Source organism: Poecilia reticulata, chromosome 3 (assembly GCF_904066995.2).
Source record: "Poecilia reticulata chromosome 3, P_reticulata-male-v2, whole genome shotgun sequence".
Taxonomy (NCBI): domain Eukaryota; kingdom Metazoa; phylum Chordata; class Actinopteri; order Cyprinodontiformes; family Poeciliidae; genus Poecilia; species Poecilia reticulata.
The window spans coordinates 16,605,282-17,181,997 of NC_088832.1; the positions used below are offsets into that span (position 1 = coordinate 16,605,282).

Here is a 576,716-nt window from a genome sequence, read left to right on the forward strand (position 1 = left end):
AAGGAGATCACATAGGGGAGGGGAGAGACAGTGGATGACATTGAACATAGAAATTTTTAAAATTCCACTTTGAATTTGACCAGAAGCCAAAGAAAGTGCCATAAAACCTGGATGATGTGATGAAGAAGTCATGGTGAGCAGCTGAGGTTTTTTTTGTTATTCACAATCCACAAATCATCCACATCTGATACCTAACAGCTTTGTAATAAACTCTTAAAACTTTTCACCAGCAAACAAACTTTTTTTTTTTTTTACTGATTCAGCATTGTCTGCTGAATCTGTGTTCATTTTTCTTGCTCAAATAAAACACTTCTGACTTGGGACTGAGTTTCATCTTATTTGAAGTTGTTCCAATATTTAAGTGGATGAGTTTTGCTTGCATAATGTTTTCATACCTTTTGTTTACGTTTTTAAAACCTCATTTCAGACCTTGGAAGAATCGTAGAGAGGTTTTGCTAGTAGGTTGAACATGTTGCTCCTTTATTTACATTGAAATGCGTCTTTCCTGGTTTTCCTCTGTATGCTGTGGAAACAGCATTGCAGTCAACCGTTGTTTTATCCACACCACGAAAATGAACGTTTGCAATTTGGGGACCGAGAGCGCGCTTACAACGGACAGCTTTCTGTGTTCAGTGTCACAGCAACAAAGCTGTTTTCCTGTGCAGCATAACTCAGCTTGCAATAATAATGTTATGGCATTTTCCATAGCAGATTAAAAAAAAGTGTCCAAGGAGGACAGCTTTTATTTTTCATTCCAACCCCAGAGACGATGAAGTGAGTGCTGCTAGTTCTGTGACAGGGAGTGATGTACAGGGTGACAGTTTTTGTGAGCACTGCGTTGCTTTCTGGGTCCAGTTCAGAATGTCCTAGCAGAGAGCGCACACCATCACGCCTCGTCTTAACGGAAGAAAAAAAACAAACATCTCTTCTTCTAATCCCAGCTTCCCCAATAACCCTAATCCCAATTCTCTTCATAACAAAATAGACAGACATCCCAGAGAAAGTGTTTCTCGTCTCATTCACAACTCATTGCTTATTTTATTTTATTATTATTGCATAGGATTAAATACTAATATGTTTTACGTTACTGCACTTGTTTTAGGTCGAGGTTATACAAATTGTCTGCTCAAACAAATCAAATAAATATTCTTAGACTCCACTGTTTATATTAAGGACTTAAATATTTGAAATGTCTGATAAATCCAGTGTGTCTATCTGGTATTATAGTTTTCTTCATTCAGCACTATGATGGCATATTTATTATTTTTTATGAAGCTGATTTTTTCTGGGAATCTGGGTTCACTGACAGGTTCAGTTTCTTGTGCTCTCCCTCTCCATAGGCTGAAACTTCACAGCGTTGCTAAATAGATGCTTAACAATTTAGTGATTTATTTGTGTTGGATTTAAACTGACTGTGGCGACTGTGGCTCTGTGAGTAGTGCTTTGTAAGTGCTTTGAGTGGTCAAAAATGATTGGATAAAGTGCTATATAAGTCCAGTCCATGTACCAAAGTTATTAGTGGGTTCTCAAAGACATGAGGGCACATGACAGCTATATGCACAACATGCAAAATCAGTTGAATCCCCATGTGAGGTTATGTTTTAGTGTCCATGGTAATAGTGAATTTAACGCATGATGTAATCCTACAGAGTCGCCAGTGTCACTGGTCCCACAAGTAAGGTACACTAGGTATTGAACAATTATGCAGTGAAGCTGGAGATTATCCTGCATTTTTCTTGCAAGGAAAAGTCCACAGTGAGGCGAGACGGCACGTCACTGTCACTATATTTACATATTTCCTCGGACTAATAAACAGAATGAAGGAAGAGAGCACCAATGTGTATAAACCATGCCGCTCTTGAGATGGTCCATGCACCGGAAAAAGTAAATCCCAATATAAACCCTCGCCATCGGGAAGGAAAAAACGCCACAATGAAATGACCAAGGAGAAATGTTAGTCAGCCAATGCGTTGGCAGGCAGGTAACTCCTGTTGGATGATTCAAGTTGGTGAGCAGCTGGTGGGGAAGGTCAGGCAGAAGCTGCTGTTATCAGCAAGGTTTGATGTTGGCAATGAAAACAACACAACATTTACCCCTCAAAAAGAAATAAAAATCTCTCAGCACAACCCACCTAGCCTTTTGCCCTGCTCCTCTGATGTTTATTTACAGTTTTAGGGTTTGGAAGAGGATTAAGTGAACACACACACACACACACAGCGTCACGTCACGCACATCATCACAGCAGCTGCCTGAAGGAGACTGATGAGGGTGAGGCCATCGCAGCAGACTGAATGACGCACAGTCCTCCATGGACTTTCAATAGTCTCTTTAATCTCTGATTAGAAACACAATTTAGCACCTTCATTAGCCTAAATATTCAGCCTTTTACTATTAATGTTGTGGCGCAAAATATAAGAACTACTAAGTGGTCCAGTTTATTCTTCCAGATCTCTGCTTGAAGACCAAAAGCTAAAATCCATGGGGTGCATCTTTTAACCAGCTTAATGAAGCAGCTTCAGGAGTCTAATTATTTTTACAGTCTCAAACTGAACTCATGATCTTTCCGAAGACCCAGCCGCCACAGCCGTCATATTACGATAGGTGAGGAAGAGGATGGGGGGGGGGTAAAGAAGAATGCCGTATTGGTTTAAGAGCCAGATTTCCCTCAGGAGCAGCAACCATCCAAATGTGTTGATCCCTCTCACCATAAATTACACCATTCACTGGCCCCTGGCCACTATTAATCACATGACCACAGCAGCCAGATTAAATCTCTAGCCTTGGACTGTTGTCCCGCCTCATCTTCGCTCTGAGTCTCTTTCATGCACATGGCAAACCCAAAAATAAATAAATAAATAAATAAAAATCAAGCAAATGTATTTGCAAAAATGTTGCCTGAAGCCAACCTTTTATTGTTTAATGCATGTGTTCATCTGAAATTGTTTTTCCTATGTTCTGAAACTGCTGTTCTGCTTACTTGGCTATTTGTCTCAAACTGTTTGTGAAAAATAAACAGAGAAGTTTTGCAACTGTAAACACAGAAGGATTGCTTAAATATGAAAGAAAATGTCATATGTTGTGCATAAACTGAGAAAGATGTTAAATTAAAATTTTAGCCTGATAGTCATTTAACAGCACACAGCATTATATGAACTGGGGAATGTTGCATAGGTATTCAAAAACTGCTCTAAAAACAAAAAAGTGAGCAGGTCTGTAAAGAACAACTGCAGAAGGAGGAATTACATGGATATTAACTGAGGAGATGGGAGCATGCACACACAGATTACTATGAGACAGAACTGAAATTATGTGTCCAGCGTGTGTCATCATCCATTTGTTAAATCACATCTAAAAGTGAAGACGAACCATTTAAAGGTTGCAGTTTATTTGATTGCCAAAAGCTGGGGCTCAAGTGTTTTAGAATTGTGAATTAAATGGCTGAATTACCTCCACAGCATGTTGTCATGTTCTGATGTTGTCTGCTAATAAATCCTTCATTGAATTTGGATTGTGATGGAGCATGGAAACATCTGAAACATGCAGGACAGCAGCTCCTCAGGACTAGAGTTGACCAATATCCTTTTTAATACACTGAAAGAGTTTTAAAAGTGATCATCAACAGCAATACCCTCTTGAACAGTTTTTAATAGCATATAACAAACAAATGATTTTTAAGCAAATGAAATACCATCAGAAATACATGTCAGTATTTTCGATTATGGAATGCTACAGTGCAGTTCAAGCCAAATTGTGTAGAAGTTCCTGATAATTCAAGCTAAAATGTATATTTAATTCTTTCAGTGATCAGAGAAGTAACCGTACTCTGTATGCGAGCAAGAAGAAATCAGTTGAGCAGTTCCAGAAACTAGACACTAGTGTTTACCATGTCAACAGAGACAAGCATAATCAGATATCCAAAAACATCACATTCCAAATTTGTAAAAAACCTGGATAAGCCTCGTAAGCGGGTCACCCGTGCACAAGCAAAATAAATTCAGGCGCAGCATGAATGCTGCATGAATCCTGTAACTCAACACTCCACTGCAGAGCTTTAATGTCTCATTGCCAGACCTGCATCTCCACAGCAACATTGGCTCTGGGCTCGGCCCTGACACATGATACGCCTTCTTGTTTTAAAGCATACAGGAGCGAGATGATCTAGTGTTATCAAAAGAGCCTGCTCTTATCAGGAGGCTAAGAGCTCTTCCTCGATTACCAATACAAACCTAAATACATAATTTATTAACCGTAATTTTCCTAATGAATGAAACGTTAACACAGATGATGGTTTAAGTTGTCCAAAGTAGATGCTGTGACATTTTATTTGAGTTTTATCATAGAAAACCGAATAATTACATGCAGTTTTTTGCAACATTCACTCCAAAAAAATTATATGAGTAGAAAATGTCCGTTCCTTTTAAATTATTAGTATTTCATAAGGTACTTCACTTATTAGATAGAAAAATCAGGATGTCTGTCTCTAATGTACTATGCAACTGAATAGAAAAAAAACATAACGAACACGTGTTCCTGCATAATAAAATCTAGCCTGTGATGTGTGTAAGACCTGCCAGAGCAATGATGTTATATGAAGGCACAGAGAGAGAGAGATGAAGAAGCTGCAGAGAATGCACCAAGTACACAGAAGCAGCAATGTGTAAATGAAACTATTACAGAAGCGAATGTGCCTTCTGTTGAAGGGATGCAACTCAATAGATACAGCTGGATGCCTGCTGAAGAGTCACCGAAGGGTCACTGTTTGGACCATACTTTTGGTCAAAGTTAAAGAAAAGAAGACTGTAAATGATAAAAACTGACAATTATTTTTAGCTAATTTAGCTTGAAAATGGATTATTAAATGTATTTTTTGATTTGAGGTTTTGGAGTCTGAGACATGATGCCAGCAGTTCTGGATACTCAAACAGTGATTTATGATGCTGCTTCAGGGGGAACCGGGAGGGAGAATAAGGACTGTTCCGCGTAAAGAGAGGGCCACGTACACACAGACAGCCTGTTTGACTGATACAGAGACAACAGATTTTGAGAGTTTGTGTGTGGGTTTATGGGAAGGTAGGTGTTCAGAGACTGTATCACCTGACAGCGAAGAGGAGTTTTCTGCTCCTCTACCTCCAGTCAGCAGGGCTTGACACCAGACGCTGCCATCCCTCCTGCCCTCCCACTGTCACCTTTATTAACAGTCTGCCAGGTGGAGACTTTCTCCCCTGTAGGGTCAGATTTGCTGATGTAAGTGATGAAGAGGGGTACAAAGAGCTAGTGGGAGGGTGGAGCTCTCCTCTGTTAAAAACTACTGTTCAGAGGCAACTCATAGCCGTTGTTCACACCTCTACGTTACAAAATCAAAGTTCTGGTTCTACTCTGTTGATGACATGAGATTTTCTTCTTTGAATTTCTTTGTGTACTTATATACTTTGCAAAATGAACATATGGGTTTTAATTAAGAACCAAGCTAAACATTAAAATATACATTTCTGTGATTTAAAGCTGATAAAGCTTCGATGATTACAAAAAATCCCACAACATTGAGGAAAGATATAAAAGATATTGGGGCAAGAAGACGGGTACAAAAGAAGCATTTTGTGATCACTTAGCAAAGCAGACATTAAATCTTCTGCTTACGTTATTTTCAGTAGCAGCAGTGAAGAGTTTTCTTGAAATCTTTCCTAACCAGCTTTGACAGAAGTCTGAATCTACTGCTGGACTGATTCATCTGGATGCTGGTTCTTCTCTGACAAATGAGAACGGGCGAATTGTCCAGCTACCTGCTAAGTTTATTGTAGGAAGACCATCTGGTGTGTCTACTTTATCTGATTCTTGTCTTTCCATAAATTAAATCATATCCTATAAATATCCTTTTTGGAAACATTTAATGTATTTTTGTGTGTCATATTATGCTTTTAAAACTTGGATTTTTAGTCCTGTTCTATATATGAATTTGTGCTGTGTCACTGTTGTGCGTACTGTGTGTGTTTTTGGAATGAAGTCAGTGTGCTGCTGCCCAATAACATAATAACTTTTTACCATGTTTTTCTCTCCATACTTTATAATTACTTGACTGTATTAGCTGACCATATTCATGAATATTAATTCATCTCTCTGGGCAAAACACTGCCTCATATATCACATAATGTACCCAAATCCAATAAGCTCTTCGCTTGGTGTTGCAAAAAAAAAAAAAGAAAAAAAAAAGAAAATAGAATTTATGAATAATCAGACGTTGACACATAAATTTATAATTAACCAGACTAAAGGCCATATCACTGCAAAGTTCTGTGTGAAATAAAGAGCAGCAAAGATAATTTGCTGGCAGAAAAACCACTGTGAGTAAAACTGATGGAGTGTAACATCAATAAAATTACATAACCATAAACCTCTATGAAAATATTGAGACTGCTTTAGAAGCTCAACAATGGACCTTACCATGCTCCGCCCAGAAACGCCCCTCGAAAGTCCCACGTGGCTGCATGTCTCACAAGCAAAGCCTCGCGGAGCTTAGTTTCTATGTGTAAACATGGCATCTTTGTTTATGTGTTTATTATTGACTGTCTGTTTTTCATTCATTCAACACAAAGAAAGCAAAGCAATAATACTTACACCAGCAGACACTCCTTTGTTCTTATTGATCCTACAACAGTTGAGCTGCAAATGCGATTGTGCACAAGCTTTGATCCAAGCAAGGCATTCCGTTTCAGATTTTGGAAATCTGTGAATTTTAGTTCCACAAATATGATCAGGATACCTGACATCGCCTGTACAGATACCCCACTGATGGTGGAGAACCATTTTTTTTCGAGTCCTGACGCAAAAACTTTCTGCCGGTCTGCTAGTCCACAATGTACATTAGCATGTGTTTACTACTGTAGCTTGTGTTTGTGAGACGGTCAAGCACGTGGGAGCTGCGCTGTGACGTGAAATGGGCATTAGCCAATGAAACGTGGCCCCTGTGGTAAGGTCCATTAAGGACGTGGTGACTTTGTTCAAATCAATGTGTTCACCTCCTGTGACACAAAACTTCTGATTTGCTGTCAAGAAGAACAAATAATGTAGAACAAGTATATGGGGTAAGCTCTGTCTGCTTTAGTCTAAACTTGGCTCAGCTTTGAAGATTTAAACAGAGGCTGAAGTCGGGTCCGAAGAGACAGTCAGATCCACTGATCTATAAGAGTCAAGGTCGACAGGGCATACCTTTTTTAAATGATGCCTTAGCTGACACTGTCACAAGCGCTCACATGCATAGAGCAGCTGCACCAGTCTTCACAGAGATTTCTTAGATTTCAGGCAAAAATACAACAAGGTTGCCCCCGTCAGAAGAACTCGGTCTTATCTAAAGCATGTGCAGTTATAACTCAATTAATATATTTTATTAATGTAGGTTCATTTCATTTTTACTATAAACCATGCCGGCTGTGTGTCTGCATACACTGCAGTGCTGTAGGTGCTGCCACGCAGAGTTATGTGCGCTCCTTGTAGGCTGTCGCTGCACATCACATCAAAGTAACCCCAACAAAAGAGTCAGAGCGAAGCAATACACCATCTGTGTGTTCCTACTTTACATTAGCAAGGTATAAGGAGTGGCAAATCACTTCTGTGCAGCAGGGCCAAATTACGCTGCACATTAGGCTGCTGAAAATTGAATTACTGGAGATGATGAAAAGTTGAACTAGGCATATTTAATGAAAGTTTCTGTAGGATTGAACAGAATTGTTTAACAATGCTGTAAAAGAGGGCTGCACAGTGGCGCAGTTGGTAGAGCTGTTGCCTTGCAGCAAGAAGGTTCTGGGTTCGATTCCTGGCCCCGGTCTTTCTGCATGGAGTTTGCATGTTCTCCCTGTGTATGGTTTTGTGGGTTTTCTCCAGGGGTTTTCTCCAGGTACTCTGGTTTCCTCCCACAATCCAAAAACATGACTGTCAGGTTAATTGGCCTCTCCAAATTGTCCCTAGGTGTGAGTGTGTGTGCATGGTTGAGTGTCCTGTGTGTCTCTGTGTTGCCCTGCAACAGACTGGTGACCTGTCCAGGGTGACCCCGCCTCTCGCCAGGAACATTAGCTGGAGATAGGCACCAGCACCCTCTGACCCCACCAAGGGACAAGGGTGTAAAGAAAATGGATATATTATTTCAAACAAATGATTGTCCTTAAATTTTAAGAAAAAGTGTTTTGAAAATTAAGTTTATTTCACATGATTTTGTGATATATAAAAAAAATCAAAAGCTAGCTGCATAAGTTGTTTTTTAAAAAAAAAAGAAGGTAGAATGTATTCAAACTTTAATGATAATAATGATACATCACAGTCTGATTTGTGGCATTTATGAAGTTAAAATGCAATAAGATGAGTTAAAATTTGAATGCACTGATTTTTAACCTATAGATTCAAATCTCTTTACATGCGATACTAACCTTTCAAAAGTAGTGATTTCTATAGATTCATTTTTGTATTTACCAGAGTAGAGTAGCAGAGTCTGAAGTAGATCGTAAAAGTAAGCATGAATAGTAATCTGTCCTAAAGTAGTCGTTGATCCTGGCTAGGAAACATAAGTTAGCGTCTAATATTTCTAATATTTGGGTTTGATGAACTGCACACTCTTTATATTTTTGATGAGTCTTTCTTGTATCATTTGTTCTCATAAATCGGAAGTGTGAACCAGACAAAATAACTAGCCGTAATCCTACAGAATAAAGACATGACATGTGACACAGCAAATGTCCTCAATGCCATTTGATGTTTCCAAGAAGCAACGTTCTGTGGTTTGTCAGGCCATTAGCAGGCGATCAAGCTCACCAAAGAACAGAGCACATCAGCTTTCCTATCAAAAACCAAGGAAAAAAGAAACTCTCATTCTGTCTGTAGTGTATAAAAGTGATTTCTCTTGTACAGCTGAATCTTCTTTTAGACAATAAAAAAAACTGTGTAAGCTATTGCCAAATTCACAAGGTACTCTGTAACTAAAGTAAATTGAAGACAAAGGCACTGCTTCACTGTATTTATGAACTACATATAAGGTGTTTTTACAGTGAGGGATGTCTGGGTTTCCCTCAAGGACTTGTTAACCCCATGCTACCCGATAGCAAATAAGAGTTTTTTTTAATTTGTTTTTACATAAAATGAAAAACAAATAATATATAAATTGTGCAGATGTTTAGATCCTCTAAAACCTGGAATAAAGGCAAACATATTCCGTATGTTCTTCTTATGGAAACTGTTTAAAATAGAAAAAGAAATATATATTTTTCTGCCTAGTTTGCCTCACCCTGTCATGATCTTGGACTTTTTGAGTTGGTTTTGGGTTTTGTTAATTAATTAGATGAGCCACGTTTCTGTTTTCCTTTCGGTACAGTAATTCCTTAGTGACTCTTTTGAATTTGTGTTCATTTTTATTGTCTTTACTTTCAGAGAGTCTTGCCTCACATCTTTTTCAAACCCCAGTTAGTCTTGCAATATAACACAAAAGACGAGTAAAAAAAAAAAGAAAAGTTGTGAAAAGTTGAAACACCAAAAAGTGACCAAAGACATCAGCATATAGAAGAATTATTTTTCTTTATCTATGTGCATATATATGTATTGTGTGTAGGTAGGAGTATATGAGAGGAGCAGAGAGAATGTGCTGCTCTAAACATATCTGCAGGGCCAAGGTGAAGGTCACAGCCGGCTTACTTCCCGCCACAGGGGGAGGTAACCTGAACCAACAATTGCAAGACGACAGAATGACCACAATCTACATACTGGCTGGGAACTGGAAAATGAATTCACTCATGCCGGTGTCAGCGTGGGTCTCAGAAATAAATGCAAGGTAAAATTTACAAGTAGAAATGTGGATGTTTTTTCATATAAAATTGTAACCCATTCTTGCACACCTTCACGCACTGATGGTGGTGAGCTGCATTGTAGCCACAGGTGACCTAAGCTAGACTGAAATAAGTGAGGCTGCCATACAATCGGGCTCTATATACATCACCAATAACAGGCAAAGTGAGTGAAGTGTCTTGCCCAAGGGCACAACAACTGAGACAAAAGGAGCAGTGGCTGCAGGCAGCCCAGTGGTTACAGGACAAACTTCTGCCTCCACTGTTGCCCCCAGACTATTTAAACAAGCTGTACTTTGTGGCAAAACCGTATCCCCTTCATTTCAACACATTTGTGAATTTTTTTGATCAAACTCTTTATCTGTAAGGGTGCAATTATTTTTTTTGCAGCACTGTTTGACCATGCTCTTTCGGAACTGTTTGCTTTCTTTCTTTTTTTTTTTTTAAATGGCTTTATCTTCTGTCTAAACAATATTTCTGGCTTAAATACATACTATGACCTTAACATCCCATGGAAACATTGGTCAGTACTTGAAAATTATTGCTATAGGTGTAAATCGGACATTTAATCATGAAAAGTAATCTTATTAGGCTTATATTGTAATTTCTGTGTTTTAGAAAGCATACATAATCCTTATTATGTAAATATCTCAAGTATGGCTTTATATGGGGTTTTATGAAAATAAAAATGCGGCAACACAATTTTTAGCACTGTCTTGAAGATTTCATTTGTGGATGAGAGAAATTGTTTGCAAAAATGTGAGCCCCCCTTCACTGTGGGACAGATTACCTTTGTAACATTGCTTCTCTGTATTTGTAAATCCAGCAGTAAAGCAGGTAGTTCCATCTCCTGTTTGATTTCCTTGTGTGATTTCCTTGTGTTGCAGTACCACCAGCATTAAGGACAGTAAATATTTTACAATAAACGCATATTTCAAACAGCCTTCATCGGTAGAAGCTGGACCATTTTTGAGCTGCTTCACAGTAGGGGCTGCTTTCCCCCTAAATACATGCATGATTCCTCATTTAAATATTTACAAGCTACATCAATGCAGAGAAAGCTTTTGCAAATTCCAAACAGAGCAGTCATTTAGTTCAGTTTATTCATACAGTTCTAATTCAATAACAAATATTGTTTCAAATGTAACGATTCATTAAATAGGGATTATAGGAGAGGTCACCATTCAAAGTTCACTTTCCAAATTCCTTTTGAGGCTTCAACCCAATGTCAAAGAAAACTTAACGAAGACCCTTGTGAATTTAGTTATATGACCAAACTTACATCAGACACTTAATTAAACATGAACAGACTCTGCAACTGAATTGGTTGGGGGTGGCGTGGGGGCGGGGGACTACAAAGTTTAAATCAGCTCAGCAGGTCTGTTGGGGAAGATTAGGAATGCTGTTAAGTCACATCAGACGGATGTATATAAACAAGATATAATAACTTCAGAATTTCAAACAAAATGTAACATGAAAGGCCACAGTTTGACCAACTTTAAATAACAAAATCCCAGGGTAGTACAGTTGACCAAAGGCCACTAAAATAAATTTGGAAGCACATTTGATTTATTGTCAAATACACATTCATGTGACAAATTGGCAAATAGTTTTATATCTTGTTCTCATAAAGCATTCGTTTTTCTTTTTTTTCTTTTTTCTTTTATTTCTTGATCAAAACCATTCTTGAGTAAAATTCTTTACTTGTAAAAAATGTTTAGAATGAATTGTTTTTTAGGGTTGCACATTGCAGGTTGTAGTATTTTTGTCCTGCAGCAAATGTGTCTGGGTCACAAACCATGGCCTGTGGTCTTTCTGTATGAAATGTGTGTGTTCTCCCTGTGAATTTGTTTATGTTAACTGTGTGTGTGCATGGTGAATTGTCTCTGTGATGGACTGTCGACCTGTACAGGTTGTGCCCTATATCTCTACTCAGCTGGTATGGCCAGGTGTGGACAGTGAAAAGGTAATTGTCTTTGCTGTGTTGCTTTAGAAGAATTTCATCCTACTGGGAAACCAGCTGAAATTTATCGTTTTAGGCTCATGTCAGTAGATAAGGGCTCATTGAAATATTCCCAAAATCTCCTGTATAGATCAAAACATAAAAATGATCAACAGTTGACTAATGACAGCATAAAAGACAACATTGGAGAGTAACAAACTTATTATGGTCACTTTTATCATCAGTGGACGTTTGGGACACAGAGGTTACTGATGAAATCATGACTGACCCTAGGTAGTTTAGTAAGCCATTTTAGTCAGAGTTTTTGACTGAGGACTGACTCATATTTTATTTTCCTGCCCTAAAGGGACGCACGGAGCAACAGTCAGAAACACTAACCAAATGGCTCTTCACTGTATAAAACTCCAATCAGATTTTTTTCTGCGTGTGCTGCAGCTGAGGGCTGATCTACAACAATAACACAAACTGGCAGTCAAGTCTCTGCAGTTTAAAGTTTGCCACAAAAGTGAAGCCTAAGCTTCTTTGCTGCTGGGCCTTACCAAGCAAGTAAATATGTAAGAAACAAATATCCCTACACAAACTGCAGCATATTTTTAGAGTGTTTGCATTGTTATTATTATTCATTGACTTGAATATTTGTTGTAAAAAAAAAAAAAAAAAAAAAAAAAAAAACCTCAACAAATAAAAGGTTGTGGTATGACTTCTTTTTTGCAAGATTTTTTACACTTTTTAAAAATCTTTTCATGCAGGGTTACAGAAAACAGAGGTGTAAGTTCGAGAGGCGCTGCCAAAACAAAACGGTGTGTGTAAGACTTATAAAAAGCGGATGAGGCCTGTGTTTAGACAGCGGCATCCTGCAGTTGCAAAACGAGAAGGAACAGGTCTCAAGATCACAGCATCTCAGAGCTGAAGAAAGAAGCCAGATATGCATTCATAATCTTTGGTCTATTAACAACTGTCCCTTGTTTTTGTCTATTAATAAAAATTAAAAAAAATTGCGATACCTCAGTTTCAGTTAGAAAATTTCTGAATGTGAGGAGATATGTTTTCATTCGGAAGTCCGAAAAAGCACTATAAAGTAACCTGAATTATCTTCAGATTTCTATATAGTAGATTTACACCTTCACCCACCACTTTGTCCATAAATTAAAGTTACAAAGGATGGCAGGTTAGCTACTAGATGAGACAACCCCTTCAACAAGCCGATAATTGGGAGCCTATAATTCTTTAGGGCAATTATTAATGAAACTAGTAATTCAGATCAAATTCGGGCAGCACCACACTATAAGAAGAAAATAGATGAAAAAAGGTGGACAAACATCCATGTGCACACATGATGAATCCATGAATATACCAGGGGAACACTGCAAAGATGCAAAATCTTGGCCAGTATTTTTGGTCTAGTTTTTAAGTGCAAACATCTCAGTAACTTACAAGTAACTTTGCCGCAAGAAATACTAACTTGGTTTGCGTCAATTATTTCTTAGTATTGATGAAACATACTAAGTAAAATAATCTGGTGGAACATTTTTCCTGTAAGTTAAAAGTTGTTCAGGAAAGGATGCATCTAAAAGTTGCAGGACTGCAGCTCTTGAGGACTGGATTTGGGCATCCCTGCTTTGAAGTAGCTTTAAGCTTTTAGTGAGAATGTCTACAGAGTTAAGCATAAAACTACTTTGGCATTTTCTTTCTTTTTTCAGCAGTGAACATGCAAACTCCATACAGAATGACCCCGGGCTGGGATTCAAACCAAGGACATTCCTGCTGCGAGGGAACGGTCCTATTTCTCAACTAATCTTATGTTAACACTTTAACCTTCAATACAAATATATTCAGATAGAAGAAATGATACATAAAACTGATGTCACCTAGATTTCCTGTCAACAAAAGAAGAAAAAAAAAGTTGTGTTCATAAGGTCAAAGACCAAGAGAAGGACTATGAGAAAAAAAATAATGATATTGAAGCTGAAAGAAAAAAAGTTGTGTCATTTATCTACAGTAGATGAGCAGCATGGTGTTAACTACAGGAAGCAGTCATTTCTCTGCGATGGCACCCTCTGAACTCAAAAGATGAGTCATCATCGACCGAAGAAACTTAAAGGGCAAATTACATTCACGCATGGTCTGGCAGAGCAGCATGACAGTCCTTGGTGAGACACAAACTTGGCTTCAGTCATTCAAAAGTTTGGCAGTTTCTGTCTCGCAGGTGTCCTCTGTTCTGCTGCATATTTCACCCTGCGTGTTGCCTAACCAACACCCCTGTGCAATGTGGCAAATGTGTGAGCATGTGCATGTGTCTCCTTGGGAGTGTGATGCATGTATGAGTCCACATATATGCTTTCTGAGCCTGGTGCCCCAGAGGTAAGCCTATTGTTGCCTGTAACGTTTCCTTTCTCCGTCTGCTCAGCTTTTGCCTCTGTGGCTTCTTAACGGATGGGGGAACAATGTGCTCTCCTGTCCCTCCTCAGCACGACAACGCACCCCAGTGACAAAACGAGGGTTAAAGGCCAGTGCAGAGCCCTGAGCCAGCACCACAGCAACACTCTGATAAAGTTTATTTGTTGCCTTGCTTGTGTGAAAGTTCACGGCACTGGGAAAAATATTTGCCTGCGACTTTCCTTACATCATCCACCATGACATGCAGAGCAAAAACCACTTTGATCAATGCGTCTTCCATGAATGTCACAGAGACTCTTTGTTCTAACAACGCAGGGGGGAAAGTATGGTTTTAAGATGACCCTTGTATGAATTACATTTACTTTTGAGGTATTCTTTGTCATTGCGGGGCAGAGTGATGTAATATTTTCTTGATTAGTGTTTTTTTTTTCTGATACATAAATCCATTGGTTAAATTTCTAGGCATAAGACAGCACATATTTGAGTTCTTTTAGTGCCTTCTGAGGCTACTGATCAGAGTTTAAACACTTGAAATGAAGCCATTTCTTAAAAAGTAAAGTTTTTCTCTGTCTGACATCAATGTATTATTTTTAAGAATTAAATGACAAATGAATACAGGGGGACTTAACAAATGTAAAGAGGAAGGAAAACAATATGGGATTTCAAATTTGCCTTACCAATTACTTTTCTGAGTAATACTCTCCTTGTCAGTTTATGTCCCATTAGATGACTTCTACCGACAGCTGGTTGTACTGGATTTTATTTAGGAGTATCTAATTAAAATGGGGTCAACACAAGGACGGCACTTTTTAGGTTTATTTGTAAAAGATGTTGAAAACATAATTTCATTTTCTTCAACCTTCACACTTATGTGTTACTTTTTGTTCATCTGTTGCATGAAATTCCAATGAACTTTAGTGAAATGTATGGTGTTATAAGCTAAAAAATATGAAACAACTTCAGTGGGTATGAATACTTTGGCATAGTACTGTCACTGAACAAGAACGAAGGCACTAGTTCAGGCTTCAAGTTCGGAAATGCATCCTCGAAACCTAGTATGCCGTGTTACACATAAGCGATACAAGCGTGTCAAAGAGAGACTACATCAAAGATGAAGCTGAGAATAAAACCACATCCTGCGGTGGCCTTAATCCTTCAACACCTGCGATTTGAAGCGCGCTCCTTTGATGTTGCTGGTTCAGCTGGAGAGAGAAAGAGACTTGATAGGCAGAGAGAGAAATGGGTCAATAATGGGCTCTCGTTTAACACAGGGATGAACTCAAAGCAAGTTAAAATCACAGACTGGTTCTGATGGGACGCGAACCCTCCGCAGAGATGTGTATTCTGCAATATTTACTGCTCCACGTTGTTGATGGAGTAGCACCAAATCAACATCAGGGGAGGTCTGGAGGAAGTAAGTGCGCACAATTTCAAAGCCAGAAGCATTTGCCTGAGCGCTCTGCTCGTTTTTTCTGAACACGTCGTTTACATGAGGCACAATTCTTTGGATCAGATGCTCCAGACAAACCTCTCTGCTGTTCCTCTTCTGGCAGAAAGGTCATTCAAACCTTATGCTTAGCTAATGTTTATGGTTTTGCTGTGATATACCATATAAAATATGTTTAGATTTTTTTCCCACTAAATTTTACAAATAATATTTGAACTAAAGTTATATAAATACTCACGTTTCAGTAAAAAAAACTAAAACTTCTATGATTTCTTTCAAACTTTTTACAGATTTTACAGTTACTTAACATGGAAAATAACTAAAACAGGACCCAAATTAAAAACTATATAAAGTTTTCTAGCAGCACCGACAACTGGGCAGAAATGGCAGCATTCTCGAATAGTCGTGACCAACACACAATAAAACAATATCCCTGGAACAGAACTGAGATGAATGAGCCAATGGCAGCCAGCTCTGTCACCGCGGGGCATTTTCTCTGTCCAGCAGGACCAAACTTGAAAGGACAAAATAAGCACAAGAGGCAACAAAGGAGAAAAAAGGGGACATATCCTACAGTTGAGAACTCGTGAATAATTTCTGGGCATCAAAAGACACTGGAAACACTGGAAAAGCTAGGATGACAGGAAAAAAAAAAGTCAGAGATGCCCAGTGGCATCATGAATGTTTGATCAGGAGTGCAGCAAATGAATGACTCTTTTTCATGATGATTTTTAATAAGCCACAAATCAAGGATCACAGCAAATTCACACAGGCGTTTAGTTTATTAGATTATAAATGTATAATAGTGGACAATCAGAATGAATATTAAAACAGATGAATGGCAAAATATAGTCACTAGAAATTTGTTTCAAACTTATCTGAACACCTCAAACATCCACCATCTTACTGTTTTGAGAAATAATAAATAATTTTTGTTTTTCTCAGCAAAACCTTTTAAAAGACTAAAAACAGAAAAAAGGCATCGTTTACAAGTTACAAGCTATAAAAGAAATCCCTGATATTAAGTGAAGTACAGAATTGGCCGAGCTCACATCAATACACTGATTGATTTATAGTCCAGTTTCAAGAGTGTATGTACAACTTTGAAGGTCACACAGGATTGTGTGTGGGTGTGTTTTTTTTTTTTTTTTTTTTTTAACAAAATGTAACTACACACAAATGTCCTTGGTATGATACATCATTCTGGCAAAACCCCGTAACAGAGAAGGCAGTCGCAATTGTCATATTAAAGCAATAAATGCTTCACCCACTGATAGGAGCAACTGTGACCCAGATTAAACCTCCGTGCCTGCACCACCAGCCCGTCTCTCTCCTCTTTGTTCTGAAACGACCCTGTTGGAGGGTGAGACATGAGAATCTGGGTGCGGCTTCACTGTTGTCATGGTAGCAGAGTTTTCGCCGAGTGTGGTGTTGAAAATCTCAGGCACTGAAATTTTGCAGGCATCGTGCAAAACATCGCAACGAAGAACACAGTGATCTACAGATTTTTGGCAGCTTCTTTGTCTTTGTGCATCTATGGCACGTAGAATTACAGTGGATAAAGTAGTGATATTCTTCTCCATCCAGCCAAAGTTCAGACAAACAGCCTACCAGCCTGCCACAGCCTAGTTATAAGGCAGTGGTGCTGATTGTATAGACAGGATTCCTGTGAAATTCTGAGCTACATGACATACTTACACGTTATGGTGAAAATCATTTGTGGGTGTAGTTATGTTAATGCCTAACCTTCAGACAACCCCACTAAACAAGACACTGACCAGAAAGCAGTGGTGCTGATGATTACACATGTCTTTTTAATATGTGGAATAAGTTTACATAATCAAGTACAATAAAAGTAAAAAAAAAAAGAAAAAAAATGTAGGTATAGTAAAGCAAACTAAAGGCTTCAGTGCATCCAAAATGTTATAGAAACAACATTATTCCTTGAAACATTTACAGGATGGCATGTCTCCTAAATAACATCTGTGTTTTTAACTGTTTAAGCCTTAATATAGTTAATGCAGCATTAGGGAGATTACTGAATTAATCTTCTTTCCATCTTTAATAATTCATTGCCATTAATGTGAAAAAAAAAAACACTGATAAAAGCCATGTTCAAAGCTGGCTGTTTAACTAAGACATACATTGCAAACAGTGCCATCTCGTGATGAAAAACTGCTACTGAGACACAAAAGAAAAAATAAAGGAGAAAAAAAAATGTAATAAAAAGACGAGAACCATGGCGCTGTAGGCATATCAAAAAGGCACTCTCAGCAGTGTCTAAAATCAAAACCCAAAACGAACTATCTAGCGTTTAAGAGTGCTATTACTGTAATAAAGAAACAAAGAGATCATTTGGAAAAGTAAACATAAAAGGGTTTAAATATTCAAAACACATGACACATTTTCAGTTTTCATAAAATTGTTATGAGGTAGTTTAATACTTCCTTAAAAAGCATTCAGTTTTGTGCTGAGTCATTTTCATCTCCCTTTTTGTACATTCAAGGATAATGCTTGAGGAAATATGCACACTAATTATTCTATTATGGTGTTATGATTTTGAAGGTGTTATAAAAATGCTGTAGGGCTCTGGGAAATTTTGCAAAGGAACCCAACTAACCCACCTTCCTCTATCAACTAGGCTAAAGACCGGGGGATTGCTTTGTTTTTCCTCTCCTTTAATTTTGTGACATATTTTCTTTTATTTGGTTGATTAACTTTTCTGTTCTATTTGGTTCATATGTTTATTCTCTATTTTGGTTTGTTTTGGACCCATGCTGTCTTTAATGATTTATGTTTTGATATTTCTGTAAATATTCGGTGTCATAATTATAAATCTACGTCAAACTATTCAACTCGATTTTCTTTCAAAGCGGCGTTTATGGCTATATTTGTACATTTGAAACTAATTAGAATGATGATTTAATAAAATACAAATAAAATATTTGTAATTTTTGTCTATTAAAGTTTTGCCATGATCAATCATTTTACTTTATAATAGAAAACTCACATCGTATATTTTATAGTAAAACGAAAGCAGCCGCCGTTGAAGGTCGTCTCACAAGGGACATTTCCGCACTCTTCCCAAGGCACCTGAATGCAACACTGTTCAGCGCCGAACCGCAGATAGCTTAATGCTAGCGCTCAGTTACCGCTGGATATTGAGCACTCTACCCGAATCATAAGATTAAAGAATGAAGATAGGCATTACAAATTGATAATAGCTTCAAAACTACACGAGACAACTTTTTAGGATTTATCTTTAAAGGAAGAGAAGCCATGTTTAGCAGTAAGACTGCCTGGTTTTCGAGCAGTGTGCCGCAAGATCGTCTTGACTTTTGGAGTAAGTTAACTCTTTTCAACTTTATCCAAGTAACATCCGCTTAAGGCAATAAGCCAGCAAACATTCTCAAATTTGAACGTCTTTAACTTGTTATTTATATTAACTAGGAAAATAAAGCATCTGAAAAATGGAATAATGATTATTTATTTCTGTTTTCAAATAATTTCTAAAACATTTTCTTTCTCGTTTTAAAATTTTGCATCAAAATTGACGTTTTTGTCTGATTAGAATTGCGGAATGTGCAGTTGTCAATTTTGTTTGTTTATTTTTGAAATGATTGCAGTACAAGCTTCACAAAAGCAGTTATAATATACGATATCAAATAGGCAAAAAGGAGCATTTCAACAAAAATCTGAACATGGATAACCAAAAATAAAACTCTCAGTTGTAGAAGCAGTTAGCATATTTTAGACAAGTGTATTTTCAATCGTTTTTCAATAGAATAGAAAAATTACAAAGCAATGTCTGCCTCTTCACTGTTTTGGTTTAATCCGGAAAGGCACCATGACAAAAGACTATAAGTCAAACTAGCCACTGTCCTGTCCTGTAAAGACGTTGAGTTGCACTGAAGGCTTGGACAACTTCTTCACCTCCTTCAGCAATCAGTCTGAAGTCAGGCTTCACATGTCAACATCCGGTTCATCTGCTGGAAAGTGACGCTGTTGCTTCAGTAACAAGAAGAAGAAGCAGCCCTGGTCTGCAGGCGGGACAGGTGCTGAAGGCATGAAGTCACCTGCTATCATTTTAAAGCTGAAAATGATAAATGAGAGGTTTTGACTGCTGCTGTTTCCCATCATACCTCTACGAAGTGGAGACAAAACAGTCCTCCATACAGACTTGACACAGAGACATCTAACCAATCTAACCAACGCAGCTTTTAAATAATGTAAACAGGTCGTACGATAAGCTTTGTTGTGCTTTACTTAAAAAAAAAAATGACAATCACAGATCTTCTGTCTTGAAGTCTGGAATAATTTGTGTGTTTGTCCCCAGTCTGCTTTATGCATTTCATTCATCAATATTCTAAGACCGTGGGAGATGGAACAAACATTCCACAAATGTTCGTTTTTACTGACATTAGCTGAATCATAGGAGATAATTATGTTGAAGAACAAATCTGCTGCTTTACATTTTTCAAAACGTCTGACTTCGGAAAGCGAAACACAACTGGTTGAAGTTGTGTGATCAACCAGCTGATATGAACCTCCAACTCTTCAAATATGATTAAAACAGCTTAGAACCTTTAAAGTTTTTTTTAAATGTTTTTTGGAAGAGTACAATTAAGAATACTGTGTAGAAATGACACTGCAATTACATGACTGGTTGGAGGTTCCAAACCTCATCTCCGAATAATAAGACCTGCAGCATCATTTATCAAAATGGGAAAATCGATCTGCGGCATTTTTTTAAGGTTAGAGTGCGGGTTTTGATGTCTTCGATGTTTTTACCTTTTTAATCTTTTTTTTTTTTTCTCACTGTTTCCGTTTTAATGATGTAAAGCCCCCCGGAAAACGTCCCAGTTAAACGACGTTTAACTAAAGTTCTACGGGGTTTAGAGTCCCAGTTGATGGCGTTCAACTAAAAACCTAGAGGTTGGAGTCCTTGTCAAACGGTGTTTTTGACTAAAGTCCCAGAGGGTTAGAGTCCCAGTTAAATGACATTTAACTGAAGTCCTAAAAGGGGCGCAGGTTTTAATGTTTTTATCTTTTTAAATCTCTTTCTCACTGTTTATTCAATGTCACATGCTGTTTTTATTTTAATTATGTAAATCACTTTGAAACGCCTTGCTGCTGAAATGTGCTATACAAATAAAATTTGATTGATTGATTGATTTTCATCCAAGATATGTCATTCATCTCTATACACATTCCTCTCCAAAACCTAGACTCTGAAGAACTCTAAGAAGGAATACATGTAGTTGATGGAATATTTATTCTGGTCAGTCTGCAACTTATTTTGTGGCTGGATCTACAGTGCCTAGGTTAACGCTTGAAATTTATGGCTGACTGATTTCTTTAAATCTTATATTTCTTGCAGTGGCAGAAGGTGGGAGCATCATAGATTGGAGGCAGGCAGACTACCTCTTCAGTCAAGATGCAACATGTCCCGACACGCTGGTGTGAGTAAGAAGACAAATACAAGCTATTGTCCTGGGGATCTGTTTGTAAATTTCCACAATTGTGTTAAAGCTGGAAATATTTGTTTAGTTTTTTTTGTTTTGTTTTGTTTTTTCAGGATATTTGAGAGCGACGATTACATCTCGAAAAAGGTCACTATTTTTCACAGCTTGTTCCTGTCCACCTGTGAAAAGCGGCAAAGTGTGAAATCAGTGTCCATCGGCCATTATGTGCTGCCTCCAGCTTCTGTGCAGGATGGTGACACACTGTTTTTCTTCTTTTACAACATCGAAGAACCTAGTGTTTGCTGTAAAAATCAAAAGTAGCTGTTTTCAATCATACCCAAAGGGCTAAACGTTTTATTTATAACTCACTGTGTTTCTTTTGTGATTCAAGAGGTGAGAGAAGTGGTTGGTAGGTTGATTTGGGAACATGAGGACGAAGAAACCATTGTGCAGGTAACAAAACCGGGCAACCAGAAATAAAAAAGGAGGTAGATCATGTTGGAAGTAGGTCATCTAGGTTCCACCCCTTGTTTCGCAGGAGGAAGAAACGTCTTTCTGCCTGCCAGACGTCCCTCACAGCGAGCAAGACGCAAGAGAAAGCATGTAGGTTTAACATTTTGATTTGAATGAAATTGTTTGTGATTTTACCATTTTTGGTCTTTAACTGGTAAAATAAATTGACTTCTCTCTGCTTTGTTGTCAGATCTGAGGAATCAGACATGGACTCAGCAGAGGGCGAATCTCACCTATGTGACCATTTTAGAAGCCCAGTTAGTTGTGTGGTCCCGGGTAAACGGCTTAACATGCAGACAGACTACTCTGTCCCTGCTGAGTACATCAGCATAGAGACTCTTCAGAAATATTCTGGTGATCTGCATGATGTGCATCCTGGGGTTTTCAGATGTTCAAAATGTAAAGACTGCCTTTGTTTGGGGCAAAAATATGCCAAGGCACACTAAGAAAGGGGGGAAAAAAATAATTACAGAAACAATGGCAGTCTCATTTTGTATTTCTGGTATATAATAGCATCTTTAATTTGTCTGTGTTTAATTTCAGTTTGTAACATGAAGGCTGCCACATAATTTGTACCTCTGGTTTTTCAATGAAAGAGTTGATGCAGATATATTCGTTTTTCTGTATTTGAAATAAAATATAGAACATTGTTATTGCACACCAACATATATCCTGCAAGTACTTGCTTAATCTTACTTATAGTTTATGTACTTGTGTTTCCTTAAAATGTTTAGCTGAAGCCCACTGATTTAATGTAAACTATAATAAGTTAATGGTGCTACCAACTACTGTATTATCATTTTTCAATAACATTGCATGAAAATGTTTGTATTTGCACAAAGAGTAAAGGTGGGTATTAACTTATATTTGGGTACTAACTTATATTTAATTAATGTTTTAGAAAAAAGTACACTTTTATAAGTTTTATAGCACCATGCTTTCGATTTCTACTCGAATACTACTATTTTTAAGTACTGCTACTCTCATTTGCATGAAATGTCTGGTTACTCTCCCCACTTTTAATAACTTCACAAAATTAACAAACATTTTGACCAAAAATGTTGACCAAAAAAACACCACTGTATGTTACAGTGGGATATGTTGTTTGTGCACAAGTTTTGTTCTCATGTTACTTTCTATCTACTGAGCCTATTGTATCATTTGGAGGTAAAAAAGAAATAAAAGATACTGCAAAACGTATATATTCACTGGAATACTGTCTTAACAATATACACATTGTCTACTGTATTAATATTTCTATTTCTTTTGCCTAAAATTATTATTTTGCGGTTATCTGTTAGATGACATTTCCAAATTTTAAATCAGAAGCTAAGAATAGTTACTGAATTGTGTAACCTCTTTAGAAAATACTTTTTAAAAATATATTTTAGTAATTTCTTTAAGTAGTGATATTCGTAAAATTAAACCTTTGCTCACCTCTGACTAACTAAAATATTTGAACCATCTTAATTCAACTCCACTGACACGCGTCATCTACGCGCTGCATTGCTCAGGAACGGATATTGTAAAAAAAAAAAAATGAAGGCATTATAGTTATTATAAAACGAATAAAGAAATAAGCCCATATTTTAATATCTAGCGTGGAGTGTCAAAAACAAACAAAAAAATTATGTTAATTTATTTCCTGCTGATGGACTCGAGTTTCATGATTTGAGTTGAAGGGGTGCTGACTTAGGTAGGTCATAAAATAACATCACTTTAATGGCATGGATTTAGTTAACCACTAATGCTAATGTATTTATACTAAATCAAAAACATTTATATATCTTTTAATATATTAAATATTTTAAGACTGCAGCAAAATGTCTTGGTAGCGACTACCTCGCCCACCTCTGTTCCCGGGCAAATGGTTCCTTCCGGGGCTTTTCGACCAATCCAAGGCTTTGTTTTGGTTCCGGTCCGCTTCTAGTTCCCTGACGCATTTGTATCATAACTCTGGCGAGCAGAGCACAGGTTGCACATTTCTTTGGACTCTCGGGTTGTTTTTCCGCCCTCCCTGTCTATCATGGCTGAGGAAAATTTGTCCGTGGTGTTGTATGCTAAGGGAGACCTCAGGATTGTAAGAACCCGAACACAAACGTTCACCAAAAACGTTACAGTTACAAATTGTGCAAAATAAGTGACAGATTATTGTGTCTTTAACAGGAAAACCGTCCAATTCCCGAGCCAGGACCTAATGGTAAACAAGAGCACATGTTCTCAGATGCTGTCTATACATGCACTTTGCCATTAATAGCAGTGAGTTAATCCAATGCATTAATAAAGCTAATGTTGAATCCCTTAATGCTCCCTGAATAGATTGAGTGACTCTGTTTATCATCTATGGACATATTTTGAGCTGCTTAATCATAGATCTTTGAAATTGTGTCAAGGTTTAATGTAATACATTCCTGCTTTATAAGTTGAAAGTCTGGCCCAAAAAAACAGTATTGATCAGTCAAAAATGGATTTAAAGCCACCAAGAGATCTGGTATCAAATTAGTCAGAAGGAAATAATGTGTGTCCTCTTAGTCCTTTTGGTCTTGTTTGGTGTTTAGAGGTGCTGCTCCAGATGCACTCAGTGGGAATCTGTGGATCAGACGTGCACTACTGGCAGCATGGCCAAATTGGGGACTTTGTGCTGAAAAAACCAATGGTGCTGGGCCACGAAGCTGCAGGGCGAGTGGTGAAGGTCGGATCAGCAGTCACACACCTTAAACCAGGTGAAACTGCATTAATGTCAAGCCACATGACCTAAAGGCACTGTTTGCTCCCCAAATTAAACATATTGTACATTTCTGTTTAACGCTATATCTTAGTTATGCTTTTTAAAGATAGATATTTCTAATCCTAACAATCTGTAAAATCTTTGCTGCTCTTCAAACAACGGGTTTATCTTTTATTGTGTGCTCTTATCAATTCACGCATTGATATCTACATGACAAGTGAAATTGTAACTTTCCAGGTGATAGGGTGGCCATTGAGCCTGGTGTGCCCCGCGATATGGATGAGTTCTTCAAAAGAGGACAGTACAACTTGTCCCCAACCATCTTCTTCTGTGCCACGCCGCCCGACGATGGAAACCTGTGCAGATATTACACACACAACGCCAACTTCTGCTACAAGTATTTGCTTTTTCATTGTTGCAAAACCTTGCATCAAAGATGACCTCATAACCGATCAGTAGCTGACTCTGTTGCCTAATCTCTGCATATCCTGTCAGTCTTATCTGTTTCTATGTGTTTGCACAAGGTTGCCTGATAATGTCACATTTGAGGAGGGGGCGCTCATCGAACCTCTCTCTGTGGGGATTCATGCCTGTCGCCGGGCCGGCGTCACCCTCGGCAGCACCGTACTCATCTGTGGTGCAGGTAAAATTGAGCACGGACCATTATTATTGCAAACTTTTGTAGTAAAATTCCACCGATGAGAAGCTGCAGTGGAATGTTGCGAATGATATAAACTGACCGTCCCAACATGCCTTTTCAGGCATTCTTCAATGTTAAAGAAACTAGATAATAAAATACACTACATAAAAAAATTAAAAAAACTCTTTTCTCTTATTGTCTGGCATTAAATCAGACTAACCCTTTCCTAAATGATAAATGCCAAAATAATGAATGACATATTCATTATACTAGAGCCAACAAAACCTTTAAAAAAATGTACAGAAATCTTAATCTTTAATGTTTATTTGAACTTCTGATTTTGAGGAAAGTGTCAGAATATTTAAGTAGTCCTCTTATTATTGTGGCATTTAGCAACAGGAATAATTTTAGCAATCCTAACTAACCTAAGAAAGAAAAGTTTGGACTGATTTATTTTGTAAGTGGAACAAGAAAAGGTCATATACCTTTATATGCTGCGTGTAAAACACTGGTTTGTACCTGTACTTGATGCTGTCTTGTAAATTAAAGCTCATAAACATTTAGACATGTTTTAAGTTGAAAGTTAACTTGGCAGCGTCAATGTGTCTCCTTTCCTACAGGACCCATTGGATTGGTTAGCTTGATTGTAGCCAAGGCAATGGGGGCCTCAAAAGTCATCATCACTGGTAACAACAACCCGACAGGACCCTGTACATTTCAGAAAAAAAATTGTGAAAATCCTCTGAACTGCTTTTGAACACCCGCAGCTGTGTTTAGATCTGTTTGCAGAGCGCCTGGGCGTGGCCAAGGAGCTAGGTGCAGACTTCCAGCTGACAGTGAAAAAGGAAGATGGAGCGCAGCAGCTGGCAAAGAAAGTCAAGGAAATCCTGGGAGCCCAACCTCAAATCACAATTGAATGCACTGGAGTGGAGAGCTGCATCCAAACTGCCCTTTATGTAAATAACCCTGTGGAATCATAAGTTGTAACAAGGCAACCATATCTGAAGGGAGGACAAAAATAGTGCAAACTTTCTTATCACTATCTGATATGGACCAACTGATAAGATTTAATTTGACCTTCTTGTGTTGTGGAGACCTTATTCTAGTTTAATTTCGTATTAGAACTTAAACATTTAACTTAAGATTGAAATTGACTCGGAAACCTGGCATTTCTGTCAGCCTTTGAAAATTGAAAATATATCAGCCAAACATGATATGAAATCTCTTCCTCACTGTCTTCTGTCTGCTCAGTAGACAGTGAGCAGACAGTAGACTGCTCACTGTAATAATAATAATAAGTCATGAGCTACAAATACCACATGACTTCGGTGACAATGGGTTCATAAAATAATTCAATTCAACTTCCCGTTAGGCAACATGTTCAGGTGGCGTTGTGTTGCTGGTGGGCCTTGGTGCTGAGATGACTACCGTTCCCCTGGTCAACGCTGCTGTGAGAGAAGTGGACATCAGAGGAGTCTTCCGCTACTGCAACACGTGAGGAAATATTTACTGCTTCTCTTCTCCTGTAAATATTAATGCGTAGTGCAGAAAGAATCGGTCCACGTTTGGTCCAATCTTTATTAGCTGGAGTCAGAACCAAACATCCATGTGGTTTTGTTGCAGTTATCCGATGGCTATCGCCATGTTGTCATCAGGCAAAGTGAATGTGAAGCCCCTTGTGACCCACCGCTTTCCACTGGAGCAGGCAAGGCAGGCCTTCGAGACCACAAGTCAGGGTCTTGGGATAAAGGTCATGTTAAAGTGTGACAAAAATGACCAGAACCCTTGAACCGGCCCCCCCCCTTTCGGCGAAGCATTCTGCTGAGATCGACTGAGCATTACAGGCACAAAGAGGACTCTGGCCTCAGAAAGATAACTTAACAACTTCAAAGAAAGACGCATTTAATCGCAGCTCTGTGAACGACAACTGGAAGCTGTTTATCAGATGTTTATCTTTAGATGGTACTGGTTAATTATAGTTGTTCAGACCTCTGAACAACTATGTATGTAATTTACAAAATGTAATATGCTATTGTAGAATAATAACCTTTTTTTTTTTTTTAATAAATGTGAGATAAAAACGTTTTGTCTCTTTTTTCTGTGTAACATGTACTACTAATGTTTTTACATTAGGGGGCACTACAGGCTTAGAAAATAATGATGAGACAACAATAGTACCAGGAAGTGGCAGTTGCTAATTGTAATAAATCTGTGAATTTAGAGCAGCAAGAACGTGTTAATGATGCAAGAATATCTGTTTTTTGTTTCTTTTTTAAGTAGTCAAGGCAAAAAGTTTGAACATAAACACCATTTGTGATGCTCTTTTAAAGTGCCTGGGCTTTTATATGTACAACAAAAAAAGCACAACGTTTCTCATTTGAAGACGCAAGACACTTCAAAAAGAAAATGCAAGTGTTTTAGGACTAACAAATTATAAAATAAAGATAACTAGAAGTAGCTTTTATAGAAGGACTATCTATCTCATTTCATTGATCCTATACATTTTTAAAAATTGGTAAAATATTTTTATTTTTCCTTATTTTTCCTACTATCTTTTGTTTGAAGGCTCTATAAACAAACTCACCATAAAAATGATTACTTTGCAGTGTTTAGGGAACAAGTTGGCAAACGGTAGATAAAAGCTTACACTCACGGACAGTTCAACGTAAACACAGATTCAATATAGACTTCTCTTATTTACTTGAGCAGATGTAATTCGCCAAAGTCAACACTTGAAGACGGGTGGGAATCAAGAAGGAAAACAGAATGTGTAAATCATCCATCCACAATTCTGAGACTTGATAAAAAAAAGTTTATATCGACCTTTTTTCCTCTTTTTAATTCCAGTTTGCCAGTTCAGACACAGACGTGGAGGTAATATTTTCTAAAATGTATTAATACACATAGCTTTTATTCTCACTTTGCAGCAACTGTGTCATTAATATTTTTCAGCTATACAGCCTTGTCTTTTCTCTGTGCATACTGTGAAGCCCAAAATTTAGACGCAAAAATGTTTTCATTCAGTTAAAATGTGTGTTTGGTTAGGAGTCTTTGATATTACTCCCTGTCAAAAGAAACATTCTTGGTAAAATTAAAAAACAACTTAACTGTATACACTCAGTAGAAGGTTAAATCCCAGAATTATGTCTTTCTATTGTTGGTTCAGGTGTTTCTCCTTACCTTAGTATCTTTGCATTTTAAAGATTCACTGTCTATTAAGTTATTATTATTATTATTATTATTATTATTATTATTATTATTATTATTATTATTATTATTATTATTATTATTATTATTAATTCACATGGTCTACTTTATAATTTTCTGAGCTTTCCTTTTCATTGTCCATGAAATTCTGGAACAACACTACAAGGAAGTTCTTACCTTTTTCTGCTTTGCAAAAATATTCTGATGGAAGTCAGTTTAGTATTAAATTAGGTGCATATCCTACCCAGTCAATTTAATATAGCCGATATGTTTGGAATTACAATGTTTTTTTTCTCTTCTAACATATCAAAACTACTCCTTTCTAGGATAATTTTTATTTAATTTTAGAAGGATTTGGTTACAACTTTCCCCAAGATCTTGACTAAGCGCCACATTTTAGTTGTTGGAATCTGTACGTATGTTGTTTATTGGCAGCTTCAATTGTTGTTATCGCTTAATTACTTTCATTATAAGAATTAAAAAAAATAATGAAATCTTTAGTGCATTTCATTCAATAAAATACGTGAATAAATCCAGGTTCAGCTCAGTATTTTATTGTTTTGCCACAATGACATGAGAAACTACTTTTACGAGGCATGCACACAGATAATGTCATACGGATAAAATTTACTACAATGCGTTGATAAACCGTTACTCCATGGCAAGAGCTTTTTTTTTTTCCTGTCAGCATGTGATTCACGTCTCTCTGTTTCGCTTCGTTTCCCCTGAAGTCCTGGAGCACAACGTAAAGTCTGGTGGATGTTTGCAGAGACTTGTGTGTTTTGTTCCTTAACGTGAGCACAACACTAGACAATTTTTGTATTTTTATGTACAGACATTCTAATACTGCGGATGGCAATGAGACAGCTCACATAGCACATTTACATTCACGGTCCACTTGTTAGTAAGCATGAGCTTCAGTCAGAACTCCAAAGATGAGCATATAGGAGGTGAGCGCACCAACAAAACAGCATTATTTGTACATGTGACCTCATATCAAAAGCAAAATGGATGCAGTTTCAAACTTTTTTGTTGGTGAAATGAACATGTAGTTTAAAAAAAGACATGTTTTTTTTTTTTCGAGGTTGAATTTTTTGTATTGCCTTGAAATTAAACAGGATATGGCGTTTCTCCCATAAACCTCTGCTGCGAGCATTGGTTTGATTCACATGTACAGTACATTAGCTCGGCATACTCAAACACATAAATCCTCACCCTTTTCACTGGAAACTAATATGATATCTCAGATGTATTTGTGCCTTTGCCACCACTGTGGTCTGCCTCCGTCTCAGGAAATATTTACAGTGCGGATGCTGGCTCCGCTGTCGCCACAGCAGCCGCCTTCCCTCGCAAAAATTTGCAAATTTGTATTTACATGGGAAATAAATGATCAGCGGAACCATACAAAAAAGTTTAGGATGATTATATTGCATTATATGGATTTAAAAAAATAAATTGTGGCACATTCAAGCAGTAACTCTGTCAACGCTGTTTCACTGTAGGGACAAAAAAAAAGAATCACAAACAGGACAAATAAATAAACACACCCACACACAAACACACACACATGCTTCCTCTTCAGCGGATCAGAAGGATGAGAAAATCTGTAGTTAAATAGCAGTTGCATGTTAATCACAGACAAGTGAGAAATGACAAAGAATTGAAGTCTTCAGCCCAAACAGTTCAAAACTTGGGAAAAGGATTCAGCGGGGGAGGCGGGATCGTCCTCCTGGTGGCTAATCTGCTAGTAGTTTTCGCTGCAAGATAAGTGAACGTCTTCCTGCCCTTCGTGGACATGAATCTCAGCAGCTCATATGTACATGGGCGTCTCCTGTCCTGTTAGAAGCCTGAACATGGCCGCCGGCATCGTCTTCATGTGGATCTAGAGGGACAAGGCAAACAGCAATGACTTTGGAGCAACAGCAGAATATGTTATAGCTACATGCTAATCACTTCTTCCCTCCATTTTGGACATTTGGAGTTTTGATACAAAGTGGAGCCATTTACCACAACACGTTTTGTACTATCTGTTTGTCCATTCATACCCAGCAGTAGTTTTGTGTCTCCACTGGCAATCAGAGGTTTAAAGTCATTCTCTGTGATGGACGTTCATATACTATAATAAAGAAATGATAAAAAGTAGTAGCAAATGAAACCCGAAGTACAAATACGTATGAAACACTTAATCGCATTGTTTATTTAGAAACTGTGGCCCTTTTTGGCCCTCTACATTAAATACGAGCATATCTTGTATGCTCTCCCTTACCACAGGATATTCTCCTGAAAATTATCTTCCAAATAAACGGCAGCAGCTGAGCTAACTCTGCAACTGAGACTGTACAACTGCATGTGGAAGTTCTAATCCTTTTCTGCATGTGTTGGTGTTTGTGCATCAGTTTAACCTCGCCAACTGAGTTGGAGAGCGCCTGAACAATCTTCTCGTGTGCCGTGGCCACCACGCTCTGGCCGTTGATCTCTATAATCCTGTGACCCACACGGACCCCGCCTCGCTCAGCGATGCCTCCCCGCATCAGGCTGCATATCTTCAGGACAGAGAGCACGCAAGAAAATTCACCGTGAGTAAAATGCAGTTGCATGAAACAGAAACAGAGCAACTGCAAAACTGGGTGTGTTTCTACGATGTTTCGAATACGAAAAGTGAAATGATTAGCAGATCCAGTTATCGGGGATATAATATAACAACGTGTAAACATTGTGAAAACTCACTATGCCATTCTGGACGCTGAAACCCAGCTGATACTTCAAGTCGGGTCTCTTGATGAGAACAGTGGTAACCGGAGGGCAGCTGACAATGTTCATTTTCACCTGGACCTGGTTCTTTAAGCCCTTTACCCAAAAGAAACGCACACAAATTAAAGCTAATTTATTTTCTTGGAAGTTTATTTAAGACAAAGCAAGAAGTGCCTTGCACCTTAATGATTCCCTGACAGGTGGCGAGTGGCAGCCCCACAAGGCTGGTGTTGTTGATGGACATGATCTGGTCTCCGATGCTGAGCTTGCCAGAGCGAGCTGCTGGACCGCCGTTCATCATGTTGGCCAGGATAACAGTTGGCAGAATGGAGCCCCAGCCGGACTCCACGATGACCACGCCCAAGATCTCCCCTTTACTCTTCTCCAACACCAGCTGTGGAAAGACACCTCCTTGGTAAATTTTCAGGCTTCATTGGGAGCAGAAACTTATCTCTGCCAATTAAAACGACATCACAGAAGCTCACAGAGAGTTGAGCAACTTATGTGAAATTGTATATCTGATCACAGACTCATTAAAAGTAAGATAACTGCCTGCTGGGTTTTTTTTTTCCCCCTCATCTTCAGAAATTTGCAGGAGCTATCATAGCTTCACATCATTTACCAACAAATTATGTAAAAATGTGAGAAGAGCTCATTAATGTACACAGCAACAGACAATTGATATTTCCAAGTTCACTTTCAGGAATTAGAGCCGGGGCTTTTGGTAAAACAACAAAGCTCCGAGCTGAAATGATAAAACAGCGATTTAGCAATACTCTTTATTCTGCAGAGGATTAATATCTCTGGTTGCATAAGACTGTTGCTGGTGAGGTTCCAAATCAGTGCCCTACAACGTTGGATTTATAGGAATGCTACATTACTGCAGTGATGTACCTCAATCTTTTAAACTTGTTGGATTAGTTTATATTGTGCTGGAAGCTGCTGTCTGTGAGGATTTATTTAGAAATGGATTCTCTCTTCTGACCCTTGAGCCAAAACACCAACATATAAATGCAAAAAGGCATTTTGAAGTTTACTGTACATGAAAGTATAAGTAGAAATTGGAGAAAAAGATTTATAACTTTGTCCAGAGTTTCATGTTTGGATTGATTTAGGACGTTTACACTTATCCCCAGCGAAGAGTCGAGGCCCCCTTTTGGAGGAAAGCAGGTAGTACGATTTGAATATGTCTATAATAAAAGCTTCATATCAGAAAATTCATATATTTGGAGAGTTTTATGTGTTAACCAGTTAAACAATATGGTGTTGCCATTATCTTAAAACTATTGAAGTCATTTCATCCTACTCCCCTGCAGTGGATACACATCCCAAACAAGCTATCAGGAGTTTTATTAAACCTCATTGAATTTACAGATAATTACTTAGAGTTTTAGTAATTTAGTAATTTTTTTTTATCTATTTCCTTAAATTACAAGGGTGAATAAAGGGTGTTATAGGTCAAGGGTACTTGACTTATAACATAATGAAAAGCAGCTTATTGTTCAGCCTTGGAAAGAGGATAATTGTTTGTTTGTGGTAAAATGCAGAAACATGATTTTGAATGCTTCTATGTAGTGTTTGAATACACAAATCTAACACCACGTAGCATTACTGACAGGTGAGGTGAATAATACGGATTATTTCACAACAGTGGCACCTGAGAACTGGTGGGATTTAGGAGGCAGTAAACATGTAACGGATTTAAACAACACTGACAGGCAGCAAACTGCTTAGACTAATTAAATGGATCAGAGCTCCACCAAAAGTTCGGCTTTTGGTGGTGCTCACTTCATGGTTTACAGCGGCCAGAAAAAACAGCAATGAACTTGAGACCTGGTCCTGGCTAACCCTCTATGATATGCATCCTGGGTCTGATAAACCTTGAAGTGGCAGCATTAGAACAAAAACTGTCACTTTACATCACAGTCACTGTGTTAATATCATGTTCTTTAATTTGCTGGAATTTTTCCATATTTTTTTTAGCTTCAATCATATGTCAGTTCTGGCTTTTGTTATTTTCTTATTCTTCTGCCATTTATTCACACATGCCCTCTCTGATGTATTTAGTTGCTGGTTATAAGCCAGTCAGAACCTCTGCTTTATTAAAATCTTTGTTCCTGATTTTAGGTTATTGTTTATTGTTTCATTTTGGAAGCATTGTCATCCTTCACAAATCACTTCCAAGAGTACGAAATATGTGAAGTTCCAAGCAAATTAAATTTGTGTTCAAACTAATTTGTTTTACAGAAAACCACTTGCAAAATAACACATATTCCCTTACCTCTCAGAGTATGTTAGCAGCTTTTTAACATTTATTTGGGGACTATCCTGTTACATTTTCTTATGAAGTAGTCTTAATATAATTGATTAACATATCTGTTAACATAATTATTATTTATAAGTTAATCATCTGTATCAATATTTAATTTGACTGCATTTATATTTTGACTTATTTAAAAAAAAAATCTCATTTAGTTTTTTTTAGCTTTTCTTGTCACCCTTGTTTATGAAAAAATTTAATATTAAATCTAAGAAACTATTTCAAATTTGAGGTTCTTGCAGAAGCCTTGTACAGATGCTTGTTTACATCAAGCAGCTACATACAACTATTATGAAGAGAATACAGGTAAGATTAAACAAAATCATGCTTTTTGTATTTTTTTTAAAAATTGTTAAAAATGTCATGTCTATCAATCTTTCCTTTGTTCGGCCTTGCTGTTTCCTGTTCTGTGTTTTCACTGTCAGAAACTACCAGCATAAACATGAAGCTCTGAGACAATAAATTATTCTTGGCACATTTAGGAGGGCTACAAAGCTATACTTCTTCAAGATATCCCAGTTTTCCCATCATTGCAAATTAACTCATTTGCCTCGAACACAGCATATGTGCCAATGCAGCCTTCAGGGGAAACTTTTCATGGCTCCTAAATCTCCTTCAGCCTCCAGGACACAGAGGAGGGAAGGCTTTTCAGCAGAAAGAGCTGCCATGCTCTAAGTGGATTTTTACTGTAACATCTGCCTCTTTATCTGTCAAATTAGTTAACAGCTACAACAGCGCCGTGTTCTTCCAATGGCCCGGCAGCACGAGTGGGATTTGTGCTGCACTTTGCAAAATCTCAAGGCATTTCTCTATTGTTTTTGTTTACTGCACTGACACAGATAAAAAACACCTGCAGAGAAAGATGGACGTCTTTCGCACCGACCGACCTCCTTGCAGTTTTCAGAGTTGGAGAAGTGAATGAGGTCATCATTGTACATTTCCTGTGTGTTGATGATGTCACTGTACTCCTTCTGACTCAGGTCCTCTGGGTTGATGCCGTTGGCTCTCAAAAACTCCTGGTAGGCCACACTGAACGCCTGACCAATGGACTGAGCAATGAGCTGAGCCTGGTGACACACAGCCAAAGCAAAATCATTATTTAAAACCCTGGTTGTTTTTTGTTATTTCTTTTTTTTTTCTTTCACACTGCATTGCACATAAGAAGTAGTTCGTCAGCAAGCAAAACAGCATCCAGTGACAAAACTGGCTCCTGGGTGTGCCAAGAATATATTCACACATAAAATGAATTGATTTTTACTGTCCAAAGCTATTTGTTCTCATAGAGTTGTGACATTTACTCATAAATGCTCCTTACTTAGAAGGAGACTCAGTTAAGCAAAACAGCGCAGAGGAAAATTGACTGCACCTAAAGTTGATCTTCTTTAAAATTGTCAAATGATTTACAACAACATCCCATCAAACGTTAGTCAAACGAGAAAGACACGGCACTCAGAGTCAGCCACCTCATCTTCATGTTACACCTTGAATTCAACACACAAATCCAAACCTTTTTTTTCCTTCGTTCTCTTTGCTTCAAAAAGCAAATTCTTGAATCAAGCATTCCTTATTTTTCCCTGTTATGAATTCATCAGTATCACAATAGACTTTGGTCAAATTTTTTCCATACAAATAAATACAAATGTACCCACCTTGTAGGTGGGTACAGCTCATCATAATTCATGAAATGAAATGACATCAGACTTATATTGTGATTTTCAGCCCTCAGAGTTGAAATCAGTCGTTTCCTTTCACGCACACGTTCACACAGGCAAGTTACTGGGTTAGCCACAGCTGTTCGTCAGTCTCACAGAACCAAGGCTGCCATATTGCGCCATCGGCCCTTCTGACCAACACCAGTAGGACAGTTGGGTGAAGTGTCTTGCCGAAGGACATAACAGTAGGGGCGGGCAAAGCGGGAATCAAACCGGCAACTCATCAATTGCAGGGCAAACTCCTGCCGCTGACATGGAGCCACTCACTGGCTCCATGTTCATGTTAGGACTTATTTTAAATGTACTTTTATTATTGACTTTTAAATGTCTGAACAGGCAGCTGTGTTTACGCAGGCTAGATGTTACATACTCTTTTGTACGCAATCTTTATAAATTATTGAGTGTAATTATATATTCTATCTCTCTCTCTCTCTCTCTCTATATATATATATATATATATATATATATATATATATATATATATATATATATATATATATATATATAAAAACATTTACTTTTGGAGGTAATCTAAAACTTAAAAATTGATGGAGAGGAGATTCAAAGAGTTTAGTGGGATTAGCTAATCTGGCTAACACATGAACATTTTTTTTATGTGTGCAAGAAAACAGCACAAGGCTTCCTTTAGGTTTGCAGAGAGAAACCAAATGGAAATTCTGTGAGGTTCCAAGCTGCTTCGGTGAATTAATTGTACCCAAGAAAACAAGATAAAAAAAGTCCCAAACAGGAAATGGTGGCTGCAGCCAGTGAAGCCACAACAGCAGAAACAGTTTCTAAACTGATGGATGAGTGGCTGAATACTTCCATTAAAACTCTGGCAGCAAAATTAGATGAAGAGGGGACAGATTGGAGTCCAGCCTTTATACCACTTGGCAGTGAAAACTGAGCTGCTGGCTCCTCGGTGCAACATTGTTCCTGTTGCCAAGTCTTCCTGAAACGGCTTCAACGAGGCAGGCAGCAGCTCCATGGGGTGAAAATAAATAAATTAAAAGAAATCAAAAGTGCCCAGCTAGTTCCTATTAATGCAAATCAGTGGGTTCCTCTGATCAGTTATTGTGAGGTGCACAGAGATGTTTTTGAACTGCTGACAGTGAAATGTGATAGCGTTTGCTGTATTCAGGCTAAAGAACACCAAATCGTGTCTCAAAGCAAAACCCCAGCAAAATCCATTTGAATATGATGGAAGTGGCATCCTGGAGTTAAAGAAACATAACGCTTAAAGGAACTGCCTGGGAAAGACTAACATTTCCCCAAAGCTGGACGGATTTTTGTTTTTTTAGTCACTTACATCCTCGGATTCAAAGACATGACATATCATCTTGTACTGCTTCTTCGCCTCGGGCGCTCCAGGTGTAGTCTCAATACAGTCCTGGGAGGCCGTTCGAGGCATCCGCCGCCTTGCCATCAGCACCACAATGTTCCCGATGTCAGCAATGTAGGAGATGGTGCGCAGTGCGTTGTCCATCATTGTTTCCTGTGGGCACGGGAACCCAAACATCACAAATCAGACTCGATTTCCAAACTTTTACCTGATTATTAAAGTATCAGACAGCTAATACTGAATCCATCTTGCTGGCAAATAAATGCACAATGCTAGGAACAATGCTTTGAGTTGTTCCTTGTTGAAAATGCATTTGTAATTCATTTGTGTCTAATTGAGATTGCTTACATGCACTTCAGTTACTAGAATATACAGTATATCCTATGAAGAAATATGGTAGATTATTATTGCGTTATAATAATAGATTTTCCTTGAAGCTGCATCATTCATGAGAAAAAAGATGTGATAACAGGATTCAAATATGTCCTCTTTAGATTTTCATAAAGCTGTAAAAACAGATTACAACTCAATTACAGTCTGCTCTAAATTAGATTATCTGGTTCAGCTTATATTACATGCACAAAACCAAACAAAGAACTTAGGCCTATTCTAATAGTGTAATGATATTTGTTTACTCAGCCTAATAATAGCCTTGTGTGGTAAAGTAGATTGCATGAGGCATTAAATTCGAATGTAATAGCGATTTGGAGAAGAAGCAGACTTCAAATAATGTGTGTTTATTCAGAGGAGGTTTTAATTGTTCATGTTTTATAATAACATGCTGAAGTTCTCTGCAGTTTTCTTCATTTCATTAACTCTGTGACAGTTTTATTATCTGAATCTAATGGATGCTGTTTTTCCAGCCCACTTTTGGACTTGTTCTAATAATGAACCCAAATCAGGAGCCACCCATGCAGGGCACATAAAGCTTGCAACTGCAGGACATAAGTACATTTTTGGATTGAATTGATTTCGCAGAAGTGCTAGAACCAGAGGCAAACAGATAGGAAAGGGAGGAAGACAGAAACCGCATTGCAGCACGTTATTTTCTATGTTTTTGTTTTTTACCAGGAGCCTGCCCACACTGAAAATCTGACAGCCAAACCAAGAAAAAGGCTGAGGCACCGCAAATGAATCATTTGCTGTTTCCATATAATTTTAAAAAAATATTGTGCAAAAGTGTCTTACGTGAGTGGAAAAATATTTCTGGGAACAACTGAGATAAGGAATATGGAGAACAAATGTAACTTTTACCTTTCCACGCACTGATTTATTTGAATATCACAAAAAAGGCATGCTCGACATATGTTTGCACACGATTTCTAAAGGGAAATCTCAATGTGACGTCTTGAGATTAGACAAATGGAAGCCGTGGTTTTATAAGATGCAGCTGGCAGCAGTGGCTAAGCTCCAACTATTTCAACTTCTGTGCATTCCAGCATCTCCTTCCTTATTCATCAATGTGAAACTGATTAAAGGCACCTTAAAAAAAACAAAAAACAAAAAGACTGCTTTTATTTAACAGGAGTACTTACTTGTGTGTCTGCATTGAGCACCTTGATTCTCTGGGTAGAGATAAACAGATCGACCTCAGTCAGGGTCTGAGCATCTCCATCAGCATTCTAGAGGGACATACAAAAATAAGAGTTGTGGTTTGAAATGTTTGAGGTGTTTGTGGACACCCCTGTTTGTGTCTGCATGCATGTTCGGTGCCGAATCCAGTTGGAGAGCTGCTTGTCAGATGGACAGGTTTATGAGCGTAAAGGTGATGCGCAAGCGACGATAAAAAGGGAAGCGTTTTGGCAGTGATGTCCACTCAGATCATCTGTGTTGGCACCAGCATGGCGAACTGGAGCGGAAACTAAAAACAGCTTAACACTAAGCTCTCACCAGCTGGCTGTTACACCAGCGAGAGCAGAACAAGCCGGCGTACATTTCCCTCTAATCACTGTGAGCTGCAAACTAATAAAATTATATTTGCTCTGGTTTAATTACGACTGTATTTTGCATTTGAAATCAGCCAAGAGTGATAAAGAAATAAGGCAAATGTCAGGAAAGTTTAGGCATTCGTGTTAAAAATGGCAAGCTGTTTATTTGAGACAGCGGCCCCTCAATACCGGTTTATTTCTTTTTATCCTCTCTAAGTGAAGAAAAGTGGACACAAACTAGAACAGATTAGAAAAAGTTACAAACAGGTGTTGGAAAATCGTCTCTTGAATGTAACCTCATTCTTTAGGCTGCTTTTATTTTAGGAAAAATGGGTTGTGCTTGCACATAGAGAGCTTGCAAATCTGAATAAGAGTATAGAAACAACTGAGGTCTTATTTTATTTTAGTTGAATTATTAGCACTGCTGCTTAGAGGAGACTGAAAACCAACATGTCCTTTGGATCATATGCAGTATCTACAGGGGTTATTATTATTATTATAAAAGTATATACCAGTTTCCTCCAGGCTGTGGGTTGCTTAACAAAAGATTTTCAAAGGTCTTTCTACTCAGCTTTCCGTGACATTTACACTGAACATGTGTGGACATTTAGAGATCAGGATTAAAAATGTGAGGCATGAACCTCTGTTCAAGTTGCTGAATGCTAAATTTATTTTGTAGGAATGATCATGTAGTCCATAACAATTTGCCAAAAAAAGCCCAGCAAGATAAAAAGCTTAAACAGTTTATTTCACTTTGTTTTATGAATTGTCTTGCATAATATTTTACCTGTACATATATAGTCTACTAAAAGATTATTAGATTTTCCATAATAACATTTCAAACCAAAGAAAACCTTTTTATTTTTTTTATTTATTTAAGTGAACTGCCCTTTTAGTTCCCTGTTGTTCTAACTTTAACTATAACTGTTTGGTACTTTTATGCATGTTTTGATGACATTGTTGCCTTACAGATTTGGTACAATACCAAGGATGTGTAATCCCAGGCCCAGGGGTCAGCCTCTTCACATAACTATACCTGTCAACATTTTTTTAAAAGTTCATGTTGATGGGATGAGAAAATTGTTTTTCTGCTGAATCTTGATGCACTGTGGAAAGACTGATTATGGACTAAAAAAAGGTAAAAAATTAACTTTTGGACAAGGTGTGTATCAACCCTGCTTGTAACTTGTACATTAGCCAGAGCTTCAGAAAATATTACACTTGTAGAAAGAAGAAGCAAGTCAATCCCAGCAAATTTCCAAAGCAACATCACAAAACCTGTTTGGTTTCTGAAGATCCTCTTATAAACACAGTATGAAGTCAGACAATTATTTAGAGTTGTGTGCTGGTTCTCATACTATGTAATCACACATCACTGCAGTTGTTCTATATTATTAAAATAAAGACCTGTGATCCTTTTCATACATTTTTTTGTAAAACTATTTAGCGGAAAAGGCTTCAAAGTTTTTATAAGAATCCCAGACTGGAGAGCAAAACCACCTTTACACTCGGCTGAATGCGTAAACGAATGAGTGACAAAAAGTGAACTTGGCCAGAAATTGTTGAGCTCTGTGCAACAATTTCTTTCATGAGGCCCGTGAGACAGAGGTGAAAAAGGACACACACACACACAGACAAGCGAAAGTGCAATGTAAAAGAAAAAAGGTGAGAGTGGAAGGAGAGTGACCAGAGGCTCTTCCTTGTGCTCTGTTTATTACACACCGCCTTTTTCTTGATTTTGGCAGCCTTCTGAACCCTCTGGCAGGAAGGCAAGCAGGCAGGCAGGCAGGCAGGCAGGAAGGCAGGCGTTGGGACGGGACAAGGTCAGCAGATAACAGGAGTACAGAGAACAGGAGGAAGAGAAGGAGGACATAAAGGAGGGTTATAAAGAAAATACGGGTAAGACAGTAAAGCCCCGAAACACATGTTGTTCTAACAAACAGGGAGCGTGACGGAGACAGAAGAGGCGTGTATGACTGTGTCGAGCGCATGTATGTGTGTGCGTGCACAGCACAGTGTTGATTATCAGATACAAATCAAAGCAGTAATTACACAGGGTGATAATTGCTTCTTCTCTTGTAAACACAGCATATTAAAAACAAGCAGCCATAAATAGTACCTGTTTCTAAATTGTGACAAAGTTCTATCTGATTGGTTTCAGCAACTGCACATGATTCATCCCCCACTTTTCTGGTCAAGTAATTTTCCTACAAAACACACTGGCCAATAGGATAGCGCCATTTCAAAACCAATTAGAGGCACTGTGAAGATTTCTAAATGCTTTATTCCAGTGGGCTCAGCTCTTAGACCTCACAGACGCAATAATACAAGCAGGACAGAAATCAACGTCAAATCTAGAAAAAATAGAGAAGATTAGGTAGTGAGAGGATTTACTGAATGCCAGGGGTTTGTTTCTTTTGGCTGCACTAAAAATAGGGTGCAACCAAACAGTTTAAAGGCACTTAGAAACTAATGTTTATGGTTCTAGCTGGAAAATAACACATTAAAGCAATGAGCCATATAGTTTTCTTTTTGTATTACAATTACTAAATGAACCAGTTTTTAATGTTTCGACATCTCTAGCTGCGGTTCAAGCATTTATACACCTTAAGAGCTTTTGCACATTTGTCACTTTAAAACCACAAGTTTTGATGTATTTCACTGGAACCTTATGAGATGGATAAAGTGTGGTGTGCATTTGTATTTTGCCCCATTACTCTGGCACACTAACATCAAATTCATATGAATTAATTTGTAAAAAGGGTCTTACTCTGAGTCAAGTAATCTCAGGGTAAATATAAGTGTTCTGTAAAGAATTGTCAAAGAAAAGTAGGGAACAAACAACAAAGGGAAAACCAAGGAACCCAACAAACATGTCAAATTTATAGTAAGGTTGGTTTAGTGAACCATGAAGGAGGCAGGACAGTGGGCAAGCTTTTGCCTTCAGCTGAGACAGCAAAGCTGGCCATAGTTGATGGAAAGATGGCTGAAGCTAAATTCTGCCAAAAAAAACCTGGTAGTGGCTGTAAAAGAATTGACACACAAGTTGCATGTGATGAAAGCATATACATTAGTTGAAATTGGTTACTTAAAGACTTAAAAATTGATCTTCATGTGCTCGTCATCCAGTCTGACTTAGCTTCAGCTGCATTGCAAAAAATGAACGGGCAAATATTTCAGTGTTTAGATTTGTAAAGCTGGTACAGAAATACCCCAAAGGACCAGCAGCTTGTTGAGTAAGACATTTATTATTGATTCAGGGGGATTTAATACACATACATGCCACACTTTCAGATTTGCTCTTGGAAAAAAATATTAGCAACAACGTACTGCTTTCCTTTCATTTTACAAGTATGCATTTATCACAGACCAAGTTTATGGTTGTAATGTGACAAAATGTGGAAAAGCATAAGTGGCATGAAGATTTTAACAAGGCGATATAACATTCAATTCAACATTTATATAAAAACGACCAGATATCTCTGCATTAAAATATTCCAAACCTCGAACTACAAAGATAGAAAAAGTCATAGCACAGAGGAAGAAGCTTTTCTATTATTATTTTAAGAAGTTTCATCAGCTCACATGCAACACAAGAGATGTAAGGCTCTCGGCAACATCTACTGAGGCGCTGAGCAGTTCGGCAGGGGGTCGACAACAGGAAGGAGTCGAAGGTAGGGGTGGGGATGAAGCTTCATAAATATTACATCAAACTGAGTGAATGTCAGGCAAACAGGATCTGCATAAATGAGCTACAACAATACACCTGCCAAAATGTTCTCCTCCGTTCTTTGCTTCGGGGAGCTTCGGCAGAACTTCAGTGCACTAACCGATTGCTTCCTCAGATTGATCTGAAGAAAATAAGCATGAATAAAGCCTGTGTGACTGAGTTCACTGATGAAGTTCAAAGAACTGGTGAATAGGATTAAGGAACATCCAGCAGCAAAGCTGCCCAATCTCGCAGAACTAACAACCTTGAATTTTAAAAATGTTAAACACCGTCTGCTACGCTACAATTTATTTTGGAGAAAACTTAATGGCTTTAATCACTGTAATTCTGAACTTGTCCTTGAACTTTATTCTTAAAACATATCCAGAACAGATAAGTTCACCCCTCCACAGCAGATCTTACTACATTATGTCAGTTTTTAAAAGCGGACATTTGTGCAGGAGGTCATCCAATATTTAGGAAGGCTTCCTTGGTTGTGTTCACACGAGAGGGAGCTCAGATCCTTTCGTTAGGGAATTGAAACTTCGAAGCATCAAAGCATTTGGACAAATATCCTCTCACGAATCTTCTCACGACATTGCTCTTTAGTGAAATGAGTCACCTGGCACAGGAACTCCAAGTATAGCCGGGAAATAAAGATGTCTGTGTTTTCTCGAGAGAAAGACGTTTTGCAGTCGATGTTACCTAACAGCTCAACAGAACAGATGAATAAAGCAACTCGGCAGCCCAAAGAGGCACTTTACCTACCATCCCATTGTTCTAAACCTGTCCTTGAAGACTACAATCTCAACACAGCAGAGGGAGTGAGTCACACAAAGGGAAATATTAACATGGGCCGCATAGAGATGCAGCTTGATCTTCCCTTGCAGCAAGAACATCCCAGCCAGGGGTCCCACCGCATGGAGTTTGCATGTTCTCCTTGTGGATGTGGATGTTCTCTCCACAGATCATAGAACAACCAGAATCATTATCTTAAAAAAAAAAACCTGAACCTTAGTTAACTTTCTGGGCCTAAATGACTTAGTTTGAATTTCAGAGTTCAATTTACTGTTCAGTTTTTCACATATTAAATATGTAAGAGTTTTATTGGAGAAAAAAAATGTTATGACTTTACAGTACAGTAAGCACTATTTATGTCAGGATTGGTGCATGTAACAGAAAGTTGTTTTTGGTACCTTGACCCTGCTGACGGCTTCTTGTGCCTGCATCATGCGGATGTTCTTGGAGGGGTTCCTCTCAGATAGCAGCTGGGTGGAGCCCAGGTAGTTAGCAGCAAAGATAATGCCATCAATCAGGTCTTCTGGCTCGCAGGGTCCAGGGACTGAGAGGACAAGTGATGAACAGACGGAGCAAACACAGACAGATGACGTTTTGACTGAAGCTGCGTGTGCCTTGCAGAAGGTACTATAATCACTGGGTTCTCTGAGCCTTGTTAAAAATAGGGCTGTTGCTCTTAAGGTCTCGAGATTTGCCAAACCTTAAATCATTTAGTGGCGTCGTTTTGATCTCAAAACATGCTGCAATTTTTAAAAAATGCCTTGCAGAGGTATTCAAACACACATTTTTAGATCCACAAAAAAATAGGATTTTATTGGTTCTATAAACGTCTCGTTTCCTTTCATTTCACAGAAATACACTATTATGATATAGTTTTAATATGATTGTAACAGGGCACTGTGCAGAGACTTTACCGCATAAAAATCAAAGCAAAAATAAACTTGCTATGTAACAGTGAAAACTATTGACTAAGGCCTTAACATTTTAAACTTTTGATCCCAAGGCTAGAGATCAAAGGTCAGTGAAAGACACTGAAATAATCCCTGTTGGAGTTGTTTAGTAGTATGATTGTAGTATCTTGGGCTTATTAGGAAGCAGAATAACTCACCATCAACAAAGCTGGGGAAGGATGCAACTTTCTTTGCTGGCTGAAAGACAGAAATAGGATAAAATAATAATAATAATAATAATAATAATAATAATAATAATAATAATAATAATAATAATAATAATAATAATAATTCATCAGGTGTTTACCTGTGGCTTTGAGCTACACTTTTCCATGGTTTACAGTAATATTTAATATTTTTAAATCCTGCAAGATTCCAGGATTTCTCAATTTACTTTAAAAACATTTTTTTTTATCACAATCAGTTTCACTTAAAGACATATGCTGCCAATATAGTTTTACTAACGAGTCGCTTCTATATCACTTTTTTCTGCTTTAAAGTGCTCTACCCCTTTTCTTTAAAGAAGTTACAATAAATTAACTCACATTCTAGTGAATCAGCCATGTTGGACAACACTTACTTGCTTAGAACTAGGCACATTTCAATTCAGATTTTGCTGAAACCCTCACTTATGGTCGTGCAATTATATTCCTCTCTGTTATTTATTCAGTGCTGTTCCCATAAGTGGTGAAGAAATGGTCATGAATAAATACGTGCAAATATGTCATTCCAGATCGATGATGATGTGGCAGGAAAGAAAGTGGAAATATAAAGGGGAAGTCTTGATTTCTGAATGTCAAACTATAATCTCCCTGCATCTACCAGATTACTGCGTTGCTCAGAAAGCTTCACTAAATTGCAAAAAGAGGCACATGAGGGAGAATTTTCATGAATAAAACCACAAACACAAGGCCATCATGCCGCGAGCAGCAGTCACGAGTACTGGTTGTAATTACACAGCTGCTCATTTAGTCACACACATTTGCACACATATATATTATATAAAATAACAACCGTTCTTACTAAAGTTGTGCATAAAAACTAAAGGGGAAATGTAGCAGCTGTTTTTAGATATTCAGCAGCATCTTACCTCTGGTACATTGTTGTTTTCCAAGGGAACATTGAGGTCGGAGCGCTGCTGTTTTCTAGGTTGCTCTGGACCATTATTTACCTGTCAGGTAAACACAGAACACACAGGTGCAACAGCAAAGGTGTCAGAGCAGAACGAACGGAGGAGGAAAGATATAATACAGAATTAACATCTCTCTGATTCTTCTGTTCATTAGGCAGTAGTGCTTTGAGTTGGAGGAACCTGTTTATATGTATTTTTTAAATACGATGGGATGTTTCCTTTGAACACTTAGACTTCAGAAGTTTCAAACCATTTTACCGATGAAACATTGACTTTAAAGTTGATTGTGTTTCCTCACATCTTAAACCAGATGTGGAAGCTCTGTGACTTCGCTGCTACATTCAAAATCAACAATATAACGTAAAAACTAGTAAACGCATAATCTGGTGGTTATGCGTTCTGTTAATGCATCTTTCTGTTAATGCAGATGATTTGCCTTTCTGTGTTTTATAGTAACGATGCTCCCTGACAATGTAAATGTATAAACGTGCTTATGAATGAAGGGGAAAATGTGTTTTTCTTCTTTTTTTTTCCTCCATTGGAACACGGATAAAGCCGTACTGGGAGAAGTATTTAACCAAGTGGAACATCTTTAATGATGGCATAGCTTGTTCAATTTGTGTGCACAATCAGAATACAAAGGAAAAAAAATTAGAAGAAGCACAATTTAGCAGTCCCTCGCTGTTCATTTAATTTCACTGGCATTAAGGGTGAAATAAAAAAGCCTCTGCTGTTTAAACCCTCCTCCTCAGAGCAGTGGAAATAGGGAAATTCAGACAAGCAGCACATGTTGTGAATCTGTGTGTCCTCCTTTAGAAGAGAGTTAACTGATCAGTATTCATCATGGCGCCCGACTCTGTAGTGCAAACACACATTACATTAATGAGCTTCGTGTTGTTGTTGTTGTTGTTTAGTAGGACGGAATGCTAAATGCAACGCTGTACAGTACAAAACTACATTTATTCAAATAAATCCCAAACGCACAACGTGGGAATTTCATAAATCTGAATTTCATCAGATCGTTTGAGACAGACACCGGCCTCCTGCGACCCTGCTAGAATGAGTGGATACAAACAGATGAATGGCATCATGTTAACCCTTCAAACCCCGATATTAAATGTGGGCTATAAAAAGTCAGTAAATTTGAGTCCATCCTGAATATGTGTGCTTTTATTTAGGTCTGGGAGATAAGTAAAAATACAGTAAATCTCTAGGTAAGGTCACGGGAGGAGAAAGGTTTCAACTATATTCTTTGACTTTTGGAGAAATACAAATGTCATTTGTCACCACAATCATTACAAATCTAGTACCTATTACCATGCATTAGACTGACAGATACTCCTGTCCAAACAATGTATTTTTCAGGAACTGTTTTTTTAATGATTTACATAAGAAGTAAATCGTAAAAAAATAATACAATGATGACATACAAATAAAATAAAACAGAAACTGCAAAGAAAATAGCCATTATCCAGATCCAACTATCCAGATCACATGAACAAAGAGTCAAATGTTGTTGTTTTTTTCGTTTTTTTTAAAAATGCCATAACCTTGCAGGAATAAATTATGTCCATCAGATATTTTAGACAAAACAAATATAACCGAAGCAAATAAAACTGTGGTTTGAGTGGATCGTTAAAGATTAGAAAAATGTTTGTATCCATTTGACGATTTGACTGGGGGAAAAATGTTTTTAGGATAATTTAAAACTAAAGTTTTATACACAATCTAATTGGCAACAACGATTCCAGCTTTACAAAAATAACACATTGACTATTACAGTTATAATGTTCATTTTTAAAGATGCAACATACAGTTCTGTGCTTAGTGGTTTGGGTGTAGAGGACTTCCAACAAAACTTTTCTCCGTTTCTCTGTTAAACAAAACGTTTTGACTCAAAGCTGCACAGTCAAATTCTAATCAAATTTATCGTTGCCCACGTTCAGTTGAAGGCCACAGTGAGTCGGCATGGAGAACGTTTTATTCGATTACAGAAGATGAAATGACCAAATGATCTCCACAAGGCTGAGAGTCATCTGAATTTGCCGCATAGTGAGCATTTTTCCAATTTTATCTCGTTCCGCTGACCCACTTCTGCACTACAAATGAGACGCTGAGAGCAAAAGCATAAGGACATGAGTATGTGTGCACATGGCGGAGCAGGTGTTTATCAGCTCGCTGCTCACCAGAAATTCCTTCCTCTTTTTTTTAACTATTTGACTTTTTAAAGGATGGCAACTCTACATGTTGTTGAGTCCATCCAGAGTCTGAGTGTCTCTTTATCTACAGCTTAGAAAGAAATAAGGGGGAGGTAAAGAGATGGCTGCAACTATTCATGTCACTTACTACTCATTTTCAGCTCTTTACCACAAACATTTTAAATATTGCACCATTTCCATGCTTTAGACTAACATATACAACAATTCAAACAACGCCTGTCTAAATGTCAGAAAAAAAGGAGCTATAATTTAGCTCCAACCAGTGGGCCCTGAAAGCCTGTTTGGTTTAGATGATCACCAGTTAAAGGATTTGCGTTTCAGAAACTTACCTGCTCTTGAGCCCATCTTTGTCTATCTTCCGGAGTGCGTGGGTGGGCCTTGATGCCCCGCTGGAGGTCAGAGTTGTTGTGGTGCATGGAAGGGATGTTGAGGGACTTGGGCCTGCTGTCGTGATGGTGGTGAACTGGTGGATAGGATGCAGCCTCAGGCTTAGAGTGAGGGTAGTCACTTGGTACAGGGTCCTGTGCCAGCTCCTCTGGGCTTTGGTCGGTGCCACTGCTTAGACTCCCCATACTCATGCTCATCTTGATCTCAGCAACAATTTGGTCAATGTCCTCCTCTGCCTCTTCCCCTGTCTCCCCCTCCACCACCAGCACCTTACGGCTGCGGTATGGGGAGACTCGAACAGAGTTCCCATTGTCTTCAGGTGGGAAATAGTCTCCGGTGTAAGCTCTTTCATGTCTCTCCTTCTCGTCGGCTTCTTCATCTTCTTCTTCATTTGGACAGCCCTCCTCACTCTCTGCCTCTTCCCCCTCCTCTCGATCATGTCGCTGGGTGTGGTGTGTGTCTTGCATCGAAGGCTGGTGGTGATGGTCCAATATGGGTTCTGGTCTCCCATTGTAAATCTGTTCATCGGGATCTTGCTCCACCACCTCACATCGGACCTCTCCTTCTCCCTCACCCCACTCCTCCACCCTGTGCCTTTCTCGTTCTGCCCACTGCTCCTGGTTCACCTGGCCCTCTTCTATCCATTCCTCTTGCACCTCCTCATTTTCCTCTCTCCATTCCTCCACCACTTCTTCTTCCTCTTCTTGCCACTCCTCTCTCGCTGCCTCTTCTCCTTCGTCATCTTCAACCCATTCTTCCTCTCTCAACTCTCGCTCGGCCTCCTCCTCTCCTTCCTCTGTCCATCCTTCCTCAGCTTCCTGGCATTCACTAGCATGGGATCCATGTTGTTGAATGGTACCAGAGCAGTTGCCCTGGCTGTGACTGTGGTTACAGTCTCCCTGACTGCTGCAGTCCATTCCCTCCAGGTAGCTGTCATCCTCAGGGCAGTAGCGAATGTAGTAAGTGACTCCCTCATCTTCCTCTGCTAGTCCTAGGGAGGTTAACAATTGGAAACAGAAAGTTATTGATTCATTTCTTAAAAAATCAGAAGCATTCTTGAATCACTGTTACAAATGATGTCTCATATTAACTCCACTCTGAACTCAGTGACCAACGTATAGAACCTTTTAAAGTATTTATCAATATCCTGTTCTCTCAAAGATGGCTCATGGCACACTCACCATCGTCATAGTCTTCCTCATCCTCTGAGGTATTGTTGATATAGTCAGAGCTGGAGTCATCATCCAAACTGTCAGCATCACCATGAAAGTCTGCTTGATCGTGGTGGTTGTGCTCCTCCCCTTCATGAGGGTCATGCTCAGGCGTGGACGGCGTTGCTGGCCTTTGATTCTCAAGCTGTGAGTCAACATCTTGGTTGCTGTACTGCTTCATGTCAACATCTGCATCAGCATCTTCTTCGGGATGACCGCGGCCCACGTCAGGAGGCTTGGGAGAGGAATATTGGGTGCTGCAGGAGTGAGATTGGTGTTTTGGATTGTGAGGCTCTTTGTGGTAGCGTAATGGGCGCTGCCGTGCTGGCAAGGCTTTCAGGTCACATGACTCTGCGGGACGAGGGGCGGGACAGGAGGCAGGGCCGGGACCGGACATGCTGTTTCCCCCGCTGGTCCCAGGCCTCTTCCTTTGGGCCATGATTGGTGGCCTACAAGCCATGCATTGTTATTGATCTGAACCTACGAGATGGAGAAACACAACGAAACACGGCCTGAGTGATGTCAAATGATGTTAAAAGCAAAAGTACTAATATAAAAGTAATAATAAAATCACATTTGATACTTTTTAAAACAACAAATAAAAAAAAACAATAATCCAAGTGCTCTTTGTCCAGAAAATCCATATTTTATTCTCATTCTCTACATTTACCCTATTTCTGGTGCCTGAGAATTTGATGTATTCCTACAAAAAAAGCATGGCTCATTCTTCTGCACTTCATGCACATTTTGAGCAACATCTTGAGCCGACTTAGCATAATTCTGTCTTTTTAATTGTCAGTAGTAAGCTCAGCCAGTGAGTGTCACTCACTCTAAGCTATTTAAAAGTAAACAGAGCGTCTACAAATGTTCAGAATCTTCTGAACAACCTGTCGTCGCATGGCTGAATAATCTTTTGCAATTAGGTTTAGACAGTTTCAAGATTTATTTCTGTCTTGGACTTTTAACTTCGAGCATAAAAAGAAAAATGAAGAAAAACTAGTCACAGTCCAAATTGGTGCTATTAAAATGTGGAAAAAATAGAGCTTACAAATTTAAAAGGAATATTACTGATTACACCCAATACTGTTTTGACCAGCTTATTTTATTAAATTAGATTAGTTTTAAAACAAATAATAAGACAATCAATTTAAAATAAAAGCAAAATTCATAAAGAAATGTCCTTTCAGAATATATTATTATATAGATACTAGTTCAATTGCCTTCCAATATCAAGCTTAAACGTTCGCTCTACATTTACATTTTACTTTACTCTCATCTGTTTTGTCAGCTTCCTCTCTCTGCTGTGTCATTAGGTTGTCATGAACGACTGCCCTCAGAGAGAGCTGCTGTTGCTGCTCTATTCTCTTTCCTTCATCTCAACCATGTCTCCCATTTCCAGCGATTAAAACAGCTGATTAGATTTTCTCAACATGCCTGGAAATATGTGTCTAAAACAGACAGGAAGACTGCAGATTTTCATCTATCCATGCAGTTTCAAGTTCTTCATAAAACACATACATGTTGAGTTCAGGCCCCACAATACAAAGCTTCCTGATTACACGGACACATGAGAACACCTGATGAAATAAAGCAACATGTTACACATTTTAAACATCTCGCTTTAGCTTGTCAACCTCTCCGTAATTCAGGATACGTAAACGTATAGCCTCATAATGAGCACTGTCTACCATTTGATGCAGTGACTGCATGTCTTACCTGGAGCTGGGATGTGATACACAATAGGTCTGTGATTTGCTGTAATAAGAGCACCCCTGCTTTTCCTCCCTCATGTTTCTCCTCGCTCCTCCCATCCCCCTCTGGCTGCCACACAGCATGCACCTCTGTGACTCCACCCTCTCTTTATCCTCATACTATAAACCGGTTCCATCAGCTAAGAGCTCAGCCCCACCCCTAATGATTCCCTACAGCTCAGAGTCAGGATTGGTAACTAGGGGTAACTGCATCCTCTGGGGAATGATAACCTTTGACATCCTCTTTGTTGTCTTCTGGGTTTTTAAGAGTAACGCATAATCACCACGGTGCTACAGACTGTTGCTATCTTACAAATTCATACAACACTTTAGCTTTATTTTTATTTTTTTGTTTATTTTGTGTGATTTTTAGGTTCTTATTCAAGTGGCATTCTCTAAATCTGCTTTGCATTACATGTATTTGAGATTTCTGCTTTTGCTAATATATTTGAATGTATTCATAAATAGACTATAATACCACCATCACAAGACATGTGGGAGATCTGTCCTGCTGGTTTATTCCTATTGTGGCAGATTTAGAAGGAATTACTGCATGACTTACATCTGTGGTTAAAGAGAGAGGTTGTACTCTCGAATTTATGATTTTAAATCTTCTTTGCCAAACAAGCAGCAGCCTCTGGTTTCAAACAACCCGATACAAATACCTCCACAGTTTTTATTGTGATTTCCTACCCTACTTCGACTCTCAAGCTCACACTCCCACACTTTCTTGCATTAAAAATGAGTTTGCATATCATAGATCACTGCAGCAACTTAAATTTTATCCCCAAGGCAGCTGCATATTACATCCATGAACAATTGCTGAACAGCTTTAATAAACGAGAAACTTATGAGTTTTCTTTTTTGTTCCAGATTCAGCTACACACAAACAGATTTTACACACTTTTAGACTGCAGTTCAAAGCACTGCATTTTTCTGAGACTTAGTAAGCTTCCTTTTTAGAGTTTTAAAACAAAAGCATACTTGGTATATATCGTTTTCCCTTTTCTTCTTTTTTTTGACAAGCGGAAAACAAAAAGTGAGATGACAAGAGAACTTCGCAGGAACAGCAGAAAATAGTTTCATTCTCAGTTTATTCTGAGATCAGTGACAGAAAACTAATTAGTTGTTTTGTCTGTCTTGCTAAATGCTATTTCACTGTCATTCACAATAATGACTACAGTCTTTCTTTTTTTATTTAACCGTCTCATTACACTATGCATTTTATTTCTGAGCCTGATAGAATATATATCCCTTTCAGTTTTGCATTTTTATTTTTTTTTACATTTTTTGTCAATTTAATCACCCGCATAATAAAAAATAAAATAAAATGCTTTTTAAATACTGCCATAAAAATGTTGCACATCATGGGATGAGAGAAGGTTGATTTCTCCAACAACCACATTTGCAAATAAAAGTTTTTTATGGAGAGTATTATTTATGCCTGAGTGCTTTAACATTTGAGAGAAACTTTTTTTTAAGGATATTTTTTGATCTAGTAGTCTTTATTTGATAATGAATTGGCAGGAAAATGGGGGAAGACATGCAGTAAAGGTAGGGACTCAAGCCTACCTTTATGGCTGCATGGAGGACAGAGGCCTCATGAGTAACACGCTTTATCCCTGCACCACAGCAACTCTCATTTTTTTTATTTAATCGACTTATTAACCCATCGCACTTTCTAAGCTTGATAGAATATGTATCCCTTTTACTTTTACATTTGTACTTTTTACATTTTTTTTGTCAATTTTATCACCTGCATAAAAAAAAAAGCTTTTTAAATACTGTCATAAAAATGTTGGGATGGGAGAAGGTTAATTTCTTTCTTTGCAAGTAAGGGAAAAAGTTCAGATGGTGCTTATAGGAGCACCATCTGAACTCCTCTGAACTTGAATAAAAATGGACTTACGAAGAAGATGAAGGCAAAAGGAAAAACAAAATGCAGTTGGTTCCATCTCTATACCTTTATTTCTACTTCTAATAAGTATCTGCCTGCAATACAAATGCTCTGATATGTTAGCACTCATGCGAGCTGCTACCTTCATCACCAAAAAGCGGTTGGAAACCACACAAGCACAAACAGGCAGCAACAACTGCACACCGGTGTTGCCTTGAGTATTTCTCATTTGTGTGTTTCTAGCTACAGTCGGGGAGCAGTTGCTGAGGCCCTCTTCACGTGTGCAGGAAAATGCGCCGGCAAGCATTCGATAAAGCTTTGAATTACCTTTACATGCTTTCCTATTTTTGCAGACACACGCGTTGTATGCGGATACACGTGTGCATATTTGCATATTTCTGCATTGAGAATGTGTGTGAGCTTAAAAAGCTGGGCCGAGGAGCAGACAGAGGGCGAGAGAAGCAATTCGGAAGCAGCAGATGGCTCAGTTAGAGTGTGGGCCTCGGGAATACTGATGTCTCTCTGCCTGGAATATTAAGCCATGACCTCTGATCACGCCTCTGAAAGACAGTCAGCCTTAAACAAGAGACAGCCAAAGCACAATAAATGAAAGAAGAAATAACTGAGGGTAAAGATTAAGTAGAAAACTTCTCATATAGTTACGATTTTCTAAATACAGCAAAACACACTTTCTATTTTCTTTTTGTCCAAATTAATCGTTTTATATTGTCGATGGGAAAAAAAAACTATACTTGCTATCATATTATACAGCATGTTTTTGCTGAAACGAAGTTTATCATCACTTTCTATGGATTTAAAGTGGAAGAAAAGAGATAAAGGAGGCTTATTGAAAAAGATGGACCAGCATAGTTCTTTTTTCCCCCCAGGTTTATCAATAAAGCAACGTACAATCTAAAAGCCCCATACCAAGAGGAATGTAGCAAAACATTTTCATCTTCAGATGAACAACTGGCTAATAAATGTCTCTCTGCCTGGTTTTAATTATGAGAACTGTTTACCCTGCTGTGGTTTCTTCTCATCCTTTTCCAGATTTTCGCTTGACTTTGGTGCTAAAATCCACAGCATCGCGACTGCACTGCACAAAAGGTTAAACTTTTATGTCCAATATTTTTTTCATTGCCCTTTCTGATCTTTACACTTTTTAGTCATTCATTTTTCATTTTTCATCCCGTGTTGTTTTTTAGATCTTACAGATAATCTGGGTCTCAAAATATCATGATATCCACTAAACTGCTGTCAGTGCATATCAGAAATAAAAACACATGCCTAATTTTTGCATTTTAAAGACAATACCACCCTAAGGATAGATTAATATTACTTATATGAAGGTTTGTCACTGCTCAGAAGTTTGCTCACGATGCAAATTGTTGATTTTTCAGTCTCAGACTCTTTAATCAATTAATATTAGATGTATATATTCAGTTACGGTAATATGCAGGCAATTGACATATAATCAAACAGAAAATGAGAACTACTTAAGCTTGGGATTACACCATTTTTCATCATCTCAGATGACAGATGGTTGTGAATGAAAATCCCAGCAGACCAGCAATTTCTGAAATATTTAAACCACTCTTTCAGGCACCAACAATCATTCCACGTTCAAACTCTCTTTAATCTCCATTGCTGCCCATTCTGGTGTTTGGTTTAAACTTCAAATTGTCTACAGCAAATCCAGATGCTTAAAAGAATTTAGTGGGTGTCTTATGATTCATTATTTGTGTTAATAAGCAGTTGACAAGATGTAACTAACAATGGTTGCTTGGTATATATATGCCAAAAAAGTGAAAATATCTGAAGATATCTGTCTGTGTATTCCGACAGAAAGGGAAAATTGGGAAAGAAGGTAACCATTCCAAACGGCGGATTGACCAGAAAATCGAGATGGCCATCCATAAATTTCTGACACTCTAAATGGTTTTGCGCCACTGTAATAAATATGCAAAGTACCCTGTTGATCTTTTCCTCCTAAAAAATGAGTCATGTTATTGAATTTAGGGGTACATCCAAGCGGAACAGTGAGCCTCTGACTTGTAAAGGCACCAATCATGATAAAATTCTGTGATCCATGAAATAACCACTGCTGCCATTCAGCCGACATCTTTGTCAGGGTCAACTGATCTTGTAAACATTAAGCATCAGCGTGAGACTGCTCTAGCAATCCGTCCACTTCATTTAACATATGTTGATAAACTAGGTATTAAAACCAAAGAGAAAAACATAGCAAGTAAATGAGTAACAGAAGTAGAGAGTCAGAGCGATATACATATTTTTTCTCTATGGCTTCATTAATATTCAGTATTTGTTCTCTTCACAGTCCCACTCACTTCAAGATGACAACAAGGGAGACATTTGGGAGACAGAAAGAGAAGGACAGCGGAGACTTACTGAGCAGCAGGAATGGCACCAAAACCACAGAACGTTTTCTCTGCCACTCAGCCGGCCAATAACCGTTTTCATTGCATATTGCCAAAGACACACCCTCCTCCTTCACCCTTGACTGTTACCATGGCAACCCTTTGTTTTCTTGCTTCAGTGTCAAAGAGGACTGATTCAGTCAAGCATCAAAAAAGCCCCATGCGTTGAATAAGTGCATGCACACATAAACCTTTTCACCATGCTTCCAAACCATTTTTCAGGACTTTGTCTAACACACGATTAGGCAACAGTTTTATGGTCTAATGTGTTAAGTAAACAATTTCTGTTGCAACTAATGTATGCAAACAGAATCCACCAGATGGGCGTTTTCCTTTTTGGGTGGTCTAGCATCACACTGCCGTGTGTCACAGCTACAACGGTAGGAGAAAAATGCCATCATACAGTATATGATGTAAACAGAGGGGAACAGAGTACCCAAAAATGTACTCCAGTAAGAGTAAAACTACTTCTAGACATATTTACTCATGTAAATGTAAAAAGTAGGCATCTGAGACATTACTCAAATTATAGTAAAAAAGTATTTTGTACAAAGACTACACAGAGTAACTGATCATAACAGCTGATTAAATATTTAAAAGTGTATGTAATCTAAGACTAAAATAAAAACTAGAATTACATAACATACTAAAAATTACAAATTTTAAGAAACATTTCTTTCCATTTAATACATAAAAATAATACTTACGTATATGTAAGAAAAGAGTAAAGTACTTTCATTGACTATATATATATATATATATATATATATATATATATATATATATATATATATATATATATATATATATATATATATATATACTGCATATTCACTATACCTCCAAATGGCACCTACTAAGTTTACTGCATATTCACTATACCTCCAAATGGCACCTACTAAGCGATTAAAGAAGTAAAGGTGATGTAACAGTTGCCTAAAATCATGTCCGATTTTCTGTCTTGCCTTCACATAGGTTTAGATAAATACTATATAATGGCCAGTATAGAAATGACTGGAGCTTAGGTCAAATTTTATCATTTGAGAAAGCCAATTAACAAAAGATGTTCCTTTGAACGTGCTTAGTAAGAGCCTGGAGACACTGATGTTGCTATAACTAAATTAAGACGCTTCACCAGCCTGTAAGGACATCTTCCCACAGTCTTTGGCTAAGTATTTTTCTAGGTTCTGACACAAACACGTTTTTTTTTCCAACGAATGAACCAGGGTCAATATATTGCTTAAGATGCCCCAGAAAGAACATGATACAATATGAAAGACTGCCTGGCAACAGGCCTGACTTGCAGAGCTAAGTACAGCTATACAGCCCCAAAGGGAGATGGATACTAGGGCAATTTCGCAGGGTTTAATTGAAGCTGTCAGTAGGATTTGGTTACTAATGAGGAGGAATAAGTGAGAGTGAGTGAAATGCAGAAGAAAGGGTGGATTCTTAAAATATATAAAATAAGAAAACAATAAAAGCAACCTGAACATTACACAGCTACCTATTTAATGTCAGCAATTGAGAGGAAAGATATTTTGCTTAGAGTTTGATTGAAATGTAATGAATTATAAGCTCTTATTTCTTGAACATGTTTAACCTCTCATCCAAAATGCATCTCTAGTTTTGAACATGATTTGATGTGACAGGCTTATAAATTGTAGAATAATCTCAATAACAGGGGTATTAAAGTTGCTAAAGCAGGACACACAAGTCACTTTCCCTAAAGACAGAAATAAGAGAAGTCCAGTTACCTTTCAACTAAGAACTTAAGATCTTCATGTCCTAGATGACTGAGACTCTGCACCAGTGTAAAACTAAAAGAACGTTATGGGGATGATGCAAATTTGAAATCGGTTGGTTAGACAAATACATTTTTTTTTTTTTTTTTTATTAAATATTTCCTGGTGTACATCTGTGGGGAGGGATTTAAATTCCACTAATTCAAGTAAACGTCTACGTGTGGAATTACTTCAAAAGTATGGAAATCTATTTTGTTTTTTCCTTCTGTTTTCTCTTAACTTAAATAGATACAAAAAAATGTCAGAATGAAAAATGATTCTTTAGTGCAGTTGAGACTATGGCAAATCTCCACAGAGCAGAAAGGACAAAAAAAAAAAAACAGCAACCTTTATTGGTCTGCTACACTGGCCTGTCATTCCTCCTGAATTGTCACTTAAATTCTGAAAAGATGGAGGTGAGAATCGCTCCCTGGCTGACACAATACTGGACCTCATCCCTCAGTAAAAATCTTTCACTATTGTGTTTGTCACTGACATGTTTCTAAAAAAATATCCCTCTCCTCTGGCCTCTAATTCTCATTCTGTGTCAACTTTTAATCAACACATAACATTTGTTTTTGTAAGTGGTGCCCTGTATTTTAATTTTTTTTAAAAATCCAGTCAAATCAGACTGCTGAGCCAGTGGATTTCCCCTTAATGATCAGCAACGCTGAAGGACTGGTGGCTGCTGCATACATCGGCTAAATTACACCGTAATATCAACCCTATTCTCCGCATGTCAACCCCTGGCACATGAAGCATGTACTTCTACTCCCTCAAGCTTGTCTTCTGCTCTGACATATGCCTAAGAGAAACGCGGATAACAGTTATTGGATACGACGATAATCGCTGAATTTGGTGACAGCACCAAAAAGCGCGAGCCGCATTGGGCTGCAAAATTTCCCCTTATCCTCCTGGCAGACAGACGGGCCGAGCTGTAATGGCCTGGCTCCCTTAAAATAGCTTGATGGCAGACACATCAAATAACTTCTGGGTTTAGTCATGCTCAGGGAAAAACAGGTCGACACAGTGCAGTGCTTACTGATTAGATTCACACCCGGGCTTTTTGCGTGTGTGTGTGTGTGTGTGTGCGTGTGTGCGTGTGTGTGTGTGTGTGTGTGTGTGTGTGTGTGTGTGTGTGTGTGTGTGTGTGTGTGTATGGATTTCAAATCGACCATTCACTGAAATCAAGTTCTGAAAACAGTGAGTCAACGTAACAGTCAGAAAAATACCCCACAATAAATGTTAAAATTTTGTTTGCAGGGATTCTACTTGTGAGCATGCACATGCTGACTGGTGGAGGCAGACTGCTAAAAGCTTCGTGTGAGGTTTTGCTTTCTGTATCACTGGCCAGCTGACAGGATTATTCATTGAGACGATGCCTGTTCGGCCACACAGCGGAGCGGGCTCCACCCGAGACGGAACAAAAGAAAGCTTTGCTTTAATTATCTGACTGCTCTCACCGCGCCTGACATTTCGCTTATCTGAGAGTAATCAATCAGGTGTGTGTATTTGTGTCGCACATCTGTATGCCTGCGAGACCGCGACTTACTGAGCGTATAGAGTTTGTCGCGTCCGACTACCTGGGAATGATGTGTGTGTTGGTCTGCGCTCCACATCAATCCTCCCAAAGCAGGCAGTTTCAGCAAAGTGTCGCACCTCTCAGCATCTTTTATGCTTTACTGAACCCGAGGGAAACACACAGAGTCAGGCAGGAAGATTGAAATCTGCTCAGCTCAACTCCACTTACACACAAACACATAATACATGTCATTCAAGCAGCTCTGTATGCTACTGTGAATCCAGTCTTAAAAGTCAGGGTTATGTCTGTTCATGTGAATATTTTTACACTGAACAAAAATCTCTCTTTTTTTTTTTTTTTTTTTACTTTAGAAGTGTATTTAGAGAAAGACTCCACCCGTGAGTCTCTGACACAAACTATAAAGCTATGGTAATGAGGTTGGGGAATTTTCCTCAGATCTGGAAGCTTGGAGAAAACAAGGAGACAATAAATACAGCAGAAAGCCCCGTTTGATGGAGGAGGCAAGCCTGCTATGTAATAATGTATGATTCACAGCTATTTTAAGGCTGTGGATCACAAAACCTAGATTTCATCAGGGAAATCTTCTAGAGAATCCTCAGTAGAAACCATGTCAAGCTAGAACAACCTAAGTACTGGGGTTTAGTGAAAACCTATCAAGGTCTGTTTTGATATCCATTTTTGATGATTTCAGTCTATTGTATTTGATTATAAGATGAATAATTTCCAAGATAACTACAAAAACTAAATACATATATATCTAAATTATTGTTGGAATTGTTTCAAGTGCAAAGCCTAAAAAAAGTGCAGGAAATGTCACAAAAGTTCAACAAAGCTTAATCAATTACGTTTTCCACAATTACAAGAAACAGAGAAACTCATTGGGTAAACACAATCCCAAACCAGTAACTAGCACCCATTTTGCATAGAAATTAACTGAAGAACCATTAACTGATGTGAAAAACTCTTCTAAAATAAAGACTGATAAATTCTAACATCTGGATTATGATTCAGTTGATCAGCTTAATAACAAATCAGTTATTAGGGAAACAACCATGGTTTCATTGAATTGTTTTTCTTCTCAGGTAATATTCGGCTCAGAGCATTAATGAATCAAAGAAAAATGGTTGCTTTAGTCACTTGACTGTGTGTGTAAATACTCATTTGATTGCTGCCATCCAATACTAATTAGAAACAGCACGGACAGCGTCGGGTCGAATGGGGTCGATTTAACAGCAGCACAGATCCAAAGATGACATAAACCTGGATTATCAGTGTGTTCATTTTAATCCTCTTACATAACCATCACCAATGTTAGGTCACTAAACAGTCAACTATAGACAGAAAAGGGACTTGCCCAACCCTAAGTTTCACATGTTTATGTTTTACCTTCTGTGAGACAAATCCACTCCTTTGGATATACTTGACTGCTCCACAATGAAATTGTAGATTAAACATGCATGTTTTTTCAGAGAGCAATACGATAACAAATTTTACTGGATGATAAATTGTCCCAGAAGTTATCGCGATAAACAATAATATTGTTTATTTCAATAAATACCATTGTATTTTCAAGCAATGTAATGGCAAAGGCATAATAATGCAAGAACACATTCTCAGAGATGAATAAACTTTAAATTTGAATTAACATTTAACACTGAAATTGGAAGACATTTTAAATATCCAAAATAAACAACATAAGAAAACAAATAAATTAATTATGAGTCATTTATTTTCATGTCCTTCAAAAATAGGGCTAGTTAAGACCAAAACACCAAATTGAAGACTCTTATCATCCAGTTTTTGGTAGAAAGAGAAAAACGATAAATTATGCAACTGAAAATTAATGAACTTGTTTTAATTTATCATGTGATTAATTGATTTATTGTTTATTGTGACAGGCCTGAACATAATACTCATTTGAATTCACATAAAATGTAAGACACTCAAATGAATACACAGAGTTGCTAACTGAAAGCAAGTGAGATAAAGAGGACAAATAAATGCTCTAAAATTACAGAGCAGGTGACTAAATTTATTGTTCTGGATGACCAACCTATCTTAGTCATCTTTTGCAGCCACTGACCCACAGTATGTCCTTTGTCCTGTACACTGCATAGCCAACACAGGGCTCCTCAAGCTTCATGAAATGTCCAATACCTCCTGGAGGATAGGGGATCTTATGTCTCCACCATTCCCTGTAGTGCAAAAACGTTTTAGTTTCTAGGATCCACTCAGTCACTTAAAATGAAGTGAATATTTATGCAATCCCTCATTTTATGAAAATATATTTTCTAATTGCCATTATTTTTGTAAAAATCAGTTTTGATTTTGATATTAAAGTGTTTTAAGTTTTTGATCAAAACAGCTAAATTACGTAGATCATGATTGATTTATAAAAGCAATAACAATGTCCAAGTGGGTAGACACTTTTAATAGGCACTATAAATAGATTCCTCATTGATCAAAAACAAGCTGAGTTGCACGTCCAGTGGTTTAATAGAAGCAATTCTACAGACTATAAAATGTGGAAATTGACGCGATAGTAAACACTGAAAAGATTTCCCATCTGTTGAGATACCATTTAAAAATATAATGCAAGAAATACAAAAGAAAATCAACAAACAGCATAGTGGTTCAGAGCCTTAGTCGCTTTGCACCCATGCTTTAGTCAGGTGTGCACAAATAAGTTCTCTCATAACACCATGGAACAGAAACCGTGGACTGGGTGAGGTGTCAATCAAAACATGACATTATTTTAAACAATTGATATGGCTCAATAATGGTTAATAATACATCAAGAGTGGCGTCTATTTGCAGCAGTTTCGAGAATTTAATCAGAACCAAACCATGGCAGATTGAGTGACTGAAATTGCAAAAGCACGGATCCATTAAGCTAGTTTCCTGCTGAAATTCATTTTATACATCTCAATAGATCACAAATGTCTAACAGATACTACCAGTGACATTGAGCCCTAATAACGTGACGACAAAGGTGAGACTGTAGACGTGAGGTTTATAGGACCCTTTAAACATTACAGTGCTGCCTCTTTAATCACGTTGTGTTGTTGAAACCACCAGAAACATGAAGTAACACTGAAACAGATGATAAACGTCAGCTGACGATGATTGCAGTTGAAATGACTACAATAACAAAAACAAAAAACGTAATACGCTGCTGGTGTCAAGATGATACAAAGCCATAATTATTTCTTCCCATCTTGGAGAATACTGGAGCAGGCTGGATGAATATTCCTACAGAAGATTAATAAATGATGAGGGATGGCAGTGTTGAGTAGCTCAAAACAGTTTGAATTACTCAGATGTGCATGCATCTTCTTTTCTCAACCCTCTCTGCACAGTGTTTTCGGCAGTCTACCTCATGACGCTCCTCCATCTTCTTCATGAGCACACAGTCTGCTTGCAGCCTCCCTTTCATTATTCAATTCCTGACTTTCCCAGCTCATCTTGCAGCTGTCCTATTAGAAGAGGGTGGTGTGTATCCATTTTTATATGACATTATTGAATAAACTGGAAGATATGATACAGTAATGTTTTTTTTCTTTTTTCAATAAAAAATTCACACAGAAAATATACAAGCAAATCCATGTAGTGTAGAGTGTAGAGTTCCACTTATGCATTTAAAAATATAAAGCTATTAAAGGCACAAAGATGTAATAAAAGTCTAACTTGTCTTTGTATTTTTGTTGATGACTTTACAAGAACCAAAAGATGTAAGCTTATCAGATAAATATGTTGGAATAATTTTTACTTTGGGTTCAACTATTTGATTTGAGACAGAGTGTAACTCCAATTACGTCCCTAAATCGTAGTGGCCTCTGCTTTATTTGGCTAAGCAGAGACAATGACACCTGTCCATCTCTCTGCTGTTGATTGTGATGATGTAGGTTGCATTGCAGGTCCATGTATGATGAGGCTAATCGGTGGGACTGTGGACATCATAAGTCTGTCTGTCTGGTAATAAATGTTGGTGGAAGTAGCAGGTGTTCCAGCAGCTCTGAACAAAAAGTCATTAAGATTGTAATCATCCTAGTGGAACGTGTGGCGCAGACCAAATGGTTCTTAGAACAGTTTGACTGGAAATGATCCACGCAATGCTAATTATTAAAATCTGATATTACTTATTCTTTTCTTCTTCAAAAACTGCTTCTGTGTGTTTTATTGCAATTTTTCTGATATCCACACAAACTTTCACTCTAATTACATCTTTATACACGACTCTGTAGATTAACTATCACCAACGCATAGTTTCCACAATTTTCCTTGCATCATTTCCTCATCTCAGTTTGCTCCTGCAGCAGGTGCACAGCAGCCAAATTAAGGAGCTCTCAAGAGACCACTGTTAGTTTACCGAGTCTCACTTTAGAGGTAGATGTGTGAAGGAGATCTTCTCTTATGTCAAACCTAAACTGTGTATCCAATATAGGAGAAGTGGAATGCCTAATGTGCTTTGGTAAGTATATCTCCCACATGGATGACTATACCGGTACTATGCAATAACCTGCTGGGACACAGTAAAAAAGATCTGTGCAAGTAGGCAAGGCACCTCTACTGACTGTTCCAAATGAAAATCAAACTGAGGACATAGATACACATGAAGCCTAGATGTACTTAATGGAGAGATAAATCTAAAATGAATGAGGATAAATGTGATATTGGGCAGTCCTGCAGATTTTTACAGTAAACATCCCATTTTTTCAGCTTGAACGACATTAGTTTGGGTGTAGACTTCAGCATGATGTGTTTTGACAGATCTCAGTTAATTTGCAAAGAAAGCTATTATGGAAAGTCATTTGGCCCTGCAGGCGTTCATGTTCGTAGAGTACGCCGGATGCAAAATAATGCAGTCCCACAGATGCAAAAATGGTACAAAAGACTTAAGGCAGAAACATGTTTCCTTTGAGTCTCAATGTTTGCAGAAACATTTATATGCATCTTCGCGAAGGCATTACTGCACTGATTGCCTGTGATGAGACAATAAAACATCAAACAAGCTCTTTTGTATTAGAGTGCAGTTTCTATTGGAAGCCTCTCTTACATGTTTTCTCCATGTTTAGATAATGGCTTTCATTGGTTCACTGGAGACCCAAAGCATTTAAAAAATAACTTTGTATCTGATTCCAGACAGATGGCACTGACTGTTTCTTGTCCTTCTCTGTTTTTTTTTATTTGATACTTAGAGTTGTCATGGGGTGTGGTGGTGAGAATGAAAGCAGAAACCCAGGTAGGATGGTGATGATGATGATGATGATGATGATGATGATGATGATGATGATGATGATGATGATGATGATGATGATGAATTTAATGAAAATGCTCAAAACAGTCCAGATCAGGCGGCATGGCAGGAAAACTAGCACACAGCTAATACCAGTAGAAACTGAAAACAGATGACTGAATACGCGAGCTAAACCAACACAGGACTACGCAGTAGTAATGGGCTATCTGAAGAAGCCAGGCTTCAAGGCGTGTACCGAGTAAAAAGGGGGCGTGTCCCGAGTAAAAAGGGGGCGTGTCCCATGAAGCCCTGCTTCGAGGCTTGTGTTGGCTTCCTGAAAACCGCGTGACTGGCAACAAACGATGCCTCACATTGCATGGGTCCCGTGACTGCTTCATTTTGTGTGTCGATTTTCAAAATAAAAGCGCGATGAGCCGTGCTAGTTCATAGGTAGTTGTCCTTTTGGGCGCGCATAAGAGGAGAATATTTGTCTTCAGTGGCCAAAATAAAATTAACGTTGACCAACATATTTGATGTGTATTGATGATGGCACTCATCAAAATTTAATGTTTGTTACTGGTTTTCTCAATTGTAGATTATGTTTTTTTATGACTTTATATTTTTGTGATTTTATGATGTAAATCTCTTTGTACTGCATTGTTGCTGAAACGTGCTTCACAAATAAACTTGATTGATTGTCTGAAATGGAGCCAGCAAGAGGAAAATCTCTGACTTCTGGGAATTCTTTGAGATTATCGCTCACAATAAAATTCTTCTTAGATAACAATAATTAACCCTTCCAACTCCCAATTTCTCACCTTCTGGAAAGTTCCACTATTATTTGTAGTCTGGTTAGCAAAGATATATCACAGCAGAAACAGATTTAATGCTGTTGCAGAACTAAAATTCAACATGTAGCCAAATATAAGGGATCAGAGCCAATTAGAAATCCAAGAAAAAGCGAATGCTCCAACAGGCATTCCCAAGACACTAAAACATCAAATGTCTTTATTGTCAAATCCGTCTATGACATAAAAGAAACCCCAACACAACCACTGACCTTCAACATATACCAGGATTAGATTGGCTACAAATCATTTTAATAATTAAAACCTATGACAATTAAATATGGTTTCAAACATGAGTTTGATGAAAACTTTGTGACAATACTGCATTTAGTAATTTTTGGAAGTATGATCCAACTGAGTGACAAGGCTGTTACAGTTTCACCAGCAGATGTCACTAGTGAGTGATGAATGAAGCATCGAGTAACGAACCTTTTTGCAAAGCAAAAGGCTGGAAAGCTTCATGAGGCTTCATTTGCTCATCACTACTAGGCAGTTCGACTGTGAAGACAAATGACATACAACGGGGATCTGACAAGAGACAGAGACAACAGGTGGACTAAAATACACATGAGGGAAATCAAGGGAACGAGACACCTGGGAACAATCAAGGGCTGACAGGACAACACAGACTCGGGGAAACAGGACTAACCACAGAAAATCCCAAAATAACTATACAGAAAACACAGATCGTAACAAGTGCTTCTTCTATGTAGTTTGATTCTATAGGTCTAGCAGTGATCACATCTGTGCTCGATGAAGTTGAACTGAGCTTTCAGAAAAATTACATTTTGCTTTGATCTGATATTAAAAATTGCTTGATTATTTGAAAAAATTACATTTTACATAAGAAAGCTATTAAGGGGCAGATGCTTTTTCACAGCATAATACATGTAATTAAATTTGCTGAGTAAAACGAATAGCTATAAAGAGTTACCTTGGTGTTCATGTTTTGTTTTTTTTTTGTTTTTTTCATCAAGACGATGCCCCTCCTGCAATGGCAAGGCACCCCCCATAGGGGGCGCGCCCCACAGTTTTGGAACCTCTGGTGCAAGGTATCTGTCACAACAGGAAGCAAAGCTGTGCAGGTCAGGAGAAAGTCAGTGGGTCTAAAGAGAACTAAGAGAGGTAATGTTGCCCACAAAAAGCACAAAATACAAAATATACTTTTAAAAAGATTAGGATTTATGAAATAATAAGAGCCTGTAAATACATTTCCACTTGGATGCATTTCCTGTTTCAAACTACAGAGAACCAAAAGTTGATAAAAGTTGCATTGATAACACACAAAAGAAGATCTTTGGGGAGCTGATAAATACTTAATTCTTAGGATTTATTTATGTATTTATTTAGTTTTTTATTGTATGACACCTTTATTTTGTAAAGCTACTTTACATATTTCAGGGACTTTATTCCAGTGTATTTTTATTTATTCTCCTTCTAACATTTATATTGCCAGGAGCAAAAAAAAATGAGGTTAAAAACCTCTTTTTCACTCTGGTTAGAGTGAATCGAACAGAGAGACAGCGAACTTCAGAGTGTCTGACTGAGGGTGTAACAAGCAAGCTACAATTTATTTCACTCATAATAAGTCTTGGAAGGCTTCCTGCCTTAAAACATGACAGACGCTTTGCTTAGATTAACACCTGCTTCTGTGGGTACATTTTACTCTCATTTTCAGACAGTGTTCGTGCCGGTATAAAACGGTGCCATAAACATATTTCTGTCTCTACTGAGAGGGAAAAAAACATAACATAATCACTTTGGCAGTAACTAAAACGATAGTGTCCCATCTTCTTGCAGTTCTCTTTGGCTCCCAGTATGCAGCCCTGCGGCCTGCATGGGTCCCACAAGTCCAATTCATACTGCAGCACACTGCGGTATTCAAAGACGAAACACTCAGCAGATCTCTCTCACAACTAAGCCAAAGGTGAAGAAAAGAAGTCAGAGGCCTGAAACAAGTGAGTTTGTCCACTTCCTTAAATCCACAAATTTTCAATAGATTTTTTTATTTCACTGTATTCCAATTATGAATTGTAATTACATTAAATATATTACAAAATTCTAAACTATATGAAAAGATAATGTAAACACATACATGTCCTAAGGTTCAGCCAACTTCAGGACCTATTACAAGATTTTGTTAATTATTGCCCACATATATTAGAAGACAAGCACTTCAATCATGATTCAAGCATTTAACATTATAACCTTTTACTAAAATACAGGATTCAGTGTAGTGAATTCTCTGGACAGGAATTAAAGTGCAATGTTTATTTGGTTTCAAAACATCCTCAATCAGGACACACACATGAACATCAAGCACACATGGTAGAAACTGGTTGAGTTTTGCACCACAACAAGACACAGCAAGGAGCTTTTATTTGCAAAGACTATCAGCCCACTGTGTGGGTAAATTTAGCTCAAAAAGCAAACTGCAGTCAGATTAACATGCAGTTGAGTCTCCTATAGCAGGCCTTTGGAGACTCTTGACTCAGGGAATTGGATTGGTGTACTGTGCTCTCTGATGGGACCGCTTCCTAATTCTGTCACCACTGAAACTCCAGAGAGTGCTTTCAAGAATTTGGACTTACAGTCACATATTCTAATAACTGACCATAAAGGCTAATGCTAACATAAGTCTGTCTACATTAGTGGGGAAAAACATTTTGGATAACAGCCAGACAGGAAAGTCTCCTTCAACATAGTAGTTTAGTTTGAAGCTTAATCATTTTTTAAGTTCCAGTAATTAGAACATGCAACTCCAGTGTTTTAGTTCCACTTCTCATGTTTCTAGGGCTCCAATGGATGTTTCTGAGGTACTGACACTGAAAATTGTGATAATGATGATGGTGATTATGATTAACTTACGCTTTCCTGACATTTTTTTCTATACCCTCTAGTTAAATGTGAACAGGGCTACATAATTACTTAATTCATAGATATAACATATAAAGTTTGTGCATACAGTAGAGCACAATTATGTTGATTAAAACAATATGTAAAAGTTTTTTTTCTTGTCTTTTTTGTTGCAAATTTAAAGACTTCTGTTTAATAGCATGTTCACATATTTTTAAATATTCAACTCAGTCCAGCAAACCAGTGTGGGCTCTTTTTCCTCTAATTTGTCTCAGTTTTCACTTGTGTTGTGAAAGTCAAATGCAATATCGTATGAAGCCAAATAGATCTTTAATGAAAGCATGAAAACAAAAGGATGAATCAAAATAACGTAAAAATGCACACAAGGAAGCCAACTTCCACCTAGAATAACTCAAGTGTGAACATCCACTGTACATCTGGAGCCCATCCCCAGTAGGAAGTGCATCACACTAACCTTCATAGTCCATCATCATTTATGACTGCCAAAGGCTAACAGTGCTGTCTTCGCTATGAGGCCTTGGATAAGCTGTTCCCCGACTTTAACAAAACACTCAGGAAACATTTTTGCAAGGTTGCTCGCTGCCATGATGCCATGACCTCCTGTCCCAGACATCTAACCAGCACTCGTCTCTGAATTACACACTCAAGGCACCAAAAGATGGAACAAAAGATAAACTTAGAAAGATTTAAGCCGCAGCACAGATAAACAACATGCATCATCAATACAGCCCAGTAATAAAGTTCTGACCTGCAGCTTTTAGTGCTTGATGCTATTAAGCAGATGACACCGATGTCATTCTTGTTTTCCCAAAGAATAAGCTACAACATGAATTATGCACTTGCCATTATAAGGGATATAATAGTAAAAGCCTCAATTTGTAACTAAGTCTGTCGGATGTGGACTAATCAAGTCTGCATTTCTACATATAGGACAAAGTCATCGTCTTCAAATGCATATTAAATAAATTTGAAATCTGTTGTGAGCATTCTGTAGACCTGAACATTTAATTAGATAACTTTTTTTTTTTTTAGCTAAAAAAGGTTTCACCAGGGTTCATAATTTTAATTTTAAAAGTCCATACTTTCACAGTCTCAAATTTTAAAATCTTCTCTCAAATTGTTGTAACATTTTGGGTATATTGGGTACAAAATATTTACAAAATTGACTTTATTTAAATGAATGTTCCAAAAATCATGAAACAATACGATTATGACTTTTGAATCAGTATTGTGGTAAAAGCCAATTTTACTTTGTTTTTTGGTGCTTAGTTCACCTTAATTTAAGACATTAAGGCTCATTATATATGGACAGTAACTCAAAAGCTAAGACAATCACGAGTTCAATTAAGAGTTAAGTTCACTTTTCTAATGTTTTACTTAATGCAGTAACACCTGAATTTCCCTACTGTGAAGCAATAAGGAATATTTCTATTCTATTCTATTCTATTCTATTCTATTCTATTCTATTCTATTCTATTCTATTCTGTTCTATTCTATTCTATTCTATTCTATTCTATTCTATTCATCTAAATCATTTTTCATAATTTTTTTAAGACAGGACTTAAGTGTTTTAGACTGTGCTAGTGTATTACTTTTGTTTCAAATGACAGTATATTGTTACACTAATTGAAAAATGGCATCTCTAGAACCCATCAGTGTGTTACATTTGCTCTTTTGTAAACAAACAACATCCAAAGGAGAGGTGGTGTGTCAATTAGTTATTTAGGCTGACTGACTTCTCTTTAATGCAAAGCTCCCCAGTTAGAGACATTTCCCTAGCCACATCTCTCCTATGTGATCCCATAATAAAATACAATATAAATGCAGCACTTCTGATCAACAATAAAAAGTCAATATAGTACAGAACTATAGACGTAGTGGAAGCTCTTTGTTAGAGCTTTAAGCAGTTATGATTTAACTGAATATTCAAAGTAGCACTAGCTCTCCCACATAGTCAACAAGAAAAGGTGAGGCACACTTGTTTCCTCTGATCCACAAATTTGATGCGTCAAAAGTACAGAGCTACATCTATCTGAGTAATTAAAACCCATAAACCAATCATTTTCATGATAAAATATAATTCCTTTTACATTACAAAGCAGGATGCTGTTGGAGGTTCCCGTCTCCTCCCCATTATCTCGTGAAGCTACTCTTCCACTAGGCATAAAAAAAAAAAATCTGATTTTGTTATTCCAACTTTATCACCCAGATGATGAACAATTGTGAATGCCATCAATCAACAAGCATGCAAATAAAAAACACAACCTAGCTTGATTATTATGCTCGAATAATGACACCACTCTGCATGCTAGGGAAAAATATTTTCCTCTGCACCTTACAGCACATCATAGAGTTTCATGAAACGACTACAATCTGTCACTACAAAGACAAGAAATATAGCACCAAGCAGATATGAATTTATCTGCATGCTCCCACAGTGAGAGCAGCAGGTGAGGCTCCCCACATATCTAAATGCTAATGTCACGCTGCTTCTTAAACAAAAGCAGTAGTTACGGTGTTGGCCCGGAGAATGCATCTGAAGTGATGACATATTGTAAGTGACAGCATACTGAAAACAAGACGCTCATCTTCTGACTAAAACGACAAGAGTGAGGAAGGTAAAACTACAAATGTTGCACGAGTGCAAATACTAAAATAGAAGTCAAAGCTCTCAATAACTACAACTATTAGAAGTACAACACTTGATGTCCGTCTCCTTCAGCCACTTATGCTGCCATGTCGAGCAAAGATCTGAACGAGACCAATGCCAGCGTCAATAAGGTGACAAAAAAATTTGCAAAAAATAAACATCTAAATGGAAAATAAATGTCCTGCATTTGTTCATAGAGACAATACTGAATCATTAGAAAAACAATGTAGCATTCCTAGAAAATCTACAAGTGATTAATAGCCTGCATGAAATAAATAGTCAAGGTCAAAGCAAAAACATCCGTGTGGCTTGACAAATAACTAAGTAATTATAAGTAAATAGATGTACGGTAATAAGAAATGGCTCTAGGTAATAACAGATTCCCTGCAGTGTGCTTCTATGTCTTTGAAGAATCTATTTTTGGTATTTTTACTCTGGCCCAGTGCCTAGGAGCCTCTGTTTGAGGTTATATTTATGGTTTATATGCTTTACCTCATTGAACTCCATCACAATAGTTAGAGATCAATATCAGGGTTGGGCTCCTTTTAAAGCCAGTTCCACTCAGATAGAACCCTAAAGAAATGGGTGAACCACAGCACTAAACTATGTGTCCTATCTTAATGTTTTTCATTTATTTTGGGTATTAAACTCATCTGCTTGGGAGGGCATTCTCAATGTTTTTGATGGACCTGTGCTTACTTTAACAGACCCTCTCCTGATCAGAAGTGCTTCCACATACACAGATGTACTCTGAGGAGTCAGCAGGCACGGTTGAGATTTCATAGTTGAGTGTACTGATTTCATAAATTTTTTGACAAATTCCTTCATTTTCCACAATCCAAATGGATACTAGCAAGTTGAAGAGCTAGTTAGGGAGAGTAAAAGAGGACAGTGGTGGATTTTTAGACGTTTGCTGAACATCATAGGATAAGATTAGCTTCGGCCGATCGCCAATCTCCCAAAATTAAGAAAATCAGCGCTGCAGTCTGGCTGATGCGCATCCACCTGACCGGTGGCGTCAGCTCTCAGCCTTACCAGCTCAGTGCTACATACAAAACAGTAAGATGTGAACACCCTTTTCTCCATGTTGTGAAGTAGACCATAGTATGCTGGGGCCATAACGTTAAACTTTAACTGTAATTTCAGTTTGTCAGAGTAAGTAAGATAATAAGCTGAGAGTCTTTAGATGTTAACAAAAAAAAACAACAAAAGATTAAAAGAGAAGAGTTCTCACAACTTTATTATAACAACTGCTTAACAAAAAGAAAATATAAACATTATGCAACAATATAGCACAGATGATAACTTATCTCTAAGTTATAAAGACCAATTGGCAGTGAAAGCAGACAGCTAGCATTCGGATGGATCCAGTTAATAAAAAAGACTGTTTCCAAGCTTCTCTTTTTGCTTCCTGTTTCTCCCTCTCTGTGTGCTGCCTCAGAGCCATTATTTAGTGCCACCCATGATTAATGCAGCTATGAATGGGTTTCTCTTTCAGAAAGCACTGCAGGAGAACGGGTTCCTTTCCTTTTCTTTCTTTCCTCGTCCTTTCTCAGCCATTTAGCTTTGCTCCCAATCTGACCTGATTTAACCACAAAGTGTGAAACTGGTTTGGACTCATTTGAGTGTCAAGACCAGTGAAACTCTGTGCACATGTTTACCTTATCTTTTTAAGAATGTTTATGCTATCCTAATACATATATAATCAATTTAAGTCAGCTTTGTTAAAACAAAAAGAAAATCACAAATATCATCCAAAATACAATTTAAGGAAAGGCACAACCCAACCAAAGTGAAAAACCTTTATATATTTTCCACGTCTTTATATATTTTTCAAATAATTTCTGAAAAACAGTGTAGTGCATTCTCTTTCAGTCTATAAATGTAATTGATCAGAGGTGAAAAATATTTAAGGTCATAGTGAAGGTGAATTGAAACAAGAACCCAATGAAAATCCCTGCAACTCTGTAAGCTTTGAAGACCTTAGATGCATCTTTCCTTTGGTCTTCACACTTGAAAGAGCAAAGCGTCATACCGAACACTCAGGAAAGCCTAAACAACACTTGACTCCCTGCATGAGCCTTTTCAAACCTCAACTAGTGACTGCTTCAAAATCTGTTTTATGAGGCTGTGAATCACTGATGGACTTAAAAATATAAAGGAAAATAAGATAAAAAGAAGTGTCTTAGAGGCTCTTAAATTTGGATGTAATGGGGGTGGGTGGTCTCTTGGTTTTGTTGCTTTTTCTCTGCAGCCATACTGGAGAGGAATGGCATTCCAGTATTACACCAGTGATCTAGAAACAGCCTCCAAAGACAATTAAAGCTGACCGTGACTCTATTGGATAATCTGAAATTGCCTCAGGTAACCAAAGTTAGTGGCATCAATTAACTCACTCAGTCTCTGGTTACCTAGCAACAGCTTGTTGAGTAATATGAACAGCAAAAGTCTCATGTTGCTCCCAAAATACTCGGGCATACTTCACTCCTCAGTGGTCTGTGCCTGAGGTGGGCTCAGTGTGGGCTCACAAGTGATGTCTGCTATTCAATGGTCAATTTTTGTGACTGTGCACCCAGTTACGCACCGACTCGAGCAGGAAACTGCTCAGCAGTTCACATCAAACTGTTTTGTTTTACACCAAACCAATAAAGTTGAGAGTTGTTGAAAATTTTGCAAAGTAAACGTTAAGAGTCACAGCAGACATTCACAAGGACTATGACTGCCACTCTCTGTGCAGCACTGACTGTTGCGCAGTGACTTGGTGATGAAGAAACAGGTCTAGGCGGCTAACGACCTCATCAAACTTCCTTGTATCCTTTCGCATAATGCGGAAAATGAAGAAATGTCGACAAGTGGTATGCTCCACTATGAAATCACAATCATCTGTGGACAGTGTGTGTGGAGTCTGCACAGTTCACAGAATGCAGACTCTATGTGTCAGTAAGTGTGGCCAGTTTGGCCACCCTGCCACATAACTGCTTAAAAATAAAAGATAAGGGACTGGAGCGAAAGAACAAAATTAGTAGAAAAGCTCAAGATTGAATTGTGGATAAGAGAAAATGTCATCTCACCCCTTTTGTTAGTATTTTAAAGGTATATTGACTGATATGAAAATCTAGATATTGTGAGACATTTCTCAGCCATATTGCACTGTGTCAAGTAGGCAATCTAGGACAGCCTTGTTGAAAAACTGAAAATACTGTTGTGACTAAAACAATCTCAAAGGTGAACAAAATGGCTGAGCCCAGATTTCTCAGGATATTTATGTTTGATTTTAGGAATATTGTAGATAATTGTAAAACACTAGCATCTTATAGCAATGGATATTTAATTACCATTGCTATAAGAGTTTCTTTTATTATTACTCAGACATCTATTATGCTATGATCAAAAGATACAAATGGGACCGAAAACGGAAAAGTTTTCTCGTGGTCGTTCCTTTGTTACACACCACAATAACAGTACCACTCCCTACAAGATGATTTTCTGTACTAGCAGATCTGACTCACCTGATGCTGTAATCAAGGGAAGCAGCAACAACATCCACCTGTGTGATAAAAATCCTTATTTCAACTTAAACTGAAGAAAACTGAAGCTTAAACAGAGAAGCCAGCAAAGTTGTGCTGTCAAAAAACAGAGAAATTAAGCTCTCACCTCTGGTCGATGCTGTTTTCGACATCATTCCAAATAGACCGCCATGTATTCCTCAATATTTCAGTCTGATTTACAGTGAGCTTATTATCTGATTGTACTAGCTTACAGATCAATCAAAAGCCAAAATCTAATTCAAGCCCTGACCAGTCTTACTGCACAAAACATTTCCAATATATGTTACAAAGTAGAAGATGTTAAGATAAGAAATACTGTAACTTGTAAAAACTTTTATAAGTCACAGTTCTGAAACTAGGTTATCTAAACCGAGAAATTCAAAAGGCGACGAATCACAGATTCTCAAATACTAAAGAAACAAAAACTGATGATCTGGTCATTTTTGTGTAGCAGGACTGGAGGCTGTCCCCTATTTCTGGCCCATCAACAGAATTGGTGTAGTATCCTACAGCTGCAGTATGAGTAAGACCCCAGGAGGCTGCAGACTGAGTGTCAGTCTCACACTGCAGGTGTGGAACGAAGTGCTCTGTAACAAAGCACTGATATAGAAACCTCACTTCTAAAAATATTGTGTTTGCATATGTAGAAGTTTCTGTCAAAGCCCCCAAGCCGGATTTAAAAGTTGGACATTGTAATTCTTTTTTGTCACATTTTTCATGCTTTTGTTTTTCTGAATATTTTCAAACATGTTTCACTTCACTTCAGTTTTCTAGTTTTGTTTTTAGTTGTTTTTTTTTTTCTTTTTTTAGAGCGAATTGCTGACCATTTCTTATTGGCAGATTAATAAAAACCTATCCTAGCTTGAGGACTGCTGAAATACTTTCACGATCCCTGTTCAGAAAAAAGAACAAAACAAGCATAAAAAAAAAAAACCCGTGGAAGTCAAACATGCTCCAAATACCAATGGTACAGGAAATTTGGTGTGTATCTCTTCATTTCCAAGAGACAAGGAAGGATTTTATTTTGACTGTTCAATGATTTATCAATAAAACATCATCAACAACCTTTTTTATTTCTTTTGTCTCTATTTATTTTACAACAAAGATCTGTTTGAACCTAAATCTGTGTTGATTTTAAGGGAAGTTCAGTGTCACAACAAAAATATGTGTAATGAAACTGGAAAACCCAGCTTTGTTAATAACCGGGTGTAATAATTACAGGCAAAATAATATAGTGACATGGAGACAGAAGCTCCCCTTTGCATGCAGCCTTTGCAGCACCTCTGCCAACGCTAAACTAACTAGCTTTAGACACTGGTATATCAGAAAATCCTATAAATGTCACAAAATTGCCATGGAACTTATTGTAGCATTATGCTGTATAGTGTAAATTATGTGGCCGTCTACAAATTTTGTCTGGTTTTGCTTTTTGGTTACTGTTGCTTCAAAACCTGGAGATCTTGAAGAAATTGTTAGATCTATGTATTCTGTTTTTTTTTTTATTTTATTTTTATTTTCTACCAGAAAAAATTCTAAAGATATATGTCTGCCCATCTGTTTGTGACCTTAAAAAACTTAAGCTTAAGGACATTTGAACTATGCAGCATGACAATAGTCAAAGTAAGAGCAAATCCACCTTTCAATGACAGAACAAGGAGCATTACTATTTAGGAATTCCCTCTACAAAGTCATGATGACCAAACAAGTGGTTCCTGTTAAACCTCAAATGTCTCTAAGTGAAAACTATTTTTGTTAAAAAGAAGTAGAAAAAAATCCCTCCAAAACAATGTAATAGATGCCAGTTATCAGAAACGCTCAATGGCATTTACATTAATTAATATTTGAGCACTGTACATAGTAATTAGGTCAGGATTAATACTGAAACTGCTCTAAAGAAAAAACCAGCTAAACAAACTGCACCTTGTTACCATGTGACAGACCAAGGGAGGCTATTCAAGTGGACTAAATGCGATGGTACTAAACTGGCACGAAAATGCATTCTGCATGACTGGATGAAGACAGATGTACTATATAACACAAAGCATGCCCTGTCCCCTGCTCCCTGAGAACAAAGAGCATCCAGACACTACGCATATCAGCAACTGTCCTTGCCTCTGGCTGGGACCAAAGGATATACAAATCCAACATCAAACAGGGGTCATGCTTTTTTTTTTTTTTTTTTACAAAGGATTTAGATCTTAACACCCTGAAACATCCACATGTTTATCTCAAGATAAGGAGATCTACAGTCAGGTTCCTCGTTCTTTCAACTTCACCAAATATAGCCTAGTTATAGTGTGTCATTTAAAAGACTTGGGAAGAAATGTGCAATAGCCTTTTAGAGATTTGGAAGAAAATAGGCAGAAACAACAGTAGGACATAATAAGGCGTTTCAACAAAATGAGCTGGCACACTTTAAACTGGAAGGGACGTCGACTACCAGCACCACTTTAAAATGAATGAAGTTGCTATGACACGTAAAATATCTAAAAGGCCCATTTGCAACACAGCCTAAATACAATCGATTACTTTAGGCGTAGACTGGACTGCGCATTAATGAATCACCGGAAAATGTAACGGTAGGTGAGAACAGGACTTCCACGCGACATATTTCAACTGAGTTTGCCCATTAAAATGTAGGTAGGCTTCGGGAAGCAAGAAGCCTTTTCCTTTCGAGCTCAGCAGCCCTGTTGTTAATAACACTGATGCTGAGGACAAACCCACACAGGCAGAGCGATCAGCATCCTCCTGCTTTCCACTCCCCTCAAGATACCAATAAAAAAAAGCGACTACAGCATATATAGATACATACTGTGTTATTTGTAGAATTATATAAAAAAGGAACCTTACCTGGAGAAAGTCATATGTTTGTAAGTCCTTTCCTTGTCAGCCTGAGAGACGGAGCTGGCAGGCAGCGCATCTCTGTTTCACCGACAGTCAGCGTACGGAGCACAGCCGCTGATCACGGAGCCCCGGAACGAGCATAACACGAGGCGAGCCCACTGCAGTTGTCTGGTTGGTGAAAACAGCCCTGCGCGTGAGCCCCTTACCTCACCCCACGGCACGAGACGTTACGAGACGCTTGGACAAAGATTAACGAAGAATATTCACTGTAGTCATCCCAGTAAACAAAGCAAACGTTTAAAATACCGGTTAAATAACACTGAGCCTCAATGGAAAACTTCTGCATGGGGCCTTTAACTTAATGCTTTTGTCCTAAAAAAAAATGGTGTGAGCTGGGGGGATATTATGTAGCCTATCTTATAAATTCGACGTTTTGAGCTTTATGTGAGTATGTTATACCCTCATCAAAAACATCCCCGGAGTGTTGCTTTCATTTTTTCATGTACGTTTGAGAAATACTTTTCCTGTGGCAGCCATTTGGGGGTGCCTAAACGCTTACTCAGACAACGTGCTGCCCATTTCCACAAAGCTCCTCCTTGGTGCTGCTGTTTCCAGCTGAGCTTCCCCCTCACAGAGCGCCCATACCCTGCGCCTTCCCCACTGAGCTCCACCAGAATAGCTGCAGAAGTTATGAGCAAACACCTGGTGGAACTGCGCGTCTGTCTGTCGTCAGCCCAACACTCCAAAGAAAGGTTGTAAATAGCATAATGTAGGAAAATTGTTGTGAGGAGGTGTTAAGTGTTAGAAAGAGAGAAGCTTCTTAAAGAGACAGAGGCCAATTTCAAGGTGCCAAACTTTTTTCAAGTTATGTTGAATGTAACCTAACTTGATTGAAGGTAACTTAATCGTCCTATAAAATGTCACTATGAGACTTGAAAATACATAATACCTGTCTTTGATTTTTTTTTTCTGACTATTTTAAGGTTTGGTTTTCGGAAAGCACATATGTTGTTGCAAATAAGCAAGTAAAAAAGAAAACAAATCTGACAGTTCAACATTTGTCAGTTTGGTATTTTAGATACAGGCCAACACTGCCACCTTGTGGTAGAAATACAAGTAGCAATCAATTTCAATGATTTCGTCTCCTGTTTTTGACTTATTATGATTCTTTGCATTAAGATTTAATACACTATTAAGTGACCTCTTATTTCTAAGGTATTAAACTATTCTAACAAATTATTTACAAACAATAACTATGGAAATTGTTTTGGTTTGTATTTTATTTGACTTTTGTGTTTAATTTTCTCATAATTTTTTGGCTGTTTAATATTGCCATTAAGGTTTTGCCATATTTTAATTTCTTTGTTTTTAATTTCTTGTTTATTTTATGTGTTGTCTTTTCTGGGCATCTTGGCTTAGACTCTTAAGCGACTTTTTTCTGTTTTGCTTTGTAGCTCCTTTTGTGTTTTAGTTTGGCTCCTGCTATACTTATTTTATTTTAGCATCTTTTCCCCTCTGCTCTCTGCACTGCACTCAACTTTGTAGCATTCCAATGATTATGTTTATCTTTTCTGCTTGTCACCAATCACAACTCTTCAGAAATTAAGCACTCTTGTTTGTTTGTTCCATATTGTCTTCTGATAATAATTTTTATTATTAAAACCATTATTATTAAAACTATTTTATCACAATTCTTCTATCTGTCCCTTTCTACACCACAGATCATGACAAGTCTCGGCTGTTTTGTATCTTTAGAAATTTTATTTAAAATTGGAAAAACATTTAAAACCCTTTTATAAGTTAACTAATAGAATTTTTTTATTAAACACAATTAAGTGAAATAAATATGAGTCAGACTGGAATAAATTTGATAGGTTATCAGCTTGTATAGCTTTCCCTCCACCTGAATCATGTATGAATTAATACAAAATGAAATATTTTGTAATATGCCGTCATTGTGACTAAAGATGGCAACATAAATTAGCACTGGAGACCTCATCTGTACTCCAACTATGTGCAAGTTCTTTCAGTAAAAGTTATATGATTACACTCAATTGATTTGTGTAATCCCTCTACAATATCTTAATACTTTAATTAACTTTCCTACCTTTTTAAAACGGCTTCACTTTTAACAATAACACACAGCAGACCTCTAGCAAAAACAATATGATTCTCAGGCAACATATGCAAAAAGTGAAATTTAAGTTTTTACTTAAATTGAATACACTTGTACATGTAGTAGTTTGTGTATCTGCGATTTTTCGTAAGTGTGGTTTACTTTCCTTGTATATTAGACATTCTCTAATACATATACTTTTACAATTATTGCTTCTTTACATGTGGTCCCGTTTGTCTATCTTGGTCTGTCTATGTTAAAATGTGTGCCATTTTTGTGGGCAGTAAAATCATCAGATGAGATTGCAGATGTATGTATTTTAAAACTGGCATCAAATCTAGTAACAGTACTTAAGGAAGAAAAATATGGAATAAAAAAGCAGAATATGCAGATTCATTTAATGTATTAGAATATTATTGAACGCTTTATGTATTACAATAACTTAATTCACTGACAGCTAATAAAACATTTAAGACGTATTTATTTCAGAAATTTGGGTTTAATAAAAATTATGTACAATATCTGCTTTGAAGTTGGTATTTTTAAAAGATACATCTATGTATATTCTTGCAAATAAACTTTATTGTAAAGCATGTTCAAATATAATAATAATAATAATAATAATAATAATAATAATAATAATAATAATAATAATAATAATAATAATAATAAAAGTTTTAAACAAGCTTTAACAAAGCAATGTTTCTAACTCCCTATTAGTGCTGCACTCTTTATATATTTCCAAAATTTCATCAGTATTACTGTGTGCTTCTCACCTGATCACTTCAGCAGCCCATACGCCTCCATTTCCTCTCTTCGCAGCATCAGAGTTTCCTCTGGCATGGTAGTATTTGTTACTGTTAATACAGTTGGCCTTTCTCATGTGCAAATAGGTTCGACCCATATCATACGATCCTTATCAGGGGAAAATACCAAACATTGTGTGGTAATTACAATAATAGAGATATTCGGAGATAACTTTAACTGTATAGCTACGACGTATTTGAAGCGTAAAAAGAACAACACTTCTAACCTTGAACAGCTTCAATAGGAAATCTGTACCACTGAGCTTCAGTTCCAATGATGGAGATCAAAACAATTCCTGCCAAAAGCAGCTTCATGGCTATTGATGCTGTGAGAGAGAGAGAGAGAAAAATTACAAATATTGGTATCTCCATACACTGCTTGAGATTTATCTCTAAATTAAAATCTAAACTTACTTCACAGATGCAGCTGATCGCACACTAAAACCTTAACCTTAGAATGTCCTGCAAGTGAGAACGATCGTTGTCTTTTATATTGTTTCATAACAAGGTGTGTATCTGTGTTTATCTCAAAAGCTGGACTGAGACGTGAGAAGTTAAGTAAACATGAGGAAATCTTCCAGTTGGGTAGTGTGGTTATTGCACAAACCCAGTAAACAAGAATAAATGTAAGTTGTTGCAAAAGCCTTTCTTTCATAATTTCAGTTATTCTATGAATTTAACTGCAAATAAAAGACATGAAAAAACTTATTGTTGATATTTTATATGCCAAAAGTTTTTTTTTTTCTTGGTTTGCAGATGTTTTCTCAGTTTGAAGCTGATCCATTTGAAAGAAAATGCCGACCCCCAAGCTTTAAAATAATCCAAAACCACAAACACTACTGTGGTCAAAGTCAAGTTATAAAAAACAAGCCTCTATTTCCAATTGTTGGTCACAATGGGCTAAAAGCTAAATGTGCTTTAATATGTCCTGAAATCAGCTGACACAAATGTTTACATTCCATTAATATGATAACTTGAGATTGTCAACTGATCCATCATGTCTAATTGATTTGTGTTTGTATTCAGTGTTAACTGATTTAACAAACAAAAATATATTAGGACACTATAGATGTGGCCAGTGAGCTTTTAAGATAGTTGTTCTGTTTGCAATGGCTGAAATTCACATCAGTTTGCATAAAGATTGACCCGAAAACTCTTGACTGTTCACAAGAAACTTAACACCACCATCTCAAGCGTCAAACGGCTTTAAAAACAAGAAATCCAAAAACAAATATTTCAGTATTCAAAGTGAAAAGTCATTTTTCTTTTGTGACACTGAGTAAAATAAGTTTCCAGATTTTATTTTTGAAGTGCAAACTTCTTGGCAATGGAAAAGCAACGCCTGACCTACTACAAACAAGAGAAAAAAAAGAAGAATAAAAAGATTCTGTGTATTCATTAAGCAAGCTGTTTTGTTTCCTATGTTTGTACAGCTTGCTTTGTGCTTTAAGCCAAGCATACGGAACAAGTGATCACAGTCAAGGACACATCTCACTGAAAACATTTGGACAGAACAGAATCCACAAAGTTCACAAATCTACAGAGTCAAAGACGCCTGTCAGTGGGCTGCAGGACCGAACTCTACAGGAGGTCATTTGTCCCCACAGCCGTCAGAACATATAACTATAATGACCTGGCTGATTGTTTGTACTGTTTGTTGTTTATTGCAAACAACATGGTATAAATTGTGTCGTTTTGGATTTTCATTTGCAAGGCCAGGAAGACATTATTGACAGAAAATGTGTTGTGCATGCAATATATTAACATTTTGTGATAAAGCTGCAATTCGTAGACCTATTTAAATGTATACTAGCCTCAGCAAATTATAGAATATTACTGGGATATGCATACTTTTATTTGCAAAAAAAACAAAAAACGACTTGCTTTTATTGTAGGCTCACCCTTTTTATTTATTTTTTTTTTTACCACTGCTCATGCTTTTATTTAAATGGCAAAATATACCTGTTGATGTAAAAAAAATATATATACATATATTTATATCCAAATCTACTTCTTCTTGCCTTCTGGCATTTTAATATTCATTAGCTTCTATTATTGGACAGTAAGAGCTCCGTCCTTGACACCAAGATGAACGCAGCTGATTTATGAGCAACACTAGAGATCGCCAGAGAGCCACGTTCCACGCGTGGCCCCGGGCGAACGTGAATCGTGAGTAAATGCTCCTTATCGGCTGTGTGGGGCTATTGGCTGAAATGGCATCATGATGATAATGAAAGCGCACCGGCTGCTTGCAACAATGACTCCGATGAAACCGTAAAACGGGCTCGGCACGTGAGCAACAGAATACGTCTGAAGCACGACTTGGGCAGGTTGTGCGTAAAAGGCATCCTTTTCACAAATCCCCACACGAATCGCCCATCACTGACTCCGTTCCGAAACCAATGGCAGGATAAGAGGGGGATGCAGGTCTGACAACAAGAATTCGTGTCGTTCAGTTTTGAACTGTGCTTTTCACCCGCTGTTTCCAGTTGGGACTGTGACGAGGCTCAGATTTTGCGCTTCCCTTTTGGTGCTTAAATGAGCAAGAGTAAGCTCTATTAAAAAAAAAAAGAACTACACACACACACACACAGTTTATTTCGGTTTAAATGTCAGGATGGGCTCTTGATTGAGCTCCAAGTGAAGTCCGGTTGTGCCGTGATGAAGACCTTTGATAAAAACGGCCAGCATCTCCGAGGGCTTGCGGATTCCTCGCCTCATCTCCGAGTAGACGACCTCCTACTGACTTACTTCACGTCACCCCACCCGTCTGCCTGGCGTCTCCTCCTTTAAACCCTCTGCTCCGACCAGTCCTTTGAGCGAATCCGGGCTCAGACGATAAACGTACTCGGAGAGAAAGCGGACAGAGCCACAACACAGACTCCAAACCTCACCTAGACTACCTGCTCCAACTGGAGGGGGGGCAGAGAGGAGGTAGAGGAGGACGCACAGCGCACAAGTGCAGGCGCGTCCCTGTGTGCCAGCTGAACAACGCATCAAGCGGGCAAAGAGAGCAGAAATAAATTGGAATAAGAGTTCACGTCGACAACTCTATTGGAGAAACGTACAGATTAGTTAGATGACAGCCTAAATGAGTACATGGTAAGAAGAGTCATGCATCTCAACCAAGAAGACAGCAGCAAAGGTGAGCAAAAGATTCCTCTATCGACTATTGGTGGATAATTTGAAATCATTTCCAGATGCAAAGCTCTTGCGTTGATTTCCAGACGCCCTTGAATGGGCCATATATAAGTCAGGTGCACGCATGTTTTTTTTTTTGTTTGTTTGTTTGTTCCCCCCCCCCTCCTCTGCCAACAAGCTAATTGTAATTGATTTGATTGTCTGTGATTGATACAGCGTGTGTTTCTCCAAAACGCGCTGAAAAGCAAAGAGTAGGAGTGTTGCATCAACTGAAGGTGGCAGGATAGTGCGAGACAGCCACTTGGGCACTTGTTGTGCTCGATCTGGATGCGCTGTGTTCGGGTCTGTTCCCATGAGGTGACTCGAGAACATACGCACAAGGTCACAATGTTGGGAAGCCCTTGCAATGAGGTGTTAGTAGTTTTTTTTTTTGTTTTTTTTCTATATGTGACTGCAAAACAGACGTGTCACGGCAGGGGAAGAATTAGAGAACAGACAGTGGGTAATGACACAAGCTCCCTCTGCTATCATGATAAATAATAGGTTTTGATGTATCCAGGAGTCACCCACTATCACTTTCCTCTAAGGCTTTGAAATGAGGTTCAGGTCACTGACTAACACCTGATGCTGGAGGAGATTCGTCCCCTGGAAATCTGTGTGGATGACGCAGCCTCTGTCTCATTACATACAGTTAAATTAAAAAGAAGCATTGATTATTTTAGGTCCACCACACCCAGTTTTAGTAGGTTAGACATTATTTTAATGACTGACATCCAGTGCATACAAATGCTTCCCTAAAATATTGAAAATCCCACAACACTACTGCAAATACACTGGCAAAATAAGTAAGAACATTTCTGGTAGAGAGGTGATTTTCACAGTTAAAACACACATAGTGATATATCCCTCAGAATAGCACAGAGATAATAATATCATGTTTCTTTTTTTTTTTTCACATCTTTATGCTATGAGAGGCTGCCTGCTCATTTTAACCAGCTGTAGGTATGCTGTGTTTTTTAGTGAGGTGCTCCCCATGTGGTGAGTGGTGCCCTGTAAAGTGGCGCGCTGCATCATATAAAATGTCTTGCGACCTCATTGCCAGATACGAGTTCACCAGGGACAAAAGATGAGTCACCATCCGCGAGGAGAAATGATTTCATGATTACATGACAGATTTGGTCTGTGTGGTCTTTTTTTGTTGTTGTTGCTCATGCCTCAGAGAAACGCATTTCCTTCCTAAAGTTAAAACTTGAGTTTTTTTCCAGGCCTTTATCTCGACTTGAACTCGATCTTCAGCAAAGTCCTCCAAATCAGATTTGATGTCTCACTTAGACTGCCTTATGGGAAAAAAACGCTTAAGTTTTGTCAGCTGTTACAGTCTGCGATGTCCCGCAGGACATTCATGTAACATCAAACTAATTTTTTGAAGTGAAGAAATGTGACTGTGTCTATGTGCTTATGTTGCATCTGTCAGCCTGAAGGAGACAGGATGGTTGTCCATATGACTCTAAGCAAGAGAGAACTTTATGAGAGAGTCATGCAAGTCAAACGTAAGGTTAAATATTACAACTGAGCCCCATCTGATCTGTTTTATGTAGAAAAATACAGATGTTTAAAATTTTGTACAAAATGTTCTTTTATTAGGAGACATTTTCAACAATTAGAATCTCTTTTAAAACAGATGGCTCTTTCTGCTTATAGGCTCTACACGGTGTCAGATTGAATCCAATCAATAACTCACGGTCATTAGGGGAAAGTTATAGTCCAGCCTCCAGCTTTAATTGTCACGTTACATTATCTTAGATAGTTGGCTCAACACAGTTTTCAGAAGAGATCGTTTTTTGGGGTGGGGAGATACTTTCACAGAAAGCATGTCTGATTTATCTAAAGTAAAAGTCACAGTTTTTTTTAATAGGACTGCACAGTGGAACATTTGGGAGCGCTGTTGCCTTGCAGCAAGTAGGTCATGGGTTCAAATACCAGCCAGGGGTCTTTCTGCATGCATGCTCTTCTGTGGATGTGTGAGTTATGTCCAGGTATCCTGTTACTCAGGCTTTCTCCCGCCGTACAAAAATATGATCTTTGTAGAATAACTAAGTTTGGATTTGGCATTGAAAAGGACTGTAGTTTTCAAGGAGGTTCATCTAAGTGGTTATAACAGCAAAATGAGCAGAGATATCACTTTTGTGTTTTTTCACAGATACAATTTGGGTTAGCTGATTTGAAATTGCCAGAGTAAAACTACTGTATAATCTTTTAGTTCAGGCTTTACTGGATTTACTTTAACAATTTAAGGTTAAAATGAACTGTTTCTAAAAAGCAAAAGAAACTCGATGTACAACATTGAAGTTTTCTTGCCTGGAGAGAAAACCTCTAGCTGCAGCTTCTTCTTTTACCCCCCAACACCTGTTGCTAACACCGTTTCCAAAACACCCTTACCAGGGTTGTAGTGATTGGTGGTATTATTCTTGTCCAATCTATAGTCCTTTGCATAAGTTGCTACAGAAAATATAGCCGATTATGTCTTCAAACATTTGAGTTTCATCTCCTTCATCTGCTATACAGCTGGCTGACAAATCTGTTCTCTAGTGTGTCAAAAAAGGGTTTGTGAATTTGTGACTTTTAAAAAGGAAGAGGCATGTACCTTAATACATGGGAAGGCTTTTTCTGTTTTTTGCACTGTTTGCTATTTATTGAAACAGTTTTGTGCTCATTACTTTATATTAAACTCAGCTTTTGTAGTAGTCAGAAAACACAGATTTCCATACTTTTCAGAAAGAAAGGAAGAAAAACAACCAATAAAAAAAAGAAAAATGCCTTCATGTGAACTCAGTCCTAAGGTTGAATCCTCCCTTAAAATGATTGGAATTATGTTGCTTATCTATAGTTGCACACATGGGATCTTTAGTTTAAAGATCCCACGTGTTGCTAATCTAAATTAAATTAGTTCTGCTAAACCATAACTAAAACGTATTCATTCATCTTATCTTTGACAATAAAAAATAGATAAAATATAATAATTATGGATGTCATTTCTTGTTCTAGAGAGGGGGTTTTCAGTTTTAATTTATACATAAAAATATCAAGAGTTTTGGATTTCTTCACAGGGCATTTGGTCATCAGCATTTTTCTGTACTATAGTTAGTTTGTTGGTGCTGGAGTAAAGAAACTGTCCAGGTGTTAATGTCAGGTATAAAAAAATTATTATAACACAGTGAAAAAGACACTAATTATGAAGCCGGCACATGGGCTGTCAAGAGATAACTGCCTAATATTAGCCACATTCAGATTCAGCTAGAAATGTGTAATTAATTTCAAAACTAATGGACTGGAATCTTATTAGTGGTTTAAGACAAACTGGGTGAGAGGGAAGTGAGACAGAGCAGTAATTACCAGAATTGGAAACATAGGTATTTTTATTCCCTGTTTAACTGCGAACCACAGTGTTGGGACCCAAGCCACTCACATTTAGTCTCAAGAGAAACAGCGACTAGAGAGGAGAAATATTCCTCGGTTCGACTTTTCCATGCACATATTAATAACCAAAGATGAGCATGATAGAAGACCCCATCAAAATGGAGACTTGCTTATAAGTCAAACTGGCAGAGCCAAAGAAAAACACACAATGTATCATAGAGTGGGACTGAGGTTATCTTCTTTGTGGTGAGAAAGATTCATAAAAATGAATTCCTCAGTTTCATGAAGCTGTCACATCAATTTTCACTTGAAGGGTGGAGGCTTAATTTGAAGGAAGAGAAACCAGAACCTCATGGTGAAATACGCCATCGGGTTTCTTTGGCCTTTAGAAGCAAGTAAAATCCCCAAAATATGCCAAGCATTTGTTGTTACAGTGCTATTCAATTTTTGTTGTCAGTATACCTAAACGGAGATATTTTCACCAAAAATCTTCCTTGTCAAACATAAGGTTCCTCTGCAGTCTGGAAAAGTCTAAGAAAGTATGGAATGTTGTTTGTACTTTGTTTCAAGTCTGGATTGAAACGTAAGAAATATTTGTATTTTCGACCGATAGCCTGTCCGCCCATCCATCCATCCATCCATCCATCCATCCATCCATCCATCCATCCATCCATCCATCCATCCATCCATCCATCCATCCATCCATCCATCCATCCATCCATCCATCCATCCATCCATCCATCCATCCATCCATCCATCTCTGAGAATATGGAAAATTTGAAAGTTAAATATAAAAAATGTGTAGTGACCCTTAATAGAGGAACCAATCTGGATGACTTGGTCTTCCACAGCTTCTTTATATGCATATACTGCAAGAATAGATGCTTGCGAACTACGAGTTTAACTCCAAGCCACACTTGATGAAGCTGTTTTTGCCACTGTTTCATCTGGCTCTGCTTGTAAATTAGAATTTGTGAGCCTCGTTAAGCAAGCGCAGACATATTTTACAGCTGTTTTGCTATTTTGACAAAACAACAACTGCCTTTTGTCACTATACTAAATATAAAGATTGATGCTCTAGCTAGCTGTGCTCACAGATTCTCTGGGAAACAGGAAAATTGCTTGTGAAAGCTCACACTGTCTTTTAGACGCTGTGAAGGCTGCCAGACAGCTCTCTTGCAGGTCTTGCAAGTTGGCAGCCCTACTGAGACTAGCAGAGACTGCTCTGCCCTGGTCCGTGAGACCTTTGCAGTGATGAGTCCAAGGCAGAGTGAAACCAGGGCAGCTCCGTGGGCAGCTTGCTGAAATACACCAAGATGTTGCCTTGGGCTTAATTGGTGAAAGTCTGTACCCCTCATTATCCATTTAATTGTATCTGTTCTGTTCCTTTAAAGGCCCAGCAGCCACTTTTTTAAGGAAATGGCAAAACTAGTTAAGTTCTTAGAGAGAAACCTTCTGACATCATGGTCGTACTCATGTTACAGATGATGTGGGGAGCTGCTTGTTATTGCAGAAAACGTACATGTAGACTAGAGCTGTTGTATCATTACATGTGTGAAAAAACCCCATCAAGAACCATCAATTTGCACATCCAAATAAATATTTGATTGCAATGTTTGTATGTATTATTTTATGTTATCGCTGCATGAGAATAAGCTCTTACTTTCAGAATGTGCTCGATTTTATACTAATTTTCTTTTGTTTGGCATATTTTTGCTTTTGAGAGCAACCAGGCAAGCATCTAGTGATTTACACATGTATTGTTTCCCTTATGCATGCATTTGTCACAGAGACAACGTAGAAATAAAAAGTTGTTTTTAAAGTTCTTAGACCATCATGTTTTCTCTTCTTTCAAACTTCTACAATCTTTTGACAGCCTTCAATTAAGAATATGTTATTTGTTGGAGTGAGAGTCCTGTTTAATGAGTAAAATATGAAATAAGTAACAAAAACTCACAAAAATTTTAACCCATTAAAAACATCACAGAAAAAAACATTACATTTAACCTTCCCACAGTCTTTAGATCCCACAAGTTTTTTTATTCTGCGTTTAGTCTGGTGGGGTTTCACTGAGCTTGTGTGTGCCCCCCCACCTCCCCTCTGTCTGACCATGACATTTTTCGAGCTCCTCCTGAGCATCACGTTAAGATCGAGCAAGAGTTAAGAGAAATCTTCTCTACCTATACTGATCAGTGTGAACCAGACTTGTAACTAAAACTCTTTTTTTTTTTTTTTTAACCAAGTTGACATTTTAAAAACTAATCTTAAATTAATTTATCAGACAACAGTTTGTTTTAAATTACTCATCTTTGGCCCATAGTTAGTGGCAGGAATTAGTTGGATCACAGGCACATCTATAAATAACTTGGCAAACCAAATGATATGCAACCATACTTTTTTGGTGACAACTGGTAAAATAGTTGGGCCTTTTCTGTGTTGAGCTTTTATTTATCAAACAGTTTGCCCATTGTCGCTGCAACACGCTAATTGTCCACCTTATCTGACTGACGTCTGTTGTTTTCGTTTGACCCTTTTAACCTCGCTTTGATTTCACTTTGCACTTATTACAATTTATAGTGAAGATTTTGATGAGAGAATTTAGTTGAAGTTGGCTAAAGAAATGTACCATTGCAGCAAAAGTGTGGGCAGCAAATGTTACTGGCAGTACGGGGAGGAGGGCTGGTGGAGAAGACAGAAATAGATAATTGGAGACAGCGACTGAGAGGGAGGGAGGTAGCAGATTTTCTTTTTTTTGGACAATGTCTATGTTATGCCTCATAGTAGTGGGTGCTTTTGAGGAGGAAGCAAAAGACAGAAAGACATGTACACTGGGACTTTTAATAAGTGAACTCATTGAAGTAGCACTGGTCTCCAGAGAGTGTGCACTGAGATGGTACAGAGAAGAAATGCTGAGGGAAAAAAACTAAGCTTACTTATAGTAAAAAAAAAAAAAGATAAAAATGAGTTTGGCCTCTGAGCTTATTTGTTTTGGGAAATGCTGACTTAATTAGCAGGACTTTTATTTAGGTATTTTGTTAAAGTCCTGCTTAAAATTGTATCTCTTGTGTTCTCAGTTAAAACAACAAAAAAATCCTCATAACCACGAGAAGCTCATATAACAAAGATACCCAAGAGCCAGTGTTTTTGAAGTGTAACATAATATTCACAATCATGCTGTTTGTAAGGCATAATGTTCACTACACACCTGTAACCGGGTGATTGAGAGGACAGATATTCACTTTGTTACAGACTGCAGTTTGTGGCAATAGGTGATACTATTTTCAATATCAATTTGTAGTGGGAAAACACTTATTATTCTCTTTTCGTAAACTCCTGTGTTGTATTCTGGGAAGAAGAAATTGAAGGTCACTGAGATTAGATCTACCCTCCAGATTGCTCTCTGTATCATGTTCTCAGCTCCGTTCTTTATCTTGTTTTGACTTCGGTACAGGCAGAAAGTGTAAAAAACAAACTGAGCTGTAGTTGCTGTAAAACATTCCATAAAAGGCTCAGCTGTTTGGTTTTGGTTTGGCAAAAAAGCATATTAGACAAATAATGGTTGTTGTTAAGGTATGTCGATTCATGTTTCTTTGTAGAATGGAGGATTTCTGAATATGAAGCACATATTTAAAGCCTGTTTCTGTCCTGCAGTGGACTGGCGACGTGTCCAGTGTGTACCCCAATGGCTCCTCGAGAAAGAACATTCATGTTGGATGTTTTGTTTTGCTGTAACTCAGTCATAAAAGTTACAACTAACAAGTTAATTATGATTTTTTTTATTCTCATTACAATTTTCTCCTTCACAGCTTTGCCTTCATTTCTGCCCTACAGGCTTGATTTTCACAAGGAGAACATAAAAATGGTCTGCATACCAATATAATAAGTTTTATCTTCTGTTTAGACTTTCATTTGATCACTACTTGAATGACTTTATTTAATAGGACAAAAGGTTATGTTAAATGTTGACAAAATTGACAGTATTTACTCTACAGTGCATTTTTATAACAATAATAATAATGCAAATATGGAGAGTTCTTGGCTTTGGTAATTTATAAAAGAGAGGAAAACATATTATTATACATAGTTTATACAGTTACTTAGTTAGGCAATAACTAAATTATGCACCACAAAAAAATTTGAAAACTGTCTTCTTTTAAACACGGCACTTGAACCTAATATGACAACATTCGGTTGTTTGCCTGAACTTTCTATTTAAGCACTAAAGATGGGCTGAAAATAAACAGAAAAAATTAATCTTGAAAAGTATTCAAATTTTAAGAAAAGGAAGTGTGGAGGAATCCTAATGAAAAAAAATGTAGCTGGACATGATGTTTCTCCAAGTTTGAAAGTGAGCATTTAGATAATGTTGAACATTGTTAATTCTAGTAAATATGTAACGCTATATTCCCAGTTTTCTTGTGAGAATTCATTGCCATTTGTCTTCTCTCTGTGAGGTCAGTTCAGCTCAGGTTTAGAGCAAAACATGAAGGAAATGGTTAAAATGAGAGCACTTACTGCCACATGAATGGAAATGGTATCCATGCAGAAACCATGCTACCCTGGAAAGCATTGCACTAAAATTATGCAGTGTAGGTACTTCAATTGTCAAGAAAGATACAGAATAAAAGAACAGGGGTGATGTTTCACACTATTTGTTGTTTTATTAGCAGAATTTACTTAAATTAATAGAAAGCATTTCATCCACCTTTGATTTAGTTTTCCTCTGTAACTGAATAAATTCATGTTTATTCCAAATATAATTTTATTACCTATAATTATTATCTATAAGGAAGATTTCCATGATCCTCCTTACAGGTCGAGTATAGTTCTCCATGATAAGTTGCATCGACATCATCTTTATCAAATGGCTTTTTGTTTGTACTGACTAAAATGGTCTTTACACATAGTAAATCCCATAAAAGAATTATGTTAGAATTACTGTATGTTATAATTGGACTGAAACATAATCACCAGCTGCATTACACCTAATGACTGTTTTGTTTACTATAAATGAAGTGCCATATTCATAATCACACAAGAGTCAGTGGAAGTGTATTGGGGTGTATTGAAGGCACACAAATTAGATAATCGTTATATTGAAAAAACATGTGTAACCTCAAAAAAGTATTTTTGTAACATTTCAACCCCATGAGGTTTTCATATTTTAACACACTATAAAATTCCGATACTCCTAAGTAAAATCAAGGGCAACCAATTCCTTTAGCCTAATTGGTTCACTTATTAATAATTTAATTTCAATATAAATCCAGCTGCTCCGCCAAGGCCTCAGAGGTAGAACAAAATCCAAGGAGCACACCCAACAGATCAGAAATAAACTTGTGGAGATGTTTAAAGCTGAGTTAGGATGTAACCTAGTAAACCAAACTTTTCACAGAACTCTGTTCAGTAAATCATACTATTATAGGAGCATGGCAGAACTGTAAACAGATATTAAAAAATACATTGCTAAAAGGCCAGGCAAGTAAGTTTTTTTTTATTTTTTAGAGAAACAGACAAGAGGCTCATCTTTTGAGGAGATGCAGAGATTCACAGTTTTAGAGATTCGCAGTCTAAAAACCTGACCTTTATGGAACACTGTTAAGAAGACAGTCTCCCTTTTATGACCTTTGTTCAATTATTGAACGAAGGCCATAAAAAGTCTTGTTTGCAGTGAGACATGTTGAGGATACAGAAAGCATGTGGAAGAAGATGATCTAGTCAGATGAACAAAGTAGACTTTTGGTCTGCAGACTTCCTTAGAAAGGATGAGGAAAGAAGTAAGGAGGAAGAGAGATCTGCCGACTGGAACAGTGATGATTATTTTTAACCCTCTTTCAGTGTTTTATGATGCTCTTAGTTTGAAGTGTGTGGCTTATTATGAGTGGTTTTGCATCTAAGGCACTTTAGGAAGTTGTCATCATCTTGATAAAAATAAACACCATGACTCAGTTATGTTTTCTAATAATGAACTGCTTGTTGGACAAAAAGAAAAAAATAAAAGTTTTACAGTTACAGTTTAAGAAAGGCATCATGTTTTGACATCATATTGTCAAAAAAAAAATCCCTAAAACTTTTCAGTGTATTCAAAGTCCACAAAGGAATATTTCTACATCATCTTTTAGTTGTGAAACTCCTGTGATGTGAGACCTTGGGTATTTTTTTTCTTTTCAGAATATAAACTACCTAGAGGACAGTCTGATTCAGTGATAGACAATCCTCCTGGAAAAGTGATATTTTTTCTGATCACTGCTGTCTCTGAATTTGTGAATATATTGAAGTTCTCCTTGTGAGTTGAGTTGTTCGATGACTTAGTTACAATGAACAGATGAACTATTTTATTTGTTCATATCTATCTGTTTCAGATCTATGTTATGTTCCACTGGACATAAATGACAATGATAGATTATTGAAATTAAAGCATTTTTTGGGTTAGTGAATGTCTAAAACCAGGAACATGCTGTATGTCCACATTTGGCTGAAATTGGCAACAATACAAATCCACCTCTTAAAGTAAATTGTTTCCTGGAAGAAGGTAAAAATGGCAATCTTTCACAATTAATCATTATATCTGACTTAACTACCATGGTAGGCAGATTGTACATGGTGTTATGAGATTATTAGATTCCCTTTGCCATCGTTTTGTTACAGGAAAAGAAATGGCACTCCTGGACTGGCTGCTTTCCAACCAATAATGGCATTGTGACTATGCATTTCATCTTTCCAAACTGCATTTTCTTTTGACCATTTCACATGTGCTATATAAAAAAAATCTGCATATAGGCAATTTTTTCTACAGAAAAATCTGTGAACATTAAATCGTGAAGAAGCAAGTGTCCACTCAGTGCGGTCTCAATTTAGAATGTCAATTTACTATGTATAAATGAAAGCGACAGCTAAGTGCGATGTTGAAATTGCATCTGTTGCTCATTAGGCCAGTATTGCAGTATATGAACCAATTTGCTATAAGTTGTGGTTTTTCATCACCCACACGCTGCTGCCATTTGAATGGGAAGTTTGTCCAGAATAGAAAATCTGATTAAGTAAGAAGCTTCAGTTCTCAAGCTTTTTGCTTGTGCTGTGACGTGGCTTGGGACAGGCAACTCTATCATTCACTTCTGGAGAATCACAAGCTTCCTTCTTGTCAGATTATCCAACTGTAGGACATCCTTCATCCGGGCTTTCAGATTTTTTGTTGACCTACTGATAAGTCCAGATCCGTGTGGAAACAAGTGTTAAAGCAGCGATCAGCTGATTGTTGCAGCATCCGAGGATGTTGCTGATATTGTTCGGGGCTCCTGTTTCATCCCAGAGAGACTGTGTGTGACTGTGAAAGGCACTCAGGATGAGTAAGGTAGAAGGCTATTTGTGGTTTGTTCTACTGCCCAGAATGGATGCTTGAGTGAAGGAGCTCTGTTGCATCAGTTGTAAACATGCAACTTGGCTCTTCCTGAGGAACCGAGTAGGGAAGGGAGAAAAGGAAAGAAGGAAGAGGAGGGATGGAAGAAAGTTAGAAATAATCCCAGTACAAGGTGTATGCACCCCACCTCCATAGACAAAGCTGAACAGGATATTATAAGAGGAGGTATCAGCGGTCTATCCAGGAACAGATGGTGAGACAGAGCTATACACAGACAGGATCTTTCTTCCAGTCCAGAACTGCAAGAGAAAAGGATCAGCATCTACATTCATAGACACACAAAGAAACAGTGTTGGACTTATAAAGGTCTTTATGAGCAAGATTTGAAAAGCTGCATGGCTGTCATTGACACACCCCCATCTCTTCATTTCCTCTCTCCTCTATTAGGTTTTCTCTCCTTTTTATTTCCCTGTTTCTGCACCAAGCCTCATCATCTTCCAGGGCTGCACTTCATCCACAGCCCGATACCAAAGTGACAGGGTTACACATTTAAATACCAACAAAAATCTTTTCGATTTTAGAGCCAAAAATATTATGTTGGACTGGTAAAATATTTACCCAGATAGTAAAAAAGAAATATCTTTAAAAAAAGGTAATCTAAAAAGGCTCTTAGGGACTGTTTAATATACTACAAATGTTTAATTTACAGTCAATTAGATTTAAAATTTGCTTGATGAACATGAATGATCCTACACTAAGTGTCAGCCTGGGGTGGAGTTGGTGTCAGCTGGTGTCAAGGTTGCATGTGGAGTTGTAGGAGTCATGCAGACCTGTAATTAATAGGATGGTTGAAGTCTGCAGGGCGAACTGCTGCAGTCCACCATTATACACTGACCACAAATTTAAATACACCACTCACACAATATCTCACAGGTAACAAAAACCTTTCTGAACATTTCCCATATTCAGTTTTTTTAATCTAACTACTTCCAGTAGTGTACAATGTCAAAATAAAAAGAAACACAATGGAAAAAAACACTGATGTTCTCTCATCTAGGACAGAGTTACAAAAGCAGCTTAATGCCTTCCAGAATTTTTTTTTTCTAAAATAGAAAAGAAATATATTATTTCCAACAGTTTGGAAATTTGCGTGTAGCAGTAGAAAAGTGACAGGACATTGAGGTACACAAAGAAAAAATTAATAAAAATGCCAAAAAAAAAAGCAAAATTATAAATAATATAATGTAATGTAATGATACAATGTTACAACAAAATACTGAAATAGCATAATCCAAGAAATGTCCAACTGAGTAGAATAACATTTTAAGAATGCACAAATCTCTGTTTGTGCGTTAATGCAACAAACCGCTTAAAATATGAAAAATAAATATTGGAAAAACAACAGGGATGTGTCAAATACATACCATTGCTACATACCAGCAGAAATGTCATTTAAAAACAGTAAACCTGAGAATAACAGTCTAATACCAGCAGCAATGGAAACACTTATTGGAATAGTGATAGCAGTGACAGTTACAGAGTCTAATTGCTGAGAGGAAGGATCTCCGACATGCTCCTTTGTGGACTTAGGAGGCAACAGTCTGTCGCTAGCTCCATTAATTGCGGAATTTAAATTAGAAAAATAAATTAGTTTAATGGAAACACACCAATTTAGAAAAAGCTAAATCTTCTCCGATCAATTAATTGATTGATTAGAATAGGTTCTTGTGTTTACTAATGACGCAATCATTAAATCATATTGTTAATGTTTTGATTTTTTCTTTCTTTCTTTCTTTCTCTCTCTCTCTCTCTCTCTCTCTCTCTCTCTCTCTCTCTCTCTCTCTCTCTCTCTCTTGTAAAGAATCAACATACTGTGTCTTTGATAAAGTTGGAATTGAATTGTTGCTGATCAGCTCCAATACATTGTCGTTGTGAAGGAATGCACAGTACAGCTCAGAAAGTGTCTGCTTGCCTCTTGAATCTGATTTACTTGAAAACTACATCTGAAACAAACAAACAAACAAAACACAATGAAAAGATATCTTAGGTTAAATGTCACGTTTTATTATTTTGTGCCTTTCTTATTGATCCTCCTCATCTATTTAAGATGTTAAAACATAAAACAAACCAAAAGTCTGATTCAGAAGCTGACAGCAACCCTTGGATCTGAAGTGTTCTAGTCTCCATAGTTTTTTTTTTCCCCCTTCCCTTTTGATGAGAAGCGAGGGATGTGTCGCCCCACAGGGACGCTCGCCTTGGACTGAGTCAGCCGTAGCCTTTACCTGGCCACCTTTCTGCTGCTGTGTCCTTCTCATGGTAGTTGAGCAGCAACTACAGATGCACAGCAGTGTCATTCTCCTGGGGCAGCGATGGCACAGAGGTGACTCACATTTAAAGAGCAGTCTAGACAGACCGTTGCACAGCCAGTGAATTATGTTAAGGCAGGTAACTCTCACGTGAACATTTTGAGGTTTCTTTGCAGATTTTCTCCCTGGTTGAACACGATATTATTAATGCCGCTTTACGATTGCACAATAGTTTTGCTATTTTATGTGTGACCATCAATAGTGTCATCTTTATTTTTTTTATCTTCTGTAATTTGGTGACTATAAAATTTTAAATGTAAAAGCAGCCGTAAAACATAGGGTGCTTTTAAAAGCTTGGTGAGACGTGCATTAACTCGCAATGCCCCAACCCCAACCCTCTGCCCCCATGTTTCCGCTTACAACCGAACGCCCACCACCTGCACACTTCCACTGATGACTTCAATTGCAATATTCTTGTTATCAGATACCTGTTCAGTGCACTCTCCACAGGGGGAATGAGGTGGTGAGATATGAATGTGTGTGCTTGTGTACAGGTTAGCATAATGGAGCGCCCCCATACTTTTGCAAATTAGACTGTTTGCTGTTGCATATGTCTGTTTGCAGGGACGCGCAACCGTTTGCGTGAGCCATTTGTATCAATGTCAAGCAAATATTTTTCCACCACTGCCTTCCTTTTCTCTCTCTCTCTCTCTCTGTGGTTCATATTCTGTTTTTGTTTTTCCCTGTGTGAGTCTGAAGTCATAACACATTTTACTGTTTAAATTGTATTGATGGAAAGTGGCCAAGAATAGCAAGGGCAGAGCTGGGAGGAAGATGGAGGGCAGGCCTCTACTGAGAAGTCTGGAGAGCCAAAAGCAAGGCCTTCGAAGGGGATTTTAAAAGCAGCTCCTTTATTCAGTAAATGATAATAGATAGAGATAGAGAGTAAGTTTGTTCATTTTGGTCAGTTGATGAGTTTTTTAACTCTTAATTTTTATGGTTTTATGGGTGGCTTGTTTGCTTTCCATACAGACAAAAGTTGAAACAAACTGAAATCTGTCACATGAACCTCAGGAGAATATCTGTGTATTGTTAGGATGTGTTGTACATCCAAGAAGCTGATTCTGGTTTTGAGCTAGAAGAAAAAAAGAGAGAACTGAATCATCTCTTTTAAGCTAGAATATCTGAGGAGTTCACCAAATGATTATTAGAAGATGTCTTGAAAGTTTTTTTTTGTTTTTTCTCCTCTACCACATTTCACAGTGTAATACAAAAACCCAAGTATGGGAAGATATTTGCAGCATACACTTGCAAACTGCAAAAACTTGGAAAACAACCATACCAAGATCACTGGTTTGGCAATTTCCAGTCTTGAAGCATCTAACAGGAAAATGCTTAATCCATAGTTTGAAAATGGAAAGAGTATAGCGCAGCTGCTATCCACCTAAGCCTTGAGGTTTTTATTAAAAAGGTAGAAAAAAGATGGAAATTGTAAAATTGTTCAAGTGAGAGAGAGTGTGTAAAAAGACAAAGACAATATATTTTTCATCAGGAGGAGAAAATATAAGAGAAATTCTGCAACTAATTTGTGTGTTTGCTTGGATGCTTTTATTGGCTGGCTTAAGGTCAGAAGTTAGAAAAAAGAAAACCAGGAATTTCAGTCAGCTTAGAGCCTGGCCTTCTTTATTTATTAACACATGCTTTGAATATTTTTTGGAAAACCATCAAGACACCATGTTGGTTATTTCATGGCTGCGTGAAAAGGGAATTAAATAAATAAACAAGAAAGTGAACCAGCACTTTATTTAAATTTATTAAAACACACACATGAGAGTTTATCTTTATTTATTACCAATTAGTCAAATTTTGTTTCAGTATTTTTTAGAAAACAGAATCAAGCTAGTGTTAAATTTTATTTTCTTAAAGATGTATTGAAAATACTTAGATTTTTATTTTTTTTTATTTTACTGCTTGTCCATCCCTCAGTTTGTATCTTATTGCCTGTGTTGACCACTGAGTTTGCTGTATCCCTTCCTTGCAATGTCCTACATTTCAATTTCACAGTGGGCCAGAATCTTAACACGGGTAAATAATATGAATATTAAGCATAGAAAAACATCTGAAATCAGTTGTCTGTGCATGTTTGCATATAGTATAGGTGTATACCTAAAGATATGTAAATGAAAGGTGGAGAAAGATGACTTTGATGAACATTATCATTTAAGCTGGTATTTCAAAATGACCTTGGCTAAGGAGGCTTTATTAATCAGCAATTATGTTTATTCTGTGCTCTAACTCTCCCATGCGTTACTGCATCTTACATCATTCATTAGGAGCTCTGATTAACTTTACTTTTGTGTTCACTTACAGTAGTGCTTTTTTTTTTTACCGAGGAGAAACTTGAGGCGTTTCCCAAAATGGCTACGATGAATTCTGACAGCCACCTTGGAAGTCCATAGAATCAGGAAAAATCTAATTTTACTGACAGAATAACCTAATCATTCAGTATACTCAGGTGGTCAGCTGACATATATTTTTTTCTGTGCACTTAACCCTGCTCAACTCTGACCTAACCTAATGTAACAACCTCAGATCATTGCACAACCCCCACAGGTTTGTATCAGACAGAGCAAGATGGATGCATCACTTCATGCATCTCCTTTCTTATCCTAATCGATATGCTTGTCACTCTGGAACAGAGTAAATCCTTTTCATTTTTAACCCAGTCTCCGTTGTGTTCACCAGCTTCTAAGATGTTTTCTTTCGTTTGAAGTGTGCCAATAATTTGACCCTGCTTAAACTGCTTAATATCTTTTTCATGACCACATTGTATGTCTTGGTAGTTGTTTCACAAATGAAACCAGCTAAAACATAATCATCCATGTAGTTATCCAGTGGAAGATAACTGCTGTACCTGTTTGCTTTGGTCCCAGACCCAGAAGTGCCTCCTTTAGAACAGACACTAAATTTTATTCTAAGATTGTTTTAGCCTTTTATTAGCTCTTTACTCTCATTGGTAAATGATTTGCAATACCTGTTTATTGTAAAGGTGATTTAATACTGCCAACATATATAATTCTGTATCCTTAAAAAACCTCACATATTTCATTGAGTTTTTTTAAAGCTATGTTGTTTGCAGTGGTGAATATTTTCATGGGTTCTGTTTTCTTATTTACCATGATGCAATACTGCAGATGTTGGTGTGCAACCTGTAGATCATTTGAACTCTTTGAAGAAGAAACGTAAACAGAACTAGGATGCAGAGAGGACGACGTGTCTCCCTGCTGTGCTACTTTAGGTTCCAAGCCACACAGGGGGGGAAATACAGTTTTAGTTTTTTGCAATAATCTGCAGCCTTTAAATGCTTGTGTAATCTGGAAAGTATGTGACAGTTAGATGGATGACCATGCTTCTAAAAACACTTTAGACAATGAACAAAAATATACTTTCGGTGTTGTAAATGGGGATGTAGCAGGATGCATAAAGACACCTAAAATTATCAGTAAAATTATCTTACTCTGTGAGTTTTGAAACATTACACAAGACTTTTCTTATCCAGCAATGTGATTTTAAAACAGCAAAACTTTCTCATGATTTCATTCTATATCTAGTTCTAGGTAATAATTTTCATCATGTCACTTCTTTTTACTTACCCTCTCTTCATTTCTCAAAATCTCTCTGGGCTGTTGGGTGAGTCACCTAGCATGTCTCAGTGATGCTACACATCCATGGGCACACACACGCCCGGCATGCTAAAATAAATGTGGTAAACAAGGCATATATATTTATCGTGATGGAAACAAGTTTTAATAGGATGAAAGAAAACTATCCATGACAAATAAAAGTGTTGACATGTATTAAATGTTTTTATGAACCTTTTTATTCATGTCTTATACAGTTTTATTCAACCTATTTTTAAGCCTTGGTTTAAAATATGCCATAAAGAATTAAGGCATGCTCATTTTTATTCAGCAAATTGGTTTTTAGATTAATTTTTAATGTTTAATTAGAAATCATGGGGTGAAATGATTATGATCATTATTGGACTTTTATTTGATGTATTCCTGTTGTGCTTGGCAGACAATCCTCCTGAACTCTCACCAATGCAACCTCAACATGTTACAGTGCGCTAAAAACATAATTCAGGAGATCACCCTTTCCTTTTATAGTTAAAAATCATCTTTACACCCATCCGTCCATTGTCCAGATTTGTTCAACACACTTTTAGCATCTTATGCTAGTAGAAATGTATCTGCTCACTGAACACAACTGAAAATCTCACCGGATGTCTACCTGACAACTACTAAGACAAGTTGGTGATGATATTCTCAGATTGAAATTCAAACTTCTAAAGCAAATAAATACTATAGCTATCTTTATTTTGAGGGTTTTATGGATTCTGTAAATAGTTAGGGATTTTACTCTATTTTCACAAAATATTCAGCTTGGGCGTCACATTTATACAACCGCAGATACAAAAATTAGAATATAATGAATAACAAAACATCACTGACTGTGGAAGCCTTTTACTGGACGTCTATGAACATGGACTCTGTGCCTCTCCACTCTTCCTCTATACACATGGACCTTGAATAAAATGCAAACTTTGCTTTCATCTGAAAAGTGTGTTTTGGACCACTGAACAACAGACCAGTTCGTTTTTCTTCTCAGTCCAAGTATGACACTTTTGATGTTGCCTCTGATTCAGGAGTGGCTCGACATAAGGAATTCAACATCTGTAGCCCATGTGTAGGATTTGTCTGTGCATGACGACTCTTGATGAGTTGACTGCAGCCTCAGTCTGCTCCTTGTGAAGCTTCTCAAGGCTGCAGTTATCCCTCTTCCTCAACCTTTTTACCTGCTACTTTTTTTTTCTTACAATGAACTTTCTATGAATACATTTAGATTTAGCATGCTGTGAACAACCAGCTTCTTTGACAATGATCTTTAATGGCTTATCCTCTCTGTGAAAGGGTTTCGATGACTGTTTTCTGAACACCTGTCCAGTCACCAATCTTCTCCATGTTGTGTCGTGTACTGACCCAGACTGAGAGAGTGTTGAAAGACTCTGGGAACTTTGCAGGTGTTTTGAGTTAATTAGCTGATTAGGAAGCGACGCCACCAGTTTCCATTCTCTAACTTTTTCACGATATTCTAATTTTCTGAGACACTGAATTTCAATATCTTTTGTAAGCCACAATCATCAAAATGACCAAAAATAAAAAGTTATAGATATTTCACTCCATATATAATAAATCTATCTGAGCTCCGCTTTCACAATATTAACATTTTTTAACCGTACTTGTAAATAGTGTTACAAATTTAGTGATTTTATATACTTGAGGTTAGATTTAAATGTCTTTAATAATAACAAAATACCAGCACTCTAAATGAAAACCCCCAAATTAACAGAGTGAGCAGCTTCTTCTGTTCAGACATTAAGATGTTCTTAAAAAAATATATTTATGGAGTTTTTAGCTGCATGATTTCATTGGTTTTCCTCAAGAATTTTACCAAAATTCACACGGCGTAACTTATGTGTTAATAGATGAAACAGCTGATTCTGCTTTGCTACTCTTATTTCAGAGGTTGTGTCTTAACAAAATCTATTTAGACATCCTCCCACTCCCACTTTACCATCTCATATCTGGCTGAGGCTAAGCGTGTGCTTAAATCCTTACTGACATCTGTGGCCCTAAAGAACAGAGAAGGACACAGAAATCCAGCAGCTTCATGTGCTTAATGGTAAGGTGCATTAGGTTACTGCTGTCATGCCCCCTGGCTGTTGCAAAGAAGAGCTCAATGAGAAGGGCTGAACTTCTCTTATGAATTAGAAATGACATATTAGAGAGTACATTAAATTAGTCATGACAAAGGATTCATGCTCGAGTCCAATATTAAAACACTCTACCTCTAATAGTGACTAATTATTATTGTGCCTGATTTTATAAATGCACATTAAGAATTAGACACAGTGTTACCTTGCCCTTTAACAGTTGAGGACTTGTAAAACAATACATGTTTTTGAGGAGATAAATAAGTTAACCCAAAACATTCTAATGTTGCCATTTTCTTACAAACCCATGTTAGGATCATCATTAAAATGAATATAATGTATCAAGTAATTTATGAGTAAAATCAAACAAAACCTCCCCCAAGAAACAACATATTAAGGGTATGATGTGAAATGAAGGACCACTTTCCGCTCTTCCCGAGGAAAAAAAAAAGGCCATCACTAAGACACTTACAACATTTTATAATTACCAGGCTGCAAGAAATTGGGTCAGGGCCGGGAGGTGAGGAATGGAAATCTTGCTCCAGCAACAGCATGTCTGTCTACTGCAAGTTTTATACTCCCTGATCCCCTGATCTGCATAGATTTGCAACTATTTTCATCTTGCTTGGTTCAAGTTTTTGCCTTCCACTCAATATGTCCCGTGTAAGACCTGTTTCATAAAGATGTGGATACATATCTTTACGCAGCCATGATCTTAAAACATATATCTATTTGATATTATAAGAGTAATTTATAGAAACAATATTAAAATAAAAACCGTAACAAACAGGAGGTGTTTTTCTTTTGATAAAGCCCTAAAGAAAATTCAAGTCACATATTTTTTTTACTCTGAGATACATTTATGCAAGATTTCAATACCTAGATTTATAATCTTTAGCAAAGTGTTGTCAAAGCGCTTAAAAAAAATCAAATACCATTATTTGACACAAAAAGAAAAGCTTTTTAGTTCCAATAAAATTGTATGTTTTTTTTTCACCTTGTATTGATGTCTCACTCCACCACAGATATTCTCCAGATTAAGACTTAGATTTTTAATCTAAATCCGTGACTCTGTGGTGACAATCATTCATGGGGTATACTCTCAAAAGCAGTGTTTCACGTACTTTTGCTCCTGTCGACATTTTTCAGATATCATCATGTCTGCCTCAGACACCAGCAAGTTTTTATTTATCAACTTTGTCATAGTTTTTAATAGCAATTTTCTGCTGCAGAAAAATGAAACTCAGCTGATTTTGGAGACGCATCAACAACACACAATCGCAAACCACAATCTCTAATTTGAAAAACTTACCGATTATGTTACAGAAATATATGATCACTGGCTGCACAGTCACCAGCAAACAAGATTTAAACGATTAAAGTGTAAAACTGGCATGACATGAGACTCTCAAGGTCTTGCTGTCAATAGGGTTGGTGTCGCCTTCCATTGCAAAGTAATATATCAAACTGGTGTGAAGCAATTCTGAGCTCCTAAATGTGAGATTTAATTTAGTAAGCTATACCCATAGGGGTCAGTACGGCAGCGCTTTTTCTTCTTTTAAGATCCAGTGAGGAACGGGAAACTATTCGGACTGCTTTTCCTTTTCAGGAGTGCATTGTTAAAATACTTGTTCAAGTCTGTTCCACGGTGCATTTGGCAAAAGACAGGAAAACACCTTGAAAAAACTGCCACAAGACAGAATATGAACTCACTTTCACAGCTTCATTTGGAATCCACTCTGTTCACTGCACACAACTGTGCAGGTGGTTTCAATAAAAGTCAATATAACCTGACAGTGCCATATTTTGTTAACTTAATTTAAAAAGCAAAAAGCGCTTTGAGGTCCTCTGGACTTGATAAAGCGTTATACAAGTACAGACCATTTTTAAAAAAGTATAGATGTGGTGGTTACCAGTGCAGGTGGACAAACTATATAAAGAGAATTGTGTGTTGCTATTGAAGAGAAGGCGGATGCAAAGATATGTGCACTCAGACATGATGAGAACATGAAACCTCCATATAGGTGCTTCTGCCAGCCACAGTGGCCCAGCGATCACATCCTTGTGCTTCACCTACACAACGCCCAGACAACATGAACGTAATGCAGACTTCATGAAAAAAATGTTAAATGCAAGAAAACCAGAGTTAGACATATCTCACCTTAATAAATTAGATCTAGCAATTATTTTCTATCCTTGTATAAGAATGCTTCCTGTTGAAAGAAGGTGAAATGAAATGGATACTGTCGTTTGCATTCACTTGTTCCCACAGAACACGACTATAAATGGGTCTCTCTAACGTCCTCTTAGGTCTAAGTGTGTGTGTTCGTGATGGCCCTGTGTGTCTCTGTGTTGCCATGCGATGGATTGTCAAACTGAGTGTTCCCACCTTTTGACCAATGACCACCAGCTCCCATGTGACACTGCACAGACAATCGGGTACAGACTCGAATGGAATGTTTTTGTTATATCAACATCATGCATTTTACTTTTAATTTGTTTAATCTATTCAAATGTACTCACATTTGATCAATAAGATCGTAATAGTAGCTCACATTTAATATCCCCAAAATCCTTTCAGGGTGTGAAACCTGACCCTGTCAACCTCAAACCAGCTTCAGACAAACTCAGTGTGATGACTTTCATATCTTATCATGGAAAGAAGAAAACAAAATTAAATCAGAGTTATGTCACTTACACTGTCCAAGCCTGTTTGGGGATTAGACTAAATTAAATAACTCGACACGGTTCACTCGTTCAGACCCACAAGAATCCAGTGACTAAAAGGTAGTGAAGAACACGGACTGTCAGTGAGAAAGGAAAGAAAGTCATAAAAGGTATAGAGAAATAAGATTTACAAACATGAAGTCAGCGTACTGATGTATTCTGTAGTTTGTCAACTTTCCAAGAATGCCAACAATTGCAGTACATCATCCTGTACTGGAGACGCCTACTGATTTCTAAAAATATGGCAGGTTGGCAGTAAATCCATGATGTATCTCAGTCTGAACCTTCTTACATCTTTTAAGATCTATTTTTAGGAAAGATGGCATAGCATTCGTAACTATAAGTGGGGAAAATGTTATAAATGTCTTTAATATCTAAGCTGAGTGCCCACATATAAATTGGTCTAAGCTTTCAGGCAAAAAAAAAAAAAAAAAAAAAAGGGTTGAAGGTGAGAGCGGACATAAAGAGTCACTTCCATTACGATACACCTTATATAATCCTGCAGAGAGGATAAGGTGAAAATGCTATTGCTTGACTACACCCATACTCTAATTCTGTGGCAAGAACAGTTTCCAGTCAACAAAGTTATTCACAACCATACTGAATAAAATGGCCTTGAAGCATCCAATCAAAATTCACAAGATCACAACAGCACATCATATTGACCTGTTTGAATTATGTGGTCGCTTGCGTAACACGAGTCCTTTGTGAACGTAAGAAATATTTTTAGACATTATGATATTAGCTATTTACATTCATGTTTACATATTTTTATTTATAAATTAATCAAGTTGAAAGGATGTCTTTTGTTTTCTTTCTCTCTGAAATTTAATTAGCTTACAGTAATTATGTAAAAAAAAAAAACTGTCAAAACTGTCAAAACTATGAAGTTTATGTATTCCCCATTATGCTTTTCCTGATCATATTAATTCAAGGTATAATAACTGACTATCTGTTGTCTACAAACACAACCACTTTATCTTAAGACATAGACCTAATTAAAAATTAAAACAGACAGGGATGCTGGTGGCCAAATATTGCTGCTCCTCTGCTGGGTTCAGCTGATTCAACCAACAACATGATCTCTTAAACTCCTGATGGCAGACCTCCAAGTAGCTTTTAACTAAGATGAATCTCTTGGCAGGGGATTGTAATAAAAATGTAAAACCAATATTAAAAGCCAATAGGTGAATGTACTTCCGAAGATTCTCTCTCTCTCTATTTTTCTCTCTCTCAATCTCACCCTCTCCCTTTTTCTCTTTCTTTCTTTTCTGACCTGGTTTTATGTAACATGTAACCAGAGGCAGGTAGTAACATTTATTCTGTTACATTTACTTGAATAACCTTTTTGGAAAAAAAACAAAAACTTTTAGAAGTAGATTTGTTGCACTGTGCTTATTAATTTTACTTGAGTCATTTTTTTATTCAGTACTGCTTCTCTTACTTGAGTAAAACTTCTGCATACTCTACCCACTGAATAAAGAAGAAAAACGCTGTAACCAATATGTCACAAAGACACACAGTACATGTTAAAGTGAGTCTTACTGTTTGTGCTCAATCTTTATTATTCCAATTTTATTTTCTATCTGCTAAGCCTTTTGCGCCATTTGGAGGTCACTCCAAATGGCGCGCACACACACACACTGTATGTGTGTGTGGGGGGGTGGGTGTGTGTGTGTGTGTGTGTGTGCATTACCTACTGTGAGTATTGGTTTGATAAGTTTTACATAGAAAATAAAAATATTTAAAAAAGTATTTCTTCTTTTTCACATAGCATTATATATATATATATTTTTTTGTCTGAGTCTCGTTTTTAAATATTAAATCAGACGTTGTGATTTGCAGACTTAGAGTGAAAACCACTACCCATAAAACTGTTGAACATAGAGAAATATTCAGTTCAAGTTTAAAGTATTGTATTAATAGAAAGTGGGCCTCCTCATTAGGTACACTGTGTTAGTACCAGGTTGGACACCATTTTTATTATAATCCCACCTTGGTTAGTAGAATTGTATTTTCAGTTTCCATTTCTTAACTGATGTCTTTCAACATGTCAGACATGTTATTCAACACTCTTGATGGGAGCATCCTAGTGCCTGAGGGACTTTTTAAGTTTCAACTTGAACTATCTGCATGTTTTGGTCTTGGCCAAAATAACACAGCTTTATGTAGATCTCAGTGAAGCCAACTTAGTGGAAATAAATATTTAAAACATCTAACTTTGCGTTGGAGGTTTTGGACCAAACAAAACATATTTGATAGCATTTGCATAATAAATGTCTCACCTCTTGCCACTGAAGACTTTTTTCTGTTCCTGCTGCCACCCAGGATTGGTTGCTTGTCTTTAAAGCAAATACTTCCGATGTCCCTTTTTGAAGAGATATGAAGTTGGCATGGTATTGTCAGCTGTTGTCTTTTGTAGTCCTGTCATTGTCAGTAAATATAGTCTGTCATGGAGTGAGCAGAAAACAGTTTTTGGGTTTTTTCCACTGTGATTTTGACCTCGAGGTTGTGCCTTCTCTTATCTGAGCCATATTTATAAGTGCTCCCGATGTGATGGACAAAGAGAGTGTCCTGGGTCCTTGTTAATGGGTGCAGACTAGAGAGCAGGATGACAGCAAAGCTCCTCCAAGAGCAAGTCCTTCTTTTGTCAGGCAGATGGGACACAGTCTGACTGATGTTCTGGCAGGTCCTGAGGCTCTGATGAGCCCAGCGGTTACCAGCACATCCACACATACATCATCATACTCATTTCTCCTGATAACTGCTGTCTTCCGTGGAGCTCATCTCATCCTAGTATCTTACAACCCTCGGTGTGTGCGTGTGCGTGTGTGTGTGTGGGTCGGCCCTTATCTTTTATCTCCCCTCGCCTTTATGCATGAGTGACGTTTAAGATATATTTATGTCTTTCTGAGGCGAGCAGGAGAGGTCAGTGAGTGGATTAAAAGCCACGCAGGTGAAGATAAGAAGAGCAGTGACTGTGCCACCCAGTCAGGTCCCCCTGGAGAGACAGTCACTCAGAGGGGCAACAGGAGGCACGTCCATATGGACTTCTCTGTCAAAGCCACTCAGCTGTGCAGTCCATCATTGTGTTGTGGGGCACAGTTAACACTGTTCTCAAGTCTAAGTGCCAGTAATGAAGTCATAAAGCCATCCACACGTTACCTGTTGTTGATTACTGAAATGCTGACATGATTAAGCAACTGTTGCATGTCAGCTTTACATGTCTGGACCTCTGGTTTTGTGATGAGGTCCACAGAAAGAAAGGCTGTTTGACATCTATGGGTGTGTTGGTCAGTTGTAGGTTATCACAACCACCTTACGCAAGAAACATAATTCAACTGCTCAAAGACATTTTCGTCGTTGCATTAAAGTTGGCAAGTATTTTTGTGTGGTTATCATAAGAGAATAGATTGATTTTATGAAAGCTGCATGGATTCGTGTAAGTCAAAAAAGATATATTTTTTTAGTTCATTTCTGTCCAGAATTAAACTTTATTTCTTATTCATTTATTTTATTTAATTACTGACTAATTAGACAACTGGCTCTTTTTCTTGACGCTGTCATAAGGTAAATATTATCAGAGGAAACAGAGATTCAGCGTCGCTGCCTAATATCGGGCTTATTAGTGGGTAGTTTGACAGGCTCTTTTTAACTCGGTAATATGAATGTCAGTCACAACAGTAAAGCGTTTCTCAGGTTGTACTGCATGCATACACATGTGTCTCCAACACTTGATCCTTCACGGCAGCTTGCCTGTGTCGTTCGTCTGACATTAATCCTTTCTCAGCTTTACATTCCTCAAATCAGCGTGGCAAGCCAAAGAAAATATAAGAAATGTTCCTCGTCCTGCATAATATGACTATGGAGGTTTAGGCCAGCTTAGTTCAGTCAGAACATACAAAGCCTGGAAAACTATGGATTTTATTTTAGATATTTTTCAGATGTGAAAATATATGGACAAGGAAACAGAATGTATATTTATTTTTATTTCCAGAGTTAATGATCTGTTCATCCATCCATCCATGATTTTTTTTGCAGACTCCATTTCTACAGACAGGTAACATATTGCAATCATTCATTGTGAACTTTTATAAGTGTTGAATCTTAAAAGATATGTACAAACTTTGTTTCAGCTGCAGCGTACTTGAGCTGCTATCCGTCTAATTTTTTCTACCTTTTTTCTTGCATTTATGTGATTAGGGTGACAAAGTGCTGAGTTTAAAAAATGCCAGTTGTACTCCTGCGGGGCATGCACAAGTTAATATGTTACTGATCAGTTGTTGCTATGTTACCTTTGGAAAAAAAAAGACATAGAAGAGTGACACAGACTTGATGGGATTCATCTTTACTTTTAGTCTTTTTCAGATTCTTGCTGGCCCACACTGAGGTCTAAGGTAAAGTTGTACACAGTCAAGGTTGACTCCAACTAAAATTTCTCTTGTCAACTCACTGCAAACAACTTCCAGCAGGACTTTGTGGCAACATAAACTCTGGTTTCAGTTTCCAAACTAACATATTAAAACACGGTGGTGTGTTTGGAGGAGGAAGACTGAAGCATGAAGCAAGTCTCACTGTCTGTATGCAAGCTAAAGCTTCGGGATCATTGAACATTCAAACATTGTTATTGAGACTAAAGCACTTTTAATAAGAGCAGGATGTAAACCTGTTGCATATAGAGTCCAGAGTAGACCTGAACTTTTCAAAAATGCAAATCTGGGACCTTGTTGCTGTAAGCCAGCAGTGCTAACCACTGCTTGACCATGCATATAATAATCAAAAACAGATTTTAAAATATTTTGTGAGTTCTTTTAAAATATTTTTGAATAAATATTTCAGACAGTGGCGATTCATATATTTGCCTCGCTCAGAATTAACTTACAGATCTGCAGACTCGACCTCCGCTAACAGCATTTTTATTTAACACCAGATATTGTTTCACAGCACAGTAGTTAAGTCTATGCATTTCTAACAGCCACAACACCTTATCCTACAACTTACGTAAGTTGTTCTGATTTCACATAAGTCGGACAGATGAACTTTAGGTTCAGTGAGGTTAAAACGAGACAGAATATCAAAGCAAAGGATATGGCTCAGAGGCACTGTCTTGGGGATGCATAGGAGCCATTTGAATGGCTTACTTGTATGTGTAAATGTAGCATTGATGTAGAATTATATATTAAATTTACAGAGAGATGTGCTGCTGCCAAGGAGACGCCGTTTCTCAGGAAGTTAAAGGTTATTTCAGTAGGAAGCCAGCTCTCTTCTGCATGGGTAGCATGTTCCTGACTAGCCTGTCAGCAAACCAGGTGTTTCTGCTATTAAAAACGCATAAAAACTGCATCTGTTAGGTTTTGCAGTTTGATTTGATTCTTGTTTCATTATTATATTGTGTTGTTGTATTATTTTGGTTACCTCAGTCTTGCTCCCGTTTCTCTTTAGTTCAGTCATTATTAGTGATTACAGTTATGTTTATTTCTTGTCTCTAGTTGCTCTAGTTTTACGACGTTTAGTTTGGTTTAATGCTATGTTCATTTCCTAGCCCCTCTGTGTACATTTTCAGTGCAAAGCATGTCTCCATTGCATGATTTGATTTATACTTGTGTTTTTAAAATAATGGTTAAAACAAATGACCAAATTACATTTGGGGGGGTAGGCTTCTACATTTTCTTTTTTAAATCTTGACTAAGCAGAGTGAAAACAGTCTGCAGAGGAATATTATCTTGAGTCGTTCATTATTGGGTTGTGTATGTTTGCTCGTTAAAGAGGGTGTGGAGGAAAGGGAGGTGCAGATTGCTAATGGAATAAAATACAAACATTTACAAAACATAATTTAGTTAACTGAGCAAACTGATGTATGGACGTAATTACTGGTCCTCAGCGTACAACACAAGAAGTTGAGATGGAAGTGTTTTTTCAAGCTTTTGTGTGAATGTGACCATGTTTCTGAGGAAAAACATAAAGTAAGATAATAGTAAGAGACAACTCAAAACATGGACAAAAATAGCAGCAGAGCGCAGATGGAATTCAGATCTTATCTGTAATGAAGTTGCACTGCGGAGATTAAAATTTGAATCCAGGCGAAAGATGACAGATGTTAAATGGAAGGCATCTCACACATGTTGAGAAAATGATGTACCACTGGAGAAAGCGTAAGAAGAAAAATTATGATCTCCAACCTTTTAAAGTGGCATTTTTCTGAGGTTAATGATGCTATGCATTGTGCTTACTAAAGCATGAGGACATTTATTTTCATCTCAAGTAAAATTATAATTTCATCTCACAAAATTACATATAAACACACAGTTGTACATGGGTTTACTCACGTTTTGCTACAAACATGCCAAATTCAATAATATAAGCTGTTTTTTTACAAGAAAAAAATGTCATACTATTCTTGTGATTTTAACGGTACTAGGTTTTCATTTTCCACACTGTGCCATGCTACTTAATAATTACATGCATAATACTACAATAAGCTTCTGCATAAGAAGTGTTTAAAAACAATTTATGGTTCACATTTGACAAACGCTTTAACAGGTGCATGAAATTTGTCTGCTAAAGTCACTTTAAAGCAGCGTTTATTGGGTATAGACTGGAAATTGAAAATAGCAAGGGAGCAATGTTTGTGTGTAATGAAGTGCAGTTTCATAGTAGAACAGAAGGTAAATGGGAACTAAAGCAGAGAAAATCAAAATATAAAATACAACTTCACAGAGACCTAATAAAGCCCAAAGACTCTGTTAAAGGGTTTTTGATCTTGTGTAACCTGGAGGGTTACTTCGGGTCAGTATCTAGATTTGTAATAACAGGAGCCAGCCCCAGACACTTGGGCGCTCTTGGCAAAATTATGTGAGGTGCCCCCTGCTGACACCTGCACTCCCAACTAGTATCTTATAGCAACCTCAGTATATTATACATCATGTAAAATTCACTGCTCTACAGCACATGAATAAATTCTGCTCTGTGCTAGATGAAAGAAAATAGCAGGAAATAAAAACAGTCATACTGAACAAGTGGCACAATTCAGTATCAATCCAAGGTAGAGAGGATGGGACTGGTTGTTATATCTCTGGAGTCTGAGGTAGAAGTGATGCAGGTGTTAGATATTTAAGAAATGCATTTGAAAAAGAAACAAATAGATATAAGTAGATAGAAGATATAGTATGAGTACAGGACTGGTTTTGGTAATAAAATAGAAAGCAATGTTTATTAGACATCAAAGATGTGCAACAAAAATGTGAGATGATTCAAAGATTTGAAATTAGTGTTCAGCCATGCTTGAAGGAGTTCTGAATGAGGATTCTCGCTCCTTTTCACAGTCAGGTATCGAGATGTTTACTAAGTTTTAGTTGAAAACTGGTTTTGTTTCTCAAATTTGTAAATTTCTTCATTCACCCTATCAAATTGAGTCGCATTTAGAAACTGATGTTTCAAAATTTTTTATTCTGTAGCTTTAGCTGCGTTGATGGCTTCTGTGCTTTGCCCCAGTTTGCACCGAAGGTGTTTATTCACACTTATCCACTTCTTAGACACAGCCAGTTAACCTTTCTAAATTTTACAAGCTGCTAGAGGCTCAGGAACATTATGTGATAGTGTGAAAAATTACTGTGGAACTGGAATCATTCCTTCAAACAGTGATTCATTGGTAAGGATATTTAGTCTTAAAACGTGAACCTCGGTAAATTGAATTTTCTCAATTGGGCCTCCTCGAAGAACTAGACACAGGGCAGAATGGGATGAATATTTTTTTTAATTTAATATTGCTAGATTAGATAGAAAATAGAAATAACAAACAAATAAGTAAGGAATTAACAAAAAAATATATTATCTTATACATTTGGGGATGCTTGTTGCAATATTTAAAGTGAATATTTTAAAAATATTAAGTTTTTCAAATCTAAGAACTTGGCAGTGATGGTAAATAATACATCTTACATTTTTGGGGCTCTGTTTTGGCATTAAAAGAAACAATTTTAAAAGTTATGTTATCTCTAAATGTCATAGAAACCTTTCCCTGTGCAACACCTAGAGTGAAGTCAGTTATGTGTCATGTAATTCAACTTTACTTTAAGAGTTATAAACATCTTTTGGTGCTCTTTGATTTTTTTTTTCTTCCTATGGGAGGGTCAACAGGCAAAGGCTTCCACTAACAGAGAATCCATTTTTAAAACTTGACAGTGTGCGTATAAGTGATATTAATGTTTCTCATGAAATAGTTGGTGGGAAAAAAATATGTTATATAACCTCAACTGTGTGGGCATCTTTAAGAGCGGGCATGTTGATTGAATTTTGGAGCCAAAACTCTTTATAGCAGCTATAAAACATCTGGGACTCAGCGCAACAGATGTCAATCGTGGGAGCTTCTTCGTCAAATACTTACTTAAAACTGAATTTTCCTGGATTTTTCTCCTTTTTCTTAATTGAGGAACCAGTGGGTTAGTTGAATCAATTACTCTGGACTGCAAATGAGAAAATTGCTAGATTATTGTTTCCAAAGACACTGTAAGAAGTTTTCAGCAGGAGCTCACCGTCTGAGGGTCGTACTCAGGGGGCTGATTCCTTCATCACAAATGATGAGCTCAAACTCAGACTGACCAAGTAGGCCGCTACATGCCAGCTTACAAGTCTGTTTTTATTGAGCCGAAAGTGCTGAAGGCAGTGATTTCTTCATGCAGTAGCACAATGGGGAATTGTATTAACGCAAACAGCGACTGCAGCACATCCTGCCAACATGAACAAACAGCAGAGATTCACTAACCTTTTCAACAACATCTACTTTTGGCTGGGTGCAGCCAGCTTGGTACCGATTCAGCCACGATTTTGTGAAACGATGTGTGAAAAACAGAATTTCAAGTCCCATTCATTAATTACAAAGCAGGAGGGACAATGAGTTTACACGTTTTGTGGAAAACTATGTCGAAAATTAAAAGCCAGACAGAATTTGTGCCTCTATCCTTTTAGTTTGGCATTGCTACAGAGAACAAAATAAAAAATAAATATTTATTCAGAACTGTATTAATAGGATCAACGTGCATTTTCTGATAAACACTTTAGGACATAATTTTGTGATTCTTCACATAAAAAATCCAAAAGGTTAATCATTATTATAAATGCAGCCCATTCCAAACCTACATTTGCATGATTATGTAATTTTTTTTCTCTCTCTTTTTGGCTTGAGGGAAGAGCTGTTCATGTTCAAATTACATTTGAGACTTCGCTAAAAGGTTTTTCCTTGATAATTCGAGCAGAGAAAAGCTGCATGCATATTGTAATGAATGTCCTAAGGACCGATATCGGATATGTTATATCACGTTGGGTTATCTATCTTTGATACTTAGCTTGTGTAGGATTTACTAAATTAGCAATTTTTGTATTGTTTTCCTACTTCTGAAATACATGTTCAATGTCTTAATAACAGATGGATGAGTAAATTATTTCATGTTTTTTCTTTTCTAAACTAGATATATTGCATTATTAATACCACATGATGGCTGTAATTCAATAAATCACAGGCAAAGAAGAAGAAAAGACTTAAAGGCCCATTCTCACTAGTTCTTGACATACTTCCTTTTGCTTAATGCTGTCTCAGATTGCTGGAATCCCTCTGTATCAAGTTGTGATAGAAAATTTAAATGATGAAACAATGTATTAGAATTGTTTCATTAAAAAAAAATGCAGTTGAAACATGGCTGAAAAATAAAATAAAAAATATTCAACAAAACAAAAGCACCAATCATTCCGTTTTTCTTTTAAATTTCTAAAAGCTTTTGTTGGTTTGAATCCAGCTTCCCTCAATCACATGACCATGGACCTCTGGGTAAGACACTTAACCCCAGGTTGCTTTCCGATAAGCGTATCACTATGTGAATGTGTTGTTAGGGTGATTGGGCATTATGACTCTAATTTTTATACTTTTGAACTATTGGTAACAGGAGAAATATGTTTTATGCATTCAGTCAATTTACTAATCTGTTTGCTAATCCAAAAATGTTTGAAATTGAATGATAGAATAGTCTTAAAACTAAATAAATGCTTAAAACTAAATAAATAAATGCTTTTTCATAGTCACGTGACAGTGAATATGAAGTGGTTGTTGTCTGTGCATGGAGGAATCCTCGTATCTTGTTTTTCTACTCAGTTACTACAAGAACTCAGGCGTTTCTTTTGCAGATAGACACCGTCTATCCTGAAAAAATCTCCTTTTGGTAGCAACCTGCACCACCAAGCTGGGTATAATTTCAAGGTGTGTGGCCTTCTCATCAGCTCTGGATGAAGCACGCCGCCTCCTGAAGGCAGCCTTAAAGTAATTTTCTATAATCTACTAATAGTAAGTTGTCAAAAAAAGTGGTATGTCTCCAGCTAATAATATCGTCCGACAGGAGGTTATGCATGATAATTTTAATTTGGTCATAAGGTATAATCTCTCATATTGAATAAGAGTTGGCTGACCAAAAGAGCAACCAGAACCACATGCTATAAAATAGGGTGGAATTTGAAATCCTCAGAGAACAGCCCCCATAATTAATCAAAGGCACTTTACTAAGAATAATAAGCTAATGTGCAATGCTATGGTACATTTGTAGTAAAAATATATATCCACAATATTAGGTATAATAATTTGTTTTTATGGTGCAAGTCAATTGTCCTGTAATGAAGCTCTCGCAGATTTTAATTGTACTCTTACTTATTATGCTTATTTTTACCCCCAGCTCTTAGTCAGACATGCTTTCTCCATAATGCCCTACCGTTTTAAGAGTTTTAACCTCACTCTAGGACCTGTAATTCTTCTCGTCTCTTCAGCACCTCTGGGTGAGTCACAATGACTCTTCAGTTGTGTCCGTTCACCCATACCCTGTCTTATTGCACAGAGCAAACTTCTAAATCCTCCTCATTATGGACAACACATCACCGCTCCGGCAGAGAAACACTCTGACAGCACAATCTGCCTGCACAAGATAGTTTGACTGAATAAACACACCTACCAGTCAGGTTTATTAGGTTATGAGTCAGTCATGGGTCTGTGGTATTACAACCCTTTGAGACAGCAAACAGCAGCTTGTTTGCCACACTTCACTTGTGCATGATGCAGTGTATTTTTAGTCTCCAAGAGGAAAACCCATGAGGCATTGTTTTTAAAGTTTTCATCCTCACATAGCATTGCTTCCATATCTCTTTGTTTGACATAAATGTTATTTGTGAATGGAATCGCAAAAACTGGGGGAGGAAGGGAGAGATGTGAACGACCACTTCCCCAAGAGCACAGCTTATGTAAGAAATGGGCAACAGAGCAAATGGTTTTGACGTTTCAGCTGAATGAGTAGCAGAGACAGTGTCACAACGATAGATTGGCATGGAGGTAATGAAGTCAGATGATAACCATCAGGGGATGTGGTTTGCTGAAAAAGAGGCGGATAAAAAGCAGGTGGAATGAGAATGGTATGTGACAGAAAACTATGTGAATGTTGAAAAAAAACGCAAAATATGACAATGCTAAAAATTACCTTTTTTCTTTGCTTTACACTTTATCAGTGGTTTAATTTACAATGAAGTTTTTTTTAGATTTGCTAGATTTTCTGTATAAAACATTGCAAAATGATGTAGTGTTATGTTTTTTTGCTCCTGATATACAAAACTGACTTTCCAAGAAACAAACATTCCAACATAAACAAGTCGTTTTAATTGTGTTGTTACGTCAGAGGAACTTCAGAAACATACTAAAGGCATAGTCATGTTCAGAAAACATTTTTAATTTTATAGTGCCTTTAAAATGTCTACAGGTAATAAGTGTCATGATAAATTATTTTTAACTCCACCCCATTAATGTTATATTTACAAATACCACACCCTGTTTAATTTAACAATAAATAAAAAAAAATCCAGAAATAGCAACAAGAAAAAAAAATCTATTTTTTCTTGTTGCCAGTTGTATGGCAGCAAAATTAATACTTGCTGCACAATTTTTAAATTAAGTTTCAGAGTTTGGTTTTAATTAAAAGTTAGGAATTCATCAGCATCCCATATCGATAATAATTCACTAAACCTTGCAAAATTTCTCCAACCTTTTGAAGGCATGTGTGAAGACACCTCTTGTCCAACAGCCCCTTTCATGTGTGGTCACATTTTCTAGCAGATTCAGTTCTAAACTCTGGCTGGCCCAATCCAAAACTTTAATTTTCACCTCACAAGGTCATGTCACAGAGGGAACATGCTATGATACTGATAAAGAAACTCTCTTCATCTTCTGCTTTCAAATAGGCATCTGAAAATGTGAAGCTGGCATACTCAACTTAAAAATGCTGTGTATAATACTGTGCATTGTTGCAGTTTTCTCGTGACTGACACCCTTATAAACAATGAGATCCTGTAATTCTTTGAAACCTGTCTGGGATGTGTCTCTTTAACTATTAATCCATCACAGGTGTTGCGTCTGTGGGAGGAAGCCTGAGTATCTGGATGCACGCAGAGAACACAATGTAGCAAGTTCTGAATGTCAGGATATCTGAACTCTGTTTTTGATTCATTAGATTCTTTACAAATGATAGCTGGTGTACGCTCAATAGGACTTTGAATACAAAGAATGATTTTAAAATGTGCTTAGAATAAAAAATGTGCTTAAAATGTGCTTAGAATATTAGCATAGATCATAGATTTCATGCTGAGTTTATTTGAATTGTAGAGAAATTATGCCATATTTTTGAGTCGATTTATTTGTTTTTAATCACAAAAACTTGGCATTAAAACGGGTGTGCACACTTTTCAAAGTCACTTTATTTAGAACATAAATTGACATTTTTTGGCATAACCATGCATAATAACTTCTCTGACAATAATATCTTCTGACTTCCTTCCTTTGCGCCCGTCATTACTATGAATGCTAGAGGGGTTTGTCACATGGACTTATTTCAAATGGCTCTTGCTACCATTTGTATTGGGTGGATCAACGTTAGATAGTCATGGCTGCTTATCATGGCTCCATTCGACATCTAATTCCTCTTACAATGTTTTCTTGCAACTTTAAGACTTTTTAAATACCATCATATACTCACAAAGTAACATATAAATGGTTATATAAGCCTGCCGGAAGTCATAATATACTTTATAAAAAACATATGTATTTTTTTATGTAAAGGATGGAGGTTATTATGGTATAAATGAAACCATACTTATCCAAAATGAGATGGTAAGCCTCAACAGTACTTCTTCAGTGGCAGACTGTTGAAATTATTATTTTACTAGACTAAACAAATTAAAGATATCTACTGTGCAAGTTGCAGATCACAAAACTGAAACGAGTAACAGCCCAGTGCACCTTTTTTTAAATTTTCTTCTGAAAATTCTAAAGGAAGACTAATCAAGGTTGATGAAGTTTGTGTAACAAAACCTCTTCGGCACAGAGCCAATTCAAGACAGGGAGAGAGCACATCTCTCAAGAAATGTGTCCGATAGTGTCTTATGATTGAATGTGACAAAAAAATGCAACTAAGTATAAGAAGCAATAAAAAATATAAACCATTTGCATCTCAAAAGTAAGATATTTGGTTGTACGTTCCATAGACTAACTCAGCTATTCAAATCTTAAAGAGTTTTCTATAAATTATCCCACTCTGAATCCAATATGTCTCCAATCTCAACATTTAAATGAATTCTTAATGCAAGTGGTACCAAATATTAGAAAGTTTTCTCCTTTGTTTGGATGCTAATCCCTCTTATTTGCAAGCTGCATTCGCTTCCAGATATATTTTTTATTTACCAACTGTTCATACTCATGTAGACAGACTGTAAATGTTAAGACTTTTAGTGAACTGGGTATTTATATAATAAAAACTCAAGAGCAGACTTTCAGATACAGAAAACAAAGAGGAAATCCCAAACTGAGTAGAGAACTGACAATAAATGAATCAAAAAAAAAAATAGGACAGTTTATAGAGGAGGGCGATTACTGGCATGCAGTGTGATTAACAGGTGGCAATTGTGGGAACAAAGATAAATTAACAAGAACTTGGAAACACAGCAATCTGGGAACACCAAAGCAATGACTGAACATAGCCAAGATAATCTAATAAAAGTAGAAGTAATGAAAATTAAACACAAGGGAAACAGCAGAATAATAAAAGTGCAGTTTGACTGAACATGACTGGATACTGAAATACCAAATAAACCACAGCAACATACCAGAACCAAAGTTTAAATAATTAGTGATACCAAATAGTGTTAAATAAAGAAAGAAGCAATTCTACTAATATACTTTTATTTTACGGTTCATGTGGAGATTTGATTCCAGTTTGGGTTTTAAGCTCACAAACTAAAACAGATTGATGTGCTCAACCCTCAACAACAAATGACCCCATTACAATCCCTCTTTAACTATCAACGGTTGTTAAAGCAACTTCACTTTCCTAGACAAGCAAACAGTCTGCAATTTCACTTTTATGGCGTAAACTGTCTTTGCTGTCTGCGGCCCATTGTTTCAGGGGTTTTGTGCTGACAAATTTGGAGCCTCTTTCTACCAATAATGAGGTAAATAAACAAAACAAAATGCCACATGGAGATAATTAAGCAGATGCTCTGTTGCTGGCTATGTTTTGCACTTTGGAGAACCACCAAGATCTGATTAATCAGACATTTGTCTATTAGCTTGTATGTGAACATCTACATTAGCTGATAATAATGCAGTGTTGCGTTTTCTATTGCCGCATTTAAATCTGTTGCATAAAAAAAAAAAATCAGAAGTTATGTATGAATCTCAAGTGCAGCACCTATATAAATATCCATACAAAGCACAGGCATTTTAGTATTCAGTTAAAACATTGTTGTAATTGAATGAAACTAATGAGAATGTCAGCTGGGCCACCTTTGGGATTTCAAAGGCTGTCTAATTATCTCCGATCTCACCCACCGTTTTATTTTTAACATCTCATTCTGAGCTTCAAGTTGTCCAAAAGCCAAATGCAGGTGATGCAATCCTGATCTTTGATACTGTCACAATATTTAAAGTGAGGCATGCTTTGCTCTGTAGTTCTCTTCTGTATAATTGGCTGCTCAGCTTCCTCCCACTAGTCGACACTCTTCTGGCACTGTGTCTGTCGTAACAGTCAGGGGTCACCTCCCTCTGTGTTGGCCCTCTCCGTGTTGTGCTGACCTACAACAAGAGATGCTCCTCAGGAGGTCCCCAGTGACTAATGGTGCTTATTCTCTGCGTCGTGCCAGGAGCTAGCACCTAGGGCTGAGTGAATAAAATACAAACAGATAAGCACAGCAGGTGGAGGGGAAGAAAATACAGAAAAAAAAGGGGGCATATTTGACAGAAAGATACCGGTGCCCCCAAGAGAAGAAGGTATGGACTGAATTAGGACAGACAGTCTGGGGGAGTGTTTGAGTGGGAGCCTGCTCTAACTTTGCTCTGTAGCATGCTCCGAGTATTCAGAAGGTGCATTTGTTTTTGCTTTTTTGCATGTGTAGTAAAATTAAAACAATAAGCATCTAGGACAAGAACTGTTGATGGTACTTGGACTGGCCAGTGGGAATTTGACACAATAATTTGTAAGTTTCTATGAAATACTGTCCTGTAATATGGAGATACAGTTGTTCGTCCACATTGGTCTCTACTGCAATCAGAAAGTTTCTCAAAATAGAAGTGCAGAGGAACAATTTGGAGAACTTGAGTCCAATTCTGTGCCTTTTATTTCTTAGTCTATTCAAATCTTAAAGAATTTAGATGATGATGTATTAGTCCTAGCTTTAGGTTTTTTAGGTCTTCTGTGTTTCCATTCAGTTTCTTCTCTTTCCATTATTCATCCTGATAGAAAAATAAGGACCAAAGCCTTGCAAAAAACCAAGGGAGCGCAGGGAGCCAGAGGAGAACAAAGAAACATCAGGAACAAACAAACACCCAAGGAGAATGACTGGGGAACAGTATCTAATGAGGTATGATGAGGTTTAACAGGAGGGATGAAAGACAGGTGAATAAATATGTGAAAGCTGGAACAATAGACTGAGCTGATTAACTAACAGGTTGTAGGTGTGAGGGTAGAGAGCAAACGGCAGGCTGAGAAGAAAGAGAGAGAGAGAATGACGCGGCGAGAGAGAGCACCCAATAGGGATCTAGGAAAATGAATCTCAGAGTAACTCATAATAAGACAGGGAATAAATAAACAGAATAAACTAACATCACTGAGAAAGGAGTGAACTAAAGCAAATATGATGCAATCAAAATAAGAAACTAAGGAACACAATGATAATCAAACTGGAGTGAATCAATACACCAAAATAACTCCTTACACTAACAAGTTCCAAGTTAGTGTAACTTGGAACTTGTGGTATCAGTCGTGATGGTGGTATCATGACTGACACCACCATCACTTTTAACATTATATGGATTCACTTATAATGGCAAACAGGACCTATCCTGCTTGCCAGTGATAGGTCCTGCTCCTGATTCAATATGTGTTTTCTTCAGTAAAGATTATGTTCTTGTCTGCTGGTAAAGCTTCATCAATTAGTTCTTTCTCCTGTATATCTTTTTGCAGTTCTGCAATATCCGGTTGATTGTAATTCAGCTTCTGATCTGTGTAGATAGTCATCATGCTCCATGTAATTGAAACATCTCCATTATCTACTGCTGCCAGTGGCTGATGGTCACACAACTGTCAGATTCTTCTTTTTATTTTTAAATACTGACCACCTTATTTTTTATTATTTATACAAGAGTCCTGAAAAAAGTCTAAAAACATATTTGCATTAAGCTCTTACCCGAGTGGGTAGCATCCAGCTTGAACACATTAATGTCAGTCTGCATTACTGATAGATGCATACAGTTTTTGACTGCTCCTGAATACTCAGTTGTCATCTGTCTTTTTTGTAAATACTATTCCAAGAACATTTTCTAGATCATCCATCTGTAAGAAATCCAACAAACAACATGATGTGTAGATTCATCAAAGGTAACACAGAGCAGGAGCCGACTTGTAATGAGTTGCTGGATATATGAGGGCGAGGGGGATGTGGCAACAGCAGGTTTATTAAGGCCATTTCTCATGTAAGCAACTGCAATAATTTGTTTTATTACCATGAGTGAAAATTATTTTTGAAGGAAACTCTTTCAAAGATGGGAGGCAGACGAAGCATTTGACAGAGAAGCAATGCACTTCTGCCAATAAGTTAACATTAACAAAACTGTGCATTACACTGCTTCTATGCTATAAATGATCGCAGGCTACACTTGCAGTCGCTCTAATATTTAGAATAGTGAGAGAAGAAAAGAGCAAGAATGCTTGAGCTGTTGTTAAAGAGTCTCTGTTTACACTGGGAGCCACAGGAGGTTCACAGTGTGAAACTAAACAGCACAGCAGGTATTTTAACTGGAAATAATTCACATTTATTTAACCTGCCGTGACCTGAGATTACATGGGTGCAGCGCGGACTGTTTAAAGACAACATAGTGTTTTTCCACATAAACAAATACTAAAATTTATTATCGGCATCTAAAAAAAATGGTAAACTTAAAGTAAGCACAATCATACTGAAAACACATGTATTAACTTTTCAGTTCTCTCTGTTAGAAGTTATATCAATTTTCCCATTTGAAGCAGAATATTAAAGAATTGTAGTACAAAGCTGTTATTTTAAGTGATGCGAGTGGCAAAAGTGAACTGACTTTTTTTTAAAACTTTACATCATATTACTATTGTTATTTTCCAGCATGTTTGCAGAATTAATTAAAGATATAACATTAATTTGGGTTTTCTATTTAGGACAGATAACTTTATCAGAATCTCTTTCCAAACAACATATTTAATTTTTTATTGTTTTGAATTATTATTGAATTATTTTGTTGTAACTTTATTTTCTCTATGTTCAATATTAGTCTTTTCTCAGATTTGTTTTCACATCCTTATCAAATACTTATTTTTTTAAAGTGTTTTTATTGAGCCATAAATGGCTTTAATCAAAAGACCCTCATGTTTTGGATGTAACTTTTATGGCTTTACAGAGCATAACACATTTCAAGTGTTTATTTCTGCTTATTTTTAACAATTACAACTCACAGCTAATGAAAACCCAAAATATGCATTTTCATTTAGTATCTGTTGTGATGTGTTTAACTCTTAAAGTGAGTGAAGGTGTCCTTCATTTAAGAAAATGGCTCCTAATTTTGACTTTCTGTGCACTTGCACTGAGGCTGCATATGCTGTAATTTTATCATTGCAATATATAGCTTTATTAATGTTTCTAATTGATTAAAGCAACATGAATTTAGGGTCTCTTTGACTAATATATTTGGTGACACTTGTTGTTTCCTTGCCAAAACAACAGATGTTCACTAGATGCAACTTTTTCTATGAAACCTTGCTGTTTAATGAATGTACTTCTCATTATCATGGGTCTATGTTTGCTATAAACCCAGAGCAGAAAAACATTAACACTTTACTTATTTATTCATTGCAAGATATATCTCAACAGACCTGATCACAGATTGGATCACTGCAGATTTTTTGGAGTATAAAAAAAAGTTGGATATGTACACTTTAGTCAAAAAACTTTTAAAAATGTTCATTCTGAAGACAATGAGCATTACTATCGTTTTGTTGGAAGTGTTTTTTTTTTTTTTTTCTTGGTGAAGGTTTTAGTTTGTCCTGTTCTCAGGTGATAGAGTCCTTACAGAACACACAAGGCCGTTGTAATACATGGGCGGCAGCTGCAACACAACTCAGCATCTATCATCAATTTGAGAATAACTGTGATTTCATTCCTGGGCTACAAGTGAAACTGTTGAAAACATACAGATGAGAGAGGACAAATAAATCAGGTCTATAAAAATGGACGGCCTAACAGCCTGACTTTGGACGCAAAGACTCAAGATGTAGAAAAGGAAAAGAACAAGAGAAAGCATGTTGATGGCATTAATTAGATAAGTAGGAACAGCGAAAGGAACTAAAAACTGTAAAAATGAAACAAAAGAGGATTAATAAGTCACAAACCTCATATTGCTGAAATGCACATGTTTTCAGTCAAAACTTTGCCTCAGACCGACTGAAACAATAAAAATCTGAGTGTGATGAATTTGAAAGGTTTGTTAGTTCATGTTTACTGGAAGCTTTCCAGGAACAAAGGAAACAATGAAACTGAAAAGCATTGAAGTGGTGGACGGTTTGGGTTGGCAGCAGTCTGACTGAAATCACAGGCCAACAGAGCAAAGGGGACCAGCCAAGAGAAAAAGTCCAAAACTGGGCTGGGAATCAAAACAGGGCAGATGATCTGACAGGGAAAATAGCTGGAAAGCCAAGTCAAACAGAGCAAAGCAGTCCATACCAAAACTGGACAGCTTCATAAACTGGAGAGGTTAATGAGTGAATGGAGAGTGAAAAAGGGAATAGGTTAAGAGAACTGGACAGTTGGGATTGGGAATGACAAAATAGATAAGTGTGGGACAGGATGTAAAATGACTGGAGAGGTAATGAATGTAATAAAAAGATAAGTGAATGAGTAAACAAGCCAAACAGTGATAAATCCCATTCAGATAAGTACATTGGTTTGCAAAGACAAGTGTCTTGCAAAACAATTTAAAAAATATTTGGACACAAATTCACAGACAGAAGACAATTCATGAATGAATGAAAGTTATTAAAATGTTGTTGATGGATATTTACTCTCCGGCCCATGTGTTTCCTCCACTTTTGCGCAGGACAAACAAAGTAAGAAAAAACTACATAAAGCAGATGACTCACAAGATTTTCAGAGCAGGGTTGCATTTCACCAGCAGAGCAGCTCCAAAGCAAGTTGATTTGAACTCTGTGCTTATATGCAGTTGGGCAAATCCAAAACCATAAGATGTGACCTCCATCTGTACCTGCTATTCGGATGTGTCATCTGCATAATGGACTTGGATATTTACATTTATATCTACTTTTGTGAGAACTTCACTTTTTTAAACTCTTCTCACAGAGGTTAAATCTGATTATGCAAACGAAGCGGGTATGGTTGGTGAACAAACTGACAAGGAAAAACCCCAGTACAGGCTGCGGTATGAATTTTATATTTTACTTTTTGAGAGATGAACTTGAGAGCCTGTCCTTCACAAACCTTCTATCAGATTCTGATAGCGAGTTTTTTTTTTTCTTATTTTCAATTCATCTTGCTTAGTTTATACCTTATACTACATAATTTTTCAACCAGTATATATAAAGTTACATTTTGCCAAACTCTGCAAGTGGAGGACATTGATTGACTCAGTGCAGGCAACATAAAATTCAAACTAGGAACAAATGTTTTTTGGAGGGCAGAAAGAAACATCAACACATTTTGAACAAAACGTAATAAAAAAATAACCACATCAAAATACAGAACAGGTGAATATTTCCCAACACCGGTCAATACACAATTATAAAATGCAGCACAAATAAAATCCATAAATCTCAATGTAAAAAAAAAATCCATAAAGCTAATATTTAGAGGTGAAGAAGAAATGCATTTATTTTCAGGTTGAGAATATCTCGAAATAATTATAGACTGTGCTGGAGAGAAAAGAATGTGATGGTTATTAGCTCATTGTCAGCGTTGTTTTGCCTTTCTGCCTGTGCATTCTGAATTACTTAGCAAATAACTGAATGAATGTCATGCTTGGGAGGCAGTAATTGAAAGATATAGAAATTGAAAATAGAGCCTTCTGGAAAATAAATCATCTGTCAAGACAGGAACAAAGTTTGTAAGGGATTTTGGAGATAGAGGAGAGAACGGAGGTCGGTAATTGCATGGCTTCTGGCCTCGTGATATATTTTTTCACCCTGACATGTGCGCATCCCTCGTTGACACATGCAGGGAACATGAGCAAGAAGCCGTTTCATTGCCTTTATGTCTTTTCCCCTGCACTGCTTTTACTTTTCTCTCTCTTACTGATGAAAGATGCCAGATGACAAGGATGAATGGAGAAGGAAGGAGAGAAGCCATTGATCCTGAATATCCCACGAATATGACTTTCGCTAACATCAGAATGTTCATATGTGAGCACTTTAAAAATCTGGAGTGTAGTATGGAATGCACTAATTCCTCTATATCTGTCTTTGTCTTCTCGGTCTTTGTCTCTCCCTCTTAGGCTCAGTGTCACTCAGTGTACTCCTGCTCTCTGTTGCAGTCGTAGTATGTGCCGTTTGGCTCGTAGCTTTATGTGGGATCTGCACCTGGTGTCAACGTAAACTGGTAAGTTGCGTTGCCTAACATTTTAGCGTGCTTTTATTGCTAATGACAATTGTTTCTCAGTTTCTTTGACATACTGAGTGTATGTTGATGGCACATACACTCAGAATGTCATTCACTTTGGATTTTTCTGAGAAATCAGATCTATTGCTGTCTTTACTCCTTATTTTAATAGCCGTATTCATTTACTTGGGGTTGTTCAGATTGATCACATGTAGTCAGTATCTTACAGGCAGTAGAAAGTATTTAGATGGTCTCATGACAAACAGGCCAAAGCAGAAAATAAGTGGTTCTGTAAATATTAGCATTTGCAGTAGTGCTAATACAGTTTTCACTGTGTGTAATGAACTGTTAACATAGACAATTCCTAGTCCCGTGAATACTAAGGGTCTACTCTATAATCAATCAATCCATCAAATTTTATTTGTATAGCACATTTTAGCAGCAAGGCATTTCAAGGTGCTTTACATAATTAAAGAAAAAATAAAAACAGCATGTGACATTGAATAAACAGTAAGAAAGAGAGAGATAAAAAAAAAAAGAAGATGATAAAAACATACTTTTGTTACGGAATTTAAGCGCCTGTCGTCGCCGGAGTCCACCGTCCGTAGACGGTTTAAAGTAAGTTTCAGCTTTTGGCTTACTGCTATATGGGATTCAGTCTCAAGCAGAAAGTACCATAGCTAAAATAATGCGGACACGTCTCTTTTGGGGTGCATGTGTTGGAGCAGTTTTTCCTTGGCCCACATTTTTCACCAAGCCATACATTTAACATTACTATAAAAAATAGGAGCAAGTACAGTCACTAAACTACTAGAAGGAGATCTTTGTAAACAGATAAACTTGTACCGAACCAAAAACTCAGTTTCTCAGAGGAAGCAACTGGTTTAGCCTGCTAGTGCAGCAGAATAAAGTCTTCTATGTGCATCACATTTCTCATAACAGCTGACTCAGAGGCAGGTCATTCTGTACTATGTAAAACGATTTCAACCCAAACCTCACAGCATTTTGAATCGATTCTTTCCAAATCACTCATTAACTTCACCATCTTTAGGACATTTGTTTGCATTGCAGCACATTTAAAAAAAAAACATCCTCCATGAAGCCATGGTTACCGCACATGCTGAAAATGCACACGCTGAAAATGCTAAACGTATTCTGTCACAAGTCTGATACTCCTTATAACACAGCCTCTGTTATCTCAGAATAACTTCAACCAGATTGGCCATTACAAAGCCACTGTTGAAGACGATTCGCATCAAGCTTGACTAGAGTTTGTCAAAAGCCAAGCGGGAGACTCTATGGTCAAAGGGAAAAACTTATTTGGTCTGATGAGACCAACATGGAGCTTTTTCAGACGAGATGCTATGTGTGGCTGACACCAAGCTCTGCATAGCATCACAAAACAAACCATTTCCACTGTGAAGCATGGTGGTTCCTGCGTCCTATGAAGCTTGTAAAGACAGAAGATGAAATAAATGGCTTGAAGGGAAATCCTGGAGGACAATTTGTTTCCATCTACAAGAGAACTATGGCTTTTAAGAATATTTTTCAGCAAGACAATGACGCAAGTAAAGCTACACAAGAATGATTTGAAGACAGGAAGGTGGAGGTTCTGGAATGGCCCAGTCAAAGCTCAGACTTGAGTCCTATAGAGAATGTGTTGCTGAATTTGAGAAGTGCTTAAAATGGGTGAATATTTATGCATTTTTTTTTTGGGTCAAATTTTCAAATTGATTTTTAACAGCAATAAAAAGGGCCTATGAACTTTTCATAGGCACTGTAATGATACATCTGAACCTCATTTGAGAGACAGAGCAAAACAAAGTTCACTCTTAGTGGATCTGCAGTGAGATTTCTTCTCATTGCAGCACATAAAGTGGTGTGCAAAGACCCAAACATAAATCAGTGGAGGCAGTGTTAAAAAAAATATGAAAAAAAGAAAGAAAGTATAACAAAGCTGCAGGAAACTTCTAGTTTTAGTTGTTTCACATGGTGAAAGTTCAGTGATACTCCAGCTAGCCCGGGGTACTGTGAAACATCTACAAATACAAGAAAGGATTCTTTCAAGAAAAGATGTTTGATTCTTCAGAATCACTGTATATTCTTGAAAGATGTGTGTAATCTCTTCCACTGCCAGAAGGGGGAAATGTAAAATTCTGAACTGCAGCATGGAAATATCATCCCTCACTAACCATGTTTATGCTGTTAAGGATTATGAACAATTTGCTGAGGATGAGTTATAGTTGTGTAGAAAGTCAGGCTTCTCTGTTGACACCAGTGTGACCTTGAATTGAATGTACACTCTGTTGTTGTTGCTGATTTGTGCTTTGCTTTCCAGAAGAAGAATGCGGCTGTGTTTCCCATGACAGAAAACGCCAGTGTCCTTCATAAACATGCCTCTGTATGCTCAGAGCTTGTGCATCATGGTTGTTTGCCTCCAGCCCACGTCACTATGCTAATGAATCATATGTTAATGGAGATATATCTGCACTACTGGCCACTGAAGGAGCTGTAATTTGTCCTATAAGTTTTTATATCTGTTGTTGTCATTTCCTAAATTCGGTCCGCCGGTCCTCCTTGCTGTTCTGCTCTCTTTTCTCTGCTTGTCTTAGTGTCACTGCTGCACAGCTTGTTCATAAAACATGCCAAAGCTGAGCACTAACTAGGCTGTTCAGATGAAATGCATCTCTTTAAAAGATATAGCAGTCTATTGTTCACACCTGACAAATTGATTTTTCTTTTTTTGCATTTTCAAGGTATCAGTGTCTGTCTTTGTTCTTGTCTTACCATCGTTTTTCTTGAAGAGCCTGTCGTGCATTTATCTCTTTGTCACTTAATCTCCATGTTCATGTCAGGATGATTCCTTTCTACAGTATCACCCCTCTCCTATGTCATGCTATGACGGGGCACGGCATTGTTATGCTAACAAACGCTTATGGAGAAAAATGAACAGAAATTAAACGCATGTAACAGCTAGAGTGATTTAACAGCATTAGATTTATGAGTTAATGGTGAAAACAGTATTTGGAACATTAACTATATTTATCATTGTTTTGAAAACATCATTGTTTTCCAAAGCATAACCATTGCCCCTGCCCCCCCCCCCCCCACCCCCCTTTTTTTTAGTTTTTTAATGCACAATAACAAAAAAATAAATAATCAGAGATAAAAACACAATTGTGGATGCAAAAATTCCTCCAACTGCATCCAGCCTAGGTAGTTTTTTTTTTTTCCCCCAACACTGTGAGCTCATAAAACCAATTATCGCTTCAACATGCACAGATCAGTCAGTAGCAGCACAATACCTCCTCACCTGTGGCGCAGTGCGCATGCAGGCATGTTGATTATCAGGGACCCTCCAGCTGATCCAATTTAACCATGGGAGAAAAACAGGAGAAAGTCCCATAATAAGCTTCCTCTCACCTCCCCCCTACAAAAATTCTGAATTTTGCAATGTATTTCAAGCTTATGGTTAGACAGTAGTTTACAAACTGAACTTGTGTTTTCACATCACATCCTGTTTTTGAGATGACATTATGGATCAAATAATTTCCAGAAAATAAGTGTGTGACATCTTTTGAAAGTGCAGAGCCGTTCTGAATCAGACTTATCAGTTATTCACGTCCAGACGTTTATAATACTTTTTGTCATGGATTCATTATTGCTTTCGCTGATGATCTTATGAAGCAAAGTAATTTTCTTGAACTTACAGTATACGTTTTTTTTTTTTTTTTTACTTTGAAGAACATTTTGAGTTTTAATCTATGAAAGTACTTCAAGAACTTGCAGCATTGAGGGTTTACTTAGTTTTTTTTATATAAATGTGGAGCACTTGATGGGTCTGAGATGCAGTGCACACTCTCTCAATATCTGCTTAAGAAATGTTAAAGTGCGAATAAAAAAGTATTTGTTTTTGATATGTTGAATCTATTTATACTTTTCTCCGTCTGCAAAGGAGACATATTTGTTACAGTAATCAAGCTGGTCAGTAATCTTTCCACTCTGTATATTTTGAGCTCCAAGTCGGTGAGTTTGGAAGGACTCCTTGTCATCACCTCAAACTTAACTCTTCCATAGATTCTCCATCAAATTCAAGTCGAGTTTGGCTGGGCCATTCCAAAATGATAATTTGACTTCCAGTCAAAAAAGAATGTTGGGAAATTAAAATATTTCTTCATACCTAAATCTGTCAGAGGTATAAATTAGTTTATTTGTAGCTGTGCGGCTGTCTGGCTTCTTGCCACGGGATGTTTTGTGGGAGAAAATGAGGGGTGGAGAGCAGGAGGAGATGTGGGACAGAAGCAGGAACTGCCATAAAGGCTTACAGACGAGCAGGAAGAAAAGGTGTCGAACATCCAAGTGTGTAACAAACACCATGACAGCACGACTTAAAAGAGCTGAAGAGCAAATCACAGTCTGTCCAATTCATCTCATGCTGCATCTTTATCATCCTCCGCACAGCTTCATTATTCTACATTCTTTTTCAAGCTCCCTCAATCTTGTCTCTTTCTGTTTTTCACATGCCTCCCTGCTTGGTCGTCTCACTCAGTCGCTCCTGTTTCTCCCCATCCTCCAGATCATCCCCTGTGTTTCTCACATCCTCCCACACACTCTCGACGTTGTACCTTCGCCGCCCTTTCTCTCTCACCTGACGATTTTATCATTCTCTTTAATGGTAGATGAGCTCGAGTTGATAGTACATTCTCGACTGTTAGAAATGTGTCTCTCATTTCCTGAATCCGATATTATCCTGCGAGTTTACAGTGTAACAGCTGGATGTGAAAGGTACATATCAGGTTAGGCCCCCTGGCTTTGCCGTCTATTGACAGCGTTTGTGCCACTGTGCATGGCATATGAGATGTGGCTTGATAAATAATAGAGTTTATTTTGTATGCATTAGAGATAGATAGCCTATTTTTATATTCTAGTTTATCTGTCTGCAGGACTCTGAAAGCTGTAGTAAGATAAGCATTTTATTTGTCGTGTCTGAAAGCTTAAAGGCTCCAGGCAGCTTGACATTCACTTTTTTTCAACACAAATACTTAGTTCACCTGTCAGTTCAGAAATAGTGAGTAATGTCTGTACCAAGCCTGTCATGTTAAAAAGTAAAACTGGCATTTTAAAAGAGAGCCAAAACAGCAAAACAGAACATATTGATTGATTTAAAAAAAAGAAATAAATCTAAATATGATGAAATTGTTCTATAATCGGTGTTATTATTTATTTATTTTTTTAGGTTATTCAGATAATCATAAATATTCATATCATTGAATTATTAAAACTTAGGTTTACAACTATTTTTGATCACACCTGCTTCCTTAAAGCGAGACTTTTAAGAAGCCTTGATTAGATTGAGAATGTCGGTGTTGGTCAAACTTTAACTGGATTATTCTGTGTTTTTCTACCTAACTCAAAACCTTTTGTACGTTGTTCTTCATGTGCTTTTGTTTTGGAAAGCTGCAATGTATACTTACATTTCATTGGAAACTTTGAGACAGCTGCTCTTCAGAGACTCTATTCGCTTTCATATATAATTCATGGCACACAGTTTCATTCAGCTGAGCAGGGCCTGACGTCAGACTGACCTCCTTTCAGGGTTTCGTGGCAGTACAGGGTCTTGATGGTTAGCACTATCCCCGGTCCTCTGTGTGAAGCTGCTGCTTGCCTGGGACTTTTAAAATGGCATGATGTCTTCATATGTGTGTACTGCTCTCTGGGGAGCTCCTAACAATCCAAAGATGTGCTGTGAAGGTCAGCTGTGAAGTGACCTGCAAGCAGGTGTGAATATAAAATGTGCCCTGAAAACATGAACTAGAGAAACTAGATTAGGACAAACAGGAACAGATTTAGGACAAAAGTCAAATTCATATCTATTCGTGATTTACGATTTTAAAAATTAAAGATTATTTAGGATTTTTTTCCCCCACGTTTTCCATAATTAGACCTTAAAGTAACCAATCAGGAAAAAAAAAGTAACCAAGGGCCTTTTATACAGAAAAGGACTGCAGAGCATAACACCACAAATGCATCAGTACAACCAGGTCACTGAATATCAGCATCATTTTCACCAGGAGCAAACCGTATAACGCAATAGCTGTTATAAATATCTTCTGACAAGTGCAGCGCCAAGATCAAGTCTGTGGCTCGCCTCTTCAGTGTCGTAGTAAAATACACAGCATGTAAACCACACCTGCAGCAAGCTTCTAAATGTCTGTCTCAATGCAAATTCTACTGAAAAGCCATTGTTGAATACATTTTGGAAAAAAGAGATAAATAAAAACAACACTAAAGCATATGGAATAATACATAATTAACCTTTTTAAATATTTTTAAGGAACAATCTACTTCAGTTTATAATTCATATTTTCCTGACTTAATGGAGAGTAATATCATTCCGATCCTTAAGCTGAGAGTGTAAAATAAAAATAAAAAATTAAACAAGTTAACATGATTGCTAAATTTACATGAGCATAAATGAAAAGATAATTAAACGAGAGACAAAGTAAGTTTTGGAGAATATACAACAGGCCCTATCTAAATTGTATTGTTTTATTAGTCACCAGCCACTACTTCACAGATTTCCAGAAAAGACTAGTACGTTGTAATGCTTATTTTAGGAGCTGTAATACGTGTGTGCCTTTTACATTGTTTTTATTGAAATATTAAAACTTAAAGACTTCCTACATCAAAGGCTTCATTTAAGTGAAGGTGCCCACTATGTCACTCACTGCTATATCATTTATTTATGGTACTACATAGATAAAAAAAAAAAACAACAACTTCCAGATACAGTAGAATAGTGTTTCTGAGGTCAAAATGGCATAAAGCATAATAAAGAACTAATATTCAATCTTGAGCCATGATTTGAGTTACCTACCCCTCGAAATTATTGTTATTAAAGAGTAAAACACTAGAGATAAAATTAAGTTGTCAGACCAAGTGCTAGATAGAATGTTTTATTCAAAGTCCATCTCAAAAAAGTTAAGATGATATATAAACTGTTTAATGCCATCTTTTTAGACATACTCTCACTTCTTATTAATCCTCTATAGGACAGCAAAGAAGACATTTCTACCGCTGAACAATTTTTTTAACATGATCTTCTTTCAGTTGTGCTGCTTTTTGAAATGGTCACAATTGATGTTCTCTCTTCTAAAGCAGTAAGTGGTAGATGATGCATAAATATTAATCATTCTGGTCAGATTGTACTTTTGTTTAGGGGGTTCATATCATCCACTCTGATCACTTAGAAACAAAATAACAATGAGCATGAAAACCTTAAATGCTTACATGACAAGACAATGTCATGGCTTGTTATCAGATTAAGAAATTGATCAGTATCTAAGATGAAGAAAACAAACATTGACTAAAAACAGAACAAAGCGATCATATGGGAATAGATGGTGATAGGTATTTTCCTAGAACCTACATAAAAGAACCACAGACAACGTATATGAATTTATGACTAAACTTCTGCAAGCAAAAGGAGAAGACTCTGTCAACTGCTTCTCAGAGCTGTTCACAGAGCGTTCTGCTTCTCTTTGGATACAGCTTGTCTTTTATTCTCAAACTTCAAAGAGGGAGGATAGGCAAGATAGACAGCAGAGGAAAAACAGCAAAGGTCGTAAAACATTTTACCTAAACAAAGCAAAGGTCGTAAACCAATTTAACATCTGGCCCCTGATCTGAGCCCGGTTCAAATCTCGGTCAAACTGTTTCACATGAAGATAACAGGCAGCTGTGACTTCCAGGTCAGTTCACACATACAGTTTAAACAAGAGAACACTTTAACCTGAAAGTAACAACAAAATGATAATACCAAAAAATCTCTATCATTCCCCCTTTTTATCATTTCACCATGTGTGTAAACCTTATTCAAAAGCCAAGCATAGAAAAGAAAAGAAATAAAATAGAACCAAGAAATGCAAAATATATACATCTTTTGTCCTAGTCTAAACATAAAAATTACACAATGATCATAATGAATAAATGAAATAAACAAAAACAAAAGAAAGAAACAGCAAAAAATCAAACGCAGTTTTCTCATCCCTAACACCACTTGTTTTCACATTTTTGGTGTAGGAATCATTCAGCAAATGAATTAATCTGTTTATTGATTACAGAACACCATCATTGTTCAGAAAATCGTCAGAATCTCAAAACAAGTCATCTTCATTCGTCTCATAGGATGCCTTTGCTAGCTGATAACTGACAACAGTTGTGTTACTTGTCTTAAACATCATACTTCGTAGGTATGGAATAATGCAAACCTTAAAAGGACAGAACAGAACCGAAACAATCAGAATAGGTGTCACGAGCTTTAACAGTAAAGTCCACCATGGACCAGACATGAACCATGAAAACAAATCAAAAAGGAAAAATGTGATCCTCGCGTAGCACCGTCTACACAATGTTTAAGTTCCTCCAGGCCATGTAGAGCATCAGAAATAGTTCCACCAGTTCCTGTTTCGTCAGGAACACGCTGGGCCAATGATTTTACAAACACCTCCCTGAGAGGCTGTGAGCAGGTCCAGCACAATACGATTTTGCAAAACCATGTTTCTCAGTTCAGTCAGCCCTCTCATGGAGCCGTTTGCCAGCCGGTGTGCGCTGTTGATGAGTTGCAGTAATCCATATCTGTTGATTTCAACGTGGTCCTGAACTTCTCCTAATCCAACTCCTGGGAACATGCTCTGCATGAACTTTTCACCTCCGGTCCAGATCTTGAATTTCCCATGGAACTCCAGTGTCCGTAGTGAGGCCTCCCCAGCGTTTGACCTCAGGCATCACGCTTGGAGCAGACAGCCAGAATGTGTCGTCCTTTCCTGATGAGTACAATCAGGTACAGGAAGTACCAGTCTGCAATCACCCGTGAACCATAGTCTCCTGGCACTATGGTACTGCACAGCGTTGTCTCCTGTCGTCCAATGTCCGATCTGTGATGTTGAAACTCCTCTCCTGAAGCATGTTGTCACAGTCTGGGTTGTCCTTCCAGACTTTGCAGTGTGGAGTCATCCTTTGACCCCTACAGGCGATGCAGTTGATGTAATCCGGTGTCGTTTCGCAGTGGGTGTAAACTCTGTTACACAAGTTCCAAGGTAACATTCCAAGAGAAACGTGTCCGTTGTTGAACACGCAGCTCCTCAGAGACCCGGGTTTAGCTCCTGCTAAAGAAATGGTCTCTGGTATTTTCCATGCGGTTAGTGGAAATGGAAATACGTCAGCATTAAAGGAACAGTTCATAGATCCAAAAAGTTCCTTCACGGCATCTCCTATCTGAAGTAGAACAGAATAGTCATTTTTACACCATTTGCATCCCTTTGGCATGGGGACGCTTAGTCGTGGTTGTGTGCTCAGGCCATAGAGACACATCTGTTTGTCATCCGTGATGTGTCCTACACGCAGACCTGAGTTGTGTGTGGCGATTGGCAGCTGCGCACACACATAGCAGTTCACAGCATGTCCCTCGTACGCGGTTCTATTCATTAGTTTCCACCACAGGTTGATGCTGCAGTCACAGCGCAGTAGAAGATCCATCTGGCATATGGAGTCCCCATTGCTGCTCGGCGCACAGAGATGTCAGAACCCCATACTAAAGACGGGGGAATCTTAAGCGTTTCTTCACCGGGTTTGAGACGAGCTACCCTAAAAAATAGCCCCCCTTTGAAGTCCGGCCTTCCTCCCTCCGCCTACTTAGGGGTTCAAACACTCTCTGCAGCTTGCAGTGACTTAGATGTATCCAGCTGGGTCTTTACGACTGTTGGTGTGGTCATCAGCACCTGGAAGGGTTCTTTTATGACCTTTATGTAGACCCAGTTTCCTGGCTGGATGGGGGTGGTTTTATTTATTTCCTGTAGAGGAGAACAGTCAGACGGCAGTAAATTTGCATTTAACACCTCTTTCTGTTTCAGGATCCTGATCATATAATCTACCAATGTTTGTTCTTCATCAGCTTTCTGTAAGTCTGGAGCAAACAGAGGCAATATGTAAGCTCTCCCATAAATTTTGTCAAAAGCAGGCTTTGCTGGAACTACTTCAACTCTTTTAGAAAAAGCATCAATCATCACCAAACAATATTTATGTGGTCCACTTTGTGTGAGTTCAATAAAGTCCATATGCGTTGTTTGAAATGGATGAGGGTTTTGGGAAACTTCCTCTTCTTGGTCTAATGTTTCCTTGAGGATTGTTTCTGACACAAACTGGACATGCAGTACAAAAATTTTTTAAGTAAGAATTTAATCCATATGTGGTAATGTGGTAAAATGCTGTTGTAGCATAGAGACCATCCCCCCTGTTGACACATGACAATGTCCATGTGTCAAAATTGCTGCCGCTCTAAATAGAGATTTTGGAAGGACCGACTTCTATTTACTGAAAAAATGTTATCATCATTCAGTGTCGCCCCTTTAGTTATCCACATTTGTTTTTCTGCGTTTGGAGCATTATCTTGCATGTCTTTTAACACAGCTTTGTCTATTACTTGAGGATCTTCTATCTGTATTGAGAAATTGTCTCCCCCATGCTTCCCAGTTGCAGCTTCCTTTGCTACTTTATCAGCTAATCTATTGCCATTTGAAACCTCATCCTGTTCCGTGGTGTGCGCTGCACACTTACAAACTGCTAGTTCAGCTGGTAAATGTATGGCCTGCAAAAGATTCTTAAGCAAGGATGCATGGGTGACTGGTTTCCCTGTAGATGTTATCAAATTCATCAAAGCATAACTCTTCCTAAATAAAAATGACCATCCTGAAATTAAACCAAAACCTCAAATCCTCTAATTTTCCATTTCTTTTTGAATTTATTGACTATCAATCAAATCTGGATTAAAATGTTCTAGACTGAAGTCTAGAAAATGTTGCTTTTAATCACAATCATCAGGTTTTAGTAGCCGTTTACAAGGTTGCTTAAAGTCTCAGACTTTCTCTTAACCTCGCATTTCAGACCAGTTAACAATGGTTTTTATATTTTAAATTAAATGGTCAATAATTTTATCCGTTACTCAATTTAGCAGTAAAATTTCTCTCTTCTCAAAACAATTGTCATTCATCCCAATATAAAACACACAAACACAATCCCAATCAATTTATAGATTCTTTATATAATTAAACTCTAAGTTAAGCGTTTCAGTTAAATGCAAAGAAATACTCCATAGTATTTCAACACTGCAATATCAATTAAGTTCAACACTTAGATATGTTTAATTTAGTTCCAAACTTGTATATTTATTTCAAAGAAAATAAAACATTTGCAAATCATTATTAGTTTTGAATCTAATAATTTTAGTTGGTGTAATTTAGCCGTATCACACTCAGTTTTTTTTTTCCTTTCTTAACTTGTAACCATTACAGTTTTTTCCTTCACAGTTTCCCAATCTATGGCTCGTGGGCCCTAAAAGGATCACTGGTCCTTCTGTTAAGGACTGAGTTAATGGGTACAAAATGAAAGATTTTTATTTAACATTGTACCTTAAAACCTTCAAAATGTTCTTTTCTAAATAGATAATTCCTTCCTGCTAGTAAGTAAGCAAACAAGTCCTCATTACAGTAGCAGTGTGTGTCACAGCAGTGTGTGTGTATAACTTATCTGCATTTCTCCTTTCTGTCTTGCTTCTCGCTTCCCCCTCCTGCTGCTGGCGTCGCTGCAGCTGGTCCTCCCTCTGTCTCTTCTCCAGCTCCCTGTCAGTCCAACTGGCTCTGGTGTTGGATTATTTATAAGTTGTCCAGACCGTCCCTTAGTCCACCAATGAAACAAGCGGCAAACAGTTCAGTTTGCTTTCTTTTTCCAAACGTCTAGCAGGACTCCATACAGTAGTTTTGCTGCATGGCAGTTCCCAGATGTCAAGGAATTAGGACCAGTGGACACTTTATTGCCTTCAGTGTCCAGTTGGTAGAAATCGTCCTGTCCTTTTTCGCTTCTTTATCAACTGGCTGGTGATAAAGGAGGGAGTCATCTGATTGGCAGGACAGATCTGAGCTGAGGTCAGAGGTCAGACGCAGCGCAGCGAGGCTCAGACAGAGGAAAAGGAAAGAAGCAAATAAGAGTCAATTATAACTTTCTTTACTTTTCATCGTATAGCTTTTAGCCACTTATTATCCAACTTTTTAAGAAGTCATAAACCATTTCCTTATTCAAACACATATAAACATGAAACATGTTAAAAGCTGTAGTCTCTTTCATCATGTTCACCATTAACTTGTAAAATGTAGAATGTAAGTTTAAGTTAACTTCATCTAAGACACGTCTCACCAGAGAACAATGGATTTCTCTAAATTTGTTGATCTCAGTGCTGCAGACTGTGAAGTCAGCGGGCAGCCCTCCTCTCAAGGCCTAAGAGTTACGAGGCTGGACAATGTCCAGGTCGGTACCTTACTCTGACCGCTGACCCCTCCAGATAGACAGCTAAGAATCATTTCACCAAGTTGGTGTTATAATATTATTCCGACACAATACATTAAACATTGTTCTCTGAGGACAATTTTATTATTTAGTTTTATTTTTCAGCTTCTCCTCCTTCAGGAAAGTCATGATTCCACTTTTAGCATACAAAGAAGTTGTTCCCATGTTGTTATTTCAGTGAGACCTCTCTTTACTGGTTTTTCTTTAAAGGTGTAGGAAGCTCAAAAAGAAAAACAAAACAAACATCAGTATTTCTTAAAACAAATTATTTCTCACTTGTGAGGTTTAAACCTAACATTAGTAGCATTAAAAATTATTTTGCATACATTGATTTCTTACAGGAATTCAATTTCTTTTATGGTTTTACTTAACGTCTTAAACTGCATGCACATGTCTCTAGCATTTCATCAATTTGGACTGGGGGTTTGTGTTTTTGGGGTGTGGTAGAGTCTGATCATGCTGAAGATTTCTCCTATTTGTGGTCTCCTCACTCCACCACCCCTCTTGTCGCCCCGTGCAACATTCTTTGAAGGGCAGTTTCTTGCCCAGTGACCAATATTGCCACAAATCCAGCAGCCTTTTGAATACCGTAGATTTTGTGGGGTGTTATTTTGGGGTCTTCGCCTATCGTGACCTCCTCTGCCTCTGCCTCTTCCACGGCCTTTTGTCCGGTCGTTGGAAAAGGCAGAGGTATATAAACCTCCAAATTTCTCCAGGTGAAAAACATCTGATCCTTTCACAGCTTTCCTGACCTCTTCTAAGGTACAGGGTCTAAAGATATATAAGTTTTGTGTCCCTTCCTTTAGGGAAGGATACAGTCGTGTTGCTGGAACAGCAGCGGCTGATACTGGGGCAGACGGAGCTGCTGAAGCAGCCAGGGGAGAGGTGGCTGCAGGAGCTTGCTCTCCCTGCACCGCTGCAGAATTCCGTGTGCTTGGAATTACTTTATTTTCTTCCTTCTCTATAATTAAGTTTTTAGATTCATTTAACCATAATTTAGCACACCTCAGCTCATTCTCCTTTTTTTTTTATTTTTTTTTTTTTTTATTCCCATTTTTCTTTCTACACTACTCTCCAAAATTCCCACAATTGTTTGCCATTGATCGATTTTTAGCTTTCCATCTATTTTATATTTCTTTCTCCATTTTTTCATGTGTACAGTGCTACCAGGAAACCTGGACAGCATGTACTTTTCATCCCCATCGGCGCCCTTACCGAGTGATGAATTACAAGAATGTTTATTTCCCATATTTAAAACACTTGCAATTTCAGCTTAAAAATATTATTTATTTGAAATTATTTAAATTTGGTCCAGGTTCGTTGACTCCTAGGGAGTCCTATGAACTGGAGCTCTTTTCAGTGGGCCAGCAATTAAAATACCTTGTTGTGGTATTCCCCGCTTCGACTCTTTCGAGTGGGAGAATCTTGCCTATTGCATCCACAAGAGGTTTGCTGCTTAAATCCACTGTTTTATATGAGGTAAAACACAGAGCGGTATTTAAACCTCCAATCACTCTCACACACACAAAGCAGCAGTAGCAAACCAGCAATATAAGCACAGTAATGACTCTATGATTTAGCGCAACATTATCTGTTTTTGCCTTGTCAGAAAACTCAGCACCAGTCATGTTTTACCCATCAAAAAATCAAAACCACACAGCAATGACAAGCTTCCTATCCGCCTGAGGACGTGCCCTTATGGGGTCTCCTCGAACAGAGTTTTAGCAGAGCGACATCATACAAGGATTCTCAGACCTCAGAGTTTTAGCAGAGCGACATCATACAAGGATTCTCAGACCTCAGAGTTTTAGCAGAGCGACATCATACAAGGATTCTCAAACCACAGAGTTTTAGCAGAGCGACATCATACAAGGATTCTCAGACCTCAGAGTTTTAGCAGAGCGACATCATACAAGGATTCTCAGACCACAGAGTTTTAGCAGAGCGACATCATACAAGGATTCTCAAACCACAGAGTTTTAGCAGAGCGACATCATACAAGGGAACTCAAACCACTAAAATAGCCATTTTAAAATTCACCTACGTTTCTGTAGTTTTCGGGTTGTCCAGTCGGATCTCGTCACTCCGCCGTTGGCAGACAAAGTCGGACCTACGGCGCTGGCCCAGCGAAGAATTCTACTTCCTGGGTCTTTCTTTCCAGGTCCAAATGACTTCTGGCCATGCATGGATTCAGCGCGTCTTCCTCTGCCTGACAGCGGTCGGTATGAGAGATCCCGGGTTTCGGCACCAAAATGATAGGTATTTTCCTAGAACCTACATAAAAGAACCACAGACAACGTATATGAATTTATGACTAAACTTCTGCAAGCAAAAGGAGAAGACTCTGTCAACTGCTTCTCAGAGCTGTTCACAGAGCGTTCTGCTTCTCTTTGGATACAGCTTGTCTTTTATTCTCAAACTTCAAAGAGGGAGGATAGGCAAGATAGACAGCAGAGGAAAAACAGCAAAGGTCGTAAAACATTTTACCTAAACAAAGCAAAGGTCGTAAACCAATTTAACATCTGGCCCCTGATCTGAGCCCGGTTCAAATCTCGGTCAAACTGTTTCACATGAAGATAACAGGCAGCTGTGACTTCCAGGTCAGTTCACACATACAGTTTAAACAAGAGAACACTTTAACCTGAAAGTAACAACAAAATGATAATACCAAAAAATCTCTATCAGATGGTGACTGCAGGAAATTAGTTATGAATGCTAATTTTGATTGAAGAACTGAGCCCATAATTCCCTTTATAATGGGTAAAATCAACTCTGAATAATGCCCTGAATATTATATTATATAGAATTTCTTTATAAAGCTGCAGATATACTGTATAAGAAATATCAGTGTTAAAAAAAGGACTTTCAATAGAGTTTAAAGACTTAATTTGCTCCCACCATCTACACCTCTCCGTCTGGACTATCAAGATTTAATAACACAATTTGTTCCACGTTTTGAAAGCCTTGTGTTACGGGGTCCCATAGAAATGCAGAAATGGATCAAATAGTTTCCCAGAAACATTAGACAGCAGGAACCTTTCTTCAGTTCTTCACCTTTAAAGCCAACTCCTACTTTTGCTTCCATTTGTGCTGCTGGCCAAGATTTTTATCAGTTGCTTCTTACTTAGAACAACAGTAACTAACCAGCTTCATACGGAGTTGTGTTTATTTTTGCCATCATTTTTGTATATTTGATTGGCCTGACTCGATTTAAAAATGAGCTTACTTTGCTTGAGTTGACATTTTACTTTATCAAAATGGAGCAGTTATGCGAAGACAAACATCAGGTTTTAATTTAGCAGAATTCAATTCAACAGGTTTGGTGTGTCAGCAGTGATCTGATCAGCCACTATTTAAGTTCCCCTCATGTCTTGTTTGTTAGGTCAGTTTTGTGCTTGAGTTTTTTGTGTTACTACCTGAGTTGTAGTTTATTATGTTTTGGGCCCAATTCATCAGTTTTGAACTTTTGTAATAAATTAAGAATATTTTTTTGGAATCCATTCAGCATCTTTCTGGCTGCTCTGTGTAAAACCCTCACAAAACACAGGCCAAAAAAACAAAAATAATAAAATATATACATATTTTTTACACAGTGGCACAGTCTTGCTTTTTTCCAGAATGATAGTACTGATGTTAATGATATTAGCAGAGAAGACTTCAAAGTGGGACAGATCTTTGGAAGCATTTCTTCAGACAATCTGTAAATTTCTTTATCCCACGGACCTCTATTAAGCTCTGTTTAGTAGTTTGTAAGCAATTAACATCTGTTTGACCCTGAATGGATGGTAATCAGTACTTTGAAATGACGTACAAATGCCAGAAAGATGCATTTTAAATCTTATTGTACCATTTTTAAGTTAAATGTTGAAACACTTTGAGATGGCTCATGTGGGATTCATTTTAATAATGTATTTCTTTCACATGGCGGAAAATTATTCAACAACTTCCCTCATACTTACAATCATGCCTAACTTCTTTAATCTGAATACAGATATCATGTCTCTAACTCTCATAAGACTCCCTCATAAATGCACCTTTTGTTGTTAACAGTCCAGGATAATGTTTGCTGTTGTGTCATTTTACCAAATCACTCCTTTAAATTTAAATCATCAGACATGCATCATAGAGTATTTGTAGAATATAGACGTAAAATGATGTCAAAAGTGTCGTATGTAATTTAAACTTCAAGTTGATGAGGAAAAGGTTTAATTACAGCAACAGATGTAGCAGACGTCCCTCGTGAGGTTCAGTTTCAGAAGGTTGCTTCCTTCTATTTTACTGTAACAACATATTATACACAAAAACTACATAATACATTTCTCTCTCTTTCTCTAATTACTGTCGATACTCTGAGTACAAAAGGCCTAAGTAACTCAGTAATAAAAAGCTTTGTGTTTTAGCCCTTAAGAGTTCAGTGAACATGGAGTTCAATAAAATATGCAGGTCAGTGACTGAAAGTAGCATTGAAAGCAAAATCCAGTAAGTCGCAAAAAGAGCCTTTAGCCCTAAAAACGGTTTCCAATTTTTTTAAAACCATTTTTTGCAATGTTAGATTTTATTTTAAGACTTTTAGGGTAAAATGTAAACCTAATATAAGGATTTAAAAGCAGGGAGAGCTTTACTCATAATGATCTGTTTCCACAAACTGATACCACGGTACCAAGCGTCCAGCATGATGTTTCGGTGTCTCACAATGTTTGTAATTTTGCTTACTCTTATTAATATTTACAAAGGCCAAATGATTTGAAGTGAATGTTACTATTTTTTGCATATGATTCCTAAGAAGAAACCACTAAATGTAGCACAGTTAACATGAGAAGTGGGACAAAGTCATTGTTTTGCAAGTCAAAAGAAGGTTGAGGTCTTTTCACCTTTCGATTGAAACACTCTCTGCGTGGTTTGAGAGCACAAATCTTTTCAAGTCAATAGGTTCAAGTCATGTCATGTATTTTCTTTTTTCTTTTTTTTGTGAATTTGTCAAGGTGTGTCTAAAACTTATTAAATTTACGACTTCAAACTTCGACTCAAGTTCACACCTCTGACCAACCTTACCCTTAGGATTTCTCACCTCGTAGGGTTTTATGATCATATCCCACTGATTTAAATATTGACTAACTTATGTGTGTCTGATTTACAGACGGATTGGACAGCATTTTTGTTTCATCTCTGTAAAGATATGTTTGTGCATGTTTCATTCATCTCAGAGTGTGTTTTTGCATCTCTTTAGAGTAAAGTGGTCTCTCGTCACCTTGATCCTCTGAAGCATGCCGCCAACCTGGCATCCAACCAGATCTATTACTCTTCTCTCATTTATCATTTTGCACCACACTTGATGGAATCTGATGCCGTCCTAAAGCCTACATAATGAACACTTCACTTGCAAAAAAAATGCAGTCGTACAAATCATGCGCAGCATGTCTCTACGGTCTGTCTCTCTCTTGTCCCTCTCCATCTCTGTGTCTCTGCTTAATGTCTTTTCAGGGGAAGAGAAATAAACCGGGAATGGAGGCTGCCAGCTCTCCAGATTCCGTGAGAGGTCGAGGAGAAAATAAAGCCATCAAGTAGGTGTCAGAGAGGGAGTAGATGTGGACGCATGGAAATGACCCATGATGTGGTGATAGTTTCAGATTTTCACAGCCAATTTCTGATTGCAGAGCTAATGTATAGTAATAGTGTATATGTAATGTGATTGCTCCCTGGATGGTACTGAAGGGCAGCCATAAGATGACACTGTTTAAGTAGGAATACATTTTCAAGGACGATCAATTTAAAAAAAAAATCTTAAGGTACAAAGTGTAGAGAAATGAGTTTTTCAAGTTGTCTGCAGAACAGTGGTCAGTGGGGGTCATGGAAAACATTTTCTAAACAAAACTACGGCTTAATTCTCCTGTAACAATATGACTTTTGAATAAACTTCCCCTGTTGTTGCTGCAGAGCTCATGCATCTTTAACATATCTTTTAAATTGCGTGTCGCCTCTAGCATGTGGAGATCTCTCTGAGTGGTCAATTCAACTTAGCACAAAAAGGAATGAAATATTTTGTTTTTGTTTTTTTTGTTTGTTTTATAACATTTCTTGGCAGTGAAGTTTATACCACTGGAAAGCCAGTTTATTTCCCCTTCAAATAGTGCCACATCTGGATGGGAAATGCATTTGTGGGTTGAGCTGCACAGAAAAATTTGCCAAATGCTCTCCATCAATGCCAAACAGCTTTTAGTGAAATAAGTGGGATGGCATGGGGAAACGATTCCCAAACTGAAAAAAAGGCCTGTCATCATTGAATTCAATTCTAATGCAGGGAGAAATTGAGACAAGCTTCCAAAAAAAAACCAGTGACAATCTTGTATCCCCACTTCTTGCGACTGTAATGTTCTTCAATATGTCAGTGCTCCAGAATTTGGAGGTAGAGAGGAAGAACGGCTTGTGGTCCAGACCTCGACCACATTAAGCAGTCGTGGGATCAGCTTTGGCGTTCTGCTCAAGCCAGAATGGCGAACATAAGCACATGCAACAAATGCTGGTTGAGAAAGAATCTATCCCACAGGAGCGTTTAACCAAGCTGGTGACAACCATGAGGAGGGACTGCCAGGCTTTTGTTGTACGAATCTCTAACACATTGATGAGGGGCCTCTGTGATAAGTCAATAATCTGTTAAATGGTCAATATGTCTTGTTTTTTTCTTCAAATTCCTAACATCCAGTCCAATTAAAAAAGAGTCAATCATAGAGTAAGTGTTTTGCTTATGATTGGAAGGTATTGGCAAGCCACAAACTCAAAACCAGGAGAGATATCTCCAAAGATATAAGAGTTACTCCCATCAACACTGTTACCACTAAGCAAACAGAAACACAAAGCATGAATGTGGTGCACATTGAAAAATAATCGTTAGCGCAATTTATTGGGAACATCTGATATCCGAGAAGATAAATTGTTGTGATTTTAAAAATGTAATATTTTCATAATATTAATGTTATTACAGTTGAGACTGCTGAAAACTGACGTCCTTTGTCTTTTATTTCTCTGAAATTTTTGACGTTCTCCTCAATTAAAGCAATAATACTCATCACTGATTCATGATCAAATGGCTTTTATTGCCATTTCTCATCATTTTCAGTTGTTTAATAGGGAGCTGTAAATTAGTAATACAGTAGCCATCCATTAATTGGGAGACTGTTGGCTCTGTGTGTCAAAATGTCCTTAAGCAAGACACACAGCCACACTTCATGCTGCTGAGGGACGGTTGCATTAAAACAAGCAAGTGGAGCTTAAAGGCAGCTAATTTATAATAATAGGATCTTTCTCTGTGAGTAGGTTAGGGTTGGTTTCAAAAGTACTGTAAAGGGATCTTTTAAAAACATGTATGAGTAACAACTATGGGTGTTAAGGTTCGTTGTATACAACAAATTAGATTAGCCACACAGTTTGTTTTTTTTAGTTGCTGTTTCAAAATTTTATAAGTCTGTTTCGTAATAAGTGTGATTTTTATGAAGATAATTCGAATTCTAACCTTTAATGTCTAAAGTGTAATTATATTACAGATTTTTTATTTGTATTTTTAGAAAAGCATCATATTATTACTTGTAAGTGACTATTGTTATAATTTCATTTTTACCATCTGGTTTTATTCTGGCCTGTATTTTTCTATTTCTGATGTTCTATTACAGTCCTGCTATCCTCATCCTCGCTCCAGCCCATTCTGTCACTATATTTAACATCAAGTCCAGTTTGTTATTATTACTTCATACTATTATTATTTACTTTTCCCTGTTTATCACATCCTTTCTCTCCATGCTGGCGTTTTTTTTTTTTTTTTTTTAGACACTTCACTCATCGGTGGATGTTTTCTTTCCTTATAGCTGCCTGTCACTGTTTGACGTTCTCAGATGTCTAACCTTTTGCCATCTCTCTCTGGCTGCAGTGATCTAGACAGAGACTTTTGGAATAACAATGACAGCAGCAACGTGCAGCAGAGGTGGAGCTCCTACCCGCCCAAGGAGTTCCTCCTAAATATGTCTCCCTACGCTCCCTACGGAGACCCTCGCCTCACTCCCAAGTGAGTCCCGGTCGTGGCTGGTAAGGGACCCCCTCAGTCTGGGCAGGGCTGTCATCAACAGGGGCTGCAATAGTAAAAGAGTTATTTTATTCAAGTGTTTTGCTGCTCTTGCCTGACAAAATACCCAAATTTTCTTCAAATCTAATTCAAACGATGGCCAATTTATCATTCTGAACATTTAAAAGGTCACTGTAATATCCCGCAGAGGAGTAAAAAGAAAAGAAAAAAAACTCATTTTGTAACACTGCCTGGCCATTTGTCTTTTAACAGCAGTCTCCTCTCATCCTTGATAATCCTCATGTTTCTACATTTGGGCATGCAGTGGTGTTTAGTATGCACTGCTGGCCATGCAGCACCTGATAGAGATGTGCAGCTCCATCCCTTAATATTGCTGTGATTCTGAGGACTGCTCAAACACTGTCAGACATACAACCATTTGTTTAAATGGCATTTGTATTAGAAGGTGGTGCAAAAGTAGCCAACATAATTCATCGATCCTATACATAAACCCAGAAATCCACAATAAAACTGAAATTATGAATAACATAAAATGCAAAATATGTTCTTCCTTTGACACCTAAGAAATTTCCAATTCAATTCATTCAAGAATCACCGATTCAGGCTTTGGCAGAGAAACATTTTCTATAAAATGCATATTCACTGACAATGGATTGTTACAGTAACGTCTTATTTAGCTTCAGAAAAGCAGACATGCCCTGCAAATGAAAACGCTTGACAGTCCCATTGCTTACAGCCCTGTGAGCCTCACCAGACCTTCTCTGGCTTTCACCTGCAACCCATGGAGAGATATCATGGAGACAGATAACCCTCAGAACAGATTTTACTGCTTTACGTTTTTCTCATATTTTATTCAACGGGTCAATTAATTTCATCTCAAAACACCGTAGCTGCTCAATTATAATAATTATAAGCAATTAGATTCTCCACTGAGGGTTGACTGTCTTTTAAAAAAAAATTGTTTTGGGTCAGATTAAACAAAGAGCTTGACATTTGCAGACGTGTACTTATTGGTTTTCTGGAGGAAAGTTAGATCTGAAAATTAATGTTTGTCTTCTACGAAATGTTTTTGATTAAATATGAAGCTACGGCAAACAAATTACAGGACTTTAGCATGAAAACTGGAAACAAATTAGCTTTTCTGAGCCTTCCAGGTGTTTGAATTATGGCAGCCCCAAGAACTAAACCCAGTAGTTTCTGGGAAATTACACCACCAAAATAAAATTGTTGTTATTCACTTGGAGCTCCTTCAACTGTTTTAAACATTTTAAGCAGTGACTCTCAAAAGTGTACACACCGCTGTTAAAGTTCAGAGATCTTATGATATAAAAAGGTTAAATCAGTTCAAACTAAAAAACAAACAAAACAAAACACACTGCATGATGCTGCCACGTCTCACTGTGATTACAATGTTTTTTTGAGTCAACATAAATGGTATTTTTGTTGTTTTTCCCCCAAGCATACATTTTTCAACTCAAATATTTCTGTGTCATTTTATCAGACTGTAGCAAATTGTTCTATGAGGATTAGGGAGATTTTATACTTTCTGTCTTCCAAACCTACTTCTGAGTCCTGGCTTAAAGAATACAGGAGATTGGTGTCATGTGTAGAACAGACCCAGAACTTGTAAAGTTCATAAAGCTCCTTAAGTGCTGACCTCTTAGCAGCTTTCCTGACCAGTTTCAGTCTTCTCTTTCGTTTAACATCAGTATTGTTTGATAGATTTTTTTCACTGTTCTGTGTCCGGATTGACTGTGACATGAGATACAAATAATGCGTCCTGGGAGACACAAACTTTACTTCAGGTTTAATAGGTTTGAACTCAACTCTAAAGGCCGAATCAAAAAGTATTTCAGTAAAGTTACTTTTTATGTGAACACTCACATAATCCAGGTTACCAGTACTTGTTTCTTTTTGCTAAACATTTTATTATTCAATTGAATTATGCAAGATAAATATCACACAACGTGATACAAATTTTGAAAGAATTTATCATATTATTTGCCATTTTAACCAGAGTGTGTACACTTTCGAGAACCTCTGCATAATTTCAATATTTTTAATCTAGCCAAGCAGCATTTGTGCAGATTTCAAGTGTTTTTGCTTGTTTTTGTTTTCAAGCTGAACACAAAAACTAGTAATTGTAGGAAGTTTTGGCAGAAGGATTTTGTTCCCTCTGAGCAGCTCTCCTGGTACGTTGCCAGTCTTCATGCCAAGTTATACCAAGCAGCTGGCCAAAGTTCTACAATCAATCTTATATTCTGGCTCTCCACCAGAAAACAAATGTGCACGTTTCTTGAAATATCCATCTGTTCTTTAAGCTGTTCTTTAATTTTGCTTTTCACAGTTTCTTTTTATTTCTCTGTGTTTGTACGTGTGAGGTCTTTATGTTTTCCCGTCTCACCTCTTCCTCCCCTCGCTCTGTGTTTTCTGCTTGCTGTAAGTACTCCCACTTTAGCTCGTAGTACTCTAAATGCTGCAAGGCTTCCCGATAGCCCTCCTGAGTCTAGTCTGAACTGAGCTCTGTTCCAAAAATAGTGCCTCCTTTGTAAACAGCAGAGCAATTAAGTGTTTGGATGGTTAAAACGTCTGCTACGTATCAGCCTCCACTCCATCATTTAGATGCATCTCACACGATCGCCGAGGCATCAGGTGAACCCGCTCGTTCTTATCCTCTCTAATTACAACTCACTTGACTCTTTCAAAACCTCCAGGTGATCAATTACTCCGTCTGTGCACTGATGCCGAAAATATTGTAAACTCAGCGAGGAGTGGTGATTGCAGCCTTTGTTATGACGGCGTTGCATTAGGCTATCAATGTGAGTGCTTAGTTTTGATTGGCATTTATTAACTGGTGACAGTGTCATTTCTGAAGTGATCCATTATCCCACATGTTAAATTGCTGCAGCACGTTTATTTTTGTTTTTGCAGAACAAATATACAACTTAGAGGTCAATTGGAAGGCAAGAAAAATTACTGGAGATCTTCTTCAAGATAACTTTAAATGTGCTAACCAAATGTACCTGTTCACTAAGTAAAATACTTATTGTTTAAATGTTGTTAGAGACACCCTCCTGTTGTGCAGCTGTTGTCGTGTGGTTTGTTTTTACTCCAAAGGTCCCGTACTAAAGTCAGCGTTCAGTCTGTACTCGTCTCTGTGGCTCTCCGTCCAGGTCAGCAGGTGTGGATTTGTAGCATGCTGAGTAATATTTATTCTTTTCTTACAGGGAGTCTTTGGTGGTAAACATTAGATTAAAGCGTTGCAGGTGTGTGAGATTGCAGATATTAGTGCCATGTGCTCTCATCACCTGCATCTGCAGCCTTAAAACCCCAGAATGATGCATCGGCATAATTACGAAGCCGTGCTGCCCACTTCAACCGGCCAGCAGGTCAATCATCGCCTTAGCTTTGCGTGGTGAAATTGGCCCATTTCTCTTTATTTGTGAGTAAATCCCAGAGAACTGTGGAGCTTGGAAAATCAAAAGTTTCCCCATATGTCCCCACGGAAGAGTCTCTGCGGAAAAATTTACTAAAACTTACTTTCTGTTTATAATCTTTTACAGAAAATTAAATATCAACTACTTTTTGTAATGCTTCTAGTTTTTAAAGTAAAGTGATGGTAAAAAAAAGTAAGTACACCTGCTTTCAGTTTTAATTTTCTACATTTGAGACACCAAAATCATCTTAAAATCAAGTAAATGCAACCACTTAAAAACAATTAAACTGTGCTATTGGTTATTTTACAAGACCTAAGTAGAGCGTTAAGGGGTTGTTGCTTGCCTATTCTTAGTTTGGATAGTTTGGGGTGTTTTTCTTTATGAATGAACTTATTTGAAAACTACTGTTTATTTTTACACAGACTATCTTTTTCTAATAATAAAAATCATGTGACGATCTGAAAATTTTAGAAAAATCGTCACATGAAGATAGATCTTTATAAAATTACTGCTTCTGCCCTTAAATCTGAGAATGATATGAACAAATTGGAGTTAAAATATGATCATAGAAAAAATTGCAAATTCGCGACCTTATAGTGACCAGATATTCACCAAGGTTTAGACCACAAATTGTTTGGAAAACTATTACAAGTTTTAAGTTATATCCAATATTCTACAGATCTCAGTTAGCATAGTCAATATTTATGGTACAGTTTGTGCAAAAAAAAAAAACAAAACTGTATGGTTTTATGGTTTTGAAAAACTATAGGAAGAAAGTACAAGAAGTCGTTTCTAACATTGTGCAACTAAGTAACAGTTTTGTCTCTAAGTAACACCTCAGTTTCCTAGAGTAATTCAGAGTAAAATGTGAAGCCATCTGTCTAACAGCTCATGCTTGACCACAAAACTGGGTCACACTTCAGCATTATGATTCCAGAAACAGCAGCAAGACTACAGGCTGCTACAGGAGATGAAAATCATCTACATGTCAAAATGAATAAAGCAAACCAACGATAAACTGTGGACCAAAAATTTTCTAACTATGACTGACTGAGATTTTAAAAAAATTAATTAAAAAAAGTTGATTGCTTCAGGTCATTGCTGCAAAATGATCCCGAGGTTTGTTTTAGGTTTTTAGACTCCATTTTTGTACTTTGGGTTCGTTTTTGTTAGGTGGAACATGTTTTGAGTCGACTGTGGTTGTGTTTGCCGGATTTTAAGATCCAGGAAGAAGCTGGTAATTTTTATAAAGTCCTGCTACATAAGACATTGACACTGAAAGAAGATTTACCTACCTTTTTACCAGAACTAAAAGATACAATTTGAGTCACATGAAATTTACCCTTACCACTTCGACTAACTTGACTGAAAACTCTTTTACTCTCCGGCCTTGTACGTTTGTGCGTCTGTCTCTCGTCAATCCTCTCTTGATCCTTTCTTCTCGTCCAACCGTGTCTGTTTGTCCGTGGTCCCGCATCGTATCTTCCAGTGGGGCCGTGGATAAGGGTGGGCAGGGCGGAGCTGGACCCTCACCAGGGGCCAGTGACGGCGGGGGTGGCGCTTGCTCCAGTACAGGAGCAGGGCCAAGTCGCAGCGACAGCATTCGGAGCATGGTGACGGGGGGCAGCAAGGCCGGGCGCTGGCAGACCGTCCAGAGCCACATGCATGCCGGAGCCCTGCGGTTTAGCAAGTGAGTGGCGCATGGTGACACGGGGCACGCATGAGGGGCTACAGTGGGCACAACAGGAGCATGGTTTGGATATCACAAACGTGAGTTTGCAAAAGTAGCATGAGTGGAACACCTGCATGTGCTCTCAAAGACTGAGGTAAAGCTACGTTTACGCGAGAAGTCGGCTTGCTTAAAAGCTGACTGATCTCCAGATTGAAACATAGAGCATCAAGGTTGTCAAATAAAATAAATACTACTTGAAGGTTTGAGAAACTGAATGTCTGTTCATTTGTGGTCACCTGAGCTCTCACTGTGTTTATCAGACCAAAGTGAGAATTTGCATTTTAACTACGACGCATTGTAACGGTCATGATGTAACACTTCATTCCTTTTTCAATGTAGGCTTTGGTAAAGTTGATATTCTCTAGAAGCATACCCTAGAAACACTGGATATGTTTGTTTTAGCTTGTATCAACATGCCTTTGATTTATGTACATTATCATCTGTGTCAGTTTTGGGCCTTTACTGTGGTGAGAGCCTGAGCTGACATTGCCTCATACATGGTGGTACTATTGCAGCTAGAATTAGCACCAGAAACCACAGCAGTAATCTTCTAAATAAAAACAGTGTACTTGTAATCAATGCTTTATGCATGTTATATTTGGAAAAGTCTATTTCTGACATCCCAAGGGATGAGAGATTTCAACGTTTAATCTTAATCGACCCTTTTCTTTTTTTGTTTTTACATTTCTTTAACAAACACAATATTAAAAGCATTAAACGTTTCTAGTAGGAGTTTAAAAAGCAGGTGAAGCCTTCCCTAGACTTGTTTTATGGCCAGTAAGTGAAAGCACAAAAACATATATGCATGTCCTCTTCTGGATGGGAGTGAAAATCCTTTCTGATTGCATGGACCGAACAGCTATGCCTGCACTTACTGTGACAGTGTGGTATGAATACCGTCACACATTTACTGCATGAATAGCTCGATAATCAGTCTTTATGTAAATATCCTGCTCTGTAAAGCAGAGCAAAATAAAGTGTATGACAAACAGGTGCAGCAGAGTTCACTGCAGAAGCTCCACATGTAAACCTCTCCTCCAGTTGTTATCATGCAGCTCTTCATTATAATACTCTGTCTCCTTGGTTGAATAGACAGATTAGAAACTGACTTTAGAATTATTATTTCCCCCTTTACTGGACTGAAGACACTCCACACATAATGATTAAATCATTTGTAGCTGCATAACGCGTCTGTTCAACAATCGAGACACACAGATGTAAAAGAAAAACAAGCCTCACACGAACATCGCTCACCAATTATGCGGTTAGCTTTCTCATTCTGTGAAAGAAATGCCAAGCAATTGTTTCTGAATTTCTGGGAGTTGCATGTCTCCGCTTGACTCTTTTGCATAGATAATAACAAAGCTCTCAACCTGTATAAGTGAACTTAATTGATTTTGTATCTTGTTTTAACTTTGTGTGTGTACATTTTTAACAAGCTGTAAGGTTACATATCTGCATGTTGACTTGAATTTCATAAATGAAGCTGTGACATGCCTTTTCCCTCATCACTTGACTTTGTGTTCTGTTCTCCTTTTTTGGTTTTTCTGTATTTCCATTTCTCCTCTTGGAATTGGTATCTATTTTTGGGCATTTCCCTCTCCTCTCTCTGCCTCTCCTACACTCTCTCTTCACTCTTCACTGTCAAGATTTTTTTCTTGCTGTCTCCTTGTTTTTTCACCCTCCTCAATTTCCCATAATTACAAAATCATTCAAGGTTTATAGTCATCTTAATTGTCTTTCAAGCAAGAAGAAATTTGAAAATAACCCTCTAAGTCACTAATGGGATTCAGCAGATCAAAAGTGCTCATTGCTTAGGCCTTCTGAATAAGCGTTGCCACATATATTATTCAAAAGATGACAAAAACGTACGGCGTCTAAATAGATGAATAGACACGGGAAATCTCTATAAGGAAAGAAGTATCTTGTTTTATTCCCAGTACATTTTCCAAATGAGAAAAATTCTGTGTCAGATTTGTGTCACTGGACAGACCGGCGCAATTTATCAGCCCAGTGACTGGCTCCCAGATGTCTGGCCTAATGTCGCCATCAATCCAGAGAGATTTATTCATTTTTCATTATATCTCTTAAGATAACATGACTTTTGCACCTATAAGTATTTCAAAATGTAAAACTTGTCAGCTGATCTTTTTATTTATCGTTCATTTTGATCATAGCGTTTCTTTGTTTTGGTTTGCGGACTTAAATACAGATGTACCGTAATAATTTTTTTTTCTAGTCGTTGCGGTATTTTTAACTTTTGCGTTTCTCACATTTGAACACAGCGGCACTGAAGAAGATTGAAGAAAACCACTTATTCTTTGGTAAAGCATGTCATTTATAAGAAATTGTTCTTAAATTATTCTAAATATTACATATTCGTGATTAACTTGAGCAAACAAATCTTTATTTTTATCAATCAGACTGGGTTTTACTTTTTTATACTTTATGCCTTTTCTTACATTCTTTCTGTTAGAGATGTTATTTTTATTGTGGATTAACAACTTTTACTGATTATCCTTTTGCTGATACTTAAATTGTAATACAATATGACCGCGCTCTCTTTCATTTACAGTTGAAACCAGAAGTTTACATACAATAAAAAGACACATAAACATATTTTCTTGCTGTCTGAAGTTGAATCAAATTAAATTTTTCTCTTGTTTTAAGTCAGTTAGAATTACCAAAATTATTTCTATTTGCTAAATTGCAAAATATTGAGAGAATATGTAAGATTTATTAATGTTTCCAAAATCACAAGTTTTCATACAGGATGATTACTATCGCTTCAAAGGAAAAAACTCAGATGATGACATCATGGCTTTGGAAACTTCTGATAAGTTAGCTGAGACATTTAAGGTTTTGTTCTGTTCATTTTCCTTTTATTGTAGCCTAAATTTCACACAAGCAAAGGAATGAGCCAAATATGATATAGAAATACATTAGTTCTCAGAATTTAAACTTCAAAATACTTTCTCCAGATGATCTGGGTTTTGTAAATAACTGTCCTAACTTTAGAAGACTTGGAAAAGTAAAACGGAGTCTCAAACTCAGGTAGGAAACCTTTGTTCCATCATCACTGGCCCCTTTGAGCTGCTGCCAAGAGGAGCCCAGCTGTGTGGTCCAACATCATAATGTGGTGTCACCTCTACTGAGGGCATCATTTGGATCTCAGCAGGTGCAGTTCTGACTCCATCGTCTTCCTGATGCTACCAACAAGGAACATTGACACAAACCTCCATAGTTACAGCATTTTTATAATCTAAAAAGCACAGTATCTAAAATAGAAGATTATTTTGTTTAATCTACTGTCACAGGAAGGAAGTCCTCTCAACAGTATTTGTCAGACTATATACTCTGTTTATATCAGTGCATGCATAAAAATGTAAGGTCAGTGTTTTTATTAATAGATATTTCTGAACGGTACATGTGTCATAAGAGTCTGTGACTGTTTGGTGCTTTCAGACTGAAAATACTGAGGTCTAATTTATCCATTACCTTCTTCAGCTTGTGTGTGGCTCCACATAACTTTGCCATCTGCACCAGTTTGAACACTTACAGTCAAACACTGGACATTTCAGCAACAGCCTCAGTGTTTAAATAAAACTTTGTTTCAAACCACATAAAAAAAGCAAAACACGACCAGTTTTTGCTTTTCTTTTGGGGTCAAGAAATCCTATTTTATTTTATTTTATCATATTGTATTATGTGTAATTTGCCATTTAATCAGTTTGCACTTCAATTCCATACACTGTTGCCATTTTTCTCCCAGTTTTCTCCCAGTTTTCTATTTGTAAACAGATTAGTTTATGCTCAGGTTATGAACCTCCAACCTGTGTAACTTTTCTTGTTTGTGTTTGATGCATTTATAAATGAACCATAAACAAAGCATCATTCTGACATGAATTCATTGAATTTTATGTCAAGACTTTAGATTACACCCCATTTCCCTCAGCTGTGGTTCTCGCCTTATTGGAGCTACTTGATGCCAATATAGCTACTTATGACCCTTGATCAAACCAAAATAACTGTAAAATATGAGCAGATTTTCAAAGATCACTGTAAATGTTAGCTCTCTACATATTGTCTCAAGCATGGTCTGATGGTAGAAGGCTCCTCAGTAAACATGAAATGTCCACAGAGTTGATTAGTTTACAGATGTTTATGTCAATTGTACTGAAGGATGATATGCAAAAATGTAAGGAGTAGTTAGTTGCACATCATAATTTAAACCTGAAAACTTAAAAATAATTTAAAAAAATGATGTTATTAGCAATATTATTTAATTCAAGCTGAATTCAATAAATACATAATACATGTGGATACATTCCTCCACATGTATTACAAATAAAGTTGTACTATTGGGTGCAAATAAATAAATGCCAATAAAAAAAGCAAGGAAAAATCCCTCAGGTGAATTATACAAATGTGTGTGTTTGCGTCCTTGTTTACATAAGAGCTCCTGCATTTACTAGATGCAGCTTTGCTTAGCACCTCTGGGTGCTTTTCCTCTGCCGCTCCGTCGGGGTTAAGGCCGAGTTAATACCGAAGAGCTCCGCTAACGCAGCTCATGTCCAGGTCCTAAATCCTCCCTCAGAGCTTTGGCTCCAAACTGAGCTGTTTAGCACAGGCTTACAGTTATCAGGCATGGCTGTGATTGAGGGGAGTATAAGAAGAGTAGCAGCACTACACGAGTATAAGAGAAAGAGACCAATAATTAGAGAACAGAATTAAGGAGCAGTGATTGAAGGCGGCGGGGAGATGGAGTGATGAGAGGGCCGAGGGTGGGGAAAAGATGAATGAACAGGGGAGAGATGAAGAACTGCTGAGTTTTGGAGCGCAAAGGTAAAAAGGAGGAGTGGGAGGAGTGGAAAAGGACCTTAGAGAAAGACGGATGGAAGCAAAAGTCATCAAGTCAAGAAGGTAGAAGTAGGTCAAAACTAATTGGAGAGAGCGATAACGTCCAGCCACAGTTTAGTGCTGCAGATGGAAGCTCCAGCTAAGTGATAGTGATACTTCAGTTTAACTCGGGTTCAATTTCGCAGGGGGTTTGTTTTGACACAATTTTAATGGAAAAAAAATTGAATGTTTACATTACATGCTTTTCCACTGACACACACATGCACTTTTATGCAGCCTAACCTCAAACGTTGAAGCATTCGTCTTTAGTCTTCAGTCTAGGCACTACACATAACAGCAATTTTTCTGTTCTTTTTCTATTTTCTAAGTTTTTGCCCTTTTTCCCTTACTTTTTTTTTCATATCAGCAATCACATGCTCCCATTTGTTGAGCTTTCTTTTTGCACCTTTCAATCCATGCTGTGTCTAATTCTAAGCTCTGCCCTCTTGTGTCCATCTGCTTCCTTCCCGCTCCCACCTTTCCGCTCAGTTTCGGGGATGCTTCCCTCTCGTCTGCCTCCACTCTGGAGCACATCCCGTCGTCGGCCGTCGCACGTCCCCGGCCTCTTGTCCGCCAGCAGAGCCTCCAACAGCCCCTCACCCACCAGCCCCCTCCGGGTCCCAATGACCCTCCGGTCACCTCACAGAGCCTGGGTCAGTTGCACACAGGCCCAGGCGGCGGGGGCCACCGTGGGGGCCCGCGGGGGGTCCGGGGGAGTCCGGCTGGAGCTTCCAGGTATAGAGGGACGGGGACTGGCCGATCACGGTCAAATCCAGGGAGCTGGGACCACATGATGGAGCAGATTCGCCACAGAGGTCTGGACGTCAAGTCATTCCTGTAAGTGTCATGAAGTTCTCTATTGATTTAAAAGTTTATTGATTTGTTTGCTTATAACCTGGATAAAGAGAGAACTAGCAGTACTAAAGTTGCTAAGTCCTTCAAATAGAGTTGATCGAGTCGGTTCAGTTTGGTCATTGAAACATGTTAATACCAAATTATTGTTTGTGACGTCTTTAATGTATTTTTGATGTTTAACTAACCAAACAGTTAAGTAGAATGTGGCATATTTGCTTTCTGAATGTCAGGAATTAATGTAAGTGCTTCTTCGTAATTTAAAGGATAAATGTAAGAAATTAAGCTTTTCCAAGCAAATGTGTGCTAATTTACAAATACATAAAACAAGACAAGATAAACTAAACCTATCATACATCTTTTAATCATATACTGTCATTCTCACTTCATACATCTTACTAATACATTAATTAATTATATTATTTAGTGCAGCGTTAGAGAATGTGTGTGACTTTATGCAGGCAGATACGATGCAATTTAAGTAGACTCAGTGATTTAAAGTATATCAGAGAAAATAACAAGTTGGCTGTCAGTGTTGGAAATGCTGAGATGGATTTTGTGTTGGTGTTTTAAGTTTTACATTAAGCTTGTATTTGCCTGAGTTGTTTGCTTAAAGATTGCACTATTTGTTTTTTTGTTTTTTAATAAATCATAGTAAATCTTTTTCTGCGCAGCGCTCTGCAGCTAGTCCCTGCACACACATCTCACAGCTGGCTGCACACAGAACACAAAGGATGGCTTCTTTATAGAAAAATAGCTTGTGCCTCATGCTCCAGTTTACTGTGGTTGAAAACATTTTTTTTTTTTGCATGTTTAACTGTTTTATTGGTATATTTACGAGTAAGAAAATAAGGTCTGTTCTTCTAGGCTCACGTTTTGTAAACATACTCATGATGAGCTCAGAAACTAACACAAAAAACCTGATATAATGAACTCAGCAAAGAACTGACATTGACAACATGCAATCATATAATTGCATGTAATGTCAGATCCAGGAGATAAACGACTGTGAAGCATCTTAGATTTAACTTACAACACAATGTTACTTGGCAGTTTCAAAGCAGCCAATCCAAAGATCAGTGGTAAGAATTCCTCCTCTGCCTCTGCTCCCCGGTTAAAAAACATTTTTACTCAAACCACCAATCTGACATCAAACGTAAAATACTAAAGACTCGCTGTACGGAAAACCATTAATCAGATGTTTTAATCAAACAATACAGTATCTGGTGAACAGGATAGATACTGGAATACAGAGGCCTTTGATTTTTATTTTTTTTGACTTACAGAGCCCGGAGAGATCTCCTCCACTGCTTGACTTGAATGATAAATTACACATGATGTGCTGTACCTCACCGGCCTCCCCTCCTGACCATAAACACACACTCTTGCACGCATCAATAACCAAACCTCTTCCCTTCTGAGCTTTTTGCTGGTTCTCTTATTAACATTGTCTCCGGGCTGAAAAACCATATTGAGGTTTCATTGCTCGCAATCTCTGTCTTTATGAATGTCAGCGGAGCAAATACATTAGTTTTTGGCACCTGTGGTGATTGGGGATATTATGCATTTGTCAAGTTATGGTATGGACAACAAAAAAACAGCAGCTTTCTTCCATTTGTGTCTTGTGTCACCGTCGTGCTTTTATTCCAGATCGATAGACCTGCTGTAGGCGGTAATGATTTCAGCGTCCTTTGGTTGGGGTGCACGCTTCTTTTACTGTCATCTATACAAATTCAGTCAGCCCATCAATGAGCATCATGAGGGTTGTGTTTATGCGTTCCCAGTGGGCTACTGCCTCTTGAGTACTAATATGTTCCCTCTTGCTGTCAATACTTCTTCTACAAACAGCATTGAATTAAGGACAGGAGTGCTCTACAGAAGGCGCACGGCAGCGAGAAAAGAAAGAAATGTGATATTTGCCGAGATGAGAGAAAGATCAGTGGGAAAATGAGGAGAAGACATCAAAAGACGACCAAATAACTTTCATTTTGTGGAAGCTTTTGATCCACCTTACTTTTTACATACTTCTAAGCTTTGGGCACACTTTCATGTCTCTGTCGGTGTTTGTCTAAACAGCGAAGGGTTTAATGTACTATTTGGGAGTTTTGTTTCCTGTCTTAAATTAATTATTGTTTCAACCAGTAGCACTGAAACCTCAAACTCTTCAGTGATCTAAAAGTTCAGTATCAAACTTATAACACTTACTGTGACTAGGAAAAGTGAGATGGCAAGTTTTGAATTAAAAGAAAAATACATTAGATATAAACCTTTAATTAAGCTGATAACATGGTTCTATTTGAGTCTGTTTGTTTTTGTACAACAACATTCAATGTCCTTAATAAAGTAAAGTAACTCTATGAAGTCAAAAGGAGTATACAACTTTAGGGAGAGGATCTTTCCTAGCGGTCCATTCGAATGTATTTTTGCGCCTGGACTCCGCTCCCGGTTTCACGCTCTTTGCCACCTTGGAGAGGACGCCTTTCTTCATTGGCAAAGGAAGGGACTATTTCTTTCAAGAAACCCTGGGTCCAAAGTAGTAATTTCAGAGTACCTTTCGTGTGGCAAGCATCTGTATTCCCAAGAAATAAGCCTTGGCCCTTGGCTTGTTTGGAATTCTGCAAAATCTTTGAATTATAGACTCCCAGAGACATTGTCCCTCTTTTCATCACTGAACTGATGTTGCTGCTTTTCTTCTGAGGGAGAAGAAGTACCACAGCTTCACCGATGCTACCTGCATGTGTCAGCTGAGTCAACATTTGCCCCAGGACTGGAGAGCATCACCTGGAGTTAAAAGGAGAAGAACCTCAGCCCTGCATATGCAGCCCGGAAAAGCGGCTCTGTATCTACTTTCCTTTCTTTATTTATACCAGAGGCAACTGACACTATTTTTCCCCTTTGCTGCCTCCCCCGTTCCAAGAGAAAGAATGAATTTCAGCTCCAGATGCTTGTTTTACCACAAACTGAACAGCAACTGCCTTTGTATCCCCAGCCGACGCTGCAAAAACCCCTGTGCTGTTAGGTTTCCATCATTCACTGGAGATTCCTTGCTTCATTAAGGATGACTAATGCAAGAGGTGTGCCAGGGCAGAGATAAGTTAGCTTAGGAAAAACAATTTGAAAACTGGTTTTGATTTTCCATTTTGTTGTGTTTTATTGTGTTTTCCAGGATTTAATCCTGCAAACTGCTTGGGAACAAACAGGCCACCTATAGTATAAACAATGTTTTATAAGGTTATTGACTGATAGTCATTCTTATCATACAATGCGAGTTTACTGCATTTTACCGGACGGAGCTTTTCTTTCCTCTCTCCGACAACGTGACAATTCTTTCTTTCTGCCTGAGGAAAGCTTATAGTGGTGACGTTAAATGTGGTTCTTTCACCTTATTGGCTGAAATCAAAAAAAAAAAAAAAGTGTGTGAATAGCCGATAAACACCAGTATGTTAATCAGGTGTGAGTTCCCCTGCCCTTTGAAACGGCTCAGATATACACTGTAAACAAGCTGAATTCAAATACAAAGTTTACCTTTTAAAACTTCTGAAACTGCTATTTAAAGCATGGGGTTGTTTCTTCATAGCTCCAAATAGTATATTAAAAATAATCACTATTGCCTCTTAAATTGGTGTTTTTAATCTGTTTTCTCGGCTTCTTTTCCGGTGAAATGTTCCTGCATTTCTCCTGGCGCGTCACCTGTGTCAGTGCTCTGAACAGCAGATTCTGGTGCTGCTAATCAGAAAACCTGTACTGAAGACCATTAAAGTTATAGTCATGCTTTTAAAAGTTTGCATTGCATTCACGCAAGCCAAGCAAGCGGTGTTACCTTTATACTTGACACGTATGTTGGTAATAGGGATTATCTAAATGCCATTTGCTCTCAATGTCCAGATTGTCAAAGCTCTCGCAATCTGGATCATTATCCGAATCATTACTCTAAGACATGTCAATATCCCATTCAGATGCTCTAAGCGTAACAACATAAGTTGTCATTTTCTGTATCTATAAAATTTTTATTTGCCTTGTTTAAGGTGCTGCTAACTCTGTAAATGTCAGAGATCACTACATTGTCGCTGTGTCGTATTGTTGTTCATGTTATTATATCATTGTTTATTCTTTGTTAGTTTTTATCTTTCAGCATTTTGATATTCTTTCATTTCTTTACATGTAGTTTAATTGAGTGTTACTAAGTAAGTAAGTAAGTTAACTGAGTATTTTAACTGAAATACTTTTGGTATTAAACTCACATATTGAAGCGATGTTGTTTGTGTTTATTCCATATTTACATGTGCAGTGCTGCTCAAAACCACCAGTGTTGGACATATTCTTTTATCTATTATCATTTTAATATTTAAGCCTCGACAGGCAGGCATTCATGAACAATAACTGAGACCGAAAGCTATTTTTTTATTTCATAATAATCAAGTGGTGGCCTGACTTGGTATTTTAGATCTGAATGAATTTTCTTAATTATTGCCTTTGGCATTTTGTTATAGTTTCTCATAGTCAAACTAAACCCATTCTTGCACAGAAGGGGAAGAAAGTTTGATCATCTCCTGTTATCTCAAATAAAACTAGAAATAACTACAAATATTGTTCACACTCTAATTTCAGCATTAAGGGATCAAACAACTAAGGACTCAGTATGTGATAAATAAACTGGCACATTAACAATCGGTCCTTCCAGAACAAGCTGCTCTGATCATAGGCTCCACGGCTCGACTCGTTATATAAAATGTGAGAATAAGACTTTTGTAGTGATTAATATGTTCTGTGGCATTTAATAGCTCATTCCTACAGAGCTGTAAAATGAAAAACATCAAGCAACATCTTGAGCTTTTTAACTTGGTCTAAGCATATTTGCAAACATTAGAAATGGGAAAATCAAACTCAGAAATTTAAAGTTGTGACTAAGTCTTTGCATAAAAGATCCCATTGGGTATGGAAATTCATATTTCTTAATCATGAAATTTTGTCTGCCAGAGACTACAAAGACCATCCTCATAGGTTATTGTTGTTGATTTATTGACTGTTGTTCACATAGCCTACTTTAGTTGTAAAATACATCTGAAGAAAACATGATGCTTTTTTTAAAACTTGTTTTGCAGAAGTAATAAAACGGCAAAACCTCACGTTTTCCAGATGTTACCGATTGCATGCAGATTTTTATAAGATGCATTGCGCAGGTGTGGTTGCAGTTTTTGCTAAGATGAAACACTTTAGTGTCCTCACATCGTTCTACCGCCTCTCTCCCACTCTCTCTTTGTACACCAAATGAATGTGTGCTGGATGTGTTTCCCATCACTGCCTGTCTGTGTGTTTTGCCCGGAATACGTGTGCGGCGCTGTTTGTCCACATATTCCACCTGTGTGTGGACTTGTGATCCCTTGTTTGTCTCTGTATGTGTGTGTCCAGTGAGGGGAAGATGGTTGTTCTATCTCTAGCAATCGGGCTGGCTGAACAGGATGACTTTGCCAACCTCCCAGATCTCCAGGAAGCTCCGGCAAGCAAAGAAAATGAAACCACACCAGATAAAAGGTAATTACAGATGGAGGCGCATGAATGTGAGCACAATATGTGAAGTGGACGGGAGTGTCATTAAACGCCTCACACTGTGTTAAATCCTCAGTAGTTCAGCTTTCTAGGTTGTTCAAAATGGGACCTCTTGGTGGTTTTTTTGAGTCCTTATAGTTTTTGATTGGACTTCAGTGGATCAGGCCTGATCCTGTGCAGCTAAAATATCCCAATAAAAGTTGAAGTTGAATCTTGCAGTTTGAAGACTGAATGTTGAAGTTTTGTGTGTTTCTTGAGTTATTTCTGCAGTGTGGCATGCTGCTCAGTCTTGTGGGACACTGGTGCATTTTACGGTATTCAGACCATGAGGCATATGCTTATGGTAAATGCAAAGTAATTGTCATTTAGCTTAAGGTTCGGCATTTAAATCTTTTTATGTTATCTGTTTAAATCTTACAGCTGATTGATTTGTTTTGTGTTGATGCCTGTTTTGTACCGTATGTATTCAGAGATTTGTTTGGCTGTTAGCCCCTCACTGATTGGGAAACTTAAAGTTTCACAAAAAGAATTGTACCTCAAGCTCTCTTATAATACCTTAGCATTATGTTTCCACTGCAAATAACATCCCAGCTACAGTGTCCCCAAGATTTTGGTTTAAAAAGGCCACAGTTGATTTTGCAGTACTTGATTGTAGAAAGCTTTGATTACAGTATTTTAGCTTAAATTTTTAACTTCTGCTGATACAGCTAGACAGCAGTTACATGTGTTTTTTTTACAGCTGTTCTACAACTCAGTAAAGGAGTGGCAAACGTTCTAGGCATAGTGGGAATGTTGGACCTCTTTGTGAAATATGTATGTGGAAATCCCTTATATATATTGGAAATTGACAGAATATCCATGAAAACAATAAAATCTTTATTGTTACATTATCTCTTCTAAGAAAAGACATGTTCTATGACTAAATATCTTTTATCTCATCTGTAAAAAATAAAAATGTTGTCGCTTTCTCAATTTCAGCACATCCGTTGGTGAACTTTGCATTTCTGGGACTTCAGCAGACAGTTCTAAGTTCGAAGATCTTATAAAACTTATTTTGTTTTGTGAGGTTTCTGTTTTACGATGGCCTCATGGAGATTTATTTTATTTTACTTATTCTGTGAATAGTTGATGTTTGAAAGTGTGATATAATTTTAAGCTTTTTAGGCTTTATATCATAGATGAAATTCCAAATGCACATGTAGTGTAGTAAGCACTTAAATTAAAAATCTCCCTAAACTCGATTAACTCCCAGAAACAGGTAAACAACTCGACTCTAGCGTTAACATATAACATTTTCTGAATTTCTCTCCCTGGAATATGCTAGCTCTCTGTCATTTTGCTCTAAAAGCTTTGGGCTTTTCAAATTTTCCCACTTATTTTATGCCCAACTTGAAGCTTTCTCTCATTTTATTATTACATAACAGCACAATCTCCCACCAGTTGTTTCCTTGATTTGTTGCTGTTGCATTTTCACTTCCATATTCTCTGTGGTCCCCACCCAGAACTTTGAAAGTCTGCTTGACTGCAGCTCTTTGCTGCTCCTTTGATGTTTGAATCGCAGACACAGGAGCAGGGCGCCCTCATTATTTAGAAGTAAGATTCCCTGCATGAAACGCTCGTCTAAAAATATGCTAAGTTCTCTCATCTACCAGTGATCTCGCAGCGGCAGTCGCAGACTAACGCAGTCTCCCAGCTGGCGAACAAAGGACTGCACAGGCTTCTCTCTTATCGCATCAGTGTTTGAGGGATAAAGTACTTACCACACTGCCTTGACTCCGCTGGGCTCAGGACAGCAGGGCACAGTTCAGGATAAGCATCTGTACATTCCAGCGTAGGTGTTTTTATGTGGTGTTATTGTTTTTTCCCATTAAAAATCTCAGCCGCGCAAAGTTTTATCAAAACCTTCCTTTCGGTACATCAAACCAAGCTGCTTTAACTAGGTTATCTGTGAACTTTTGGTGGGAAAAGACTAGAAGCTTGCCTTTGAAAGGAATGTAATATAAATGTTTTTTTTTTGTTTTTTTTTTTTTGCAAAAATGATTTAAAAACAGTTGTAAACAAATGATGACCACCACCGTCTAGCCTGTGGGGTTTTCAGGTGCCTCATTCTGATCACAGCCCAGCCGCCTCGCCTCCACCCAGAGGTGGGGCCAGGTTGTCCATTGTTCTTCCTACCACATTTAATAATAGCTCTCTATTATCATTATCATCATCATCTCTATCTGTAGCTTCTCCTCCCTTTTGTGTCTGTAGTTACTTTTCGAGCTGCGTCTCTGTCTGCTGGTCTGCTCCTGGCAGTTGTCAAAAAACCTTCAGCACGACTGAGCAAGATGCAACGGGATGATCTCGCCAAGATTATGTGTGACAAAACAAGAAGCTGTCAGGCAGCTGCACAGAGAGAGGATGAAGGAAAATCATTTGCTTCTAGTTCTCTAGACGAATTACGTTTCAAGACAAATATAGGCTCAAAACTGGAGGTTTGAGGCAAAACCTTTTGCCACATACAGTACATCTTTCAGCAGGAAACCTAAAAAAATAGATAGCAGATAAATAGCATGACATGGTTTAAATATAAATAAGAAAAAACAAGCTGGATATGGACATGCTGCAGGATGAAAGCTAAATTTAGATCTATTATAATTTGTAAACTTCTTGCTTCTTTGTGAGATCTCTGCAAAAAAGATATCTCACCATAACAACTGCGTCTTGGTCTTTTTTCTCCAGCTGGAAACTGTGTTGATGAAAACTGTGAGCCTGAAACAAAACAGTAAATGTGTGGGCTGTTCTGAGTTATAAGAGGTTAAAATCTCTGTGGATCTCAGATGAGCCACAGAATTGGTAATAAGTTTAGGAAGTTCATTATGAGTGATCCCTTTCACAGTGTGCTGACTCATTTCATCCCCTGTTAACATGAACATATTAGTCTAACTTTATTGTCTTCTCAACATTACAGCTACAAAGCTAATTAGAGGTATGAAACAAATTGCTGAATATTTCTCCTTCCTAAATAAGCTTACTCTGCTTATTTAAACTGTTATGTGTCTTATGCACTTATGCAAACATTCTGGATGACTGTGCTTATAATGGGAAATTATGCAAATTTTGCAAAGTCTTGATTTGGTGACAAACCGGTATTTCTTAAAATGTAATCTCTACATTTAACAGAAATTCCAATACGATTTGAGGTGATGGTGCCTCACTTCATTTTATGCTGCTAATATATTTTTAACATTTGTCAGGAATGCATTTATACAGTACATTATCACTTTGCATCACTTTTCCTTAATTACACTTCATTTATCGAAGGTTCCGCTTGACAATGCACCTAATCTACTGTATTCAATAAGAGTCAAATCTCATTTAGTTTATGTAGCTTATGTATCATGCTGTTTTAATACATAATAACCTCGGTTTGGTTCTTGTTTTGTTTTCCCGTTCTTCTTTCTGAGCTTCACTCCCTGAGTTACTTTAAAAAACTGTTGAGCTTTTTAAGTGTCAAAATAAATACACAGGTCGTAAAAATCCATGAAGTCAGCATTGATTTTTATCTGCATGAAGAGTTGTGTTGACATAGGTGTTCAGTGCGAAGCCTAGAGGGCAGATCCAAATGGAAATAAAAGCCCAACCTCAGAAGTCAAAAGAGAAATTGGCACTTGTCAACAAGTTGTGCCGTTTTTGTTGAAAAATATTCAATAGACTCATTGCATTGACTGTTGTTTCACCAAAATCATGGGTAATTGTCTTATTACGATGTTTAAAATAGAAAGATAATGTTGAGCAGTTTTTCTCATTGCATTGCTTTATTGATAGATCTTAGCAGTTGTCAGGCTCAGATATATATATTTTTTTTATTATTAAAATTAGGCTGTGGGGTGTATCCTAAACATCGTCACACTTCTGTGGTCAGATGTTGACATTTATGGGGTTGCAGGTGTGATGGCTTTTTTCAAAGAACAGTTTACCAAAGAAGTTAGGATTTACTTAAGTTTCCATCTGAACTGAATAACAATCTATAGCTTGTTCCTTCATAAAAAACAAATACTGTAGCTAACCTGTGCACAAATAGGGTTAGCTTACCTTTTGAGAGAAGATGTTTTCAAACTGTGTTTCATTTTGACACCTGAACCTGATGGGCTCTGGTTTTCCACTATTTGATTTATATCTAAGTTTTGGTGCAGAGTTGCTCAACTGTGTCTTGTCAGTGACTATTCCCCACTGGAGGAGTTGTTTTCTGTTCTTCTTTTGTAAGATTTTCTGTATTGTAAAATCTAAAATGGTTAACATCTGGACTATGTCTTTGATCACACTTTGCCAAAAAAAATTTAATACAAAATTCCTAAATATAATTTGCAGAAGATCCTCTCTCCAAGCCTCTAGCTCTGTTAAAGGGTCCACTACTCTGCGATATGCAGTTTTACGTTGGGTAAGTCCATGTGGGTCACTGTGGTGGACTGGACAAAGCCAGACATAATCACCCACCTGCAGATAACAATGATGGTGGCTCGGAGGCTGTTTTTGTTATTATCGTCTCAGAAAGCTGCCTTTGCACGCCGGAGCTGCATCCTAATGAGCTCAGGGACGCACCGCACACAGAGATGCAACAGGGAAATAAATATGAATAAACCCAAAAGGAGTTCACTGGCCCCAGACAACCCGCCTTTGAACAATGAGGTTGTAAAAGCTGTGAAGACATGTGATGCTTTCCAATATGAAACATTTCTGTTTAGCCAGTAATGTTAAACATCCATGCAAAATATCACCTGCAGTCATTTCAAACGGCCCGTTCTGTAATGTTCGGCAACCCAAAGTTTCTAAGGTGCTGTAAACATGTTTGGGTTGACAGTGGCTTGAGACTGAAGTAATAAAACTTCTATTAATTTTTGATGTTTGTGTCCTACAGACTCAGCCTGAGAGAGTCTTGGAGCCCTCAAATCCAGGTCTTGAGGGCCAATGTCCCCTAGCTATTGAATTTGTCTGCTTCAACACACGTATCAAATGATGAGGGCATTAGAAGGACTCTTGAATTTTCAATATTTAACATGTTCACTATATTTTAATATTAGAAAATGAATTTGGGGTTTTATCTGTGAACCATAATCATCAAAGTTGAAACAAAATAAATATTGCACTCATATTGTATTGAATTGATATAATGTATGACTTTAGTACATTATATAGATTATATCATTAAAATAAATATTAAATTTTTTAAAATTCTCTTTCATTTAGATGTAATCCTGTATTTCTCAGAATCTTGGAGCATCAAGAATTTTATTTTATTTTTTCATATAGTATTTTTTTTAAAACTTCTGGATCAAAATTTGAACTATCAAAATTTGGCTTGATATGTTGCAAATTAAGATTACGTCAGAATTGCCCAATAAGGGCTGAACACAGCCTCATTTTATTTTTATAATAATTTTTTTTAGTCAGCTGTGACTTGCAAGCTGCCATACTATTTTTGGTACTGTTGAAAATTATAAAAAGGATGCCATCCTGAAAGCTGTGCAATGATATCCATCTTAATCGCCCTGAGAATGTTTGCGTGGAGAAAATCTTAAAAATTTAAATTTATAATAATAAGGCTCATATTTGCTCTGAGGAGGTTAGCAGCTTCTTAAGGTGTCTGAGCTACAGACAATAGAAATAAAATACGTGCCATAAACATTTGTTTGATCTCTGTCTGATGTTTAGCTGCTTTAAAATGTCCTCACACATAGTAAAAATTTATTTAAATTACTTAGCAAAAAATAAAAAATAAAATAAAAAAAAACACCCTGCAGGTTGTAATGATCTGTCAGTGTTGTGTTTGCTGCTTGCACTGAAGCCCAACATGGCCTGAAATTATAAATAGTCATTTGACAGTGAGTGCTGACAGTGTGTGGGAGTTCATGTTTCCACACTGTCATTCAGTGGATCAACAGGAAAGTGCTTTTACACAGAGATTAGAATAAACAAATTCGGACCAGTCCCTTCAGCTGCACATATATTTTATTATGTTATTTCATCTTCTCTATAGTTTTATTTGACTATGGTGCAGAGTTGCACATTGTAACATTGTATGTTATAGATCAAGCAGGAAGTTGTCGCCTTGTAACAGCTGACATATTTGGAAAGTCGACTCTTTCCAAAGTTGGTCTTAGGCAGCAATCACAGGGTCTCACCATAATAAGTCTCCAGGCTGCCTGCCATCAGTCCCTACTGTAGTCCTCAGAACCAGTGGTGGCCTTGAGAGGGAAGATGATTGGAAGGGGGGGGGAAGAGATGTAGGTCAGCACAAAGGAGGATCTTTTGTAAAAAGAAAAACTGTCAAAAATCCAACTGCAGCTCATTCACAATTCCATCTGCTGCTGCCTTGGTCACAGAGTTGATTTAAGGCAGGCTGTGAAAGAGGTGAGGCTGAAGGTGACAGTGATCAGCTCTTGATGTCAGTAATCAAATGTTATTGATTTTGTTCAGAATTTTTACAGAAGGAAAGGGGACGTTTTATGTTGTGCTTTATGCATAAATCTACAAAAAAAGAGCTACGCCCAGTGGATAAATCTTTTAAAAACAGGACAGGGGGGGAGTTTGTTCCAGCAGCACCTGGCCGGTCCATCTTCGTAGATGGCTCCATTAGTTGTATTAGCTGCCGTTCTGCGGAGGGGGAGGAGGCTCAGTGATTTGTCCCTGCTGAAGGGGAGCGCTGACTGCGCTGACATTGAAACCTGGGCCTCATCCATCAAAAGACATGGGACCAATATTGCATTTTTGTGGTCTCCTAGGGCGACTGTATGATCAGCAAGACCCAGATACAGAATGTTTATGGAGACACACTTCCTACCCTGGTCCTGCTTTTTCGGTTCATCGTTCAAGTTTTCACCCAACCGTTCACTCTTATCCTTCCCTCTCTGTTGTGTGTTTTTCAAAAAAAAAAACCTCAACATTTTTCCCTTTAGATTCCACCTCGTATCCTCATCTCTTCTTCAACCGTCCATCGCCGCCATCTCTCATTCTCTCTCCCATCTCTGGTTCATCTAATTGCATGAAAACCTTCCTTCTTATTCTCTTTGTTGTTATGCCAGTTTTCTCTCCTCTTTCCCTTTCCACTATCACTATTCATTTAATCCCGGTTTTCCTGAGGGTGTTGGCTGGTGCTGCGATGGAAACAATGTCACATCAGTGCATCTCTATTAGTGTAGATGACTGTCAGTCTGGCAAGACTGCTTCATTGCTAAACATTAAAAGGAGAAATTAGATGCTTTTTGTTTCGTTGCTATAAAGTAAATGTGATGCTGCAGTAAGATTCATGTCCTTATAAGCATTTTGATTAAAGCTTTGACTGAGAATGCTTAATTTTCTAAACAGTTTAGTGAAATTATCTGACATCACTCATAAGAAGGCATACATTATTTTTAAACTATTCTTCTGGTTGAAGCCAAACATTTAGCACAATATTTGCTATTATCAGTCCATATGAATAATTTTATTCCAAGGTAGAGTATGCTGATGATTTTGGTGTGGCTTTTTGAATTTGAATTTTCAGTGAATTGACATTTTACAAGTATTCTGTGGTTACAGGTGATTATTATCTGAAGACTTTGAGCAGGTGTTTTTTATTTATTTATTTTAATTTACAATAAAAATGATTTACTTTTTAACTAATTTTGAATACAATATTTTATTTGTTATGAAAAGCTCAGTTTTTCTGCATTGTAAATATAGTATTTATGCTGTTTCATTTCACTTAACTCATTTGGATTGGTGTTGTTAACTTAGTCAGTATTTCATCTAAAACGAACATTTTACTTTCAGATCAAGTGAAACAAGTTTAATACAACTTCACTATTCTACATCTGATGCCGTGACATAAAATTTTATTGCGATTCACAGAATGCATATCCAAAAGTAAAAGCCACAGTGAAACAGCAAAAGAACACTCCAAGAAAAAAGATTACTTGAAATCATAAGCTATGAGATGGATATGAGAAACTTTCTGATGTGCTGAACATCCTGTGGAGTTCAGTTAAATCCATCAACAAGAAAGGGAAGGGATATGGTGGCAGACAGGTGGTGGCACCAAACAGCTAAACTCAGCCAGTCCTTTGAGTCTCCATGCATATTAAGAGGTTGTGTTCTGGGCAAATATATTAGCTCAGGCTGATAAATTTAAGCTTTTCTTGTTTATTTTATGTTGTTTCTGCATTTTTGCTGCTTCAAACTGTTCAAGCAGAGCAGGTCGCGGAGCATGTAGTAGCCGAGACGAGGACTGATTCAGCTGTTCAGTTTTCATTCCAGGTTGATCCCTGATAGTACAGAAATGCAAATTCATCATTAATCAATGTGTATGTTTTTTTTTGTTTTTGTTTTTTCATTTTACCAGAGTTTCCCTTATGTTTTTTTTTTTCCCCACAGGAGGAACCAGTGTGTTTGAGGTGAACAGAACCAAAGGTGTCCTAGTTAACTAAGATGTTGTTAATTAGCATTTTAGACAGTTAAAAATCTATGACCTTTTCATCATCTAGATTTTGAAAAATTGCTAAGAAGCAGAACTATCTTTGTATACATAAACGTCTGACTTAAAAAAAAGTCATCTAAAAGTTTAATTATTCTGGCATTTAGCAAATATAAATTACTTTCATGGGCTGCACAGTGGCGCAGTTGGTAGAGCTGTTGCCTTGCAGCAAGAAGGTTCTGGGTTCGATTCCCGGCCTGGGGTCTTTCTGCATTGAGTTTGCATGTTCTCCTTGTGCATGCGTGGGTTTTCTCCGGGTACTCCGGTTTCCTCCCACAGTCCAAAAACATGACTATCAGGTTAATTGGCCTTTCCAAATTGCCCCTAGGTGTGAGTGTGTGTGCGCATGGTTGTTTGTCCTGTGTGTCTCTGTGTTGCCCTGCGACAGACTGGCGACCTGTCCATGGTGACCCCACCTCTCGCCTGAAACGTTAGCTGGAGATAGGCACCAGCAACCCTCCCTACCCCACTAAGGGACAAGGGTGCAAGAAAATGGATGGATGGATGGAAATTACTTTCGTAATCCAGCTGACCTAAAACAGGAATTATTTAATCAATGTCTTTTTCTATGCTTCATTGGTTGTAATCGCTTCACAAATGGGGAAAAAACTAAATGCCATTCCCAAGCTTCCAAAAATGCATGAACATACTTCTCAGACTTTATAAGTTGCTTTTCCTTCTCTGTTCTTGTGACTGTACTCTTTACTAACAGATGTAATTTCCAACCCAGACTTTTGTACAGTAATAACATCTCTGATCCACATCTATCAGAGCTTGATGAATGATGCATGTTTCTTTCGTTTATCCAGTCTCAGTTAATCAACACTGGGCAGGCTCTCCAGCAGACAATAGACATGGATCATAGGAGAAGATAAGATGTCTCTGCATTGTCCTTCGGGGTGTAATGACCTGCTCTGTCCAATTACATAGAAGATAGCTTTCAACTCAAATTGAGGCCAGGAGGTTAGAAGTCAGGGTTTCTGCGCTTCCCTTCACGTCAGATTGAAGGGGCAGTTTCTTCAGGCTCATTCCTATTGACCCCCTCGAGAGATCGTTTGCCTCCGTGTGGGCGCGCCTATTTGTTTCGTTTTAAAGACTTGCTGGCAGTTTAATTACATTTCCCTGCCATTAAAAAGGCTAAGAGTTAAATAACAGCAAAGTTTGTTTCAGTCAGATTACCGAGATTGATTTAGCAGGAGGAGAAGGAAGCTCCATGGGTGCTCATTCCTGTTTTAGCCTGTTGAGTGTCATGACTGGAGGTTATCTTGCACTTCTCTTTTTGACATTTACAAATCAGCCATTTGCAGCATAAGCGCATACTCGCACTTTGGCGCGCATGAGGAGATGTTTTCACACAGTGTTGGAGGAGTGCAGCCACGGGGAAGTTAAAGAGTGCGTTTCAGAAGCCTCTATGAACACTCGGTCCCTTTGCCTTCAGGGCTGCGTGCTATTTTCAATATATTGCCCTCTATATTGAACTTTCTTGGATTTTGCTGGCCTATTTTGGAGGCTCCTGTTTCCATCGTTACTGAAACCCTGTGAAAAATGTATGATGGTCGGGAGTACAACCTCAAGAGGGAGCACACTCTTTCGTAGTCATGGCTACAACAACCTCTGAAGGATGAATTATGTAACTGGTGTTGTGCTTTAGATGAAATCGTCTCTGGCAGGCAAGAAGGGGCAACCTACGGATTCAGACACTTATCCTCTGTTTTCAAACATGTATTAAGTTACGTTTGTATTTACAATTTTTTTTGTAGCCGTTCTAGCTGAATAAATTTTGAGTATTCAAGGTAAGTTTATTCTTTCTCCACAACAGCATTTAATGTCTAAATCATGTGTTAATGTCTAAACCCAAAGAACTAACTAGTTTAAACGCAGCACCACTTTCCTGTATGAAACTGCGTTAATTTTGATCCTGAGTATATGTTTAAACATCTATACATGCGTCCATGAAGGAGTTCATTCAATTACCATCCCTAGTCTCTGCAGAGGTTGTTAGCGTGTCAACATATGTTGTTTAAAGTCAACCGGTTCCGCTTTGGCAGGTCTTTGTCTTCAATCAACATCATCGATTGCTAATCTGTGTTGAAACTATGACATGCTGAGACCACTTTTTTTTTTTTTACTGGGCACAGATGTTATTTTTTTTTACACCTGATAAACACAGACTTTTCTCAGTGATGGCAGCACAGCAACCTGGGGTTTGCATGACCTAGATAAGGTGAGTCAAAGATTAAAATTTAAACAGTAAAATGAAAACTAGATCTGCGAAGCAAATCTAAGTGAAACAGCCCAGCTGTGTTTTTAAAAGGTTGATCCTTGATTCAAAGGGTCTTTACGAAGGCGTTCACAAAGCCAGACCCTCCTACAGTAAAGCATTTACCGTGCATGCAAGTAGAGACCCATCTGACAGGCATGTATTATCTACTGTATAATCAAAGTAAAGAGAGCCTCGGTCATGTGGCTGAGCTACAATTGGTTTGGTGTAAAGAGTACCAAATATATCACAAGAATTGGCCTGTAATTATTATAAAACAAGCATTGTGTAATATGATTTAAAAAAACTAATATAACTCATCATTGCTGCATTAAGCTTAACTTCAAAGGTGTTGTTCTCATTAGAGGATCAATATGTGTGTGAAGTGTGTGAAGCAGCAGGTTGGAAATTAATCACAGGTAGCAAATTAACATCTATCATTTTAACTTTTGTACATGTCACTGCATGGATACAGAAATGGAATGATTTTAAGCTTGTATGTCAACAAATTAGGCGATAATGGCAGAAGTTTGACTCGTTTCAGAGAGCTAGCTCTTGAGACGCATCGGCTCCCAAACGGCTCTGGATTTACTATCATCTGTTGCCTCATATTTCATCCTGACGTGGAAAATATGAATGGTTTACATATTAATATGTCCATTTGCATTAAGTGTTTTTATGAGAAGTCTTATACTTTCCCAATTTAATGTATATCTTAAAAAAAAACATCATTCTTAGTTTTGTGTGATATTTTAATCAAGCATTTTATTTTTGTTTGACACATACACAAATGAACAGAAAATGAACCAAATTCAGTAACCAAACAATGTCCAGTACACTGCTGCCCCCCCTCTTTGTTTCCATATAATACTATGATCTCATGTCCTCACATGTGATTGGCCACAAGGCAGCCAGGCTGCCAATCAAAGCAAAGTTCTGTCATTAGCTGGGAGGAGCCACAGACAGTGAGAACTAAACAACAAAAGAAAAAAAGTGTGGAGCCAGCTCTCACACGATGGGCATCAGCTCTTCTGATTCACTACAAAGCATCAGCTATAAGAGCCATCAATAGATGACAATATTCTTGTAAATATTTGCTGTACTGATTGTCATAAGGAGTTTTTCTAATTTAGTTTTCTGAGGGGAGTTTGTGTGTTTGGCACAAAGAAGTGTTAGAAAAGTTTTTGGGTGTTGCAGTCAGTAAATTTACAGCTCAGGATCACTTTGCCTCTTTAGCATTCCACAGTAATGTAACATATATCATATCATATCATATCATACATATCATATCATATCATATCATATCATATCATATCATATCATATCATGTGTTATCAATTGAAATTTCACTCTTCTGTTTTTAAATCTTTCCAAATGTTTATTTCTATTGGCAATTAAATATTTTGATGAAGTTTGGATGGACTTTGCACAGAGTAAAAAAAACTCATGGGGTATAAATGACCCTTTCTTTTAAAGGGGGTAAACATGTTTACCCAACAACAAACTACATTTGCATTCTCAAACAACAATTTTTTTTAAAAAATTGGTTGAAAAAGTCGGATATGAAATGGGCAAAATTATTATAAAGTTAAGGCAAAGGCAAATAGTGGCTTGTTTGTAGTTATTTTTGGGACACACGCTGTCCCTTGATGTGTTAGGGGATGATGTTAGAAGCTAAAATTAGCATCATGTTGATGCTAATTTTAGCATCAACATGAAAGATTCTGCATTGTTTCAGATGTCTACATTAATAGACACTTGCTGAGGAAAGCTGTATTTGACAGGGCCATGAAACGGAGAGCTTGCGATTCGAATTGAGTCATTCCCGCATTGTTTGCGCTCTGACCTGCAGATCACAGGAAATCTACGCAGAGTGACGAATCCATTCTTTTCTCTTCCACGCCGCATCCTTTCTCTTCCTCATTCAGCGTCGCTCTTACTTCTGCTTGTCTCTTTGCTACAAAATCCCTGTCTGTCTCTTGCCCCTCCTTCTCCACCGTCTGTCTGTTATGTGTGACCATGAAACATATCGGATCTCTTCTTCTTCTTGGCTTTAAAACATCTGACTCTTTAATCAAACTAAATTTGGTTCCGTTTGTTGGATTTTATCCATGTCTTACTCTTACCTTAATTTATCTCTTAGTCTGTTTTGTGTGTTATTAAGGGTTCCCATTGATGTCTCGGTCTCACATCAGTTACCTCAATTTCTCGCTCTAATTAGCCCCTCGAGTTTTAGTCAATCTTTTACTTCACTTTTTCTCAGTCTTCTGGTATATCTTGATTCTTCTTAATTGCAAAGCCCTTGTGTTTACAGACAAAACAAAGGGAGTTTCTGTTTTCCATAGTTAAATATTTTGAAAGTCTTGATACTGTGATTCATTCTTTCATCTTAAAAGACGTACAATATTTTATTTTAAGGAAGAGCAATGACATTTATGCGTTTGCTGAACTGAGATACAAAAATCGCTGGTAAATTAAGAACAAAAGAATTAAGCAAATCTTTATTTTGACATCCAATATGGCGTCTCAACATTGATTTGTGCTTAAAGACTGCCCTGAATGATGCACAGTATATATTTGAAGGTAGAAGTGTCTTTTAACCCTCCCTAGATCTAAAGACATAAGGTCACAAACTTTTTACTCTTTGCACGGTCTGGTCTGGTTGCACTTACCCCACATATTCTTTGACGCTTTCTTTGTGATTTTTTTCAAAATTGACGGTCTGACGGGACACACCACCCCGCTCCCTCACATTTGGAACTCTAAGACCGCAGGAGGGTTGAATAATAAATGCATAGGATATGAAATTATAACATATATAACCTTATCAACATGTTTTGAAAAACCTTTGAATTTCTATATAAAAGTGATGAGAAAGGCAAGGAGGAAAAGAAAGGAAGGAAAGGAAGCATCAACAAGCAGATCTGTATGCTTTTATGAAGGTGTCTATTAGCAGCACACACGGTACCAGAACCTTTACGAAGCACCGTAAATCTTATTTGGTACAAGTATAGAAAGAGCAACATATGCTCCAATCCAGATGATTAAATCAGGAAGATGGTGTCAAACCTTTTTCTGCTGGTTGGTGTCTCCAGTATAAATCGGTCTGATAACTTTGCTGGTCCGCCTGTTGTTCACATTTCTCCTCTGGAACTATTTGACTTTTTTGTTTCCATTTTAACACTTTCAGTTGCTGAGTTTTCTTTGTTACATTCTGTTTAAAGAAAATGTAGAAATGTTACAGTGGTAAAGATTTAGCCTTTGCATCTTTACTCTCTTTCACATTACATTAGTTGTTGCTTCATAGCCAATAGGTCTTTGGTTTGAATCTCTTTTATGCAGTTTTGTGTGTGTGTGTGGGGGGTGTGTGTGTGGGGGTGTGTGTGTGCGTGTGTGTGCGTGTGCGTGCGTGCGTGTGTGTGTGTGTGCGTGCGTGCGTGCGTGCGTGCGTGCGTGCATGCGTGCGTGCGTGCGTGCGTGCGTGTGTTGACTTTTTGACCAGATGCATTACAGCCTAATAGCAATGCATGGTAGTTTAATTGATAAATGCATGGTTTTAAATTGACCGAGTGTTAAAGAACATAGTTTATTGTTTATTACATAAACAAATGTAATTTTGATAATTAAGACCAAAGTGTTTGAATTTAATATTGGACAAAAAAGTGATTAAGTTGTGAAACTGTGCAATTTTGCTGTCAAATTTACGTTTTCACTTCATCGATGCTACATTTGAAAGCGTGCGACAAGAAAACCACAGAAAGAACTTAAAAGAATGTGACAAAAGGGTTCTCGCCAATAGACCAATATTGGCATCTCTTTGACGATGTGTCTATTTTGTGTGCACTTTACCAGAACTCCAGGAAACAAACCAGGCAGCAGTCCCAGAGGTCAGACCCCAGACGAAACTGGACGCCGGCAGGGGCAGAACCATGAAGCCAACTCTTCTGTCACCGACTTAGCCAACTCGGTCAACAGCGACGTGCTTATGGTGACTTTCAGCGTACAGTATATAGAATTTTGTCAGATTCTATTTAGAATGACTTACCAAGTTGTTTCTGGATAGATTCAATGCAGTGTTTTCATTTGTTAAGGGTGATTATGTATGATTGATTTGTAAATCAGAAATAAGTGGTTTAAAAATGCCGGACACACACTAGTGATAAAAATCAGCTAAATTCTTAAGAAAGATCTTGAGAACGTTTAGAATGCCTGAACAAATATTGATCCAAAACATTCCAAGGAGATTTGGCTCATAAAAAAAAATGAAGACTGAAATCTTTATAAAACAAATAAATGTATGGGTGTAAAATAGACATTTAATGTTTGGGACATTCTTTGCAAGGTTTACAGATTACTGAGGTTATTTGCTTTTATATTTAATAGCATTACTCCAAAGCCAAATAGAGCTGCCATATAAATCATTTTTTAGTAAATAATATATTCTCTTTGTGGAGATGGAGGCCCACGCTTTAGAAGGAAAGTTGTACAAAAGGTGTTTCATCTTCTATTCTCTCAGATAGAACTGTCTCCAACCCACTCGTCTCTCCCACCTGTGGAGCATTACAGTTCGCTCCTGCCGTGGAGTTTTCTGTGTTAACTCAGATGTGCAATAATCATCCTCCTGAAGAAAGAGCAGGGAGGGGGAGGCGGGCATGTCCCTTCTTCAGAGAGGCTTGGTAATTAGCTGTGAAGGAACATGCGGTGACGTGGGTGCTGTGAGAGTATGGCAGAGATGGGTGCGAGTACTTTGCAATTACGGGGGTTTCATGGGGATTCTGTAAAATTCACGCTGGCAGCTGTTAATGATAATGCTTGTGTTGGGCAGTTTTGCCAAAGGCATCTATAGAAAGCTCCTTTGAAGCTAAAAATATCCTCCTCTTGCACTTTTGAGCCCTTTTGAATTACTTTTTTTTCTGTTATAGGAAAAGCAGTGCCTATATATACACACAGGGCTTTATTCCGCAGAGAAAAAGTGAGTGTGAAAAGTCATGAGGTGTCACTTTGTATATACATGGAACCATCTGAAGCGTCTCAGGTGATGGGTGTTGGGATGGGATGGCTGGAGGGCTGACAAAAGCTTTCATTTTGTGTGATGCTCATAGAGCCATGGCATGAAAAGTGTCTTCACCGCAACGTTATCCTTCAGTTGCACATCTGCAGTGGATTAAATATGCTTTTTAAACCTCAGTTTGTATTTTCAAATTTTTTTGGGAAAAACCAACAACATGAAGCAACGCCCAAGATAGCAATGATTGGTTTTATGGAGTCCTGTAAATTTTATTTATCTTTTTTTTGTGTGTGCGTGTTGCCAAACCATACTCAACACAGATTCAGGTTATTTTGTTCATCTTCAAGACCAAATCACTGTCTCAAATTCTTCATTTTCAAGCACTGTATTGACAGGTATGTTCGGGTCTTGGTTCCAACTAAATTGCCTTTCTCCCAGTCAGTGAGAGCAAAAAGAAGAATAAAACAAAATCTACAGTAATCAAAACATTTTATGTATTTTTGCTGTTGAGGTTTACCACTCTTATTGTCTATGAAACAAAGCTATAAGAGTGTTTACAGTGGAACTCTGTATTTTGTTGGCTTTTAACAGAAAAACAGAGACAGCAAGTGGAAACACCAATGGGCTACAACAGACTTGCCCTGTTCCAGATTTTGTAAGAAGTGCGTAGTAGTTAATCAATTAAATAGCTTCTGATTTTATGGCATAGTATTTTGGGTTATAAGAATGGCGTGAGATTTCAAATGTATGATAAACTTCACAAAAATACAGCATGGTTTCATGCTATATATAAAAAAATGTTTGTCAATTACATTTTTTTTTGCCTTCTAATTATTCTTATTATTGGTGCAAATATAACAACATGATCGTTATCTCTATGTATTTTCATTGTTGTACAAAATTTAAGAAACAATAGAATACACACTCCCAGTCAGCAATAGTCTTCAAATGCCTTAGTGCACAAAACATTTTACCTGTTTGATGTGTTGATCTTTTACAGTAAAACAAGGTAAATAAATAAAAAAAAAAGTAATATAAGACAATTGCATGGGCTTCCTGCTCAGGAAGAACCTGCAGTCAGCTGGTGAATAATACTTTGCTCATAACTTGCCAACTATACATTAAGACATCACTCCTACAAGAGTGATGAGTTAGTTTTAACATGATGGAGGTGATATTTTCAGAGGCAAATTTGCCTTTTTTTAAATAACAAAAAGCAAGCATAGGTTGTGGGCTTCTTTCTACCAGCTGACTTCCAGTTTGTTTCAATATGTAAGAGAAGGACGATGCAGGTTTACTTCATGCTCCATGCCACTAAGAGAACACCAATCCCTTTCACTGTTTCTGACATCTTTTAGCATTTTTGTAAAGTGTGAGATAAATATTTGACAGAAAATGTCAATCATTTTGAAGCGGTACATTTTCAAAAACAATGTTATTTCTTGTTCACGCTTACTGCCCAGAGAATGCTTTGAAAAACTGTAACAGATGGGAGGGCCACATGAATGAGTGGAGAGTGCTCAAATGTAGAAAACCCCATTTAGGCCAGCTGTTGGGTGGAGGACCACATAATTAAAAGTGATCAAACTGATTATGGACAATAAGTCTCCACATGACTATGGAATAAAAAAAGAAGTAACTTCACAGTTGAATACTAAAGTTTTCAAACGTGTTCCTGTTCCTGAGTAATCCCCCCACCAGAATCAACTTTCCAGCCCGGATTTCCTAACGTTTCCCTTGACCGACAGCATCACCCATTTGTCAGTCTATTTAGCAACAGTTATTCAGACTCTCATTTCCTCACAGTTGTTCAGAGTTTAAGATGGGTTTTTTAATCGTAATGTACAGAATGAGTGTGCTGTCACCTGTTTCTAAATGTGGGCAATAAATTATCTTTGATGAAGTTTGTACGGTGGACAGCCTGTTCATTTTTGTTTTCAAATTGTTCCACATCTGTGCAGAGTTGAGTATGTGGACTGTCTCAGCAAAAAGACCTGGGTCAGTTATTTCTACCAACGTTAAAATGCTTTTGGTGGCGGCAGTCTGATGGTGTGGGACAGCATCTCTCAAAACCGGGCTTGTCATTAGCGAAGGCACTCTTAACGTGGAGAGATGTAAAGACGTAATTCTGCTACAAGTGGCCAATCATATATTTCCTCTCCTGGGGATCAAACTCCAATATAGTCAGAAGCAGAAGCAAACCAGAAGCCTCTGTCACAGAACACTTCCATCATAAACCCATAAGGATGAGCCACCTCTGAGATTCCTTTTACTGTTCACAGATTACAAGTTGAGACAGCAATATCCAGCACAGCTGTTAGCCAGGAGGTGTTGTGCTGCACTGCTGTCAGCACCATGCATGAAATCTGTTGAAGTCTAACTACGCTGTTATATCCTCAACAATAATTCCGAATGGAGTATGTTGCCCGAGCAAATAGTTTAAATTTAAGTTTGCCTGCGATGGTTTCTGATCAGATATTCGGAATGGAGAAGATGGAACGGCCTTCCTGCAGCCATCTGCTCAAGCCGAATGAAAGCTTGTGGGATCAGCTTGGGCATACTGTGCATGCCAGAATTACTAACACAACCACATTGACTTACTTATGACAAATGCTGTTTGAGGAATGGGGATGCCATCCTATACTATAGAGAGTCCAAACTGGTGACCTGCACGAGGAGGAAGTACCACATTTCTGTGGTTGTGCAAGGTTCTCTCTCATACTAATGAGGTCCTTGTTAGTTATGTAGGTAAACTGTTAAATGGCCAATGTGTCTTGTAATGAACAACCTTATACAGTAGAACAATCAGCTGTTCGGCATCGGCAGAGAATATTTGTTTTGGTTGCACAAGCCACAAACTTAACTTTGCTGGCTAATCTGAAAATCTGTTTTTCAGTGACACCATTTAAAAAGAACATAAGTATGCTGTTGAATGGTTTGAGACTTATTGCCTGAAAGCATTCTGACAGCAAAGTTGGACAAACTCAAATTTTCTTGCTGTTTGTGCTGCCTTCTGAGTACATGTCTTTAATATATTTTGTTTTTTAATAGTTGTTGGTACTTATCCTTCAGGTTTCCTCTGTGAAAAGAAATTATGAAGAAAAGAATTCCCAATGTTGGAAAAAAAATGCAATGACAAGGTTTTGATAAAAGGAGTGGCGAATGACATTTAGCACTGAAGGCCAGTTTTTGAATTTCTCAAAAGGAACTATTTGCTGCAATGCTTTTGAATGACTTAAATTTAATAGAAGTTTACAATATGGCTAGATTGAAATTCCCCAGTTTTCAAAATCGGAGATCTGGTACCAGATTACTCTCCCAAGTTGACTGCACCACTTTTACATGAAATTGATGTATTCATGGTCCGTAATACTATTCTTTTTTACAAGACATGGTATGTACTATATATGAAACCCTACAGAAATACTCTGGTGGTGTTTTCCTTAAACGACAACAAATGGTATTCACTATTACATATTGAAAACACAATAACTTCCGAAAGAGTAAACAAGTTTTAACAGTTCAGATACATCTTTGGATGATATGTCTGATATGTTCTTGGTGTTTCATTGAGGCCTAAGCGAGTGTATAAACACCAAATACAAATACGTTTAAACAAGTTATCAATTTGCACTCTTGTATAATATCTACAATTACTATGTCAGGGTCACCTTCGTCATAAAAGGCAGATTCACATCTTGTAAACACTTTACAGATTGTGTTGTTTTTTTTCAGTTACCATTAAGATGCTTCCACCACATGAATAAGATCAATGATTTAACTGTGCGTTTCAAATGTCTCAGCTGTCACCAGGCTCTGAGGAGGACGAACACGAAGGTCCAGTGCGTGAGAAACTGGGTCGCATCCAGTTCAGTGTTGGATATAGCTTTCAAGACTCGACTCTCACTGTCAAAATTCTCAAAGGCCAGGATTTGCCTGCTAAGGATTTTTCAGGCACATCTGACCCTTTTGTGAAAATCTACCTGCTCCCAGACAAGAAGCACAAATTGGAGACTAAAGTCAAGAGGAAGAATCTAAACCCTCACTGGAATGAGACGTTTTTATTTGAAGGTACTATAAGAAGACTTGTTTCGCAGAGCCGCCATATGTTCCTCATGTCTTTGCGTTATGTGAACTGTTGCTCCTTGTCATTCTGTTTCTCAGGCTTCCCCTATGAAAAGGTGGTTCAGAGGACTCTCTACCTGCAGGTTCTTGACTACGACCGATTCAGCAGGAACGACCCCATCGGGGAGGTGTCCATCCCCCTCAACAAGCTGGACCTGGCCAACATGCAGACTTTCTGGAAGGAGCTGAAACCGTGCAGCGATGGCAGTGTAAGTCGGGGGGGGCAAAGCTCAGAGAGGAAGAAAGAAAAGAGGGAGGTGAAGAAGAAGAAGGGACGGAGGAAGAAGATGGGGTAGAATGTGTGATGTCATTTCTGGCTGCTGTGATGCTCCCGGGGGAGATGTGGCAGCATAACGACGCGAGAGGGGAGGGAGGAAAATATGGAGAGGCTGACAGGTAGACGGAGACTACACAGACAGCCTGAAACGGGAACAGGAATGCACAGCAGGAACAGAGGGGAGAGAAATGAAAAACAAAAGGATAAAAAGTAAACAATTTCATGCTGTTGTTGTTCTGTATGATGTTCTATTTTTTACAGGGAAGTCGAGGGGATCTCCTAGTGTCCCTGTGCTATAATCCCACAGCCAACACCATCACTGTGAGCATCATCAAAGCACGCAACCTCAAAGCCATGGACATTGGAGGCACTTCTGGTATCAATGCTTCTTTGTCTGTTATTCTCATTTATGCATGCACTTCTTCAGAGTCACTGCTTCCAAATGGAAATTACATTATTTTTTTATTTTTTTTTTTGTTCTGTTTGGAAAAAGAAACAAAATACGATTGGTCGGAAACTTCGGGCCGCCGTTGTAAACATGGTGTGTTTTCTGTTTCTAGACCCATATGTAAAAGTGTGGTTGATGCACAAAGACAAACGTGTGGAGAAGAAGAAGACGGTGGTAATGAAACGCTGCCTGAACCCTGTTTTTAACGAGTCCTTTCCCTTTGACGTGCCGGCCCACGTGTTGAGGGAGACCACCATAATTATCACCGTCATGGACAAGGACAGACTCAGTCGCAATGATGTCATTGGAAAGGTATCTCCTTCCTCTCTCTTTCACGCCTCTTCCTGCCTCTTCTTCTTTCCTTCTGTGTTTCTCTGACTCTGACAGACCATTAGCATCTGATGAATTAACTAGTCTCTACTGACCCCTACTGGAACGAACGCATCTCCTTCTCTTTATGTCATGTGGAAACATGAGGAAAACTCTAAGTTAGAAACAGATGCTCTATTTAAATGTGCGGACAGTTGCTGTCATAAACATTTAGATGTGAAAAGAAGCGTTTATAGGAACGCATTAAAGTGCAGTGATTTTGATGTTATTCCTTTATTTTCAATAAAAGCAATAAAGTGACAAAAGATGAATGTTGATATAAATTTTCTATTTTTTCACATCTGCTCATGAAGTAACTTTATTTGACAGTCGTTGGTGATTTCAATAATATTTCCAGGCAAAACAAACCCTGTGACAGATTAGATTTGTATTTGAGCTTAACACAAATGTTTTGAAACAACCTAGAGCAGTGGTCCCCAACCCCCAGTCCGTGGACCAATTGGTACCGGGCCGTGCAAGAAATAATTAAATATTTCCGTTTTATGTATTATTTGAGTCTGGAGGATCTTTTATTTTGAAAATCCTTTAACCGGATTCTCTCGGTTACTTGCGTGCCAACACTGAACCCACAAACAGCAAAATGAGTAAGAAACGGATCAGATGTCTTTGGAAAGTTTCTTTGCAAAGGGGAAAAGGCCCAGAGAAGAGACAGGAGATGCAGCCGCCCCCCCAGCCCCGCCTATAGCTCCGCGCCTGAGTGGAAACACCAACATGCAGAAGCCTTATCTGACTGTTATTCCCCCATCCCCTTCTCCCTCGGGCCAGAGCAAAAATGTCTAAGTCTTGACCGGTCCCTGATAATAAAAAGGTTGGGACCACTGATTTAGCACATGCTAGTAGCAGACACGAAGGATCAGCACTTTTACTGTTACAGTTACCATTCGGAAACTACCATAATCAGTTCAGTTAAATCTAATCTTGGCAACTTTTTTCTTTTTCAACCCTAATAAATGTGATATTCAATTGACCTGTTATGACTCAGCCCCCCTCTGCTGCTGCATCATTGTGGAAAACCTGGAGCGGCAGAGATATCTGCGGCTTATATGTGTATATTTACTGGTTTACAAAAAAAAAAACTTTGGGGCTGTGGTTTATAGTCCAGTGCGGCTTATAGTTCGGAAAATACAGACTATAATCCTTCCTGGATTTTTTCTGTGGAGAACCCAGATAATGTTATTTGATTGTTCTTTTTGGAAAACTATATTTTTACATTTAGGCACTCCTACAATCGTCACACTTTTTCTGTTACAAACTGGCTCCGGCCCCCCACCAGAGAAGGGAAAAGTTATATGGCCCTCGCAGGAAAACGTTTGGGGACCCCTGGTCTACATATATGAAATAGATTTTTCAGTCGCACATTAATAGATGAATTCTCACCTCGCCCAGACTTTTATTGCAGTTGTTGTTAACACAGGATTTGAATGCCCTGCATTCGTCACACACAGAAACACATCTACCAGGTATGTAACGTTTGTATGTAACGATCATCTACCAGGTATATACTCTTGTGTCTTGTCAGCAGAGGTGCCAAAACCCATAGCAATTGGTGTGTATTTTGTGTTATGACCAACTGTTCTGAAAGTATAATCGATAACAATAAATATCCTCATTGCATTTACATATGTGTATGGATGCAATCTGCATGTTATGGTGAATTTTTGACAGCATTTTATTTATTCAATTTTGAACACCAAACCTTAACTAAAACTTAAAATGGATCATGCACGGTGCATGACTGATGTAGATATTTGGTTTAAAAGCAAACACCCACGTTTCAGTACTAATGCTAAAGAAATGTTTAACTCTGAAATAAAAAGGAGTTTATGCAACATGTTGGAAATACACCAAACACAAGCTCTATTCCCTCACACAAAGACAGAATAAACTCTGTCTGCACAGCTTGGATGAGTGGTACCAATTATATCCATTGTCACTGCAGGTGGTGTAAGTCCTAACTAATCTTAACGACATACATTATCTTCAAACATCCAGCAATTATAGTACTTTCCCTACTTTAGTACTCGGTAATAAGCTCTTAATAGAAGAGTGAAAATTTAGAGAAAATGTATTCTCATTAAATCTTATCCAAAGAGCCATCATGACAATATCAGCTTTTTAGATTTGCAGGAGTTGTAGTAGGGCTCCCCCACCTAAGGACGGATTTTTTTTAAACAGTCTTAGCCAAATGTCCAACTGGTTTTGAGATTGCTCTTTATTACGTACACCAATTTTTATGTGATAATAAAGTAGGTATTAATTCTTTTTGTCTCCCAGATTTATCTTTCATGGAAGAGTGGCCCCGCAGAGGTAAAACACTGGAAAGACATGATAAGTCATCCTCGTAACACCGTGGCCCAGTGGCACTCTCTCAAAGCCTGAGGGGCCCAGCAGCCAAACAGCCTAAAGTGTTACCAGTCAAACACCAAGACCACTACCCCTCTCCCCAGCCTCCTCCTCTGAGAAGTCAACGTGAGCCTCTCAGCACACATCCCTTTTCCCCTAAATGCAGTGTTGGGCTCTGGATCATGTATCACCTCTTTGTTCTCAGGCCTCTTTGATATTCCTCGCCCTCAGTCCTTGTGAATCAGCCCTAAAATTGCACCCTCTTGTCAAGTTCTGATTGCCACCTGACTCCTTCACATCGGTTCGTCTGAACTTAAAAATGTCTTTGATGTCTTAGCTCCCTTGTGCCCTCTTTCTATACCATTTATTTCCCCGAGATCTCCCGGTCTTTTCTTCCATCCTGTCGGCCAGTCCTAGAGCCTAACATCAGAGCAGTGGCTCTTGCTGCCCATGGATACAAACTACCAACCAAAAATGAATCAAACTGATAGTCAAATCATCCTCTGCGGCAGCAAGAGGGACTGCGTTTGAACGGGCGTGACCTGTGGGATCCACGCACCACCTCCCGTCAAATGTCTTCACTCCTTCCATTTTCGTCTCTGATCCTCCATATCCTCAAAATGCCTAAAAAAAAAAAAAAATCAGGAATCGGGCACAGAAGAAGTGACGGAGTGAATTTCAAACGGACTGGAAGTGGACTCTGTCATTTAGGTTTTCTTTGATCATTTTCCCTCCTCACTGCCACCGCTGTAATAATTCTCCCCTGGCTGAAACCCTTTTGTCGTCTGTGCGTGATGTGGGTGACGTGCCGTAGTCTGAAATAATGTTCTTCAATTAAAAAAAGGGGTATGAACATGAACATTTAACACTGGTTAGAAAAGGTGAGTGTGGAAAATATTTTTCTCTTAGAAAAGAAATCCCTCTGGACCAAATTTAGGAGCAAAGTGATTATTCTAATTGTTCTTTCCTTTTTGGGGGGTGGGGGGAGATAGGTTCAACAACTGTTCTTCCAGACACATAAAATAATCAAAAAGTCTCTTCCAACTGTGCGGTAGTGTGGATAAATGTGTGTATGTGTGAGGGGTTTTTTTTAGACCTGCACTGCTAAATTAAAGCTATTGATGTACACAAAACGCTCCTTGTCGTGAAGGTAGAATTAGTAGAAATTATCCCCTAATTGACGATTACTAAATTCTCTGGAAGGAAATCTAAATTATGAACACACATACAGGAGTCAAGTTTATCCGTAATTTCCAACTGGTAGCTTAAAACAAACTTGCAGCACCCGTCAACCTGGTAAAGATGTGTAAAAAGCCTTAAAGTGAATTAATATTTGGAGTGGCACATTGTATAAGTGTAGAGTGTTCGGCTCATTATTCGGACACTAGCTATCCGGGATTCAATTCCTGACCTTGGCATCCTGAAGCCCACTGGTGCCACAAACCAGAAGTAAATGATGTTTTATTAAAGCACCAACATTTTCTCATGTTTTTATTTATTTATTTGTTTAATCTCCCTTAACCATCCTGCAAACCATGAGTGGTAATAGAATAAATTTTGGTCATTGTCCAGCCATGTTTGTCACAGTTCCAATTGGTTGAAAGTTGGTTTAAACATTTCAATAATTGATATTGTAACCATTTTTTGTCTGTTAGAAATCACAAATCAGCCTGAGCATATTTTCCTCAGTTTACTATGTTGGAAAGTGACTGAAAGAGTCACGACGGTGCGTATTTTTTTATTTTATGTTTCTTCTAAAATTGTCCTTTTTCCTCCTACTGAATTCTGTCACCGCAATAAAAAATAAAATTTTTTGAAGGCTGTTTATACATCTTTAGTAGGGTTTCAGTTAATGCTCTATGTGCCTGATATGATCTGTTGAAAAATATTACAATGGTCTAAATCACTTCAGTATAACATCATAATAATGTTAGAGATGTCTTAGTAAAGAGTGCTAAACCTAAAATGTATGGGGATTTTTGTTTGCTTGTCAGTGGATCCTTTGGGTACAACGTTGAAACAAATAATGGCAGAAATCAAATATTTTTTTTAACAAGGTATTTTTTTAAGTGGTGAATTTAAAAATAAATCAATCAATAAAAGAACCTTAGTGTGATAAAATGTGTTTATTTATGTACATTGCATTTAAAAACAAAAGCACTGCCAGTGTAAAGCAACAAATACACAAAGGGATGAAAAAAGTAATATTATAAATTGAAATGGAAACAGAAGAAGTATGCAGGTCATAAAATAATCATGCAAGAAAGTTAGTTCATAATCTCAGGAAAGCTGATTCTAAAATTTTTAAAAAATGACACAAAAGGAATTTTTGAATCAATCCAATGGAATAAAAATTTGTTCCTGACAGAGAAAATTGACTCAATGTCCTTTTTTTTTGTTCCTTACTGCTGATGTGGAGCTGAAGTCCTCCACTTTAACATAAGATCTTTGAGATCTACAGAGATGCAGTGAAAAGAAAGAATCAACATAAATCTGCACTTTTACCCTTTACTTGACTTGTTTTGTAAATTTATCTTAACTAAAAGAAAAGAAACAAGAAGAAAATGACCAGAGAGTAAATTGTGGCGTAATTACACATTCCAGTAAATTAAAACCACACTGTGCTTGTTGAGCACTGAGAACTGCAGTGCCTAGACTTAGTTAGAGCTGATTTTATGTTGGGGTCTGACTGAAGTACAGGTCAGCTTCCTGTGTGTTTGTTTTACTGCCTGAGAACGACCTCCATCGCATCCCACTTAGACACATATCGATCACATGAATGAAAACAAATGAGACTAATAAAATCTGAGGGGACTACTTTTACATTCCACAGTTTGTGTTTGTCTTCTGGAGGTGTGTGTATGTGTGTCTGCACTTTGTGCGCGTGTTGATATTTGGACTTTTTACTCTCTGTGTGCGTCTACGACGAGCTAGAGTTTGCCATTTTGATGCTGATCGGCATTGTTTACTGTTTTTTAATCCTGTATAGATTCAGATGTACAAAGACGAGTGTTGTTGTTTCGGTTTTCTTAAAGATTGTCAGTTTTTTTGTAAGCATCACTGCACTCGTTAACGACAATGCTGGAGCAAACCTCTCTTCACAGCAGGGTTATTTTATTGTGTCTGGTTTGGCTTGAGGGTTAAAACTCTTAAAAAAGAAGCCTAAAGTCTTGAGATTAAACATTCTTAATCTGACTATCATGACCCAGAGTTTTTGTTTAGACCAAAACAGCTTCCAGCATTCTGCCCCGGATGTCCAGTGCCCTTACTATCTGATTCTGTCTCACTCAAATGGCGTCTCCTTAACATCTCAGCTGGCGCTCTACCAAAATGCCCCCGTTGTGCACACATGCTTCCTGGCACAAAGCGTGCTGTGTGTGCCTTGTAAACTCTGCCACACCCTGCTCTTCACCATATGCGCTCACACTCAGTTTGTCAAGAAGGGGTGGGGGGAGCAGGTTAAAAAGGGGTGGGATGGGAGATAATCAGAATCATCGTTGATGTTAACTAAGTCTCAGGCCATAGCAGAGTGTTGAGCCTCCTGAAATAAGCAGCAATAAAAGCTGTGTTTGATGTTCTTGCGTGTTGAGCGGGAGGTTATTTTTAAATACCGATGAGAAATCATTCAGATTCAAAGGTTATGAGGATGTCACTTTAGTTGATGCTGTTTAAATATCGGGTGAAGACGTGGTGGAAACCAGATATTTACATACACTGCACAAAAAAAGACATAACTTTTTCTTCTCGCTGTGTTTTAGGTCACTTAAGATTATCAAAAAAGTTCCATTTACCAAATATAAAAATGGTAAATGATTTTTTTAAATTTGCTTTTTTTGTTTTGCTTTCTTTAGCTTCAGAAGTTTCCATCCATTTTTGTAGTATTACTAACATTGTGTGGTGTTGCTATAATTTGTTCACACATTGTTCTTTCTTCATTATGTTAAATAATTTATTTAATGCACCAGTCCCTTCATCCTCAAACACTGCTCAACAGTTGTGAACATGTTTTCCAATAAATGTAACATTGATCATTATGCCAAAGTGTTTTGGCATGATGATCATGCCAAAAGTGTTGGCATGATCATGTTGTGGTCATTTTCATCAGACCACAACACATCTCCCCAAAACGTAATGTCTTCGTCCCCGAGTGCATTTGTAGGCTTTTTCCTGTACTTTTATGTTCTTTTTGGATTAATGGATTCGTTCTCTTTAATTGGCCTTTTAGTCCGTGCAAGATGGATAATGATGCTCTTTAAGCAGCTTCAAGCAGCATCTTCATAATGTCCTTTGGTTTTGTTGTGGGTTAGTTTGAAGATTATGCTCCAAAAGAAATCTCCAAATCTTTGGAAGACAGAACCCATTTCCATTGTGTTTATTATACTTATTCATAATTGTTAGAATGATTGAATTTGGCAACTTCGGGTATCTAGAATTTTACCAAACGATGAACAAGACTTACAGAAGTCCAGATTTCTATTCCAGATATTTTGCATTATTTCTTTTGATTTTTCCTTGATGTCCCGCAAGAAACCAGTGCATTTCACAAGCTGCTTTAAAACACGAACACAGATTTGCCTCCATATGATCAAAATAAATTAACAAATTAGAGTTGTTGATTTAACTGGTGGGTGCTGGCTTACTGTAAGTCTGTCTTTAACTGTTCTGTTGTTACGGAGTCTAGATGTAAAATTTACCAATTCACCGTGTTCAGCCATAACATTGTCTTCTGAAGTTTTCCAAATTGTTTAAACCCATAGTAGTCTTGCTACATGAAAATTTCTAAATTAAAATTAATTTTTTTAAATTCTCCAAAAAGCATCATGCTCATTATTCTGGTATTTAGAAAAGATACATAATTTTGGTAATCCCCACTGATCTGAAACAACAATAGATTAGTTAATGTCTCTCAGTGAAAAACAGAAATAATTATGTCTTTTTATACCACCTATATAAATATCTGGTTCAATAGCAGCAAACCAGGTTTTCATTATGATAATTGTTTGTTTTTTTTTGTTTTTTGTTTTTAGAAATCAAGTTATAATTCTTCTTTCTGCACACTCCATGTGGTCAGTCAATCATACCAAAATGCTTACTGGACAATCTCATGTTTCTGTTTTAGAGCATTCTCTTAAGGAACTGCTGGAATCAAAGAGAGGTTAACCAGCAACATTTTTATTTACATAATGTACAGATAATTGTGATGTGTCCTGTATGTAAAAAACAAAAAGAAAAGAAAAAACATTTATTGGGGTTGTTGATATCTGTCTGTCACTAACTCCTCTCTTTCACTTCCCTTTCTCATTGTAGTTACTCATCTGTGGGGTGCACAATGTTAAATATCAGCCATTTATTTTTTTGAAATCTGTATAGTGTAAATAATAATATAAATGTGTATATAAAACAAATATTCTTCTGGTCTGGTATTGATATACATTTCTTTTAAAAGTGCCTTTTAAAAAAAGAAATAGTTCATAAAAGACATTTATTATAAAGATTCACTCGAGTGGTTCTACTACGAAGTCAGATGAAGCTTTAAAGATGGTAAGTTGTGTAAAAATTGAAGTGAAAATTAAGCCTCAGAAAACAAGCAACAGCATGTTAAATGTGGTAACAACTGTCTTCTAAGCAGATTTACATTGTAAGTAGAACATTATATTAAAGTAAAACAAAATGTCTACCTGCAATCTAAAATATTGAATTACAATAAGTAGTTACAGTTTTGAAAATGTTTATTATTATTATTATCAGCTGAAATGCAACTTAGATTTATTAGCTTGTTAACACCTACGTTTAGCTTCAGGAGAAAAATGTCATTACTGAACAGAGGAGTGAGAACTGCCAGTGTCGAAGCAACCTAATTGCCTGTGCGTATTTAGCACCTTTTCACCCAGCTTTCCCAAAGTGTTTCTTATTCTCTGATTAATACATATATCCAGTCTACTTCTTGCTTACTGATGCAACATATTATTTAGTCGTACCTGCTTAGTTTCCACGTATCTCTCTTGACTGCATCCAATGTCCTAATCTGTAACAGAAATTCAACTCAACATGCTGAAGATGTCTTCCACACAGATTTAAAATGTGATCACATTTAGCTTTCATTTTTCTCTCCATTAAAAGCTGTGATGTGTTGTCTCTTTTTTTTTTTGAGTTGTTGCACATATCTAATTAGGAAAACAATGTTCTCCACCTCCTTCACTTTGAGTTTCAATACAACTTCAAAGTGAGACATCATCTTGGAGAAAGTGGTGCTTGGTATATTGCCAGGAAGTGTTTAATTTACCAACTCATCTGGTCTGATGGCTCTCGCTATTCAGAGCCATTTTGATCTGTGATCATCAGTGTAGAAAGCTCCAGCAGACTTGCGAGAACAAGATGAAGGGACGTGGATGCCATTGGTGGTGAAAAAAGGTGAAAGCGCGTTGAGTCTGAAATTCCAGGGTGACTGCAGCACCGGGGATAAAACTGAGAGCTGTCACGACACAGGAAGCAGCGGCAGAGGATGACAGGAGCGCTGGGCTGCAGAGAGGCACTGTGGGTGTGTGTGGGAAACTTGAATAAACTCTCTAAACAAGCCTCAGAGCAAGAAAGACAGGAATTGTGCCTCCCCTGCATGTGGGCTCGTAAGGTGGAATCCCTTTCCTCGTCTCGTTTTTTTTTTTTTCTACAACCCATATCTATTGTCCTTTAAGTATTAAAAATAGGAATATGCATGGCCCACTTACAAAGTAGACTTCTCTAAGGGCTTTTATATTTTCTCTAGTTTCCTTTTTAATTGTTGTTGTTCAAATTATATTTAGATCTGTTTAATGCTTTTTTAGAAAATAAAATAAAAAAGCAAGGCAGTCATGAGTACAAAGGTCTCAGACGTATGACCATCTCATGTACAGTGGCTATAAAGTGTTAACACCTCAGTTATAAGACCAAGTTTCTGTGATGTAAAAACAAAATGACACTTTAATCATTTCAAAATGTTTTTCCACAAATAATGAAATCTTTCCTATAAAACTCAACTATAAAAAATTATGTTAATGGGAAAATGTTAAAAAATACAAGAACTAATAACGTAGTTTTCATTGTTTTTTTAATCTTATGAGAATCTGCATTTTTTATAGCTGTATTGGTTTTCTTACATTGCATGTTTGACCTTACTGTTAAATTTCACATCGCTATTGTTTTTTTCTTTGTGTGTGTTTTCATTTGTGTGTAACTTTGCAGTTGATATACCGGATTTTCTCCACAAAATGACAAAAAAATAAATTCATTCTAAACTTGGTGGCAAAAGTGTCCAAACTCTTAAACTTATACTTTGCTGAAGCACATTTTTATCTTTTTTAGCATTCTACTTCTTAACTTGAATATTTTCAAATCTACTTTGCAAAAGTTCTCCAAATCCAATAAAATGTGTTCAATGCTCACATCAGTTTTTATTTATTTAGTTTTGCCCTCTGGATAGGCTACTCAAAACCTACATTTATCTGTCACAGAGTTGCTTTCTTGATGGGAAAGTAAGTTTGGACTCTGATGCCCTATAATGAAATCTCTTTTCATCTTCAGCTTTCCAGCAGACACCTGAAGATCTTGGCTGACTGGTATCTGGAGCAGTTCATAACTTCATCCACCTGGACAAGTAAATCCTGAGTGGGATGCTGCTGCCACTGTATTTCAGTGTGGTGTTGGTTCCATAAAGATTTGGGTTGTTTATGTGCAAAACATATTGTGGTTATAACTAAAAAGTTCAAATTTGGTTTCATCAGACTATAACGTAGCCAAGGGTTTGTAAGATTTGTAAGAAACTGAATCACAAGGTGTTAAAACAAAGTATTAAAATCAGTGAGCATTAAAGCAGAAGCCAAAGGTGTTAATGATGTTTTGATGTTTTGATTTTATATTTGTAAAATAGGACACTTTTATACACACATTAAGACTTTGGATGAGCAACGGGAAATCCATCCTCCCACCTGTTTTTACCTCTACAGAGTTCACCCACATTTGCTTTTTTTTTTTTTTTTGCAGCAAAAGGGCTTATGTCTGTCTTCTATGTTAACCAGTAAATACTAACAGACTCATTTGACATATTTATATTATTACTACTTTTTAAAATCAGGAACAGACTCTGTTGTCCATGTGTAACTACAGAGAGAAACCAGCTTCAAGGTAGGCCTGTCATGCACATGCCATCATCATCCATTTGCTTCTGTTTTAGTGGGACTGACTCAAAATGTTTTTTTGTTTGATTTTTATGTTGGAAACATTTGCTTTAAAATGACCTATTCTCTCTTAAAAGCAATGGAATAAAAGTCAGATTTTTTATTTAGCTTTTTAATTTTCATTAGTTGTTTAAATTATTCATACTCTTTTGGCTCTCAAACGTGACAAAACATGCTCTTTAAAAATATGACTATAATATGACTAAACAACAATTTGTGCAGTTTTTGCAGGTGCACAAATTGTTGTTTTGAGATTTTAAGACGTTTCGTATAAAGTACAAATAAAATTATGCAATAGATCATATAAATGGTCAAGTCTAAACGAGTTGACTAATGTTTCTCCTCATAACATTAGTTGTGTTCACTCTTCCAGACGACCCCTGAGCAAATAGTTTGCAGCAGATGTAGAATAAAAGAACACATAGAGGGAAAAGAAAAATCATTCACTTCAGATCCTTAAAGTGGCTCAATTTGCTTCAGTATTACGTACTTAGGGTAAACCTACTGGTAAATTTCCAACACTGACTAAGATTAACTGAGAGACAGATGGCTGAAGAGCAAATAAAACACAGAGGGGAACCCTTCTGACATCATCTCAGGTCTATTTTAAGAGAAGCTGAGAGAGAGGGAAAAAAAACCCTGAAAAAAAATGAAGGTCGTCCTACTCATTGTATGTTGTTTTGCAAAAAGATTGAGCAATAAAATATAAATGAACCAATGACTGACGCCGGCTTGTAACACCTTGACTTAGGATCATGCTACATTATAATTCTGTGGACGTACACAAGCCAGCTTGTCATCCGTTTTGAAATTCTGTGCACATCTTGTGGCCAGAGGGCATCTCCCTTCTGCAATCAGTACATGGTTCCAATGAGCCAACATGACACACAGTAGGACAAGAAACATTCTCTGTACTCCACACATGCTGATCTCGTGGTGAAGCAGGAAAAACAGAGTAACAGAATAATGCCCTGTGTTGTAGGTTCTTATGAGTAAGAGGTTTAGCTTAACTTGTGGTTCTATTATACATTTTACAAAACAGACCATGAATTTAATAGGGTGACTTTATTTCATTATTTCTATAAAGGAACAGAATGTACTTGTAGATGAAAAAACAAGGTTCTTTGGTTCTTTATTCAAATGCAAAATTCCTATGTTTATTATGTAGTAATATTTTTATCATGTTTCTTTTTTAAATAAGGTACTGAAATATTTATTTTTGGAGATGCATTCTCAACCAAGATCAGTAGGTGCCTAAATCAAACAAACAAAAAAAATCAAGGTAATCTGCTGCCATCTGGTGTCTGAAAATGGCACTGCAGGTGTTACAACCTTCATTATGCAACACGTCCAGTGAGCATTCTGTCAATCACGGCACCCTCCTGTCATGTAATCCACTCATGCAGTGAAGAAAGCATATCATGATTCACACAACAAAACGTTTATTAAATACCTCATAATACAATTAACTGACAGAGTCAGATCATAATTATGTATATTTTGTATTTTTAATGGGTATCTTATACAAAAAGCAGGTTAAATATACACTTACAAAAAATCATACTTATAATACAGATATTCAGATCCATTTCATTTTGCTGATGAGGAGAATCCTCTGTCTCATTAACAGATGTTCATCTTATCTTCAATTGATCTTCTACTGACGATCATCTACAAAGCAGATCAGTGTATAATTTACACTCTGTATAATATCATATAATTTAATACTAAATTATATGATGAAAACTAATCGATAGTGACATAATGTATTCCCAGCCTCATTCACTACACTTCAGTTTTTCTTTTTTCTTTTTTTTTAAGTTTAACTCTGTTTAAATAAGCACTTTCAAAGACATCAATGAGTTTCTTTTTCCAGGTACTCCAAACTGGGTGCATCCAATCTCTGTTCGTGGTTTTTGTTTTTTGTGAATTCTTTCAACATTTCCATAACTTCCCCCTGGTACACTTCAGGTGTCGGCTGGGCTTCTGTAAGAAAAAAAATAAAAATAAAAGAAGATGACAGCAATAAAAAACACTGCAATAGCAAAGGAGTGCTTGGTTGCAATATTTACTAGGATGTTATATTTTAAGAGGCACATATGCAAATTTTACAAGCACATAATATTGAATAGAGTTTCTCTGTGAGAAGAGAGGTAAGAGAGGTGGGAGCATTGTGACAAAGAAAAAGAAATAAAAGATTTAGAAATAGCTGAGCTAATCAAAATCAACATCATCCTCGCTATATTAAGCGGAACTACTGCAATTACATGTTTTCATGAACAGCACTTCTTTCACTCAGTTGTCTGTCTCCAGATCTTGTAAAAGGAAAGTAAAAGCTTCCATCTCAGAATGAAGTTAAGAGTTTGATCGAGTACTACAGTGTACTTTCGTAATTTGCCCAATGGAGATGTCATCCGTCATGAGGTGTTCCACACTCTTCTTTGAAAAGTCTGTAGGAAGTGTGCTCATGTAACTCAAATAATATCTAAAAACAGTAGATTGGTCAGAACTATTTTTGGTATGATTAGGAGGCAGAATCTCACTCAGTTCCATAAATAAGTTGGCCTAAATTGGGATCAAAAATACAATTGGTATAACAAGAATGTAATTTATAATTCAGAAAATAACAAGCAAATATTTATTGAATTAAATGTAATATTTCAACATCTTTATGATTACAATCTCCATAGGTCATAAAGGGAAAAACATATTTTCAAATAAAACCAACTAATTTTCTCACCTGTGGCCCAGTAGTAGATGTCCCAGTCGTTGCTCGGTTCATTAATCAATCTGTCATACTGCTGCAACTGGCTGTCAGTCATTGTGTTCAGGTACTGCTTTGCAAAAAGGCTGCAAGAGACACAAGAACACATTGTCTTAAAATTAAACAAATCAATACAGTTAGACTCTAATTTCTTTACACTGTCAATGTTAAATGGGAGCTACATAAAACCATAAATAATCAGAACTATACCACTCTTTAAAGATTACAGCAAAACAAACAATCAAACAAACAAACTTAAAATAAAATAGGGCCAATCAAACAACACAACAAAAAAACAAAGTGTACAACAACCTGAGCAGTATACAGTTCTCCAACATCCCCCTCTTGCGACTCTCATAGAGAAGCCGTCGTCTCTTGATGTCAGTGGGCTCATCTGTTTTCTCCTCCCAGGGTGGCAGAGGGATCTCTAACATGTCAGCTTTGTTGTCATCAGGAGCCTCTCCTTTGTAACCTCGAGATGATACTGTCCCTGTGAAGGCTGGTCTCCAAACTGCCTGGCACATTCCTGTTACCAACTGACAAAAGCAATAACAAGAGCAATTTAGTTATGTCCATAACTTCAACATTTAATGAATATGATATGTTGCTGAGTCAAAGGTTTCTGCTTAGTCTATTGCAAAGTGAATCGTTCCATGCATTTTTTTTATTTTTTATTTTTTACCAATTACCATTATAGCTTGATCAACATAGTTAGACCTGGTACAGTGCTGTAGTTAGGTTTGCACTGAACTATCAATCTGAATGTTACACCATGTCATTAGAATGCAACTGAATAAGTGAGATTGACATGACTTTAATTTGGTTTCTGGAAATGCATGTTAAATTGACTTATTTCTATTGTAAAGTGCATTGAGTTTGAATTTATTTTTGATGCTACAGAAATTGGACTTCATTGAAAAAAATAGCATTGAAATGAAACAACTCTCAGTTGTTGGGAATTTAAAAGGCTAAAGAAAAAACGATTAAAAGACGATATCTGATTTCACGTTTAGGTTTGAATCGAGCCTGAACCAACATGCACAACAAAAACCATGCAATAAAAAAACCTAATGTCAACAATAGCTGTCCTGTTGTACAACAGTAATCTAACAGAAAACGTTCTATTACAACAGAAATAACAAGTTTGCACTGAACGATCTTTAGAAACCCAGACTCGTGTTTCAAAATAAAACTTTTGTTAATTTGTCTTTCTTTAACATTTGACTCAAATATTTTCAGCAGGGATGACCTTAACCACGAGTCTATGGCATCAGAAGTGAGATTTCAACCAACACACGCGAAATAGTTATTACCCGGACAACTCACTCTTTTTGCAACAAGTGAAGACAACATTTTAGGATCCTTCCTTGATAACCTTGATAAAAAGCCGCCCTTCGTCGCTGTATGAATGTTTCTGCCTGGTGTTTTGTAAAAAATAAAAAATAAAAAATTACACAAGAGAACGCGTTTACGTCACCACGTGTGCGCCTAACAAACCAGCCGACTAGATACAAAAAAATCTAATATGTCTCGTTGTTGCTAGGAAACGAGGTAGACAGAATTTACTTTTGTTTCCAAAATTAAATAGATAAGATATGTTTATTTTGTGAATTAGTGGTGGTTTACAAAGTTCCAACGTAAGTAAACCTAGGGTGAATTTAAAAGTAGGAACCAAACTGTATATTTTGTTCCCTACCGGTAACTTTCCTTTATGGGCTTGTATTTCCATCGATTGAAAAGATAGCATTAGCCGAGCAAGCGAGCATGCAATAGCCTGAATATAAATGTGTGTGCATGTGCAAGTGGAAGTTTAACGTATGATTCCTTAAACTGATTCATAATTTTCTTGATTTTTAGTGTCGACTTTTACCTGCACTTCTGTTTTCGCAAACTCTGCGTGGAACGTTACCAACCGTAAGCTAACAAAACGAGGCGTTAACGCCGTGTTTAATTCTTTAGTAAAACAGGGACACCTGTTGGATGAATGAATCATTAATTTAACAGAACGTCTCTGTGAAAAATAAGCTGGTATAAAAAGAAAGCAGAAAAACAAGCTACATTTCACAGAAGGTCGGCATCTGAGTCCGACAGAATGTCTGCTGCACGATCTGCAGCAGGACCGAGCAACTCCAAAAATGACCACGTAGATCTGTACAGTGACCTGTATCCAAGCGATGAGGTAAGTCCACTATATGGCCCTTTTTTAAGGAAAAACTCATGGTTGCCAGTGTATTGATTTATTAGCGTTGCAGTGAATGTTTCCCTGATTCAAATCAGTTAACTGAAAACAAATCACATTCAACAAATCTCTGAACACCTTGGGCAACTGGAATAATCTAATCTTCGCAAATCAGTGTTTTTATATTTTCCATTCATGTCTTGAAGCGCGATTGTGATAGTGTTTCTTGGGGAAAAAAATATCATATATGGTTCTCTCATAATCACACTGTTATTGTGAATATGAGTTTTCCAGGGTCAGAATCACAGCAGCCATGACGACTTAACTCATTTTAGAGAATCTACAAGAGTTTAGAATAAACCAAAAATAAATATCCATCATGCTTGATTTGGGTCCTATTATGTTTCTAGGAAGGTCAATTGAGGTTGCACTTTGATTATAACTTAAGAGCGGGCAGCACAGTATGTCACAATTATTTTGCAATCACAATATCGGTCTGTTCTCAAATAAAACCTCATTACACTGTTTGCAATGCAGCGTTTGTTGGCTATTATTTTTGAAATACCTGAAATTTATGATTTGCATAGAAGTAATATACACTACTCAAAAAAATAAAGGGAACACTTTAACATTTAAGTGAACACTGAAGTGTTCCCTTTATTTTTTTGAGCAGTATACTTTTGAAATGTCCTGCTTTGGCATGATAAGGTCTATTTTTATTCTAAATTAAGCCTTTTTATTAGAGTCTGACTCCAGTTGACGCTCACATCTAAAACTCAAATATCAGTGTTCAAGATGCTAAACGTTAGACAGTGATTAAATTCACAGAAGTGACAAAGGAGCAAGCAAGTAGTAAGGAAAATGTGAATTTACCACCACTGATGTAGTCATTGCGTTCTCTAATACCATACATTCCTACTGTAAAACAAAACGAGGTTTATGCATTATTAAGATGGCTGTATTATTCCCCTGAGAGCAACAAAATATACTAAAGTACAAACAAACAACAAAAGAGCATTTGTGCTAATTACCATGTACCACTGAAAATGTCTCAATCTGAGGGCAATTAAAGAAAAAGCAAAATTAGCTCCAGCCCATCCATGTTTATCTTGCTATCATCTTAAACAAACATAGTCATCTTATCAGATTTGTACAACTTTATAGTTTTGTTGTTGTTTCTTTTTTAACTCATGCCATATAAGTTCTTAATGCCACTTCACAGAAACGCTGTGTTTTATGGCTTGATGCTCTGTTTGATGTCTGAGCTGTAGAAATGGATGAGTTTTCACTGTAACTTAATTGAAAAGCGATAAAATAATAGCTTCTTGAAGGGCCCCTTGTTCAGTCATATGCTGGCACAGCAATTTCCTGTGTTCAAATTCTGTGATTTTTGAGATGTAGAAAACAAATGGTTATGGAATTCACTTATTGCATTTTATCCCACACAGGATTTGGATAAAATTTCCGAAGCAAATGAACTTTTTGATGCTGTTCTAACGGGGACTGTTGATAAAGACAAGAAGGTTTCAAGTAAAACAGCTTCCACCAAAAAGGCTTCAGAAGGTGGGAAAATGACTGAAGAGAAAAAACACAAAAAACAAAAGATGACCAGAAAACTATCTATATATGTTGGTAATTTTCCCTGGGTAAGTATCATTCTCTTTTTTTATTAAAGTTGTGTCTGGTTATCTTGAAAAATAGTGGATGAGTTCTCTCTTTGTTCTTTGTTTTACAATTAAACACACATATTCTATTTAAGAAAATAGGCCAACAGAGAAACTTCAACTGAAAAACAAAAATGAACTCACTAACTTCCTGTGAGCAAATGTAAGTCACCTGATTTTCCAGCAAATGTGCTGATTTTCAGCGGTCCTTACCCAAAGACCAATGGCAATGTCAAATTGATTTAAATGGCACATTTGAGAACAAGTGCAAATGCTGAGCAATAAATTGACAGCAGTTCAAGCTCTAATCAGATGTCAAGGAAAAAAAAGATGAATTTTAACACCATTTAAATGGTTTTTTTGGTCTGAGCTCTGCATACCTATTGAGATAATGTATTCCACAATATCTGCAGTCACATCACTTGCTCTGAATTCACCCAAAAACTTGTAAAACTTTATTTATTTTTTTATATTATGTTATTTATTTAGCTTTTAAAATAATTGTACCACGTTTTGGGAATTGCTAAGCATTTGCTTTATGCAAACTTTGAAACATTTGTTTTTTCCATTACTATAAATTGTTTCTTAAACTTTGTTTTTAACAACTATTTAAAAATTTGAATCCTCATTAGATACAAAGTATCTATTTTCAATAAGATGCATGGTTCAGTAGGAAACACAAGTTAAAATGCTTTGCTATAACAAACCAGTTTGTAATGCCTGGTTTATGACTTGACATGGACATATGTTCAAATAAATACCTAAGAGTTTGTAAGAATAAATATTTACTGTGTAAAAATGTAAATGTACATAATTTTCATCTCTAGATTTACTCTATTTTTATTGTCATTTATTTGTTGGTGTAATATTTCCCAAACAAGTCTTAAAATGACTTTATCCCTTCTATCCTTCTGTCATTCCCTCCCTCCAAACCTGCTCCTCCTCACAGTGGACATCAGACAAGGACCTCACAAGCTTGGCCCTGCGACTCGGCGTTAAAGACATAGCAGACATCAGATTTGCTGAAAATAAAGTTAATGGCCAGTCAAGAGGGTGAATATTAAAACAATAAACAAAACAAAAAACATACATTTTAATAATTATGGAGAAAACATTACAAATGTAAGATTTTGTGAAGTTGCATGTTTCTAATTCAGCATCACTCACCTTATTGTTTTCCCGTGTTCCAGCTATGCAGAAGTGGTGGTAACCACAGAAGAGTCATTAAAAATATTGCTGGAAAAAATGCCACTATGCCATATTAATGGAGAAAAGATAGATTGTCGCTTTGCCACTCAACAGAACCTCTCTGTGTTCGAAGACATTGCAAACCAACGTGAGATCTGCAGAAGCAAATCCAGATAATACATACCTAATTTCAGGATGACTGTTGATTTTTTAACAGAACGTGTTTTTCACAGGCATACCCGTACGTGCTGGTTCGGCTTCTAAGGACTTGGATTTAGCGGAAAAGACTCCCGCTGCACTATCGTCACAAGACTCCAGTGCTCTCCCTGCTCCTCCAACAGTTTTCCCATCACATCCGTTTGGAAACATGTTTCCTTCACCACCCAGTTTTCTTGGACAGCCGCCTCCTCTGTTTCCGCACATGGCACCACCTCCCCTCATGCCACCTCATATGTTTCCTCCACATCCTGCGCAAATCCCTGGCCAGCCATCTCCGGGTCTGCATCTAAATCCTCCTTTCTTCAATCTGACACAAGACGGGCACAGCAGCAAGTCGTATAGAGAACAAAAGTGAGCGAGGGAACATCTATGGTGTCATTTTCAAAGCTTAAATGAACAAACAATAGTCTAAGGAATACCATAAATGTATAATTGGTTTAATGCAATGATGTAATATGAGTCTTAAAAATTACCTTGTTTTTCCAGACAAACATCTCAAAGTGAAGATGGAGATTTTGAGGAGATGATGAACAGGAACAGAGCAATTGCCAGTAGCGCAATCACCAAGGCTATTTCAGGAGCTACAGCTGGTAAGAGCAGATGGTCAAATTTAGAAGTAAAATGCAAAGAAATCTTAAAAATATTGAAAACCATTTGGACAAAAAAAAAAAACATTTCCAACTGTTAATGAAACGCACTCATTTTGATAAACCTTGGATGTCTTTTCAATTTAACAACCACCTCCAGTGTTTCCTCTAAAATATTTCTTTAGTAGACATTTTTCTAGGTAAGCTTCAAAATTACAATAAAGAAGATTTGAGGGATCACCTTCTCAAAAGGTGTTTCTTTTTCTTGAGCAAACTCCATACACATGTCTCTCTTAATTTCAAAGCTAATTCAGAATTTAGGACTGGCCTTGATTGAATTCATTTTAAAAAGTTTAAATTTGATTTATTTTTATAATGGCAATCCAAAACAAAATATGGTCTAAGAGGACTTTAACAATACAAGTTCAGTTCAGTTCAGTCCAGCCATACAAAGAGATCCAGTCAATTTCATGCATTTCAACTTGATCCTAGTTCTAAGGAAACCCAGCCAATTCCATTGAGCTTTTAAGTTTGCAGCATTTTTTCATACGGAGCATGAAAAATTGCTGCATAGTGACAGTAGAAAGGAAAACTCACCTTAAACAGGCAGAACCTGACACAGTGTGAGCAGCCATCTGCTCTGACTGGAGTTTTGAAAAGATAAGATATTTACACATAAGAAGCACAAAAGCACTTATCCAGGAAAAGTTTCTGTCAAACAAAACTAAATGGTTATTTGCAGTAGTGGCTTCATTTTGGACAGTTTGTTCCTGGTACATGGATTCTTTTTTGCAACACTTTGTAGATGGAATTGGAAATAAAGAGATATGTTTGCAGCAGCACTGAATATGACATTTGAATAAACCTAATATCCTTAACTTTTCTTCCTTGTGTCACTGCAGGAAACCTGAATACAGCCATGGAAACACTATTAAGTGCCATTGCCATCATTAAGCAGTCTAGAGTGTGCAGAGATACAAGCTGTCAAGCACTTGTCACCTCACTCAAAGACTGCTTAGTCTCAATCCAAGGAGACTATGGCTGCAAGTGTGTATTTATATTTCTATTAGCAGCTTTTTCCTAATAGCAGTCATTCTATCCTCTCAGTCCTTATCAACTAATTCACTTCACTTTTCAGACCAAGCCGTCATTCCAGAGAAAGAGAAAGGGACAGAGGACGTGACAGAGACCATGAGCGTGACAGGGAGCGTGACAGAGAACGGTACAGAGAACGAGACCGAGGCGACGCTTACGACAGGGAAAGCACAGGAGGATCTCGAAGATACAGAGAACGTTCCTGGAGCGAAGAAAAGGACAGGGAGCGTTCACGAGAGCGAGAACGACACAGAGATCACAGAGACCGATACCGCTAAATTGGTAAGCTTCTCACAATTCTATAACTTCCTAGATTTATTGGTTGGATTACCTCTGTAGAGTGGATGGCAGGTTACCAACGTTTGGTGTAAAATGCAACCTTAGAAATATGTTTACTTTGGAAATTGGTGATGTTTAATCCAAAATATTATGACTGCAGGGACTGTACAAGAATGAGATGAGCAAAATTAAAACTCAAAAGGAAAGGGACTATTGGTCTTTTTAACAGTACTGAGTTGAAGCGTCTACCATTTTGATAATCTTAAGACCGCATCAGTGCTAACATAACTGGGAACTTGTATCTTTGGAAAGGCAACATGTATACTTCAAGGTATATACTGGATTTAGTGAAAATATCTCCATATAGTCAGTGTCCTTTTCAGGGAAATTATTCTGTATTTCTGTAAGATAATGCACAACATTTATTACAAGATTATGTGGTGTGGTGTGACAGCAATCCAGACCTTTCCCATCCAATAATCACTTGAAACACCAAACCTCAAGACTGTTGAGCTAGAATTCTTTTTACATGAGTAAATATTAATTTCCAAAGGTCAAACAGCCTAACTTCTTAGCTGTTTACTGAGAACTGTTGCTACAAAAAAAAGTGCTCAAATTTTAAAGTTCTGTGTTTAAGAGTTTTGGAAATTTATTGCTGCTATTAACATATTTTGTGTTAGACTGCAAAATATCTCACGTATTCTATCATGGATATTTCATGTATGCAATATATTTTGTGATTTATTGAATTGTTACCACACTTAAAATTTCAGAGTTGCAGGTTGAACATGTAACATTGATTTCAGACGCACTCTTATAGGTCCTTTAAATGATTCCACCATATCTTACCATTGTTGATGTGAGAAGATGCATTGAAATGTGGCCTTACAGGTCATAACTGGAGGTCGTCTGTTGCATTCACTTTCAAAGTGAGATATCCAACAGAGAGCATTCCACCTTTTTCCAGACTAGGAAGTTTGAATTTTCAACTTCCAACTACAAATGGAATGCAACATAAGAACCATTCCTCTTGTGGTAGTGAAGTATTTTGGATGGAGTGTAGATATGTTTATTTCTCATTTACCTGCATCAAAAATTGTTAGCCTTTGCAAGAAAATTTGTCAGCTCACATTTGATAGAATTAAGGTCACCTAGTTTTAGTACACATGGCCATTATCCAGATTTAGCACATGTAGAAGTTCACAGAATTTATGAAAAGACTTGACATGTTTGTATTTGTGTATTACTTTCAATCCGTATTTGAAATTTAACTGTCTTTGCAATGCTTCCCTATTCCCCACTCTCCTCTACAGGGTGATTTTGACTGAAGCAGAAAAGGAAAGGCTTTTTTTTTGCACCAAGCTGTATAAACATCACAAAGAATCTGAACTTCAAAGTGTAAAATGTACTTTTTTTCCCCCTCTAATACATTCATTGTACAACTTTAACCAAAAGGCCTGTAAAAATTTTTTATGTATAGTAGAAACATTTGCATGCAGTGAACACCTGTTAAGTTTGTTTTCTTCCCTTTTTGTATAAACTCTACAAATTGAAAAAAAAAAACTAGAAACCTGTGTTCTGTGAATCTTATTAAAAGTACCTAAAGGATCACCATTTGTGTGTTTTTAATGTACTTGCTTGACATCAGACGACCATTTAACATTTAAAAAGCAGAAATATTTACCTAGTTTTTAAACACTTTGTAGATCATGTACACAAGTTTAACTAGTGGTTTAATGTTTGATTAAAAACATTTATATTGACTCAGTTCAAAATGTTTTGTTATTGCTGCAGTGTGACAAGTCAAGATGAGACTTTTTAAATTACTTTATTTAAAAAAAAAACAACAACTGAAAAGCCATTAAATGATTCCACACCCAAAACCAGACCCTCCACAGCCCTTAAAAGTTCTTGGGAGTTATTTTTCAAGCGGCGCATAATTCAGCAATTTCTCAATAAGATCCACATGAGACAGCAGCATCCTTCGACAACAGTACCTCTTCAAGCCCAGGGCATCAAGTGCATCACTTAGAAAAAGAGAAATAACATCAGTTATACGTGGTAATTATCAGTGGGCACAATATTACCATTTAAATATTTGTATTTTCCATGTTGCACCACATAACAGAAACTTGTCTCAAAACTGAATATTTAGTGCAGGCAGTAATGAAAAGATGTCTCACCCCTCAGTGTATTCTGCTTGAAGTAAGCCAAGGTAAGCTTCCCATTTGTTGCCCACAATCTTCCCACAAGTGAAGCACCTGACCGGGATAATCATTGTTGTGATTACCTGAAAACAGATACAACATTCCGCTATTATACCAAAGTTTGCAATAATAATAAAAATAAAACATGTTTGTGTAATTTTCAATAAAAATCATGCACGTTTATAATGTTTCGAAAACTACAATGAACAATGCAAAAATAATTTAAAAAGTGACTCCTGTATCGAGGTGATCCTTGCGACTCAAGTGCGTGTTGCTAACATGTTTTGCTACTATAGCATAACAACCACTGCGAGCCCGCAAGCAATACCATAACTACATACAAGTATAAATACAAAGATATGGATCTCCTTAAAAGTTCTGAAAATGTTCTAATGTTATGCAAGATATAACTTGGACAAGTAAAATCAATGCTTTAAGCTAATGCTACCACGAGTGCACATTTTGCGAAATGTATTGACTTCCGGCAATAGCTTGTGCATAAAACAAATTTTATGCACAAACTATTGTGCATAAAGATACATACACAGTCTTGTTTCACTTTATCACTCACCGTAACCAAATATGGGAGAGTATCAACCAGAAAATCACAACAAAAGGTCGATTTTTCTAGGAGAAATTGAGTCCAGCACGTTAGCTACTCCGTTTGCCCCAGACTTTGTAACAACTTCCGGTTCAGATTCTACCAAGATAAAAGCACATATATTCGTCAGTAAAAACGCGACATAGTCGGGCGAGTTTCCGGAAGGATGAGCGAAGAATACCTTTCTAGATATATACTATATATAATGTGACTATATATATATATATATATATATATATATATATATATATATAGTAAATAAACTTCTTTTGAACCTTGTCATGCATTTTAAGATAGTCACACATGTTTAGCCCAAAAATAGTTTTCATTCTTTTTTCATTCATTCCTGATTAGAGAATTTTTGCCGTCCTTGGATTTGCTGTAGGGCATAATGTTGACACGAAGAAGGCCTTAACACAGCTGACAAAGCATAAGGAAAAAAAAGAACAAAAGTAATCACTTTGCCTGGTTCACCGTCTTTAATAATGTAGATTTTCAAATTATTTTCTTTACAATTAAATGGTTGAGAGCAGAGGGGAGGGTGCATAAGGAAGTTATGTTAAAGTATATAAAAATATATATATCATATCCATCAGTATCATCATTACAGTCACCATGATAAATATCATCACTATCATAGCCATCAGTAACACCATACATTATTACATTATCTATGTATTTTAATCTGCTACAGCACATATGCTAAATGAGGACTCCTACTTGAATTATTGCATTTATACGCTTTTGAAATTATGAAAATAGGAATTTTCTTCTTCTACTACTTTTTTTTTTAAATACACTGTATAGTACAATGTAAGGTGACATTTTTGTACTGGCATACTATTTTTTTTATCATAATAGGGAAGTTGTGAATGTTTATGAATAACTTTTTTTCTAAACTGTGTTTAATTTATTTAAATTAAAGACCACCAGTGTGTGTATGTGTGTGAGAAGTATCTTTCTACTTTATAGTCAGTCTTGAGTTATGCAGTGCAAGCAGAAATTACTGTGAACAGCTGTACAGATTAATTTGTGCAGCAACAACAGTGTGTTTTTTCTCTCCCTGTGAATGAATTACGAGAGCAAACATACATGTAACTTTTATGCTCATGTAAATGTAAGATGCTTTTATGTTTCCTATATGGTTTATGCGTTCAACAACACAAGATGAGCAGAGGAAGGACATAAACAACTGATGTTTTGATAGCAGTCATTCAGTCTAACGTAACGGACATATACAGTGTCAAATGTTAGATGTAAACGAATTCAAATATCAAAAATGTTTTTGCTTGGAAATATGTGAAAGATTATAAGTTTGTGATATTATTTGACAGGAAAAAAAATATCTTCTTTATTCTACACCCCAAAAAAATATTTGATTCCATTTTCAGTCCTTTGCAGTCTTTATCATTACCCATGTCATGATTGTATTTTCTGATTGTAAAAAAAAAAAAAAAAGTGAAGTGATTTTAGATCTCTGTACATTAACACAGACTGTATTTTTGCTGAACTTAGTGAAGACATCTCAGCCCAGGAAAGGCATCTGTAACAACAGAGAATCAACCAAATTCTGGGTAAAAAAAACAACTAAACAACTAATGTCTTTACCTCAACATGAAATTGTTTTTACCTCTGTTGGCACATTCTTTACATATTAAATGCAATTTGCTTGTTTCCAGCCCAAAACTGATCAAAATCTATACTGTCAGCTTCTGTTTCCAAGCCCACATGATCACATCAAAGGTAAACTTTCACTAGAGCAGACTTTCACAGACTCAAATTAATCTCAATCTTTACGATTCACTATCTACCTTGTATTTAGTTTTTTTGGCCAAAACTTTCAGAACATTCTCCTTTCACCAACTCATTTACTTTGAAATCATAGAACTCAGACAGTCCAGGGAGATTATTGATAGAGAAAATGATTTTTTTCCCATGACTTTTAAGTAAAATAAACTGCAAGAATGCATAAATATCGAAAAGCTATCAATATTTATACAAACTGGAAAAAGTATTAAATTATACCACATTTAAAGAGTTCTGGCGGCTATGTAATGCAGTGTAGTTTTTTTTTTCTTTTTAAAAAATGTTCTAATTACATTTTATATGCAGTATTGTAGCAACTTCATGCATATAATAAGTATAGTTATGCTCCATATAAAGCCTTTATCAAACGTTACATAGGCTGATGCACTACACATGAAAGCAGGCCAAAAAAAAACAACCCCTAAATAAGACAAAGATAAAATAAGAAAATACACACAGATTGCTGTGTCTCCCCATCGCTCATCAAACCAGAAAAGTCTGTGAACCAGTCAACAATATTCTTATCTTAATTTGGTTTTAATTTCTTCTTGCCAGCAGCAGAACTCCCAGCAAAATGGCTCCTGCGGCGATAATGGCACCGCCAATAAGAAAAGGCTTGAGATGTTCCACAGAGTCTGTACCAGAGGCCTTGTCACCCGCTGCTGACTCAGCTTCTGCTGCTCCATCTTGAACAGAGGAGAAGCAGGGATTCTCGGGCTCAGGGGCTGCAGGGGCATGATCAGCCTTGCGTGGTGCTGCTGGCTCCTTCTTGTCCGCTTTGGATGCTGCCTTGGGTGCTGGAGCCCCTGCCTTGGCTTTGGCTTCCATGGATTCAGGGACACAGGTGTGGTGTGGTCTGGTCAGTAAGAGTCTTTACAAGGTCAGCTTTGAGCTGCTTCACTGGCGAAAAACAGCAAACAGACAGATTATCCTTTCCAATTAGCCCCCGTCATAATGCCATGTGCTCTGTTGCGAGTGGTTAGAATGAAATATGTATGAGGCCCTGATAGCCATGTGTGAGCCTGGAATGTGACCTTGGGAAAAATGGCATTGATGGGACTGCTTCAATGCCCATAGCAACATGAAAATGTTTATATTGGCCACAGCTGCTGTAACATAACCACCCTCTAAAACGGTGATCGCATTCAGAGCTGCTTCATGTGTTAAGATTTCTTTGGTGAATTCTTGTAATTTAGTAATGAAGGCAGGAGTGACAGTGCTAAGAGATGTACATCTAAATGAATCCTTGTTCTGTTGACCCTGACATGAGCAAGATGAAAAGTATTTAATATATTTCACTGCCTTGCCCTCGGTCTGACTGTAAAACCTAATGAGTCATATGTGCTATAAATGGATACCAAGATGGAGGAGAGCATCCACCGATGGAGGGAGAAATGAATGAAAAGCAAATCAGTGAAAATGGAGAGAAATAAATCAGGTCGAGAGAGATTGCATCACAACAGTTTGAATTTCACAAAATGCAGGCTAGAAGCATCCTAACAAAAAAAAAAAGGTTCCTGAATACTGCTGTGATACGGTCCAAGAGGAAAATGGATGTGCTTACCTTTCAAACAGTTAGGTTGAGATTATAACAATAAATGGATGGATGAAGAGGCAGAGCTCTGGAAGTTAAGATGTCCTTAACATGGGAAAATGAGCGACACCAGAGAGATGGAGGACACTGAAAGCAAGAGGGAGGGCAATGGGAGGAGAGCTGGATAGACTGGGATGTACCATCTGGTTGCTCAAAACAGGGGAGAGGGACTGACATGGTTCATTTTTCAAAAAACTTTATGGCAATGAGTATTATTTCTACCATGAAATAATGTGGATCTCACATATTATGCACATTTCACATATGAAAAATTAAAACAAGAATCTGCAGGGTATGATAGATAGATAGATAGATAGATAGATAGATAGATAGATAGATAGATAGATAGATAGATAGATAGATAGATAGATAGATAGATAGATAGATAGATAGATAGATAGATAGATAGGAAGGCAGACAGACAGACAGAGACAGTGTTGGAATAAAAGAATAGGTAAGTGATGCTGAAAAAAATCCCATCACATTTCTGCTTTCTTCTTTTATGAATGTAATAACTCAGTTGAATATGTGTGTTGTTGCCTTTGAAGTTGCTGCTATCTTCCCTCTGTGATACAAAGAATCCTTCTATTCTATATTATTTTCTAATCACACACTTTGGTGGGTATATTGTTAAAATCTGTTGTCCTGACTTGTCAGATGTGACAGTCTCTAGATGGAGCACATCGGGCTCGCTGTGAATCAGCACCAACGAAATGTTTACTTTAATCTTTGGTAATGTACTGTAGCCTAATTCCCAAACACAAAGTATATTCCATGATTTCACATGTCTTTGTTTCTTAACGTTAACGCTTTTACGTTATTTTTTACGTAAAAACGTTTTTTACCTTGATTTTACGTAAAAACAAAAATCAGTTCTGTAAATTGATTTTCACATCAGTTGGTATCCTTCCTGCATCGCTATGTCGTCACTGTGGAAACGACAAACGCTGAAAAAACACCGCTATAGGTCATGGGCATGCGCAGAACTTTAAAAGGACGGTTTTGTTCCAGAAGGATGTCTTTTTGTCCTTCTTTTTTTTTTTTTTTTTAAAGCAATTTACTGTCATATTTTTAATCATATCCTTCAGGAAAGACAGCTTGCCTTCTGACAAAAGAACAGAAAACCAACACATGTTGTCGGATCTTCCATAGGGTTTTCTGGATGACATCACAGAGGGGAGCGGCAATCCCTCAACACACACTACTCTATTTGAACCAGTTACCGCTCCCTGGTATCCACAAACCACTGGTGTCGCCATTTCTCCGCAAGATTCCCAAACTGTCCACAGTGAACGGTTCATAAAGCTAAACGTAAACTAGCCATTCACGGCGTTTACGCAGCTCTCCGCAGACGGGGAATAGCAAGTTAGTACGTATATTTCGTTGGGGAATATCTCAGGGGATGGGCTTGATTGTCGGAATAAGGCTGCCTCCGTTTTAGTCCGTGACAGGATTCGGGAGTTGTCCGGCTGATGGCACACTCAAGCCACTAAACTACACCACAAAAGCCCCGGAGAAGAGCTCGTCCCGGTCGTGAAAAAACGCAAGGGATTTTGTATCTTCCATCAAGCAGGAATCATCATGCCGAGCGCTGACGAAAGGGAATGGAAAATGATCCACGCTGCTCCGTGAAGAGCCGCAGCCGAAGACGTGTTGCAAATCAGGCGGAGGACCGAGCTGTCAGTTCCGAACGCCTTCGACACGGTTGTGTAATTAATTTGGCTGCTGGATGGTATGTGTCGGGTCTACCTGGCACCCGGTAGATAACCGAGGAGGCTCCGGGGCTTTGATGTGTTGTGGGGGTCCATTCATGTGTCGGTGGTTGCAATGACGTCTGCATGGTTATTTTATATCAAACGGTGAGACATTTCAAAATTCACCCTGCCTGACCGGTGATCCGGTGTGCGAACGAGCAGGACTGTCGGAAGGATATGGGAAAGAGAGCGGAACCGATGCAGTGGGTCTCGGCTAGGCATCGTCAAAACACAGGTGAGCGGCAGTAACACGATGACGATACTGAGCATTGTTGCGCTGCCTCTAGCTATGTGCACACACACGCACACACACACACACACGCGCACACACACACACACACACACACACGCAAGGCAGCACAGCAAGTAGTGTGACCCAGCTTTCAAACCGAGTTTCATGGCTGGTTGAAACAGATTTCTGTGCTCTTCTCCATGCCCTGCTGAATAGACTACAATGGACACTGATTCACAAAGATCGACTTGTTGGATTTACACATAAAAATGCTGCTGCACCCCAGAGCTGCAGTCAACCTTAACTTAAAGCGCATTCTTTAATTGTTTAAGTTGTAAAAGATACTGAAACATCAGCAGACTGCACCCCCCACCCGCTTATTTACAGCAAAACTTTAGCCTAGCTTAAAGTTTGTTCAAAACTGGTCAAGCAAGTGATGCTATTCCAATCTGGATCTGTAAAGATCCCATCTTTTTGCAACTTGTGTAGAGAATGTGTGGTCATTTCCCTGACAGGTTGTTCATGTATGTCTCTCATGCAGTGTTGGAGCATAGATGATTGTAGATCAATTGATTTTAGAGATGTACCAATCAATCAGCTTATTTTCCTTGGATCAGTTCCCTTTGATGATTGGGAGGTTTCATTTTATAAAATTGTAAATCCTCCCCCCCCACCCCCCCTTTTCTTCAGATTACAAAAATGACAGAACATACACTTTGAGTTTCATAAAAACAAGATATGAGGGTCATTTACTTTGATGTATAAATGAAAAAAATCTTGTAAATTATTTTTTGTTTTTTCTCTTGAAATCAAATTACTACGTCCCACAATAAAACCCGTAGCCAATAGCTTTGAAATGTTAGTTCTTAGAATAAAAAAAACCTGTAATTAGCAGGTCAGACCTCAAAATTAACCCGGTTAACTCTCTTTATCAAATCTACTAGTTAAATTCACTGGTATGTTAAAATTGATAGTTGCTTTACACAGAGAGCTTATGTTATACTGTATTTTTGGTTGTGGAAGCATGCAGTGATATAGGACTGAATACATACAGCGCACAATTTATATTGTATCAGTGTAAGGGAAGAAGGCATACGTTCTTGCTTTGTCAGTTTCTGACAAGGGGGTATTTCAGATGCCACTTCCTCTTGTGCTGCAAACCAGCTCCCACTTCTCACTAGTGGCTCATTAAAAGTGACGAACCGTGGCTTTCACAGTTAAGCAATCTCCATCCAAATGGCGTGATTCCTGAGGAACGCTGCTGCCTCACCAATACCACCAGTGAGGCAGGCAGGTCACAGTTGAAACTGATGACTTTATAAGCTCAAACTAAAGCAATCTTCCTAAATTAAGTTCAACACACGTTGGTGGATGTGGGATAAGTTCAGCGCACAACCGCTCATCCAGTTCACTGGCAACACAATGGACCTTAACAGACATTTTACCTAAATATACCAGTTATCTGCAGTCAATACGAATGTTGTGCAAGTGTTTGTGTATGGGGAGAAAATGGGAACAACCAGGTTCACTAAAACAGGCTGCACTTCTGTAGTAAAGTCACCGGAGCACAAACAGAAAACAACAACAAACCCCAAAATAATTTGAGGATGGATCTGAAAAAAAATCTGTCTATGATGTATTCTCAAAAGTTATAGTCATTATAATTTAGATTTTCTGTTTTACACAGCTGTAGTTAAAAGACTTAATCTCAAAGATTTTCTCATTCCTTATAGCCCTCTTGGACCACACTTTCTACTCCCAGCAGCAGAATGTTTGGAGCCAAACTGAGATTATTAGCCAGGTTCATCATTTACAGTTACAAACCTGAAAATGGCTTATGAATCAGGATTAATGCAGCGTATTTTAACACATTTTTTTTAATGACATCACTTTCTTGAAAAGGGAAAAGTTTAAAATCAAGTAGAACCTGAATGTCCTCTTTGCGGAACAATAAAAGCTGTTTCTATTCTACTGAATTGTATTGTATTCTATTTTAACTGACAATGAATTGGATTCGATTGGATTCCTCCACTATAGTGCCAGCAATAAATCAGGCAAAAAAAAACAAAGAAAAAAAAACATTTCTAGCTCAGCTAGAATGTCTTCAATCAGTAAACAAAACAGCGACTGATCATTATGGTTGATGACAACATTTTGTAGAATTCCTTGCAATTATTATAAAAGTCAAAACAATAAAATCATGTTTTGGGCTATATGCCTTTCACTGTATATAATCAGAGCCTCAAACAAGCACTTTAAAAATCCACTTAGCTACAGTAAAAAGGTTACTTAACTCCAAAAGTATGCAATATTTGCATACTTTTAAATGTAAAAGTAACGATTCAAATTATTTTCAGTTTTTGGGTTATTAAACGACAAAATCTGGTTCACTGTTAATATAATTGGATGACTATTAAAAAAACTATTGTTTAATCAGAATCACTGTTATTTGATGTGATCCTGGTGGTATTTACACAGAAGGAAACATAGGTCGGTCACTTCACAAAGTTATGTTATATAAGAAAGTCATTCGCTATTTTAAATTACGTCAAAAATTGTTACATCAAATATTACTTAATTTCTGTGTATACTTGGGGCTCTTTCTCTGAATACCTTGAAAGCCCTGACAACCTGCCACTGCTCATTAAATTAATCTGATTTAACAGGACCAAGCTCGGGTTTTTGTCTTCTCAGCTAATTAAAGACTGATCCTGCTCTGAAGACGAGGTAGCAGGCAGTAGATCAGCCGTTCAAGTGGTTCTTTTTCAGTGTTTGCTGCCTAAACAAATGCAAAGAAATCATGGCTCGTCCTTCTCGGGAGCCCCCTTAACTCCAAGCAGGTGTATAGTTGAGTGTGTGAAGTCGTGTTTCATCCGTAGATCAGAGATTAATAATTTTTTAGATCAACAAGTAGGTCAGTAAGCACAGGTGTAATGCAACTAAATATATTATCATTGCATGACAACTGATTAGTTGAGCTGTAACTCACCAGGCTGCAGTCAGTTCTTTAAACAGAAGTCATTTGAAATTTCTGTTGAGTTATAAACTAAAATACAAGAATTAATAGTTTTTCCCTTCGGTCATCACTATTGTTTTTTAGGTTTTCTTGGAAGGTTTTTGCATTTTTGTCCTTTCTTACCTCACATGGCTTTGATGGGGAATATCTTAGCCCATGTATACGATATTGGAATGGTTTTAAACATTGAATATAAAAGCGATATTGAACATTGATTCCAATAGGAAATTTGTGTTTTTAATAATTTTTGTTGCTGGAATATAAACATACCATGTTGTTCATGAGAGTTGAAGTAGTTTCTATACGGCTCAGGGATTGAGTACTGCATAGGCTAACTCGACTTTATCATTTACTAATGAAATGAATCCTCAGTTTGCTCTACTAAATGAGAGAAACAGATGGCGTTATTCACACTCTGCCAAAATGTTTTGGGGGAAAGAAATGCTATCGGCAATCATGTGATGTCATTGATCTTGAATAGAATTTCTCCAAGTGGGCAGATGCGACTAATCTTGCACAATACCATCAACTTTCTTTAATTAGTCTCAGCAGAAAAGCCTGTTTCTGTCAAATCCAAGTCTGTACTCTGACTTGGCCCTTCTTTCTTTTCCTGAGAGGAATTTGTTTTTGATGATTTATGCTAATTGTCCCTCCTAATTTTTCCAGTAGACACCTGAAGATCATGGGCCAAAAATGTTTAATATTTAGAACATTTCACATTTCCAGCCAATCGGAACTTGTTGGAAATTTGTGCAGTCCCTTTACTGATGGCTTTGTCAGCTTCTTGTCAGTCTCCCTGACCAGCTTTTGTCATTGTGTTTCCATAATTTTTCTAATTATTGACAACTCGGTTCAGTACATCTGTGGATTAACTTATTGATTAATATCTTTGTGCAATTTAAAACTTTTTTTTTTTACCCCTTTGTAGCATCCTTGGCTATGGCTATGGCTATAGCTATGTAGCTATGGCTTTAACCAAGGGATGCAAATTTTAGGAAAATTTGACCTAAAATGTTAATGAAAATCTGTACTCCTTTCAAAGACACTGCAAACTGCATTTCATGCTTTCCCTATAATGACCCAAATGAACCAAATTTTAAAATCTGCGGTAGGGTACAGAGGTAAGGGAACAAAAACAGTGATTACTGTGCATCTCAGACAAGGGATGCATATTCACAAGCAATTACAAGCACTATTAAAATGCACACATTTGCGTTAGTTAAAAATCATCTGTTATATCCCATAAGTTTGCATTTCTGTACTCTTTTACTTGTATTTCTTTTGAATACGATGAGTGGGTGAGACTCTGGAAAGTAGTTGCAGTAATTGTCAGTGTCAAGGTATGCCAATGTTTTAAAAAGTTTTGGCTCCAAGTATGATACAATGTTGTCATTCCACACCTAGGCTTTAAATTGCCAGATTTTATTAAAATACCACAGAAAGTGCGAGAGTGACCTGGGTTTTTATTAAATTTTTTTATTTTTAAAGATATTCTAGCTCTTTACCTCCCCCACTTTACTGAAATTATCCCACATTTAAGAAAGATTTGTTTGACAAAAGCACATCTCAAACCATGTGGACAGTCATGGTGTGGAAACTAAAGGAAAGCCACTCATCACTTTGAGTGGTGATGGGCAGGTCTGAATGCAGACTCTAACCAGAGCAGATAGACCCATTAGTTAACAAGATAAAGCAATATCAGTTAGTTTACTTATATTGCTCTTTAAAGAACTAAAAGGTAAAACAAAAAATTTTTACAAAATTTAGTGTTTTTTTTTAAATTTTTTAAATAAAATATCAGGTATATTTTATGGATAAGATTATTAACGTATTACGTTTTGATTGGTAGATGTTTTTGGGCAGATACTGTAAAATCATTGTATTTTTACTCAAGGTTGTCATTCTGTAAGAATTTCATCTCGACTCATGTCTACTGCAAACAAGTGTTTACATACTGCTTTTTAGTGATGATGCACACATAACTTTTTTCCAAACTGGTGTCTTTAACTTGTCTGTGTATATATCACAATCTGTAAATTGCAGAAATCTGTGAGCACCTGCATTGAAAAATATCAATAAGACATGAAAAATTCAACACTCTGCTGAAAACCTGTAGCTGCAGTGAAGTGTTGCATGGAGGGGGGGGAAGCAGCATTTTTTTGTTCTTGGTATTTGACCAGATAAAATCACAAATAAAGCCCTGCATGTTTGTGGGCAGCGTAGCACAGACAGGATGGCAGACCACATATGTTACCATCCTGACGCACAGTCGAATATACGCAAACACAACATTTATGCATGCACATGCAATCTCTGCTGCGCATACTATCACATCGACTGAAGGAAGAGAAAATGGAGTGGGAAGAGGTGAAAGGGATTGAGTGGGTGGTAGTGGGAGAAAAAGATGGAGAAAGAGGCAGAGGGAGAGTAGGAGTGAGTGGCACATGGCTTTCAGGCTAAAAAAAGATGAGCAGCACGCAACCAAAACCCGAATCTGGATTAGCTAGATAAGAAAGAGGAGGGGGTCGGGGGAAGGCTAGAGGGGGGGGAAATGTAGGTTTCCTCTGCACCAAAAATGGTGCAGATGCACATGCTCACTTTCATGCTCATAAATGTCCTCTAAAATATTGAATACTGAATGAGTGTGTGGGTAGGAGCGAGCGTGAGGATGGGAAGAAGGAAGATGCGAAAGAAAGAGGGTGAGATGTAGATAGGAGAGGGTGAGATTCTTTAGGATGGACAGAAAGCCGCTCTCGTGTGACACAATGGGGAGGGATGGGATAATTAGAGACGGCAGCAACAGAAGAGCGAACAGTGTGACAAATGCCAGAGAGAATCTTGATCTGAGCAGTGTGAAACTCTGACCCAGGCACAAAAGAGACAGACTGGAGCAGATGGATGGATGGCAGCGAGCAGAGGAGGTAGAGATTTGGGACAGCTCTATGCACACACATGCCAAACCAACATAACTTCAATGTTTTCTGCAGAGATTCTTAGTGGCCTGTCTGCCCAGCACTCGACAACATGCCAGGCCATTTTCAGCCTGCCTTTACCATCTCGAGCAGAAATTAGACTCGTAACGTTCTGTTATAACAATAAGATAGGCTGGTTGCAATACTGGGAAACAACTTCTCTTGATAAAAATGTGTTTTGAGATGCATCAAGCAACCAGAGATCAGAATTGGGTGATTTTCTCTGGTGATCATTAGGTTAGATGCTGAAAACACAGAAGTTGGTTTTCCGCTTTCATCAGTCTTGATGATTTACTCTGACACATCAATGGGAATACATAACAAAAAATAAATAAATAAATAAATAAAAAACCTTTGGGATGTGCTTTGGCGCATGAATTGGGATAATCTTGTAATCCTTTTATTTTCTGTTGGATTTAAAACTGTTTGTGCTATAGCCCTCAAGAATTAAAAAGCAGAAATTGGCAGATCAGAGTAAAAAGAAAACTGGAAATCTGAATCAGCCAGGAAAAGTGTGATCAGCTCTTCTGTGGTTATATTAAAATATGCAGTTGATCTTTATTTATTTGATTGTTTCAAGACATTGTAAGATACTACATGAGCTTTTTAATGGCTTATGAAGAAAGCTCAAATTTTGAGCCGTTTTCAAAATGTAAGTTTGAATAGATTAGAAAACAGGAAGTATTCAAGAGTTTCTATATCTCTGCTTGTTTGGCAGTCACTTAACAACTTGAAAGAGTTGCCCGTTTGTGAGGTATTAAAGGAACATGCATAAATTGCATCCACAACACCCACCAGCGCAGGCAAGTTCTCAACCTGTGGGGAAGCCGTGTATGGTCATGACCATACACGGTCCACTTCCACTTGAACGTGGAAGATGGATCAAAATCATGCTTCAGCAATGCCTGAAACCAGAACTGCGAACAGTAGACATCGTAAGCGGTCATTGCCAGGGGCTCACAAGTAAATTTAAATTGTTTATTTTTTTTTAGTTTTGCAAAAGCTACTACAGAACTTACACTTTAGTTATAGACACTTATAAGTACTTTTTTCATTTAGAAGTGGGTTAGTAGCCCTCAGCTACAACCAAATTTACATGTGTGGATTTAAGATAGTCACCACCAAAAACCAAAGGAAATGACAATGCATTTTGTTTAGCTGCAACTCGGTTTAAAACAAACTCCAGAACCACATTCTTACTGTTAACTGGACTCTTAACATTGGTTTAAGACGCATGGTGACCCAATTTCTTACGGCATTAAAATGTCAAAATGTCTGTGATTGAACTATCATTTTGCAGCATTTACTCACATTTAATTTTTTAATGATATTTAGTTTTAAGAGGTACATAAAAACATTCATAAGTACACACATTTAGAAATGTATAATTAGGCGTTACTTTCATGTTATTAGAGAAATTAGAGCCCAATACTTGGTAACAAGCGTAATCTTCTCATTCAACAAGCATATGTCTTGAGATTAGAATATTATAAAGCTCTTCTGTTCATCTGATCTTCCACATCCTTCAAAGTACACACTCGTGTGTCTCTGTTGTGATAGTGGATTTGTATTTGTCAGCTGTTTGTTTGTTTTCAAAACCAGTTTCTAAGATCTGCGTGTTTGGAAATGCTTGATGGACAGCTTGGGTGTTTACTTGCCGTGCATATTGAGGTGATAGATGAGCAGGTTACGCAGGTAGGGAGTGTGGTAAAAATAATGAGGCTGCGAGCAGCAGTCTGTGTGCCACAGCTTGTTCTTGATGCTGCTGTTGCTGCAGCAGGCTCGCTGTGAGATGGAGGAGTGGGAAACTAAAACACCAGCTGCTAGTCATACCAGATCAACCTACTTTGAACAAAACAAGGAATGGAAACCAGTGTTGGCCTCTGGTTTTAGATCCCGATCTAGTGTCATTGGCTCTCTCGGCACTGTGGTTTATTGCTCTATTTGGCCGTGTTTGCGTAGATATTTGAGCACTGAGAGCAGGGGAGTTCTCAATGCAATGCTTTGCAGCAATGGGAACTACATACATGTTTGCTGTTTACAACAAGCAGCTGAGAGATGTACATAGACGTTGTTTAAATAGAAATTAGATTTTTTATTTTTTTTGGCTTGATGTTTAAATGCAACCATCTTTCAAACAGTCTAGATAAGCCACAGCATACCTTGTCGTTGTTTATCTCTATCAGGGACAAAGCCATCGGGAAATACTGGGAGCCCTGGCATTGTTGTTGCTTCATTGTTACGTAGTCACGTGGGGATCGGCCTGGCACACAGGAGCACACTGTGTTTGGGGCACAAAACATTTGCTCACATGCAGCAATATATCCCAGCCTTTTCAAAATCACATATGTCATTTGGTTGCAGATGGAGACACTCAGGATGGGAGTTTTAGTTTGGATGACTCATGCCGAATGCATATCATAGCAGAGTCGAGAGCAGCAGTTTAGGATGGAAGTGTTTGCTTGCCAAGTAGAGCTACCATAGAGGGTCAGGCTCTGGACATTTAGATTTGGGTTTTTATGCAGACAGAAAGATGTGCTTTAGGCATAAGCACTGGCTTTATCCACTGCTTGAGGAGGAAGGTTCTTAATACAAAGTGAAACTTCAACTCATTATTAATATTGGGAAGCTTCTCCCCCACTCCCACTGCATCAATAATGAATTGGTTTTTAATTTTCACTGAACAGTACCAAGGAGACTCATGGAGCGAATCTTCAGTTGTTTGTGCAGGGGGTACATACAGGAGCACAGGAGCACAGGATCTCTGCTGTAATGTATTATCTTTCACATTTAGAAGAGGGCACGTCATGTTCAGTAGAACGGGAGCCAGACTTGGAAGTGTGTTTGGCCATTTTCAGTTCAGTTTTATTGACCAGTATCATCTTTAGAAAGATTCAGTGTTGGGTGCTATTTTTGAAATAATCGATGTATTTTATTATCACAATCTTTCAAATGTTGCTGTCAGGTGATTCTTCATGTTCTTCTTTCTGTGTCTGCACTCAAGATATATTATAATGCATTTTGGTATCAATGGGGTTTAGGCCATAAAGCAAACAAAATATACATTGACATTCAAAAATTGAAATAGTCTTATTGTTATTTCAACAGTATTTACTTGGATTGTTGCGTTAGAGAAACTTCTTTTTAAAGCAAATTCAGGCTTGCAGTTTCCCTTATCTCTTCTTCTGTCTTAGTTGTCGTTCTTCAACCGCTGACCAGACACAATTAAATAACTTGCTGAGATTTAAAGTTCCTGACTAATCTACTTTAATCTAACTCTGGCGCTGAGTTACCATCTTTAAGTTGCAAGGAGATTGTTCGACTCAACGGCCACTTCACTGGTCAAAGTTTATTTAATGAACTATGAACACCGTGCCTCTGTAATGCTAATCAGGGTATGACTGCGAAGAAAACAAGCTACAAATAATTAATTGAAGGCGCCGTGTAACTGTGTGTGAATTTCAGAGGGGGAAAGACATGTAAAAGCTCAATGTTAAACCAGTAATTTTGCAGTACTTGCAATATTATTCCTACCCTTTGAACTTTACCACATTTTGTCAAATTAGGACCAGAAACTTCAGTGTGTTTCTGTTTGATATGATATGGACCGAAATAAAATATAACTATAACGCTGAAATTAAAGGAAAAGAACTCATAGCTTTACTTATTTTTTGCACAAAAATCTAAAAAGTGTGGCATTCATTTTGTGATAAGTTCCGTTTTCTCTGTTGCCCCTTTATAAAATCTTTTGCTACCAAATGCCTACAGAAGTCGCTTAATTGGCACATGGCATGTGTATAATTGTGTAATTTAATCTCAGGATAAATCCAGCTGTTTTGTGAGAACATTAGTGAGAAAACGGCATCAGGAAGACTAAGGGACACATCAGACTGATCACGTATGAAGTTGTAGAGGGGCTTAAGCATTTTTAGGTCCTGAAACAATATCTAAAGCTTTAAATATCTCTGAGTATCATTCAGCCATCAAAAACTATAAAAGTTGCAAACCTACTTTTTTTATTATTATTTTTTTCTTTACCTTAACAAACTAACAGACTGGGGAAGGAGGACTTTCATAGAGAAAGAAAGAGACCCATAGTAACTTTGGAGGAGCTACCCAGATCCACAGGACAGGAGAGATAACCTGTTGACAGGACAACTGTTAGTTGTGCACTGTAACAATGTGTTATTTTAAAGAAAGTGGAATATAGTATTAACTGAATCATGCTCCTTGGGGGCTTTCTTTCTGCACCGTCTGCAAACCTGTTTCGAGTTGATGTGAAAGACAGATAAATAACCCCAAGTATGAAATTACAGGTACAATGAAATGGTTTAGGTCATATATTGTTAAAAGTATTTGTGTTTGGACATTAACTAGGCCATTCTGAGAACCTGTGGCAAGTTTTTAAATCTTAGATTGCCTGACATTGTCTATCCAGTCTCATCTGTTAAGACTAGCAAAGAAGAATGAGTTAAAGTTTCAATCTTTAGATGTGTATAGGTGATAGAGGTGTTGCACCAAAGAATTGAATCTATTTTGCTGCAAAACGTGGTTTTGCTAAAGATGGATGTATGATGAATGCAAACCCTTACCATGCTTTTCAAATTTTCATTTGTAAAAAAAAAAAAAGAAAAGAAAATCCTGAAAACAATGTATCCTATTCCTTCAACTTTATAATTCTGCACTATATTCTATAACACTTATTCTGCCACATATAAAACCCAATAAAGATACCAAAGTTTGTAGTTTTTCCAAAATGTGGAAAAGTTTAAGTCATATTAATACTTTTGCAATGCGCTGAATTTAAGCTTGGGCTTTTGAATAGTTACTGTATGGATTATTTTCAATTGCTTTCTTAAATAAGGTGCACCTTTAACCTTTTTTTTTATACCTTTTTCGTAAAAAGTATCCCAAATCTGCATTCAGATGCATTTCAGATTTTCTTTTGGTTTTCTTGTAGTTTTAGCAGAATGACTGTAAGCAAATAGCGATGCAAGGAAAAGACAAACAAATTGTGCACTTATAAGTCATCATAATATCTAAGCATTTGACTTTTGCGAGAACAATAAGTGCATAGCTAATGTCAACAGTAGCGGCCAAACTGCACCACTAATGGGCTGACATCCTCTTGGTTGATGGATGGGGAGGCCCCTGAGGACTCAACAGCTATTAGTGAGGATGGAACACTGAGACATTAGTCGTCTTCTGTGAAATTAGACTCAAAGAGTCCTATACTCATTACTGACTGCGCAAAGCTGATTGCACCATCGATTGGCTGGATTTTGTTGTCATCACTGCACAAATTGATGATTTATCAATGTAAGGATTATTCTGGTGCTTTATTGGCCTCTGAGCCACTACTTGGACTAATATATAAAAAGTTATGATCCTGTTTACACATTTCACTATATGGAATAAGACAACTTTGTCATTGACCATTACAGTATGAAGTACATAGCATATTGTAATACTGACATCTAATTTGGAACACGCAATAAACTTTGATAAATAAACAATCATTATTTTATCACATTGTTGCTCCAAACACATGTTTAATTTCTGCAAGTGTTCTGGGATGCTTTGGGATTATTTTGTATTTTTTGTAGGAAACTCTGTACTTTTGATGACCAGTTCAAATTTGGACTTGTGTTTGATTTCAAGGTGTAATCAGACAATGGAGTTGGTGTCCTATTTTTTGGGGGAATTAAATCAATTTGAATGAAAGTTGAAATTATGACATTGAGGGTTGGAGGTCTTCCGACATCTCCAACATCAAAATCTAATACGACAGCCATTCATATGAAACTTGGTGATGCAGCGATTTACTGATTTACTTATTTACTTATTTACTTATTTTTCCTCTGATGGTTTGCACCTTCTGAAATTGGTCCCATACATAGTATTATACTGAACCAATGTTGTTTGAGTCTGAATCAATAAAATGCAGAGAAATAGTTGGCTTGTATTGATTATAGCACACATTTAGCATGATCAAAATAGTACATTATGTTTTAGAGTTGTAAATGGCATTTGTCACTGTAATGTTAGGCCTGGTATATTGCCAATACAATATTTTGTAGATGCTGCTTTTAATTAAATTTAAACAAAATTTACAGTTATCAAAGCATGTCTTTGAGTGCTTGCTTCCTGTGCTTTTCAAACTTTTTATGATTCAGAGTTTTAATTTTATGTTGATTGAAAGCAAGAGAGGCTTAATAAAGCATAACTATTTCATTACAAATTGGGATAGATTTATTTCCCTAACGTTTTTCTAGCTTCCATAAGTTGTATATTTTTTTGTGTTTTAAAAGGGCAAAATATATTTGAATGCCACAACATATTAACCTGTTAAGAGAATTTTGTCTAATTGAATGTGGAAGAAATATTTAGTCATATTTTGCAGTAATCTAATAATCACTGCTAGAAATCCACTTGATAATATTGGTGTGGGGTTACTCTGCGCAATGACAATTCAGTGATTTGACAACAGAAAACCATTGTAAGTGAAAGTAACAGATATTAACACAAACTGCAAGTCCCTGCATATCTACACCTTTTATTATTAATAGACGTGTGGAGAAAAGCCGATTTTCACACTCAGTCTTTTGTGCTGCAAGCACTCTTACTAGAACTTTTGTTGTATTGAGTAACTATTGTTTTTCTTCTTTGCTCATGAAGAGTTTGAAGGGTTTATGATATATACTCGAGTTGTGAAAACAGTTGCAGATATGATTGGAAACCAGAACTAGTTGGATGAAAAGTGCATCCTCTTTTGATTCTATTGCCTTGTGCATCGTACTATAACAAACATAACCTGATCCGTTCCAGGTTCTAAAAATACTTCAATTTGACCTTGTTTTTTTTCAAATCGCATGACAAAAATACAATGGAGAAACTGTGACTCTAGCTGCTTCCATAGGATCTAAGAGTAAAAGTAAAAACCAGGTGCTGCTGATTAAATGTGCCTAATTAAATGATCTGCTCTGACTGGTGTTTTGGGCAGATTACTGGTCTCAGAAATTAAGATCTGCGGTGGCACGACTACAAGTTTAAATTGACCAGGAGGTGTGATACGTGAAAATTCTGAAAGAATGATCTGAAAGAAACTCCTGCAACAAATCTACAGTGGGTGGCCCAGTCAAGGTTCAAACCTCATCCTAAAAGTGCTGTACATGTTCTAATACCTACAAACCTCAACGAGAGAACAACATTTAAACAATGTTGTTCTCTTGTTGAACAAGATTCAATAAGTGAACAACACTGATGTGGGCCAAATGGAAGCTCCTCTACGGTTCTGTGAGAAGCCAAACAGGAAAAAAACTTTTTTTTTTTTTTCTGTATTGACATTCATGAATTTTTTTTTCCCCACGGACTGCATATTAATTTTTGTTATATTTCAATATACTAACTGATATTCCTTTTAAGTAAAGTGCGTACAATACTGTATGAACTGAGTGTCTTCATGTTGTGTTAAATAGTCCCCAGAGGAAAGTGTGTAGATGTGCACTAGAAAAAGAATGGATCATAAATCCTGAATTCTCCTCTGATTAATAATTATGTCAATTTATTTTTTTCACTGTTGAAGTCTCTGCTGGGAGTAAGAAAAAGTGTTTCAACAATCTGCCCACAGGAGAGTGCTGATTAATGTGTCTCTGGTTTCTTATGTACTTTTTATTTTAAAAGTGGACTCTCGCAGTGTAATTGACCTGATTGTTTTGGCCTAAAAGAGATTTGGAGAAGTTTATCTGTTAACTTTTCTTTTTTTTTTGGCATTTCTTTCTACCCTTGTTCTTCCATCTGTCCTCATTGATGTTACTTCACCCAGATTGAAGTTTTAGGAGAGGCTGTGTTTTTTTCACTGGAAGGGTGTAGATTGGGGATTTTTTTCTGCTTTTTTTCTTTAGACTCTTAGGTTGTTTTCACACCTGTTAGTCTGGTAGACTCAGTCCAATTGGGGACCAAAATTACATTTGTTACATCTTCAGCTGGTGCAGTTCTCTTTCATTGCACCATTTGGTTTTTCAAACCAAATCTTTGAAAAACCTGTTCCCCCCTCACCTGTTGTGGTGCTGCACCAAGAACCACTGAAAGAAACTACACAAAAACCTCTGAAGAAGACATGAAGGCATTCCTTTGTAAAATGTAAACACAGTTGTAGGATTTCTCTTCATCTCTTTGGTAAAACACCACGAGCCAACTCTCCCGCCAGCACTACACTTGCACGTTTGTTTTGGTTGTATTTACCCAGAATGTCTTGAGCTATCCACTTTCCGCTTTTGGAGCGGTCTGCATCCACATATGCACTCGGACCGTGCCAGAGTTCACTTCACCTTAACTGAGACCTAAATCTGTAAGTGGACCAGAATTTGCTTTGTTGTGGTGCTGTCAGAGTTCAATTATGCATTCTCACCTCCCCAAACAAACCATACCTCCTAGGTAAATGAAGTAGAGTTCAATTAAAGCCCTTAATTGCCTTAATCTGAATAAAATAATCAGTTTTATACATACAATAAAACAAGTAGTATAGCTCATATTATTGTTTACTCTATTGTCAAGCAGAAATGGCAAATGTCGGTGTTCTTTTTTTTTTTTTCCAGCTTCAGCTGGATTATGAAATGTCGAGCAGGTTCTGGTTTTGATTAAAATTATTATACAGTAAAAACAGGTCCATCAGTAACTGCTTCCTGTTTTCAGTCCAAAAAGTAGGAAAGAAAGTGTTACAACATCCTGTTATGTTGAGAAAGTTCCTGTTATTTCTTTTTACAGTAGACATTAATATCCAGAACAAATGAGGGGCCATGGAGTGACTCATTTCCAGTTTAATGCATCACAGTAGTCAGAGCAGTTAATCTGGCTGAGTAAAATCTATAGTCTTGTTAGTGGAAAAAAATTCTTTACATTCAGTGTTACGCATCAAATGACATCTTTCTCATTGAACACGTGAAACGTCATTCCCTTTCAAGAGAAATAATTTTGTTCTTTCTGCTTCTACTTTTTAATAGCTGTGGTTTATAGTGTATTGCCTCAGTTGTCTGAAGCTATTGGCAGTAAAGTTTATTACCTCATCAAATGTGTTGATGTATTTGTTCAGATGCCTGTGTATCTATTAAAAAGAAGAAAAAAAAACGTGAATTCAGTATGGCAATGTCAGTGTGGCATTTAAATACATTAAATTAGAAGCAAGCATAAAATACAGGTACACCTCAATAAATCAGACTAATATAAAGAAACAATCTTATTTAACTCGGTTCAAAAGTGGTACATATTATTAAGACGACACAGTGCTTTATTTCAAGGTTATATTTAGTTAATTCTGATTATCGTAACTCGCACAGCTAATGATCCAACCCTACATTAATTTGATCAGAGTATTAGAATATTACATGAGATTAATAAACATATTTTTGTGACAGAGATATTATGTTGGCCTACTCACTCCTGACATAACAGTGATCTAGGAGTAGACGGTTGATAACAATTTCCACGAAAAGGGTAAGCTGCAAAAGGCAATTCTATGCAAAGGTTGTTGTTCAGAATGCTTAATCAACAATCTTTGATTAAGCATTCTGAACAGTTATTCCAGAAAAACTGGAATAACTGCTGCCTTGAAAGGATTGTGCTGCTTTGCCCATTCAAGAAATTGGAGGATATACACAAGGCATATACTTTGGTAACACTCAATTCTTCAAGAGCCGCCACACACAGACTTATCTTGGTCATAGGCTACAACTTTTACTTCCTTTTTTTAAGTAACTCTTGGTCCAGAAGTTACATCAGATGTTTCTTACTTAGATTGAGGAGAAAATTAGTGGAATACTTTTTTTTTTTTTTTTTTTTAATCAAGACCTCAGACTGTGGAGGAAGAGTAAGTATAAAAGTTGCTTGAGGTCCATCATGACATTTCCTCAGACAATGATGGTGTCAGGAGCCATGTCATGTCTTATTCTACTGTACTTGTATTGTATCCAATCTGGGCTATGAGAGACCATGAGATCAGGTCAAGCAAGTTTGTTGGCTTGACCTAAATTCCATAACCACTCTATGAAAATGGCATTTGCAGACGTCGCTACCAGGTGTGTCTGAACACCTCAACGGAGCGACATGCTCATCACCTTCATACCATACCACATTGATGATGTAATTCACACAAAAGGAGCTCTGATCGTGTACCGAGCATAGACGGTGCATAAACAAATTTTTCAGAAGGTTGACACTTCAGTATATCTTTTTAGGAACTGGTTTTACTTGTTTTTAACAAATCAATCTCTCTTGAAGGTCACTCAAACAGCTTGTCCAAAATGTTTAAATTGTGAAGTGTTTCCAAATGTTCTAAAAAAGGTTGGTGTCAAAACAGTTACTGAAGGTGGTTTTTCATTCTTTTATTTCCTCTTGTCACCTCTGGACACTTCTCACATGTGTCAACGACAAAGCTCAAACACTTTCAGTTGGTGCACAACTCTGCAGAAAGAGTCTAAACATGAATTGACAGTGGAGCCACATCGCTCCCATTTTTAATGTTTGCACTGGTTACCTATTCATTTTAAGATTAATTTTTAACATTCAGGATGCTGCATGTTTAAGCTCCCTTCTATTATTACTAGATGGTAAATGCAACAGACTCCAACTTGAGCCTTCAGGTCCTGAAGCCTGAAGGCCAGATATAAAACTAAAGGGGCTCACTCTTTCCAGATTGTTGCGACTCGAGTGCAGAACGAAGCTCCATTATTTTACTTTTCCTCATTTAAAATGCATCTGCAGACATTCTTGTTCAGCCATGCTTTTTCTAAAGATCTTTCTTTCTAAATTTTATAATATTTTTTTCTAAGTTATCTGTAGGATTTGTTTTTATTATGTTTTCATTTTTTGTACTTTCTGCCTGAGTTTGTGATTTTTCTGTCAAAGGTGCATAAAAAAATCCCTTCCTATTTACATAGATTACTGTCATTAATTAAATTTTTGAGTTTTCATTAGAGGGAAACCGTCCTCTTTCTATTAACAGAAATAAATTCTCAAAATATGTAATTCTGTGTACAGTGATCTATGTATAGAAACGTAAAAACATTTTTTGGTTAAATTACCTGAAATCAATAAGTTTTTTTGTTTGGTCACTATTTATTTAAAAAATATCTTTAAAAAGTTTGAAAACTCTGGTTCCTCAGATATAAAGAAAATTCAAGCCTCACCAACAAGTAAAACTGTTATGTGTAGTTAATACTTTATTGTCTCTTATAATTTTTAGGGCATTCCGGTTAGTTCTCCTCTTTTGCAAGTTAAACTATGATTCCTTGTTTTTAGCACGTATTTTGTCCTATGAACCAAAAGAAGTAACATTTCTTTTTGCTTCTGACAAACAAGGGATTTTATTGTAACTATTCACAAGGTCTTCAGTTTATTGAAACATTGATATAGGCTGTATTTGCTGTGATTACTAAACCAATGGACTGCGCCTAACTCTTTTTACCTTTTTTTGTGTTGATGACAATTTCTGGTGTATTGTCTCCTGAAGTGATCTCCAATGCCTCCACAGTAGTAAATAATCATTTGTTTGGCAATAGAGAACAGGAATAAAGGCTTTGAACACATGCTAGATCTCCAAGATGGCAGAAAAATGAATGTGGTCATCATTCTAGAAGTTTTATCAAGAAACAGAGACATAACTGCACCAAAAAATACAAGAGCCCTATTTTCCTGTCAATCCCATCCGGAATGATTAGAATGTAATCTGCGCTTATATTAGGATCCATTAGCAGCCACATTTGAAGAAAATGTTCAAATTTTTTATTAGCTAGACATAAACAAAGGACAGAAGTGTTGCGTTGCCCTTGCCAAGCTTCTGGACTGTGAATTTGGTTAATCTTCAAAGTACTATGGTCCAGGGGACTTGGGAATGTGTTAGATGACAACAAGATGCCCAGTTTTCTCATTGTTTGCAACAGAATGGATGAAAGCTTCTTGAAATCTTTTTCTTTCCCGAGCTATCGAAGAACAAATGTCAGCTTTTTCTGTAATATTCTACACAACCTTACCGAGAGCTGTAAAAGAAGTTGGCCCACAAATGCAGTTATGGATGAAATACAGGGAATAACTATTTATTGCACTTACTGGAATACAGCTCTGGAAAAAAAATAAGAGACCACTGCACTGAACCATTGAAAACCTCATGGTTTTTCTACCAAATATTGATTTCTGAACTCTTCCTGAGTTAAAACATTAGTATTGTTTCTAAAATAATATCAACTTGTTGTGCATCTTATTTGCTATTTTGACCATTTCTCTTTTTCTGCAAATAAATGTTACATTTTGTTTGCTTAGAATTTTGGAGACATATTGTCAGTAGTTTGTAGAATAAAAGAAGAATGTTATTTTACTCAAACATATGCCTATAAAGAGTAAAATGAGAGAAACTGATCATTTTAAGTGGTCTTGTAATTTTTTTTCCCGGTGCTGTATAATAAATACATGTTTGAAACCTTTATGTTTGTTTTCTGAAACTAACCAAGAGTTGTCTTGGTTGTAGGTTTTCAAATCTGATTATTTTAAAAACAGAAAGTATGTTATTTCAGAAATGGTCCCGTTATTGACGGTCAGTTTGTTAAAGTCACATGTAAACAGACATGTTTCAGACATGCACTGCTTTCCTTTAGCTGTCTGGCAACTAAGCATGCTTTTTTTTTTCCTCAGTGCTTGAGTAAAATGAACAAGAGATGAAATACGACTATGTGACAACTTGTTAAAGGCTCTTCTATAAACTGCAGCCTTGTTGAAACTCTTGCCCTCTTCCTCAGTTTTAACTCCTGTGAAGCTCATTAGTTAAACCTAAATGCTGGTCAGTCTAATATACATTTTTAATGACCAAATGTCAAATCCCCCCCTAAAAAAAACTAAACGGGCCATATGTGAGTTTATAAAAAATCTAACTTAATAATAAGTTTACAACCTTTTCAAACTGATTAAACACTTTGATGTTGCCAGGCAATAGTTCTGGTTGGATTTTTTTTTCTAGACTGTTAAATGTATTTTTAACCTGCAGGAAACAACAGCAATCTGTCTTTTTTAAAGGTAGCATGAAATTAAAGCAGCTTTTCCACCTAACAAGTGTATAATTTATTAAATCTTATGTTTTCTTACATTTTTTACCTAACCTGTTGTACCCTTTCAACGTGTCATTATTTTCTAAATGTCATCTCCCTCACCTCTACTTCTCAATGTAGAGCTTTTTGAATATTATTTATTTTAATAAAAAATGGATACCTAACACATTGACAATGTTGACTTCTAAGATTTTACTATATTTGATCTAACTAATCTCTGACAGCATACGCTGAAGGTTTATAACAGTTTTGCACGTTTATCACTGCTTTTAACTTGTTGACTATGCAGGCTGGGAGAAAATGTTTGATAGAAAATAATGTGATGTTGATCATTTTGGATGCAAGATTAAAAAGTAAAAAATTGATCTGATATGAATTTCGAGGCACTGACAAACCTTTCTCTTTCTTTCCCTCACAGGGCAGTGATGCCTGGGATGGTGATGTTTAGGCGGCGCTGGTCAGTTGGCAGTGATGACCTAGTGTTGCCCGCCCTCTTCCTTTTTTTGCTGCACTGCATCTGGTGAGTCAGTGTTTCAGCAGTTGTATGGATTCCCACCACTCCACCGAACGTTGTGTCTGATTCTCGGACTTAACAGTAAATCTGTACAGAAAGACAAAGTTCTCTCTTCTCTTTCCAACCCAGGTTGGTGGTTCTGTCCGTGGTTCTCTTCGGCCTTCGGTACGGCTCAGACCTGTCGTGTTCTGTCACGCTGGTGGACCATGGCCGAGGATACTTGGGCATCCTCGTCAGCTGCCTTATATGTGAGAGCGCCATCATGTGGTTGAGTATGAGGGGCAGCATTTTGTACACACAGCCCAGGGAAGCTGTGCAGTATGTGATTTACATCAGACTAGGTAAGAGACTATGGCTGACAATTAGTTTTGTTTCTGAACAGTATATGATTGGATGGAAAATGTATTTTAACATGAATCCTCTCTTTTTTTTTCTTTCGTTTTAGCCATTTTACTAGTTGAGCTAGTGTATGCTGTAGTAGGCATTGCCTGGCTTGTCCAGTATTACCAGCCGTGCTCTGATGTCACTGCAAAAAACTTGGCTTTGGGTATGTGGAAAAAAGGATTTAATATATGAAACTAGAGCAAACAAATTAACTCCCAGACATTTTATGTTGGCATTAAAATATCCTTTTGACATTCTTTGCAGGAATCGTTGCGTGTAACTGGCTGGTGATACTCAGCGTTTGCATTACCCTCATGTGCACCTTCGATCCAACGGGTCGGACTTTTGTCAAACTCAAAGCAACCCGTCGGCGTCAGCGGAACCTAACCACATACACTCTCAGGTTCAAACGGGCTCCCTAAATTCTTCTCTCTCTCTTAGTATGACGGATCTATAACGGAAATCTTTTGTGCTCTTCTCGCTGTTAGACACAGACTAGAAGAAGGCCAGGCCAGCAGCTGGAGCAGAAGACTGAAGTTCTTCATGTGCTGCACAAGAGCCCAGGATACACAATCGGTGAGTCGCAACAATTCCCGAACCTCTTTCCTATTTAAGAGAATACAAGTGAAACTTTATTCTCTAAATGAATAAAAAGTTGGACTTAAATCCCAGTGACAGAAATACTTAATAAATTGTTTGATCACAGCAAAATGTCTTCAGTGTGTGGAAATCCGACAAATGCTCTAATGTGAATAACATGTAATAGTTTATAATGGCTCTGATATATATGTGCAATATGAGAGATAGGTTGTCCCTGGGAGATGTTAAAAACCATAAACCTAGCACTGGGTCCTTTCTATTTTATCTAGAGGTTAACAAAGTTGCATTTGGGAGTGATCCCCAGCCACATTTTCCTTTGCTTTTTAAGCTGCTGAGGCAAGATGCTGAGCAAAGTGGGCTCTCCGTCTCTCTAATCAATAATTTTTTTCCCATTTCTTTGAGTGAGACTTTCTCCCAAGTATGCTTACTACAATGCAAACCAAGTTAAATTAATTAATTTCACATTGTCCACCTGACCGATGACGGCTAATCTACACCACACAAGTTATTTGAGATGTTACATGTTGATCCAAGCTGTACGTTGTAAAGAAAACAGGAAATTGCAACATTATTGTTGAATATGATGGTATTGATTCTAATCAAATTTAATTCTCCTCACTTTTTTTTCTGCTCCATCTTTACTACTCTTCTTAAGCGTCAGCATCTTGGTCTCCAAAATCTATGTAAATTGTGGGCTTTAAAGGCCCCTTCAACTAGTCAAATCTATTCTTTGAATAGAGAGTTTTGAAGTGTGGCCTCAGAAATACTACAGCCTACTTAACGTTGCGACAATCCTTTCTAATTACAATATTGCACTCATTGATGCTACTGTGATCAAAGTATTACGCTGCTCCAGTACTGATTTTTTTCGAAGGTTTTATTTGTATTGTCCCCTTAATCCTGATATCTGTTGCTTCCATGACCAGGATGCATACTCAGAAGTGGCCGGCCTTTTTGCAGAATTCTTCAGAGACCTGGACATTGTGCCCAGTGATATTATTGCCGGACTGGTTCTTCTCCGCCAGACACAGAGGTCAAAAAGATCCAATGTCCTGGGCCAGGTATCACTCTTTCTGATTCCCTGTTTTGTTTTATTTTTATTTTTTTAAATGGAACTAAGTAAATGAATTCAAATTTAAATGTTACTTTTGCTTTTCTTTTTTGTCTACAGGCCAACAATGACATTATAGCATTCTTGTCAGGAATACCAGTCACACGTAGTACGAGGTATCTGGACCTCAAGAACTCAGTGAGTTTATTTTCCTGATTTTTGCTCATGTTCTGGTCTTGCTGCATTTACAAAGATAACATTTCTACTTGATGTAATTGAAATACATGCAGTTTCTCCCGTTGCACCCACTCTGATGCAAATTTTGTGCGTTTTCTCCTCCTAGGTGGAGATGCACATGTACAAGGAGGTGTGTTATTATATGCTCTTTGCCCTGGCTGCATACGGTTGGCCCATGTACCTGATGAGGAAGCCTGGCTGTGGGCTGTGCCGCCTCGCCAGCTCCTGTCCGTAAGTACTCAAACACACACCCACACATTTATATCTATTTGGTTTCTGTGTCTCTTGAGCCTCTTCAGCCCAGATCAAATTTCGCATGCGTCAACACTTGCCAAGTGGTAATCCACCGAGACAATACCACTCCAGTTAGACCCACTCACTGACCCAAGCAGTGTTGAATTTATCACATGCTCGTACCCAGATTTCCTGCGCTGGGATGCTAATTATATCCCTGTTATCTTACTTGCTGTTGCTGCATTTCTATTTTGTCCACTTCATCTGCAGTCTGCTGAACAATCTAACACCGGTCTGTTACCCCCCCACACCCCCACCCCTGTTACCGTTCTCTTTGTGTCCAGCTGCACATCGGTGTCTGGCTCACGGTTGTCTCAGTCCGTCACAGTGGAGGAGGACAACTGCTGCGGCTGCAATGTCCTTGCCATACGGAGACATTTCCTTGATAGGGATCTCAAGCAGGTTCACATTGTCTACACATCCTGCCACGATGCTGTGAGTAATTCAGCAACTAGACCATAAGTAGCCAGAAGTGTTGTAAGATTTATTTCCTTGTCTGAATGAGGGATGGATGCTGCGCAGGGGTTCCACAATATCAGCCAAATGTTTTATTTATAAGGCCTTGCAGAAGGAAATGGTGGTGTCACCCCTGTTTTTAAGTTAATATAGAGGCCTTCCTTGCAACTCTGGTTATGTTGCAATCACTAAACTTCACTGTATTTTAGTGCGATTTTACGTAATGAGCCAACACAAAATAACATATAACTGAAATGGAAGCAAAACTTCTCATTTCCTATTGCTCCGATACCCTCAAAGGCCAGAAACATTCAAGATCCCAAAGGCAACTCTGGAGGAGCTGCAGAGATCTTTTGCTCACGTAGCAGAATCTGTTGAAGGTACAATTATGAGGCAGCTTTTACATCGAAAATCCAACAAGCTGCTCTCACCATGAAACTACAGCCAAAAACAGGACAGAGGACAGAGCAGGGAGTAAGCAAATATGTTAATGAGGGCAAATGATGTTGACAGAAGTATAGTGGCTCATCATCAGTTGGTGCTCACTTATGCGCAATTTTGTATTGTATTATAAAGATGGATCTAATTGTTATAGCCTTTTAATGTCACCTTTTACCCACAAGTGGTCAGATGTATTCATCCAAATAACAGCTTTAAAAAAGAAAAAAAAAACATTGGTCCCAATATTTCTTTAATCATGTGTTTTAGCTCCATACTGAGATATTGCCTGCTTTTCCTGTGTCTTGGTGGATATGTATGACTTTTTGTTTCTAATTTGAACCACCCATATGAGATCACAGAAAATAATTTCAAAGCTCAAGGCAGCGCCCGCAACTTGGCACAGCACAGCATAGTCCCCTCTGTGCCGGTGAGCAATGCATAAACAATAATGGATTTTTAAAGCAGCGTGCAGTCGACCACTTCCTGTGTGAAAAAAGCATTCATAAACCTGACACATAAGAGTGACAATGGGTAGGTTAATGTTAAAGATTGCAATTTCCAACCGTGGTTTAATGGGACTAATTGGATGCTAGGAAAGACTTGAGCCTAGAGTGGGAGTTCACTTGCCTACAAGACATTATCAGAAACCATCACAATCATTCTACTGCAGCCAAAGTTGTAATGGAATGCAAACGAGAATCTTGAGCTGTTGTGCGAAGACGAAAGGGCAGATATTTAATCTCTAAAGACGTGTAAGACTAGTAGGAACATGGAATTTGTGGATGTCATGAGACAAAATGTAAAAAAAAATAAATAAATAAAATGAAATGAGGGGCACAAATAGTTTCGCACATGCTAAAACACAGAAACGCATGCAGCACTATAAAGAAGACACAGTCTTTGTCTAACAAATGCTATGTAAAACAGTGGGTCAGCATAATCGCTCCTTGGATTGAGGTGCGGGTTTTGTTCTTCGTTTGCATCTTGTCTTGATTACATTAGCTCGACTCCGTAGTCACTGAGATGCTGGAGGCTGCGTGAGAGCTGTTCACATCCTGCGCAAGTCAAGGGTTGCAAAACTACAAAGGCTCTCAGCATTTGAAGAAGCCCAGAGTTAAATGAATGTTGTTCCAAACTGTTAATGTGACAAGATAATTTATTCTTCATCCATACTCCATTTACCTAAATTGCCTGAATGCTGACACCTCCTTTTGGAAAAGGGGTTGGGGGACCAGCAATTTTGCGTGAGTGCAGTAACCGGAGTCACTTCACAAGAAGATGATGAATGTACCTTTGTCGTAAATTTGTGACAGCCCTGACAATTTTTAGAACACAATTAAAATGATGTCCAATAAGTTTTAACTGTGAACCAGTTGCCATAGTAAAACGCGGTCGGTAATTAGAAGAAAAGTTGAGCTTTATTTTTTGTTTTTTCGTCTGCCACTTTTAATATTCTAGAATAGTCAATAAAAGACGTTGAAATAACTTCCTCATTGCATTGCAGTTATTTTTATACCAATAGTAAAACTTGTTCTTGAGCCACTAATTTCCAGAGCCGAGTGCTTCTCAGTGAGGTTAACCAGCAGTGTGTTTCCATTTATAAATTCACTGACTTAAGACAGTGCACTGTGCCAGGATGGAAAAGGCCTTGATGGCTAAGACGAGAGTTGCGCCGGGGCTGCCGGCCTACTTGCTGCTGGAACTATAACTCTTTTCAGACAGTCTGCTCGACACAGCGTTGTACCTTTATTCTCTTCTATGGGAGACGTGTGAGGACAGAGTGAAGAGGAACTGATGTGCCTTTATGACAGTAACAAAGATGGTCAGAGAGCTGAATTTGAATGCATGCTGGAGCTCAATCTACAGTTTGAAAGCACTCGCTGTGATCGACTTATTCTGATACCTCCATTATTCTGCCAGCAGCGGCAGCATAATTAAGCCTTTGACATACCAAGCAAACGGTCAGTTTTCTGTCAATGAGACTCCGATTTGTCTTTTGTGGTAAGGTTGTTTTCCTCTGCTAGTACCAGGTTGTAGTGTGTACATTTAAAAATGATTAAAAAAAAGAAAACACTGAAAGACTATATCAGTTGAAAAGCTTCAAGAGCTGCTTTACCTCCTTTGCATGTGGATTCTAGGTTGTATTGTTTCTTTTATTAAATTTAGAATGATGGAACTTAGCAGAAATTCCAACAAGATCTTCTTTTGACATTTAAACATGTGCTGTAGCGCTCCCATCATACAAATTGTATCTGGTGGTAACTTTTTCCTTTTTCTGCTTTTTCCCCCCCATCTGTTAGCTATGAGTCACATGCCAGTGGATTGTGCAGTCCTGCATATATTGCCTTTTTTGTTATTAATTGTATTTCTCTTCTCCTCAAAGTTCACTTTCTTAAAAGGCTAAACAAACATCAATACTTATTAATGCAACAGAGACCGGCACAGTTTGTCCACAACTTTCAGGCAACAGTTTTAGAGCTGCTTTCTGATTACGAATTATAAGTTACAATTTTATATCAAAACTAACAAATGCAAACTTAAGCAAGGAGAACATTCATCAGAGAAGCAACCAATAGGTTTCTCCGATGAAGCATCTGGGGAGCTGTAGTAAGCTGTAGCTCAGGTGGAAGACAAGACAACTATTACTGAAGCACTCCACAAATCTGGGCTCAGTTGGAGAGTTGGAGATGGAATTTACTTTCTGCAGTTTGTCACAAACCAGGTAGGGTACAAGGGAAGTCTGTGGAGCAGGTGCTGTGGTTCAAGGAGACTAGAAGTGAAAACCCACCTTGTCAAATGTGCTTCATAGTGGTGGTAGCATCACGCTTCAAGGACGCCTTTATTAAGAAGTTAGCTAGAGTTGGCGATGAAAATGTATAAAACTAAATAAATAAGCCAGTCACAGACTAGTTTGATCCTAGTTATAGATTAATACGGTCAATTTCAGTTTGTTATGCCAGTTGGTGAAAGGGTTACTATTTAACCTCAACCATCACTGACTACTGGCAATTCCTCCTTCTGACCAAGTGTGTAGCGACAGTGGACAGTTGATCAAATCGAGTTGATAATCTTTCCTACTGAGCATGGATTTACTTTGTGTTGGTGTTAACACAAAAAAAACCCCAATAAAATACATTGAAGTAGAAGTTAGGGCAGCAGTAATTCATTTTGATTACATTGAGTTCTTTCTGCACACACTCAGGCCACGTTAAAAAAAAAAGGAGAAACATCCCAGGAGCCTTGTGCCGCTGCTCGGTGATATTTTCACTTGTGGGGTGACATGAGAATGTCTCCTTAATTTCCTAACATGAATCTGCATTTTACCACTTACTGTGTTGTGCATGTTTTAAACAGGTTTACGAGACTCCGTTCTTTGTAGCGGTGGATCATGCGAAGAAGAAAGTCGTTATCAGTATCAGAGGAACCCTTTCGCCAAAGGTGATTTTCCTTTTTTTTTTTTTTTTTTCTCTCCATTATTCATCATCATTAAGATATAGATTTTTCTTATAATGTTAAATGCTCCCACCCTCCTTAGCACCTCTAAGCTCTAACACCTTCAACAACAGGTGAAATTTTCAGATTTCACTGCAACGCTCTCAAACTCCCACACCCATCACGTAAAGAACGAGAGCGTGACTGTCCACTCTTGGAGAGAAATGTCCTACATGCTCTTATTTAAGCTTGTTGGAAGATTGCTCTGATGTTTTAAATCAGAACTGAATAGGAACTAAGAGATTTATAATGGATTTATTGTGTAACAAAGATAAAATGCTTATAGGGAGAAAAAGTATGATCAACTTGGCCTAAGATATACAGCACAAAGTAAAAACACAATGTCCTACTAGAATATTAAGGGTTTCATTAACATAAAGTTAAATAACAAGCTATATGAGCAAACACTATTGTTTTGCTAAAAAGGAGTGTTGCAAACAAACTGGCGATGAAGGACTTAAATTGTGTATTTAAAACATTTTCTGCACCCTCTGCTCATTTATGTGTGGGGATTTCTTGTGTTGCATACTTTATATTGCCTTTGCCATTGATTTGGTTATTTTTTCCTCCCCTTTTCTTTCCATTTCTTTTGTCTTGTGTGAATCAGGACGCCTTGACTGACCTGACAGGAGACTCCGAGCGTTTGCCTGTGGAGGGGCAGCATGGGACCTGGCTTGGTCACAAGGTGAGAGACTGAACATCTCCAAGGCGACTCAGACTCACTCGCTTTTTCCCTCTCTCTGTTTTCCAGTCGGGGGGTGGGGAGGGGAGGGGTCATATTAAATGACAACTGCAGAGTAATTGGTTTGGATATTGTGAAAAGAGATGAATGACTTCCTTTTCATTTTTCTCTATCTTTTTTACTGCCCTCTATCTATTGAATCCTTTTCTATTTCTCTCCAGGGAATGGTTTACTCAGCAGAATACATTAAGAAGAAATTGGAGCAGGAAATGATCTTGTCACAAGCTTTTGGAAGAGACTTGGTGCGTGACTCAATATACAGTGTAAAACATGACTGGTGCAGTAGGGATTCTGTTTAGATTGTGTGCTCACATTGACTGCTGTACCTTATTCAGAGCTTTACCAAACGTGTAAAATTACCATAAAATGAATCTTTGTGCTAAGAAGACATAATGCCAACAGCTAAAGAGGCTTGTTGTGAGAGCGGCTCTTTGTTGTGGTGATGGTGTGCGGTAGTGAGCGTAATGACTCTGTCTCCCACAGAGTAAGGGCACCATGCATTATGGGCTGGTGATAGTCGGACACTCTCTTGGCGCAGGCACTGCTGCTATTCTCTCCTTCCTGCTCAGACCTCAGTACCCCACACTCCACTGCTACTCTTATTCTCCACCTGGTGGCCTTCTAAGGTAACTCAGCCTGTTTTATTCTTTAAAAGTGAGCCCAGTTCTTTTGGAATAATTGAAGAAGTCATTAAATGCTTGAACGAGGTGGAATCGTTATGTTTATGTTTTGAAATGGAGTGCTTTTTGAAAATTTTTCTTTTAAAGAAACCATTCGCATGTCACTACTGCACAATCAACACCTCGTTTTATTTAAGTTGCTTGTTGCATCTTAATTCTAAATCTCTGAAATGTCCTCTAGAGGAGCTCAGAATCAGTCTAGATTAATGTACCGAATCTATGAAATGTTGTAATAATTGTTTAAACATTTGTGCAGAATTTGAATGTAAATATTACATATATCTAAACTAATATTTTTCATTTGATATATTTAAGAATAAATTCAAAATTAATGAGAAGCATTTGTTTGATGTTTTGTTTAAATAATCACATGTAAAATGTGAAACACTTCTGGGATCTGTAAAACCTCTGTGGGCTTCATGATTGTTTCCTGTTTTTACTTAGAAATTTTAACAATGTGAGTAGAAACGATTATCTCTATTATATTTATGTTCTGTTTAAACCTGTCAAAAAATAGTTGACGGCTTTGGAAAGAACCACCAGAGAATTGTGACCACCAACCCAAACAGGTTAACATCCTAGAAGAGCATTTAATTTTACCTCAGAGTTTATTAGATAAAGATTCTGCGGGGCTACATGTCAGTACTGTAGTAATGAAATGGACTGTGAACACGTTATGCAGTTAGATGAGTTCACTTTCAGCCTGGCTGTAGTGAGAATGGATTTTGAGGTTTTGCATGCCACAAATATGCAACGTTATCCATGCTTTTATCGATGAAAGATGCATGGTACACATTACCCTCATTGCACTGCACTGCGTCTTGCGCAGTGAACTTAGCATCGTTCAGTAGAGCAAGAATAAAGACTTCAAATGCCTCTTTAAATTTTAAATTGTGTCACTCCAGTGCTATGGGGTAATAAAAGTAAGATATGACGAAGCTCATTTTGCGCCACGTAGAACAATGTGGTGTTGGACTGTGAAACTAACCGAGATTGAAAAGCTATTTGCCCCCAAGATTTGTTCTGTTTTTCTTTTCTTTTTTTTACGATCTTACACATTTCAGATCATACTTACGTCATCATGGTCTAAAATTAAAATTAAAGTAAATACATGGGAGCTCATGGATCAGTGAGCTCCCATGTGTAATGACAGTTCTCCAAAAAAAAAAAAAAATCCAAAGTGTCTAGCCATCAGTCTGTGACACCAACCTAAGACCACTGGGGTTATGCAAGAGGACAGGGATCCTGTTGCATATGAGGATAAAGCTAATTATAGTGCACCTATGAATAGATTTAAACAAAATGACTGAAAGCCTTTGGAAGAAAAAAATTCCAATGTTGCTAATTTATAAAGTAACAAAGTAAAAGTAGTAGAAATGCATATGTGGGGCAAATACCTTTTCCACGGAGCTTTATTTCCTTTTAAGGAAGAAAATTATGTTGTTGAACATCAGAAATGCTGCAGTTTCAGTGTGGTTCAGATCAAATTCTGGATTAGCCCAAGTTCATTAAAGTTGTATTGTAAAAACACAGATAATCCCTTTGTGCATGAATTTATTCAAGTGCAACTGTTTGCAGAAGTAGGAAGTTGTTCTTTTGGCTCAGGCCCTTCCTGCTCTTCACACAACTTGTTTACGTTATTCAAGCTTCTCGTGTTGTCTCGTTTGCCCAGTGAGGATGCCATGGAGTACTCCAAAGAGTTTGTTACATCTGTGGTATTGGGAAAAGACCTCGTACCAAGGTATTTCTACTAACGAATCAAATATATTGTGATTTGTTTCCAGCTGTATTACCGCTAAAGCCTCTTGTCTTTCATAGGCTCGGCTTGTCCCAGTTGGAGGGTTTTAGAAGACACCTTCTGGAGGTCTTGCAGAAAAGTAACAAGCCAAAGGTATTTTCAGTTTTTGTAGTATAAAAGATAACTCTAACTTAACTTTGACATTTTTTTTGTCAATTAGTCCCACATAAATGCAGTTTTATCAGCCAAACTGCTTTACGAAGAAGCAATGTCAATAGTATTGACGTGAAAAGTAATATCTGTATTTTTGTGACAGTGGAGGATCATTGTGGGAGGTACCAAATGCATCCCCAAATCAGAGCTTCCAGTAGAGGATGACGATCCTCCATCTCAGCCTGCAGCGCCCCCCAGCAGTCGTCTATGGCTGCACCCCAGTGACCTCAGCATTGCCCTCTCAGCCTCCACTCCTCTCTATCCTCCTGGCAGGATCATCCATGTGGTGCACAACCATCCACCAGAGACATGGTCAGAAAACTATTCAAAAAGTCTTAAAAACAATGCAGTTCCAGTACATTTTGTGAAGATGTTGAAGATGTGCATTGGTGGACATGAGTCATGCTTCATTTTTTATTTTTTCTTAATGTTCTGTCTTTTGTAATCCAATTGTCAACTCACAAGTATGTTTGGACTGAAACATGAAGACATGCACCAGGTTTTGTAATATTTATTTAAAACTGGAGCGTTTACCGTAAATAATAATGTCCAAAACACATAAACAGTATCTAAATCCTAAACCTAAAAGTTAATCAAGAAAGTCCAGCTAAGGTCAAAGAGGAGACATGAGATATACATCAAGTCTCAGTTGTTTAATCTACACTGCCAGTGTTTGGGGCTCATGTCTCCTCTGTTGAAGGGGGAAAAAATGAATGTTCTGAATGGAGCCATAAACAAGAACTGAATTGAAACGGAGTGAAAAATCTGTCATTCTTTCAAGCTTGAAAAGCTTTTATGTCACATAAAGGACGACTGGAGATTCTTCAAAGTAAAATAAAAATGAAACAAATTGCTGAAAACATTTTTCATTGTAGAACATATCCTCAATAGACACAGCTGTTTTTGACACTTGATAACTTTTGGACATTTATGTAAATGCTCCAAGTCCATTCAGAGCATATATCGCTTTCACACAAAGATCATTTATTATGCAGATTGCAAGAACAGAGTAAGAAAAATACCCAACAAGCTTCCTTTTAGAGTTGTATGATCCAATCTTCAACACATTCCTCTGAATAGTTCTTTTTCTACATACTTGCTAAATTTCACAAACTTTTGTACTTGCCCCTTTTTTTTAGTATGTTGAGAAAATCGATATGTGTTGTGAGTTTGATGGGTTTCTGCCTCTCTAGTTGTGGACAGGAAGAGCCGACGTACTCGGCTCTGTGGGGAGACAACAAGGGGTTCAACGAGGTCATCATATCGCCGGCCATGCTGAACGAGCACATGCCCCACATGGTTATGAAGGGCCTGAACAAGGTCTGTTTCATCCTTTGCATGTTTACATTTCTCTCTAAGGGTTTTTTTCCAAATTGTCCTTCCAGGTTTGCTCTTGACTTCCAGTGCTGGGTAGTTAAATTGATGGTGAACATGTATCAGTTGCTTCTGTTTTTTTTTTTGCTACAAATGGGAGTAACTTAAGTTGTAGAATGACAGACTGTCATATACAGCAAAAGGTTGAAAATATCTACCATGTTCTTAAAACGCTGAAAAAGATCTATCAGCCTTTTAATTCCATTAAGATTATTTGGTTGCTTTCTAATATAACTGTGTCTTATGTTTTCTAGTATTGTGCATAAGAAGTGAATCCTTTAAAAGAAATTTTAAATTGATAGACGGTAGCCATTTTGCTTTTCTGATGTTTTAGTCCACATATTTTTTTTAACTGTATGCAGAAGCAGTAGAAAGTTTATAAGTTTATTGATAGGTTTATTAGTGCATGTTGATCCCTAACCCACAACTTCACCTCTTTTTTTCTTTTGTTTTTCTCTTTGTTGGTCCTCAAAGCATGGGAACTGTTCTGTCACAGTTGGTTCGTGGTCTTCTCTGGTTCTTCTAGGATGTTGAACATCCTGTTTTGATAACAAGCTGTCAATGTGTATGTCTGCATGTAAAGGATCCAAATATGGGGTTTGCACTTTTTGTGGAAACCCCATATTTGGGATTTCCACAAAACCCCAAAAACCCTGTCTGTGTATGGGTGTTGTTAATTTGATTTTGGATGTGTGTATTTGCCTTTTGTTCCCAGTTTGTGGTGTGATACGTCTGGTGTTTCAACAGGTACTGGAAACATTTTGTCCAATTTTGGAACTGGAGGAACTGGAAGTCAGTCAGTCATCATGCAACACCAGTTTGTTTATAACCTCACAAAGCAAGCTAAACCCCAGGCCTCTTCCATCTGATACTTCCTCCATCGCCCACAAACACCTGTCTGGCACTGAATCCCACACAGAAAACGAAGCTGTCTCCGTCCGTCCAACCTGCCACACTTCTCTCTCTTTTCCAGATGCCGAGTCTGTTTCTCCACCTCCTCCTTTGTCAGGGTGCACCTCTTCTTCTCAGCCGTGCTTGGTGTCTGTCGCTTCACTTTCTAACGTCTCCTCACACCCTCACTCAGCAGCTCTTCCAGCTGAAAATGATTCATGCTTACCAGCAAAAACCAAGTCTGTGCCATGCATCCATTACTCTAATGAAGGTGTGATGCCTGCCCCTCTTTTTGAAGGGCAGTCTCTGGAGTCCAACTCAACTCATACTGAAAATGATCCGCTCATCACAGAGCTCCTCGCAAATTCCAGAGGTTTGCAGTTTACAAGTGTTAAATAATCTTGCAGATTCCCTTATCTAAACTTTGTGACACTCAATATTAAAGTTATTTGTCAGTTCAAATGCCAATTTAAGCACTTAGTTTAACTGTTGCTTATTTGCGATGTGATGAAAAGGCCAGACAGCTTTGTGACTGTTTTGGTGTTGACTTTTAGGACAACTTTAGAGGAGCAGAATGACTTTTTTAAGAGAGAGACCTTCTCTTTTCTCCCACGATAAAAACAACAAAAGACCTCTCACTAGAGGAACCCCGGTGGCAGTAAAGTTGAGACTAACTTGTAAGAGTCATCCACTGCTCAGCTGCATTTTCCACATAAACCAATGGTTAAATGCACCAAGGCGTCGCAGCTTTTGTTGGGAGGGGGGGAAAAGTAGAAAGTGTGGAGATTTAACTGACAAGTTTACAAGATTTGGGCAATTAATGTTTTAAATGTGAATGAGGAAAAGCTTTGAAATTAGGTCACAAATTTAGGGTGTCATTTGTAATGTGCTTCTAACTTGTTTTAAAGACTTTTTAAAACTATGTTCTATCTTTTCTGATGACTTTTAAAAAATTAACTTTTGGTTCTTTTCCAGCCTTTCCTCTTCCACTGTACGTTCAGTCAAGAGCCTTGGTGCAAAATTTGTGACGCTTGTTCTGCAACCTAACCAGTTTTCATTGTGTTCAGAGTTTCCATGGTAATGTAATTTCTTCCTCATTAACTGCTCTTTTTTTTCCACCACTCTTGGTTAGGTTTTTCAGTCAGTGCAGCTCTTCTTTCTGGATAATTATTCCCTCATTTCATTTTAAAAAATATTCAACTTTTGCCAAGTTTTATTTCCAGAGAAAGGTGGAAAAACAAACTAATCTGTTTGTTTTTTGCTCATTTCCCACTCAGTCTACACGTTTCTTTAAAAAAAAAAAAAATACAAACTTACTTGGATTTTGTATAAACTCAGTGTTTACACTTGCATATTTAAATACTGGAAGGTGGAAAAACACTTCAAATGTTGTCGGTGTCATTTTAGAATATGAACCACTCAAACGTGCAACTACTGGGACTGCAGTACAACTTCATCATTTCTGCCGTCATTTGTCTCATTCTGCATTCAGTTACAAGTGATGCAATAGTTGTTGTTGGTCATGGATATCTGCAGTAATTTATCCCTTGCATCAATAGTACGTCATTTTTTTAAGGGTTTGATGCTGCCAAACAACATGTTGTCTTAATGGTCCCTACCCTTCTCTATAACCAAGTGACTTATTTTAATAGCATTTTAACTTACTAAATTGTATCTGTTGTATTTTACCTCTGTCGCATGTAATTTTAACATTTCATTTTTTTGTGTGTATGTTTTTTTATGTATTAATTCATTAAAGTTTACTAAACATTTGTAATCTTGGTGTTTGCTCTGTTACTACTTTGTAGAAAAAGGCATTTTATTTATTTATTTATTTATTTTAAGCACACAAGGTTTAAATATGTTTTGTTATTGTATCACAGGAGTAATGTGGGCCTCAGTTCTCCCTGAGGCATCATGTTTGCTGTGTGTGGTTAATGTCATTTTGTAAACTATCTTTTAGATTGCACTTTCATTTGTATGAACGCTAATTTTTCTTTTTCTTTTTTTTTCTTTTTAAATCGGATGCAAACATTGTGTGTAATTTTAGGGACATTTGTTGAGAGCATTTTTTTCCTGAGGGTAATCTAAAGGCTTTTTAAATACATTTTAGGATTTTTATGAGCAAGATTGTAGCTTTTATTAAAAAAGACTTAAAAGAAGTAATTTGATGAATATGCCAGTTTTTTGTGGTTGTTTTCAGAAAGTTTCTTGTCATTTCAAGTGAGAAGCTATTTTATTTCCACCCATTTTCACCTGCTTGGCCACTTTTTCACCTTCTCCGTTGCACCTCCCCCAAACCTGTCGGCATTTATCTCTGACGTGTTCTTAAGTACGCGCGTGTGTGTGTGTGTGTGTGCCTCTGTGCTTATAACAGGTTCTGGAGAACTACAATAAAGGCAAAACGGCTTTGTTGTCGGCAGCCAAGATTATGGTGAGCCCCACAGAAGTAGATCTGAACCCTGAGACTTTGTTCGTGGATGCAGCTTCTCAGGAGCCGACACCCACAACAACCCACCACCGCAGAAACAGCAGCGTTCGGTTAGTATGCCAGGCACTGTTTTAAGTGTGCTTGAGCCTTTAAGAACATGTGAAGCTAAACTTCATCCTTAGCCTGTAGCTGTAGTTTAACTATGTGGTGCTCAGAGACATACTACTGATACTAACTGCTACTTTGTTTTCTCAAATTATTGTCTGTTTGTTTAAAAAAAAAAAAAAAAAGAGAAAAACATTTGTTACGGTAAGCAAGGCATGCCAGTACTAACTCTGCACAATATGATCCCCTCTCTCTTGCACGCTTGCACGCTGTCTATCCACAGAGCAATTGTAACGTATGGTAGTATTCGATTTCCACCTCGCCCTCTCTGGTTCAGTCCTTGTCCTAAGTCAGTGTGAATTTATGATAGTAGTAATGTTTGAAATCTGATTTTACCCTTTGCATATGATGCTAATCCAAGAGCATACATGCACTACTAGCACACGCTCCATGGGTGCCTCTCATTATGCAAACCTTTATCCTTGTTTCAGATACTCCATTTAAGGAGGTTTAAAAGAAATCACAGGATATGAAATGTCCTTTCTTTGAGTTGTTTTGTCATAAAAACAACAATATCACAATATCCTCTTCATGGACACAAGGAAGCATGAGCAAAATGATCAGCACCCCTGGTCTTTTTAGTCTGATGTCTGCGTGTTTTCTTCCATCGACCTAACATGTTGCCTCGGGCACGTAGCTTGGAGAATGTAGATATAGTATCAATACTAACACCTGTTTCCCCCCCGTCTTTAACCCGCAAAGATGTTTTGACCCACTTTTATTGTCTATCCTGTGTTCTGGGTCCCCCACTCTCCTCTTGTCCTTGTCATCCCTCTCCTGCCCTCTCTTTTCCTGTCCTCCAGTTCGTGTGCCCAGTCTGAGATATCTCTGGATGGTTTCTCTGAGTGCCCTCCTCCCCCAGTTCCTGTAGTGTTGCGTGGAGCACGCGAGCGCCTTGCGGTGGAGCTGAGGGACCGTAAGGCACCGCTGGCCGTCATGGAGAGTCTCTCGGATGCAGAGTCTCTTTACAGCCTGGATTCTCGGCGTTCATCAGCGGCCTTCAGGGGCTCGCCGATGTTAGGTAGCCTACCTTTCCCGTTGGATGCCCCAATACCAGAAGAGAACCCATCTCTCAGCTCTCGTACCGAGTTGTTGGCTGCAGATTGCCTCTGCCCGGCATCGCCGGAGCACCTAGGTGAGGTTGGACCTTTCTTTACCCCACACGAGTCCAGATCCACCCCAGATTACCCTATGAGGCTGTCTCCTGCCACACCACGCTACAGTGGACCCCATTCCCCAGCCCTTTTAAATCAGTGTGTTCAGCCTTTCAAACATGAGTCTAATGCAGCTCCACCAATGGTTGGTGATGGGGATCAGATGCCTGGTGTCTACAGCCCAGGGAGCACTCCAAATGCTCCACTAAGCCCACAGATTGACTCTAGACTAATGGATAGCAAAAGAGAGGACATGGAGCTGGAGATGACACAGAAAATGTTGGGTGAAGAAACCAGTCTAGCCGTTTCTACTTCTCCACCCCAGCTAACAAATGGGAACCCCAGTCAGGCTGTGCTAGAGTTTGCACAGTACTTAGACTCTCTCTTCAGACTGGACGGCAGCAGCTCACCGCCTCTGGACCTGTCTGATGGGGAGTCAGAGTCGGGCAGGGGTTCTTTTGGACAGGGTGAATGTCTTGGAGATGGACAGCACCTGGATGATGCACAGCTGCTGGCCAGAGCAACACTCGAGCCTAACCTTGTTCCCAAGCCTCCACGCACTTTTGCCGGATCTGCTGATCCCTCTTCAGGCATATCATTGTCCCCATCCTTTCCTCTCTCATCCTCTGAGGAGCTCAACGATCTCTCGCCAAGCGAGGGTGCCATGCCAGCCATTCACTCCCTACGAACATCCAGCCCATGCCACTGTCCTGAAGAGAATACACTATCATCAATGGTTTAATATGCCCTGAAGGCTCTGTTGTGCTTTAAGTCGAGAGGTCTGGTGATTCAAACTTTCAAACATATCACAACACACGCATGGAGTGGAATGCAGTCACTCATCAGAGATCTAGTGACAGAACTTAAGGGACCAACAGGTACACCATATCCATTCTTCAGGTGTCCCCTTTGAACTCAGGGGACATTTTCACAGTATTGCAATGACAAAAAAGAAGATACCTCTCTCTGCATGCCAGGGGGCTGTGCTGCTTCACAACTGTAGCTTCACAATGCCAATCCAGAACAATATCGTCTGACCCACATGGGAACATTTCTACATTTCATCCAGTCCCTGATTTTAGCAAATGCAAAGGGAGAATCGTTAACTGAGCAGGAAATCGGAAACTAATGCTGTAGAAACGGTTAGCAAAGGCACATCATCTGGGTTGGTGTACTGGACCTCTTCCTGCATCTTCAGCAGTTCTGAAAGCTTGTACAGCTTTTATTTTGTTTAATCTTTTTTTTATTTTATCCAGAATGTGAAGATGGGACATATTTGTTTATAAACAGAAGTGAAAAAAACAATAAGAAACGTTCCTCAGGTCTACAAAGAACTGACTTGGAGAAAGAGAGTGTGTTATGTTGGTGAGAATACATGTGTCTTAAACATAAAGTGATTGTGACAGTTATTACAGATGCCTATGGATGTTTTTAGAGTCTTTTGGTTACACTTTATAATGCATGACAACTTTTTTTTATTAAGTTATTCCGATGGAGAACTTGTCACTAAGCCACTTAGATTGACATTTTGTTACTATTGCACACACATTGCTCAGTTTACCCCTTTTGCCAAAAAAGAAAAAAATAACAAATTGTCTTGCCAAATGTATTTATGAAATGTAATTTTCTATATGTTGAAGGATACTACTTTATTTAAACACAGGCTCAGTTCAATATTTCGTTTCAAGTTCTATCAGTTCCCATCTAGACTGTTACACAACAACATGTAGGCAATGTCATCCTGACATTAAAACGCTGCCATACCTTTCATGTAAAAAAAAAAATAAAAAACACAAAAAAAAACCAAGACCGCTGCACGTTGGGTTCAAACTAATAACAAATTGTCTTAAAATTGTTGTATAATTTTCTTTAAAAATCTCTTAGCAACGTGCCCAAGTCAGAGTTTGCATGCTTTATGCATTTAACGTAGCATGGCTTGTATAGAACAAGTCTTGTCATCAAGTCACAGTAAATACGCACTGAACGTGTCCAGAAATAATCACCCTGTCTCAGCCATCATCAACACAAGCTTATGAGAGGTTTAATTAGAAGTAAAAGTGGATCAGGACATCATTTTGTTTTCCTATTCTGAAGGTGCTTTCAGTTTTGGAGGTCAAAGTGTTTACTTCCCTTTAATCCGGTTCATCCTCCTTGAAGTTGGACTGAATTCACGACTGACATCAAGTTGTCTATATCACTTTGGGTGTGACAAGTTGCTCATGTTTTGCATTCTTTAGTACAGTAAATGTTTTCACATTTAACGCTATATTTAATGGTTTTATTATCCTGCAACAGATTGGTTTGATGTCGGTGTTTTCTTATCTCGGTTTTTAGGGAAGCTCTTCCTAAATGCAAGACGTTATCTATAAGCCTTTGTTCCCCTGTTTGTCAGTGGCATGTAAACATTTTGCCATGACTCGCGCACAATGTTTTTTTTTTTTTTTTACGTTTTTTAATTTTCACAAATTCTTCAAAGTGATGAGGTATGCTGCAGACCGACATTTGGTGCCATGCCACTACCAAGTCCGAGTCTCACTAGCTATCTGCACAGCTTCTTTAATGACATCTGCTGTGATCGCTCGCAGCAGACTGGTCAAGCCAGTTTAAAATTAGGCATTACCTACACCATTATGACAGTCCTGATAGACACACTACTGTTGGGCCAGACGGTTCCTTCTAGCAGCAGCTTTGTTTGCAGTTGTTCATACACTTAACTCTGCAAAAAGAAAGTACCATTTTTCCATTGTGATGTGTACAGCACTGTCTTTTATGTGTACTTATTTATGCAGATGTCTGTAAGATGAATTCCAATAGAGTCGTGTAGAGAACAACTATATAACAATAAGACTACCTGAAAAGATCAATACTGACATGTAGGAGAAAAAGAAGCTATTTATTCAGACTATTGGCAGATACAAATTCGTCTATATTGAAAAAGAAATAATTCAACTATGTCTTGTCCACGTTTACCTGGTTTGCATCCCTTCCTTTCCTGCCCCATGATGAGAATGTATTTAATCCCTTTCCCTCACTGCCCTGCCTGTAATGGAATAAACTACAAACTATGAGGAAAAAACCCACAAGTTTCTGTCATAACTATTTTATAACAGGTGCATCTCAGAAATTTAGAATGTCATAAAAGTATATTCTAAATTAAAATATTGCATAAAAAATAGATGGCCTTCTGAAAAGTGTCCTTATGCAGTGTACAATAAATTAGGACACCTTTTGCAGGAATTAATCCTGGAATAAATACATTTTTACAATAATATTCTATTTTTTGGAATGCATCTGTACATGTTACTCGTGCATTATTTTTAGAGTGTTACCGACTGCAACTTGCATCCCTAAAAGAGTTGAGATATTGGTGAACTGAATGTTATTTATCATTTAGTTCACTGGATGGTAAACTAAGATGTGCTGAAATGCAGAGGCACATGTAAACGTGTGAGTTTTGATACGCAATACTCTGTACTTTTGTACGGAGAGACGGTTTCTCCCTAAAATGTTTTTTTTGGCTGATGTAAAGAATGCGTCAGTGGTTTTCGAGATGCTGAGTGCAGATATATTTTGAGTGAAGCACAACACGAGTTGCTGGAGCTTTTTATAAGTTCGAGTGTAGGTGCAGCATATTATTATTGTACGCTATAACTGAAGCTGAAATACCGCAGAACATTATTGAGAAACCTGGCGTGGATGAAAGGATTTCTTTTATATGAAGCCAGTGATTATGCATCACAAATGTAGAATTCTTATGATTTTTGACCCACTAATGGCATGAACCGTATTTTAAAAACCTCATTTAGTGTTACATAGTCTGCAGCGTTACTGACAAAGGGTGTCTGTGAAATTTATGCCCTCTGCCCCAAACTGACTTGTAGCAGCACAGTCAAAGCTCTGTCTTCACTCAGTGCTACAGCAAAACTGCACAAAAACCCCAGCATTTTTCTGTGCATATTTTTATCTCAGATGATTCTCTAACATTTGCCAATTCCATTTTACATGGCATTAATGCCTTCTTATAGATCTCTTCAGTTTTTGCTGTTTTTTGTCACACCAACGTTTTAAATCATCAAACTAAATTTACTAAGTGACAAATATAACCTGAGTAAAAACAGTTTTCAGATTATTATTTTGTTTTTTAACGGGGGGGGGGGGGGGGGGGGCGGGGATAGGGGCCCTCCTTAATAGTGGCCAGGTCCACATTAACCTGGCCCTGTCTGAAAATGCACTTTCTCTCTTGGTAAATGATGCATTAACAACAATTAACCAAATTGTCTGGTCCAGTTTCAGAAGCTAGACCTTGGTCTAATCTAGAGAAATGGGGAACTTCAATATATATATATATATCAGTACTGCTCTTTTCATGTCTGAACTGAATGTCTGGACATTCAGTTCATTCTTAAAAAAATTATAATCGGATTTAAAGGTTTGTTAGCTTCTCACATGGTGCCATAATTGCAATTTTATTAATTTTGCATTTGCTCAGATTATGTTTGTCAGATTTGTTTGATCAAAAATACTGAAGTAGGGAGAAAAGGGTAAAAGGTTAATCTATGTCCAAATGTACAAGTTAAATTCTAAATTTATGTGACAGTTTTGCAGTAGTTTGATTGAGACAGAGCAATATACTTCAGTTGCAAATGGACATAGCAGGCCATTGTTGTTAGAAAATGATAATATTTTAAAATTTCAATTACATCTAAGGTAAGTTTCCAGCATAGAAATACTGCAAAGACCCCACAAAAAACATTTTTTTTATAAGGTAAAAAAAAAATCATTTTTTAATCATTTTTGGGCTATTCCTTGTTGCAGTCTTGTAATTCAGTGTATATAAATTGTGTCTACTGGTAAGCTACTGAAAAGTATCAGCTTTTCATAACTAATGCAGCTGTTGTAATCCTTAACTTTAGTAATATTTAAAGAATATGAATGTGCTGTTATGTGATTAAAAATAATTTAATCCATAAAATATTAAAACTAAGCAGTTTAATTAGTTTAATATTTTGCATTCAACCTTTGATAATATCGGGTTTCTATTATACACAGTTATACTATTTAATGTGTGCATCTATTTTCATCACTTTAGGTTTTGATATCAGTTAAGTGTACATTTGTCTGCTTCCAACCAGAGGGAAGTGCTCTCCTTAGCTTTTGAGTTGAGAGGAATCTATCAGAGGCAAAGAAGAAGAAGGACTTCCCTCAAATCCCGGAAAGGCTAAAGTTAGCTTGCAGCTAGGTTAGCATTAACTCCTTTTTTGTTATTGTACCTTGTACTCTCACTGCGGCGATGGATGAGGACTGAATAGACTCTTCTGTTCACCGTCTCGGTATGTGAATAGTTTTCATATCCAAGGATAAGACAATTGTTACTTTCCCTTCATTTTTTTCCAAATTTGTTGTTGACCTAAACAGCCGAGTTAGCCAACCGCTAGCTGCTGTTAGCCAAAATAGTGTTCTAAAATGTCAGCGTCAAAAATTATCATTGGTTCTAAGTCACTTTATTTAATTCTTAATTATGTAATTACTCGAAACGACTGTCAATTTGTTGGCATCTTGCTGAACGTGTCTTCTGGTGTTTGCATATTGAGCAAACGTATGCAATTAGTCCAATATTAGCAACGGATCTATACCGCTTCTATCGGAACAGATTGTTTATTATGCTGTCAAAACATTACGTTTCTGAGCAGAAGATCGTTTTTACAGCTGCTGGTCTGACGGAGGGGCATCAGTCATGTATGCCTCGGGGAAGTACAGCTCTCGGGGCCCTGCTCTAATCCCGCGAATGAAAACCAAACATCGCATCTACTACATCGCCCTCTTCTCCGTTGTGCTGCTCGGACTGATTGCCACCGGGATGTTCCAGTTTTGGCCTCATTCTATTGAGTCCTCAGCCGAATGGACACTTGAAAAGGGGAGCGTGCATGACGCTCCTCTTATCCGACTTCCTGCATCCAGCCCCATACCTGAGAGGGGGGACCTAAGCTGTCGGATGCATACATGTTTTGATGTATATAGATGTGGCTACAATCCGAAGAACAAAATCAAGGTAACTGAAATTGTCAGATCTTTTAGATCCAGCATTTATTTTGTGTTCAGCTTTGATTCAAAACTGATTTAAATGTTGTTTGCAGGTCTACATCTATGCTCTTCAGAGGTTTGTGGATGAATTTGGAGTTCCCATCAGCAGCACTGGACTGTCACGAGAATACAACGACCTGCTCAGTGCAATCTCAGACAGTGACTTTTACACGGATGATGTTACCAGAGCCTGCCTGTTCATTCCATCTATTGATGTGCTCAATCAGAACTCCCTTCGTATCAGAGAGACTGCCCAGGCCCTGGCAATGCTACCCAGGTAAATAATTACAGCACACTTCTGCTATTCATTAGTGTTAGCCCTTTGTGGGACCAATATTTTTCTCTATATAGACACAGAAAATCATTTTATTTTAAAGATTGTCATGAATAAATGATGTGTGAAAATGTTTTTACAATGTTTTTGTTGCTTTTTTGTCCAAGTCTTGTCAAAAATGGGCAGCAACATTAATAACTTCAACTCTTAAGAAATTGATAATTACTCATGAACTTAAAGCCACACTTTACAGTATTTTTTCTGTGTTTCTAATGCATGTCCTTTTTTTTTTTCATAGGTTTAGCATTTTTATTCTCCCTGAACTAATCTTATTTCTATTTTGGTAGATGGGACAAAGGGATGAATCATTTGCTTTTCAACATGTTACCTGGAGGTCCACCTGACTACAACACAGCTCTGGATGTCCCTCGAGACAGGTAGCTACAGTACATTTTGAAAGCCTATAAGGATGCTCCAATCAAAATCTTTGTTTTTCGGCCAATATTTCATGGAAAAACTTGTCAGAATATATCTTGTCGGCTAAAATAACTGTTTTGGGTTGAAGTTGTTAGCATTATGAACTTTATATTCTACTCCATTTAGTTAGGAGAAATTTCAAACTTTATCCAGCTTCAATCCTTTGGCTACTGTCCTCATCAGAACCATATTATTCACTTTCCCCTTACAATACACTTTACCTCGGTAGAGACTGTTTTCATCAGCTGTTGGAAAATCAGTTATATCGGATAAAGTCATTAAGCTTGAGTTTACTTTTAAATAGTTATTTCCCTTCAGAAAAGTTGTCCTGTTGCAAATGTTTTGAAATTAAAAAAAAGAAGTTGAGCTAGTGTTTTCTCTTTCTGTTTTTCTCTGTTTCTGCTGGCAAACCATTTTTTTTTTTTTTGGAAACTGATTTATGGTCCTAATTAATTGTTTCAGAGCCCTTTTGGCAGGAGGTGGTTTCTCCACATGGACCTATAGACAAGGTTATGATGTCAGCATCCCGGTTTACAGTCCTCTTTCTGCAGATGTTCAGCTGCCTGAACGACAGCCTGGGTGAGCAGATTTCAAACACCAACTTCTCTGGTGTCAAATCATAACTAAATAACCCCTCTACAAGCAAGGTTTGTGGCTAGCTTCCATGTCATGTAACATTGTGGTTTGGTTTTACATTTCTTTTAGACAGATTCGATTTAAATAACTATTTAGGATAACCGACTGACTAAATGTCAGCCGAACATTAACGTCTTCTGCATTTCTGGTCTCTTTATCCAGGCCAAGGCGCTACTTCATTCTGTCCTCTCAAACAGCAATTCACAGAGAGTATCGTGCTGAACTGGAGCGTTTGAAGGAAGAAAATGGAGAAGCGCTGCTCCTGCTTGACAAGTGCAGCAACCTTTCTCAGGGAGCTGCCTCCGCACGGAAGCGTTGTTGCAAAGGGCAAGTGTATGACTACCCACAGATCCTGCAGGTGGGAGACACAATCCTTTTCCTCTTTGAGTTTTTAACAAATGATTCTTTTGAAAGACTTTGTTGCAATGCACCTTATTATTAAGATATTTTAGGGGATTAACTTTAACTTCACATTGACTGGAATTTTTTTTATTAGTATTTTACATTAATTCTGCTAAACCATATTTCCTGTCACGATTGTAACAAAAGTACATGCATTGTTAGTTCTGGGTTCTAGGATATTGATAATGATACGTCCTTTTTCCAAGTTGTGAAAAACTGAGCAGTTTATAACCCAAAAACTCTGCATATTTGTAATAAAAATAAAAATATGGGGGCATTGTTTTACTTTTCCCATGACTATTTATCAAACAGTATCCAATAAACTCCAATAAACTGCTAGTTTATTTTACACTATGCTTTATTACTGGAACACCTCAAAGCTGCACTAGAATCATGTAAAATTACCATACAGATGTGGCTCAGCTGAAGTGAGCTTTATAGTTTTACCGGTCAAATACTAGACCTGCATGCAAAACATTCTCAAACAAGCAATACATTTCCCTTTAGTGAAATGAATTCGTCTAATCCACTTTGCTCTCTAAAACTTATTGGACTTTGTAAAGCTCCTGGTTGAAAGATATATTCCGGCTTATTAGAAATAATGCATGTACGTCCATGTCTTTTTTGGTCAAAATAGACCAGTTTAAAAATGTGGTAACAAACTGCGACCACTGCCATTGAAGTGCGAAAACTTGTCAGTAGAACCAGCTCTGGCTCTTTGTCCAGACATAAACGCCTTGTCTCACATTTGGTTTGTCACCGCAGGAGTCATCTTTCTGTGTGGTTTTGCGAGGGGCACGCTTGGGTCAAGCTGCTCTCAGTGATGTGCTGCAGGCTGGCTGTGTCCCTGTCATCCTGGCCGACTCCTACATTCTTCCATTCTCTGAAGTGCTTGACTGGAAAAGGTCTGCATGAATCTTGATGTGTTTAGGGGGTTGAGGGATGAACAGGTGCAGTGTTTATATATTTTTAATTTCACCTGTTTATTTTGTCCTTCCTGCGCAGAGCGTCTGTGGTTATTCCAGAGGAAAAATTGTCAGAGATGTACACCATCCTGAAGAGCATTCCTCATAGACAAGTCGAGGAAATGCAGAGACAGGTAAAAATCCACTTTGTAGACTAATTAAAACAACTTACATTTATTATTTATTTTTTTTAAGTATTATAAATTTAATTGACTGAGTATAAATGGGTGCTGTCACTACATTGGGAAGTTGTGCAGTTAATAGAGGTGCCTGTGTTTTAACAATTCAAGCCTCTTCACCACTTCTACTTCTGGAAGCCAAAACAAATTTTATGAGACACACAAAAGACAGGATTTTGGATTCAATCTTCTCTTTTTATAAGTTTGAATATCCTCTCTCACTCACGCTGGATTTTAAAAGGCTCATGGAAGATTTAACTGTTTATTTTAGCCTGAGTGAATTCAGGGACTGAGACTCGCTCTCTTTTCATTTGATATCTGCCCTAAGCCACAATAAACAGCGCTGAAAGCGGCAGTGAGAGTAGAGCACTACTTCAGCTGCTCCTCGTTCTCTTGTGTCAACTCTTGTCCATTTACCAATTATACTGGCCAAACAGACATTTTTAGGCCTGAAACTCAGAGATGGGCTTGGATTACACCATAATAGCTCAAACACATGGCTTGCTCTTAAGGTTGAAGAGTTTGCTGGGGGTAAACTGCTGTGGATAGCTCACAGCTATGTCGACCACTAAAACAAGCAGTAATGTACCAGTGTGTCTTCACATTATAGAAAACCCCTTTTTAAGCAAATTTATATTTTGAATTTCTCCTAACTGATCAAAGTGAAGGGATTTGGTAATCAAAATCTTTAAAAATAGTCTAAATAACTTGTGTGGAATTTGTTTAATACACTTATGCCATAAGTGTTTTTATATTTGAAAAGATTGGCTCACTGAGCTAATGTCCAACAGATTTTTTAAAAATGGCACATTCTTCAGATTTTTCATTTAACCAATAAAGCGTTTTTGTACATTATTAGAAATACATTAAAAATGCAAATAAACAATTCGGTTACATTTTTAAAGAAGATTATGTATATATATATATATATATATATATATATATTTGTTTGTTTTACTAAAATCCAATAACTTAGCATTCCCTTTTTGTGTGCTTGATCATTGTAGCAAAATATGAATCTGCAGAAAAAAAAAAGGTTCAAACATCAATATGTGAAAATCAATAAATACAGCGTAGGTGTAATCTGCTGACTATTTTTGGATTAACTGATTAATAATTTTTAAAAAGCATACATATATATTTCTAGTACAGTCTTGACTTAATTACCTCAAAATGTCATGTTTTTAGTCTTTATTCAGCAGTTAACAATCAATCTATTATTAAATTAGGTGAACAATTATTTCAACAATCGATTCATCATGATTAATTGTTTCAGAAATAATAAACACTCAGAAGCCCATTGGCAGCCTTTTTAAAACATGGCAAAGCCAGTATTGACTAAATCTGCTCAGTTTGCAACTAGTCAAGTTTTTGATTATGTGTGACTTAAACTCCTGCAGCTGCTCGTAAAGGTTATGAACATAATTACAGTCACATTGGTCAAACATTTAACATGATAAAAAACATTATGAAAACCAAACATTTAAGCTCCGAGCGATTAGGTAAAAAGATTTTAAATACAGAAGAACTAATGTCGTTCTTGAGTTTTGCCAGCAGAGGGCTAAAGAGTCCACATTTTTGTGGTGTTTCAATATGCAGTAAGATTAAAAATGAATAAGCTGAAATGTTAGCAGGATGTGTAATTAAAAATATTTTTTGTTAATCTTTGTAAGATTTTTTTTTTTTTTGAAAGACCATAATTTTTACATTTTGTTCAAATATATACGATACATACATTTTGAGATGATGTAACTCATTTAGATAATTTATTTGGAAGACAAAAATATATGTCCATTCTGAACAATTTAGATAGTGCTCAAGTAAAGCCACCAGACAAGATTGTTATTTGGGTCATAGACACAAAATAGTACAGTTCTTATTATCCCAGATAATTTTTCTAGATTATCTCAGCTAAACTCTTTCTGATGATAAATAAAAGCATAGCCGTGGTAAAGATAGACAGGAATTACAGACTGAGGTGAGGATACTTTGTATTTGTCTTTTTCAATCTTTCTTTAGTTGTATCCTGTCGAGGTTTTCTTCCCCCTCTGGTCATTGGCATCACCGACTTCCTTTAAAATGCATCAAAATGAAGAATCAAAGTAGTTGCCCTTTAGTCACTTAAACATCACTGTTGACTTTAATTTGGATCTTTGAAAACTATACCCACTACATGACTGTCTTTCCTCACGAGCACAAATTTAGATATTATCAGAACTTGTTTCTCAAATTACATGTGAGATCTGAAGCAAACCAAGCATTTCTCTTCCCTTGCTTCTTCCTTTCGGAAATTCAATAATTACAGAAACTACGGACTCTAATATGACATGGCAATTCCTACTTTAATTGTAATCCTGTGAGACTTCAGAGTGTTGTTAATTTTAGCCATCAAGATTTATTCTTATTTGATAAATTACAAGTACCGAGTAGGTGTGTTTGTGCAAATTGATCTTTTTTTTTTTGTGTGTGAATGCAATTGATCATTTATAAGGAAGTTTAAAAATGATGTACATTGCAGTACTCTGGTAGTTTGTTTGCTTTAGACAGTGTAGATAAAATCTACATTTAATCTGCATGTCAATGTATAATGGCAGTATTGTTACAACTAGAGAACACAGCTGATGGTAAATTGCTAGTATATCTCCTGAAAAAAATCTAATTTCCAGAAGAAACTCAAAGATTTGTTTGAACTGGAAGTTTTGATCAAGCTCTGCTGACAGTTTGCCAGCTGTCACTTGCAAGCATGAGGTGTAAATATCCGTTTTGACAATGACATTCTGCAGTTTCTCTATGTATGTTGTCATATATTTTCTATTTTATCCTGAACAGTTGCTATATTTAAAGATCACAGGCATCACAAATGAGAGCAGTTAAAGCTCCTTAACCCCTTAACTGTCTGAATGACATGGGTGTCCTTTTAGACCTGGTGACTTACATATAAGTACTTGTGGGCGACAGTTGAGGGTTATAAACTTGAATTAAAGCTCCGCGGAGCCTCAAGCGGCCCGAGCAGCCAAGCGCCGCTCCGGCCTATAGCCACCGCGGGGTATCCAGCACCGCCGCCTGCCTGCCACCGCGTACCCTTTCGAACAGTTGAGGCGCGCGTCCGCCAGGCAGTTCGCACCATTGACTTCGGCATGGTTCCCTGGCGACACACCACAAATTTGGTGCAGATTGGTCGATGTAGAGAGGAGATATTGATGATGTGATAGTCTAGGGGGCGCTGTAGAGTAAAATCACAATTCAAACCCGTTGGGCTCTTTAGCATTGAGCACAGGTCAAACATATCCAGTCTGGTGCCAATCGGAAGATGCATGTGTGATTCAGAGACAATTGCATGAATATGGCGAAGGACAGCCATTTTGCCACGCCTCCATGAGTCAGAGTTCATCCTCACAGTTCATCATCAGCTCATATTATGTCAGGTGGTAAAAGATCAATTCCATATGTATTACTCAGTAAAAATAAGACATACAGTAGAAAAAACAGCTGAATTCCTGTTAAAAGTGGGCGGATCTAAGGTTACGTCATCATCTGACCATGAAAATGTAATGAGGGTTGGTCAGTATTGAGACATAGGAAGTCTGAAGCAGCTGTCACCATGTATGTGGAAGTTGTCACTTTGATGTTTTATGGCGAATAGTCAAAGTTTAGCACTTAGCCACGCCCACATGCTTTGACATACAAAAAATCCTGTGATAACTTTAGACCTTGAATTTCTGAACTCTCTGCTTACTGAGTTTGAAGTCTGTATGTCAAACGCTGTAGGAGGAGTTAGATCAAATACGACATCTGTGAAAAACAGCAAATGGCGAATTTAATCCAAAATGGCCGACTTTCTGTTGGGTTTGGACCATGGCTCCAAGAGGCTTTTTTGTAGGTCCTGACACGATACACAAGTGTACCAAGTTTCATAATTCTAGGTTAAAGAATGGCTTGGGGCTGATTATTTAAAATCTTCAAGGGGGCGCTGTTGAGACATTAGGCCACGCCCACAAAAAATCACACTGGATTTCTGTCGAGGGGCCCACAAGGATCAAACCTAGTGAGTTTGGTGCAGCTGGGCTTTAAACTGTGGAATTCAAGGACAAACGTAAGGAGACGGCGTTAAAGGTCACTTCGCCACGCCGCCACGCCCACCTGCTGCATCCAAACCAAACGGGGTTGGAAACCCTGACACACCAACATGTCTTCTGTCTGTGGACACAGTTTCATGTTGATTAGGTGAAAGGGGTCAGATAGTGAACGTTCGCAGTAAAACATGACACTTCCTGTTCTAGGGGGGCGTGGCTTAGGTAATCTCAAAATTTCACAACTGGGTGTCGTAGGTCATACAAAGGTGATCACACACAGAAAGTTTGGTGGCTCTGTGAGTGTATTTGTAAGAGATCTAACAGTTTATTACTTTCTGGTGAGTCGGTGAACTTTGACCCCTGGAACAACCCCTTCAACATGCTCGAAAACTCACGAATTTGATAACTTTGAATCGGCCATGTCTTATGAACAATCTGACCGAGTTTGAAGCCGATGGATCAAAATCCCTAGGAGGAGTTCGATCAAATGCGACGTGTGTAAACGGCCAAAATGGGCTCAAAATCGGAACTTCAATCCAAAATGGCCGACATTCTAGGATAGTTGCACTATGACATTAATTGTAAATTCAGAGTGTCTTGGGGAGCTCTACAACTGTACCGAATTTCAAGTCTCTACGATAAAGTAAGTGAATAGAAAAGGGTCTTTTGAAAGTTGCTAGGGGGCGCCCTTGAGCCGTTTCTTGTGCGATTATTGCAAGGACCATAAAATACGTAAATTTTCACCGGGCTCTCTGCGGCCGCCAAGTTTGGTGAGTTTTTGAATATGATAAAGCCCCCAAAAAGCCAATTTACTTTACGGAAGAAGAATAATAATAATTTACAGCACGATTACAATAGGCCTTCGCAGCGCTTAGCTGCTCGGGCCTAATAAACCGAAGCCAATTAACATGTTTTTCAATTCAGGTAATTGGTCGACTTTTTGTATATAATTTGCCAAAAGTTGCAAATCTTTTTAGTTTTTCTAGTTGGATTTCCTTTTATATTTGTTCTTGGTGCATTTATATATATATAATTTTTTTGGGGGGGTAGTGAGGCGGTAGAAAAAAATGCATTCCATTCAATTGCAGATTAAAAGCAGTCATAGGAAGATTAGGTGATGGTGTTTATCCTCTTCTACAATGATGTCTGCCCTTCGCTCATAAAAATCCCCGCTGGCACTGGGAAAGGGGGCGGAGCATTGCGATGGGGGCCCCGGAGCCAGTACGGTTTTCTTTCTACCTCCTCCCGGTCGGAAAAGGAACTTTCATCACGGGTTGATTTATAGGCCCCTGAGATTAAAAAGTCTTTCTAGATACACTTCAACCCCTGCTGTAAAACTCGACTCTGTTTTTGTGCTTTTGTACGGCTCGTTCCTTGCACAGAATTTTGTGATTTAGGTCCTGTCCAAATGTTTACAAAGGGGAGACTCATTAGCTAAAGACATGTGCATGGATTGCATTAGGAGGAAGAAATATTATTATTCTCTAGCTGTCTGCCGTCTATGTGATGATGAAATATTTATTTTCTAACCTAATCCCATTGTTCAATTGTGGTTCAAAGCTTTATAAACTCCCCTTGTGTGTGTTTTTTTTTCTCACCTCGAATCTGACCCGTGGAGTTTCTTTAAAGCTTAAATAAACGCTCATTAGCACACAGATCCAGCTCACAAATGTCATTTCAGAGGCCGTCAGCTTGGCTGCAACGAAATGTGTATTGAATTGGGAGTGAAGAATCCAGCACCCTATGTGATAACATTAAGATATAGGTTAAGAGTTCACTCATCAGAAAGACCGATATCCAAACAGTGATCTGCTGAAAGAAAACAGAGACAGACGAGAGAGATTTCATAGGGCTTCAAAAGAGCTGTTGAAGGACGAGAGGCTGCAGAGGGGTGTCAAATATTCTGCAGACATGTGGTGCAGGAGGAATCTCCAAATTTTACAGTAATGACATCACACTGGTGCTATCTTCTGCAGAAACTGTACCAAATACCGAGATGTCGGAAGGAAAACATATTTAACAAATAAAAGAAGCACGCCCACATGTGAATTAAATGTTCTGATACTTGGGCATGTTTTGCCTTATATCAATGATATTTTTATGTATGTTATGTATGTTTTAATAAAGTTCTGCCTCGAGATATAACAGACAAGATAGTTGTATATTCATAAAAACCTATTTTGGAAAATGTGATTGTAGCTGCCAGGAATGTTTTGGGTGTTTCTTCCTCTTTTTTTTTTTTTTTTGAGGATGTTTTGAAACTGCTGGAATTTGGGCAAAACCGTTCTGGAATTTGTTTGTTTAGAAATCACCAGCTGGAGTACGAGTAACATCTAGTCACTTGTGATTCAACTGCTAATGAGCTCGTATGATTCGTGGGGTGTATATACATTTTTTTCTTTCATTTGTATCTAGAGAACTGTTCACACCAACAATTAGCTGGTGAATTCATATTCTGCTGTCTGTTCCTATTTCAAAAACCTCCTGCAGAGCATGTTGTGCAAACCAATGCTAATGCTAGCACATGTGTTTATTATTCTTTCTCATTTCTGTTTCTGTTGATGTATTTTGTAATTCTCCTCCTCATGTTTTTTAGGCCCGTTGGTTCTGGGAAGCCTACTTCAGCTCCATGAAAGCTATCGGCTTGACCACGCTCCAGATCATCAATGACCGCATTTACCCATATGCTGCACGTACTTATGAGCAATGGAACAATCCACCTGTTGTGGTACGTATGCATGTTTGTGTTTGGAGCTTAGTTGTTTTCTAACCTTGAACTTGACTTCTGTTGTCTTCTGTGATCCAGATCACATTCAGCTCTATGCTCAACCTTTCATTTTTATTCTCAGAAGTGTTTTTTTTTTTTTATGGCAGACATTTTTTTTATGGCAGAATGACACTTCATCAAGATTGAAGCCTTTGTCTGTCGGTGCCTCATGAGATCTTTCCCCTCTCTCCTGTGTGCTATAAGTCACAGCCTGCAGTGAAGTGACGGTAGATGCTGTGTCTCTTTGTAAAGCACCACACATGCAGTGGTGCCCCAGGCTTTGGTGTACAACCAGCGAGCTCTGAGGCAGCCAGTTTGTGTCAGCAGTTCTGCAATAGGCGGATGCCTCATCTGTGGTGAAAAATAAGTTCCTGTACGTCTTAGTCACTGTGTTTATAGAGAGTATTCTGGAAGAATGGTTTTGGTGTGTGTGTTCAGCTTTGCTTTGGTTGTGGCAGCAGACATGTTGGCTGTTGGGCCATCTCTCAGGAGTTGTTAATCAGCCTGGTTTAATCTGGAGACTCCTCCAAGCCGTCTGTGGGATGGAGGAGTGTGCAAGTCAGCATGTTTGTGGATACATAAAGTAATGTCCTTGAATTAGTTAAATGTTTGCAATTACTATAATAGAAGTGACATAGATTCACTCAGTGCTTTGATTTTTTTTTTTTAGAGGACGTCTGTGGGGGGGAACTAGGGTTTTTTTTTTTTTTTTTAAGGTTACACTTCTGCAGACAAGCAGGTAGTTTGTATTCAGCAGCTACACTTGACTTTTCCTATTTACATGTTCTGTCAGAGCATGCTGACCTCTGGTCCAATCTGTCTGAGTCGTCCTGTGGCCACAAAGTTTTTCCAGAGACAGAGGAGGTTAATTACACCGATGTACAGACCTTTGGCCATTCCTCCCCAAGATGGGAGATGAAGTGTTTTCTTGATGGATTCGGTGAATGGACGGTGAGAAGAACTTGCATACAGCACTATATAAATCAGGCAGACGTTTTTCCGCCTCTCCTCCTCAAGTCTTTCTGTTGGTAATTAAAAGCACATTTCCCAGGACTGCTGGTGCTGTTGGAGTGTGGAATTTTGAAAATATGAGACAAGCTGCCATTTGTTTGTCACTTTCTCAGATCAGGGGAAAGATATGCAAAATTCAAAAATTACCTCAATGTATAAAATTAGCCTTTTTATTTGCCAGGGCCAGTGATTCGATCTCTATCTTGAAGGTGTTCAGATTTTAAAGACTGTTTAATGTTAAATGCATTATGTGTGAAAAGTAGAAATGCAAAAACAAAAAAAGTCAGATATCTGCATTTTTTCTCTGATTTGTCTTATAAATAGTGATCAGCAGATCAATTGCTTCAAAGCTAAGAGCGCTCTTTGTTTTCAGTCTAAAAATGACTTGACCACTTCAAATAAATGGTAGGGTCAAATTCCTTCAAGCATAAACAGAGATAATATTTATTCCCTTTTATGTGTGATTCAAACTTAGTACCTCAATCCAAGAACATGCAGTTGTTTATTCTCTTACTGTCCTTAAAAAATAATTGCAATAGGTTTAAATTGAGCAGTTTATATCAACCTGATCAGTCCATCTCTTCTAAAAAGAGCTGTATTTTATATGTTCACGCAGTATTACTAAATATTTAATTAACTTTTCGCTTGCTGAAAATCTACTTTATAAAAAAAATATATACACTGCTCAAAAAAATAATGGGAACACTTAAACACTTAAGTGAACACTTAAGTGTTCCCTTTATTTTTTTGAGCAGTATATAATAATCTTTTTAGGTTTAATGTTTTCAGGCAAACATAATTTTCAGATTTAGTCATACTCCATTCAATCTTGTTTCGAATTTATTTACTTTTAAAGATTTCTAGGATGAGAGAAGAACCACTTCAGCAGTTTAAGCAAATCCAAATCCTCTTCTGAGGCACTTTTAAAGTGTTAAAAAAAAAAAAAAAAAGAAAGAAACATACCGCTGTGACTCCTTGGCGACTTATTGAGCTGTGGCTTTCTTTTCATCTAATTTATTCTGTTTGACAAATGACTTAAGTGCTCTCAGCCTGTCCTACTCTACTTTTATGCATCTGTATATGCGCGCTTTAATTATTCCTCCCGTCTTTTTGTATGACAATGTGACAACGACCACAGGAAAGTTTCCACTTGCCAATAAAGTGAAATTTTATTAGTGGTAGGGTGACTTATGTTGTGTAAAAGTGAGCGACTGCGTCTGTGTTGACAGACTTGTGTTGATGTTGTGAAAGGAGCCACATAATCACTCTATGGCCAAGTGGGACCAGAGACAAAGCAGGGCTCATTTGAACTTCAAGACACCCACAGTGTTAAGTGGAGGTTGTTTTTTTTTATAGTTTTGCTAAAAGATTGTCACAAAATGGTGAAAATGTTCTTAATCCTTATTTTTTTTTGCATGCTCTCGAAGTAGATCCTGATTTTCCTCATGTTTTCTTGCATTGTTCTGAAAAAGAAAGGTACAAGCCTCGTTTTTGTACATCCGTTTAAGAAAACAACTTCAGCATGTAAATTTATTCTCAGCAACTACGGTTTTACATATTGTCCAACTGAAATGGCTTTTTGAAACCTTTTTAAAGTTTCGTAGTGGCATCTGAAAACTCCTGTTGCGCCTTTTTTTTAACTGTGTTATTTGATCTAACCTGGAGTCAGTGTGACTTTCAGGATTTACAGGCCAAATTTAAAGGGCAGCAATAAAGAAAAGAAAAAACGAGCTTCATACTGATGGCTGCAAGTCACAGCCTGATAAACTCTGCTCTTTTACTGTGTTTCTCTTCCAACTTTTCCCCATCTCTCTATCTCGCTCGCTCCCTCATGTCTTTTTTTCTACTTCCCACACGACTTTGTTAAAATGACACTGTAAGCAGAAGGTACACATAAATAAGCGACTTTACTCGTTTTCAAGCTCCCTCCTGATTTTGCTTTGTACCGAGATGTTTGCGCTGCCCTTTAAATGTAACATTTTTCCTTCCATTTCTGGCATGAACTGGTGGCAAATATTAGTGGGTAAAAAAAAAACCCCAAAACAATAAATAACAGTGAAAAACCATAAAGCAAAGAAAAGAGAAGTTTCTTACAAGCTAAAACCAGTTTCTGTTAAGTAGATGTGGATCATAGACAGAAATAAAATACTCTTTAAGTACCATTAAAGTTATTTCATTCATCACATTAGCAGCCTCACATTATACGTTAGGCCTGTGGAAAAACATGATTTACAGTAAAAAATCTATTGATGTGCAGCGTGCAAGGGGGAAAAACAAAAAACGAATTGTGCTTAAATCCACATGGTGGATCCAGTTTCATTTTACCAGGACTCACAGCTTGCATTAAGATTCTTACTTGTATAAAACTGCTCTAATTAGCTGGTTAAATGCTGACGAGAGGAAACTTCATCATTTGTCTCAATTACTTTTAGCATTTGTTTAAAACCACTATTTTGACAATGGAGTGTGTTAGCATGTCTACTACCATGAAGACTTTTGTGGTGTTGGTTGTGACTGAATAGTTGGTGAGGGATCTTTGAATGTCGAGATCAGAGGTGGTGGCACTTGAGGTTTTTTTTGTTGTTGTTGTTGTTTGAGGTAAATAATTAGCTTTGCTTAGATCCAGCTATGCACCTTATTTCTGAAAAATAGATTGTTTGGATCTGGGTGCTTTTGCACGTTAGCCAAATGGCAACGCCATGGTTGATCCAGTTTTTACACCCATAAACGTACAGTTTATTCCCACATGTTTATCCATTCAATTCCTCCAGTAGCTTTAGTACTTGGACATCAGTAGTTCTCCAGATGAATGATTTTTAAAATCCAACGTTTCCCCTCTTATTGCCTTTTTTTTTTTTATGGTTTTATAGGGGCTTGATAGAAAATCTTAAAAAAAAAAATTTAATGAACCAGCTGACTCTTACGACACATTCGACATAATGACTCCCAGTCAAGCCAACACCTATGAGTGACTTCCTGCTGGTGGATATTTATTAGAGTCACCAAACCACATTTCCCAGCTATAAATGGGAGCAGACTGTTGAAAATGACTTTAAATCATCGCAGTGGAGTGGGCACAATGTTTTTGGTGACAGGTAAAAAAAAAAAAAAAAGTCCCATAGCAAGTGACTCCATTTCTATATGGAAAACTGCATTGTTTGAGTTGATGAATAGTGACCAGTACCCCAGGGTTCCCTATGCTCTTTTATTACATTTATGCAAAACCTAAAAAGGCTCCTAACCACATTTTTCTGATTAAAATATGTACGCTGTCACACCCCTAGAGTTCACAGTCAAGTTAATTCCAAGCATAGATAATCTGATTAGAACAAAAGAAAAACATTAGAGACAAAGAAAGTGTCTCTTAATGACGGTAAAAACAGAGGTTGAGCAGAAAAGTAGCTCATGTCTTTCTTTGTTTCCTTTCTTGTGCAGAAGTGGTCCAGCGTAAACAGCCCACTTTTCCTTCCACTTATCCCACCGAGAGCTCCGGGGTTCACAGCCGTCGTGCTCACCTACGATCGCATCGAGAGTCTTTTCCGGGTCATCACGGAGATTTCCAAGGTGCCGAGTTTGGCTAAATTGTTGATAGTTTGGAATAATCAGAACAAGAGTCCTCCTGAAGGTGAGTGGGTTGGATTGCTTATGAAAACACTTGGGCCGGCGGGTATTAAAGGGTTACTTCAGATTTGTTGAAGTAAGGTTATGTGAAGTTATTTTATTATTAGAGCTTCTTTACCTGTTGCACAGAGATTTCGTCTCAACGTGAGTTTGTTAGAGGTTAAATAAAAGCAACTGAAACACCTGCTGGATGTAAAACAGAGAAGAAATCTAGAAACAAAATGAGAGTAGCTCCTTTAAAACATCATCTCCTGTGCAACTTTTAGTCTGTCCCATTAATGTTTTTATTATTGTGAACTTTGCAAGTTGTTGTTCATCTTGCTGCATGCTCTGATATTTTGCCAAAAATTAAGACTAAAGTTCAGCCGAATGCCCCCAAAAAGCAGAATATTACCTCTTATTACATTCAGACAGACTTAATAAACCACAAATGAAATCTGTCCTGCTCTACAGAAAGTGCGTCAGTACAAAGACAACTTTGAAGTGTTCCCTTGTGGCTGAGTTGCCTTTTTTTATTGGAGGCATTACCGGCGCCTGGCTGGAACTTTGTGTCCTTTTAGAATTAAAACGAGGCCGTTGACAGGTCACACCCATGGAGCACAAACTTCTTCATTGTTTACAACAAGCCCTGATCTGATGTGTTTACAAGTTCTCGTTTTGTTTCTCCTCCCCCCCACCCTTTTTTTTTCTAAGATCATATTTTTACACATATTTAAACTAGATTCTTCTTGTCTCTACTTGTTTCTGTGTCCTTTACATCAGCGCAGCTGCTGAGATTAACTTGCTTGGCTGTGGTAATTGCAGAAGACACACATGAAAATCAAAACCAAATCCTCAGAACATGCAGTTCTGGTTTGTTGGGTTTTAAAACACGGGGTTTTTCAGTTGAAACGTCTAAAAATCATATGATAGCCCACAATTCCCTCAGTCTTCTGCCTTACTCTAGTCTTGGAAATGAAAGAAGGACTCGTAGCAACAAGGGGAGAAATGAAAGGAGAAACCCCGAGCGTTCAACATTTCAGCTCTTCTGACAATAGTTTTTGACAGCAGACCTCAGACGTGGTTAGACAAAACCTGTGGCTTCTCTTATGAGCTGCCAGGCTCCAGTCACTCCATTAATGAGGGGACACATTCTGCGTGATCTGTCTGTGCGGCGGTCCGTGCCGTGGACACTGCCCAAGATCTTTGAAATTGCGCCCAAAAAAGACGCGTGGAAAAAAAAAAAAAAAAAACCCCCGCTGGTGTTCTGCCCCGCGAGGGATTGTAGTGTGGTTTGATTTGCACATGCTTGAGGTTTGCGCAACAATACGAGTCAGTGAAACAAGTTGAACTTTTTTGAGATCACTTCTTTCCACTGCCAGTAATCTGTCTGTGATAAATAGCACCATTTTTATACACCCTGCTCCAGAAACTGATATTTACAGATTTATAGTTTGTAAAGTGCATACAAGCACCTGTTAGCTGTTTTTTTTTCTCTTTTTTTTTTTTACAGTGTAATATTTTTTCAAATGGCTTATTTTGTTAAGTGATAAGGGAACTAAATATAACTATTGCATCCAAGGTACTTTTTAGCACCAGTTAACACTTCCATTTTTGTATATTTAATTATTTTAGAGTCTCTTTGGCCAAAGGTCGGCGTTCCTCTGAAAGTGGTGCGAACCAAGGAAAACAAACTGAGCAACCGCTTCTTCCCATACGACGAGATCGAAACAGAAGCCGTGCTGGCGATTGATGATGACATCATCATGCTAACATCTGATGAATTGCAGTTTGGCTACGAGGTTAGTAACGTACTGCTTTTCTTTTTAAACCTCCTTACATTCCCATCATCCTTTTCCTGATAGCAGACTTTATAGGAATTCCCTTCAAGTTGATCCCAGACTTTAAAGTCTCTCCGAAATATTACAGTCTCGTTCTCCTCTATTTGGAGATTTGACGGGCTGCTAAACGTGTTTGATGTCGAGAGGAAGATGACAGATCTGCCGCTGATGCTTTCCATATCCACATACCTGCCCAGCTCCACACTGCCTGCTGCACGTTCACCTGAATGCATTTAGATCCTATTTGATGAAATTGTGCTCAGTTTAAGGGTAATTACATAAAATTGCAGGCAAAATTGGTGACAACTCACCCTGCTTTTAGTAACAGGATCAGATTTTCTGCTGCTGTTGAGATATTTAGTCAGTCATAAAGCCTTTTTCTTTTCTTTTTTTTTAGCATATGTTCTTCTAAGCTTTCCATCTCTGACTGCAGTTGTGATTTTTGGCTCGGAGATGAAAAAGCCGACATTGACATATGGAAGATTGAGGCTAAACTGTTCATCCTGAGCTTTTAAACTCTTTTAGAGTCTGGATCATTCATGTGTTAACTGAAGTGCTTCACTTGAGCCGAAACTGTCAGACAATCTGTCTCCGATCCTGCCGTTTCCACCAGGTGTGGAGGGAGTTCCCCGACAGGCTGGTGGGCTACCCGGGCCGGCTGCACCTCTGGGACCACGAAATGGGGAAGTGGAAGTACGAGTCGGAGTGGACCAACGAGGTTTCCATGGTTCTGACCGGCGCTGCCTTTTACCACAAGGTAGCTGGTTAAAACGATCAGCTGCTATGTGAAAACACATAGGCTTTCGCTCAGGTGCTTTCCATGAGAGTCACGTGCTTTTACGTTTTGAATTATGAGCTGTGATTTCTGCCATGTGAAAAACAGACAAAATTGTTAACTTGTTCAGATAACATGGATTTCTTTATAAAGTGCAGAGTGTTGCAGGATTTGGAAACATTTTATATAATCTTACTGTTTGAGGGGGGGAAAAAAAATTATTTGCTGTTAAATTTTTTCACAGTCCAGGACATTTGATAGTTGCTGCATTTTGGCTGCTGCAGCTCACTGTGATGTTAGTTCTCTTCCACACAGACAGTCGTAACAGGTTAGCCAAGAGGTAAGCCTTATCCATCACAGAATCCTGACATTTAACATGAAGCTCTAAAATTTACAGCAGAACAATATCTAAAGCAACTCTTCTGACTCTGGAGAGCAATTTTTCTGTATATTTTGTAAGCAGAAGAAGCAACCTGATGATTATCTGTTAGTTTAGCAAACTCCTTCACATGGAAATGTCTCCAGCAAAAAATACATAAACGTATGCAAGAATGTTTTGCTTAATGTGCAGAGTTATTGTTCTCAGCAGACACACACACACACCCACTGAAGGTGAAGAGGTGTTATAAGATGATTGGAGCCTCTGTGAGTCCCACCCAACTTGTGGTGAACCAGTCAAACAACTCGAACCACTAATGCAGATTAAGTAATGTGTATGAAGTATGATATTTATTTATGGTTTATGTTGGGACGTTTTTAGTAAGCAGTAATAAGAGGAGTTTCTTTCCAATGTGAACCACTTTGGAGAGATGCATTTTACAAAAGTATGTTTCTTATTTACTTTCCAATTGAAAGCTGGTTTTGCTTTTATTATTCTTTTTAAAACCAGTGAAAATGTTGTTGATTTTTTCTTTCTTTCAGAAATTAACATTTTCATTATAAATTGTTGACATTTTATTCCTCCGCCAATGGATTAGACACTTCAGATTAAAAAAAATTTTCTTAAAACTGAAACGGCATCAATCCAAGGAAATTATCTTTGAATGCATGTTCTGTCTTTTAATCTCTCTCTCTCAAACTTTCTTCAGTAACCACAGTTGCACATTTTTTTGTGTGTGTGTTTCAGTACTTCAATTATTTGTACACATACAAGATGCCCGGAGACATTAAGAACTGGGTGGACGCTCACATGAACTGTGAAGATATTGCAATGAACTTCCTCGTGGCAAACATCACAGGCAAAGCCCCGATAAAGGTGCGTTCTTCGCCGTCGCTGTTCTGGCTGCTCTAAGTCCACAGAGGGAGGTTTTAGCCTGAAATGGCAGAGAGGCATTTCTGGGTCTGATCAGCTCTCACCCTTCAACATTACAGCTCCCCCCCCTCCTGTTCCTCCTTACTCAGACTCCCCCCAGGTGCAGGGGCCCTGAGCTTAAGCCCGACCTTAACCTCCCTTATCTGCGTGTCACTCACTGGCACTCCCCCTTTGAGCATGTTTAGTTAAGCTCACCAGGGCTTACGCATACCCTTCTGTCAAATCCTTGGATCCACACTTCCCTCCACCTGCGCACGTGGTCCCTCCTCCCGCCGCATCTCCTAACAGGTTTCCCCAGAAGACACTTCGTCATCCCAATCGCCCCTCGCGCCGTCATTCCTCCCCGCTTCGCTCACTTTCCTCTGCACACTCATACATTCACAAGTTCAGCGTGTTCTGTTTGGTCTGAGCCAGTCCAATAAAATGAGAACTAGCTTCTGTCAGTGCGTCGGACGACCAACAAATCACCAAAGTGTCCAAATATCACTGCCTTGACTTTGTTGTGTTTCTGTGCAGGTGACCCCAAGGAAAAAGTTCAAGTGTCCTGAATGTACTGCCATCGACGGCCTGTCTCTGGATCAGACACACATGGTGGAGAGGTACGGTCGATTTTAGAAATGTGTGGTAGCGGTTTAGATCTTAATCGTTTCTGTCTTCCATGAACAGGCCATGGATAGAAACCTCCCCGGTGGACATTTTCGTTTGATTAAACACTTTCATTTAACTCGATTGGAAAACTACTCCGTCCATACTTTTTAATCATTGCTTAAAAGAAAACGCATGTCTTCGTCACGTCTGTAGGTCCGAGTGCATCAACAAGTTTGCTTCGGTTTTCGGGACGATGCCTCTGAAGGTGGTGGAGCACCGTGCAGACCCAGTGCTCTACAAAGACGACTTCCCAGAGAAACTCAAGAGCTTTCCGAACATCGGCAGCCTGTGACCCAGCTGCAGCAAACCCACGGACATCTCAGAGTCTCAGCACGGCGAGAGAGTCATCGTCAGCTACGTCCTTCAAGTCAAGATGCCAGTTCGAACCACAAAATCCACTTTCCCCATCTCATTTTGAGTGACTTTCAGTTACTTGTTGGAACATTCATTTGCAGTACAGAACAATCCCAAATGCTCACGTGCGTAAACACATTGTTAGCTTGGAAAGTATTAGATAAGAGCACGGCGTCAAACGTATTAGCAACGCTGACGTTGCATGAAGCGCCGCTGAGGGTTCGGTGATCGGAGTCGGGTTAACTTGGTCTCACTGTTACTGTTTTGGAGCCGAACACTTGAGCCTCCAGCTGCTCTGGATTCAGCTTGCGTGTTGTATCTGCTTATATTTCGCAGCGGTGCTGTATGATATAACTTATAATGCTTTTAACAAACATTTTCTCATATTTTTTCCTATTTGATTTCCCAAAATCAGACGCACGCTTTATGTTCAGCTGTAAAGCAAGAAAAGAAAAAGAAAAAAAAACATACAAGTGATAAATGAAGCAGACATATCGATGTAGGCTTTATTCACAGTGTGATGGATTGTGATGACACACAGATGTTGAACAGTAAAGGTTTCATAATGTGTTCTCTATTACACAATCATGTCAGACCATTAGACAAAGCAGGTGTCATAAATCTAATATTTAGAGTGATCACTGCTGGTTTTGGGGAAAATATCTGAGCTACTGATTTTTTTTTTGTAAATGTACTTTTATACTGTCAGAGCAAACATTTCATTCTATGTATATATCTGTCTGAATATAGATATCTATAAGAAGATTTTGCGTGAATTATGCACCAAATCCTTTCAGTTATGTCTGATCACTTCATCTGCATATCACTAATCATCTGCCTTACATTCAACCAATTATTAGTAATAATTAAGGGACAATTCTGAGATTATTTCCATGAAGTAATTTTTTCCATTGTTCTTATGTTGATGTTTTGTTGTTAGTCATTTCATGTCAGTATTTAGACCGTAACGCTGAGTATGTTGCAGTCTTTAAAATGTATCATCGCCTTCTGGTGTTTTTATTTTCCCGTTGTTTTCACAATGCCATGGAATTTCATGTGACTTTATGTATGACTTTATAATACACTACAAGTAAAGACCAAGTTGTGACTGGTGTGTTTTAATGCTGGTTTTCCACTTCTTTGAGTCTGTTAAAAGATAAAGTTTTTTTGTTTTTGTTTTTTTTCTTCACGACTACTTTAAGTTTCCACCGTGACGATCCAGAGTGTGACTCTTCGTGACCGGCGCGCCGTTCCCTGCAGTCCGTCACCTGCTTGTAATGTACGCTTCCTAATCCGCCCTGTTCAATGTCAGCAGTTCAGATGGGTGCAGTTCGTATTTTTATCAGCTTCAATTAGCGCGAGTATCCGGGCTGGTTGGGAGATCTCATTTCAGTGCTTGTGTCTCTTCAAATGCGACTGAAATGCAGAAGGATTTCAGGATGTGGCCGAATGGATGACAACGGTTTTGGCGAACTGGAGCACATTCGTGGGTTCTTAGCAGATGTAGACAAGTTATTCCTAAGCTTCATTATTATTGAAAGCCTTTTCTGAAAGCTGAAGGTGACATATGATCTTCAAATACTAATGGGAGAAATGCTGGGGTTTTATTCTGCTTTGTACGACATCAGTCGAGTAATTTGTGTTGTTTGGTTCACTGAGCAACTCTGGAAAAACCACAGCGCTGTGGTTGTGCAACTAGTTTAATGTTTTTTTGGCAAACCTCTTAGGAATTATTTTTGAAAAGTGTTCATTTTATTACCTAAAATAAGAATATTAGCCTAAACTTAAAAAAAAAAAAAAAAAATTCAGGTGTACACTAGTGCACTTAAGACTTTGAAATGTGATAAAATAATAAATTTCTACATGAACTGAATCCTGAACTCGTATAAAGAAGCTATATATTTAACCTTTTCATAAAATATAGTGTAATGGCAAAGTAAATTCACTTCACATTTTCCAAACTTCTTAGCCTGTTTTACGTAAATGTGCACCTCAAACATAACAATGAGCATTTCTATAAAAACGACCAAAATATTCTTTAGTTATGTATTATACTGACCTGTATGTATCTCTGCCATTCTTTGTACTTCAAGTCTAAAGTATAAAGAGTAACTAAAACTTAAAAAAAACAAGAAAGTGGAATTACGTTGTGCTTAGAAAACAAACAGGCTAAGATTTTTTTTTTCTAGTGCAGAAATAGTTCATGCTGTTGAAATGCTTTCAAGAATATAATGTAGCATCCGTAATGCAGGCAGGGCTTTTTATTAGCCAGAGGTACATAACATCTACTTAAATTGACAAGATAATTTTTAATCACTGCATAAAACAGTTTATTTTTTTTGTTACCATTTTTTTTATACCTGTAATACACCTGTGTGGCTGGTCATAAGTGCTAAAAGAATTTGTTGTGATCCCAATAGATGGCAGAGAAACGGAGTGAAACACTTCACTGAACTATATGTAGGACCACAAAATTCCTCAATATTTAATATTTAGACATTTTTCATGGGATTAAATGAATATAAACCAGTTGGCTCAAAGCTGGATTTTTAAATTTACTTGGGGGGGATTCATATGGTCTTGACTAAAACAACTAGATTCCATGAAATTACTCTTGAGTTTATAAAATTCCTCAATAACATGCACACATTGCTGCTTATTGCAGGGGATGTTGACTCACCCCCCATATCAATTTGCACTGCAAAGTACATCATTATGTGCACCAGAGATTTCTCTAACTTTTTGAACCCAGAGCTCAGTATTTAAGTCACCCAACTGTATAAAAGAAAGCAAGTTTTGGTGCTAGCAGTATATTGATATATTTGATATATGACATTAATGTTTAACTTGCAAATAGCACATGGAGGTCTAAACAAATATTTATGCTTGGATATGAATCAGTTTGTATAAATTAGCCACAATTTCCAGTTTTATGTTGTAAATTCCCATAATTTCCAAGGAAAGTGTCTGGGTATTTATTACCATACATTTTCTAAGCCTGTTCAAGTTCACCATCAACCCACACAGATGTGAGAAAATGACTTGGTAATAAACTCTCACCAAGGTGCAATAATTTATAGTACTTTAATCACTCAAACAACACATGCGAGAGCAGATTTCTTAACTCAAAAGGTAGCTTAAAGCCACAAACATGGAAAAAAAACTTTTAAAGAACATAAGCAGACAAATTCTGTTCATTCATCTTTGAAAATACATGTATACACCTCAAGGTTTTCCAAAAAAAAGTGTATATTCAAAGAGTTCTTAATAGCATGTTTAAATACTTGATAAACTGATTCAAAAATATTGACTAAACATCAATTTAATTACAATTCCAAGAGCTACGACACATCAATCTTCTCTGCATGTACAACAATGCATCAACACATATATTCATCATATAGTTACTCCTATGCTGATTACTTGACTTCAGTAGTATCAGAAACTGAGAAAACTGGGAAGTGGAGTCATTCATGGCAGAATTAATGCAGCGGACAGGAAGACTCTTCCTGGCATTAATAGACCGATAAAAGATACAAACAAAAAACAAAAAAAACAAGCAAAACCTAAATTCTTAAAAAAAAAAAAAAACAAGCTAAAACACTGAGTATGTGTTCTGTAAACCTGAGCAACTCAGTGCCGTAGCGTTTGCATGCTCTGTGCAGATGGACAGTCTTCGTCAAACCAGATGCTCCTGTCCATCCTGACACACAATATGGTGGTCCTCAGCCTCCACATGGCTCTGTGTTAATTAAAGAGCCTCACTGATCTGTGCGGCCCTCGGACCCTGCAGCTGATTATTGGCTGCAGCTTTTGGGGCTGTTTTGGACGTGATGGAAGCGAGCCCAGGAAGAGGCGCGGTGCATCATGTGTGATAGGGGCGAATCGTTTGAAAGCAGAGCTGTGACAGCTGAAGCTGGAAGCATGTGTGAGGCATGTTTGTTTTGCATTTACCCCTCCACCGCAGCTGTGTGCACTGTCCTTTTCCCAGAACACCGGAACACACAGACGCCCTCACAGCTCGCCCTTCGTTCAACCCCTCAGCTAAAACGGAGGGGAGGGGGCAACCTCATAAAGAATACACACGCACACACATACCCTGCAAATTTCACCACAGAGTTTAAGATAATGCAGATGATTTTAGAGTGATGTCTGCTGACAGATTATGGCCTGTAAGCTGCTGCTCCAGCCAAACAAAAGGGAAAGTTAATGGGGTTCAGTTTGGGGAAATCCTCTGCCTTTCGACCCGGTGCAGTATTTCAGATTGACTTTTTGAGAAACTGAACATCTTTGTTATTGTTTAAGCCGGGGATTAGCTTTCTGGTCACAGGAAATATGTCCAACCCTATGCTATCAAACTATGGAAAACTTCATTTGTTATTTCTGTCACTAGAGGAAGCTGTTGCCAGGGGGAAAGATATTCTTTATTGTTAAGATATATGAATGATATCCCCAGTGAGATCTGAAACATTTGGCTAAGTCCATCTGACTTTTATCTGTCTATTCTCCTTCCTGTATCTAGTAAGTAATACCTGTCGTTTTACTCTACACTCAGTTTTAAATAATTGATAAGCAGTCTGAGTATTCACTGAAGGTAAACACACCCTTGTAAAAAACAACAAAAAACAAACAAAAAAAAAAACCTGTAACAACTGGTAAATTTAACTAAAGGTCTTTTCAACAATGACAAAAAAAAATCACTTAATTGTCCTAGGCTCTATTATTGATGCCTTCCTGTCTTTTTGACTGTTTTAAATTTCTTTTAACATAAAAATAACAATTCTTTCTTCGATGAAAAATATGTTATGCTAATTTTTTTTAATTTGGTATAGCACAAAATTTTATTAATTTCTTTATGTGGAAATTGACTGATTTCTGTTTCTTTGTCATAATGAAGAAAACATCAGACTTTTAGTCAATAACAGGCCAAGAGACAACTGGCCAAGATTTTCTTAACCCTGTTTTAATCAGTCACCTGTATAATTAGTCTTCACTAAAGATTATCATCAAGTCTAGAAAGGACAATGTTTTACAATGAGGAGTCAACCAAAAATGTGGCAAAGGTGGTGTCATGCTGCGGGCCTGAAGCATAGATTTGACAGTACAAAAGCATAATGACTTAATAGAAAACTTTATTAAGATCTGCTCTATGTTTAGTATCTTTAGATGCTGTTCTACAATGATCTCCTTTTATTTGAATCTGTTTGCAAAGATATTTTTGGTTCTGTGCTTCTCTTCAGTGGCAACATTTCGAACCAGGACTGTTTATCGGGCCAGTCGTTTCTGGACTGTGCTGAGCTCTTTTGCCTTTCCTTCTTTATTGAAAGGCATTGAACCTAACAATTACACCCACACTAAAACTCTGCCAGAATGTTTTTCTTATATGAACTTCAAAGATTTAGACTTTTTGACAGGCTTCTTTCATGCGTCACTTGAAATGTAGATTACAATTAATAACTGTGTTATTGTCACATGGCCATCCCCTATAAAGACGTTTTTCAATTAACAGTGACTTTGATGCTGTAAGTACTTTGATTAGAGCAACTAGAAAAGAAAAAAAAGATTTTAAAAAATACCTAAATACCTTAATAACTTAACTGCTTTGACAGCTAGACACATTCTTCTTGTTGAAAATCCTTCAAAGTTAAACAGTGACAAGTCCTTGAAAAGCCTCAAAGCGTCAACGCACACTTTGCAATCTGTGCCGGTCTTCTCTCTTTCAAACGTGAGGGATTGCTTGTTTCTGTGTTATTCCTGACAGTCTGATTGAGTAGAGGGCGCTTCCTTCTCTGAAGCAAGGCAAGGGGCTCTGTTGAGTCCACTTATTAGAGAAAATGTCCTTTTTGGAAAGAGAGGCGCGTCTGTTTCAAGGCTCCAGAGAGTCCAGCAGGCCTGCTGTGCGGCCTCCCCTCTCACTTCCTCGTCCATCGCCTCCTCTCTGTGGGCATCAGCAGGCCCACTCAGTGCAGCAGGTGGATCTCCCTTCTCGATCATACTCGGCCTAATCATATCTCACCCACTCGACATTTAGATGTGAGGAAACAGAATCGCCTACGGGTTTAGGCCTTCCTAAATTTGCACTAGTAATTGCTTTGAAGGAAAGCTGTGCTGAATGTGAGGAGCTTCTTGACGTGATGGATGTGCAGGATGATTTTCTGAAACGCTTGTTTTTCTTTACAGTCCCCGGTATTTCAGATTTTAAAAAATGTGCTAATGCTAAACATATTGTTGATGGAAAAAAAAAGAAGAAAAAAATCATTGTGGCTTAAAAAAAATTAACAATGACTTTCAGTTTTTTTTTTGGTTGATGTATCTGTAAAAGTACAAAGAATTCAGAAAAAAAATTCTACAAAAAAAATTAAATAAAGTAAAAATGAAAACAGCACCAAACTCAAAACGGCATACACTTATAGCAATGCACAGACAATAAACGTGGGCAAATAAGTGCATGAGAGAGTGTTTGAAATCCTCCTCGTTGTCTGTATTTAGGACCACACAGCATTTCTTTCTATCAGGCTTTTCACACCAACTTTCCTCCAGCAGAGGCACTGAAACCTGGCAAATATCTGCCAGTCATCTCTGATGCTCATAATCATTTTTGTTGCAGCATTTATAAAGGCACTCACTTCTTTCTGCAGAGTTTTGACTTTAGTGCCCCTAGTTCGCGTAAGATCCCCCCATCCAGAGTGCGTCGGCGCATCATGTTGCCCAAGAAATGGCAGCACTGTGCTCTTTGGCTTTCATACGCAAAGCAGCGATACTGGAGGATTTGCGGTCGGGATCCATGTTGAGATCGTATGCGTTGATACCTGCGGCCATGCCAGGAGAGCCGCCAAACAGGCTGCCCATGTGAGGCTGTCCAACATGTCCCCCGGGGCTCGATACGCCCAGGAAGTCAGAGACCCCACTGGCAGAGTGGGGGTGTGGGGTCATACAGGTGGTCACGGTGTCGCAGGGAACAACGCAGCCAGGGACAGGAGATGCTGCACTGCTGCCGCCGATCCAGGAGGGGTTCTGGATCTGAAAACATTGTCAGGAAGGTAGAGGTAGAGGTGTCATAAGAAACATTTTTAAGGTGTTTGATTTGTCATGTTCAGACAAAATGATTACACCTCTCTGCTGGTTGTTTATACAGTAATCTTATGTTATGGCCTTCACTATAATGAGTAAGAGAGCTAGCCTGAGTCTGGTCCAGCCATCACTGAGCCACACGACTAAAGAAGCCATTCAAAGGACTCATTTGTTCTTTGCTGGCTGCAAAACAAATTGTCCCTTAGGGTACAACAAAGTTTATCTTAATGTTAATCTTGCTTTAGCCAAGCATTTTGTTTCATTGAGTGAAACAACAAAAGACTGTAAGAAAGTATGCAACAGGACATGAGAGAATTTAGAAGGAAAGCCCATGCATGAGTTTTGGAGAGACTGATAAGGTGTGCGTCAGAGTCAAGGTTTCAAGAGCGACTGCACACAGATGCACAGTATCAAGAAAATGAACTATAGCTGTTGCATTCCTTGAATTAGGCCACTTTCAAACCAACATCGTTGCCAGTCCGTCATAGGACAACACAGGAGAAAATAACCAATCATGTACAAACTCCTGGGGTCAGTTAAGAGAAACCAGTTCATCTAGCATGCACTTAACACAAATAGAGTTATGAAATATATTATTCGTTTTTTACTGATTCTATAGAACATGACATTTTTGATATTTATGATGATACTCTACTATACTGGGATGTACCAGTAATATTTTAAGACACCCCTTGCTAACCTAAAGTCTGAAAAGTTTTATTGGTTATTCACATGAGTTCAATCAAAGGGGAGTATGTTGCCATAGGAACGCATAGCAGCAAACTGCAGCCAGCTAATATCAATAAAGCTGATGTCTGACCCACAGCGTTTAGTATAACTCCATTTTAAAAGGATATTTTTATGTTTTCAAATAAACTTGGAATTCACTTCAACATCAGTATTTCAAAATCCCGTGTCCGTCTAATGAAAGCTGAGTTGGGCCATTCTTCACTGTACATAAATCCACTGATGAGTTTGCTAAACTTGTTTTCTAGCTGTAAAAAAAGAGGACCAGGTTTGGCTACATAAATCGATACAAAAGTGAAAACAACAAGAATGACCAAACCTGAACTCAATTATCCCACTCTTGTTAAAACAAAAATCTCCAGTGCAGACTCCTGTTAGCACTCAATAAACCCCAACGTTTTTTTTTCAAATTTATCTGTTTGGACTGTTGTGTTTTGAACACGGTGTAAAAAGTTACTCCCGTACCTGTGCGTAGTTCTCAGGACGCGTCAGGAGCGGCAGCTCGTAAGCAGTTGAGAAATGTGTTCGGACCTGCTGCATCTGACCAAATCGCTCCCTCTTCCTCCACTTTGCTCTTCGGTTCTGGAACCACACCTTACAAATAAGAAAAAAACAAAAGTTTATACATCTTTCAAGAGAGCAAGAAGTTTGAGGTGAAGTTAAAATGAGTCTGGAATGGCAGAAATGTAGTGTTACCCAACCCAAACACACTTTTGCTTGAGCTCCAAAGGAAGTACTTTTATCTAGATGTTTTAATTGGGAATCTGATTCTCATGAAAAAAAAAAAAGCCCACAACCTTAGTGTGAACTCACAAGTCACAAAATTGCAACTCAGACGCAATTAAAGCTGTGCGAGTGTGACTGAGGCGGAAGAGGAGGTGGATGATTTGGAAACAAATTACTACAGACATTCACATGTAGTTTGTGGCTCTAGAATCATCTCACCAATGCTTATTTGTTGTCTGACCACACTGTGTTGCGTTTTCTCTTCCATAATTGTCTTTGACATCTAAATCTCATTGTGTTTACTGCAAAAATTAGTGTGTTTGGCTTTCCAGTAGAGAATCTGACAGTAATCAAAATGTGTTTTTTTCCTCTTGTTGCCGTAATCATCATCTACCTTTTCTTTTCTAAACAAATCTAGACATCTAAATTTAAACATTTGGTTTTATTGTCTCCTGAAAATGTTGTCTCTTCCATTGATCTTACCTTTTTGGACACAACTCAAACCAGACTATTTTTTCTGGTGCTCTCCTGATATCATGCAAAACGGGGAGATTGAAAAGTGAGATGGGATGATAATTGGTGTTTGTTTGGATCTTCCCCTTTTAATTTCCTGAAGCCTAAAACCTCTGGCTTTGAGACGCAGTCTTCTAAATTACGAAGGCACACCGATTTGAGGCCATAATCCCTCTTTCCTTGATGTTTGATATGTCTTCTTTTGAGCCTAATCATCACCACCCAGTCGGAGATGGTTGTCTCAAGGCTTCTTTATGGATTTATTGCAATGATCGAGCACGCCACGTTCTCCCTCAAATCCCGAATCCATGAACATCTCAGTTTTTGCCCCGCTCCAAGTCTGTTGGCTATTATGCAGCTCTAACATATTTCTATGTTGCACACACTGCCTTGTGACAGTAATTGGTAAAGACCTTGACAGCTTAAGTAGCTGGTAGACTCTCAATGAGCCTTTATTTATGTTACTGCCCCAGAGAGAAAGAGCAGAGAAATACCAAACTGGCCCCAGCAGGAGGGCTGTACGGGGGCTGAAAACACTTTGAAGTGGGAGCGCGGCTCAGAGGATTGATAACCCGCCTCTGCTGTCACTCATTTCACCTTCCAAACCAAGTAGGAGAAGAAAAAAAAAAAAAGGGGGGGGGGTGGGGGGTCTGCTGAGCCCTGGCTTCAGTTTTCCAGCTCCCATAAAACTCTAATAACATAACAGGAGGATGTCTGACCAATGTTTATGTTCATCATCAGCTATTTTTGTTCTTATTTTCAACAAAAAAAAAAAACGCTCTAAATGGAGCCCTTGATATTCCCTGTGAGGTCATCAGATGCCACCTGCAGACTGAGGTTAAAGAGATATACCATGAATGTTTACTGTTTTCATTTAAAACTCATTAAAAATACAATTTATCCAGTAAGACTTGCAGCAGGCTCTCCTGTGCTGTTTGCTGTCAAACTTTTATCGATATGTTAAATTCTGCAACATGTGTTTGTATGTTGCCTTTTCTTTGTTCCAGCATCTACAAAATGGGGATAATGGCATCATGTTAATTGTGCCAAACACCAAACATTAGTCTGGTTCAGTGTCAGACAGAGACAAACAGCTTAATAGTGCCAGTTCAAATTGTCTGTGCTAAAATGACTTGAAATTGAAATGAGGATGACTTAAAAACACTACTTTTCTTCTTGTTGCTAAAATGGTTTCATATAGTTTCACATTCTATCTTAGTTTAGCAGATAACTTCACATCATAACATAACATTGAGGATATTCCTCGGCTCTTTAAGCTGTGCTCCGAGCGTCTCGCCTCCTCTGCCTCTCTGTAGGTGGGATCTGCGTCTCGTCTTTCATCTATAATCTCACGTGGACACCTGTGTTTCCCCGGTGAACTCTACGTCCGATACCGTCGCGGCTCTCTGGACTATCAGAGCTGCAAATCTGAGAGATGTGATGCTACTGAAACCCCTGACCTGTGACCCCCGACCTTCGCATGTAGTGTGTGTGACTCAGATCTGAATTCACCTTCTTCCTTTGAAACCCTGAGACTGCAAAAGCAAACAACGGCAGGCCCTGGCGTTGTTTAACAAAAAGTCCCCTGTTATTTGATGTGCGTGTATGTGAAACATGAGCCGGTGAGATCAGTTTGCTCTCCTTTCTTTTGTGAGAAAAAAGCTATATGTTTTGAAGAATGCATTTTTTATCAGAAGTTTAGGGTGTTCTAACATTTCTTTCCTCCAGATGCTGACCTGATGAGTTTTTTTTTTCCCTCTTGCATGCAAATTGAGAGGAGCACAAAACCCTATCCTCTGGCTGACAAGGCATCCTGTGCCTTTTATCTTTTTAACCTGGGTGTTTAAGAGGACTGCTGGGAGAGCCGACGACTGTAAAGCTGCATCCATCTGCAGCGGGCAGGTCAGTGATGGCACGAACTGCAGAGCGGCATGCCTTTCAGACTCTGGGTTGAGTTACGGCTCTGGGGGCTGCACAGATTTCCTGTATTTTCCGCTCACCATTTCAGCTCATCGTGTGGGTGATTGTTTTTGATCGGTCTCTTATCTCATCTAAATTGACGGGTGCGGAAAGAACGGAGCCAGAATTTAAAATATGAGGCTTGCTTTGGGCCGGAACTTGAAGTACGCGTATAACAGTCGCTGACCAACCAACGGAAACCCATGGGAAAGGTTTCACACCTCCTGGAGACCACAGCAGGGACACATTCTTGTCTGAACGGGTCTTTAATGAAAGAAAAACAAGGAAAATCCAAGGGCTTTGGTCCTCATCCACATGCACCACACAAAGGCACGGTGCAAGAATATGGCGGGAGGTCTCCTTCACTTTCTCTGATGTGGGAATGCATTACAGCAGTTGTGACCAGTTTCTAAGCTAATTGAGCCTAAAAGGTCAGAGGGGCGCTGTGAGCCTCGGCTCATAGAGAAACTGACAGGAGAGATCTTGCAATTTCAGGAAACTAAATGTTGAAAGTGCAAAGGGATAAAGCCATCAAGACAATCCTATGGAAAAACATTGCAGAGCCATGTGTTGATGAAAGTCTGCTCTCTTTAAACTGCACATATGAGGCCCAGGCAGCTCAAACCTCAGCCCCCCTGATCCACCCTGGGCCCCCTGGCCTCTGCAAGCTCTCACTCCCCCACACACTCTCTCTCTCTCTCCACTCCCACATTACTAGATAAATCTCTCATGTTGTTCTGTGAGTGACTTTATCTCTGCAGATGCTGAAGGGTCCAGGAGGTTTGGTTGTTTAAAGCCTTTTCTCTTGAGAGTTTTTTTTTTTTTTTTAAGCATTGTTTTCAGAATAAATGTACCCCACGTCCATTTAGTGTTGCGTGGGCTCTCTTATCTTACCTGCACTCGGGCTTCAGTCAGGTCGGTCCTCAAAGCAAGCTGCTCCCGGGCGTAAACGTCAGGATAGTGCGTCTTTTGGAAAACCTTCTCCAGTTCCTCCAGCTGGTAGCTGGTGAAGGTGGTGCGGTTGCGTCTCTTCTTGCCCTTGTTGCTTTCGCCACCATCGACTTTTTCCAGTGGACTCGCCAAGTCATTGCTCGGCGACCTTTCAGAGGCCGACTTGACACCCTGGTCCTTCACAGCCAAGTATCTGGAGTCCATTCCAGGTGGATCAGAGTCTGGGGCCAAATCAGAGTCTGTCAGGCCTGAACTGTCCTTACCTGCAGAGACAGGAAGTGTGTGAAACTCTTACACGCATTGTTTTCAAGCCTTAATGATTGGAATGAAACAACTCTTTGTAAATTTGTTGCTATTAAACTGAAGACAAATGAGAAAAATAGGGGAATAATTATAAGTGTAATGTATTGTAGTGGGGAAAATGCAGTGTAATTTTTAGAAGACAGAAAGACGAAGCAGGATATGTGTGTTTGATACATTTGGACCTGAAAGGTATTTTCATTTTTCAGGTGACCTTATTCTGAGTGCTCAGAATAAGTGAGGCCTTGTTGATTTCCAGCCAGATGGACTTTTACTGTATTCCCTCTATTTCCCATTTATTTTCTCTCCTGCTTCTTTCAGTAAAACACATATATATATATATATATATATATATATATATATATATATATATATATATATATATATATATATATATATATATATATATATATATATATATATATAGAGAGAGAGAGAGAGAGAGAGATAGTTTGAAGTGCCATCTTCAAACTATCTAAACATTCTTTTTGCAGTCATTTTTCAACACTTTTCTTGCCTTGGCTCACGTGCAAAAATCTGCTGAATATTTTGGTCGTAAATCCAACAAAATCTTCCAATGAAAAATCTCTGTGTGATATTTTTCTGATCTGGGGCCCATCATAAAGGATTTTCCTCCTGGGAATAGACATGGATCATCTCATTAGCTCTTTCTAATATCAAACAAAAGAAAACGAGGGGCCTTCTTTGACTAAACTTCCAGTAACGGGCCTCTGACAGAGCATTCAGAAATAATGATTTCTTTGTGGGATCAATATTTTAATTTATGAGGTCCGACAGGGCGGCATAAAGAAATTTCTCACTCTGTGCACTGAAATTTTGTTGTGAAATGTGTTGGCGCCGTGTTTAGCGTGCGCTTGTAAAAGTGTCTGCTTAACCCAGTAGACGACAGTTTGTTTTTTTCTATGATGTGTGAGTGAATGTTGCAGATTTCACTCCATGACTAAGACTTAACCACCAGCATTGTCCTCTACACTCATAAACACCTCTCCTTTTATTCTCTCCACTCAGTTGCCGTTTGTCGGTGAAAATGTCTCGGAGTGGCTAAAAAGTCCGTTTTTGCACCAGTATTATCACAAATAAATTGGGCGGTTTCTACAGATCCAAAAAAACAAAAACAAACAAACAAAAAAATCGTATTCTCCTTGTCGATTGCACTCACATTTGATTTCTTCATGGCTGCAGTTTAGCTGCAAAACCTCAGGCAGCTCTCTGATCATAAATTTCCAGTTTTGCCTCTGCCAGTATTCTGTTGTGAACTAGCAACTCCTTTGGAAACGTTGCCTGATCCAGCTCAAAGAAAAAAAAAGGACTGCTAATGCATCGCCTCGGTAAAACACATTCCCATCTAGGACATGGGAACAGGCTGCTCAGCGAGAGCTGTCTCACTCAGTTTCAGTAACACAACCTTTTATCAAATTATTTTTAGGACTGCTGACATCTAAAGCTTATCTGCTCATCCAACAACTTATCAAGGTAAAACTGGGAGATGTTTAGAAGTTCCTAAAGCACTTAAAATTTGCCAAACAACTTTATAATTTGAATTTTAATCTTCTTTAACTGACTTTATTGCTTACTTATTAAGCTGTAATTTAAATGTAAATCTTCTAGATGGTATGGATAATTTTGGGCTTATCTGTATGTATTGAACTTAGCATGTATGTTACGCCACAGTTATTTTCTTTGAGGATGTGGAGTAGGCATTGTGAGTACTTCTAAGTTCAAATCATAAATTAGAAAACACAAAGTTCCTCAAAGTGCCATTCTGGGTTCCATCTTTTCTTTTCTTACCTGTTTTTCTATTACATCAGATGATTTAACAGTTCAGGGAAGCTTAAAGTCAACTCTTCACTGATGATCTCCATTATTACTGCTTATTTATCATCTCCTGAGGTATAGAAATAGTGCTCTCATTAACTCTCTGGCAAGTATTAGACATGGCTGAATCACTATAATATACAGCTAAATTCGGACTGATAAGAAAAATAGCTTAAGCTTTAATTATTGCACCAGACAGTTCCATATCTACCAATAAACAGCAATTGTTCTCGCAGAAGTGCACTCTCAGTAATAGGTCTAATTTTTGATTATGCTTTGTCCCTGTGCCGTAATATAAAACAATTAATAAGAAACACTTGTACAATAAGTGCCAGGAAATTACATTTGTTGCAAACTGGGACCATTCCTGTGGACGTTAGTGTCATGAAAGTCACCAAGAACACCAGAAAATCAGGGAATAACAGAGACACACAGTAAGAGTGATGCAAAGGTTGAGGGAGAGAGAGGCAGCACCCCGGGCATCATTCATTCAAGAACCAAAAGTGGGTCTGACACCAGGATCCAAAATCAACAAGATGTCTGATTTTGAGACGATATAGAAACTCTTACTAATTCAGGAGGTGTTGAAGAAAACTGACCAGGAGCTGTTTTATGTTTCTTATATTGCTTTCGTGGAAATACAAAAAAGCGGAACAGGAAGAAAGCTTTTTACTTTTTTTCTTTTAACCTCATGGAAGCTTCAAATAAATTTTTTAGATAAAATATTTGTTGACATCATTATTTATTTGACCGCTTTTATGTACTAACATAACTAATTCTATAAGTTTACACAACTTTCATTATTATGCAGAAACATTTGGCCCTCTTGTGAATTTTCTCTAATAAACACATATTAGAAAAAAAATGCAGGTTCTAATATAAAAAAAAAACTTTCCAATGTTGGTTTAAACATTTGCTAATAAGAAGACTGCATGTTTTTGACTGACATCAACAAACCTTTGGTACAATTCTGACTCAACATCTGACATACATCATAGCATAATTGGTAGATTTTATTTGAAATGGTTGCTCTCCTGGTACAGATCAGGCTATGTGTCTATAGATGTTACTTCTAGTAGTGAGCAAAGTTGGGCCCGTACAAAGGCTTGACGTTAGTCTGCCTTTTCCATTCCAGAACCACTTCTGATATGTGTCTGGAATCATTGTTGCATTGAGTTGACAAATTGCTGTTGCCACTATATGGTTCAGGTGTGTCACTCCTAAATAACCAGTGTCCCTCCCCCTCAGCGACCACTTATAATTTATCTGGAGGCGCCCCTGCTCGCTCGCAGTGGTAGAGCTGTGCATGCGGTGTTTTACTTTATTTTTGTTTAGCTTTACAAAAAGCTTTATGAGATACAAAACTCTACAACATAGCTGGAGATAGACTCGCGGTGTACCTGATCACATCTTCTAATTGTGCTTCAAAGGGGGGCAAATGTCAAACTGCTGTTGCGTCATGTTTTCTTTGCTGGGACTCGTGGTCCCCATAAAGCACAAGCGCTCAGGCTGTTTGAAATCATGAGGCCTCTCTCTGATCAAAGGATTTTGCCCAAACAGCATCCCTAAGGTTTTTTGGCAAGACCGTGATATTGTAACAATCTCCTGCTTTTAATCCATTCAAATCTGTCACAGGTGAGATAAATATTAAAACCTCCTGCAAGGAAAGCCGTATATATGAACAGCATCGAGATGCAAACTCCAACAAAGACATAAGGACTGTATTTGGCGTTTCATCTCAACATATGTAAGACTTTTAAACGCAGCTCGCATTGAGGCAGAGACATCAGTAGAAGTAATTAGAATTTTGTTTCTGTCTGCTGAAAACGTTGACATAGTCTTCATGTAGAGAAATGACATAGTTTTTGCTATAGCTTTGCATGTCCACAGAGAAGATGCCGAACAATTAGGTGCTTAGAAAGTAGGGTATAAAAAGCAAAGAAAACCTCCATCTGACTTCACTGCAGTTGGTGTAAAAAAGTCTGATTCCAAAAGCAACATTTACATGTCTACCGATCTAATAATGACCTTACCTCAGTGTAATGTTGTGATGTTTGTGTGCATGTCAATGAACAAGTCCTTACGGGCTAGAAGGTCAAAACCGCCCGGACAGATATTACTGCTGCAACATCAAAGAGTAATTTTAACTGGCTGTAAAGCGACATGGCACCTTCCCTGGCTTTTTACTGACTGCCCTCTCTGGGGTCAGCTCACGGTGTTAAAAGAAAATACTATAAATTACACACCACATATTGATAGGGAGAGCGATAAACCACATGCTTACTAAACAGAAGACGAACTATCCAATGCATAATATCCATTTTATGGACTTTTAGATCCTCAAAGTCCCAGGATCTAATCTGAAAAAGCCACAATATTTTATCATCATTCATTTGTTTTATTATTATTATTATTATTATTATTATTATTATTATTATTATTATTATTATTATTATTATTATTATTAGTTGTAGTAGTAGTATTATTCAATATTAATACGATTTTTTACCACTAGAGGGGGACAAAAGCTGTTGGCAACCTCAACTTAACATCAACACACAGCGCCAGTAAAATTCTTATCATATTTAGAAAATGAGATAGCAACATAACATAAAACACAAGGAGAACATCATATTTCAGCTGAGATATTAGCATATTAAAAAAGGCTAGTGTTTATTGCCGATCCTCTTACCTCTCTGTTTGGTGAGCACTCGATATGTGTAAATAATTTTGACCTCTTCCAAATGACCTTAGGTATAATTAAAAAAATATTCACAAATCTAATTCTGTTTCTACAAGTTGTTTCTTTAAACGTTACAAAAAAACATAACCTTGATTTCAGAGATTATTTTAAAAATATAAATTCAAATGACATATGCCTTGCATCACGGCCGAAGATCTTTTATTTGACAATCTTCAAATATGGACAGATGACAACTAACATTCAAAGCAACATTTTCATGGAATATAATTTTGCTTCCTTTAATAAAAATGACATCCATCTTGTGCTGAAATGCATTGCGCGCTACGGCCTAAATTGAAATGAAAATAAAGCTTCTTCATCAAAGTACGAGAACAAACTGAATTTAAGAGCTACAGAAAACATTAAACCAATGCTTTTTGAACTGTCATGGATAATACAATATTATGTGAAATAAACATGCAGTCAATGAAAAAAATGTGATTAATTTAAATCTGCCTGACCACACACTCTTTCTCTCTCTCTCTTTTTCTCTCTCTCTCATAGTTTCCTTACCAGTATGATTTAAAATATTTGTTCCCATGCAGTCGTCCCAGCAGGAGAAAATTTTAAATATCTAAATTTTGCAGATTGAAGCTTAACTGTGTTTGTGTTTAATTGTTTATGTTTACAAAATCAAAAAGCATGTTTCTGAAAAAAAAAAAACAACAAAAAAACAAAGGAGATGATTCACTGCTTTTAACTAATGAGCGCATGAAGCCATAACAATTTTTATTTTTATTTTTTATTTTCTTTTTGCACTGTTTCAGGGAACAAACTAATTAAACTTCGACTGATCATCTTCCACAATGCATTCATTTCAAAGTCACGGCTTGAAACTGCAGTTCAATTTTTGTAAAAATCCACAAAAACAAACAGGAACTAATATTTATCCTCAAAGGCGATCTTGACGAAACCCGCTCACTAACACCAAGTGTCAAACATAAGGTGTCTAATTTCTCACGCGTTTCCTTAACACATAAAAAAATAGGAAAAAGAAAAACTACGAACATTACATTTTGTGAAGTGGTTTTATGTTCGTCGCTAACTGCTGCAGTTGAACAATGCCAAACATTCAAAACCTGTTATAAAGTTTTATATGATTTAGAGTTGGTGGAACCACAATGCCATGCAGAACAGCTACCCTCACAAACTTATGATTTTGACCTTGCTTCACTCTGAGCATTAAAACATTTAATTCGCTCCGTCTGCCTTACCCAGCCCTGCTTCTGTATGAGACTTCAGTTTACATGACACAGATTCGACAACACCAAAAGAACTCGTGGACTTCATGAGCATTTTTCTGTCCGGCTGCTCTCAGTCGGCCATGCAAACTGAGCCTAATGTAAATTATCCTGCCAAACTTTAGGCTAAATGGTAAAATGATCCCGAGTCCCTGTCACCTCCATTCACGTCAGGGACTTGCTGAAGCGTTCCCCCGGCCGTCCGAGCCGCTGGGCTGGTTCCCATTACACCCTGCTCCAACCAATCTGTACAGACGACTGTTACCAGGGGCTGAAGTGGTTGTGTTGGGGTCAAAAACTGGTACAAAGGGGAACTGAAAACCCCTGAAGAGTGACAAAATCTCAGGATGCTGAAATGATACCCAAAACGTTCTTTAAACGCTCAGAAGAACCAAAACATCCAGTCTGCAGGGTTATATCGGCCTAACAAAAGCAAAATGATAGCTGTTATTAGTTTAAATTGTGTCGCAAGTCAAATATGACAAGGGATCACGAGCATTAAGGAGTTGTAATAGGACCTGCTATGCTGTTAAACTGGAGGCCAATGCTGAATGCTGCAGCAAATTTTAACTTGACACCAAAGAGTTTCAACCTGAGTTTCAAATGATTCCTCTGCTGCAAGCTCAGAGGAGGACTCTCCCTCTTCTCCAAACATATGAGGGGCAGAGGAGCCAAGCTAAAGGTCAACACCCGCGGACACGGAGAGAAGACATGGGGACATCAAAAGAGGAAGTCTCTAGGGACACTGAGGTTATTGATGTTTTGATCAGTCTACAGTGCTCTAATCATAAATATAGATAGATAGATAGATAGATAGATAGATAGATAGATAGATAGATAGATAGATAGATAGATAGATAGATAGATAGATAGATAGATAGATAGATAGATAGATAGATAGATAGATAGATAGATAGATAGATAGATAGATAGATAGATAGATAGATAGATAGATAGATAGATAGATAGATAGATAGATAGATAGATAGATAGATAGATAGATAGATAGATAGATAGATTTCTGTAGTTTAGCACTTTTACAGTATGTTTTCATTCAAAATTAGCTGCACACTTTCATCTCATTTCCCAAAGTAGAATGTAACTGTGCAAAGTTCCTCAGTGTTTCCTTTATATTTTCCCTTCTGAGCAGCCAGACTTTCTTGTAATCTTTGGAAGATGATCTTAAGTGTTTTTACAAATGCTTGCTTGACAGAAGACACATCCTGGGAGAGATGTGTCTATGATTCTGAAGTCTACACAACATAGATTTTATGCTGCTTTTATACTAATGACAAAAGTTACATCGTATTAGTTACAACCAAACATTTTGACTGTTAGTTTTGACTACTAGGCACTTTTTGAGGAAAAGTTTCTGTCTAAAACCCTGACCTTAATGCTCTTGACCATCTGCCGTTTTGCTTTGGTGTGGCTCTCCAAAGTAATCATTTGCCACACTATCCTTAGTGAGTACTTCTAAGTTTTGTTTTTTTTATCCATTAATCAACTTCCTTTAAAACAAAAACTAATCCCATGAATGCTTGTTCTGCATATCGTTGTGATGCTATTGATGTGATTAAAAACCTACATTCGTCGAACGCAGTGCCTTTCACTCTGGATTTCCTTCTGCCCTTCTTGTAATTCAGTGTGCCAACGCACCGAGCTCTCCCCTCTCCTTGGTTACACTCAGCAGCGTGACTGACAGCCCGCTGGCTGTAAACAACGTGTTTAGTGATCCAAATGTAGGTAAATATTTGTCAAGCGGCCGTTCTGCTTTCTGTCAGACAAAAGCGTCTCAGTTGAAGCTGACAGCTTGCTGGTTAGGCAGCTCAGCGTTTAAACCATCTGAGAACATCAGGCTGCATATCACATCACCAGAGCCCATCTTTGATAGCTTAAGCCCCTTCTGGGTGAAATACATCTCTGATAAAGGAAGTGAACCGGCAGATGAAATATTTCAGTATTTTCTAGTACGGAACACAGGAGGAGTCATTTATCTTTTATTTATTTATTTATTTTCCCAAGCAGGTTCAGCATATTTTACTTCCACTTTTTAAACTCAGTCAGAAGTCAGTAAGGCCGTTCAATCATTGCGTAAAGCAGCCTCCAAGCCGGCTCTTATTTTTTATTTATCTGTTTTTTATCAGGCCACGTGAGTCGTTGTTTAATTTCATCTTTGCGTCTGTGATCTTAAACGCGATTAAAGTAGGAACTGTTCTGATCCAAAGCTTGAGGAGGTACCAAGGAGGAGGTTTGTCAGTGCGGGGTCAAGTCAGTGTGAGCTGGGGGGGGTGAGGGAGGGCTGGATGGGGGGAATAAAAGCAAACAAAAAAAGTTTGACATCTGAGTCGTATTAATGGCGGAGTTCCTCTGTCTTTAGGGCCGAGATATTTTTTCCTGCCTTTCCTTCACGGTGAATCCGCCGCTTAGCTGTAAAACAAGAATGCCAGACGAGCCGCTCTGGAGTATTTTAGACTTTAAAGGACCTGGAGCGGATGCCTTGATTTAAGAAACGGCATACATGAAAATATAAAATAATGATCCGGAAACTAGAGGTTGTAACCTATTTTGAATATTATTCATCTCGTAGGATGTGTTGCAAGCAAACAAATAAACGAATAAATAAATAAATAAATAAATAAATAAATAAATAAATAAATAAATAAATAAATAAAACTTTTATTTCGGTTTTTTATTTTATTTTTATTTTACGCCCCTGTCTCGCATCCTGAGTGTTTACGGTTTTTAAACTCAGCCTAACAAGTGCCTCGTTAACAACGTAATATAAAATTTTATTTCATCTCTTTTTACCGGATCTATATCAGGGTTAATGGGTGCTAAAAACTTAACAGCCGGTTTTAAGAGACCCACATGAGGTAAAAAGAAGAAGAAAAAAAAGAAAAGAAAAAAGAAAGACAGAAAGGAAAAAAGAAGAATTATCTCACTGGTCCTGACAAGATGGAGCCATAAAGAGCTACCAGAAGACTAAGCTGTCAAAACATCTTAAAACTGCTCTTCAGATTCATTGCAGGAATGATGAATATGCAGGTCGGAGAACTGCAGCGAAATATAACGCAAAAGCGCTCCGTCATGTCCAGAAATGTCCATTATTGAGTTTGAACTTTTGCTTTTAAACGTTTAAATTATTTTTTTTTAGTTTTTGATAGAGCTCGTTCTCAGTCTTTTTTTAAATGCAAATTACCTAAAAAGTTTTTCTTAAAATAAAAAAAAATGTTGAAACGTCAAAGCGTAAATGAGTTCGATAAATAAAATTAAAAAACAGCGAATATAATTGCCCTGTTGTGCAAAACAACGGTTTTGTTTGTCGTGCGGCTGATTACAGATTTGTGTACGTTTTATTATTTAAAGTAAACAGAAGTAAAATATATATATATGTGTGTGTATGTTTTTTTATTATTAGGCTATTATTATTTTCTACAACCAATTTAAGATATTTTAGGGCTCATTTCAGAATGGAGATTTTTTGAGTCTTTGAAATAATTCGTCTTTGCAGTTAAATCATGGTTTAATCGAGGATTTGCGTCGTTTTCGGGGAGAAATTGCAATCAACTTTAAAACATGCAGCTTCTATGTAAAAGACAGAAGGAGGAAAAGTTCCTAATTTCAAAGTCACCCTAATTAGTCAGTAATTAGCGCAGTTTTCCTTGTGCAAATCAATCTAACTGGACCCAATCAAGCCGCGCAATGACACACAAATATTATCAATTTGAACCTCGCCGCGTGTGTCATCTGAAAACCCGTTAATTCAATTGTCCGACTCAGCTCCAATTTTAAGGATTGTAATGCAGATTAGCACATTAATTGCGCCCTAATTTGATTTTGATGTCCAAACAGACAATTTGATAGTTTGAGGGACACGGAGGTCAATCGTCTTTATAACCAGGCTGCGCGCTCTGCAGCTGCAGGGCCATGTTTTGTTTTTTTCTGTTTCTCTTACGCGCTGCTGTCTGGTGTGTTGCTGCCATTCAGGAAGATGCTGTTGTAGAGATGACACGAAGAGGATGCAAGGCGAATTTTATTTTCAAAAACGACTTTTGGACAGACGGAGCAGCTTTTTTCTTATTGCTCCGCCGCATTATCCCATCCAGTCAGGCGGATTGTGAGGAAGCCGAGCAATGAATGATGGCTGACAACATCCAAACGGTTAGGTGGATTTTTTTTTGTTTTTCCTGATACAGAGTTTTAAATGTTCTACCCTTAATTATCATCTCTTTTTATAAGGAACTTTTTTATTTTAAATTTTATTGAAACCCTTGTTTTATTCCACTCACCATAGCACGGGACGAGCGCTCCGTTGTGTCCCCTCTCCGGGAGTAGTTTGTCGTCCGCGGGCGGTGTTTTGCAGGAGGACCTCTGCATGAAGAGGTGGTATTTGCTGAAAGAGCCGTGCCCAGCTGCGGCGGCATCCAATGACTGGCACTCCTGCTGGAAGGGGCTCCGGGACTTCTCTCCGTAAGCCTGACCTTTGCTGGACAGGAAGGCGGTGGAGCTGTATTTGATGTCACTAGCTGGAAATGTCCTAAAGTGGTCCGCCTGGTGATCCCTACCTTGAGCAGCAGAGGGGCTATAATATGAATCCATGGATGTCATGTCGCTGTATGGGACACAGGTCTCGGCGTTCATGCCTAAAAAAAGAGTCAAGGGGAAAAGAAGACCAAACTTTTTTTTTTCCCCTCTCCTCTTTTCCCTCCCTCTCTATCTCTCCTCCAGAAACCCCTTCCTCTCCGTCTACCTCATTCAGATGAAAACGCACCCGCACGCACGCATGCACGCACGGAGAGGCTGCAGCCCGCAGCAGAACCGCAGCTGGGTTTGGTTATGAAGCGATTCAGATCTTTTCCAGGAACCACTGCCGTTGACCAAACACTCCGAACTCCCCCTCAGGTTTGAGTAGAGTTACACAAACCTCCGTCTCCCCTCAGAGGATAGGACCCAGATCTCCCGGCCTCAGGGACCTCTCCCAAGTGATTATGCTGATGACATGAACGAGTTAGGTTGCTTATTTGCTAAAAAAGAAAGGGGGAGAGAGAAAAAAGCAAAACAGGGGCGTGGGGCTCAACACATGACATTAATGTAATTTGGAGATGAATAAAAAGCGATGGGTGACGGACAGCACCGGGGCGGAGAGAGATGGAGAGAGAGCGCAATTTTACGCTTGATTCGCAATGGTTCATCAAGGGCAAATTATCCATATTCCGCAGAGTGGGGCTTCTGAATAAAACTTTGTCTTTCAAATTTTTGAAAGAAGCCTTTTATGCTTTTAGAACGGATTTTAGTCATTGTCAGCCTATTTAATTTAGGGAGAGAACTAAACATGCGGGCGCCAAATAATCTGCGATTAAATAAAAGTATCGGTTTAATAATTCGGTCAATCGATTTATTAACAATTTTGTCATATTATTAAAAAAAAAAGACCCAGACCCTGGGTCAGAATAAGAAATACATGGCGAAAGATCTTTTTTTTTTTTTTTAACGCAGCTGATCAATTCTTTAATATTAAATTGAGGATATGACGTAGTCCACTGCTCAGACCCACAGCGTGCTGTCATCTGTAGCCTCTTGTATTCTTGCACAGCAGCCAAAGGCTGTTAAGATTCTGAAAATCAAGTTGAAAGTGGAATTATTTGTCGGTTTCATGATACCCAGATGAAAAAATATACATATTCAGTGCGCTGTGCAGTCAGTTTTGCGGAGCTCCTTGATGACTAAGTTTGGGAGAAACAATAAAATTCATATTTTAAATCATGCAAACAGCAATTCGCGTTCCCTCTTTTTCTCTCCGTGAAATTTAACAAGAAATCCACCAAATGAACCTCCACAAGCTTTGCAACAAAAAAAAATGTATTAGCTTTTTCAGAGGTCAGGATATTCTTTTTATGTTTTATAAAAAGTCAATATTTTTGAGCGAATTTGGAAAGAACCTTTAAGAGAAGCACTGTTGAACACCAGTGATAAAAGAGAAGATACACACAAGGCGAACTCTTCTGACAAATGTTTCCGGTCATTACAAGACTCTCTCCTCCATCTAAGTTTCTTAATTAATATTTCGTTTTTTATATGTAGACATAAAAGTTATTGATATAATCTATCAGACACACCATGTTCCAATACACGAGTTATGTTCTATGCTTTATAAAAATGTAATATATTGTTCAATGTGTCAAAATAAATGAGAAAATTAAATTAAAGAATCAAATAATCAAATAAAAATAATTATGAAATTTAATTAACAACAAAGTAAATACATTATTATTAGTAGTAGCAATAATATTGGTAAATAATAATAATAATAATAATAATAATAATAATAATAATAATAATAATAATAATAATAATAATAATAATAATAATAATAGTCACACGTATGCTTTTGTTGCAAAAAATGCATATCAGAGTTGCTTTTATTTTTGTGTTATAATTAAAATGAAACGCAACAATACACTGTAACATTTATTACATTTTATTTCTTAAATGCTTTTTCTGAAACAGAACTCAGAACTCAGAGCTCTGAGATCACATCCAGCCAAAAAGCAGTGGGGGGAGAAAAAAAAATGACATCCTCAAAGTGAGAATCTATATGCGGGCAAACTACACTGAAGACACAAATGTATTCACATAGTCATGCACACATGGTGGACACATGCACTCATACAAGCACATGTGTGAGAGGGAGAAAAAAGGAGAGAAAGCATGTGAGTGGAAGAGGAGTTGAAAAGTGCTGATTGCTTTTCAAATTGAGCCCCTGAGACTGAGAGGTGTCCATATTTCTCCTCTTCATCCTTGCAGCAGCACTTCCAACACAGCAGTGTGTGAGTGCCTCTTGGGGAGGGGAGGCAAAATGACTTTACAGCAGTTAGGTTTCATATCCTACACTCAAAACAAATATCTAATTACTCTCAACTCTGTCCATCTGTATGTCAGCAGCGTGATTTATGGCACAGAACCAGACTTAATAATCACTGGACCAGATTTCAGTCTGCAGGAGTACCGTGTTTCTGTTCGTCTCTGCTATTCTTAGCAGTGAGATGTTGTTAGATGGCATTCGAATTAAAAAAATATTTATGTTTTTTTTAGCGTTCTGTCACATGTTATACATAAAAACTTCTTTGTGACCTGCAAGATAAAAAGAAAAGAAAAGAAAAAACCTGAACAGTCAACAGAGAAAATGGCAAAGCTGAGATTTGTTGTTGTTTACCAGCAAGGTAGCTCCAAGATGTCTGCAACGCTGGAAATAATGGTGGAAAACAGAGTGGTTTCTATTTCCTTTGGCACATTTTGAGGTCGGTTCACACAATGGTCACAAGAAAACTCTTTTATGTCACAAGAAGGAAAGATTCTGCCTCTTTCTAGCTGTAATTGCTTTGTTATAAGAACCATTCATAGCATGTTCTTTCAAAGCCAAGGATGGTCAGTGAGGCAGTGGGAAGGACTGTGGTCATCACTACTTAAAAATTATTGACGTGTCGGTTTTCTGGCGGTGTGCATGAAAGCTTCCCTCCTGACAGAAGGCCCACCTGCAGCGAATAATAGAACACACACGCTAACACACACATTCACAAAGAGGCTATGTTCACGCAGATGCACAAAGAAGGCAAACCTTCCAACCGAAAACAGTAAACACAAGGTGTGTCTGTTTTGGAAAAGTTTGATATTCATCCAGATTCCTTTAAAAGGAGATCACCACTGATGACAGGGGTTAAACAACTAAACTTTGTGACTGAAGGGATTAAAAAAATGAGATAAAACTTTCAGTTCCCTTTTGAAACCTGTTTGTGTTTTACTGGCTTTTACTAGGAGGTCAAATAAAATTACTGCCATGAAAAAGGCACACATGCAGAAGAAATGTTAACTTACTCCATATGCATGCGTTAAAAAAAAAAAAAAAAAAAAAAAAATATATATATATATATATATATATATATATATATATATATATATATATATATATATATATATATATATATATATATTTCATAATTTTATGGCAGGTTTTATTCAAGCCCATTTTTATTCTAAAAGATCTCTTCAGTTCCAAAAAAAAAAAAGGACTGCATGCGTCCTCTGCAAAAAACCCAGTGTTAGGGGCCAAAATTGTTAAGAACATTTAATTAAGCCTGATACAAAGCACATATTTTCCATTCAGGGAAAGAAAATGTCAGCAGACAGTCGTCAGCTTCTTTTATAATGCTTCTCATCACCGGATTCTCCAAAACTCGATTGACTCAGCCATGACTAATTCTTTAGGAAGCCTGGCGTAATTATGTTTTATTTCATGCATTTTCTGCCCTTTCAGTAGAATATATAAAGACATTGTCTGAAAGGGTCAATGAGAAAGACTGTTGTCACAGTCAGTGACCTCAACTTGGCCTTTTATTGTAGCCTATTAGCAGATTTTGCATGCCACTAACCATGCTTTGTGGATATTTATGAATGTTGGGGGTTTAAAAAAAAACAACTGAAGGACATGGAAGAGATACGAGCCCACATCCTCACTGCTCTGACAACATTAAACTTTAGCCTCTCCGGTCTGAGTTTAGCCTGTGGCGAAGAGGCTTGATTGAGGCCTTTGATGGGCATTAATACACCGTGGAGAGAAGGCTTTGTTCGAGAGTGGAAACAAACATAAAACTGAAGGCGGAACAGGAAAGAGAGAGGCCCACAAGCTCATCTTATTTAATTTCACATAAAAGAGTCATTCCATCTCCATGGGGTCTGTTTACGCACCTCTGAGAATGAAAACACAGACTTTCTCGATACACTGGGGATCACAACACACTGTGTGTAAGCGCAAGCAAAGTAGCTCAGATGGCGTCATTGTGAACAGGCTGCATCTTCCCCTAATCTAACAAACTCCCTATTCACATCTAGGAACATTACAATCGTCCTTGAAAGTTATCAGAGTTTTATTTGGTAAACTAAAGTAAAGTAGTGCATAAATGCAAAAGGAAAGAAAATACTAGTTTTGAAAAAAATCTGAAAAATCAGTTTCCAATTTTATGGATTATATTCAGCCTCCCTGAGTCAACACTTTGGAGAGCCACCTTTCCGTGCAATTACTGCTGTAAGTCTTTCAGGATGTTTCTCTACCAGCTTTGCATTGGAGCAAAAATTTCTTAAATTGCCACGGATTCCTAGAAACTAGATTTAGGTCTAACATATGAAAATACTTTGATCTGAATCACTCCATTGTAGCTGTAGGTGGATATGTTGGTTTGTTGCTTGCTGGGATATAAACCATTCTCCCAGTTTTAAGGTTTTTGAAATCTTTTTTCCATGAATGAGCAACGTTCAACTCAGCCTATCTTTCTTCCAACTCTGATCAGTTTTTCGGTCTCTGCTAAAAAACGACAGCACGATGCTACCACTTTCAATTTCTTTAAATCAAGATTTGTGGGCAAATGTAGCAGAGTTTCATCAACATAACAAATGAAATTTACAAATTGCAAAATGCAAATGAAATATTTTACCAAGTGGAAGAATATAGAAATAGTAAAGAGAACTGAGCCAAGCACTGGATCCTGTGGCGCTCCATAAGTAAACATAAAGACTGATCATTTACACTTACCGTGATTGATTAAGACTTCCTGATCTGATGCATTTTTCTTAAATAAAGGTCTCACTATGTTTAAACCAGTATTAATTTATTATTTGATATTTCTATTATATATAAAAATGTCCCTGGAGGTCATACCAATACTCATTGCTGTATTCTATAATTACTAACGATGAAGCTAGGCAGAATGAAGCTTTACTGAGCAGACCCTGGCTCACTCAGACACATCTGAATCCAAACCAGAGTCAGAAACCCGAAGCAGCATCCCGAGACGTTTGACCATTAAGGCTTTAGGAGGATGTGGCATAATGTTTACACTGATTCTTTGTGAAAAAACCAGACTTAAATGCAACCAAGTGGCAGATGTTTCTTCACATTGTGGCCGGGATGTATGAATCATAATATAACTTCTGAGACTTCAGCAGACAGACTAGTATGACCTCCTGCACAACTGCTGTATTTAGATGAGCTTAAGTTTTTTCCGCTGCACTTTTCTCCATGTAATGCAGCCGTCCTGTTAAAAACCTTGTCCAGTCTGTGACAGTGTTTGTCGGTGCACAGTCATATCTCTCAAAAGTGAGGCATCGGCATGCACAATGCTCCTGAAGCGCTTTGGCTGCAGAAGCAGGAATGTTGTCTTAGACACTGATTAATGCACCGAATCACTCAGCAAGACTGTTGGAGCGATGTTGAAGTTGAACCTGATGAGCGCAAGACTGGTTGTGATGATCAGTAGGGTAAATCACAGTTAACCATGAATGCTTTTATTTTTTCTAATATTTGTATGTTTCTGAATAACTATCTTGAAAGTCATTAATAACTATTTCAAAACTACTAACTACTTTAAAGAAATAAAGCAAAACATAAATAGAAATTTCAGAGAGATGTTACAAATGATGGTACTTAATAAAATTGGGAAACAGCACACTGTGTCATTCTTAACATTGCAGTAACTTGAAAAAGGGAGCTAAATAAAGCTGAAGATTAGCTCAAGGTTTGGTGAGGGAATATCTTTGTTTCCCATTTACGGCTTTGTGTTCTTTTTCATATTTCTGTGGTGATCTTTGTGGGAATTAAACAAGGCGAGGGCTTGTTAAAATCTTCAGAAATACGAAGGCAATTATTTTTCCCAGTCAGCACAGCCTCATATTACTTGTTTTGTTTTTACAGCCTGATGTGTGAAAACGTGTACAGTGACATTATAAACATCAGGCAATTTAAAACAATAAATTTTTTTTATACAAACTAAACACTTTCTATATCGAGTCTTTGCTTTGCTGAATGTTTCTTCCTGCTAAAAGGAAACTGCTTCTCTCCACTATTCCCAACTGCTTAGGGAACAGCAGCTAATCATCTTCCTTTAATATAACCTTTTCCATTTGGTGTTAAATTAGCAACTTAACTTTACAACCTTGCACTGTAATCAGAATTGAAATCATATGTACCTTGATTTTCATCTGATCATGTGATTTGTTTGTAGCAGAGGGAACTGTGTTGGTTTACAGGTTGGTTAGTTTTTGTCCTCAGTTAAGATACCTCATGGACGTCTCCCTAGTGAGGTGTTCTGGACACGTCCCACTGGGAGGAGGCATAAATGAAGACCCAGGACACGCTGGAGGAACTATGCAAATGCCTCGTGATTCCTTTGGAGGAGCTGGCCCCAGTAGCTGGGGAGAGGGACGTGTGTGTCTCTTTGTTTAGCTGCTGTCTCTGCGGCCCCTTCCCCGGATAAGCAGAAGATGGATGATGGATGAGTGGATTGATTTAAACTGAATTGGATACTAGATATGATTTACAAAACTGGTTTGTTTTGTAAATTACTTTAAGGTGACTTATAGTTAAAAAGACATCCTTTTTCATTGTGATGTCTTCTAACGTATATTCTACCTCACCGTGACCCACATGGCCACTTGAACGGTTTCTCTGAAGATAACCTGATCCTCCCTAGACTCTTATGCGCTTCTTTAAATTGGTTTCACATGAGCAACGCACTGTTCTGCATCAAAAGATTTTCTGATTAGATTAGACAATAAAAGTTTAAAACTTAGATTCATTTAAAATAAATGCCTCAGGAGATTGAGACAGAGAACATAGCTTGGGTAGGTATGCGTGTGTGTGTGTGTGTGCGTGTGTGTGCGTGTGTGTGTGTGTGTGTGTGTGTGTGTGTGTGTGTGTGTGTGTGTGTGTGTGTGTGCGTGCGTGTGTGTGTGTGTGTGTTTCCTGTGGTGGTGCTTTACACATCTGGCACCTTACATTAGATTCAAAGATAACAGTTGCGAGCATTGTAAATATGCTTCTACTTTTAAGGAATTCATTAAAATTTCAGCGACGTCTCATTCAACATGTAGTTTAGACTCATACTCTCATACTGGCTCTGCCAGAGTTATTTTCAATGCTTGAACGGGTCAGAGACATGTGGTGAGATTATAACGTAGAGTTGTGCGTCATCTACATAGTTATGGTAGATAATTTTATTACTTGTTATAACCTGAGCTAGCAGGAGCATGTAGATTTTGCATAGGAGGATTCCCAGGATCTAAACTTGGGGTACTCCACAAATGACTCAGTACTAATGAGAAGTTACCTAAAGACACAAAGAAGTGCCTGTTCATTGGGTAAGATTCGAACCAGTCCGGTACTTTACCAGAATCCGAAAGCAAGAAAATCCTCCCTTGGTTTTCTTGTATGTTACCTCATCATATGTTCCAGGTGGGCATAGTAACTGTAACAGTACATATATATGCAAATATAACATTCAGTTTGTCTGTCACGAAATGAACGCTGAAGTCATAAGAGTTGTGCTTATATTTGCCGATAATTTATAAGTTCAGCTAAATTCCAACTACTGTCTTTGGTGGTGAAACTGCAAATCTACTTTCCACAAAAAAAAAATAAAATAGTGTTTTTCCAAATTTTTTAAGCAATACTTCTTGGCAATACATCTTATACTGTTGAAAATGCTGTTTATTTATCTTTAAATGATGCCACTTTGGTAAGAAAGATGCATTTGTGGGTTGAGCAAAAGCGTATAATGGACTTGGCTCATGAAAAACTTGCAACATCCTCCCTACCAAATTCAAAAAAGTTTATTTTGCTTTTGATTCTGCTGCTCAAACCACAAATGCATTTTACTTTAGATTTGGAAACATTTATAAACAGCCATTCTGTAAAAGATTTATTGCCAAGAAGCATTGTTACAAGAAAGAAATATCTAACCAAATATGATTATTCTTACTTTTTGTGGTAAATTTCCATGTAACCAAGTCTCAAAGACGCAGAGAACTGGATTGCAGATTAGGGTGAGAAGCTTAGTCATTTAGGAAGGTCTCAGAAACAGAGTTTCTCCATTTTAAAGGAGTTTGTTGATCCAGTTTGGGTTTCTGATTGGGATATGTTTCAATAAAGTACCTTTGAGGGCAAGATGTTTTGTCCTGAAGGAGATTGGTTTTTTGACACTAAATAGATTTCTCTTGACCTGTTTGGGGAATGCTCAGTCTCTCCTGGAAGAGTTGGAGAAGAGAGTTGCAAGAAGGGAGATACAAGGGATCTTTGTTCAGGGTGACGCTTATTTAATCAGGATCAAAGTTAGAGGAAGAAGATTGATTTATTTTTTTTTTCCAGTTTTTCTTGAGCATTCTCCATCTGTTTATTGAGATGTCAGATGTTTTAATATACATCTACAATATACTAGGGAACTGATATGTCCTAAATCAGAGCAGCAAGATTAATATTCACCGTAATGTTTTGTTACGTACCTCTACTTTAAAAGCACCCTGACTTTGGGCTTTTGAGAGGATGTCCAGCCCCTCGAGTCCCACAACGTACAGACAGCCCACAGATGAAAGTATATTAAGGTCTGGAAAAATGTCTGCCATATGTGACTACCTCTATGGTCTGCTGTTGATCTTGGGAATCCTCCCTCACTGATATGATCAGTTGGAGAGAATTAACCCGCCTCATCAAATTCAGAGCACACCCAGCTTCAACGCAAAGGACTCTCCACAGAAAGATGTGTCTCATCAAGTATTTTTGTCAAGAAGTGTTAAAAATAGAGTTGGCAATTTCTTTCAACTAAATAGCCTCTGGAAGAGATTATTATGTCCTCTGAAAAGTTTTTTTTGTTTTAACTTGGTTGTCTTTAAATCGTGCGGTGTTATTCCTAGCATCCATCTGTGCTGCCCCCTTTGTGGGTGGCTTCATGTTTTATGAAAGATGTAGGTAAAAATCCTTCAGGTGGCTTAATACATTAAAGCAAGGAATAAGCAACAAGGTTATCAAAGTATAACCTGAAATGGGTTATACTGAAATTGGCTGAGGTTTGTCAATTGCAGTCTAAAATAAGTAAAACTAGTATTTGAAAAATTACAAATATAGCTCACGGCTTTTCGAAAACAATTATTGAGTCTTTAGGAGGAAACTAAAGACAAAATAATCCAAATTTTATGACAGAATTATCAAACATTCAAGAAATGCTTTTTGAAGCTGGACATTGCTGTGCTCTTCTGTTATTGTTTTTTTCCTTTTGTCAAACTTGATTGTTTCAGACCATTTAGCAAAATTATTAAATAATATTAAATCTACACAAAATTTATAGATGGTTTCTTTCATTTTTGAAAATGCTATTCAAACCAATCCTCACCCCTTTTTAATCTTGCTTTTTAAATCATCAATTAACTGTTTTTAATCCAAGTTTCATGGGAAGGTGAGTTCAATTTTACATCTAAGCTGTGATTACTGGTGGAGAAGGAGAATCAAGAAACAACTTCTTACGTAGGACCTGTCTGATGAGAATTATCATGTCATGAACTACAGACATTTCAGAAGAGGTGAGAAAGAAAGTAATTTATCTTTCTAATGACTTTCCAGAGTGATAGGTGAAATTTCCATTGATTTTAATGACCCAAAACACACCAGTAAATCCACCACAGAATAAAAACATAATAAAAATTTTGGTTGGAATTAAATCCAACTGTGATGCAGTGGCTGGACCTTAAACAGGCTCAAAAGCCATCCAATATGTTTCATTTGAAACAATTTAATGGAGCCAAAATTCTTCCACAGTGATGTAAAAGACTTTGTGGTAGCTGTGACGGTCAGTAGTTTAGGGGACAATTACATTTCATGCCAGGGCCAGGTTGACTTAGAATTAAATAACACGGCATTTGTTTTTATTCAGATTACTATCATCCTATGTGCATATACTTTTCAAATTCGAAACATTTAAATGTGGTTCATCCGTAAAAGAGTCCGGTAAAAGGAGTAATACTTTTAACCGCCCTTTACTTTTTTTTTTTCCCCCAATAAAATCTTCAGATACATTTGAATTAAAAACAACTCCCTCATGCTCATGAGTCAACATGTAAGAATGCTCCAGACACAGAAAAGAAAAGATGCAACCATACATTAGTTATCTTGACTGTGGAGCGGTCATCATCTGGTATTTAAATGGCTGATGCTTGACATATTTGGTAACCTCTCTTGCCTAGTTTGTGCCCTACCTCTAATTTATTCCCAAAGAGAAAATGTACTGGCTCTGATGGGCAGAAAGTTGAAAGCGAGGTCTTCTTTTGGCCTTAAAACCACAGCCACAAATATGTCCACATACTGTAGCTACACAGAGGATAATGACAGCTGGATGTGGTAATTGCTCTGATGACAGCAACTTATCCTCTGCGGATTCTTTCAGCGTACTTTTATTTATCTAAAAGGGTTGATAAAGGCAGCAAGGCCCTTCAATCATTGGTGCAGTTTTGAAAGAACTTGGAGACACAGAGGCGGTCACTTGAGATGCTCTTATTTTTTTTCTCAATCTAGAACCACTGTGAGGAAAGCTGTCAAAAACAGTCCATCAATGTTATTTGTGTGGCAATTTTTAAGCGTAATGGAACCCAACGTGCTGTAAAAAAATAAAATAAAATAAAAACAATCCCAGGCAGGAAAAAGATGATACTATATATTCATAGGTCAAACAGTGATCATGACAAAAGGCATAATTCACAAGCTAACTTATTATGCAATAAGTGAGACTTTAAATTCAACTCAAAACTTTAAAGAAACCCCTCTGAGGGAGTACAAGATCAAGTTGAAAAGAAGCAAAGTTAATATGAAGACACTTCAGAAACTCATTCTGGGCCCTCATTCAGCTGCACCACTTCTAAAGACATGCTGTGCAAATAGGTTGCAGGCCGTAATCTGGAGCGTATTCTGAATAAATTACACAAATGTCCAGTAATTTGTTGTCTCCCTCCTATACCATCCCTTTGTTAATGGCCAGATGCTGCAGTGCTGGTTGATGTGGCCTGTTCTCTGTCTTTTTGATATCTATTTTTCTATTGTAAAATTTGATTTTCATTCTCTTTATGCTGTGTTTCATTGTTCCAGACACATTTTAAAAAGTAATAAAAAATAATAATTCCACTCTGAATTAAGATCTCCAGAAAGTTAATGTTCAAGTTCAGCCCAGTCATTTCTATTCAAATTTATAAAAGTGCTAAGAACTGAATTATTGTTGAATTAAGTACACTCATGTTCTTCATCAAAGAGATGGCCACAGTGTCAGCCAGTGACTGCTGTTTTCATGAAATTAAACACATGAAGTGACAGATATTTGCAAAGTAGTTAACTGTAGTTTGTCATCTGAATATTTACCACTTAGCCAATGAATTGTGGCATAAAACCAAAATAACAAATGCCGTATTGTAACAGAAAAATAAACGTAAATGAAAAATAGTCACATTTACTTAAATAGCACATTTCAGCAATAAGGCAATTCTAGGTGCTTTACATGATAAAAGCAAGACACAACAACCAAAATCTGAAACAAACAACAAACATAAAAAAATTTTCAAACAACATCATCAAGAATAATTGTCTTCAAATACATTGGTGGTGACAGTGGCAGGAGTCTGGCTCACCACTGGAGTTTGGGCTGCAGGTTTGATTCCCGATCCGCCTGCCGTCTGTGTCCCCACCAGTTGGGTCTGCATGGTGGAGAGCCCAGATAAACGCTACTCTAGGTAAAAGCACATGGCAATCTGGCTGGAGTTCATCAAAAGACACAGGGGAAATGAAAATATTTCATCTTGAGGAGACAAAAATTGGTCTCTTTGGGATGAATTCAAGTAGTCAGGTTTAGAAAAAACAGAGATAGCTCATCCCATAGTCAATAATATTCCTATGGTGAAGCACAGTAGCTACTCTTTTCATTTTTACTTTGTTTTGTCTATTTGTATATAAAACAACATATATAAATTTTCTTTTGTTTTTTTTTACCTTTAAAGATCTTAAAGCATACCCAAAAAAAATGAGGAGTGTAAGAATTGGGCAAATAATATTGTTGTTCACTTTGTTTTAAATCTAGAGTTTTGTGAAAGAAGTATTTTTTTAGAGAACATATGTGCATTTTGTTTCACTAGGTCACACTTGATGGTGTGTAATCAGAAAGAAAGAGAGAGGTAAACCAGTGTTTGTGAGTAGCTCCTGAAACAGCAAAGAAAATAGCCATGTTCTCCTCCCACTGCTGTCGCAAAGCCACATCCTCTGAAACAATGTCACTAGGATGGAGACTGGCTGTGATCTGCCACCTCGACCTTTTGACCCTGACAGTATTTTGATTAGAGAAGACAGGATTCTGTTCATTCTTAGCGTTTAATCTCAGACCCTCAGTCAGAGTCGGACCGGGTGTGTTGTCAGAGGGTTGGAGCAGACTCTCCAGTGTTTATTTTAGTGGGTAGATAGAAGTCTCGCAGCAAGGTGCTTGCTGTCATCGCCGTGACCTGTGAACTCAGAGGGCTGGACGTCACTTTGACTCCAGAGACCAGGGCTGCAGCAGCATGTGGGATGCCCAGTGAAGAGGTCAAAGGGCAAGGCAGCTTCTCAGGAGGCATGCAGATGTCAAGAAGCGGTCTGACTGAGTGTTCTTTGACAAAAACGATCTGAGCATGTAGACACAACCAGATATCAGAGTACATCCTCATTGCTTCTATTACTGAATGGTGCTGGATGGTGCTGTACATACAATTGCATGGTTAATTGATCCTCAGCAAGTCAGATCACAGACATCATAACAGGTGTCCTGGGAGTTTGCTTGTATAAGTCATGCAGGCATGTGTTAACAGGAGGACAGACTTTAGCAATGACTTTAGGGAATCGGTTGTTGTTGCTCATCAATCTGGGAAGGATTGCAAACTCCATCTGGCTAAAGTAAGAAGGATTAGGTGCCAGTATTACCACAAGTGTTTATATCTCAAGAAATCCACCTCCAGATCAAACATGCAATGCCATAAGTAGCTGCCATGAGCTCAACAAGTTGTCTCAGATGCTACCAGCCTTGGTTAGCACGCAAAACAAGGCCGTATAGTTAGAAACAGAGGTGGGGACTCAAGTCACATGACTTGGACTCGAGTCAGACTCGAGTCGTTAAAATCACAACTTGAGACTTGACTTGAAAAAATGCTCAAAGACTCGGACTTGACTTTGACTTTCATGCCATTGACTTGAGACTTGACTCGACTTGAAGCTGTTTACTTGAAAAGACTTGATATTTTTTACTCAAAGTCTTAAAATTTAAAACACATTACTTATAATGTGTTTTAATGCTAATGGCTGTTGTGCACAGAATCAGAGTACACCGTCTTCTCCCCAACTGGTTTGGACCTGGAAGCATCTGTAATTGACCTTCAATCGATGAAAACATGTATTCAGTTCACGCCAATCAGTATTCCAGATTTCTGACGGGAAATGCAGTGTGCTGCAAAACAAAAGACAAAATAGTTTTTAGCCAAACCCAAAAGTGTGTTTATTTGATGGAAACAGTTAGGGATATCCTTGTCTGTCTAAATTTCCTCTGCTGATTCGACTGGAGTGAAGCTAAGACACACGTTAAGATGTTAAGTCAAATATTTCTGCTCAAAAAAACAGTCTAACTCCGCATATATTCTGTTTGCAACAGAAATATCCAAGTTTTTTCATAAGAAGAAAGTGTTATGAAAAAAAATGAACTCAGATGTAACAAAGGAAGTACCCTGGACATTTGTGTTCTTTGCAGAAGTTATCTGTCAAAATAAGCTTTGCTACTTATTTTGAGTATACAGGATAAGGATGGTACTCGCATGTTGCTGCAATTTAATATCTGCGAGCTTTTGCAGACAGTGAACTCCATTTGCACCTCTGCTTCGTACATTACCTACATCACACTCCATGTGCCATATATCAGATGTACACTTCTAATCCAGCGATCTGTTTAGACTGCAAGTTTCAACCGTATCTTCTTAATATCTCTGCTCTGTGTGCCGTCAGCTTTTCTTCTCTTCCACCCTTCTGCCCCTGCAGGAAAAGATACTATAATCTACTCTGAGAAAACATTCAGCATAAGAATGTCAAAGCTTTAAAGTTCACTGGAACTCTTTTACCAAGTAGAAAGCTGTCATCTAAATGTGTATTGCATGATTTAGTCTGTCACCTGTATTGACAGGTTCTCCGTTTACTAATAAAATTCAACAAATAAGGGTCAAAATAAATTTTGAAACATGAACACCATAGAATGAAATAAAAATGCAATAAGAGAAGTAAATTAACTAAGCACACACACATTTTTATGTTTACTGTTTATTTTGTTAGTTTTTTTTATTTTGAACATGATAGAAGTATAAAATCACACACACGAAGAAGGAATGCAAAAGACCCATATGTTTGTGCTACAATAATTTTAACATGCTCGAAAAGATTATGCTACCTTAGATTGTATTATCTTGCTGATGCTGTATATTTTGAGGTTTTAGCATTTTAAAATTCACTGGACAAAACAAGAAACATAAAAAAAACACCTCAAGAGATGTTTTAAGCACCACAGCATTGTATAAAGCTGACTTACTGCAGCTGAGAAAATAAGTAATGAACAAGGCAACCTTTTCATCAGCAAATGTGTCTCTAATTACTCTGCTGACATGAAATTTACACCATCTTTCATGATAACCCAAGTTCTCCACTACGACAAAAAATATGTTACAAATCAGTCAGTAAATTAGATGCAATAAAATGGGGGAATAAGTATTTAAAGCAGAAGAGAAGGTGGAGCAAAGACTGTCAGTATTTTGAAAGTGCTCTCACTCCCAAAATCACAACTGTGCAACGCAAGAGACTTGTTTCTCCATACAGGAGACACTTTGAAGCCATCATCATCGAAACACCTTTTCCACTAAATACTTAATAGATTTCAGCATGTGTGTTCAATACCTACTCTCTGTTCTATTCAACTCCGTTAGTGGCCAGATGGGGTGGCTAATGTTGCCTCTGACATCTGATGTGAATTTCAGTACGTAAATATGTTTACTCAAAACAAAACAAAACAAAAAAAAAAGAAATGATATTTTAAATAAGCATTTGTCATACTGTAGCTAAACCATTTGATTCTCTGACCATTTTCTCCATAAGCTAATCCCTATGAACCAAAACGCATGTGGTTTTTTAAAAAGGTGAAACCAATTATAAAACATTTAACAATATATCAGAGGGTGTGTGCATATATTTGAGTGTGTATGTATAACTGAGTCCCAGATTAAAGAAAAACCCAGCTTCTCCACTCAGTTTTTGTTTATGAATCTTAAAGCATAAAAATGAATGTGATATTCACGTCCACAACAAGTGCATGCAAACTTCTGACATTCATTTTTTTTGGCATAACAGAGTGGAGTTTCATGTAAAATAAGTAAATAAATAAATCTCTTACTGTTCCGACAGTCAATTTTGGTGTTATTCAACAGAGACAACTCTGTGCTTTAAGATTTAATACCAGTAAAATCATTTGAGAAGGACATGAAGGATAGGGTTTTAATAAAGGTACTCAGTTCTTATCAGTAAGGGTTTGAAGTTGGTATCTGAAAATACTTATGAAGAGCATGTTTCGTCATAAAAACGTCAGTTCAAAAACTTTGCTTCTGCTGACAGCTGCCTCAGGAAATCCTTCATTTGGTTCCCGTATGTGTATCCTCACCATCTGTCCTGTCAAATAAAATAAAAAAAAACTACTTTAGCAGTGCTTAGAACCTTACTTAGGTTTGTTTTAATGATGATTTAAATTAAACTGCACATAAAAAAAAAGTTACACACAACCAATGGGACCAAAGTTGTGCACCGATATCAAACAACGCAGTTCAACAAAAAGAGACATCTTGGACACTGGCCGAGTCGACTGTCATAAGAGAGCAGAGAGTTAAGTAATCACAAGATAATTCATCATTTAAAGATCCTAATAACTTACAAACATAGGAGATAACCAATTACTAAACTTTAGAAGCCGACTAGGATTAAAGACTTTGGTTCATGCTTTTGGGTTTTGACGTCAGCCTAAAATCAACTGAATCCATCTTTTTGATATAAAAGGATATATGACGATGATGGATCATTATCCATTGTTTAGCTTTGAAAAGGTTAACTAGAGCTGTCCAGCTCTAAAAGCAGACTGACCTTTTTAGCAAAGGTCATTACCAAGAGGGAACAGAGAGCTCAGTCACTGGTTTAATATCCTGGAATGTCCTTTCAAAGAAGAATCTTAATACGAGTCATGTTTTTCTCTTAATTTGGGAAGACATTCTCTTCAACTTTTCAATTACTCGAGGAAGTTTGAAGAGCTATGCCGAAATTAATAGTCATTAATTATGGTTGGTAATTACTGTCATTATTAAACAAATGAAACATGTGTTCCAATGTACTTTAATTTGTCAGATTAAAGACTCGTTTTGAAATTAAGACCTCTAAGCAAGTAATAAATATGCTTTTTTACTAAGTCCATATTTCTGTATAAAAATAGATATCTTGTTCTGATGTAATATTCTAGACTCAAATGCAGCGCTTTCTTAATTTACAAAAAAAGGTTTTAAAACATCAGTCTATATGATTTGTTTAATGTATTGAACTGAGTTATGCTGAAATAAATAGACCGTTCAGTAATATTCTTATTTATTTAATGTATCTGTATACATAAGCTTAATTTATTTGAAAAGAAATTGATGCATCAACATGCTAAGCTCTCCTAAATTCATAGACAGAAACCTCAGCACACTTTATCCATTCAATTCATGGTAAAAAAAAAAAAAAAAAGTAAGAATATTTTTTTCCTTTTTTACAAATTGAAATTTTCAACAAAAACAGATTTTGAGTCAATAACATCATCTACTTATACCTTGTTCTCAAGAAACTATTCAGCTCATTATTTCTTTGCCAGCCTCCATCCAATCTCAACAAATTGTTTTTATCAAAGCTTCACCTGGCAATAGTTCAAGCATGTGGCCAAGATAAAAAACTACTTTCTTCTTCATCTTGGTTTGTTGTATTTCTGAGTAACGAATCATATTTCATATATATATATATATATATATATATATATATATATATATATATATATATATATATATATATATATATATATGTCAATATTCTCTTGATAAAACTCCAAAAATCTTTAATATACATAAATTACATTAAACCAAAAATAACAGGTGGCAGTCTCTGATACTGCATGAGCAAATAAATAAATAAATATGTTTGTGAATAAATATGTCATGTCTGCTGTCCAGTGTTGGAGGTATTTCAGGTTGTGGGAGTTGCCATGCTGCCAACAAAGCTCTGTTCATCCAGCTTCAGGGTGACCAAGTGATTCCAATTAAAGCTGCATGTGTTGTTTACCGAGGCTGGGGTCGCACAAGTCAAGCACAAAGGAGACTGCTCTCAGAAGCAAAGAGGAGAACATTGAATCACTGTGACCCGCGTCTGTTCAGGGAGAAAAGGGATCTTTTGTCTTCCTTGTATTTTTTATTCTATTTTTTTTAAACAGGTGATTGAAGCATTCTGTCCACATCCTGAGTCCGGTCACGTCTAATGTTTTTTGTCCTTAAGTTCACGTCTCTATTCATATTCAGTAAAAAAGAATATTCTTTCTGAAGAGGCCCGTTTGTTTTTCACAAAATAAAAACAAACTTTCAAGCACGTATTAAACATACTTTTTATTTATTCTCTTCAAATTTGTCTTAAATTTTGTGTTTAATGCATTTCACTCTGTGAGCCGAGTTACAAAAATAAATTGCAATATCGTAATTTACTTGATATCAATGCATCAGCACAGCTACGGTTTCTGGTAACGGTTCGCGTTGCTTTCAAAACACTTCAAAGAAATCCGAACAGTAAACTTAGTTGAGTGGATAAATTCATCCGACCAAACCGAGGGCATGCAAAATAAAGCAAGACAAATCAATTTGTTATAAAGTATAAAATGACATCCGCTGACTGACAGAGAGGCCGACCAGCGTTAGAGGGGAGAGGAAGGAAAAGATGAATGAGGAAGCTGAAGAGCCTGAGGACAAAAACATGCACAGCATCAAAGAATGGAGCTCACAGAGACTCTGAGGGAAACTTGTGATGAAGCCTTTCTTATCTTTCATAAAAGATCCACCACGTTGGATCACTTTTTGCTTCTCGGATAAAATAAAATTATGACGATGACAATCTATTACGATTCATTTGTCATTAACAACAACAACCGGAAGCAAAAAAAAACCAAACAAACAAAAAACATCCAATGCTAATGTGGTGTACTGGAACATTTGAACTTTTTGTTCTTTTTTTACAGTGTATAATTAATTTAATAAAATAAAGTGGAATCTGTCTCTAGATGGAAGGAGATGTTATATTGAATACAAATAAGTAGATTCAAAAATCTCAAAGCAGGAGACTAACTGGCATATTTACAGAAATGTTGTCAATACACACTGACCCATTGCTTGTGAAGCATTTTGTGAATTTATTTGTGAAGAGTGCAATAAAAATGCATTTTATTGAGTGTATTTTAATGAAAGGAAAGTTTTGTATATTTAGTTATTTTTTTCTGACCTATTTCCAGGTTTTGATATTCATTTTATAACTTTTTGAATCACCTACGATCATGAAATGAGTAGGAAACTACTTGCTGAAAATTAGATACAAATTATTTTTTCTTGTTTCACAATGAAAATTTACTTGAGCTGTTAAAAGAGTGTTTTAGTATTAATGGCACTCTCAAAGCTGATCTTACATATTCCAGAGTAAAATGGTTTTCAAACGTGTGCGACTGGGCCCTCAGGGCTGAAGTAAAGATGGAAACCCGGGTTTGAACCCAAACCAGGCCAGGATGGTCAGTTTACTACAATGCAAAAAACCCTGAGACGAAGCAGAAACGTTGGCCAATTCTTCTTACAACATGTTGTTACCTCAGTTATCATCACTGAAGAGCTATTTTCACGACTTTCTTCAGAGTTTCAATTTAATTAGATCTACACTTTTACTTGGAGATTCACACGGCTGATGAAACTACTTTGGTCTGAATCATTTCAACTTAGATCAGATTAATTGCATTCGAGTAATTTTGCTGCCACCCCAGACATTTGAAGCCGATGGTGTGGAAATGGCGTGTTTGGACCGATGAGCAATATATGTTTTTACAGGATTTTGTTTCATTTGTTTGTGACCCTCTTTGTTTATTATTGTTCTCTAAAAAGCCATCGAGGCCTCTATGGAGCAGCGATGTTTTTCCTCTAAAGTATAATATACATGAGGATACAACATGAGGTTTGTCTTGCTTGTAAACCAAAATACGCCTTCAGCTGCACCACGTTCTATAGCCTATTCCACCTAAGTTAAAGCAGGTTGGACAGAAAAAAATACATGAGTTATTTAAAATTCTTCACTTTGGCTGGGTCCGACTTCATTTGGCACAGAAAAGCAGACTTCAGCGGTGCAAGGACACATGTTTGTGACTTTAAAACTTCAGGGCTGCCGAGAACAAGGGCTCCCTGAACAAAATGTCCTTTTCATTTCACGCTTTACATCGCTCGGCTCCTCCGCCTCTGATTCAATTTCAGCTAATCGTTCAATTAAAATCACATGTATGAGATTGAAAATGGCCTTTTCAAAAGCCTGAACACAAAGGCAATTATTGCTTTTACTTACTTTCCTGGAAAAAAGAAGTAGATTGTTTTGCATCTAATGTGGAGGATTTTTATTTTATTTTTTTAAGAAAGCTGATTTGCAGTTAGTAATCTGTGTAAATTATGCGTCAACTAAACTTATGTGAAGTTTTTTTTTTTTTTTTCGTTTGAGGGAGCTTGTGCCAAAACAGTAAAGGTGAACAATTGGAAATAGTATTTGGCATGTTGACTTGAAACAAAATTTTCCAAGGGCTCAAAATGGACAGCTTTTACATTTAAATCACCCTTCACCTGGAATGATAGTAAGGAGAACATATTAGGGTACATTTAGAAGTTAAAGTAGCTGACTCTCATCTGTCATTTGAAAAAATGTTACTTTATGCCTTGTTCCATAATTTTAAGTCAGTGTTTCTAATATAAAGGAGTAAAAATATGAAGTACACCAGAACGTAGAAGATGAATGTAAGAGTTTATGTTTCTAAACATCACTACAATGTCTCTATCGTCCTAGAGAAAAGAACAGGGGTGCGGGGGGGGGAGCATCTGAGCTTTGTTTCTCATGTATTTGCATAATGCACTGTGATGGGTAAATGCTTGTCTCAATCCTCGGCTCTTTTGTATCTGCAGATTACAAAAGGGCCTGTTTCCAGCACTGTGCAGGCTACCAAGAAGAGACTATCAAAGGGAAGAAACGGGCTTTCAAGTCAGGACCCTTCGATTGTGTTACAGATTGGTTCCAGGTGAGGCAGCTTTGGGAAGTTCAGCCGGAGGAAAATTGCCCCTCAACAGAGAGTCAGGGAGGCTTCACGGTTGGCATGGCGCTCCGGAATTCCACTACAGCTCACGTTTGGTGGGATTTCTGAAAGATGGATGCTGGGCCTCAAAAATCTTGTTGTGGTTGATTGCAGTTACATTAAAAGCTAAGCTCAGAGAAAAAGAAAAGAGAGAGAGAGGATTCAGAGTGTCTGGCTGTTTAAAAAAAAGAGCTTGCAGAATAACTGGATAGGCCTGTAGATAATAATTGGAGCACAATGTTCAAAACATCCCTTTGATTCACTCACAAGATAAGCCCTGGATTTATGTTTCAAAACAGACATTTTCCAGTTCCACTCTGGTGTTAACGTGATTTCTAAAATGAGTGGCTCATGTTCTTCTTTTTTCGCACATGCTATCTCAGGCAGGAAGCTATCTCAAGGATTCCTGTCAGACAAATGTAGCTTTTCAGCAAACAAAGCCTCAAGAACATATTGTGGCAAAAAACATTATTTGATACCCCTGAAACATTGCTTTGATTACGTGCCTTTCTAAAAACCAAGCTAGCTTGTGACTTAAATTGAGACATATCTTTGTAGATTTGACAGGCAGTCTGCTTTGCTTAACCCCTTTTTATTGGAACATAATAATCTAATGTAAGGAGATCAGCCACATGGCTCAAACTAGACTTCACAAACTCTTAAAAAATGTGCAGCTCCTTAGATATATTATTGATTTTTTACACAATTAAAAATGAACAAAATTTTGCCATATAAAAGGTTTTTAATAACTAACATTACCACTTTCCAGTTACAGTAAATTTTCACATCCACAGAAATGCCAATGATAAATAAAATTGATGATTATTCTTATAATTAAGTTGTACAAAACAGAATATGTATATGTATATATATATAAGCAAAATGTGCAAAGGATAATTTAATGTACTATACAAATAACCAAAATAATGAAACTAATAAAAACCAAATTCATGTTTTATAACAGTAACATAACATCATCCTAAGTAATGTTGAAAAATCACACTTTAATTTTAACTGCATTGATCAAACAAGCTAAACAATGTCTCATCCACTTCTAATAATTATTCATTTTTATTGTGTTTTATTTTTGCACAACCACGAGTACCACAGTTATTAGTATACAACACAACTGTTGTAAAATAAATGAAAGGAATTACTTTTATATAATTGTTTCTTTAATTTTATCATTTCCATATCAAATGGTTTTAAGTAATGTTATCCTTGCTGCTTTTTTATTAGTTATCCATGCCGCCCTGTGAAGATGGGATGGTCTCACTAAGGCATGATTTTCTCTTAGTAGCCATCCTTCAAAATGCAAAAGAAAACACATATTTCAAGTAAGCCATATTTGAGTTGATCAGGCAACATGTGAATGACTGAAACCTGCTCATAACTACAGACTTTGGGCCTGATGGGGATCCAGTATTATTTTGTCATCATGGCCTGGTAGGGAGGAAAAAGAAATGTTTCCTTTGGTTTTTTCCACATCTTTACCAGGTGTACCGTCAAACCTGACTGTAAAGTTGGGTTTTGTGCTTAATTTGGAACAAAAACAAATAGGAGCAAAACGTAACTTACAATAAACAATGTTACTCACTCTTCATAGAAACATCTCTTGATGGAGGTTTTACAAATTTCCATGATTTCAGCCAACAAACCCTTTGCTCTAACGTTGTTTAGATATAATACTAAAAGCTATCCTCACGTTTGTCAGGTGATTTTTTTTTGTGTTACTTTGGCAACATCAACCAAATATTTCAACAGCAACATTTGCTTTTCCACCAACAATCATCACTTCTTCTTTTGATTTGTCAGCATGCAGTCCCAACCGGCTTGAACTGTGGTCCATCTGCACAGCTAATCAGATCTTAAACACGTCAGGAGAAACTCTAAGCAGGCCAGGAAGGGTTTCACGCGTACACACAGAAAGTAATTCTGAATGTCAGCCGCACACATGCTGTCAGATCTGATCTGAACCAGGCTACTTGTGGGAAAGACAATTAGGCAGAGAAGGCCAAAGCATTATGCATTACTCACCTGTCTTCCCAAATAAACCTAGAAGCACAAACATCTGCTCATGCTTTCAAATTGGGCAAAAATGTCAGTCAGTTTTCTGTCTTTGGACTTTTAAGGCATAGTTTTAAAACTGTTTACAAGCACCAGGTAAAAAAAAAATTCTTTCTTTGTCCCAGTTTGCTCATTCAAATATTTGGCTGATTATTTTCTTAAATGTGGCTGTTTATTGGCGGCACTACACATGCATGCGAATAGTTGTTGTAGGTCTCTCACTGGGGGAAAAAAAAAAAGTTGGTCCTATGGGCGTCCATATCAGCTACAAACACTGATCAGAGGCCACACAGAACAAACAAGCTGTTATTCCACTGTTGTTTGAAAGGATTGAGGAGAGATTGGTCTTGTAATGAAAAGAAAATAGAAGTGATGTTCCCATGACGGGTATGGTAAACTAAATTGAGAGAGGCTGCTCTGTCGGCTCGGAGTTCGCACCTCTGGTCCTTCGGCTGCCCTCAGCCTCCCTCCCCTCCTCACATGCACCCTTCGTCCTCCCAACACTGACTCACCCTTTCCAAATATCCTCATCCAGCCCGGGGGCCCATGTGTTCATGTCCTGTTGGGGATTTGTTGATTTCTCTAATCATTGCTCCAGCTCTGCCTCTGTCTTTGTTTATTTTGAACAACAAGCAGTGAGCACAAGCGATTGTTGGGTTGTTCTTTTTTTTTAGACCAGAATGAAATCCCTTCCCTTGATTGCGTCTTAAAGATCACAATTACTTTGTCTTTCATACTTTAGCCCTACAGCAAATGGTAGCAGCTTTATGTTATTTGCACTTAAATGGCTTATTTTCCTTTGCATTAGTTTCCATTCTCAGACTAAACAATTCAAATTTTTTTTCTACATTATATTTCTTTCCTCGGTGTTCTGTCTTGGTGCATTTTGTAAGAGATGCACAGGATGGAGGAAACTTCTGATGAGAATGAGAACCATGAGGAGGCGGAGGTGGAGGAAGTGCTGTATTTATGCTTTTCATGGTCTTCTCTCTGCACTGACAGGGAGGAAACAAACCCTGCTGGCTATCTTCTTAGCTGGGGCCTTATTTCACTGACAGGAGAGTCTGCATTCTCTGAGCCCTTCTCTGTTCCTCTTGTGACTGTTACAGAGTGTTTAAAACCAGAACCAGCTCTGTTCCTATCCCCAGGGAACCACACAAGTACCCCCTGACCTCCAAAGATGTTTATTGATGTGAACTGAAAGAATATAACAAAAAAAGTTTTAGTTTTTTTTTTCATTATTATTATTTTGCCAAAGTTAAGGAAGAACTTTTTTTCCCCCAAAAAGAAAGGAAGGGAAAGCTAATTTCTTTTCTTTTATATAAAGTGGTCATATAAACTACAATAAGGAATGTTTCTAAATAAACATGCATTCAGTCCTACAAGAATAACTGAAGATCTTAATTGTTTAAACTACAGGTCTTCGTTTTTTAACATTTTATGTCATTTTTGATGGACACAGACTATCAGGAGGAATCAAGAAATACTTGTTTCTAAAGTTGTTGATGTTTATATTGGATGACTACTTGTACTCATTCTACCGAATTAAATATATCAAGACTAAGATGTGCACTGCTTCTTTCAACAAGCTATCAAATTGCTATTTATGCATTCAGATGTAAATAACATCTGTTATGCCAACATGAATCATGTGTCAGCATGGCAGAAATTCCTTGGTTTTATTACCATCTTTAAAAAGAAATTTAGAATTTGCATATATTAAAATATCAGTCTCCACACACTCCACACACACTGATATATTAATAATGTTTATATTCAAAGGCTTCTTTGGACAATGTCTCAATTTCAGCAATACAAAAAGCAGAGTTTGGGCATTTTTAACATAAGAGTTAAAGCAAACTGAAAAGTCCCTTTCTACAATGCAGCTGAGATCTAGACGTGGTCTTGCACTTTAAGTTATTTTGTGAATATGACGGATGATTTTTGAAGGAAGATTTTAAAGTCTTTGTAGTTGTTTTATCTACCCATACTTGAAATTAATTTAATGACTGAAGAATGGAAAGTGGCCACACTCAACTTTTTTTGTGGCCAGCTTTTCTCTACCTAATGTTGCAGAATACACCTTCACAATGTATGCATGGTCACACCAGCACAAATAACACTTGATCTGCTGCTTTAACTACATAATGACATGTTGCTCCTCAGATGTCAGTCAGATGCCGTCTCGGTCTCTCTGCCTACTCCCCTTCCCAGGACATGTTTCTAGGGCTCAAAACATTTCATATATGTCATATCCCGTGGAATTAAAGCAGTTGTTTTATTTTTACTTTCAGTAACGCAACTATCTTCACACAGAGGGTCTGACGCAGAAGGAGCTAAATGTCTCTTCAAGCCTTCAAGCAAAACACAATTCTGACCCCCGTGCAATTTTACGAACAGCACATGTTCGCTTTAGTTTTTTCAGCTAATTTCACCCTTTAAAGCAATCGACACAACCAACATTGTAAACTGGTGCTAAAAACATTTCATGTATTTTTGCTGGTTTCGTTCAGATTTAATTTACTATCTATTATATCTGCTCCAGCTGGATGCAAACTTCATTCCTGAATATTTTAAATGTGTAAAAAAATAACATAAAAAAAACAGTAGTATTTAGCTGGCATGAATAGCCACAATGGATTGTGATTATTCATTACGTTTATATCATGATGCATTGTTGAAATAAAGTTAGTTTTTCAGTGCATACATTGTGTCAAAATGTGCCCAGATGATGTATTTGGTGGTTCCAGATGGATATATCTATGTTGAAACATCTGTAGCGCTGCTTGGGTTCACTTTTTGGAACACATTTGTAAAGTTTCTTATCAGATATTAATCTACTAATTCTTCGCTCACAACATTGTTTTAAAGTTATTCAGGCAAAGACAAATTTTTTTTATTCCTCTTGTGAATTTACCCCGACACAGTAACTAACTTGATACTTTGACGCTAGTGGAGTAATATCACATGTCCTGGGTTTCCTTGGAGACCAACATTACACATTGTTCTTACTCCACTTGGGTAAGTCATTTTGGACAAGAACCAGAAAAATAGGATTTGTGTTTCAACAACAATACCACTAAGGTTAAAAACATATCCATAAACTTGTCAAGTGTGTGGCGTTTCCTCTATCACATACTGAAATATCAATACCCATTCGCAAAAATAAAGGCATACATTAAAGATGTGGATGATTGGACCCGGTCCTTCATACTTTCCTCGTTTCTTAGTGAAACTGTCACCAAGAAAAGGAAAGTTTCTTGGTGAAAGAAACTTTCACTCAGTCTCAAAGAGTGAGACTGGCACGCATTCTCACTCATTGCATGCCAGTGGGTGTTTGCATGAGATACATTTGGAAGTTGGTTACCCTGCATAAACCCATGTATTCTGACAGACGCCCGATGGACAATGTCAAAAGTCTGCCTTCCCCTCAGAGCTCTTCAGGCTCAATCTAGAGTCTGACCCGAGATCATCAGCAGAGCACCTGCTACGTCAGCGGCTCAACAACACCACAACGCCCACTTGGTCGGCGGCTCCAGACGTCACAGACGCAGAGCAACAACGGGCTGCACACAACATGAGATGGGTGGGAATAACAAATACATAAGTTCATGTTATTCTCATCACTTGAAATAGCAATCAAAGCTGATTTAATTAAGCCATTCTGTGTAATTATGGTCTGCAGGGAAGCACTGACAGGGTCCAGATACTTTTTCGTTTTGGACAGGGCATTCTGGGATACTGGGCAGTCATGACAGAGACTTCTGTGGAGGATCCAAACCAGAAATGGGCCGCCTGTGTGTGTCCTGATGTACTTTGAGCACTTATCGGAAACCTTCATGCATATATGAGTAAGGCGTACTCACTTAAAATAGTCATGTCTTTGTCATTGTCCAGGTCTGCGCTTGTTTGTTTAAGCTCTGGGTTGGCACATGAAGCTTGCATATTATATTTCTATTTAGAAAATCAGACTACTTTTAAGTTTGTTTTTTGGGGCCTTTTCGGCACGAGTTCTGCTCATGCCAATTCCCTTTCATGCTTTACAAATGCTGAAAAGATGCAGAGATCGGTTTCTTTGAAGATCTAACTTTCATTTGGATAATATCAGAATGAAGGATTTTATTAAATTTACAAAACTGGTTTAAAACCAACCAAATTTTGCAAAACATTCAACAACATCAGACAATTTGTGTGGTCATTCACAGGTGGCATCTGACACCATCTTCACGGTCGGGCTGAATCCAAATGTGTTTCCAGTTTCCCTTCACTTCGATGAAATGTGACCTTTTGTTTTGTTTGTTTTTCAGAAATATTTCACCCTAAATTCCAAGTCCAGGATTCTTTTCTAACTTTTAGATAAACAGACCTACACTGTGGTTCGTGGTCACAGAGTTTAGGTTTAGATGTTTATCTCAGTATCAACAAAGAGTAAACAACATACACCAAAGTGGACTGAGGGGTTGAGTTTTTGCAGAAATAACCCCCAAAAAAACCAAATCCGTGTCTGTCAGATTACCTCATCTTTTTGTCTAGTAGTAAAGAACAGTGAAATCTGGTACAACTATTGCTTCTACTTGTCTATTTATGTTCTAAATGTTCCTTTGCTCTGTCGAACAAGTAAAAAAAAAATTAAACAGAATGCAAAGTGTGAAATACATCATTAGAGTTTAGCGTTCGCTTGTGGGTGTCAACTCGGTCCAAGAAAAAAAGAAAAATTCCTTCGCCGCCCCTGTTTAGAGTGCTAATCAGGGACTTTCTGAGTATCTCTGCTGAGTAAGCATCTGGAACTGTGGAGCTACGCAAACTTTGTCTGTGACTGACAGATGTTATTCCAAAGTTAGTTTCCGAGAGAATCCTCAGCTGGTGTTTTAACCCGGAGCTTGCTCCCAAAGACCCCCTCTGGGCCAGACTCTGTAGGACAGGTCTGCTTGGGTTGTATGGCGGTGGATAAGATCGGCTTTTGTCACTGAGCACACCGACCCCATATGATTGATTTCCCAGCACTTAACATGCAATACAAAATAGAGACTGAAATTATATAGTTCTTCTCCTTTTACACTGTGGTTCTTTTATTATTTAGTAACAGCAATTAGTAAATAAATAAACGGAGAAGTATCGCAATTTCAGTAAAATATGGGTCTGGACATTTAATGGAGGGCTTCAAATACTTTCTTGAATAAGAACCTGGTTTTGATAGATCAGGCACTTTTTCAGAAGGGATGAGGTGACTGCAATTTAGTAGTTAAGATGTATAAAAACCTACTAAGACTAGTTTACAGCTAAATTTAGAGGTGCAAATTAACGTAGTCTTGTAAAAAAAACTTTTTTGTTGTTTATTAATCTTAGTTTTTCATTGCTTTCTTTTATCTGGAGTATTAGTAAGACACAGAGGTCCATTTCTCTTAGTCACTCTCCAAAATAGGAAACATCAGAGAACATGCATTTCTTGCAGCAGGTGTGTGTTGATCTTCATTAAAATAACGCAGCAATTTTTCACACAACTTTAAAGATGTATATGTAATACATAGAATGAGGTGAAATTAAAGAACTGAATATTTATGTGCAGGTTGGAGAAATTAAGTGTTACTTTTTCAAGTTCCATGCAGTGATTGCATCATGCTGATCATTTCTCCCTTAAAACTGACTAATCATTATAAATTATCAAGCTGACCTTTAAACTATTATTATTTTTTATCAACATTATTTAACCTTTTGGATTATACCAAACATGCAAGCTTTTCTCAAATTTTACAAAGACTAAAGCACATGTGCTAATCTGAAGGATCCCCCTTTTTTTTTATTGTTTCAATTTACACAACAGCTGCAAAAATTGCAAGTTGAAATTTCTTTTAGATGTGAAATAAAATAAATTAAATAACTCATGTGTGACTTTCGAATGCAAAATGAGGCCTGAATGGAAACCCGAGCGTGCAAAGAAGAGGAAACCTGGAACACGTGTGGCTGCACACAGAGACACTTTTTGCATTTCACAGAAAAACTGGAAACAAACAGACTTTTGTGAATATATAACATCAGTAAATATAGTTGCACTTGTCTTAGATTAGTACTAAATGGCCAGCATATGGTCACTTGCTGTATGCTAACATAAATTTACATTTATAATGTGTATATTTCTGTTAATTTATTTGAAGGGTTATCATATGCAGAAAAGGACATATACACAGATGCACTGTTCCTTATGTTGGAAAACTGGAATGTTTGCAGGACAAAGGAGCACCTTCATCTATGTCACCTGATGAGCACCTGAATGAGTCACATGTTTTTAGATGTGTGCATTAATGCGTTCCACATGAAACAGGTCAGGGCATGTTTGGTTCTGAGAGAAAATTAGTGATTCTTTGACGGAAATTTTTGATGCTTTTTAAAAATGTTAACATTTACAAGCATTTAAAGATCTATATTTTTTCCATGCAAATCACCTTTCCATTTTCGAAGTATGCCCAATAACCAAAATAACCTAAAGAACAGTGGAAAGTTGATATCTATTTACATCTGAATGATGACGGTCATTGCCAAAAGGATTTTTCTGCTCCTGCCTTTTGAGTTACTGCTGTAAGCTTTAAAAAGACAACGTTCTAAGCCACGACATCTCATAGAAGAAGATTTGCGAAAAGATTCAGTGTTTTCCTCTGTGGCTTTGCCATATTGCATCCACTGGCATGAGCTTACAGCAAGGCCTTTGGTGCAACATTTACCTCTGAACCACACTCCAAGTTCAAGCCCAAGTTAATCACTGTTGCATGATGGAGAATACAAATTCTCCTGCTTCAGTGACGATAATAGTTGCAATTAAGTGAAGATGCTTGCTGTCTGTCTCTAACACATGTGGGTCATGAATTATTCATGCTGCCCTACTAAGAGAAGAAAAGCTGAGTGGAAAAACAAAAAATCTGTTGTTTTCTTTTAAACCTCTTTAAAAACCATCTGAAAAGGGAGTGTGGAAAAAAGACCCGGAGGAGCCAGAAGAACTGCAGATAAATCCATGCGCTTGCCTGGATTGCACTACAAGTGGTGTGGGGCCAAAGTGTTTGTGGGGCTCCGGTGGTTTTTCAGCCAATAAATCCTCTACACAGATTTAATCCAGTCAGATGTGGAGCAGGAGAGGCGCAGTGAAGGATGTACGGCCATTACTCAGCAGCCCACATCAGACACAGAAGCCAAGGATCCGTTTGTCCTTACCTCGATGGTTTTAGAAAGACTTAGACAGGACAAGGAGAGAAGGGAGAAAATCATGCTGTGAGAATATTTGGTTGAAATCTCTAAGGTAGTCATTCCATAATGGGCTGTTATTTTTGGAAGTGTTTACATTTTTTGGAAACTTAATTTGTCTCCTACAACTCAAATGCTGACCTGAACAGATCTCTATGCTTTTTATTACTTAACATTTCATAGTAATTTCAACAAAGAAACATTATTTGAATTAGGTTTAGATTTAATTGGTAAGGTCATTGATCACATAGTTTAAAATAACTTAAGATAACTCATCTGCTATTCAGACCCATGTTTGAGCGGTTTTAGTAAGGCCTCTTTCTTTTCGCCAGTATGTCTTTTGCTACTCCCTCACAACAGAGAAAAAAAACAAAAACAAATAGAAGAACGTCGCAAAAGTTGTTTGCAGGATCTTATTCAAGATCTTCATCAAATTTGAAGTTCAAAACCCCGTTATCCAAGACACATGCGCCCTCTGCTGTCCAACCTTTGTAATTGCCACGGTGTGGTTACCTTCATCCATCCATCCATCCATCCATCCATCCATCCATCCATCCATCCATCCATCCATCCATCCATCCATCCATCCATCCATCCATCCATCTTCTTACACCCTGGTCCCTTATTGGGGTTGGGAGGGTTGCTGGTGCCTATCTCCAGCTAACGTTCCGGGCGAGAGGCAGGGTTCACCCTGGACAAGTCGCCAGTCTGTCGTAGGGCAACACAGAGACACACAGAACAAACAACCATGCACACACACACTCACACCTAGGGGCAATTTAGACAGACCAATTAATCTAACAGTCATGTTTTTGGACTGTGGGAGGAAACCGGAGTACCTGGAGAAAACCCACGCATGCACAGGGAGAACATGCAAACTCCATTCAGAAACATTAGTTCACAGTATCTTTGTTTTGTTTAGTTTTTTCAATGGTGGTCAAACTTCAGCTGATGTACACTCTAATATATACACACACACAGTTAATGATATTCATTCTCTGCAACACCATACCTCTGTTTTCTTTTTTTTGTTTGCTCAGCGATTTTATTATCCTTTCATTATGTAATGTATCACACCATATGTTTTTGTTATTATTTTGATATTGAATAAAATTTAAAAAATAATAAAAATAATAAATTCAGCTGATGTTCTTGTCAGTGAAGTAATTCAGACCTAGGACCAGAACACAGTTTGTTCTTTCTGTCTTTAGTTGGTTTGTTTCTGTATGAATGACAACATGCATATGAACCCACTGCCTCCATATGTATCTAACATTTGTATCAAAACAAAGAGCATGCATGTCTTTCAAATTTAAGGTAGACTTTTACAAACATGCTAGAGCTCCTGAGTAAATCTAAAAGCAGGTTCTCTAAAATGAAACATAAAAACATTTATTAAATAAATCAACAGTGCAAAAGCGGGCTTGTCCATGTGTAAATATGCATAAAACAGCTGAAGCAGCTGGGGTAAAATTCTCACTTTGTAAATCATGACTGTCTCTTTAAGCCAGGAGAAAAATAATACATATATATAAACATGCAAGAAATCCTGGAGAGGACAAACTAACAGAATTTGCTATAATAGTGACTGCAGTATCCACTAAAATACAGTTAAATGTGAGAACTATTTCTTTGCTGTTGAACGTAAAGATTTTAATTGATCACCAAACCTACTTTTAAGTTTTATTTTACATCAAAATATTAATGTATTCCAAAAAACATATATTACTTACTTGCATATGAATACTTTTATTGGATCGATCAAGGATGCATTTGCCACGGTATCTGATCAGAATTTTTAACATCACAATGATCAGGGTGTGCAAATACATTTACGCTGTTGAATTTTGGACATAGTTTTAAAATACCTCAGATAGAAAACAGGCTTTAAAGATTAAGTTACATGAACATGGTCTTCAGTTACATGAACAAGAAGACCTGTCTCTAGATTTAAAAAAAAAAAATCTGAACTCTCAATATAAATTTTCTTTTTTGGTTCTCTTCCAAATTTCTTTTAATCAAAAAAATTTAAGCAGACTTCAAATATACATTAACAGAGGAATTTATCTTCACTCTAGAAGCAATTCTACATATTATCTCTAGGGGGCAGTCGGGTATTTTTGTCTTGTGTTGTTCCTCATCAGAGGAAGATAACGTTAGCACAGGGGTCCTTGTTAGCTTAGGAGCTAGCTAGCGTCAGCCGGTTTGAGCCTGAGCATCCTTCTAGAAAAGCTCCACTTAAAGTAAAAAAAAAAAAAGAAAAAAAAAAAAAAAAAAGACACGGACTGTACTGATCGTTTCGCTGTTAACGTAAACCCCGGCAAAGAAAATCTCTTTGAAGACAAAGAGAATAAAGGTATGGAATGGTTGCTATTTACACCAAATAGCTATTTCATCTGAATTTCGAGAAATAAGTCTTTTGTCATGTTTTACTCGAGACGGCTGCAAAAAAATCCGAGTGGGTCGATGCGTCCCGACTGGGTCTTTGTTTTCATGGGTAAAACTTAACGTCATGGGGCAACAATTTTCTTCACAAGAACCACTCAAACACTTTAGAATTCGCGTGAAAGGCAGTTTTAAATGACATTAGCTGGGCTTCGGGCTTTGCCTGCATATCGTTAAGGAACATGCTAGTATAGGCTAACAATGGGACCATGGTCGAAGCTAGGTTAAACTGAATTAGACGACGTTGTCTCAGAACCAGAAAGTCCGCATTTTCAAATAAAAACTGTGGAAGTAGAATTTGTAACATTCTAATAAAACGCTGCTTGGATATGTCTGTAAAATGTTTACAAGTTAAGTTGAAGAACGCAACTTTAAATCGCAGGCCTTCATTTTAATTTTGTTCAGTTGCTCGGGTTTTGTTTCTATTTGCATGTGCTCTTATAGAACCAGATTTATGGGGGAAAAAATCGCGTTAGCATTCTGAGAATAACGGCTTCAACTGCTGCTTTCCTCGCGTAGGACATAATATTTAGAGAGATGGGTTTAGGTCGAGGTAAAATGTTCTTATTTTGAGACTAGACATGTAGAAGCCCCCCCCATTATCCCAGATTATCTTTAGACATTAATAATTGCTATGAAAGTTAAATTAAGATGATCTGTTTGGAAAATTACTCGGTTATACTCCTCGAGTGTTAGTCAGCCCTGCAGCAGGTTGAGCTAACATCTGTCTGCAGTGTCTTCTACGTTAAAATAAAATGCATAACCGCTGTTGCTTTCTGTAAGGGTTCGTATCTGTAGACTTTATTTCCTCAGGAAATGGTGCATATCAAAACATTTTTATTTAAAGGCGAAATAAAGTACAGTTTTAATTATACCAAGATCATTTATGTAGGTTAAAATAAATCAGTTACAGCATTTAAAAGCCCGATTCTGAGGTAACTTACGTCCGCCTTTGTCATTTAAAAATATGATCCCACATTTTTTCTAAACCTAGACCTTTCTTAGCCTTGATAAGCATGTCCATAAAAACATTAGTTGATTTCTTCATTATAGGTGCTTGAATTCATTAACTAACAAACTATCTGGTTGATTTATATTGTGCATCTTCACAGACTGTTCAGCAATCGTACCCAGACATTTCATTAGCATGATAGAAAATGCAGTGACATGTTAACATTATTTAATATCTTCTAAACAGCAACTAGTAATAAGACTGTCGGTCGGTGAGAGTTGATAATTCTGACGTCTACATTCGTTTAAAAAAATAAATAAAATAAATCTCTGCTGTTATTCTGGGAACATGGAGCCACATGGAAATCGTTTCAGACAACAGTGGCTGCATTAGGAAAAATTCAAATGCTAATTAACTTCCAACAAAAATGTTTTCTAAAAGTACTTTAGTCTTCTTGAAGATGTATGCAATATTTTTTACAGTGACATCATAACACTGACTAATTCACTTTAACACAATTGTTCACATTCATTAAATGGTCGATCAATGTTTTGAGAACTATAAGTCTAAGCCATTCACTTTATGGAGACATTAAAAGCCATAAATCACACAGCAATAGAGACATTAAATAACACCCGCCCCATTTTTGTTTTCCGGTTAAATCTTTCCCTTAAGATGCCTTCAGCAGCGGTTGGCAACAATGCTGTCCAGTGTGCCATTCCAGACTTGGGAAATGGAAGTCATTCTGAGACCATGAAGCAGTTTCTTGGTGTTATCGACAAAAAGGTCCGGAATATGGAAAAGAAAAAGGTACATGGGCAAAATGTTTACATCGAGGTTTTTGAATCTTTCTCTGTTTTGGCACTGATTTTTGTCTCTGTGTGTGTGTGTGTGTGTGTGTGTATGCGTGTGTGTGTGTGTGTGTGTGTGTGTGTGTGTGTGTGTGTGTGTGTGTGTGCGTGCGCGCGTGTGTGTGTGTTTCCCTAGATGTCACGAGTTACTGCTTGAGATCATTAAGTGGATGAATATTTTTATGATTCAATTTCAGAAAGAATGTTGTTATTTAAAGTTGTTTTTATGGCAAGAAAAAAATAAGCTATTTTATAAAGCTAAAAAACAAAGCAGTGAAATGTTTTTAAATGAACAAGAAAACCAGTTACATGAACAAGAAGACCAGTTCTTCTATCTATACTTTTGAATCCATGCTTTGGATTTTATTTTGACATTTTTGTTTAATGATTGCAATATTATTTATTTTTTTTCAGTCCAAACTGGATGACTATCAGGCCAGAAAGAATAAGGAAGAAAGACTGAATCAGGATCAGCTGGTGAGATGGGAAACTGGCAGCTACTTCATATGCAGCATTGTATTAATACAAGCAATGTAACAATTTTAAATTTTCTTTCCTGGATGTTTCCAAAGGAAGCCTTGTCGAAGTATCAAGAGATCATCAATAACCTTGATTTTGCTCGAGAACTGCAGAAGAGCTTCCTGGCTTTGGGCCAAGAGGTTAGTCAGACCTTTTCTGGAAAGTTTGTGACCAAACCTCAACAATTGTTTATTTTAAAGGAGTTTGATGCTATAAGACGTCTCCATTAAGAAGCTGTTTTGTAAAACTACTAATTTATTAAACCGTGAAGAGAGAAAAGAATGTCTGCGGTTGGCTTAAACTTTCTGCGAGATGGCTCCTAAACCAGCCGCAGTGGAAATTTTCCCCTTTTACAATTTCCGTGTCACATAACATGCACCAAAACATCTCTGTGTATGTTTAGGTCCAGAAGGCAGTGAAAAAGTCTGCACGGCGAGAGCAGCTTCAGCGGGAGGAAATGGAACAACGGCGGTTGAAGACGGTGTTGGAGCTCCAGTATTTGTTGGACCAGCTAGGGGAGGACGGCGTGCGACAGGACCTTAAAAGACCAGATTCCTCTGGCTCCCCTCTGCTCACAGATGCTGACCTTGCATCTTTTGATGAGTTTTATAAACTGGTGGGTCCTGACAGGAACTGTGATATCAGGTATGTGGATGTGGGCAAATAATTTTCTTCATCAGGTCGTGCAAGTGTGTCTCAAAAACCAGAATAGTATTGGAGAGTTAACTTATTTCTGCTACTGAAGAAGAAAAATGAAAACGAGAGTAAGCAGATTCATTAGACGCTAATTGATATATTTTGAATGTTTTTCTGGTAATTTTGATGATTATGACTTGCAGTTAATAGAAATCCAATCTTTTCATGCTGCCCTTTAGCTCGTCTATGCTGTTAGGAGTTTACATCAGGACAGTTTGTAGGCCAGTCAAACACAGTGACAGTATAGTTTTTTACGCAGGTATTGATACTACTGGCAGGTGTCAAGTTCTGCTAGAAAAAAAAAATCACAATCTCCACAATGCTCATCATCATCATCATCGGAGGGAACCAGGAAATGTTTCCTTTGTGTGATGGCTCTTGAAGCTCATACATCACATCTCCTAAAACTCTTCTATTCTCTTTGCTTCTCAAGACTTTCTTGTTCATCCTTTTTTGCTACTTTTCTTTCCACTCGACTTTGGATCAATATGCTTGGTTTGATTCCCGTTGATCGGCGTAAAATCCCATTTTGTTGTAAAGAATTAGGGTTTTTTTTATTGGTCAGTAATGTTTGTATTTTAAAAAAAGCCAAGTTTGGGGATTTCATTAGATGTAATCATTAAAATGAACGGAAATAAACAATTCAAATATGTCACTGTGTGTATAATGTATCTTTAAAATGCGACCTTCAACTGACATGATGAAATACTTGCATCTTTAAAGATACTCTAATTCTTTGAGGTGCCTCTATATGCAGATATGTTTCTTATTTGTGTTTTCATAATTTTAAAATTAAATGTCAAATATCCTTCACTTCACGCTGAATCGTTATTTCCAGATTGATTGACCAGTATGAAGAGGCCTCACAGCACTTGTGGTCTCTCCTTGAGGGTCGAGACAAGTCTGTGGCAGGAACCACATGTAAGTAGGTTTTTAAAGTGTTGGAACAAATATCATAAGTTATTGTACATTTACAGCACAAACATTTGGCCACTCCCTCCACTGGCTTTATTTCTTAAAGCAGTAACCTGGTTTAGTGTTGAGAACTCGGTGAAAAATAATTTTGTCAGTCAGGCTGTGTTCGACATTTACGTCACTTCACAATGAAAAAAAAACAAACTTTATTACTAAGATCAATCCTTCTCGTCTTTGTTCCAGACAAGTCACTGAGGGAGACTCTGGACAAACTACTGGTCAGTGGTTACTTTGACAGAGCAGAATCTAAACAGAACGGGGCTTGTGAGACAGAAGAGAAGCCAGAAGAGCAGGCTGTGGTGGATGAAACAGCGGTTACTGGGGAGCAGCCACCTGAACCTGGTAAAAACGTACTCATTTGCGTATTAAATTATTAGTGTGTGTTTACTTGGGTGTAGTCACGCTTCAAATTTGTTCCTTTCCAGAAGGACCAAATAATGAAAACTACACAGAGCCTGTCCAAGTGGAAACCACAGAGGTTGTCAGACTTTTTTATGTAGTGCATTAAAAACTGTGGATCATTGGTTATTAATGTGTGTATATATATACTTTTATTATGCGTTTAAATTAAATAGTCGTCCTTTGTTTCAGTTTTTTAACAGACAGTTTGTTCCAGAAACTACATACAGTAACACTGACAAAGACCAAGTGGAGGAGTGGACTGTGGAGGCTCAGGTATCCTCACTGCACCCATCAGTGGCACCAAATACTCTGTATTGTCAAACGTACTGAGATGGTTAAACTTAAGCCACATCCCATTATTGATATATAGGCTTTAGTCTTCTAGAAATGAACTCAGTAAGGTTTAAGATTGAGTTTGTAGGAGTATTTCAAATTTTCTTCTAAGACATCATTTGTGAGGTCAGACAGTGATGTTGGTCTGGTTTTCAGTTCCCAATCTGGTTTATCATGAAGTTGCCATTATCATGGTTTCACTCAAGGCCCGCCTTCAAAAACATTCTCCTCCATGTCCCTCACTGCTGCTCAGTCATCTCGTAAATGGGAGGAACCGTGTTCCCCACGTATCCTCAAGCATGAATATGTTTTTAATATGTAGCATTAGCCGAGACAATGGATCCGAGCCCCGGCAAGCAAACCCACACACAATACTTGGCAACATAGTGTACTTGACTGTATTCTTTAATATCACTGTTTCTGCTGATAGATGAATTCCCTGCAGCACCACCCACCTGCACAGCTGGCTTCTGAGCCCACCATGGCTGTGAACCAAGCTGCTCCTTCTCCTGCCACTGACCCTGTGGTCAGAAAGCAGGCGGTGCAAGATCTCATGGCTCAAATGCAAGGGACTTACAACTTCATGCAGGTTAGAACAGTCTCACATAGCCTTCTGCAGATGTCAGGACTCAGCTAGGTCTGAATAATGTTGCGAAATACTAATTTTAATGCAGTACCTTGAAGTATTTCTGCTTCCGGTGTCAACAAGTTTATAAACAGATCATTATTTCAAAATTTTACCAGCTGTAAAATTGGGTAAATTGAATAGTAGAATCAGGGGCAAACGGGGAAAAAAGTTATTTCTGTCAGAATTGGTTCCAGATTCCAACCTTATTTAAAATTACAATGGCGTTGATATAAATCGTATTGTTGTAGCTCTAAGTCTGATTAAAGCGTGATTGTATTGACAGGACTCCATGTTGGAGTTTGACGGCCAGGCTCTGGACCCAGCCATCGTGTCTGCCCAGCCAATGAAAGCTCTGCAGACGGTTGACCTGCAGCAGATGGGTGGCCCTTCAAGTGAGTGATCTTATAGGTGTAATAAGACAGTGGGTTATGAATACTTTTAAAAAATTTACCCTTTTTATTTTCTTTTTTGTAGTCCACTCAGAACCCAGGCTCCCTCAGACAAGTACTGTATCTGCACCACAGGAATCCTCCCAAGTAAGTGCAAGAAAAGCACAGCTGAAGGTTAAACACTTAGTTCTTTTTAGCTGCCTGAAAGCATCAGTCAGTAAGTATTGAGATATATTTTAGGGATCATGAAGATGGTATTTCTTATCAGTTGTGTTGTACAGAGTCATTTGAATATTATGTGGAAATAGCTGGAAGCTTTTAGTGTATTGATCGCAGCTCCCATCGCATCCGCTGACCTTTTTCATATTCCTTGTTTCCTTGCCTTTCAAATTTCCTCCTCCCTGCCTTCCCAGACCTCTATGTCTCTGTCATCTGAACAGTCTTCTGCCCCATGTTCCTTGTCTACCGCCTTCCCACCTGTCTCCAAACATATCCACTCCGGAGGCATCAATGTGAACGCAGCACCTTTCCAGTCAGTGCAAGCGGTATGCTTTGGGTTCATTTAAGCAGTCTAGCAGCAAAATACGTTTGGACTTCAATAAATTCTAGTGAAAACGTCGGATCGTGTCCAATTTAATTTTTAGTCAGGGCCAGTGAAGAACATTTCAGGCCAGTAAACAAGTTTCACTTCCTAAAACAAACCCAAAATGCTTAATTATCGTGTGCCATCCTGACGGGGGGGGGACTGTTTTAACCCTTTCTGGATTCACAGATCTTCAGCGAGAATTATGCCGTGCGTTTGAAAGTGAACACATTTGAGATTTTTAATTTGTCATTTCAGGTATTTAATATAAATGCACCCGTACCTCCATCCACTGACGGCCAAGCAGACTCCCTGAAGCAGTCCAGCCAATTTCCTGGTGGCTATGGCCAGGGCTTTACCAGCCAGTCAGAGAACACTGTAGAGCAGCCGGAAATGCCACAGGAAAGATTACAGTCAGGTGAGAGAGCACACAGCACATTAAAGAGCCTTTTACTGCAGCAGTCATAAGATGGAGAAGATAGCTTTGCTGTTTTAAAGTACCGTATTTTCCGCAATATAAGGCGCACCTAAAAACCTTCAATTTCCTCAAAAGCCGACAGTGCGCCTTATAATCCGGTGCGCCTTATATATATGGACCAATATTGAGCCACAACAGGTCTAGCAACTACGGTAAGCAGCCGCCAACTTCATTTTTGCCCGTAGAAGAAGCGCTCGGTGCATGCTGGGATAGTTGTCAGAACGCTGGTTTGTAATCCATTAATAAAGTTTGACTGACCTATCTATCTTCTGACCGTCTAGAATCAGGTCGTCTGCAGGTCATCTAGCACCACGAACATGCTGTGTGCGAACGGAGAAGGGTGACCATCGTCCGACTGGGCCCCGGCCCAGTCGTGGAAGGCTCTCCTCGCCGACCAGAGTCGGACTGTTTTGTTGACATTCACTTTAGTGCAGCTCCATCTTGTGGATGCATAACGTAACTCCAGTCTCTACTGTAGCGTCTATTCTATGTGCCTTATAAGCCGGTTCGCCTTTTAGTGTGGAAAATACGGTATGTAAGCTAGCCTGCTTTAGTGACCACCTATTAGCGCATCACAGACTTCTGAGATGTTCTCAACTCTCTTTTATCAGTTGTTGGTGGATTCCAGCCTCCAGATCAGGTCATGCCATCAACAGGAAGTCACGATGATCCCTCTGCGGGGTCAGGGTTTGGGCCGTCCAGCCAGTCGTTTTACAGCAGCAGAGGTGCGCCCAGGGGTGGACCCAGAAACACCCGTGGCATTATGAATGGATACCGGGGCTCCTCAAATGGATTTAGAGGTACCACAGTCAAACTGTGTCAAAGTTGGAACAAATTGTGGTTTTAATTACAGCACTCGTTGCGTCTGATCACATTAACTTCTGTAATCAGGTGGTTATGAAGGATACCGTGCTCCGTTTTCAAACGCTCCTTCCAGCAGCGGTTATGGCCAAACCCAGTTTAACACATCTCGGGACTATTCCAACAGCAGCTACCAGCGTGTAAGACATGACTTCACTTCCAAACCTAATCAGTGTTTTTCTGTTGCATGAGCTGGCTAACCTCTGTTTACCTACGTTCGTCCTTCCAGGAGGGATATCAGCAAGGCTACAAGCGGGGAACTGCCCAAGGATCAAGAGGCCTGTCCCGGGCCAACGCTCAAGCAATGCGATCCTAAAGGATCAAAAGAACCGTCCTGTTGCGCCACGTTAAAACATTCAGGATTTTTGAATGTGTTTGCCCAAGCTCACTTTTCTAACATTTAAGTTCCGATGGTTAATTTTATTTCAGGTTTTTTTTAACCCCCGCCCTACTTATTAATCAGCCTGCTGACATTTAGATCTTCTAAATGTTCTAACTCAACATGCTCAAGTTCACCACATGTAGGATTCTCAGAGAGTCTGTGTCATGTAAAACTACAAATAGATGTTCCTGTAAACTTGAAAGAGTTCATTAATTTATTTTTTTTACAAAGTAAATGCAAAAAATTACCCTGCCACTGTCGATCTGAGTTCATGGGAATGGTTTTCTTGTACCTTGCTGTCGACGCTTCTCCCGTTTGATCCAATAATTTTCATAAACATTTCCCCCCCGCCCCCTTTTTTTTTTTTTTTTTAACCCACTGTTCTGTTGCGCCGTAACCCATTTGTACACTGATGTTATTGGTTAAGACTGTTTCAATAAAGCTGTATCCTATAAACCTGTGCTTAGTATTTTTAACTCACTAAGTTATGTAGCCCTGAACTATCGAAGGACAGATAAATACATCGCTGGATGAAAAAAGAAATACAATGAGAGGGAATAAATTCTGAAAATAATATTTTAGTTTTTCCTTATCATACTTTGTTTAGACCTTGAGAATACTTGCGTTCTCTTCCTTTCCACAGCAATAAGTCCCATATTTTACAATAAGAGTCACTATCAAGCAAGTATGATAAAAGGTAAACAGTTTTATTATCTTGAGCTGAATCTGTAGTATTGCCAAATGACTTGTATGGAGCAACAGGCATTCTGAAACCCGACCTGTATATTCTGTGCAGTATTCGAAAGAACATGACAAAAAAAAAAAATCGTGAGCAAGGATGGAGTATGAAGTAACAAATGTCTTTATCTCAATAAGATGTCTCATTGCTAAATTGAACATTCTCCAAAAAAAAAAAAAAAAAAAAAGCAAATGGGAAAAATCAAGGGAAAACAGCAGACTGGGTATCGCACCAACTTAACCAAACAAGCAGCCTTTAATTTAAAAAAAAATTGTTTATATATGTAGTTTTAAACCAAATAAAATTCCACTTCCAGACAAAACTAATTCCTTCTGTTTGTAATGTCATTAAAATTAACACATAAAAATGGTAAACAACCTGTACACCTAAACTTCTTAAAATCTTTCTTAAATTAACAATTGTTCAATTTTACAAACATGGTACATACACATGTACTGTAAGTATAACCAGCTGTATTCAAAATAGTCACTATTCTTATTCTACGCGACTAATAAATTTCTAATACAAAATCCTTCCAGGAGCATGCAGTAACTGTTTCCCTCCATGATGCTCAAGGGCACTTTGCCTGGAAAGTCTTCCATGCTTTCAACACACCTGAACTGAGTTAGTGGATAATTGAAAGGCCTCTGCAGAACCTGGTGAGAGCTCCTCTAGATCATCGAATGAGGTGGACTGATCGAAGCAGCGACGCAGGTAGTGCACCAGATCAAGTAACAAAAACATAACTTGGCAATAAATCAAATTGAGATTTTGTGAGATTTTAAAGTTGTAATGAAATCTCCCCCCTTTTTAAAAATTTCTCTCACTCTTAAATGTATTTCTAGCACTGAACAAAAAAATTACAAAAAAAAAAAAATCAGGCAGCAGCTGCAGGGTGACTTGAAAGATGACCAGCACTATGTGACATTGCTTAGGGCAGTAGATTTTAGGTAAACTTTTAACGACAACCTTCCCATCACAGCAATATATATTTTTTAGATGGATCTGTCACAAATCAAATCGATGCATCAAACCGTACTTACTTTTGAAACGAGTATATTCAGATTCCAGCACTTTCTCTTGTTTTTCTTGAATTTTCCTGGTCCCACTTACCTGTAGAAAATCTTTAAAAAGTTTCCTTTATCTAAAGAAGTTGGGAGGGTAGCTTAAAAGGTAATGCAAGAACAGAGAGAAGCTAAGAATTTTTACATCTTAAAGCTCTTTAAAACCGTACTGCACAAATCCAAGAAACTCTGCATGCCAAAGCCACAGAAGAGACTTAACACTGCTCTATATGGATGGTAAATATTCTTCTCATTTCTTTGCACTTCTCTAAAATAATTATCAATACAGGTCAGTGGTGGGTCATTTTCAGTTCTGTTCATATAATCTGAAGATTACCGCTATAAAAGTTGTATCGGGGATAACAGATCTGATATGTGCCAATCTTGATTTGTATTTAAAAACCTTAAATGCTGGTTGTACCTGTTACAAGTGGTCTTAGGATCGAGGGACATCGCCCCTCTCTAAGTACAAGTTTAAGTACAGCGAAAGTCCGGTGTTGATTTTTTTTTTGTTTTGTTTTGACGTCGTTATGCCAGGTTATGCTGGCCTTGTGCAACATCTTGCTGGTTTGACAGTTCGTCATGATGAGCCTGGGGTTGTCCTTGCTGAGGTAAGTCTGGATTGTGTTGCTCGTGATGCTCTTGTGGCGTATCCTGATGGTGTTGGGGTATCTCCTGATGTCCTGGCGGGTGGGCTTCTTGATCAGGATGCAGCTGGTTGTCAGCTGCGTGGACCTCAGGGACGGCGTTTCCTTCGATTGCGACGTGAAAAACAGTTTTATATTCGCTGCCACGGCAGGATATTTCAACAACAACAACAAAAATGTGCAATCAACACTTACCGTGAACCTCTGGAGGAGGCTCTACTTTATCTGACTTCAGTCGTTCCATATGTTCAACAGCCTGGAAAGAGTTCTGATTAGACTCTCTAATATTAGTAACAATAATGTTAAAAATAGATGAAGATATGATGATAAAAATTGGCATAGGGAAGATTATTTACATTGTACAAACTTTTCCCGTAATGATTGTACTCCAGAAATGTCCAATTTGGAATGCTCTTCTGAACAAAACATAGCTAATCATATCTTTAACATAACTTGATGGAGGTTTTTACTTTTTTATTATTTAGATTCAAAAATGATTTTGATAGCAACGTTGGAGTATGTTAGCAAGCAAGTAAAAGGCTAAAACTGGTAGCAATTGCCAACTATGACAAATCCCACCATCCTCCTTGCAACTAATTTTTTTCAACAAAATGAAACATGGAACCCAGGTGTAGGTGATTCTTTCAGACTCCTTACCTGCTGGAGTTCAACTTTCTGTGCATTCAGCTGCTCCTGCTGTCGCTCCAGCTCCTCTCTCTGCTTTTGAAGATCAACGGTCCTCTGACTGAGGTCCTGTTCTTGCTGAGTCAGATGCTCCTCGAACTCTCTCATCTCCTCATCTGTATAGGCCTGATTCTGCTCCAGAGTCTGACCAAAAATACAGTAGGAAATCATTTCAACATGTATGCATGTATGTTTATGCTACTCGTTTTAGCATAAACGCTTAATATTGCGACAGCCTCGTGCCGTTTCTTACCTCCCAGCTATCTGGCTCCAGGAATTCCTTTTTCTTTGTAGCAACCAGAAACTCATCTAAAGACACCAACCTGTCTTTGTTGGAATCCACCTAGACCAGAAAGTTTAGAGTGAGCATTTCAGATCAGACTCGTCTCAAACGACAAGCTCATGGCATTGAGCTGAACGTCGACACGCAGACATCAAACAAGAGGTAGACATAATCAACTTTCCCCTTTAACATAAGCAGCCCAAACTTTATCACAGGGTTCCATAATGTTATGCTGCCACTTTATTAGGTACAGACATTCAATTGATTGTTGCCACAAACGGTGAATCAGCCAATGCACAGGGCAGCAACTCGATGAAAAAAGACATGTTTGGTCTTAAAGCAGATGGGATACAACAGCAGAGGATCACGTAGTGTCATTCATCTCCACCAGAAACGACACTATACCTAACAAAGACTTGCTAATGTTTTAGCAAGACTTGCTAAAAAAAAGAAAAAAGAAAAAAAAAGAAGCCGTGTTACAGGCATTGTTTGGCTTAAAGAAATAGCTTAAAGAAATGTCGAGTCTGGTGAGTCAGTTTCAGCCTAACTTTTATATAGTAGACGGGTTTCTGTCCTAGCCCTGTCTAATGGACATAGGGCATTGTTACTTGGCAAACTTTGGTACTCAAGTAAGAAATGATATGCGATTTGTACCAACCGCATATCATGAAACATGAAAGCTCACCACATCCCTTTGTGACCTCCGTGTACTCATGTGCTGATGGTTTTTCTCAGCAGGATGATGCATCATGTCATACTTTTTAATTTTAAATGACAAATTTTTTTTTTAATAGCTTGCAGAATCTGTGCCACAAAGAATTAAAGCCGTTTGGAAAGAAAGAGGGTCCAACCCAGTATGAGCGTAGAAAAAACAAAAACTTTTAAAATAAATTCTGAATGATAATGATGAAGGTTGTAACCCTCAGTTTACCTCGTTCATAACATGCTCTCTCATCCGCAGCCTCTCCTCTTCCATCTCCACCATATCATCCTCTTCATTGGTGGGGTCATAGATTTTTTCCAGCTGAAATGATACAGCGAGACAGATTGTATTAAATCAGTCGCTGAATTTTTAGATGCTGTGGCTTTACCTCCTTGGTGAACAATGCTTCAAGCTCTTGTTCATCGAAGAAACCATCTCCATTAGTATCTGCATTGAAAGGGAATAAAATGAATGGAAGAAATGTATGCAAATTCTTATATTTGATTAAAACAAAAAAAGAAATGGCATTAAATGAAAGGCTGATAATCCTATTTTACGAAGCGATTCCTGGTGAAAGGTTACCATGCAGGTTGAAAAAGGTCTTTGGATCAAAGTCCTCTGGGTCTAATCCATCACCTTCCTCCCAAACCTCTTTTAGTTGATTTTGGCTGCCCTACGTCATGACATTAAAACATAACTCAGTTTATTTATAACCATGCTGGAGACAGAGAAATAATTAATCGACTGTGTGAACATCACATTTTAATTGTAAACCATAAATCTTAAAAGTAGAATATTGCAACGTGCTATCAGTTTGTTTTATGCTTCTCCGGTCAATGCCACTCACTGGGTGGTTGACTTTAGGGTGATCCGCATGCTTCTTCTTCATCTCCTCGTAGTGCTCCTCCTCTTTCTTTCTCTGCTCCTCATCCAGAGTTTTCAGGTGCTCCTGCCTGTCGTGCTCCTTCATCATCTCATACCTCTTGAACTCCTCGTGCCTCTCTTTGTCGAAGTTTTCCAGATCATTCGTTGCCTGTAAGCAGGTGAAAACATTTAGAGGCAACTTTTAAAATTCAGCATAGGCTCCTTTAGCAGTTAAAGACAGTGATGTATAATGTGTGGTTTAGCCGTCTAGTCTACAAAGATTACTTGTATTCCTATTTTGCATTTCTTGTTGAGATTTCCTGAACAATTTATTATATTTCTTTGTATGCATGTTGACTTCTGAAAATAAACCTTGAAAATGAGATGTATCTGATTGCAAAACAAAAGATATTATTAAAAGCAGAATGCTTTTGTGCAACAACTTACTCTGAAGATATCTACTCTAAAGCGGAGCTTTAGATAAGGTAAATAAGGTAAAGGTGAGTTATGTGACACAGGCAGTAGGGCAAATTGTAACAAGCAGTAGGTATGCACAGATAAGCGAGTTGTTTTTCACAATTTCAGTAATTTGACTCAAGAGTGACAACGAAAGTGTGTGTGAGGCTATTCAATTCTGACTCGGAAGATGAAGATTTTAGTGGTTTTAGTGCACAAAAGGAAGATGAAGATAGCAATTTATGACTTTTCCTGGTAGTCATAGATTGCTATGACTACTAGCAATCTATGACTGGTAGGCTACTGTATTTTTTCAATGTTTTTAAGAAGCCGTATTACAAGGGTGTGCTGTGGTGGTGCAGGGGTTAAGCACAACCCATGTATGGAGGCCTTAGTCCTCGACGTGGCCGTCGCAGGTTCTATTCCTGGCCTGGTGACCTTTGCCGCATGTCTTTCCCCATCTCTCATTACCAACTTTTCTGTTAATTAACTATGAAATAAAGGCCACTAGAGCCAATAAAACCTTGAAAAAAAAAAAAAAAAAAAAAGAAGCCGTGTTACAGGTACTGTTTGGAAAAATAATTTACTTTATGTATTTGTGTATGTAAATTTACGCATTTCATTAAAAGGTAAAAAAAATAATTTCCATGTAAATATCTCATGTTACCAACTAGACACCTGCTGCAGCGGACAGACTAGTGCAGGCCACATATGTACTTTTTTATTTTTTTCGAAACGCTGGAAGTTCATAATGTTAGTGGATGTATTTAGTCATTTTATTTTGTTTTCCAGGTCAACTCTATAATTCAAATATTATGGTACTGTATGATTTATGTTCTGTTTATGTTCTATATACGTGACAAAATATTATAGAAGCAGATATTACCGATTTAATGAGCCGATCTAGATCCTCAACTTCAAAGGTGTGTGGGTTCATGTGGTTCAGGTGCTCAAACTGCTTTAGGAGAGCCTGGTGGTCCACAGCTATATCTGTTCAAAAAGTAAATGTCTTAATATTTAAAATTGACACAAAATATAAACACATTTCCCAACAATAGGAATAAATATTTTAAGGATGTAGCATTCAATTTAAAAAGTAAAAGCATAGAAGTGATATACAGTTTTGCTGAACCTCCTACCATTTCCTCCTTCCAGATCATGCTTGGCTTTAATCAGAGTCCGCAGTCGGTTTACTTCCTGCCTTTTCAATTCGTCTAGTTTTGTTCTGACATGATGGCTGACAAAGTCCAGTTCTTGAGCCAGCTTGCCTTGCTAAACAAAACAAGGAAAACAAGGAGGGGCAGATGTTTCTCTGAGGAAGCATGTCTTAACACATTATGCATAATTTTGCTTCTAAACATGAGATTAACAAAGTGGTTGGGTGGTGTTACATAGCATTTTCAAAGCATTATAACAGTGTTACAACCAAGCAAGAGATACACAGCCTACCTTAATGTCTTCCATGTCCGTATTGTGCAGCTTTTCTCTGAAATGCTGATCTTTCTCAAGAAAATCAATGACTTCCCTGAGATAGCGGTCATAGTGAAGTCCAGTGTCCTGTAAAATGTAACAAAGTTGTCCGTTAAACCTCTAACCAAGCCAATACCGATTATTTACACTTCATAGGAGCCATTACTTTTAATATGTAATATGACAGATTATAAAATAACAGATTATTAAAAAAAAAAACTGGGTGAACTAACTACTGTTAACTGTGTTTTGCTTACATTTACAAGAAAAGAGGGCTCTGGCATGGCTTCAACATAATTACACAGTAATTAACGTCTATGTTTTCATGGTGGTGCTGGTTGTGTATGAGTCATGTGCATTTTTTACCACACTGGCTGGTGGCTCATCAGGTTTCTTCTCTGTCTCTGTTACTTTTGTCTTGTCGATGCCGATGGGAACAGCCTGTAGGTACTGAAGCTGCACCAGCAGCAGAACCCAGCCGGTGAGAAGAGCCCGGCTCCAGCACATCTGGGCATAAACATAAACACACACATTAAAATACTAGCCTGAATTAATTCACAGATTTAATCTTTGCACTAGATAATTCAAATTAAAGTCCGCCTGTCCCTGTGCATACATTTTAGTAAATATGTTTCGAAGCTTGCCTTTACATTGGTAGCTAATTATAAACTAAAGGAAGCTGTTGGTGGTAGCTTTAGCTACCCCTGTCAAATTTGGCATAAAAAAAACCCAAATCAGGAACTAGTTTAACGTTGCCTTGATGGTCCGAGCCTCACAGTTTACAATAACAAACGTGTCAAAGAGGTTTCAGAGTAATGCTATCGGATTAACTAACAAGAACCACCGTCATGTCATTAAATACTCACTTTAATGTGAACCCTGTCCCCCATCTGCTCTGCTGCCCTGTCGTTACTCCCTCTCAGCTGGACCTTCGTCCGCAGCTAACTGGCTAGTCAGCATGGTAGGTTGTGCGGGAGTTAGCGTTACCCTGATTGGCTACTTTTGTGAAAATGAACAGCAGGTTGCGTTGCATGGAATAGTACGTGGCGACATGACGGCAGAACAGGTGGGCGTTCCGGCTTCTTTATCAAGTGGGGGGGAAAAAATTCAGGAAGCAAAATTAACTTTTTATGTGTTACTATGGTTTGACAAAATGATGGTGCTTCTAATTCCAATAATTATGTACAGTAACGTTTTATACTTAGTTTAAACACGTATTTTTCCACGTCAGTCATTCATAGTTTTTCCATTTCCAAGATGACTGGCAAATTGTTTTTGCTGGTTTGATTGCAAGTCCTTATGGTTGAGTCACTGAACTGGTGCACTTCATAAAATAGATTGCGTCATGAGGAAAGAACATTATGTAGAAATATTGAAGCAACATAGATATCAGCCAGGAAGTTAAAGCTTGTGGTCAAATGAACAACTACCTCCATACAGCCAAAATAGTTCTAGCGGCTCAAGGACAACAAGCTTAATATTTTGGAGTGGTCACCTCAAAGTCTTGATCCCAGTCCTCTTGGGATTTTTTTTAATAGCTCTGAAAAGGCGCGTGCAAGAGAGGCGGCCTACAAACTTGACCCAGTTTCACCAGTTCTGTCAGAAGGAATGGGCCAGAATTCCAGCAAATTACTGTGAATCTTATAGAAGGAAACCTAAAATGTTTGCCCCAAGTCAGATAGTTCAAAGGCAGTGCTGCCAAATCCGGAGGAAAGGTATGTTTTCGTACCTTCTGATTTCGAAGGTAATCAGAAGGTACACAAATCTCTGACAGGTTCTCTCTTTCATTATTGTGGCACTTAGCAATTAGAAATAATTTTGCTAATTTTAACCGTCTTAAAACAGGAGGTATTTGTTTTTCTGACAGTGAGAAAAAAAACATAAGATCTATAAATTATGATGCATATGTTTTTTTTTTAAATGATCAGCACAATTTTCAAATTTCACACTATCATCCTGATTAAATTATTTTAGTAAAATCTTTGATAGTAGCGTTTTAACTGACAGGATTTGTATAGAACATAATAACAGTGCAGGTGGCTTTAAATTATTATTATCATTATTTTTGTTGTTGTTTTCTAATCAGGTTTTAGTGTCACCAGGACATTCACAAGGTGTGAGTGTTGAAAACGGCATTATTTGCTTTGCTTATTCCAAAAATAACTTCTGTGTGCAGAATCCCACAAACTGCATTGCGGTCCAAGCGTTCACTCAGCTGAAGAATCAGCTCTCTGTGATTAATGGGTCCAAGTCCACCTCTGTAGTTCTGCTCAGTGGCCTCTTGGGGAAACCTGACATGAGACCTTGTGGCTCTGCTTACAGATGAGCAGACTTCTCACAGCTGAATTATCATCCTCTGACCAATGAAAGTAAAGATCTGAAGTTATACATTGATTGTTTTTTTTACACTGACTTGAATTTGTATACTTTTAACTTGGCAATCAATTGGGTAAAGTTTGTAATCATGTTTTATTTTAAGAAACCCTGTCTTTAATTGTCTGTAAAAGATTTTCCTACAGTTGATCACATCCCAAGTTAATATCTAAGAATTAAGCAAGGCTTTGCATGTAAGTACGCTGTATCTCCAGAAGAGGGCGGAATTGTGCTTAATTTATCCTACGCTATAATTCTAATGCTTCAAACTGTTCTGAAGATATAGCATAAAAGTGATATCTAATCTCTGCTATGCTAGAAATAGGAATAACTTTTTCTTCAAAACAAAATTTGTTAATTTTTCTGATACTTTGTTTAATTGAGAGTCTTACTACAACTATTTAAAGCCATGTTTTGTTGATTTTGTGGCAAATAAAAAATACGGTTTCCTCTTCCCCTACAGTTTCTAGCAGCATGTGACTGGCACAGCTCAGATAAAGCTTTGCACTTAGTTTTATAGATACTATCTTTCTACTAAAATTGTGACTGCTGACGTAAAAAAGAATAAAATCCAAATTTACTATTTATGAGCCTTGGCGGGCACAGCAAGGTAATAAATCTAGTTTCTCTCTGGATGAGTGAGCTTATGACTAAATGTAACATTCCTGCCCTGTAGATGTCAGTGTAATAGTTCAGTGAGCTGGGAGATAATTAATCAATGTCTTAAGATCATAACGAAATTGGAAATGAGAGAAAGCTCTATAGAGTATGACGCTGATCAGCACTTCTTTTTTTCATCAACAGCTATATGTTGATTAAATGTGCTGCAGATCAAAAAAAAGGAAGATTACTGTTAAAATATTACACTTGTGTTGGTAATTTACATGCTCTTTAAAACTCTCATTTGGAGAGCATTTCTTACACTGTTGGCATTGAGGGACACTTTAAACGTGAGCATCTCAGAGAAGACGGTAATGATTTTCGATAAGAGGTTGTGCCAGATAAATTAGAGACCAAACAAGCTGCAGATCATTACAAAGTGAGATTAAAGAAATCTTTGTTTCGTTTTCTGCTCAGCACCTCCACAAACCGTGATTCAGCGGGAAGAGACTCTCTGAGGAGAAGACGATAACATTGAGTCACCTTGCTGCATTGTGAACCTCTGGCAGCCCAGAGGCAGGATTCAGCAGCAGAGAATCCACTGCAGATCTGCGCTGGACTGCGCAGCAACTGCATGTGTGTATGTGTGTGTGCGTGTGTGTGTATTTCTTTTCTGTGAGTAGATTAGTATGTACAAATGAAGGTCTGTATGGTGAAACAATGATAAATCATAACAAGGTCAAATGACAGCAACTGAGTACAGCAACGACATGATTACGCTGCAGTATACAGTGCAACAGTCCTGCTGCTACCCTTCATGTCGCAAACAACTTGAGGGATGGGCATCTATTTTTGCAAATGCAAAAATGTAATGCTGATTGGTTCAGCTTCAGACTATTTAAAAAAGTTTTTAGTTTATGCAGATCTTTTCTGTTCTTAAGTTGACCCACTGTAACAATGCAGAGCACTGCATGCAGAGCACTAAGATGCAGTAAATGTTCTCATCCAATCTGCTGCACTTATGCGGTGCTGCTTTGATGTGTCATATTAGAAACACAATGTATAATTTACCCGCTTTCTTATAAGATATGATTGAGAAGTAGATTATACAATTATATTGCAAATACATGTGTATCCTGTCATCTATGGCATGATCTGGGATTATAGCTGGTAAATAAATTGAAATGAAGAATATATCAGAATTACAATATCATAAAAAAATGATATACGTATTCTGTAGGTTAACAGCATAATGTGATATTTTGTGGGGGGCGGAGGGGAGTTTCAGGTTCATTTGATTATAGTTTTCAGCTAATGGTAAGTCCAAATTCAATTAATCTAAAAACCTAGAATATTATAATAGACCAATGCAAAAAAGTATATTTCATGATTAAACAGAAATCTTGTGTTATGACCCAATTATAGGGAGGACTCTGACTTTTCAGCCACAAAATATATTTGCTAAAGAAGCTGGCTATTCAATTTAATGAAAAGTTGGGGGGGTAAGGTTAAAAAAAATGTCAGAGCCACAAACTGATCACCTCCATGCCACGCTGCATTATTGCATGTAAAAGGAGCACAGACCAAGTATTGATTGCATCAGTAAAGCTTCCCCTGTCCCCCCACTCGGCTCCTCCAGACTAGTGGCGGCAGCCATTAATTAGCAAACACCTGGTGGAACTGCATGTCTGCTGAACTTACCATACAGACTACTTCTCAGTCTAGCGTTACTAAAAGTACGATTGTAAATGGCATAATAGAGAAGTATAGTTGTGATGACATGCTGAAATAGGATTGTTGAAAAGGGTAGCAGCTTCTTAAAGTGACAGAAGCCAATTTCAAGTCATCAGATACAGCTATGATACAAAGCCAATTTTTGTACATTTTTTTATTATTTTTTTACATGGTATTTTCAAAGCAAATGGCAGTAACAGTTACTAGGATTTGCTATAAAATAGCACTATGTGCCTGGAAAATACATAACGCCTCCCAACCTCTCTAGTGAGTTGGTTTCTCATGCACACAAAGAAATGTTTAATCTCCCGTTATCTTTGAGGAACAGAGCCATAAACCAGTCTGTAGCATTTCAGCAAAGCCAACGTAGAAGTGAATCATAAATCAAATATTTATTGTGTTGTTGTTCTCTTTTCTGACCCCATTTTCCCATCAAAAGATGCTCAAAGTTGAATGGAATCAACATTCTACAGAAAACTCATGACACCCAGAGATGAGGCATTGTTTCAACTCTTTCTATGACTGACAAATCAATGGGATGCAATGAAAAGATATTACCCAGAGGGAACTATTATTTATTAATTTCAAATACATGATTTATTCCCAGTAAAAGAGCTTTTTTATGATGATGTAACACTTTGCCACCTGTCTCTCGAAGCTCAGTAAAATAACTCTTGTGACAACACTATACCCTGACATTGAACACTGCCTTCCCAGTCCTGAAGTGCAATTTATTGACAGAAGCGCTAAATTGAGCAGGCCTGTTTGATGCAGTGTAAGCAGTTTTTTAATGTGTCATGGTCAGACAAGTCCGCTGTCCTTACGGCATGACTGCAGCAAAGGCAGTTTGAAGCAGGCAAACTATAAGTCCTCCATACAACTGCTGCAAGAACACACACTTGAGAAAGTAGTTTCACCGAACATAGATATGCTTCAGACTCCACACAACTTTGGTAGACATCAAGGCCATATGCTACATCTGGACTTGTTGGCTTTCTTACTAGGGTATTCTGAACGTGCACATAAAATATTTAGGTGGTATGTTACACTGGGTCCATAGTTTCATTTTGATGATTATGGCTTACAGGTAGCAAAAGCCTAAAAGTAAAGTATCTCAGAAAACAATAATATTGGGAAAAAGTTAAATACTGGAAATGTATGAGTCCTTATCAACCACTTAACTCGCCTGATTTTCTGAACCTGTAAATGGTCTCTTGGTCTGGGTTAGCAGCCTGCACAGTCAGGGAAGACAGCTGACTTGACAGATGTTTAGAACAAGTCAATGACAGTCATTATTGGAGGGGAAGCCACAAAAGGCCATTACCAAAGAAACAGAATTTTTCAGAGTGCTAATGTTTCTTCTAAAGATAAATAAAGCATTAATCAGAGAAGCAGGAGAAGGGGAAGCATTTGTCATTGGCAAGACAACTATTAGTTGTGCGTATAAATTTGGTCTTGATATAAAAGTGCCAAGATTGTTGAAAGTCATAAAAAGCCCGTTTTGCTGTGTTCTACATACCATGAGGGGACACGCCAAACTCACTTTTGGCTTAGATGCAATGTGTGCTGGAAAATGAACAACCTTTAATGCAGCATGCATGCGATGAAACATGGCAGTGGTACCACCATAATGTGGAAATGATTTTATTAAGCAAATACAGAGAAGATGGAGAGTTGAGTTGAATGCAATGTGTTAAAAGTACAGCCATACAGTAAATCCAACTGAGAATCTTTGGAAAAACTTTAAAATACATATTCTTTCCATCCAATGTGACTGATCAATTTTGCAAAGAAGAACTGATTAAAAAAAAGTAATTGTTGTATAGATGTGCAATGGTAGAGACACAAAAACACATCTGTAATTGCAGTTAACAGTGGTTGAATCAAGTTTGATTCGGGGGGCATGAATATATTTGGTTGATACGCCTTTCAGATTTTTGTTTGCAAAAAAAAAAATGTTTCCTTTTCCTCCCACTTCCCAACTACTCTGTGTGTTGGGTTTGTCACATCACAAATAAAATACACCGCTGTTCGTGGTTGTAATGTAACAAAATCCAACAGCAGCACAAAGAGTTTCACTACTTTAGCAATATGGAACAATCGTTCTCCGGTTGGACTTTTTAAATATTTTTTTTTTCTGGATGAACTTAATCTTCTTCTAGACCTCTGCTTTGTGAACGAACAGCTGGGAGGATTTTGGTGGTGTTTGTGTTGCTCACTTCTTCTTTTTTTTTTTTTTTTGGTATTCTTCCCCTTTAAAAAACCCCGCTGCCCTGGAGGTGGTATTATCTGGACTCCATGGAAAAAAGTCTTCGGAGTGGGGAGAAACGGGGAGGGGGGCACTAGCCGAGCCGGAGAAGAGGGATCATGGCGGCACCTCTCGGACGGGACACTCTACCTGACCACTGGTCGTACGGAGTTTGCAGAGATGGACGGGTCTTCTTTATTAAGTGAGCGGCTCTGGGTCTTTAAGCCTACTTTGCGGGGCATTTTTAACCCTCCCTGTGGAAGTCTGTTTTGGCTCTTTTTTTTTTATTTTTTATTACCCTTCAGTAACAGGTGTCTTTCTTGCAGCGATAAAACTCGTAGCACTACTTGGCTACATCCACGCACCGGCGAGCCTGTTAACTCTGGACACATGATACGATCAGGTAGGCTGCAGATAAATGATCTGAATTGCGGGATCCCCGGCGGGACACTGTTGCTGCAGCGTGCTTTCCTTCTGTGGTGGGTCCGCTCAGTATGCTCTTTTTTGTGTGTTTTTTCGTCTTGCAGATTTGCCGAGAGGATGGGAAGAGGGCTTCACGGAAGAAGGAGCCAGTTACTTCATCAAGTGAGTGTGTATTGTTATTTTATTTCTGCCGTGCATTTTCCTCTAAATCGCTTGTTTCACGTGGACTGAGGGCTTCTGCTGCTATGCAACACGCTTGGTCTGTTGCAGGTTTGTGAACACTAATTTATCTAAGGAGCTGCATGTAACCTACAGGGCATATGACACACAAAAAAAACACAAAGACACATGGATTAACACAGGGATCTCATTTGATAGGTGAAGCCAATTATCTCGGTCTGCACTGGGAGAGGGAAGTAGCAAAGCCTTTGCAGGACAGACTGAAAGCTATTAAAATTCTCCTCACATCCTCCATGCAGGACCTCTACTCTCCCTCTCTTTCTCTCTCTCTCTCTCCATTAGATAGGTGGGCAATCTATGTGTGTGTATGTGGCAGTGAGTGAGAGACTGTAAAGGTTGCAGGAGAGGGGTGTGACCATGTGGTGACAGAGATGTATGGCATGATTGCATTGCTGAAGGGAGGGAGGACTGAATTTTCAAAGTCACACACACGCAGAACGATGGAGTTTCCTTTTTGTCAGATGTTCACACACTTCTCACTTTAACTTCATTATTCATGTTCAATCTGCACTTTGAATTGCTGGCTAGTGTTTTCCTGGAGCAGAAAGGTCATAGGTTCAAATCTTGATTAGAAAGCAGCCTTTGTGTATGAAGTTTGCCTGTTTTGTAGGTGTAAATGTAAATATGGTTTTAAGTCACGTGCGTCTCTGTAATTGACTGACTCTGAAGAGGACAGTTTGTTTTAATGAAGACTAAATAAGTATTGGCAAATGTTTTCTCTAGAATGCTGGATTCTGGTTCCAATATTAGAAAAAGGAGCAAATACAGAATAATTTTAAACTATTTAGACCCTTTTCACCAATTCTTTTCACATTACAACCACAAATGTTAATATGTTTTATTTGATTTTAAATGATGGCAAAATATAAAATAGCACTTCATTTTGAAGCTCTGAGAAATCATAAATCTTTTTTTGTTGTTGTTTTGTTTTATCAATAAAAACTTACTGGTAAAATTAAGCTTTTCCCAATTATCTCTGTCTGCACTGGAGGACACAGGTGTTTTCAGCCAATACTTTCTAGCTTTTGTGTTTTATTGTATGTCTCGTCCAGGTTTGCACATCAATTTTCAAGACTTGCCACATATTCACCTGGAATTTGAATAGGCCATTCGAAAACACTGACTGTGCTTTGACCAAAACTATTTCATTGTAGCCCTGGATGATTGTTTTGGCTTGTTGTCATGTTGGAAAAAAGACTATTTTCAAAACTTTGTTTTGGAATTTCTAGTAGTCCTTTTATTTGGGATTGCCTGTCTTTAACTCAGTTAATATTGCCATAATTTCTTACGTCTTTCCTGCAACTCTTTTAGAGGAAAAGAATCATCTTGGCGTATTGCTGCCACCATCATGTGTTACTGTTGTCAGCATTGCAACCCGTATGATTATCCATCACAATGATTCATCACCATAGCACCATAGCTTATTTAATTTTACTATCCTCTTAGTTTTTCCCAGTTGTTCTAGACAGAGAACCTGTATTTGTGGCTTTACATCAATAGAGTGGATAATATCTAAGGACTGGTTTTGTGACACAGCATGCACCAGTTTGTAAATTTGAGAGAATAATGAGGAACAATCTGTAGTAATCTAAGACGGCTAAAGATGTTTCTAATCCCTACACTAAAAAACCACATAAAATAGTGTAGGACAATAAATTTGTTGCTCCTACCCCGCATTGTGGGAAGAATAAGCTCTTTGTACTTCTTTATTTGCCTACTTTTTCACAAACGATATGCTTGTGAAGTTGTGGGATATATGCCATCGCAACACTCACGGCTTTGAACGCAGCCTTGTGTTGCCCATTTAGCTTTTGAGAAACATCATAGTTTGAAAACTTATGGACTGCTCTTTTGTGACAGTGTTTGGATCACAGTCAAATTATTATTTCCATGTCTGCTTTTTGAGTGTAAAGGAGCAATTCTTCTGCAAATATGTCTTTCTTTCTTGTGAATTTTTCTCTGTTTTTCTAATTTCTAATCAAATGTATTATACATTCCTTCCCTTAAGCATTAGCCACTTAACCAGTCAATTGAGAAAACCGAGCTATGATTTTGGAGAATTTTATGTAGGAATAAATAACTTATTTTAAATTTTTTTTTAGAATGATAAATAAAAAAATGGTTGCAGACTTTGCCTTTTTTTGCACACCTCTCTCCTAGTTTGTTATTTCAGCAGTTTGCTGACCACATATTCCTAGTTAATTTATTACTGCCCCTTGCTGAAAACATGACTTAGGTTGACAGAATAGATTAAAAACAGTCAACAAAGCAGGAACATCTTAACTGCTTTGGAGCAAGGGAAGCTTTGGGTTGTGCTGTCAGGTCAAGATACTTGGCAAAACGGATAGAGTACAGTGAAGATGGTTTGAGCTGAACAGCTTTTCAAACCCAGATTTGTATTATTAAGACTTGGAAAGGATAGGGACAACTTAAATTTTGGTCCCGTTTAGGCACTTACAATGATTTCAAGTTTCATTTGCCAGTAGAAATTCAGCTTTTTGAAATGTTTTTTTTTTTTACTCAGTCTATGAGGATAAGCATCTGTTGTTAATATACTTACATTTCTATTTGTGACTATGATGCTTTGTTTTGTCTCGTAATTTTATCCCACTGACAAATTGTTCTTATTTGGAAGTTATTTTTGTAATAAATTGCTCAAAACAAGTAAACTGCACAATATTAGCAGGATGCCCATCCTAATTTTCTTTCTACTACTTGAACGGTCCAGGGGGTACACAACAACAAACTCAAGAGCTCAAGTCCACATGCTGCTGCCGTGACAACAGTCTGGTGTGTTGATGGTGGAGTTTAGTTGAGCGGAGGCACAAAGGAAGCATTGTTCGTGCAGCTTGACGGTGGCAGGACTCACGTTTACTCAGCAGGCTGCGGGTCAGCTCGCTGCCTGCAGGCCATCGCTGCTTGATTAATGCTTAACGGTGTGGTGGTGAATTGTGGGCTTAGGTCATCCCAGAAATATTCCACCGGTGTTTAGCTTGAGGTGCTTTTGATCCAGTGATATTGGAGAACCTATGCACTTAAAAATGATAAAGGAAAAGAAAAGAAGCATTACATGTGTGGCAGTAGATTGAAATAGTCTGTGTGTTGCTGTCTTCCTTTGGGAGAACCTCAGAGGAACTGACCCATTTTGAAATTCATCTTCCAAAAATCAGAGAGGAAAGAGGCTTTCGGTGCAGGTCTGTCCATGGAGATCTTTTAGCCTGACTAGCACAGATCAACAGAAATGGGAGGGAGGAATTAAAAAAGGCTGACTATTTAAAAGATACAATGGATGCATTTAATTTACTATATAGGGGGCTAAAGAGTCATAATACTTAAAATCTTATATAGGAGAATAGCTGTCAGGAGCAATGTTTGGACCACAGAGGGAAAGCCTTTTAATTAACTTATGAAAAGGAATAAATCACTGTCTTAAGATAATTTCCAGGTGAAAGCTGGGGAAGGTGGGGTTTCACATCACCCACACTCACCAAGAATAGGAAATGTGCAATTCTATATCTCCCTGAGGGGGGGAGGAAAATGACCCCGCTGAGGTACAACGATGTCCTGTTGAGGACTCGGTTCACATTGTTGAACGAGCTCACAATGATGTTGGACAATCCAGCAAAGTGTTTGATATCCACATCAAATTTTACTGTTTCCAAACTTCAAAAAAGAAGAACTAAGTAATCCTCTCTTTTTTAACTTTGTTTACTCATCACAGATATAAACCTCAGTCAATATTTCATTGTTGCCCAAGATTTTTAATGACTATTTATCTTCCTGTTGTCCCACAGCTTATTATGTATTCAGGTTGCGCTTGCGTTTTTGAAATAGCTGACTGTTTTGACCAGGACAGCAGGAGTTAATTAGCCATCAGATGTTTTGGGACTTTTGAAGCAGAGCTTTTTAAATCCAGTGAAAATAAAGCCAAGTATCCCTACAGGCCAGTTATCCCCAAACTGCCTTAATGAAGCTTTCTTTTTCTGCAAACACATCAAATTTATGCCTCATTGCTATGGTCAAAACAACCCTGGAAAACCTGACGTGGGAAACTACAGCCCGAACATTGTCTTATGCAGTTTAGAATTAAAAGTTTTCTGCATTAAATGTTGGAGTATACGTTTTTGTTGTATTATTTGGAGAGATGCATTCAACTATGGGGTGAACTGCTCAGTCAAGAAAAATGTGTTTTCTACTGTGTCTGCTGCTTTATGTTGTTCAAATTGTATCTTTAACAGTTGGTTTAAAGTGTATACTTTCATAATGAGCAAAAACATCTGTTGTATTTATGCTGTGTCATTCTAGAGAAGGCACTTGTACCATAGATGCAAGATTTACAGGCATTGCTTAATATGCCAAATATCCTTCTGTTCTTTGTAAAAAAAAAAAAAAAAAAGGCAATACGAGCATACTTGGCTTTTTTTTATATAGAACAAGATGCAGGAGAAATCTTCTGGAGGTCACATAAGTAGTAGTCATTTAAAATGTCAGGATTTGACTTTGAACTTAATCTACAAACCACAGCAATGTGCTTTACTGGAAACTGATAAGTTAAAAGTAGCAAAAGTGTATCAAATGTGGATAATGAACACATTTGGATAATGAAACATGTGACATCATGTTTGTGTGAAGGTCTTTGGTTTAGGGAAATGGTTTGGAAATATTTGCGAACTGCAATATGGGCAGTAATGAAGCATGATGGAAGACAAATCATTGAATACCAATGATGGAAAGCAAACTTGCCAAAAGCAGACAAACAAAGGATCAGGGCAAACAGAGTATTAGGTGAAAGCTGATAATTATAAGGTCATTGTGCTCTGAGACCCACTCACTTGTTACCTACTATGCTGGTAGTAGTTATGCCTCCTTGTTTATGGTGTTCCTTGTAACAGATGTTTCACCTAATAAGGCTCTGTAACACAACAGCGTTTCTATCTAGGGCATTCCAGTCAAAAGAACTATTGATTGAAGAAGAAAAAAGGGGACTCCTCTTGTATAGTATTTTTTATTTTTATTTTTTTTAGATTTTCAGGTCCAAATATTTATCTTGGACACAAAATAATTGCTTCTCGTAGTATTGATGGTGCCTGTCACTTGATGTGTACTGCATGGCACCAAAAGAAAAAAATAGCATGTGAGCTACACATCAACTTTCTACTTAAATTTCCATTTGAACCATCTGTTATGAGGATAGTGATTTATCCTGTGATTAGCAGACAGTACTATCATAACCTAAAACATCTTCAACAACATGTTGAGTATCTTTGTCATATGAACAAACATCAAGTTAATATCCAGTATGGTAGTAGGAGATTATCAGCTTGAAATGCTAACACTTGCACTTCCAAGTTTTCAAAAACGGTTTAGGGCTTTTTTTTTTTTACATTATTTCCTTTTTTACCTTTGCAAACAGTAATAATGTATACTCCTAGATGAATATATACATTATGTAGTTTGTAGTCAATGTGCTAAAATCAGGACATCCATTCTGTACAGCTGCAATCTGCAAAGTGTTCACAGGCTGTTTGTGGTTTGGTTTACAAACCACGAACAGCCTAAACATAAATTATGTGTTTAATAAATTGAACATATAATTTATTTAATTTTATTCATTATTATTATTGTTTCTGCAATTCCGATACGGTCTCCTTCAGGTATACTTTATGTAGCTCAACCTTTTTTCCACAAGTGCAGTTTTGTATGTTGATAGTTTGATCTCGCTGCTTTTCGAGCATTTTTCTTCTTCATCTTCTTCCTTTTTTTTTTTTGCTGATGCTGACTATCAGCAAAACATTCAAGATATTGATGGTTCAGTCAGAATATCCTTGCCTTGTCTGCAAAAGTAAAGGTGCATTTCATTTCAGTAAGCACAGAAGAGCTGCAAGGCTTTTTTTGTACATTTGACATGTTTGGTGATAGCAAGTAGCAGACCTCGTGAGGCTAGATATCATCCTGAGTTTATGCAATGTGAAACTTCTGAATAGTTCCAACAGATAAGTTTGCTTTCACATTTTGAACTCTTCAAAATCCCCCAGTCTTTACTTTCTCATCGCATGTAGTGTAGTCTGTTATAATATTGTGTATTGTGAAAAAAGAGTGACAGCCTGTCTGGCTGTTAAAAAATAAAATAAAATAAAGAAAATGATCATTATCTTTTTATATCATACATCAAATCCCAATAATGTTTCACATTTGAAGATCTCTCTCTGTATTCCTTTTGTTTTCTGAGGCAATATGAACCCTCCCTTGGTGTCACGATGTTAATAAGCAGCGCTGTGTTGTCACTGTCATGTCCAGAGTGAGTTATTATGAAGCTTAAATAATGCACTGTCCTGTTCAGGCCTTCAAAGAGAGAAAACAAAGAGCAAATTTAGTGTCTGGTACAGCACACGTTTGTTCTGCAGGATAGGCGGGAAGCTTTCCATCAGGCCTTGTCATGACTTGCAGTATTTAGTCCAGGAAATGGCAATGAATGACTTAGTGTTTACATTAAGAGCTGTGGGCCTGATGTGCGCTCTGTGTGATGACATGCGTTCTTTGTGATGAGTCAGTCGCTGTCTGTATGGCCCAGGCAGGTTAAGAAAGTCAGAGCTGGAGCTGCAGGAGTCAGAGTGGAGACAGAGCAGGGGAGATGCCCGAGCTAGGATGGGGACCTGCTGCTTCAGTTGCATGCCTCTGGGTTTGGGGATCAAGTCGGTTCATCACGAGACAGAGGTGCAGCCCCACAGTTTGGAGGAGAAGAAGAGGCAGGCTGAGGAAAGGTAACTGGATTGCAGACATTTTTCTAAGTAATATTTAGGTTCAAGCTTAGTGTTTGCATGGAAATAATTTGATGCAGCAATGTACAACAAATCTGAATTAATCTGTAGACAAATCATAAAAAAAATATATGCAACTTATATATTGTAGGAAGCTATTTATTTAGCTTTAGTTGGCATTTCTCACAGTCTTGTTGTTTATGAGTCAATCTTTGTACTTAAAATGATTCAGTTATCTTTCAGAAAGACAGAGTTTGTTGACTCATTCTTTTATAGATTTTTGACAGAAGTTGTTTCTGCCGCATTCTGTCAGAATCTTAGTGGGACGGGAGCCACTGCAGAATGAAGCCGGTTTTACTCCTCTCTCATCTGCCCTTAAGGATGGAAATAAAATTAGTTTGTTCCCACAAAAGTGCTAGATGGATGGCATTAAAAAATGGCATAGGCAACGTATCATTACCTTTTGTGGCGTGTTTATTATTGTGACTAAAAATGTTTCATTGTTGTATTAACAAATGACATGCAATAGAAATCATTATCTGGAGTGAAATACTGCACCTTCCTTTTCTTTTTCCTGTATAACCAGTGCTGAAATTTTCAGTAACAATAAATCAAGATATGCTGCCTCTCTTTCTCTCTCTTTCTGGATGAAATTTGCATACTGTCCATGTGTGGCTCAGAAATCAGACTCCTTGCCCCAAATTAATGGAGGAGGGAAGGGTATTATGGAAAATTGACAATGTTGAGCTTTATATCATGTTATATTGTTATTCCCTCGTCAAAAACATACCTGGAGTGTCGATTTGATGTCAAGCATGTTTGAGAAATACTTGAATCTCCCATGACAGTCATTTGGGCAGCCTAAATTCCCACATGACTGTCACAAAGTGGTACCTAATTCCACAAATATCCTTTTTGGAGCTCTTGAGTTTAGTAAAAAAAAAAAAAAATCTAAAAATCACATAAAGCTAAAAAACAAACATTTACTATAGTGAGAAATTGGGATAATGTTTCTGTTGGTATCAAAACTACTACCCACACAAAGGAATCTGCACCACTTTTTGCCACTTTTATGCCATTTTTTGTACTTATAAAGCAGCATTGTAATCGATCAAAGTCAGATCTGTTAGGTGAGAAAACTAGAATTCAATTTGGACCAGAAAAAAACCTGGTTGTTGCATTTACCTCAATAACTATAAATATGTTTATACTGCACTCTTTTTTTTTTTTTTAAAGGGTCACAGAGATCGACCTTGGGCTAGACTCTAAATAGAGAGCCATCCGTCACTGAGAAATACATTTTCATGCATCAAAAGTAGCACAGTCACATTCCTTTGGTGTTTCTGGACTGTGGGAATGTCTGTGAAGAATTAGGAAGACCATTTGATCAGTGGAGGTGAACCCAGGGTCTGTTGACAGTGATTAGTACAGAAACACATTTTTGAATTAATGTTGAGTAGCTGTGACAGCTTCAAGAAGGTGTAAAGAAGAAAAAAAGTCATGCATAGCACATTGTGCAAATTATGGTGAAAGTCCAATCTGAAAAAGCAAGTGATGATGATATCATATTTCCGAAGAGTGACATCAACACTGTCACTGTTTTTTACTGTTTTTTTTTTTTTTTTTGGCAATGTAACAGAGTGACAAATACCTAACTCTGTGAACAGAGTGAAAGATACCTAACTCTGTAAAAAAAAAAAAAAAAATATATATATATATATATATATATATATATATCGTTATTATAATGAACTTTCCTAAATCAACAAAGAATTAGTCAACTTCTATGTCTCTAATCCTCATTGAATATGTTGTTTTGTTGTAGATGCTAATGTTATTGACCTGAAGTAATAACTCTTCTATCAGTAATTATTCTTTTACTATTCACCATGTATGTTTCAAAATATGTGTAGACTGTAGTGACATCAAGCTGCCAAATGGCAAACTGCAAGCAAGTAAATGGTCTCCTTAGCCCAATCAAATTTAAGTGTGAGAGAGCTATGCACTTATTCACAAAGTACATATCTAATTAGTGTTAGATTACCAATCCTGCGTTAGAATGAAAATGCAGCAGTGAGTTGGCGGGAAAATCATCTCCTAATAGTTGCTGATTCAAATGCATACAGAACAAAAACACTATTTGGTTCTCCACAGTTCTAAACTGATTAAAGCATAAAAGAAAACAACAGATTGTATATCTCCTAATGAATCTTCTTGAAGATTAAAATCTGCAGTGCATGGGCTTTGCACATTCTTGGATGCTAAAACACTGTCATCCCTTCACAAACTTGTATTCAGCAGCTAATTAACAGAATAAATAAGCTCCAAAAATGTCTCTCTCAGTATCACTTAATTGCATTTTACTATCACCATTAATGGAATATTGAGTGTGAATAAGATAAATGAATACATTGTTCTGGCCAACTCAAGTCGGCACAGATGTGATGGTCAAATGCAATTTCACTCTCTGCAGCATTATTGAACACACTGACCACACAGCTGTGTTATTCCTTGCGGATCTATCCATTGTAATTTTCTTTGCAAATATACAGCCCATCGCTAACTGCGTCTCATTCCAATATACATCTCTGTTGCTGTGATTAGATGTCAACTTTGCACATTTTGCGTAACTCTCATCGATCCATCATTGGTCTTAAATCTGAAAAGTAAAATTAAACCTGGTGTTTGTGACAGTGTACTCTCTGTCTACGGGCATGGTTCAATTTTGCAGAGTTGTGCATGAGAGAGGCACTTCTCTTTTTGTAGCTACTAGAAGAGCATGCTGTGTACTGTATGTTTTCATGGCAAATAATTAATTTCTACAAGATGTTTATTAGTATTTTATCAAAATGCTTTAGCGCTCTCTCCTTTTTAAGGGTTACTATACAGTTAAGCTCAGATTTATTGATTATTCACTAATATAAATATGTTGGAAATGGCCCAGTTAGAGCCCCGACTTGAATCTGATAGAGGACCACGCGAAGAGAGCTAAACATTAGGGTAATGGCAAGAAGGCCACTGTCATCAAAATACCAGTAGAAACATTAAATAAACTGATTGCTGACTGATCATGGTCAGCAATCTTAAGATGGGTTGACATTGATGAATACAAGTTTTTTGCACTGATTATTGAGAATCGTCTACATAATTTTCAACATGCCATTTTTTTTAGCAATATCTAATATCCTTTTACATGGTCTTATCTTTTCAGGGATTCTTGCCTGAAAATAATTTGAGATGTAAATATAGTGATTAACCCCTGTATTTCTCTGACCTGAAGTATGAGATATAGGCTATGTCATAAGCGTTAAGGCTGAAGTCAGGATCCCTGGCATGTGACCTTTAGAAATTAAGTTCCTTTAAGAAACAATAGATGGAAAGATATGGTAGATAAGATGGATATAGATATGTAATGTTCAAAGGTGGCAGCAGTGACTTGGCTGTCTATCGAACCGACCTTCACCACCTTCATCCATCTCCCTGCTTCTATCTAAAGGTCTGTCTGTGGATTATCGAACCGTCCTTCCAGCAGCTCGAGCCGCCACTCAGTTTTTCTCTCCATTCTTTATCCCTCGTTCCCACTGGCCGTCTGGATGGGATCTGATAAAGTTGACTCGGGGTGAATCAGAGGGCTCTGGTTGCAGTCAGAGACCAAGGTCAGCACTTTTCTGGACAACGCAGCGAGGTGATTACTACACATCTATGGCAGCCGAAGACAGGGGGAGGTTTGGTCCTTCCCGTTTTCTCGGTTTCCAGTGTCCGTTGTTCTGTTTTTTCTCTTCCTACTAGCTAGGTAGAGCTGGGTTTTGTACGTGTTGGGAGTGTCTCTGTGTTGTCAAGAGTTAAGAGGGAGATAGGGCTGAAACAGCAGATCTTCTTCTCTCTGACACTCCTCTCTGTGGCCTTTCCAGCACACTCATCAAGCTGATTCACTTTCAATGCGTAAAGCAAGCTAAAAGAAACACTCTTTATTGTCGGGAACAGATACGGGCACTTAGAAATGGATCCTGTCATCTCAGTTTTTTCATTGACTGGTGAGTACTAACATGTACTGACAAAAGATTTTATAATTTTACTATTAGCTATGAAAAGAAGGTGGCTGAAGACTCATACAGCTGCTATGCTATCCTCATAGAAGCTAGCTAGTTCACAGCCATTTTACTAAAGGTATGCTATGTATCTGTGTTCTGCACTTGAAATATTAGTTCCTTCAATGTCTTTTCATTTACACGTTAGTAATATTCCTTTGGTGTTTTGTCATTATTTTGAAACAGCAGTTAGACTCTTATGTACTGTCACTTTAAGAATTTACATTTATGTTTTGCTAGTATCGACACCTTTAACTTTTAGGCAGTTTTAAAAATAAGAATTTTACTCGTAAAGTGAAATCAAAATTTAAGTGAATGTGTATAATTGCAATATGTAGTGCAAATACAGGAGTTAAACATGAAGAACGTTTTCAGTATCCAGCACTGCCTAGGACAGTTCATATTAACTTGTAATGTTTGGAAAATGTATATATGGAGTTTGTTTCATAACGTCAGTGTGTTGTGGGTGTGACAAAAGCTGGTTTCATATTTACACTACTGAGGAGCTCAGCTTGTGGTCAGAAATTGTGATTTTCCCAGTCCAACTTAAAATGTTTTTCACCAATCTCAGTCTCAAAATTCAATTTGACCTCAACATAGAGGCCACACTTACAGAGACAGCTGCAATGCATAACTCTTTATTTGCACTTATGATTTTATTCATTTCAACTAGTCACACAGTATTAATTTAAAGGATTTCTGGGCATCTTCCTGCAGAAAAAGTAAAGAGAAGTATGTTGCTGTGCTAAGAATTTTTTTTATTATTATTTGAACTTGATTCATTTAGGTGTGATGCCCAGAGAAAATGGGACACAGTCTATCCAGCTTTCAGTGCTTCTACAGAACAATTGACATTTATTGTTTCACATGTCACACTAGATTTCAACTGATGGCTGATTAACAGGCTTTTACTGAACCGCTGTCTTCTGAGTCAGTTATGTTAAAACAGAGAAACATCTAAATCATGTAGGGCAATGTGTCTTGAGGACCAGCCTTTTGAAACACTGGTGCAGCCTACTACTAACACAGAGTGAGACATTTAAAGGCTTGAATCTTTGCAGGTGTTTTGAGTTAATTAGCTGATTAGAGTATGACACAACGAGTTTCTAATAATGACCTTTTTCACAACATTCTAATTTTCTGAAACGTTTGATTACTGGACATTTAAGGGTTTGGAATATGTCACTATATATGTGATGATTCTGTATAATGTATTTTTCACAATCTGAAATGACTGACTAGAAATATTGCATTTTTATACAATATTCAACTGTTTTGATGCAATAGCAAATCTTTAAAAAGTAATTGCAAAGAAGTCATTGGATTAATTAGTCATATATTTTGCTTTGAAGCATGAGGGGTTTGAAAGTGAAATGATCAAATTTGGACTAAGTAGCATATAAACAGAAGTGAAAGTTTGCACAACGTTTTATAATTTATTGCATTGTACTTATTTTTACCACAGATAACGGTACGGTTAAGCTCAAAATTATTGATATCCCTCGCAGATTTAGATTTAAAACTATTATTATTTAATCAGGCAGTTTGATTCTGAGGAGATGATGGAGGCATCTCTCACAAAAGGAAAATAAAACAATTTAAAAGGAGTTTTGATTTTGAACAAAATAGTTCATCTGTTTTTTTTACCTGTTTTTTTTTAAACAATGGCATGTACAAAATTATGTATACTTTTTTAAATAACCAATTGAAAAGTCTGTTTTGGCAACAGAGCAATCAAACTCTTAACTGCTGACCAGTTTCTTGCATCTTTCCATTGGAATCTGAAAAATATATTATTGGGGATGATCTCCAAGTACTTGAGTTGGAAGTCCTCCTTGTCATCACCCTAATATTGAGCTCCTTACATACTCTCAGTCAAGTCTAAACTTTGGCTGGGCTAATCTGCAACCTTAATATTACTACTTGCCAGAAGAAACTGGTTGATAAAATCAAAAGATTACTTTAAACCTAAATCTGCCAGTGCTGTAAATCATTTTACACTTAATTATCTAATATTATAGGATAGGTAGGATTAGTGAAATTTGGGCGATTGATCACCGTGAACAGTTCCCATTCCAAAATGCCATTTCTATTTTGATTTATGAAAACAAGTCTAGAGTAGCATGTGTTGTGATATTTAGCTTTGCAGCAAAATCCATAACAATCCATAATGTATAAGATCATTTCACTGCAGATTCTCTTTCAGCTGCTGCTGTTCAACTGAAATTGGAGGATTTGCAGCCACATTGAATCACATCCAGATGGTGGACTTAAAAAAAAAAAAAAAAAAAGTTTTATAAAAATAAGTATAAAATTGCAACAATATGCAGTTAACAAATTCTATAACGGCTTGTGAAAACTGGAAAATATTCCCGCAAAATGTTTTTCTTTAATCCCTTTGTAGATCCTTGTTTTCCAGAGGAATCATAACTTCTTCTACATTACGTATGATTTACGCTTGTTTAAGATAATTAATTTTTTTTAATCACATTTCCTTTTTTTGTATAGTTAAAATAATCACAACAGATGAATAATGTGCAGTTCAAATGGCCATTAAGGACAGTGATCTGTCAGACTGGTGCCGTGATCACATTGCTGACGAGGTTTTTACTTGCTGTGTGAGAGCCGCGACTCCTGAGGTATGTTAACGAGATGTGAGGGAGGAGGGCGTGGTGAAGATGGATGAGAAGGAGCAGCAGAGGATGGAAGTTTGCTGAGGGCAACACAGGACCAGGGCACCAGCAGATGGATGTACCCCTCCCTCCCTCCCTTCATGTGCATATGTGTGAATACAGATATTGTCACTTTAATCTGAACTCCCTGAGTCCTGAGAGGTTGTGGAAGACATTTTTCATCTATGGCAGAGCTTCCCATATCAGCTGATTGTGGCATGACGGAGTCATCAGTCTCCTCAGCTGTTGGGTCATAACCCAGCATTCACTTCCATTTCTCATGTTTTTTTTTGTGCGTTTCTGACTTGCACACTCCTCTGTTCATCTCATCTGGATGAATCTGGCAGCATTTCCCGTTTAAGCTGTTTACAGAGATCCTCTTGGATAGCAGAGCTCTGCTGTGTAATGTGAAAAAGGAACAGAAAAACCCATGTTGCATTAAAAATTATTTTCACCCACATTTTTGAAAGGAAAGCCAAGCAGTGTACAGAAAATAAATGTATCTATTATCCAAAAGCGTAGCTGTTAAAGATAGAAAAGTTTAACACTCGTAACTTAAGTTATTCCTGCATTCCTTCCTACTTTACTTCCTTTCCTCGTCCTTGTTCTCTGAGTTTCTGCTGTGGATTTCCCGCATAACTGCAGAGGGAATGAAGCAGAAAGAGTGTCCAGTTCAGGGAGGTGCGCACACAGCAGAGCTCTGCTGAGGGACGCAGTCATTACAGAAGTAGGAGAAAGGGGAGAAAGAATACAATTACTAGAAGGGAATAGACATTTAAATATTATTTTATAGATTAAGGTTAGTGATGTTTTTTTTCTACTTGTGCTTTTGAACTTCATCCAAGATCGATCTGCGTGGTTGAGTGGCCATAAAACCCCCAATCACTAGTGTATTGCGGCTCTCAGAGAGGAGGGACAGTTTGGCGATTGTGTGTATTTTTAGCTCCACAACACAGGAGAGGCGGGAAGCGGGTTGTTTTGAATGAATTGACGCCACGGAGCGCAGCAGAGGACGTCAGCATCAGCAGCACTACCAGCTGGGTGAAGTGCACACACACACACTCAAGCACCACAGAGACGAGCACAACACGGCAAATAGCAGACCTGCAGCTAACATGCTGGGCAAGCCAGGACAATCGAGCTCCCACGCCCCTTACAAGAGGTGGCCAGAGTGTGGGGCGACTTGCAGGTGTGTATCCCAGCCCCTCTGCTAACACATATGCAGGACTGTAGTGCAACTGAAACGCTCAGGAAATGTCTGCTGAAGCTGTCCAGCAGCTGCGGGGTAAAAAAAAGTGCTTTGGCTTGCATGCCGGTAAAGTGGCTGTATGCGGACTGTCTGCTTTAAGGAGCATTTGCATGCATGCTGAAATGTATCCCTCATTTGTTGTTTCAACAACAAATGAAGGCTGCTGTTTCTCTCTGTCGCCTGCAGAGAGTTTATCAGTGTGTACCAAGCAAGCTGTCCTTTCAGGAATGAGAGGAGAGCAGCTCACTGCAGTGCTTCACGATCCCAGGACACTGATATGTGTGTTGATGTAAGCACAACTATGATCTCTAAGGTTATTATGGTTAGTGAGGGATGCATCTGTAGCCCGAACGGTCTGTTGCAGAGGGTCGATGCAGTACTTCCCTTATCGGAGTAAACCAGGGAGACAGTTTTCAAAGGAATGTGCCTCTTAATATAGGACTGCATTGCAATCTTCTTGATGCCAGTAGTCAGCACCATCCCTCACCACAACCTCCATACACACAAAGAGATGCACCTAGGTTATTGATACTTGCACTTTCTACATCTACTGCACATTATCCATACGATCTACATTTGAACTGAGTCAAGGGATGAAAATGAAAAGTTTGTGCACCAGTCACTGCAACTGGAAATAAACTTTTTACCAGCACCTCAACATTTTTACGAGCCACCATTTGTTTCGTAGATTCTTTGAGAAAATGTTCGTCTTGGTTCCGAAAACAAATGTGTTCACTGAAAAATCTCATGGTTATGGTTTTTATTCAGTAAAAAATAAAGTACAGTAAAATAATTTTATCAATTTGCCATGCGTGTGTACCCATACAGAGAGATTCAAGTGGTAGTTTGCTCCTTTGCCAATTTTTGCCACAGTTTTTCACCTATGTTTTGCTGCTTCTTCCTGTTCTAAATGGAGTATTAATTGACAAACTGGTTCTTCACTGATGCATTGCTGCCCATGACGGGTTGCATGTAAAACTGAAGGTTATTCTCCTGCCAGAACCCTGTAGCACTGCTTGAGGAATGATCACATTTAGCAACCAGTTAATACAGTGGTATTAACCGGTTAATACACTGGTATTAACTGTATTAACTGGTTAATACACTGGTATTAACTGGTTGAGTTGCCTTTTTTCCACTGGAACATGCTCAATTTCAGCTTCCTTAAAGATAAAGCCAACATATTTTTCTTCTTGTATCCATTTGCATGCTAAGCTCTAGCATCATTTGAAATAAACCCAACCATTATATATTGCATCTTTGGACCATTTATATACTGATTCTTCTGTCAAATATGTAAACATTTTAGGTTATGAGGTGAAAAAGATGCACATAAACATGCAAACCATACAAAACCTATTAACATTCTGGCAGCGTCTTGTTGTCAGCTGAAGCGATAAGGTTACTTAGCCAATTTATCATCCGTGCGTATTCTCCCCCATCGTTGAGCCCTCCTGCTGTTTTCTCAGCCTCACAGGCAGAGAACTGGGAACACCATACTGAAAGATTTCACCTGTAATCAGCAAGTAATAGATGACCATTTGGGCCAGCTCCCATCAATACTGTTTTTCCTGCAGTACATATATAGCTATAAGTATATTAAGCTAAGTCGTGTTCATTCTTTGACCTCTTGTCATTTTCCTGCAGGTCTTTGTTCAGTGTTCTTTTTCATTGATAATATGATGTCACCTATGATATTGGTCTGGTTCTCTGAACATCTGATTTACTGTTTACTCGGTGAAGGTTACTCGAGCTCACCTAAGCAAGATCTTTTTTTCATTTTTTTATTTAATCAGTGTGAAATACAACTAAAGGTTGCTGGGATTCATTTACTGTAATTGCTAACCTAACACAGAGGTCATGCCTTTGCCTCAGCATCTGAATCACTCCATCCTGGAAAAACGACACTCATAAAAGGCACCGTGCGCTGATAATAAGCGAATACAGGAGAGAGGAGGTGACCTCTCCCTAACTTACAGACTAGCCGCAAATTTCCAGGGAGACTTGATACTTCCTACGTATCCGCATGATCGTGACACAGATGGTTCAAGTAAAAAGGGCGAGTATTCACTTTAAATGAGTGCTATAACCTTTAAAATTCCCCACACTGTGATTTAGATCAGCCTGTGAGTGGGATTGAAATTCCAGGGTAGGGATGTTTCCTGAAAGCCAATTGGGGTTTTCAGAGCTTGTGTGTCGCTCGCAGCCCCACCTCTGTCCTATACCGATACGACGCTTGCAAGCTTTTCTGCAGACGGCTAAAATTAGCCTTTAATTTCTGTTACCCTCTCCTGGCCAAGTGGAGCATGATTTATTTAATCCCTCCGTTTAATTCCCTTGTAAAAGCGAGATAATGTGATAGCTGCTCTCCTTTGAGGTATGGGTGGGCCTCAGACTTTGGGTTTAAATAAAAAAAAAAAGCTTATGCACTGAAACGATACTAAAGAAAAGGTCATTCAAAGGAAAGTTTCATTTGCTTTTACAACTTTGTGAGTACGTTTTTTTTTTTTTTGCATTTTGAGGGGTAGTGTGTGTCAGATCTCTGGTGTGGAACAGTGTTTCTATCACCATTCAGCATTGCAGTCATGGAATAGCTGCATGTTGCTGTTTCCATGTGCATCACGGTAATGTAAAGCCCCAGTGGGAGTGTGTTCGGTGGCTGCGCTTCATCTGTTTCTGTGTCTTTGGTGCTCAGGTTCTGTAATGACAAGCACAAGGGGAGAGTTCCCTGTGAGGTGTATCTGAACACAGGTAGCCTAGATTCAACACTCTCACTGACACGCGTACACACAGTCTTTATGTTTCACAAAGGAGAGATTGTAAGTGGAGAGGAAAGCATTTGTCTGTCTTAACAAGAGATCAGAGCTCTATTTGTTATTCTCTGCTGATAAAGTCTTATAGGCAAGCTGTGCACGCTTGAGCTGGTAAAAAGATTGGGCTGTTGCTGTGAAATGTGCTGCTCTGTTTCCGGCTTGGGGTCATGGCGTGTAAACTGGCGCTTTTTACACACACTGAGTGGGTTTTTCCTGAATTGCACTGACAGAAAACAGATTTTTGGGTTCAGCAGTGGATAGTTTTAGCAAAACAACAACACTTTGCACCTGCCTTATCGCATTAACAACCTTAATGGGGTTAAGGACAACAAGCCATGCTTCTTCTCACTCCTTTTTGAATGTTAGTGATTTTCTTTGGTTATGGTGTTCTATAGTTATTGTGCTTCCATAAGCTTCATTTTGGTATTGTGAGATGTATGCTCTTTTGTAATAAGTTTAAAGCTAGGTATTATTAGCGTTATGTTTGGTAGCAAATTAGACTCATTTGTTGTCATTTTAATGACCAGTGGTTCCTTAGATTTTATTCTACTGATGTCTATCTGTGTCATACTTGAATCCCATTGGTCTTTCAACTAGTTTAACTGTAACAGCATGAGTTGTCATTGGAATGAACTGATCCGATTATAAATCGGCCATGTTTGTTTTTGTGTAAAAATACCAACCTCTTTTGTACTGTTGACATTGTGCTTTATGAATAGACTGTACTAATTATAAGAAATTATCTTCATCATTGCTTTTCGTGTATGGCTGTGTGTGCTGCAAAGGGCAGTGACATAACAGTGGGATTTGACACGATGGTGGAAAGGATTTAGACATGTTTTACAACATGAGCTGCTAGACGATCCACTGGCTGCTTATCTGTTCTGTCTTTTTGAATAAAACTACCGGCAAGCAACATTTTTATTTTTCATTCAGTGCACAGGGAAACGGGGATTAGCCTGGTGAGGATAATCCCTAAGAACACAATGGAGTTGAGCTATGCCTGTCTTGTTTTGCTTCTTCACATTATAAGTAGCACACAGTTAAGGAATGCAAAAAGGAGGATGGGGTTGGGGTGGGTGTCCCCTCTTCATTTTTCGAATACTTCATTATGTAACCAGACTTTTTAATATTTGAAATTGTAGTTTTGTGCTTCAAGGTGTTAAGCAATTTCATGTTTCTGCATTGGGGAGTGCTAAAAGTAAAAAATATTAAAAACAAGCAACAAATTATGGTTCTTCTCTTAATCTTTATCTTGAAGTAATGCAGTGTTATCTAGCATTGGATTTCTGTTTTTAAAACGGGAAAGTAAGAACTTTATTTTCTGCACCTCATTCAGTGTTTCAACTGCAATTTGCTCCAGTTTATCATCTGAGTCCTTTGGGGTTGTCTGATTTATTTTCGATGTTTGCCGGATTACGGGGTTTAGAGATCAAATAGATAATCTGAACATGAACATATGCAATTTGTGTTCTGTACTCTGAGGGAAGTGTGTGCACTGTATGTAAGCATGTAGTTTCCTCGGACAGTTTTATGCCAGAGATGTGGGATTTTGTTCACTTAAATTTAGTTGAACTGCATGGGAGAATAATTTACACCCCACAGGTAAGTCGCAATTTCCTCTTTATTTGTTTGTGTAGTTTTCTTTGTAAAATAATAATTATCACTGATTTACATTAGCATTTTGCAACATCTAAACAAACTTTTCTATTTTATTTCAAATTATGTAACTATACCGCCAGCTGGGCTGCACAGTGGCGCAGTTGGTAGAGTTGTTGCCTTGCAGCAAGAAGGTTCTGGGTTCGATTCCCGGCCCCGGTCTTTCTGCATGGAGTTTGCATGTTCTCCCTGTGCATGCGTGGGTTTTGTCTGGGTACTCCGGTTTCCTCCCACAGTCCAAAAACATGACTGTCAGGTTAATTGGTCTGTCTAAATTGTCCCTAGGTGTGAGTGTGTGTGTGCATGGTTGTGTGTCTCTGTGTTGCCCTGCGACAGACTGGCGACCTGTCCAGGGTGACCCCGCCTCTCGCCTGAAACGTTAGCTGGAGATAGGCACCAGCACCTCCCGACCCCACTAGGGACAAGGGTGTAAAGAAAATGGATTGATGGATGGATATACCGCCAGCTATGTGCTGCAGCATTTTAATCTAATTCAGAACAAGCTGGTGGCTTCTTATGGCACTTTACCTGTACATATGCATGTACCAAAGACTGATGAATGAAAATGTTTTCTATCTGTATGGAATATGGCTGCTCTGATGGTGTTCTGTGCAGAAATAACAAGGACAAATGCAGCAAAATGCAAGAACTATATGCCAGAAACAGCAATTAGCTGTTGTTGGCATATCCTCTACTGTCTTAAAATAAAACATTGGATGTAATTCAAAAGATTTCAAAGGAAACATGGAGTTTCAAGGAATAAGAGGAAAAATGTCCTCCGACTTTTTAACAAGGCTTATTTGTTTTTGTACTTTTTAATCATGTTATTCCACTGAAAGACAGTAGTCTAAGAACTACGCCTCATTTCAGTTACATTTTTTGTGGTAAGTTGTAACTATCTAAAAATCCTCTACGTTAAAATAATTAATATTAGTCTTAAGGCCAGAAATACTTTTTACTTAGGTTTGGAAAATCCTGCCATAAATAATTTTTCTAATGAGGGACACTTTCTCTGTGTTTGATCTGCTAATGTGCTTTGTCAGTGGCAGGCCCTTGAGTGTTTAGAGAGAAGGTACTGCCTGGCCTCCATCTGACCTACGATCGTTTGCCTTGACCCCAAATTCAACATGTTTTGACAAGTAGGTTGTCTTTGCTATAGCAACACTCCTCCCTGGCTGCTGTAAACCTCTCTTTGCTGTGATGAAGCACATACACGTAACGGACAATAAACATCTTTGGGAAATGTTGCAATCAGTTTTTATTGATTATGTCCTTATGGATTATACAGTCCAATGTTGTAGTCATTACAATGTAAAATTTAATTGTAGTCATTTCAGATTAGAAAGATTTTTGCTTAAACTTGTGCACAGGTAAACCCTCCGTTTGTCTTGCTATGTAGAAAAATATGTAAAAAAAAAAAAGTGTAATTAATATAACTAAAGCGCATAATATTAAATTTGGCTCTTTCTCTTTTAACAGTTGGCAATGTTTCGATATTTTTTTTTTCCAGGCTAAATTGAAAACTTGTGAATTTAACTCGGAGGTGAAAGGGGGGATGTTTAAATAAACTTTTTGAGCTTTTTTATGTTATTTGCTCATCATTCCTGGATTGTTGCTTTGATTCTTTCATCCATGTTTCTCCTGTGGCAGCCATTCAGATAAACATTTGCTGCCACAAAGCACTGCCTATTTTTACAAAGCCCCTTTTCGGCACTGCAGTCTCCAACTGAGCTGCCGCCTCACAGAACACGCCTTTCCCTTATACCAAAGTTTAACAATTAGAAATGTTTCTGAGACATTTATGCAACCCTTCACCATGTGGCATTCAGAATGACGGGTCACTTTTACTGACCTGATGACATAAATTTGCACTTCCCTGCTACGTCTGCTGTGGCAACCTAGATCTGATTCAATTCACCTTTATTGTTTTAATGTGTGGCACCCACTTACAGCTCCATCTGATCTGCATTCTTAGATACAAGTTGCTTAATGTTAAATAGAGGCTGAAGGTCGGCAATTCTCAATATTTTGTGGCTTTTAAATATAAAGCGGCCTTTGGTTCTAATAATCTAACGTGACAGAGTCTCAGACGTCTAAGAAAAGTCTTGAGTCAGTCCTCTGAGAGAGTGTGTAAAATGCATGTGTGTGACTTGGTATAGGAGAGCAGAACACCTTTAACCTGCGATCAATGGTGAACTGATAAAATTGGGTAAATATTGATTTGGCTATTCTCATTTTGTTGTTTTATGGTAGGCTAAAGTTTTGATCAGAATCCCTTCATTTTATCACGTTTAGAGTAATTGAATATGCAATGGTGTTCTTATTATATTATTCTCTAAACAGAACTGTTTTGATAATGTGCCCATTAAAGGGACCGAGCTTTTACAAGGATATCATCTGGGGTTGGATTAAACACTGTGCTGATTCTCTGCAGGTACAGGCTAGTGTGTGATTTTCAATGTGACTAAAAGTATTTAGAATTGGAATTTACTGTTTGTCTCTGTAAACATGTACAATGAGATTAAAGTCTAATTTTGATTCTGGCTTTTGGAAAAAAAAAATGCAGTGTTTATTGTTTCATAACTGGTTACCTCATTATGTTTATCCGGTGTACAAACTGTACATTCAAACTGCCTTCTTGTTGAAATGTACTGAATAAACGTGACTTGATTTTATTCGTGCAGAAAAGACATAAGTTTAGACAGTCTGTTACTTTGTCTGCCATTATATTAAAGGGATTTTATAGCGCTGGAACAACGTCAAAGAAAACTGTAGTGGTTATCTTCCAACTTACTATTACCGTCATGTCCACTGGAACATTGTAAAAGAGTTAATTTCAGTTCTAAAGCTGCTTTTCTACTGGTTTCTCGACTACTTCTTTGTGAAATAATATAAATGATCAATGAGAAATGTCAATGAGTTGATGAAATTGGTTATACATAAAAACAAATTAAAATGTAAATAGTTTAAGTTGAGGTGGATATTGCTGCATTATTAGTTTTACAGCCTCTAAAACATCACGTAGACTGCGCTTAAAACAGATGCTCCATAAATGTATTTTTCAAATCTAAAAGCAGTTGTCATGTGGATTCTTCATGCTAAAGACATTTCCTTCAACACCTAGAGGTAAATCTGTGATACAACTGTTGGACATTGACTTTGATTGAATAAGTTTTTTTTATGTAAGAGAACTGATTTATTTACATACTACACATCTCATCTGCCTGCCTAATTTCCTACTTAAACCTTGACAATTCATGCTAGTCAGTTTGAAGAGATGAGCAAATATGTTTTGCTCATCCAACTCAATGTATTCATTGAGTTGGATGCAGCTTGAATCTGTCAGTGTGATTGACTTAAAACTGCAGAGCCTTTTCATTGATTTATTTCTGAGCAGCACAAAGCCCTGTAGCTAATATTATACTTCCCTTTCTGAATGGTGGGTTAAATGGTTATGAAAGTTTTTTTTTTTCTTTTTTTTTTTAGATTAACCTTAAAATCAAATATTTTTAAAGGATTGTTTCAAATTGCTTGTTAGGAATGGATTTTTTTCTAATGAATGTGGGACGTTGCACCAAGTGATTTTGAACAATAATCCCTTAGTTCAAAAGATAGACGCAACAAGACTTTTTTTCGAGTGTGGTATGTTGAATATCAATATCAGCCATTTATTGCAAGTAGTTATTGGTTTCTGCTTCCTAGCATCTTCAGTGCTGATTTTAATCAGGTCTCTCTTACATTTAGTAGAATACAATAAACTGTTTCCTTAGTTATGGTGTGGAACAAAATGGCATAACGGGCGATTGTGACTGCAATGAAATGTGCAGAGTCAGAATTGTGTGAGTTGAATGTTGATAAGGGGGGAGTTCTTTCAATTTCTGCCAAACCCTTTGTCTGATAGGAGACTTAGCCACTGGCAAGTCTGTGCACCTGCTTGTTTGCTGCATTGGACTTGTTTACCCAGCACCGCTATGGTGTTTTTGCTGAATGATTACAAGCTTGCTTATTTTATTTTAAACCACACATGTGTGCAGAGCGATGACCTGGCATCATCTGGAGTTGTAAAACTGTCACACTGCAGGTTTTGACATTGGGCAGTTTGAAGGTGAACACGAGTGAATGAGAGGAATGATTGAGAGTCGCAGCGCAGCTCGTTGTGTTAACTGTTTGTAAAGACGGCCAAAATAGTTTTCCTCCGAATGGCATGGATTTACGGCTGAACTGGGCTGCTGCAGTGTTTGTTTATAACTATTCCTACAGCCAAATACTTATCTCCTATATGGCTTCCTTTTTCTTGGTTTAGATTGTGCAATTATTTTTTGCCTCCTGGGGTCGAGCTGCTGCAGGTTCTGTTCCTGGAGAACCATGATATCTGTTTCCAATTATATAATATCCTTCTGCACACTCAAGGGCATTCATACTGCCTGGGGTGGGTATCTTATGCAGATGCATGAATGACTAACTGGGTTCAGCTATGTTTTTGTTTTATTTTCTCCTTCTTTGGCTTGTAATCCACATGCATATGCAGCCATTGGCTTTATTGGATTCTTTAGATTTTTCTGAAACATCTCATCCATGCTCTAATAACTTTCTGATGTCAATGATTCTTTTATTGCTGTTGTATCTACTGGTGTGGAAATGAAGTCAGCAGCCCTACTTAATTAAATGGCATGATGGTTATCTTATTGCCAAACACTTACTTTCCCTTTATTCACAGTTAGAAGCAAGTTTAAGTGCAGTGATTCCCCATTGTGCCTCACAACTTAGAGGATCCCTGCTTTAGACATTGGGGAAAGATCTTCATTCACTTTACCTGATGGGCATGTGAGAGTTTTCTCGTGAAAGTGTTTAAGCAGGTCTGCGCTATAGTCAGTTTTTTAGGTGTTTTTTTTTTTTTTAAAGAACCAATGTGGTTTTCCACAGCTAGAGACCCAGCTTGTAGTCACATCATTAAGTACTTGACAACGTCGCAGGTTTTCAGGTAATTAATGACCTCTTAAGAGGTAAGTTGTCACTGTAAGATGGAATAAGTTAAAGGGTTAACTTGGAAAAGGTACTCTCTACAATAATAATAAAACAAAAAAAGAAAGCACAGATTAACATCCATTAGATTTTTAAATCCATCCTTACAGGGTAGAGAGGGAGCGAGCACAGGTCGCCACATACCTGCACAGAAACAAATATTCATGCGGTCACACCTTAGGCAAATTTAGAGAAACTGAGGTTTGGACATGTGGTAGGAAGCTGGTGCACCCAAAGAGAACCCTGGAGTGAAACTGTTGCAATTAATTTGCACAATTGTAGTTGATGATTTAAGCTTATTTATAGCTCACCTTTGAAGGTTAACATTTGTCACCGACCTACTACATGTTGGTGTCCCCTGCTTTCCTGCATTCAATAGGACTAGGGCATAACCCCTCTAAGCATAACTCTCAGAGAAATCAGGCACCTTGAATTTACCCTTGAAGACAACTAACAAGTTCAGGACATAATGTAGATCAAAACGCAAAAACATATGTCAGCACATTGATTCTGACATTCAGGATTTTTGCTGAACAACAACATAGTCAGTGATTGAATATCCATAATTCTCATCTCAACCTGCTAAATTGAATACAGCAGCTGCTGCAGATCAGGTTGTCATGATAATGACATTTTATATGAATTGCCCAACGATAAATTCTGAGTGATGATTTAGCTATTTACGTCCTTTCATCGCCACTCCACGGCTCTATTAACAGCCTTTCAATAACATGTACAGTATAAGGTGCCGTCCTATGAGTTCTTCAGAAGGAGCTGCATAGCTTGCGTTCTTCTGAAAATGATTATGTTTAATTAATTCTGAGAAAGAGAGCGAGAGGTGAAAAGAGGAGGGAGGAAAAAAAAAAGAAAACGTGCGCAGGGGAGCATCTGATAAGCCATTGAGGCTTATCCCATGATGGCAGGGAGATGGTTCTGTTCATCAGCTCTTGCGGACACCAGAAACTGGAGATTAAGAGCTCCCCCTTCAGCCCACACTCTGCTGGCTCCACTTCACCCTGCTCTTGGTGGAGAACAGCTGCTGTGAGACACTCGCTCTGCATCTTTCACCTGCCACATTAACTCCAGGGGGATTTTCGGGGCACGCAGCTCCGCAGCAAGTCCAGCAGCTTATTTATGATGACTCGCAATCTCACAACAGGTGAGAATGTCCGGACTGCGTGTATTGTAGGAAGGAGTGTACTGCGAAGGAGAAGTGCAGTTGTAGCAGAGCAATCCAGACTTTTTCAGGGGTATTTTTAATTTTTTTTTTTTTCACAAAGCAAAAGTTTTTGTGGGTAGACTAAAATAGAATGGATGTGTTTTTGTGGAGAAAGTTGTATACCTTTGTGTACTTTTTGTTTTTGTCCTGAATGTGAAAAGGAAAGAGGCGTTCAGAGGCTTGCTTGGAGTTGTGCTGCCAGGAGTCAGTGCTCTAGTCTGACGAGGTTTAACCTGAGACTGTTGTTTTTCCTGGGGGGGAAAAAATGAAATGGCATTCCAGAGCTGAACCATAGATTTTAACTTCAGTGGTTGGAACATCGAGAGGAGGATCACATGGTTCTGATTATAATTTAAGCTTCTGCATTTTTCTGTGGAAATATGTAGAACAAGATGCCAGTCTGTTCTCAGGTTACCTGCTTCTCACACAGAGGCAGCCCTACTTTATCTTTGAAGCAAGCTCAGTTTTTTTTATTTTTTTATATGAAACCCTTATTTTTCTTCTGTTGTTTTAGAAGGTCAAATTGTGTTTTCACATGCTAGGTCATTTTTCTTCATATCTTGGAAATGAAGTAAGATGCCCTCTAAAAGATCAACACACGCAGAGGTGCCACTCAATCTTTGCATTTATCTGGGTCAAAACAAACTCCGCTCTCGCACAGCAATGTACAAGTGGAGTTGCTGGTTTGCTGAGACAGATTTCTCAGAAATTGGCAATTTGTGTAACAGAAAAATTATTTTCAGTATAAAATGCGTACTGAAAGATGCATTTGAAAATTATTTCAGTATAAAATGCATAGTCTGCCCTTTAATATTATTTGTGGTAATAATTTACCACTAATAATTTGGAAACAAACAGTTCTAAATCTCAAATCTTAAATTTATAGAAAATAAAAGGACTTTTCAAAGAGATTTAAGTGATCTGTTGATCATTTATTTTCTTTGAATTATGTATTAAGCGCTATATAGAAAGGTTTTTGAGGCAATCATGTTTTTTTTTTTCCCATCTACATGAAACAGTCTGTTACATCAGGAGTGCGTCTCGCCCTGTGTAACAAAGTGCTTTCTCGCTTTAAAGAAAGCTATGGCGCTGTAAATAAATAGGCCTACTGTGCTGCAGTGCATGGCGAATGCTGCAAATTCCATGACAAATAGTTCAGAAATAATGCGTCTAAAACAAAAGCCCAAAAAGAATCCAGATTCCTAATTACCGGGAGGGAGGAATGCTGGTGCAGTGCTTTGTGTGCACAGTGTGGCTCGGGTTGTTACAAGCTGTTACCGCCTTGAATGAAGCCCGTGTGCAAATTGTGTTGTTGTTCTGTAAATGTGAACATGGATATATCATGAATGCATGTGTTGTCAATGTGATGCCAGCGTTTCGTGTCTGGGCGGGTGTGAAGGGGCTGCAGCAAAAACCGTCTGAACTTTCGCTGAAATGTCAAGACATAAGTCTCCCCACTCTGTTCAGTTGGATTTCCCTCCTCTTGCCGCATGGTGATGCAGAGGAACTGCTCTGTTCGTGTCCTGCTGTGCCTTTATTGGATTGAAACTGAGCAGCTGTTCTTTAGGGGATTCTACTTTTTCTAATACAGCATGATATATCTCTTGAGTTCTTTGAAAAAAAATATTTTAAGTGCCTTTCGTGCAGCTTGTGAATTAATGCGACATTCTGGAAGCTAACTTCAGTCAGGTGGTGCACAGGAATAGAAGGATAATTGCGGAGAAAGATAACAGAGTCGGGGGAAATTAAATACATCATGTGCAAAAGTCAGACATAGAAGTGTCATTTGTCTTCAACTCTCTATATTATTTCATCTGCTACATGCTGTTAATTGCAATCGACACTTGTCCTGAAAATATGTTTCCAACATATTGCTTTAAATAATGTTTTGTAATTCTCTTCTGTGCATTCACAGTAGTACTAGAAATGTTGCATTAAAAGATTGAGTAGCTGCAGACTGTACCTTTAAGCACATTACTAAAGCCTGACTAGTCTGGAAAAAGTACACTATACAGGTTTTGGTTGCTATCGTGTTTTGCTTTTTTGTTTTTTCATTTGACAACGAAGCTTTTTTAGATTGGTAATATATTAGTTTTGGAATACTTTAATCTGCAGCATTTGTTCTGGTTCTTACAGTGTCTTGCAACAATAAGATGGGTTTATGCTCTAGTTAAAGCAATGAATGGCCCCATCTTGTTGAAATCAATAAAGCCCAGTGAGCTGGATGAGGGAGATTGCTGAGCCCTTAACTTTCTCTAAAAGAATATTTGCTGCAGTGCCACCGTAGACTTTTCAATGTCCGAGGAGAGAATTTGGATTTGTCGCTTTAACCAGTCCAATAGCTAAAATAAAAAAGCTATAGCTGATCATTCAGAGACATAATTTTATGTTTTTTGAAGTACTCATCTGGTTTCCTCACTTGACGGTTCTTTTCTGGTTTTGTCTGCAGCCATAATCTGAGGAGCACGTCGTTTCGGCATCCTGTGACTGGACAGATTTCACCTGAAAACATAGAGTACACCTTACAAGACAGGTGAGATGTTCTTTATTCTGAAAACCTTAATGTAGAAAGCACATATTTATAAAACAAAATAAGGAAATGGCTGGTTATCCCCCTTTTATTTACTCCCAGTTAAGCTATTATAGGCCACTTACAATCTGACTGTCAGTAGCTGTTTCATAGTGAGAATAGGAGGACGGATTGGTGCGCTAACTTCATTAGTCAAACTGAACTTATTCTCTACTGTAATGACGCTTATTACTGTAATAATGTGACCCCAGTTTTGGATTTTGGCAGTTCATTATCTTTGTTCTTCACACTATTACCTCATTAGTTGTGATCATAATGACACTGCAGTAAAACCGCAACTAATAAGTGTATTTGAATTCTTTTTTTTTTTTTTTTTGTATCCACAGTAATGAATGTGAATGATCGCTGTGCCTACTTATGACAATGATTATCATTTTGTTTCCTGGTAAATGGCATCTTGACTGAACCGACACGGTTATTTTCTAGTCACATCAACAACACAAAGCACTTTTACACCGAATCCCATTTACTTGGCCACATTCATATATGTTCACACATTTATACACCAGTACCCAGACGGCAAGGCAGCTTGCTGTCAATTTTCTTGCTTAAAGGGTAAATTGATATGTGGACAATCGCAACTACACTGCTCAAAAAAATAAAGGGAACACTTAAACAACACAATATAACTCCAAGTAAATCAAACTTCTGTGAAATCAAACTGTCCACTTAGGAAGCAACACTGATTGACCCGACGAGGGTCCCCGATGTCAATCAGTGTTGCTTCCTAAGTGGACAGTTTGATTTCACAGAAGTTTGATTTACTTGGAGTTATATTGTGTTGTTTAAGTGTTCCCTTTATTTTTTTGAGTATATTTCTCCAAATTTACATTGTGTTAAATATACTAAAATAAGAATACTGGATTGTTTTCATTCCCCACCACACATACTCTTCTTAGCAAGGCAGATGGGTATACTGTTGTTTTTATGTACTTGCATAAAGCTCCTTCTGGAAACCCATCAGTGATATATGGCAGGCTTAGAGCTCAATATAAGACGGCAGGTGTGTGATTTTTATTTTGGGTGTTTGGAGTCATCTGATGCATTGCATGCATTTAAACATTCCACTGTAGGCAAAGAAGAAATCAGTGAGACTTTTGGACATTCATGAAAAGTTGATGTAGGATTTCTCTGCAATCCTCTTTGTCACTTATGCCTTAAATTATGCACCTTCATCCTTAGATTAATTCTCTTAAGCTGCATATTTGCATATCATCTGAGTGGGGTAAAAGGTCGTGTTGTTTCACTTAGATATTATCATCATAAGAAGAATAATACTTATAGCACTAGCTGTCTCCCTATTACACACAACATAATTGGAAAGCCATAGAAAGGCAAAAGCAGTTTGTAGCAGTCAGATCTAACAGTTGAAAATAGGTATTGTTCTTAGAACAGCAGGTTTGTTGCCAGTCATTAAATAGTTCTCAACAATACAAAAGGACAAATAAGAAAGTCAAAGTAACTTGCTTATTCAGCAACAAGAGTGGGAAGAAAGATATGCTGCAGAAAATACTCCTGGAAATGTTCCTTACCTTTAAGATACCTTAAAAATAATCTACTGCCTCATTGTCTGTTCTCTTAGGTAAATTATGAAAACAGATTCTATTTAGGACCACAGGTGGAGAAAGTGTATTTTAAAGTAGCATTTTATTGCTTTTTCTCTTTAGAAAGCTACTGTTTATGGTACATCAACTTCTCTTTAAATCATGGCAAGACAACCATGATTAAATGGTCATCCTTCACTTCAAAGATTGAAGGTTTGTTTCTCCACCAGAGAGTAGGAAGTAGTTATCACAGGAGGCAATACATAACTAAATGAGATACTGTGTATAGCAAGTAAAGCAAGAAATATTTGCTGCACATTTGAGATGCTGTCATGTCACCAGGGAGCAAAATCTCTCAAAATCTGTCCAAGTACCACTGATACTTTAGAGTTTTGAAAGCAACAACATGCAACAAGAAACCTATCAGTTCATTATTTTTCATTCATGATCAGTGTTTGAGACAGTAATAAAATAATGTCATAAATAAAAGCAAGTTGAGAGAAATTTATTTGTTACTGCTTTGTTAGTGCCTTAGACTGATCAGTTAAAATAAAAAGCCTGCGTATACACTGTGAAAAAACATTACGTCGTCGAACCAAGGGAAGACTAAAAAGGCTCAAGATACATCAGTTTTTGTGTTTATACCAGAATGTTTACAGTGTTGAAAACATGACTTTATATTGTTGTTGTACTGTTGACTTTATGTTTATGTTGCTTATTTAAACATGTGGAGGTGCATATAGAGACATCCAGTGTGAGGTTAACTCATTGCTCTGCAAAATATGTTTAATTTAAGTATCTTTGTGTTATCTTCGAAATTAATACAAAATGTTGTTTGTAATCATAGCAAATTTTAGTGATTAACTCTGCACTTATTAAGTTAAGATGAAGTTTCCATGAGTTACTACCCTCACAGTAAAGAGGAAGCCAGAGTTGTCCCCGGAGGTTTAAATCAGATTGAGGACGTCTTGAGGGGAGGAAGCAGCTGGTGGAGGCCACAAAAAGGTCAATGAACCTGTGTTTTACTAGCCAGAAGCCTTGGTCTTCCTTATAGATAATTACACTGCGATCGGGTAATTATCTCTTTTTATGTCCACCGACCGATCAAAAGGATTTAAAACTGTCAAATACTCCATCGTGTCACTTCAGTCATGCCCCGACGAGCCTGGAAAAACATGGACAGCTCCTGTCTCCCTTCTGCTCAGCACTTCATGAAATATTGACTTGGTCTTCCACATGGCACAACAAATCTCCTGGGAAACTATTTCAATGACCGTTTCATATAAAACGGCAGCATCCTCGAGTTACAAGAGGGAACATCTTGTAAAAATATTGGCAGCAACCCAAATTGAGAAGGTATTCTGCTCTAGTGTTGCCCAAGTGTCTAGTGTTTCCTCTTCAACTCTCTATTCTGCTTTTGATTCGGCCTTTGATGTCCATCCCTCTTTGGATGGATTAAATTAAGTCATTTATTTTTCAGACTGTGCAATTATATGTTCAATGAAAACACGGCTAATGAGAAAAATGCTCTTTAACATGATGCTGTTTGAACTGTCAAATCTAAAATAAATAAATGAATTATTAACATCAATTATAAGTCTTGCAAAGAAATCAGAAATGGCTGTTCAGAGATTTACAAAAACTGGAGATATAAATCATCTGTGAAAATATTAGGAAAAATTAGGGATCTTAACATTAAGCTCCTGTTATAACGAGTGGAGATGTTGGGCTGCCCTTAATTTTACATTGTGCAGCAGTACATTTTATACCAGGCAATGAGAATTATATATTTATGCATTCTTCTGATTTGACAAATTTATACACTTGGGAAGTTTTTCTCATTTTTCTTGATACATTTCCTTAAAAAAAACTATGAATAATGCATCAACTTAAAAAAAACAACTCTCAGTTGCAAATGACTTTGGTTTGTACTAAGAGGATTTATCAGTTGTTTTTTTTCACTTTTACTCAAATAATAATAAAAAAACTAAAACAATCCACACATCTTTTTCTTAGATTTATTTTACTTCCACCTCGAAGAGAGCAAGTTGTCTGAATATGCACTGATTAAGTCTCAGTGATTTCTAAAATACCTGCTCCTGCCTCACTCTCTCATTGTTATGTTCAGCAAATTAAAATCTATTGTTACAGAAACCAGTTTTCTGTTTAGAGGATCTGATGCAAGTCTTTGAAAATATGTGATGTAATATTGTGTAAAGATGCAATAATTATAACCAGTAATTCATAAGACGCTGTTGGTCGGTGAAAATTGCCTAATCTTGATCTCATTATAGCTCTGAATACGGTATTTATTTGCATATGTCTTCAAAGTTCTGGTAAATACTGTACCCTGCAAAAGTTTTCATTGCCTTACAAAAGTTGTTTTTTTTATACTTTTTGTGCTCTTTAAACTTTTTTCTCTTTGAAATTAGAAACGTGGATGTATTTTATTATGATTTATTTTTCTCTTAGATAAACACAAAGTAGAAAATAAGCATGAAGTGGAAGCAAAATGAGGGCAACCAATTGTTAGTTTGTGACCAACAGTCCACCTGTGTATTATTTCATCCAGGTATAAATTCATCTGTTCTGTGAAGACCTCAGACATGTGTCAGAGAACATCAGTGAACCAACAGCACCATGAAGATTAGGAAACACACCCAACAGGTTAGGGATGAATAAAAGTAATATCTTAAGCTTTGACCGTCCCACAAACTGCAAATCAAGACATATCTTTCCATCTGAACAGGCAGGAAACCCAAGGAGAGCATTAATCAGAAAAGCATCCATAGTAATTCTGGTGGAGCTGCAGGGATCCACAGCTCTCATTGGCGAATCTGTCAGTGTTAGAGCCAGTTGATGAGCTCTCTACAAATCTGAGCTCTGAGGAAGAGTTTCAAGAGGAAAGCTGTAATTTAAAATCAAGGTGGCAAGAAGGTACTCGGATTGATAGAAAAGAACACAGGAAATATGTGAAAGAAGAACATGTGGTTAGACGAGACTAAAATTGGAACTTTTTGACCAATATGCAAAACGCTACCGTATGTTTGGCAGAAGATTAACACTGCTACACTGTTATTTAGATGTCTCCGCTACAGATTTATGATGACAGCTGTTAAAAATATATGTATTTATTAATGAGAGTTTTTATATATGCAACTAAATAAAGCCTTTATGTAATGTCACACACTGTCTTAAACTAAGTCATGTTCTGGTGAGAAATCTACGTCATTAAAACAAGATGTTGAAAGAACACTGCAGTTCCGCTCGGCTATGTGAACTATGTTATCATTAATCCTGGGATTTTCATGAATGTGTTAATGTGAGGTTTTTATTTCACAGATGTTAAAGACCATTAACACTAAAATAAAATTAAAGGCAAGGCTAAATAAGATCATGGCGCAGCTTTTATGTTCTGCACAAAAAGGTGGCCTGGAGTTGCTTCCAAGACAAAAAGACCAGGCAGCTTTACTAAAGTTACACGAAGACAATTAGAGACTTTCACTCTTTATGCTGTTTCTGTGTTTAATTAGCCAGTGCAGCCTGCAACTCTGGAGCTGCTAATGGTAAGAATGGCTGTGGTCCAAGGATTCTCCTCCTTTTAAAATCAGCTATATTTTCAGTCATTAAAAACATAGATTCTGCTTGAGCCTTTAAAAAAATTACAATTTTTAGAGATCGTATAAGTTGTGAATTAGATAATTTGCCCAAACAATTGTGTAACATGGGTGTGTTTTCCTCTTGTTTGTTTTTGCATTGCATGTTTTCTGTGGGATATATCCAAGTACCACTGAGCTGTTTCCACTCCAACTAAAACATCCTGCTAAAGAAGCCATTGGCTGTGACAGGTCTTGTGTTGGTGTCAGGAAACAAGTCACATCCTTTTATATGTGAAAGCTCAGCACATGCCTGGTGTCTCTTTTTCACCGCTCGTCACTACAGGAATTAAGAAAGCACATCATTATTCCGGGCTCCTCATCCTGTCTGTGCTACTCATTCTCATTCACACTGTGCTGTCAACTGCAGGATAGAGTCCCGCATGTCCAAGCTAACGGCCAATCAGAGGTCACCCAGCATGGTCACAGAGTCCTCCAGGGCCGTGACCCCAGCTGCAGTGGATGTTGCCTCAGGATCAAAGGTGAGCTTCATTTTATCATTTTGCAAGGAATTAAGCTGATGCACGTTTATGTTTTGGTTTCATTTTGTGGTTTGTTTTACTAAAGAGCTTCACGATTTTTAAGGCGGGTGACAAAAGTGATGATTTTTCATCTTCATTCCACGTTAGGAGAGAACTACCCAAAATACTTTTCAGAGAATTCATGTGAAGGATGTAGCAAAGTCATCATCGAGCAATCACAAAAAAATAAAAAACTTTTTATGCATGACTATAATATATGCCACAGTCAAGTCAAGATACATTTCTCTATCTTGACTTTAAGCAAGTTGGTTGTTTTCTTGTGACTATAATGCAAATGCCTCAGATGTGATCTTTCACCTGCAATGCCTGCTTTTCTGTAAATCCTGTTCAAAATCAAGAGTCCTTTTTTTTTTTTTTTTTTTGCTTGTTTGCTTTTGTTAAACAACGAGGAAACCCAAATACTGGCAGATCAGGATTATCAAGAAATCAACTGTCTTCAGCAAGAAGTAGGCTAAAACACAAGATGCATCAAAAAACAAATTCAAGAACAGATGAGAAAGAAAGTGATGTATTTCAGTTTTTAAAGTGTTTAATCAAAATTCTGAGGCTTTTGGAATCAATTAAGCCACACCTCTAAGAGGTCATCAACAACTCATTCAGGAGGTCAGAAAATCTGCAGCCCTGTAAGCTTTACGTGGGTCAGTTTAGGTCAGTGTATACAAGAAAAAGACTGGGGACATTTTTTTTTATCCATGACAGAGTTCCAAAGGAAAAAACAATGCTAAGCAGAACAAACATAATATCCAAACACATAATTTCTAGTTGTATGCATCTGAAAAAAGTGCAGGAGGAGCAACTGAATAAATGAGATCATCCTTTACAAAATTATTTGTTGTTAACTCTGTTTATCTTGGTGAAAGACTAGAAACAGAAGAAGCCTGTACGGAGTGAATGCTTTTTCACAGCACTGCATATGAACACAGTTTTGCTTTGTTTGTCAATGTAATCTAACATAGGTAAAATCAATTGACCTCCTTTACCCAAGCTGCCACACAATTAACTGTTCACGGCTCTCTTTGCTTCCCTTAGACCTCTAGAGGAAGCGGGAAGGTGCACAGCTTTGGCAAGAGGGATCACGCTATTAAAAGAAACCTCAACATCCCAGTGGTAGTAAGGGGCTGGCTCTACAAACAGGTGAGCACAAATTCTCCTCACATTTTACAGAACTCATGAAAGGGATAAAAACGCAGCATCTACCGAAATGAGAAAAATCTAGAATCTGAAGCTTTTTGCATCAAATTCTGCAAGACAAACAAAAAAAAGCAGTGATATGCACATAGCCTTCCCCCACTCACATTTACTAACAAGCACACTATTCCCAAGCTGCTTCTTAATTAAAATGTGACTTGAAATGTTCTCCTGGAAGGAAGACCTCTAACCACACTGCGCTTTATTTTCCCCCTTCACCTCCAGGACAGCTCTGGAATGCGGCTGTGGAAACGGAAATGGTTTGTTTTGTCGGACTACTGCTTGTTTTACTACAAAGGTGAGTCTGTGAAAAGTGCATTTTGTCAGAGTTTAAAAGATGGCAGTGAAATAAAGCGCAGGGACCCTCAGCGATCTCCTCTGCCGTCATCTAGAAAAATGCCCCTCTGCTATTACCTATGTGGCATCCTTGGCTTTCATCCATGCTCAACTTTTCCTACCTTATCAACTTGAAGTTGTTTATTACAGGATTTAATCTCTGCTTGTGTTGCTGTGGACTCAGCCTCTTCTTCTCCATTAATCTTCCTGAATAATAGATAAACCGCATGCCCCATTGTGGCACATGCTAGCACATGGCCTCGTGGAGACAGCTGTCCCCCATGACTTATGTCTCACGCATTTTCCTGCTGTTTGTGAAGCTGTAATTGCTCATAAACACCACACACGCTTTAGCCTGAAGACACTGTTTGAACAACACTCTATACTTATGTGCGTTTCTGTGTTTGCAACAGACAGCCGAGAGGAAACGGTGCTGGGAAGCATCCCTCTGCCCAGTTATGTCATTGCACCGGTGGAGCCAGAGGACCACATAAACCGCAAATATGCCTTCAAGGTAACACAGAAGCGGAATCGGCGCTGATCTGTTTAAGGCTGTCCTGAACGTGTGTAGCTTGGAAGGTCGTTCAAATTATAGTTTTAAGTCAAATTCAAATAAATTCAATATTCAGCTTTTATTTATCTGAAATAAATGTAGATGGGCACCAGCGCCCCTCCCGGCCCACTTGGGACAAGGGTGTACAGAAAATGGATGGATGGATGAAATAAGTGTATTAGATCTTTGATCTCTACTTGTTTGTATTCTCCCATGTTTTGCATCCAGCTCAGTTGTTGTTTTCAGTGTCACAGTGGATTGCTTAGTAGTAGCTCATCTAATCAAGTTAGCCCTGTAGGCTAATGCATAGTCTGCATTATTTTTGCCTAATATGAAGAGAATGCGGGATAAACGTTTTTAATGCGCTGCCCATGTAAGCACGTGTCAAGGGCAGGCTGCAGGATTGTAGCCTTCAAATTAAAATGAAGTCTGCAAATGATGAACTTTCTCCATGAGATTTGAAAGGAAGCATACATACATTATTTTAAACATTTCTCCTCCTTACAATTTAATAATTTGCTTTATATACAATAACAATTTGAATAAATGTTAATCACCAGAGACCAGAAAACCAAGCAATGATTTACATGTGTATAGCAGTGTGCTTAAATATTTTTGATTTTTCTGAATCACACCTTTTAAGACGGATGGATGACAAGAAACAAAATTCTAAGAGGTGATAAAACCAAATAAAATTTTTGACTACATTCCAGTACTCATGTGCAGAGAAAAATGGACACCTTCAATCACCTGACTAACACCTTTCCAACTCTGAACAACAATGCTAACGATCCAGCTAAAGGCACGTTAGCAAAGTAATTTGGAAGAGCTGAATATGCATAAGCATGTTTTTTTGTTTTATTAAATGAAAATCATTATCACCATGGGCAATGTGGAGAATTAGATGGAAACATGAACTTAATCTATTTTGGAATAAAACTATAACGCAACCGAACGTGGAAGCAAAGTGTTGTACATACATTTGCAACACCTTGATTCCAATCCATCTTAAGCATTCTGTTGTAGATTTACTGATGTGCTTGGAATTGGTGTCATTTTTAAATAACCAAATTAGAAACTGAGCCTTAGCATCTGGATATATTGCATTGCATTTAATTAGTAGTACATATTGACTACTCACTCAGATCACCTGAGTTATCATCAGGTGGTCTAGTTGTTTGATGTGTATGTTCCTCTAGTTTCTTAGGTGCGTTGATTACAGTCTTTCTTGGCAACCTGTCATTTGACTTAGAGCTTCATATTTGTTACATTTGGGAAAATGTAGTGCTGCTGTTGAATGCGTTCTGTTTCTCAGCAACATCTATTTCTATCAGATTTAATCTTGATGTGTGTTTGGAAATCAAATAAGACGAAGTAAGGATTAGAATGTGCACCGTTTTCACTTGAGAATGGGTTCATGAGAAGGATTTGATTAGCAACAACACTTTTCAGTGATGTCGTGTTGCTGGTCAAGTGAGTGTGTAGTTAAATTTTTTTCTAAACAAAATGGCATGTACTTACCTTAGCATGGGATTATATACTACATACATTTTTTAAGATATTTAACATGTTTACCTACAAAGACTTTTTTCTTTTTTTTTGTAGCATTTTGGGAATCCTACCCCTGTGTGCCAACATTACGCAGTTTCTCTTTTACACAGAGGTTGCAGTGAAGAACACGGATGCCTGAATGTTTGATCCACTGTTTCAGCTCCAGGCCTTTCTGTTGCAATCCTTTCAACCTCTTTGTACGCTTTTCTTTTTGTTTTTTTTGTTCTTAGTTTCTGTGTGTAAACGTGTGAGAGTGTGCACACAGTGCAGATGCCTATGGGATGTGTCTCTTGAGCTTCACGGCATACAATAGAATTTGTATGATAATTGCAGCTTTTGAAATATTAATCTTACCTTCAGCTTGTTCCCCATCTCCTCCCCCTTGCTAGTCGAGGAGTATGTATATATGTACTGTATAGGGTTAGATTAGATAATGAGACAGGGTTCTGCTCTACCACCTTGTACTGAACAGCTCCTTCAACCTCCTTCAGCTTTTCTTTAAGACACCAATATATAAGGGTAATTATCTGACGAGCTTGAAATATCCTTTACTGCTCAGAATGCATGACCACAGCTTAGTGAAAGGGATGTTACTTAACGTTAAAGCTTTGAAAATGGATTGTGATTTACAAAAAAAAAAAAACATAAGGTAGTAGGAACAAAATAAAAAATCAAACACAACATGGAGTCTTCCCTCATTTCTTTATAGTTTGTTTCCAAGAAGTCAAACCTTCTTGTGATATTTTAAAATGCTCTTGATCAACAGTTCCTTATGCTTTTCTGAAGGTTTTTCAAAGTTTTTCCCTTGGACTTTGACTGCCTTTGTACTCAGCTTGAGTTTATTTTTGTTTGATGAGCCACTTAACTCTGACCTATGAATTGTTCAGGAAGGAAAACAAAACAATACTTTGGCACTTTGTTAATAGCAACCTATCACAAATATATAATTTGTTCCCACTTTTGAAGCTGAACTGTTACCCATTCTTGCTTTTTGTGACACCACAGCTGGATCCATTTTCTGTTCTTTCTCTGTGAGTCAGCACTGATCAGCTGTAACTTCCTGTTTTCTGTTTTCTTATTTTTGCTCATCTCGCTGTGTTTCTCTCATTCCTTGTTGGTCAATTGCCTTCCATTGTGATCCGGTGTGTTTGCGTGAGCGGAGTGAGTACTGTTCTCTGCGGGCGGCCGTCCTGAGTCACACAGGCTTCCTGTCTTGCATGAATAGGTATTTGATTTCACTTTAGCCTCATTGGTAGAACACCATCCTCACCTCATTTCACTCCATATCCTGCCACTGGCCGCTGAGTGCACATTTTCAAATGTGCATTGCATTTAGGCCTTACCATAAGCAAGCATGACTGCAGCAAGTCATCTGTGAGACAATGCCAGAGTACATCCGACTCTCGTCAGTTTCAATACAGTTTGCCTGCAGACAAACGGGTCTCTTGTTTGCAGTTAAGTCTCTGTCTATTTAGACAGTGGCACATTTGTTTATTATTTTGGTGTTGCATCTGAGTAAATACAAAAGATCCCGACTATCATTCGAATAAGAATTTGGGCACAAAGTTTATGGAATACAGTCATATGAGTGAAGGTCAATGCTTGATTTATTTAAAATCCGAAATCCTGCTCTGTGACGTTGGAAACGTGAGATGTTCTGGTATGTTCAGTCATCCATGTTCCAGCGAAAAAGCCAGTGTGAACTGTTGGAAACTGGCCGGCCCAGCTTGAAGCTTATTTGATTTGCTGATCACAGTCAGTACTAACAGTATCAATTTCGGAGGCTCTGGTATTTGTCTTGTCATGTTGCTTGTTCCTTATCGCTTTTCATCGTTATGGTTGGGTGGTTGGCCCGGTTCCATCTGTGTCCGCCACTCTTCTCTGCAAATTCATTGCATTTTGTTGTATTTATGTCGCCATCAGCAATCGATCTTATGCTGTATATGCAATAAATTTGATTGTTTGAAAATGTTAGATCCACTTTTATCTTATCATGTGAGATATTAACATCATTCACACAGTGTTTTACTTAACTTCAACCATTTTTTAATAGGGCTACTTATATTCCATATTTATCGGCAACCATGATAGAAATGTATAAGTAAAATATTTTTTTAGCTCTAGTTTTATACTTACTTTGTCAACCTTTATCAGAGTACATTTATTTAGTGTGTGTGTGTGTGGGGGGAGGGGGGGAGTTTTGGTAAGATAAAACTTAAGATGAGGCTCCCTGAACCCACTACAGCACTGAAATACAGAATGGACTTATAAATGTGGAAATACGGCTAATAAGCCTGAAATTACAGGGGTTATGGTTTAAAAACCGACTTGTCACTCTAAACTGCAAGAGTGAATTTTAAATTAACTGAGCCCACCCTTACTCCCTACTGTGGGAGAAAGAAAAAAAAGCATAGGCCCTATCATTATTATATGAACAACTACCTGAAGTGATGATCTGTTTTCTATCTCTAAAAGCATTATTGCTTGTTCTCCTCTTAACTCCACCTTTAGTTCATCTTCCAGGGCCAGTTTTGGTGTAGATTTTTATCAACTTTTGTCTAACTTAGTCCTACTTCATGCATTAGAAAAACACAGGAGAGGGGAAAAACTACCCTCGAAAATCGTTGTGGTTCCTGAAGTGAAAATGCACCATGAGATTTAGCTTTTTGATGAGATAAACACTGTGTTTAGAATAAAATAAGGGTGAATATGTAAAAAAAAAGAATATGTAATATAGTAAATAAACCCAACTAAGGGGGTGGGGAAATTATGTGAAGTCGACTTTTTTGAGTTTATATTATACGCATCTGGAGTATTGCTTTGTTTTTTTCATGCATGTTTGGGGAATCCTTGAATCTCCTGTAGACCTAAACGCTTGCTCCCACAAAGCACCAACTATTTCCTCACAGTTTCCGGTCCTCTGTGAGCGTCTGCCTCACAGAGGACCTTTCCCCTTCCCTACTCAGCCCCACCAGACTAGCGGCAGCAGCAATTTGCAAACACCTGGTGGTCTGCTGAGCTCATCATACAAACTTCTCAATCCAAGCTTCCTAAAAATGGTTGTGAACATCGTAGCTGAAAGGCATTGTTGTGATAACGTATAAAAGCAGAGGGTCAGAAATCGGAGGAGTTTCTTAAAGAAACAGGCCAATTTCAAGACATCAAATTTCAAAGTCAGATTTCTTATGTTTTGTTTGATATGCAACAGCAACAACTGAGGATAACATGCTTTCTTAATTGTGCTATAAAACGGCACTGTGTGTCTGCAAAATAATACCACCCCTTTTACTATGGCAGGTGATTTCTAATGCTGTGAGCCTGTTTCGCTTCTAGTATCAAATGCAATCTAGGCATTTTAAAAATATGTTTTTGTGGGCGAAAAATGTGTTTTAGCAGGACTGAAACACATTGACATCAGAAATAATTTCTATAGCAAACCTGGGTGAGCTCCAGAGAAAATAACTTATGATAGAACCCTGGACTCTGGATGTCCTTTTGTAAGGAATTTGGTCAAAAATGCCTCTCTCTGAATGCCCCAACCTTGTGAAATATTAGAGGACAAACTTTGCCTTACCACATTTGCAAACAGTGTGGCTCATTATGGCTATTTTTTTTTCTTAATGTGGAATACCCTCTCATCCCCCAAACTGCATAAATGTACTCAAGTTAAATATTAAAGTGTTCGAAACTTTTCAGTCAGCTACACTTTAAATTTGAAGCATTTCATTAAAGTTGTAGAGTTCTATTATTTATGTGTTGATGTTTTAGCCTTTATTATTTTCTTGCATTTTCTATTTAGCGTAGAATTGGACCCAATAGGGATTCATCTTCTGAGGAAAAATAATGCAGAACAAGTTAAACAAAAAGTTGAAAAATATTACAGTGGAGACAAAAATCCTCATATCAGACATTACTGATAAGCTTTTTGTATTTGTGATCTTCGTAAAGGGAGGTGAAATTAGTGATAGTATATGGACGTTTATAGCAGAGTGATAACAATAGCTGCTAACAAACAACAACGGCTGTGAAACTGAGCCAGAAGCTGCTGATTGTTCCTTCGATGTGGTAACGGGGTGGAGGTTGTAGGGCTCAGCAGCAGTATGCTAGCTATTGGATATTGCAAATTTATTTCACCGCAGAGAAGCTCAAAAAGGCAAGTTGTTTTTTTATTTATTTTCACAGTATGGGTATTGTGTGTGCTCTAAAACAGATGAAGTGAGCATATTCCATTTTCTTTGTATTTTTTTTCTTGTTTGCTCCAAGTTTTGTTCTCTAGAAGGATTGCGACTGCTTTGTTGGAAATCGAAGGGGAAACGATGTGTGTTGTCTTTTTTTTTTTCCCAAGAAGCAGCAAACTTTCTTATTGCTTCTGCTGCAGCGCTTTTGCTTCTCACGTAAAAGCTCCTATAAAATTTCTCGGCAAACTTCTGAATTTAAAGGTCTCAGTGATGTTTTTCACTCATCATCCTCTCTGACAGAATCGGGAAAAGAAAAATCTCTTATACCTTCCCTCTATTTTCTGCCCTCCTCTGATATCTCCCCTTTTGACAGGCAACCCACACTGGAATGCGCTCCTACATTTACAATAAGAACTCTGTGATTGGCTCACAGGCGGAACACTGCGGGATGCGGACATATTTCTTCAGCGCGGACACACAGGAGGACATGAATGGTTGGATCCGGGCCATGAACCAGGCTGCGCTAATGCAGCAGAGTCACACTATAAAGAGGTTGGTCCCGCTCTCTGCTTGCTTCTGTGATTGGTCGGACGTTTGCTGGTGCTAACACAATCCGTGAAGCATCATTTCTACAGACTGGAAAGGGATTGAAGAGCTCTGTAAAAAAAGAAAGAAAAAAAAAGTGTAGCGTAAAAAGAAAATCGGTTTTAAAAATAACTATTTTATTCTTTACAACTAAAACTTGATATAGAGGTTTTTTTCTTTCTTTCTTGGATGTAATTTATTTAGTTTTACTATAAAAATACCCTGGACTGCAAGCCAAATTCGGCCCGTAACCCTGAGACACAATTATGTTTGGCTATGTAGTAAACTGTGTTTTTCGTATGCAGTTAACGGTTGTGGTTATGGGAGTAGTCACAAGTTTTTTTGTTTTTTTTTTGTGTCTACTAAATCTTCACAACGGATTGCAAAAAAATCTCCAGTAGTCATCCCAGCCGTTTACAGCACAAGAATGCTGCATCTATGAAAAATGTTCCCTGAACCACACTTATACCTCTGTAATCAGCAAGATGCACTGCTTCAACTCTTCTAGGCAATATTGCCACCTGGAGACCAATACGAGTCAGTGCTTCAGAGCTTTTGTGTATTTTTCTGGGAAAAGGCATAAATGCTGTGAAAACTTTATCGGTCCTAGACGGTTATTGCTTGTTTAGAAATAGCTATGCTTTATTGCTTTTTCACACCACATTTTAAAATTAATTAATTGTAAAAAAATAAATAAAGAAATTATTAATAGGTGGTTCTATCAGAGACAACAATTCTCTGACCAAAGTTGTTTCATAAAGACAAATTGACAGTCATTTTATTGAATTACTATGTAATCATTGCTCTCCTCTGTATGTTAAGCATGCCATTATGTGGACAGAAATATAATCAACTTCTCCTTATATCTGGCCTTGTTCTGCGACAGAAAGGTGCCTCATGACAAAGACCATCACAGTTTGTTGATGACTGGGGCTACATGGCCACAGACCAGTGAAGATGTCTGTGCTAATCACTGTCCAAAACAACAACAGGCACAAGCGCATAAGTACTGGATCCGAGAACAAGGGAGGAAGGTGGCCTGTTGTGATGAATCAAGTTTACTTAAATATGGCATGATTGGCTGCATAATTGTGGGTTGCTGATCTAGGTAACACATGGCAACAGGATACCTTATTGGCAGAAGCTGACAGAGGCAGTGTGATGCTTTGGGCAAGTTCTGCTGTGAAACCTGGTTTTCTGACATCTTCTTTGATGTTGGACACTTGAACCGCACATACCATTGTTGCTGGCTATTCGTATCCTTTTATCAAATCAATATTCCCTCTTTCAGGAAGATAATGGACTCTACAACAAAGCAAAAGTAAAAGTGGTTTAGGAATGGTTGGATGAGCACAACTCATCCTGGGGTGTGGTGGACAAATAAGTCCCATATCTGCTGTATGCACTGCTATGTCTGATACCAAAGCACTACTTGATGGAGTCCATGAGTCAGGACTGCTTAAGGCTGCAATAGGGAGCTTAACACACTACTAGGTACCTGGTCTGAATGTAATGGCTGATTTATGTATATTGCTGTCTGTCTGCTGCCTTGTATGCAGTTTAGAGATAATTCTGCACTCCATTTATAAACCTCATCAGAAGAGGTTGATCGGATGCCTATCCATCTAAACCGTATAAGTAGATGTTCTACGTCCCTGTTTAGCTCTTGCTAACCTGTCTCACGTTTTCCACAGAGAATTGGAGAAGTCTGTTCAGCAAGCAGTCCCTCAGACCAACCATGTCCACAATGCTCAGATCTCATCCAAGTCAGACGGCACTCACAGGACAGACAGAGGAGAAGCTCAGGATAACGGGATCAGACTGGCTCACGGGGATGAGGGGAGGTATGGTTTGGAGATCCAGGGAAAACCTAGCCATGCAGCCCCACAAGAAAGAGTAGAGAGACTTTCACCAGACTCTGTCGGCGGCGGACCCCCCCACAAAAACGGACAGCAGACTGTGATACAAGTGACTCTGCCAACAGAGCAAAATGGAAGTGTTGTCTATCAAAGGGGCATTGTTTCACGGACTGACTCGGGGAAGCATGTTCAGAGGAAAAATACTCTGGCTCAGGTGGAGCAGTGGGTCAAAGTTCATAAAAGTGACCCGACAAAGAGGTCAGTTGGCTCTGATTCCTTAGAACGTGTCTCTTTTAAAGAACATGAACATGTCATTTATTCAACAGTGTTGAATAAATGACTCCATCTTGTGGTTAATTTGAGAACTGCACAACATATGGCCCCTTTTTTTCTCATTGTGTTATTTATAGAGAATTTAAAAGATTGTAATGCCATGTGTTTTTTCTGTCTCAGTGCTCCATCCGTTGAGTACAACCTCCCTCGGCGGACTCCTCCTTTAAAGCCCAAATCCAGCACAACGGATGCTAATTATCAGTCACTACCAAAGTCCCCTCGCCTCCTGTCTGGCAGCAGCTCCCCTCCAACAACATGCAACCTACCCAGTGACTATAAGTACGCCCACGACCGGCTGAGCCACTTCCGCATGTCCACCGACGAGCGAATGGCCACGAAGGAAGGGATGGTGTGGCAGCTGTATGAGTGGCAGCAGCGGCAGCAGTTTCGTCACGGCAGCCCCACAGCTCCCATTTATACCGGCCCGAATTTCACAGACTCCTCGTCCTTCAGGGTTACCGTGGAGATGCCACGCTCCATCTCTGTCCCACCGTCTCCGTGTGAAGTGCCACCATCAGTCCCCTCCACTTTTAAACCTCTGTCCCCACGCAGGCCACACACGCCCTCAGACAGACGCACCGTCCGACCCTTAGACGAGCTGGGACTTGAAGACAGCACAAGATCCAGCTCCCCTGGCAATATATGTGCTCATCTCTCTCAGGTATTAAGCTGGATACGATCCTCTGATATTATATTTCCCAACAAAACGTTTTCCCTCAGAATATTTTTCAACTTCTTTACTAAAAAAGTTATTCTGACTTTTGTCCTGCTAAAAAATGTTTTAAGTTTGCAACTCAACCTGATTTAGGTTAATACTAATCTTTTCATTTTACTGACATGTTTCTTCTCACTAGAAGATGCAATAACATTATGGAGTGAACGGATTGAGGTTTTAGGGCCCAAACAATACTCCGACGGTGAAACTGGAAGAAGAGGTATAAAGTTATAGACTCTTTCTTTGTGATCAGTGTACATAGTTTGAACTCAACAACAGCGACAGTACAATGAATAGAGCACCTCATTTTAGGTTAAAATTGTGCCACCTCATCACTAATGGAACTGGATTGTCTCTTTCCGTAAGTGGAGTCTCCACGCTTGCATCCCTGCTTGGAGGCTGATGGAATCTCAGCAAAAAGGTCTAGGTTGGCTCCATGAAAGAAGAATGTTTTGCTACTTCTGGCACAGGGCACTTGAACTCAAGAATGCACAGGAATTGGCAAAAAAAAGGAGAATTGTAAAATGAGTCACATGGGATAAACTGCATGCATGTCCATGGTGTGTGCAGACTATGAACTCTTGGACTATGCACAGATGTTAGACAAAACGGATGAAACATATAATGTGGACACACAAAAAAAATCAAGCACAAACTAAGACACGGGAGATCAACTCCTTCAAGCTCAGATGAGAGAGGTTTCTGAAGTGTCGTGTGTTGATTCTACAGACGCTGGATGGACATGTCAGGTGGGAATTAGTAAACCAAAATCTGTTTTTGTATGAACAGAATAATCCAAGAATGAATCAAGGGAATCAATGGCAGATTTGGAATCGTGAAGCTCATTGCTTGTTGGAGGGATTTATCCCCTCAATTTTATCTGTGAATAGGGAGCAGCTTCTTCAATGTGAGAAAAAAAACCCGCGGTGGGGGAGTTCTCACAATGTTATAATATTGTGAACCAGCTTAGACACCCAGAGCTGAGACTTGTCTGTGTTACCCAGTGGAAACATGAGAATCCTTCTTTTCATTAATTTGCTGTTACTGAGTCGTTTCAGCTTTAACACTGTAATACAGGCACACAGTAACCACCAATAGCCTCTCATTGGCATGGGATTGACGATGACTTTCTTAGGTCTCACTCGGTGCACTAAATGACAAAGGTCTTATTCTCACGGTAGCTCGTGACGTCAGAATGCTGCGAGCTCACTGGGGGCCCCATGGGAAGGCTTTCACGAGAAGCCTGAGAAGGCTCCAACATTTCAGCGTGCACACTTTGATGGCCGTGTGATTCACAGAGACCACACCCACAGGTGGCGTGAGCGCGTGTGAGTGAAAGCTGGCTTCTGCGCCGTGCCTTAAAGCCAGCAAAGCACTCAGACAGCACCGGCACCACCACAGGAGACGGAGCGAGAGGATGTCCCGCAATCCACACCCTGCGCCGTCTCCTCACCACACCCTCCACATGTGAAAAGTTCTCCTTCTGAACCAATACCACAGCTGCCAGCGCACACAAGCTTTACAACCAGCCCAATGGCTTTGCATAAGTAAACAGTGTCGTAGATGCCATCATTCACTTCAAGTGTCAAGACACTAATTACTACCACTAAACAGTGAGATTCACAATTACAGGAAGACACACGTTTAACAAAGGCAGCCACAGTGCTTGTGCAAAACAGCGACGTTTGTGGGAACTGCTTTTAGTCTGTGCCCAGCGTCTCAGAGGCTGATGGTGATTAAGTAACGCTGAACGCCTCTGTGGAACATCATTAAGAAGTACAGTGTGTTTTATCAGTGGCTAATCCAATTTGCCCAGGGCTTCTCAGCATCCCATAAACATCTTTACAGTATCCCAACCATCAGCACTGGTCTCTTTCTTCTGATCTTGCATTTAAATAAAAATCCTATTATACAGCAAAAAAACTGTGGCATGGGAATCTCAAAGGGAACGGCTTACAGGGCTTCTCTTGCTGGTAGCAAACAAATGTTATTTTAAGAAAGCAGGTTTGGTATAATTTATGTGTGGTTAATTAAATCTCTTGTTGTTTGTGTCCTTTTAAGGTTCTGTGGTGGGTCTAGGCTTTTTTGCTAATTCTGTGTGTTAAGCAGAAATGTCAAATCTTCCAGGCCCTGTAGCATCTGAAACTCGAGGCACACCTTGTTTCGAAGAAGAGGGAGAAAAGGATAGATGGAAAAAACAAAACTGCTGTGTAGGCCAATTTGTTTGCAGACTTGGAGGCAATAGTTTAACTTCGATTGAGTGTGATCTTTACCCCACTTTAACGCCTTACTGAAGACTACTTTTTATTAATTAGACATTCATATCTTTGACCCAAGCCTCTTCAAGTCAAAACTTGCTTAACATGGCTTTTAGTGGGACATTTTTTAAATATTTCGTTACTTTATTTTATTGTCTATTGCGCCTTTATCTTGACACTGTTTTGTTCTTTGTGTTTTATATGTTTTCTTTTATTGGGGCCTGCCATAGCAATGCACAGAAGAGCATTGAAATGCCTTGCGAAGCGGCTGGATCTTAGCATGTGGGCTGTTACTTCTGTTGGCATTTCTAGTAATTAGTGAAAAACGAGCCTAATTGGAAAAACACTCAGTTCCTACAGAGGAGGGCAGAGCTTCTAGTTAGAACTAGAGATGCCACCTTACTACAAGAACGCTTACTATAGACAAGTATATATGTTTTATAAAATATTTACCACCAATTACAAAAAAAAAACATTTTCACTTTTCTGCAAAATTTACCAACTGAACATTTTTTGTTAAGTAGCAAGTAGTATAAGATAATTAGCATTTCAAAATAACAGAAGACATCTTTCGAACAATAACAATATTTGTTGTTAATCTGTTGCCAAGAGATGAGTGTATTTTCTGGTAACCAAATGCCACGAAGTAAACATCTGACTTTTACTTTTGCAAAATTTACCAGCTGTAAATTTCTTGTCTTAGCAGATAAGCAGTATTTCAAAAGACCTTGTGTTTTATGAGCAATAATATTGCTTACTAATTTGGTGTTTATAGATGAGCGTTGTTTTCTGGTAACGAACTACCACGAAGTATTAATCAGATTTTTACTTTTGTGTTGAATGTCTGTTTTATTTACCACCAATGACAAAAAACAAACAAAAAACCTTTCCCCCTTTCTGCCAAATTCACCAACTGCACAATTCTTGTTTAAGATGAGTAGTATTTCAAAAGAGCAGAAGAAATCTTATGTTTTTTGAGCAATAACAATATTTGTTGTTAATCTGTTGCTAAGATACAAGTGTGTTTTGAGCACGTTTTCTAGTAACAAAGTGCCACAAAGTAAGAATCTGATTTTTTTACTTTTCCAAACTTTACCAACTGTAAATTTCTTGTGTATAAGCAGATAAGCAGTATTTCAAAAGAGCTTATTCAACAACAATAATATCAGTTATTAGTATGGTGTTAAGAGATGAGCGTTTTTTTCCTGGTAACGAACTGCCACGTAGTGTTAAGATTTTTACTTTTGTGTTGAATGTCTGTCTTATAGTACAGTATATCTACCACCAATGACAAAAAACAAACAAAATTTTTTTTTCCCTTTTCTGCCTAATTCACCAAGTGCACCATTCTTGTTAAGTAGTACACGTTGCATTTCAAAAGAGCAGAAGAAATCTTATGTTTTTTTGAATAATAATATTTGTTGTTAATCTGTTGCTAAGAGATGGGCATGTTTTCTGGTAACCAAGTGCTACGAAGTAAACATCTGATTTTTACTTTTGTGTTGAATATCTTTTATAAAACATTTACCACCAGTGACCAAAAAAAAAAAAAAAAAAACGTTTTCACTTTTCTGCCAAATTCACCAGCTGCACAATTCTTGTTACATAATAAGTAGTAGTAATGTTTAAAAAGAGCAGAGGAAATCTTATGTTTTTTAGAACAATAACAATATTTGTTGTTAGTCTGTTGCTAAGAGAAGAGAGTGTTTTCTGGTAACCAAGTGCCACGAAGTAAACATCTGATTTTTACTTTTGCAAAATTTACCAAATGTAAATTTCTTGGATCTAAGCAGATAAGCAGTATTTAAAAGAGCTTGTGTTTTATAAACAATAATATCAGTTATTAATGTGGTAAGAGATGGACGTTTTTTTTTTTTCTGGTAACGAACTGCCACGAAGTATAAATGACACCAATGACAAAAAAATTAATAATTTCATTTTTTTCTGCACAATCCGTGTTAACCTGTTAACAAGAAGTATAAGAAAAGCAGTATTTCAAAATAGCAGAAAAAAATCTTATGTTTTTTAGAATAATAACATTTGTTGTTAATCTGTTGCTAAGAGATGAGCGTTTTTCCTGGTAGTGAAGTGCCACTAAGTAAACATCAGATTTTTACTTTTGCAGAAGTAAAAATCAGAAGGCAGTACATTAACATTAGCATTAACATTAGCGGTAGCTACTGCTCACATTAGCATTAGCCTTTTCCCTATAATAAACCTTTTAGCTATTTTTGTTATTTATTAGCCATGTTTAGCACACTGAATGGAGGAAGTCAGTGCAAGACAACATACTAGTTATACCCCACATGCCACTGGCAGCATTAGGCTAACATTAGCATTTTAGCTTATACACTAATTTTAACATACTGAATGGAGTAAGTCCATGTTACTCAACATACAAATGACTCTCCACATGCTATTTAGTACATTGTAGCTTAATTTAGCATTGATGCTAATTTTTAGCATCAGAACACTGGGTTCCAACCGACGGGCACACTTTGGCAGGCCCCGTTTAAATTTCTTCAGAAATGTTCTAGTTTTTACTGATTATAAAGCACCTTGGTTAATCTAGTAGTTAATGTATAGGGCTATAAAAATAAATGCATTATTTTTTATTATATTCTGTTTGATTTAAATTTCTATATTTTTTTTAGTAACAAAGAGATAAACTATATCTTTCCACAGACTTCCCAAATAGAGAGAAGATCCGTGCCAGCTATGGGCTACATCACACACACCGTCAGTGCTCCCAGTCTACATGGCAAAACGGTACGATCTTTTGCTTCTGTTGCCTACTGTAATCTATTTATATTTTTTTGTTGTTGTTACTGTTACTGGCATACAGTACTGTGCGAAAGTATTTGGTTATTCATTGCTTTGCTTACAAGAGGCAATCTTTTAAAGTGTTCTTGATCAATACTTCTTCATGCTTTATGAAGACCTTTGAAAGTTTTCCTTTGCTGTTTGGCTGCTCAGTTTCCATTTATGATAAGGAAAGGCTGCATTAAGCTAGAGTGAGATTTTAACTTCACCACAACAAACAAAGAATATATGTATATAAAAAGATCAGCTCACAAGTAATCAACTCAGAATTAACAAAGCAAGACCACATTTATCTATATATTTTTTATGTCAGGCACAAAGGAGGTGAGCACAATGATCAGGTTGTGAAACTGTTTTTCCAGTTCATTCTTAAAAATAACTTCTTCCAAACTTTGTTCAAAAAGGTTCAAATTAATTTATTTTCATAGTGGAGATCCAGTATAAACGTGTTATCATTCGTGTATCAAATTATGATTGAAATAAAGTTGAAATTAGAGATGCGCTAACATCAACATTGGCTGATATTAGCTATTTTTTTTAATATTGCTTAATGTCGGGGTCCGAAAAAAACCTCATGAAACATTGATAAAGCAATGCTTTATCAATGTTTGAAAGATTCAAAGCATTACTTTATCAATGGAAGCAATGTATGAAGAAACAAGAGCTGTTGTTAAACTTTTGCACAGTGCTTTTCCTATTTAAGAGTAAATTAATAGCAAATTAAATACTGCTGAGTTTTGTTGTTTTGTTTTTTTTTTGCTAGGTTTCCACAATGATCTGTCCATGCTGCTTACATTGCTGCACTATGTTGTGGAGGAAAGCTTATCAAAATAGATAACCAAGCTCCAAATCTTCATAACTTTATAATGTTCCCAAAGAAAGAAGTTGTAGCAATTGCTCAGGGAGGATAACTATATCCTTTCTACAATGAGTTTCATTTGAATTAATTCAGTGAAAAAGTTCTTAATTGTTTTTTAAGTTACAAACAGACAGCAGTGTACTGGCCTCGGTGTCACTTGGCTCTGAAAGCCTCTACAGTAAAGCGGTTGTAATGCCCAGATGGTTATCAGATATTTTCTCTCATCCCTTTGTACCGTCACTTGCTGTGGGCCCCCCTTTAACTCTGGCTTGGCTACAGCCAGAGGAGTTGACTCTGCTTCTCATTCAACTGCGGAGGCACCAGGCCAAGATGGCTGGTGTGCATAGCCCCTGCAGTGCGTTCGCTCACCTGCAACACCACCAACACAACGGCCTTCTAGGCCCCAGCATGCAGGTCAGGGACGCTCATTCCTCCCTAAACGCAGCATTCTGCAACCCCTGCAAGTGCATTGTGGCCCCGTCTTCCCAGTCATTCCTGCACATTACTTCCCTGACATTTTGACAGACTCTGCAGTCTCTTTGGCACTGCCTGGTTGTCTGATTTTTATTCTACCATTCTGGCATGACGTGAATTGCATTGTAATTACCAGCTGCATTTATATCCTTTAATGTCACTTGTCCAAACATAACAGTGCTACTAGAGCTTTGCTTGACTGTGTTTATTAAAACTGTTAAAAGCTAATCTGTCATATTCAAAGCATGTTGCTTGTCAAAGTTGCTTATATGAAGCCACCCATTTTGACCGGTAGATGATGTTGCGCCACATTTTGATCTGTGTACATTAATGTTTTGTGTTTGGGGGGTTATCATTCTGAAGCACCCACCAGGCCATAGTCGTCTTCATGAGCCTGCGAGGGAAGATCACTGCTGTTAGACTAAAGCTGCAGTGCTGCTCAGTAATGACAACTCCACCCAGGTTCTCACGTCTAACCATTCTCCATTCTCATGAGGAAATATAGGCTCTCAGTCTGACCACATGTCATGCACAGGACCTGTGTTGCTGAGTTGTGCGAGAGGTCACAAATGAGACCTAAAAGCTTAAAGCAGTTCAAAAATGACACCATTACCTAATTACAATGTGGCTCCGCTAATTGCAGATAGAAGCATAGAGTTTGAAATACACTGTAATTGAGATCGAGTTAATTAAAGTTTTGTTTGTAAAGCCTGAACAGCACATAAAGACTAAAGGAGTCATCTGGTAACCCATTATCCTGTGCAGCTTCATTTCAAATGACTTATCTCTTCACTGCTCATTTAAAGGCTGATGATACTTACATACAACTGAAGAAGGACCTGGAGTATCTAGATCTGAAGGTGGGCCCCAACAGAGAAAACGCCACTTCATCCTTTTTCATCTTGTTCTCAGTATATTCTGCTCTGCTGCTGCTGGCTGCCTCCAGCACCTGCCTCCCTGATTCCCTTTTACCTGTATGTCCTCTGTTCTGTTCTGTGTTCTGCTCTCTACTGTTATGGTGGAATCAAAATGTCTTTCAACGCATACTTTATTTTGCTAATTCAATCAATATTGAACGATATGCTGGTTTGGATTCTCACGACAACCCTAATTACTTAACTAGAAGGCAACTGAACTTCTCTTGTTTTCACCTCTCAAACAAAGTGGAGTGAGTTAGCAAAATGTTTAGTTACCTTCTGCTTAAGCACTTACGAGTTTAATGCTACCACAAATGGTGGAAAAATGTAGACATCTCACCATAACACTAGATGATATATTATTCTGATGTGATTTGAGGTGCTCCTTCACAGGACTGAATGATGTAAAAAAAAAAAAAAAAATGCGACCCTCAGATCCCATCAGTATAACAAATACTTAACGTTTATTTGTTTTCTGGGTTTTATTGTAGCTAATAAGTGGCCTGTATGCTGTTCACACTGATGCACATTCAAAGCAAAATTATCTTTATGTTAAAAATTACATTACCTTTTAAAAACAGTAAATTGAGCTTCTGGTCTTGCTAGAATGTAAAAATGTTTTTGCATGCCAAGTCAATTGGCATTTCAACTGCTTTTGAAATTAATGGAAGCCGAGAACGGCCAAGTGAACGCAGTATTTTTTTTGTTTGCTCAAGATATAAATGTATTATCTCCAGAAAATTATCTCAATTACAAGATAATTTGAGTTTAAGTTTTATCATTCAGTATTGCTGTCATGACACGTAGCAATGATCTAAAAATGTTGTGATTAATGAAGGATGTTCCTAGTTATGACTTCTACTGCTTGAAATTTGATTGAAATTTGAAATACCAAAATATGTTAATCATATCAATCAAACAAGCAGAACACCAAAAATAAACAAATTTATCTTGCATTAGTAAACCAGATTAACTGTTTTGTTAATAGAAATGAGCACTGTTATCTGCAGATAATCCAAATAAAAAGTGTTTATCTATGGATAACTTTCAGAACAAAACTAAATCAAAAGATGACCACTCTCGGCTTCTTTACAGGTATGGTGTGATTAATTTGAGGAAATTTTGCACATAAAAGACCACAGATCTAATTTATGTATCGTAAATACCCAAAATAAGTTAATGATTATGTAAGGATCTTCTGGCATGCAGAGAAACATTTGTTTACATTGAAAATGGGTTTGGGTCAGTTTGCCTATTCACCAATTTGTTTATCTAACGTAATGCAACTTTGCCTTCCATTTTGTATGAAGAACAATTTCTTCCCCGTGTATGCAACTTATTAGGCGTCAGTCTGATTTTCTTAAGTGATTATTTTCAGAAATTTTAGTGATAAATGCTTATAATTTATTGAATTACAAATTATTTGGGAAGGATTTGTTTTTGAACCTATTACATTTACATTGGTTTTGTCACTTTCAATCAAATTCAAAACAACTTACATCATGTTACTGACATGTATTTTTCAGATTCATGAAACCCAATTTTCTTATGCTAGATTATGATCAGTATATAAAAAACAGCTTAAATTGTAGGTTGTCAAAGTGTGTATGAAACGTCTCCGTCAGGTTCAGATTGATGACAAAATGTCCTCCAGAAGACGACATTTTATACCAAACTTGTTCCAGGTATAAAACAACAAAAAACTACAAACTACGATTGGAAAATAGGCAAAATGACCAGCACCCATTGACAGTCTGTTTGAAATGTTTACATGGCTTATGTATGCCTGCTACAGTGTAAGAGAATCCTGAATACCTCAGTGCTGCTCTTTCAGAACAAAAACTGCAAAAGTGACGAAGCAATTAATTATTGGCAACTATATATGGTCTATTTTAAAAACATTTTGGTGTTGCTAGTTCACAAATAATGGCATAACTCACTGTTAGTCCAACAACAGCTGACATCTAAATGTCCTGATGAAAATAACTACATTTGAAAACTTGTACAAATAAACAGGAAGGTCAAACGTTCATGATGGTTATACTTTACATGATATGAAGATGGATTGAAACATGATTGCCTGTTATCTTAAATTAGCGGTAGTCATATATTTCGACAAATGTCACCACACTTAACACTTTCGATGTAAAATTGCAATTTTACTCAAATAACCTGTAGTTTCTAACATGAAAAAATATGATCTTTTGATCACTTAAAAGAATTTTCCCAGACCAGAAAATTATCCCAGCAACACCACAGAATACATTATGACACCCTCACATGCTGTAAAGCACCCAGTCTGACCAGTTTTATTTAATTTTTTTATTTTTACTTTGACATGCAGAGTCAGTGGAATACCCCTTTAACTGTGTCTGCCTTTTCCACTGCTCAGTAGTGCAGCGATGGGTGTGTCGATACTGACGTGGGTGTTGTATGAATCTACCACCAGCACCACAAACAAGTTTTGGCTTCAAGCACCACCAGCCATGAGAGACAAATCTCTGGATGTTATTGAAAAAAATAAAAATAAACAGCTCACACAGGATGCCCCACACAGGATGGGGCAACGGTTACTGTAGTTATGAATTTAAAAGAAATGTTTCAGTGACAATATTTATTGACAACATAAAACAACACGGTAAATGTTACTCCAGAAAGGGTTTGGACATCTTTACTTAAAGCAGCATAAAAGAAAAGATATTTAAGATTTAAGAAAATGTGCTATTTCATAGTAACTGAAAACAGAATGATAGTTTTTCATAAGACAAAAAAGACATAATTAGATTTTCTACATCTACCCCTATTAAGTTTTTATTGATTTCGTCTTGGGGGAGAAAAATAAACATCCATTCCGCCATTGTCTTTCGTTTATCTAAGATTGAGTTGTGAAGGCAAGAGATCCTGAAGCGAACCCCAGACGTATCTCTCCCCAGTGACGTCCTCCAGCTTATTCCGGGGGATTCCAAGGTGTTCCCAGGCCAAATGAGATCTATAATCCCTGCAGCATGTTCCATGTCTTCCCCAGGGTCTTCTCCCAATGAGACATGCCCATAAAGCCTTTACAGGGTGGAGCCCAGGGGGCATCAACCACTTCGACTTCCTTCTTTTTCTACTTTTTTACACCCTATCTCTAAGGCTAAGCCTTCCCATCTTGGAAAGTTTTTTTTTTTTGGTCGCTTGTATCCAGGCTCTCGTCCTTTTGGTCAGGATTTATATATCATGATCATAAATAGGAGCCAGAACATAATTGAACTGGTAAATTGAGAGCTTTGCTTTTTTGCCCAACTCTTTTGTTATTACAAAAAACCTGGAAGAGTCACTCCATTATTGCAGATGAAGGCCCCAAATCTGTCTGCCCATCCCCCTCTGCATCCTACTGTTACTCGTAAACAAGTTACCTACATACTTAAGCTTGTCTGATTGAGCCAGAGACTAATATCCAACACAAAAGATACAGTTAACCTTTTCTGGTTTAAAACCATGGCCTCAGACTTATAGGAGCTGACCTCATTCCAGTCACTTCACAATCAGCAGAAAAACACTAAAGATCATGTTGGAGGTGATGGGCCAAAGAACCCGACAGAACCACATCATCTGCGAAAAGCAAAGATGAGATCCTGAGGTTCCCAAACCAGACACACTCCTTGACTACACCTTGAAATCTTGCTCTTGAACATCACAAACAAGATTGTGACAAGGGGCAGCCATGAATATTATCACGTTTTTCTCCATTTGTGCATTATGTCTGAAGAAACAATGAGAAATATTTCTAATACGACCATTTCACGATTGTGCATCAGGATTTAGTTTTAATGATGTTTGCAGATATGGTATATTGGGAAAGTAATGTTTCATCTTGCTTTCCTACACATTTGGTTAACACAGTTTGATTACTACAGAAACTTCTTGCTCCATTGCTACCTTTTATCATCCAGCAAAACAAACACACTAAGGCCAGAAAGCTCAGATGAGCCAAAATGAGAAATAAAATATCTTCATCCATGTGAGTCCAGTTTTGTTCAGGTTAGAAAAAAACCCTAAAAACTTAACAGATGCTGAAAGGGTAGGATTTCCTCTTGAAATGATTTTCCACCCTCTGTAACAAACAATAGATGTGTACATATATTAATCATGTCTGTCTACTTGATAACAAAAAGCCCTTCATTTTGGGTTTCACCATTTACAAAGCGATTATTCATGCATAATGTTTGCCCAAGAGGAGCTAAAACAGTCTGGATTCAAATCATTTTTAGTAAATAATGCCAATTTATTACATATTCTGTCAATTTGTTCATACTTGAAATAAATCCTGTACAAAATGTACAATTTATGTCTTATTAAAATTGTTTTGTCCAAAATACTGAAAATGACATGCATTCAAAAAAACATATAAAATGTATATTTTTCTTTTTAAAAAAATCCTCATTGAAAAATATTCAGTAAGAGCAGCCCTGAGCTTTCAGGATTTCCTGAGACATGATCAGAAGTCTTTGTTTTTAAATATATTCTTCACTTTCACCACAATATCAGTGGATATTTTACCCTGTTTTTTTTCTATCTAATTTTATTTACCTTAACTTTTGCAGCAGTATCATTGTGGATTTTAAAGGAGACTACTTGTTCATACGTGCATTCATGAAAGGATTAGACAAATTCTAATATTTCAGTGGCATCATTGAGGGTTTTATGATGTTTTAAATAATTTTGAATTTCAGGTCACTGGACAGGAGAGCTTAAAAAAAGGGAGATCTTCAAGGCCTGTGAAAATTGCAGAAAGCGACGCGGATGTAAGTACACGTTGCCAGAGTTTACAGAACAAACGCCCTGTTTATCAGCCTCCCTTTTCTCCGTGATCTTCACTTCCGACTTCTGACAATCCACTACTGAGACGCGGCTGACTTCAGTCTGACTTTACTGTGCGCTTTAGTGTGGTTTTCTGTGTGTGTTTTTAACTTGCGGTAAACAGAGGCAGCAGAGCTAAGGGAACATGTGTGTTGCAACACTGTGGGGACACGCATCCACGCTGCACAGTGTGGGCCTGAGAGTATCGACCACAGCTTTTATTTTTCTCCCCACAATTTAAAGGGAAAAATGCATGTAATGGGAGTTTTAGATGTTGGGCTGTTAAATTTTTCAGTTTGATTTGCCTGATCCTGCTTTTTTCGTTCTTTGTTTTGCGCTGAATGGAGGTAAATAGGATGGATGTCTTGGCTTTTCATCATTAGCATTGTTCCACTTTAACAATTTATTAGAAATTGCCAGTAAATTTGTCTGAACAATGAATATTTCATGCAATTAAAAACAACAATATGTGGCAGCCAAATAAAAACAGCTTAATTATTAATTGAACAGAATGATAAATAGATCGGAGGAGGAGGGGGTGAAATACAGTGGGTGAGAAAGACTGTGAACTCGACAGTTTGTGTTGTTTTCATAAACACATAACCCATTTCTGGGAAAACAATTCTGTCACTCTCAGTAAACAAGCCTTTCTCCAGCAGTGAATGTGAAAATATGGATTTTTGATTATGATTACTCATAATGGGTATTACCAAATCTTTCCCCCTAACTAGACAGCGCAGAGCCTTTTGATATATCTTACTGTGTTGATGAGGAGAACTCCTCTGGGCTTTTTACAAAGATGAGCCTTATTGACAGACGGAGAAGGCTACAGTAGACGATCAATGCGTCTCCGGCGGCTGCAAGAGCTGAATGAAGACAAGAATGGAGCGTTTGGCCTCTGTTGTAAACACATGCTCTGTTTATCACCCCATTCTGTTTTATCTCTTTCCTGATTCTCTCTTGCTTTACTTTTCTACTCTGAAGTGTGAAGTATTATATATGGATTGCTTAGAGGGGGGATATGGATGCTCTTCTTTGTTTTCATCTGTTCTTATTACATCTGTTTGTTTTTCCTGCAGGTCAAACTAAGTCGACTTTGTGAACAGGACAAGATTCTTCAGGAACTCGAAGCAAGGATACGTAGTTTGAAGGAGGACAAGGTGTTTTCTTTTTGTTCTTTAATCATGATTAATAATTTAAAGATCTCCGGAGCTCATCGTTTTTAATAGTTTTGCCCACTAAAATCCTTCGGTTCGACATTACTGGCTCAAATCTGTGTGAATGTTTCAACTAAAGAGGAGATGATACATCAGTCCTCTGAGATGGGAAATGTCTGTGGACTTTTGAAACTTCAAAAATCCACAACATATGTTACTGCTCTGTGAGGGGAAAACTACAAGCTCGACAATACAGAGTGAGATGTCATCGGGGCCGTGGAACTTCTTTTACCAATTCATCGGTACCTCTGCTGGTAGAACGTTAAGGAAGCATAACAAATACATGTATGGACGCTAAAAACTGAAGTCACAGTATTTTTGCACAGTTTAGCAGTTGGTAGCGCTGTTGCCTTGCAGCAATAATCTCCTGGGTTTGAATCCTGCTCCAGGGATCTTTCTGCAATGAGTTTGCATGTTCTCCCTGTGCATGTTTGGATTCTCTCTTGGTATTCTGGCTTCCTCCAAAACAGTCAATAACCACCTGTTAGGTTAATTGATTACTCTAAATTGATCTTGTGTGCCCCACAATGACGCAATGACAGCTGGAGATGGGCAACAATGCCTGCAACCCTGTAAGTGACTGAATTGTCACTGTACTTGATATATAGTGGCATAAATTATTTTTATTTTCCCCTACACTCACTTTAGAACCACTTTTTAATAACACTTCCTTTATAAATATCCACAGTATAATAAAACTTTTAAAAGTATCCTTTCTGGTTTGCGTTTTGATGTGACATTTTGAGATTATCACTGGCCCCCATGTAACAACCTCTATTAAAACTGACTGGAGGCACCCCTGATTGCCAAATATGATGAGGAAACTAGATACATTTGTCTTTTATTGCAGTTGCATTAGTTAAGATGCACCAAAAGGTTTGCAGTTTACAAACTGAAAGCTTTTGGGATTTTGCCTCCCTTATGATGTGTCTTAAAATTCAAAGTAAAAGAACAAAAAATTATAATCAAAAATAAGGTTGCCAGGAATTGGCAACCTTTAAAAGAAGGTTGTTTTTTTAATGTTAGATTTTTTTTTTCTCACTGAAAAAATGTACTCAAATTACAGGTTGGATTTTTAAACATTTTTGAGTGTCAGATTATATATGTTGAAGTAAAAGATTAATGTAGTCTTAGGCTTTTTATACATCTTAACTAAGGGTGCCAATATGTGGTGAGATGTATTTAGTAAAAAGCTGTTTCTGAATTTCTAAATGGAGAATTCTTCCCACTGAGAAAATGTACCCAAATTAAAGGTTGGATTTTTCTGGTTTATGTTATGTAGTAAAATATTAATTTATGTTAAGGTTCTTCTACACATCTTCACCAGAATTGGCAATAAATATGAATAGCTACTGCACTGAGACTTCCTGCTCCTGTTTTTTTTTCTTCTCTTCAGGACAAGTTGGAATCTGTGCTGGATGTTTCCCACCACCAGATGGAGGAGTATCGAGATCAGCCGGCTCACGCTGAGAAAATTGCCTATCAGCAGAGATTGTTGCAAGAGGATGTGGTCCACATCAGGGCTGAAATATCTCAAGTGTCCACCGTAAGACCCAAGCTTCTCACTAATATTACAGATAAAAAAAAACTAACAAAAAACTGCAGCTCATTTGAGCTTTAAATATAACTAGTGCCATGTATTTTTCCACAAAAAAAGATTAGCTAGAAGGATGCTCTATTATTTCTCTGCTATTCTGGGTGTTGTGTTTCTTTAATTACTTGAGAACAAGATGTTCACTTCTGTTTTTAGTTCCCTTTTAGCTATTTCTGCAGCTGGCGCACATTGTTTCAGGTTGACTGTGACTATCAAAATGAGTGATTTGGGGAGAAACCTGAGGCTGTGAAAAAACTCATGAGTGTATTTCTCGGCAACATGGGTTAAAACGTTATCTGATATTCAAAATATTTAGCATTTGAATAGAGAATATCTAGTTTCAAATCTGCAGTTACAAACTAACCACAAGATTACAGGAAGTAAACAAGCACATCCTTTATTATTTGTCAGGTGTTGGTATTTAGTGTGGCTACAATAGAATGTAGTCAGTGCATATTTTAATCATATATGTACATTTACAATACAAACGAGTATATTTCAAGATATGTGAAATGCACATGTGTAAAAGGACGGCTACATGTTTCTTGAAATTAATTAAGTAAACATGGCTGTCCAAGAAAAGTTCATAATCTCAAAGTTGTGTTTTTTATTATGTCATAGTCGGAGAGTGTGTCTGATTTCTCTATAGGAGATGGAGAATGCATGGAATGAGTATACCCGACTGGAGAAAGATGTGGACTGGCTGAAGTCAGCCCTGCAGGGACAGATGAACCGCCATGATCTTTCCCAGGTCTATCTCTCTTTGCAGCCTTTCACTTTTATTCTGCACAGGCTTTAATCAGGAGGAGCTACAAATTATAAATTTTAAATTCTCATTCAAGGCAAAAAGGGATTTGGTCTGCGTCTGTTCAAAGATCATCCGTCAGTTTCATCTGATTTGGATGAAAGACAGACTTTGTATTTGGGTAGTTGTACAGTAAGCGTTGAAGACAGTCCATGTGTTCTGTCTGCTAATGTTGGAGCGGTTCTGTGTTTTTCTCTCTGAGCAGCAGGAGAAAGTGCAGCTCAGAAAAGAACTGTGGAGGATTGAGGATGTTATTGCAGGACTCTGCACCAATAAAGCTAATTACAAAGTCACAATTGCTTCTGTTACCAACCCAGGTGAGGTCACAAATGAGAAATCCAAACACTAGCAGCGCTATCTGAAACTTGTGTGCCCTAATCTTACTTACTACTTAAGCACTGAATGTTTTTTCTTTGAAAAAACAATAATAATAAAAGCAGTGTCTATGCATCTTCTTTTTATATTTTTATGCACATGACACTCTCCAGAGAGAAAATTTGTGCCTTCAGTGCCAGTATCATCAGTGCCTTCTGTGTCTGGGAGCCAGACTGCTGTGGAGATGAGATTGTCCCAGCAGCAGCCGCAGCAGAGCCCCCACCTCAGCCATGAACCCACGCTTACCTCCAGTTTCAGCCAACAGCCATTACAACACTCTGCTACCATCTTCAGTGGCTTCAAATGGGTGAGTGAACAACTCTTTATGTATCCTCGAACCCACACCATCTAATCCAACACCTGGTTATATAACCTGCCAGGTTACACACTTGGCTTCCACTCCTCCCCAAATCTATTCACGTTTCCAACACGCTCGTTTTGATGCTACATCTTTCTAATGCAGGTAAGGGAATTATTGCTGATAATAACTTCAAGCAGACCATTACTTTACAAACTCTGAACCAACCCCTTCAGTCATCACCATACTTGAATGCTTCACCCATTAAATGTCAGTGGCATTGAATGACATCTCTTAAAAAAATCAATAAAGTTTAAAAAATGCCAAGTTGATTATCAATTCCTATGGTGTATTTGTTAAATGTCAGTTTTAGAAATTAAGGTCTGTCTTTTGGGGTGAGAGTTTTAACAAAATGCACCTTTACAAGAAAGTTGCATTTAAAAAAAAGGACCAGAACAGGAAAGATATCTTTGATTTTTAGAATAACACCCTTGTAGTTTATTCAACTATTTATTAAACTTATAGGGACAAATTCTGCCTGAATTCTTAAAGAAACTTGAAATAACCTTTTATAAACTTAGTGCAGTGTTTATATACTGGTAATACAAAGACTGTATTTTTCATTTCAAGTTTCTCTAAGTGGCTCATAGTTGTCTGTGTGTGCAGTGTGAAGAAGATGTGCCTCCCAGACCTCCTCTACCTCAGCTCTACAGTCCAGAGGAGCATCCTCCCGCAGTGCCGCCATTGCCCCGGGAGACGACAGTCATCAGACACACCTCCGTGCGTGGCCTCAAGCGACAGTCTGACGAACGCAAAAGGGATCGAGAGATTGGCCAGTACACAAATGGGGACAGTAAAGTACGTGAGTTTGTTTTTTTTTTATGTTTGTGCTACTGACGTTCACAGATCTGAACCTGTTTCTTTTTGTTTTTTATCATTTGTGTGTCTTTCAGGTGGAACTGCGGCCTTTTCTGAGTGATCCGGAGCTCATAGGAGCCGGAGATGGCTGCAGTGTTGTAGCATCTGGCCGAGATGGAGGTTACCAGACGTTACCAAGCAGAGGTAGATGAACTGAACAGATTCTAACCCTGGCAGGTTATGCTTCAGATTGTGTGTTGTCTTAACATTATTAGATGCTTTTTTTAAATTATTATTTTAAATATCAAAGAGAGAACAATGTTTTATTATTTGTTGACTTCCCTTCAGGGGCAGCTAGCTCCTCACTGAGGGTGAATCAGTCTTCGAGCATCTCCTCATATGTGACTATTCGAAGATCTACTTCAGCTGCTGGTGTGACGGTGAGAGTTGGAAACAAAATAAATGAGAGTCTCGGCAGATCCAACCTTCATATGCCACAAAGTTTACTCACACTTCACTTCGTTTTAAACTACCTTAGCTCTAAAAATTAGATTTCTCTTTTTTCTTATATATATATATATATATATATATATATATATTTTTTTTTTTTTTTTTACTGGAAAATTTAAAATGTTTTTTACCTTCCACTTGGGTGTTCAATTTTATTTTTGTGAAATATATATATATATATATATATATATATATATATTTTATTTTATTTTTTTATTTTTTTTTGCTGTCTGCTGCATCTTTCATTCTTCTTTTCAACTTCATTTCCTCCTACTCATCTCAGGAGAAACCAAAAAGTGCCTTGGAGCGCCTGTACTCGGGGGACAAGGTGCAGCATCAGCAGAGGGGGAAGATGAGTGCCGATGAGCAGCTAGAGAGGATGAAGAGGCACCAGAAGGCCCTTGTCCGCCAGCGCAAACGCACCCTGAGTCACGGAGACCGACATGCATCTCCGACGTCGCGTGGTTCTTCTTCGTCGCGCCCGCTCTCGGCAGACTTTGGATCAGTATGTTACTAGAACGTTACCACTCACACTCTCTCATGCATGACGCCAACCTAACGGAGAGTGGGGATCGACAGTAATGCATGCCTTCACTCGGAGCAGATAGTTTTCCTTTTTTTCCAGACATAAGTTGAATGTTAAACCAATAAGTTAGTGATTTGTGTTTTGTTCACTGTTTAACTGTGTATGTGTTTGTTCAATGTGTGTTGTTTTCAGTCACTGATTGTTTTTGACTGCAGACAAAATAACAGCAGCCTATAATTTGGCTATGACTCTGTTTTCCCTGACTTAACAATATCAACATTTAAGAAAGCCAACTCTAGTACTACACAGTAGGTCATACACACTGAAAAAAACTTAGATTACATGGATTATCTCCTTTTGGATTATCTCCTTTTGTTATAAGGTTTATACAGAGATGAACAATGCCTTGCAAAAGTAATCGTACCCCTTGCACTTTTGTGTATTTGTACAGAAATTGGTTCATAATATCTTTGCGGTAGAGGAAGAACGCATAGCTTTCAAGGAAAATTAAAGATCTGAAAAGTGTGACGTGCATTTGTATTTAGGCCCCCTAAGTCAGTCATGTGTAGAACTATTTTTCGCTTTTGGTCTACAGATCGATATGCTTTGATCTGAACCGTTTCCTCGGAGCTCTGATTCTACCTTCGCTGCAGCTTTAAGTCTTGTTTTGTTCCAGCATCATTATCTGTTCAGCTCCATCCATCACCTCAGCAACTCTGACCAGCTTTGCTGTCCCTGCTGAAGAAAAAGAAATCCCCGCATTATGATGCTGTCGCTAACATGTTTCATCATAGGAATGATGTTCTAAGAGTGATTTGTATTGCTTCATTTTCTACCACTCTGTGTTCTGAGCGTGGGCGCAGAAAAGTTAATTATTGTTTTAAATTGATCAGAAAACTTTCTTCTACGTGTTTGCTGTGAGCACTATGTGGCTTGTGGCAAATTTTTACTAAACAGTATTTCTTATGGCTTTCATTCAGCAATGACTTTCTTTTTGCAAGCTCGTCTATAAATACCATGTGTGTGGAGAGCAGCACTAACAGTTGTCCTGTCAACATATTTCTCCCACCTGAGCTGTAGATCTCTAGCTCTTTCAGAGTTATCACGGGTCTTTCGATTGTTTCTCTGTTTAACGTCATCCTTATCCATCCTGTCATTTGAGTTAAATGATCATATCTTTGTCGATTTGCAGTTGTGTCGTACATTTTCCTTTTTTGGATTAAGAAGTCAAATTGTTTGGTTAGATGTTCAAGCAGTCTGGGATGCGCTCCTTGATTCTCACGACGCCGTTTGTTCGCTATCGCTCTGTGACGAACCTCGAAGGCCTTCACAGAACAGCCATATTTATGTTTAGATAAAAAATTCATAGGGTTTTAATCTGTAGCCAATTGGTTTTCCTCAAAGTGCATTAGGACCATAAAAGTATATGGGACTATATACATTTACACACTGACATTTCTAAATTCCTGATTGTAAAATGAAACTCCTGCAGCATTTTCCTGGCACGACACAATCATGCATTCTCTTACAGAAACATGAACATGTGTAATTGTAGTGTGGCAAAAATAATAATAAGGGGTGTTCATGCTTTTGCATAGCAATGTCGATACGTACTAAATGGTTATATTTTATACTGTGCCTAGATAATATTTAAAAACTGTTAAATATGATTAACTGAATTATTTAAAACAAATAATACTAATTATCTTCAATAAAAACACTTAGTGCCATCCAGTCATCGCTATCCATCCGTTCTTCTTGTTCTTGACTGATTTTGTCACTTGGATTCAATCCTGAGTGCTTTGTGTTTTCAACCCATTACAGTGTTGATGTACTGGATATCATCAGCTCATTAGTCATCGCTCTTCTCATTTAGATAATAGAGCCTGCTGTTCATTAATTAACTGCTATTGCATCCACGCGCTCCATTGGTGTGGTTTTGTGTGTGTGTGTGTTTGTCTGTTGTGTGTGTGCATGGAAAGAGAATGAAAGTAGCCACTTAACCACTGACCAGAATGTTAACTAATGCCTCAACACACATTAAGCTCACTTTTCTCAACTTCCGCATAGCTTTCTTTCTTTTTGTTTCTAGATGAAAAGAGGGCGTGTGAAGTTGTGAATCCTGACTTAGTATTGTCCTGTTTCTCAGTCTTTTTGGAACAAATGGTGATGTCAATCAGTTTGATATCAAAAAGTAGCTTAACTGTCTTATCTGGTAACTGGACAAAAACCTTTCTCTTTCAATTGTGAATGTTGTTAAAAAAAGAAAAAATAAACAGCATTTTCTAAATATTTTTCATTGCCACGTTTTCTTTTAAGCAGTGATTTTTAATTTTTTTTTCATGACCACACAAAGTTGTCTTGTTTGAAGCTGCAGTATGTAACTTTTATGAAAAATATTTTTTAAATCAGTATTATCATATGTGTGGACAGTGCAATATAAGACAAATAATCTGTGAGAAAAAATAGAGCACCTCTGCCTTCTACCAGTGCTCCCAGTACTAACTGCAGAAATACACAATTCAGGCTGAAACAACCAATCAGGGTTGTTTAGCGCTGTCAATCACTCTCATATACTGCTCACCTCCACCCACCCCCCTTGCTCTCTCCTATGCTATAGGTAGTTTACCACAATATATAGAGCCATACATGCTCAGGCTAGTTAGCATGGTCATCGATGAAGGTGAATAAACAGTTTTCTTTTAATGGCAAGTTATTTCTCTGCCATTAGCACATTGAGCAGCACATACAGGAGCTTGATTGGCAGCGGTAAGACCTTAATTCTGGGTCTGAGTGGTTGTTTTTGGTGCATTTCTGCAGACAGCCATTGTAGCACTGGGAGGAGGTGGGGGAGCTTGATTTTTTTTCACAGATTATCTGTCTCATGCCATCCTGTCACAACATGGTGACAGCTTTAACAAATATTGTAAAAAAAAACCCCCCAAAAAACATTTTTTTAAAAATTACATTGTGCAGCTTTCAATCTTTTGTTAGTGTTATTTCCTGTTTATTTCTGTAGGATTTTGCTTCTCACCTTATATCACTGTCAATGAGTTTCATAGTGCAGTGTGTTTTGAAATCTCTCACTTTCATGTATGCATGCGTACATCTATGCACGCGTCTTGTGTTTTTCATTTCTGACTGCATCCAAAGAAAGAAAAAAAAATAAAAATCTCATCAGCTTTTAAGATCAAGTAAGGACTATAAACATCTGATGTCTGCTCTAGTAAAGCCAAGTGAGCCGAGTCATTTTCACTTTTAGTCAATGCGACCCGAAGACGGCTCCCGGTGATTTGTTTTTCACGTTCTGTCTCTTCTGTCCAGTGGAAGAGGGAGCAGGAGTTTGACCTGCAGTTACTGGAGAGGGCCGTTCAGGGGGAGGAGGCTCAGGCAGTTAGGAGTGTCCAGGGGGAGGAAAGACCCCCTGAGCATAAAGAGAGACCCCGCTCGCAGTCTGACGAATGGCTGACATTCCACTCCACGGCCACAACCCCTCCCACGCATGAGGTCGACCTGGAGCCGCTGGAGTATGACCTGGACCTAAGCAAAGAGGTGACGTGGCCTTTTCTGACCTATGAAAACAAATTAAAAAGACGGGACTTTAAACAGAAAATAAATACTGTGAACGTGAAGTGGAAAAAATACCGCATGACCCAAATCACCTTAGGACATTCAGCTTAAATAGAAATTTAAATTATAAATTCTGTTTTGAATCTTAGAAATAATCTTTGACTTGACCTAAAGTCACTGTCATTTAGAACATGAGCTTAATAGAAGGTTAAATAAAGCTATTTTTATTGCTAAATAGCAACATAGCAAATAGTTCATATTTTCTTCCTTTTCTTACTAAACTCTTTCACAGCAATGTAAAAGAAAAGACGACTCAGTTAATGCAGCTATTGCCAAGGGTGGCCAACCAGCTAAAAGGCTTAGGGGACTGTCACATTTCCACGTTAATCCAGGTTGCTTTGGATTACATTTTAACTTTTTACTTGGTAAGTTAGCATAATTTGCTCTTTGTATTTTGTATTTATTTAGTTCATAGTTGTCTAATATTTAAAATTGTTTGCTGATCTGAAACAAAAAAGTGTGACAGAAAAGCAAAAAAAAATAAAATAATAAAATAAAATCTACTTTTTCACAGTTCTGTGTTTCAGTTAGATTCATGGAGTTTGATGCTTGGGAGAACAGAAGCAGAAATGACAGTGGCAGAGCATTTGATTTGATAATCTGGAGGTAGTAATTAAAATCAGAAACAAACTCATCTTACACATGTTTTTTCACACATTCAATTATCTAATTAGTTCTTTTTACTATCCCAGATAACATAACTTATACTTTTTATTTTGTTTCTATTGTTTTTAAGGTGTGAGCATTGCTGTTATTTGACTGTCTCCTTGCTGCTTGATACAGAAGAAATGTTCCCTTTAGGAATAAATAAAAGATTGCTCTACTCTATTCTAATTTTTACTTCTTACTAATTTGTAAGAACTTTATCTCGGCCTCTATCTTTTAGTTGTGCAAGCCTCAGAAAGTGTTGATCCCAGAGCGCTATGTGGATTCAGAGCCTGAGGATCCACTCAGTCCTCAAGAAGTGGAAGAACGTCATCGGAAGGTGGAGCGTATCAAAAGCATTTTGGCAAAGTCAAGGTACCCAAGCTGCTTTCTAGCTAGATTCTGCTGAAATTCTGTTTTAAGTTTAGCTAATGATGATCATAATGATGTTGCCTTAGGGTTTTTAAGATGTTTTCCAAACATCGAGTTTGAAGAGGTGACAGATTAAAGGAAGTTTAGCATTAAGCGATAACTTAATTCACTGTGTGTCTTAGAGTCAGAACCCCATGTTGTTTTAACATTTCCCAATTTGGGTTTTCAGAGGGACAAATGATTTGGGTTATGGGAATTTCCAGCTCATTACACGTTTGACTCAGTTTGGTAATTATCTAGTGGTCTCTGAAATTCATTAACACGTTTTCTTAACATTCACTGTTGTATAAAATGATGTCCTAGAAAAGGATCAAGAGCATTAAAACTCTCCAGTTGAATGAACAACACAAGCAAAATCTCACCCATCACCTAAATAAACCTTTCAATCAATGTTTTTTTTTTCTTCTTCTCATTCTGCGTCTAAGCATTTCTAACCACACCATTATCGTGTCCATCTCTTTTATGGACAGCGTGCAAAACATAACCCCAGGAGTGTCTGTGGAGAAACCCGAGGTGGGTCAGGTGGCGCTCGACTCTGCTCTGCAGGAGCAGGAGAGGATCATCACCATGTCCTACGCTCTGGCCTCGGAGGCTTCCCTGAAGAGCAAACTTGTGGCAGGTTGGTCACTTGTATGAATCTGAATTATTATCTGGCCCCTGGAAGCCTGCGAGTAGGTGTCGGTCGTAAATCTTTGCGCTGTAAAAAATTACAACACATAAACATTTACAGAAATAATTAGCGTGGATTTCAGATTGATAAAGAACAGCAATGCTGACAGTTTGAGCAAAATTTATCCTGGCATCAAACTGTGGGGCGGGGGGGAGTAAAAGGAATCAAGGGAGGGAAGCAGCCTTTCAAGAAAGCTGGATTGATGAGAGGGGCGTAAGGTGCAGAGTCAAGCAATAAGGCTGTTCATTTCTTAATAAGTGAATATTATTTCTTATTACGAGTGCAGATAGTCTCTAATTGCAATCTGTGTAGGATCTTTTAGACAGGGGAGGAATCGCTTGATGAGGCCATTTTGTGTGCTGATCAATGGGCCCAGTCAAACTCTGCTCTCCATCTGCATGCCACTGCCGCCGCTTTGAACGCAGCTCTGAACCTGCATAAAAGACGCTACACTCACATCTCATCTCTTTCATACTCTTCAGCAGACAGGCGAGTTAATTTTCACTCTCGCTGCAGCAGATTGTCAGTCTGTCTGCCTTGCCGGCAACACGCTCGCCCGCGCGCGCGCGCACGCACACAGACACGAAAACGCACGCATATATCTGTCACACGCGGTAACACTCAAGCTGTCAGCGTGTGTGGAAGCTTAATATGCACAGTGAAGCAAAGTCAACAATTATAACATTATTTCCAGCATAGAGAAATGCCAGAGAATATAACCGGTGGCATCTTGTCAGTGCAGACTGAATCAATGACTTTCTCTGCCTTTGGTGTTAAAGTGAGGTCTGTTGGTGCACTTTCAAACTCATGAATTTAAAGAAGAGTCTTTTTCACAGCAGCATGCATGGCAGATTTCAGTTCCTCTGCCATAAAAGCAGCAATATTCATCACTGCAATTATATACAGGAGATATGACAAAGGTGTTTTGGATTGCTCAAGCTGTTGATGCATAAATAGCCCCCAAAAAAATCTATTTCCTCTATATGATAACTTGTCAGGAGTGTTAAGCTAGCACTCTTTGCATTGATTTATTGCTGTACAATTGATGCTGCAGACAATTGCTATGAAATGAGTCTCGTTCAAGATTTAATCTGAGAGAAATTAAATGAAATCTTTTGTTTTCATTGTGCATGACACGCTGAAATTACGAAATCTGCTTCTAAATGGTGTCGTATTAAATAAAATGGTTTTAGCAGTAAAGGCATGCATTCTCAGCAGAACATGAAATAAAGTAGTAATAGAATAGCAGAAGGTAGAAATCACATGTATCTATATACATGTGATATAGATGCATGTAATATAGAGGTTGATGTGAGATCGGTGACATGAGAACGAGGTGAAAGCAACAAACAGAGTTCAGTGCGGCGGGGAGACAATCTGAACTCAGGAGCTGAGGGAAAATGACTAAGTGAATACATGGGAAACTGAAACAAAACACAAAATTAAACTAAAGATTAAACAGACACTAAAATAAGAGTCTTTTTCTCTTATTTTGGTGTTATTTGTATTACACCAAAATAAGAAAATTCATACAGAAATAAAACATATTTAATAAGAATATTAAAACGAGAGATAACCAAGCATTGAACGACATGTTATAAATGTTATAAATATATATAAATAAAAAACATTTGCCAAAATGTTCTAAAAATGAAGTCAAGTTGACCAACGAAACACAAAGACCTATTTATCTATTTACTTCTTTTAAAAAAGATTTTATAAGACTTTTCATCAAAGGAAACTCAAACACATTTTCTAAGCGTAAACAGGAGTCAGCAGTCATGATCCTAAAATCCAGACATTCTTGTTTTAATTAAAACATTGCTCTTGTCCTATCATATACTTTTTCTATAACCTATAATTTGCAGTTGTATGTTTTAAGCTATTTTTAAATTAACATAATTAATTGTTGGGAAATGTGAGTATATTAACTATGAATAATACAAATGGATCCATCAGAGATGGAATAATCATTTATCTCTCAGATGTAAAATGAAAACATAGCAACAACTCAGTGAAAGTAATATCTTTCATTTATACAAGCTTTTATCAAACTGCGATAAAATGGCGAGCAGCCGCCCTCGCGACCCTGTAATGTTAAACTTGTTCATATAATGGATGGAATTAATCAAACACAGTTCATATTCATGTATCAAAGTACATAACAAACACATGATTACATGTCATATTTTTTGGAAACACTGTAAAACTTTTTACAACATTTATTTAACTTGGCCTTTGTTCTGCAAAAGTCAATTTAAAACCATCCAAGTTGTTTAGGAGGGAAATGTAAAAAATGAAAAAGCATTATTAAAGTTTTTGCATGAGGGTGTGCATCCTAATCTAGTACTTTATTGAAGAAGCCTTCCATTCAGTCCACCTAGTCTGCCTTGCAAAAGTTACTGAAATATTTCGTAATGTTTGAATTGAATGATGCAAACTGGCTTTATTGCATGACGTTGTATATTTGTTTTACCCTTCTCCTGACTGATCCCTTGTTCAGTGAGATCATTTTGATCTCTTCAACCTCCACAACTATGACTCAAGATATGTGATGTAAACGAGCAAAAGTTAAGAAAATCCTGCTAGGACATCTGAAGTTCATCTCACAATAAAAGAAGCGAATGCTGAGATTAAATAAAAATATGCTTCAACAAAATGTTAGGTTAAGGACTTGCACAGTTATTCAACCAAGACATTTGAGAATTTTTTTAATTTTTTTAATTTTAATATTTGTTCGTCTAACTTTTTTTTCAGGTTATTAATTATACAGAACATAAAATGCATTAAATGTGAATAATGTTGCGGAATTACATATGTTGATGTCTTTTATTACATTAAAAAAATGCAATTTTAACAATGTTGTGTACACTTTTATATGCACTCCAGGCAACATTTATATAAAGTGTCCTTATATTTGACAGAGACGAAAAACTTTGACAGCCGTGTTTCCTTTCAGAAAACCTTTTGTGCTTTTAAGTGCAATGCATCCCTCAGGTTATTGACTAACTCAGCTGACTAACCACTAGTGATGTTTTCTCTCTCTTCTCCTTTTGTCCTCCTTGTAGTTCCACCACAGGTTAACTTGCCCACCCCTCCTCCCCCGCCCCTTCCTCCTCCGCTGCCTCCTCCTCCTCCTCCGCCTCCTCCTCTTCCTACTGTATCCGTGGCGCCTCCCTCTCCTCTAAACAACGGGATTCACTACACTTTTGTCTAACGTGAAAAAAACAAAACAAAAACAAAGTAAGACCCTAATTGCATGTTTAAAGCTGCTCTAACATTCTGGAGGAATCACTGGTTGTCTGAGACTGAAAAGCTTCAATGCCGCTGTGTTGTGATTGGAGGAAGCACGTCTTGTTGGGGTTGGGGAAGCCCTGCCTCTGCTCCCATTATAATCAAAACAAACATCTGCAGGCAGTCTGCCCGTCCCACTGTGATAATTGTGTGTAAATTGTTCTTTTCTTTCTTTTTGTACTGCTGCCAAAATATTTATGGGTGGTTGATGGGAGAAAAGGCCTCAGAAGAACATGCCTGCTTGTAGCATTGTGTGTAATTAACAAAAGGAGACACCTTTTGATTTAGCACTTTGACAGTTCACTCTTCAGCACAGCTGCATTCCTCAGCACCAATTAGCTCCCCATCTGTAACACGGCAGCAATAAGTCAGAAAAAAAAAATCTCTTCACACTGTTGTTACTGTAAATGAACAAAGACAGCTTGTCTTATCACATTCAACGTAAAAAAAAACATTTTTCAGACATAAAACAAGTATTTTTTCTTCTTTTTAATAATTTTATAATAGGATTAGTAATATTTTCTTAATAAAGAAATGTCAAATTAAATATGTGATTCTTTGAAATTTGCATACAATTATTGATAAATTGATTAATGCATATTAAGTCAATACAATACTATACAGTTTTCACCTGGTTGAAGATATTATACCTTTCAATACTGAGGATCAGATGACGTATTTTACAATGAAGCCCAAAATGATTCAGATTTAACCATGAAGTTCACTTTTTGGATGAAAATGAGATGGGCATCTCTTAAAAGAAAAGAACATCTTAGTTTATGTTTATTTGTGTGTGACAGTTGTGATGCGCTGCTTCTTTTTCTACCTTTATGTTTAAAGTAGTTTAATTTTCTTTAACTCTTTTTCAAATGTTTTATTTCAAATGTGTTGTTTTTCAAACTTTAAAAGAAATTGTTTTATTCTATTTCAACCCACTGCCATAAAGCTTGTTTTTTTTATTTTTTGTTTGTTTGGATTGTAAGTGTTGCAATAAAATTTCACAGTTATGTGTCCATTTCCTAAAACCCAAACCCCTGTGCATGAAATCTTCAGCACCTTCCATGTTTATTAACACCTCAAACCTTAAAATAAATTCTTTTTTTTTTTTTTTTTTTTTGCTACAGCATAATGTTCTTATGAAAAATTTTGAAAAACTTGGGGTTTTGAGTATATTCGTTGAAATTCAGTACACTTAATAGCACATAATTTCTGTAAAATGAAACTTTGCTGTTTTATTTGTATTTTCATCAATAGTAACACACAATTGCCTTGTTCCTTTCTATAGAAGTAGGCAGTCTTTAAAATGGGAAAGACAAGAGAACATGCCGTACAAGAAAGACAGAAAATGACTACCGGAAAATAACTACTCGTCTAAATCTTCCTGTGTGTCTAGTCTGAGGAATAATAAAAAGTTTTAAAAATTGTGACAGTGGAGAAACGGGGCAGTCTTTCCACCACGCAGATTTCTCCTTATGAGTGAGATAATGGAGTTTTAATAAAAGACTAGAAGTTATTTTCAATTGTTTAGCTAATTTTTTTTCCAGAGATGCCAACACATGGAGGTTGTGTTGATTTATTCAAGGGTTATTCAACACAAAATTCCTGCAGAGGGCATCCATCTCAATTGGATTTACCTTTAAAAACCATCAGAGGGGATTCTTTGTCAAGTTACTCTTTACAGAGTGAATATTGAAGATTTTGCTTTATGTGTCAGCTTATCTTGATGAATTTCTGATAATTTGCTGAGCTAAAACCCTATTGAAAAGTTATAAAACCATTGAGTCGCAAGTATTTTATTGTGTCTAACAATAAAATCGTTTCTGGCATTTACTAACTTTGTTTTTCTTGTTGCTTCTCAGCTCAAGCGATATCTGGACACTGAGGTGCTACTTCACAAACAAATGGCTGACTTCTCCAAGAAGAGAGGACATTCTTTTATTTTGGACACCTTTAAATGCAGCAATGGGAAAAAAACAAACAAAAAAACACAATGGTACAGTGAGGCTTACTCAGGACTCACTCTTCTAGTGTGTTTCTTGCTGTTGAAAGTGTTTTCTGGAATCAGGCTGAAGCTACGAGAGCTGATGTGCTTATTAACTATGAAAGTGTATAAGATATGTTAAACTCATAAATAATGAGTATTTTCTACAATGTATTGCTCTTTTTCTGTTGTACATTGTTTCATCCTCTTACAATTATATTTCTCTCTCTCTGGTCATTGAATCCAAAAAATTTTTGACCAGCTAGAGAACGTTTAAAAGAAAACCTGTCGAAATGCATAATAAAAATAGTATTTTTCTGTCATTAATATTCTTACACCAAGCTATATGAGATCTTCTTTCTGTGTGTACAGTACAGGTAGCACTGCCAGTCTTCCTTAGGCTTATTTTTGCTTATGTCAGGATGAAAACCTTTAATGTATTTTTTTGTGGGAAGATTGAACGAGTGAGATTTATAAAGGTGTGAATATTAAAGATCTTAACACAGCATCTGATTCATTATATTCCGTTTTTGACAATTGTCCACATTTATTTGAATGAGACATTTGTAGTGAATGGAGATATCTTACAAGCTTATGTGAGTATTGGCAAAAAAAGAATAAGAAACTTTGATCTTCTCAATCGTAATACAAGACCCATGACATTTTTCATGCAAGGCAAACAGTTCAATGAGCTGTACCAGCGTGCAGCTCACAATTCAGATCTGGTGGTGACCAGTTTTTTTTGTTTTTTGGGGGGGGCAAGTTGTTTCCTTAAATTTGGAACAAACTTGTTCTGACTCTTGGACGTGTAGAAATGGAGCTAAATCTTAGAAAAAAACCTCATAAGCATGATATTGTTTAATACTTATGCTATTTATGTGTATATTATGCCCCTAAAGATGTCTGGAAACATGTTAATTTCAAATGCTGCATATATGAAACATTTGACATATACAGTGATTTGATGCCTTGAAATTGGCCACTGTCTCTTTAAGAAGCCCCTGCTCTTTCCGACACTCTTTCTGTATGTTATCACAACGATGTGCCTCCATTATGCCATTTACAGCCATTAGGAGTGTTGGCCTGAGATGTAGTTCATATGATAAGGTCACCAAACTCAGAGTTCCGTTGTTTGCCAATTACTGCTGCCACTAGTCTGAAGGAGCTCAGTAAGAAAGGCAAGGAAGAGGGGTCCAAGCATTTAGGCACCCCCAAATGGCTGCCACAGGAGATTTAAGGATTTCTCAAACATGCATGAAATAATTTTAAAAAATTCATTTCTCATAATCCCGCTTGCTGTAAGCCACCAAGTGAGAATAACAAGAAAACTTCCCAGTGGTTCCTGATATACTTGATATTTCCTGTACTTTTTATGAAAAGTTAAGGTAAAAAAGTCTTACAAGCACTTTATTTCAATAGACATTTTACAACAGTAGTAGAAGAAGGCATGTTTGAAAATTGTTACAGTATGACAGACTGTTTATTTGTTACGGTTTTTCAAGGAGCTACAATTTCCAAATGAACAAGACACTTGGACTTCCAACAGGTTTCTCTCCAAATACAACCTGTAAATCCTATATTTGCTCTTTTAATTTCACAATATCTACAGACATGTTTAAAACTACAATTTGAAACAATGGAACTCTGAAAAACAAGGTTGGGCACTTATCCAGGTTTGTCTTACTACCATACACGACGAGCAGGATGGTTTTAGGGAAGATAAAATATCACAGTAGGAGAGCTGCTGTAAAGAGTGGCTTCCTTGGCTATCCTTGTCTTCAAAAACAACTTATTTTAATGCTTTTTACTCAACCACCTTTTGCTATGGAAGCCAAACATTGTGGAAAATGCTGCGTATAAGGAAGTAGGGGTAAGTGTAAAAATGAATAAATATCACTAACATGTAATCTTAGATAATCTGTAATTCCAAGGGGGATTTTTGTCAGGACGTGATGCCTGGAAAGACCATCACTATAACCGTCTCCCAGCATTCATTTGCTCATACCCCCAAACCTATAAGTTCAACTTGAATCTTAACTTTCCACCTAAAGAAGTGATTTTTCCCCTCATTATGTTTCATTAATGCTGTTTATCAACTATATTTTTATTCAAATCATGTACAAAGAGTAAGTACAAACTGCGCACTCTTCACAGCTCAGCTCCGAGATTCTCTTTGAACTTTCACATTGATTGCCTTGACCCATTAAACTTCATTCTATTATTTGAAAAAAGAAGGAGAACCAAACTATGGCATGCTCAAAGGAGGTGAACTTTCAATACAAAAAAGAGAGAGGGGCTTCTTGAAATGTTTCTTAAGTTCAAAGCGTTCTCCATCTCAAAAGGCATTTTTAATTCCATGTATTTTCAACTGAGAAGGTAGATGCTAATAACTCTGGATTCTTGAAGCACAGAATTCATATCTTTAAATCATGAACTATCTCTCCACATTGCAATTGTAAAAGGAAGCTCTGAGAAATATTGAACTTTCAGGTTCAAAAGGAAAATAATATGGAATGTGTTCTTAAACAGAGGGAGTACACGTGCCGCTGTTGCAGAATATTGCAGCTTTCAGCACAAATATTTATCACTTTGCATTCCTTATGAATCCCCCTCCCGCGTTTACGGATCGGATGTGATGTACTTCTTTTAACCGATGTAATGCCCTCGCCCTGCTCTGCTCAGAAAGCCTTTTGTGTTACGGCTCCCTCCCAAGTGATGTCTTTATCCTTAATTGGAGAGTAATTATTCTTGCTACTTCACGTCGGGGTGAGGCTTTGAAAACACCTGAGAGAAAGGATGCACCTCCCTCAGCAGCTGCATCTTCTCTGCTCCCATCTCTCCTCCAGGATTTGGGGGGGTGGGGGGGCCACAGAGCCTGCTGGCCCTGGCTCCTAGAAGACCAATCATATCTTCTGTACTGCTTATTTTGCAATAAGTTGGGATGTTATTCCCTCCTTCTGCAAAAAAAAAAAAAGAAGAAAAAAAAATTGCCCAAGACCCTCCTCTGAGAATTGTGGCATTTCCATGTATTGACGTTTGGCTGGTGGTTCATATACATTTGTTATTCTATGCTCTGGACTTCAAAGAGAATGAAAGAGGGCCTATTATGCTAATTGGTTCCTGTTCTGTTAAACGCAATCAAGGCCTCCCGCATTAATCCTTTACTAAATACTTACTGGCTTCTCTTTTCAGAGGAGGAGAGACTGCTGCTCAGCATCCTGACAGGGATGTTTGTTTGAGAGGAGTTTGAGCACATGTAAATAAAATATGATGAGTAGCAGTAAATAAAATGTCTCATTTAAAAATCCTGAGCTGAAAGAGCCTTGTATCATTGTTTGGAGTTGGCTTAAATTGATATTGACTTATTTGAGATTTTTTCTATTATTATTTTTTGTTTTTGTTCCATTTTATGTTGTTTGACTGAGAATAGGGAGCCTCTTGACACCGCACCGAGGAGTCTGACCTTGTTCTCAGATCTGTGTTGTTCGCTGCGCAGCACAAAGAATTTGTAACGTATTCATAGTTTTCCCAGGGTGGCAGGAGGGAGAGGAGAAATCAGACAGTGATTCCCAGTGATACCTATTTCCCCTCACATAAATAACATTGTTAATACAGCTGGGCGCCTTCTTTGCGCACACTGTTGGGATCTGAGACGGCGGTCCAATTGTGCAAAATACAAAACCAAGAGAGGCGATGCAATAGGTGCTTTGATTTCAAAAGGGTATTTTATGCTGTTTTATCATTTTTTTAAAGTTCCACACGCGGCACATTTTTTAATATGTAAGAAATGGAATGGGTTAAATTATTTAAGAGTGAGGAACCACTGAATATTCTTCCGATCCTGTGTGCATGCTATAAAAAGAATAGAGGGGAGGCTGAATAGAAGTCAGGCTGCCCTAGCTGCAAGCAGAAATTAGAATATCTGCTTTCAAAGCCTCTTTTTTTCCCCTCGCTTTTAAAAATTACGTGTCTCACAACTTATTTGTGTTTTATATTGTTAATTGCTTATTATGAATAAAACGAGTCTGAGAATACAATTTGTCTTGCATAAGTGATTAAGAGCGAGTGGAGAAGTTGCTATATTTTTTTAAACAATGAATGAACCATCTTGTGTTCCTTAAGTGGGAAGCTTTTACAATACCTACAGTGAATTGGGCTCTTTGTACATAAAAGCAATTGCTTTGCAAATGAACCAAATGCCCCTGGGCCCTTCTGTTTAATCTAGCAGCTCCCCATACACTTATAGGCGCACTAAGCCACAGTGAGGAAATCTACAAGAGCCTGTGACTTGAGCACGAAAAGGAAGTGAATCGTATCTTGTATTTAAAAATCTAGAGAATAGTGACATATCTTTTTTTATTTTTGTAACAGCAAAAATAACAAGACTTCTGCAAGTATAAGGTGCTGCAATTTGCAAATTGTGTTCAACTGGAACACCCAAAAGTTTTAAGTTTGTAGCTGCACAGGGAAATTTCACATGTGCTTGTTGGCACTTTTTGACTTGAAGAAAAGAAGACTTATTTTATTTTTATTTTTTTTTCAAAATGTATTCCACTATATTACTGCTCAAGATTCACCGGTTTACATTTTTGCATGCATGCTCATTTATATTATCACTGGCACAAGCTATGGGAAGTTGTCCTTGATAACTATATAATTAGAATTGGCATGTTGCGCTCCTTATTTCAACACGATGAATCAGTGGTTCGCTGTTAACTTGAAAGGAAATATTAGATCCTGACTAAACTTTGATGAAATCTAGAGTTACGAGGAAGAGATTTGGGTCGGCTAATGAGAACAGAGCATCCCACCACACTCCAAGTCCAATTGGGAGGGAGATGATTTGCATGAATGCAAATGCTGTTGGAGGCAATTGTGCGCGCCGGCGGCTTCCAGGAGGTCATGTTGACTTTCTAGATTTTGTTCTTATACGACTACATCTTGACAGAGAGCAAAGTGGTCCCCCCTTCCCCTCCTATACAGGCCAGAGTCTTTTTAGCTGTTAAAGAAAAATCATTAAATTGTTTGTTATTGAAGTTCTTCTTGGATTATGGAAAACAGTTTTTTATTTTAGGTCACAACACACACAATTAGAGTTCTGCTCTGAATGTCTGGAGCAGTACTCTCAAGTCCAGAGGTGATTGTCATTGGCTGTTTTTGTACTAAATAACAAAAAAATACATGTATGATATATTTTTCTGGTTTGTTATGCTCAAATTCTTAAATACAGGATAGATTAAAATGTCGGAAGGGGATTTAAAGTCGTAATGGAGTACAGCACTACAAATCCATGTGTTATTTCTCATGGCACTGTGATGTCAGGAAGAGTTTTTTTTTTTTGTTCATAATTTATATGATCTAATTTAAACTACGCCTGTTTCAAATAGAGACCTGACCAGTTCCAGTGCTTAGAAAGGGGCTCACGAGTGAAACATATGTTCATAATTATTTTTGTCTACGGAGCTACGGAGCTTTATGTATTATTAATGAGTAATTATCATATATGTAGTGCTTATAAATACCTATCTGTGAGGGGTCAAAGGGCGGTCTTTTACAATTAGATGGGAACACTGATGTGAACAGATGACTTTAAAATCTTCATGAAAACACTCATCACTGTATCCTGTAAGCTTGAAGCATGAATCGGCAGCCCACCTTTCTTTAAAAAAAAAAATCTGTTCCATCTGCACAGTAATCAAAGTGCACCCCCCCAAACCCCCCTGGTCAGCCCCCACCCGTCCACACTCACTGACTGAATGGTGTTCTCTAATTAACCATGCAGAACAGGGGGAAGAACACATGTTAATTTAATGTAACAAAAATGTTGATTTTCATGCACTCTCCTTTTCAAATATTTATGGGCTAGACTTGAAGCTGAAGATGCATCAAAGACTCACAGGGTATGCAAATGTGTCTGCCTTACCCCCCAACAAGTTGGACTGTCTTTTTTTCTTTGCTCCTCATGCAGCCCTCGTGCACTACCATGCGAGCTGCAAAGAGGAAGCCACGCAGCCCCTTATTTAAAAATAGTAGGCCTGTATTTGTTTTGTGTGTGTGTGTGTGTGTGTGTGTGTTTATTTATTTAAAAAAGATCTAGCATTTCCTGGCATATGCTCAGCTGCTCAACACAGTCCATGACTGGACTTCATCCTGTGCTGAGCACCTGTAAGCAGGTGCCAGTGTGGGTTTTTAGAAGATAAAAGCGACATTTTGGTTTGCAACGCTGTATTGAGAGTAAATTATATTTAAAAAAAATGGAGCCACATTTCTAAAGAGACACAAAAAATATGTAATTTTCTACACAACCACGATTAAAACAGGATACACTTTACCTTCAAAAATCACAAGGCCCAAACATGCGCTGACTTATTCTCGTTTCCAACCATCTGATTTTGAAGGATGAACCGCACCTGCAGGTGTTTTTTCTCTCTGAATCCAAAAGGTGGCGCATGAGGCACGTTCAATCAGCGCTGTGGTCCGGGAAATGAAAGAAACGCCCGCTGCTTTAAGAAACTGCATTTTTTTTTTTTTTTTTTTTTGAAAAAAAGAGACCACATATAAATCACCATGCGTGGATATGGGGGAAGAAAAAAAAAAAAAACAGCGTCAAAATTTTTCCAGAACCATAGTTATATATATTTATATATTTTATTTCTCTCGTCAGACTTTCTTTTATCTGCTCCAGTTATTTCTGAAGTGTAGAAAAAGTTCATAAAGGTACGTCTATTTCTTTTCTTTAGAGAAAAAAAAAACTTCCTCACATCCTTTCAGATAAAATAAATGAGGGCTTCTGGAGAAGAGGGGTTTGTGGAGCAGCAGCTCTGTGATGCTGGCCCTGCCGCAGCTCCTGGGTGGTGGGTTTGTTTTACCTTTTTGCCTCACCTGAGAGCAGAAAGTCAGACGCACAGGAGTCTGGTGTGATCTGATGCGATGTTCTGGTCGAGTTGTGCATCTCTCTCTCTCTCTCTCTCTCTCTCTCTCTCTCTCTCTCCTTCTCTCTCTATCTGGCTCTTTTCTAGCTCTCTGTCACTCTCTCCCTCCCTCTGTCGCCCTTTTCTTCGCTTCTCCTCCCTCTTTCAGCTCCATGACACTCCGCTGGTAACAGAGTTTCCTCCCGCTGTCCATCTTCCTTCTCTGTAAGTAAACTTTTATCTGTTTTCCATTGCTGGACTTTAAGGTTAATTTTTAAATGCTCGTGACAAAACGCTGCTGCTGATGATTTAGAAAGGCTACAACTCTTCCATCAGTTGTAGCCCTTTTAAGTTAGTTTTTTTCCCCCTTATATATCTGCGGTTCTGTTGAAATTGCTTCACTTTGACATAAGCGGGCCTCCTCCTCCGTCTTGCATCCAAGCTGATAATCTAAAACATATGCTCATTCAAGACAGATAAATGGCGCTTTGTTATAGCAACCTGTGAACTTATGATTTAATATCTCACGATTAGAGTGGGTCCACGATAACATTTAGAACAGACAGGTTTAATTTAAAAGTAATTGAAAGGTCGACATCTCAGTGAATACGTGTAATTTAACTTTTTGATTATTTTAATTTGTGCAAGAGAAAACACACACAAAAAATTGACCATTGTGCAGATTCCCCCCCCCCCAATTTTACTTTCTAAAAATTTGCAGTGGGTTAAACATTTAATTTAAACATTCTGAAGTGTAACCTTTTTTTTTTTTTTTTTAATTATCTATTATCTATACGCACCGATAGATCTTAAATTGTAATGACAATCATAGAACCGCCTTGGAAGATTGTAGGACAAATAGAGGGATGATTTGTGGAAACAGATATTTAAAAAAAAAAATCACGACCAAATGAAGTTCAATCACCAAGAAATTTGATGTAATTCACTTATCCACACAAAGTGAAAATCAAAACGTTTTTGTGTTTTTTTTTTTTATTTTTGCTTAGAACAGTCGAAGAGAATCAAAAGTCATTTTTGAAGATCCAGGTCTTGCAAATTAGTGCCTTATTTATTTATTTATTTATTTATTTTTTTCTTCCTCGCAAAAGTGTGATGTCTGATATCCGAACTCTCGTTTCGCTCAAGCGTTCAGCTGCCCTCCTGCAGTACCTGTATGTGTTTACCTCTGCAAGGGAACAGGAATGTTTTCTCGCAAATGGAAGACGAGTCAGCACTTTATGAATCCTCTAGTAGCATAAATAAAAGCAGCAGAAGAAGTGCAGCATCTCCTTTAAAAAAAAAAAAGAAGAAGAAAAAAAAAAACTAAGTTGCAGCGTTTCGTGTACTTGATGCACATTTGACTTTAAAAAAACATACTAAAGTCGGGACAGAAACAATCATCTTCACTTTTATTTCATCTCACTCCCTCTCTCTCTCTCTCGCATCTCTTGTCTGGGAGAAGGAGGTGGAGGTGGGGGGAGGGGGGACAAGAGGAGGAGGAGGGGGGAGAGTCCTGCCTCTTTGCCTTCCTCAGATCAATGCCCTGGCCACTCACTTTCTGATGTTGCACGACGGGAAATGCTTTGAATACTTGCGACATGGCTGCGCGCATTGATTGCCAAGATTGACAGCATCTTCAGCTCCTGTAGTCTTCTCTTGTCTAAAGTGAGTGCGCGAGGGGAGGGAGATAAAGAGCAGATAGGCGAACAACAAATGGTTCTTGTAGTTTTGGGGGTTTTTTTGTTTTCTTTGGACAAGTGAACTTCGCAGACTCTCTCGGATCCCCCCTCCCACCCCTCCACCACCACCACCACCGCCAGCAGCACTTTTCCTGCATGTGGCCCCGTGTGCGCAGAGTCAAGTTTTCGTTCAACAGATAGCAGCTCAGTGATCCTTTGTAAACTGTAGCCGAGTGTAGCGTTCACAGCGCAAGAAGGACGCGGACTTTTCTCGTCCACGGCTCTCATCGTCAAGGTAAAAACCACCAGCTTGCTGTGTTGTCCCGATGCGTATCATGATTAATTTTCTGTTTCAGCGAGAGCTGTCAGTGAAAGCGTCCCGCGCGCCCTGCCTGCGCTGCGCGAGTGCGTGCGTGCTTTAAAACAATGCGGGAAGAGTTCCTCACGCGCTGAGCTGGCACGGGACGGAAAGTTTTTTTTTTCTTTTTTCTTTCTTTTGCGGCGGAGTGGAGTGGGAGTCAAAACTTTGCTTGTTGCGGCTGTCCTGATGCGTCGCTTCTTTTTCCTCCAAACACCCCTAAAACAAATCGATGAGACGAGAGACGACAGAAGCGGCTTGTGTTCATACTCGGAGTGACTCTTATTCACAACAATCGGTAAATAAAACCCGTCTCCAGTTTTCATTCACATAAAAAAAAAAAAAAAAAAGAAAGAAAGAAAAGAAATAACTCATTGAATACGTAAGATGCACTATAAACACTTGAAATCGTCTTTGGTTTATTTTGTTCCCCCTCCGTGTGCTTGAGCGACTAGACGCAGCGCTACGGACTCTCCACACACAAGAGTTTTATTTTCATAATTCTCACCAACTACGCCGAGTAAGTGTTGATTTCTAACAACCTTTGAGGCTGATGAAGATTCGGCGTCTCTGTTTACATGTCCCGTAACTTTATTCCGCCTGGTGGCAGTTTCACTTCTGTCCACACAGCGGTACCTTTCATTGACAGTGACGTGCGCCCTTGTAGGTTTCCTGTCTCTGTGTGATGGCTGTGTGAAGCTTTCGCTCCAATCTCATTGCACTTTTTTTTTTTTCCTTTTTAATTTGCAAGTCACAGTCCGGAGCTTTTTGTCTCACTTTGATCATGACAGTGTCTTGTCTTTTGAAAACAACAAACTTTAATTATTTGTTGTTGTATTTCTTTTTTTCTTTTTTTTTAAGGACAGACGCGCAAAGTTCCTTCAAGCCGCGCAGCTTGGGAATTTCTTGCTCCTCTCAAACTTTCCCGGGGGTCGGGGGAATTGACCCCTTAAGAATGCATAAGCCGTAAATTAAATTCAACAATCGCAAGGCTTGTCCGTTCAAAACAGATGTAGGCTGTAGTATACAAGAGAATACTTTTTTTTTCATTATTTTATCTGAACTTAACTTTATTTGAGCGGTCCGGACTCTGGAAGTTGATTTAGTGCTCTGTGTTTTCCTGCAAATTATTATTTTTTATTGCCTTAAGGGAATAAATAATTACAAATAAACACTGATCAGCATAAAGCTAATATTGTGATGTTAACTGAGTAAACATATTTTTAACATTAAACACACTCTCTGTTAGTGTTTTGTGTAATAGCAAATACATTTCTAAGTTAGGCATAATTTTATAGAGGTTTTCATTTGTGGAGGATTATCTAAATTAGCCTGTATTGCCCTTACACACGGCTTCTTATGTTAAGTTAAACGCACTTTACAGACAAATCTTGACTGGGTGTAAAAATTGCGAGTTTTAACAAAATCACATGAAACTTTCAGACAACTGAATTAACTTTCCCCTTATTTACAAGTCATTAATCGAGTTTTATGAAGAACCACACCTATGGCTTAATAACTCTGTAACAATCTCATGCTTTTTTTTTCTTCCCTCCTCTCTCCACAAACATGAACCCAGCTTACCGAAAAGTCTGCTAAAGTGTTTTCTTTTTTTTTTTTTAATTATTATTATTTTTATTTTTTTACTTTACCCCTCTTGGCATTTTGTTCCGAGCCTTCTGTGCGGCCCGTTCACGCAGGTCTCCTCATAAGGTAAGACGATTCTGGAGACCAAACGCGAACCTAAATGGTACATTTATAATTAGACTGCCCATTCAGCACATTGTCTTGATTGCTATACACGGACACTCGGCTCTGTCTGTGTCAGTTTGTCTCTGACGGCTGCTGCATCTCAGCGTGTCGCTCACTGAAAGAGTTAAAAAAAAAAAAAAAAAAAAGGCGGCATCCACAGCCTCAACTCTGTGATGCCAGACGCAGCTTCGGTTTCTTATTATATTCCTCCCACATTTCCCGATTAGAGATGAGCGTCTTAACTGATCACCCTGTTCATTTAAAGCCCTCGTCGCAGCTGTCATGCTCCTCAATACATTTTATTAACGGAAGGAATTTGAAATGTGTATTTTTTGGAATTATTATTATTTTTTTTTGCAGTCCGAGACATTTCATTCTAATTAAGTATTTTACTCAAGTTAAATTTTACAAGGCAATTATCTGACAACTAAAACACAGTTTACCGTTTCTTTTTTTTCTGCCGTGATCTAGCTCTCAGGGTGACTTTAGATTTTTTTATTTGCAACACTCAGAATTTTCTTCCTCAGACGTATAAGATGCAGAGAGGCAGGCGTTGCTTGTGCCAGGGAGATCAGGGATTTTAGGACTTTAAGTTTGGCACAATGTCGAAACCCCCCACCCCATGTCTCACATGTCCTAACACATCCTACACTGTTAAAGTTCAAGTCCAATCCACTGTCTAACATTGCAGCTAGGTTAGTTTTCTTCACATTACTATATTAATAACATCACTGTCTCTTAAATTAAAATGTTTGTTGCTGAACTGAAAAGATGTGACGCAGTTAAGTGAATCTGAAAAGTCACTTCTAAACCATCTATCTAACTGTCATCGTGTAAATGTGTCTTTCTGAGCAGGAGGGATGAAGGGAAAGTCAGTAGAAAGTGAAATGACTAGGTTTATGTTATGTTACAGTTGGATAAATGTTTTTTCATATTGCTCATTTTCACAAAATTTATTTGGGGTTTAATTGTGAAATCTGCTCCGTTTTGGAGAGTAAATGTTTGCTTAGAAATCTGCTGTTTGATGAAGCTCATGGGACAAACTCTCCAGAGGTCATTTGAAAGCATTATTTTATTTCGAATTTAATATATCTATAATAATAGAAATAAAATCGGGTATATATTTTTTCATACACAAGCCATGCCGTGATGCAAATTAAAGTGTGTATGCAGGTTTCTTTTAATGGCACTGCTCTGCAGCTGCAAGGGCTACACGGTCTGGTTGCATATTTATTCCTCACATAATCTGATATTTAGAACAGTCAAGAAAAGAGATTTTATTTCTTACTTGAGTGAATCGATGCAGTGATGCAATGAAAGCAATAACAGTGTTTTACAAATGTGATTATTTTACACAAATTCAGCATTTGTATCGAGTTTCATCAATCTTAAATGTGTGTGTGTGTGTGAATATGACTATGAGTGGTAGAGACCCTTTTTGCCTAAGTGTGTTCCCGTGAGTGAGTTATACTTTCCCTCTCCTTTACAAGCATGTCTTCACTCTTCTGCTGAAAAAAAAAAAAAAACGACATTCTGCGTCACTCAAACAATTATAACGGTACAACCGAGACACTTCGCGGTGCTTTATCTTGATATGGCAAGTGCTGGGATGTGCTATGGGATGTGACCAGGGAGAGTGAAGCATTGTTGAGGAAGGGGAGCGATTTGGGTGGCGCAGCGGGTACCAGTTACTTCTTCTGTGACTTGATGATAAACAAGATGAGAAGGAGGTAAACAACAGCAGGCTCCGTAAAGGTAGAGGGGGAGTACAGCAGAAGGCTGGAGGACCACAGGAGATAATAAAGGTGGCAGCACATGTTGTGACATCTGTCTTTCTAAGTGTTATCTAATTTGTCGTAGAATATCTCAACAATGATCAAAACTAATGGGGAGATGCCATGGCGTATCCGCGCGCGTGTGTGTGTGTGTGTGTCTGGGGTGGAGTGTGTTGGAAGGCGGTTATTTATTTTTTTTGTTTAATATAAACTTTCAAATTAGTTGGTGTTATTTTATGAGTCAAATTCAATAAATGAACAAAATCTCCTCCTGTTTGACTTTTTTTTCCCCCACATGGAAAAAAAACGATGAAACAGAGGTTCAGCTGTGGTGCAAAGGACACATAGAGGGTCATTATGTCCATGCAGAGAGTGTAACAGATAGACAGCAAAACATCAGCTGCTTCAAAAAAAAGCATCATGGGTTTCTAGCAGGCTGAATTCCTTTCCTCTTGAATGCAGGTTTGTCTAATGTTAAATCATCTTCTGAGTTACAGGTTATGTTTTTAATAGAAAAACATTGCCCGCAGTGTGTGTATGTGCGCGTGTGTGTGTGTGTGTGCGCAGGCACTTACTGAACATCAACACGGTCAGTTCAGGGTGGGGGGGATTTTTCTTACTTGATTAGATCTTCATGTCCCTCTGGTTGCTGTAAGTGAACAGTATTGCTGACATTAAAGGATTACAGATGAAAAAAAAATCTAAATATGTGTATCATCACAGGAACTGCATAATTGCACAAGTAACCTAAGTGGCCCATTTTGATCTGTATCATTCACTCTCCCACTGAATATGTTTTTCTCAAAATAATTGGACATTTTCTTTCAGTCCATAGCATAGTTGCGCATAATTAAGTTTGACTTCAAAATGCAACAGACTCAGCTATGGTAAGTAGCCCCGTGTTTTTTTTTTTTTTTTAATACATTTTAATTTTTTTTTTATATCACACATTAATATGTAGAATTAATTGGAAGGGCGTCGGTGGCCGCATGTCTCCGACACGGGTCCAGGCCAGTAATCAGGTGGAGGAATTAGCGGGGCTCATTGTTTTTTATGAATCAAATGAAGATTTGTACAGTGGCTGTGTGAAGATGGTTGCCTGAATTTCCATTTCAAAGAGGCACACAGTGCAGCCGGGCAGTAATTAAAATGTGGTGGATTTTGGAGTCCCTGCACACACACGTACGTACAGAGCACATACACATACACAAACATTAGTGCACACTCTCCCCTTCTCCGTCTCCCTTTCCTTCTCTCTCTCTCTGCCTCTCTCTCTCACTCTCTCTCTCTAACACACACACACACACGCACGCACGCACACACACACACACACACGCACACACACATGCACACACGCAAGCATGCAAAGCTTATAAACCAAGGTTGAGACCTGTCAGCTTGTGTGAAAAGAGTGCAGGTGGTTGAAACTGAATTTTAGGCAAACACTCATGTTCCTCTTGTGGACATTTAGGAACACAAGTTAACGCAAGGTTATCAAAAAAATAAATAAAGGGTTAGAAAAAGGAAAAGAAAAGAAAGCAATTTTAAAAGTTGTCTTTTCGTTCTCGTAGTTTTAGGGAACATCACGATTGCTGAAGTTTGAGAGTCGTGCATAAATTATTTTTGTCTCTGTCTTGCAAGCTGCGGTCATGGTGCATTTTTAAACTTTAGTCACAGAAAGTATGCAAAATTTGTATTTGTCAGTGGATGCGTAATCGTTTCATACATGGACGGATATGTTATGTGTGTGGTTTCTAGTGACCTTGCTGCAGAATGCGATGACTTAAAAAAATGTGGAGGAAGAAAGCTGGGATCTTCTGCCCCAAGTGCTTTCAGCCTTAGCAGAATTGTGAAAACCTCCAAAGACCTGAGAGCGCGTCTTGTGAGCGGACAAGGGAGAAGAGATTAGTGTAATGTGGGTTCTTGCTCTGCTCCCTCACAAAAGCTTCACAACAAGCCTCTTCCTTGCGATCCTCGGCATTGTGTTTGTATTAGACCATCCCGTGGGTGAGCCAAACCCTTGGAGAAAGCAGCTATAACTTGATCCAGCAAGGGCATAAACAACAAAAAAAAAAGATATAAGAGGAAGATGTAGGAGGAACCCACTGAACATTTAAGTTCCTTATGTTTTACAAGTTACCCCTTTTGCAAGCAGTGGTTTTAGAAAAGAGTAATAATTTTTGTTCACAAGCAACACTGCTCTCCATGGTCTGTCAAAGCTAAACAATTAGGCATTATCCAGCTGGTGGAAGCAAGCAGTCGGCTTGGCATCTGCTTGCTTCATCTGACACAAGATGTAAAATATGTTTCATGGTTGTGACTGAGGAAGCCAACATGACTTCATTACTGCGTGGTCCAGCTCTACGGATGCAGTGAGCTTTTCTGCTGGCACATCATTGTTTTCCGATCTGATTTGCAACTCAGTTTCTGAGTGGATATTAGCTTGTTTGGAGAGTGAACTGGTGCATGCAAAAACCCCTCGAGAAGCATATTTTGAAAGTCTTTTTTCTTTTTTTTTTAAGACAGGCCTCACCAGAGCCTCACTCTGCCAGTGCTTCTAAGTTTTAATCTCTTCACAGTGTGTGTGTGTGTGTGTGCGTGTGTATGCGTGTGTCGACGTTCTTGGATGGAAACAAATGCTGATCACCCACTTGCATCATGGAGCAGCTACTGTGACATCTAAACCAGGCGAGAAAATTATGGAAAAAATGGATGTATTGGGCCGGCAGTCAAATTCTCAACAGTTTTTTCTGTGGAAAACGTTAATGTACGGTGCCAAAAATAAATCAAAGTGACAAAGAGGGAGGGTGCGGGAATAGATGGTAATGTTCTTGTGGCTGAAATTTTGATGAAGTTAACCATAGCATCTCTTCAAGCCTGGGCCTTTTGTTTCCTTTCTGAATCATCTCTTTATGGGCTAAAACTTGGATGTGCTGCAAAGGATTTGCTTTTAATGTACATCATGAGAAAATGGCTTCTGCAACAAGCAAGCACAAGCTTTCTTATCCTCCTCTTTGTCTGTCTTTGTAATCCTTTCACACGCGCACCAAGTAAATGGACAAGGGTGTTAGTGAAAAGATGATCTAAGAGCAGACTCTCCAATACTTAAGACTCTACACAGATAAACATGGTGCAGCAGGTCCATCTAATTTTGAGAAAATAGATTAAACTAATTTTCTTTAGCTTAAATATTTTTTTTTTATCCAAAAACAAAGATATTTCATACCTGCAAAGATTGTGGAGTTTAATTGTTTTAGTAAAATGACATTTTATATGCTTGTTTTAAAAAAAATTATTATTATTATTTTAATATTGACAATCACTGTTTAGAAATAACTGTTGAGTGCTTTGGAAACGTCTCAACGGGTGTTAAATTACACTTGAGGGACCGCTGCCTCGTGCAGCTACACATTCGTAAGCAAAATGAGCCATAGCGATCCAAGCAACACAACACTTTCGCAGTAAAACCAAAGAAAGTAGCATTTGTGATAAACTACATCTTGAATGGGACCAAAAAAAACCCAGAAATCTGCTGAAATGACAGAGAGCTTGCGGTCTGGCTGAATAGTAAATTTCCCATGAGGCTCTTTGACAATCTGTAGGGAGAGCCTCTCTGGCACACGCCACCCACCCACATACAATATACCCACACACACGCACACGCACACACACACACACACACACACACACACGCACACACACACACACACAGAGAAAACGGAGCGATGTTTCTGCCAGGCATTATGGGTATAGAAACATCTGGGAGGAGGCTCGCCAGCAGCGGGGTGATTGACAGGTTGGTGAGAACAGATGAAGGTGTCAGGTATTTTAGTCTTTTTTTTTTCTTTTTCCAATCAAACAGGATGAATGAAAGATGGTGTATATCTATAGAAGTACGATGAGAGAAATTCAGGGAGGAAAAATGGACAGATTTATAAAAACGGTGCATTGTCATCAAAAGTCTTCCTACAATGTTTTACAATCATATGCTTCTCAATAACTTTCTAGCCAAAGCTCGTTTGTCAGAAAAAAAGTCTTTAGCTTTGACTTGATAAAAAACACTACATCTCTTGTAAGTGTTTCCGAACTTTAAGAACCACAACCTTTCATTACAACTCCCTGGATGTCAAGTATTGATCTGTTCCTCGGCTTAAAAGAACAAAACTAAAATCCCCCAAACCCAAGGAAGTGTTATAAAGTATGACCAGATTTTAACCCATAATAATCCAGGGGTTGTCAATCAAAACAACAATCTGAAGAATTACATTACTTTATTGAGATATGTTTACTTAAAATTTAGCATAGAATAGAAGACTTTTGTCATTCCACTCAAACAGTACAACAAAACTGATCCAATTACAACAGCAAAAATCTTGATCCTTCCAAGAATTTTTATATGCAACTTGCTAGTAAATTTATTGGTCAGAGTTCCTTTATACTAGCAATCAACTGAAAATGCAGTGTCCATAATTTAAAAGTGATGTAATTGTCCATATTTGTTTACCTAAACTTGTGACCCAAGCATCATTTAGATATAGCTGGCATTATCTACAAAATTAGCAATCTCAAAATCGAAATGCAAAACCTTGGACGAATCAAACTACAGTGTGAACAAGGTACATTCAAGACTCAAAATCAAAACTGTTGATTTCCAATATGTTTGCAGAAAGTTTGTGCACAACCAAACTTCCACCTAATGTCGTTTTTGTTGCTGATTGAAGTAATGAGCACTTTTTAAAAAAACATTTCTTGTGATTGTCATGTGTGCTTATACATTAATGAGTGATGTGCTTAAATTAATTTCACCCTAATAATTTGACTATGAACAAATTTCTCACACTGCAATCTGAAGTACAGGAGGTAGAGTGGAAACTCGAGTCCATATTGGATTAACTTTATTTCACTTTGATTATTTAGATAAATGCATTTAAGACCAAGATTTTTTTTTAAATGTAGTTACAGAAATTTCCCATCTTTTTTTCTGCGGCTTTGCTTTGGCTTGGGGTTTTGCCTCAGCAGGGTGAGAGGCTTTGTGTTCTTGGTTAGGGGTGGGGCTCAGGGTATACATTGGGGGAAGTACAATGTTCCTCCTCATGCTTGAGAAAAGCTAAATTTATTGGTTACCATCTGCAGGGTGGAGGAGTTTGGGTTATGGCCAGGCCAAAGAAAGGCTTCTAATTAAACAGTCATCATTATCAACTTATGGTCAGTGATCATCGTCCCCAACATTGGTTCTCCAAGATGAACATGGGATCGCTGAGGCTTTTCCATGAAGCCAGTTCTGGACTGAATTAGAATACAAGAAACAGGAGGAAAGCGCTAGTGAGAAGATTCCCCCCCCCCCCCCCCCACACTCGACAGAACGAGCAGAATATATCCACTCAGGTTTAAACAATTATCTAACATCAGAAAAACCAGCAGAGCCTCAGCGCTGGCACAGCTATCCCGCTATGGTTTAAGACATGACCAAGTGTCGCATGTAAGCAGAGCTTTCGATAATTTCAATTAGTGTAAGAGGGGTGTGCCTGCAGTATCGGTATCACTGCTGCTGGAGGAGCTTTGCTTTGAGGTTGACAGCCCCTTAATATAGTATTTCATGGTTTGATGTGTGAGTGACACACAGACGCTCCAAGAGGATGGCAAAATGGTTTATTAGGACCTAATTAGAGCCCTGTGATTAAAGGGGAAGTGACTGTGATTAGGAGACCTGCAGATGATGTGGAAACATGGATGAATATTCAGTGAAGAAAAAAAAAGTAACACACACGCAGTGCGTATTAGCCTGCAGGTATTCGAAAGTGTGTGAGTGGGTGTGTTGTAGATTTTCTGTGCGCCTCTGAGCCTCGTCTCCCTCGGACCAACCGTGTTGTGGTATCATCTCTACAGCGGAGGAGCTTTATGGCTTAAGCTATTAGGCACAAAATGAAAAGCCGAACACGGAACTGCAAATTCACATTTGATGTTGTTCTCTTGAGTACATCCGACACATGACGAGCAGCTTCTGGAACTCAAAAAAAGAGAGAGAGAGAAAGAGAGAGAGAAATGCAGGTGAACGCATTTTGTTTCATAGTTTAATTCTAGCATGTGAGTGGATTTTCACAGCCAATTTAACATGAAACATGAGGAATGGTGTACAAAGCCTCATCTACTTTAGGAAGCCAATAGAATCACACATTCTTTTTTCACTTTGGAGCATGCTCTGTTTATTCAGAGATAAATGGCCTTCATTAATGGAGAGATGACTGTTGGATTTTCTTTCTGTTCGCCTCACCATCCTGTAACTTTTCCAAATCCGCGATAGTTTTCGGTATAAGAAAAAAAAAAACATTCAGAGGACTGTTTTGAAGACTGGAGATTGTCAGCAGGGCCTTGAGATTTTACAATTTCACAACTGACTTCCTTCTTAAAATGACACTGGCTTACCTGCCTATTACTCCCTTTGATTTCTACAGTACATGCTTCTGCGCTCTGAGAGGTATTCATAATAAGCTTAAACTCCACTGGCTTCGTTGCTAAAGGGGGTGCTTATCTCTCTGCTATTCAGGAGAAAGAAGGGTAATATTTTTTCCAATTTCAACATTTTACTGTTTGGCCACACTCTGCCCAAAACCACATCAGAAAGGGGGCGGTTGGATAGCACACATGGACACACACGTGGACACTAACTCGAGTGTGCGTTTATCACATATGCACACACACTCCATTCAGAACTGTTCTGTGATAAAAAAAAATATTTTAACAGCTTGAATACTGAGCTCCACGTTTTTCATCAAATGTAGTTCTGTGATAATTCTTTTCTTTCTTTAGCTTTTAACTAAAAGCTGCTTGCACGCTTTCTTAACTTGCGCTTGTCTCATGTGGTTAAAATATGGCTTGTTGCAGAAAACCAATCCTTACCTCGTCTTACTTCAGGACTTGACACACATTTTAAACTATTAACATTTTCGTTTTTCCAACCACAGGAATGCTTCAAGTAGCTTCGACGAAAATACTCATATTCAACGTAAAATATATGTGAAAAGCAGTTTGTGGTGAGCAGCGGTAGCACTTTTGCTTGGGGGCACCGTAATAAGAAACATGTGTTTGCAAGTGAAAAGGAAATATATTTCTTGTGACCCACCTGTTGTGCTGTTAACACCAGATTCAAGTTAATATCATGTGGACAGCTGCCTCTGAGGGCCTCCTCCTATGTCGCTCTTCGTCTGCAACGACACCTGGAGCTCCTTGGCCTGACGCTGAGGCCAGCGAACTTTAGCCCGACGAAAATGCCTAAGCAGAAAAACTAAACCTTTGCAATAACAACAACATAATTCATCTAGGTGCAGTTTTTTTTATAAACTTTGTCTTTCTGCTACACTTCATAGTTTGCTCCAGATAATAGTTTTTTTTTTTTTTGGGTGAATTTTTATGTCTCAGCTCAATGCCTTGCAGCCTGGGCTTGCTGAGTTTCTCAGTTTTACCATTGCTTGTGCCATGGCGTAATGGGCGTCCAGGACATGATGGGAATATAATAACAGCTTGACAGTGTTTTTCTTACCCCCTCCCTCTGCGCTAAAAGTGAAACCCATCCAGAAACGTGGAATATATAGGGACTGGCTGTGATGTCAGTTGTTATTGCTGGATATGCAAAGTAGTAAATTTTGAAGTATTTTCCACAATCTGCTGCGCAGAGAGCATTATGTCACAAAGGCCACATTGTAGCTTGTTGGGTGTAGAGCCCCTTTCTCATTCTCTTGTTCTGTGCCCCTCTTGGCCACCTTCTGTGCTTCCAGTCCAGACTGCAGCCTCTCTTCATGCCCATTTCCTCTCTTTGTGCTGAAATCAATTGACAATAGAACTATATGGTATCTTACATAATGGGTAAAATCTTTCATTTAAATTGCAAAAGAATAAATAACCAAGAATGTCGCTTGGTTCTGCGCTCGTGATTAAGATTTATGCCTTGGCACATACAAAACAACTCGAAGCATTTTATGAACAACTTAACTTGAACTACTGAGTGTAATTGATTTGAAGTTTTTTTTTCCTTTTTTTTATTCCTTTGCTGCATGGTTCAGACTGGAATGCCGGCTCTTTTCAATACAGTTTGGAATGGAAGAGCTTCCTGTTTTCTGCTAATTAAATTTGCCGCTAACATATGCTGGCAAGAACCTCTTACCTTGTTTGACTTATTTATTGCCTGGCTGTAGAGGTAATTTGACCTTTCAATTCAAAGACCCTTTTTTAATCCAGAAAAGGAGTGTTAAAGTCAATTAGAACGGTAATCAGTGGCTCAAACACTACATTTGTTTCCTATGACGAGACAAGCAAAGCAGAGGCTTGCCCTGAGCTCCTTTTCCTCATCTTCTGGCCCTCCAACCTCCTCCAGGACGAAAATCAGGGCTAAAAGAGGAGAAGGAAATGGGGCTGAGGCATGAAAAAAAAAGAAGAGAAGGAGAGAATGAGAAACAAGGGAGAGAGGAAGGCTCCCCTACGGTTCCTGCCATGTCACCGGAGATTTGTGTCCTCCTTTTAAATCATTTCCCTCTTTAGAAGATTAAGAAGGCAGAAATATTCCTAAACTGATCATTTCCTTTCCTCCTAAATGGACTCATTTGCATTTGAAAACACCGCCATTAATTGTGGGTTTCAAGAAATAAAAGACAAATGACCTCTGTAAAAAACAAAAAAAACCCACAAAACCAAAAGGTTGTAATATTAATTGTCTGAGTAATTGGGGCAGGAGAGGCAGAGCGAAGAACTAACATTATCATCAGATTTAGACTGTGGCCGAATGCACTTTGGCCTTGTTTTTATTTACGCCAAGTGTAAATCTTATAAGATTTCAGTCATTTTTTTTTTCCTGAAAGAAGTTTCCTTCTGGTTAAATAGATTACTGAACCATTAATTTGGTTCAGTAATCCACCAAAAGAAAGAAAAAATTAAAAACTGTAGCTGGATTGGTTTGTAGATTGCAGTTTTAACCAGATCCAGACAAACAGAGAGAAATGCTGTTATAACACGGAGAACAGCGTTGAGTGACTTTCCCCAACTTGGATTATTTTCCCATCTCCTACATGCAAAGACTTAATGCTAAAACTTATTCGACTTGCAACTGCAATCAATATTTGCCAATTGATAATCTGTGACCATAACACAAGACTTTGTTGGAAAAGAATTGCATGCTTTCCCCGCCCCTCTGAAAACGAGGAAAAGTGCAGGATAATTTGTGGACTCCAATGCCTTGTTGTAACCTGATCATTTATGGATCAGTTGTTTTCTTTCTGGTTTAATTCACCATGTGATTGATTTTCAGCGCAGTACCGATGGAAAACATCCACGCTAAACCGCTTCCGAGATGGAGAATCATTTGAATACAGATGCTCGCGGCTTAGGCCTTGTAACTGGAAACCACTCAGAGCCCGGAGACAATTGCAGGTTGATTATGTTGCTTCTAACAGAAGTTGCAAGTCTTTTGTAAGGCAGACATATTTGCATCTAAATGCTTATTGTAGACATCTAAACAGCATAAAGCGTGATTGTAAACGCCAGCTGTTGGGCCGTACTCAGGAGTGAAATAAAAAAAAAAAAAAAAAAGGAAAATTGAGATGGAAATGTGCAAATTATTTTCAAACACTGGAACTGAAATCAATAAAGGGAGAAATGTTGGTTTGCTGGTTGTACATTTTCATCGGATTTGTTTATACAATCACATATGAGCCTATTTACAGTTAGCACTGTATGTTGATTTTTACTGCGCGGAGACCCGTTTGTGTTCATGCTCTTTTATTATTTGGTTACTGCTGCAGGCTCTTTGATCCCCCACGTCGCCGCACAAAAACACGCACGCACGCACACACACGCACGCACGCACGCACGCACGCACGCACGCACGCACACACACACACACACACACACACACACACATGCTTTAAACAAAGTTGCATTACAAATGTCAGAATTTCTGCTCAGATAATTTAGCAGATTTCGTACATAAAACAGCTGTTACGACACATTATCCAGAGCTACTTCTTTTGGTCGCTTGTGTTTGCAGACAGTTATGAACACGTCACTCTTTCCTTTGGAAGGAGTTGTTTGCGTGCATGTAAGCGCGGTCACATATACGTGGGTATTCACGTGAATGTGCGTGCGTGGTGCCCCAAAACGGAGTGATGCCCCTGCTGATTCTGCTCCTCCAGCCCTTTGTCCCGCAGCACTCAGTGTGTCTACCTCCTCAGGAGACTGTCAGGCTTCTCTAGTGTGGCTCCACAAAGGCCCAGCCTCCTTTGAGGTGTTAAAAACTTCCATTTATGCATCTCCCTGGACAAAAAAAAAAAAAAAAAAAAGCACAGAGCCCATTTGAGTCCAGTAGCAACACAGACAGACATTGTGGCCACGCTTCTCTAGCACTCATTTCACAGATTCTAAAACCAGTATGTGGTGAACAGGATTTGAGGGGCTAAAGTGCCCCACGAGGGCCAGGCGATAAGAGGGGAGAAACGCCACCGTGTAGTAAACTAGAAGATGGGTCCAGGAAAATAAACACATTACCTGGGAGAGAGGAAGAGACTTGTTTTCATACCCCTGACCCTCCAACCCCCCCAACTCACGCACAAACACAAAGCCCCACGCCGAATGAGAAAGAGACAAGGATAGGAAAAGAAAAAGGAAAGGAAATACGTGTATATACCTTGGAAGTTAAGAAAAGGGCTCCTTGGCGTGCCAAAAGACAAGCTTATTCTGTTCTCTCTCTTCACAGCCTTTGGAGTAAAAATAATGTTAGAGGAAAGAAAGAAAAAAAAAACACCCTGAGTTGCACAGCAGCCTCTTAGGAACCATTGGGAGTGAAAGCTGTCTACTGTGGAGGAAAACACTCTTTCTGGGTGGTTGTTTCTCTCCTTTCACTTCACCTCAACACTGTTACTGAATGAACAGACTTTTATTCCTGGTAAGCAATACAAAGAAAATGACAGATAATGTACTTGCTTAAGCATATGAAAGCTCTGTTCATCCACTGTGAGGTGTATCTACCAACCTTGTAGCAAACTCACAGCAAGGAAGCCACAGCTCTTCTTCCTCAACTTACATCAGCTCTGCCAAAACATACTGGCCACTGTTTCACTCTCAACAAAGATATTTTAACAGGAGTGACATTCTGGTAGTCATTCTTGACACACAGGCGTGAAACGTTTTGTGAGTGTCTGGTCTGATGTATTTCAGTGTCAGTGTCAGGAGACAGAGAAAGAAGGAGAGAGAGAGAAAAAAAGGAGCCCCGGCAGTCTGAGAGAAACAGAGGAAAGATAAAACGAGAGAGATTTGTAAGGCCGTGACAAGTAACGGTGAGCTGGAGTATATAACAGCTGTTTGCATGTGACTGACCACGTTTGCAGCACCAAATAACTCAATATCACAGTCTCTTGCAGAAATACAAATTGTCTTTCTGGTGTATAGTGGAGGATTTTTTTTTGTTCTTCACAGCTGCCTTGGAATGCCTTTAAGTCCTCTTACTTTTCACTATAGCAAAAAAAAAAAGAAAAAAAAAAGCCTTGTTCGCAGATGATCCGAGATCAATAGAAAAAAAATGCAGAGCTGGATACAGAACAGCCAATTTTACTTGTTCAGTTACAATATCAGACTTTTTTTTTTTGCCAGAACATTCTGGGCTTCACCTCTTTACCCCCAGCACCCCCCTCTCCTTAGCCTTTCCGCTATTTCCGCCGGGACCACTGTTACAGCCCCATCTCATTGCGTCCCAAAGTCCCTCGTGCAGTTTCCAGGCTGACTGTGTGGCTGCTGCTTCTGCAGAGATAACCACACTGCGCCCAGGTAGGGAGCAAGCCTACTGATGGCATAGATTACTCTATTGTCAAAATAACTAACTCTGCAGAATTCCTACTTTAGCGTGTTCGGACGAAGAGGAGAGTGAGGATTTGGGATGGAGGATTGGGAGGATTTTTATTTAGTTTTTTTTGATAAACGTGCTGCAGATCTGGACAAATTCCAAGCAGGACTTGAAGTAAAAGTTTTAGCTTGCTCATGCATATCCACACATAGCTGCAACACACATGCAGAGTATGCAGCAGGGACACATCATTCTATCGCAGAAAATACAAAAAATGCCCTAGCTAAAGGCTGAATTAATAGAAATCTAAGTGCGTTAATCACCGCTTGAACTAAGTCAGAACAGGCAAAGTAGGACAAAGTGTTGACCAGCGTTGACATGTTAAAATGTATTTTTGAAGAGAATCAAACTGTATGCAATAAAGCACCATGTAGTTAAATATGCTTAAATATAAGTCTGGAACTCTTGTCTCTAATTTATTTCTATTTGTTGAACTTCTCCAATTAAAATGTAAAAGATTCAGTACTTTCTGTCATCACTAAATCAGACCACTAATTTCATCTTACATTTCACAAATAAAAACTGAAATATTGTTTAAATGTGCTTCTATGATGATCTATAAATGAAGCTTCTGCAGGCAGAAGAAAGTCCGTTATTTTTATTTTTTTAAATAGGAGTTTGTTTTTACAATTAAATAGATTTATTTGTAAAATAAATTCATTTTTCCAAAATGGACAACCTGGAGAAATAGAAGAATGCACTATGACACATGGAACATGAGACAAACGAACAGAGACACATGGCTATGAAATGGTGGTTCAAATTGGTGAAGAGGAAAGTTGACAGAGGTCTTCAGCTTCAGGAAAAACAAAACGGCTCTAACCTGGGTTTAAAATATAACACTGATAGATCCTAATATTTCAAATTATATACCATACCAGTGCAACATTACCTTTTTCTCACCTATGGCTTTACTTTGTGGTTTTGTCTTGAGGTTGCAGCTTCTGTAAAACCTTCTCAGAAGTGGAATTCCTCACAGCTATAGCCGCAGCGTAGCTTTCAACTTAAGCTTTGTTTTGAAGAACTGGCACAGCTGGTGCAGGCTGTATTTTACAGTGATCATTGTTTCTGCATGTTCTTCTTTTAGTGATCAACTCCACGATCCGTGCATCTACAGAAATTGCTCCGGTTTGAGTTTACCACTATTTATTTAAGTTTCCTGGTTGGGGTTGGAGCTTCATGAAGAAAAGACAGTGAGAGGCGAACAGGAGTCAATCGTGGCCATGTAGTCTTAGGTTTTGGAGAGCTATTTAAAATTTGGGTCATTATTACGGGGGGGGGGGGGATGAGACTAAAAGTCAGACAGAGTAATATTCGGCACATTCCACACCAAACAAACACTTACAAAGTGAAGACTGTTAATATGAAATCCTTTACTGTGTTTCATTTTCTGTACAACAGGACTAGACTTAAATGGCAATAATAATTGATGTAGAGATTGAGGTTGTGATTTATACTCGGTATGTTATTCAAAGCACCAGTACTGTGCAAAGTGGTTCCATTAATTTATTTTTTTTGTTATTACGGTGTAAGTAAAAACTTTACTTACAGCTTGAGCTTTATTTGCTTCCAAGTATTTCTTCCTTAGTGAACATGCGTGCGAGTGAATGTGTGTGTGCAAAAGATTGCGATGCTATGCGGCCAGGGCTGAAGAAAAAGGGCACTCTTTGACTGAAATGCCACAGGTGACTGTGAGCTCTGTTTTTTTGCGCCTTTGATGTCCAGCTGCATCAGTCTGTTTGAAACTTGTTACCTGTGAGCAAAACCTCTGGTATTTTGAGTGCGGTGAGATCATTTCAGCGCAGTCCTCTTCCGTCTCACGTCGTTAACAATAGACAAAAAAAAAACGATTAACTGGAATTGGTTGTAAAAAAAAAAAAAAAAGAGAAAACGCACTGATGCTATAATATAATTGGTAATAAAGAGAGCTCATTTAACGTTTCTGAGCCCGAGGTGGGATATAAAAAGAGGCTCCTGCATGTTGCTGCAACAGTTGACACTGACTACTGAACACCAGAGATTCCTGCATTTGCTTCATTATAATATCATCTGGCTTTGCTCATTATTTACAATTATAAATTCTTTTGTGATTTTCCCCACTCCAAAAAAAAAAAAAAAAAAGAAAATAATTAACTATAATAACCAGTGTATAAATAATGCAGCACCCCATGTCTTATTTATCTCTTTGTTCTCAATTAACATCAAATCATTATTTGAAAGGTTTGTTGTTATTATCACTCTCTGTGATTACAAGAGCTCTCAGTTAAATAGACAAAAGGGTTTACAGAGTTGCCATCTATGGAATATGTCCTTTATCCCACAGGCTGGGACTGTTGGTGTGCACTAATGGCTATTAAAAGTAAATTACGCGTATTTGTAAAGACAGGAATGGGTTGCTGCATATGGTGCTGGTTGAGAACGGTGAAATAGAGGAAAACTATTCAGGTTGCCAGTGAGGCTGCTCCTTTTATACCTGAGTTCCTGTTGCATTAAATAAACAAGACCTACAGCTGTGCTTATCAGGTTGTTTTTTTTTTCATTAACATTTTACTTTTGGAAATGAACTTTCTACGATAATATCTATGACAATAAAGTAAAGAATATCTTGTAAAAATGTGCAAACAATCTTTCAAGGATAAAAAAAAAAGATGTTTTTTTGTGGTGGAAGCAATGTGCCGCTGTATGGAGCAGCTTTCCATTCAGCTGAGGTCACAGGGGTCCCCTCACTCCCATTGTCACTTCTATAGCCTCAAGGCTGCCACATTCAGGCCCGTCTCACTCTGCTCGCCCTCCAGCCTCCCCCGCAGCAGATTCTGCTGTGCTCCGACAACAATGCTTCGGCCGTTCTATATATTTATCCAGCCTTGTTGATAGTGGCTTATTGGCCCCGGCAATGGAAGACTGAGGGGCTGCGCTGCAAATTAGTGACAGATCAGTTAAGCATGACCTCAAAAAACCCTTGGCCTTGTTTAATTGGCAGTGTAGAAGCAGACTAATTGTATAAATTGGCTGGTAATGAGATCCAGGCTTATTGTGAAAAACAAGATCATATGTGAAAATGAACACAAACAAGCCTTGAGCTTTTCCACCTCCTGGTCTGATGACTTGGTATTTCTGTGTTGTCAATTCTTCCCAATTGTTCTGAGTCAAATTCTTCTAAATGCCACCTTTTTTTAACAACAAAATATCAAAACCCTGAAACGTACATGCCCTGCGACGGACTGGTGACCTGTCCAGGTGGTACCCCGCCTCTCGCCCCACAGGCACCAGCACCCTTCGCAAACCCACTAGGGATAAGCATGTAGGATAACGGATAGATGGATGAAATGCACATACTCGTGACAATGAGTTGGTTTGGGAATTGTAGGCACTTTGTAAGAATGAAAAGGTCAGTGTCGAACTCTCAGGCAGTGATTGTTTGTTACCAGTCGTCTATATCGGGGAGCAAAAGGCAGAGTGCGTTACAATAATTCTAGCCAGTTGTGAGATGTGACTGCCTCCACTTCATTTAAAGCCTTAATGCAGCAACACAGTTTTTAACTGAGGAAACTTAAATAAACTTAAGAAGGTTGTCTAGTGAAAGTGTAGAGTGGATATATATTATTATAGCACTGAAACTTGTGGATAGAAAAGTGTTCAGTTTAAGGTGTTTTGAATTTTGCCCACTTCGGTTGGAGTTTTCTTCCTGATAAACAGGAAATCAGTTCTTTCCACCATTGCCATGTGTTTACTGAGGATAAGGGATTGCTGCAACGTTAATTTATCAATGTGATTAACTGTCCACTGCCACCACGTACTGGTCTGGAGTCTGGAGAAGGAATTGGTGCAAAGTCAATGACTCTAGGCAATTAGCTGTGCTTCCCTAATTAAGTAACCAAGGAATTATGTAATGTATGTAATTTCATTTGAATCTGCCTGTATGGTTGGATTGTATTGGATTACCTTGGAATATTTATATCTGGATATAAATTGGACTCATTTGTCCTTTAAAGTCCTAAGAGATGGCAGCAGCAATGGTGAATTAGTGCTATATAGATAAACAGAAATATCTTTTAGGACTCGTATAATTTGAAAGATCACATTGACAGTGTTTTTTACACAGTTGTCATTTTTAATAAAAAACGATCAGTTACAATTCTTACATAGTTCCAATGGTGTGCAGAAAAGAAAAGATGTCTCAGGTGGAGTGAATGTACTCTGGCCTGGAGCTTCATGTTGCTTTGTAAGCTCTCTAACAGAGTTACCGGCTCTTTAAGAGACACGCTTGAACTAGCAGAGCATGGCCTCCAAATAAATCACTAGGTGTCGGTGCTGGATGGAAGATGGAAAAGTGAAATAAAACAACTGGTTTATTATGCAAGCTATTTATTAGTGAAATCTGCAGATGGGATGGTAGATTAATGAGGTAGCTGAGGAGAGACTGCAGAGCAGACTTATATTATCGACAACTATGAGGACAGAGAGGCGCTACAGCTGTTTTAGCTCATCTGTCCCACAGTCAAGAGTTTTTGATCCCACTTGCCTTTTTGCAAACTGAAACGATTATAGCTATTTTTTAATTTGATGTTAATTTAGTCAAATGAAACTACACTCGAAGAATGTATGTATGTATAAAATGGTCTTTTTCTCTGTCACTCTCCAGGTTTTTTACATGAGTTCAAAGTCAACCAACCAGTGATCGCTGGAAGCTGGGGATTGAGTCTTTCAGTTTTTGTAAGTATCACTTTGCCTCTTCAGCTGTCTCTGTCTTGCCACGTCTCACACACCCCCGCTGCCTTTCACCCACACCGAACACCTGCATTAAATGAGGTGGACAATTAGATAGACTCACATTGTATGCACAATTAAACAGTTTCAGGCACAACAGTGCTGACAGACCCTTTTTCTCAAATATCAGCCTATTTTTGTTGGAATTGTGCATCGAAATTTATCTTTGGAAGCTTTACTTTAAACATCTAAAGAGACGTAGCAATATTTTTGTCGTGAAATCAGATGTACTTTAAAGCAGCGTTAAATACGCCTGGATCCTCTCTGCACGAATATTACGTTAACCCTCTTTTTGCAGCTGCAGGCAGTGCAGGTTTTCTAATGAAAATCTATCCACGATATTAAACAAATAAAAGTCAAGAACTTAGTTGATATTATTCTTCTCTTATAAATGTCATTGGAGTTGCCACGGGAATCATAATATTGTGGCTGGGAAGCTCCTCAATAACAGCTTTTGAAATGTCTGTCTGAATTCAAAGTTCACGGCCATTTACCATTGTTTGATCATGCTATTTCTCATCACACAATGCCTCCTGCTCACAGGAGAGCACACCTGTCAACCACAGACCTGATTCTAGCACTCAGTCATCTGTCAGTCAGGCTCCATTTAACAAGGAATGGATTTAAATACAAACTGGACATTTCACAATGTAAAATATATTAACAGCACTGCACAATAAATGATTAAAAGAACAGTTTATTGATACAGATTGCAATGATGTGGTATGGTATGATAATCTTTGGTAAGAATACTGTGGTTTTGTTTTATAAAACAGACATAGAGGGCACAATTTGCTTTTGTTTAAAGCAAAACAGAACAGATCATGTAAAACTGCATGTCAATTGGGCATGATAATTTGTTTTAATTTAAATAGTTTTTTCTTGTTTTACTTTTTGTCTGTTTGAAATAAAGAAAAAAAAAGAAAAAAAACCGTAAAAACCATTCGTACTGCTACTAAAATAAGACATGTTGATTTGATTAATACAGTTAACATTACTAAAAATATATTATAATTGTAATAACAGCTGCAGTTCTCAAGTTTTTAGAAAAAACATTACCTGAGTAAAGGGCCCAATACGATTGATGCATGGTTCGTTTTCTCACAGACCCTTCATGGTCCATAAGACACGCCGAGTAGACCTCCTGTAAAACTCCTCACGCTGCAGCAACATCATGGTGTTTGCTATGTGTGTGTTACAACAAAACAGTAAAGCACAGTCATTTTAGCAGAGAGGAATGACTACTACGTGCTCACAAGTTTGGAGGAGGAGAAAGTAATGATTGACAAGCTGGAGTATCTCATTTTTTTTTTCATTTACTTGTTTTTACCTTTTTACTATGGACCTTTTTGTGTCTGGAATAAAGATATGATATGATATGACAACAGTCTATGAATATAAAGAAGTTGGATAATGCAAAATTAATATGTATAGGTTAAACGATCAATCTCTGTGTAAGCGTTTTATGACAATAAGTATAACAATGACTACAGTTTTCAATGTTTAATCTGTGCCTTTACTTATTCAAACTTTTTGCCAAATATTTCCCCCCAAACAATAACAAAAACCAGGTGAGAAAAATGCAAACACCAGAAAGCGAAAAAAAATAAATAAATAAAAAAAAATGCATGAACGTGGTTGAATATCTTATTAACATCATGTTACCTGCATGTGCTGGTTAAAAAAGGCGTTTCCTGACGCTAATCACGTTTGAGCATACACACACTGAACTGACGTGTTTATGGCGAAAGTTTGCAAGGTTATTAGTCTCCTGTCATTATTTGTTACAGAAGATAACCTGGCATGAATCCCCAGCAGATTTACTGTGGTTCCGCCCCCCCTTCACATTTAGCTAGATTTTCATACAATCAAGAATCTGAATATTTTGACTTAGAGGCTTAATTAATCTTTAAAAATGACTGGAAGTAATCTAGTTTGTGCGTCTGATGTAACATGCTTAATTGGACTCAATCAGACCCCTCTGGAAACACCTGAGAGTACATTGCGACCACCTGAAGGGATGTACATTCTGTTAATTTACCGTTTATCTAATAAGCTGCTGCCACAAATCCTCTCAGCTGTTCGGGCCGGTGTTGATGGGCCACCAGTGGGATGCGGGGAGCCATTTTGAGTGAAATTAAATAAACACCACTTCATCCTAAAATGAAAATGAAAAACCGGTGAATGACTTCTCTGTGTCTATTATCCAACAAATGAGTCTCTTCAAATCCACTGACCCTCCAATGATTGTGGTCAATATGCCAAACAGAAATTGCATGACAATGATTTTAAATTAATCAGCCACAAAGACTTCAGTAAATCCCAAAGCTGAGTTGGTCAATGTTAATTGTTTAGATGTCGATGGTGGAAAAGGTGTAAAACTTACTTCAGTTTTATTGAGCTTTTCCATAGAAGCAGCTCGCAAAATCTGTCCTTTACCTGATGATTATATTTTGTGCAGTGTTGTTATGCCCACTTTCCATTTAACAGCATAAAAAAAAGATAAGAGTAAAAGGCCAATGTGGATTTTTCTGTTGTCCTGCTTCGTATTTTACATACCCTTTTTATTATGAGATAGAGTTTTCCCCTCTACACACTCCTGTCAGAGAAGAGGACCAGAGAAGATGCCATTAATCTTCTTTCACACCAGCTGTAGAAAGCAACGCATAACTAAAAGTCTGGTAAAACGAATTAATGATTTCAGCCATGAGCTTTTCTCCCAAAAAGCCATGAATCGTCTCCAGCTGATAATGCACCACAACCCTAGAGTGTGAAATCCTTGTTGCATTGTGAGTAGCCGGTTAATTGATTCGCAAATTATTTAAAGTTTGTGGTGCCCAGGGGAGCACTACGGTCTAATGGCAGCCCATTTCTGCAGAGATAAAGGAAAAAAAAAAAACCTCCTCAGCTAAGATGACACTACATTGTAATTCTGAGCTAACAAGCATAATTTGGGCCTCAAGAGTAAAGCTATGTACATTTTGGATCTATTCAGTACATGTTTCTCAATGCAGACTTTATCACATCCTAATCCTGTGATCCAATTGGAAATGCTGCTTTAATCAGACTTTTCGTTTTTCTCAGTTGTAGTTTTATTATTTCTAGAAAGCAAGAAATTAAGAATGAACTCAAACAACCCCAAATTGTTTGATTTCAATGTCAAAATTGTATTTTTTGGGCAATGGCACATTCAGCCAAAATTGTCATAAATGTGTCATTATGTGAGTGACTTTTTATTAAATATATATCATTCAAACATTCTGAAGATCATAGGAAACTACAAATAAAAGTTATGGAGCAGTTAAAAGGTTAAAGAACATATATGATAATTTTTAGAACTCTTTCAATTCTTTTCAAGTTTGCAGCTTCTACTTATTTCCATTTCTGAAAAAAAGAGCTGTAAAATAAAATATTTCTCTACACTTTATCTGGTTCAGACAGTGAGAACACATAAGTTGGATGTGCAGCTAAACTTGCAGGAGGAAAGTTTACCGAAAAGGTTATTGATTAATTTAATATCTTAGACATCAACAGGTGTTTTGTACTTGTACTCATAGAACGATGGTAAAGGAACAGATTTTCTTATCTGAGAAACATTAAGCTAACAAACAATACCCTCAGACATCTCAAACGTTTAGCCACTGTCTCAAAGATGGAGCTACCTATCATCACTATGGCATAAACTACATGTTGTTCTTCAGCAAAACGAAAAAATAATATTTTCTATATTGTTGTCCTGGAGCCGCCAATAAGCATCTACATATTCAGATGACATAATTTTATTCAAAAGGTCGTCTTGATGCCGTGTTTATTAACTCAGTGTCCATATGTGTTGGTAACTTCTCGTTTTAGAGGGCTTGATACATATGAACCACTAAAAGACACTAGAAACATTTTGTTTTATTTTGTAGGATCTCCTCTTTTTAAAGTGTGGAAAAATTATGAACACAATTAAATATGTAAATTTATAAAAGTTTATAATGGCATAACCATAGTTACTAGTGACACCTGTGTAGAATAGAATGGTGTACAAGCCCACACATTTTTTTTATTTTACGTGTCTTCGGCTGAAGTTGTAAGACCTCTGTGTTAATATCAAGAAACCTCTAATATTGTCCCATTAGCAACTGCTGTCATTCAGACACACGGTGTTGGCCTGATTTAAATAAAATGAAATGAAGATGGTTGTTTCTGCTCCCTTGGCTTCACTCATTGCCATAAACATATGCTCTGTGCCCGCTTCTTTCCATCTTATTTATGACTTTAATTTGTTGTGTGGGCTGCACAAGAAATCAAATTTAATCCAATCCTCCCAGGGACCCTGTCATATAATAACATGGTAATTTCTGTGTATCCTTTTGAAAAATGAGAAAATTAATTCTTCCTGACATGTTCTAATTATTCCAGTGTGAACAGGGGATGGGATCCCCTCCCTTCTGCCATCCCCCCACCCCCCAGCTCCCTAAGTGTCAGTTGCCGACGGGTGTCGAGGTGCTAATGCTGACCAGCAGCGCGTTTAATTTGAAACATGAGCAGACACCTTTCAACACACCTTCCTAATGTTGGAGTGGCTCACACAAATTAATTCACTACTCATCTGGTAACGCTGACTGAAATTTGTGTGTGTGTGTGAGCGATGTGTGCATTTGTATGATGTGCTACAGGGACAGTAGCACCACTTGGACTAATTCAGATTAGTTAAGGGAACTGAAGGTGTGTGTCCTTGTGTATCCTACAAAAAGGTGCAGATGCATATTATCACTGTATTCTGATTTGTGCTATTTCAACTATCCGTTTTTTTTTCAAGGGGAATTTATGAATAGTTTATAAATTCCTTTTTCTATCCCCATCTTCTTTTTTCTCAAACCAAAAGTAACTTATCAGCCATAACATCTAAGAGAACTTTGAGAGATCTATTTGAATTTCACCACAAAGATCTTTAACTGATCATTTTAGCATCGGCAGAGATTTTACTGTTTGTTTGTCTCTGAAATTAATTCAGATTGTTTCTCTTTTCAGGACGACTAAGATTACTGAAATGATTTCCCTTGCCTAAATTACTTTATGTTACTGTCTTATGAGTCATACTTTTACATGTAAAGTTTGACATCATTTGGAAATGAGATGTTAATGTCATGGCCTTGTAAGCCATGACATCAACATAATGGCTTACGCTACTTAAGCTGTACGCTTCCTTAAGAAGCGTACAGCTTCTTAAGGAACAAGATTTTAGGCATATGTTTTTTGTTTGTTTTTTTTTAAGTGAATATATGGTGTTTTTAAGTCCTTCCTTTTCACATTTAAATCATTCAATTGTGTTGTGTCAAAAGTGGAAATGCAATGCTTTGGTCTGAATTCCTCGTTATTATAGTTCCACAAGCCCCTCTTTTACCCATGTTCTGAAGTGCGTCTGACAGCATCTCATTTTGTTGTGGACTCTTCAAATGCGAATGAGGTACTTCACAACCCACCGCCCTCCAGATCGCAAAATGTTCCACTCTATCACGTTCGGCCATTTTTGTAGTTCGGTGGGAAAGATAAAGTTATTTAGTGGCCTACAAAACATCCCTGAATGTATTTGAATGATCCTGTTCATGTAATAACACTATTCAAAAGTCGAACTAAAAGCGAGCACACACATAGGCAGAAGGTACAAGGCTACCGCTGTCAAAACAATGGCCAGGATATTCATATGATATTTCATATCTCACATTTTTTTCAGCTAATTCCTTTGCTATGTCCATCATTTGCATAGATGGAACTGAAGTCCTCAATCAGTCAAAGTCTTTCTTGATACTGGTGGAGAATCTCTTTGAAGTGCCTGGTTAAATGCTATTTTTCTTGGAAATGTACCCAATTGCAAATTATTTGCATGCAATTTTATAAACAAAATATCAGCTTCAGAGACAGGTGGAGTTGAAAAATATATGAAAAAAAATGCTATAGCCTATCGTGAAGTCTAGAACCACAAAAAAATGATTAGCTGTGTTATCTTTAAGAAAAGTTTTTCTAACAGATGCATCATAATTACAAGAAAGAGATAATGGATACATGAAAGTTCTTTAGGTCACCATGTGACTCAGACGAGAATGAGATGTCTTCATGGTACTTGAAAGTATACATCCTGTCCCCACGCTTATCTCCTTGTTGTGCATCTTCAAACTCTAAGCCATTAGCTAGGATGCTAACGTGTTTTCTCTACTGTGAGCTGTTGAATCCTTTAGTCTTAGCTCACTTTTCAGAAAAATATTGGCGTTACCCACCATTTTCATACTGGTTTATTTAAGGGAGCGTACAAACCACCTTGGGATGCTGTAACTGCTGCGCTCTGTGCGGCTAACTTCTGTGTCTCACTGTTTGCTGCGCACTATGTGAGCCCGTTAATGACTGAAGACTGAGCGTGCCGACGTGTGCCAAGACCCACATGGCTGCTGGCGGTGCATTAAATCAGCAGTCAATTTGACTGGAAGTTTGAAATCTGGGCTAGGTTAAGGGATGTGCTGAAGCCGTGTTAATAGCTAGCTTGTTGTCCATATGGTACTGCTTTAATAGAGCACATTTGTTGCAGATGGTGGGAGACTTGGTTAAGCAGAGGCAGCTCTTGGCAGAAGCTCCCTCTTTGAACGGGTGCTGAGCTGCTCGGACTGGCCCATGCCAACTTAGTGAGAACTATCCTCCCATCATCAGTGTATTTGTTTTTGAGTTATGGCTGAATCTTAATGGATACAAGTCTTCCTAGAACACAAGAGATTTTGAGCACAATTTCCTGTAATCAGGCAGTTTTCTCCAAATTTCATGTATTTGCATTCTTAGTCGGCTGAAAAAACATGAATGCACAATGTAACAGAGAAAGAATATGAACTACATAAGGAGCTATAGATAGAAACTCTGCTCGGTCTGCTCTAATTTATTCGTCTTGCTGTAACCCTTGTGAAAGGTCTGTAAGATTCAAGCGTCTTAGTGACGTTTGCTTCACAGTTAATGCAATCAAGATCAAATTAAGTTAAGTACCTATATTTTTGTCCGTGCATTAAGTTTAGATTGAATTCATAGGAGTCGATGATTGTTGTTGGTTTGTGTGTGCCTGCACTGCATGCTTTTTGCACTCCCAGAAGTGAGGAGACACGCTTGATCTGCTCTGCTCTGTTTGACGGTTGTTTTCTCACGTTGTCACTGGCTCGGTGTGCTGTGGCATGGTGATGGTATTATGTGCTCTGGGCCCAACAGAGTGGAGAAAAGAGCAGGGCTGCAAGTACCCCTGGCTATGCCACTCCCGCCTCCCCAGACACCTTATTGTGAGAAAAGTCTCGGCTGAGCCCTTTGGGCCTTGTGGAGCCACTGCTTCGCTAAGTGCTGGCCGGGCTGAAAGGCACAGTGTCCTTGGGCTTGGCTCATTCTTTCCATTTTCTCACAGGCTTTGTCTCGTAAGCCACTTGAGCAAGAATGGAAAATGCTAAATTACACTCATGCAACTAAAACTTAAGGTGTTTAAGGGCTGAGATGTTGTTCGTTGTTGGGCTTGTGTTTCCTATGATTATTTCTTGGTGCTTTTTTTTCATGATTAGTTTTAAAAGTAGCAGTTCTCACAACAGCCGTGCTTTGTATTGACTCTACTCCTTCTGAACTTTAAGAAAATGAAATTGAATAAAAGGACAAAGATGAGAATAAACATTGAGGATAAACGTCTCTATATTATATTGACATTATGCGAGATTTTTTTTTTTTTCAAATCAGAATAGCAGTATATTTTATTGAAACAGAAAAAGAAACTTCAGCAGCCAGTAAAGTTTCCACTGACAAAATTGTTCTGTACAATCCTTGCTCTTTTCCTACCACTTAAACAAAACGCATGAGAGTTGCAATCAATTCTCAGTCAGTCTTAACACAATAAAAAGTGTACATTACACAGACCAATAACATTGCCTAATGGAAACCTGTTGTAAGTCAATTTTAGTCATGTGTCTGCATTTTTTTTTTTTTTTTTTGTGGGTACGGCTTCTGAGCGACCTATACAAGTGGTGACATCATGACCACATCCTTTTGCCTCTTTGGCGCTGCGATTCCCAGCTTGGGTCCCTTGTGGCCGAGCTCCTAGAAGCCACAGCAGCCTCGCCACACATGGGCTGCAGCTGGACCACCGCTGGCTACTCTGAACAGACGGGTTCTGTGGTCACAGGGGCTGGATCCACATCCATATATCTGCACAAAGCCATGGATACGGGCTGCATGGAGATCAGTAGGCAGGGTTTATTTGATGCTAACATATCATCAGCTCAAACCAATGTTGTATGCAAATCCAATCCCTCAATGGAAAGAGATGTAATTAATGATGTCAGTTCATAAAAAAGAGGATGGGTTCCAAGTCATATTTTTTGCTTTAATTAAAGACATAAGATTGTGCGTAAGAGGAATATGTATGATCAGTGTGTTTTTCTTTGCTTTATTCTCCCCTTTTCTTTTTTCCTCCTTCCCCATCTCTTGTTGCTCTTCTTCCTGATTATAACTCATTTCTCAGTTAAAAAAAAGATGTTCTCTGTGATTTTTCCTACCAGAACCCCACTCGCTGACATGGAGGGCTTTCTTCGTAGCAGCTTTTTACTGAGGTTAGTTTCATTTCCGTTGTTGCCATCTAGGATCACAGGTCGGGCGAGGGTGGTGTGGCAGGCACACGTTGGGGGGTTAATCTCTCTGACACATTGTTAGCTGTGGACTTTACCCCTTGTGTGTGTGCGTGTGTGTGCGTGCACATGTTTGCGTGTGCGCATGTGTTTGTACATTTGAAAGGCTGTCCAACATAGATTCTTGCATATTTACCCAAGCTGTCTGTTACAGTTGTGTTCATGTATTGCGTGGCTGTGAAGCATGCTCACCCTTACAGCCTTGAGTCAGACTGAAAGCACACATCAACAACTTGACGGTCACACACACATGAGCTCGCCCCACCCCTTGCCGCCACTCATTTCACAGTTTTAACAGCCTGCAGGTCAAGCTCTCTGTGTCTTCATACTGCATGCTCTTGTCTGACCACCCTCCTCATCTGCCCCTGCCTTGCTAAACACCCTTATCAGGGCTGGCTGGTTGAGGCAATCACTGGCAAATCAGTCTTGTGATGTACTCTTGTTTCCCCTTTCCTTCCTGTGTTTGTCTTCACCGTAATGTAAAGATTTGCATTTTTTTTTTGTGTGTGCCTTTACACATCCTGGGATTCTAATTAAAAATGTGTACTGTCATTACACACAGTGGAAGTAAATAAGCAAGCTTATTTACCATTGGCTCCTTTCCTAGTCAACCACCTTCTCTAGGCTCCAGTGTTGCTCCCTAATTAGGGCTGGCTCATTAAAAGCCACAGCAGCATCTGCCTTTCAAAGCTGCTGTCAGCCAAACTTTACTAAAGCTAATGAATCCTCTTTGATTTCTTTTTCAAAAGGTCACTTATTTGATTAAATTAACAGCATTTTTTTCTCCCACAGAACGGTTGGGGGCATTTTAAAAAGAAAGGACAATTTGATACCATTACTCTTGCTCATCAAAGCGTCCTTCAGGAATTCAATAGGAAAATGTCTTGCCTATTTGAAATTGTTTTTATTTTTTTCTAACAGATGGAATCTCACATTTATTACCTTAAAAGAGGGGGGAGGGAGGAAAGCTATTTTATTTTAGCATTTTGCCAAAAGAGGAATAAACTCTTAGCAAAATCATCCTGTTTGAGTTGACTTTACAAGGACTTTTTAACACATGCAAATCTATGAACCTTTTAATCTAAATTCTGTTGCACAAGAGAAAAAAGCAAATTATCACTTACCTTTTAATTGTTTATATTATCACATTCTAACTTTATTTACAGTTGCCGTGCTTAAAAGGTAAAATGCAAACTGAAAAATGTACAATATAAACGACACCAATTTCTTTGGTGCGATGTAGCTGATGGTTATTCAGAAATAAACTTGTTTAACTTTTGAATGCACGCTACCATTTCTCATTTCCGCTTTTGTAGCAGTCCTACAAAGCAGATTTCTCAGCACCTGTTGAAACCAGTTTTAATGGACATCCAAAAAGATGAGCAGTCGTACATTTTGAACAGTTAACACAAGATGGTATTTTTAAAAGAGAAAAATTAGATACTTCACCGAATGCTTCTTACCCTTTTCTCCCACTATATGTGACATGTTTTTCAGTTGTTTTTTTGTTTTTTTCAATGCCTTATTGCACCTCTAATGCACACCCTTCTGTCAATGTCAGTTTTAATTAAAGGCAGCAGCAGAAAGATATTATGCACACTGATTGAGGCCCAGACAATCGGGCCAAGATTAAAGGCAGGCTTTGCTTCAGGGTTAGCCCTTTTTGCTTTGATAAGACTTGTGTCCTGGAGTGGGAAGTGGGCTTTGAGGCAGGGGGTGAAATAGAAAGAAGCAGAGGTGGATAAGCATGGTTCTCCATTAAAGAATCCTATAGTTTATTTATTCTAAAAACAAAGTTAGGTCAAAGTGAGTTCTCTAAGCAGTGTCACACATACAAATCTTCTCCAAAGTGGATTGTTTTTTTTTTTTTTGACATTTTATGCTCTAGTACCTCATCACAGATGCTCCTTCTTTCATTAATGTGTTGAGTCATGAGGTTGGTTTTGAGTTGACATGAGTTTTGGTGGCTCCAAATGAAACCACTTTCATTTTTAATAAACACGAAACCTGTTACACAGTTATCGTGGCAAACACTTGGAAGTCAAACAGTTGGCGTCTTCGTTTTAAGCCCAACTCTCAAGCTTTTGTTTCTGTGTCTGGTTTTAGTAAATAGTGTTTTAAAAATTCTCTGAACTGAGCCAAAAGTTTTCTGTCTTACTGCCTACGATTTGTCACTCAGTCCTCCTCAACTTCTCTTTGTTGATTTCGCCTTAGATCAATTTTTTATATGTCTAGGCAACGCATTTATCAGCTTTTTGTTTGCGCAGTCAAAAAAGCAAGAGGGAAAATGAGAGTGAGCAAAAGAGAGAAACGGGAAGGAACTAAGCGCAGATATGTGAACAGAAAGACAGAGAGATAATGACTGAAAGAGAGAAACGGAGAGAGAGAGGGAGACGGGCAGACAGAGAGATCTTCAGTGTCAGTGTACTCCCAGTGGGCAAGACCTCCCTCTACATTTTCGCCATTATTTGATGTAATGAAAGGAGAAAGTGTGTAACATTGAGATTGTTAATTAATTTAGCCTAACAAGATGAAGATAAATGAAACCCACTGAAGGTTGACTAGACTAAGGGGCCCACTTAGCATTCCTTCTGCCCTCAAGCCCCGTTTTCTCCTCTTCCCTATTACAATGGAGCTCAACTAATAGCTGCAGAGCCATGTTTGTGCGACCGCAGCATGCTCTCCACCTGCGAGATTGGATGTGAAACTTTTTTTTAAAGAATTTTTTTTGCTGCTTTTTTTTTGTCTGTTGATCTTTTTTCTATATTCAAGATGGCCTAAACTGCTCTGTAATTGAGTCAGTTTGGAGTGCAGACATGCGGCTTTCAAACTGAGCCATCCTGACATGATAGATAACGCTCAGCTGACATGCCTGATTTTGAACAACGCTGACTTTTTGAATGTATGCTGATGAGTACGATCTGGTTTTTATTTTATTTTAGAAACACAGAAGACACTTTCATTAGACCCTCTGCAAAACATGAACGGAGCTGTGCATATGTGGTCAATCGCTCCGACTGTTTTGAGGTTCTTCGCATCTCATCGCATGAATTGGGGGGTGGGTTCTCAGTTATAGCCTGGGCGGCTACATTAGAGAACGCACACACAATAAATGGCAATAGACACACACAAAAAAAGAAGAAAAGACATTTTTCATACAAAACCAGACAGTTGCCTTCATCCACAAGAAAATCAGTAGTCTATCTAGCTCACTGGGCACTTTGTACAGCATCTTGAAGGCAGCACAGACCAATCATTATGACACCCATTCTTTGCTCCGCTCGTTCTGAAGTCAATCCACAATGGGTTGTTGATTGTATGGAAAACACTAGAACAATTATGTCCTCTGTTTTGGTGGCAGCACAGCCTTTTTAAAGTGCAATTCTCCATAATGGCCTCATTATTGTTATTCTTGGAGCGGGACGCAGGAGGAAGAAGTAGCCTCTCGCAGTGCATCATTATTTCGTAAATTTCGATTAGCTCATCATGCTGTCTCCTGGCAAACAGAGTCATGGCTAATTAAAAGTGGGTAAGCAAGCACTCCTTGCCTGTGACTTAAAAGGTAGCTCTCGATGGACTGTTAATATGAAAGAAATGGTAAAAAAAAAAGGAGAGGATTAGAGCCGTTACCCTGGTAACTCCAACTTCCATCTGCGAGGGAACAATGAACTTGTGTTCCTCTACCACCTATGCCATGAAAAACAGAAAGCAGGGAAGTGAGTGTGCTGAAAGGACAGGACCCTTTTTAACAGCAAAGTGGGATTCAGGTCTAATAGGCTCTTTGGTGGGAGTTGTTAGGCGAGACCACTGGGGGATAGAGGACCACAGGAAAGTCAATGTGTTAACCTAGGACAGAGAAGGTTGTCTATTTATTTATTGTTTTTAACAATAGCACTTTATTTTGTGCATTTATTGCTGCTTAAAACGACCAGCTTGGCAGAGAAAAGCTGTCAAAGCTGCTTTGATTTCCCAGTCATGTCTCATATGCTGAAACCATATGAGACTTGTGTTTCAAAAATAATTTGAAACACAAGATTAATCTTAACTCACAATTACTGTTGAAAAATTTTTTCCCAATAAGTAATGGATTGCTGTAAACTTAGGCATAAATAAAAAAAATAGAAGGGATTCATAGAAAAACCTGTTAAAGTACCTCATATAGGAATGCTGCTGTTCTAAAACACAAGTTTGAATGATCCATGACTAGACAGGGACAGTGTGTGTGCTTCTCTTTAAGTTTTATGTCCCTTATTACAGCTGCAAAGCGTCTGCTCACATTAAGCAAATTTATGACCGAGGCCAGCTGAACAGCAGTACAGGTTAATGAATTTGGCATAACTAATTAAATGTTATTGAGGGATGAATATGAATCCTGTGTCCAGGACATCCAGCAGACAAAGGGGGCAAAAGTAAGAGAGCTGGGACAAAGTGCCTGAGATAAAGCTGAAGACAAAATTCCTCTAGTGAAATGACCTGGTGAGATAATGTTTTTTTGCAAACACAAAAGCCTTTTCGGGTCCCAAATACTAAAGAAAGAAGGTTAAAATAACTTAATAATATAAAAACTCAAACATGCTCACTAACATATTGTTTGATATGTTAAATGCAAGACAAGACAAATGGAAAAAAAGTTGGCAGAGTCATATAAACAGGATCTTTCTGATCAACAATCTGACGTTTTTTCTCTTTTATCAAACAAGTGCTGCAATATAAAGGCACCAATAAACAAAAAAATAAAAAAGTAATAATTTGAGACCCTCGAACAATAGGTAACAAATGAAGAAAAAATATTATTGGTAGGTGAATATTTGAAGATTTACATTTTTAAAAACATATATTTTTACTATTTTCTGTGCATGGTGATTTTGGCATATTTAACTTAAATATTTCCCGCCGCTCTCTCTTCCTCTGTTGCACTCGCACTAACTCCTCTACACACCATGTCTGACATATGCTCCCTGAGAGCAAAGCCTTTCAATTTAGATTTCAATTATCATGTTAGTTTTGTGATTAGACTTTTAGTCCTCCAGGAATCAGACCTCTCTGCTCCTCTCTATTCCACTCTATTCCACTTCCCCTGCAATCACATCCCATCTGATGAATTGCGCATATAATTACGGAAGTTATTGAATATGCAGATCGCTGCTGACTCTTGGTGTGCAGTTCATATCGCATCAACTCTAACTGTACCAAACAAGGGCCTCTGATAAAGACCCACTCTCATAATGAGAGAAGGGTAACATCAGCATGAAATAAAAGAAAGGGTGACCATAAACTGTGTGTACCTGCGTGTGTCCTAAAGAGCAAACTGACCCTGGGCTCGGTCACACTCGGACCCAAAATCCAGCAAAGCACAGACTTGTCTGAGACCATTCAGTTCGCAAGGTGTTTATGAATCAAGCAAAATTAGGTATTTCCCCCATGTTACAGTATATTGCTACCATCATACTCGCCATCCCATGATGCAATTCCATGGAGGTTCTCAGAAGAGGGAGTGAAGCACTTTACAGGCACACCCACAAGAGGAGGATGTGGGAAATGCTTAAACTTTTGATAGCTTTTAGAGCGCTTCCCTGAAAAGCTGGCTTGCAAAGCAAATACAAAAATATATATATTTTTTTCTGTCTAAAGACAGCAAAGTCTTTGGACAAATCTAACTGTCTAAAGACTTTGGATTTATTACTTGCTCCTCGACAGCTCCAAAAAAAAAGATAAATTTTACACAAAAGTAATGCTTTGGGGATTTCTTTGGCTAAGATTCACAAAAGAACTATGTCTTATATTTTTCATTTATGCTCTAGTCATGTATAGTTGATATGCCTGACTAATAGTTGAGAAGAAGATTTACAAATTGCATAGAAGCTGCACAACAGAGTTCACAGCGCGTAATCATAATGAGTTCTCAATGTGAAACCGTAAGGTGGATGGCTTAATTGATGTTTATTTACTCTTCTTTTTTCTCTGTTTTCAGTTCTATTTAATAGTAAATGCTGCATTTGTCAACGTTAAACAAATATATATAAAGCTGTCTTGTCCTGACTAATTGCAAATGCACTAAAATAATATACAAGATCAGAATTAGTCATGCCCCTGGCAGATTTAGGTTTTAAGTTAACTTAAAATTTATATCACCGTGTTTCTACTAATAAACAATCTGGAAGCTGAAGACCAGGGTGTCAGTAAGGAGGTCCTGTGGCCTCAAAGATCAATTTCATCATTAAAAGTCAAACAACATACCGGCTGAAACGTTCAAAAAGCAGGCCAGGTGTAATATGGGTTTGATTGCTGTAATTACAATAAAGATGTTTCATTTTACATTGTATTTTTAAATGCCATGTAAATAAAAGCATCTTTTATTGACCTTTGAGTGATGCCTGTCTTATTTTCTTAAACCAAAATGTGCCAGGGATATAAATAAATTAGGGTCATCTGCCCAAACTAACTTCTAAGTTCTGCAAAAAAAATCCCTTGGAGTTCTGCAGTAAAACAAGGTAAATCATTTACTAAGTGACCACTGAAATTGTCCTGCCTCTTACTGTAAAAAGTGTGTTGCAAGTGTGGCGACCTTTGTCAAGTCCCACCTATTGTTTGCAGAATGGTTACACACTCCGCAGGCTGTGAAATACACATCTGCTACCTTTAGGTCAGTGCAGAACAGATAGACAGGCGGGGTTTGTGCTTAGGCATGTGTGTGTATGTCTGTTGGGTCCTCTGCTACCTTTCTACACAGCTTAGCTGCAGCCTCTATCTTCTTATCAAATATTTGTCTGTCCTTCACTCACTATCTGCTCTCTTTTCTGTTTGCTTTGTTTATTGAAATCTATCTCAGACAGATTGGCAACCTTTTCTGAAAGATTGTTGCACAACATCTGTGAAATTAGTGCTTCTGTACGTACATTTTATTTTATTTTTTTCCTTTGGTGTTCTTAGGATTTTTATTGACTTCTTGTGACGAGGATTTTTCATATACAAAGTAAATTCCCGTTCTTATTCAAATGATTTCACTTTTATCCCAGGGAGCGAGGCGAAGCGCGCTGCATCCCCTGCATTGTGCTCAGCTGAGGCTGAGCATAATGACTGTGGTGGCAAGAAACCACAACAGAGCCAGGGCACTACTGCCTGAGAACCAGAGGCCCGTGGCCCGCAGCCAAACACACACAAATCCTGCTGCACACTTGTGGCTTTTTAAGAAAGCAATTTAGTTAATGATTTCATTTTGGAACCCTGTCATGACGCTTGTGTTGTCTGAGCAAGCCTGCAAAAGAACTGCGAAACCAACACAAAGGGGAAGGTATCAGTAAACACACGCTACTGCCTGCAACCACAGAAAAAATAACATACAGCTGAGAGCAAAATGGCATAAAAACACATTAGTAATACACTCTGTTAGGTACAGTTTTAATGGTGTTTGCTCTGGATGAGGGCAGAGAGGCGTCGAAGTCACTGGTGAGACATTTCGTGTTTCAGTCAGCATTTAATCCACTACAGTACCCAATTCCTCAGCGTTGGAAATGCAGCACATTTTTCTGTTCGACCATGTCTGTCAGCTCTCTGATTATATTAGAGCCATGTTTCACATTCATTTACTTGGGTTTCCTCCGTGCCGCACCGTGAATGAGACCATTTCAGCATTGCTAAAACAGCACCATGTACATGTCTTTGTGGTGAAGCAAATTTTTAGGCAATTACCCAGATCAGTGGCCGAAGCTTCTGGGTTTTTTTTTTTCTTTCCCCGTCATATCTACCCTTTTTTTTTTTTTTTCCTGTTGAGAGTTTTTCTCTGATTCTCTCTCTCTCTCTCTCTCTCTCTCTTTCTGTTTTGGCTGTCAATCACACATTGTAGGTTTTAACCACCTCCAAACAGAACCAGGCAGCAGCCATTCATTTGGCTTCATCCTATCCAACCTGTCAGGATGACACACACTGTTGACCATGCTTTCTATTCAGCCCCAGCAAATTAATTGGTTTCAGCAGTTTAAATCAGCAATCAATGTCAGTTTTCCCAACATAATAAGCCTTAATCATAAATCTTTGAGGTGTGGCTTGCCTGACCCCTATTCATCATGGCTCAGCTACAGTAGATGGCCTCATCTGGGTGGAGCAAATGAACTACCCCTGTTTTGATTTTCCAATTGATGTGTCACATGAAAGGTGGCTACTCAGCCCAACTATATCCCAGTTCTCCTAATATCCAGAGGCCCACAGACAAAGAAGGGGAATAAAAAAGGCTTGTATAAAAGGTATAGTCCTTGCTGAAGTGTGCAGACTCCCGTCAAATCCCTATATTTTGTCAAGTTAAAGCTACACCCTAGACAGTGGCAGACAGAAAATAATTGTAGAGTGGAATAAAACTTAGACATAGTGTCCAAAATGTTCCAAACAAAAATTAGGAAAGTGTGATTTACCTTTGTCATCATCAGCCACCCTCTTAAATTTGATACAGCTAAAAAAAAAAAAAAAAAAAAAAAAAAAATCGAGTGTAACCAATTGCATAAAAATAATAAAAAGAACACTCTCAGTATGAAGCAGTTGTTCTGCAAAAGGCTCAGATTTGTCAGAGAATATTAAATCCATACAGCTTCAGGATAAGGCTGTGGAGCAGTTTTAAGTCAAGGTTAGGTTTTAAAAAATATCCCAAGTTTGGACATTTCGTATAACACTGCTCTATTATCTGAAAATTGACTTACCAAGGCAGCATTGTCCTCATAAATTATTATGCAAAGAATGTTAATCAGAGGAGCAATTTAGAGGCCCATGGTAACTCGGCAGAACTACAGAGATCCACTGCTTAGGGGGGGAAATAATTTGACAACACGGATATTTGTTTCAGCCTTCATGAAAGAATTACAAGAAGAAAGACTGTTGTAGAAATAAAGCTAAATGAAGCCTGTATAAGGGAAGCAAGAAACATGCAGGAATGTGCTCAGAGATCAAAGTTGAATATTTTGAATTAACGCTGCCTGAACACAAGGTTTTCTCAGCGAAACAAAACTGTAGCGTTGTTGAACCGGAACTGTTTTATAAATGGACTAACATGTCAATCTCCAGATGTGATAAGATGGTGGTGAAAAATTGTTCCACTAAGTATTAATTTGGTGGATTAAAAACACACCTTTTTTATGATTTTATTGGTTGAATTTTGCGATGATGCACTACTTTGTATTATGTCTGTAAAATTCAAATACATGTTAAGTTTCTGACTTTAATGTGACAAATGTGGAAAAAGTAATAAAAGGGTGTGAAAAGGCCAATTCTCTTCTGTGCGACTGTAAAACTACGCTAATAAATGTCACTGTTTTTGTTTTTTTGTGAACAAAATGGGAGTGAAAGCAAAAGAAGGTTTACATTTTCAGCCTATAATCTAAAACAGTATGAGATTATGAGTAACACAAAAGGCAACTTCTTTATTTCTAACAATAAAAAAAGGCAGAAAGACAACCGAAAATAAACTTTATTTTTTATTAGAATTTTGAAGTTTACAACATTTGGAAAAACAGCATCCTGCAACTTGTGTGTGAGCCTTTCCATTATTTCATTGGCAGCTGTGCCAGATATTACTCCACATTTTAAGTGCATTCTTTACTGCACTGAGAAACTTGCAAATGCCAGAATGGGCCTCATCTAAATGGGGCTTTGTTTAAGATTTTTTTTACAGAAACGACGCCCTGCTCTATATGTCATCTGTCACTGTTTCTTCTTTCTTTCCTTAAACAATTCTCAATTGTTTCCATCAAAATAGTCCAGGTTGCATGAACAGATTTCTTTATTATAGAGTTCCTGCCAAATACCAGTCTCTGTTTTCCTTCTGCCGCTCACAAAGGGCTCATAACTTACTGTCAACCATGAGGGAAACCGCAAAGCTCCACTGTTGCTCATCAAATTCAGTTGATGGCTTGTCTCTCTGCAAGATTTGCTCAAGTGCTGCAGTAGCACTACAAAGAATTTTGAAAGTAAACAGGCCCAAAGAAAGGGAGGAGAAACAACCCCACAATACTTTGTGAGCATATTGTATTCATTTCACCTTAATGCATCCTCCTCCAGCTAGTCATTTGTGCTTGTTAAGGCCATTAACAATTGTTGTTTTTGTTTTTTTTAGCATTCCCATTTTTTATGTCCAAGAGCACACACATGAGTAAACTTATGTGTGTCCTGCAGAACTGAGAGGCTGTTATGCCATCGAGGTCTGAGCTTGTATTCTGGGATCAGAAAAAAATTGCCGATGGCACAGGGGACTGAAAGAGGAGGAGAAGGAGGAGGATGGGGGAGGAGGCGCAGGGATCGAGCCTGTGAGTGCTCATCGACCCTTCCCGATTAGACAGAGAGAGACTTTTAAGCACTCTCACACCTGCATCACCCTTTGCCTTGGGTAGAGGGGGAGCAAGTATACCAACCACGCTGTCACGGCAGCTGCGCAAGTGTTTAAAGTGAGCTGTAAGGAAGCTCCTCTAGCAACATATTATTGCAAATAATTTTCCCTGCAAAGTAATTATCAATGCTCTGCTCAGTATGTAAAGTGTGCACTTCAGGTGGCTTGCTTAATTTGCTCTGGGTGGCTATCATTTGAGTGTGGATTTTTAACTGTGGCAACGGCAGCGGTTTCTAATGGAGAAGGTATCAGGAGAGAATGTGAAGTGAAGATGAAGTGCCGCCGTAATTGAGTTGACTTTTTGCAGGGGAAGGTCAACAATAATGGAGCAACAATTTAAACAAATTCATTTAGACAATTCTGCCGTCTCTGTGCGGCAGTTGGAGGGAAGATTAGCAATTTCTGAGCCACACTTTTATACCTTTATGTATCATTCTGTCCGGCAAAAAATTATTATTATTATTTTTTTTCTTTTCATACAGCTCATTTTAAAACAGCAGGCATTATGCAACAAGCAAGTATGTGCAAGCATGCACATTTCCATGAATGGAAGACGGCGCACACAATATAGGGCCCGCATTAAGGGCTGATTATGTATCCAAGAAACCTGGCTGCTGCACAGCATGGCACAATTACAATGGAGGGTGATAATTTAATTGTGCTAAACGGTGGATTCTGTGTCAGTGCTCCTCCAGCTGGGAGCTGTCAGGTAGTTATATCTCATTATGGCAGGTGAAGAACCCAGAGGAACCCAACCATGACACCTGTTAGAACATGAGGAACCCCTGAAGGGAAACACATAGATGACTTTTTTTTCCCACTTTTTCTCTCTCTCTCTCTCTCACACACACAGGCACACGTGCATACACACACAGTCCCAGCACTAGTTTCTGCGTGTAATTTGATTTTACTTACATGACAGTAAGAATGATTTTAAATCATTACTGGTTTTATTGAAAGTGTTCACGCTTGGTTTATGGAGAGCATGAAAAGGATTCATGTTTCTATAAAAACACTTATGCACATTTTCATAATGTAAAAAAAAAAAGATTAACAGAGTGAATAAACAACAAAATGAACCTTTCTGAATAAGTTTTCTAAACATATTTTTATGGGTTTCTTTCAGATTATGTTAACGGATTTTTATAAAGTTTGACAAAAGAATCACACGGTAATTATTTGATGAAAGTTTCACTTAATTTATCTCTGTTTATATGGGCTGGATCCTTCATTTTGTTTTTTTGTTTTTTTGGTTTTGTTTTTCTTATCACAACTTTATCTCCAATTAATTTCAGCATTTTAGGATTGGTTGAACGTTTGTTAAGTGGATCTTAAGATTTATTTTGCCTGAATGCCTGTTCTGCTCTTTGAACTGAATTAACAAAACAAAAATATATAACTTTTTAAACAATTTATCTCTGTCTTTTTTGTGTCCTATTATTTGGGACACGTGTTTATTTGTGTACAATCATGCCATTTATTTCCAGTTATTCACCTTTCCTGTCCAATTTTCTTTTGGCAATTTATTTACTTATTTATTTTTTACAATTTATTCTATTCTCTGTTCTATACTTGCAAACACTTTTTTTTCCCCGCAATCAAAGCCCGAAGATCCGCGGCAGCACTAAACCAGACAAGTGGGTGGAGTGAGGGGGTAGTAGTGATGGTGGAGGGGGGGCAGTGTGGGGTTACTTATCACCATTGTCTATAAAAGGTAAACAGTGTGAAAGAGCAGATACGGCAGACGAAAGCAGGCCAGACCCTTTTATGATGAAAGAGGAAATGGGATAGCTGGGGACACATGGCCCAGCAGTCACAAGACCCCTGAGATGAGCGCCGCACAGCACCCCTCTAATACTTACCAATTAGGCAGAGGCTGTTTTGCACGATGATGAAACATTATCTCTGGGAACAATTCATGACTCAAAGCATTCCAGGCCACATGAGCCTGTGGCTAGAGAACTTAAGTCCTAATCCTTCAAATGTGCGCAATATTGTCAGCTATATATAGACCGTGCTGCTTCTTTATCTGACCCCGTCTCGTCGCTGCCACAGGTCTTCAAAGTGACCGAGGCTTTGTCTTTAAGGAAAATCGCGCCTATTGCTTAATGTAATTTGGATCTGATTCATCAGCTGAACACATTTTCCATTGTAGTGTGTGAAAGTAGTGCCTTTATATTTGAATAATTCATGTATATGGGGCTATTTGAAGAATACAGTGCAGTTGTTCAAACAGGGCTGTTTTGCTAATTTTATTTTTTGCGTGCATGGAGGCCAACAGAGATAACAGACCTATTCCATCAAAAACATAAGATCGTTTTCCACACGCTTTACCACATTCAAATGAATTCTACCCTTTTTCTGTTTTTTTGCACCTCATCCAGAGTCTTTGTTGTGTCAGCACCGATCTACTGCACACATACCCCGTTAGATCTCAGAGCCTTGTGATCCCCACTCTGAAGAAGAGGAGGAAAATACTGTACGCTTGCCCTCAGATATTTTCAGAGAATTATTGCCACTCTTCCCCTTTTCCTCTTCAATAATATGAGGTAGTATTGTATGGGGCTTGTCAGAAGATGGGGGTGGGGCAGAAGGATTTCTCCCCACTCTTTAGCTGCCTGAGCGCAGCCCTCCCAGCGCTGCTAATAAATTATTAACTCCTGCTGACAAATACTGTTATGGAGCCTGCTGCAGATCTGTTGCATTCTTTAACAAGATTGCTGTAGACACATGTTACAGGAGGATGGAGTCTCCACTGCTCCCTCTCTTCTTTGCTCCCTGTCTATCGTCTTCCCTCGCTCACGCCTCAGCAGTTTGACTGATGGCTGGAGACCAAAGTAAAAGTGCCTCAGAGACTGAATATTTTAGTGGTAAAATAATACCACTTGATTTACTGTGTAATACAAAAGCAGTGCTTTGTTTCGCGCTCACACTCCATTGAAGACGAGGCGCTTGTTTCGCTTCAGGCTCAAGCTTTTTGGGTGCATGAATAAAAAATGCGCCGGATTCTACGTGATCGGTCCGCTCCCACCACTACACACGTGAACCCCCAATTCCACTCACCGTTAAGCACGTGTACTGAACTTTGCTCTGACTCTTGATTTTCAATTAACAGCACACAGTCTTGAAGCTGGGATTCGATCAGATATAATTGCAGGAAACAATTTAATGGCTGATTAAAATTGAAGGCTAAGTTCCACTAAAAAATACAGCCAACAACACTTCTGAGCGCCGAGGCTGAAAGACGGGGAGACAGAGTCGAGCTCAGGTCTGTTAATCAAAAAGGTTGGCTCCAAACACAATTTCTTTGGGAACTTCAGATATTCCTGTTCCATTATGAAATATTTGTATTACTCTGCTTCTACTTTCTTGTTTTGGTTTTTCAGTCCATTATTTGTTTGCATGCCCATTGGCATGCAAACAAATTATGATAGTAATTCCTCTTAATGTGGGCATAGATAAAAGATCTCATGTGTCAGTGAGTTAAGACCAAGAACCGTCAGACCTTAACTCCTTATTAGTAAAATATCCGTTCTTACATAGAGCATATCTTTGCTTGTCTTGTAATGCTTGGCTTTCAGCAGAGAGTGCAAGGACACCACAGCACCATGCTCTGCCTCAGCCTTGAGTGTCCCCTCTACACTCCTCTCCCTAGGCTCTACTAGTAAGTTAAAAGTGGAAGTAAAGTGCTGTCACACTGACCCCTGTGGATAGAGAAGGAGAACAGGGCAGATGGTGATCAGTGATGAAGTTTATCATAACAAATACTTGGTTTTATCACTAGTCGGGTATTGCAAATATGCCAGTTACCCTTGAGCTTTGTTTTTTTTACATTTTGTCATGTAGTAATCTCTAACATCGGTGAGTTTAATTGCCATGTTTGTGATAGAATGTAACGCATGATTGTGTAGCTGCAGAGCATGTTTTCGGTTTGCCATAAAGAGATTTGGAGAAGAAGGTGTGAGTATGTGCTCTGGTCTGATAAGACTGAAAATGTTTTTTTTTTTCCTAAATGCAAATTGCTAAGTGTGACGGAAAACTAAGACCATACCCACTGTAAGAAACGGTGGTGGCAGCATCATGCTTTGGGAGCAGGGAAACTTACCAGGTTTAGTTTATAAAGGGACAAAGCTAGATACAGGGTTATTGTTAAAGAAAATCTGTTTGAGAATATTTTTGTGGTAAAATAATACCACTAAAAAATATATACTTGTTCACCTTTCAGCAGAATAACCTAAAATATACAACCGGAGCGACAATGAAAGAAGTTTAAATCAAAGCAGAATCAGTGGGAATACTTAGGTTCACTCTTCATTCAGTCTAACTGCACTTAAGCTTTTTTGTGAAAGAAATGGGGAGAAATCCAGGTTACTTAAGGGTAGAGTCATACCCTAAAACCATACACACTTATCGCTGTAACTGCAGGAGAAGTTAGTTATAATTGACTCAGGGGCAGAATACATTTGCACCTTTTAGATTTTCATGAGTAATTCATTTATTGCCATTCATTATTTTGTCAAAGTTGTGCACAACTCTGTGTTTGTCAATCACCTGAAATCCCATGTAGCTTTGTAGATGTAATGTGACAAAATGTAAAGTATTTCAATCAGTTTAAGTATCTTTGGAAAGTACCATTAAAACAAAGACGTGTGAATCCGTACCACCAAATCTATATTCCACTTCCTATGTCACTCAAATATTAAAATACCTGTCTGCTTAACTTTGGAACATTGAGTTTTGAATAGTTTATATTAGTCTATATATCCTGCAACTGAAAATAAATAAATAAATAATTAAAACAAGCAAAAACTGGAGAATCACATTATTAAAAACTAATTATTCTCCAGCTTCCTTTCTCCACTTTATAACACAGGAAGGCCACATTATTCCCTTTTTAATTGATTATCAAATGCATAATTAGATTTTCTTGCCCAGTGTTTAATTTCATTCATTGTAACATACAGCATGAGTGTGACCTCATTAATTGTGAAAACAAAATGGAACTGGTTGTGTGAATAGTAAAAACACTCAAACAGAAAAAAGGCCGGGTTGTAAAAAGACGACAGAAATTTGAATTAAAATTTGTTTTCTTTCCACCTGATTTGTCAAGTATGTCTTTCACTGTGATATTCATGAAAGCATGCACCAGATTTTTGAATAGTTCCCAGCTTTTCGGGGTTTTTTAAGGGTTTTTTTTATTCTAAATAAAATTGGCTGTTTGGGTCTGATTGCTTCAAAGTAAAATCACCTCAAACAAGGAAAATTAAAGATGTTTGAAGGACAAAACCAAATGGAAGATTAGTCAGACAGTGCATGAAAAAGAAAGGTAAGAAAATAAATCGTTCCCTTAAAAATACCTTGGAAAATTTGCTTTAAAAAAAATCTGGATTTTCACTTCTTATGGGGATGCGGTTCTACTTATTGGCTGACCTTCTGTGTTAGAGTTTGGGGCAGCTCCAAAGGACACATGATTCCAAACGAATATCAAGTCTTCCATCTGAACCGAACTGGATTAGGGACTCGATGACACGCAGAACAGACCAGCAACACGCAAGAGGACCGGTGATATTCGGGAATTGGAGTTCGCGACAGAATTTTATGTCTTTTTCTCTACTTTTCTTTTGTTGCCCTGCAGCAGAGTCATGTCTTCTAAGCAAGCCACATCACCTTTTGCATCTGTGGTTGATGGTGACGATGCTATGAGTCAGGAGCACTTGTCTTGGGAGAAAGACGAAAGTGCAGAGGCCCACGGCACCCCCCAGCTGCCCCTGCACAGTTTGCTCCACGGCAAAGCCCCCGATGAAATGCAGCCGCTCAGCAGCGTGCCACCAGAGAGCGACTGGGACAGCCTAGTGTCAGCACAGCAGCGCATGGTAAGACATGCACACAACACACTGCAAAATTTCAATCTATTGCAGTCCTCTGGAAAAAAATAAATAAATCTTTGTATGGATAAAATAGTTGGGAAAAAAAAAAGAAACACACTGAGCCATTAGCACTATGTTTGACTTTGGATGTGATAGTTGGAAAAAAAAAAGGATCACCTTTAGCTTCTTGCAATGTTAAAAATGAATAGCAATAAACAGTGTTTGCACTGAAATCCACTGATATGTTGAAGTGTGAAATCACAAAGACATTCCCTTTAGAAATAACAAGAGAAAAATCTCATACCTGAGTGCCTCAAAAGATCCAGTGAATTTTTTTAAGTGAAAAGTAAGTTTTCTATGTGTCTCAAAAAGTGTTTAAACTCTTTTTATTTCTAGTTTTGATGCCTGTGTGGTGGGAATTTAAGCATAAAAGGAAAGCCTTGCAAAAGATAACTAAAAAAATGCCTATTAGTGAACACTACTGTGCTTATGCCCTCCCTGCGGTATTCAAATACAAAATGATCAGGCTTTCATTGTTTCTAGCTTGCAGAAAGAAGCTTTATCCTGCATTTTACCAGGATAAAGCTTATGGTTCCTTAATGCCATAGAACCTTTAGAGCTGCCGTTTTCAAAAGGGAATATTTGAAAAACACCACACTATGAGTCACTATTTGAGGGTCAAACAGATGATCACACACTCTTTTATGAATATTGGCTTACAGAATGAAATCAGACAAGGTGTAAAGATATACTCTTCTACCCCAATTTGCATGCTTTGGTTTTTGTTGCCACTAAAGAAAAGTCTTTTCGGAGACCCACAGCAAGAAAATAGCGAGGCCCCGAGGGACCATGTACATTCTAAGCATAGAGCAGTTTTGATGTGAGCAGAGCTAGGAAGAGCAGATACACTAGTGGGCTATAGATGCAGGAGGCAGGTGGTTGTCTGTGACAGTCGGGTCTCTGGTAAAGAGACCCAGAGGGCCTCTGAAGTAGCTTTGCATCCCGCTGCTGAGACCCTCCTCAACACTGCAGCACAACACATACATGAACAGGTCCTGTAGCAGACATAGCGTCGTGATGACTGCAAGTGAAGAGGACAGGAGGGATGATTAACTCGGGAACAATTTCTATAGCTGTTGACGGGCAACTGCAAAAAATGGTTTAGTTTATATAAAATTCATCTGTCAGAAAATTGCATATAATTTACTGTTACATGCCATAGTTTTTGAATCCTTTGAATCATCAGAAAATAGAGTTCAAATTCTCTTCAGATTATTTCAGTTCATGCCAACACAATCCAGGTACACAGCTTCACACAGAGCAAGTTCATTGTAATTTCACTAGTCAGTTGATGTTGTATATGCCAGTGGTAAAAAGTTGCTCATCTATGGAAGCTCGCCCAACTGCACGATGCGGTCGACTTCACAGCAATCTGTCGTCCCATGCAAGCATGTGGTGACAATGAAGAGAAAAAAAACTTCTTTTTAACTCTAAGAAACCTGCAGCAGAACCTGGCTCTGCATGAGCGACCATCCACTGAGACGGACTCAAATTTTGTTAGGTCAGAGCAGAGACAATACAGAAACACCGGAGCACTGAAGCAGTAGTACTTCCTACGTTGAAGAAAGAAGAAAGAATAGAGAAAGGGGTACAGATCATAACATTATGTGGGGAGTCTTTGGTCTTTGATAGATGTTGGATACAGCTTTGCAGATTTTGTTTATTTTGGACAACTTGGGCATTATTCTGTAATATATTAAGGGAGTGAACTTAAAAATCATCCGCAGAGGTTATTCAAGGTAAGAATACATTTTAGTTCCCGGTTTTAAAACCTTCTCGCAATTTCTTTCCCCTTATTCTGACACTTTTATTGTTACGTCTTTATTGTTTGTGGATTAAACTAAGAAATACGAGAATGAAAAGACAAAAAAAAAAAACAGCATGAGACAAAATGAGCAAAACAGGAGAAGGGTAAAACAGAGTGTGACAGTGAGAGCATGAGGTGAAGCCTTGAGATGGAAGGGACGAGAGTTGCCTTTGCTGATTACCTGGCTCCATTGCAGTGCCATGCGTCTGTGTGGGCTGTGCCCTGAACCCATGCCAGCTGATTAACCCAGCACTTCTCCACTCCTCTCAAGCGCTCTCCACTGTCTCTGCTAGGCCGCGTAGCCATTCGGCTCAGCCCTGGGAGGTGCTGTGCCACGGCCGTGCCACTCTGCCGCTTGGTACCAAACCGCCCTGTGCTCCTCTGTTCGACATACCACATAGGGATGAGATTTTGGCACATAATGGCCCATTTTTCTGCATTCCTGACTGTCTTTATTTGGGATTGTCTGGCTTTCAATGTTGTATCCTTCAGTAACAGCTGTAACATCCCATGTTATCACACTTTTTCTATGATAAATGTGCAGCATGTGTTTGATACAGATGTCTGCTGTGTTTATTCTCTTCGGCACACGGGCCAAAGTTTAAATCAGAGATAACTGTTCCCCCGTTAAAGGCTCCAACTTCTGGCTGCACAGCTACCTTCTGCTTTCTCAGACTCCAGAAGCCATAATTAACACTACCTTCTGTCAAACGCAGGCCTCAGCCATGGTCTGTGTGCCGACTTACGCACTCCCAAAGTATTCTCCCCCATTCTTTCCCCCCTTTTCTTCGTGTCTCTGTTTGTGCACAGGGAGCACTCAGCCAGTCAGCCAGAGATGGAACCCCCGGTTAAATACTAAACCATACACAGGTGGGACAGAAAAACAACAACAGCCCGAGACAGGATGCAGATTTACGAATGCTTCAGGCACTCAGCTAAGAACAGTCCTTTTCTAGAAAATGAGCAAATTACATGGCAGTCATCTTTACACAAATGCACTCAAATAGCAATTTAGTTTGAAGGTTTCACTGTATAGATAGTGCAGATGAATAGTAAAGTCTTAACAGGTTATGGATTGGCTCGATGAAAAGGTACTTCATCATTTCATCTCAATTTTTCACTTGTCACGGCTTATTTACCAGAATAGAGTGCGCTGTTGAAAATACAGAAGCTCGTGCATAAAAGCCAGAGTTGAGCCATTTGATGTGGCCAAATCATCCCAAAGCTCAAATACCTCCTGCAATCACGACATTTGAATGAAAAAGAAAAAAAAAACAGTCTAAAATCTCAAAAAGCTATGACAGTAGCGCAACAGGCATATCATTAAACACACATCCTTCCTCTTACCTCCTCTCCTGACGATTTTTTTTATTATTTTTTGTCTTATAGGAACCTGACAGCAATAAAGTGTGTTCCCTGTACTCCTTCCGGAACAATTCCACTTCTCCACACAAACCTGAGGAGGGGGCCCGGGAGCGGAGTGACATGCTGAGCGGATCAGCATTCGGGACTCCGGAGCGCCGCAAAGGAAGCCTGGCAGACGTTGTGGACTCGCTGAAGCAGAAGAAGCTGGAGGAGATGACAAAGACAGAGCAAGATGGTATGTCTCCCCGTGTGAGTGTGATTTGGAGCGAGAGTCCAGGAAGGCCTTGTTCCTACCATCTAATCCCACTCCTTCCAAATATTCACCGACTGTCTGCCTCCGCTCTCTTTTTCCTCTCCGCCTCGCACACTTACTCAGGCTCACACAGCTCAGGATCAATGACGCTACAGTATTTCCACTTTGTTCTGAATCTCTTCCAATATGACAAAGACTGTGTGGCAGCACACCTCGGCATAAGTGTGGTCCTCTTTCATGCCAAGAAAAACTCTTTGACTATAAAAGTCAGAGTGCGGACCTGATGCCAGGAACATTACCTCTTTTTATATTTTTGTTACACAGAACACTTTTCGCTCTGAGCATACATGAAAGGTAACTTCTCTCAAATAGTCCAGGGCCTTTTCGAAGATCTCACCCGATTAATGTGACTAATTAGTTCATCTTTTTCTTTTTTTTTTCTTTTTTCTTTTCAAAGCAAGCAGTGACAGCGAGAACAAGAAATCCTCTCCTGTAACAAGATAGTTAGTTCTCTGTCGTATCTCCGCCCGTTACACCCTTCTTGGCTCTCCCTCCTACTGCCTGGAGTCTATCAAGAGTATGGCGGAAAAACAAATATTTGAAAGAGCTTCTGAAACACATCCCCCTTCTTAATTAAGGCTGTAGTAATATAACTACATCCAATCAAATGTTAAACCCCCTTGGGAACGCATGTGTCTCATTTAGTGTCTGGGGAGCTCTTAGCTTAAGCACTTCATCAGACGAATAAATTAGACCTCTGTTAGCCTAAAAATAATTTGCCACTTCTTTTTTTGAGTATGCATGTGGCGATCTTTGTAACAGAGCATCACAGACCTCTCACCAGATAATTATGCCGCCACACCCTCCGATGACTGATTGTTTGTGTTGTTATTTAGATATTATCAGACAGCGCAATCAGCCTGGGCTCCACAGGCAAAAAATAAACAATTTATTTGCTGAAATTTAACATATTGTTTCTCAAAATTGATTTGAATGACCATGTACAACTTCAGCTACTCATCGTCGAATACTTGTCATTTTGATGGCAGATTTGCTTTCAATGCATATTCCCATATGGAAAGCGTGTGTGTGTTTACATGGCTACCTGAAAATTATCAGCACTTGACATAAAAAATAAAATAAAAAAAATTAATGTTCCATTTCTGTAGCATAATGTCACACTGAAAAACTAAGAAATATCCAGTTTATAATTGGATCAAATGCTGACAAAAATGTTGGGGTGTCAAAAACAAAAAATGTGTTGTTAAATATATTATATTTTTAAATTCATACTTTAATATTTAGATTTGATCAGAAAGTTTAGACATTTTTTTACTGATAATCCAAAGAAATTGGTGAAGTAAAGAAAATAAATATAAGGGAATTGCCACAGGATCAGATTAGGTCATTTCAAACCAAGATTAATTTACTTTGTTTACACGTTCACTATAGATCCTATACATATCGAGCAAAGACTTGGATCTAAAGTTAATCCAAGTATGGCACTACACCATAATTTATATATTGCAATAACAGTTCTGTGCATCTAATATATGGTGCTAATATTACTTTTTTCCAAGTTTAGTTTGAATTTAATGACTGTTTTGTTAGTTGTGGAAGGATTTTTCGCGACGGCATCATCAGTGCTCTCGGTGGCGACAGTGGACATTATGGAAATGAGCCCCATCTGCTGAAGGCTGGTTGTTGCAGTAATTTAAATGGTCAAGTGCAGCCTGTAATCCAGGGCCGTATGTTAGCGCGGAGAGGAGAGGGTGCTTCGGACTGCCATACAGCTGTTTGAATCTCCTGTTAATAATAGCGCCGTCGTCTGCCTCATGCGCCCTGTATCTCGGGCACCAAAATACACCCCCTTGTTAAAGCAAATTAGTTTCCGTGCAGGGAACCCAGCAGAAGACAAGAGCCATACGAAGTTCGGCATGCCGTCCCCGTGCCGAGAGAACTGAGAGTTGCTCTGTTCTCGAGAGCCCTCGAGGAAGCTTCTGTGGTGATGATCAGTGATTACTGTAAAATGGTGGGAGGCAGACTCTTACAAGTTGCCTCCCAAAGAAGTTAACAGCAACCTTGGATATATCATAATCTTGTGTCTTTGTCTATGGAGAGGGACACTATTGGAAATGAAAAGAACTGGATTAACTAATTAAAGGACATAGAGGAGCAATCTCTTGTTGACGTGTCTAATGTGTCATAAGCAACAAAAGAAGATGAATATAACACTTTTTTAAGCATATCAACTGTTGTGTCTCATTCTGCTGCTCAGTGCTTGTCTGATCGGGATTCACAGAGGCCCTCAGAGACTCTTCACCATCTGCTACCGTTCTTCCTCTGTTTGATTTTTATTTATTTATTTTTTTGGGGTAGGTCAAGATGGTTCTGTGGAGATAACCACAGTGACCTAAAGTGGAGAAAAGGATACCTTCTCCTTGTAATAATCCTGCTAACAAATTCAAAAACCCAATTAAAGTAATGTAGAAACCGATTGAAGCTTAGACTGAACTTCTTTCAGACATTCTGAGCAAGTTGAACTATATTACCAGATCTTCCTGTGATTTTTGTGATTTATTTTTTTATTTTTTATATGGAATTTGTTATAAATAACACACATTATCTTCTTGAGACAATTCTGCAAAATTAATTTAGGCCTTAATACTATTATTGTTAATTAAAAACCACATTGACCTTTAGGCAAGAACAAGCAGACATGGAACGGCCTATATTATTAATGGACAGTGATATTTCTGATGTCTTCCATTACCATCATGGCTTCCCTTAACAACATTATGAGGCACATTTCCTGATTCACCACAATACCTAATAAACCCTGCAACAATAGAGACATTGCTCAATATTATAGGTGTAATTCCTCCATCCCTCCATCTCTATATATTTTTACCCTTTCACCCTCTCCATCCTTCTATCTTTACTCTCCATCTTGAATCCCTTAAAGTGCTTTAAGTGCTTGTGACTGTGCTAATGAATGAAAATGTCCTCCCAGCAGTGAGCACTGCATTTAGCTGAATAGTCACCTTTGCTGTAAAAGCTCTATTAGGCCCAGTTGCCAGCAGGGCTAACGATTGTGCCCCATGTTTATTTACTAGGTATTGTAAATGCATTATTTATGGATAAGCCTCCAGACAGCACTTGTCAAGAGTTAAAAATGTCAGAATTAAGTATTATGGTAAAAAGAAAAAATAGCTACCATTATAAAAACCCAAGGTGACCTTGCTTTGATTCACGTGCAGTTAGAACAGTTTTATATAATGCACTAAAGTATGAATCAATATCGTGTAAGTCAACAGAAATCCTTGTGTGTTGAGTCTTTATGATTGTCCCAAAGACAAGGACGGGTAACCCTGCTTGAGGCTCCTGTTCTAGCTTTTAGGGAACTTTATCTGGGGGATATCGACTTGTCCACACACCTAGCATCGAGCATATCTTGTGTAATCTTTATTAAGAAAAATGCTTGCTTGGACCAGGTCAGAGAAAGTACATTTTCTTTATTAGTTGGTATATGGCTGACAAGAATTATAATGAATAGATGAAAAAAAAACAACAAAAAAAACAAGAACAAATCAGAGAAATGTCTATAATTGGCTAAAATTAATCTAGAACAATCCCTGTACTGATCAAATGAAACTCTCCCGGATTAGCTGCCATGTTCTTGATGTGCCTCTCAAGTGTACACACCTGGGTAACATGCATTCCATTCTGAATAATCAAAGTAGATTTACAACAAAGTGGTTACATTTTTAAAATATGAGAAATAAAGGCACTAACATAAAAAAAAAGATTTTGGGACATTATTTTACTACAGTAGAAGAAAATTTGGGAACAATACCTCATCAAATATTCTAAACTCGGAAGATCTGAACATAATAAAAGACTACTTCTTGTTGTTTACTGTAGCTGGGCTGTGATAAATGACAGTGATCTGGCAACGTTTCAAGGCAGTTGTTGAGAAAGTAGCGCAGTGAACAGTTGTAGCCTGGGGACATTTAAGTAAGGAGATTTTTCCCACATAATCTATACGTACAGTACAATAATACACACATTGTCTGCAGAATAACTGCATTTCCATGTGCTGTAATTCAAGAAAAATGCAGGACAAGAAATCTGGATATATGCCAATGTTTCCGATAAAGAAGAAAAAAAAAGATGCTCTATTTAAAATCGCATCCCTGGTTTAGGCCTGCTATTTAGATATTGTAGGTGCTCTTGCAGAATAATCAACACCTGAAACCCTTTGACACAGTCACGGCTAATTAACTCAGCAAAGGGGAGTCAAAGCACCAGGCAAACTGCAGCCGCTTGCTTTTTAATCTCAGGCTGAAGGATATTTAATGGTTGCTGGGAAAAAAAGAGTTCCCCTATTACACCGGCAGGTAACCCGACTGTCGCTGGTGACAAAAAGCAGCGCAGCAGGGTGTGCCAGCGGACTAATTGTGCTTGGGCACAGGATTTATATATTTGAACTGTGTTTGGTTCCAAGTCACCACTTAGACCTGTCTTCTCTATTTGTAAGTGTAATCCCCCCGGCGAGACTGTGTATTATCACTGTATAATGACTGTGCAGTAGGTTGAGTGTGGGGGAGTGATCTGCATTGTGTGAGTAGCCCCAGGTCATTATCCGCTATTACAACATGCCATGTAATGAGATTCTGGGATGGGTGAGAGCTGCGGTAGAGAATAGGATCAGCTCTAAGGCTTGTGGTCTGATTAGCGCTGATGAACTCTTGACTCTGTTGTTACACCGTTCCCCCTCGGTGTCAGGGCTCCTGCTGACTCTACATGGAGGCTCGCTGGAAATTGGTTGCAGGTGCTGACGGTGTCAACAGATCTATTTCTTGCACATTTATTTGCTTTAAATGCAGTGCTCTAAAGGGTTGTGTTTTTTTTTCATGTTCTATAAGTTTCCTTGCATGTAACTTGTGTTACACATTCTGTCACATAAATTTATTTTTCCCCCTTTTTCAAAAGAGATTGAGGAGCTTTCTCCCTGCTCCTCTTTTCGTTCCCGCCCCTCTCCCCTCTCGTCTCTTCAGCAGCTGCCATGTCATCTGGTTCTCCTTTATCCCACCTAATTAATAGGAATCTTTGTTATAATGATGTGAGTACGAGCCTCTGACTCCATGCATATGCAATCAGGGCTGGAAATCCATTTCCTTGCCTGCTGATTCTTCACACATTGCTCTCCGCTCCCTCTTACTGCTGCAGCCTTCCGGACAGCACCAGCCCAGGACCTTTATGTCAGGACAGATGCAGAAGCCAGACATCTGTCAAGCATCTCTCCTCCGTCAAACTTTTTTTTTTTAAGAATCTGTTGTCTCTGTTTGTAAATTTGAGCCACCCTCTTAACTTCATAACGTATCTGACTGAGTTGACCATTTTTCTATATCTGTGTGCGTGTGTGTGTGTGTGTGTGTGTGTGTGTGTGTGTGTGTGTGTGTGTGTTCACGCTTGCATGTCCTGCAAGTGCCAGTGGGGGCCTTCCTGTGTGTGTGATCTCTCTTGGCCTGTGGCATGGTGCAGCAGCTCAGTGGAGCAGCTCTCTGGTCTGTCACTTTTGTTTGAATAGGTAATGCAGATCTGTTCAGGCTGAAGAGACACGAGCTGGAATCGCTTGTTAGGACACATGATCAAAAGTGGCTCTCCGCTCTCTGCCAATCAACCCTCTTGTCGCCCTGTGAGGCAGACGTTAAATAGATTTTTCGGCTGTATGCCGTGGGCTGCCTGCCAGCCTGACATGTGAACTTTCACAAATCTGTCACATGGACCTTTTACTCCTCCCCGCTTTTCATTCCTTTTCCTTCATCTCTTTATTTTGTCTTCTTTCTTTTTTCCTGTTTTTTTTTCTTCTCCCGGTCTTCCACCCTATCATCTTTTTGTCCTTATCTGGCCCAGATCAAAATTGTTCCTCTTCCTATGAATTTTGTCTCCCAGCCTTTTTTCTTCTTTTTTTTACCCTCCAGTGACGAAGTTGCTCTAGTGCCAGGCTGAGATCAGAGCCCACTGCTAAATGGAGTGGCTGCATGAGGGGAATAGTCAGAGCAGAGAGCCCGGTCCACTGCTGAATTATGTATTTACTATTTGTTCCAAAACAGAGCTGTCACATAACACAGGCCTGTTCCCGTGGGGTGATGGAGGCCAGCAAAGGTTTTACTTTACACAAGCTAAGGAGCAGATTTTGTTGCCCGTTTCAAAACGGGAACCCTTTCTGCTGTCTTGGTCGTTCAGATGACAAAACAAGCAGCTGCTTCTTCAATGTGCCATTCTTTGCATTCAAGATCACCTTCCCCACTTCTCATATTCCGATTAGTCAACAGTAGCAACTGCTGCTGAGCATTCCAGGGGCCATCTTCCCTGGGTTTCAGCTGTTGTGTGTCCCCCTGCACCCACGCAGCACAAAACTCCCATTGTGATCTTGGTTTACAAGTCGCACAGAAACCCCTTGATGGGAGGAAACGGGTGTCTCTGAGAGACAAATCACAGCCAGAGTTACACAGAGGCTCGCTTGTCTTTGTATACTCACAAATCCACACGTCGGCTGTAGGTATAGCTCGTCTTATGCATATTTATTGAATGGGATAGAAAGACAGGAAGCAATGCAACATTGTCGTATAAACAATGGTTGCATTATGAAGTTTTTTTTGTGTGTGTTTAAATTAAAACAAAACAATTGCTTCTCCTTCTTGCTACATGTGAATAATCAAATGATTAAATCAGCGACAGCGCTGAGACTATTTTTGGAGAGACAGAGAGTGAGCAGTGCTGACATGTACTAAGGCAGAAGCTATTAATGCTTCTATATTTGCCTTTAGACCATATAGGCTGGAAGTGGGAGATAACACCCTTGTTTTGCTGTCGTATGAAACATGAGGAGGGTCATACGCAGACAAATTGCACAAAGTGGGAAGAGTGGTGGTGCTGGTGAGGGTGGGGGGTTACTGAGGCAGTCAGAAATAGAAAGAACAGGGTATTCCACAACGGGATGAGGAGAAGACATGTGTCTTGCTGCATGTGTGTGTATGTGAGCCCGCTGCAGGGTTGCTCTCTGCATCCCACTGTGTGCCAAGTAAGTATCACTGTCCTAGCCATGGCATTCTGCTCCCAAGCATTCTCTACACATATCTGGACAAAAGAAATAGTGTCATCTGACCAAGGATCAAAATAGTGTGAGTGTAATTCACACTCTGGGCACAGACAGCCTCTGTGGCCCTCTAATGATTTCAGAGCAGATTTCTGACTCAGTCTGCAAGTCAAAAGTACGTCAGCCATCCGGCAGATTGATCCTGCTTTGATAGAAGCAGACATGACAAGTTGTGCAGATGCAGCCCATTAACATATTTGCATTGTCATTTGTCACAGAAAACAGGCGAGAGGGAACATCTTCCAGCAAACTTTAATGAGCCGTCTCTTGAACAAAGAGACTGTTTAATCAGCTATGATAAAACACACGTTTTTTCCTCCTCCATGTTTCACCTCACCCCCCACCCCCACTTGTTCAATAACATTACAAGCATGAGGAGGTGTGATGAAAATGTCAGAAGAAATTAGCAGAACTCTGTTTTATTGCGTTGCAAAGTGTGGGTGCCAACCATAATAATCGTAAGATGAATATCATCACTCTTAAGCTGAACCTCCAGTGTAATTTTCGAGATTGCACCGAGCGGCAGTTTAAGATGCAAGATGTTGCTCTACTGCCAATTGCTCAGGAGGGAGGTCAGTAAGTTCATCTTGATGTCAAACAAGAATGAATGATTTATTGAAGTAGAACTTTTTGTTTGTCTTTCATGACAAAACTGCAATTGTCTTACCGCTCCACACACTGTTTACTGGCCCACTCATCTTCCTCCCTCTTGCTTTGTTCTTTTTTTTTTGACATGTTATTTCTGGGTGGGTGGCATGTTGCCCAACAAAAACAGTGCTGTTTGCTTCCCTGTTGTGAGCTGGACCAATGAGCTCAGTCTCTCAAGAGAAGCACATTTCTCTATCTTTGCCCAGCGGGTTGCAGCCCATATGACTCTGTATCCCACAGGAAGAGAATAGGCATGACCGAATAGAAAAAAAAATACAGCTTGTATTGTCTCTGGACTTGAACAAAAGCACATTGAAACATGTAGTTGAGGGTAAGTAAATGGAGGTCTTTAGAGTGCTAATCCAGCTTTCTTTGTCACAGTTTCAGTTGTTTAGCACTTGTTCAAGGTTACTCTGACTTCAGATTTGAGAAAATGTGGAAAACAATCTATTTTTTTCTTGTTGTCATGTTTTGACTGAAGATCAACATGCATCTGTTTAATTTGCTTGATGCCTTTTAAAAAAAATCTTGTTACATGTTTTAAGAATGACCTTTGCTGTGTCAAATCTTCCTCCAAAGAAAACGGTAGTTATGCATTATTTTTAGGAACATAGACAGACGGATTGCCATAAAATGTGAAATATGCAATTAAAAATGACTTCAGTTTGTTTTAATGAGAATGTTAGTAATAGCAATTTTGTAAAGAAAAATCTCAGTGAGGGGTCTCTCCCTCCACTGAATAAATATGCTCAAATTGATTTGAGCATATTGCAAATTACAAATTTAAATGTGTAATTTTTCTTTTATTACCATACATATTTTAAGGTTTTTGTCACAATTTTTTCATTGTTTTTTTTTTTTATCAAAAATGCTGATAAATATAAGCAACATGGACTTTAATGACATTTAAATATTATTTGGTTGTTGCATACATTCATACTTTTTCTTTCAAAATCAACCAATGTAAGCTTTAAAAGAAAAAAAAAAGTGACCCATGGGGTTCTGGTCCAGTTCACATTATGTGTAGATCCTAAAGTCTGGCATTTTAGTAAACACATTCAGATGAGTAATTCAGTAAACAGCTTTAATTATGCAACTTTTTTCCACAAAATTGTTGTTTAATGAGAAAATAATACTAAATTACAAGAGCTACAGAAAATTCAACACATTTGCAGTTTTAAGTATCATAACATGTTCCGTAATCATGACATTAAAAGAAAAAAAATAAAATGAAAAAGCTGTATTATAAGGCTCAGTCTTGCATGGTGGCTGTCCAGAGTTCCTAAAATAAAGTTTCAGTGTGTAAACCAGACACTTGGCTTCCCTACAAACTGTGATGCATTCATGTGGATCCTATTAGTCTCTTTTTGTCCTTGTGGAGTCAGACACCCATTAATTTACTAATTCACACTGAACTGCTATGATCACAGTGCTCCCCGTTTTCTTCGCACGTCTATTAATTTAACATAGATGAATAAATGTGAATGTTTTCGAGCATTGATTAGCAGGCAACTTTATGTCTGACAGTTAAATTGCTGGGTACCCCCCTAAAAAAATCTCCCCAATGCAAGGTACCCAGTAATTAAATTTTTGCGGGAAATTATTATCATTTATTACAGTGCGCGGACCGTAATGATTGCTAACATCAAATGGAAATTATAAATTAAAATTGAGTCGACATGTTTCTACTCGTGAAGTGCTGATCCCCCTCATCAGCATCGGCTTAAAATCCAGGGGTAATGTCTACGTTTCCTTTCTAGTAAACTAAACACACTCGTCTTTCAGTTTCAGTAGCATATTTGCATAATAATGGCCATGTAAAAAAAAATAGCAATATGTCATAGGTATCATCTTTCTTAAAAAAAATAAGAAATTGTATTTTACTGACAGTAATCACATTTGCTCTGTCTCACTTTAATCACAATAACTCTTCCTTTCATTTTAGATTTAAAATAACTGTTTTGCAACCCAACAGAAACTTAAAAAAAGAAAAAAGAAGCAGAGGGATCAGGGACTGGAAAGTTCATTTTGCCATCCAGGCATTTAATGGTCCTAGTTCTTAAAAGTGACCTTGTAGGTTAGAAAGCAGAGCAGCACAGCAGCTCCTTCCAGCTGCACACATGGCATCCATCGGGGGCACAATCACGCACAGTCCCAACACCTCAGGCTCGGACATATGTTGAGTTTTATTTCATTCTTCTGACATTAATCCTATTCACCAGCTGTTCTGCCAGCTGCCACTCTCCGGCTTAAGGGGAGATTGCAGTTTTGGGGGCTCTGAGTACTGGTTTATCTTGGCTCCTCGTCTTCTGCTCACAAAGTTTTGATTGAGTGAGGTTCTTTTTTTGTCACTGCTATCACCTATATCCAGCTTCCTACCTTACAATTCCTCTTTTTTTCCAAGTGATGTGAGGCAGCAGTTTGTTGATATTTAAAAGTATTCAAAAAATAGTTGTGCTAAAAGAAAGAAACATAAGTTTCCCTGCTAGAAGAAGATGCCTTACGATCACCTGCTTGTTCATTCTTTCTTCTCAGAAAGCCACTGTAAGGACCTGCAGCACTGGAACCGGCTTATAGCACCGTTATCTAGCAGCATTTCAGTGGGATTAGCCTGGACATGGCCTCGGCCTGTACAGTTATGATTATTGACATATTGGGTCTGACATATTTCACATTTATGTGCATTGTCTGGAAGCATACTCAAGTGTTCTCAATGTCATTTCTGCTGAAGTACAGCGGGGCAGCCGGCGAGCAAGGGCCGCAATGAATTGATCATTGCTCACTGCTCACTTTAATAATTCAAGGCTGATTGCCACAGAGTGCCGCAGTAAAATGGATTGGGAGAGGTCACATGCTGCTTGGCTCAGGAGGTGAAGCCTCTAGGGGATGCTTAATTCATATATGCTTGATGGACACGTGTCCTATTTAGAAAGGTCAGGGTGCTGTGTGCACAGACGGCGTCTCGCAACGGACAGGTCAACCCTGTAGGATTAACATGTTGGTCAGTGAAGATTGAGGCGAGGGGGACGGGAAAAGTTTCCTCACATGGAAGCCAGTTTGCTTACCCTTGCATAAGATCTAAGACCCTTAAAAATAATTAATTTGTTTATTCCTACTGTATTTGTGTTTGCAGAACATAGTTCCACTTTGGGCCGGCCTGATGCATAAGCAGATTGTTGTTGCTTGTCTCTGAGATAGCAAAACTTTTCCTGCTAGCTGTTACTGTTTGTAAATAGATCAGAGAGAAATAACTATTATTACGATGTCGGATTTTATTGTCACCGACAATAATGTGGTGCAACTCCTTTTAAATCTCCTTTTTAGCTAAATGTTTTAGCTTACCTCTCAGTTAACAAACTTAAACATATTCATTCTGTTTGAGATAAAAAGATAAAAATAAAAATATTTTTGCATACTTGAATGTTTTTTCACTGTAATGTTAAGTAGTGCAATTATTCTCGTTTAAATATATTGTTGTAAAAAAACTTTATATTTTTTCTATTTATTAAAAATATAAACTTTTCTTGTTGCTGATTGATTTTTACATTCTGCCAATAAACTATCCAGTTTTACTGTTTTTCATTTTGTCGGACTTTTGTCTTTCACTTAGATGTTAAAGTCAGAACAAGCAACTCAAAAATATTTCCATATCCTAAAGTTCTTCAAGTTAACAACTTGCATAAAAAAGAGAAAAATGAGGCATATCCTTATCTACCGACTATCAATAAAGGAATAAGGCAAAAAATGAATAAATGATTAAAGTTAGCATTTAATTTCCAATAATCTTTATTTAATGGTCTGCTTGTGAAGAAAAGCACATATATTTCAATTAATTTTTGATTAATCAATTATCTGAAAAACAATTTGTGTCGAATAAAGAATGCAAAAATGATTAAGCAGAGAAAGGGCCTCAAGTAAATCCTGCCCCAGATCTTAAACAATCTCAGGCATCATCTGTATGTAGCTGGGTCAAACTCTTCAGTTCACTTTGTATCCACCACCTAAACACATCAACAAAGAAATAGAGGCAACTATAAAAAAAAGTAAAATAAAATAAATATTCACTAGAAGCAAATGTTTCCAATCATGAAAGAAACAGACTAAGTATTTAAAGTCCAAACTACTTTGTACTTAACTAATAATCCAATCTTAGCCTTCAGCAAAGCTTCCCCAAAGCCTCAAATGCTTGTTTATGAAAGGACCTCCGACTTAGAAAAAAAAGGACAATCTTTTGCTGACCCCTAACCCGTTTAAGAGGCTAACAACTGATTTTGGCTCAAATGCAGGAAAGAAGGTTGGACCTAGCAGTGACGAACATCAGGGAAGCTGCAACAGAAGGGATATGTTCCCTCTCTGATGAAGCACGTCTTAACTGCAGCGCATTTTTAGACACTGTTTACACAACCAGACAGGATAGACTAAAGGTGACTAACAGAAATGTTCACCAAGTGGAATAATGATTAGGTGTCAGTTAAAGAAAGCCCTCCGCCAAGTGCAGGTGTTCTGCTCATACAGTGACACCAACGCAAAAAGCTGGACTTCCTTATTTATGCATGCCAGCACCGGTAATTACACGTAAAAAAAAAAAAACTGAAATTATTTAACTGCCCCAAAGAAGTCTCTTGGAAATGGAGGAGGTTATTACAACTGTTGACAACTAGGAAAGGTAATTGCCTAAAAATGAGCGACAACGCTGTGTTGTGCTCTAAATTTTTTTTTCTCCCCTCTCCCCTATCTGAAGCTCCCTCTTTAGAGTTCGTATTGTGCGGCATCACCCGGGTGTGTAACCTATTGCGTTCCGATTGCTCCCATGCAATTAGTGCCCTTTTTGTCCTCACTTCAATAACAGCGTGATTATGGAGACTTCAGGAGTATTTGCAGCATCCAACAGCTGTTGTCTCGGGGACTACCGGCTGAATGACAAAAACATGTTTTCTCTCAGGATTTCACTTCCCTGCCTGCCTCTTGTAATTATTATGTTTTATTTGGTTTGATGACGGGGTCTTGTTTTTAGTGTGCCTGTGATTAAGATATTCAAAGGACTCCTTGGAGTGTGTCACAGTCATTTTCTTTCGTTTTCTTTTTTCTTTTTTATCAATCTCGACTTTTGATTTGTTTCCCTTGGAGCTCAGATTGGATGAGGAATCAGAAGTTAACCTGTCATTGTCTCACTAAGAGACTGGCTGTTTTTTGTTTTTTTTTTACTTTAATTTTGGGATGGTTTTATTAATGCCTGAAAGCTATGTACATGAGACCAAATGTAAGAATTAAAATTTTTGTGTTAATTTTGGTAAAAATGGTTTAGGATCTGTAAGTAATTAGAGTTAGGCTAATCCTGCTAATTTATTAAGCGTTTGACATTCAAAGAAATTAAATTGTGTATTTTTCTTTTTAATAATAGTAAGTAGTGTCAAAAATAAGTATAATATCTCAACATTTTTCCCAGTAGATATATTTCTAAAGGGGCTATTGACGTAAAGTATACATTGCACGTCAATAACAACCCAAATAATTCACACACAAAGACATCAAAACAAATTACTCCATAAATTAAGTCATGTGCAATAAAGTGGACTTAGACTTGCAAAAGGTGTTAAGAAGGATCAGTATCATTTCAGGAAAAAAGAAGAAAGAGATGGAATGAGAAAGAGATTTTTAATTTGATTCAAGTTGAGCGATGGACTAGGGCTGCACAGTGGCGCAGTTGGTAGAGCTGTTGCCTTGCAGCAAGAAGTTTCTGGGTTCGATTCCCAGCCCCGGTCTTTCTGCATGGTGTTTGCATGTTTTCCCTGTGCATGTGTGGGTTTTCTCTGGGTACTCCGGTTTCCTCCCACAGTCCAAAAACATGACTGTTAGGTTAATTGGTCTGTCCACATTGTCCCTAAGTGTGAGATTGTGTGTGCATGGTTGTGTGTCCTGTGTGTCTCTGTGTTGCCCTGCGACAGACTGGCGACCTGTCCAGGGTGAACCCGCCTCTCGCCCGGAACGTTAGCTGGAGATAGGCACCAGCACCTCCCGACCCCACTAAAGGACAAGGGTGTAAAGAAAATGGATGGATGGAGTGATGGACTAGATTATTCAAACTATTTTACTTCATCTGAAGCACACTGACAGTCCTTATTTCTTCATCAAATTTTTTATCAAGTCCCAGTACATTTATCTTCATTCATCTTTCCTTTAATTGTCTGAAGATTCCCATTTTTACATGCTGAAACAAACAACCCCACGTCATGATGTTGCCACCTCCAGTCTTCACAGCTGTCATGGTGTTTTGGTTGTGATGGCAGGTCCTTCTCCAAATGTCCTCAACTGTTATTGCAGAGTACGATTTTGGTGTCATCTGACTATTTTCTCCCACTCATTCACTTTTCCAATTGTTTTGCCACAAACTTTAAATGAATTTCAATGTGTTCTCTCTTCAGAAATGGAGACTTGTGCTAAAACCAATCATTCAGGCCATTAGGTTTAGGTGTTTTATATATTATTTAAACCAGATCAGGTGTTTCTTTACTCATCAAGAGATATGCCAGGGGATTTTAACTATATCGCTCTATTTGCTTTTGCAACTTCTTCATGTGTGCAGTAAAATAAATGTTGCCTTTGTAAACCCCCTTATTTTAAACAAAATTAAAATTTGACTTATTTAGAATGATTTTTTTGCATGTGTACAACTAGAATTATTACCATCATATGGACACGTATGCTGCATATAAATAGTGATATCCCGGCTATTAACATATATAAAATATTTCCCAATATTTAATTGGGTAAGAATAAATTGCATTGTTTCAACAAATATATTTTGTGACTCTAATTTAAAATTTCAGTTTTTTTTCATTTTCTGTTTTGTTTAAATTGACAGCGACATGTACAAATTGCAACAAATACTTTCTATTTAATTCTAATTCCCTTCCCTACGTTTCTCCGAATGCAAATTGCTCCCCTGTTTCACTTGCTGTCCAATCTGCTCCATTGTGAGAGGAAGTTATTTATATTGTTGGTGTCAGCTGATTATTGATTTCTTAATTACACGTTTTCCCTTGAGGCTGTGACAACTGATATACTGTACAAGGCCAATGGTGAAGGGGGAGTCTTTCAGTCTCTTATCCATGACTTATGGCTAAGTTGACTCTCTCAGATAGCTCTCTTTTCTCTGCCAAAGGCTTTTCAACACAACAAACACTCAAACACAAGTATCATCTTTCTCCCAAGAGAACAGTGCACACAGAGACGCTCAGAATGCGGTGGCAGCCTGTGGAAACGCTTTCATTGCTGACAACCAAGAGTAATAAAACACCCTACGCTGCATGGTGCAACAAACCATTTTATTTCCTTTTTTTATGCTTTGAGGTAGTTATGGTCATTGGAAACATTATGGTGTGTTTGTGTTGCACCAACAGATTTACTAAAGCTTTAAGAGATTGAAAGTATTGATAAGTGAAAATGGCAAAAAGCAATGCTACCGTTTCAGTAGCCCTAGTGCACAAACAGAGAAACCGTACTTCATTGGTCCATTGTAATCCACATAATTATTTAAAATGTAGCACTTAATTAATTTTTGCTATAGATTTTAATTTGAAATCACAAATAAAATTTAACTTGGGACTACTTGCCATTTTGATGCATTCCCTAGTTTGAAATTTGACTCATTTTTATTCTGACCATGTAAAATATGATTTACCAAAGGATTTAATCTTCACTTCTTACTCATCAACATTTGCAAACAACTAGCTCTTGATTTGAAAAAAACAAAACAAAAAAACATTTTGTCTTTCTTTCATGTTAATGAAAACAGATTGACAGCCATGTGAAAAAATAGACCTGTGTTTTCTCATAAATTTGGGCATACAGGCATATTCAAGTAAAAATAAAAAAATAAGAAAAACTGAAGAAAATACCTATAAAATCTATTTTTAAATGTAGTAAAAACATAAAAATCTATTTCTGGTAAATAAAAAAACAGTACATCCCCAAATCTGTTTCCACATACAAAGGCTAATGGCAACTATTGTCACATGAGATGCACATGATTAACGTACTAGTCAGGATTTAAATGGTGCTTTTCCCTGTTTAAAAACTCATATACCTTGATGTGCTCCTAACTGTTGAAGTGAGAGTGAACATTTGCGGCAGCTTTTGAATCTGGTAAGAGAACCAGAGAAGTATTGAAGGAACCTAAAACTGACAATCCCTTTGTGTGGAATAAAGTGTATAAGTGGAAGACATTCAAAATGACTGTTTTCATAACCAGTTCTGGCCATTCATGACAATTCACCTTGAAAGTAGACCGCAAGATATTAACTCTCTTGAAATCTCAAAATGTCACTTCTCAAGTACTTTCAGTAAAGACTAGAGGAAAGGCTACCTATTCATGACCAAGGTGTCTTAACCTTTTTCTCATTTACAATACAAGTTTTCTTAATATATTTGTATTTAATGATTAAACCAATGTTCAACTTTGATATTTGTATGTAGTTAAATTACTTTCTATTCTAGAGATTAACAAAAGAGATTAGACACTGACATGTGACTGTTTCTTTGGCATGACTTTATATCAAGTTAAGATTAATGATGTCTAAGAGACAAAACTGTGAGCAGATGTAGGATGAGACAGAAATCGATATGCAACGGGCAACTACTTTTCCAGTATTTGTTCTGAAGAATTATAGAAAAGACTCTAACTAAACACTAGCTGTAACTTTGCTTTCTGGTTTACAGTAATCGTGAAATAAGGAGTCCATGCGCTGCCAGGTTTGAAAAGGTGTGTTTATGTCACACATCAACTCAGAAGCATTCCATTGTTAAGATTTATGAGGTTCATTACCTTTGTTTTGAATACAGTTTTTTAAAAATGGGTGAAATAGTCTAATCTTGCCAACTTATCTCAGCGTTAGGTGTCTAAGTTGCAGAGTCTGTTCACCCACATCAGCAAGATCACAGAGTGCCTGCATAGGAACGTTGTATACCAGAGATGGCACCTCTGATAGGAGGCAAGCATACTGAATTTGGCAGTGTTACATCAGGGAATGCTATTCACTTTCTTCTCAGTGCCATTTGGAAACTCAAAAAAAAAATAAAATAAAAGGGTTCAGGGCATTTTTCCAGTTACATAGCACCGGCCCCAGTGAGGAGACAATGAGACCCAGACAGGCTTAGGACTCCAGAAGCCATTCCTCTCTCAATGGGAACATGTCTTGGACAGACACTCCAGTAGTTTTGTCTTGTATGTTGCTATCTGCGCTAGCTGCAGAGCGGAGGGGGTCCGTGCCAGGCGAGGGTCCGCAGGGACCGTTGGAATAGCTGGGGCTGGAGGAAGTTGGTCGAGGTCCAGTGGGGCGATCTGGGCTTGGTGACAAGCCAAGCTGTCTACTGCAGGGACGCTGGGAAAATGTAAATAAGAGTCTGATAAGGCCTATTGTTTTCATTCCATTCTCATCCCAGCTGAATGACCTGCTCCCCAGCCACAGAGTGTTTTATCTTGAGAGAGGGAGGGAAAAAAATGGAACGGGTGGGGGTGTGAGAGATTTAATAGCCCCCATAGGAAAATAAAAATAAACTCACTGGACTCTTCTGTTGTTTGAGCTAATTCCTCAGATTGCAATGTCCTACTTTGAAATTTCACTTAAAACTTTAGGAAGCTCAAGAAAACCTGTCAAAAATAACGATATTTGCTCAGGAGTCAGATGTGATGGTATTATCTGACATAAGCTGTTGTTCTCTGTCAAACCCAGTGTGGATCAGCGTCTGACGTTCTCTGTCAGAATTTGACAGTAATAATTATGTTGCTATTGAACAGTATTTCCATTGGCATCACTGATTTCTCCTGAGAAAAGAGACATGCATTTTAACAACTGAAATAACTTTCCCTCTATTAATCTGAATTCTTGCAGGAAAATAGGCTGTGCAAGGACAATTTGAAAAAAGCCAGACTTCTGACTCACTTACATTTTTTTTTGTAAGCATGCTTGCGCAAAAGTTGCTCTGTTTTCTCCAAACCCCTTTTTTGGTTTCCTGTTTTTGTCTGCACCTAGTCGGACGGTGAAAGGTGTTTTGAGAGTTATTTTGTGGACTAATCTGGGAGTCATTATTCACCTCGCTCAGGTGGAAGCTCAGGGAGGACAGCAGTGCATTCCAGCTGTGGTCTCTCGCATTGGAGGACTTGACAGGTCGAGTCTGGTCCAGCGAAGGGGATGTAGGGAGCGAGGGAGCGGCGGTTCTCCCGGGAGGGAGGAAGCAGGGAGGGGGAGGACTGGAGTAGAATGGGAGCTGGCACCGTATTATCTCCAACTGTTGGTGCATTCCTTAATGATCAAGTGCTGGAGAAGCATCTGCTATGAGAGTGTGTGTACATAGAGAGGGAGCATGTGTGTGTATACAACACATGCCTGATATGTTTGTTTAATTCTTCTTTATGCAGCTTGAAAAATATGATTTTTCTTTTGTTTTGGGGAGGTGGGAGAGTCAAGCTCTGTTATGGTTCTGTCTTTGTTCGAGGGAGTTTGTTGTTCTGGGAGAGGAAGCTGTCTCACCCAGGGGTGACGGGCAGGGAAGAAGGGCTGATCTTTGCTACTCCCGCTGCCCTTAACCCCTGTTTTAAGATCTGTGATCTCTGTGCCACGCTGGGAGTTAACACACACAGAACACACAGGCTTTTCTCCCTCCCTCCCCCAGGGTCAAGGGGACAAACTGTGAGTTGGGAATTGGAAAGTCAATAAAGCAGAAGTAATGTTATAATGACCCTGACTTGAAGATGTCCCATTGACCCCCATCATACATGGAGGAAGTGGACAATCAAACAAAACGGCGACTCTGCTTGATCTCCCGAAAAGTCATCCTTAAACAAGGCCACGAGAACTGCTGACCCCCTGTTACTCCCCGTTCCTCTGAAGTCTGCGTGTTTGTCAGACGGAACCAAGACTGTTTGCTTTGTGGAAGCGGGCAAGAAATGTAACAGACAGATAAAAGGAAACAACAATTGTACACATCCTCAACTGAATAAATCTTCCCTGTGTTTGATGTCAAGAATGATAATGGTAGCCCTGTATATTGCATGTGAAAGTCCCCTGATTTAGCTTTTTTACTGCTTTTGGTTTGGGATTTTGTGCTGAACAAATAAATGTGGGTGTGGGGTTGGGGTTATTTCACACACACCAGGTAAAAATTTTTGTTTTTTTTTCTGACAAAAAAAATCAAGACTATAATGAACTATTTCAAAAATTGTACCCATGTTTTATGCAATATATCCTGTATTATTCACATTACTTCACAAATACCTGACATCTTAAAGGGTTGTGTAGTCTTTTTAGACTCAAAGGTAGTTTACAGTTACAAAACTGAAAACACGTCAGTTACGAAGTAGTTTTACGTTAAAGCATCCTCAAAAAAAATAAAATAATAATAATAATGTTCGCCTGACATGAATTGTTCATACTTGGAAAAATAATTCTTAATATAATGGCATACTGGACTTGCTTGGAGTCTAACTCTTAAGTTTGTTTAAGGAGTGGCTCCAAGTGGAGGGATGGAGCTTTGCTTGTGCTGCTGGTGTTTGATGGGAACAGGCTGAACCCGGTACAGTGCAGAGATGGGCTGCCTGGGTCAGGCAGCCCAGTATATTCTTTATCAGCTCCACCAGCGACAGCATGGCAGATTGCAGCCATTCCTCCTCTGATTCATTGTGTCCTGGACAAATGTTAATTGTTTTCATCATTGGCAGCTATGTGAACGTTTGGACGTACCCAGTCTCACTCCTTGCCTCCCACTTAATGTGCGTCTCTGCCCTTACGCTATCACCACAATGCCGTGTTCCCTCCTCGCTCCACCCTTGGCTCGTCTCTTAACAGGCAGCTGCAGTCCTTTTAATGTTTCCCATCAAATAAAACACAATTATTTCATCTCATACCTTGACTTTACAGTTAGGAGAATAGATTTATAGCATCCACGGAGGTGTAAAGCAGAAGTTATGTCCTATATCCGTCCGTCTATTGTCGATACCCACTTATACGTCCAAATTACAAATGCTGAAAATGTTTTTGCTCTCTTTTCTTTTTGTTTCAGAATCTACATGCATGGAGAAACTTCTTTCTAAAGACTGGAAAGAGAAAATGGACAGGCTCAACACCAGTGAGTTACTGGCAGAAGTTAAAGGTAGGAATCACCAAAGCAAAGCTATCTACTCAGCTTTTTTATGGTATTCTGTTTTATCAGAATACAACAACCAACATAAAAAGATGTGGTTGTCATGTGGCAAAATATAAAAAGGTTTAAGGGATAAAAATACTGTCGCTTATAACAGAAATGAAACTAAGGCTCTTGGCTGTCTTCATCACTGATGCCTCTTCTCTCTTCTCCCTTACTTTTAGTTCAAATGCACAACTCTAGCCTATTTTGTAGGCTCCCTTACAACTTCCGGCCCATTGCAAAAATCTGATCGTCAGCGTTTCAGCGTTACCCCCAAACACTGCACACCTATCCCGAAAACAAAAGAAAATATGAGCCCTTCTTACTCTGCTCTGGTTTGTGTAGAGGATTTGTGCAATTTCTCTAACGGTTGAACACCAAAGTGTGTTTTATGTAAACAGAGCACGGCTAAGCTGAAAGGAAAAGAGACGACAGTCAGATAGGAGAGGAGAGTAGACGGTACGGAGACGCGAACAGCCTTCTCCTCGCTGAACTCGTGTTACAGTGGAATGTCTCGACTATTAACCGTGAACGCCCTGTACGGCGTGCTGAAAGCACCGCAGCAGAGCAGCAGAGCAGCCAAGCACTCCCCCAAAATTTCTGTTTATGACAGGGTGAGCTGAAGGTGGGCTGAGGATGGGCAGGGCTCCTGCTTACTCCTTAGCACTGACTGTTACTGAACGCAGGCATGTTTATGTTGAACAGGAAAGTTAAAAACCAGCTGGGTGATAGCACCAGGCTGTCACTGGCTCCTGCCAGTGAGTTTCTGCGAACCACATTTTTTTTTTTTTTTTTTTTTCTAAGCAATAAATTTAGGTCACATTACTATTATTATTATTAATGGTAGTAGTAGTAGTACCAGTAGTATCTCCATTGGGCCAATTAATCAATTGCAAATATAAAATTATTGCATGGTTATCAATTTAAAGCTTTGCATCTTTTTTTATGTTTCACACTTGACAATATTTACATATTGCCCTATAAATAGCATGTTTTTTTCCCCCTTAATTTTAACTGACCTTATTTATGGCAGATAAACTGATCATTTAATAAAATTTGAACTGTTTTGGAATCTTTAAGATAAATTGTGACAACTGTTCCATTAGCAATATATAAAAAGTAAAACACTTATTTCCCAAAATAAAATATTTAATCGTGTTCAACAATTTTTTAGAGGTCAGCAAATCTTTTTCTTGTGCCTTGGCAGATTTTTTATTATTTTTAATGATGCCAACCAAGCAAGAATTATGTTTGAGGTGTGACTTTAATGTATATCCACAGATGTGCCACAAGTTATCTCAGATCAATTAACATGAACATATCAGAAATAACTAGAAATGCTTTCTAGCAAATAGAAATAATTATGTAAATTATAACTGACCTAAAACTAGTTAATGCCAGTGAGAAAAAAAATATTTTTTTTTGTAATTTTTTTGTTTTATGTAATTGTTTTGTTTCATATGTATTTTGAAATATCTAATGAAAGTAAATTAGTTTAACTTTCGAAATTTAAAAGGACTTCCTCTGGTAAGTCCGGGATGGTTTCCTTTAATATGCACATGGGAACTGCAAATTTAAGGCTGTCGCTTAGCTTTATTAAGTTACATTTTCTCCACTTGGTGAGAAATGCAAAATCAGCTGTGGAATGGTTAAATATTCACTGGCAATAACCTTAATGAACTAAAGGGTAAATCATGGCTTGGTAAACTAGATTCATTGTGTCTGTGCTCGTGCACTGTACGCCAGGACAGATCAAAGAGCATGGTGTAAAATGTTTAAAATGATTTAGCCTTTTGAAATTTGGTGTTAAATTACAGGCAGGGCATTTGTGCTGTTTGATGAATGGGAATGGAAAGGTTACTTGGTGGTCTGTAAACAGGTAGGGAGCCTGATAATAAACACTATGGCCTCTGTGTGTTGATGAGTTATGGAGACAGTCTATACACCACAGTTACAAATATAAATGCTTCTCCTATCACAGAGGCAGCCTTAGATTTTTAATTAGCATGCCATTTCATATGACTGTAGACATTTCAAAGGGCTGCTTTGTGTTCACCCTTACAAATGTCTCTCTCTCTGCGTTTGATGTCTGCCTGATGTAAATACGGGCAATTAAAAAGAAGCCCAGGGTTGGAGATGCACAAGGTCTGCCTAATTAAAACACAAACAAAGGTACCAAGCAGAAAACACCTTATGATTAAGATCTAAAGTGTTACGATGAATCACAGGTTCCATTAACTGTTAGGTTAAAATGAGTACAAAAGGCAAACATGCCTGTAGGTTTTAAAATAAACAGAAGATAGTAGGAAATAAAGGATGACATGCAAATGGAGAGCACAGTGCCCAGTGGCAGAGTGGCCTTGTATCTTTTTATGTAGATCGCTCTGTGATTCCTTGGCCTATTATTCAGGGCAAATTTTAAGCTTCCTCCTGACAATGTTCTCTCAAAACCTTGAAAGCCACATAATTGTGTTCTTGCAAAAGCGTGCGATGGAATCTCGCTGGTGTGGAAACAGCTGTTTTGGTCCAGTTCCTAGAAGACAAAGCAAAAAAAAAAAAAATCAATTAGTGTGATAGAATTTGACCCCAGGCTTTTCTCAAGAAAAGAGAGATTCCTTCAGCACAGCTTTGTTCCAACTTGCCCCAAATGCTTTATTCTGCTGAAGTGAACACGCACGTACAGTAAACAAACAATGCAGGACAATTGTATCAGCAACATCAGAGATCGCTTTTTGAGCTCTGCTAACCCAACTATTTACCTCTTAGAGATGACAGAAGTATAATTATGGCTTATTGTTGTGTGGGTGTATCGCTGCATAAAGTGCTGTTTTTTATGCTATTTAGAGTCAGTGCAAAACAAGCAACATGATCCCATGCTTAAGGTAGATATGTAGGATTGTGCTACCGAGGGTTAATGATTTCAAATCTCCATCTGCCTTGTCTTGTGAGCTTCTGAAGCTTGGTATCAGTGCGGCCGTGCAAAGGAACGTTTGTGAGGGAGCATTAGTAGCGGATTTCTTTTCAACTGTTTGTTTTCATACCTGAGCTTAGCTGTCAATCTGCAGGAACGATGAAATCTTCTGAACAAAACCACAGAGGAAGAAAAGGGAGGCTGGCTGGAAGGGCTCCAAACCACACAAAGTGATAATAGATGGCAAGGTGGATCGAGCGCTTGAAAAGAAGTAGGCCACGAAAAAGAGTTCAGATGTGGATACTTAGACGCAACATTTATATTTATAGAAATACATTACCCCCCCATTACGTGGAGCACAGTAGGACATTTATAATAAATAAGGCACATGCTGTGTTAAATGTATACAAATCTAGTGTTCAGTGGTAGATAAGTCCCCGTCTGTTCCAGGCTTACGGTTCATACTCAACGAAGCTGTTTAAGTTTCCCTGCTGAGTGCCAGCTTACTGCCCTCACTTAAAAAAACAAAAAAAACATTAACACACATTCTGCTCAAGCATTAGTAGCTGCAAATGTATTACAGTGTGAAACTGTCATAAGTTCCTTGGAATTTGCAAAATAAAAAAAGAAAGAAAGAAAAAAAAGAATGGAAGGGAAAATAAGAAAAGCTCAATACAGTACGCAATAGCATTGCAATGGCAGCTTGAATTCTGAAGCAGAAAAATCAAGGCTACTGCGCTGTCACAATCAATTTGAGGATGGTTTCTACATGACAGTGGTCGGGTGCGCGCAGACAGCCCTGCGGCGGGCAGATAAGTGGAAGCTCTTTAGGAGGAGAACAGAGGGCAGGGCAGGGTGGCTGCCGAGACGGATTTGATGCTGGCCCTACCTGCGCTGGCCACACTGCTGCTCAGCCAGAAAGGAGCCCACTGTGTGAACACAGAGCCTGCATTGTTGAGAAGTCTCACCTCAAAAACATGCATATACGCTTTAATTCTTCATGGATGCAGATGCACCGCAAACGTCAACTCATGTACACCTTAGAAACATTTTTAATAAAGATTTATAGATTCTAAATGGTGTGTGTATTTTATCTACGTAATCTATTTCATTTATATCTATGCAAATAGATGAAAAAAAAAAACATTTACGCAAACAGCACAAAACTGTATCTGTCTGGTTGATCCGGTCAAAAAAATAAAAAATTAAAAAATGCCTCAGTTAGCATTTTCTCCACAACACTTCAGTCAACTGTTTGGCCTGTGCACTCAGGTGAAATATGAGCCACAGTAAATCATTATTCCTCAGGCCACATTTGCCAGATGAATGCATGGGAGTGTTAGACTGTGTGTTTTTCTCCTCTAATGAATTGAGGAATTTAGCTTGTGGCAATGGAGGTAAAAATAAATAAATAAAAAAATTGTAGTACCATGCCCCTGTATGTTTGTATACATGGATAACAGGGACAGAATTCAGTGGTTCGAGGCAGTTTGTTCACTTTGAGAGCCCTTTGGATCCTAATGTACCAGAGGATTTTACCGGCAATTCATACACGGATGGATGGATGGAAGGATGGATGAATAAATAATGTTATATATTTAGGTAATTATGTATTTTCTTTGCTGAAAAATCTCTTTTGTGTCCATGGTGTAATATGTCACATTTTCTCAGCACTTCAGACTGGTGTAAATAACATACTCAGGCCTCTTCATTGCACACAACCTTCGGTTCTTATAGAAAGGTCGTCTTCTTCCAGGGGAAAAAAATAAATTCTGACCTCCATTTATTTAAAGGCATTTATTCAGTTCACTTGTACTATTCATTTTCATACATTCCATTGCAAATGAAAATGCTTTTATATCTTTTTTTTTTTACTTTTAATCTCTCTATTTGTAAGGGTTAAAGGTTGGGGTTTCAAATTATATTTTATTGTTTGAAAAAAGGAAACATTTTTGCTTTTTGCTTTTTCTGTCATAGTTCATAATTCTTGCCAAATTGAGTTCATGCAAGAATTTTTTTTTCCTTGTGCTTATTTCACCAGCCTATAGGTTAACAGCTTTGTTACTCCTTCAACATCTGATTAACACGTCTCTATGATATTCAAGATGCTGTCCTGGCACTTTCAGTTTACTTTTCTAAGGAAAACCATTCACCTCACAAGGTCAGAGGGTTTCTGCATAGTAAAGAAAACAAAGATCTATATATAAGCATAGTAATGTCTCTTTAGGTGCTTGAACAACTATGCAGGTGATGATGTAGATTCCACCTGACCACAGTTAATAGATATTCTAGTCACAGTTGCTTGAGATTTCTGCAATTTTTCCTCCTTCGATCTACTGATCAGGATTAGATTCAAACTACAGACATTGTTGATACACTTATTCAACAAAGACAACTGCCTGAAAGACTGCGGCTAAATCTCCTCTGCACAAACCAGGGAAACAAGCCCATTCTGATGAATTTATCAGTTGCGTTGGTCCTGTGAATAAATACTCTTTGAAAAGAACAAGATAACATCTAGCTCCTAATTTACTTCCAAGGATTTGCAGATAGTAAGCCTTTGCCTTGATCACTGTTTGGCAGGCTTTTATGCGAGCAGAACCTTGAAAACTGTGCATTCTCTATATTTTCAGGGTGCAAAGGTCAGATTTCTCATTACAATCTGTAAATAAAGGCTGTGAGCGATAAATAGAAAGACTTGGATAGAGAAAACCTTTGTTTTACATATCTCTGTCTGTCACCAGTGTTTGTGCTGCCTTGCGTACGTACATGATCTTCAGCCGTGCTAGACTGACCAATTTTTCTTTGTGTTTTAAAGAGTTACGTATGGATTTACTTTAACTAGTGAAAAAGCAGATACAAAGTTTTTGTGTTGGGTTTTTCTTTATTTCGTTCTTCTTCTTTTTCTGAATATGAACATGAGGGTCATTGCATTCCCTCGTGGCGTAATGTGCTTAGGTCAAGCCTGTATCTTGTCTTTGATGAAGTACCTGGTCCAGTGTCACGGATAGACAGTTAAGTGCTGGAGCTATTACATTAGCATAATTATACTGTAGAGCAAAGCTTCCTCTATCATCAAAATATTAGTCTCCATCAGCATTCAGCACGACCAGCAGAAGTGCCTGCTTATTAATAACCACTCCAAGTACCAATTGGAAAATTTATTTCAAAACTGGAGATGAACAGGTAACATGGTGAAGCAGCAAGGAGCCTGTAAATATTCAGATTCATGTCAGTTTAAGTAGTTTCAACAATATTTATGATAAGACCAGTGAGAGACTGACGATAACCACATGCCTGTAACATGCACTCACTGACCATTTGAGGATTTTTTTTTGTAATTCATCATGGCATGAATTCAACAAGGTGTTGGACAAATCTCCCAGTTCATACTAACTATGAGCAACCCACAGTTGCAACAGATCTTTTTAACTGCAAATCCATGATGTCAATCTCCAAGCTTCTCAAAGGTGATCTATTGAGCTGTGATCTAGTGACTGTGGAGGCCAACAGAGTACAGGATACCATGTTCAGGATAAGTTGGTTTTTGTGGTATGGTGCATAGTCCTGCTGGAAGTAGCCATGATAACACTGGCTGGCCTGCAGCCATAAATTGATAGAAATAGTCAGCAACAATTCTCAGAGTGACATCTATGCAGTGTCAGATTGACAGATAGATGTTTTCCAAACTGCTACTGCCTAAAATCAGAGAACCTGTGAAAATTGTTACATTAGTTTCCTGATTTTAAATAACAGGAGTCGTACCCAGCATGGTCTTCTGTTGCTGAGGCCTGCTGTCTTAACGTTCAACATGTTGTTCAGTCAGAGATGATATTTTACATACCATGCTTGTAAAGAGTGGAAATTTAAGCTGGTGTTGCCTTTCAATCAGCTTATTCTCCCCATTCCCTTCTGATATTATGGAGTGATTTTCTTTGACACAACTGCAATTAGCTGGACATTTTCTCTCTTATTGTATCACTCTCTGGCAACCCATAGATATTTGTGCATGAAAATACCAATGGATCAATAGTTTCTGAAATACTCAGACCACCTAGATAACCTAAATCCCCTTTATTTGTCATGATGGTACTCAATTTAAACCTCAACTGGCCTCCTTTACTGCATCTAGAGGCTTAAATGCATCGAATTGCTGCCATGTTAACAAAAAACTGAACAGGTGTGCCTGATAAAGTGACATGTGAGTGTAGTGTGAGTGTACAGTAGGCAAGCACAGAGAGGAAGTGCTGACGTGCCCAAGAATCACTGCGTCTGCTTGTTAATGAGATTTTATTGGCAAGATTAACAGCCTTTGTGTCATAACAGAGGCAGCAAGCCAGGTGAAACAGCTGTTGCTCATATTGTCTCAGTTGTAGGACACAGAAACATGTTAACATCATGTTACTGGAAACACATATGGCCTCGCAACAATGCCACACAGGTTAAAAGGGCTGTTAAAATGTGTAGTTAGGGTTGTTGTTGTTTTTTTTCAGTGTGCTTTCCTTATAGGAAAATAGAGAGAGAAATATTGGTATTATCTATGATGTTATCCGCTTTTATTGAAGTTGCATTCATTGACGGAGGTATAAGGGTAGAAAAAAAAAGAAACAATTTTCTTTGAAAGCTATAGAAGGTGCCAACAGATGCAACTTGCATTGACTCAATTGACCTCTTTGTGTTCGTCGCAAAAAGCACGAACAAAGGGTCAGGTGACTGCAACATTCACACACACATACATTTAATTCAGAGACCTGCACTTTTTATTGCAGAGTTGCATGCGTTCGCACACGTTTTGGCAGACAGTGAAAACGGGGAGCCTCAGCACGCATGGCATTCAAGCTATGTGCAGTGTGGACACAGCTTTGTGCAATTTCTGCAGTTGGAAAAGTCCTAATTTATTTAGGATGGGTTCTTCGGCATATGGAAGCATCCACAATAGCGAACTGATAGGAAGACAAAGAAATTCCAGTCTTCTGCTGCTAAAAAAACTCAATTCAGATCGGGTCATAATAGCTCAGCTGTCTTGACCAAAGGAAGGCGAGAGAATAGGGTGCCTTGTGATTTTCCCCCTTTTCGCCCTCACCCTCCCCTCACTTTTCTTCTTCTTTTTTTTGTGCCTGAATCTTTTATCTGTGTTATTCATTCAAGACTCTTCAAAGTAACAAGCCTCCTTCTTTTTCCCGGTACTGGACTTGGAACCCAAATTAGAGACTGCTTGATTAGAGCGGAGAGGAGGGAGCCAAGAGAGAGGAAGATGTGGGTATTGGACAAAACAAATCGCACCCCTACAAAGTGCCTTTTATCCAAAGACCCCAAGGCTCAAATACCCCCATCCCTACCAGAGCAACCGTGGCTCTGCTTGTTTTTCTCTTATCATTTATTTAGTCCCTCGTTGATGTTTTCTGTCCCCCTTTTATGACATCAGGAGAAGGCAGGAATCTCAAAAGGTGAATCTTGAATGGCCTGAAACTGGGCAGCAGGACCGCTTCTTGCCTTCCGTGAATCAGTCTGGATTTTTTTTTTTTTTTAAGTAGACCCAATAAAACACAGGGAAAAGTCCTGGTGCTCTTTGGCCACTCATTCCTGGGTTCTGTTTCAGGGCAAGATCATCCTACAAGGCCTCAGTCCTTCTACCAGGCGGATGTCAAGACACGTTAGGTCTGGCCTGGCTGCTGGGGTTTATGTAGCGCCAAAGCATCTCTAAGCTGTCTGTCTGCCATCGGAAGCGCAATGTGAGGAGACATGTTAACAGGCAGACCCCAGCCCCACTGCTGTTAAAAGCCATGCAATATGTAGGAAAACTGCCTCTTTTGTCAGCGGCCTGGTCAGACACAGACCACGGCTCTCCTCTTCTGTACCACCCAATAAAAGTTTTATCTGCATTTTAAAGCTAATCCATAATTTAAAGCGGGAAGAAAGAGATTTTAACACAAACCAGTCAACAACAAAAAAAAAACATATGCATTTGATTTTATGTCCAGCTGTGTGAAAAATTCTCCAAGGCTTGTCAGGTTTATTCAGTATCATCAGAATTTGCAATGGATTTCAAGTAATTTTGAAATCTTGTAAATGTTTCAAAATTGCTAAAGACAGCATCAGAAAAAAATAACAGAATACTTTTGGGGTTAAAAAGGAAACGGCAGAAAGTGGAGAGGATGCTTCAGGCTTCCCACAGCTCAGCTAAAGAACAAAACAATAGACCTTCTGTTAGCATTCTTGTGGTGTCTGGGCAAGAAGAGGCACCCCACTCTCAGGGTAGCCCCTCCAACCTTACCACAACACCCCCGCAAATAATGAGACAAAAATAGCTTTTATTTTATGTTATTCAAAGGTTACCTTTTTTTCCAATCAATTTACAATCCTCAGAAATGTGTAATTAAGCAGCGCGAGAGGACACTTCAAAGTCCAAACAGTGTGCTGAAAGCTCAGTCATCTCTGACGTGATAACCCTCAAGCGGCTTTATCTGCGTGATGTTTTTCTTTTCCTTTTTTTTATGTATGTGCCTCTGACTCCTTGTATCTGTAGTATCAACGCAAGTGATTCGCGACATCACCTAATGTGTCTTGTCGGCTACCTGTAAAAGGCGGCTCCATCATGGACACAGCCAAAGGTTATTAAAATTGGCACTGATTGTATCAATTTTACAGATAAGCCATTCACAACAAGTGTAGTCCGGTGAATAAGAAGTCAATTCAGGCCTTGGAAACAGCATACAAGCCCTATGAATGGCTGCTTTTTAGGTCCCTTTTTTTCGTTATAAATGGAGAATTGCAGCTCTCTTCTGTTGCAGCAGGCAGCGGAGGCAGAGTGGGGCAAACTGAGCTTCAGACAAGCCTGCCAGTAAATTGCTCTGAATGGGTTCTGGAGGTTGACAGGCCCTATTAAGACAAACGGCTTTCCTCATCGGAGAGATAAAATAAATCAGGTGTTTAGTCAAATTAAAATAGTTCCAGTGGAGAGGGCCCCCGGGAGCTCTCGGAGAAACTCAAGACAGATGTGGTCAGACACGAGAGGAAGACACCCAAGAAAGAATTCCGCTCCTTGCTGGCCCCAGGCCAGGCCTTGTTGGACTGTTATCCGGATTTCGGTGCTGCGCATCCTTGCCGCTCTATGATCGTCTCTCTCTCTCTTTGTCGCTGTCAGATTTCCTTTTGGTATTGCTTGTTTCCCAAGATCAGCTTGTCATGGGAGTGCAGCAGGAAGAGAATGAGTTACTGTCTATCCCCTCACTGGCAATTATGTTGACTGTGTTAGTCAATTGTAGGATTACTTAGCATTGATTAGCCGATGAGAGAGAGAGAGAGAGAGAGAGAGAGAGAGAGAGAGAGAGAGAGAGAGAGAGAGAAAGAGAGAGCTGCAGCACAGTTACTTTCTTGGTTTCTCACACAGTTGTTATGAGACTGTAGAGAGATTTGAAGATGAATGGTGTTTTATTTACATTTCTTTAAAACCTCTGCGCAAAAGTTGGTGACTTGATCAAACTGTTACTTGAATGATTGTTAGACTCTGCTTGGTTCACCAGATGCAGGATCCAGTCATGCTGTTTTAACAAGTTTGTGCTATCCAGCCTCTACTCCACTCTGTTGGTGTGATTGTCGCCACCTCTAATACCTGTGTGGTATATAGGCTGGTGCAAACAGTGACTCTTAACACCTTCTCTGTAATAACCCCTGGAAGTCTGACACAAGTGCCACCCCCGTTTTGTCAGCTCCCTGCAGCTCTTTGTCCATGTGCCGGTAACAATTCCTTCTCTTTTTCTTCTGAAAGCTGTGAAAACAAGCCACAGCAAACTCGTCAAGTCCAGGCTGTGTGTGACCTTAACAGTTTCTAGTGAATTCACTGCAGTTGGTTCCTTCCTGTGTGGATTCCTTTGTATTAAATATTGTGTACACTACAATGACACAATGTGATGATTGGCTTGTCCAGCATGGCTACTTTTCTAAATTTAACAGTAAACAACTTAGGACCTCTCCACAGCCTTTCGTCCAAAAGTCTACATGGCCACAGCCAGCTCAAGATTTATTGTAGCCCACAATAGAGATTGACTTGATGACCCGGACAACTACTATTGCTTACCACAGCTCAATGAATATCTCCATCAAGTCATTCATGTTGAGGCTGTTGAGCATTATGTAAGTCACTGCAGATCATTTATATGAGAGGGCTGGGTATGTTCCCCTTGGAGCCAATACAATAGGCATGAACAAGAAAAATGTATATTTTAATTCCAGTGCAATCAGGATTGTAGATTAGGAAAAATCTGTCACAAACAAGCATTTGAGTAACTCAGTATTATGTAGAAAACTCTCTTGATTATATGTAGAACAAGATTTACACAGATGGATTTTTGTAGCTGCTCATAAACAAAAATGTAAACAAAGTAGCAGTCAGAAGAATGCTAAAGCTAGTGTCATAGCTAAAAATAATACTTAATATTAAAATAGCTATGATGAGAACTTAATTGAAGAGAGAAGAAAACATTCCAAAAATTTTTGTATAGTTACTTTATGCAGTTCTAATTTTTTTTCAAAACGTTACTTCGAGATAGTCTTTATTTTTCGATCGCACGCTGCAGTTCTCTTCCCAAACACTAGGTGTCTCTGCTGCTAAATTGATACTCTAGCACCTCAGAAATGTCAGCAGAAGAAGAGTTTTACAGGAGTTTATTCACAACATAAGTCTCCTCTTTAATCAGAGCAACTTGGATTTTTTTTTTAACATAGAATTATAAACGGATGCATCTCATCACAGCTGTTCTACTCATACTTGAATAATGTGTTTGTTTTTCTGTGAATTGGTAATTATTTCGTTGTTATATACTAGTAACATTTGAAATAACATGCTTTTCAGCTGCACAATTCTCATTTTGTGCAACTAACATTGAAGTTATTCTTTCACTTTTGTTAACCTGACTTCTGTGATAATGTTGGTGCTGCTGGGGGGCCTCCTACTGGTGCGACGGCCTTAAGCAGCTGCTTAGTTTGTTTATGCTTTTGGTCGACTCTGGTTTCAAGCCTTTGAGGTTCTTAATTCATTTCCAGGGATGAATCACAAGTATCTCGCTTTTAACCCCTCTAAACCTGCCCTCTCCTGCTTTTCACAGGTACCCCAGAGGGTCTGGCAGAAAAGGAGCACCAGCTCTCCACAATGATCACCCAGTTGATAAGTCTGCGAGAGCAGCTCCTGGCTGCCCACGATGAGCAGAAGAAGCTTGCTGCTTCCCAGATGGAGAAACAGAGGCAGCAAATGGAGTTGGCTCGACAGCAGCAGGAGCAGGTAACTGCGTCCCGTCTTCCTTTTTAGCACGTTCAGGGATGTAATCACTCTCTCCTCTCGTCTGCATCTCAGTTAACAGCCTGTTTACTGTCAACATTTTATCCTTGTTATTTACAACACGCACTGTCATTCCTCCTCCAATATTGTTTATTCTATTACCCTCCGTGCCTCTGTAATAAACCTCATTAAATCCATTTGTAACAAATTGTCACTTAGATCTTTTTTTTTTCATGCCTGAGGTGTGCCAATAAAATCTCGGAATGCCGAATGATAAGTCGTTTAAGAGATGCTACTCTCAATATTTCCTCCGATATTTCAGTCATGCTCGCTCACCCACGTTTGTGCTGTGGCAGGAAAAAAAACCTTATTATGACTTGTGCTAACAAATGCGTGGCAATGTGTGAATTAAACATTATATTAAACATGGAAGGCCTCCATATCTTATAAATTGTCCTCCTATTATAACAAGCCGGGCATTAGATTTGCAGCACAAATCTGGCCAATGAGCCATATTGTACAAATCAGCAAATTAGCACAGGCCATGAAGTGTGTTAATGTCTGGGAAGAAATAAGGACACTAACTATCCACACGGGCGACACTTTTATTATCACCAGCCACTCTAATGGCTATGAGTCAATTATCAGCAAGGAGTTCACTCAGAGTTTCCTCAGCACACTCTCAAACTGTCCTGTGGTAAATGAAGAGATTTACCATACACCTTGGACTGATACATTTGGTCATAGTACACTAATAATGCATTAACAGTATTGATTTTCTTTTTTAATCAATGACGCTCATCTGCAAACTCCACAAGTACCAAAGCTTTGTGGGACAAGCAAGCAGCTCAACTGAACCACAATAAAATACATTTCATTTTATTTTAAAATGGAGAAACATTAATAAATTTGGGATGTGCCGCACTAGACAGGGAGAGCCCGCTGAGAGCTAAAATGTCATCAAGCCATCAAGATACAACGCAGTAATTAACTGTTGACACTTGTGAGGAAGCCAGCACAAATTAATCTTGACACATTTGCAGACGGCAGATATCTTACAGAGAACACTTTGTAATTATATATAAAATTGAAAATTAAATGACACTTAAAACCCAGTTGTCATGCTCAATGAAGTGAGCGTGTAGATGGAGGTGGGCGCTCAGATGAGAAAGATTGCGGTGAAGCCTCGCTTCGCATAGGGGCAGCAGGGACCTCTGTCAGTCACACTCCACCTGCACTGGGGATCTCCATCATAACCATGGCTGTCTGTCTTGTAAATCATTCATATCGCTCATAGACAAATGCACACTCTGCTTTCTTGCACAGGCCATTTTACATTTATTCAGAAGCAAACCAAATGGTTTTGCTACGCTCAAACAAGAGTTACAGAATAGTATGCTTGTTTTAGTGCCCATCATGCTTCCGGTATCTCTGCACAGAGAGTGTCTTGCAAATATTTACACCCCCTGAGCGTTTTTAAAAAAATATTTTGCAATGTCGTAACCTCTATGTATTTTGTCATTCTTATTTGAGAGAGAAACCAACATAAAGTTCTACAATATTGTGATGTGGAAGGTTTTCAAACATTTTTCATGATACAACATAATTGAAAAAAAAAATATTGTTTTCAATTACTCTTTTTACAAAAATAATTGAAAACAATGTCTCTTCCTCTTCCAGGTTTTTCTTATGCTCTTTTTATTGTCAGTCTATGCCATAGAGTTTCATTAGAGGAAGTTTGCAGTTGAAATGTGACAAAACATGATAAAGTCCAAGGGGTGTGAATACTTTTGCAAGGAATTTCAATTTACTGTACAGAAACTGGCCCGAATTACGTTTAACCACATAATGTTATCAAGAAGCGATAAGTTCCTCTCCTCATTTATCTCAGTTTAAGGGATTATTTAATTTTCTCTTTTGCTTCTGTTTTCAACCAGATTGCACGACAACAACAGCAGCTTCTGCAACAGCAGCACAAAATCAACCTCCTTCAGCAGCAGATCCAGGTCAGTGCATGCATTTCTGTCGGCCCTCTAACACGCAGCAGCTTACACCTCCTACTTTCAGATTACTCCAACATTTCTGCCTCTTCAAGGCAATTAACCCACCGATGTTGCTACGGTGACTCGGATTTAGTAGCACACACGGGTAAAATCAAACAATAAAAAGTACCTTACATGCCTCTTTTCATTTTTGTATCTCTTACTCCTTTATCTTTAATATTTGTGTCATACTAACAGTCATCATTCTCATCAAATGTTAATTGCCTGTTGGTAATCAGGAGGGTTTTTAAAATATGGAGGTGAATAATTAACACATCTTAATGAACAAAAAAGAGGGGGTAAAAGTAACAACGGCTAATGAGTGCTGCTGATAGAAGAGAGCCTAGAGGTGGAGGACAGGAAAGAGGCTGGTAAATGCTTCTGAAATTAGTCATCCCCAGAAGGGCAATGGTACATGCTTTCACACGGCACATGGACTGCAGAAGCTTACGTTGTCTTTAAGATGTGTGTATTTCCTCATGGTTTACCTAAGCTGATGCAGACATTTCAAAACTTGCATATTTCATGCTCTTTCTTCCTGATACCACAGTACTACTCGTGTTTGTTTGCATGCACTCTTTAACACAGAGCTGCAGTGAAAGACCACCCAGTCAGCCCGTAGCTTGATCTGTTCAAACTGCACAAGATAATCTGTGGTTGGTCACTCGCGCTGGTCAAGGCTGCGAACTTGGCTACCTTTGTGAAGCTAATGTTATCCTGCTGGGTGTGTTTGGTGTCAGGCACATCCTTCTCCATTCGCCGCCTCCCGTGCTTATTCTTTTAAGAGTTAACTCTCCCTATTCTGTCCTATTCATTACACATAACTTGGAAGCAAATTATTCACGAAGCAGCAACGTCAACATTTCTATTCAAGATTTTTAAAGATTTTTTTTTTTTGGAAGGATTTTTTGAAGATGTATTTTTGCTCAACAGATTCTTTTTAAAAGCATCAGACTGCTGCAAAACTAGTCTGGACAGCAAAGTGCCTCTTTTGAGAGATGCATTGTACTCTTAACAAAATCTTGAGATTCCAGTAGCCTCAACCTTTTACTTTAATAGTTGACGATCTTTTGGGAAGATGTTTGAGTACTAATTTCCACTGAAAACTAGCGAAGAGCATTACACTAAGGGGTGTGTTTGCGTGTGTGTGTGTGTGTGTGGGGGGGAGTGACTCTTAAATTAAGTGTCGTATCGACCAGTGAGGGGCTAGACCTACTCATTTCTTTGAGGACCCTTTGCTTGTAATCATTGAGCATAAGGGCACCACTTTAAAAAAAAATCTCACTTTTAGAGCCTCTTGATTTTATCACAAAGTTACAGAGAAATGACACCTGAAAATTCCACTTGATGAATAATTTTTAAAAGGGCTTGGAGATTTGAGAGTGTATGGGAATGCTCTTCTGAATATCCATTTCAAACACTTGAACAGAGATACAAGCAAAGTCCTTCCTTGCAGAGCCCAGTTATCCAGCTTTTCCCCTGCCTCAGATCTTACAGGATTAAAACACAAACACACACACACCCACACACGCAGACACATTTACAATTAAATAAAAGAATCCCGTGCGCTGGCCATCTGCTTGACTATCCACCAGCCTCCCTTGACTCTACTGGGTACATACCACCCAAGTTTCACCTTGTGTAACATTGTTTAGCCAATAAGTTATTCAAACCAGAATGTGTGCTTTCTTCTTAAACCAACTCCTCCAGTTATCCACAGTTGTGATGAAGCATCAAGGCAAGTAGATAAGAGAGTCAGAGCTGATCTCTGTGAAGTATTTTCTGTGGTTCTGTTTTCGTTATTGCTGCCTCTTAAAAAGTGCCTCAGCTATTTTAATATATAACAGCTTTGCTTAATTAGTTCTATATACAAGCTTCTTGTCCGCAAAGTGATTCACAGTATTGGGGGATTTGGTTACCCTGCTTTTAGCATTGAGAGCACTAAACTTTATTGGTAACCCTGCTGCTATCAAAGTCCTTCTGTTTGGCTTTAGAGAGGAAGCCAAGGGAGAGGGCCTTACTTAGGTCATGTATTGATGATGTGAGCGATCACACGGTGCATATTTTAAACAGTCTAAAAAATAAAACCATGGAGATTGCGACCAGAGACTGTTGTTGGCACTATATGTGTGCTTTCCAAGACTTTATAGCATGAAGACTGAATCTCTTAGAAGTATTGTAGAGGTTTAGTCTGGGTCCACTTTGGAGCAAGCCAGCATGGAATTCAATTAAGTTTCTTTTTTGAATAGCCTTCTTTTTATCCTTTCTCATCATGCCTAAAAGAAAGGGGGAGAGATTTAGTCTTTGTCCCACGGGATTACAATGTCACTTGTTTTAAGATAGCAGATTGAAGTGTTAGGGGCTTATCAAAAATTAAAGCTCCAGGCTTTGTGTGTTTTCCCGTCAGGACCATTTTTTTTTTTTTTTCCTTTCCTTCCTTCAGTCCGGCCCTCATCGTTGAAATCATCTTGGCACTAATTCAATCCTAGGATTAGATCAACTGCTTTTGGTTGGAAATTTGGAACACCATTCAGGACTTTGTAAGACATGTCACAATTTAACATATATATCAATAGATAACTAGTTTGTCCAAGCAGCTACTTATCTTTTTATGCTACTGTGCAGTGATTGTGAGGTGAAGAACATTCAAGTTATTTTTTCTTCACTCATTACAGCTCATTTTATTTAGAAATTGTGTCATTTTTTCACTTTTAATAAATGCAAAAAAATAAAATAAAAAATAGTAAACTATGTGTAAGCAACCCAAGATCGGGTATTTGCCTAAACGCAACTTTTACAACTGTGGTGCAGAGGCATGCAAACAGCTGTATACATTCAGAGAGGTTACTGTCTGTGCCCAGCAATTGGATGTGCACATTGATACAAACATCAAGAGGATGAATACAGGCTGAAAGGTCAGGGTGAACTTTATCTTCATAAGCAGACAAGAGAAGGCAGAGCTCACCAGATGAAACAGAGGGGCACTTTTAATCCAGAACTTTTAATTTAAATGTGAAACATCATTTAACACGGTGACCAAAAAAAACCACAATGAATGTCCTGACATTGTTGCTTGTCATTGACTGTGACATTTATGTGGCAACTCTGAGAAGACAGTCGGTTAGGAGATCTAAGGGATAATAATTTCGAAGGAATTACAATCATTCAGATTGTGCTTGTTTTCAAAACCTTCTACTATTCTACTTCTACTGGTTGTGTTGGGTCTGGTTCTGTTTATTTCCCTTTGACCCGCTGGCCTCTACCTACTCATGGTCTGGCCTTGAAACTCTAACCCCGCTCACATTATCTGTGCCTGTAAATCCTACCTTTAACCTTGTTTCCACAAGGATACATAAACACTGCATGTCTTTCTCCCCAGTTTATAAAGGGAAACATAAGTTTAAAAGAGAAAAGGACACTATATTGTTGTTCTCAACATGCTTCAATCTGTCTGAGGTTTTCTCACATATCTTTAATGGTGTAGAGAGAGAGACTAGGGGACTAAAGGTTTAAAAATACAAAAGAGAAAAATAATTACAAAACCATTGTGCAAGGACTCATAAAATAGAGAAACTACACTGCTGCAAGAATGTGAGATATAAGGAAAACACAACAGAAGGTATACAATCTAACATTTAGCAGCACATTTCTATTAAGTTATTTGTGTAACTCAGACTTATGTTAGGATTTTAATTAAAGTTTTGTTGCTTTTCTGTCTTTTGTTTCCAGTGGCACAGGAAGACGCAGTGCCATTGCAAAATATTTAGTCACATCCTTCATCCCTGACCTCTTGATGTGTATTTGAATGTGAAGCCTATTTTTGACACATTTTACGCAAATAATTTCTGAAAGAAATTACCCCATTGCTTAATACAGTAATTTAAACACCAACTAATTGAGTGATTTTGGGGGAAATTGCTTTTTTGCTCAAAATTGGTATGGTGACTTAAAGTAAAATGTATCTTAACAGTAGATTAAGGTTTTTAAATGCCATGGTAACATTTTCATTATTTTGGCAAAAATGAATGTTAGGTTTTATGCAGCTATGTTGCATCAAACTCAAAAGCTTTCCTCAGATCAAATAAATAAGTACAAAGCACTGAAAAAAACTTTTTGTACAGTGTCTTATAAAAACGCATTTCTTTTTTTATCCATTTTGTTTTTTTTTTGTTTAGTCACAGTTTAATAGAGCACAAAAGAAAATTTAAACTGCACCATCATAGTAAATATTTTAAATCATCCAATTAAGTTTAAATAAACATGGATCAGTTGGGTACTAATATAAGAATAACAGATCTAATTTGTGCTTTTGTTGTCTCCACAGCAAAACTGAATTTCTCAGTGTGAGGTCCCTAATAATGTAGTAACAAAGAGTAAAAAAGAAAAAAGAAAAGCAAAATGGACATTGTTAAAGAGAATGCATAAGTCGCCCAATTAGTGCAGCAGACTGGGGCTGTTAGTATAATAATAAGAGAATTATAGAGCAGGAAAATGATCATGTGTGCATTCAAAGTGGGAAACTGTGTACTGCTGTGCACACAGTCCGACTCTTGTGTTTGCTGATGAGCTCTGTGTTAGCCTCCTTGTACGATTATGTTGAGGCATTAACAGCCTAGTAAGACAGCCTTGGCTCTCTCCCAGGGAGCCTCGGTCCAGCATTTTCATCCTCCATTTAAGAAGACTGTTAGCTGATGAAGATGTGTACAAGCAAGACGGAAGATAAAAGAAAGCGGTTGCTTGACTCATTAGTATGTGTTATTTGATATATTGACACTTTCCTACAAATAATTCCATTTAGTGAACTCCATTTGTGAGGTGGGAAGCACCAATTTAATTACTTATTAAATGTTATTACTTGTCAGGAAGCAGAAGAAATGCTGATGTTAAAAAAAAGTCGTGTCCACATCACTAAAGTCATATCACAGCTCTGTTGAAGTTTAATGATGCACAAATAGGTAGTTCAAATGTGAGCAACGGTAGTGACGATTTGCTAGCATTACAACGTAGTTAAGACATTATTAAATATAACAAATTTATTTGACATAGTTTGGGTGCCCCCACCAACAACCCACCCATTTAGTTGGTGAAAAGAAAAGGCAATTTCATAATATTTTTAAATTATTGTACAAAAGCTTTTACATTGTTATTACTGAAGAGAGATACATAAATTACATAGCTGCAGTTTAATCTCCTGTTTCTGTTCAAGTTCAAGCTTTAATATTGGAGGCGTAGCACAGCCAGTCACTCTTGGAAATTAGAAAAGTTCAAAACCCTATCAGACCCTTTTTTTTTCAGATGTCCCAGGATTGTTTCTGATCTGTTAATTCATTTTTTCAAACATAGACATGTTTTAGCTAAATAATGGGTCGAGTAGTGATGTTGATTTTATATTTAAATTTGTGACTAAAAATGACCGCATAGTTCCCTAGCAACAAGTCAATGCCTTTCATACTTGCAGATTGTTTTTCCATCCTTCCTGGTTCCATTTCTTACCCATAAAAAGAACATTTCATTCTCTTGTACTTAGCCTTTGAATTTCGTTCTTTCGGTAGTTTAGCATTTACATCAATCATTGAAGACAAGTAATCATAAAAGGGTTCCAATCTCATGTAATTTAATATTTTGTCCATTATTTAATGAAAACGTAGCTTTAAACCTCATGTGGAAGAAAACTTCACTTTGTACCCATTCATGTTGCTGTTAATTTGTGTACCATGTTGTGAAATTTTTTGCCTCTTTGCGGTTTTTGAATTTTGTTACTTAAATTAGAGTTTGCAATTATATTTTGCTAAAGAAAATGTAGCCAAGAGACTTTGGTATGAATTTAGGTAGGCAGTCAAAACTTATAAACATGTTGATTCTGCAAAAAACGTCTCAGAACATAATTTCTGGTAAACACCGACTAATTGTTTGATTTTGGGGGAAATTGCTTTTTTGCTCAAAATTGGTATGGTATCATGACAAGTTTTTTTTTGTTTTAAGTTTATAGCAATACTTACAGATGTACTCTGTTGCAGGTTCTCTGCCATTGAGGTGAGAAAGTTGACAAAAGCAGATTATTGTTGCAGCAAACTACAAAATAAAGCTATGTATTTGTGTAAGTTGATGTTCTATGCAGACACCTCAACAGTTTAAGCAGCGATAATTAAAAAGCTTCACAAGAGAGGCACCAAATAAACAGCAGTATGCAAAATCACACTTGAGGGTTCCTCAAATTTCCAGCTCTCTATCAGCTTGGACATCTAACAACACAAGACGGTAGATTATCTGTCAAATCTTCATAGTGTTAATTAATCTTGATAAGTAAGCAAATACCCTGAACTTTACAATGCTGCACCTGTTTAGAGCTTCTTAAACCCACACTGGAAAGAGGAAAAGCTGCTACACTTAGCGCCCATTATGTTGCAACGCTTGCAGGGAAAAATATCAGGAGAGGGAGAACACGTCCTCCACTGTGTTGTTGATTTAGTTTCCTCTCCCCCACTGCATTAACTGTGTTTTCTCAGCTAACGTTGTGCAAACTGTTTTGTCTTTGCATTGGGTCGTCATCCTCAGCAGTGGGCACACTCACAGGGACTGAAGGAGCTGCATTAATAAGCTCAACTGTGTACAGGCAGCAAGAAACAGGAGTGTGTTTTCTCAGGGCAGGGGTGGCAAAGGAAAGCATTCAGCCTATGGCTAACGCAAAAAAAAAGGAGCTTTTTGTTTTGGGGTGGGGGGAGGAAGGAGAACCCAAGCATTCCAGAGCAGAATATAATGAGCTATTTTGTCCTGCTCAGTTTGCAGCAGAAAAGAAAATATTTTTGTTTGTTTTCTTTGACTCAGTTCTGCAAATATCTTTTTTAGCGTTTCCTTAAATTTCATTGGAAAATCTGAAATATAAAGTGGTCTTGCTTGGCGGCGTTTGATCTTGCACAAATTTTGTGGTTTCTCTGAGCCGACATTATGGTGATATCTGAGAGTGTTTGAAAGTCTCAGCAAACTTGTGTGTCTAATAAAGTCGCCCCTCCTGACAGGAGTTTTTCTGCTGAACAACAGAAGGGGCTCTGTTGTGTTGTGTGGCCCCAGCAGCTGGGAGGCAATAATCGAGACAGAGCCTGAGTTTGTTGGGGGAAAAAAATAACCGTGAAAGGGGGAAACCCCACCGTCATGTGGACAATCAAATCATGTAAATTAGGGCTGGTGTCATATTTTGGTCTAAATAATAATAAGAGCTTTCCCTTCTATTTTAAATACATTGAAGAAATATTTTTTGCAGACATTGGTAATATATTACACATGCGATGCCAAGTCCGCAGAGAGCAGATTATATTGCAAATATTTTGTAAAAATAAAAAAAAATCCAAAGATATTCCAAACCTTAAGCTGACTGTATTTCGCAAGCTTGATACGGTTAAATCCCTCTATTTCCCTCTCCCCAAACCAAGTTTAAATCACACTAAAATACCGGTTTATCTGACTGTCCCATGTCTAATGTTCTTTACCACCTGACTGAGGCTACTGGAGAACAGCTCTGAGGGAATTTACTTATTCCCACAGCTGTATAAGCACATAGTTAGGTTGTATTCGCAGGACAATAACACAGACCATTGATCCCCATCTGTTTGTAACAACTAAAAAAGTTGATGTCAAGTCAGGAAGAAAATTCTGTTATAGGTATTCTTTATTGACATTGTGTAATGCTAGATTTTGTTGTGTTGTTTTTTCCACAAGATTATGGAAACTAAGCGCTCTCGTCACCTACATCAGCCTTCACAACAAAGTCTATGCTTTACTATTTCATCTACAGCAATATTTAATAAATTAGAACGTCAGTGAAAGGTTAATTCACTGCAACAGCTCAGTTCACAAAGTGAAACGTCTTAAATAGGTTGAATAAACACACGCTAATGTTTTCAATCTGTTTTCAATTCTTTTCCTGTTAATTATGATAATTTTTTCACATACAATAGTATTTAAACAATACTTCTCACAAATGTGGGCTTAATAAAAAAAAATAATTTTAATATCTGCTTAAAGGTTCTTTTCAAAAGGAACTTTTAATCTGACTAATAACCAGCCTCATGGGTATACATATTCTAATTTATTGAGTATGTCGTTATATTTCATTTTCCATCTCGGATGTGTGTCCACTAACACTGCAGGGCAACCAGGCCAGTACACTTTTTGCCTAGACCCACATGCAAGGCACAAACACACACATACACAGATACATGAAAATAATAAAGTTTAATTTTGCATTTTAAACACACATTTTCAGTAGTTTTACCCAGGATTTCAGAAAACATCGGAGACGTCGGCTACAGAGGAGAGATTTGTGATGTGGGGTGTTTTGGTGTGTCAAAGGGTTGCACAATCCTGCCTTCAAGTTTCTGTGTACATAATGTAGACATATTGAACTGACGGTTGTCCAAAACAGATTGTTGTGCTGTTGAAGGAATTAGTAACAAGTGGTGGTTCCCTATGGATCGCCTTATTTCTTCTGAACGTTTGTTGCATTTCATCCCAAGCAGCTTTTAGCACTACAAACAGCGAATGTGCCATCTGTCTCCAGCCAAAACACACTGTGCCTACTTTTAATTTAGGGGTATGTGCTCAACCCCAACAATTTGCAGAAAAAAAACTGGAAGTTTTTCTTACTTGTAGGTAGTCTTTGACTTTTGAACAAACGCCTATAAAAGGTTTTCTTGTATCTTGTTTTTTTTTTTTCTCTCTCTCTCTCTTGATGATAAAAGGTCGGAGACTTCATCAAGACAAGGGCCCTTTGTTGGTGACCTGAGTCTCTCCAGTGCATTTGCCCTCCCTATTCTAATTTCCAGAGCAGACAAGCAGGAATAATGCCCTTCAGTTGAGTGGGTGGTAATATGAAGACCTTCATTCAGAAGCAGGAGTCTGGAGCATCAAAGTCTGCTTCAGATCTATTGATCTGTACGTCTGATTACCATTAGTTACAGACAAATCCAAACACCATCACATATTTGATCAATGTATGTGTCTGCTGTGTGATCTGAGTGTTCAGCGTATGGCAATGAGCGAGCAAGTAGCAAAGCAGCAATGCGTGCTGAAAGAACTGCTGATTGTTGGGTTGGAGGGAAGAAAATCCTTAGGCAGAGTATTCAGCAGAATTGCTTCCACTGTGGATTTTTTATTTATTTTTTTCCTGTTAAGGCTTCTGTTCAGTGTACACTCAGCGGGCTGTACACAGTGGCGAATGTTAAACATATCCCGCTGTTAGTGTCAGCTTTGGTGTGTGAGCTAGAAATGGGGTGAAGCCAGACTTGCCATGGAGCTCAAGATCATTTTTGTTTTAAATTGTTCACAAAAGGTCATTTCTTCTCACCTCCAATTGGTGTACAGCTCTGTAGGGGCACACGAGGAGGAAAGGGCGAGGGGTGGGGGTGGGGCACGGGTGTGAACCATCAGCTCTTACACCAACAGCTGGAGTCTACCCTCCCTAGGTGAAATCTTTTAACTCCGCCAGCAGAAAATGTGAAAAAGAAATGCAACAAGGGATCTAACAGCCTCTAAAAATTATTTTTTTCTTATTAAAATTAGATTTTAATGAGATTTCAGTACTCTTAAATAGAAGAGAAATCTGTCATCATCTAAACGTGGAAACATTTTTTTTCTAAAATCCCTCAAAAGACCTTAACTTTTACAAGTCTCATGGATGCAAATCATACAGATTTTGTTTGAAGGGTGTGCAAAAGGTGCCAAGTAACATATAATCAGTCTTATAAGAAATCAGTTACTTTAAAGCTAACAACTATTCTCCTGACAAGGACAATACTATTCCTGTCCATACTAAGTGGTGTTAATAAGAAGGAAAAAAATTCTAAAAACTGATTTTACATTGATTGCATATCCTACAGTACATAGACAACTTGGAGCAGATCAGTACATGTGAGTGCAAAATGGTTCAGATGGAAAAAGCCCTCCTGTGTTCCTTGTAGAGGCTGTAACAGACAGGGAGGAGCATGGGTGTTGACAGAGTCCCAAGTGAGCACTGTAATTCGCTGTACATCTCGATTTGCACTGAGCGTTTAAGTAGTTGCTGGGATTCATGGTGTAAAGTGCACCATGCATAAAAAAATAAAATATTAAACCCCATTTTTTTCATGAACATTCATTCCTTTAAACATTTCATTTCAAAATATCTTATTAGAAGTGAGACTAAATGTTTTTTTGGTTTTTTTTGTAATACAGCAGAGAAAATAAATATAGACCATGTCAGTGTTTTTATCAGAAAATGTGATTTTGGAAAAATGAAAAAAAATAAATAAATAATAATAATAACAGAAGTCCGTTATTAGAAAATTGCAATGTTTCGATAGACTTGCTTGTGGTTATCTTAAGTAAAATTTATTGAATAGAAGGAATTTGGCTTTAACTGAATTTCACGTTTTTGTGCTGTTTTCAGAGTTGTCAAGTTTAGGATTTTTACATTTTTGGGGGACAATGTTACTATTCAAATAAACAGAAAAGAGTGAAGAAAAGAGATTTGGGGCATTTTTTTTTTCAGCCAATTAATTACATGTGTCATTAAAATAAGTGCACAGTTTGTCAGAAAAAAAACAAGCTAGGAGATAATGAATTCTACACAAAGCAATGAATAAAGAACAATTTGTGATTTTCTTTCATCTTATAAAAACATATCTCCTAGTTGATTACTGCAAAGTCTCCCACTTAAACTAGATGGCTAAGCTGACTCTATTTATCAAAAAGCAGCATCTCCTCGAGAGGGAAACAGATTGCACGCTGGCCTGCTACAGACTTCATCAGGTCATCTGAATTGATGATACATGTAGCAAGGCGGCTGAGTTCCCCCGGAAACCTCTGTTGGAGAGCGTGCTGGCGGAGACGGGGGCCTCAGCCAAGTCTGTCTGACTGATCACTACAGATGCTCCTCTTCAAGTATTCCGAGTCAGATCCTTAGTGCTGGGTCTTGAGGGACAAACAATAGCACCTGTTCCTCATAAGATAGCCCATTCATGTATCTTTAATGAAGCCTGGGGGCAGATGGTGTGAAATGACATTATCCAGTGCTTAGCAGTGCTAAGACAAAGGAAGAGCAGTGCCAGCACAACAATGCTCCTGTTTTTTATGAGGAGAAGGGAGGACGCTGCCCGAGTGCCACCCCGCCGCCCCCCTCACATCTGCTCCACTTCACTCTCCAACTCTTCAAGATCATCTTGGCAATAGAAATGTCCTGGGCACACAGCCCACATGAAGATGAACTTGAGGGTAACTCTTAAAGGCGAGGGAGGGTTGGACTTGTAGAAACCGAGACATAGCGGAGGCCACATACATTCTCCATCTTCCCCTATGTTTTAAAATATATTTTTCTTTTACTTTTGCACTCAGGATTATCCAATAAAAAAAAAGAGTCTTAATGAAAACATTGTAATCTGCTCTGACAGCTCTTAATTGACAGCTCAAGTAACCTCCGGTATTTGTTGACACCCTGAAGTTCCTCAAAAATCTGATTTGCTTTTTTTCCCTGACATTAGTGGCTGTAAATTAAACTTTAATGCCCGGAGCTCATTACTGCAAATCACAGCCATTCACAGTCAATGCATTTATTTCCCCTCCAGCGCGCTTCTCCTCTCTGTCTTCGCCTCAGCGGATGTTGTACATTCGCCTCCATATTTTAAAATAATAACAGTAATAAAAGCTGATATCCCAGAAGAAATTGTCTCACTTAAAGTTTATCATTTAGTGTTACTGGAGAAAAATTCATCCATGCATCAGACGCTTTGAGTGGAAATCATTCAGTATACAGCAGCACGGCTTTCTGTAGAGGTTTGCTATGTTTGCTTATGTGGTCACATTTGACCTTTCACATGATTGCAATCATTGACAGTGTATCCTTGGGTGCTGTTTTGTGTGCTTTTCAGCACATGTGTATATTAATAGTACCCAAAGTAGTTAAAGACAATCCATTAAAACCAGACGACTTCATCTATTTAATTTAGTTTAGTTAGGTAAAAATGAATAAATTATTGCTTTAATTTATTGCCAAAGATTTTTAGCCAATTCCTAAAAAATGTTACTGCCACGTGACATTTTTAGCTATAAGGATAGAGACAAGGGGGCGCTTTTATGCCCGTTAGCTAGTGTATGTACAGCTCTGGCTGCTTAAACTGTTCAAACAGAGACAGAGCAGGGCTGTGTTCCCCAGTGTCCACTCCCCCTCCATAATCCCTCCTGCCCTGCCCCGCCTCATGTTGTGACATTAATTATTGTGTTTTTCCATATGTTCCAAACATGCAAGGCCAAACTCCATCTTTCATTCGTCCAGCTTGGAAACTTGGCCAACCAGTCCCTTTGAAGATTGTTTTCGAAGGATATTTGTCACAGACTCCTTGAGGCATTTATTTTTCTTCATCGGCAGCAAATTTTGTAGAATTACTTTTCGAAGTATTGCATACACTTTTTTTTAACACTTCTTTCTCACAACTTCTGCACTTGCACTTTTGCAAAAGCTCAGTAGACATAAAATGCCTGTGTTTATTTAGTTTTCAGTCTAGCTTTGCACCTCTGGACAAATCAATAAAGTTGTCTTTAGTGGGTTTGGCTTGCTAGCTGCGAGATAAACTGGGTGCAAGTACTCCCATAAGAAAGAGTCCACAGGGGTGGAGGGGGGGGTGAAGCTGCACAGGCTGACAAAGTGGAGTTCATAGCAGACTTCAGCCAGAACGTGGGACAGGTTGATTTCATGCCCCAATGCAGCGGCAGTAATTGCACCCAGACCGGTTTTATTGCGAGTTGATTTTAAGGGGGATGAATGGGGAAACATTCTGTAAAGTGTTTATTTTGGGGGATGACCTTTATTAACCTATTTCCCAGTCTGGTTCCCCCGAGGTGATCTGGCTCGCTGCTCGATTAACCCTCGCAAGTCGGGGTAGTCAGTCTGCTCCCTGTCACAATGCTTCAGGAAGCTGAAAATGACAGAAAAATTGGACTCGCAACATGTTGGCCACACACACACACCACTTAGGGAAAATGAGCTACTCAACTATCCTTGACACACAAATGAAGAAGGTTTTTTATTATTATATTTCAATTACATTTCTTTGCAACTGGGCTGATGTTGAATCTCAATAAGCTAAATGCTGTTTTTTTTTTAATCCAAATATATTTGCTCTATACATAAAAATGAACAGTCCTAAGTCTTGTAAGATGAACATACATTCTTTAAAGAAAATATTAATAACAGGTGTTTGTAAAATACACAAAATGAATTGCAAAATATAGCTTAAGAATATGCTTGCATGAAAAGAAATGTAAACAAAACAGGCTGTATTTTAACAAAGTAATTTTTTTAATTTTTATTTTTTCATTTTTGTAACATTAATTTTATGTGGAATCTTTATTTAGCTGACCTAAGATGAATCCTGCATTCTTGATGGTGTGTAGCTGTGATTGAAGTCTGAGATGTAGCTTGGTCCTTGGCCGTGAAGAGCTTTCTATGTAAGAAAGAGCTGGTATAATTTGCTAGATTTATTTCATTGGTTTGCCTTCTTATTGAATGATCATTTGGAATTGTGTAAGTAGTTTCCATGAGTTTCCATTGGGAGAAAGGTGTGTGTTTATACTGGTAGCTCTTTCTCTGAAGTGGTGAAGTAATCCTGTTAATAACTGTAGATATGTTTTGTAGCGCCTCTCGTAAGACTACTGTACTCTGCTGCTCTCCGTTCTTCATTCCTCCCAGCAATGTGACTTTTCAGGTCCTTTGATGTACCAAGGTGAAATTGCGGCCTGGATTAAGAACAGGCGTAGCTCGGCCAGGTATTGTGCAAGCGCACGAGCGCCGTTGTTGCCACGGAGCCCCTTGTCAGCACGCGTTAGGAAGAGCTGTGATCTAGCCTCCCCCTCTGTATGCTCCATGTTTGTGTGTGCCATGGCTGTGCTCGGGGCCCCTCTCTGATCTCTGCTCCCTATCTGTTCAGCAGGTCCAGGGTCACATGCCTCCGCTCATGATCCCCATCTTTCCACACGACCAACGCACTCTAGCAGCAGCAGCTGCCGCCCAGCAAGGCTTTCTCTTCCCTCCTGGAATGTCTTATAAGCCAGGTATGCTTGTTAATTAAGTCGTCGTCTTCTTCTTCTTTTTTTTTTTTTTGCTCATATATTTATACGAAGGAATTAATTTTAATCTGAAAGTTTATGGCTAATTTACAACGCAATGTAAATATATTTATAAATCACATTTTAATGAGTTATTTTTTTTTTGATAGTTCACAATTATGCCTTGTGTGTGTCTAAAAGAAAATGATATATGCTTTTCAACATTTTTATAACAAAAAATCTGAAAAAAGTGTGGGGTACATATGCATGTATATTTATATGTTGCATGTATATTTATATTTATACGTTGCTCCCCTGAGGCTTAGAGACCCCTTTAAGCACAATTTCAGCTTCAAGTTTTTTGGGGTTATATCTTCCAGTTTTGCACATCTAGAAACTATTTGTTTTGCCCATTTTTCTTTTCCAAACAGCTCATGCTCTCCCAGATTGGATGAAGAGCCTGAATGACTATCAGCTCTCTAGTATTTTCAAAGATTGTTGATGCAATGTAGGTCTGGGGCATTCTAACATATGCAAATGCTTTGATCCAAAACATTCCTCTGTAGATCTGGTTGGCACCCCAGTGTCAAATCAACTGTAGCCTTTAAAGCATTTCTTACTGAATTGTCCTGTATTTAGTTTTCCCGTCATCTGTGACCATAATATTTAGGATGGGGATAACCACAGCACCTTCTTCCACATGTTTGTTGTTGCGGCATACAATGTGTTGAGGGTTATAACCTAATTCTGTTTTTTTACAAACTGTCTCCTGTGACTGATGATCTTAATAATGATGTGCAGAAACAAAACAATGCTGACATATTGGCAACTTGGGAGTATTTTTTTAAGGTGTTTATTGTAGTCCCAATGAATACAGGAAATAAACCCGCCTTTAAAACATCTAGTCACCCAAGCATTAAAACACCCTTTTGCAGAATTATATACTTGTAAAATTCAGTAATTAGTGATAAGGTATTAGGTTGATACTTTATAGATAATTTAAGACCATATTACCTTTCATGTGAAACTGTGTTCCTTGCAAGTAAAGGCATGCCTAGTTCTTTCCTTTCTTCTTTTGAATCAAGAAAAAAAAGAAGGCGCACGTCTTTTGAAAAAAAAAGAAAAAAAGAAAAAGGCTTTTTATTGTCAGTACATGTTGATTGATGCCTTGTTTGATGCCTTGTCAAAATATGTTAAAGTCATACTAAAAAGTAAACTTGTTACACAGCATTACATTTTTTAATTCAAAATACAATAACAACAAATGACTTCTGATTAATTTGACCTCAACACATGCTAGTAGAGTGAGATCATAACGAGGCTATATACAAACAAAAACATTTTTGTTGCTTAAAAAAAAAAAAAAAAAAAGAACCAGTCATTAGTCAGGTTCAAAACAGAGCATTAAAAGGTGTGGTAGAGCAGGTAATGAATTAACTATAGCAAGCCTGCATGAAACGAAAGTCAGCTATTTTGGAACTATGGAGCCATGACAGCTAAAAACAAAGTGCCTGAGGGAAGTCTTTCACCACTTTGCTTTTCGCAATACATTTGACACCGAAAATGTTTTAGCTCAAATAACAAGAGCTATTTGGGAATCATGGTCAGGGGTCACAATGTGTAAGTTTGCTGCATAATTCATGAGTTCATGATGAAATAGCAAAGAGGGTCAGAAAACGTTTTTAGTCAGAGGGCCTTTTCTTTCACGACTTTATTATTTCCACATGGCAGACAATGTTATCGCCAACCATCTGCAGGGTGTACAGGGTGCTGCTGTGCTCGTTCTCTATGAAGTGGACTATAAGGTGCTCTAATCTGATGTTATCATTATGAGACAGCTCACAGGGGCAGCCCCTTATGGCTCCCCTAACCCTGTGGTGCTATCATAGTGAAAGAGTCATTCTGGCACCATGGAAGAAGGTCATCACCTCCTGCACTAGCTGTGCTCAACGACCTGATGTTGCATGGTGGACAAGCACAGTCATAAAGGCGCCAAGTCATCTTTTAAACAAATAGATGCCAAATTGGACTTTTTCAGTCTGTTTTCACTGACATGGCGGCACTTGGTCTCTAGCAGTCCTGCAGAATAGGCTCAAATTTCTCGCCTATTTTTACTCATAGACATCCTTATGAGTTGTATCTTGCTATTCTGTGTTGTAACTTGTCACATTTAAACTTACGTTGAATTTCTTTTAAGTTATCATTAGATTTTTTTTAAATACTGCAGCAGTTGCGGTTTCTGATAAAGGAAGTATGGCCCTTTGCCCAGGGTGCGACAGTTTTAGATGGTAGTAAAGTAATTAAAATTAAACCACAAAAAAATTCAGTTGCTTTTTGGCATGTTAGTCAAAGAGGAGTGTGGTACTAATCTGTTTTTTTCTAAGAGTAGGCACTGTAAAAAAAAACTAAATACACACCAGTGTGTTAAATATGCTGGAGTATCTGATACAAGTTTCTTTATCAGTGCTGAATGACGGCCATTTCACATTTTTTCTAAAAGCCTGGATTCGAATTAAGCATCACCGAAAAGACATTCTTTAAGACAGCATGAAATTCATTCAAACTTTATCCTTTGTGTGAAGATAAAATATACTTTTCTCTGCTTTTAAAGCTTCAACACAAGTTAGATTGTGACAAGCATAATATCTACAATACATGAAGAAATGAAACCAGAGCCAAATATGTTTAAAACAATTCTTCAAAACGTCTACTGGCTTTGCAAGACCTTAGGAAAAGCATAGTTTCCAAAAAAAAGTTAAATAATTAAAATACATCTGAGGACGTAGAAGGAAGAGCTCACCCAGCAGGACATCCATGCTAGAATTGCTGATATATTGCAGTATGGCTTTCATTTTTTTACAGCTTACAATATAAATTGAGTTAGAAAAAGTTACATTGTAAAATAGCTAGAAAATAATGTAAAAATCCTTATACTGTTTTTATACAAAGTGGTTTAGCAATTTGAAGTTAATGCTAGTGGAACCAAAGGTATTATTATGTTTCAGGTTTTGAGTCCTCCAGCCAATGTTTCCCAGCCCTGGTCCTCAAGACACACTGTCCTGCATGTTTTAGTTGTTTCCCTGCTTCAACACACCTAATTTCAATTGATTGTTGATTAACAGGTGGCTTTTACTAAACTGCAATCGTCTGAATCAGGTTTGTTAAAGCAGAGAAAAAAAAAACATGCAGGGTAGTGTGCGTTGGGAAACACTGTTCTAGCCTATTCTTCATGACTTGATTTGACCCTAAGGAAGGCTTCAACCTCATCTGTCAGCTCTCAGCAGATCTATGACTTATGTTTTATGGCACCACTTGAACCTAGAAATATAGCAATGGCGTCACCTGATCTACTCCCCCACTCTTCCACCGTGGCATTTATAACCCAGGCGCTGTACATGAAAACATCCATGTACATTTTAGAGAAAAAAAAAATCCGTTTTTAATATAATTTCTTTACTTTATGATGCCAAGCTACAGTCTGGTTCCTCTGCACACAGACAGTTTGTACCCAAAAAACCCAGACCTTGTAACACCAGACCCCCACCCCCAGCAGTCGAAAGGTGGCACATGACCCTTCCCAGGTTTCACATGACATCGAGAGACACCCAGCCATTTATTATCCCCCAATCCTACGTCACAGTCTGCAGAGAGCAAATGAAACAGAGAGAAAGCAATACTAAAAAGAGGAGGTGTGGAAATAACTACAGTCCACCCCCCTGTACATCTAACCTGGCACCATTTGAAACCACTTCTGTGTGTGATTTTATTTGGCACTAAATGGGGATTGAATTTCCATGGCCTGTATCACATTGTGCAGTGCTGTACAAGATTGCAGGGAGAGGCAGGCGGACGAGGGCAAAGTGAAAGAGAAGGTACATACATTTACCTTGTCTGTGGCTTAATGGCTCCATATGTTTGTGAGGAGAAGTGACAGGCAGAAGTGGGGTTTGAGCGAAGGCCAACAACCCCCCTCCCCGCTCCCACAGTGCACCTCACCACCTCCTCTCCCTCAGACACATGCCTCAAACCAACCTTTCCTGTATGATTGCTGTGCTGTGTCGGTAGACGTGTTCTGTCCACTTCAGCACACTAGATCGAGTGTGTAAAAGTCTCAATATTGTTAACGATTTCACTTCTATTGAAGTTGTTTTCAAATAGCTGTCTGAAAAATGTTTTCATGGCGGGCCAATGGTAATAAAAGGAAGCACAGTTTTCCTTGTTACTTGATCATAGTGATAAGTGAGATAAGAGCATGTTTGAGTTTTTTTTTGCTTTCTTCATCCTTGTTGGGACACCATACACTTGTTCCAACCAGTTTGCAGACATGCGCTTTCGCTATGCTGCCAAAGAAATCAGTCAGAAACAAACAATGTGTTGAACAATAGCCAGCTGTAAGTGTACAGCTGTGGGAACTGCCTGAGAGAACATGCCTTATGTTTTCACAAACCGACTAACTGAAATCCAGGGAAAATGTTATAGTGCCTGCAGAAGTGTTCAGACTCCTTGAACCTTTCCAACCTCAAGCTTTAATGTGTTTTATTAGGATTTTATATAGTAGCGGAATTAAAATTATACATATACTTTAGGTAAATATAAACCTACATACACACACATGCATATTTATATATACACTGCTCAAAAAAAGTAAGGGAACACTTAAACAACACAATATAACTCCAATTAAATCAAACTTCTGTGAAATCAAACTGTCCACTTAGGAAGCAACACTGATTGACAATGGGGACCCTCGTTGGGTCCCCGTTGTATATATATATATATATATATATATATATATATATATATATATATATATATATATATATATATATATATATATATATATATAATCTCAGCAACACTATGAAGACCTAGAGATAAAGAGGACAGGACAGGAAGAAAGTTGTGGGGGAGTTCAAAGCAGGATAAGATTATAAAGCAATACCCGAAGCTTTGAACATCTTTGAAATAAATGCAAATTTATTTTTGTCATTGTTGAAATAAAGCCATTTGAAGTCATGTTTGCAGTTTCCCACAAACATACGACATGTGAACGAGGGTCCTCTGCTCAGATGAGACTAAAATGTAACTTTCTCGTTGACATGCAAACAATTATGTTTGGTCTAAAACTAATACGGCACAATTTCCGGAACATGTCGTCCGTTGGGATGAAACCCTGTGGTGGCAGGATGGAGTTATGGAGTTACTCATCTTCAGCAGGGACATGGAAGTTGGTCAAAGCTGATGTGGTGATGGATGAATGTTAATGCAGGGACGTCTTGGGGGTAAAAAAAAAAAAACAAAAAAAAAAACCCTTTGTTCAAATGAATGTTTTAGATTAAAGTGTATTCATATGTTAGAATGACCCAGTCAAAGTTCAGGTCTACATCTAACAGAAAACCCATGACAAGAATGGGTCTCAGTAAAAGAGACACTGAAATAAAACACAAGGCTCAGACTCTGCATGCGTAGTATAAAAATGCAGATCTTGATGCACTCAGGTTCAATTGGTGCAATATACATGTTTTCATGATAGACATTTAGTCAAATCAACAAATCCCCCTCCCCAAAAAAACTAATGCTGAATTTTCAAGGCGTTTTCCATGGTGAAACGTGTGCAGGAAGTAAGGAAGCGAATGGTGTCCATCTTTCCTTAATAATCCCACTCAAGTCAAACCAACCATAGGCTTTTGTTAATGCAGATGTTTTGGCTTTAAGCCGAGGGCGCATTGCAATGTACCACATTACTGTGGCAGGAGCAGCAAAGTGTCCACAATCCCTGTTGGCACTTGCCTGGAGCTGTGGGCCCTGCTCATTGTCTGAACCTGCATGCATTGTTGTCTCTCTCTCCCTCTCTGACAGGTGATAACTACCCAGTGCAGTTCATTCCATCCACAATGGCAGCTGCAGCAGCGTCAGGACTCAGCCCCCTCCAGCTCCAGGTATGTGCAGTCCTGTGACAAAGAATGCTTGGGACGCCCGCCAAGCTCAGGGCAGAAAGGATGGCTAAGCAGCTGTGAGCCAAGTAATGAGCTGCGCACTAAATAATCCTGGAGACCCCCCTGGCTCGCACCCGCTTATCACCTTACATATGTAATTTATACCCATTTTAAAGAAGATTTATCCCCACTTGTTCTGCCAGACAGAGGAGTTAGAAAGATAATAGTTATTAGAGAGAATGAGAATCACTTTGGTTACTTTAATCTTCTGCCAGTAAATTTATCACAGGACAATTGCCTGTGAGGAAAAAAAAGGAAAAAAAAAAACCTTCTCATTGCTTTTGTCTAACAAAGTCAGTGCAATATTCGATTTAGATGCGTGAGGAGAATAAAGCATAGATAAAAATCAATGTAAATATGAGTGTGAGAAAGAAATAACCTGTTACAAATTATCCTCAAAGGGGCTGAGCAGAGGTTTGAGACTGTTGAGATCTGTCCCACAGCCCCAGAGGCTGCTCCAGGAATTTTCTCACGCAGCATTTAAAAGAGCTGAACCCAGGTCAGGGCTTAACCCCAGGGCATAATTCTTAATATATATATAATAATATGAATTCTTCTTTTACAGTCATTCGTAATATTATTACAAAATAAGCAGAGAAACTATAGGGTATTTCAGTCTGTAGTACATGTTTTTTTGGGGGTTGTCTTTGGTTTTACATTGATTTATTGTTCTGGTTTAACATTTAATTTTTCACAATAGGTTTTTCTAGGTTATGACTTTATTGTTGTCATTTCAAGTTGTGCATTCCTCTTCTAATCAGAGCAGGTTGCCTTATCCATTTCCTTTTTTGAATATGTTGAGGTAAAGTTGTCTATAATGGTCACACTTCCCTGAGTCAGCAGGTATATCAATATATAGAGTTATCTTAAGGTACCCTGCTAACTGCACCCCACTGTTTTCTGTTTACTTGATTTTTTTTTTGCCCAGTAGCATGTAATTACTTAGGGAGGTTTAAAGAGTTCCTCATCTATTTTGAGAGAACAAACCTAATCTTAGTTTCTGGATTGGTGATAATGATTGTCTTCCTAAGACCTTTTAAGCATTTATTTGCATAGAAATATAAGAGAAGTTACGGGGATCTGATTGACAAAGTATGCATTTAAGTGGTTTTTGGGTTCCCTAATTGTTGGGTTCTCGTGCAGATCTGAGTAATTGTAGATCTTATTTCTGTGCAAATTTGACTTCAGTACGTTTCTCTGGAAACAAAAGAAGGAAGTGAGAAATTAAAGAGCATCTTTTCTAAGATGTGGTTAAGTGGCCACCGAGGCAGAGTTGACATGGAGTTTTTCACTGCTGTAACCTGTGATGCTCGACGGCAATGCGAAGTATGCAAAGACTGAATAGGAGAGCTCAACAATAAAAAGGTGAAACGACGTGGTGCTTGTCCTTCTGAGGCTACCGCTATCAATGCTAACGAGCCTTGGCAAGTTCTAACAATGCATGCAGCCTGCTCTGAAGAGCCATGCGTCATTATGCAGCCACAGGGAGAGCTGTTGGAAGGATGGAAGGTTCTGAATGAGTCTGCTCATGTAAAAAGTAAAAGATTAAGGCTGCTTCAGAGAAAGTGTTTCTGCAGTGAATGAGCTGGTGCAGCATGGTGAAGTTCACAGGAAGGGAGTGTCAGTTTGGATAGACAAACAAGTCTATTTATAGGGGCGTGTTAGGTCAGATGAGACAGACATATATCTGAGGTCGGGCAGAGAAGGGCAGACGGGTCTAGAGAGTCATTAATTCTGATTATGTGTTTAACCCTGGGAATGGGCAAAACCAGTGCCTCCAAGACCATGACTTGGCTGACCTTTACAGAACACAGTAAACAAAAAAAGAGGTGCATTTTTCATTAATTGAACTCTGTCAGCCCGTCACATATTCCATCCCGCTGTCTGCTATTTACTCTGCGGAGATTCCCCCTCAAAACAGTGAGGCAAGTCAAACATGCCCTTTAATACATTGCTGAGATCAACAAACCACGTGACTGCCACCACTTCCTCTACAAAGCACCAGGGGACTTGCTATGATTAAAAACACCATATCAACCCAGACATGAAATTAAGTGAGAGTTGTTTTCTCCCTGCTAGACCTATAATAGCACCATCTCCTTTTTTTTTTTTTTTTTTTTAGAAACAAACTTGTTAAAAGTTTTCTAAAATGGGAAGGGAAGTCAGAAAAAAGTTCCTAATTTTTAAATAGAAACTGAATAACTTCATAAAATAACTCAGAGAACATGTTGACAATTAAAGGACCTCTTTGAATATATTATATCCTCCTGTGCTCTAAAGCAGTTCGTAACCGCTGAATATTTCATCAGATGCCGCAAAACTATGATTTTAGATGTGCTGATTTCATTCTTTGCATTCCATTTTATGCATAAGGCACTTTTTCCACATTAACCACTGGAGCAAAGGATTACTTCATTTTCAACTCCAAAGCCATTGTTTATCTTCCCTATATTCTCACACACTAACAGAAACAATATCCTACTCACATTCGGCTGAACAAGCAGCTCCCACTAATTAAAATATCTCCTCCTGTCACCTGTCAAGCAAGGTATAATTTTCACCAATTTACTCAGTTTAGATTGTGCAATATATGAACCTTTAAACATTATCTTATTGGTGGAATTAATTCCCACAATGTTATGGAGGTAATGCGATCAGCCATCCGGCCAGACAAGGCTGACCGCTCCGTCAGTCTTAATGTTTGCCACACAGGCTCTTCACAATCTCCTCTGTCATAACAGTCTGGGTTCCTCCGCCGGTTCCCTGCCTTCTTCTCTCAAAGAAAAGAGTAAAATAACGTCAAGGTAACAAAGGCTTAGAGCTGATGGATGTAAATGAATCTTCCATGGCGCGTTTGAGTGTTGGGAGGCTGTAATTTGCTTGTCAATACAAGGTGGTAGCATCACTCCGGTGGCTGACAGTCGGCGAGTGGCTGTCACCAGGCGCTGCTGTACCGCGGGGCAATTTCACTCAATGCTTTCCTGACAGATTGGCTCTGGTCCGCAACTCACAGGAGAGAAGGCGGGTAAACTATCCCAGCGCGACATGCCCCTCTTCATTAGTGCCCGCACAGAGCCAGGATGAGCCCGGGACCAGCAGGAAACAATAGCTCCACGCTTGCCTGTCCTTCATTGATTACAGCTGACATGCCTCACCTAAAAGAGGAAATTGTGCTCGGATTGTGCCCCACCAATCTGTCGGGACACCAACTATATTCAATTCAGCGAGGAGACAAGAAGGGGATTTTCCTAACTCTACAAAAGAATTTTCTGTCTGGGACAGCATTTAATTTGCTGTTTGTACACTATCCCTCGCATCAGTTACCAAGTGAAAAACTATTTACTCTGAGAGAATGTGAACCTAATGCATCAACCGTCGTTTTAACAGAACAAATGAGCAGGGGGGTCAACCTTCAACGCGGCTCTGTTATGTATCACAGAAATCGGACATTTGAGTCCCAGCCATTTACAAGTTAAAGTAGCATTGGATAAAGCAGAACATCTGGGTCCCTGTATGTAGTATCCCTCTTGGACTAAATAAATAGAGAGAAAGCTTCTGCTATCACTCAGTCGGGCTCCAATTTTCTCTCTCTTGCTTTCTTAGTTTCTGTATTGCTTTTCCAGTTTCCAATCCGCAGCTCAAACTACCTCTAAGTGTTTTAGTTTGTGGATTTCTCTCTTGTCAATTACCATCACCCTTTTCTTTTTTCATTCTTCTGCGCTTCCTCTCCTGAATTGTCCAAGCTCGCGATATCCTCCTGCTTTACAGTACTTGAAATTGAGCTGCTTGAGATAAGACGTAGAGGAACATTTGCTGTGGCACCTCTCTTACAGGCCCATGATAAAGCTGAGCCCGTCCTCAGCCCCGTGCTGCCACCGTAAAGATGAAAAGCAGCCCATACGCTTAACAACAAACCAGGACCACATCTCGAGCAGACAGACACATCTGAAGGAGTACTCGCAGGCTTAGACGACTGCAGCGATAAGAAAGAGTGTTACACAGCCAGGGACAAACAGGAAGAAAGTGGGAGAGCAGCAAACCGCACATTATCTTTTGTTTGGATGTAAATGCCTGTGTGGTACAGATGTGGAGAAATGCTTCTATCATTAACAACTGAAGCACTTTTGACTTTGAGAGAGAGGAAGAGAGGAGGAGGAGGGAGGAAAAGAGAGGCATACTGTAGAGAGCAGCTGTTTCTGTGTTTATGAGCAAAGAAGTCGGGTCTTTGAAGGTAACCCAGAGCAGAGCAGCAGAGCTAGAGTGAGTGGAAGGTTGGCTAATAGGACAGCAAGGTGAGCAGCTGGATTGAGGCAGTGGTGAACAGAGGGACAGATGGACAGATAGAGTTGATAATGCAGTGAGCAGCAGTGAATGGGAGGGCTGGCTCCAGGGGCCACAGGCCTTGAAGTAACCACATTCATGAAACGATATTGCGTGTGCGCGCGTGTGTGTGTCTGTATCGAAGAGAAACTTACAGAAAAAGTGCTTATACATATATAGTTGTAGGATAGAGAGACAGAGGAAGGCCAGGAGGAGGGAGGAGGATCGGAGTGGAGCAGGTTGGGCGCCAGCAGATGAAACAGATGTTGAGCCATACTGGAAAGCATCGGCACAGTGCACCAGGACGCCTTTCTCCACTCCCGACATCTGGGCCTAGCCTGGGTCAGCCTGCGTGGTCGCCCTGGGCAATGAGCCTGTACAAGCCTTGTGGCAAACGGAGCTGGCGCTGCGCTGCCTTTTAAATGGTTTGGTGCACTGAAGCACAGTTAATGCCCTCATATCCAGTCTAGTGCTCAGTGCCCAGGCTAAACAGAGGTGATTGAGACACTTACACTCAGACTGCCACACAAAGATGTTAGAATCTCTTAAGAATGTGCTGCAAATAAATTGTGCTTAATCTACCTTAAGTAAAATATGCTTTTGAGTTTTGCATGTGCAACGTATGACTTTGTTGCCAACACGAAAGATGCAACTACATTTTCTTTGTGCACTTCAGAGAAGTGATAGGAGATTTGCATTTCAATCTAAACCATTATTTCAACGTGTTAGACAAAAATTGGTCATTGTTAATCACAAGCTATGTACCTAATATGTCTAACATCATCAGCAGAGTGCACAATCTGAGTTTAACATCGCAAGCAGATAACTGAACCTCTCCGTTTAACCTCTGCTGCCTCCAGAGGGCTTGTTTTTAATTATCCGAGGCTAACATGCTGACCTTGGGTGTGTTTGCACACACTTTAAATCTATGGCCCCTGAGATCTGCCGCGTTCTGCAGGAAACTGGGCAATGACGGAGTCAAAATTGAGTCCCTAGGTCTTATGTTTGTTTACAATTTCTAAAGTTCTAAATTACCAAGACATAAAAAAAGGAGAAATGTATTGAAAGAAAAGTAATAGAGCACAGTCAGAACATTGATCTCAGTTCGAAAATTAATATGAAACCTTTTCTGCCCCAGTTGGAAGTAAATATCAAACGGGGTAACGATAAATCAAAGAACATCAGCTAAGGGATGCAGACATATATGTCTTCAGTCTTTAGAGATGCTTTGTCACATTTAACAAATGGTTTTGGTTGTTACTCAAGCTCGGTCTTCATATGATTTCTTACCTTGTGTGAGAAGGTCTGAAATAAACCATTTTATCTCTGAAAAAAAAAGCATTTGTTTTTCTTGATTATATTTATTATTCGTTGGATTTCAGAATATGCCTAATCACAAAGGGAGCCCGTGCCTCTCGCACAGTGACACTGACCTGCTAATCAAAGCCAGTTTCCTGACTGTGTGGTATTTGAGGCAAAGTCGAATTAAGCTCTCTTTCCGGGACAATAAAGTTCTTCCCACTCAAGGTCGGGTTATGCCCAGCATAAGGCCCATTGGCAAACATCTGTCAAGCAGACATCTGCTAAGATTTCCATGTAGCCTGGAGTGACAGACACTGAATGAAAACCCTAAGTTTCTTTCCTTTTCCAGAAAAAAAGATTCTTCACTTTTTGCCTCCCCTTGACACACAAAATTCCTCTATCGCCAAGTCTTGTCTGGATTGGGAAGAAATTGGGGTTAAGTCGACTTCTGTGTCTCCCATCCTGGACAAAAGGCTGTTTGTCAGAGAGGTGGAGGCAGCACTATCATTGTGGGAACATAATCAGGCTGTCATTTCCGCTGCCCATGTGCTGTTGTTATCCTAGGTCCCCTCGAAGAATGGACCTTTTGTGCATGAGTGGGAGTGATAAAGTTTCTCAGAAGAGCACATATGGGTTTATACCATGAGATATTTACATTGACTTCATGCTTTATATTGCCTTCCTCTTCATTCAAACCAGCAAAGGTGAGGACAGCTGGGGCAAGGTGGCCTTTTTTTTTTTTTTTTTTTTTAAACACCGTTTGCACAACTGCAGCAGATCAAACCACAAAATGAGATAAAGTTTCTTAACTGGCACTGACGGAACAAGTTGAACATTTTACCTCCTAGACTGAGAATAACAAGCAAGGTGAGCCGGTTAAGGAACCCTGCCTGTTCAAAGTGAGATCTAAGGCAAGGATGTGAAGGAACACATTTTTGAGACAGTAGCTCTTTGTGTCGGACTTGTGCCAGTTGCCCCAAGACACATCTCAAGTCCAATCATGACACGCATCACGTTATGGAAAGTTTAAGCACTGTCAAATTATACAACTCTCTGTGCAAAGAAAATTATGCATCCAGTCTTGTCGTGTTTTATTAAGGGGTTTTCTATTTCTGAATGGTTAATAATAAACACAAACACAACTTGCAGTGAGCAAGGCATTACATGGTGCAGTTACAGATTCCAGAGTCGAGTAATCATCCCAGCGATGTGCATGTAAGTTGAGTTTTCAGGGTCAAAACTTATTCCCAGCCGATGTTAGTAATGTAATTTTGATTATATTAGTCCTCTTTGTGCAGGTTCCAAATGCTTACAATGTGTCTAATATATTCTGTGATGGCAACAGCTGAAGGTGCTTGTGGGATGAGGGGGGTGGTCCCTGATGGCTGGGCAGAGACAAATCACAAGCCAGAAACTTCAATAGTGAGCTGCGTAGGTCTCTGTGCTAACACACTTGCATCCAAGCAGCAAACTTTTCTCTGTGATGAGTGGAAAATAGGGGCTCCAAGTGTTTTGAGTGAAAGCCATCTCTGTATGGTTTTTAAGACTGCTGTCTCTCTCTGGGTTCAGCCTTTGAAATACAGTTAAGACCTTTGAAGAGGGTTCAATGCCAGCCTCATGGAAAGGGAGGAAAGACGTAGAAGAAAGAGAAGTGGGGTGGAGGGATGAAGGCAGACACAGAGGCAGAGAGGGAGAGGAAAAGAGAGAATATAAAACTTTGAATGTATGCTGGATGTGGATGTGAACGCCTTGCTGGTTTCTCCCACCTCCCTACAGCAACTGTACGCCGCCCAGCTTGCCAGCATGCAGGTGTCTCCTGGAGCCAAGATGCCTCCTCTACCACAGCCCCTCAACACCAGTGGGCCCATCTCTCCATCATCTCTGAAGAATGACAAAAGTTCTTCAAGCCCCATCACTCAAGTAAAGGTACAGCCCGCAGTTTCTTTAACCAACTCACCAACCAGACCAGACCTCATGCGATACTTGACATAGCCTGACCCAGATGTTGTTGTCTTAATAAACTAGCTGCTACAATAGTCAGTAACTCGAACATTAAAACCAACTGGTTGCAGGCCGGGCCGCCGTGGGGCCATCAATCTGAGTTGCTTTAACAAGGCTCCCTCTCTTACAACCAGAACTTTGTGGATGTGGTTTCTATAGTGGTGGCAACTCCAAGTCAGTAATTTTTGGAGCACATGTTATTCCACAAAGTCGGGTCCTTTTTTTAAGCTAAGATGGAATAAACCCATTACACCAGCGCGTAACAACCGTAGACAAAAGCACAGCAACAAGTAAGGTCAGCAACCTTTATGTTTTTCTTATCCCTGCAAATAAGCCAAATGCAGGATGTGTGTTCTGCTTCTGTATGGTATGACTTGACTCAGCCTTCATGCAAAGAAAAGGACACATTCATCATTCTTGCTCACTAAGACCATAATCAGAAACATATGCCCATTTGAAGTAGTTTAGCTTAATAATATCACAATGGAGGAGCACCATAAATCATGGTGGGAAACCACTTGAGCTTTTCTTTCATTTTGCACTAAAAGACACACACACGGACACATACCCATTCAGGTCCCCTCCCTTCTTGGTTTTCCATTTTACTTTATTCAGCTGTAATTTGTTTAATTCTCACTTCATCAGACCAGATTGATGTTTATACGTCCAGTTTTAACACGACCACATTAACATTTCAATTTGAGGTGCATAGAGTTGGGGTTTATATTTTAAAATGAATTAAAATAATTATTAAACATGTTTTGGCATCCTTCCTTCTCTCTCCACACTCCAGTGGAATCACATTGCCTTCAGTTTTGTTTGTATGTTTTCAGCTTCGCTGCTTTACAAACTGTTCCTGGCACTGTAATAACACGGCCCCGGGACACTGTGCTTCAACCATATGTTTTCCCAAGAAGACACTCTGGCTCTTAAAAGAAACAGAACATGACGACTTAAGTCTACATTTGAATTCATGATATTTATACTGCGCAATCCACCGGTACATTACGATTCTGGACTGAAATCAGGAAATCACCCCTGAATTGTTTAATGGAATTCAGAATTTAGTGGTAAAATTAGTGGTAAAATAAACTTGTCCTTATTTACCCTTATTGGTGCCAATTTCAGTTGATTCAACCTTATTAATTGTTGCTCTGACTGTGCATATGGACAGGTTTGGGCAAGTAGTCTTGTCTTTCCCATATTAAAGGGTGGCTAAAAGAAACAGACCTCTTTGTTATCTTGTATTTATACTCCTTGGAAACATCAAGTAAAGGATTACTAATCAACATTTCCTCAATAGCAATCAACTTGCAGAACTAACATGCAATAATCAAATTTCTTCAGTTACATTTGTTTAGTAGGAGGTGCAATGAGTGGTAAAAAAGTGAGTTACTGTGATTTTCAAGCTTGAAATAAGTTCATAGATGTTTAATCTTATATGCTAAGGATGCTATTAAAGGTGCAGCATGTAGCCTTTATAAAAAAAAATTACATATTTGTTATAACTGTCACTATAATGTGACAGAATGTAAAGACACATAATCTGTGAAAAAAATCGATCTCCTAACTGAACAATTATGGCCGTCTAAAGAAATGCACTGCAGTTACATACTGTACCTTTAAATGTTGAGGATTCTGTGCCAGGCTTATTCTTGCTTGACGTCAATGTGCCTAATATCCTGTTTTATGATTAAATAAGTCAAGCTAGTAACCAACATATAATGTATTTTATAAATAAGTTATAATGGCTGGCTCCCCTTTGTAAATAACTTTCAGTTGGTTAAAATTTTCTACATGGAAAGTCCTGCTCTTCATATTGCATTTGTAACCAGTCAAGCAGTACAAAACAAATACATCCTCCTTTAACTTCAGCTAAAAGCCAGATCGCACTTTATATTTTTTTTAGAACGGGCATATCAAAGCGTACGATAAAAACCAAGTATGCACAAATGAGGAATGAAATTAGAAAACAAGTTAATGAAGTAGATAATGTAAGTCGACATCTGATGAATGGAACAGCTGTCTTTGATCATTGGCACCGCTGTTATCTGGTCATTATTTATTCTTCGAACCAGAGTGCAGACACAGAGAGCGGGGAGGAGGAGAGGCAGAACAGATGAAGATGTACAGAGAGACAGAATCTGCTTTAATTAGTGTGAACAAAGGCGCCGGACGACTGCGAGGAAGATCGCAGAGGAGAAAAAGAGGAGAGGAAAGAGATGAGGGAAGAAACACAAAAAGAAGGGGGCATCAGGAAGGAGCTGTTGGTCAGGATAGAGATTCTGTAATTAACCAGAAACAGAGGAGAAGAAGCATGCAGTCTGGGAATCCAGAGCTCCTCCAAGAAGGGGAGGGAGGAGCCCATTCACATCTGTCTTCTTTCATGCTCCTATCTCTGCTGCCGTAGGAGGAGGGAACGCAGCCCCTCAACCTGTCTGCTCGGCCAAAGACGACAGAAATGGTCAAATCTCCGACATCCCCAACATCAAACCTGTTCCCAGGCAGTAAAAGTAGCCCTAACAGTCTCATTGGCAAAGGCGGGATCCCCAGCCCGCTTGGAGGAGGCCTCGGCCGGGGTTTGTCTTTCAAAATCACTCCACAGTTGCTCACGTTCAATTGCTGAAACTGCTGTTTTTATGATGCAGTGAACTAATTGTTCTGTCTCTCGGCGTAGACATTCTGTCCACTCTTAACTCCACCGCATTGTTCGGGGACCAGGACACAGTGATGAAGGCGATCCAGGAGGCTCGGAAGATGAGGGAGCAGATCCAGAGGGAGCAGCTGCAACACCACCAGCAGGGCATAGACGCAAAGCTGTCTGCCCTCAGTTCAGTGGGCCTCAACCACTGTAGAGTTGATAAGGTCAGAATCAACATCATGCAGTCCATTTTGTCCCTGGTTTAGGCCTTATCCACAACAGTTTTTCATTAGATAGCAAGAAATAAGTAGCTGTGTCTGGCAAAAGAAAATAAATGGGGAAAAAAAATCAACTACTGAAGAAACTGGAACATTTTTAGACGGCAGTAATTCTTACGTCTAATCATTTCCTCTAATCAACATCCAGGATGGTCGTATTGATAAGAGCTGGCAGAGACCGGTTGCACATGTGTATTTACTCAAATTAGCATGAATGTGTTACTGTGTGCATGCTCAGAGGCTTCTGCGTTGTTGATGTTGGTGTGAGGGCCGTGACAGGCCATGGCAGTGCCCGGTGTGGGTTAAGAAAACTCTGAAGTCTTTGCCCAATTAAAGCCGACTTGCAGCCCTCTCTGTCCCCTGACACGGGATGGGGCTGCTTTGTACCAGGAGCACACACTCCCAGGGATTCCCTTTAAAAATATCTTCAATCGATGAGTCAATCAAGGAAAGAAAAAAGCTGTCCTCTTCTCTTCAGCTTGATGCCATGTTGCCAGTTGGCTGTGAGGAGCAGGCAGAAACTGGGAGCGATGCTCATTAATATTTCAGCACCTGACACTTTCAACCAACACCCTCAACTAGGTCAATGTATATGTAAAAAAGTCTATGAATATCTATTTTGATTTCCTCCTAATTTCGTGTTTGGAAGAAATTACTGCCTTTGCAGGTGGCAATCAGCTATGTTCTTACTGAAGTGCAGCAGATAAATTGAAACGACAGGGATGAACCCTCTTTCTGGTGTTTACTCCATGACCACAAGAAGAAGTTTACAATAAGAAATCAATCCATCAACTCACTTAGACTCAAAGAAATAGCTTCATCAAATAGGATTAAATTTGGTTATCCAAGCAAACTATTGCAAAAAATGGCTTCCTTTTCTTTTCTTTTTTTTTTTTTTCGAAACAGGGGTGTCTTTAACAGAAAGCCTTTCATGCAAGTCCTCTTTTTCCAGATTCAGCTGCATGAGTTGGTACAGCTGCCCTTCTTTCTCACAATAAAGGTGTGCCTGTGGTAAAAAAAACAAAAAAAAAAAACAGTAAAATCTGCCATGACATGACGGCATTAACTAAACAATGTCTTTTTTTTCACAAGCAACACACTGACAAGTTCATTGTCCTTAGTAAGTAGAGCTCAACAGCCTTTATAAAAACAAGAACTTCCCATTTATACTTCTTAGAGACTTCTCGGGCGTTTTATCTGAATTCTTGACAGAACCTGTTCTAAAGACAATGTTAAAATAGTTGTTGGAAGAATTGCTGTGTGTTTTGGTGTGTATGTGTTTGCGGAAAATTAAGATTAAATACTTATAGCACGAAAGAAATCTGCAGATAATTAGAAAACTTGAAGCTATTTTAATGTTTCAAACATTCTTTTTTGTTGCCAAAATCTACTTAAGACAAAGCAGTACAGGTAATGTTTATGCACTTAAATTCATAAAAAGAAACAGGGTAGCTGTCATGCCACAGAGTTTTACTTTTTTGGTTGCCATGGTTGTTTTTTTGTTTTTTTTAAAACAACCATGCCAAATTTTAGCAAATTGTTTTTACCATGTCAGGATGTCTAGTCGTGTTGAGCTTTGCTTCACGGGTGTAAACGTTTTTTCTTTCACCAGCACATTATCTGTTGTGGACAAGCAGCTACCCCATACCCAAACTCATGAAAAACTTTCTTCATTGTCCACATCTTAGCAAGGCATTGTCATACATTAGCTCTAATGATGCGGTTTCTGCCAGGACAGTCTGGTGGAGATAAGCTCTATTAAGTCAGCTAAAAGAATTGCCCCCATAATCTTCATCCTTTGGCCGCAAATAAAGGACAGCGAGTTATAATTCAGCTCTTAAATGAGAGCGGCGAGAGAGTCTTTTGCTGATGCAACAAGCCAACAGAAAGGCTCAGATGGTTCAGATAAAAGCTTTCACTTTAGTCAGTTTCAGAATATTAATATTTTAAGGAAGCTCCTCACCTGACATAAATATGGTGTGGTCTTTAATAGCTCCCCTTTCAGTCTCTTGTTTGGAAGTTTATCATAGTGAGAGCTTACATGAAGAAGATTCTGGAAGGTAACATAAATGGGATTAAGGAGAGGTTAAGATCATTCAGTGTGGCTGTTAGAGGGGGATATTAAATATTGATTTATCCCGCTGTAATGACCAGGCAGAGGAGTGGGTCTAAGTGCTGCTTACAGATAGATCAATTCATCTTTTTCATACAAAGTGTATTTGAACAGTACAATGCATTCCTCCCCGGCCTTCATCTCGTCTTCCCTCCCTCTCTTGCCTCTGACCTAGGAGAACGTGGGGTAGATCGGACTTTGTTCAGCAGTATATAAGCCTTTAACCTGAGGACATGTAAAATATTCATGCATTACAAGAGCAGGTTTACTTGGTTGTCTTTTTATTTGTCTGTATTTACTATATCCCATCAGTACAATAAAACCTTTTTTACAACCCTTCTGCAATTTACCTTTTTGAAATATTTATCTAAAGGCATTATTGTCTGCAGAGGGCAATTACTTTGTTCCATTATTTACAATCTCCTCCTCACCCACTGGAAGCTTTTACCTAGAATGCACCAGCAGCTCTGCAGTCACACACAGCCAATGCAAGGCCATCTGTAATGAACTGAATTGTTTCCTTGTATGCTGGACAAACATTGAATATCTGTGGGGCCAAATTTTCATTACAACATTCAGAACCTCTAGGAATGCTTAGTAAAAAACACACAGATTGTTCAGCAACCTTCCCTTAAGAATTCAGACTTATATTTCAGGAAAACACAAGTAGCTTGAGTTGTGCTGTTGTTATGAAATGGTAAAAAGTCACATAATCAATCTTATAATTATTATACATAACTAGAAAAAAAAAACATACAATCATGAGACATGTGAGTTGAAGCACATAAGGGTTTAGCATCCATAAAAAATTCTAGTCATTTGTGACTGAGCAAAAAAAAAAAAAATAAATATTTTATTTAATATTTTAATCTTTATTGTGACCTACATCTACATTATTACTGATCAAGTGTATAATATGGCAGAACTGAAAAAAAAACAGTAACATTGCCAAAAAAAAACCTCACCTGTGTGGACAGTGTCGTGACAGAACTCTGATTTTTCTGGTAAAACTTATTTTTGACTGTGACGCATCAATTTCTCTGACACTAACACGAATAAAACACAGAATATGTGACGTCCATTAGCTAGTCTGAGATAAAATGTATTCTTCTGCTGACAAGTCCCTAACTGGAATCAAAAGGGGAAAGGTCAGTGTATTAACCTATTGAGCTGCCCCTTCTGCCCTACAACACCACCTCTCCTCAGTATTGATGACTACAATTGTCCATTTTTTGTATCCCAAAGCTCAGCCTGTAAATATTCAAGTGGAGATTACACCTGTGCTTCACAGAATCCACACTCCTAACCTATTGGTTGAAGTTGCTGCACTGTCCCCCCCGCGTGTGTGTGTGCATGTGTTTGCATATGCGTGTGCATATAACCACATGTAAGTGTTTGTATGCATGTGATGCCAGGGCTCTATTCAGGCAAAGCCCTCACAAAGACTTTGAATATAATCTTGTCTGCTTTGCAGCCCTGGAAGCAATTTTCTGCTCCTTTTCGACTGCTGTCTTGGAAATTGCAAACCAAGGCATTTTGGCTGCAGTGTAAATCCTTGGCATACAAGGGTTTGCCCATCCAAATTAGATTATGCTCAGCTCGCAGGCACTGGCTGTAGCCAGCAATTGCTATTGTGAAGATTGCTTACATTAATGCTTTGTCCAATTGTTCGCCTTTGCCAAAAGAATAAAAAATAATGCAAAAGTGTGTCTGCGCAGATGTGGGACTGTCCTGAGTCGAGCCTTTTGCTTCCGTCGAAAGCATGGAGGCTGCATCTTTGTGGGTTGATTTGGCAGTATTTTCCCAGCCTCCTTTTAACAAGATGAATTTCTTGCTCTCCACAGTCGCTCAGAAATGCTACTGACTCAAGTGGCTGAAGGCTATGATGCTCCTCACCAAAAGGTGCTCACGAGAAAGAATGAGGCAAAGAATGTACTACAGAAAACTATTCGCAGTCTGTGGTGTTGCTGAAGTTGTGCTGGAATCACCATAGAATCGACTCGGGGCTTTGTCAATATGTGAAAGTGTTAGTGCAGCAGTGTGTAATATCCCGCTGTAAGTTACTCATAGGGTTTAAAAAAGGGTAAAGGCTGAGGCCCATCTCATATTTAGTGCATCTGTTGTGCACTAATTGAGGATTGAGAAATTGTCACAGCAATGAGATTGACAAATAACACATTTTGATTCATAGCTATGTTTATGTCAGTTTATTTAGAGGAATTCACAACTGTGTTTTATCTTATTAAATGATCAATATTTCCTCAAAAAGGAGCCTATGTTCCCCTTGAAAGAAATGAGGTGATGCCCTGACTAAGCAAACGGAACCAGAATAGTTTTCTGTTTTCGCTCTGTGATATGTTAGAACAGATGCCAGCCTTTTGTGGCGGCTACTGTTGATTCTGTCACTGCCTGCATTAGCCTCAGCAAACGGACAGCTCTGGGTAGAAAAAGAGCAAAAGCCCCCATGAAAGGACCTGCGGGTTTACCGCATGCCTGGATGTACTTAACATTTAAATTGCTCTAAACTACTGGAAAGCTGCAGACTTATAAATAACATGGTTACAATAAAAATATAAACCAGATGAGGCGGCGAACTGCGAGAAACTGTTACCATGGCGAGGTGCCGTCTTTGTTTCCGGCAGGACCGGGACGGATTGTTAAGGGCTTTAGCCTGCAACCCTCAGTCTTCTCTCAAGAGGTTTAGAACACAGTGGTGACTGACGCTCAATACACAAAGCACTGCATTGTGGTCTGAACTATTGCCTTCAATGTACCACATGCCAGGTGTATAATATAACAAGTGCCAGAAATGGACATTATCAGATATAAGTTGCAATTTAGGATTTTGCAGCTGTTAGAAACTTCAAATACGAAAGCCTTAAAACTAGTCCATCATCCACTTTCCAGAGTGACAGAGAAAAGAAGACAAGCATAAAGAAGAATCTCAATGTGGAGCAGTAACTCTTGTCAGATATGAAGTAGGTGTCAATATTCCATTAATTCACATAAAATATTTTTTTATGAAAGAAAAGAAAATACAGCAAGATGAATGATGTTTTGTTGTGAACTTACAGTCCTGTGAAAATAGCATTCATCATTAAGCAAGACACTGGGAAAAAATGGTATTTGTGGATATTTCCAAGGATTAAAATACTGCTGACCAAAAAGAACATCTGTCCTTCAGTCAAACATGTTGGTGGTGAAATGGTTGCACCATCAGGACTTGGACATTTTGTCTGATTTCTCTTCACAGAATTCCTGAAAGTGAATGTCTGTCCTTCAGGTTAAGCACACCCAGATTGTGCAGCAGGACAATGTTCGAAAGAACACCAACAAGTTCAATTCCGAACGGTTAAAAAACAAAATAAAGTTGGAGTTACTTAGTCAGAGTCTGGATTTAAATCTGATTGTAGTGCTGTGGTATGAGCCTAAACAGCTGTCCACACTCATAAACCCTCCAATAAGCCTGAAATATAACAATTCCTCAAAAGAAGGGTGGGTCAAATGTTCTTCATAAAGATCTAAAAGACTCATGCCAGTTACTGTAAATACTTGATAGAAGTTTTAGCTGCATAGGGGCTAGTTATTATTTCACTGGCTGCTTTGGATAGTTAGTTTAAATGTTTCTTTTTTTTTCCCCTTTTGTTCATTTGTATAATTTTTTATGTGTTAAATGAAACCGTCATTTGAAAATGGCATTACGAGTTTACTCATACTATCTCCGTCTGTCTCTTATAAAGCATCTATGTGTGTATGTGAGTGTTTTTAATAATTATTTGGAATACATATTAAAGAAAAAAATCTATTTTAGTTTTAAAACACTTGAAATAAATTATCTCAGACCCTGCTGCTCTAGCTGTTAGATACAATTAAGTATCTGTCCTCCTTTGCTTCGTTTTTAAACAAGTGCTTAGAGTTTAATTGACAAAATTGCAGAGAAACTTTCAACGTATGCGTTTCATCAGGTATTTTTTGATGTTACGGGAGAAATTGTACATATGAAGAAAAGATCAACATGAAAAGAACAAACTCTCCCCCCGTCTTCACAGCATCTACCTGACTGCTCAGTGTAGATATTTTTTCAGATCTATTTGAACAATCTCAGGCCTATTGCTCTCCCATAGCCTCAGGTTATTTACAGACGTGAGAGAAAAGGAGTGTCATGATTGGCAGTGCTTTGCCGAAATCCAGGGCAAGAGGAGTTACAATACACAGGGCCGTCCGCCACCCGCCTCTGCCCAGAAAACGCCCTGTGGGCAGAGCAGAGGGCCTCGAGCGCATGTTCTGTGGCCAGCCAGATTAAAGCTTTTCTTCGCAACATTGACAAGAGCCCTTTTGGGTTCCCTCGCCCAAGAAGTTCCACAGATTCGGCTATCTATTCCTCTTTCTACTTCTCTCCCTTCCTCTGTGACTCACAGCCTCTCTGGCTCTCCTCACCGACTTCACTTGCCAGCTGAAGTCATGTGCAGCTTAAGAAGCCCTACATCTGTTTCTAAACTTCACAGACAAAAGGCTGCACAGGCAGGGCAGAGGAGACTGTTGTGGGTGGCAGTCCTCCACTGCAGCTCGGAGCGCACTGCTGTAATTTTACTTGCGGTGTGGGGAGCTGCATGCTGAAGTCATTTAGAGGAGTGACTGGTAGCTTGCCAGCTGTTTGTGGTCAAAAGGGAGGGGTATAATGTGCACTGTTACATCTTTTGTTTCCTGATTCTTTATCTTTATCTGTTTTTACCAACATTGTTTTGTTTTTATGTTCTCTTTGGGCTAAGCGACAGCTCTTTCGCATATATTTTCTCCCAGCTTTAATTCTCAGCATCTCTCCCTCTGACTCTGCATTATAAATACAGTTTTTATATTAGCCTTACACTGATGGGCCTGCGTTTCCCTGCCTCCTCGTCTCTTCCCGCGGCACCCCCCCATCCCCCCTCACCTCCCCCAGATACTGCATGTCCTTTGCTACTCCGCTGTGTCAGAGTGATCAGTAAAAATTTAATGACACTATAAAATAATAAAACTGCCATTAATTTATCACAGCACTTGATGCGTGGGCAGTAAAGAAGCATTAGTTCACTGAATATTTTCCAGCCCTAAAACAAAACCCCAGTGCTGTGCAGATAACTTATGGCCCTAATTTCAGCTATATTTTTGATTCACAGATATAAATTACCAAACCTATAACCAATAAGTATATTAACTCAGTATATAAAATTTTATGAAAATTTGTGACGCTGTATTGGACTGATAGGCTTGTATTAATTAGCATAGCAGCAGAGCAATACTTACTTTAATTAGACCATAATATTGTAGCACACAAAGTGCTGGCTTCTATGTAAGAAAAAAAAATGTTGACTTAAAGTGAAACAACCTCAAAACAACCCCTAGACAAGACTTTCTTTCAGCGTTGTTTGGAGCTGTCTTAACGCGCTGATCTCCAGCGATCATATGACTCAGTGCAGTGGAGGAAGATGCTCAACGCTGCGCTAGTTATTAATGAAAATCATTGACGGATCGCCCCGTCCTCGCTTCTCCCCAGCCCAACATGATGCTTAATGATCATGAGTTTATAAAAGGACTTGATTGATCAAGAAGGGCCAGCGAAGCACAGAAGAGGGATGAGACGACTACTTTATTACAGGCATCCAGCACTAGCGAACACTGTGTCTTCCTACCGGACTGTCCAAGAGGAAGCATGTGGAGCACCACCATCCAGCTAATCGCACTTCAGTCACTTTGTCATCAGGCTGCTGGCTTCTTTCATTAAGAGCAATAACGTGGATGGGTGATGGATAGGGCTCTGTACGCGCGCGACGCACATGTCCACGCACAGAACGTGTCATGGTGAAAAGGCCCCATACTTCGTCTTCTCTTTACAAAGTGTCCTCTCGCCCAGCAGGGACCACCGCATATGTCATAATTAGAAAACACTTAAGTAAGCAAAGGGCCGTCAGACAGACAGCCTCTAATCACAGGCCATAAGCAGGTAGTGGTTAATTGTATATCAGAATCACTCAGCTGGTCATAAATAATGAGTGCTCCTTCAAGTATAATGGTAAATTGCAGAGCTCTTTCTGCCTCTCGCACATTCCTTTCTTTTGAGGAATAGTTCTTGAATAAATAAAAGCAAGAAGAAAATCAAAATGCTGTGAAAGAGCTCAAATGCACTTGAACTATCTTCATCCTTCATCTTGTCATATTTTTTTTTCAATATGCAAGGATAAAAGCTCACACAAAGGAGGAAGGAAATATTTAGAATTTTTAGGGATTTTTTTGTAAATGCACTGTAATTACTTCAGGCTATTCTTGCCAATATGATTTTTATTTTTTAAGAAAAAAAAAGATATTTAGAAACTACAATTTAGGCCAGTTCATTTTAATTCATTTGATTTGTGATAGGAGTTCTCTATATGAGGAAAAAAACACAATTAAATGCACAGAAAAATTAATGTGTCTGCAGGTGTTGGTGTACGTTGCTGGGGGGATGTTAGTCTATGGACTCTACCTGAAAGTCTGTTCACACGGGGTTGATCGCAAAAGACTGAATGCATGCACCTTGCATATAAAACAAATGGTTTTTTTGTTGTTGTTGTTGTTTATTTTTCTCCTTATGCCTGCTTTTACACACATCAAGAAAAAAAAAACCTGGGTGGGGGTATTATTTGTATCATGCAGAGTCAAAGTGTCCATCTCCTAGTTGAGTCTTTAGAGAGCAGGACAGCCCTTTGCTAATGCTCCGTGTATTCACAGAGGAAGTAGGTCATTCAACAATGGAGCCAGCAGCAGTCGGCACTCTCTCCCCTTGCATAATACATTAAGTGTAATGTGCAGCAACTATTCAGAGGCCCTCCGAAAGCTGTTATTTTATTCTGTAAATGCACACGGACATGACATTTAATATTGTCACGGAGTGCTGAATGACAGGGTTTCATTGTGCTCAAGTACAACATGATGCCAAGTTTAATCTGAGCACAAAGCGACATGACAAACGGGAAAACACGGTGCGCTCACCAAAACATGAACCCTGAATAAATGATGGGCGCCTAGCTCTCAGTGCCGTAGACTGGGGGAGATGGAGGCTGACGGAGACGGCAATGAAGGAAGAAAAATCTGAGCATTGCAAAGAGGGCCGCAGCCCCATTGTGTGCTTGGGATCACAAAGTATCCTTCTGTAAATCTATTTACAGCACCCCTGGGCCCTTACTGTTTCTCTCCTTCCTGTCAACTTAAACTGAATAGAGAACACAGAGAGAGAGAGAAAATAAAAACACACTCCATCTATCTATAAAAAAACCTGCATCTGTCAAAGATCCTTTTCTGCTTCTCAAATTTTCAGATTATTCAGATTCTGATTTTTACAGCTTCTTTTATTGTTGAAATTTTAACCCGAGTTTCTTTTTTTCTTTTAACCAGACATCTTGAATTTTTTTTATTCTGCAGGAGAGGGTGCATTTCGACAGCATCGGGCACCACCTTGGCAAACTGGGAGAGGAAGGAAAAATCGGCCACAGAGTGATCGACCTCACCAGGCCCGAGGATTTAGACGGTAAGGGCTAAACGAATTTGTAGATACAAACCTCAGAATTAGTACTTTCATTAAAACTTTGTAGCGTGTTTATGGAGTGTTACTTTTCACTGCAAAAAGTAAAAGTGCGGTTCCTGGGAAGCACAGCAATGGCTGTGTCAGAGAATTTTCTTGGGAGTTGGAGTTGGAGTGAATTGGATTTAAAGTGAGCTTTGACTCAGAGGTTTTCACAGGTAGGTGAGTGGTGGAGAAGGGGGCACAAGGACAAAGCTGGCTAATTTCCAAGCTTGGCTCATGTTGCTCTTGTAGTTGTTTGAGGTCCCAGGCAGTGTGGTGCAAACTCTGGTTGCACCAAAGTGACAAAGCGTCATCCACTTTTGTGGTGCTAGCGCCTAGGCGGAACCATGGAGTGCTTCGGTGCGCCAATATTTGTTCGACAAAAATATTTGTGGCAGTTTCTATGGCATTTCAGTCTGGAAGTGCTTCTGAGTGATCTTTGATGCAGCAAAGAGTGAAAGAAATGACTATTTCTCAGGACAACATCATCCATCAGCATTTTACGTAACTCTTGTGAAGATTTTGCAGTGATTTTAGAAAAAAAAAGTGACAATATGTTAAGTTTGTCTGTAAAATGAATAAAACAAAACAGGAAGACAAGCCATGAAACGTTTGTTTACCAGCTTTGAAGCGTTTGTATCACACCCTGTTTCGTTTCACATCACACCCAATCCTGAAGATGAGAATTAGAGGTGAAATTTGCGGCTTCATTGACATGTTTCCCATGTGAGCCACAGCGGAGGCTCCCATCCCAACCGTCTGACTCCTCGGACAGATGTGTTTTCATCGCTCCCTCTCCCGGTGGGAACCGTCCTTCTGTGGCTACCGTGGAGTCAGGACAGAAACACAGTGCGCACCAGGGCATTTGTGTCCTTTTAAGTCCTTCTCAGGGCCAAGGGAAAAGCTAGCGCCAGACGCCTCACATCAGTGTTCCCAGTGGGCTATGGATTAGGAGCAGACAGAGGTTAGAAGAGGGGATAGGTCCGCTTCCCAGGGGGAGGGGCGGATAAAGACTTTGAGACAGGGCAACACTCATAACTCAAAACAGTTTGCATTTCTTCTTTGCACCACAAATGCATATCAATCTCTATGTAAACCGAACAGCAACAAGAAGGCAAATACTGATTAAAGCCGAAGAGGAATTTCAAAATGTGAGCAACAAATTGTTTACTCTTCTCAGAACCTGTTTACATTTGAAACTCTCCTGACAATCTCCTTGAACCAGTGAATGCCTGGCTCCGTGGCACATGATGTTATTAGACACGAGCAGTGTTACTGTAGCTAGTTTTTGCTCAGATTTTCAAACAAGGTTTAGATTTTTTTTAAAAATAAATAAATAAATAAAAAAACTTGTAATTTCAGATGTTATTTTTTTCTCCCGAAACATTATACTTCCCGTTTGTTGTGAAAAAAAAATAAAATAAAAATATCTACTAAAGTTTATGTGGCTTTTCCACTAAATTCAGACCAATTTATTTTTCCCAGACATCTAAAATGAGTAATGCAATTAGTTTTTTTTGGAAGAATTTTCACCCCAGACGGAAAGGAAATTACTTTGGAAACATCTGCATTTTAACACACTTTTTCCCAAGTAGATCAGAACACAACGCATATACTTTGGTGTTTCCTCAAAGAGAAAATTACTGGGTGTCCCACCCAACAAATGTATAGGGTGTGAAAGGCCCTAGACGGCAGCAGCTTTCCCTCCAGGACGGAACAACCAAACTAAGCAGATGCAGTGTGCAGCCAGTGCCTGTTATGAAAGCTTTTGATTGCTTCTGGATGGCAAACAGCTCATGTGAGTCAACGGCTAATACCCGTACCGTACTTGGCCAGCCTGAACTTTAATTCATTCGTGAGTAGCAGCATAAAGTTCTTCTACTGAATCAGATGTTTGTTTAAAGTTGACCATATCTCCAACGTCTATAGAATGCTAGAGTGATATGTGGAGGAAGGAAACAGAATTTAGAGAAACGTTACATTAGGTAAATCTGATGACACAAAAAAAAAAGAGGATTCTGCCTAAGACAGACTTTCACTAAACCGTCAGAGGAACCAATGAGAAGAATGGCAGCATTGCATTGTTGTGAAAGATTCAGGGGCTTGGAAAAATTTCCTCTTGAGATTTTTCACATTACTTATAAATTATTATTAGTGCCTCTTTGTTTGATAGACCAACAAAGAGTTACAGTGTAACTGTGGCGTGGAAGAAAATGGAAACAAGATTGTCAAGAATCTTCACAAATAAAAATCTAAAAGGTGCGGCAAGCATCCGTAGCCATCCCTTTCTCCTCTCAAGGTAACCGATTACCTTCAAAAGACACTTATTTTGTAAATAGAGTGTGGAATGTTTTTATTGGTATCAAGAAATTGTGTTACATAAAAAGCCTGAACAAACAGCATTCTAAAGACCAAGGAGAACACGAGATATCAGAGATAACGCTGTGTAACACAGCTTAATGCAGGTAAAGATCATAAAAAACAATATCCCAAGACTTGGACATGCAAGAAAGTGCTCTTGTCAGATGAGAATATTATACAAGTAGAGCGCATGTATGACACTGCAGTTCTCTGGAATTAGTGTTCTGCAACCTTTAGATGTGCCTCTGCTTTAACTCACCTTAATCAAATAATTGTGATATTAGTGGGGTAAATTTGACTGCATGCCGAAGTTGATATTTGGAATTTGACACCACTGAATAGAGCTTTGCAGACAGGCAAAACTAAGTTTGGAGTTCAAAACTAACACCTTGAACACACATTCTCAGTGTAAAGAAAATTGGTGGCAGCATCATGGTTTGGGGAAGCTTTTTAGCATCACCCTGGATGGGAAGATGGGAAATACAGGGCAATAAAGTTAGGAAATCTAATATTAGTTGCAAAAGAAACAGCAACCCTAAAAATCCCCAGGCATAGCTACAGCAGAATTGTTTAAATGAAAGCATATTCATGTGCTGAAATGATTTGAACTGATTTTCACAGGTGTTTTCCATCTGATCTGACTGACACTGTGTAACTTCGAAAAAAAAAATGTGCACCATCTCAGTTTTGAGATGCACAAAGCTGGTAAAAACACAATTTAGCAATACTAGCTGAGTAAACCAAGAAGGTCAACAGTAGTTTTTATGTTCTCAGGTGGTAATCTGCTACCTGCAAGTTGTAACAAGCTATATGTTGTTTAGTCCTTCATGGACTCTTAACGCGTGCATAATCTGGAAAGCTAAAAATAATTAAAAAAAAATAAAAAACTGAAAAAAAGTCATGTTTAGATCACTTGTAATTTGTAACGGTTAAACTAGCATGCCATGAGCTCGGGCTACAGCAGAGCCGCTGAGCTCTGTGTTCTGTCTGACTAAACCCATTAATCTCGCCTGATCCTGCTCTGAGGGAGAGGCTCCATTGTCAGCGTTAAATGCCTTCACTTGGAGGTGTTAGATTTGGTTGCGTGCTCACCGAGGCTCATCCTCTCGAGCGGATTCCTGGGTGACAGCACATGTATGACGACAGAACAAAGATGAGTAGGGTGGAGAAAAGGCGGAGGACAGGGGGCAGTCGGGGCAGCGCTACCCTCTGGCTTGGTACACAGTCGAGTCTCAGCCTGCAGCTCACAGGTGCGATTGGGTTTGGGACCTCGCTGCATTCTCTCTCTAATTCTTTGCCTTTTTTTTCTGCTTCCTCATTATTTGCTTTCTCTTTTCATTTTTTTTTTTTTCCCTCCCCACAAACACACGCACGCAATCGCGCTTTCACACTGTAATTCATTCTTCTTGTCTGCGGCGCTACCAGGAGAGACAAATTAAAAGTGGATTCTCATATCATTCTGTCACACTTGAGCTGCAGGCCTCATGAATCACAATGAATTCTGTTAAGCAGCTCTCCCTCTGTTTCGCTTCCTCGCTAGTTACCACCCAGGGGGCCTGGCCCTGTCACTGCTAAACATCTGTGTTTATTTACACAATCAAACACCTAACTAACTGATTCCTAAATGTCCCGCCTCTCCTGGGAGAAAATGTTCAAAACGCCAGAGAAGGATCACAGTTTCCAGTAAAACAGAAACAATGCTGCAGTACGTTCCATGTTGCAGTCCCCCGGCAGTTTCTTCTGATATGGATGCACAGGATGTATCTGATTAATGCTGGGCTGCATGAGGGACAAGTACCGTGATGGTTCTCGCAAGAATGGTGCACTGAGCAACACCACAGCGCACCCATTTCCCATTTACCAGGCAATGAAAGAAAAGCAATAGAAAACCGATAAATCCCGTTTTTTTCCCCCAAGTTCTTGTGGGCAGTGACCCATATTACCTATATCAAGAACTGGACTGCCTGGGACTGCTGTACATTAATTCAAAACTCAAGCTATTATTTCAGGTCGAAGATCTAAGAAAGGTGCCTGGGTTAACTGGCAGCAGATTTACGGTACTTTGAATATTCCAACCTGCCGTAGCATGACATCAACTGTTTGAAAACTGCTTTTGTTGCTCGGTTCTACAACTTCCTGTAACATCTGACATGCACTTTCCCAAGCGAGCAACTCTGCCAGGTAAAAGACCCCTGGCTCATCTGGATTCCCTCCAGTGGACCCAGTCACGTGGCTGGTTTACTGGCTAACTACTGATGTGGCACTAGGTGACGGCAGGCAGTTGTTTTGCACCCCTCCCCATAAGAAGATCACCTCTGCCCATATGCATGCACGCCAGTATATAAATTGCTGAATCAGTGTCAGTGATAGAGTAATGGCATGGGGGGTATCGTAAATTACAGCAAGCGATCCCGGGGTGCAGACACTGGCTGTCGTGTCTGAGTGAGCGCTGCGCTCCTGAGCTAATGAATACCTTCATCTGGCCCTGGCAGTCAGCAGATTGCCCCGCATTGATGGATACTGTCAGCCCTCCGCCACACCACATTTCATTGCACAATAAACATGGTTGTCAAAAGCAAACAAAGTGAAATCAATTCATCCTGTACAGTGAGTGCATGCTAAATGAAATTAACGTACTGTGGGGTTTGGTGGCAGCAAAGGTACTGTATTATTCTTGAATTCGTGATGGCTTTAAGGCCTGTGGCATTCCAGAAGGCAAAAGCGAACACAGACGTAGTGCAGTCAGAGCTCGGGATTAGCTTTTAAACGTCCTGATGTACAGCCCTTTCACTGTGTGCTAAAACACTTATTTACAAGTGTGCCTCAGTTTGGGAGCAAACGATTTTAGGCATTTTTCAAGCTTAGCTGAAAAAAGTGCTACAGTTTTGTTTGAGAAATTTGACTTTTTGCGAGCACCTGTATGAAATCAAGTAAGAGTATTTTATTTAAAAGACATATATAAATATTTACAGAGTTTAGTTTTTAGGCCAAGGACCTATTTCTGTAGAAACATGTGCAGTGTCACTGTGTGAAAACACATTATTTTATTGTGACTGTTCTCACTGCAGAAACTCAGTGTACGGTTCATCATTCTTATTATTATTCTGCTAAATGTAATAGTGAGAAAAGCGTTTGTCTTAGTGGAAAATATATGTTTTTGAAGAGAAAACAAAATCTTGCGGCTGAGAATGGCGGAGTGACATCTTCAGTGATTAACACAGAGCGAGGTTTCTGTGGATTTTGAATTAATGCCTCCGCACAGCCCTCGATTACTCATTAAGAGTTTGATTTGTTTATAAACTGAAATAATAATAGAAATCAAACCCCAGGTAACGTGTGCCAAGGCTGCTGGTGAAATGGTTTAATGAGAAGGCTTCACATGTGGATGATGAAATATGCATGAGTCATCCCAAGCTTTCTTTTCCAGATCTGAGATCATTAAAGATGTATCGTAGCATATGGAAGGCTCTTTTTTTGTCTTATTTTTCAAGCCTTGTTTATCAACATGTTTTTGTTTGTTTAAATATTCATACTGCTTTTATTTAATTCTTTCACATCTTACATATAAAAGGAAGCAAATACGCATGCAAACAGAAATCATTATCAGCCTGATGTACAGTTTAATACTGAGAGAAACTCTCTTATGCTGATTGTGAATGCCCTGATTGAGAAACGGCACTTTGCAGAATCGGCACACTCTCTCCGCGCTAATGTGGGTCTGGTTTATTTGTGTGTGTCTGTTTGTGTGTGTGTGTGAATGTTTGCATACTCGAAGGGCAAAGGAAAAGTCTGAGAAACAACAGGGGGAAAAAAAACAGAAAAAAATGTTTTGTGCATACGTATATATGTGAAATATACTTTTTAAGGAAGCTTTAAGATTTGCCAGAGTTTAAGTTCCCTCTTTGAATTTCTATTCTAAAGATTGCCTCAAGACTCCTATTTATTATTTATGTTGGCACATTTTTATGGACAGTCTGAATGTCAAACTGAAAAGTGTGCACTTCGGAAAAGCAAACACTTAAAACAAACAAAAAACTAAACATTGGAAGTCAAACGGTTTAATCCTCTGGATTCAGAAGGAGCTCGGAAAGACTGGACGAACACTGCTCTGAGTTAACTGACAATGTATTCAGTTTGTAGCTCTTAATCCTTTCAAGTCAAATTTTCCACTCAAAAGAAAACTCTGTCCCTCTGGGAGGGTTTGTTTTCCCAGCGCTCATTTAGAAAAATGTTCTTTATGATGAAAATAGAGGCGCTGATAGCAGATGAAGGAGAGTTTAAACCTGGCTCGTCATTTAATCAATGCCGTGCCTCGCTCTCTCTTCTTGTTCCTGCTCTGGCTTTTCCAGGGTCCAAGGCAGTCAATGCAGATAAACCCCAACCCTATTATTGTTGGCCAACAGGAGGTGCTGGATCTACCGAGGCGCGGGTCTTCAGGGAGTCCCGAGGACGGAACAACAACGAGCCCCACATTAAAAGGCCGATGAACGCGTTCATGGTGTGGGCCAAAGATGAGCGGCGCAAGATCCTCCAGGCGTTCCCGGATATGCACAACTCCAACATAAGCAAGATTTTGGGTGAGGCCCTTTGAATTAGCTATGAAAGTTGCAATTTAAAGAAAGAGTGCAGATATACTTTTTTATTTTGTTTGGGTTTTTGCTGGAATTTTTGTCAACATTTCAGAAGCCTTTTAAACGCTGAAAAGTAAATCAGTGAATTTACTTCTTGCATGAAGAAAAGACAGAAAAACATATTTCTCACCATAGTAAGAAATATGAGTTGATTACTATTAATCCACTCAAAATATTTTATCAGTTTTGTACATTGTGTATTTCTCTGTTATGGAAATACACAAACATTTGCGCGTGTACGTGTGTGTTTTTCTTTTTGTTTTTTTTTTATTTTTAGGGAGTGAGTGCGTGTTACAGCGTAGGCTACTGTGCATCAGTTCACCTCAGCATACAGATGGATTTATGGCCCATCACTACCATAAGTGTTTGTCATGAAAAATGACAGAGACTAAATGGGTCTTGTCCCCTCAGCACAGGAGTCCATACATCAGAGCTGTTAAAAGTGCTGTCATCCATGGCGGTGCAGTGCACTTCATGGAGCTGTAGTATTTACTGTGCAGGCTTGTTGTTCCTTAGTTTTTGACAATAAGGGGCAAGCATGTCTCTCTTTTAGTATAATGTCCTGCCACACTTATCAAGAGGTTGTTGTAAAATGGTCAAGCATTTTGGTGCATGATTTTCCTTAAGAGAATAATGTAAAACTACCTATGTTATTCTGCTGGTCAAGGATCACTGACTTGCGATATAAAGATATAGCACCCTCCACTATCACTGACGAAGATGTTTGAAAAGCCTAAAACTAAATAGGTGATAAGGATATTACCCTAACCACCCTGATGTCCCTTTTGTCCTTTTTACCATTTTCTGACTTATGATGATAGGCACTTCTGTCAAACGAGAATTTCGAGTTGTCTTGTGTTTGCTATGTTGAGTGATGGCTGAAGAAAGTTGTTACTTCACATTTAGATTTGGAGGGTTAAATAAATCCATATGCTGATTTGGCACACGATTAAGACATGCTTCCTCATGAGTACCAAGTATTACAATAAGTTCTAAAAATCAGTTTCATTTTTGGAAATATTCCAAGTATGACATTATGTTACTGCAATAAAAGGGATGCCTCTGTTTCTTTGTTTGTGGTGCTAAATGAAAATATTTGAAAATAACTGAATTGAAATGTTTTAGTGCTCTGCTATCTAGAAACTTTCCTGTGCACCTGATTGTTGTGTGCACTGTGTCGGATAGACCTCAGCTTCCTCCTCCGACTTTTGAGCCACTTAGTGAAATTGTAACGGTCGTTTCAACTTTTCCAAGTGCTGAAAAGTTCTTCTCTCGCCGCAGGTTCTCGGTGGAAGTCTATGTCTAACCAGGACAAGCAGCCATACTACGAAGAGCAAGCCCGTCTGAGTAAGCTTCACCTAGAGAAGTATCCAAACTACAAGTACAAGCCACGGCCTAAGAGGACCTGTATTATAGACGGCAAAAAGCTTCGTATTGGAGAGTACAAGCAGATGATGCGCTCACGGCGACAAGAGATGAGACAGTTCTTCACTGTGGGGTACGTGCCCACAAACACAGAAAATAAAAAGTAGCCGTTAATCACACCGAGGCACATTTCCAAATTCAGTGTTGAGTTCATCTGTGCTGTATTGGTTTTAAGACCCACCATGCACTTTAAACTCAAACGTTTTTTTTTTTCCCAATAGGTGGGATTTAATAATTTTACACAAAATCAGTCTTCAAATGCTGCTTGCAGTGCAGAGATTATTATGGGATATATAAGCTGTAAGTATACACTTAGGGAAGCCTGGAGGGCAGCCGAGGCTTAACACTTTAATTTACTGTGTGTGGTTAGCAGGAGAACCCTTCTCCAGGTGTTCCCATGTCAGTCATAACATTCAGCGGCTTGGGGAATCAATCATGCTGCACAACAGCAGACAAGAGCAGCACCGAGAGGGTATTGGTTTTATGTCGCCAATAAACTGGGTCCTCTGTCTGAACAGCGCAGAACAGGAGCTGTCAGGAGAACCTCTCTTCTCCCAAATCATTTTCACAGAAGTTGCTGGCTTGACGAGGACTACTGGGGGAAACCCCCCACACCCCCCCAAGTCCAACCATCACGTCTTAGTGCTGCGAAAGAATATTTTAAAGATTCTTTGTTTAAAAGTATTGGGAATGGGATTCTTAATTATTTTTGCCCTGTTTCTTGTTCGTCCAGCCAACCGCCTCAGATTCCCATCACCACCAGCGCCAGCATGGTCTACCCAGGAGGCCTCACCATGGCAAACACCACACCCTCACCTCAGATGACGTCAGAGTGCTCCAGCGCCTCGGTCAGCCCCGAGCCGTCCATTCCCGTCATTCAGAGTACTTACAACATGAAGCTGGAGCCCAGTGCCATGGTGAACAACAGCGAGCCGGTCAACGGCGAGGACGAGATGGACATGTACGAAGACTTCGAGGACGAGCCCAAATCAGACTATAGCAGCGAGAATGACGCACAGGAGCCGGTCAGCGCCAACTGAGACGCGCTTTACTGATGCAGAGACAGCGTTCACACACAAGGAGGAGGCCCAAAGGGCTGCTCTGATGAGAGGGAGGGAAGGAGCAGAAAGAACAACAAAAACTTTTACCACAGGGGTTGGAGAAACATTTTAAAAGAAAAAAAATAATATGTATCATGTAGAAGCCTGCATGCAGCTACGGCTTCATCAGTTGAAAGCTATTTGGTCTTAATTATTTCTTCAAGTTTGTGAAACAATTTGTTTTGTGGTAATTTATAGTTTTGTTTTTTTTGTTGTTTCTTCATTGTTTGTTTTTTCATTAAAAGATCATAGACGGTTACACAGTTAGTTTGTTGCCTAAAGCAAAAGACAGAACTTGAAGCTAAACATTTGGTATGAATCTATAATACTTAAAGTCACGTTGTTTTCATTTATTATTATATGATTTTGTTACGTCACCTAACTGTTCAAGATGGGAAAATATTCTCACTCAGGTATAGTGTGCCAGCCAACAGCTCGTGAATGTTTTTAACAAAGAGAAAAAAATAATATCAAAACACAATACGGAGGGATTCCAGTTTAGTCACATTATTATTATTAATTATTAATAATTATTAATTATTATTATTAGTTTTTGCTGCATAATTCTGTGTGAAAGTGCCAAACATTTTTTTTTTTTTTCCCATGAGAGGTTCTGAAGACAATCTCTTCATCTCTTAATGCAGCTTCGTTGTACAGGCTTTCTTTGCTCTACCAGAAAAGGACAAATGAAACTCAGGAACTTGGAGGCAGCAAGTTCTGCAGGAAGTAACAAGTTACACCAGTGAGTGGAAGGTGACGGTAGCTATACTCCACAGAGATCAATGCAGTGGGCACCAGTGTCGTGAGCAACCCTCTTATTTCCCTCGTCCCAGTCCGTACAGAGCATTGTGGAATCCTTCGCTCGGTTCCAGCTCTTCCACCCTGTCTGAATCACCAGGATCTTAATCAGTGATTGTAATCAGGCCAGAATGCGAAAGGGCCAAAGGCCCCCAATCTGCAGGATTGGAACAGAAGTGAAAGGCAGCTTTGGTGGCATTACAATCTTAAATTGATGTTGTACAATGTGTGACTGCAAAGCTACAGTACATTCTGTTAAACACTTTAGCCCCATTTGGATTGCATGTTTAAAGTCTTGGGTCTTAAAATGTAATTTTTTCAGACATTGTAAATCTTAAACAGACACTAAGAAGTCTTAAAGCAGGGCGGTCATCTCGCTGATGCAGTGGAATGATTACTAAAGTTGTAGTGAAAGGAGCGCTAGGAAGTCCCTCAACAAAAAGAAGAGCTTGCCGTGCATCTCTTCCGTGCATCTCACGAAATTGAATTAATTTCTTGTTTCTTTTTTTTAATGCAATTACGTAAGGCCTCTGCCAGCTGTAAGCTGTGTTGTAGAACTTCTCACATTTCTTAAATGCAGCATGCTCCGAAATACTCATCACCATCTACAACAATTCTTTGAAGAAACTTGTGTGATATAAGTTGAATTTAACTAAAAAAAGAAAAAAATCATGGACCCCTCCGCCTGTCGAAGACATTTAAGGAAATTGGAGGGGGGTGGGGGGGTTGATGTTAAGGAGCAGTCTAGAGCAGAAGGTCTAAGTGACTGTCCTCTCAGCCACGTGTGTTTCTGACCCCAGCCTTGGGCAATCTCAGCACTCAGGGGGGCACCATCTGGCTTGGAGAAAGAGAAAGCAGCAGGAAGGAGTGGGGAAACAATAAAACTGGGTGTGTGTCCCTCATTGTGCTCTCCATCAAAGTGCTGAAAGTAAGGCCTCAACAGGGCTTCCACCCTGGCCGTACCACCAGGCACTGGCGAGCAGATGGAACAAGTACATCAAGCTGTGGGGGATTATTAAAATGACTGACGAGTGGGTATCGTCTGAAATGCAGCATTATTAATGCATGAGTCCAGTTATTCCCCTACCTTGCCCTTGAACCTCTTCATTTCAGTGAGAGCACAGAGCTTTGTGAAGAATCTGAATAGATGGTCACTGGCTTTAAATGGTCAAGATCCCCCACTGCTGGTCACTGCATTTTTTTCTCCTGCCTCTAATTGGTACAGGTGGCTACGCCTTGGTCTTTAGCACTTCTTATTTGCATTACATAAACTTTTGCAAACATTCATATGAAATTCATGTGTTTTTTTTCTTTTTAGAATCAGTTTTTTGTTAGTCTCCATTTTATTATTTTTCTGTTGCGTTTTTTATTTTATTTTTTTAACATTTTATAATTTTTAAACATCAAAGAGCAATCAATGGATGCTGTCCTACAAGTCAAACCTTCTCCCTCCAAGTCAACCAGTTTGGTATTTTTAAAGTGTTTCCTCCTGTTTGCTGGTGGTTAAGACTGATTTGTATGTGACTGTAAATAATTTTATGACCATGCCCAGCTACTTCAGTTGGTTGGCGTTAGGACTCTTCAAGAAATTGACACTTGACTGTGCTTATACAGCAAAAACTCTAAAAAAAAAAAAAAAAAAAGAAGACAAAAAAAAAAGGACAACACAGGCTCACAAAGAGACAATGTGTTATAAGCACTGGATATAAATCATATTTTTTAGCAATTCTGATTAATGTGAAGTTGTTTGACGAAGAACACCATGGATGAACAGGATTCCCCAGCCTGACTCAAGCGGGTTTGTTGTCACACTTGCCAGATTTTGGGTCATTTTTATGTTCTGTTTTTCGTCTACTTATTTTGTGTATTTATGCAAAGGCGCGTGCGATGAAAGAACACTTTGTTCGAATCACAGCTATTAAAAAAGACTCGGCACAAAAATGTGAGCAGAAGATTTAGCGGCAGGCTCAGAGAGAGCTGTGAAGCAACAGATGTCAGTGCATTGTATATTGTGTTTGATACTAAAGTGTATCAACATACTGTATTTATTATTAGCCTCTGCTGGCTCTAAAATTGACAGTAAACGACAAAACCAAGGACAATCACAAAAAATAATGATTTGATATTAAAAAAATCAAAAAAATCTGTGGATTCACCAACTCGTTAAGATTTTATTGTAAATATGAGCAATGGATATTTTTTGTTCATTGGTATAGGTTATGTATTTGGCTGTTTTATTTCCTGTTTTCTGCCATTTGTCCCAACGGCAGACAAATGGCTGTACCTCATGTGGACGCTGAACTTTTCTGCTAATTGGAAGTTTGGTCCCAATACACAGTGAATTATAGGTTTTTTCTTGACTATTAAAAGCACCAATTCAACCTTACCTTATCAGACTTATAAGGAAAAAAGGTACTGAGTCAAACAAGCACTTAATGTAGAAAATTAATTATACACCCATTTGTTTCCAATCATAAATGTCTGATATAATCTCATCTTTATGCTGTATTTCCTCGCTTTGTTTTTTTTTTTCATTATTTGTTTATTTTAGCTATTAACCATTCAGTTCAGTGGGAAGCTCAGACTATCTGAAGACATCTGCATGCATTAGACTTGCATTGTCATGAATATAACAAAAGGTACAATTGTTTATTGTTTCAAAAAGCTGTTTTAAACACAAGATGTTATGTTTGATCCTTTTAATGGTGGAAAGGCGCAAGTATTTATTTCTTTTAATATTGTAAAATGCACAGATATTAGGTGTATCGCCAACTATTCATATGCTGTCAGTTTTCAATATAAGCGTCACCGACTACCCAGGATCTGCAGAAGTATCCCTCCCAATTGGTCTCAATTATTTCTCCTGTAATACATGGAAAATGGTTTGGAGGAACTGAAGACAAAGGATTCCATGCTGTTTGAATATTACTGTAATTTGATTTATCTTTTTTTTTTTTTTGTTCGTCTAAACTTTGTGATGTAAATGGTGGGAATGTTCTCTGTGTTAATTTAATCAGCACAATTCACTGACATGCTGGACTGACATGCTCGCTGCTGTTCAGAAAGTGTAAAAAAAAAAAAAAAAGTGCCATCTGGGGCAACATTTTAAGCTGTCCTTGGTACTCTGCTCTTAAGAGTTGTCTTTTCAAGCAACACTGTGTGGGGCTCTTCTATGACTGGAGCCGCTGTTTTGACAAAATGCTGGCAGCCTGAAACGATTTTCTGTGCAGAATCCTTTCGATTTCCTCTCCTTGCAGGTACCTGTAAAACCCATGGCAAGTATTGTTTGGGTGTCATTAGAGAACAGGAAATACATAGTGTCTGTTGCTGCTTTAAAAAAAAAAAAAAAACATATGTCTGAATATGTAAATAGTTTATCATAATATCTTGTACAGTCCAATGTAAAGTTTTTAATTCAACTTAAAAACAATGTCGCCATCACATTTGTGTTCACATTCTTTATACAAAACAGAAGAGGACAATTACTTGCAAGGGTGTATTATTGCTTGATGAAAAAAAAAATTGTTAGGGTTTTTTTTTTGTTTTTTTGTTTTACTTGGCTTCAAAGTGTACACCAGCATTCTTTGGTTTTCATGTGCAGTATTGACGTGAGGTAAACTTAAGGTGAATAATTTTACATTGGTGTGTGTGTGTGTGTGCGTGTGTGTGTGTGTGAGTGTGTGTGTATGGAGAATTGCGTCCTCAGCTTTGGTAGTATTAATACACTATAACAAGTAAAAACAAACCAATGATTGAAACACACCGGCGCATCTCGGCACCATAGAGGTGTGTTTACTGTAAATTATTAAATTATGCCCACATGATGACTTCAGACCGATTATAAAACAGCATTTTAAATAATGCGTTGGTCCATTGTATGAATGCAGCAGTGGGCTGAAGAAACTGCCGGTTTTAGCTTATTTACCTCAAGAATTTCCTTGTTTTCTGTAAAGGAGACAAACATTGTGTTGCAGAAAGGTTCACACATCACTCCATCTTTTGTACTGCTGTTGACACTTACCAATTAAAGAGACATTTTCTTTTAAAAACTTGAGTCGTTTTTTTGATTACACTCTTTACAATCTGCAGAAGAGCAAACAGCATGAAGGTCTGTCGGGAAAATGTAACTTATGGCTTAAATACATAAATCCCACGTCAATAAAAAAAATATGTCTTTATTTTTTGTGATTTCTTTATTTTAATAAAGTATCTTAATTTTTTTTCATAATCTATTTCACATGCAAACTGCTGTTTCTTAATCTTAAATATAAAAAAATAACTTAAAAGACATAACATGAAAGAGAAAAAATTGCATTCAGTCACCATAAATCCCTTTAAGTTCGCACCTTCTTGTCCAAGTGTGCAAAACAAGATGAAATAACATTTATGTATCCTCTATTAGGCATTTATTATCGCATGGAAAAGGATTCAATGGAGAAGTGTGCTTTTGACAGCACATTTCAGTTCAGCTTTAGTTATTACCTTTTAATTTACATTCATTTTGTTTCAGTTACAACTTAGTCATCTGTTGACATTTTAGTTTTAGTCTATTTTTTGTTCTTAGCACATCACACCGTAATATAGTCGACTAAATTTATAGTAAATTTAAAGAACAAAAAGATATAGTCAGATATAAAATGTGTTCTTAGTTCCTCTCATGTCCTAAGGAAAGATAACTTATTTACACATAAGTGAAATATTGTTTGGTCAAACAATTTTATTTAAATTTCTCTCTACACATTTCAAGAACAGCACTCTAATAGGCTGTACATTATATACATAATACACACATTGTTCATTAAATCAAATATTATTTTAGTAAAATAATATGAGTTGTACAACCATCCGAGGATCAGATTAATAAAAAATGGGTACAACATCGTCATTAGGCCTGTTCTACCAGAACAATATCTTATCCCACAGAACCAACATCTTATGAAATATTAATAGGTTTTTGCAACTATCACATTGCTGCTCAGAATTTCAGAAAGATTAGGTCTCATTAGCAATTTTAAACTCATTCTGCTTGGTCTACTCAGCTTACAGTTATTTTCTTTCAGGATGAGGTTTCATTTAGTTTTTGTCAAGAAAAAAAGATTTTTGTCAACAAAATCTTTTTTTCTTGCGTGTTCTCTAGGGAGAACATGCAAACTCCATGCAGAAAGACCCCATGCCAGGACCCAAATCCAGGACACATGTATTTGGACTCTATAGGAATTGGCCAGAGCCCAGAGAGAGCACATGTATGCACAGGGAGAACATGCAAACTCCAACTGGGACTCGACCTAGATCCTTCTTGCTGCAAGGGAAAAGTTCTACCAACTATGCCACCAAACCCTTTTAGGGTCACCTAAGGTAAAAAGGTCTTAGGTTATGGATCAAACAAAGTGCAGCTCAAAGACCCCTTATGATGAGTTATGTCTATGGAAACAATGTACTCTTGTCTAAAACACAGGTCACTGGGGCCTCCTCTGGAGCAGTGCCTGGAGGTGGTGCATGCTCCCAAGCACTTGGTAAGCATGCAACAAGTCCTGTCTTCATTTTCTCCATTGGTCTCCAAGCAAAGTGGGATCAGCAGATATCGAAGGCAAGAACCTTGGCGGTATGAGCCTGGGTTACAGAAGCTGGCTCTCAAGATGTGTAAAGTTATCAGCTTGATGGGGAAGGAGACTGAACTGGTGAAAAAGGTTGAGCAGTTCTGGCAAGGTATAGTCAGACTTGCCTCGATGTACAGCTTTGGTTCTGGAACCAGTCTCCTTGAAAGGAGATATTTTTGGGGCCTGTTGAGCAGTGCCAAGCACTTGTTGTTCTTGTTGTCACTGTACATGTGCAGCAGTTCAGATTCCCCACGCTTTTGGAGTCCTCACAGGGGGCAATAGGGAGCACTCCTAGAAGGCAATCCTTTGTCCTGCTGGGTGACCTCAACTTTAACGTGGGCTATGTCAATGACACCTGGAGGGGTGTCGTTGGGAGGAACACACCCCTATTTCACATCTGTACTGAGAGAGGTGTTTTGATGTTGGACTTCTGAACTCGTCATGGATTGTCAAGCATAAAAGTGTCTGTCTGCGCTTTTAGACATCTTAAACCATGGTTTGTCTTTGCTGATTTTGTCTAATTAATTCGCATGTTTTCAACCCTTGGGTCAAGAGAGGAGCAGAACTGCCAAATGACCACTACCTGTTGTTGAGTTGGCTCTGATGGTGGGGGAGGATGCTGGTCGGACTTAGCAGCCCCAAACTTGTTGTGAGGGATGTGTCAGGCACATCTGGCAGAGTCTCCCATCAGATGGATCAACAATTCTTCCGGCAGAGGCTTGAACACATCCCGGAGGAAGTGAAGAACATTCAGTTCTAGTGGGCCATGTTCCGTTCCTCCATTGGTCAGATGACCAGAGCTGTGGCCACAAAGTGTTTTTTGTCCATCATGGTGGCAACCCCTAAACCTGCTGGTAGGCACTGGTGATAAGCGATCCTGTCAAGCTGAAGAAGGAGTCCTATTGAGTGTTTTTGATCCTGGAAGCAGATGATGGGTACCGGCAGTTCAAGCGGAATATGAACTGGACACTCGCTGAGGCAACAACTCTGACATTGGAGGAGTTGGTGGGGCCAAACTCCTTTATTTTCAGATTATAATTAAGTATGGCTCTGTGAGATGCTTAAAACCTGGGATACTTTTTTCATAACCTAATTCTCCCTTTAAACTTCCCCAAAACTTTATCCATGACCTGTTTGCTTTGTTGATTGGTCTTCATAATGTAGCTTGATTTGCTAATGTTAACAAACAAACTTATGATTCTTTCATAAAATACCTGTCTATATATAAAGGTGGAATTATAAACTTCTGAGGGCAATCGGATACACGTGGGTGTAAAAGCTCCTGAATATATAGAACCTGAACACTACTGGTAGAACAAAAATAAAAATCATGTAGAATTGTCCTTCACAACTATGCAAAACATTCATTCACTAAACATTCTCCAAAATATATTCAAGTTTGTTTTGATAGTGACAAAATATGAAAAAGTATCCAAGATAGCAAATACTTCTGCAAGGCAGCTGAGTGATTATTTTACTCCCAGCTCTACATCATAACTCCTCCTGAGCTAAAATATGCTTTTGAGATTATGTATGGCACAAATGCATTGCAATTCATCAACAATTATTTCACAGCTCTGACTAAACAAAGACAAAGTCAACTTAATTTGTGTGCTGCTAGGTCAATCCAGTCTTTATGAAAAGTGAAAAAAAAAATTTAATTAACTTAATTTTTGCTTTGTTTTGACAAAGACATTGCAGATCCACATGATTTTTGACCTAATAAAAGGCGAACCCAGAAAGATCTGTTTGTGAGTGTGCTTTTGCAAGGGAGTTGTGTGTTGAGTGTTTGACAGAGCCAGAGGTCATCCTGAGAATTGTAAAATCTCCATGGATACCTGGCAGATAAGGATCGTTATTATCTCAGTAACGATGAGGTGTACATGCTGCATGCTTCCTAATAGAAGGGGCAGAACATTTTACATAACTTAGTTCAAATCAGCATCCATTCCCCCCCCCCAGCTTGTTGTTTTTGGACAATTTTTAAAAAGAAAGAAAAATCCACAATATTTTTAATGTTTAAAGTTATCTCAGGAGGTCTCTATCACCATTCGGAAATTTTTTTAACCATTTACAGATTTTATCATTTAGACCTTTACTTTTTCCTGGTTCTCAAAAACTAAAGTTTCTTCAACAGATGTCGTTGTGTTTCAAGTGAAAGAGACACAACTCTTTGCATAATAAACTACTTTATAATTTTTCAATCTGGCATATTTAATGACATGGAGAAAATCTCTTTGCTTCGCATATTACGGTGCAAGACAGTGGGCAGCATTTGTTACCTTCTATTCTTCCATTTAAAAATTTCTTGCACTCTATTTGCTTTTCACTGCATATGTGAATTTTAAATAAGCGGTTTGAGGAATAATCGGAGGCCTGGTGATCTTGCTGTTTGTAAGTGGCCTCTTTGGATGAACTGTCACTGCTGAACAAAGATGTGCATGTGTGAACTGCACGGAATAATTAATACAGCCACGCTGTCGTATAGCGGCAGGGCTGCTATTTCACAACCCTGATGACTAAACACCAGAGAGACAGGGGAGCCGAGAGGAGCGCTTGGAACAATATTTTACTCATTTGGATCTGCTCGACGCTACAGTCGTTGCACCCAGTGAATCTGTCAGGCAGCACCATTTCCCCAAGAACAGCTGCTATTTATCTGATTTTCCCATTAAAGTTGACTCATGACTTTATTGTACAGGCTTTGGCAGAGGTGCTGCATACCTCGGTATGTCTCTGTAAAACAGCTGAGGGTTGGCTGCTCTGATGTTACTGGATGTCCAAACATGTAACAACTTCTCTCCATTTTCCTAATGTTCAGGTTTATGTTGAAAGATGGTGTGTTAGATCAATGTTCTAAAACATTGTTTTCTGTACTTGTTAATCTCATCTGGAGTTTTTTTTTTTTTTCAAGTGAAAGACTCTGTATTTTGACTGATCTCACGTTCTCATCAAACGTGTGTACAAGAACAGTATGTAAGAACACCCTTAGCAATGTTTTAATCCTTAGAGGTGAAGGACTTAGGAAATCTTGCTAATTTCACAGATGGTTTAAAATAGATTAGTGTGGAGTAGCAGCTCGCAGAGAAAGGCTGACCCACCAGGCTCCCTGTGCAGCTGCCAAAACGCTGTGCCTGATGCTCAGAAGTGCCTTCCAAAAGTCCTGCAAGGTTAAAGTCAAACTTAGGTATCTTGAAGTACCATCCTTTTTTTTTGCTAACCATTATTGTATCTTTAATGGACATTTGAATAAATTTGTGTGCCGTTTACCATCTGAAAAATGTCCCTGCTATATTTTTATTCTGTTTTTAAATGTCATTGAGAATTAAACTTTGTCTTTTCCATTTTGCCGTCATGGTTTATATGCTGTATTAGTTGGAGCCATGGGAAATTTTCCTTCTCTACTTCCAGGTACTGATGGAAACAATTCCTTAGAGGACAAAGATTTTCACTTGGAACTAAATGCACAATTCTGGCCAAAGGCGCCCATTCTTGTTTGATTCTTTAAGTCTTTTTTTTTTTTTAGATATTTAGTACAATGTGTCCAAAAGCCATTTTTGTACAGGAATAAAGGAGTGAATCAGACTCTGCATGGTGTTTTGGACAGGCCAAGCCTGCTGTTAGACTTGGTCTATGTCCGAGTAAGCATGACACAACTCTGGCCTTCCTGAAAGGACCCAGCTTGGAGTTAATGCGAAAAGACAATTGCATAGGGTGAAAAACTCAACATGGTTTTGTTCTACTTGTCATTCTTTGGAGCATAGTTGGGAGCAAAGCCTAGGAACCATCTGAATGTTATTTGTGCTTTTTGACCCATATTCAGCATTGCTCTCACAAAGCCCTTGTGAGAGGGTTGAAACAATGGGGAGGCCCTCTTAGAAGAGGGACAGGCCTTAGCATCAGCCAAACCATCTTGGACCTGCTTCACTGAAATTGTTTGTTCCCCAAAAAAGCTGACATCATTGAACAGCTATTGGTGAACTTAACCAGCTAAAAAAAAAGTAAGGCGAAATGATCCTAGGAGTTATATTATTAGTAAAATAGA

At 38.3% G+C, this 576,716-nt stretch overlaps 15 protein-coding genes and 1 long non-coding RNA gene across 42 annotated transcripts; 9 read left to right on the top strand and 7 right to left on the bottom strand.

The window, feature by feature from the left end:
- The first annotated feature begins 18,704 nt into the window (after nt 1-18,704).
- On the top strand, nt 18,705-22,803 carry terb2 (telomere repeat binding bouquet formation protein 2). The gene is made up of 6 exons (XM_008405203.2): nt 18,705-18,968; nt 21,006-21,087; nt 21,204-21,343; nt 21,482-21,543; nt 21,629-21,693; nt 21,794-22,803. Exons 1-6 carry the CDS (start codon nt 18,905-18,907, stop codon nt 22,047-22,049), a joined length of 669 nt encoding a protein of 222 aa, XP_008403425.1. The 5' UTR covers nt 18,705-18,904; the 3' UTR covers nt 22,050-22,803.
- A 708-nt stretch (nt 22,804-23,511) lies between these two features.
- Nucleotides 23,512-27,064, top strand: sord (sorbitol dehydrogenase). Its single transcript, XM_008405204.3, has 9 exons — nt 23,512-23,683; nt 23,770-23,803; nt 24,162-24,326; nt 24,569-24,728; nt 24,856-24,974; nt 25,592-25,657; nt 25,749-25,927; nt 26,344-26,465; nt 26,595-27,064. The coding sequence occupies exons 1-9, from the start codon at nt 23,630-23,632 to the stop codon at nt 26,758-26,760; spliced, it is 1,065 nt and encodes a 354-aa protein (XP_008403426.1). The 5' UTR covers nt 23,512-23,629; the 3' UTR covers nt 26,761-27,064.
- A 1,646-nt stretch (nt 27,065-28,710) lies between these two features.
- apba2b (amyloid beta (A4) precursor protein-binding, family A, member 2b) lies at nt 28,711-76,247 on the bottom strand. 4 transcript variants are annotated; one of them, XM_008405206.3, is made up of 15 exons: nt 76,057-76,247; nt 73,168-73,205; nt 48,608-49,117; nt 47,369-48,417; nt 44,779-44,859; nt 43,847-43,886; nt 43,137-43,282; nt 39,954-39,989; nt 37,839-37,925; nt 36,271-36,456; nt 34,137-34,316; nt 31,111-31,323; nt 30,906-31,025; nt 30,581-30,721; nt 28,711-30,060 (listed from the first exon to the last, which is right to left on the bottom strand). In XM_008405206.3, the coding sequence occupies exons 3-15, from the start codon at nt 49,095-49,097 to the stop codon at nt 29,989-29,991; spliced, it is 2,841 nt and encodes a 946-aa protein (XP_008403428.1). In that variant the 5' UTR covers nt 49,098-49,117; nt 73,168-73,205; nt 76,057-76,247; the 3' UTR covers nt 28,711-29,988. The 4 variants fall into 4 exon arrangements, with proteins under 4 accessions (XP_008403428.1, XP_008403429.1, XP_008403427.1 ...); XM_008405207.3 differs by lacking the exon at nt 73,168-73,205 and having other exon boundaries at nt 39,957-39,989; nt 76,057-76,246; XM_008405205.3 differs by lacking the exon at nt 73,168-73,205 and having other exon boundaries at nt 76,057-76,245.
- Nucleotides 76,248-78,902: 2,655 nt separating this feature from the next.
- Nucleotides 78,903-79,412, bottom strand: saa (serum amyloid A). Its single transcript, XM_081605156.1, has 2 exons — nt 79,200-79,412; nt 78,903-79,081 (listed from the first exon to the last, which is right to left on the bottom strand). The coding sequence occupies exons 1-2, from the start codon at nt 79,342-79,344 to the stop codon at nt 78,939-78,941; spliced, it is 288 nt and encodes a 95-aa protein (XP_081461282.1). The 5' UTR covers nt 79,345-79,412; the 3' UTR covers nt 78,903-78,938.
- Nucleotides 79,413-80,971: 1,559 nt separating this feature from the next.
- syt7b (synaptotagmin VIIb) lies at nt 80,972-190,586 on the top strand. Of its 4 annotated transcripts, XR_001776466.2 has the most exons (14): nt 80,972-82,117; nt 124,788-124,891; nt 142,769-142,848; nt 145,206-145,340; nt 150,285-150,485; nt 155,916-156,263; nt 161,688-161,810; nt 176,432-176,567; nt 181,391-181,658; nt 181,752-181,921; nt 182,251-182,365; nt 182,550-182,749; nt 185,102-188,744; nt 189,330-190,586. XR_001776466.2 is itself a non-coding variant. In XM_017304019.2 (13 exons), exons 1-13 carry the CDS (start codon nt 82,072-82,074, stop codon nt 185,204-185,206), a joined length of 2,031 nt encoding a protein of 676 aa, XP_017159508.1. In that variant the 5' UTR covers nt 80,972-82,071; the 3' UTR covers nt 185,207-190,586. The 4 variants fall into 4 exon arrangements, 3 of the variants coding, with proteins under 3 accessions (XP_017159508.1, XP_017159509.1, XP_017159510.1); XM_017304019.2 differs by having other exon boundaries at nt 185,102-190,586; XM_017304020.2 differs by lacking the exon at nt 161,688-161,810 and having other exon boundaries at nt 80,973-82,117; nt 185,102-190,586.
- Nucleotides 190,587-194,805: 4,219 nt separating this feature from the next.
- Nucleotides 194,806-197,630, bottom strand: sdhaf2 (succinate dehydrogenase complex assembly factor 2). Its single transcript, XM_008405214.2, has 4 exons — nt 197,471-197,630; nt 196,457-196,680; nt 196,121-196,230; nt 194,806-195,366 (listed from the first exon to the last, which is right to left on the bottom strand). The coding sequence occupies exons 1-4, from the start codon at nt 197,495-197,497 to the stop codon at nt 195,236-195,238; spliced, it is 492 nt and encodes a 163-aa protein (XP_008403436.2). The 5' UTR covers nt 197,498-197,630; the 3' UTR covers nt 194,806-195,235.
- Nucleotides 197,631-197,657: 27 nt separating this feature from the next.
- On the top strand, nt 197,658-204,966 carry LOC103462427 (cleavage and polyadenylation specificity factor subunit 7). Its single transcript, XM_008405216.3, has 10 exons — nt 197,658-197,781; nt 198,002-198,323; nt 199,772-199,969; nt 200,937-201,040; nt 201,178-201,323; nt 201,409-201,745; nt 201,881-201,984; nt 202,884-203,028; nt 203,120-203,358; nt 204,669-204,966. The coding sequence occupies exons 2-9, from the start codon at nt 198,237-198,239 to the stop codon at nt 203,352-203,354; spliced, it is 1,356 nt and encodes a 451-aa protein (XP_008403438.1). The 5' UTR covers nt 197,658-197,781; nt 198,002-198,236; the 3' UTR covers nt 203,355-203,358; nt 204,669-204,966.
- A 201-nt stretch (nt 204,967-205,167) lies between these two features.
- Nucleotides 205,168-206,279, bottom strand: polr2l (RNA polymerase II, I and III subunit L). Its single transcript, XM_017304176.2, has 3 exons — nt 206,134-206,279; nt 205,539-205,645; nt 205,168-205,382 (listed from the first exon to the last, which is right to left on the bottom strand). Exons 2-3 carry the CDS (start codon nt 205,631-205,633, stop codon nt 205,274-205,276), a joined length of 204 nt encoding a protein of 67 aa, XP_017159665.1. The 5' UTR covers nt 205,634-205,645; nt 206,134-206,279; the 3' UTR covers nt 205,168-205,273.
- Nucleotides 206,280-206,623: 344 nt separating this feature from the next.
- LOC103462431 (uncharacterized) lies at nt 206,624-210,424 on the bottom strand. The gene is made up of 3 exons (XR_533345.3): nt 210,409-210,424; nt 209,534-209,650; nt 206,624-208,869 (listed from the first exon to the last, which is right to left on the bottom strand). It is a non-coding gene; the product is annotated as an uncharacterized LOC103462431 (long non-coding RNA).
- Nucleotides 210,425-210,624: 200 nt separating this feature from the next.
- dagla (diacylglycerol lipase, alpha) lies at nt 210,625-250,561 on the top strand. 2 transcript variants are annotated; one of them, XM_008405217.3, is made up of 21 exons: nt 210,626-211,552; nt 231,047-231,148; nt 231,272-231,483; nt 231,588-231,689; nt 231,791-231,929; nt 232,015-232,102; nt 233,053-233,187; nt 233,298-233,375; nt 233,521-233,645; nt 233,993-234,143; nt 237,960-238,043; nt 238,705-238,782; nt 239,001-239,081; nt 239,323-239,465; nt 241,192-241,260; nt 241,338-241,410; nt 241,574-241,782; nt 242,664-242,790; nt 246,113-246,276; nt 246,458-246,475; nt 247,135-250,561. In XM_008405217.3, the coding sequence occupies exons 2-21, from the start codon at nt 231,054-231,056 to the stop codon at nt 248,225-248,227; spliced, it is 3,264 nt and encodes a 1,087-aa protein (XP_008403439.1). In that variant the 5' UTR covers nt 210,626-211,552; nt 231,047-231,053; the 3' UTR covers nt 248,228-250,561. The 2 variants fall into 2 exon arrangements, with proteins under 2 accessions (XP_008403441.1, XP_008403439.1); XM_008405219.3 differs by lacking the exon at nt 246,458-246,475 and having other exon boundaries at nt 210,625-211,552.
- Nucleotides 250,562-252,656: 2,095 nt separating this feature from the next.
- Nucleotides 252,657-273,981, top strand: ext2 (exostosin glycosyltransferase 2). Its single transcript, XM_008405220.3, has 15 exons — nt 252,657-252,815; nt 253,192-253,534; nt 253,620-253,843; nt 254,188-254,277; nt 254,780-254,896; nt 255,116-255,311; nt 256,121-256,260; nt 256,361-256,454; nt 263,169-263,300; nt 267,786-267,975; nt 269,586-269,752; nt 270,405-270,548; nt 271,693-271,821; nt 272,395-272,477; nt 272,680-273,981. Exons 2-15 carry the CDS (start codon nt 253,220-253,222, stop codon nt 272,816-272,818), a joined length of 2,160 nt encoding a protein of 719 aa, XP_008403442.1. The 5' UTR covers nt 252,657-252,815; nt 253,192-253,219; the 3' UTR covers nt 272,819-273,981.
- Nucleotides 273,982-275,945: 1,964 nt separating this feature from the next.
- alx4a (ALX homeobox 4a) lies at nt 275,946-295,608 on the bottom strand. The gene is made up of 4 exons (XM_008405222.3): nt 295,257-295,608; nt 284,791-285,110; nt 281,164-281,292; nt 275,946-279,900 (listed from the first exon to the last, which is right to left on the bottom strand). Exons 1-4 carry the CDS (start codon nt 295,606-295,608, stop codon nt 279,580-279,582), a joined length of 1,122 nt encoding a protein of 373 aa, XP_008403444.1. The 3' UTR covers nt 275,946-279,579.
- A 32,117-nt stretch (nt 295,609-327,725) lies between these two features.
- On the top strand, nt 327,726-336,533 carry caprin1a (cell cycle associated protein 1a). Of its 3 annotated transcripts, XM_008405223.3 has the most exons (17): nt 327,730-327,939; nt 329,656-329,790; nt 330,246-330,308; nt 330,404-330,490; nt 330,754-330,995; nt 331,885-331,967; nt 332,205-332,363; nt 332,447-332,499; nt 332,613-332,696; nt 333,187-333,345; nt 333,668-333,776; nt 333,859-333,920; nt 334,187-334,318; nt 334,615-334,774; nt 335,446-335,634; nt 335,726-335,835; nt 335,925-336,533. In XM_008405223.3, the coding sequence occupies exons 2-17, from the start codon at nt 329,656-329,658 to the stop codon at nt 336,009-336,011; spliced, it is 1,914 nt and encodes a 637-aa protein (XP_008403445.1). In that variant the 5' UTR covers nt 327,730-327,939; the 3' UTR covers nt 336,012-336,533. The 3 variants fall into 3 exon arrangements, with proteins under 3 accessions (XP_081461284.1, XP_008403445.1, XP_081461283.1); XM_081605157.1 differs by lacking the exon at nt 334,187-334,318; XM_081605158.1 differs by lacking the exons at nt 335,446-335,634; nt 335,726-335,835; nt 335,925-336,533 and adding an exon at nt 334,910-335,439 and having other exon boundaries at nt 327,726-327,939.
- Nucleotides 336,534-336,763: 230 nt separating this feature from the next.
- Nucleotides 336,764-344,000, bottom strand: nucb2a (nucleobindin 2a). The gene is made up of 13 exons (XM_008405225.3): nt 343,854-344,000; nt 343,354-343,494; nt 342,967-343,074; nt 342,657-342,789; nt 342,404-342,507; nt 341,045-341,230; nt 340,780-340,870; nt 340,586-340,644; nt 340,426-340,518; nt 339,465-339,554; nt 339,185-339,355; nt 338,723-338,783; nt 336,764-338,632 (listed from the first exon to the last, which is right to left on the bottom strand). The coding sequence occupies exons 1-13, from the start codon at nt 343,875-343,877 to the stop codon at nt 338,409-338,411; spliced, it is 1,485 nt and encodes a 494-aa protein (XP_008403447.1). The 5' UTR covers nt 343,878-344,000; the 3' UTR covers nt 336,764-338,408.
- A 2,467-nt stretch (nt 344,001-346,467) lies between these two features.
- plekha7b (pleckstrin homology domain containing, family A member 7b) lies at nt 346,468-425,229 on the top strand. Of its 12 annotated transcripts, none has more exons than XM_017304081.2 (30): nt 346,468-346,596; nt 349,974-350,144; nt 350,269-350,345; nt 350,470-350,527; nt 378,535-378,618; nt 384,246-384,357; nt 385,447-385,551; nt 385,831-385,903; nt 386,355-386,455; nt 392,597-392,775; nt 394,503-394,925; nt 395,121-395,661; nt 400,659-400,742; nt 401,935-402,069; nt 402,936-402,989; nt 407,762-407,833; nt 408,968-409,048; nt 410,502-410,651; nt 411,349-411,450; nt 411,710-411,821; nt 411,993-412,186; nt 412,844-413,035; nt 413,131-413,239; nt 413,384-413,475; nt 413,829-414,050; nt 417,396-417,623; nt 418,588-418,721; nt 419,249-419,397; nt 422,517-422,691; nt 424,602-425,229. In XM_017304081.2, exons 2-29 carry the CDS (start codon nt 350,062-350,064, stop codon nt 422,663-422,665), a joined length of 4,095 nt encoding a protein of 1,364 aa, XP_017159570.2. In that variant the 5' UTR covers nt 346,468-346,596; nt 349,974-350,061; the 3' UTR covers nt 422,666-422,691; nt 424,602-425,229. The 12 variants fall into 12 exon arrangements, with proteins under 12 accessions (XP_017159570.2, XP_081461285.1, XP_017159571.2 ...); XM_081605159.1 differs by having other exon boundaries at nt 392,657-392,775; XM_017304082.2 differs by lacking the exon at nt 402,936-402,989.
- Nucleotides 425,230-431,319: 6,090 nt separating this feature from the next.
- On the top strand, nt 431,320-571,123 carry sox6 (SRY-box transcription factor 6). 7 transcript variants are annotated; one of them, XM_008405228.3, is made up of 17 exons: nt 431,320-431,859; nt 453,722-453,792; nt 462,399-462,449; nt 478,526-478,763; nt 482,014-482,224; nt 502,113-502,202; nt 514,251-514,423; nt 516,358-516,426; nt 530,415-530,538; nt 536,392-536,471; nt 543,927-544,076; nt 546,562-546,730; nt 546,829-547,016; nt 556,618-556,723; nt 563,524-563,697; nt 565,033-565,249; nt 565,910-571,123. In XM_008405228.3, the coding sequence occupies exons 3-17, from the start codon at nt 462,415-462,417 to the stop codon at nt 566,214-566,216; spliced, it is 2,331 nt and encodes a 776-aa protein (XP_008403450.1). In that variant the 5' UTR covers nt 431,320-431,859; nt 453,722-453,792; nt 462,399-462,414; the 3' UTR covers nt 566,217-571,123. The 7 variants fall into 7 exon arrangements, with proteins under 7 accessions (XP_008403450.1, XP_081461289.1, XP_008403452.1 ...); XM_008405227.3 differs by lacking the exon at nt 431,320-431,859 and adding an exon at nt 433,114-433,608; XM_017304046.2 differs by lacking the exon at nt 431,320-431,859 and adding an exon at nt 433,115-433,608 and having other exon boundaries at nt 530,418-530,538.
- The last annotated feature ends 5,593 nt before the right edge of the window (nt 571,124-576,716 follow it).

Bases quoted from the DNA above. Each gene is read 5' to 3' on its own strand.
- plekha7b (XM_017304081.2), top strand. From the start codon at position 350,062: ATGGCGGCACCTCTCGGACGGGACACTCTACCTGACCACTGGTCGTAC. The intron at 392,776-394,502 runs GTTGGTCCCGCT...CGTTTTCCACAG, and splicing joins CAGAGTCACACTATAAAGAG to AGAATTGGAGAAGTCTGTTC. The intron at 410,652-411,348 runs GTAAGACCCAAG...ATTTCTCTATAG, and splicing joins AAATATCTCAAGTGTCCACC to GAGATGGAGAATGCATGGAA.
- syt7b (XM_017304019.2), top strand. From the start codon at position 82,072: ATGGTAAGAAGAGTCATGCATCTCAACCAAGAAGACAGCAGCAAAG. The intron at 82,118-124,787 runs GTGAGCAAAAGA...TCTCCCTCTTAG, and splicing joins CCAAGAAGACAGCAGCAAAG to GCTCAGTGTCACTCAGTGTA. The intron at 124,892-142,768 runs GTAAGTTGCGTT...ATGTCTTTTCAG, and splicing joins CCTGGTGTCAACGTAAACTG to GGGAAGAGAAATAAACCGGG.
- LOC103462427 (XM_008405216.3), top strand. From the start codon at position 198,237: ATGTCTGCTGCACGATCTGCAGCAGGACCGAGCAACTCCAAAAATGAC. The intron at 198,324-199,771 runs GTAAGTCCACTA...TATCCCACACAG, and splicing joins ACCTGTATCCAAGCGATGAG to GATTTGGATAAAATTTCCGA. The intron at 201,985-202,883 runs GTAAGAGCAGAT...GTGTCACTGCAG, and splicing joins TATTTCAGGAGCTACAGCTG to GAAACCTGAATACAGCCATG.
- apba2b (XM_008405206.3), bottom strand. From the start codon at position 49,097: ATGGCTTGTAGGCCACCAATCATGGCCCAAAGGAAGAGGCCTGGGACC. The intron at 31,026-31,110 runs GTGCAAGGCACT...TTTTGGGTAAAG, and splicing joins CCTGTCAGGGAATCATTAAG to GGCTTAAAGAACCAGGTCCA. The intron at 30,061-30,580 runs GTTAAACTGATG...TTGTCCCTCTAG, and splicing joins TCTCCAACTCAGTTGGCGAG to ATCCACATGAAGACGATGCC.
- ext2 (XM_008405220.3), top strand. From the start codon at position 253,220: ATGTATGCCTCGGGGAAGTACAGCTCTCGGGGCCCTGCTCTAATCCCG. The intron at 271,822-272,394 runs GTGCGTTCTTCG...GTTTCTGTGCAG, and splicing joins CAGGCAAAGCCCCGATAAAG to GTGACCCCAAGGAAAAAGTT. The intron at 272,478-272,679 runs GTACGGTCGATT...TCACGTCTGTAG, and splicing joins CAGACACACATGGTGGAGAG to GTCCGAGTGCATCAACAAGT.
- alx4a (XM_008405222.3), bottom strand. From the start codon at position 295,608: ATGAACGCCGAGACCTGTGTCCCATACAGCGACATGACATCCATGGAT. The intron at 285,111-295,256 runs GTGAGTGGAATA...CTGTCTCTGCAG, and splicing joins AGCGCTCGTCCCGTGCTATG to GTAAGGACAGTTCAGGCCTG. The intron at 279,901-281,163 runs GTACGGGAGTAA...CAATGTTTTCAG, and splicing joins GTCCTGAGAACTACGCACAG to ATCCAGAACCCCTCCTGGAT.
- dagla (XM_008405217.3), top strand. From the start codon at position 231,054: ATGCCTGGGATGGTGATGTTTAGGCGGCGCTGGTCAGTTGGCAGTGAT. The intron at 231,484-231,587 runs GTAAGAGACTAT...CTTTCGTTTTAG, and splicing joins TGTGATTTACATCAGACTAG to CCATTTTACTAGTTGAGCTA. The intron at 238,783-239,000 runs GTGAGAGACTGA...ATTTCTCTCCAG, and splicing joins GGACCTGGCTTGGTCACAAG to GGAATGGTTTACTCAGCAGA.
- sdhaf2 (XM_008405214.2), bottom strand. From the start codon at position 197,497: ATGTTGTCTTCACTTGTTGCAAAAAGA. The intron at 196,681-197,470 runs GTGAGTTGTCCG...TGCTTTTGTCAG, and splicing joins CTTCACTTGTTGCAAAAAGA to TTGGTAACAGGAATGTGCCA. The intron at 196,231-196,456 runs GTTGTTGTACAC...TGTCTCTTGCAG, and splicing joins GAGAACTGTATACTGCTCAG to CCTTTTTGCAAAGCAGTACC.
- saa (XM_081605156.1), bottom strand. From the start codon at position 79,344: ATGGAGATACCAATATTTGTAATTTTTCTCTCTCTCTCTCTCACAGCA. The intron at 79,082-79,199 runs GTTAGAAGTGTT...TCCCCTGATAAG, and splicing joins TCCTATTGAAGCTGTTCAAG to GATCGTATGATATGGGTCGA.
- polr2l (XM_017304176.2), bottom strand. From the start codon at position 205,633: ATGATTATCCCGGTCAGGTGCTTCACTTGTGGGAAGATTGTGGGCAAC. The intron at 205,383-205,538 runs GTGAGACATCTT...TCTTTTTCTAAG, and splicing joins CAAGCAGAATACACTGAGGG to TGATGCACTTGATGCCCTGG.
- sord (XM_008405204.3), top strand. From the start codon at position 23,630: ATGGCTGAGGAAAATTTGTCCGTGGTGTTGTATGCTAAGGGAGACCTC. The intron at 23,804-24,161 runs GTAAACAAGAGC...TTTGGTGTTTAG, and splicing joins TCCCGAGCCAGGACCTAATG to AGGTGCTGCTCCAGATGCAC. The intron at 24,729-24,855 runs GTATTTGCTTTT...TGTTTGCACAAG, and splicing joins AACGCCAACTTCTGCTACAA to GTTGCCTGATAATGTCACAT.
- sox6 (XM_008405228.3), top strand. From the start codon at position 462,415: ATGGAGGGCTTTCTTCGTAGCAGCTTTTTACTGAG. The intron at 462,450-478,525 runs GTTAGTTTCATT...GTTGCCCTGCAG, and splicing joins CGTAGCAGCTTTTTACTGAG to CAGAGTCATGTCTTCTAAGC. The intron at 556,724-563,523 runs GTAAGGGCTAAA...GTTGGCCAACAG, and splicing joins CAGGCCCGAGGATTTAGACG to GAGGTGCTGGATCTACCGAG.
- nucb2a (XM_008405225.3), bottom strand. From the start codon at position 343,877: ATGGGGGACAGGGTTCACATTAAA. The intron at 343,495-343,853 runs GTGAGTATTTAA...GTTTATGCCCAG, and splicing joins GGGACAGGGTTCACATTAAA to ATGTGCTGGAGCCGGGCTCT. The intron at 342,790-342,966 runs GTAGGCTGTGTA...TGTTTTGTTTAG, and splicing joins CGGACATGGAAGACATTAAG to CAAGGCAAGCTGGCTCAAGA.
- caprin1a (XM_008405223.3), top strand. From the start codon at position 329,656: ATGCCTTCAGCAGCGGTTGGCAACAATGCTGTCCAGTGTGCCATTCCA. The intron at 330,491-330,753 runs GTTAGTCAGACC...GTGTATGTTTAG, and splicing joins TCCTGGCTTTGGGCCAAGAG to GTCCAGAAGGCAGTGAAAAA. The intron at 332,697-333,186 runs GTATCCTCACTG...TTCTGCTGATAG, and splicing joins AGTGGACTGTGGAGGCTCAG to ATGAATTCCCTGCAGCACCA.
- terb2 (XM_008405203.2), top strand. From the start codon at position 18,905: ATGTTTAGCAGTAAGACTGCCTGGTTTTCGAGCAGTGTGCCGCAAGAT. The intron at 21,088-21,203 runs GTGAGTAAGAAG...TTGTTTTTTCAG, and splicing joins ACATGTCCCGACACGCTGGT to GATATTTGAGAGCGACGATT. The intron at 21,694-21,793 runs GTAGGTTTAACA...CTTTGTTGTCAG, and splicing joins CAAGACGCAAGAGAAAGCAT to ATCTGAGGAATCAGACATGG.